Source organism: Notechis scutatus, chromosome 5 (genome assembly GCF_049901735.1).
Source record: "Notechis scutatus isolate UNSWTSFEM ecotype Mainland chromosome 5, rNotScu1.2, whole genome shotgun sequence".
Taxonomy (NCBI): domain Eukaryota; kingdom Metazoa; phylum Chordata; class Lepidosauria; order Squamata; family Elapidae; genus Notechis; species Notechis scutatus.
In genome coordinates this window covers 38035260-38507222 of record NC_142013.1, presented here as the reverse complement: position 1 = coordinate 38507222, position 471963 = coordinate 38035260, and the positions used below count along the sequence as shown (strand labels likewise).

Sequence of the window (471963 nt, the reverse complement as noted above, 5' to 3'; positions counted from 1 at the left end):
AGGTGCTACAGGCACTCAATGTATATATTTTTTTAGATTCCTTATAAAAAGTATAACAATGGGTCTGGTTTTTTTCTCACCCGTATTAAAAACTGGTGTAACTACAATGCCTGTCTTTCTACATAATTTTAAATGTATTTATTATTATTTATTATCATTTCTCCAAGACACTTCCTTTTCCATAACAAAAAAAAAATGCTCTAAGGCATGTACACAGAAGGAAGCCCTCTGAATAAATGAGTTTGGACTGGAGCCTAAAATAATTGCGTGCCATTGCATAAATCAGTTTTCTTTTTAAAGAACATTTCAATGTGCTACCTTCAAAATAAAAGCCCAAAATATAAACAATCTGAAACTATTTTACATTTGAGCTGCTTTGAATGTTGTGTGGACAGAAAAATATACAAATAAAAAAGTAACAATGTATTACAACATTTCTATAAATGCCAGTAGGAATGCTAAGTGAGCAAGTACAAGAATACTTCTTTCATCCTGTAGAGTGAACTATGCTATGTGGGTACAATAAGATCTCCCACTTTCTGGTTACCAGTTTTGAGTCATATTCCTCCACCATAAAAGGAATACAGCAAGAGTATAAGAAAATAGTAAACCTCACATGCCAATCAATGCATATATTACTGATGTTATAAACAACAGGCTTTGTTCCAGACATCCACATATTAGAACATCCAGAAACTTTCTGAATAAGAACTTCAGTCTGCTTCAGGCCTGAATGCAAGAATGATCTTCTATTGCTCCTCCAGAGTGCCACAATATTCCCTGCTTTACAGCTGAACCAAAAGGATTCAATCTATCCTGTAAGGCCTGCTCAGGGGCTTTAGGATTAGGACTTAACAGGGCAGGTACGCTAGCCTACTCTGTAAATGGAAAAGCTCTCCTCTTTGGAACGTAGCAGCCAATGTGACATATTGTGGAATAATGCCTTCTGAGCACATATAAGGGAAATTCCAGAGATTTTATGTATGCTACACCATCATGCATTGACAGTATAATCTACCCTTGAGTAAATATTTTCATATTTTTTCATTGAGCATATAATTGTGATGTGCTTTTTAACATATTTGCCATACACTAAATCAGTGGTGGCGAACCTTTTGGGCACCGAGTGCCCAAAATGTGCACGTGCACACACATAGCCAAAATGCAAGGTGCCCCTGCACATATGCACACATCCCCACACGTGCCCCCTGTGCATGCACAGCAGAGACCCAAAGGCCAGCTGGCTGGCGGGAGGCATGTGTTCATGTGCAGTGGAACTGAGGCAATGGCACACGTGCCCACAGAGAGGGCTCTGCGTGCCACCTGTGGCATGCGTGCCATAGGTTCGCCAACACTGCACTAAATAAATCCTGCAGAGTTGGATCCAACTTCCAGAAAGCCCCTACTTCTAGATTCATGGCAAATGTAAGGTAAAAGACTCCCTGCGTATTTTACTCCCTAGTCATTGCAGGCGGTGCTCGTCTCCATTTTGAGGCCATTGAGCCAGCACTGTCTGAAGACATTTACATGGTCATGTGGCTAGCATGACATCATGGAGCACTGTTACCTATAGGTACCCAAAGTGGTATCTATTTCCTTGCATTTGCATGCTTTTGAACTGCTAGGTTGGCCAGAGCTGGGTGAGGACAGGAGCCTACCCATTGCATGGTGCTCAAGTCTCGAACCTGGGCTTTTGGCTTTCTAGCCAACAAGCCCAGCATCTTAACTGCCGAGCCATTGCACCGCCTTGGCAAAGGACTAGGTGTCTATATTACTCCAGGATATGGGATGAAATTTAAAAACCAACTTCTGTAATATCCTAATTACCTTAGAAGGTCTTTGGCAAATATTATACTCCAAACATATGAAACATTTAAAATCAGTTATAAGATCAATAGTGGCAATCCCAGCACAATACTCTTGCTAGGATTAATTCTATATATTAATTTAATATTACATTGCAATTCTGAGATTAAAATGGTAAATAGTAAGTAGTAAAGTAGTTATCTGACGCTTGGGACTTTACAGTTTTATTCTGCCATTTTTTGTCAACTCAAGGAAGTATACATACCAATTTTCCCATCTCATATTTTCCCCATAGCAATAACCCTGGGAAATGGGTTGGGCTGAATTACTGGTCCAAAATCACCCAACTGGCTTTCATGCTTAAGGGAGGCCTAGAACTCACAGTCTAGGCTACTACCTTAAGCACTACATCAAATAGGCCCCTCCCATTGATTAGGTGGATAGATAGGTACCATAGGTATATAGAGGTATTGTCTCTCTTCACCTTCTGAGGCCTTGGCAGCTGTCCAAGGGACCTTGTGCTAGAATAATTATAGCTTTTCTTTCTAGCATGCAGTAAAATAACCTACTTCTACTTCTGGTAAGAAGGTTTGGATCATTTAGATGATAGTTCCCTCTCTATTAGTATACGGTAAAAACAAACATTTACCAAAAGCATTGTGATAAAGTCCCTGTAGCAATACACACTTTGGGATTAGCTTTACATTCTTATATTTCATATAAGAAATTATTTGTCATATGGTAGGTAGCAAAAGCCTCTAGCCTCTGACCCTAATTGCCCACTAAGAATCATATAAATGCATGCAAATTAAACAGAAAACTATGAGGCCCTAGTTACCATGTAGAAACTACAATGCCGGCAAGGGGAAACAGCCTGTTTGTGAAACCATGTAAAGGCTAAATATATATTTTACATTCTAAAGGTTCTTATATGTTACATAGCTTTGAAAAGCAATCAAGATTGAACTTACAACAAAAAAGTTCAGCTATTTTAAATGTTTTATTTAGAATATATTGCTAAGAGCAATAAGATTTCATTAAATTATATTAATTATTCAACTTGCTTTGCTGCCAACTACTAAAGTTTTTTGTTTCCAAATTTTTTTATTTCAGTCTGCATGTGCACAACAATACATTAACAGTGTGGCATCAATATATCATACATTTTAGTATAGGCAAAATTAATAATATCAATCATATCTCTCAATGCATATATTTCACATTAATTCATAATCCTTCAATGCTGATTTTCAACCTTTCAAAACTCTCTCCAAATGCCACCATATCAGTTAAACATACCTAGTAATTCCATTATTCCATTTCTCCCTGCTTTTATTTTATTTTTTAAAATAAAAAATTCTCATTTGGCAAGCAGTGTGGTTCCAGGTTTCACATCTCAATACAACATGACCATAGTTACCTGTTCATTATATTTGTTTAGTTTCATATTGCATCATCCTTATTATTCTTAAATATTAAGCTTACCTTATCCAATTCCAATTCATGTTATATTAATACATTCCCATATCTTATTTTACAATGTTATCTAAAATTCTCATTTCTGTTGTCATTTCTCATATTACTTTTTTCTGTCACATTTGTCATTTTATCAATCCTTATCTGTAAATATAATTGTCCCCTCTGGTTAATAATTTGAGCTAACTACCTTCATTCTACCTTAATATCAATCTCCCTATCTAATATATAATACAAATATATATTTTTTTCTCAGATTCCGCATTATATTTTCTCAAACACCTTATGAATCATCTATACAGTACAAAATACTATTTTCAATATATTCTTATACATCACAACATATTACCTTGTGGAATCTCCTTCCTTATCCTTTTATTTTCACCCATTATCTCTTACTCTTTGGACAATGTACTTTCTTTTCATCCTTGTTTGTTTCCTATTCCTCTTTTGATTTTTTCTTTTGCCCTTCCTTTTTCTGCTTTTTCCCTCTCCCTTAATCCATTTTCCGAACCATTCTCCCTTTTATCATCCCATCAGGCCAAATTTTTAATTCTAATTCCTTTCCCCCCACTTAAATAATTGTTGTTCGTTTTGTCCTTCAATGTTGGCTTCTTCTTTATAGAACTCCCCCCCCTCTGGTTTATTTTGTTCTTGTGTATACTGAGTCACCATTTCTAATTTCTGTAGTACATAATTGCACATTTCAAATTTAATTTTTATCATGTCCCTTAATATCTTGCAAATCCAATCTTAACTCTTGTAAGTCCAATCTTATATCAACAAATAGTTTCTCCATTATATCTTCTCCTTTTCTTTCCTCTTCCTTCATATTTAAAATCCTGTTTTTTAATAGATATATTCAATCTCAGAGTCCACTATATTATTTCAGCCAGTATCTTTTGAATTTATTTTCAACAATCCATACTCTTGGATGGTTCTATAACAATAAAGTTTTCCTATACCATCAAGTGGTGCTCTTGAGTCCTTTTACTTTTAACTTTCTTTATTGAATATAATACTTTTATTAAGTTCACTAATTTCAATCATTAGCTAATATTTCTTTTCTTTTCAACACAATTTCAGCATTTAATTATGCCCTTTAGTTATGCCCATAATTCAACAGTTATCCAGTTTAATTTCTAAACCTTTGTTGTGTTAAAGTATTTTCCTTTAAATTTTCTCCTCCAAATTAATCCAATCCAAATTTTATAAGATCCAATTTCTTTTTCACTTTCTCTGGTCACCGCTTCCACACACTTCCCTCCAAGATAGCCCTTTATTTTAATACCGGGGTAGGTCAAAAGCGATGTCCTTTGCCTGGTTCACACTCTCTACTTCTCTGCTCCAGCACAAAATTTAGTTTCCTGAGTGTTCTTTGTCTTTGTGATGGCTATTTTAGGACCACTGCTGCAGCTTGCCTTTGGTAGGGTTTTCCCTGTCAGGGAGGGAAGTTGCAACCCTCCAGATGATTTCCCCCTTCTTCACCACCTCACCAGGGTGGTTCTGGTTCCGATCGGGACCCTCCAGCAAGTGAGTTTGAGTGAAACCGTGCACGATTACGGATTCCACTCCGATGAGGAACAAACCAGAAGTCCCAACTACTAAAGTTTTATTTCTGAACAAATTGCATGATGATTTTCTCTTTGACTAATTTTGAAAAACGTTTCATTCCCCTTTTAATTTATGAACAATACAATACTATGTATGCTGCTTATTAGTAAATTCCACAGATTTTAGACTTCTTAGTATTAGAAAATTAGCCTTAATATACTTATTTGGAAGTAAGTCCTATGGAACTCAGCTGCCCTGAACTGACTCTAAAATATTCAACTAGATTTCTAGATGTATTTACCTATCTGTTGCTCTTAACCACACTATGTTTAGATTGCAAAATTTACCTGACCATCAGTTTCAAACATTTTTACCACCGGTTCAGTGGGCTAGGCTTGGTGGGCGTGCTTTGCACACATGCATACACTTTGCGTGTGCGTGCATGCCAAATGCACTTTGTGCAGGCGCAGAGGCTTTCCGACTCACCTCCTGCAATCCTGCACTCCGTTGCTTCAGCAGCTGCTGAGCAACTATCTGCTGTGCCGTGTAAAGCAGCTGCGCTTCAAAAGCAGGGAATAAAAGTTAGTATGGGAGCCCAGGCGGGTGGGCCCAACAGCAGAGCATTGGAGAGAACTGGTTCAGTCTCCGCTGCTCATCAGCACTACCGGCTCGGCAGAACCGGGGCGAACTGGTAGAATACCACCACTGCTGTGCATGCAATGAGCATTCTTAATTTTTTATGCCCCTTTTTATGGTTGAGTTGCAGAAATCTAATAATTAGCATCAATATATTTTTGAATCTAGGTTTTATATACTGCATATATTGTATGTTTTGTACTCATGATAGATGTCCAACCTAAAGCTGTGGATTGTGTTGCTCATTTTCGTACCAGTTCCTTATGTTCTTAATTGTTCAATAGTCTATTACCATGTTAACAACAGAGAGGTATACAGTTAATACCTGCAGATGTATGTTAACAACTGGATATATCAAATAGAAATTGCTTTGGTCAGAAAAGTTCTGTACTACAAAATAAAAATATTATTTTTAATTGGATTATTGTCATTTTCCATAAAGACAGTTGAAAAGTTCAATTATGTTTTTCAAGTATCGAATAATATAAAATTTATCCTTAAAGCCATTCAGTTGATTCATGCAGTTTCCATCCTCGTGATAGTCCAGAAATGAACAACATGTGGTTGTTCTCCCAGGCCTTGTGATTGAGGTAGTTGTAGTGTCCCCTTCAGTTAGCTTACTTTTGGTCCTCTAGTTAACCATGTTCTCATTTTTAAGCTGCCCTGAATCACCAAGGACTTAATGTAGCCCCAAAATTGAAAAAGTAATAAATTCTAACTATTTCCTTCTCTTGATATAGCCCAAAGATGTGGAAGTTCTGTCCTGCTAGCTTCCTTCACGCACCAATGAAAGTCTGTTTCCTTCAACTTTTAACTGGGAAAAATATTAGTCCAGATAATTGATATCTTGAAGCAATGTTTACAGAGTGCTTTGCCTGCTTTACATTTTTCCCAAGGAAAGCCCTCTGGAAAACGCTCCCTCCAATATTTCAAACTACTTCATTTCATGAATGCAATTTCAAATTTGTTATCTTAAAAGATACAGAATTCATTATGTCAGTTCTGTACTTTATTTATCAAAATATTTTAGCTATTACAGAAATCAATATAATTTAGCACATAAATAGCACATCATAAACATCCAAATAGCTTGTAAAATCACAATTTACATTTAATTAAAACATTGTATGACATAGCTGATCTCTGTGCAAGTTAAAATTATACCAAATGTCTGTTGCAGTGGGCTATTTTACATCATAAACAAAGCCTTCTAAGACATGGAAGATGCCTATGAGTATTATGGGAGTACAAGTATGAAAAATATAACTGTGTGTTTTAGAAATGTTCAATTTCCCTACCCTAAAGGAGTTGATAGTTTGTGCCTTTTCAGAAGTGTATGATCCAGAATACCATACTTTGAAATGTTACAATTCCGGACATGTAAAAACCTCCCTGCAATTTCAGCCTATTCCAGAAGAAAAAAAATATTCTTAGAAAAAATTGAATATTTTGCGGGAAAAAAAACCATTCTTGTTTTGCTTGTAGCAAAACACTTCTAGCTTGGTGCTTGTACACCTGTCATCTTCTTTTATCAGCTGTCGGGAAAAATAACCTTAGTTCTATTTTTTATTAACCCTTATTCATTCTCTTTCTCAATACTTCGTTATATAAAACAGATTTATAGTCAAATTTCAGACTATGGTTTGCAGTTATTTTGTACACAAGAGTTAGGGTAAACCATGATCTATGGGCTAGACAATACAACACGATGATAAAAAATAATGGATGGGGAAGAAAAGTGACAAAAGCAGAGTCTTTTCAGCTGCAGGAAAAAAAGTTTAAAACAACAAGAATTGCACTAAGTTTAAGTTTTACAGCATTTTTCTTTCTTTCTTAAGATTATTACATTTAATTTTAGTTCAGGAAGAGACATGGCCAGCGTGAAGTTTTGAATGTAAGACACTATGCAAAGCTTTTCAGTAATCATTTTTGTTAAGATATCATATGCTTTCCCCTAAGTTCTAACTAAAAATCAAACAAAAATATACCAAAGGTTTTTGAATAGTATACAATTATTTCATTGTTTTATTTGACCTCACCTGAATCTCTGGTCACATTATGGCCATTATGAACTATTAGCAAAAATACTATTTTATTTTTAAAGGCTTTTATAAAAACCAACACAAGAAAACACACAGGCCTAAAGTTTTTGTCTCCAAGGCCTTCAGTATCTATAAATTATCTTTAATATTTCCATTCGCATATTAGCTTTTCATGTCTTCATTATTTGGATCTGATCTAGATAAAAACAAATAAAAATTCACATTAAAATGCAGTTTTCTTATAAGATACCATCAAATAATTTCCACCTCTCCATTCAGAAATATTTAGGCTACTAAGGAGTAATGTACAAATATGTTTATATATTTTGTGGTTCTTGCAAGAAACGTCCAGCAGCCTAATTTTTGATAGACAGTTCTGACATATTATTTCAAAATTCAAAATATTTACTAAAGTTTTCAATTTCCATATAATAAATATTGTAGTTATTTATGAGGTTTCTCTGCAACTCAATTTTCAATCTTTGCTGACATCTAGTGGTGTTTTTTTAAACTTAAGATTGGAACGTTTTAGAATAATGTGTTAACCAACTATATGAAACTGTTAGTTGCTGTCCAATTATTCTTTTTCAAAACGTGTATATTTTTATTGCCAAAGCCAAAGCTCATTTTCAATATCTTATTCTGTTGTTAACTCTTTTAACAATGATATAAAGGAGCCGAAGGATCTTTTAATGTAATTTATCTGCTATATTCTGCTTGCTGTGGGAAAATAACTTGAGGCCCAGTGCCTCTTCCTAAAAGCTACTTTTGAGAAAAATGCCTCTAGCTGCTCTTTTGTTATGGCAGCTCAAGCAACACTATTGCTTTGTAGATAATATTAAAGCAAGCAAACTTCAAGTAAGGGCAGGAGTAGCAAAATCATATTTTCTGAATTGCTTAAGTACATAGCTTATGAGGACTAATGGAATGGCTAGCCTTGGAAGTGATGAAATAATTCACATACAGCATATTTGTAATATGAGTATGAACAATTATATTGGAATGAAGTTCTATAAATGGCTTCTGGTTCAGTATTTGTTGTTCCGTTCTTTTTTAACTGCTTTTGGTTTTTATATATTTGTAAATGCTTTTGATTTTTATAATGTTTTTAGTGTGTTGTATTCTGCAACCCATTTTAAGATGCTTTAACAAAGGAAACAGTAAAAACACACCTTAAAAATTGTGATAACTGTGAGAACCTTGTGTGTGTACATACATACATACATACTTTGAGCTGCTTTAAACAAAAGCTATCACTTAGACCAGAAATTAAAACCATTATTCTTCTTTTTATTGCATTATTTACAATTAAGTTAAAAAAGGAAATGAGTATTTTTATATTATTTTGACTTTAATCACAGAAATAAAAGTATTGCTGATATACTAATCAACAATTTTAAATGGAGATAACCTTGTTTGAATGACAATGTCTCATTGAAAGAAGCATCCAAATAATTGTAAGGATACTTACTGTGTAATTTGATCTGATAGCAGAAATAGGCAGGAAAAAACAAAATGAAATGATGGAAAATATTTTTTAAAAAGGAGGGCTTGTGGAAAGAAAAACAAGGAAGGCAAAATTAAAACATACCTTGCAGCCAGTCCACACCTTCTTGCAATCCTTCTCCTTTAAGAGCATCACTAGCACTGAAAGAACACATTCTTGTAAGTGATAAGCAATTGAAGAAATATTTTTAAAATTAATCAGCTTCAAGTGAATCACACACATAAACAATGGTTTTTAGTTATAAGATCTAGTTTCAAACATCGATGGTATCAAGTGTGAAGTTACTTCCTGCTTGCTGATCTGCTAAAGAAGTTAACACACTGGATTTTCTCTACATGTCTACTCTGGTGCGTGCCAAGTTATCTGCCCTACTGTGCTTTATATCTAAATAACACTTTAAAAATTAATCCAAAAAAATTAGCATCAAAGAGCCAGCTGCCAATGTCTTCTTTTATTTCCAACAATGCTTCTAGGCCCCAAACAAATCCCATAAATTTGGGGGCAGTTGCAACCTAGTGCTTTGTAATTTTGTACATCTGCCAAGAAAAATAGCAATGATAAAGCAGAGGGTTAAAATATTCTATAGTTTTCAGTATTCATGCTGCTTCTTGCTGGGAAAGCCTTGTCAGGTCCAGCAGCTAGAATGTGTATTTAGCAATGATAAAGTCACATTGCCTGGGTGCACCACGAGGAGGCTAATCTACATTGCAACCCAGGACACTGCTGCCTAATGGTTAAACAATCTAGATATCCGGCCATAGGTTTAGTAATCCTAGTAGCTGCTCATACATAATTCAATTTTATTCATAATTTTATTCATTATGCATGCTGTGAGTTTTTAAAATGAATATTTTAATACACATTTTATAAGCTGTTTTTGTGAATCTTTATGCATTAATGCTGCATTCTGTTATGTCATATGAAATAAAATTTTATAGTTGAATGTAAGCCACAATGAAACTATTTAAATTTAGAGAGCTACAAATTGAACCCAAAAATATAAATAGAAGGTTCTCTTTCAACCCCATCCCATATGTATATGTATATGTATATATGTGTTTAAAATACATATATACATGCATACATACATACAGTGGGTATTTGATCATATATGCGTGGAAGAAATCAACTCTTCCTCATTTTGCACAAAACCTTGTATTCAGTGAAATTTTGCATATTCATCATTAATAACTTTCCAAATAAGAATTATGGAGAGTAAATGTATTTATTGGATAGCACATTATTAACTAGTATGCATGAAAACTAAAGCACAATGGAATCAAATTAATTTGCTTTCATAAGCTTATTTACATTAACAAACACCAGAACATTCAAAATCCAAATGCAAAATATAATGATGTATTTAATTCATATTAAATATTATTTTAGTTATAGTTATAAAATCAAAATTTTACCAGATCTGCCATGGCTTGTCTTTGATGTTCTCTAATGTCAGTAAATGAGAGACTTTAACAGAGGATACAGCATCTCTAAGATCCATCTTGTTTGCAAAAAACAAAATTGGTATTCGGCGGTGTTTGAGATCTAGAACATAATCATTTGTTAAATTGTCACTATATATATGAAAATTGTTTTAAATAGAAATAGGAAACATACATTGTTCACTAGTCAGTATCTTCCTTACAGACTACAACCCTCAAGATGAAAACTCTAGGAATGTCTATTTCTGAAGGAATCTCTAAATAATCTTCCATACTCTAAAAAATTTTACATCTAAAAAATATCCAAGTTACCCAGGAGCTTGCTCTTCCTGAGACCATCATCTGTGAACTATCCTTAAATATCACAATTCGATTCTTACTATGTTACAGAGCACCTGATTATGACATCGAACATGTAAACAAGCTAAATACATTACTAACATGGGCTGCATCCTGCCCATACCCTTTTATCTTTCTTGGTGATTTCAATCTACCTCATATTGACTGGACCCTAAATGATTGTACAACTGAAATCATACACACAACTTTCTACAACGCTATTACAAATCTGGGACTGGAACAACTAGTAACCAACAACACTAGACTAAACAACTGCCTCGATCTCATCTTCTGCAATAGTTTGAATTTAATTTACGGAATACAAACTAAAGAACCCTTTTCCAGTAGTGACCACAATATGATTGACTTTTTGTCTCAACATACGTCCACACAAAAATCACCACAATGATGTAATCCCCAATTGTAACTTCAAAAAGGCAACTATGATCTTATAGACAACGATCTCTCATCCCTGGATTGGCAATCTCTATTCACTGGATGCAATACTGTTGAAGACCATTACAACATATTTTTTACTTGAAGTCAAAAGAGTCATCAAACTATATGTACCAACAACAACTCCCAAAACAAAACAAAAAAGCAGATTACCCATATCAATAAGGAAACTTCAATCCAAAAAGAGATCACTCTGGAGGAAAAACAAATCTGGTCACGTTACCAATTTCAAAAACCGATACAAAAATTTATGCCACCAGATAAAGACCGAATGCACCAATTATCACATTAAACAAGAGGAAAACCTTCTAAGCACCAATTCCATCCGTGCTTTTTACAATTTTGTAAACAACAAACTAAAAGACTCAAGGTCCATCCCTCCCTTGATAGGACCTGATGGTAAAGACTGCAACGACGACACCATTAAAGCCAACATCTTTAACACATTCTTCGGCTCAGTATTTGTAAACAGCAATGGATCATGCCCAGTATTTCCTAGCCGTACCACAGATAACAATAATGATCTAATAATACATATCGATTTCACAGAAGACAATGTTGAAAAATCACTACGCAATCTAAAACCATCTCTATCTATTGGACCGGATGGAATATGTGCCTACTTCTTAAGAAAGCTATCCACTGCCATAGCCAAACCTCTAAGCATAATCTTTGAAAAATCTTTCAGGACCAGCTCCTTGCCTAACCTATGGTCACAAGCCACAGTCATCCCCATCTTCAAAAAGGGAGACCCAAGCCTAGTTGAAAATTACAGGCCAATCTCCTTATGCTGCATCACCTGTAAAGTCATGGAATCTATTATTAACCAATCCATCATCCTCCACTTAGAGACAAATAACCTACTCTTCAATAAACAATTTGGTTTCAGAAAAAAACTATCCTGTAATCTACAACTCTTACACTGCAAAAACATATGGACGACACAACTCGACCAGGGCAAAGCAATAGACGCAATCTACATAGACTTCTGTAAAGCCTTTGATTCAGTGGTACACGACAAACTACTCCTAAAAATAAAATCCTATGGTATCTCTGGACAACTGAATAACTGGATAGAAGCATTCCTGTCAAACAGACAACAAATGGTCAAAATCGGGAGCGTCCTATCAAATCCAGTACCTGTCAATAGTGGTGTCCCCCAAGGCAGTGTTCTAGGACCAACTCTCTTCATACTCTACATAAACGACCTCTGTGATCATATCAAGAGCAATTGTGTTCTCTTCGCTGATGATGTAAAGCTGTTCAATACCACAGACAATACTGCTACCCTACAAAAAGATCTTGACTATGTATCAGAATGGTCAAACAAATGGCAACTTCAAATCTCAACAAATAAATGCTCTGTCTTACATATTGGCAAAAAAAATCAGAAAATAAAATACAAGCTGAATAGTCAAGAACTTGTTGATGACCCAAGCTCTGTAAAGGACCTTGGAATACTCACCTCTAATGATCTAAGTGCTAGAGCCCACTGCAACTACATAGCCAAAAAGGCATTAAGAGTTGTTAACCTAATCCTACGTAGCTTTTTCTCTGGTAATATCACACTACTAACCAGAGCATACAAAACATTTGCTAGACCAATACTCGAATACAGTTCATCAGTCTGGAACCCACATTACGTATCTGATATTAGCACAATTGAGAAAGTCCAGAAATATTTCACAAGAAGAGTTCTCCACTCCTCTACTCGTTGTAGAATACCTTATGCCACCAGACTTGAAATTCTAGAACTAGAAAACCTTGAATTACGCCGTCTTCGGTCTGACTTAAGCATGGTATATAAAATCATACATTGCAATGTCCTACCTGTCAATGAATACTTCAGCTTCAACCATAACAACACAAGAGCACACAATAGGTACAAACTCAAAGTAAACCGCACCAAACTTGATTGCAGGAAATACGACTTCAGCAATAGAGTGGTCAATGTCTGGAATACTCTACCCGACTGTAGTTTCTTCCCTAAACCCCAAAAACTTTAACCTTAGACTGTCTACTATTGACCTCACCCCTTTCCTAAGAGGTCTGTAGGGGGCGTGCATAAGTGCACCAACGTGCCTACCGTCCCTGTCCTATTGTTTCTCTTATTCTTTTATTTTCTTATATGTACCCATTTCATGTATTCACAACTATGTATACACTTATACTTATTATCTTGTAAACAATTGGCAAATCAAATAAATAAATAAATAAATAAATAAAATAAATAAAATACTCGCATGTTTAAGCACAAAACCTATTGCAAATGAAAACACATTTCTAAATGCACCAATATATCCTGTTGTTCAAGTAAAAACATTTTAAAACTCTTCTTTCAATACAAATCTCCAAAATATGAAATTAATGTACTGTTTTCTAAATAACAAAAAAGCACATATAAACCAGAATAAATGTATTAGAGAATATGGGAAAAGCAATGATTAATTGCTTTAAAAAGAAATGTTAAATCAGACTGGGAGGATACAAACTATGTGGCTCGTTCACATTATGATTTATGTTAAACTAATGAAATAGGTACAGCAGTTAGCCTTAGAATGGACAATTAAGATACTGAAGTAGTGGACAGCCTCTGCTTTTCAGGATTAACTATCAAATTAAAGGAACCAGCTATCAAGAAATACACTGCAAACTAGCAGTAGATACCCAGATGTTGCAATTTACAAAGATCAGAATTGTGCAGGCAATAGTTTTCCTGTGATCCCCTATAGGAGGGGTGTCAAACTCAAGGCCTGTGGACTGTATCTGGCTCGCAAGGTGTTTGGATCTGGCCCACAGGGCTGCCCTGGAAGGACTGGCCCGTGGTGCATCTGCCAGTGAAAACGGAGCCTGGGAAGGCCGCCCATGGCCCTCATGAGTTCCGTTTTTGCTGGCAGAGTGTTAACAAAACAAACTAACAAAACTGGCATTTGATCACACGTGACGTCTAGCTGGCCCTGGCCCTTCCCTGTCCACCCCCGCCCCCAAGGTCAAACACAACCTGATGTGGCTCTCAATGAGATTGAGTTTGACACCCCTGCTCTATAGAAATGAAACTTAGACTCTGAAGAAGCAGGATAGAAAGTTTAGATGCTTTTGAACTGTGATCTTGAAGTAGAATCATGATAATACCATACAAAACAGAGAAACAAAGAAAAGTTCAAATAAATCCAGAATTCTCATTTGAGGCACAAATGATCAGCTCAAATTATCATGCATAGATACCCTAGGTAAAAACCTAGTTCTGTTAAGTAAATCTACAATGCTGGAAAATGTGTAAGGAAAGATGAGAGGAGCACCTGCACCAAGGGGGATGGATTTTATTATAGCCCTGACTGGTGCAATGTTGAAAGATCTAAAGAACCAAACTGGGGACAGGCTATCCTAGAAGAAGTTTATCTATATATTGTTAAGAGTTGACTTGGTGGAACATACTCAGTTAAAAAATTGTCTAATTTTAGAAGTTTTTACTGCAAGTTAAACTCAATTTCTTATTTAATAAAAATATTTAATGTTTAATAAAATAAATTTCAGAAGTTTTAATATTGAATTAAATACATTTCATAGTTATAATGAAAAATATACCAATAATGCACATATTTTAATCACAAAGAAAAAAAAAAGTAAAGTAGAATTATTTCAAAAGCGATTGATTTATTCTGAAAAAGATTCCTTACCTGGATGAGTCAAGAGCGTGTCAAGTTCTTCCTTGGCCACAACCATTCTTAGTATGTCACTGCTATCAATGACAAAAATAATGGCCTGACAATCTCTGTATAATATAAAAACAAAAGACACGCATTACATGTTGTGAAAAATCTGAATAGTAAGATGGTAAGAAGCTATGAGGCAAAAAAGTGTTATAAGCTATGCCTCAGAATTACACAGAAAAGCCACATATTGGTACATGCTCTTTAATTGCCCTTATTTGCATCGTGTTGATAATAGGAACAACTAAATAAAACAAGATACCTCTGAAAATTGTTTAGGATCATCAGCAACCCTGGTTTCTTTCTTTCTTTAAAGACCACAACCAAAGGCCGTTATTTATTTTTACCAGCTGTCCAAAGGGGTCCCATGCCAAATCACCGCTATTGGTTCATCCGAGCTGGTGTGTACCAGTTGAATACCACCTCTGGGTGCCATGCAGGTTGGGGAGGATGCATGGAGGTGTGGCATAAGTCAGGAACAGTGTGGAAGAGTGCACTTTCTGGGAAAATGAGCAGGGAAGATTGCAAATGGAAATTGTATGATTGCAGGATGCTTGGCAGCCAGTCGTTAGAGTGAATGAGTTACCAAGTGCCCAGTTTGTGATCATGTGACCATAAGAGGAGTGCAATGGCCATAATTTTGGGTATCAGTCATGAGTCCTTTCGTTCAGTATTAATGAATGGTGAATTGATGAATGGTCATAAATCCAGGACTACTTGTACTAGCCAGGATTGCTAGAAAAAAGGAATTTAATTTGGGCATTTTAAAGGATGATGTCTTTAAAAGGTATTAAATTAGTATTTGCTGCTACAGCAATAATTTTCACAGGAACAGATAATTAACTTCCTTTCACATATTACCCAATTATTCCCAGATTTGAGGTTTTTATACAGATTATATGTATTTATATTATTCCAGTTCATCATTCATTCCCTTTGTTCATGCTTGAGAATGCTGCAGACAAGACTAAGAGAAACTTAATTATAATTTTACTCTGCAAACTGTTTTAACTAAATAACAGAAGAATGTACAACTAAGTTTTATTGTTAAAAATGGACTTACTTATAGTAATGTTCCCAGAGATTTCTGTATCTACCTTGACCTGACATATCAAACACAGTGAATGATAAACTGTAAAGAAACAATAAAATAGAGCATTAGATCTGTGACGCATTCTGGATTGCAATCTTGCATAAATTATATTATGCTAATTCAGTGTAATAACAACTTTCTGACTGGTACACATTTTTAAAATTGACCTTTGATTTAATATGATGTGTGAGTTTTATTGATAAGTATCAAACTAAATTAAAAACAGTTTTATACAAAGGAATAATCCTTATTAAAGAAAAGAACTTAATTGGATCTTCATACTGTTGTCTTACTCAGTGCTGTGCACTTTACATTTAGAAGAAGAAAACTATTTCTCATCACTCTTGTATTCCATTCCATGCTCCCAAAATTTGCCTTGAACAACATCTACCTCTGTAATCTTGTTAACCTGCAGTCCAAAATATGGCTATATACTATATGATATAATTTAGTGTTGCTTCTAATCTGAAATGTATCACATCTAGTTCCAGATTTCTAAACTGCTTGAATAGTATTCATCTTAAAAAAAAAAAGGCATGTTCCCAGATTATAATTTTATACAACACCTTAACTATTAAAAGCTAATCAGTAGCTTTAATAGACAATCATCATATGGTCAGGAAGATGAGCCCAGCTCTAAAGTATCTTTCAGATTTACTGGTCATGTCCATAACATAACAGATGGGTGTGTTTTGCTTGCAAAGAAAGTTATTCATTTATCCAACACTTCCTATTAAACTACGAGAATAGTGTTAGAAATGAAGAAGCAATGTGGGTCTGCCTAAGAACATCTAAACAAATTAGCCGCATGATTTGTCTCCAATAGTTTCTCTAAAGCATCTTTAACATGTCTTGAATCCAAGATCTTATTCAAAAAGCAAGTTCAGGTAGACACTGTAGCGATGCTGATTTTATCGGAAAATGTATGTATCAAGGTTGTTTTCCATTTTTCTAATAAACTTTTCTTCCCAGAGATTTGGGTTTCTTAAAAAGAAAGTTTTTCATTAAAACTTTCTTCACATGTGACATAAACAATTCAGACTTACTTATGTGTTTCAGGACATGACAGAATGAAAATATGTCACTTTAAATGTTACATCTGAAACACTTTCTTTAATGATTTAATGCATAATTATATACAGTATAAAAACTATAAAATATTGGAATAAAAGCATACTACCTAGATGTTTTGAATTTCTCTATACTGAATCCTATTGTAGGAACAATATCTTGAGCTTGAGCCTATGCAAAAAAAAATTGAATTAAAAACAAATTATTTTTATATTTAAAATCAGTAATATATATTCTCTCTTAATCAGGTGTGGGATCTGACTGAGTTAACTACCGGTTCGGTGATTTACGAGGTTCGATGATTTACGATGTGCTTCCTTGCACACTGGGCGCGCGCCTGTAAATCGTCATCAGCACACTGCTTGCAGAGAAGCAGCCTTTGAAAAAACACTTTTTTCTTGCTTTTTAAACTGCAGCTGTGCCTCGCATGGCAGCTGAAGTTGAAACAGCAGGAAATAAAGGTCAGGTAAGAGCTCGGGCAGGTGGGTGGGCAAAAACATCAGCATACATACTGGTTCTACAGAGATAGACAGAACTGGTAGAAACCCACCCCTGCTCTTAATTGAAATAATATTTATCTTTTAAGTTTGTCCCTAATTTTTACTCTGCATAATGGCTTTTTAATTTGATTTTATTCAGTCCAATAGTATATACACTACCTTACATTTAATTTTACTTCATCTATTAGTATTCAACAATGTTATGTTATTCCTGTTATCTTATAATGTGAGTTGTTCAGGTGCTATATTAATTTGGATGAGCCTTTATTGACTATGTTTTGTATGTATCTCTCTGTTGTTTGTTCCCACCTTTTTTATCGTGTTTTATTATGAGCTGTCAACAATTGGTCTGGAATTAGGTGGTGTGGAAATCAAATAAATAAATAAATACATTTATTTCAAGCCTAAATATTTGCCTGTAACTTCTGTAGCAGGTGTTCATCAGGGTTGATACTGTTGTTTATCTTATGATAATTCAATTACAACCTTCACTTTTGAAACAAATAAGTATGTAGTTGAGAAAAGTAGTAAAGAATATAAGCACTGGATCTGTCTCAATCACTTATCTAAATGTTAGTCATCAACACTGTGGATGTAGATCCAATATTTAATGTACTCTTTCTGTGTTCCTCACAAACTATAGGGATTAGTGTGTTTTCCTGCAATCTAAGTACATTGTGGAATCTCCTAACTTGAGAAAGATAGAATGAATGATGCACCAATTTCAAAATATAAAAATATTTATGATCTGTCAAGCATAAGTATTTCATCTTCTTAACCGGAAGATGATTTACTGGTAAGAAACATTGAAATGTTTAGGAACCAGTAAATCTCAACTTTTTTGTATTTTGCATTTAAATACAGCACACATATACTTTCTATGTTTTTGGTAGTTATTAAATTGTTTCTTTAACAAATCAATCATTATTTATAATGATATAAATTATCTGAATGCTTTCATGACTTAAATATTCTTTTACAGAGATATAATCAAACAAGTCACTGCTCATTTAAATCCAAAAATATTATAGAGTGAATGATTTATTATTTATTTTAAGCTACAGAAAAACAAAATGCTCAGGATTAATTGCATAGAAGAGTAAAAACATAAAATTCCACAGCAATCAGTATGTGAAACAGAATATAAATTGTACAAATATACTCACTTTAACCCAGAGTATTCCAATTCTTTAAAAAGATAGGACTGAAATCTTAAATTGTCTTAAAAAATAAGTCAAATAAAGATATTAATGTGGTATTGAATATCCCTAAAAAGGACATCCATAATGGAATACCAAGCCAAAAAAAGCTTACAAGCACATATTATTACATTACATATACACGTACTTAATTTTCATTGGGATTTCATTCTACCCTTTATGTCAGGATTCCGGCAGCTATCCCCATTTAAATCATGAGTCTTGAGCCAAACTTCCAAAACTTAAAGAGGATTTCTTGGGAGTTAACATGCTGGCACTGCCTGGGTGTAGTCGACTCTGAGACACACAATTCATTGTTACCTTTGACCCTGGTTTCCCCCCCACCCCCAGGGTATATCGTAATTCATATTCTCCAATGGGACACATCCATAGCCAAGAGTCATCAATCATGCTCTCCAGTTAGAATTTTGCATGGCAGAAACTTCAGTCACCTAGTTACTATCTTTGAAAACATTTATGGAATGCAGTTTCAGTTTTGCAAGCTGTTACACTGCTCCCCCCTCCCTTTCTGTTGGCAACCCTAAAAAGACTAGAGAAATATTTTATGACTATATAATTATGGATAATAAAACTGCAGATAATGAAGTCTGAAACCAATAGGGATTAGAGAAGACCAGTGACTGATTGGAGGGTATATTGTGAAAAAAATCAGGGATGAATGACCTGCTGGAAAAGAAAAAAGCACTGCAAAGACTGGTAGCTGTGTATGGGAATGAAAAGTGGGAGCGTTGATGAGGGGGTTAGTGGCAAATACTGAAAAGCTACAGGAAAATATAGATTGAGCAGATTGGTAAAAACAGCAGCAGGTTACTGGGAAAATGTATTTGAGGCCAAATGAATCCTTTTATACATATACAAAGTGGCAGACAGATAAGAATCGCATTTCCAAACCCACAATTGTGCCAAAATCTTTACTATAATTAGTTCTGGTCCATATATATCAACTGCAAATACATTAAGCTGCCTATAGGTAGTCCTCAACTTACAACAGTTCATTTAGTGTCTGTATGAAGTTACAAGGGCACTGAAAAAGCAACTTATGCCCATTGCAACATCCCCATGGTCACAGATTTATATTCAGATGCTTGACAACTGGTTCATATGCAGTGTGTCGGGGTTATGTAAGTATCTTTTGTGACTTTCTGACAAGCTAATTCAATGGGGAAGCCAGATTCACTTAACTGTGTTACTAACAACTCCAGTGATTTACTTAACATATGTGGCAAGAAAAATCATAAAATGGGCAAAACTCACTTAACAAATTTCTTACCTAGGAACATAAAATCTGGGCTCAATTATGGTTAAGTCAACAACTACCTGTATAATTAGGACCCCTATGTATGTACAGTAAATAGCATTAACTTACTTTACCATGCAACACTAGTTTAAAAGTCATAAAACTGCTAATGGTCCTCAGCAAAATGGACCTATTAGTTCTTAATTGCTTCAGTGTTAATATTGATTATTTCTTCCTTAGAGGATAAATAGCCAATATTAACACTGAACCAATGAGTCTGAGATCTTAGTAATTAATACTTTCACAATGTTTTTTTAATTCTACTGTATATTGAAGTTATTTATTCATTAGATGATTAAAGTTTACAGTCCAAAGAATATTTTTTAAGTTCAGTTTTACAAATTTAAATACAATTCCTATTAGCATTTATTTTTGGAAACCGTACAAACATGAAAAGTTTACTTACAATTTACTCCTTCTAAAAGAGGTATATATAAATTTTGTCTTGAAATTAAATATTGCAATGTATTAAATATTCCATGTTTCCACAAATACCTCTAGTTATATATATCAGCTTTTCAACAATATACAATGAATTGGTAATAAACTAAAAATGTCTACTTACATTATATGGTTTTAACTTGTTGATAATTGTTGTTTTACCACTGTTGTCTAATCCAAGGCACAGAACATGAACTTCTTTCTTTTTCAGACCAAGCCAATTTGCCAGTTTATCAAATAATCCCATAATTTTGATTGAATGGCACAGACAATTTGTGTATCTAAAGGTTGGAGAGAGATAAGATGATAGATTTAAAATTGAAATTACTATAGATAAACATGAAGGCAAAGATTCTAAGACAATTAAATCAGAAGCATCTGGCGAAGAAATTGTTGCAAATCATGTCACAGCAGGTTGGTTAGCCTAAGGAACAAGATAAGCTGCTTATTTGGAAAGTCTTCTGGTCAAAACAGGCTAGGTACTTATCTTCTTGTTAAAGCACAACATATTCCTGTCAATGGATAAATGTGATTTTACAATTCATAAAGCATTGTGCAGTGAAGCTAGTTTTTTATTTGTTAAAAAAGAGAAGTAGATCCATGTTTCTTGTTTTATAGTTTAACCAAAATCAGAACATTCTATACAGTGCACTGTTAAAAATATTCAAGGATCAAGAAGTGAATCCAATAATTATTATACCCACAAATAAGAGTTTCATGCCTTATTAAAAAGAATTTGAGTTTTACATTATAACATCTATTACCAGTGGCGCCTTTAAATCCTACGCATCCGGGGAGCCGCTTGAAAGAACAACACAAAGTTCACGAGGTAAAACCCGGATTTAAAATCCTTGATCTGCCATGAAGCCGGCCGGTTAGCGTGAGTCGATCCCGCTCTTTCGTATAGATCTCCAACCTTGGCCACTTTAAGCCTGGAGGACTTCAACTCCCAGAATTCCCCAGCCAGCTTTGCAGCTTTGTGTTGGCGGCTTTGCTGGCTGGGGAATTCTGGGAGTTGAAGTCTTCCAGGCTTAAAGTGGCCAAGGTTGGAGACCCCTGGATAGATAACCTAATCCTCTCCCAGGGTTCGTCCAAATAAAGGAGGGGTGGAATGGGATGGGGAAAGCCAGGTGACTTAATCTTGCTTAGAAAGATGACATAACTTTAAATTATAAGTACAAGAAAAACACTCAACCCGACGTACCTTCACCCTCCCCTTCTCTTTTTAAAGGAGCAGGAATCCGCGCTTCTACTATACTCACCAAAGCAAACGCTACGAAACAACAGCTGTCCGTCGGGCCTTGAAGGAGCAAGAACCCCCTTCTCTTCCCCCCCTGCCCCGACGCCTACGTCGTTACCTCGGAAACAGAACCGTTCTGTAAGCCACGCCCTCCTCGAGGCGGAGCTTCTTTTCCAGTCCAGGGTGGCGGTGAACTTTTGACGGTTCTTTGCGGGGTGAAGCATCGCCATTGCCTAGATAAAAAAGCGGGGCTGATCCGCCACAGAAGGCCTCACCTTCCGCCCTGAGGCTTTTCGTGACAGGAGGAATACAGAATGACGGATCCAGGGTTTGAATGTAACGGTGACGAAGAAGTGCCGTGGGAAGGAACGATAATCCCGATAGTCTGCCCCCCCGCCTTCCACATTTGGCGCCTGGTCAATGTCTTCTTTAAATGAAACGTTTAAAAACTCAATATGTCTGCATAGGAGCGAGGGGAGGGTTGGATTTTGATAGGAGGGAGGGTGTCAGAGATGTGATTGAGAAAGACGGCTGCCTGCCTGTTAATACGTATAACGCAAATTAACCGCATTCATTCTATTAACTCCAAGCATTAATCTACCAAATTATATTGCGCGCCTACTTACAGCCCCTCCTCTTCCTGCTGTATGTTAGAGTTGTCAATTGTGTTGGCGGCTTGAAGAGTTAAAATGTTTTAAGGCAACAAAAATCCACATCTGAACTTAAATGGGCGTTTATTTTATAATTCTCTTCTCCGTTTCTGATTCGGTGTGCATAGGGATCTTTCCCTAAATCATTCCTGTTCATCTTTCAGCATGGTTTATCCGTGTTCTTGTATTAATATGTGATTGTGTTTCTTGGCCATATCTGCTGTTTGCTAATGCATTTCTGAATAAAGATTTATTTTTTTTGCAGACTTAACAGCTTGGTTTCCTTGTTTTTAACCTTTGCAATTCCCCTTTATTTCTTATTTTGCATATTGTGTGGCATCGATTTGCACAATAATTCAGGGGCATTTACCTTCTGTAATAATAACTGAGCATATTGTACTGGGAAAGAGGAAAGAAAGTACAGCATTGCATTCTTGCTTGCTTTATAGAATATTGTTGAATTTAATTTTCCCGCTGAAATTGAGGATTGACTAATGGTAAACTATGGTAAAATTATTTCTTCCCCAAACCCCAAAACTTTAACTTTAGACTTGATCTCACCCCATTCCTAAGAGGTCTGTAAGGGGTGTGCATAAGTGCACCAACTGCCTACAAGTCCCTGTTCTAATGTTTCCATTTTATTCCTGTCCATTTCATGTATTAATAACCATGTTTATACTTATATCTAATACATGCTTGACAAAATAAATTACATTAATATGAATTGTACTCACGTGAGTCTGGAAGAACCATGCCCAAACAGTACTTAAGATTTTCTATAGGAAGTATACCAGTGTTTTCTAGCTTTTGTACTTCCACTCCAGGTAATAATGGGCAATTTGCCGATAGTTTGCAAGATTCTAAAATGTTTGAATTATTTTGTGCCTAGAAAATGTGATTTTTTCCCTCTTAGTAATAACCAAGATGCAGATTGTTAACATGCTGCTTTAAAGTCAGCTGCTCTTGAATTGTCTTATGGCAACTGTTCCACCAATCCAATTGTATTGGTAGGTTTACTCATTAAAGAATGAAGCCCTGATCAGTTTAATTGCAGTTTATTTCTAGAGGTAATACCAAGATTTCAGATTGTGCTAGATTTATAACATCTCTTTCTATAAAAGAACTAGAGAAAAGTCAAGCTTCTTAGCTCTATTTCCCAAGTTAATAGTAGCAAGGAAGGATTAGACCCACTCCCCATAGCCAAACTAGACTTTGCTCTACTCATTTGCTTTTAAATCTGTAGTTCAAGGTCAGATGCAGTGTAGGCTACATTAGTTCACATTTTCTGACCTTATGTGAAACAGGTGGGATAATACCGGACAGGGAACAATGGCTCTTGGATTTGCTTTGATCCAGTGCATATGTTAATTTTTTAAAATATATAGCCATTTGCATTATCTGGTTCTAAAAATTCTGAGTTTATTATCTGTAATGTGTGCATTAATAAAAATAGCTGGTTTCTCTAATCTGTAGGATTTTTTAAAATTACACAGTTTAGGTGAACAAACACACTGAGAAGTAACCACGAGTACTATACTTTTATTTGCTAATAAATATCTTAGTAAACAGGCATATTCCTTTTGTAAGACTTGATAATGCCTCTTAGGAAATCATAGAAAAATAAAACACAATAATAATCAGTAACTTGTACTTTGTACAAATATCTTATTATGTTGCTCAGCATGTAGCTTTGCCAAACCCCATACTCTTTCTGTAAATAGATGGCATATGAATGCAATTCACCTTAAAATGCCCTTGTTATGAGAGCTGAGCATTTTATTACATTGCTAACTTAATAGGCAAGCTAGCACATGAAAATTCACATGAAACATATCATGTAGATTTCACATAAGGATAATAATTTATCTCAAGTAAAGTTATTAATATTTAATTTAAAAATGGGAATCAGGATGAAATTGGAATTTTGAATACACACACACTTCCTTTGAACAACTATTCTTGATTTATTACTATAGCTAATAAAAGAAAATGTGAATGTGATTTTAATTAATGGAGCAGCCTCAAAATGGATATCAAGCCCTTCTCTTCAAACATAGTAGCTCTAATTTGCAATTGGCAGTTAGACACTAAATATTAAAAATGGGTAAAAGTCATAGTTTTAATGCAATGAGCTTAGGCATCCAAATTATATGCATAGAGATATTGGAGTGAAATGGGAAATATCAGATGTGTAAATCTATAAAATGAGTTTGAAACTCAAACCCAAGTTCGTGTATTTGAGGACAAAAATATTTTTTTGCCATTGCAACTTGGAGCAAATACAAAAATTTCTTTATTAGTTTTACTTCTTTTAAAGTAAAGCAAAGAGAACTTTTTAAAAAGTTGATTGTTTTCAAATGATGGCTTGAAAGAGTTTAAATTTAGGTTGCCATCTAAGCTAGAATGTAATCCTAGAAATTTAAAAAGTATTTTGCATTTCCATATCTATCAGTGGAGCTGATTCACTGGAATAGGTGTCCTCATTCCTCTGACAGGAATGTCCATTGCCATTTCTCCTCTGCCATCTTAAAATAACACGACACAATGTTCTTGTTAAAATAAAATTGTTCAACAAGTATGTGTTCATGGGTGTGGATTGAGGTCAGTCTTGAATTTATAAGATATGCCCCACTTAAGACACAGTATTAGATTATGTTAGCAACAGAATATATGTATTTATCCCATTCTAGTGTTAACAAATCTCCAAACGTCTTTCCTGGTTGATGTGATTCCTGTAAAATTTAGGAATAATAATTTACCCACTAAAGTTTCTTCTGTGAGGACAGGATTCCTGTTACTGTTTTAGAAATCTCATTTATTTGGACATTGCTATTTAAAATATAATTTCACACTGAGTTAAATATGTGCCTGTACTAGCAATGCAAATGTAGCAATAATGAAAAGGGGGAAAAAAGTACAGTTTTCTTAGTCAGCATTTATTACTGTGCTGTATTATTTAAAGAGGAAACAATAGAAATAGGAATAGGTCTTCTGTGTTGCTGTATTTTTCATTAAAATAGTTGTTTGAATCAGGAAAACGAGATTTGAAAATTTCTAAAAACTTGTTTTTAAAGACAGAAATAGTATAGACAATGATTTAGATATGTTAAAAGGAATGTTAAACATTTTCTGTTAATCATACCTAACACTAAAGTAGGGGATAAATACCTGAGTTTCTGTCAGTAGCATAATCCTGTATCCTGAGTGGTTCATATCTTATGAATACAAGTATAAATATAAATTTTATTATAGTTATATTACATTACACTATAACAGCAGTTTTATATTTCCAAAAAAAGATGTTTTTTGCAGAATATAGTAATAGCACCTATCTGTTTCTTCTGGAAGTTAATTTTTGTATTTGATGGACCTATACATAAAACAAACAGGAAGCCCTTCTAGGTCTATTACTTTAAGTTTACAAAGGTTACTATTAAGTAGAAGTATATTACATTTTAGCTAAGTATTTATTGTTGGTCATAAATTCTTTTGTATGAAAAATTGGAACATTAAAAATATTACATGAAAACTTATGGAATTGTAATGATGAATAATTAATATAAATGTTTACAACAATAATAAAACAATTGAATTATATTCTGTATTTATCTTATTTTGTCACAAGGTTTAAGAGTACTGTAAATAAGCTACAATAATATCAACTAATAAATAAATATATTTGAAATTCCTGATTAACTTTTGCTTAATACTAACAAATCTTTCAGTATTAAGGTCAGGGTCTTGGAAAAATCCTCTGTTGGAATTAATGAATTTTATTTTAAGCTACACGTGCATATCAATTATAAGAGCTTTCCACAGTGGGATGAGCAGCAGCAGCAGCAGTAGCAGCAGATCTTCTAAAATTGACTATTTTTCAAGGAGCATATTTAATATTAAAGGATTTTTTTGAGTTTTTAAATATTGCAATCTGTTTTAAAACATGCCTATAATATTGAATTGTTTCTGATAATATACTTTCCAAAGCACAAAAGGCAAGTTAAATTACATATGAAACTACATCTTGGGGTATAAAAAGCCCTACTTTTATTGCCATGTTTATCATTACATAGTTCTTATCTGATTAAATTCACATATTAATAAAATGGCAGCACGTGTAAATAAATTACTTAAATAAAATTATGGTGTGAATATTCCAGTTACTATCACTATCTGAAAAGAAAAAAGAAAAAGCAAGATCATGTGCCAGGCCAACATCAATTCTTGTTTAAACATAAAAACTTGAACTTAAAATAACAGGACAGAATGTTCTTGTTAAAATAAAATTGTTCTTGTCAAAATATTATACTATGTCATCTTGAAGCTTTATTGAAATAATTAGGTTTATATCAGAGTTTCTGCAGAGTTAACATTTTGTATAATTGACTTAACTACACAAACCAACTAGTTAAAAAACTTCATTAACTAATAGATGCACAATTCACCCTGATCCAGCAAGGTTTTCATAGACTGGGCATCCTTTGTACTCTGATCTCCTGTTCACAAAAAGGTGTTATGAAATGTAGCAAAGAGACTATACCAAATTCTGTCAAGCCAGAAACAATCAACTTTGTCAAGCTAAAGGCTACATTTGACATTGAGTAATATGCCAGAGTCTACTTCATTAATAAAATAAGGCCAATTGCTAAAACAGATTCAATTTATATGCAAACTGAATTAACAAATTAATTGAATACAGTTAATATAATTATTTCCATGTATTTAATTTAAAAAAAATCTTTGTGCCACATTGACAATTTTATTGATGGGCATTTTTCAAAGAGTTGTGGGACTCATGCAGACTGGAAAACTTAGGGTTCTGTCTTCCATATTAAGAAAAGTCTACATTCAGCCTGAACCAATGTTTCTTTATTGACAGGATAGAATGAATGAATCTTAGCTTCTCTGCATAATTGTTAAATGTGGACTGCCTTACTCTTTTTGTCTCCACGGGAAACCTAAAATTCTACATGGCACAAGCTACATTGGCGTTAGTTTGAAAATGAACTACACCACTTCTGTGATAACTTTCTCCAATGAGGGCTACAGGTCAAATTGGTAGGAAATTCTAGATGTTTTTCTGATGCATCTGGAACACAACAATGCTAAGTGAAAATAATTGTATGCTCATTAAAGGTTATGTTGCAAATGGCCTTAAACAGAATTTTAAAAGTAGCCTTGGAGAGAACATGGGACATGATAATGTTCACCATATTTTCATCATATCAGTACTCTGAAGAGTCAGTATTTATAGGAAGCTGTGTTATGGCAGAACTATTTATAATTTAACTGAATTTTACCTACTTTATCAGTAATGACTCGCCAAGATCTTGGGAGATTTATTTATAGCACCTGTTACTTGATCTTTTTAACTGAAGACTCCAGAGATTGAACGTAGCCTTATATGCAACTTGTGCATTGCTATCTGTCACTGATGTATGGCTCGTCTCCTAATAGACTCAATCCTTCTTAAGCCTAATGAAATCAATGGACTAAAGAACACAACAGTATTGGCATTGTCTTTCTCTGTATAGTTGCAATGATATGCTTGGAATTGTCTTGTCAACAAACAAAATGTAGCTTCTAAAGCTTGGAAATATACAATCATTAAAGGTAGGGAGAATATAGTACACAAAGAAAACAAATCCATAGACAGAATTCAAAAGAACAATAAGGTTTTTAACTAATACATTGCTAAAAGAATGTATTCCTTTACTCTTTATTTAGTTGCTTATTATAAAAATATATTAAATACACATCTACAATATTTTTCTCCTGTTCCTTTCTGTTGAAAATATATATTCCCACTGAGTGATAAAAGAGGAAATAAGTATTTTTATACTGTAGCTAGATTAATGAAGAGTAATGTGTATCATTTCAGCCATCTGAATGGAAAGGTATAGATCTACCTGTGTGAAGAACTGTACTGACAGTTATTTTAAAAATTGAGTGATTACATATAAATAGAGAGCTTCTAGTCCCATATCAATGTAGGTGTGTGGGTGTAAGTGTGTGTATATATAAACACACAAACACATGCACACACATATACACATACACTTATCTTCCACATATTTACTTAAAAGTAAGGACATTGACCAGTAGCTTCAGATACAGGTAGTCCTTAAGTTATGAACATTCATCAGTGACTGTTCAATGTTCAGTGCAGCACTGAGCGAAGGGAGATATCACTGGTCCCCCAAGTTATAGCTGTTGCAGAACTCTTGCAGATATGTGACCAAAATTTGGCACCTGGCAGCTTGCCAGCACTTATGACTGCAGGAGTGCTTCAATTCCCCCCTTCCCCTACCTACCTGTCTCCATCTATGCCTTTTGGCTCCTTGCCATCCATGCCACATGCTAGCTAACCGTTGCTGTCTTGCTTCCACCACTGACCACACATGCCCAGCTGCTGGCTGCATGAGGCTTTTTTCCCCAGGTCACACACTGCAGTTTCCTCGCAAGACCTGGAGAAGATGGACCTGTGGCAGCAGCTGCCTCATCAGCGGCAGCAGAAAAAAACTGGAAAAGTTCAGCTGGGACTGTGGAGTACAACTGTGGCTGGGACTGGGCTGAAATACCCCAGGATGGCTGTGGCTTGTACCACACTGTTGCTCCTGGGACTTCCCAGGGCACAGTGACTTTGTATTGTACTGTTGGGATGGCCGAGGCTTTGAGAGGGAGCTCAACTTTGTATTGTGCTGCAGATGAGGGGCTTTTTGCTGATCCAGAGTTGCCCTTGAAGAAGCACTTGAGTGCAGAGTGGCAAGCAGGCCCAGAACCATTAAGTTCTGGGTTTTTTGCTGCCCTGAAAGGCAGAGTGCAGGGCATCTAAAAGGGCAGAGATAAAGGGAGTCCCTTACTTTACTGAGATTCAGGGGCTGGGACGGACCAAACCTAGAATGGCTTAGATTGGGGTGGATCCCAGGCTATCAACCAGTGGAATTCAGTTAACGATAGCAATGGGAGTGCCATTATTGCTAACAATAGCAATGGGAGTGCTATTGGGGGAGTGCTATGGGAGTGCTATTATTGATTGCTGTCAATAAGTGAACTGGTTACACAATGTCATGCTTTATGGTCACATTGCAATGGAAGCAATGGAACTTCTGATATCATTTGTGATAATAAATCAAGGACTACCTGTATTATTAATTTGGCCATCCCTACACTCCCCCGCCCCCCCATGCATAGCATTCTGAATCTTGCTGGTGCTTGTTATGATCAAGGAAGAATTTGCCCAAAAGGAATTACTGGGAATTTGAAATGAATATGCATTTAGTGTTGGATTAGAGGATGGGGGCATCATTTCAGATGAATTCAACATTCAAATACGAGAGGGAGAGGGGAAGAGGGACTGACATTATTTTAAGAGTAGCCATTATGTTCAAACAACAACAATTCAAATAGCTATAAAATGTTATCAGTGCAGGCCAGAGCGTTGTCTTTTCCTTTGTTTAGTGAAGGGATTGCTGCTTTTGCCAGTGACTTTTCCTGGCAGTTGGCTTTTGGCACATCACTATTGTTCAAATAGACTTTTCCAAAGACATAGTTCCTTGATTGATAACTTAAAGCTAGTCATATCGAGACTGCTTATCTAGCTAGCCAGTATTTCATGTACAGTTGCATGCTTCATAACTTCAACCATAACAAGAACTGTGGCAAGATGCTGTCTTTGTGGGATTAGCAGCTGCCCAGGCAGAGCTTATATTTTTTTAGAAGGTTGCTTGTTTGCATAAACTAGCCTTAGTCCATATATGTTAACAAAATATAATACAATAAGGTTGCCAAAAAAACCAACAACAACCAAAAACCAAAAACCAACCCTATTAGAAAAGCCTAGGAATGAAATTAATCTTGGCAGGCAAATTGAAAAGCCAAAGAAAAAGGAAAGATTTCTTCTATACATGAGGCTGTATTTTTAAATATAAAATATAATTTATATGGCTTTTCCCTTAATAAAGAGCAAACCCACCACAATCATTACAATGATCATTTTTCATAAACAGTATTGAAATGCATAAAGTAACATGTTACTTCCAAGCTAGCAAACCTGATGTACCTATACAGTAATCATAATGCATGTATAATGGTAACTGAAAGATGCTAAAATCCTGACTATTAGTATCTATTTCTGTAAATACATGGGCAATAAAAGAAATATACTTATTGATTCCATTTCATGTCTTTAAAAATAGTTTTTGTTTGCATTTTAGGGGCTTAAGTTTAAGAAAAAGATACCCCAGTCTAATTTACAAGCAGGTTATATAGTCCTGAAATAATAAAACATTTGCATGGGAAGTCAATAAGTGTTTACTGAAATTAGACAAAAAGACTTGACGCAAGATACCTTTTAAGCACTTCTAACTTTGAATGGAATGAAGAACCAATGTAGTATAGTGGTTAGGGGCACCAGGAGATAGTGAGCTCCAGTTCTCCCTGGGGCACAAAGTGGCTAGGTGACCTTGAGCCAGTCACTCTCTGTCAACCCTAGAAAAAAGGAGCTGGCAAAGTCCTTCTGAAATTGCCAAGAAAACTGCAAGAGCCTATGTAGTCGTCAGAAGTAAGACTGGCTCAAAAGCACCTGCCCCCAAACCCACTCTGAACTCATTCCCTTATATGGCTAGGGCATCTTAAGTCTTCCTTGTATAGGCTAGTCATATCCATTCTTGAATTATTCGCTATAAATGTTTTTACACTATTTCTTATATGCAATTTGTGCATGGCTTTTAGAGCACGCAGATGTACTCATTTTTTATATTGGAACAGAACTTATTCCATGCAAAGATGGAATGATATAGCCAAATTAGATCTAGGTAATTTTTGTAAGAGATACAGATAACATCATTGAGAAATATGACATGGTTACTAAAGTTTATAGCTCATATCTGGCTTAAGAAAGATATCTGTTGAAGTGTCTATTTATGAGCATCAATTCCTATATGGCCTCATTTACTACTCAAATAATAGCATCCTTAATGATGCTATTTCTTTTTTTATTTTGAAACAGATATTTTGCCCATTGGCCAAAGCTCAGGATGACCTGAAAGTAATGTAGTAATTAGAATGTTGTTCCATTTGTACTCATTGGAAAATTTGGAAACATTTCCATGATTGAAAAGTATCAGAATTAAACTGATATTTTTCACGATGGTTTAAGAAAAATACCATTTTTCTTGGTTTAAAAAATGGCTAACCTGAAGAAGTTAACTATGTCACAATGAATGGCTTAAAGACATTTTTTTCTTATGTGTAATAGCAATTTCTTATATTTTCTCATGTTAAATACATATTTATAAAGTTTACATAACTGCATTGTGTAAAATCACTGGTACTTATCATGTATTTTATGTTGCTTAAAACGTATTTTTGGACTTTGCTCAGTGTTGTGGAAGCATACTGAATAGAAACTTAGACATGAATAATAATGAAACTAGCCAATGGTTAAATTTGTTTGTACTCTATGTACTCTAAACTTTCTAAGAGAAATCTGATGTTCAAAGAAATGCATTTAAACACCATTAAAAATGTGATGATGACCTTTGCCAATAATTCACTTTATCTGTTTATACACAAATTCTGTAAACATCTGTCTGCATAAAATTTCACTATAAACTTTTAGTTGTTCATTTTGGCCAAGAATTTTTATGCTTCCATTCCAGCATATTAGTTGTCATAAACTAAATATAATAATCACAAAATAAATGTAGTAATAAAACCCTAAATTTGGGATTTGGTAAGCAATAAAATAAATACATGTGTCAAGTTCTTTTCTTGATTGCACATTTTATATTGGAAGCTAAAGTGTCACAAAACATGAAAATAAATGTCTATCATCATTATTGTTGTCAGTATTATTATTTAGTAATTAACCATGAAATTCTAATACAACAAGAAGGTAGCAATTCCAAGCCAAGAAAGCCTTCACTTTCAAAAAAAAAAAAAATGATGAAAGTTTTCTGAATACTTTACTGTTATATAAAGTTATACATCCATGCCAAGTTATTCAACATCATATAGCAACAGTCTTTTATTAGGGGCCAGGATGTTACCATCAGTTCATTGAGGATGGAACTATGTAATGTAAGTAAAAATTCCAAGCTGGAAGAATTAACATAAATATTTGTGTTTATAGTATGAAGAAGACATTTCAGTTTTTGAAGCTGGGAAGAAAAGGAGTGACAGTATTTTCCATTTTAGAAATGCTGAGGCACAAAACACAGTTGCTTTTAGAATTTTCATACATGAAATCCTTTGTCTTGTATATGCATCATGTGTAACCGTAAAGTCTGTAAACTGCTCACTATTCGTCTCTGGTGTCCAATAAGAGCAACTCCAATTCTTCTAATGTCACTGCAAGATAAATGTAATGTTGGGAAATATTGGGTGAAGTACAGAAAATATAAAAACAAATTGTTCCAAGCTGAAATATTCAATATATTAAACCTGAAATATTGAATATAATTCAAATATATTATACTATATTTTGTTCTTCTGTCTGAAAACTATTAGAAAATGGATACTGGATATTATACATATTGAGTAACTGGATTTGAAATGTACTGAAAGTTTGCATTTTTTATTCTGGTAAGACTAAAATGCAAATTTTCATTACATTTCAAATCCAGTTACTATTTTTTTATGGGGAATAAATATTTGTTGATTTAACCCATGCCTGCCATTTTGTAATGTATCCTTGCACTTTCTAAAATTCCAATCTTAACCACTGTCATATAAAAATTACATATCCTAATAAATAATGTACTTACTCAATACTCATTCTTGAAACAAGATCCATAGATGTGTACCCTGCTGCCATGAAATTAGCTTTATATTGGCCCATTTTTATTGAGTCCAGCCAATCACTGACTGATACAAAGAAGGGATATTCTATAATTTCACCAGGTGAATCTGGCATTCTGTGAAAAGAACAATATATTATTGATTTAGTAGATTAGTTGTCCATAGGTTTATTCTATAATATTGCTTACACAACAACGATCTCTTTGAAAAGTTCTTAAAGGGAACCATTTTCCCCAATATCATCACAAAAAATCACCATAAAAATACAAAAGAAAACCTTGATAAACCTTAAAAAATGTAACAACTTGAAATAAAATGCTTTGGACTGACAAAAGAAAAATTGAACTATTTTGCCACAATCATAAAGGATCTACTTTGTATAAAGGTGAAATATTTACAGAAAAGAATACTTTAAGCTAACAATTAAGCTTATATGTTGGGCTGTATATGCATTGGGATCAGTGGTGGGTTTCAATTTTTTTTTATTACTGGTTCTGTGGCGTGTCTTGGTGGGCGTGGCAGGAGAAGGATACTGTAAAATCTCCAGTCACAGGTGGTATTTGCCGGTTCTCTGAACTACTCAACATTTCTGCTACCGGTTCTCCAGAACTGGTCAGAACCTGCTGAATACCACCTCTGATTGGGATGCTGTGTCATCCAGGGCTAGAGGGACTGTTACATAAATGAAGAAAATAGATTCAGCTAAATCTCAATATAAACTAGAAATTAGCACAAGTGACCCTGAAAAGCTCTGGGCATTTTCACAAGACAATAATCATAACCAGACCTCCAACTCAACTATGAAACACTAACAGGAAAGAAAAATAAAGATTTTAGAATGGCTTTCAAACTCTTGAAACTTGAATAGTATTGACAATCTTTTGGAAGATGTTAAACATGCAGCACATGCAAAGAAAGCTGAGAATAGTTTTGACGTAGAAGAATTCTACAAGTTAAAGCCTTGAAAAAATCTATGTGATGGAATAAAGAAGAATTGAAGAGAAATCAAATTCTATGACAATATTTGACTGAATTAAAAATTAAGACTGTTAGAAGTAAAAGAAAAGAATATAAAGTTTGTTTATTGGTCAAGGTTAAGATAAGATCCCACCCCGCTTCCTTCCACAATATTCTGGCAATCCTTTATGAACATTTTACTCCAGGATTGAAAAAAATCGATGTTTTATGGATTTGCTTATAGATAGTGGATGGGATATGGGGTAAAAAGATATCTGTTTAATCTTACAGTGAGTAAAGAATTATTACATTTGTTTATATTTGTGATGAAGTCTGGAAATCACTTCTATATAATACTTCTCTTCTTTTTCTTTATTACATTTTTTCCCTGCATGTTTTCTTTATTACATTGTTTTCTCTTTCTCTAAATTTAGTTTGTATTGTTTTTTTTATTACTGTAATTAAAATTATTAATAAAATATATTTAAAAAATTCTGCCAGGGGAAAATTTCAACAGGAAGACAGCAGGCTACAATGATTGTTTGGAAGCTATTATTTCTGTCCAAGAGACATTATAAAGTACTGACTGAAAAGGTGCACTTTCCATGTACCTACTTTCTTATTTTTGAGAAAAGGTTCTATATGAAGTGGGCAGATCCTATCCACTAGCAATACCATTGCCATGACCACTGCCCATGTGCCTCATTTGAAAATAAAAAGGCTAAATTTAGGATCAGATGGAAAACATCCCTTCCACAATCAGTACATATAAATCTGATATTAGCTAGCATTATTATTATTATTACTATTTTCATTATCAATGATCCAAATAAAAGGATATAAAACATATAAAAAGATAATACTGAGACGTACAGTATGTGATGATGTGTTTTAATCATAGCAACACAGAAGTTAGCCGAAGTGCTGGAAGGGCAAGGAGTAGAATCACAAAGTATAATAGAAACTTGTCTAATAAAGGTCTGGTGATATTCTGTCATAGAGCAAAAAATAAGACAATTCCACATGTCTGTATAGAAATTACAATGCAGCATAAGAATAAGGAAAACAAAGGGAAATAGCTTCAGTCTTCTCTGAATCACAAGAGCCGACATATTTGGATAAGGGGATTTTGAAGCAAGTGCCCAGTTAGGAGTGTTGATGGTCTCACATTATGCAATGCTTGAAAGAAGTTCTTCCTGAAGCTGAAGAAGATAAGACTTCAACATTTGGCTGCTACATGTTTGGCCTTAGCTCCTAGCTGAAGATAGTGGAGGACAGTTAATAAGGAACCTTTGAGACAATATTGAGGTATAAAGAAATGTGCATTAAAGGTTTTGTGACTTTATTAATTTACACACACACACAACTAGTACAAGGAATTTCCTTATGAAGTTTTCCATAGACTTTGAATGAATGTGAGAAGTTACGGGACCAACAGACCGCTCAACTCTATCTGACATGATAGAGGAAACAAAAAGGAATGATGATGAAAAAAAAATCTCTAGTTTAATGCAGAAACAAATCATTATGGTTCTTACATTAGTACATCCTCCACTAAAGTATGAAGAGAGCTGGGGTTTCGTATCAATTTGTCTAAGAAGCTGACGATGTCTGTAAACTTTGGCCGATGGCTTCTTTCCTTTTGCCAGCAATGAAGCATTAGTTGATGGAGGGCAGCTGGGCAGCCCATGGGAGCTGGAAGCCTATATCCTTCTTCAATGGACAGAATGACCTATGTAGAAAGTGGGAGAGGATATTTATTTATTTAATTATTTATCAAAATTGTATCCTGTCCATCTCTCCAAATAAGAATCATAAATTTAAAATTCAGTTAAAATAAAACCAAGCAGGACAGAGAGGGAGGGAGCAAAGGGCATCTGGGGGGAGGTGGGGTGTTTTCTACCCCATTATTTACCTCCAAAGTGTCACACCCATTGGGACCACAGACTAGTTTGCACAGGGGTGTCAAACTCAATTTCATTCAGGGTTGCATCAAGATTGTGTTTGACCTTGGGGGCTGGATGGATGTGGCCAGGGTGGGCATGGTCAGCTCAACATCACTTATGTTGGAGGCACCTATGATGGTCCAGGTGGGGCTGAGGGGGTCCATTGTCTGCAGTGGAAGAAGGTGAGACCAGGGAGAGCACCAAATCCTTGTCCTCCTGAGGAGCCTTGCTGTCCCTTTCAGGCTACACGGAGGACACCTGGATGGTGACACAGACTGTCCAGAGCCCTTGGCAGTGGAGGGCAAATGCTCAGCTCAGTCCTCAAGCTCTCAGGGCACTGGGACCCCACAACTGAGCCCAGCTTTGCTTCCCCGAGGGCTTGCCTGGCCCTGCTTACATCCTCCTTGCGGCTGCTGTTGCTGCGCTCACTCTCCTTGGCCAGGTTGCTCATGGTGTGTGCAGGAGGGCAAAGTGTGTGGGTCAGAGGGAGGCCCACTCCCTCTCCATGCAAGGAGACCCGACTTTGTAACCAAAGCATATTCAGCAATAGGATGGGAGACCACCAGGAGACATTGGGAGGAGAGAACAAGGGGATGGCAAAAGGGCAGCAGGGCTGCTGGTGGCCAAGTGCTGAGGTAGGACTTTTCTTCCTTTCTCCCTTCCTTCCATTTCTTCTTTTTCCTTCCCTTTTCATTCTCCTTTCTTCTTCCTTCCCCTCTTTCTTCTTCCTTCATTGTTCTCTTCCAATCTTCCCTTCTTTTTCTTTGTCTTTCTTCTTTCCCTTTCTCCTTTCCTTTCTCTTCTTGGTTGCTCAAATGCAAAAGTGGAAACATTTCTCCTTTTGTTTTGTTTTGCTTTTAGTTTGTTTTGCTAGCTCTCTGCCAGCCAAAATGGAGCCTTGGTCCAGTTTTTGGCCTGGATGGCCTCCTGAAATCCTCTGCCAGCGAAAACAGAGCCCGCAGTCTCTGTTTTCACTGGAAGAGGACTGCAAGAGGCTGTCCAGGCTAAAAATGGGGCCCAGGGAGCCTCATGTGCCCCTCATCTCCATTTTTGCTGGCAGAGGCATCGCTGTTTCCAGGGTAGCCCCGCAGGCCAGATCTAAGCACCCCACAGGCTGGATTTGACCCATGGGCCTTGAGTTTGACACCCCTGAATTAGCACAACTATATCTTTCAAAAGTAGGCCCAGTGGGAGTAGATCTGACCTTGGGGAGCAAGAGGGTCCAGAGGGTGGAAACCATAGCAGTAAAGGCTCTTTTTCTGGATCCTACTCGATGGAGTGATATTGTTTTGTTGTTTTCAAATGAAAGCTACATCCAGTATGTAGAACCATAAAGTTCTATAAAGGACAATTTATTAAATGTTGTATGATAGATTCTTGTATCACAAATCATACTAAATAAACACTGAATAAACAACAATCTGCTAGATTCATACTACATTTAGTATATTACATTTATAGCCTGCCTTTATTTTGTGCAGGTAACAGATAACAGATAACAGATAATCAGAGTTGGAAGGGACCTTGTAGGTCATCTAGTCCAACCCCCCACCCAAGCGGGAGACCCTACACCATTTCTGACAGATGGCAGTCCAATCTCTTCTTGAAAGTCTCAAGTGATGGCGCTCCCACAACTTCTGAGGGTAAGGTGTTCCATTGGTTGATTGTTCTCACTGTCAGAAAGTTTCTCCTTATTTCCAGGTTAAATCTCTCCTTGTTTAGTTTCCATCCATTATTCCTTGTCTGGCCTACAGGCACTTTAGAAAATAGCTTGATCCCTTCCTGTCTGTGGCAGCTCCTCAAATATTGGAAGACCGCTATCATGTCTCTCCTGGTCCTTCTCTTTACTAGACTAGCCAAGCCCAGTTCCTGTAACCGTTCTTCATATGTTTTAGTCTCTAGTCCCCTAATCATCCTGGTTGCTCTTCTCTGTACCTTTTCTAGAGTCTCAACATCTTTTTTGTAATGTGGTGAACTATTGTAATGTGCAATTCAAGATGTAACCCTCACCCAACCAGCTTTCCCACCTTACTTTTGTTAAACCAAAACAAACTACACAGAAGTTTTGGCAAGGGTTCTCAAACTTTAGGTCACCTATGGCTTAATAATACTTTTTAAATTTGATCGAGCTTGCTCAGACAAAGCGAGTGTGCTATCAAAATTATGAGATTTGCTCCTCATTTGCACTTGATACTTGTCATGCCAGAATAGTGGAGAAACGTTGTAATGTATAGATTAAAATTTAGTCGTTAAAAAATAAGTGGTATATTTCTTTTTTGCCCTCAATTTTATTTATGGTGTGTGAGAATCACACAAATTCATTTATCATTTAGGGATACCACAATGTTTGAGAACCATTTGCTTATGGCTAAGCACAAAAAGGAAAATCTGCTGATGTACTGTATATTATATGCTATGCGTAGTCCTTGGGTTAGCACCATTCATTCAGTCACTTTTAAAGTTGCAACGGTGCTGAACTACTAGTACTTATGACAGGTCCTTGTAGTTCTGGTCATTGCAGCATCCCCACAGTCATATAATGATTTCAATGTTCCCTTCAATTGGGAAGCCAATAGGAAGTTGAAAGTTTTAATCGCATGAGGTTCTCACTTACCAGTGGCAAGTGGAAGTGCTGGAACTGCAGTTGTTAAATGATGCAGTCTCATGGTATTGTGTTTTACAATCTCCACTTGCTAAATAATCATACTAAAAGAGATTGCAGTAGAAATGGACAATGAAGAAGAGTTTTGCTTCTATTGTGAAACTTTTGCTTGGCTTCAAGTATGTTTCTCCCCAGCTATTAATCTTTCATGTCAATACTAAGAATACTAAATAATTTGCCTATAGAAATAGAATTTCAATGGTACTTGTTCCATGGCAATTTTAATTAAATTAGTTGCAGTTAGTAGTAATTAGTGGGGAATCAATTTTTATTTTCCACTTTCTAGCAATATGTTGTAGTAACAATTATTCCTATGCATGTTTATTCTAAAGGCAAGTCTTATTCAGTAGGACTTATTACTAGGTGAGCTCATGATGATTGTAGGTTTTTTTTTTCAATAGCAATGGAATAAATGCATCCTGAAAACAATAATCTGTAATGACCAGTTAAAACTTACATCCTGATTAGACATCTCCCAGTACGGTCTTTCTCCATATGACATTACTTCCCACATGACAATTCCATAACTCCATGCATCGCTTGCAGAAGAAAATTTCCTGTAGGCTATAGCTTCAGGAGCAGTCCATCTTATTGGTATTTTTCCACCCTGAAAATATACATTGAAAAATTCTCAGTATTTAAAACTAACAAAAAATACTCTCCATTGAATAATCCTACAAACATATTAAAATAAATGAAATTCATAACTGCTGATAGAAACATAAAAATTCTGTTATAGTTCATGTATTAACATAATATTGCTTTTGTAATGTTGTATCATAATTGAAAACGAAATGCATTTTGGTTCTTTAAGGCACTTAATATTGTTAACCATATTCAGACTGAGTAGGTGGCAAATTGTCTTCACTTTGATCATGAAAATCATTACTGTTTTCTTTGTATTCAAAATATGATGCAGAATAAATCCTTCTGAAATAAAGTTTGTTCTCTAATACTATATTTATCTGAAATATACTGTGGCTCATCTATACTTTGTAGTTATTATTTTCATAAGACATTTGGCTTCCACTTTTGTAAACATTGTTCTAAACTGTGCACCTTGGTTAAATTCAAGTCTAAACCATTTCTGCTTGTAAATCATGTTTGCTAAATGAGGGTTGCAAATGTTACTACCACAAAGTAATATACTAGCTTTCATGTAATTGGTTGTAAAAATCTGCCAATGATACATTACATTAGTTATTTTTTAACAGTAATCAAAATATAATTTTTGTTATCTTAAATATTAATTTATTTATTGAAGAATAAGTTTTGAATCCCAATCTACATAGTGTCAAAATGCACTCAAAATGCATGCATTAAAGTTTGTAATGTAATATATTTGCTAAGTAAATTTTGTTAAGTAAATGAATGTTCTGTGATTTTTTCTCTTTCAATTCATTTTTTTAAAATGTTTTTGAATTTATTCCGTTAATCTTCACAATTAATTCAATTCAAAAGAACAAAAAAAGCAGCTAGTCATATAGTCTCACAAGAACATTGGCACTGTTTAAATATCTATGATAGATATAAGAGAAAACTGTTAAAACTGGGAAAAGAATTATTATGGGCACATGCTAAATAAAAAGACATTATTTATTATTATTACTGTATTGCCAGCAATATCTGAAGTTTCTTTAGATTTTAATTCTTTTTCCTTTTTTCCATTCCTGCCTTTTTCCCATTTCTCAAATGTAAATTCTAATTTATATATTTCTTTATTTTTAAATAGAAGCATTGCACCAGTATCCTTGTTTCTAAATTAATTCTGATAATTTTGCCAATTAAATTAAAAAAATGAAATGAAAGAGATCAAGAGACTCTAAAATAGAGAAAACTAATAGTATAAAGCCATTTAATTGCTTGCAAAGTTTTAAAATCTCCATACTAATACCATGTTTGAGGCATACATTCTTCTCCAATGCCCGTTATGTTATTCCATATGTAGTTTTCTAACCTAATTTTGAAGGTAAGTTTAAACTTTTAATTCAAAATTCTAATAGCAATTTTTTTTTTAAAAAAACCACATTTCTCTAAAATGTTATCTGGTTTATTGAATACTATAAGATTCTCTTGTAGAGTAAAACAATAGAAATGAAAATTACAAACATTCATTTAGATAATTCTATAAAGATACATCTATATATGGCACATCCAAAGCACTGCACTTTAGCCATTATACTCATAATGGCTAAAATTTTATTTTTAATATTTCATAGATGATTATTCTTTTGTAAACCCATAAGATGAACAGGAATGGAAAATTTCATTACTCAATTACTTTTTGTAAAATATATTTTTATGCAAAAAAAACCTGTTATCCTTTTTATACATACATACGGTAAGTAAAAATATGAAACTAAGTAATAGTGAATATTAATAGTGAATATTACTATGAATAATAGAAGGATGTATTTGTTTCTGCACAGTTAAAATAATATTTATAGCGTTTGATGAAACTAGTAAACAACTTCAGCCCTACTGTGCTTCTCTTTCTAATAACATTGATATCAATAAAATTATACTTATTAAAATTTGTTGTTTACAGGTGCTCTATCATCACATAAAAATAAATATGCCTTTTTGCTAATATGAAACTTATACATCAGATCATCCAAAAGGTCACTTTCCTCATAGGCTGATTATCTAAGGCAAAGCAGTTTTTCTCATCTTCAACCATGTTGCAGCTGAACATCATTTCTTAAATTTATAATAAGTCCAAGGAAATGCAAATTTCAGTTTTCTGTATAACGTAGCAGTAATTGTACTAATCTAGTTATAGCACTAGAAACTGTATTCATCTGCTGTTTCCTGGGTTTTTCTTGATTTTTCAACTAGAAAAGGTGTACTGTAGGCTGCCACAATGGTTCAATTCACAATGAATTCAGGCATCACTTTAACCCAAAATGTGATATTTGGGTTTGGGTTCACATGTACAAATTGAGCCACTTTAGAACTCAATATCTGGCCAGTGTTACTTATTCAACAACTACTACGAAAGCAGACTATGTATTAGTGTGAACAGAATATAACAGACATTGTACAAATAATAGCAAACGTAAAGTTTGGAATGGAATGAAGAAGTTCATAAACATAAGATTAATGAGTGACATGGGATTGGATAAAAAGCCTGCTACTCATTCACCAATGAAGAAAACTTTCAAGTTCTTAATCTCTGGAAAAGCAATAATTGCACCCACATTCACCCACTATTTTGTCAATATAAAACAGTTTGTTAACAACTAGAGAATCTTTAATACTTTTATTTAAGTATATGGTACTGCCTCCCATTTTAAGCTTTTTGGGTGCCATCTGTCCAATTTAGGAAAAGACTACAATTTATAGTGCTTTGTGTCTATGTTTGCTCAGTATACTAAGAAAAAGAAAGAGTTAATGAGATTGTGTCTTTGTGTTTGTGTGTGTGTAAGATTTACCATTTTCTTTTGCCAGTTGCACATGACTTGATAACTAGAACCTGAACTTCAATATGGTATTCAAACCCCAGGAAACTGCTACTTTAGGCATGTGGAAAGAAAGAAAGAAAGAAAGAAAGAAAGAAAGAAAGAAAGAAAGAAAGAAAGAAAGAAAGAAAGAAAGAAAGAAAGAAAGAAAGAAAGAAAGAAAGAAAGAGAAACTTATACATTCTTTTCTTCTCTGCCTTATCTTCTCTTGGAGAATTTACAAATCAAAAAAGGCTCTCAGACTTATAATTGCTTTGCTTTCTGTTTACATCATTCTATAGTTTGCATAAGACATCTTTAAATAAAAATACATGGACAGAGACTAGCACCAATTTTCAGACTGTGTGTCAAATCATTGGATGGTTTGGACCTAGATTATGCTATGGGTATGCCCATAAATACTGTGAGCCCTATAGGTTTGGTACATAAAAGTCGCTGTTGGGAATATGATTTGGACTGAGAGTGAGCGAGCAAGATTAATAGCTTGTCTTGACAGAATAAGCACATGCTCTCTAAATTTCAAATGTGACCAACAGTTAAAAACATTCGAAAATACCTGCTTTACAAGTTATTCACTTACTCATTTTATGTACCTTATTATGTTAGCATTAATACTGAATAAAGGATTGACACTAATTATGAGCAGTATACCCATATCATGGATTTTCTGTAAATATGACATTTATGATTTTTTAAATTAAGTTGTATCTTGTGTATCCCCTAAGAAATATGTGGTCATATCTCAGTCTGGCCTCAAAGCAGCCGTTTGAAATAGGCTGGTTGAGACATAATGATTGGTCCAAAATCAATTGGTGAACTCCATGATGACCTAGAAACTTAAACCTGTTTTTCATTTTGTTACTGTTTCTTCAATTCCTTGGAAAGAAGAAAGCTTGAAAAATAATTATTTAGTAACTTTCCTTGGTATAAGCATCTGGAATATTTAATTTGTTATATACTTTCTTTTATGTGCTATTCTTTTAATGTGTGCTAGATACTTAGCCTTAAATTTCCCTACTGAATAACTCAGGCAAATTCTTGTTTGATGGGGTAGGGAATAGCTAATACTTTGAAGATAGGGTCAAGTTCCAGAAGGATCTTAACAGATTTGACCTTTGTGCTCTATTCAACAAGATGTAGTACAGTGGTGAGAAAAGTAAGATCCTACCAAGTGCATAGGTATAGAGTAGGTGGTACCTAGCTCAACTGTAGTAACTGTGAGAGGGATCTAGGTGTTCTAGTGGACCATAACTTAAGTATGAGCCAGCAGGGCATTGCAGCTGTGAAAAAGTCAATGCAATCCTAGGATGCATCAACAGAGGGATAGTATTGAGACAATAAGAAGTGAAAGAACTGCTTTAAATCATGTTGGTGAGACCACACTTGGAATATTTATGCAGTTCTGGTCACCATGATACCACCCCCAAAAGGTTGAGACCCCGGAAAGTATGCATAAAAGAACAACAAATATAGTAAAATGTCTAAATTGTATGACAAATAGTTGAAGAACCTAGGTATGACTAGCCTATCAAAAAGAAGGATCAGAGGGAATGTGATAACTGTTTTCCAGTACTTGACAGGCTGCACAGAAGAGACAGAAGAGACACCAGAATGTAGGACAAGAAGTGATGGGTGGAAGCTTGTACAAAAAAGATTCAACCTAGAAATAAGGAGGATTTTTCTGACAGTTAATTAATGAGACCAATTAATCAGTAGAATAGCTTGCCTCTTGTGGTTTGACCAAGATAACGTAAGGTATCCTGCCTTGAGCAGGGGGTGGTACTAAAAAACCTCCAAGGTCCCTTCCAGCCCTATGATTCTAAGAACATTTGCCTATTGTGAAAAGAATCAACTTCATTAAAGCCCCTTACCCTTAATCAACGTCTCTTCAACAGGTTCACCCCCCCCCCAATATATGGTATATAAACTTCTTTTTACTATGTGGAAGTTTATTGGCTTTCCAGAAGACAAATCTTGAAGTACTTGACTGAAATTTTGGTTTGAAGAGAAACTTCATTTTTTCTGAGAGAGAAAAGGAAAAGCCCATTCTTATATAACAAAAGTTCATTTATGACTTAGTTTTCTTGGCACATATTTTTCACTGTATGAATCAGATAAATCATTTGATTTAAGTCTCTAGGGTCACATTCTGGTTATTCCAGCTCTTTTGGCCAAGTTATCAGTCTGCAAAAGGAGATTGAAAGATGATAAATTGCAAACTTTTCAGTGTTAGTAGAGGTGCTTCTACAAGATAGATTCAGGAGTGATAACAGTTTTTCTTCAGGCAGAAATGTGCAAACATTGTTGAAGTCTTATGAAGGTTATATCTGGGTTTCAAAAGTTCATTTGGTGCAAAAAAAAAAGACCACCCATAGAAATGATCTACTAGTCATACAAATGTTTGTAGTTCAGATATAGTGGCCCTAGGAAAGGGGTAAAAGATCATATGCAAGTCTCTTGTTGATCTTTTGTCCGATGCTTTACATTATCTTAATTACAACATTAATATTCCCTGTCTAACATTGACAGAAATAAAATGAACATCTGAAACTCTTTTAGTAAGTCTAAATACATAGCAATTGTTTGATGGAAAAGGAAAAAAAAATAGGGTTAAAATTCAAACTGGTAGGGCTATTGTTGAGATTTGTAATAGCTTTTATTTCCCTTTTTGGAATTATTTATGTAGATTATGTAGGGGATGAAGGTCAATTATTTAGAATTATAAGAGATATACAATATTTTTATAAACAAAATTCGTGCACACATTCATGAAGTAAACTTCTTTCGGAACTCCAAACTTTTGGATAATTTTACATGCAAATTGAAAATGGACAAGAAGCTGATAATCATCAGTATCTCTTCTTTTGATCTGAGAAGCACAGCATCTGCTATGTTAGTCAGGCTACACTGTATATAATGTTAACATCTGTTCATTTATGAGAGTGATGTTATTAATACTAACCAGATTTTTCTCAAGAGGAACCTAGTTTGACTAGTCTGAGATAGTTTGTGTGTGTGTGTTGCCCTATATAGTTGTCTACCTAATGAATTAGAGATAAGAAATCTATATGATAATACATTTCTGAGGTAGTTTCTTAGAATGATGGCCCCTTGAGTCTTAAAGCTTGGAAGCCTTCAAAGTACCTTAAAAAACTATTTCTTTTTATAGGAGCCTCCCCTTTCTTTATGCTAATAAATTTAATTATTTGCCTAGATCCTTTTGTTTTGAAAGGTTGGCTGGGATCTGTAACATCAGCACTGTAAATCTTTTCTTCTAGTCTTTTTGTTGATAAACTATCCTTTGCCATTTTAAGTTCTGTAAAGTTTTAAAAGTTGCTGCTAGGAACTTTAACTGCCATTTTAACTACCTGTTCTGTTTTTTTAAAAAATAATTATTTCATTGCAACATGCTCTTAGAATAACTTATAAGTTATTTTTCAGAATATTCTGCTTAGCAGGAATGTTATAAATATGGTGAATCAATATACCGCTAAAATGTCATTTCTGTTTGATTATTTGTAACCTTAAACTGCGTGAAACTGCATTGTACATCAACAATTTTTGAATATATTTCAAAAGAGCTAAATTACAGAATGTATCTGGAACCTATGACTCCCAGAGATTGAAATTTGGCAAATCTGTGGCTGCTTCAGTGCTGTCATGCTGCTGTCATGTGATCATCAGTCTTGCTCCCAATTCTTTTTTGTTTGCCTGTAGCTATTGTGTTTCTCTATTTAGGTAAAGAAATATCTACGAAATGATCACCCAATGTGTCATTATTTGTTTGATAAGAGGATACAAATTCAGGAGTTTGACAGATTCATTTAAAGCAGGTCTGTCAAACTTGCAACCCGCAGGACAGATGCGTCATGCTCTGGCCACACCCATGCCTGATTTGGCAAAGGGGAAAAAAATCACAATATGTCATGTGACACCGCTGTAACGACATTAGTTTAAAGAGTATTATGCCTTTCCAGTAGCATTAAGTACAATTAAACAGAAAGCTACAGTATATACTTCCAGTAGTCTAGTTTTTGCAGCTCGGGATGGTCTGTCAGAGGCCATGGCAATAATTATGGCAATAATTATGACTGTTTCTGCAGATTATTATAGTTGAACTATCTCTTGTTGATGGATATTCAGATACATATACTGTTAGGGCTAGGCCAACATATGTGAATTTAGGATCCAATGGCCAGAAGACTCCTAATTCAATACAACAAATGTCTTTAAATTTTCAGTAATTCTATTCCTCTCATACCCTTCCCTCCAAATTCTATCTAAAAGATAAAGTAGTCTATCCATATTTTTCAAAGTTAATTTAAAGAGAGAAGCCAATGTAATTGCTTAGTAAGGAGGGGAGAGAAAGAAGAGATTGAGAAAGGAGGAGGGGTTGATCCAAGAAGAGGAAATTGAGGAATGGAGTACCCAATAGTATATGTGGACCTTGAGAGTCATTATATTTGGTGATTGCAAGCATAAACATGATTGAAGTGCATACCTCAGTCAATAACCCAGGTAATGAATCTTAAATGGGGTCATTGTGAACAACCTCTGCATAGCAAAAGAAAAGAAAATCAAATACAACTTTGCAATCTTGCACTTCTGAACACCTCTTATGTCATAAATCATTCAAAGCTTTAAACTGGATGCAATATTTCTGGGAATTTACTGAAGCTGAATATAGTCTTGACTGATTAGAATAGCCAGAAATACAGACATAAGCTTTATAGTCAACAGAGTTTTAAAGAGCTATGAATTGCACTTATCTTCTTTATATTTTAAAATTATTTTATGTAGCTATCATTAATATTTTTATGCCATCCTCTTTGCTAATAGCTATCACAGTGGGGAAAAAGCTAAAGCAATAAAACATACAATCTACCTGTATGAAGTATGTTGAAATTATAAAAGTGTACACAATATAAAATTAAAAAGCTCTAACTTGACAGTTTTTTTAAAAAAAAAATCTGCAAAAAATGAGTCAATTTCCATTCTAGAAGGACTTCATTCTCCATCTGTTCAATTAATGGTCTGTTCTTATCAATGGGACCCTTCAAAAGGCATCTATTGCAGTTTTTAGTAAACTTACTTGCTCACAAGACAAGCATTTTCTTTGGGTAAACTCTAATCAGACTCAAACCTAAGCTTTAGGGGTTTCCCTTTAGATGAACTTGGAAAACAAATGGTAACTAGTGCCAGTTTTTCAGTATTCATATCATTTTTACACAGTAAATTAGTTAGCAGACCCAGTCCTGAATTTATACTCTATAAAATTTCTGTATGTTCTTCCATGATAGTCTTTCATGGAGCTGCGGTATAAATATGATATAAATAGGGCATGGATAATTGGTGTCACATGTGGAAATCTAGAAAGGCTACACTGATAATAATTGTGTAATCTACTACTTTTATTCATTTGCATCCCTCTCATTTTAATTTTAAGATGTACTTAATATTCACACAATGTAAAATGAGAAAGTCTAAACAGACAAAGCAGGTTTATGTTTTAATCTTTTGTCCAAATTATTTCATGATTGTGGGAATAAAACCTTGACTTAGGTATTGGATAATGATTAGTCTAAAACCTTATACATACATGACTGCCTAAAGGTAACTGAGATAAAGCAAGGAAATTAAAAGCAAACACCAGAAACAATTAAGCAGCTCAGACAACTGTAAACAATTCTGTGTACTATATCTAATTATTGTAATCCACAATGTGAATGCTTACTATGTACAAAATTCTCAATAAAAGGGAGCACTGGAATTTGCTCTAGACTCCCATCCTGAGTACACACGCTTGTGTCTCATTCTTTCCATGGGAGACCACCACACATGATTATATAAAACTGTACAGAGAACAGTGAAATACATTCATCTCATCGCAAGAACAAAAGCATTTGTGACATAGCTATATTTACATCTTGTTTTAATAAATTGTCACTAATTATCAAAAAGAAAAAAATATGAAAATACTTTAGAGTGCTAAATTAATTTCTCCAATTAAAGTTTTTGGCATTTTTAATTTTCAATATCCTTTGTAAAACTTTTACTAATTATTCTGGATATCTTCATTTATTTCTTGTTAAAATATGCATAGATCTATTGCCAGTTTTAATTCAATTTTTTCCTTACTGCTTTAGAATGAAATGTTGGGTGTCTGTCTGTCCAGATAACTAGCTATCATCTGTCAAGCTAATTGCACATCTGTATATGTATTTTCATACATTGATCATTTGGCTCCAGAAATTAAAATTTTCCGAAGAAGGTATAAAAGGACAATTTTATGGTAGTATCATTAAATAGATTCTACATTGCAATCTTCTGGGTTAAGTTTCTATTTAAAGGAATTGTTATACAAATTACAATATGAACAGACTTATATTTAATGGTTAGACTAATGGTTTGTCTACTCCAGTCTTATCTATGGTAACTTGCATAGATTTGTCAAAGTTTTGAAAAATGGTCTTGCCAGTGCTGAAATCACAAGACTGAATCAGCTGCAAATAGTATGATTATATAAGTGCACGGTGTAATTTCATGTATACATGCAAACAACATATACAAATAGTGAAGATGGAAGCAATAGTCAGAAAGAAAATAATAGAAGCCTCCTCTTTAGAGAAGAACTGAATATAGTCCAGTTTGGACTGATTCAATCTGTATTTAGGAGAAAATTGGAAACCTGCTGGTATATGTTTCCATGCTATTTTGGATTACCAATAAGAAAGCAATCTTCTACCATTATTTCATTCAGGTATTCCAAAGCTCCTTGGCTCCAATGATTCAACAGGTCATCAGAACAACAGCAGTGCAAGAGCCAGTTGTAAATTTCCTTGTGTCTGTTGGTGTGTAATGGATTACTCTACTCATATGGACAAAGGAACTGATGCAGATCACCTGAAATTTAGACAGTGAATCCATTTCTGCTTCCAATCAAAGCTGCACAGGGTTGATGGATTGATGTATGATAGGCAAAGCCAAGCCTCCTTTAAAATCTAACCTAAAGCTTATTATTCCTTTGGATAATACTTTATTTATTGTTATTCATATATGCAAAAATATCCTTCCAATATCACTGTTTTTAATAACTTGTTGAACTCAGTAGCCCTATGTGGGTAGATTTCAAATATTTATGTGACAACATAAACGGGAAAAATACATGACATGCATGCAAGTCTCATGCTAGCTTAATCATGCCAGGAAAATCTGAAAAGGATTTCTATTTATGTGTGCTACAAAAAGAAGTTTGTTGGACATATAGAGGCATCTGTATGTTTCTTACTCTGCATTAGTTCTAAAAAACCAAAGGAAGAAACTCAAATGATGACGCTTCCACAACTTGTGTGCTTATGCTTCAACTAATTTCTAAAATGTTTTCAGTCTACAACTAATCTCTCCACTAACTTTCCAAATGTGTATTTTATCAGTATTACTGACAAGCCCGCTGCAGGTCTATGCTTGATGCTCATGGCAGGTGTCCATATAACACATCTTAAATCACCATTTTTCAGTGTTCCTGATACCCACTCCTCTCACACTTTTCGACCTCTTCTCCTGCCTTTTGTGAATCTTATTATTAAATTATTTATTACTTTTTATTTCTCAGAAGCTCAGAACAACATTGCAAAGCTGTGGCCCTCATCCCTTGACCTTTTAGGAAGCCTTTCTCAGTTATCTATTTAATTAGTCTGTCATCTGCACCTCTATAACTATCTGGTTTGGTTCTGCAACCCAACAAGACAGACACAGACTTCAGAGAATAATTAAGACTGCAGAAAAAACAGTTGCTACCAACTTGCCTTCCAGTGAGGATCTGTATACTGCATGAGTCAAAAAGGGGCCTGCAAAAATATCTACAAGACCCCTCACATCCTGGACATAAACTGTTTCAACTCCTACCCTCAAAACAATGCTATAGAGCATTGCACACCAGAACAACCAGACACAAGAACAGTTTCCCCCCCGAATGCCATCACTCTACTAAACAAATAATTCCCTTAACACTGTCCAACTATTACTAAGTCTGTATTAGTATTACTATTAATCTTCTCATCGTTCCTATCACCCATCTCCTCCCACTTGTGACTGTATGACTGTAACTTTATTGCTTGTATCCTTATGATTTATATTGATTGTTTCCTAGCATTATTTGATTGCTTATTTGTACCCTATGACTATCATTAAGTGTTGTACCTCATGATTCCTGATGAACGTATCTTTTCTTTTTATGTACATGAGAGCATATGGACCAAGACAAATTCCTTGTGTGTCTAATCACACTTGGCCAATAAAGAATTCATTGATTCATTCATTACTATTTTTTTTCTTGATAAAACAACATTCTGCAAAATTCTGAATTTCTCACCATAAGTTTCTGAGCACACTGAAAGGACATTTTTCTACTCAGACTTACCAAATGATTGCCTACATTTATGCCATGATTGGCATGTTCATTTTAGCCAGCTCTATCTGACTGATACTATTACCTTAGGAAACAGTGTTACAACATCTTATAGTGTCTACACTAAAAGTGAAGCATAATTGGAACAGGAGCTAAAAGATTTAAATGCAAGAATGCATTATCAATTGTGTTTTTAATTAGTAAAAAATTGGTAACAAAATGCAACAGAAAAATTATTTCCAACCCATCTTTTTTTTTCTTTCTGCAGCCTGGAAATTCACTTGCTGCGTACAGTTGCTTTCCAAATGTCTTCCATGAGTGCGTACATAACCTTAAACAATGGAAAAATTGCCTTTTTATTTCATAAACTGTGGGCAAAAGTGTTGAAACCTTTCTGCCTCCCCAGAAACTCATCTGTTTGTTCAATAGTTAAACTTCCAGCTGCATTTATTTTTACTCCATCAAATTTGCTTCTCTATTGAATGTTCACAGCCGTCAAAGTTATAATTCTAAAAAGTAGAAGTAATTTTGGTTCTTTTCTACTTATCTAGCACAGTAATGTTCCTGCAATGTTGGGTAATAATTAATACAAAAAGTAGTAACAGAACTGGTAATAATTTATGAGAACACTTTCTGAGAGAAAATAATAGCAAAATAAATTCAGGAAATCAAATGAAGGTTTGTGTTGACATTCTGATAATAATTCTGTGGCAACAAACCCATAATATCCTTCAGAAGTTGAAATAATATGTTAGAAACATTCTTCCAGCCAACCTGTTCTCACAATTAAGAAATCTTTTCAATGCTTGGCATATAATCAGCAAAGAAATCATGATCACAATGTCTTAAGGAAATCATTTTCTATAGCTTAGTTTCTTTTTATAAAAATTACAGAGCTGTAACATAGAGCCATTTGTGTTGCATAGATGAAAGGCAAAGCTTATTGTTTTTAAGCTGTGTAAAGTAATAGTAATAATTATATGTAATAATTGTCTTAAAATGACATTGAAAAATTGGCTTCAGCAAAAAGAATTGTTATACTAATTATTAAAAACATTGCTTGAATGCAGCTTGATATTTCTGCTCATCCTAAGCCCAAAAGCAAATATGACACAGAGCTGCATTTGTTTTCGAGTTTCAGAAAACTGTAGCTTTGAATGGGACCAGGAACCAGAACTTTTATTCCAACAATTTTTCCATGTTAAATAATCTCTTATCACAAGTTTTTCTCTCTCTGAAAAGATGAAGATAGATCTGTTATGTCTAAAACTCTTATTAAATTAAAAAAGTGCAGCTTATAAGTTCTGCAGAAACCACATAGCTTAGTAATTACTGAATAGTTTCAGTAATTGAAAAGACCAGGAAGGTAAGAGGATAAGACAACAATTTCACCCATGCTTCCGAAATTCAGGAAATTAGACTATATTAACATTATGTTATACTGTAATTCATAACATGTAAAACCTTATTTCCCCCCCAGGTTTTCACATTATGGCGGATTTACAACTCAAGTTCCCTGTGGTCACAGTACACCAGTACATTGGTCTGCATCTGGAGGAGTATGTAATCCAGATAGAAGAATAAGAACAGCAGGTTCCCCAATTATTTAATCAAGATACATTATATGCAAGATTGGGGAAACTATGATACTCTGAAAGGCCAAAGTCAACATAAGAACAGTGAGTTGTAAGTTCATCATAACATATAAGACTGATGCTTAATGTAAAGGAAACATAAAGTGATACTTAGGTTCATATGGTAAGGAAGCAAAAATTAGAAGCAGCAGGAATGAAAGAAAAAATTGAAAAAGATATTTAGTACATAACTGTGGAGAAATTTCAAAGATTTATAATGGAATATCAAATCAGTGGTGGAAATGTAATCAATGATAAGATATCTTTTATCAATTTGGTGGACATATAAGATTGCCAAGAAATATTGGAATCAGGTATGTTGTAATGATTAAAATAGATGTAAAATTGAAACCAGAAGCTTTTCTTTTAGGTATTATGGATAAGAAAATTGAGAGAAAACATGGGCTTTTATTTCTATATATCAGGGGTCACCAACCTTTTGGACCTCAGGGACCACCAAACTCATAATTTTAAATCCCGGGGACCACTATCCGGTTCTGATAATGTGGCCTAATTTGTGGGCATGGCTTGGTGGTCATGTGACTGGCTGGGCATGGCTTGTATGTAAATATTATAAATATTTATATAAATATTGATTTTTTTTATAAAAAAGAGCAACTTTTACCCAAAATCCAGCAAAGCAGGCAGGCAGATTGAGTTGCTCACAGAATCACAGATTCATTCAGAGATCTATCTTTCTGCCATCAGCTAGCTCAGTCTGTCACATAAAATTTGCTTGCAAGCAAACTCATAAAATTTTCTAGCAAGCAAACTCACAAAATTAACTCACAACACACCATGTGTGTAAATATTGAATTTTTTATAAAAAAAAACTTTTACCCAAAATCAGGCAAAGCAGGCAGGCAGATTGAGTTGCTCACAGAATCACAGATTCACTTAGAGATCTGTGTTTCTGCCATCGGCTAGCTCAGTCTGCTCTGCTTCAGTCCTAAGGAAGATTCTGCTCATCTAAAGATTAGCTAGAAAGCAAGAAATCCAAAGATTTCCTGCTTTCTAGCTAATCTAAATCTCCTGGTACAGCAGAACAGCTGATGGTCGCAAAAAAGGAAAAATAGCAACTTAGCAGGCAAGTTTGCCAGATAAGGAGTGAGTGGGCGGGGAGGGTTCCTGCAGGCCATGTGGGCGGCGCAGCCTTGTGTTCCTGCGCAGCCTGGATTAATTGCTTTGGGGGGTACTCTGGAGGTAATATTATTTTCTGGATTTTAGAATAATGCTATTCTAAATAATGCATAAACGCATATGATAGGCAAGATGCATTTCATGGGATCATTTTAGAATAGATGTCTAGAATTGCCATTACATAATCATGGTAGCTCTCATAAACTTCTTGGTTGTTTTTCATTGCACGAGAATATAATACGTTAAGATTTTAATCCCTTGAATAAGAATAGAATAGAGCGGGAAGGGACCTTGGAGGTCTTCTAGTCCAGCCCTCTGCTCAAGCAGGAGACCTTATACTATTTAAGACAAGTAGCTGAAATTATTGAAGTGTACAATCATGAGGACAATTATATATACATATGTATTTTAAAAAGATGTAACTAATGAATTAACAATGGATTTCAAATATTTATTTAAAGTAGCAATTAGAAAATTTGCTAAATACTTTATGAGAAGGATTCTTCCTTGATCCATAGCTTTAGATAGTACCCATTTAGTAAAATCTTTAAAAAGCTTTACATGCATCATGTCCGTTTTTTAATTTAATAATTTATGATAAATATGCATATAAGCTTCCATTTTCTCTATTAAGCCATTTAGTTTTGGCATAAATATTACATAATATGGCATTTTATACTTTTTTTAAGCCATCAATATTACAAAAACCTTCTCATTTGCATTCAGTATAATGATGGCAATACATTCTTACTGATAACACATACATCCATAAATTGATATTTATCAGACTAAGAATGTATTGCCATCACCATACTGAAAGCAAATGAGGTTTTCATAATGCTATTTCTAAGCTACCTAATGGCCCAGTGGTTAAAGACACTGAGCTTGTCAGCTCAAAGCTGACAGTACGGGTTCGAGATCTGAGCACCGCATTATGGGGTGATCTTCTGTTACTTGCACCAGCTCCTGCCTACCTAGCAGTTAGAAAACATGCAAATGTGAATAGATAAATACTACCATTTGGTGGGAAGGCTCCCTCGGCTAAGAAAGTATCTGACTACTTTGCAATAAAGGTGTTCGTTAAATTTATCTTTCCAGAAGAAGAGCAAATATTTGTGTTTGATAATCCCAAACTGATTAAAAATGCTACGTTTTTTTCTGGAAAAAAGTACAATTCCAATTCAGCCACTGTGGGGCAGTCAAAAGCAACAAATAATATTTATTCTTTAATAACTTGACAATACAAAAGTGTTCATTTTCTGACAAATATTAAACTCAAAGCATTTAGTTTTCTGCTAAAACTAATCTTAATTTTATTTTAATTTGATAAGAAAAATCATAGGGCAGATTTGCCTGACTGAGGCTACAATTGAAAAAAGAAGCAGGCACAGTTAAATCCATTGTTTCCGATTCTGTGTTGGATTATAACCATAATTTTTAGTCACCCTTAGCTAGATTCAGAATAAATCACTTAACACCTAAGCACATTGAAATCCAAAAGAATGAAATGAGACAGCTGTAACTTTTCAGACTGATTTCAACGGGCTTTCACAGTGACAAACAGCCTGGATCCAGCTCTCTATGTCTCCAGCTTAGCTGTATTTCATTATGTAAAAACAAATCAGAGTAGACTAGCGTGCATCTTTAGCATGAATTACAACCATACATTATTTATCAGTACTAATTAACACAATCTTATTTTAATGGATTACTGGAAGAATTAAAAATAATTTGTACAGGCATCTTGAAGTTGCCACAATGGAAATAATATATGCAATTGTTTATTACACAGCTATCTGCATCCTGTTAGCCTAATGAAAAAATACAAAAAGAAGATTAATATGTTCTTATTAAAATATATACTACTATTTATACTACTGTTATCAAGATATATTTGGTTATAAGAATACTTCAATTTTTAATTTGATACTTTGATTCCCTCAGTGTAATACAGAAACTTTTACAGCTCGTCTTATTGTAGATTTCAGTCATATGAAAATGTTCCTCACTACTAAGAACGAACTGATACAGTCAATGCATGAAATCTTTTAGGCAGGGTGAATGTGAGTAATTGTGCTTTTTGCTAAGTGATAATAAACATTAGGTTTAAACCAATGGTGGAATTAAAACTAGGGAGAGCTGGCACTTGAAAGTGCTCCAAGTGAAGCATGATATCTGCTTCAGTTTCATGCAGGATTTATTAGCTTTCCAGGCAGGACCAGGAGCATGTGACCACAGTCTGCTTCATCTTGCGGATTATTATTCTCTGAGATGAATTGGCTTTCTTACCCCTGACATTATTTAAACTACTAGAATATGGAGTTTGCAAAATCTAGCCTTGTATTATCCTATTTTACCTAGCAAGATTGCAGCACCATGGCTGAGCTCAGAGAGCAAAGCAGAATTGGACTTCGTTAACCTTGGATAAGAAACATTATAAAATGTAGAGGTACAAGCTGAATTGCAAAGTTGAATAAAATATCCTGGAACAATATAGTGACAGACCATCTCTACACTGTTGCCAAGAAACTACACGATTTTGTCCATGAAGTCAAGAGGAATTAAGCTCAACTCAAAAGACATAGTCTGCTTTTGTTCTAAACACATAGTAGTCCAATTTGGCATTATTATTTTTTAACATAAAGAAGTTATCAATAAAAATCAAACTATGAACATTCTAGTTTTAACATTATCAAAGCCCTAATTTTGTAAATTTTCATAAATTTCATAAACACAGAAATACAAGCTGCCCACTTGGTTGAGTGGCTATAGCAACTGAATAAATAGATTACTATACCCTCTACATCTACAGAAATAAGCTAAAACAGAACACTGTAGAAATTAATTCTTTTATCTTTGAGAAAACTATGACATAGTTTAAAACTGTTGTGAATGCCAGCATACACATATACTTTTAACACTGTCACCTTGCAGGATAAGTGATTCAATATGAAATAGAGAATAAAGAGAAAGAAATAGTAAGCCAAAGAAATGGAAACTAATCAAGGAAAGAGTCAACCGAGAAATAAGCAAAAATGACACTTAGAATAATCAATTAGTGGAACGGCTTGCCTTCAGAACTTGTGGGTGCTATATTACTGGAGGCTTTTAAGAAGAGATTGCATAATTCTTTATCTGAAATGGCATAGGGTTTCCTGCTTGAGCAAGGGGTTGGGCTTGAAGACATCCAAAGTACCTTCTAACTCCTATTCTATTCTATTCTATTCTATTCTATTCTATTCTATTCTATTCTATTCTATTCTATTCTATTCCATTCCATTCCATTCCATTCCATTCCATTCCATCCCATCCCATCCCATCCCATCCCATCCCATTCCAGTACTTTATTTATTTATTTATTTTGACAAACAATTATTTGATAACAGGTATAAGTATAAACATGGTTATAAATACATGAAATGTATATGAACAAGAAAAAAAAAAGAAACAATAGGACAGGGACGGTAGGCACATTGGTGCGCTTATGCACGCCCCCTACAGACCTCTTAGGAAAGGGGTGAGGTCAGTAGTAGACAGTCTGATGTTTTTTACATATTTATCTTAAGCACAATAAACAGTCAGATGGGAACCACACATTTGAATGTTAAACCATTTGCTAAATACTCAATTTATTTGTAAGTATGTTTTACTTATAACATATAGCAGGGGTCCCCAACCGCCGGTCCGCGGACCGGTACGGGCATGGAACAAGCCTTACCGGGCCGCTGGTTGCTGGGCGCCGCCATCTTTTTGGTAAAAAGCAATTTTTCGTCAAAAAGATGGCGGCGCCAGCGCTTGGTGAGCTTTTCCGGTAGAAAGCCATTTCTACCCGAAAAGCTCACCAGAGCGCTAGCGCCATATTTGACGAAAATCACTTCGTGACGCCACCGGAAGTGATTTTTCGTCAAAAAGATGGCGCGCCCAGCTGACGCCAGAACCGGGCCACGGCGCCCAGCTGACGCCGGAACCGGGCCGCGGCGTCAAAAAGGTTGGGGATCCCTGACATATAGCACTCACTTTTTATTCAGCTATCAAATATTCTTACATTTATGCTTTCCCTATTATACTTTCTGTCTTTAGTGAAGAGAAAAAAAATGGTTTGCAAAGTGTTTCTGCATTATAAAAGTGCATTGTATTTCCCAGATTTGGTCACTGTTACCTTTTATACCCTGCCAACAGAAATGTAGGCAAACATTTTTCCAGGCACACTTTATTAATCACTATAATAAAGGCATTTTCCAATCATTGGATATAGATTCAGATTTATCACGTTAGACAAATTGCGCAGCTACTCCATTAGCAAACCAAAATGATCCACACATCATTTCTTTATTTATATTGTCTATATTTGCATCCCATTTTTCAACATTCAGTTATGACTTTCCTTTCATTTTTTTTTCTTGGATACTAACATTTATAATCTGTATTTCAACTTTACTCTTCAAAATATCATTGCCATTCAGGTCTCTGAACTATTCCTTTGAGCATTCATCCCATCATTTTGTAACTGTGCTAATTATCACAGTCTTTTATTACAGTCAAATCAGTCAGACTTTTTGATGGGAATGTCTGCACAGATGTATGCTCAAATCATGTTTTGAAAAATTGTTTTCTGAGCAGATGATCACCAGTCACTATTCTTGAATCTATGAATGATTGAACGAGAAAAAAGTTTTGACATGACATGTACTGAAATGTTGTGCATTATAATGCTAATGAAGGATTCATTTATTTTTTGAGATTGGAATAATGTAATATAATCAGATGAAGACTATGTTCATCTTAGTTTTATTCAGGTATTTGTGTTTTGGTCAATTAAAAGCAAGAGCCCCTATATCATTTCAGCCTGGACAGTCACTTGTCTGAAATGATATAAGGTCTCTTGCTTGAGAAGGGGGTTGGACTAGAAGACTACTAAAGTCCCTTCCAGCTCTGATTGACTAGCTGATATCCAGAGAATATACCTTTATTCATCTACTTATAAGATACTTTTAATGATAGAATAATACACTTCTGCAATTAAGGTATTGTAATGGTATTCAATAACAATATTCAATAAACTATGATCTCTGAAATTGGACTTTTGCAAGATAAAATTAAAATATTGAATTTTTCAATCTCAAATATTTATCTATCAAAATATAACCATTCTACTCCATTTAAAACTATAGATCCTAGTTGTGCTGTATAAGTCTGAATAGAATTTATAGAGTGTATGTATTGTGTATGATAAATGCTATTTATTTATAGATAAATGGCATTTATCATACACAACATTGAAAGATGCTTATTGGTCTTTACCATGAGCAGCTGTGGGACACTCTGGTCATTGTATGATTCATCTTCTACCTGCTTACAGACAAAGACTTAAAAGCATGAAACCAACAATTAAATCAGTGAAGCCTTGGACTGAGGAGGCAAAGCTAAAGCTACAGGCTTGCCTTGACTGCACTGATTGGAATGTGTTCAAAGATACCTCTGCAGACTTGGATGAACTCACAGATACTGTAACATCATATGTCAGTTTTTGTGAAGACCTGAGCATATACAATAACAATAAACAATAAACCTTGGTTCACAGCTAAACTTAAGCAGTTATATCATATCAAAAAGCTAAGGAATCAGTTCTCAACAAATGAACCAGCAAACATGTGGAAAACTTAAAAATATCACCGGTTACAGCAAACCCCCTTCCCATGCTGAAGGAAATCAACAACTGTCAGATGACCTGAATATGTTTTATTGTAGGTTTGAGAGAAAACTACTGCCACCCATCTCCACAATCCCCATCTCAGACACACTAACAACAGCCAAGCTTCCTATCATCTACCCCAACCCATTGGGCCTCACCACTTCTGGTGATTACAGAAAATGAGATACAAAGTCTATTTCACAGACAAAAGCCAGGAAAAGACCAGGCCCAGATAAGATAACTCCTTCTTGCTCAAAAGCTTGTGCGAACCAACTGGCCCCCATCTTCATTTGCATCTTTAATAAATCACTAGAGATATGCTATGTTCCTTCTTGCTTCAAATGTTCTACTATCATCCCAGTGCCGAAAAAACCTTTCATCAAGGAACTGAATGATTTCAGACCGGTTTCTCTAACATCTGTAGTTATGAAGACCTTTGAAAGGCTAATGCTGGCCCACCTGAAATCCATCACGGATCCACTGTTAGACTAATTTGCCTACCAAGCAAATAGATCAACAGATGATGCTGTTAATATGACTTTGCACTACTTCCTACAATATCTTGAATCTCCAAAGACCTATGCAAGGGTCATCTTTGTAGACTTCAGCTCTGCATTCAATGCCATCATTCCAGATATTCTTCTAACTAAACTAAATCAGCTAGCTGTACCTGACCACACTTGTAAATGGATCATAAGCCTCCGAACAGACAGGAAGCAGCAGGTAAAACTAGGCAAAATCACATCAGATACCTGTACAATTAGCACAGGAGCCCCCCCAGGGCTGTGTGCTCTCTCCACCTCTCTTCTCTCTCTATACCAATAACTGCATCTCAAAAGACCCCTCTATTAAAGTACTGAAGTTTGCAGATGATACAACAGTGTTGGTCTCATTTGAGACAACAATGAATCTGCATACAGATGTGTTGTGACTCGCCGGCAGCAGGTGCGGATGGCAGAGGTCTCTGATAGCGAGGACTCAGACGAGGGACCTGCATGTGATGCAGGGATGGAGCCAGGACTATTGAAGAGTGGGGTGCTGCCCTCGGAGCTTTTGCGGTCTGGCAGCAGTGACGCAGAGGACCCCGGGGAGCCTGTGCCCAGTGTGCATGCGCACAGGGCTGTTCGAAGGAAAGAGCAGCTGAAGCAGCAAGGGTGACTTGGGAGTAAGGCTGGGAGGTGATGGTTTCTCCCATAATGGATTAAAACCAGCCCTGGGGATGTATTCTTTGCAGGAAGCAAAGAAGTTTTTTAGACTCAGAGTTCTTTTTGAAGCTCTTACCCTGGTTTGTTTTTGAAACATCTGTTGGTGGATATTTAATCAGTAATTAGTCTTCTGTTCTTGGCAGCCTTTTGTAACCTTGAAAGGGCTTGCTTTTGATATAGGTTTAAATGTCTTTTGGCTGAAATGCACTGAATTCCCAGCGCCGCATTAAAAAAAGGTTTGCTTTTATACACAGTTTGTGTTTGTTTAATTTGAACAAGGCTTAGGTCAGAACAAGATGGGAGGTTGAATAACTACCCTCGTGGTGTAACCAGAACAATCTTGAATTAAATACACTCAAAACCATAGAAATGGTGGTGGATTATAGGAGAAACCCTCCTATACTACCACCTCTTACAATACTAGACAACACAGTATCAACAGTAGAAACCTTCAAGTTTCTAGGTTCTTTCATATCTCAAGACTTAAAATGGACACCTAACATCAAAAATGTCATCAAAAAAGCACAATAAAGAATGTTCTTTCTGCGCCAACTCAGAAAGCTCAAACTGCCCAAAGAGCTGCTGATTCAGTTCTACAGAGGTATTATTTAGTCTGTTATCTGCACCTCTATAACTGTCTGGTGGCTCTACAACCAAATAAGAGAGACAAAGACTTCAACGGATAATTAGAACTGCAGAAAAAACAATTGCCTTCCACTGAGGATCGTATACTGCACAAGTCAAAAAGAGGGCTGTGAAAATATCTACAGACCCCTTGCATCCTGGACATAATTGGTTTCAACTTCTACCCTCAAAACAATGCTATAGGGCACTGCACACCAGAACAACTAGATACAAGGGCAGTTTTTCCCCAAATGCAATCATTCTGCTAAACAACTAATTCTCACAACACTGTCAAATGATTTACTAAGACTGTATTACTGTTATTCTTCTCATCCTTCCTAGTACCTATCTCTTCCCATTTATAATGATAACCATGTTACTTGTACCTTTACAATTTATATTGTTCTATTTGTTTCATAGTATGATTTGATTGCTTATTAGTCACCTATGACTATCACTTAGTATTGTATCTTATGATTCTAGATGAATGTATTTTATTTTTTCTTTATGTACACTGAAAGCATATGCACCAAAGACAAATTCCTTGTATATCTAATCACACTTGGCCAATAAAGAATTCTATTCTATTCTATTCTATTCTATTCTATTCTATTCTATTCTATTCTATTCTATTCTATTCTATTCTATTCTATTCTATTCTATTCTATTCTGTCATGAACATTTTTATTGTGCTTTTTTCTTTAAACAAAGTTAAAATGCTCCCTTTCTGAAAGCAATTTGTTTTCTTTTGCTTTTATTAACAATGTTACTTCAATTTTTATTTTCTGAAAATTATATGAATTCATCACTCCAAACAATGCTATCTGAAAACAAATTATTGATTATTTCCCAAATCATCATTTAGATTAATTTACTGCAGGACAGGGAACATTTCAATTTGAAGGACTAATTGACTCTGGACAATTAATGAAGGGCTACATTCCAGCTTGGCATAAGGCCACAATCCAAACTGAACAGGTTGACTGCAGGGTTGATGAATAACTCACAAAATGTTTTGCTAGATCATATTCTAAATCTCATACTTTCATTTCTTCATTCCCTGTTCCTCACCTACCTTGTCACAATGTATATATATACGTTCTTCTCAAATTGTTTGAGTGCAAGAACAGTTAATTGCATACAAAAGCAATTATTTCATGTTACTTGCCAACTACTTCTCATAGACAACTGACTCAATTAATAAATATTCAGAACCATTGTAATGGCAATGTACTGTTAATTGAGGTGCTCAGAATGGTCTCCCAAAGGCTGATTTGAAATCCATTCAAACAAATATTATGGGAATAAGGATATTGTGCTAATATGCATCCACTGAGCATGCAACATCATGGATTCTGTAGATTGATCTGATTCATTAGTCTTTCCTCACTGATACACTATATGAATGTGATAACATCACACAATTAAATCATATTTGACAGCACATTAATAATGTGGATAATAAATGGCATACAGTGTCACAGGGTTCTGGGGCAGAAACAATCCCAGCAGGACACAGACTTATTGACTGTGGTTAGCAATGATGCATTACAAAAATGAAATTGCTTAAGTAAACAGCAAGATGCTTTGTGTTTATTGTATATTTTCTCCTATCTGTACCCATCTTAACTCTACTTATTTCTTCTTCATCTATTTCAATTTTATTATCACTTTATATAGAAATCCCTGACCACTTCTATTCATCTTCCTTGAAATAACTTTCTACCATGAATCTGGTCATGATTATGGTGTTGGTATCTTCCAGGATAGCTACACTATATGCAAATGTCTTGGTTCTACTTCTTTACTACTGCTCTTCATTGTTGGCCTTCATCTCCTAAGTCTATTGAGACTGCAACTCAAAAGTTATTGGCTGTGTGGAAATTCAGGGAGGGGGGAAGAGAAGGCTAAGTTATCTTATTAATCTGCACATCTCAATTATTTACTGCTAAGGACTGGAAACTGTGCTGTAAGACAATTTCCTTACTGCTTATCATTTTCTAAAAGATTCAAATCTTGTATCAGTTGTGCAGTAGCCAAATTCTGTGTTGCTACAATTATCCTAGTTAATGTATTTTATCCCACCCATTTGATTTTAATTTTGTGTTTAAATTTTAAATCTTCCTGGTCATTTGTCAAATAAAGATTATTACACTTTTTGGCAATCTAAGTCATTTGTCTAATCTATTGTAAAACTAATGATTGGAATTGTGGCAGACTAAAGATTTAAAGCCTTTAATCATCCCAAATCTTCTCCAACTGTTTCTTTAAAAAAATCAACAATGTGAGGTACAAGCCACTTCATGAACTTTAGTTACAGTTTGAACCTTAGTTTAGAAATGTAATGTTTTGTAGAAACCAAATTACATTTAATGTTGTTCCAATGATTAACTGGATTAAAATAATCACATTAAATTACTAGAAAGATTTTAGTTACAGTGCTGGGAAATCATACGGTAATCTTTACAGGATTAGGGTCTCTAAAGTATTTGGAATTAGGCTGAGGTAACTATAAGCATATTTCTTTACAATTTTGATTTGGATGGCCTTCTGTTGGTTCAGTATGTTCAACTAAATATAGAAATCATCTTTCATGCTTTTTTGTGTGTAGCGTATCTCAACAGCAGGTACTGTTTTGACATATGTCTTAACACTATTTCTTCCATTATTTATACAGGAACATCAGAGTTAATTCACCAAAATTCTCAAGGACCATCTTTCAACAAAACAGGTGAAAAGCATTAAAAATCAACATGTGTTTTAGACCTGAAAATATTAGATATTTCTTGCTACTTCTCTGGGAAGCATTTCCTTTGAAGATCAATTCTACTTTTCTAGGTTTTAATGTAAGTGTGGCAGAAAAGTTATATTAGAGCTGCCACCGGGACAACTAGAACATTATACTTAAATTCAGGGGCATTTCCAATGGGTGTCAAAATCTGTAATATGCATTGTGTGGTGTGGTTATTGTATTTTGGGGCAGAATGTAAATTGCAATTTATTTTACCCCTCCTGTAGTTGCCCTTGCTTAATTTCAAGTATTTCTAACTATAAAAACTGGACTTTAATGATAGTGGTGAACAACTTCAATATCATTAGCTAGGAATTTACTTTAATGTTGATCAGGACCAACATATATTTGAGCCTGAGGATTTTTGGGCTAACAGGTTAGAACTTTGGTACTTTCAAACTTGAAAATTAGGGACAAATTAGAGGAGCGTGCATCAGAGGGCCAACATTTTTTTCTAGTATCCCTTGCTCTGTTAAATTTTTATTCCCAGAAGTATATATGGTCCCTGCCCTTCTGGAGTGCAGTTAACACAATTATATTTCTTCTGAATATGACTTTTAGGAACCAAATCTGTGTTACAGTGTAATCTATCTTATGGAAATAGACCAGGGGTGGGATTCTACTAGTTTATTTTTTTTATTTTTATTTTTATTTTGATTTGTCAATCGCTTACAAGATAATAGGTATAAGTATATACATAGTTATGAATACATGAAATGGGTACATATGAGAAAAATAAAAGAAACAATAGGACAGGGACGGTAGGCACGTTGGTGCGCTTATGTACGCTCCCTACAAACCTCTTAGGGAAAGGGGTGATGTCAATAGTAGACAGTCTAAGGTTAAAGTTTTTGGGGTTTGGGGAAGAAACCACAGAGTCGGGTAGAGTATTCCAGACATTGACCACTCTGTTGCTGAAGTCGTATTTCCTGCAATCAAGTTTGGTGCGGTTAACTTTGAGTTTGTATCTATTGTGTGCTCTTGTGTTGTTATGGTTGAAGCTGAAGTATTCATTGACAGGCAGGACATTGCAATGCATGATTTTATATACCATACTTAGATCAGATCGAAGACGGCGTAATTCAAGGTTTTCTAGGTCTAGAATTTCAAGTCTGGTGGCATAAGGTATTTACACCTATTCACTGGAACAGGTTGTTAACATTCTAAGCAATTTGGAGAACTGCTTTTTAGAAGAAATTATTGGCCTAATCCTGTAAGGAAGGCAGGAAGGAAACATTTTGGTGTTGCTTACAGAAGCTGCCTCTCTGTTAACCATTATTACATTCTTGGCAGGACTAGACTTCCTGTCTCAGGAACTTCTTTGGAGTTTTTTCCCCCTCCTTTGCTGGTACTTTGCTTGTGTGGAGTGACCATTCAAAGTTACAATGGCATTGAAAAAAGTGACTTATGACCATTTTTCACATTTACGACTGTTGCAGCATCCCCACAGTCATGAGAGGCTAGGCGAGGAGATGCGTGCCTCGATGTGAGTGATATTGAGTTGGCCATGCCCAGCCAATAACATGACCACCAAGCCACGCCCACCAACTTAGCCACGCCCACAGAACCGGTTGTTAAAAAATTTGAATCCCACCCCTGAAATACACCAATCTGATCAATTAGAAATCAATGACATATTATTTTGCCTTAATGTTCTCCAGCTTGGGAAGTAAAACAAGATGAACTAAAATGAAAATGAAAAAAGAATGTCAACTTTAAAGAGAAACAACCTTATCCTAAATAATCTGGACAACAGTATTTGCATAATTTTCTGTATCCAGTTTTTTAATATTGAAAAAAACCCTAACAACATATACTTTGTATGCTGACACATTCTTAGATTGTAGTGTTTTAAATTATTAGCTTTTTAAATAGTAATTTTAAACATTTAATAAAATGATTATGAATACTTTTGGTTTTCTAAAACAACAAAATTAGCATTTTCCATTAGCATATATTATTAAGTTATTATTAAGATTTGGTATAGAATAATACAATTACAATGTGACTTAAATAAAAGACTCTTGAATAGTAAGAACTCTAGAATTAAAATCTCTTTTAGAAATTACTTTTAGATCCTGTTTCAAGCTTACCAAAATTCTGGTATGATCAGTCAAATTTGTCAGTCTTAATGCCTGATTTATCTGCATCTTTGGATATTTATGGAACATAAAAACTGTAGATAGTTTTTTCCCCAACAAATTCCAAATTTAGTAGAAAATGAAAAGTTGATAATGAATTACTAATAGCAAACAGCCTCAACAAAAGAATCCATTGGTCTTCTTAAGTTTTTAACTCCTTTTCAGAATGATTAATATTGCATATATGCAGATATTTTAATATTCTAATAAGGAAAATTTGAAAGAAAATTAAAATTACTTTTAAAAAATTACTAAAATTAATATATTTGAATGGGTTTTATATTGTAAACAAAATGGAAAAAAGACAAACGAATCCAGAAAATAAACATCTTTTTACATTTCTTTGAAGACTTCTGGTGAATCAAATCGCTGAAGAACATAAACCATTGTACAATGAAAGGCAGCTTGATAGTGAGCCCTAATAAATTAATATAATTTTGAATAGGTATAAGTAGGATTAAAAAATATTTTTGCAAAATAAAATAAACTAATATACACACAAATATACACATGTATAGAAAGGCATTCTTATTTAGTATATATGGATACAAGATTAACAGATTAGGAAACTGTTAATATACTAAATAAAAAGGTGAGTAAATTTCACTGAATGTTAAATAAACATGATTTTACTATTAAAATTTATTTTCATTGTGAAAATGAAAATAAAAAGAGGACTGCTTTATAAATATTGGCATGCCAAGCATAGGCCAACACATGCAACATATCTATTTTTATTTTCCATTTTCCCACCTCTTAAGAATTGTATTTTTCAAACCAAAAGGAATAGCTCCAACAGAATAAAATATTAACCACTGTGGCTGAAGCAGTGTTGATCACAATGGAAAAAATCTTACTGAGGCCCAAAATAAAAAATAAATGTAAAGATTGAGGCTGAGGCATTGTTTCAAAATCATATCTAATTTTAATCTAATTTCATCTAATTTTAAGGTACATGAGTAATTTCTTTAGTCCTGTTCCTCATGCTGCGTCATGCATAAATCACTATTTTTACTTGTGAAAGCATGGCGATTGTATGTTTCTAGAAATGTAGGAAGCAGTATAAATAGGTATTTGGTAGAGCAATAACAAAGGCCGTGAAAGGTTCAAAATGCTAAGTCTTCTCATAATCCAATCTATTATGCCAGCCAGAGCCAAAGAGTCAATAAATTACATCAATCAATCAATCAATCAATCATTATTGTCAACAGAAATAATATATACAACAATAATATTCAGACACAGAAATGAAACCAATCTGGCTACAATGAAAACCAACCAATTAAAAGAGAAAATTGGTTCAAACATCACTAAAGTTTAGAGGGAATAACTAGAAATGGTGAAATATAACTCTTTGGTAGTTTTCTTCTAAAGTGTGTTACACTACAACTTTTAACATCCCTGGGATGGCTTCAAAATGATGTGAATTAATATCACCATTTGGTTTATAGTGGGATATGAGAAAGGAGCTGAATTGTATCTGTTGGGGAAAATCAGTCACCTGTTTGAGTTGGGTGTCCTATATGAATGGAATGACTGAATGAATAACTCTTGTCAACAAATGTTTCAGAATGCTTTAAAATATCCTTGTTCTTGTTTTGACTATGAAACAGATAGGTATAGAAGGGGGTACTTTATTGGGAGGATGGAATCTACAATTCCATACCCATAAGAGCCACATAGAAATTATGATGCTAAACTTCAGCTTTACAGAAGTGCCTGTTTATCCATACCTGGAATATTAATTTCTTTCATTTGTTGAACTTCTGTATATTGAAGAGTTTTGTGTGACAGTGCTATCAGGAAATGATGAAGTTCTACAGCTATTATGGATAGAAGACCTTGCTAGAAACAAGTCTGGTCTTGTGTACGTTCCAATATTGTAAGCCAATTATTTCCTAAATAAGCTGACTAAACCAAATTGCAGTTTCTCACCTTGTTCCTTGGCTTGCCTTCTTTGAAGGAAAACTCATTTTGATATTATATATTATATATTGTATATTATATTATATATTGTATATTATAGGCTATGGAAGAGTGGTATATTAGTACATGCATAAAAAAAATTCCACTCTCACCCTTATGGGTGACCTTTTTGTATTAGATAAAAGCTCCAAATAAACTTACAGTTGTTGTATAAGCTGCTTCGGGATCATCCTCTAGTACCCGTGATAATCCAAAGTCAGAGACTTTGCACATAAGATTACTGTTGACCAAAATATTCCGAGCTGCCAAGTCCCGATGCACATAACCCATATCTGAGAGATATTTCATGCCTGAAGCAATTCCACGAAGCATCCCAACAAGCTGGATGACTGTGAAATGGCCATCATGTTTCTGAAAGGAAGATAGAGTTCCAGTTGACATTTTCATGTTGTGCTGGTCAAACATTTGCTAAATATAACAGTTTATATTTTAAAGGTCTAGTTACTTTTCAGCTAAATCTTCCATTAATTTAATATATACATTTGATAAACATATGAACCCAATTTTTACTTGAAGCATAAATGATCAGGATCAAATTATTATATTTTGGGCATAGTATCAAAGATCTAACCTTGGAAATGTCTACAATGCTAGGAGAGGTGGAAATAAAAAGAGGAGATCAGCAGCAAAATGTATGGATTCAGTGGCAATAAATGCAGCATTGGAAGATGTGAAGGATCAGGTTAGGGACACAATGTCCAGGAGAAAATCTACCTATATTATTACTAAGAATTGACACTGACTGATGGCACACATTCAACCAATCAATTTCTACAAGGTGTAAGAATAGCTAACAATTTCTCTAAAGCTATCAACATGTCCAGCATGGAATTAACTAATTTCAGGCAACTGCAGGGCATAATGCTTGATTGAGCAATTTTACTCTTAACTGACAAGTGGTGTTTGCACTGTGATACCCTGCATGAATGCATAGATGATTAGGAGAGCTTGACACCAGTCAGTATAACCCTGTCCCTCATCTCACTTTAATGCCAGGTCTTTCATTAGCCAAGGACTAAGGACTAGGACTTAGGACTAAGGTACAGCGGGAATATTTTTGAAGGCCATGCGTTGGTGTGTACCTGCATAAAAGGTGAGGAACAGAAGAGTTCCAAGATATAAATAATGGAGAAAAACTAGAAAACAGTATTGCATTGGAAAACAAACCTTTGTTTTTGTATAATAAACCTTTTGTATAATAAACAAACCTTTGTTTTTGTATAATAATTTTTCCCTGAAATAAAGGGAAATAAATTTGACTCTTGTCTGTGGTCTATACCAGGAGTGTCAAACTGGCAGCCCATGGGCCGGATGTGTCATGCGCAGGCCATGCCCACCCCAGCTCCACGAATGGGAAAAATGTCCCAAAACATCACATGATGGCAACGTGATGTGGCGAGTTCTCTACCATGCTATAACTGACTAGTTAGAGCAGGGGTAGTCAACCTTTTTATACCTACCGCCCACTTTTGTGTCTCTGTTAGTAGTAAAATTGTCTCTAACCACCCACTGGTTCCACAGTAATGGTGATTTATAAAGTAGGGCACTAAACCCCTACCGCCCACCATGAAAGCTGGAATGCCCACTAGTGGGCGGTAGGGACCAGGTTGACTACCACTGAGTTAGAGTCTGAGAAAAACAATGGCAGCTTGCAAAATAATTCAGGACTAGATCATCTGTACATTCCTTTGTAGGAGGAAGTGATAGAATGTAGTTAATAAGACTATATGAAAAACTTGGCTTCTTCATTGCGAGCCGCTGCTAGGGGCTTGATGACCTTGAAGATTGGATACGTATATTTTAAGATAATGCTTATCAGTAAATTTGTTAGGGCAAGTTTTCTGTTCCCGACTGCCTCTTGAAGCAATGGGAACTTACGAATGTTTTGGCTATATAATACTTTGCAAACTGACAGCTTCTTTCTCAGTCTCTCAGAACTCCATCATAGATCCCTAAAGACAGATAGGACTTTGAAAATAGATATTAGCTGATATGAAAAATACTTGATTATTGCATGGATGGGCATCCTGGGAGAACATTTGATGCTTTGCAATGGAAAAATCTAGCTTATTTGAAGCTTATTTTATAGCAACTAGATGTAAAAATATTGTACTGCAGCTTTTAAAAATAATAATACAATAAGTCCTTTTAAGTCATATTACCATGTCTGTCAAAAATATACATAACTTATGCATTAAATGTTGTGGGCTAAATGAGAATAAACCTGTAACAACATTCTTTTAATTAAAGATAAATACCATGATAATTACATTAAGCCTAAATAACAACTTTTCAAGGATGTCTCTATGACAATTATGTGGACAACATACTGCAAGAAGAGAAACTTCAACATTATTCATATCATATTATTCATTTTTGCATACAGAAAAATTGGCTAAGAACTATTGCTTTCTGTTAATTAAATACTGTACTAAGGCTTTGTTGAGTAGAATACGGAGTTAATTATGAATTAATTATAATTAATTGAATTAATCATGATTATTATTTATATTTATATATATATATATATATATATATATATATATATATATATATATATATATATATATATATATATATATTACCTTCAGCTTTGTTCGGGTATTTTCCCACGTCATAGTATGGCTCTTTTTGTATCTTAATTGGCTGGCAGCATTGTGTTACTTTATTGGAGGCCTTTAGTGCAGCTAAATACCGAACAAAGCTGAAGGCCATACATGTAAGTACCGCGAAAAACTTAAGAAAACGTATGTATGTATGTATGTATGTATGTATGTATGTATGTGTGTATATATATATATATATATATATATATATATTTATGTTGGTCTAGGTGTGTTCGGGTCTTTTCCCATGTAAGATTAAGAGTATCTTGGTGACATTTTGGTGAGGTTCCACTCGCCATCCTCAGGCTAGTGCTTTCAGCTTCGTGCCAGTGCAAGCAGTATGTGATCGGAGCTGCCATCTCTCTATTAATACTGGTGGTGGGGGCTGTTGTGCTGGGCTGGTTGGCTGCGCTGCTGCCTCTTGATTGGTTGATGGAGTTGATGTTGGTATAAAGGGCTGTATGATGCCCTTGTGAGTTTTGTTGTGGAGATATCCTGGATCTTGTGCTGTAACCTCCTGGGTCGTTTGTTTTGTAGTGATCTTTTTTCCATTAGAAAGAGAATAATCAGGGAAGCCATCGAGATAGAGAAACACCCCCATAACATGATTAGACGGGACGACACCTCCCACCTACCAGACATCTGGAAGCTAGCCCTCACCAACAAATGAGTCCCAGCCACGAAAACCAACACCAGACCCGAAACAACACGGGCCACCACCGCCTATCCCCCTCATCAGATCCAGGCCCAAGCCCATCCTATAAATGAAGGACAACCACCATCCAGAAACCAGACCATGGCTGTTTCTCCAGCTGTCACACACCCCTGACCCCAAAACCAAACAAGCTGACACACGCCAAGGACACAGACCCAGACCCCAAACTTGAAGCCAGACTAAAACCCAGAATGCTACATCACGGCCACCCACTCAGGATATCACATCAGAAAACTCAGGAAATTACACTGCAAGAACTCAAGAAGTTCCAACACAGCAAATGACCCAGGATATCACAGCACAAGACCAAGGATACCACAGCAATAAATCTCACAAGGTCATCACACAACCCATTACCCAAGCCGTTACAACACAGAAGGTTAATGGAAAAGAGATCAAAACACAAACGACCCAGGAGATTACAATGCAGGACCCAGGACACCACAACAAAAGAACTCGCAAGCCCATCACACAACCCATTACCCAAGCTGTTAAAACACTGGAGGCTAATGGAAAAAAGATCACTACAAAACAAACGACCCAGGAGATTACAGCACAAGATCCAGGAAAATACCCGAACAAAGCTGAATACCATATATATATATGACGAACACAATACAAAAGCCTGATGATGGCAGATGATATTCTGCTGAAATGTTGCTACAACTTTAAAAGCACAACATCGTGGGATATATACCCGAACAAAGCTGAATACCATGCATGTAAGTACCCACGAAAACTTAAGAAAACACACACACACACACACACACACACACACATATCTTAAATTTTCATGGGTATTTATATGTATGGTATTCAGCTTTGTTCAGTTATTTTCCACGTCGTTATTGTTGTGCTTTAAAAGTTGTAGCGATAGAAGAATAAGTACCTGCCTGGATGAACACAAAAATGCAGTAAAAAAGCTGGAACACACTTCCTCACTAGTCCAACACATGAAAGCCACAGGTCATAGCATCGACTTCAATGGCACAAAACCCTAGCCACTATGGAAAACCCCAGCTACAGAATTATCAGAGACGCCATAGAGATTGAAATAAGACCTGAAAGCATGAATAGAAGAGATGACTCCACCAGACTGTCAATTATCTGGAAGCCTGCACTCACAAACAAAAAAAACTCCACACCACAAGCCAAGCAAACACCTGTGCACAACAGACCCCCCCGATACCTCCAGCTCAAACACACCCCAACCAGCCACCCAGATGAAACCTAGCTTCCTAATAAACAATAGCCGGCCATTCACCTGAAGCCAAGCCGCACTAAAAGCCCCCAATACAGGAAACACAACGTTGCCAGCCAAACAAGACAAAAAAAAATGCTACAAAACAGACAGAAGATATTAGAAACACCAATCAAGCAGAACACAAACTCCAAGACCAATAAACACAGACCAAGACTTCCAACCAATCAGGATGAAGAAAAAAACATTCTAACACAGCAGTAGGCTAGCCCCAAATTTAAAACTGAAACTGTTAAGTTTGAGGCATGGGTTTAATGAACGAAGACCAGACTGTAAACCGTGAACTTCAGCTCTTTATTCACAAGCATAACAGAGACAAAAAAAAACCGGCTAGCAGTCACTCTTTTATAGAGTAAGCTGCTATCCGGATAACCAATGGATAGCGTTATAGCATTTGAATCTTGGCGCGCCCGCCAACAGCCAATCAGATTGCTTGGAATGAACCAATCATAACTTGCCATTATATGGGCCAATAGGAAGTGCAAGATTACGATCCTGCTATGCAAATGAATCTTTATTAAATACATTTCTTTAGTTCACAACACCCTCCCCTGGGTTCCGCTTTGACGGCCGTGGTGACATAATCACGCAGGTATGCAGGTCGTTTTACCTGCCTATTTGATTTTCTGTGTCCTGAGGTCTTGACGACGGATGGCAGGGATCAGCTGTTTAAGGGTCTTCCAGGAAACCATTGAGAGGGACGATCCAGAGTCGACTTCCATCAGGCAAGGTTGGTTCTCAATGGCAACTTTCACTTGGATCTTTTGTTTGTCTAATGATGAAGCGTGGCCGATAATAATAGTCTGGTGTGCCTCTTCTCGTCTTGCTGGAAGAGCAGATGTTTTGCTGCTGTAGGCATGGTTGTTCCATTGGTTATTCAAACGATCCCGATTTGCAGGGAGGTCCCTGTGGTTTGGTGGAGGTTGTTCTCCTTTCTGTTTGTGTTGGATTTCCTCTTACTTCTGCAGACCCGTGCGATGTGGCCTCTCTTCCCACAGGAACGGCAGATTGTGTCGAGGAATTTGCAACCGGATCGCGGTGGTTTCCCCACAACCCGCACATGGGCGCTGAAATTTTAGAGTTTGTTGATCTCGTTCGCCCGAAGTCTGTTAACCTCTTCTTCATCACTCTCGGACTGGGACTCGAGGTGCGCTGTTGCTGAGTGTCTTTCTAGTTGAGGCGAGGCTTCATGGGAGAATTGACGGAGCGGTGCGTTGGTGCGGCGCATTCGAGCGGCCGACTTCTTGGTTGCCTCTGCTGCAGTAGCGTCTGCAATGGCATCTGCAAGACCGATGTCCCCTTTTGCCATGATCTTGCTCTGTACTGTGTGGTCATCTAATCCCAGAACTATGCGGTCTCGCATAGCTTCTTCTAGGTCTGAAAAACCACAGACGCCTCCCAGGTTTCTAAGGTCAGCGATGAAGTCTGCAATACTTTCACCCTTCCGCTGATCCGTTGATAAAATTCGTGTCTCCGGACCAACGTTGGTACGGCGGGGCATAGTGAGCCCGTAGGATAGGTTCGAGGTTGTCCCAATCCATTGATTTCACCTCAGCCGGTTTCAGCGCGCTTCGCCATCTTAAAACGGCCGGTCCACAATGGGTCAAGAACACTGCCTGCTTCTTTCCGGGTGTAGCGTCTTTCAAATTGTTGGTTTCTAGAAACATTTGAAACCGATCCATATACGACTCCCAGTCTTCCTTTTCCAGGTCAAAAGGAGCGGGTGGTATAGCACCACCTGACATCCTGCCGATGTAGATGCGCTCTCAGCCACGTGCTTGGTTGGTGCTCTGTAGGGTTTAGTCAGCTCTTTTGTCTCCGTATCCCATCCTCGTCGCCAGTGTTAAGTTTGAGGCATGGGTTTAATGAACGGAGACCAGACTGTAAACCGTGAACTTCAGCTCTTTATTCACAAGCATAACAGAGACAAAAACCCCCGGCTAGCAGTCACTCTTTATAGAGTAAGCTGCTATCCAGATAACCAATGGATAGCGTTATAGCATTTGAATCTTGGCGCGGCCCGCCAACAGCCAATCAGATTGCTCGGAATGAACCAATCATAACTTGCCATTATATGGGCCAATAGGAAGTGCAGGATTACGATCCTGCTATGCAAATGAATCTTTATTAAATACATTTCTTTAGTTCACAACAGAAACGGCTGTGAAAGCCTGACATACAAACGAACCCAATACACTAGCCTGATGATGGCAGATGAGATTCTGCCAAAATGTCGCGACAACTTTAAAAGCACAACTATAATGACATGGGAAAATACCCAAACAAAGCTGAATAACATACACACACACACACACACAAAATTATATATATATAATTATATATAATTATGTATATCTGTACAACTCCTAAGGAAAAAAAGTATTCCTTTTCAGCTTTAATATACACAGAAGCTAACATACCTACCCTTCCCATTTAAAATCATTTGACAAATGAAGCTAAAGTTTATCTATTTAAATTTATTAGCCATCCAACTCTAATGAATCGTATGTTGTGAATGATATGATAGACTTTGAGCATGGACAATCTAAATATGAATTTTAACGCAGCAACACATATTACCAAAATGAATAATGAGATTCAGTGTTTGTAATTATAATTCCATACATGCCAATAAAAAGCAGTCCATATAAATTATTTAAAAATGATTATTTTTTTGGCCAGAGTTGCTTTTATTTTCATTTCATGACCCTTTTCTTTCAACCTCCTCTCACATCATAACAAAGATATATTCAAATGATATTGAATTTTGTTTTTTTCAAATTCTAGGAGCTGATAAGAGTCCTAAATCTTGGAAGTTCAAACATTGAAATGTTACATTTTGCTACTATATCATTCCACACATGTATCATACACACTAATATACAACCCTGCACAGGTTGTATTAAATTAATATTAATTTAGTACTAAATTTTAGAAGCATTAAGTTAAGACATTCATTTTGTTTTTTCTTCTGTGTCTGACCCAGGGCTCCCATCTTCTTCTTCATCTATTATATTAAATATCCCGCATACAATGCATGACCGAATAGTAATAAAATTTTTACATTGCATCCAAGGTAAATTTATATAATGGGCAATTGATACAGATAGGAGCAGGATATCAGTTCTTCTGTTTCAAAACAGCTTCCATAGCCTTTAAGACATATTTTTAATAGTATGTCATGTCATGAAGTGGTGATAACTGTGGCTCTAAGTGAGTAATGCAGCAACATACTGTCCAAGAAGCAACGACAGGAATCAATGCTGGAATTCACTGAAATCCACTTTTGGCTTTGTTTTTGTAACTAATGAGAAGTTTGAGACAGATATAGGGGGAATGAAGTTGCAATGTTCATCTACTGGAATAAAGTTTATATAGTAATTTTGCCTATTTCTCTCAGCAAGTAATGCCCAATACTTCCATCTATATTTGAAGAGCCATAGGGTTCAAAAGGTAAAAATGTAAGGTATCTGATTGTAGCATTTCCTGTCACATGCTACATGCTCCAATGTAATTTTGGGCAAATAAAACAAACACTGCTGTAATTAAATATTTTTTTAAAATGCAGATGCCCTTGCCTTTTGGATATATGTTTTAGCAAGATTCCTGACATATCAAATCAATTCACTGATTACCCCATAGCTTTTTTAGTTAGACATTTGAATAAATTTATATGTATTTTGATATACAAAATTCTTTGGCTATTTTTTAAAAAATATTTTCCCACAAGAAATAATAGAAACTTTTTACTGAACATTTATGCTACATGAAGTTGGTGTCTAATGCATACTTTTGATTCCCAGGGGTTATCCCCAAAATTACTTTTGATACAATTCTCTGTTGTCTTTTAAGAGTGTTTATCAGTCTTGGCAACAATTCATAACACAGTAAATTTATCCAAGGCACTGTTCCATCAAATTCTAAGCAGCCTTTAATAGGTTTGCCAAATAAACTGTTTTTGACAGCCAAAGGTATATCTAATGCTTGGCTGGTTTCACTCTTATATTGCCATTCTAGGGTACATGAAATAAATTATTTTATATTCAACAGCTGATGCTGTTTTGCAAAGCTTGTTTCAAGAAATATTCCAGTCCAGTTACAGAACACTGCATAAAATATTGACAAAAAACCCCACTCTCTCCAGTAGAAGCTATTCATTCCACGTAAACATTTTGTTCATTCCAGGAAGCAGCCATTTTAAACAAAAAACTGTATGAATGAAACTTGCATGTTGCCCTCAACGTTTAATTATGGAGAATTAGAAATGCATAGCATTAATTAAATCATGATACTTTCTCTGCCTCTGTTTGCATGGATCAAACTAAAAAAAAAAAGGGAGGATCCAAACTTTGCAGAATCATTTTATACTGGAATATAATGGAATGAACATTTAAAGAAGTTATGTAGTCCGTACCCATCATTTAAAGTAGCCTCTAGGCATTTCCCCATTTTTTGTAATATCACACTGTACCAAAAGTTTGACTTACACTAATTAAAATGTTTTATTATTGTAATATTAATAATATAAGAATCATCTTTCACATTGTATTTGACATGCGCAATATGCAAACGTCTTAAAAGTATAAGAGCACACATTTTGAATTGTTGAAGTGCAACTTCCAGCATCCTAAAGAAGCATCTCTAACAGTGAGGGAAGCTGGGAGTTGAAATTAAGCAATAACTGGCTTGCCAAATTTAATTATTCATCAAAGGTATTCCCAAGGGCAGAATCACATGCAGAGAAAAAATAGACAACGTATCAATAGAGCATGAGGAAATTCGGGAGAGAGGGGGGGAGAGAGCAAAAGAGAAAAAGAGCTCATATATTTCTAAAAATAAATTTGTAGCACTAATCTTCAATTGAACATGACCCAACAAATGTTGTAATATACTCCCATTGGCCCTCAGTAGTGAGTTGGGTGGCATATAAATTTCATAGATAAATGTTGTTTTCTAACATTTTTCCAGAGAAAAGAGCTACATCACTACTGCCTGAGGTTTGTGATTTTCCTATTTCCTATATGTTGGGATCATTCAGAAGCATTTTTCAAATCAATCACTATTTAGAATTTAGCAAAGACTGGGAATTTCTATATAGGAAAACTAAAAGCAGAAAAATTTCCCCATGCCCTCAAGATGTTAGATTCCATTAATGAAAAACTGATTTTAAATCAGTAGAACAATCTGCCAGCATTGAAAGGACTCTGAAATAACTGGAGTGGTGAATTTATGCAGGATTGTTTGAAGGTTTCACTTTTAAATATCTTTTCCTTAGAAGTGTGGTTTCTAGATTCAGTCAGACTTCTGGTTTAGCTAGGCTATTAAAGGAAATGTCAATCAATACTCCACTCAGTGTGCTGAAGAACAAACTCTTTCCAAAATATTCTTATTTTCTCTATAGAGTTAAAAAGTATCTCACTTTGATCAGCATGCAAAGGTCGTAATTCTAATATTGAATGGAATCCACCTGTCCCATCTTTTCTTCAAAAACACAAAGAACAAGAACAAAAAAAAAGAGAAAAAAGTCCCTTCTTTGATTGTCCTCTCTATGGGACCAGAAATCACTTGTCCAGGTAATTATAATACAGAGTTGGTAAGCTGTATCTTGCTAGATGATTAGTGAATAATTAGTGAATGCTTAGATAATATCATTTGTGAAATCTGGGGTTTGAATGGATATCAACAGTACAGGAACCTTTGTGACTTCGACTGTATGGCATTAATTGATTATGGATGCTCAGGAATTCTAAGAATCTGATAATGCATTGAGATGTACTGCAGTTAATACTTGACAGCATCAGTCAGTGCACAGCAAGATGCCATGTTTTTGTACCATTACAAGCTAAAAGCTAAAACAGAAGCAGCTGCTTTTAGATATTGCATGCTTCTAGTTATTTGGAAAAGTGAAACAATATTTTTAAAAGATCTAAATGTTAGGATATGAAGAAAATAGGTAAAGACAATCATTATAAAATATATCAATCAATCAATCAATTCCAGAACTGTCTTCCTATACAATCAATCTACTCAATCCAGTGGTCCCCCCCCCATACATATTTATGATTTCTGGATGTTCTTTCCATATTATTTTGCGAATAAGTGTCCTGGAAAAATGTACATGAAAAATTCTTACATAAAACAGGTTCACATGTAAAACATCTGGTTACTGTTTTCAAAATGTTTAATGTATGAATTGTACTGGAACATTATAACATACTAATTTCAGTAAGAAACCCATTTCTTTTTATTATTTTAAATTATGTTACTTTTGTTGATTTCTTACCTATTTAATTAATACCAAATATTGATTTAATCAATATTTAATCAATATTTGAAAAGCATTTTTGACAATTTTATGACAAAAATTGAAATCCTAAGCATATATGGATATATGGATAATGGATACATGAATGGCAATAGCTTTACCTATATGGATAATGGATACATGAGTGGCAATAGCTAGTGCTTCCTGAATGAGTTGTAAGATAACTGTGTATCAGTTCTTCATCAGTAAATTCATTAATTTATTGTGAGAAATACTTTCCTTCTCTTAGCTGCCAGTATACAAAAGACATTTGAATACTGGCAGAACAAGTGATAGAAATACATAGTTTTTCTTTCTGTGCCAGGAAAAACTTGCCCTATCAAACTTTTGAAATATGACAAGATTTGTAGAAAATTTAGGCAAGATTGGCAGGGAAGCTTTTTTTCCCAGTGATCTATCCTTAATTTCTAAATTGATGTTGCCTGGTTAGATGTTCCAGCTGCCAAATGACCTAGTGTCATGAAGTACCTGGCAGACCAAACAACAATAATTCAGTTACTTTCTCTCTCATTCAAATTATGGCCACGGCAGCATTTCAGTTAAAAGAGAAAGTAATCTACTAGTGATGTTTCATTTCCAGCCAAGGGTATCAGGGGCCAGACTGAGAAACCAGGCACTTATGTTACAGCACCTGGTCAGTTACAAGCATGGTTATTAAGTAGTCCTTAGCTGGATGGGACTTCACTTATATGATAGATAACACACATATTCTGATGTCTAGAATGATTTGACAGCAGAAGTTGTGTTTGCTCAGCTGCCTTTCTCATTCTGCTGTTCCTGGGAGGTCACTTTAGATCCAAGCCTGTTGGAAAATATTGTCTGAATTCTTAAAACAGCTGAAATATTGGGTCTATGATTTCTGTAGCCAGGTCTATTATGTCTTGGCTCATGATTTTTTGGTTCTGTCTGCTGAAGTGTCACAGCACAAAATGTAGGCATGAAACTATTTCCCTAAATGCTTTACTCTGTAATTTGTAAAACGCTTTATCCTTGGTTTTCAATACAAATATAAAAACAACCCAAAGCATTAGGGAGAATTGATGTTAACCTAATGTAATGGTTGAAACTGATGAAGCATGGGATTTTGATTTTCATGCCAAAGATACCCATTTGGTAAACAAGGAACAGATGGCTGAAAGCTTCAAGGCTGAAAAAAGAGCAGCCAAATGTGCACTGGCTCAAATAGACAGGAGAAAGAAGCCCAGAATTTGAACTTTGCACTGATTAAGATCATATCCATACATAATATATATATATATATATATATATATATATATATATATATATATATATATATATATATATATATATATATACACAGAAATACATGGTTTTCTAAATTTCAGCAACTGAACACTTATTTAGCATGTTTGTGTCTGCTCTGGAATGTAGAATTGAGCGAGAACAATAATTTTATCACTGCGCTTGGCAGAAAACTCATGACGCCATTCTTGTTTATTATGTTGTCCACATTTATTTCTACAATCTCATGGGCAGGTTTGATGAGCTCAACAGGACAATTGGGTGAATTTGCACATATAAACAATAACGCTTCTATTAAACCACTTTCATTTTTTTTCAAAATTGTACACTGTACCTTTTTGTTTTCTGAACTTATTGGAAAACATAGTATCAGTTACCAGTCTTTAAGGTTAGTAATATAAGTATGAGTGTCTTCAAAATCATATATCATAACTGGCAGTATGATTTTTAGACTAATTATCTAAAGAATCTGCAAGCTTTTGAGTTGTTTAGAATTCTTAATTGGGCTAGTTATTACAAATAATGTTATAACTTTTGTCAGATAAGGCATGCATCAGTTTTAGAGCTCACAGGGATGAATCCCAAGTCAAAGCTGCAGCTTTTAAAAATAATTGCCCAATGTCTTCTGCAAACACAACATGAATAGAGGACCAATGCATTTGTCTAAGCAGCATACAATGCGACAAGCAGAGAAATGGAGAACCTTAGTAGAAACTGACTAGATGGTGCCACTAGATGGCAGCAAAGAGATGCAGAAAACCTGTTTCAATTTTTGTAATCAATTTCTGGTAATTGACAGGACTGTTGGCTCTGCCACTCCCCAAACTGTACCTGAGCTACTATTGTTGTTGCTATTCCTCCATTTAAGTGGCTTGTGTGAAGAAGACTCCAGCACTAGAAACAATGTGTTTCTTCAGATATGGCTGCCAAACTATTTACTAACGAATTACCCTGGGATGTGGTCCCTACCTGAGAGGTTTGCCTTGGGTCCTCAACATCCTTGCTTATGTCCCTGAAAACAGGCGATATGAGGAAGCAAGAATGTCCAAATATTTAGTGAGAAGAACAATTATTTCTTTTGTTAATGGAGGTTACCATGTGTACCAAAACTGTCCAACATTGATTCTATATTCAAAATACAATTTTCATATTAGAACTAATTTTGACTCGTGTTTAAATGTTTTACAAGTAGTCCTTGATTTACAACCATTTTTAGTGACTGTTCTAAGTTACAATGACACTGAAAAAGTGACTTACGATTGTTTTTCACATTTACAGCATCCCCATGGTCACATGATCAAAATTTAGACATTTGGCAACTGACATATATTTATAATGATTGCAGTGTCCTGGGGTCATGTGATCACCTTTCCCAACCTCTGACAAACAAAGGCAATGGGGAAACCAGATTCACTTAACAATCATGTTACTAACTTAACAATTACAGTGGTTCACCTAAACAACTGTGGCAAGAAAGATTGTAAAATGGGATAAACTCACTTAGCAACTGTCTTGGAAACTGTAATGGAAATTTTGAGCTCAATTATGATTGAGGACTATCTGATACCTTAAAATTTTTCCATGGAGTGACTACGCTATGATTCCACCCCCAAAGTTTATTTAAGTACAAAACAAGAATGCCAGCTCTCTATCCTCTACTATTGGTAAAAGTTGTGGTAGTTTTGGCCAACAAGATCCAATAAACAAAGAAACAAATAATTGGCATCAAAATTAAGGAATACAAGATGAAATGTTACGCAGATACAATATTCATAATCATGAAACCATATTATGAATCCATAGCTGTGGATGAAATTACTCAAAGATTTTCATTGCTTTTCCAAATATAATCAATGAAAAAAAAACAAAGATAATAGCAAGGCATTTATCTTTTACAGAAGAACATTCTATGTAAAAAGAATCTCGGTATGAAATAACAAAAGATGTAGTGAAACATTTAGGACTTGACAGGATGCAACAAAGACATATTTTGAAATAATTACAATAAACTACAGAAAGAGATAAAACAAGAAAGGTGGAAAAGCTTAAAACTTTCCTGGCTGGGAGCTACAATGACAATAGAAATGTAAATATTACTCTGTATACACTTCTTATTTGAAATGGCACTAATTCAAATCCCAGATAAAAAAATTGTAGAACAATTAATATATTTACATGGAATAGAAAAAAAAAGAGTATCATTCAAACTTTTGCAAGATGGAAAAGAGAGAACTGGATTAGTTTTCTTCCAGTCAGATTATATTATGGAGCAAACTGTCTATTATGGATAAAACAAAAAACATTGTCTAATAGAAACGTATCAACTATAGAAGTACCAGGCTAAGCCAATGGGCTCCACAGAGATTTATGATACAGAGAAAAAAAAAAAGGCAAGAATCTGAAGAGACATATTGTTAGAAAAATTCTATACTTTTTTTTAAAAGGTGGGATAAGTCCAATGGTTTCACTACTAGTATCACAATCAAAGCTTTTTTTAATTTCAAAAATAATTACTATAGGAAAGATCTGGTTACAAATTCCATTATAATTACCTGGAATTAAAAATACCAAGATATGAAAGGAAATTAAGGATTTAATAAAGTAGGCAAAATTCAATTGTTATTGCTGGGTAGAATTTCAGCGATTAAGATTAATGTGTTATCCAGAATGTTATTGTTATTTCAGATTAGTACTAATATTGACTATGAAAACACCATTTAAACAATGGCAAAATTTGTATTGTATTTCTAAATTTGTATGACAGGGCAAAAACCCAACAAAGCAAGCTAAGACACTTATATTGAGGTGTTTAAATTTTTGAAGAAAAAGACAAATTGTTTAAAATAATCATTATCATCATCATCATCATCATCATCCAAAACCAGACCCAAAACTAAAACCAAGGCCAAACAAGAAATCATAAACAAACCAACACAAATCTGCTAACCATTGTCATGGATATTTAGATTACATTTTTTTCGACAAGAAGTACAGAAATGAATTCATTTTATTTATATTGTTGAAAATGCTGTGAAATTAATGCTTTATTTATATATATTGTTCATATTGTTAAGAAGGCTTATATGTATTGACTTTGCTTTGAGATTTAATATTTTCAGTTCCGAGCAAAGAAAATAGATATATTGACTTGTGTTCAGCATCAGAAAGATGAACACCTGCCTCCAATTATTTGGTGGTTTGCAGAATTGATAATACAGATCGGCTATGGATAACTGTAAAGGATCATGGCTTAAGTTTCTTGAGGTCTGCAAAAATAAGTCTTGGGTGTTCTTGTTTCTTTTTTCAGCTTTGTTTCTTCTTTTATAATTTAAAAATAACAAAAGAAGGAAACGAAGTGAATAAAAATAAGGAGGGAGAAATCAAACATTTTGTTGTGTATGTATTAAGGGGAAAAAAGAGATAGAGACAGGCTCTATTTTTTAAGTACCTTTGTAACTGACAAATAAAACTGACTATTACGCTTTGCAGCATCATGTTAACCTCTTCATCCAATCTAAGGTAGAGAAGCTAACTTAGATGGATTTAGAGCACTCACTTTATGGCTTCATTTTATGGAAGTCTCTTCTTTCTCAACTGTTATTTAGCACAGGGCTTCTACTTAAGTGTGTAACCTCTAGCTGTCAGGAAGATGAGGTTAATAGCAATGCTATACTGGGAATTATAGAAGAGCTGCTCCATTGTACACATATGTACAGCCATATATCCTAACTTTTCTGCTTCATAGATAACTATTTTTCACCTTTCCTTCTCAAGCTTTCTTGAAGTTTGGTAAATAGTTCAAGATACCTTGCTTTAATATACTGTATATATCCCCAAAAGGAGATTTGCTATTTTAATATATCTGCAGTGTAGCTATTTCAGTTTTATATTTTGACATAAAAAGCTTGATGACATACCTATATCAAAGAATAACAGCAGCCCCCTCCATTTCAAAATCCATTAAACTTGTTCACACATATTAATTTGTCTTAATTTTACATATCTACAAAACAAATACCCTAGTATGATAACATTGCATGTATTTTAGGCACTGCAAGTATTTCTTCTGCGAAATATTGAAGACTGAAGCATGTACCAACTGCAGAAGAATGGACAAAAGAGATGCTTAATATTTACACTTAATGTACATAAAATGCTAAATAACCTGGTTTGTTAGTTTAGTTTAGTGTCTTGTGGAAACCTTGTATATAAGCCATGCATGAACTGTTACCAATAGAGACTATTTGGATGAGCATACACTCACAGATATTCAAGCAGACCTTTTCTCCTCAATTCTGATGGAAAATATCAGGATTATGCTCTACCAATCACCAATATATAATTTTTGACTGTTTCTAATCTTTATAGACTAATTTAGGCAGATGTTTGTTATTTACAAATTTTCACTAGGCCAGAGTGTACACCATCCATGTCATTTTGTGTTATTCGTGTAATTTCATCATTATAGAAATGCCACATAACCTCATTTTAATCAATGTGCGTCATTTGCATAATATCATTATGCAAATTAATTGGAATAGAGTGGTCCATTTCACGCAAGGTCTGTTGCTTGAAGGCTGTTATGAGTGTAGTGATGAATATATAACTCTTGCTAAACCATATTGTTGACTCAATTCTATTTTGTCTCCACTTTTTCATTTTGTCTTTATTATATGACTTTAAACATTTCCCCTATTTTAGCTTTATGGTCCAGAGGTCATAAACAATATTTGTAGGAAACAGCTCCCTTTTTCAGTCAAAACTGACCTTATGCCCATTCAGTAAGTGAATGGCAGGCATATCTAATTAGGAAGAGGGATCCTACTTCAGCAGGAGGCAGGAGGCTTCCGAGATACTTTATGTTCAGAAACCAAAAGGAAGAAACAAGATAATAAAAAGAACTAACAAATAGCCTTCCAAACTAAGATTTTGCCCCTTCACACTTTCCATTTCCATAGCTCTGAGCTTGGTTAAATGAAAGGCAGACATTCAACCTTTTTTCTTTTCATGGCACACATCCCATAGGTGGCACTTACTTGAAGCCTCCTTTGTAATCAAAAGGAAACCTGGAAAATCTTTTTAGGGTCATTAATCTGTTGGCAATTTCTTTTGTTCAGTTTAAGAACAAAAGCTATTAATCCAACCCAATCACATAGCCCAAAAAACTTCCTTTATCTCTTTCTGACTCTTTTTTTTAACTATCATGAACAAAAGACTTTTATGAATCATTTCCCATGAGTTCATGACATACAGATTCTAAATTAGATATAAGTGAACTAAAAACAACTTCTGGCACTATGAAGATAGCTATTGTGATTTAAATTAAGTAGCTGGTATATTTTAGTAAGTTTTTAAAGCATTTGTAACAGCAGAAGGGGGGCAGTATAAGAATTGCATGTCAGATATCTTTTTTATTATGGCAACATGTCAATAGAACAAACTATTTTCTGTATTACTTATGAATATATTAAATATTGGGAATTCATCACTGGCTGTGCACATGTTATTAATTGAAAACTTTGTTCCAATTTTCTTTTTATGCTCCCTACATTTATTTACAACTGATTTTAAGTGAAATAAGATTAGATCATCAAGTCACTTCAGTGGTTGCTAATTCAATTTATTTAAGCACAAATAACCGTTAATAATTATAAATCAACTACTAACCTATACTACACTTCCAAAGTGAAAAGAGCCCCACTGAGAAAACATCTTTTCAAATGAATGAGTAAAATGAGCAGTTGCCATATGGCAAGGAATTCATATTTCAATTGTCTTTTTGTTTCATACTAGCAACATTTAAAATACATTTGCCTAAATATAGAAATGTAATTTGTATAAAGAATCAATTATATTCTTAAGTTTAAATATTCTTTCTGGCTGTACTTTTATATTACTGTACCTAAGATATTTACCTTAAGCAATCTTCTAGTAAAAATCTATGAATAACATTAGGGAAAAATTAATAGGATAAATGATTTAAAACCTTTTCTTAGAATGGATTCTTATTCAGATGTCCTGAGAAAATGATACCTCACCCGTAGAAAGGAGTCAAGGGATCCATTCTCCATGTATTCAACCACTATCATGAGTGGTCTACCTGAAAAAATACCAAAACAATGTATTAGGATTATATTTGTTATATTTCCAGCTATTGTGAAAAGATTAGTTGTGCTGCTAAAATATATTTTTTGTTGCTAAAATATATTATTTTCCAATCCTTTTCTGTAGCAAAGATGCTCTGCAAAGTACAAAATAGTATATCCTCCACATGAGGCTGTCCTTGAAGACCACCCTGAAGCTTTCATTGGCCCAGTATGTAGTGGAACAAGCAGCAGTGGAAATGCCTTTGATATGCCCGTGTCACATCTCTGCTTTGTAAGCTGCACTGTCACTGGTTTGCTCTGGGTGCAATTGAAAGTGCTGGTACTTACCTATAAAGCCCTACATGATATAGAGCCTGATTACTAGAGGTTCTGCATGTCTCCCTTAACATTTTCCTGATTCAATCCTGCAGGGTTGAAGAACTCTGATTTCCTTTGATTAAAAATGTCATAAATCGATACCCTGGGAGTGTATCTTCTCTGTAATGGTGCCTGCCCTCTAAAACAAGATTCCCTCTAACTTCTGGATGGCTTTCAGTCTGCTCTTGTTCAGAAGCCCTCTGAAGACTCTTCACCCAGCCTTTGGTGAGGAAGAGTGAGACTCCTCGCTTCACTGCACTTATCATTTTTGCACTTTATTTTTTTAATGTTTTTAATGTTTTGTTGTATTTTTTTTTAAATTGATTTGACCTGTCCAGTCTTTAAGAGTTGGGTGGCGAACAAGTTTGATAAATTATTCTTATTACTTCATTATTTTATTATGTCCAAACTACATATTGTTTGGTTATAGCAGTGAATGAAGACATAAACTGAACACGCTACATTTTTGTTTCAATAGCTTCAGTAAAAGATTAATATGTATAAGCCATACCCATCATGGATACAGCACGTAAAAGTCTGCTAGAAGGATTTCTATGTAAGTTGTAATAATTGAACTCTTTGGGACAGACCACCATAAATAGATTCCACAGAAAGATGAGAACTACACCTTACTGAGAAAATTGTAATAACAGAATGTTGCAAGACTGACTGTGCTTTCCCTCTTATGTCCTATTTTATCTCTTATGTCCCACTGTATCAGGGAGGAATCTACTGGAGTTTCATCTGATGCTATCTTGTTCCATCTCTTGCCCTACATAAGAGGTACTACAGACAAAATCAGTAAGATACTACACAGGCATCACATCAAGACTGCCTTCAAAACAGACAGAAAAATAGCAGCCATCCTTAGAAACCCCAAAGATAAAATTGACCTGGAAAACCAAGGCATATACGAAGTCCCCTGTGCATCATGCCCGGCCACATACATTGGACAGACCAATAGAAGAATAAGTACCCGCCTGGATGAACACAAAAATGCAGTCAAAAAGCTGAAGCACACTTCCTCACTAGTCCAACACATGAAAGCCACAGGTCATAGCATCAACTTCAATGGCACCAAAACCCTAGCCACTATAGAAAACCCCAGCCACAGAATTATCAGAGAAGCCATAGAGATTGAAAAAAGACCTGAAAGCATGAATAGAAGAGATGATTCCACCAGACTGTCAATCATTTGGAAGCCTGCACTCACAAACAAAAAAATCTCCACACCACAAGCCAGGCAACACCTGGGCACAAACAGATCCCCCGATACCTCCAGCTCAAACACACCCCAACCAGCCACCCAGATGAAACCTAGCTTCCTAATAAATGATAGCCGTCCATTTACTTGGAGCCAAGCTGCACTAAAAGCCTCCAATACAGGAAGACAATGTTGCCAGCCAATCAAGACACAAAAAAAGCCACAAAACAGACAGAAGATATTAGAAACACCAATCAAGCAGAACACAGCAAACTCCAAGACCAATAAACACAGACCAAGACTCCCAAACAATCAGGATTAAGAAAAAACCATTCTGGCACAGCAGTAGGCTAGCCCTAAATTTAAAACTGAAATGGCTGTGAAAGTCTGACTCACAGACAAACACAATACAGAAGCCTGATGATGGCAGATGAGATTCTGCCAAAACGTTGCTACAACTTTAAAAGCACAACTATAATGACGTGGGAAAATACCCGAACAAAGCTGAATACCATACATACATACATACATACATACATACATACATACATACATACATATATATATCCACCCCAAAAGAAAAAGCAATATATAAGAAAAGTTATAATACAATATCAACATAATTAATGTGTTAAAATTAGTAGTATTCTAAGATATAATTCAATGGAAACATATTCTCAGTAAGACTAGATGATGACTCAGATCTGAGTTTTCTCTGTGAAAAAGGCTGGGATTAAACCTCAGACATTCTGGTTTGGTTGTTCTGCATTCATGAATGGTCTCTATTCCTGAGTGACAGTCTTTCATTTTAAACAAAATGAATCACTAACATTCAGTGCTTGAGACAGCATCCACATCACTTTGGTACTAATTTTGCTTTCCTTATTTACTTAAGCAGTTTTTACTATTGGTATTCAGGAATAAACTATTACTCTAATATAACATAGAAAAATGGTCCAATTTACATGCTAATCAGGGCATCCCATCAGATGTTATTTAGGTAATGCTAATAATACAAAGAAGTATATAATATATGCAAAACTACTGTAATGGATAATCTTACATGCAGGGTTGAAAACAATATAATAAAACAACATACATATTTGTGGGAATGAATCTATTCTGTTTGAAATGAACATCAGATAAAACAATAAAAAGAATAAAGAACATAGGTTCTTCAAGGAATCGTATCTACATTTTGTCTGCTATTATTTTTCATTACATCTGCCCAGAAATATAAATAGATATATATAATATGGCCTGTCAAAACCTAACCTTGATGGAATTTTATGCTTCTAGCAATTTCCTACTAAATATTTTTCAGCTTTATTTGTGAACTGAAAGATACTTTAGGTAACTAACCAAGCAAAAAAACAAAACTCAGGTATTATTTAATCAATAGAAAGGCCTACTGCATTGAAATAAATGGAGGATTACTTGACAGCAGAAATAAGAATAGCTAGTAAAGAAATCTGTTCGAAACATCAGTATAGAATTAAATAAGGAATGGATTAAGCTGTTGTGGTTTGCCGGCAGCCTGTGCAGACAGCAGCAGAAACAGACAGTGGGGAAGAATAGAGACCAGTCCAGGAGTCTGGGAGGACCAGATGAGGGTCCTGCATCTGACACAGAGATGGGACCAGGACAATCTGGGAGTTATGTGGTGACTCCAGAGCCTCCAGAATCTGGTAGCAGTGAGGCAGAAGAACAAGGGGAGCCTGTTCCCAGTGCGTGTGTGCACAGAGCTGCCAGAAGGCAAGAGCAGCTAAGACAAAAGGGGCAACTTGGGAGTAAGGCTTGGAGGTTATTGCCCTCCCATAAGGTATAAAGGAAGTGCAAAGGTAGGAGAACCTTTGCAGGAAGCAATGTTGTTTGGACTCTGAATGCTCCGTGTTTAATTTGTTCTCCATTTTGGTTTTGAAAGACTAATTGGGACTTTAGTTGTTGGCAGCACTTCAAGTCAGATAAGGTGCGTTCTTATCAGAATTCTTCCGAAGAACTTTGGCAGACATTCCTGGGACTATTTATAACCAGTTGAAACTCCTTCCGGGCTGTGAATGATGATAGTTCACAGACATTGAACTAAAATAAAAGGATTTGGGATTTTATGTGTTTGTTGGTGTCTCAGGAAGCCTTGGTCAGAATATAAGCAAGGAAGCATCAGTGATATATAATAGATTTTATCAGAATCCATCATTATCATCATCTGATGACTATTTTTAGTCATTTAGTCATTCCATTTTTTAAAATAAAGTTTTATTGAGTTTTAACAAAACAAATAAAACATCTTATTTGAGTACAGCATCATTCCGGGTTATCACATTTCCATACAGACACAATTTCATATGCATATTCATCTTATGTATTCAACTTCATATCTTATTACTCTTTTTCCAACTTCTCACTATTTCTCCCTTTACTTCTTTTAATTTTCTTTGATGGTTATCTCATTTTCTTCTTATTCAATTGTATTCAATTTCTATATCTTTTTATTCATTGTACTTATACTTTTGTCTGTCTTGTTTACAATTTCATATGTTCTCTTCCAACATTCTTAAGAAGCAAAATTCCCCCTATGATTGCCAATCGAAGTGCAATACCTTTAAATCTTATTGTTATTATCATATGAAATTTCATTAAACATTGAATTTGTGCATTCTAAAATTATAACATTATAACATTCAAATTTCTTATATCTATTTTATATCATGTAGATCTCATCATTCAGACTCTGCTTGGTACTTCCCCTTGAAAATGTAAAAAGAAAAATTCTAAAAACATAGCAAAAACAATATATATATATATATATATATATATATATATATATATATATATATATATATATATAAACATTAGTAAACAAAATAGTTATTCAAAATCATTTTAGTACTGGTATGAACCTTGTAAATCTTTCACATTTCTTTTCAATATCTATCAATCTTTGAGAACAATTGAAATGTTTCCCTCCCTTCTTCATTATTACTTAACTGTTAATAAGCATATCATTGGATAGTCATACAGTTTTATCTTATAAATTATTTACTATTAATAAGCAAAATAATTATTCAAATTCATTCTAATAACTGGTATAAATTTCCTTATAAATCTTTCACATTTCTTTTCAATATTTTATCAATCTTAAGAAACAATTGCAATGTTTCCCTCTCTTCTTTATTATTGCATTAATTATAAATAAACATACCATTACATAACAATACAGTTTTATCTCATAGATTATTTACTTATTTCATTTCTAACTCATTACAGTATTCTACTGTCACAACACTATCTTTTGTACCTTTGCAGAATCCTCACTTTTAACTTAATTTAACCATTGTCTCTGTGTTTTCTAGCTGAGCAAATACATTTAATCCTAGTATGTTTCCCCTTTTTCTTTATTTTCTGTTTTTGTCCCTCATAAGTTCTTTCCCTTTCTATCTTCCCCCTTTTTCTTATCCCTTTTTTTATACCCCCCTCTCTCTAATTTTCCCTTCTGTAGTTTTCTTTCCTGTTTCTCCTTTCTGTTATACTTCTTTTTCAGACTATTTTTCTTTTTGTCTGTTCCCTTTGATCTCAAACTTTTAACTCCTTTTCCCCTTTTCCCCTTATTACCACACTTTGCATTATTTTATCATTGAAAATGGCTTCTTCTTTGTCCTGCCCTTCTTCTTGCTCTTGAAGTTTTTCCTTTTGCTTTTCATAGCTCAGGATCTACATTTCAAAAAATTCAAATACGAAGCCAAAGGATCTTCCTCCCCTTTCTGCATCTTCTTTCTGTTTTTTAAGACTCATCTTCAATTCCTCCAGGAGTGATGGCACTTTAAACACTTTTGAACAACCACCCGATTAACTTTAAGTAAAAACAGAAAAAGAAAGAAAAAAACAATGCCAAAAACTTTTTTTTAAATCACCAAATGATCCCAGACTGTTCCTTCTTGTTTCTTTCCTTTACTTTTCCTTTCCATGGGTTACTGTATCTTTTAATAAGATTTCAGTTACAATGTATCCTCGGGAATCTTTTCAAAGTTTCACTGTTAATCTTCTTTATTTTTCCAGGTGGCACTCCATTTTTCCATTATTCCAAGTCCCACTCTTTTGCCTCCACTCTTCTCCTTTTTAGGGCTTTAAAATGACCAAGAAAAAATATTTATTATCCTTTTGACACTTAGATTTCAGCTTAAGGTTGCCTATTAGTGTCAAAATAGATTAATATAAATTTCTTTCCATACCATTTGCAATTGTCAATATAAAGGTTAAAAAAGGGTTTTTAACCTCCTTTTCTCTCTCCTTCGCCGCTTAAAGATTTTCTTTCATAAGTATCCCTCTTGGTAGTTTTAAATTCAGGGTACCTTGCTTAGATGTTCTCTGTTGTTTATCCCAGTCTGTCCTGCTTTCCTCTTTGTCTTCCTCCTTGCACAATCTTATCCAATCAGGTTCTTCTTTGAGGTGGCCATTTCTGACCACCGCTGCAACCGCCTTCGGGGAAGGGAGTTTAAACCAGCCAAGAAGGAGACATGCAGCTCCCCTCCACTCGGGTAGCAATCACCCCCCTTTTCACCACCTCTACGGGGTGACTTCAGCCCCGAATCCAAAGGATCGGGGTGCTCCAGCGGTGAGCACAGATCGAAACCATGTATGATCACGGATTTTGGTCTGTCACTGAAGAGACCCAAACCGGAAGTCCCTTTAGTCATTCCATTTTTAACCACATGCATTCTTGGCTGTATGGAATCTGTTTATAGGGGTCGCGTCTTCCATAAAATAGGCAATTCATAGTACTTCAGACATTATTGAACTATAATTCCAAAACTATTAGGAAGAAAAGGTTGATGAGGAATATTAGAAACAGATTGAGGGCTACAGATTGCCTATTCCAGTTATAATTACTATACTCAGTCTGTTAGTGTATGGAAGAAATAGTAAGATTGGGAGAATGATTGGGATAGGATATTGTCTTCTAATAATACTTTCTAAACATCTTCTAAAACATTTTAGAATTTATTTGGTCTAAAGGTATAAACCTACTTCATCTTTCTCTACTTTCAGAAACAAGTTCTTCCAGATTTTTCCTTGCAAGCTACCTCTTATACAGTGCATTTAAAATATCAGAAGATCAGACTGAAGACTCAGTTGAAGATGTGAAGATTGAAGCCTGGCTCTCTGGAAAACTTTAAGATAGGTTTCTGTTTGTAGCTAACCATATACGTACCCTGCAGTCTTTTCAAACAGACTTAGCAGATGGCTTGCACTTCTATTAACAATATAATGATCTTGCCTCATTTTTCCATAACTCCTTGTTGACATTCTAGCAGCTAAAGAAAACCATATAATAGTGTTAGAATCAGATAGCTTGGCTAAACTATGATTTAATATCCCAGCTAGGGTATAGCTGTCTATGCAAAGTACTTTTGTCTTCCTTATAGAAAAAGGTCAAGATCAAAATAATTTCGAGTTTTCTTGCTCAGAGTAGTAAAAGTTTAACTGATATCCAGATCTATTGCCAATGCTGTCCTAAATGTCACTTAAACAAATTCAAGTCTGGCTTTCTGAGTAGTACTAAATTTCATTTAAATATTCACAATGATCTCCTACAATAATACAGATTATATTGATGTCACTATAGTTAATTAAAAGGGTTAGACATAGTTTGATGCCTCAACACTAAATGCTATTTCTATCAAGTAAGCTTGTCACATTATTTATTCATTTGATTTGTATGGCCTTCCATCTCAATTGAAGTGTTTCTGAAACACTCACAAATAGGCTATAAATATGTAAGAGAGTCTGTCATAGAATGTTTTCAAACTTGGAGCCAGCCTTGTTATGATATCAAGATACTATGTCTTGATAAAGTTATTACTGACAGTGAATAATTGTGATAACCACTGTACTGTTTATGCTACTGTGTCTGTTATTTAGGTATTGTAATATATCACATATTACTGTGTAAACTATATCAATAAAATGGTCATCTCTATAGCAAGGAACCTCAGCCAAGAGACATTACCTATCTGTCTTGGCCGATCTTGCATACTAAGCAAGATTGGATCTGGTTAACTCTTTGATGAAAGATTATCAGGAAGTAAGAGGCTAGACTGGGAAATAAAGAAATATTTCAGAAGAGGGCAAAAGCAAAGGTCTTCCATTCTGTTACAAAAAGATGGTGGAAATGTTAAGAAGTTAATAGGAGATGAACCCATCTCAGAAAAACCTTTCTTCTACAGCATGAAAAAAAACCAGAGAGACTGTCTACTATATTTTATTTGAGTCATGTTGCACAAAGGTGCCAATTTTTATATACAATTTGCTTCCCTATGAGTAATACATCAACACACAGTATGTGATACTATCTTGAATGGATAATAGTGAATTGGCTACTGCCAAGAAAGCTGCTGAAATTACATTAAAAACTACCACACCTGAGTCCTCATTAGCAGGACAAGTGTAAATCAATTGGTCTTTGGTCTGTTTCCAAGAACCATTTAATCTTCTTTAGACTTAAAAGAAAAGGAAAGAAAGGTTAATTGAAAACTGATGGGATATAGGGAATAAGATTAAGGCAACAGAGTTAATGCCAATGCCAGTGAGCATCAAAATCTTTTACTGAAAGTATACAATATGGTTTGAATATATTTAGTACTTTATCCATGTGGTAAGAATACTTAAAGGAACCACCAAAGCAAAGGAAGCCATATAGATCATTAAAAAATCTGAACTAATACTATGTCAGCATTTGGCCAATGGAAAGTCATAAATATTGAAAAAACTAAAATCCTCAGAGCAAAAAAATTAGAGGTGGCAAAATGAAAATACAATACATGTATGATTTTGTACTTATTATATACAATGTTAACATGGATAACAGTGACAATCCTCTTTACGTTTCTCTGCTCATTCTGTGAACAGGAGCAGGTTTTTTTTTTTTAATTTTCTGGAAAATAAATTGTATATTTATGTTACTTTGGATTGTTGGGTGAAAGTTGCTTTGTAGATTGGATTTACTAGATTTGCCAATATTTACAAATAAAATTTTGAAGAGAATTGTTAAGACAGAAAGAGTAACCATTGCAAAATATTTCAGATAGTATGAATGATATGCATAAATTGTGAAAATGCCAAATAACTTTATAAATAAGGATTGCCTAGACAGATAAAATAGGATGTAGAAGATGGGGGAAACAGGATACCATATTCCTTGCAACAAACTGTAAGCTAAAAATAAGTATTTACTCTATAGCAGGGGTGTCAAACTCGCAGCCCTGTGCTGGCCCTGCCCCCGCCCAGTTTAGCAAAGGGGAAAAATGTCCTGATACATCACGTGATGCTGCTGTGATGATGTGAGTTTGACACCCCTGTTTAGAGCCAGTGATGCCCTTCTTCCTTTGCAGCTTGATGTGCTCTATTTCCACTCTTCTTATTTATTTTGCTAACTTATTTATATTTCTCTGCAGTGCAAATGGATGAATAGATGAATTGATATAGCTGTAATATGAGTAGATTTAGTACATGAGCAATGGACAAGATGACAACAAAGAACTATGCCTGAATCATTAATACTGAAAACTTTATGCATGAATACAATCCAAGTTTTGCCAACAAGTTATTGTCTAAATGTGTTGGAACTATAGTTCCTAAAATTCTCAGTTAGCATTGCTAAGACGCAATTAATGGGAAAACCATATGATTCTAGTAGATGCCAAAAGGAAGCTGAAAAAGTATCAAAATGAAATAGACATGCATTTTAATTTTACAATTTTCATCCCCACATGTATTCTTTTGAACCTATGATAGGTTTCAGCATTAAGAAAATTTAGTAATAGTTAATCCTTACTGAAAATCCTTACTTCAGTGGGATTATTTACAAGTAATTATGCATCAGATTACACTACTGAAACAATTCAGCCTAAAATTATTAATTGAAAATAAATCTAATTTTATTGATATAAATTTTAGCATATACTTTGCTCTTCCACTTAAAAAAGCCAGCCAGCCAGCCAGCCAACCAACCAACCAACCAACCAACCAACCTGTTTTTGATGGATTATATTCCTAGCTATCTTAAAAATAAGAATATTAAACTATTAAATGTTACTCTGAAGCATGTCATTTTGAAAAGGTTGTTTAAAAATAAAATAATAATCATAACTTTTAAGAGAACCATTTTGATAGAAATTGAACAATAGAATGATAATAAGAATGAAAATACAAAGTGTCAAACTGTTCAGTAACTTAGTGTCTTTGGCCTTGTTTTAAATAGTGAAGTAAGGCAACACTCCCCAGGCCATTGGATTCCTCAAAATTCTTCCTCTGGCATAGAGTTCCCATTTTTGCATTCCTGCTGATTTCTGGATCTGTTCTTTTCATGGTCAGGAAACTTTCCAGAAACTGCAGAGAGTTGCTAACTGACACTTGGTAGGATATATAAGTTTCTGACCCATTTTTTTTTGCTCCAGACTAATACTATTCATTAAAATGGATGTAGTGTACTATAATTCTAGGTGTGCACAATACAGTCTTGTTTTAATTGCTCACTTTCTATTTTCAGGCACTTTTTTGCACAGTTACTTTTTTAAAACCTTGGAATGTGACTGTTTTCAAATTGTCCTTTTAACCCCTTTTCTTACTGAGTTTTAAATCTTTTCCATTGTAGTGAGTCTTTCTCTGGAAATTCTTTGAAAATTTTGACAAGGCTTTTAGATAATTTCTAAGAACTTTATTTATTACTACTAAATATCTGGGTAAGGGGAATTTCCTACTGCTTTCAGGGCTAATAAAGACATGAAACAGCTTCCTTATTGACAGCTCCTTACTGCTACTGTAGGAAGTCAGCTCTGAGAAAGCAAATTGGCTTCTCTGGATGGACCAATATTATTTATGAATTACTGATAATAAAAAGTAAGTTTCCTACCTGTAGTCAGAACTCTCTGGCATCACTCTTGATTTATAGTTAAATCTTAACAGATGAGCAGTGCAAGAGTTTTAAGAAAAATATTTACATATAAAAACTGAAGGAGATCATCTCACATGAAAAACATAATCAAATAGATCGTTTTCATAGCTATCATAACAACATTTTATATTGAATATTAATAGCAATAGCATTAGACTTATATACTGCTTTATAGTGCTTTACAGCAGTGATCCCCAACCTTTCTTATGCCGCGTCCGGTATCCCCAACCTTTTATGGCACGGCCCGGTACGGCATTAGCTGGGCGCATCTTTTTTGATGAAAAGTGCTTCCGGTGACCTCACCGGAAGCACGCATCAAAGATGGTTTTGAGCTTTTCCAGGTAGAAATGGCTTTCACCCGGAAAAGCTCACGAAGCGCTGAGCTTTTAGTGGATGAAAAGTGCTTCCTGTGAGCTTTCTACCGAAAAGCTCACCGGAAGCACTTTTTCATCAAAAAAGATGGCGGCGCCCAGCAAACCAGCGGCCCGGTAGGACTTGTTCCACGGACCGGTACCAGTCCCGTGGACCGGTGGTTGGGGACCCCTGCTTTACAGCATTCTCTAAGTGGTTTACAGAGTCAGCATATTGCCCCAACAATCTGGGTCCTCATTTTACCCACCTCGGAAAAATGGACGTCTGAGACAACCTTGAGCCGGGTGAGATTCGATCTGCCAAATTGCAGGCAGCTGGCTGCAGCTGAAGTAGCTTGCAGTACTGCGCCACCGATATTGAATTAATATTGAATATTAATAATGTCCTTATTTTCAATATAATTTTATGCATTTTAACAAATACTTTATTGATGTGCAGAGGGAAGTAAAAATAAAATGTGACTTGTCTAATAGAGTACAGAACAACTTTCATTCTTGTCGTACCAAGAACCAGATGATCTATCTACCTTAATAAATTTTCAGTTTAATTATTTTCAATCATTTTCAGTTAACAGGAACCTCCAAAGCAGGAGTTTTATAAAATGACGGTTGTTGTTTCTGATATTAATATTTTGAATAGAAATGTGTTAGTTAACTCCTAGCTGGGTAACACAGTGTGAATTAATAATAATAGGCCTTCATCTATGGATCCAATTATAGATGTCAAGCTGGAGAATGGGGAGTGGGTAGGAGGTAGTATAATTAAAGCACTGTGCAGAGCTTTGGAGAATATGTATTGACTCCTGATCTTGACGTCCTATAGGTATTGTTTGACCTTCAGGAAACAAAGCAGTGCTCATCCTCTGTGCCAAGGTCTCATGCTGGTAATGATGATTATAATTGTGAGTCCTTCAAAAAGTTAAAAAGTATATACATAATTCAGAAATAGATTGCATTGTGCTTTTTTTTTGTTTAATAACATTATGTCAGGTTTCCAAGTAATGAAATCCATGTTAAAAGAAAAATAACAAAGTCCATCTTCAAAAAGATTTCTTTTATTTAGGAAAACATCAAATTGGCAAAGTCCATGGTAATTCCGGATCTGACCCAACCTGGAATTACCCCACAATATTAGAAGTTAGAAACAACCCCCATAAATCACATTCTTCAATAGAAGTATTACGACGTTGCTTGATGTCATAAATCTCCACCTCCAGGGCCCCAAGCCCGGACAGCTCATTTCCCATGGGAAAGAAGATCAGCCATAACACTCTCTTTATCTCCACTCATCCCACCTTAGGAATGTGTCAAGCCCGATAAACTCCCCCCCGCCATGACAACCACAGGGAAAATAAGAAAAAGAATATATACTAAGACAAACTAAAATGGCTACACTTATGACAATTTCGGGCTTGACACTTTACTTGCATATCAAATTAAATGGAGTATTGTTTCATTCGAATGGTGGGTTAAACACACTTATATAGGCTGATTCACTTGACTGTAACTAGCAAGGAAGCAATTCTTGGAAGCTGTCAAGAACAGGACAATTAGATCTTTCTACTGTGTATTAAATCCCACATTTTAAGGAAGTGCCTTTCATGGCACAGTGGTTAGAATGTTGTATTGCAGGCTAATTCTGTGCAGAGCCAGGACTTCGATCTTCATGGGGTTCGAGGGTGGCTCAGACATCTATCAAGAAGTCTTATGTGCTATTGCCATTGCTATTATCTTTACAGAAAAATCCACATAATACAGACGCAACAAAGAATCCTTCATATTAAATAATCACATATCTGACTACAAATAATTTCATATGCATTGTCCTTGTTTCATTAATGCACCTTAGTGAATTGACTAACAGAACCACTGCATTTTCTATAATTCTTGTACTCAATGAATATGAAAATATATGAGGATTGTTGCTAATTTGAAAACAGTGACCAGTTTTGAACAGGTATTTCCAACAATCAGCTCACCCCACCCACTTGTCCCTGCCCTATCCTGTCCTTTATTTCCTGCTCTGTAGCTCAACTCAATTGCATGGCACAGCTGATTCCCTCCCACTCACTACTTACCGTTGCTGATTTGGAAAGTAAGCAGCTGAGCTTCTAAATGCTCCATTTTCAGCACTGCACGTGCTCACCAAACTAGTTGTTAAACCTGCAGCATCCCACCATTGGGTATAAGCAGTTTATTTTATTTCCCTTTTGTATGGAATCAGGGAGATGTTTTTGCTTTTCTAGCCAGTTTCTTTTATTCTCATGTTGTGATATTAGGGATAATGAAGATAACTGCATCACCTTTAAACTGTTTTCAGTTACTGCCAATGTAAACAAGTCACTTAATAATGGTAATTGGGACAGTAATTTGAATTGCTAATGACATAATCATAAAGTTTAACATCATCTGACCATACCATTCCATCCATTCATCCATTATCTATCTATCTATCTATCTATCTATCTATCTATCTATCTATCTATCTATCTATCTATCTATCTATCTATCTATCCAGGGGTAGGTTTCTACTGGTTCTGTCTACCTCTGTAGAATCGGTAGCTCTGACGAGCAGCAGACATAGAACCGGTTCTATGTCTGCTGATGATTTTGCCCACCCACCCACCTGGGCTTTTACCTGATCTTTATTTCCTGATTTTTCAACTTCAGCTGCTGTAGAGTTGTAATTGCAGGAATATTCCAATCTCGGATGGCAAACCTCAGATAAAGAATGTTTCCAAGCAAATACAACTCAGGCAAACAAAGTCACTAATCTATGGATAAAGGAGGATTAGAGAGGGGAAGTAGACATATGTTAGACTTTAACTAGAGATAATTAATTGTATGGATTACTGTACTAAACAGTAACGAAAGTTAAGCAGTAACCAAAGTTAACCAATGATGGAGGATAACTAAAAATGTATATAAATGCAAGACTATACTCCAATAAAGATCATCATCATCATAATTCAGTTGTTCATGATCAAACAACTCGACTGCCTCATCATTACAATAAGCTGCCACAGCTGCAGTTAGAAAAGCAGGAAAAGAGGGCTGTTTCAAAGGCTGCTTCTCTGCAGGCAGTTGCTGATGACGATTTACAGGCATGCGGCTCGCAGCCTGCAGGGAAGCTCATAAATCCTGAACCAGTAGTTAACCCTGTCGTATCCCAACCCAGTATCTATCTATCTATCTATCTATCTATCTATCTATCTATCTATCTATCTATCTATCTATCTATCTATCTATCTATCTACCTACCTACCTACCTACCTACCTACCTATCCATCCATCCATCCATCCATCCATCCATCCATCCATCCATCCATCCATCCATCCATCCATCCATCCATCCATCTATCTATCTATCTATCTATCTATCTATCTATCTATCTATCTATCTATCTATCTATTATCTAATATAAAATATAAAATTTGGGCAAAATTCAAAGCAATTAATCTACAAATGGCAACTGAATTTATGAATGATTTTTCTTGTGAAGCAGGAAGGTTTTTTTATTTTTTATCCTGCCTTTATTATATTTTCTTTATGAATAATTCAAGGTGGCAAACATGCCTAATACTCCTTCCTCCTCCTATTTTTCTCTACAACAACAACCCTGTGAGGTGAATTGGCTGAGAGACAATGACAAGCCCAAAGTCATTCAACCAGTTTTCATGGGAATACTAATATCCCAGAAAAATATTTCTGAATAGGTCTTTCATTTTATTTTTTACTATACATAGGTCAGAAACCTACAATATGTTAGTAGGTTAGTAGGTTAGTTTTAAATTTTATATACAACAATAAATTACATTTCAATAGAACTGATAAAAATTTTACTTGGGGAATCTGGCAATGTTGCTCCAATTTTATTATCAACTTATCACAACTAGAAATACTTGTTTTTCCTTATAAAATAATTAAAACAAGATACTTTAATTTTATAAAAACCTCATGTGAAGAAAATACACCGGGTTCAACATGAAAATGCTGTTTTAAGTCACATCACAGAAGCAGTGTTGATACAATATTAAACATATGGGAAGCTGAAAACAAAGGAAGTGCTAACACAGAACGACATCAGAATCGTACATAATCAAAACCATTAATTTTATCAGGATATTGCCACACACTCATTGTACGCAGGTACCGTCACCCAGAATTTGGCTATATTATATATAATGCTTGGATGCCCATTATGAAGGCAATGTAGTAATTGGTTATAGTTGGTTACCCTGCATGTGTCCATAAAATTCATAATAAAATAAGACATATAAATCATTCTGTTTATCAGATATGGATACAATTATTTCTCATAAGGAATTTTATTAATTGACCCTCCAACAAGGCAAATCACAATATATTAAAAATGGGCTTGAGAAGATTCTGTGATAAGTAGCATTTCCAAAATAGTTAGCCAACTGCAACATGTAACATATTTTGCATTAATCTCATAATGCTGACCTGCCTTTCCATATGTGATCTCTGAAATAGCAGGCGTAAAACTTGCAACATAAGAAATCTAAATGTCATTTGAAACGTTAACATGGGAAAAACATCAGCTAGAATTAGACAAATGTTTCTGTGGCAAGACAAAGGATTTGTTGTTCAACAAAGTCCTGCTTGGGATATATCAATTAAAATAAACATGAATTTGAGTTTTAAAAATCCAATTATGTGCAAATGTGATACATGTGATAGTCTGACTTCCACTACACATGTCTGTATGCTTGCTAGTCTGCTTCATGAAACTAATGGAGAAGCCAAGGCAGGTTTTTTTCAGGATGCTGAAGATAGTATAGAACACGGGTGTCAAACTCAAGGCCTGTGGGCCAGTTTTGGCCTACAGGGTACTTAAATCTGGCTCGTGGGACCAGTCTGGAAATATCAAGGACTGTCCCGCAGTGCCTCTGGCAGCTAAAAGGGGCTACATACACCCCTCTGTGCATTGCTTTCATCCACCATGGCCTCCTGCAGCACTCTGCCAGCTGAAACTGGGCTAAAACAGAGCCCAAAATGGGCCCAAAACAGGCTGAAAGTGAGCCGAAAAAGGCTGAAAAACAGGCCCAAAACAGCACCAAAAGGGCCAAAAATAGGCTGAAAAATGGGCCCAAAATAGACTGAACAAAAGAAATAGACTGGGACAAAAATGGACTGAAAAACAGGCCCAAAATGGACTGAAAAAGGGTCCAAAACAGGCCCCAAATAGCCAAGAAGCTGGCCAAAAATGGGTTATTGGACCCATTTTTGGCCAGCAGAGTGCTGCAGGAGGCCATGGAGGGCAAAAACGAGGCACAGGGTAGCTGTGCACAGACCCTTGTTTTGGCTGGCAGGGTGCTACAGGAGTTATCTGTCCAACTCCCCTGTTGCTCCACCCCCAACCCCTAAAATTCGGCCTATGGGGCCAGCCTGGAAATATCAAGAGACCGGGCTGCAGTGCCTCTGGTGGCTAAAAGGACTGCATGTGGTCCTCCTGTCCCTCATTTTTACCCTCCATGTCCTCCTGTAGTACTCTGCTGGCCAAAAATGGACTGAAAAAATGGGAAAAATGGGGCAAAAACAGCCGAAAAATGGATCCAAAACAGCCCAATAAACGAGCCCAGAACAGGTTGAAAATGGGCCAAAAATGGATTCAAAACAGCCCAAACGTGGGTCTAAAACAGGTTGAAAATGGCCAAAAACCAGGCCAAAACAGGCTGAAAAACAGGCAGAAAATAGGCTTTGTGGCTCGTTTTTGGCCAGCAGAGTGCATAAGGAGGCCATGGAAGGCAAAAATGAGGTGCACTCTGCCAGCCAAAACTGGGATGAAAGATGGACTGAAATCAGGCCAAAAACAAGCCAAAAATGGGCCAGGTGGCTGGTTTTCAGCCAACAGAGTACTGCAGGAGGCCATGGATGGCAAAAATGAGGTGCCCCATTTTGGCCAGCAGAGTGCTTCAGGAGGCATCCATCCTGCCCCCTGCTGCTCCCTTACTGCCCTTCTTCCTCATCCCCACTGCTGGCCCACAGGGGAGAATTACAATGCTGATCCGACCCTCGAAGAAATCCAGTTTGACACCCCTGGTATAGAAAGTCAAAATTATATTGCGCAACCAGAAATCCATTATAATATACTAAATGGGCTTTTTTTTTGCTAAGCTACAAATAAGTGAAGTTCCATTTCCGTGGGCTCTAAATTTGACTAAATAATGGGCCAACTAATTATTAGTCTGTTCTGAACATGCCAAATCACTGTTCTTGTTTCCATGCTAGGCAGACAAAAATAAACAAAGAGGAATTAAGAACAAACTACCAAACATTTTAGCCTTAAATTAAATCCAGTTAACCATGTTCCATTGATTCTAATAGTTCCAAAGAAAGGGAATCAAAATATTTCTAATCCTATCAAGTTAGGATGCAAATCAAATCACAAAATAATAAACAGAAAGATGAATAACTTAGCAGGAAGTGGGTGGTTGAGAAAGTGACAGATGGGTGGAATTAATGAGATCTGGAAAAAAGAAAGATGAGAAATTTAAAGGACAAAAGATAATATACGAGATGGTATGAGGATGTGAGAAAACAAGAATTGTTTGCAAGTATGAACAGGTATTGTGTAATGAAATGTGTGGCATAAACCAGATTTAACTATTTCCTTTTTATACCCTGATGTCATTCATTTAATTTATTTGGTTTACTATTTTGTATTCCATTTTTGCTTTCTGCAAAACATTAGCCCCCCAAAACCTGGCATGATGGCTTTGTATGCATGCATGCCATTTTTAAATGACACCTGAATGAAAAATCACTTTCTGCAAGACCACTAAATTTTATTTCTGTTGTTAGAAAGGTAAAAGATGTTTCTGTTTAGGACAATAAACTGATTGTCATATAATAGCTGTCAGAGTTGGCTCCTTTTTGCAAGAAGTATTCTCCTCTATACAAGAGAAGTATGCAACATTTTAAGGTCTTTGAATGATGTGCCTGGAGAGTTTTCCAAAGTTTGTAGGGCCAGAACCAAGAAATAAATATGGTCAGATTAAAAACTAAATTTGATTTGAAATGATGTTATCAATATTAAATTTAACCACTATTTCTACATTTAATAATTTTACAGCAGCTAGGTTTGGAGGAAGTCTGCATATTATTCAAGTACTTCAGTCTAGGCCATGTAACCACACATATCCAGGAACATTATTTGCAGTTACAGATTCAGATTTCAATCACCATTTTCTGGTTGCAAATATGTGGCCATGCTCCTGATGACTCATCATGAAGACATTTCATTTAAAATAATATACTGACTTGCTTTCCATTTGGTGCAATGGCTGAAGGAGCCAGGCTAGAAGCAGGAGCCAGGCTAGAAGCAGGAAAATGAATTCTAGTGCTATCTTAGGCACATATGCCAGTTATATGAATCTGGACAGTCATTCTAATTTATATCTAGAAAGAAGACAATGGCAAACACTTCCAAAAAGTGCTCCCAAGACACTTAATCACTATGTAAGACTTTTTAAAAAAGTTTTTTTTTTTTTTAAAAAAGCATTATCATCTGAAACTACAAAAAAAAAAAAAAAAGAATTTTATTTGGTGATGAGCATTTATTAATTTAACATACTATTCTGAAATGTAATTATGAAATACAGCTGCCAAGAAAGAGTTAATGTTATTTTTAAATGGCAGATGAGACTAGTGTGAATAAACAGACCTTTTTAAGAAAATTGTTATATTTTACTATTGTACTACACTTGAATTTGGGAAAGAAACATTGATCTATTATGATAGATATTGACTAATTTTTCATTTCTTAATTCATTTTAAACATAAATGCTAGTTTATAACATTTAGATGCAACTCACATACACTAAAGAAAATTAAAATGCTCCTGGATATATTTTGGAAATCTGACTTCCTTTTTAATTCTTTTCTGTTATAAAGCAACACAATACCCTTTTCACATACATTAATATATAGACTTGAAGGACTCTCTATTTCTTAAAATAGTAAATAAACCCAATAGCTATAGATAATATTTCAGAGGATCATTGCAGGAGAAGACACAGATATTTTAAAGGTATGAAGACAGAGACAGTGTTTGTACCATTGGGTGCTCAGAAATATCTTTTTTGATTGAATCCAAAGAACTGCACAGTTCTAGTGTTGCATTCTTAGAAGAAGCTGAACATCAGGCAGTCCTCGAATTACAACCACCATTGAGCCCAAAAGACAACTGCTACTTGAATTTTGTCCCATTTTACTACTTTTTTTTTTTTTTACTACAGTTGTTAAGTGAATCACTGTACTTGTTAAATGTTGATGAAGTCTTAAGTGAATCTGGCTTCTCCCATTGATTTTGCTTGTCTGAAGCTGGCTTGGAAGGTTACAAATGGTGACCATATGACCCCGGGAGATGCAACTGTCATAAATACATGCCAATTCCCAATTGGATGCTGCAATGATTATAAGTATGAAAATGGGTCATAAGTCATTTTTATCAGTGCCGTTGTAACTTCAAATGGTCACTAAATGAATGGTTGTAAGTCAAGTACTTGTACTCCTTTTATACAGCCATATTACACAGACTAATGTAAAATCTTTAAACATTATTACTTGTGACATTAAAGTTATATATCATAATAGATGTAGATGGGCCCCAGCTGTCTAACCAGTTAGCATTTTTTTAACAGTATCATATTAATTTACTTCAAACAAAGAAAAAAACATCTCTCTTTTTGTAATGCTTATTTGGATTTTATGCACTTTTTTTACTCATTTACTCATTGATACAGAACCTAGGGTATATTTGTCTAATCTGTAACAAAAGTGACATGCAAAAAAGTATATTTGTCCACCTTCTTCTGGTCACATGACCCCAAATATTTTAACAATGGATGCTTTGAAAATGTACATGGAATACCTACCGGAAAAAATCCTGGAGGGCAAAGATCGTCCCCCTGACAAAGGATGTGGGGCTGCAATGTTATTTAAGAATCCTTCCCTCAGGAATCTTGGGCAAAGAGACTGGAACCCAATGGCCGGGAAGGGTCCTTAAAAAGATAAAAACTGTCATTAATTATAGTCAGTGATTTTGGTTGCTGAAAAGAAACTGTTTCCAATAGGACCATGATAATATTAAATAGCTTAATTATTAATTTACAACCAGTTGTATAATCAGCTCATGCCAGCCAAACAGATACTACTCCAAGGATTAGGTTTCATTCTGGTGCCACACTTTAATTGAGGAAAATGTGAGATTGAAGAAACATCTTTTGTCGTTATCAGCTTGGTTAACTGTATTTTTTGTAGTTTTTCATTTATTTAATTTTCCATTTTCTGTTTTTTTTTAATTTTTCCCTGTAAAATTTATTAACATAAGTAAAAATGAAAAACTACATAATGCTAGGCAAGAAACCATGGCTTACCAATCATGCTAGCACTGCTCACAGATTTTATTAGGCTAAAGCAAGCCAATATATTTTCATATGATGCACTGTATGAATTCACTATTGTAGATGCCATTTATTAAAACCTCTCCTATTCTTACAGCCATCTTTTTTCCTTATCGATAAATCTGTTAAACAGGTAAAGTCAGAACATTTCAGTGAGCAAAATTATGTTTATACTTGGGGATTGTAAACTATATTTTCAATTTGGTTTAACATAACAATTTCTAATCAATACTTGGACCGCAATTTGGATATTATGAGAACCCAGGAAATCTTATTGTTCCATCATACTGTAATAGGTTGGAATAGTAATAATTGGACAAATTCATAGATTCTGCAAACCTCAAAGTATTAATAAGGTCTGCTAATGGTATCCAGTTTTAGAGATATTGAAAAGTCGCATATAGTAAACTATGAAAGTAATCTTTGCCTGACTATTCGAGTTTGATTGAAAAATACAGAAAGCCATAATTATGTAAATGTCTTATTGGATTTAGTTATTACAGAGGGACTCAAAAATTCAGATCTAATAAGACACTGCATAACATTTATTTGGAGACATTGTCGTGATAATTTGAGCAGAAAAGTAGATCCTTCCCCCCATTGTACATGTTACAGGAAGAAACTACAAGTTCATGGCCTTCTTACTGTGTAGGATATAACTCTTGTCTTCTACCTCCCAGAGTTCGATTACAAAACTTTAAGAAGCTTTTTATTATGTTTTAATGACTTTTTTTTTTGCAAATAAAAATTATCACATTTGGTTCAGTCTGGATACCAGCATTGTTGGAAAGTTAATTATAGGAGGATTTGGTGACTCATTTTGTTAGACTCAATGTGCGATTTGTGACTTCCAAAGATATAGGCAGGTTGTTTGAAGCAGTAAATTCTACCACTTATCCATTAGATCTTTACCCAATTTGGTTTGTAGCTACTAGGTGGCAGGTTATTAGAGATACTTAATTTCCTTGATTGCCTGATTTATATTTAGCAGTGAGTTGAAAGCGGGATAATAAATTGACACTGAACCCAGACATGTCAGAGGTATCCACTGTGAGTTGGTGTATTCCAGATAAGTAATAGACATTGTTTTTCTGAATGAGTACACCCTCCTAGAAAGAATAGATGTTCACATGGTGCTGTTTCTGGATGCAACTGTCTTGCTGGTTGCAAGAGTCAGGAGTACCCTTTACTCTTTACTAGCTGTGTCTCGTCCAGCAACAAAATGACCTTAATACTGTGGGCCACATGCTGGTAACTTTCAGACATGACTACCATATTACACTTTATACGACTTTTGTATTTAACATGAACACCTCAATTAATGCCAAATTTAGCAATGAGGTTGGTTTGTAAAAAAACACACTATGCTGTAGTAAAAAGATAGCATTGCACCTGTTTCAAATTTGTTTTAGCAAAAAAAAAAAAAAAAAGGTGCTAGTTAAGTGGGAGAATATTTCTTTATACACCCATACCCCTGATCACTGATATAATCTTAGCAGGCTACAATGCCATATGCTCATCTCACAATGAAAAGTACTGAGCTTTTCCTCTTTATCTGCCACAATACTTTGCAACCTATTCACTGAGTTAAATGGCTTGATCTCTTTATTCATTAAGAAGCCTTTTAACAATTTTAATTGCTGATTTTAATTTTAACATGATTGGATTAATTTTGATTTTATGTTTTATTGTAAATTACCAAGAGAGCTCAGTAGATGGTATAAATTGAATGAATGAATGAAAGAATATAACAGCATACTCCTGTGAGACTCACATTCCAATGTTACTGCAACACAAAGGATGATGATCAATGTAGGAAAATGCTGGAATGCACAGATTTAAAACCTGCTATTCAATGTTATATGCCTATGTCTTGACCAAGAACATGAAAGAAGAGACAAGGGAACAAAGTTCCACATTAATGGTAATTTACACTGCAGTCTAAACTGTTTGTTTGTCACATTGTTCCTGGCTGCTTCTGAAATTTATTTCATCAATTCAGATCTGGATTGCAGTAGATGTCTGGCTGAAGATGTGATCTTTTCCAACAGTGACCACAACATGATAGACTTTTGTCTCAACATACGTCCACACAAAAATCATTACGACGACGGAATTCCCAATTATAACTTCAAAAAAGGCAACTATGATCTTATAAACAACGATCTCTCATCCCTTGATTGGCAATTTCTATTCACTGGATGCAATACTATAGAAGACCATTACAACATATTTTTACTTGAAGTCAAAAGCGTCATCAAACTATATGTACCATTAACAACTCCCAAAACCAGAAAAAAACAAATTACCCATAACAATAAGGAAGCTTCAATCCAAAAAGAAATCACTTTGGCAGAAAAACAAATCTGATCACGTTGCCAACTTCAAAAGCCGGTACAAAAATTTGCCACCAGATAAAGACTGAATGCAACAATTATCACATTAAACAAGAAGAAAACCTTCTATGCACCAATTCCACCCTTGCTTTCTACAATTTTGTAAACAACAAACTAAAAGACTCAAGGTCCATCCCACCCCTGAAAGGACCTAATGGTAAAGACTGCAACGACGGCACTATTAAAGCCAACCTCTTTAACACATTCTTTGGCTCAGTATTTGTAAACAGCAATGGATCATGCCCAGTATTTCCTAGTCGAACCACAGACAACTACAATGATCTTATACATATCGATTTTACAGAAGACAATGTTGAAAAAGCACTATGCAATCTAAAACCATCTCTATCTATTGGACTGGACTGAATATATGCCTACTTCTTAAAAAAGCTATCCACTGCCATAGACGAACTTCTAAGCATAATCTTTGAAAAATCTTTCAGGACCAACTCCTTGCTAAAACTATGGTCACAAGCCACAGTCATCCCCATCTTCAAAAAGGGAGACCCCAGCCTAGTTGAAAATTACAGACCAATCTCTTTATGCTGCGTCACCTGTAAAGTCATGGAATCAATTATTAACCAATCCATCATCCTCCACTTAGAAACAAACAACCTACTCTCTAATAAACAATTTGGTTTCAGGAAAAAACTATCATGTAATCTGCAACTCTTACACTGCAAAAACATATGGTCTACACAACTCGATCAGGGCAAAGCAATAGACGCAATCTACATAGACTTCTGTAAAGCCTTTGATTCAGTGGTACACGACAAACTACTCCTAAAACTAAGGTCTTATGGTATCTCTGGATACCTACAAAACTGGATAGAAGCATTCCTGTCAAACAGACAACAAATGGTCAAAATTGGAAGCGTCCTATCAAATTCTGTACCTGCGACAGTGGTGTCCCCCAAGGCAGTGTTCTAGGACCAACTCTCTTCATACTCTACATAAATGACCTCTGTGATCATATTAAGAGCAACTGCAATCTCTTCACTGATGTAAACACCACAGACCATATTGCTACTCTTCAAAAAGACCTTGACTATGTATCTGAATGGTCAAACAAATGGCAACTTCAAATCTCAACAAATAAATGCTCTGTCTTACATATTGGCAAAAAATAATAGAAAATAAAATACAGGCTGAATAGTCAAGACCTTGTTGATGATCCAAACTCTGTCAAGGATCTTAGGGTACTCATCCCTAATGATCTAAGTGCTAGAGCCCACTGTAACTACATAGCCAAAAAAATGTTAAGAGTTGTTAATCTAATCTTATGTAGCTTTTTCTCTGGTAATATTACAGTACTAACTAGAGCATACAAAACATTTTCTAGACCAATACTCGAATACAGCTCATCAGTCTGGAACCCACATTACGTATCTGATATTAACACAGTTAAGAAAGTCCAGAAATATTTCACAAGAAGAGTTCTCCACTCCTCTACTCTTTGCAGAATATCTTATTCCACCAGACTCGAAATTCTAGACCTAGAAAACCTAGAACTATGCTGCCTTCGGTCTGATCTACATATAGTATATAAAATCATACATTGCAATGTCCTACCTGTCAATGAATACTTCAACTTCAACCATAACAACACAAGAGCACACAATAGATACAAACTCATGGTTAATCGCACCAAACTTGATTTCAGGAAATACAACTTCAGCAACAGAGTGGTCAATGTCTGGAATACTCTACCTGACTCTGTGGTTTCTTCCCCAAACCCCAAAAACTTTAACCTTAGACTGTCTACTATTGACCTCACCCCTTTCCTAAGAGGTCTATAGGGAGAGTGCATAAGCGCACCAACATGCCTACCGTCCCTGTCCTATTGTTTCTTTTATTTTTTAATTTTCTTATATGTATCCATGTATTCATAACTATGTTTTTACTTATACCTATTATCTTGTAAGCAATTGACAAAAATAAATAAATAATAAAATAAAAATAAAATAAATTGGTTAATCTACTTTCTCTTATTTGCTCATGTAAGTAGCAGTGAACAGCCTATACTAGTGATGTACTAGTAAAGATAAATCTGTCCTATAACACAGATCTGTATTTAATAAAACACTGAAATTCATGATATTTTTCTATAATTCATACATCAGAAATTATTTTAATCAAGAATACTGAAATGTATCTTTTTTAGAAGAGAAAGATTGCCTGGTTTAAAACCAAAAGATGAAAGGCATGGAATGTCAGGTGGGCTTTGAAATTTCATTAATTAGAGTATATTTTTTATAGAATTTGAACTGTGGACCATCAATTTTAAGTCAGGACCTCACCCCTGATCGTTTTGATTCTTCCTTCAATCTAAACCTTTGTTCCCAGACTTTTTTCCCCCATGCCGATTATGGATGGATGTGATGAAGCTACATTGCTGTCTTCTCCGCAAAGAGGGAAATCAGAAAATATTTTTTTATTCCTAGAAAAATATAAGTCATTTACTTTGAATTTAAGTCTATTCTTTTTATAATTAAAACTCTACCTTATTTTGAGTTTTCAAAGCCAAAACCAAATATCTATGAGCCAGAGTAATGTATTTCCCCTTAAACTGAAAATTTGTGGTTGTTGCTGAATTTGGTGGGATTTATTCAATCCTGTGTAAAACTTACACAGTTTTGGATTGAATCTAACATGCTGGAGATCAATTGACAGGGTCAGTTGATCCTTTTTAGCATAATCTTAATAGACTTCATTGATCAAGTTCATTGAGAATATTGTGAGACTAAGTAATTGTCTTTCTTGGGTGTGTTGGTGAAATTTCACCAAGCATTTCCCAGTTATCTCTTTGATTATCACAAAGAATTTGGTATCAAAAACTATGAGGTAATTAAAAGGAATATTATAATGCTATTGTTTCTGAGCTGCAAATATCTAGACAACTACCAGATGGCAGAATAAAATACAGACAATATACAGTTATGATAGTCTTTAGGAAGATTTAGGAAGAATTCACTGTAACCATATGTGCACAGTATGCAAACATAAGGACAGACTATAGCAGTTCTTGCTCATATCATACCAGCAGTCCATCTTTCCTGACATTTACATTTTTGCACCAATCATATTAGGTAGGGTAAAATAATTAGTGTGTGAATAATGGAGAAAAGGGTGTCTGGATTCCTTCCCTTTGCTACATAACTTTTAGCCATTTCTTTTAGAAGGCTCAAGGATAAATTTTATTAAGTAGACATTTACTTCCAGCTAAGAGTAGATAATATGGCACTTTCTGAAATCAATAATCTAACTCATTAAAAGGCAGTTTCCCAGGTTCCTGGGAACTCTTTGTTTGTCTACAGAATGTTTATGTTTAGTTGATCAGCTGATAGCTTTAAAAGTCACAGAGTACGAATATTTCACATTTAATAGCATTCGAATTGTAGCTACATTGTGACATCATTGGCAGCATAGTGAATGTCAACACTACTTTTTGTTGTAGATGCCAAAAACTATCCTATTTCATCTGCAGCAACACTCATCAAAATGTAGTATAGATTTGTGTATAAACAGCCACATCATAATTTTAGTGCCAAAAGTATTTAGAAAAAGCAACAAGAAATTAGGAAAATGGGAAAGGTGCCATTTTATGGGTGTAAAAAAGCAAACAAACCTTAATATTAGTGAATGATTACATTAACTGTAGCAACTAAAGGGATAATAAGTTGTATGGTTTCTCTATGCTTAATATTAATAGGCCAGGTCTTTTTATACCTATGAAATTCATCTCAACTGGAATTATGATTGGACAAATGAAGGAATGAACAAAATGTGATTCTTTATGAATATTACAGTGTTATCAAGCATGGCAGCAGCTTGTGAGACAACTTGTAACTATTTCCAAATATAAAGGAGAGCCCTATTAATCTATCTTATGGTTTTTTTTTCAAATGAAGAAACTCATCTAAAATGACTGCCTATTGATTACTTTAGAAATCCTCAGTTGCAGAGTGTACTTTCAGCTGATGTTTACTTCTAGTTGGAGGTTGGGGTGGTGAAGAGGAAATGTAAAGCACTTTGTCAGGAAGTTTAATAACACGTTTTGCTTCCTCTGGCTTCTGCTTCCATTATTTTCAAGCTGAACTGCATGTTTGTTCCTCAGAGACAGCCAACACCTGCCTCTCATTATAATCAGGAAAGAAGCAGGTTCCTTCATCTTCATGAAATATAATTTTGCAGTGATTAACAAAAATGAAAAAAAAAAAAGCCCAGGAAGAAAAATCAACTAAAATATAATTAATTTATATATTCCAAAGTTTACTTAGGCACAGTGACAAAAAGTAATGTTAGTTTTATGTAAATTTAGAAATACATAAATGGATGGTGAATTGCTGAGCTTCCTTGCCTAAGCATTATCCTTCTTTTGTACATAATATGCTTCACTTCACACTTTCAGTGTGATGCATTTATACCTTTGAAGGAACAAAATTTGATCTGATTGTACATATACAGGCCTTTATCTTGTTTAACAAATCTATTCTAAATTAGTAATAGCTTGAAAATATTTAGATAACAAAAAAACAGCTTCTCCCCCATAAAGATGGACTTTGGTTGTTTGACTTTCCCCTGCATCACCTTAAGTTGTTCCTCACCTAACTTCATAAATGAATGACACGATATAAGAGAACAAACCCATCAGGACAAGATTCAGCAGTCCATCTGCATTTAAAAGACAGCAAAGTCCACACTTTGGACAGAGACAACTGCTGGTTTGTAAGAGGGGTCAAAGAGGCCATTATGTCAAAATTGAACAGCCTTCTCTCAACATAGGGAAAGTGATACAACATCATCTATCTCTAGTCTACAGCACAGTCTTTTCAACAGTTCCAAGAAGGCACCACACCCCTTTTCACTATGTAGGTGACCATGACCACACAGATGATACAGTGGCCTCAACAACTCCCTAAAAGAATGCAAATGATTATCGGCCTATAGGGAGTATAAATCTTTCCATTTTCCACCATCCAGTCAGAGCTGAAGAAATGGAACGTCTTCAAAGAAAAACCAGAAAGTCCACTTGCCTCTTGAAAAAAAGCACCCTTGGGACAACCATGATTTGGATGACTGAGAATCTCCATAGACATTTTCCTAACCTAAAGCTGGAGTTTGTCCTTTATTCCTTTACCAAAAAGATTTATTCACCCTTCGCCCATTATTTTTTTTAGCAATGTATGACTTCCTTCTTTTTTGTCTAGGTCAGGATCCAAGACAATAAATGCAGTCATTTCACCTCTTCTGTCATCATGCTTACTTATAAATTAACAAACACGTAGGGGACTGTCTTGAATCAGAAATGAAGAAAAAGAGTTAAGCTTTCCTTCCACCTCCTGCTTCTATATTTTTATATTTCTACTGTACACAATGCTATGCAGTTAGGAATATATTATGGTTTGATACTCAGGTATAGTTTATAGTCAAAATACAGATAAGTCGGCTATAATGGCTAACTATGCAAAGGGTAGGGGTTCTTGAGAGGGACAAGGAAAGCACATAGGGAAGGTACACCAAGACTGTATATTCTTCAAAAGGTTGCCAAAAACTTAATGGTCATACTAGATAAAACAAGAGGTGCTTATGTCAGGCAGAAGCAACAGAGATGTTGGAGGTGAATGATAATTTTAATGACAATGACTAAGATTGTGTGGGAGAAGGCAAAGGTATTTTATCAAGAACACTACATGGAAAAGCAAGTTAAAGTTGGAAATGGTAAGAAGGAAAATATAATTGGACTGAATAGCCTCGGAAACAGGTTCATCCATTCCACTATTTCTTCATTACTAACCATCCTTCAAGCAACCAAAATAACACAAATATACATTAGCACCATCAGATAAAGCACATTGAAATCAAATTGCTACATTATTGATATAAGAAAGTTGAATAAATAAGTCGAACAGCAAAGAGATGGCCAGAGGCTGACAGTGAAACAGATCACAAACTGCACACTTGCAAGTTCCAAATTAAGCTAAAGTGGAAGAAGAGTCAACCACTTTCTACAATGTGATCTTGAGCATGTGATCATCATTTTCAAGTTCAATACCAGGAATTAAAGTCCTGAAATGATAGGAAACTAGAGGAACTCTGAAATATAATCAAACAAATTGTAAAGGAAGAATGTGAAAAAGATTGCCAAAAAACAAGAAACGAAGGAAAGCAAACATATAGTGGAAATTTCCAAGAAGGAAAGAGAAAACAAACAAAACTGTCAGGACCATGTCAAAGAACTTTAATTCACTGTTAGAAGAGACAAGAAACAACACTACAGTGTCATCAACAAAGACATTAAAGAAAGAAAAAACAGTAGAAAGTTTTTCAAAAGATCTCCAAAATAATGAGGTTTCAAGATGAAATTGATATGCTAAAGGATACCAAGGGACTCCTAGAACCGTTTCAAAGAAGGTAAGGCAAAGATAAAAGGAGTATAAGGAAATTCTGTACATCAGCTATCAAAACCAAAATATTTAGAAGATATTCCTTATATATAATAATTTGTAGTACTAGAAGATGAAATTAGTGATCACCATTTTAGTGATAAGCAAGTCAGAAGACTATAAGAATAAATGAAATCACCGGTCATGTTTGTTTGCTTCCAGGACTTTGTTGTGTTCAAATGCATACTGTCCACTTTGCTGCCTGATACTGCTTGGTGCTATTTGACTGCCGAAATCTGGCCAACACTCAACATGCACCTTTCTTGATCAGACCTTTCCCTCCTACCTGTTAGGACTGTAATCATCATCACTCCATTAGGCCTCAGATTATTCTTTGAACTGATTCTGCATTTTGCTGGCATTATGTTGCCAGTGTTCTAAGTCTGGCAAATGAGGTATAGCATGCTATAAGCTAAAAAAAAACCACTGAACTGTATGCTCATTGCTTGGCTGCTTATGACATTCTGCACATAGAAGTGAGCATATAACAGCTATTACACAAATATAAAACTTATCCTTCAACTTTATCATACAGATTTTCAAATAGTTAAATTAAATAGTTATTTTAACACATCCTTGTCCCTTCCATCATTTTTGGCTGTAGAACTAAAAAAATGCATATCCTAGCTCACCCAGCAGCAGCAACAAAAACCATTCCTTTTTTGCATTCAACAATCAGAATTCCAAAAATAAACAACAAAATATATATTGAATGCAAACAAAAATAAAACCAGGTGAAACTCTACTATTGTTATGATCAAATATTAAATTCTGCAAACCATAAATCAGAATTTTAGTACATTTAGAAACAATATGTTAGCTAGAGAGTAGCAACTATAGATAAAAAGTTATGTTAAATTATTATGAACTATCATTGTGCGTTTTTATAAAAAGAGTAATACAAGGGAACATGGATGATCGAATAAATGGTCCTTTACCACAATGAGAAAATTTTAATGTGTATAGGGTTTCTAAAAATCCTTCTCTATAACAGCCATTAAAATATATGAATTATAGGAAGATTTGGTGACTGATTTAGATTGAATCAATTTGTGATTTGTGACTTCCAAAGATATAGGTAGGTTGTTTGGAGCAGTAAATTCTACCACTTATCCATTTGATCTTTACTCAATTTGATTTGTAACTTCTAGGTGGCAGGTTATCAGAGATAGCTGAATTTCCCTGATTGCCTGATTGATATTTAATAGTGAGTTGTTCAGTTGTTTTAATAGTGAGTAAAAGCGTGACCTTTCTTGTTAAAATATCTAGCTAATCTAGTCTGGTTCAGGGAATTGGGTTCCTGCTGTACATGACTGCCACTGCAAGGCAGGTGTCGGCCGAGGATGGCCTGGCTGCAGGGGCCCTGAGGTAAGCCAGTGTGGGGCATCTGGGGCAGCTCCCCCACCCCCTGCCTCGCCATATGGCGTGGCACCCAGACAGAATGGGTGGGCACTAGCTGTGCCAGCTATTAAGTAGGGCTTTTGGGGGGGTGGGGGAGAGGGCTTATATTAGGCACACACGGAAAAACATGCTAGGGCTTATTTTCAGAATAGTTTTGGGGAAATAGGGTACGTATCCGGATATTCTCAGGATTTGAGATGAAGGAATACAGGGAAAACTGTAATTGACCTAAATTCAGCAAATGAAGTTCATTACATAAGCTCACAAGAAGAAGAAAAAGAATTTACCCCAGAAGGAGAAAGTGAGAACTCTGCCTTGGTTTGGACTGACTGATAACTTTGGGACTGTTTTATTTTTTTTATTTTCTTTTGAATATTCTGGTTGTTGTAAGAAGAAAGAAGGGGAAAAGAAAAGAAAAGATTTATAATGGCTCTTTCTGTTGAGGAACTAAGAAAAGAATATGAACAAGTAAAAAAAAATGGTAAAGATGGTGTGGAAGAAGCTTTCCTTTTTTTAGAAATGGCGCTTACTAACTATCAACAAACATTACAACAGATGAAGACAGCAGAGGAACAAGAAAGAAAGGAAGGAGCCATTTTTAATGAATCTCAGAATTTGATCAAGAAAGAAGGAAGAGAGAAAAGAAGAAAACTAAAGGACTTAAGATCTAAAAAAACATTTAAGAAAGGGAAAAATAAGGTGCAAAACCAATATGATGATAGTAAACAAAAGGGAAAAGGAATACGACAGAGAAGGCAGAGGTTAGAAGAAGGAGGGGTAGAAAGGTTTGTTGGGAGAAGAAAGAAAGGGAAAAGGTGGAGAAAAGTTACAATGTTTTGAAATTAAATGGAAAAAAGAAATTTTTTATGGATAATGGATAAAGTATAATTTTTTAAAAAAAAAAGATTTTGCAAGGTACATAAGATGAGATGGTAGTATTGTAATGGTTTAAGAGTTGATAAGAGATTAAAATGTTAAAATGTTTAAAAATGATTGGCTTTAAAATTTAATAATAGGGGAGGTTTAGAATACTGTTTTAATTAAAGAGTTTAATAAGATTATGGTATTGATGTTATTATAAAATTTTTATTATAGTATCTTTTTTTAATATTTGGATTTATTGTCTAATTATGTACTTAATTATTTTGGATGTATTAGTTAGATAGAATGTACCAAGCAAAATCGGATTGGGTATTGGATATTATTTTAAAGATTAATTTGACTAACTTAGGGGGGAGATAGAAAGGCATCATACCCTGATTAATGATTTCAGGAGAAACTTATTTTCTTCTTTTTATAAGGAATGAGACAAAGGGATGATAAAAAATGGACAAAAGATACAAATATAATGATTCAAACTAAGATGATTAATTAAGATAGAATTAAGAAGGGTGAAATATGTGGAGAAGTTAATATAGAAGGCTTAGAATGGTAAATAAAATAAGTAATGATATGTAAGATGAGCATGAATATAATTGAAGTCCATGAAGAGAGAGACACCTGGGTCCAAGTTACTTTCCAAAAAGATTTTTTTTATGTTTTGTGTGTTGTGTGTATATGTTTTTTTTTGGGGGGAGAATTAGTAAAAACTTGTAGAAATATAGAATGAGAATAATGGTAACTAAGTCAGAAAGAAATAGATGAAATAATAATAATGATATTGAATAAGAGTAAAGAGAAGTAAAGAGAAATTGAATAAGAGGTTTTGGTATGTTATATGGAAATGGTTTAAAACAGAATCATAATTTATCTGACTTGTTAAATTTACAATGAAAAAAGGTTTAAACATGTAATGAATAATGATAATTTGTGTGTTTTAAAAATTAATAAAACTTGTTTAAAAAAAAAAGAAGAAGAAAAAGAATCAATCCCAAGTGTATTCTGTCTTCAAAATACTTTTTGTATATTTGCTGCACTTCCTATCTCATGTGAGTAGCTACTAACTCCTGTTATTAAGCCCTGGAAGCATTTTTTCCTCAGCATCATATATAAGAAATGCTAAAGAGGTAGAACTGTCTTCAATAACTGCTTATATATTATCCTGGGTATATCGAATGATGCAGCCCAGATAATGTTATTGCAGTGTTCTGCAGTTAAATCTTGCTCAGCTTTGCCAGTCCATAATGAAAGAAGAGGGAGTTAGGCATATTCAATTGTAAGGATCAAGCTATGCTGTTAAAAAGATTCATGACTTTCATTTAACCAAAGGTTGTTTTTTTTTTGCAGTGGTTTGCATTGTTGATAATGACCTCATTAATGGATTCCTCAGAGTAAAAGTACAAGTATAATATTCTGGAATAAAAACAATTACTGAACAATTGCACCTGGCTTCTTTTGTAAAGTGACATCTCATTCTTTAGTATTTGTGAAATTATGAAGTTCAGGGCCACAACACCACTTTATATTTTCTACAGTATTAAAAAGCTGGCACAATGAATTATAGTAGGATCTAGGTAGAATTTTAATTCAGTCATCATATTAGCAAAACAAAATAGGTTTGTGAACAAAACAGGTTTGTGAATCAGATTAGAGTTTGAGCTAAGTTTCATTGGGAGGCATACTACCTAAATGAAGCTGTCATTTTTGATGCGCCTTCTTAAACTTTTTTGTATCTCTTCTCTGTTGCCATATGTGTTTCTCCCACAGCCAATCCCTGCATCTTCTCAGGACTTGTTTGTTTTGTGACTTTTTATTTCTCTTGGCAAATACTGTATACCTACTAAGCATACATTAATGAGAATTCACCCCTTTCTATAGTTATTGCTTTCTTTAATTAAAATTGATTATGTGCCATCTAGTCAGTGTTGATTTTTAGGAACAACAAAGATAGATTTTTCTCCATAATGAACTGTTCCTATTCTGATCTTACAGATCTTTCAACAGAGTACCAATTGGAAGTGTAACAGACCATTGCTTGTGCTTCCACTGAAAACTATGGATTGATTTACTTGATGATCCATCAATTTATTCTAAGGAGCTTCTTCAGCACAAAAGTTTAAAGGTATCAATACACTTTCTATCCTGATTCTTCAAAGTCCAACTTTCACCTCCATAGAGAGTCATAGGGAATACTGTTGCTTGTATTAATCTGTTCTATGTATGAAGACACACTGCAATATCAGAGTATTTTTTCCAAGTCGTCCTGGCTGTTCTACTATGTGCTATGTGAGGAATATGTCTTCACTGCTTCTTCCTTTACTGTTGATGGTTGAGCCTAAAAATCAGAAGCCATCTGCCACTTCAATATCTTTATTATCAATTTAGGGCTAGTTGTTCTATCTGTTGTCATTAATTTGATCTTTTCTAAAATATAATTTTAGTCCCTTTTTTCCATTCCGTGATCTTTATTAATATTCCTTGCAGATCCTTTGCATTTCCAGCTCTTAGAGTAGAACATAATGTATGTTACTGAGATTCTTTGTCCAATTTTAAAACCCCATTCTCTTGCAACCCAACTACCTAATTCAGCATATAGGTTGAATAAATAAGGAAAAAGTATGTAGCCTTGTCTCACTCCTTTCCCAACCTGGAGCAACACTGTTTTGCCATGTTCTGTGCACACTGTAGCTTCCTGACCTGTATGTAGGTTTCTCATAAGGACGATGAAATATTATAGAACTTCTATTTTTTCTAAATATATTTCACATCTTGATGCAATCAACATACTCAAAGGCATTTATATAACCTAGTGTTCCCTCAACCTCGGCAGCTTCTCAATTATCCAGCATGCATCAGAATAGTGTCTCATGTTCCTCAGCCTTTTCTAAAGACAGCTTGAACATTTGGTACCTCTTTTTCCATATAGGGATCTAATTTGATTGGATATTCCTAAGCATAATTTTGATAATACAGTATGTGAAATTAAGGATATTAAATGACACAACGTTATTACAGTTCTACAAAAGATGGAAGAAAATGGCTTTCTTATAACAACAAATTGTGCACTTCATAGAATAATTATGATTACATGTGATTCTTATATTAAATTTTATTGCTATAGGTCTTAAGATATAATTTGTGCATTCAAACAGTTAAAATTGCTGGATAAAAAGTTACCTATTTTATAAACGATATAATAAAGATTCAACAGGACACATGATAGAAGTGATCTGATGTAAGATTGTTTAATGTGTGAATGTATCATGCAATGTAAAAAAACTTTATAAGAATAAAAATTTTGTACACACATATGTACACACACACTGCAATATAAAACATATTTTTGAATATATTTGTGCAAGAAATACAGGAGCAAGCTGCATCAGAGACCAAAGGAATATAGAATCCCAGAGAGATTAAAATGACATAGTAGCCAATCTATAGACAGCCTTTTTCATAACTTTTAAAGAGATGTTCTAGCATTTGGATAAGGTAATTTTTTTCCCTTTTACTCATACTGCTATTAATACCTATCTTTGACTCTTCTTTTTCTTGTTTGAAAGAGAGATCAGCCCTCTCTCAACAGAAGGGGAGGGATATGACACCACCAGAAGTGGTATTCAGCAGGTTCTGACCAGGTCTGGAGAACCAGTAGTGGAAATTTTGAGTTGTTCAGAGAACTGGCAAATACCACCTGACTGGAGATTTTATAGTATCCTTCCCCTGCCATGCCCACCAAGCCATGTCCACAGAACCGGTTGTAAAAAATTTGAATCCCACCTCTGGACACCACCTATCTCCTGTTTACAACACAGTCCTTTCACAGAAGGACTGTGTCCTTCTGTTCCAAGAAGATTCCACCCAGTTGCATTTTCCACTATCATTCTGGTGACCCTGAAGACACAGATAAACTCCCAAGGGGCTCAACAACCTTCTGAGAAAATGCTAGTGACCAGATACTGCAAGGAATATAAATTGTTCCATTCCCCCCACCCCGCCATTCAGTCAGAACTGAAAAAGCTTCTTGGATGAAAAGCAAAATGTCTTCAAGGAAAATAAAAACAAGGAGACAACTATGACCTGGATGACTAAGAATCTCCATATACAAGAAGCACTTATATTTTATCCATTGTTTTTCTTTAAAAAACCCTTTAACTACTTTCACTTCAACTCACTTGGCAGAATGAAGTAAATGGCCTACTCAGGTGATGTGTCCATGCTGGCTTCTCCACTCTACACAGCTCACAATGGAGAAACCTCCCATTTATGCCACTGGATGCTACTGCTGCACATAGATGACTTGTGGCTCACTCTGGTGACTGCATGGTACTTGTAGTAGTCTTCTTTTCTTTGAAGCTTCTGACCACTACATTGATTATTGGAGCTGGTATTGTTCCTGTAGGGAGTGGAGAAGCCAGTGTGAGCCATGCAGATGAGTGGGATGATTTTCCTCATCACCAGCCAGGAAATAAGTTTGAAGAATAACAATATTGTTAGGAAACTATGTGTAGCCTTTCAATATAATTGGTCCCAACAAGTACTACCATGGCTGAGTGAGGAGAAGGAACAAGAAATTCATTGCACAGAAGCAGAGTAAAAAAAAAGTGCTCCTGGGAGGAAGAAGATAATAGCTCTGGAACCTAAACCAACAATTTAGATTCAGATTTGTACATAACAATCCATAGATACTTGATAACAGTTCTTTTTAAAAATATTTGAAAGTACATATGAAAAATACATACTACACTTAGGTAAATATATGCTTTAAAAGAGTCAATATATATTGCCTTGAACCAATAAGAAAATATCAATCACTTCTATTATATATATTTTATCACCTTATTGTTCAGTGATTGCTGTGTACTTAATATGTATGGAATTTTGAACACTAAAGCTTTAGGATATGCAGATAAAAAGATGCAGAACTTTACTACCCAAATAAACTCAACTGAAGAGATAGGAATCAAGATTGCTTGCTATTGTAATATAATTCTAATGCACATGTTTGAATTCAATAACTTTCAAAAAAGGTCAAGACTGTCATTTGAAAGACCTTTAATATAACATCCATTTGTTATCTTTTGCTTGGCAATGATAATAAGGGCAAATATTTGCTCTATTCTAAGGAAACACTGGAATTAAAATTAGCGGCAAAAAGCCTACAAGCATTTTAAGTACATAGTCTAACTCATTCTCCATAGAATTTGACAGAAGTATTGTAAAAGCAGTGACATGGATTTATTCAATTTTGCACAAAATAATTATGAATGTTGGCATGTCTAAATACCCTTTTACTGCACTGTTACTACTCCTAGGTGTCTATTATAATGAATGCTACTAAATCTGAGATTTGAAAATGTAGGCGGTCATGAAAATACCTGCAGTTAGAGTTTCTGTATCACTCTGTTGACATTTAGTTGTCCAGATTCTTAAAATTCAATTATACCAGCTCTACCCAACACTTGATGGATACAACAACAGCCAATTTAAGGCTGCCTTTAGTTCAAGAGGCCCCCACTGACCCTCCCCATCTCATTGTCTTTTTTCTTTCCCCCTGAGCCACCACAGTGTCAAGATTCTGCACTATAGTCTAGCATCATTCTCATTTCCAAACATATCCCAGAGTAATGTCAGGACATGATCATAGAAGTCACTAAGATAGTGACTAAGTCACTAAGATAAGACATTGCTTAGATAGTCAAATAAAACAGATAAACAAACAAGTATAAAAAGCTGAATAGACATCAGCAATGGGCCCTAAATAATTGCCAAGAAAGCCAAACAAAAGTACATGTGGAATAGAACTTGAAAATATCCATCACATTTAGATCAATATATTTATTGACCAAAAAAGAATAATGTGTAAAGCTTTTCAAAAGAATATCAGGAAGGAAAAGGAAATAATCCATTCATGCAGAATCATCACATGACATTTATCTATTTGATTTTGCTTCAAAGATGAAGATAGCCTGTTCAGATATTTTCCTTTTGCAACACTGTGGAAATTACAACAAAGTCTCTGCTTAGTCCTTTCTAACTACACTGTTATTTTTTTGTTTTGTTTTTAATTTATAGCAGAATCCACATATCTAATTTCCCACTTGTATCATAAAATGTTACATCTCAATAAGACAGTAATATATGGTCATTCTGAGTGCACATTCAACTATACAACAAAGCCATTAATAGTTTAAAACTGTAAATCAGTATCCATGTGTATAATTACATACAAACAAATCACTTTAGTATATCTGCCAGAGTAAATTAGGTAGGATTAAAACTGTATTTCCAATTTACATCATTCTAGGATTTTTCCTTTCATTGTAAAGAAAAGGAACTTAATCTGGATGAAGATGTGCTTTGAATTATCATTGGAACCACTGAAAATTTTAAAAAGAATGTTGCATCACTTTTCAATTCTGATCACATACTATACATTTCAAGGACATTGGAAGTTCCACTTTTTGGCATGTGTTTGCAATATCTTAAAGTAATGAAGCTATCAGTCATCTTGTCAAAATAAGCAAGACAAGGATAATGTATGCATTTATATTTTATCCAAAAAAGCTTCCACTTTAGTTAATTGCTAAAAGAAACTTGGTTAAAAAACATTTGGTTTAGATGTATTATGTGTATGGAATAAAAAATAGCTACTATTTATTTTCCAGCCAATATGAGATGTTTATAATTACAAGATTAATGTTGTAAAAAATCAACAACAAAAATAGGAGATGGTTCTTCCTTTACTAACCACTATACCAAGGATACTGTATTACAGAAAAAGGATAAAGTTTACAGTTGCATCATATAAGCAGTCTCATGAGGATGTATTGATGAGTTTTGAAGAAACTAGCAGTGACTCTTATATCCCCTTTGTCAACTCATAAAACATTTTCTATACACATTTGATAATTGTCAACAGAAAAAAGTGGAGGGGAGTTTCAAAGAACAGGCAGCAGTGTGGAATCGAAAGTACATTCCATTCATATTTTCTTCAGAGACTGTTTAGATGGCTGAAGCTTCTGCCGCACAAAAATCTAATTGGAAAGCATGATTGATGACTCTTGGCTATGGACATGTTTCGTTGGAGAATATGAATTATGATACACCTAGAGGGGTAGGGGAAAAAGCAGGGTCAAGGATGACATTGATTTACATGTCTCAGAGTCGACTACACCCAGGTCATGCCAACATGTTGACTTCCAGTAAATCCTTTGAAGTTTTGGGAGTGTGGCTTGAGACTCATGATTTAATTGGGGTAACTGCTGGAATCCTGACACCCTTTGTGTTTTATGTCTTCATCATATGCCCCCATGTTGAATGATCTTAACTTGATTATCCTCCAAATAGAAAATAAACCAATATGCTGTAACCCTCTAATGACAGGAAAGAATGTTTACACATTTTCTTTTGTAATCTCCACCATAATTTAATACTCAAATTGCACACTCTGGATTCAGATTATTGAATATGAATGTGAATGATCCAGTTTATATGGTTAGAGGCAAACTGGGAGTCAGTTAAGATTAGGTCATTGAGACAGAATATTTTTTGTGATATACTTCAATTAAGACTACCTAGCTATTCGTTCTAATTTAAATACAAATATATTTCATGCATAAGTGTTACCAGCATTAATAATAATTTATTCTGATATTGATTATATTTGCATTGACCTTTCCCCCCCCCCAACTTACATTTTCAAAGTTACATTCTGATTTCTTAATGCTTTGCTTAGATCCATTTTTATTACCTTGAGTAAGAAACAAACTATTGGATTATTTCACAGCAGGTTTAGCCTGATGATGAAATGAAAATTAAAATGATCCTATTGTGAATTACTTGTGACAATTACTTATGGCAGAAGAAGCAAAGAAAAAATGATGGGATTCACATTTAAATAATGCTGGTTATTCACTAGATAAACATTGACATTCTTGCAAATAAATGTAATATTCAGTTGAACAAAGTACTCATCTCTTACTTTCAAAATAATTTCCCAGTGTATAGTGTAAGTGTATTGATCAACAGAGCTAAATCTTGATATTCCAAAATACTTATTTTGTTACAATAGTGAATAAGATTTTATTCGAATAAAGTTGTTTCTTTAAATAAGCATTAACTAAAATGGTACTATTAACTTCATTCTTCATAAAATTGCTGATTGTATTGCATCAATAATACACTACAATAATAGATTTCTGCATTTTATATAAGGAAATATCTAACAACTGGGAGTGCATCTATTAATGTGGTAATATCTGATCAAAATATACACTTGTTTTTGGAAAGTAAATTCTATAGAGTTTTGAATTAGGATAAACAACATCAACATGAAATCCAAAATGGGCACATAAAATTTCATTGGAATAGTGAAATAAAAGCAACTATCAAAACATACTGACCTGAAACATATTTTCCATTCTCAGAAAGTTTATGAATATCTTTTAAATAACATCAAAGCTAGTATCAGAAAATTAATATTCCTTTTAAATCAACATCATTGTCAATCAAATCTTGATTTTATTTTTTAAATTTAATTATAGGTTTATGTAACATTTCAAAAGGGAGTTTGACCTGTGAAGGTTTCTATAAGCTAGTCTATTAAAAGGTTCTTTCTAGAAAGGCTGATCCACTTATTTTACCTCCAGGGGTGGGATTCAAATTTTTAACAACCGGTTCTGTGGGTGTGGTATAGGTAGTGGACATGGCTTGGTGGTCAAGTTATTGGCTCGGTGTGGCCAACTCAATATCACTCACATCGAGGCACGCATCTCCTCGCCTGGCCTCTAATGACTGTGGGGATGCTGCAACAGTCGTAAGTGTGACAAATGGTCATAACTTTTTTCAGTGCCATTGTAACTTTGAATGGTCGCTCCACACAAGCAAAGTACCAGCAAAGGAGGGGAAAAAAACTCCAGAGACGTTCCTGAGACAGGAAGTCTAGTCCTGCCAAGAATGTAATAAGGGTTAACGGAGAGGTAGTTTCTGTAAGCAACACCAGAATGTTTTCTTCCTGCCTTCCTTACAGGATTAGGCCAGTAATTTCTTCCAACAACCGGTTCTCCGAACTGCTTAGAATGTTAACAACCGGTTCTGGCAAATAGGTGCGAACTGGTAGAATCCCACCCCTGTTTACCTCACTTTTAAGGTTTCCTCTGAAACTTTAATTAGCACTTTGAATAGGTGGAGTAGCCTCTTCTAAATATTTCAAGTATTGTCTGAGGCTATGACCAAATGTGAAGTATCTCAGTTTGTCTCTGACTCTCAAATAATTATAGACACTCTGCAGTGTCCTACTACTAGTGGCATGATTTTCAGACATATATTTTGTGCATAGCCATAATCAAAGTGATCACAAAATGCATTAAATGTACGTCTAAATATAAAACTGAATTCCAGGAGGCATTTATTCTACAGAAAGTTGTTTCGCTTCAAATAAATAGAAATAGTTCAGCATCTACTGCTTCACTATTATAAAAAAGCCAGACAAGAAGAACTGTGTTTGAACTCTGCAGTGAGGCAGAATTGTTGTCCCTGCAAACTGTAAATCTGTGTATGGTATGCCAATTGAAAAACATTTATGGTGATAGAAGTGAAGAAAGAGATTCTTTCAGTTCTTTTGTCCTCGACCTCTACAGCCTCTTCCATCCTTGGCAAAACTGTTGCATTATATTGGACAAAATTATCAGTTTAAATCATTAAGCTAAAAGACAAAATATCTTCTTCTCATTCAATGTAGCACCAAAATGTTATTTTTATACCTTGCAGCATAAGTCTGTGTACGTCCTTTCTTAATATTTTTTTTTAAAAAAATCCAAAGTAATTTCACCATACCAAAAAACAAAACAAAACATTTTGACTTACTGAGCAGTAATTAATGAGTGGAGAGAATTCTAAAATCCATTGCACTCAATTAATTTGGTCTCTGTTTTTAAAGCCAATAGATTAAAACATTGGATCATTTTTCTTACTAACTGAAGCAGTATATATAAGCAAGTTGTGCAACTTAATAACTAATGGCTAACAGAGGGGATAGTATCTCCCTCCATACTGTAGATTAGCTAAGTTTTTCACTGTCAGACAGCGATTCATTAACCACTTATAATGTGAACATCTTAGGGTTCAGTATCATATTCTATCTGATAATTGCCCCATAAGTATATCTCAATTCAGTATTTCTTCAGTCTATAGTATTTCCATAAAGCCAATTTGAACTTTTATATTTCAAATATTCTCAAATCAAACTTCCTATTTGGCAGGCGTTAGTGGCCAGAGAGATAAATATGCCCCAACTCTATTGTTTAAAGCTGATTCCACCCATTTACCCATTAGCCCGCACTCTGAAGCCAAGTGCACACTAGGAAGCCATACTTAATTTCCTTTAGCATTTGGAGAAGGCAGAAACAAAAGGAGCAGCCATTTTAATCTGTGGCACATGGTCATCCAAGAACAAATTCAAACAGAGTATCCCTGGTGAGATTCAAACTGTTGTATTTATTAATTGTTATGTTCAGCAGTAACTTAATACTGTATATCTTATATTTGATTCTCACTGTATGTATCCTTATTTTTCTCAGTTTCACTATACCCTGTTCTCCCGATAAAGCTTTTATTACGGGTTTAGCTGCCAGTTGAGCTGCACATAGACTAACGTGTAGTGGGGACAGAACAAACTGATTATCTCAGTTTAATTAATAGAATAGAATTCTTCATTGGCCAAGTGTGATTGGACACACAAGGAATTTGTCTTGGTGCAAATGTATTCAGAGTAACTAATTTTTCATTTAATACTTAAAATTCTGCTTAGTATTTTTTGAGCTACCTAACAGGATATATTTCTTAACATAAATGAAAACTATAATTCTAGAAAGACCATGCAATTTATACTTTTTTATTTCCCTATTAACACTGTAACAAAATACCATTAGATACGTACAAACACACGAGCACAAAATAAAAAGTAAGACTTATTAAAAGTTTTTTTTCATAAAAATTTATATAAAATATTGGCGGGATAATAAGCAAATGCAAGAATCTTCTCTATGCTATAATTGTAGTTTGAAACATTTTATAGCAATTAAGAAATAAATTGTGTTCTAGAAATGTTTAGATTTTTTAAATATTTCAAATCTGTGTCTAGTTCTATATTTTAATATTCAGTGAATATTACAATAGAATAGAAAAATAAGTAGAAAAATATAATTTACTTGGAAACATGTTATTCAATAATAATACTACAAAATCTGTCTATGAAATTCCTATTTTGTCCTTCTGTGTAATTGTATATGTAATATGTATTTTAATGTTAACATGTTTGTATTAGGGTCTGGTATATTTATGTACTATTTAAACATGAAAAGCAGAAATAAACCTGCTTTTAAAAACTAATTCTGATAACTAAAAATCAACTATCACAAATCATTGAATAAATATTCAAGCTGACTAACCTAAAGGCTAAGCTTTCCAGCCTTGTTAGGTTTATAAAGAGATTGCGCAAAGAATGGCATAACAATGAACAATATCCAAATGGTCACCAATAAAATGGCCCTTGCTTCTGGTACATCTTTGAAACACAAATTGGTTTATCTCTGCACATGCTTCAAGTCAATCCTAAACAGTGGTGGAATTCAATTTTTTTTACTACTGGTTCTGTGGGCGTGGCTTGGTAGGCGTGGCAGGGAAGGATACTGTAAAATCTCCAGTCAGAGGTAGTATTTGCCGGTTCTTCCAATTACTCAAAATTTCCACTAGCGGTTCTCCAGAACCTGCTGAATACCACCTCTGATCCTAAATGTGAATTAGGAATTAGGTTCTTAAAAGTATATAAGAACAAAATTGTGTTAGCACCTTAATTCTAAACCTGCTATTATGATCTGCATAATTTAAAAATTATTACTTTAATCATGGGAAAATATTTGAGAAAAACAAAGAGTTGGCTATTTTTAGTATTTTCCATCCATGAATGGAAGTTATTGAAATGGATTAGATGGAAATTTTATTAATATTATGGACCTTCAAACTTGTTTGGAAGGCTAGACTCATTGCTATAAGATATTTTAAAACGAAAAACCAACAAACCTTTTGCTCCAGAGAGAGTCCTAAGGGAGGATATGATTCTCCTGAGACAGAAGTAGAAGCTGGGGAAAAGCAGCCTGAAGGGAACTGCTACGTTTCTAGAATCTATAGTGATTCTGCCTTGGGCTCAGCCTTATTCATACTGATAGCTGCTTTCTATTTATAATATGTAAATATGTAAGAAGACTTTTTCACAAGAACTCTTTGCTATTCTTCTCTTGAGATTTTAAATTTAAGCACTGAATTTAAGTACACGGTCTTAAAGTCTACCCAAAGCTCTCTTGTATTAGAATAAAGAGCAACTTAAGAATGCTATTTGTTATTTGTTCAGAATGAGTCCAACTAAATAATCAGCTAAAATCAGTACTGAAATTATGCAATTGCTAAAAGACATTGATCTTATTCAGGCACCCTGTTCACAATTGCATGCTAATTTCTTGCAACCACAGGAAAGAATTAAGAATATAAGATCAAGAAATAATATATTGCCTTTGTGATGTTGCCATCCAAAATTGTTGGTTGGAAAGAAACATTTGCTGTGTCTAATGAGTGTTTCAAGGGTGTAGAAAGATCTGCTGTTGGCATCTCTTGAAGTGCCTTTGATACATATTAGAGTGATTTACTGTCAAAATAATTACTATCCAGATTATTTATTCTTTTAAAACTGATCAGTTGACAACATTCCTTTGAGTGATGCTATTTGATTGTCAGTTTTATTACCTTATAAGTTGGAAAAGAAAATTTAAGAAAATAAACTCAATACCAACAACCTTTATGATCGGTATGAGAATGTAATTTAGGACAGTTAATTATGGAGCATTTGTACTCTAAGGATTTACAACATCACCCAGCCATTGCTGTAGCAATACATATCCTGCTTCAGTGAAGATATATTGCTACAACAATTTCGCTGCTTGATGCTTTAAATTGCTCCTGCAGAAATGCTCAGTAACTTGTTACTACTCATTAAGTTTGGTTCTATTTTGTTTTTGTTCTTATTTTGACTTTTATATAATCAAGAAATAAAATTAAAAGTTAAAAAAAGATTTAATCACTGCAGTAATATCAGCACATTTCTCATCTTGTCAGCACATGGATTTTTCAGAATGCTCAAGCCAATTTTAAAATAGTAACTAACATAAGGAAGTGTAACAAGTCATCATATCTGATGAGGTGATGATAGGTAGTCTTAATATAGACCTTAAAAGTAAATTACATAAGTAGATTTCTTTTTTTCAGATAAATTATATGTATCATATGAAATAAACTGCTTTGTTTTTTTTTTCCTAATAATATTAGGAAAGAAGCAAAAAAAGTAGATGGGAGCATATGAAAAAATTTCCATTGTTTTGACCAGGTAATATTTTTATTCTTCCAAGAATATTGCAATGGCAGATATGTAATTTTTAATTTATGAATTTATTCATAGTTTTATTTGAATCATAACTAATATATAAAAATCTAAATGACTGTGCAGCCTAAACTTAAAACTGCTTGGGACAAATATCTTGTCAGAAACATGGCAATTTAAGGGCATAGGAAAAATAAAGAAAGATAAAAAGATACAATAGGGAAGACAGAGACACCTGAGGAAGTGTGGATTAATCAAATGTTTGTTTCATTCTTCATTGAAGAAATTCGCAATTCTTCAAAAATTCAGAACACTTTTCCAAATATGAATATATTTACTCTCAAATGTTTGTTATATCTCCAGTAAAGTTCAAATAACATTTTTGCTTCATTCACTATGTATTGAAACAATTGAGGTGACATGAATTATGTTGATTTCAATGTAATTATTTAATGAAGGATAGTATAAATGTACATTGGTTACTCACTTTATCCATATTGATAAATACTGATTTAGAATAAGTTAATCATTTAAAGCAAACAAACTGTGGATAGAACTGAAAGAACATATTTGCACACAAATATTTAATATTGCACATATGGTTTCAATGCCATAACTAGGCCTACATTAAAGAATACATATATATGCACTTTTAGATACAATACTGCTTACCTATATGTGTAGAGCAAGCAACTTTAGGTAAGGGACTGGGGTGGATAAAGGAGAGAAAGAAAGCAACATATAATATATCTTAAACAACTTACTCTTTGTGACAACTCCTTCAAGGCGAATAATATTTGGATGATCAAACTGTCCCATGATACTAGCTTCTCGTAGGAAATCTCGTCTCTGCCTTTCCACATGTCCACCTTTCAAAGTTTTTATGGCTACAGGAACCTCTTTTTTCCCAGGTGTTTTTAGGCGACCACTGCACACTTCTCCAAATTCACCTAACAACAATATATATATAATTATAACCATTTACTATCTTCTAATATTTTAAATATGTGAATAAATATATGAAAATATTCTGGCAAAATAACCCTGTTAAAAAAATAAAAAATAAATAAAAACATACATACTTATGTAAGTTATTTACAAAAAAGTGTATCTGCCCCACAATTCCTGATTAGTAAACTTAATTAGTTACAAATGAAAGCACGATAATAGGTAAAGCCACACATTTATTATCCAAAGCAATGTTCAAAGTTGTGTAATATCAAAAGAGATTCAATTTCTTTTCAGTAAATATAACTGACTTTAGACTAGTTCTTTTATTATGGAGACTTTGAAAGAAAAGCACAATAATCTTCTCTGATCTGGTCTAATCTAATCTTATATAGGTTAAGTCCTCTATTTATGACCACAATTGAGCCCAAAATTTACGTTAAGTAAGAAATTGTTAAGTGACTTTTTATGACTTTTCTTGCCACATTTGTTAAGTGAATCACTGCAGTTGTTAAATTATTAATACAGTTGTTAAGTGAATCTGGCTACCCATTGACTTTGCTTGTCAGAAAGTTGCAAAAGGTGATCACATGACTTCAGGACACTGCAACTGTCATAAATGTGAGTTAGTTGTCAAACATCCAAATGTAAATCATGTGACCATGGGGATTCTGCAATGGTCATAAGTATGGAAAAAGGTCATAAGCCATTTTTGTTCAGTGTCATTGAAACAGTCACTAAGCAAACTGTTGTAAGTTGAGGACTACTGTATCACAGATAGATAATACATAATGTACATAATGTGGCTAAGATGTCCTCTGAGTAGATCTAAACAGAAGGAAAGAGTCATTTCCATATGCATTCCCATCTAAAACTATAAAATATAAAATAACATACATAAAAACAATATATAACAACCAGGAGATAGAATAACAGAAAATTTGCTGATAAGGACAACGTTTTAAGGAATTAAATTCTAATTCAATTGTGCAGGTGGACACAGGTTTGTTCTAATTATAACAGACAGTAATATTATGGAACTCACTGTAGCTTCTGAATATAGATTATCTGTCTGTCTGTCTGTCTGTCTGTCTGTCTGTCTGTCTCTATCTCTCTATCTCTATTTCTATCATCTATCTATATTTCAAAATTGCTCTTCTCTCTCAGATTATCCTTAGTTAGGATTAGTCGCATACTGTTTTTGTAGAGAAACAAAATAAACTGTTATTTAAAATAATGTCAAGACATTTTATACAAATTGTCTATATAAATTTAAAATGTTTCAATAATTTATGAAATATGAAATATCTATTCAAATATTAAAAACTTGGCTTGGTAAAATTATTATGCTTTATACACACACACACACACACACACACACACACACACACACACACACAAATTCACTCAGATAGTCAAATAGGATTCATTTGGCTATTCCATATAGTATTCCACAAATACAGGTAGTCTTTGACAATGGTTTGAAGTTATGGCAGCCTTGACACAAGTTACTTATGACTTTTTCTCAGTTACTTATGACTGTCATGCCATCTCCATGGTCATGTGATTGTAAATTTCAGATTTGGCAACTATTTATAATAGTTGCAGTATCTTATAGTCACATAATCATGATTTAAGACTTTCCTGGCTGGCTTCCAAGAAACAAAGTCAATTGGAGAAGCCAAATTTGCTTAATGATAGTGTGATTCACTTAACAGCCACTTAATGATTTGCTTAACAATCTGATAAAAGTGGTTGTAAAATTGGGTTCCATCACCTAATCAATCCCTTTATGACTGTATCAATTTATGACAGAAATCCCTGTCCCAGTTGTGGTTGAAAGTTGAAAATTACATGTAATATGACTAGTGTTTGAAATAAAGAACATATAATATTTCTTTAACGTAGGGTGACAATGCCTCTTTGCTAGCCAAGTATCTAGCAATGTGAATTGGAATTAAGCAACATTTAGAGGACTAGAAATTGCCCATTTATGTTCTATAACTCATAATAGAAGTTATTCAGGTTTAAACAGCTTCTACATTAGGGCTGGGATTTTTTATGTTCAACTGAGACTCAGTTAAAATGATGTATAATCCATATATATATATATGGTATTCAGCTTTGTTTGGGTATTTTCTATAATGATTTGGGAAACTATAATGATGTGGGAAAATACCCGAACAAAGCTGAATACCATACATGTAGGTACCCGCGAAAACTTAAGTATAGTGATAGTATTATCACTAGATTATTTTAAAAGTGCACTTATTAATCATGGAAAAATTGATTAATTTTTACCTGCTCCAATAACTCTCTCAATACGAATCCTTGTTGGCTCTATCTCCTTTGCAAACTCATGAACAGCAAGGGATGGATCTTCATAAGTATCTGGATCAATATATGTTTTGGTTCCTGGAAATTGTACTGTAAAATCAGAAAGGTAGTTTCTGCATTATATACAAATGATTGCAGCATTTAAAATAAAACAAATGAGATCATTAAGACCCATAATGAAATTTAATACTTATTATTGTTCTAAGCTGCCTTGTTATTCTAAACTGTTTAATTAACATTCATCCCAAATAATTTGTGAAAAGGCTGCATATAGAGAAAGGTAATAGATGCTTTATATATTAGCAAGTACGCAAATGGTACAATTAAAATAGGACCAAGAAAGAACGAAAATTAGCTTCTTTTTTTCCTTCTTTAATAAAGGAGGGATAAGATGAAGGTAATTAGAAGGCAGCATGGGTTTTTCCAATCTAAATAATATAGCATTCAAGGATAAATATTTACATTTTCACTTGCTTTAAGATATATTCATGGAAGAAAGTTTCCAAGCTATTGTGAAGTTTGAAAGAAGAAGATGAAGAAGAATGAAGAGGGCAGTTGGCTACATCAATTGTCATTCTAATTTTGCAATCTACAGCACTAAGTAACAGCACTTTTCCTACTGCCTCAGAAAAACAAGGAACTGTGAGGTCATTGGTATTCTTTGAGGTTGGTTGTTTTCTTGCAGACTTTTCATGACCAAACTTGATAACATCATCAGTGCAGAAGGAAGTTGGGTTTGCTCTCATTTTATGTATATTTGGCTTACCCTATCTTTGTTGATAGGAAGAGTCTTCATGGTTCCTTGATTAGGCTCTTGTTTGCAAGAAACATCTGCAAGAAAACCTCCAAGCTCACATATCACTAAGGACTCAATACAGGGGTGGGATATGACAGGGTTATCTACCAGTTCGGGATTTATGAGGTTCGGTGATTTACGATGTGCTTCCCTGCACCTGCCAGCCATGTGCCTGTAAATCATCATCAGCACGCTGCGTGCAGAGAAGCAGCCTTTGAAACAGCCCTCTTTTCCTGTTTTTTTAACTGCAGCTGTGCCTCATTCGGCAGCTGAAGTTGAAAAATCAGGAAATAAAGATCAGGTAAGAGCCCAGGTGGGCAGGTGGGCAAAAACATCAGCAGACATAGAACCGGTTCTATGTCTGCTGCTCTTCAGAGCTACCGGTTCTACAGAGGTGGACAGAACCAGTAGAAACCCACTCCTGACTCTATAATTTTATCCTGAGCTACAACTATTATCTTTTATTGAAATAAGGAATTATTCCATTTATGATGTACAGTATATTTTAAAGCACTATAAGTAAAATGTTATTTTTAGATCTGGCTATCTTTCATGATTGTCACAGGATAACTGATATTTAAACTTATGCTATTGCCTTCAATTTTTATACTGAACTCTTTACTCATACATTCTGTCAGGCTATCTTTTTTTTGCAGGGGAAGATATTTTATCAGTGCATTGTCCATGGCCAATATATTTTCAAAAGAATAAACACATGGGAGATGTTGGGAAACTAATAATCAGGTTGCTCCTCTGTCCATCTTCAGAGTAAAATGGCTCCTTAATAGTCCTTGATTGTCAGGACTTTTTAATAATGTAATAACACTGTATTTATTCTCCTTACTCTTTTAATAATGTAACATTATTCTTCTTTACTTGATACACTTCTGTTTTACTCTATTTCATCCCACTGTCCTTCTGGTTGACTTTAGTAGAATGACTTCTACAGATAATTTGTTCCCTAATCAAAAAGAAAAACTAAGTCTAGTCATGGTAAATATTGAATCCCCTGATCCAGTCCCCTTAAGCCTAGGCATTTAAAAGCCTTTTTTTTTTTTTTGCAGATTTCAGTCCATATTTTGTAGCACAACTTCTGGAGAAGAGTGATGAAACACAGAATTAAATGCAGAAAATTACTGAAGTGCAAACTTAAGGGAAACATTTCATGAAAGTATGGATTAGCCCTACATGTTGAACAAAATTAATGAAAGCCAGCGAGAAGGAAGACTTGAAAGTACTAATGTAAAAGTCTGTGTTATCTTACATGCTTATGACTCTAACTAAACTGACTTATTTGGATTATGAATCTTGATCAGATTCTTAATTAAGCTGTATACTTAAAGTGCACTGTCTTTAATATTTTAATTGTTCTACTGGCTTATGCATTCATTACAGCAAATATTTGGGGCTTTTATTTTGACCCATAATCAAATTATTTCACTTAGACTCTCTAGGAGAGAGCACAGAGGTATCAGTGTAATTATTACATATAGCACAAGTAGACTCATATCCTAAACTATTAATTCAGACTATGCTGATGTTACTTTTAAAATGTTGATGAATTGTGGAAAGAAAACTATAGAAAAGTTGGAAATGACCAAAGTAGAATAAACATTTTTATGTGTGTGTGTGTGTGTGTGTGTGTGTGTGTGTGTGTGAGAGAGAGAGAGAGAGAGAGAGAGAGAGAGAGAGAGAGAGAGAGGTATGCTATGATTTTGAACAGGCAGAAATCAAAAAGTTTGGAGAAAATCATATAACAAGCAGCAGGTGGAAATTCTGGTAAACATCTAAATGCTAATGAGAAGTATTTATTTTGCACACATCAAAGGTGAACAGAATTATTTCCCTCATAAAATAATCTGGAATAAATGCTTAATTTTTTTTAAAATAAAACATCTAACAATGTGCAGAAGTTGTTTGCTATTTGGTTATTTTGGTTTGAGTGATCTAGAAGCTTCATTAAGTTTATGATGCAGTGGTTGTTTTAATCATTTCAAATTTGCAAAACAGTCATGAATCTTCCACAGCTTTGAAATGAATAACTTTTTTCCTGCAAAAATTTCCACATTCAAATGGATAAAGATATAAAAGATAATTCTAGCTAGAACATAAATTGTCTTTATCAGCTTGATATGCAATGTAAATGCAAGTTAAAATTACAGTGGTGAAATTGATTTAAATATTTTTTTTAAATTTCGGTTATGTTTGCTTACAATTTCCATTTTGCAAATTATTTCTTCGTTTTTCTTCAGACTTCATTTTTGCCTTGATATACCACTGGCATCTTTAAGAAAACAAACACTATTTTACTTTTTGTCTTAATGCCATAAAATAAATGATATTGAGCTAATATGCTATTTATATAATAACCATAAAAGTACTGCATTTAATTGAAGACGGGCTAAGAAAACCAACAATCAAATTAAAGTAGTAGTTAGCATGTCTTATTAAAATATATTTTATATAATAGATACTAAAATGTATGAAAAGGACTCCAGTAACATATCAGTTAATCAAACTTCACAGGTGTTAATGGTGCACACATTGTTTATATTTCTTCCAAGTATACTCAAAGGTTCCTTCCAAAGGGAACAGCTCCTTTTAGACTGATATTTCTCACATATAGTTAGAAAGAAATAATTGGTGTCTAGCACTTGAGATCAGACTGAATGTTTTTGAAAGCCATTTTTGTTCATTATAAAGGGCTTAAGTATCAAAGCAGGTTCAAGATTTTGAAATGCTTAAAATTACAATTATATTCAAAATACCACATTTTCTCATGCATGGGAATATCTTATCATTTTATCACTTAAGGTAAAAGAGCTGTGGTTACCAGGAGTTTATTTACATACTGATTTAGTTTCATCTTTGCAACTTAGTAGTAAAGTTGCACATCCTTGCTCTCTAGTGACCAATAAAACTAGGTTACATCTTGGGACAGTTGAAAAGGGATGATTCTATTCTCTAATTAGAAGTCTTTAATCCCTGGGCAAGGTTGTGTCATGGCTGAGTTATACCTGACTACATCTTCATTTTCTCCAAAGAAGCCAATATTTTGGATAATTGGAGACACCAATGTGGCAAAGTCAAAATTTGTTCATTATATCAGATATTTTGTGATCAAAATACCACTGGTAGATATTCTTAAGATTTAACATCAGTTATTTTTTTATTCAGCAAGTAAAAATCTTTAAAGCACATCTGCCAAACAGGGAAGATACCTTTTCAAATTCTGAAATTCTCTGATCAACCACAACATACCAATTGTGGTATGCTCCATGTCATCGACCATAATTAAATATCATGCACTTAAATCAGGATTTAAATTTGGCTATTTTAGATCTTTGGCCAATAGGTGGGTCACAAATAAATAAAAGTCACAAAGCTATAATTATTTATTATTTATAATAATATTACATAAGTAATCAATCCTTACTTTGAATTATCTGTTTAAGAAAGCAGCTTTATCATTACGTTCATGAAACAAAATTCATCTTCCACTTAACCTACCCATAACTTCACTATAGTTTACTCTAGCAGAATTACAAAGAGGGCAAGATTTCACTTTTTTTTTTTTATCTAGTTAGGAATTTGTTGAAATTGCATACAGTTATATACAGCTTCTCAGTTTCTACTTTGAAATCAATTTTCAACTTTTGTGCAAGTGATCTTTTGGGACAATCTTAAGAGTCATGTTGGATCAGACCAAAGATTTATATAAACCTAATTTCCACAATGGCTAAACATATATAAGGAGTTTACCAACAGAAAAAAAGTCAACAGTATCTTGATCTTATTTGGGTACCAAAAATTTCATAATTTCACTGAACTCTGCAATGAAATCTAATAACATAATAACCTTTCTATTATTTCCACCATAATTAACTAATACATTCTATAAAATTTATCAGTTTCTTACCTCCTCCAACTAATGGTTTTACATTAATAGCTTAGAAACTGTTGCTTAAAGGCTGATCATTTAATCAAACTGAGATACAGATTCTTATGACCTCCTGTTTTTCCTATCTACATAAAGCAACCATAAGATTAACAACCATAAGATTCAGTGTATGGTAGCATCAAACATTCTTTAGTACAAAGAAGAAAACATCTAGTCAAAGCCAAATTATGCACTTTGAAATTTGTTTCAATTCCAATAATAAATTCATTGAGTTGTCTTATTCTCTCTCACCTTAGCATTTAAATTGCAGGAAAACAATTCATTATATTACATAATGGAATGATTCCATTGAATGTAGAAAACATTAAAAAAGAGAATAGAGAAGAAGTAAAATTGTTTGCTATGTTCCTAATATTACCTACTATTTCTAATACATATGAAGAAAACCTCATATATATTTATTTCTCTTACCACCGTAATAACAAGCCTAGTCATTATATTAGAATGTTATTTACTATGCAATTTTTTCACCATGATAACTATTATGATTGCATTTAGTTATTTTGATTTATTTATTTTGATTTTGTTTCATCTTGCCTTTATTATTTTTATATGTAATTCAAGACAGCGAACATACCTAATATTCTTTCCTCTTCCTATTTTTCACTGCAACAATCCTGAAAGGTGAATGGAGCTGAGAGATGCTCACTGGCCCCTCATAAATGTCTTAATAAAAGGATTTGCATATAGTTTGAAAATTAATTGTTAGAGCTTTAATCATGGTATCAGTCATTTTGAATGAAGACACTTGTTAATGATGTTGATTTTTCATGACACATGAATCACAAGAAAATTATATTTTAAACTCAGTGTAAAGGAGAGCTGTATTTAGAAACTTCCTGAAGAAGCAGAACATAGGAATAATATTATCCTAAGAATGTGAAAACTACAAAAACCTAGTAAAATGTAACAAAACTGTGGAAACCCTTCTGAGAATTGCATTCCCAATTTTATTCATCAATGAGAGAATAAAACACTTTATGTAATAATATTGTTATGGCCAATTGCTGTGCTGTGAAGTCTTAGATCTAAGTAAAAGATAACAATATTTGATAATATTCATTTTCAAGAAGTTGTTGCTGATGGGCAGATTTAAAAAATGAAATTGAACAAAACTGGGGCTTTAACTTATGTATCTTCTAAATATCCCAACAGGAAAATTGCTAAGTTAAAAATGAAGCACTTGATATTTTTTAAGCAATGAAATAACCTTAGGTTTGATAAAGTGATAAGTATTCTATATTTTTTACTAAATTAATATCATTTTTCCTGAGGAAATGTTCTTTTTCAGTGAGTGCAAAATTCCTTAAATATTTATCAGCTTCTTCTGCCTCTCAGAACCAGTTTAAAGAAACAAAGAAGCTATTATTTCCTAAATTTCAATTTAAGAGACATGCAAGGTTGCCACAAGCGCTTAATATTTTATATAAATCTGGCCCGCTCCTTCTGCAAAGCCCTTATTTTTCCAGCTTTTCCATAGATCTTTGATTTGTTACCACCAAATGCTAATCATAGTTTACGGTGCAGTCAGGAGAGGCTATTGGGTCGCATTTTGAAACTTCAGCAACATGGTCAGGTGCTGTGAAATTTGTTTATCATCATTTAATACAAGTAAGTAAACACAATATAGTTTTAGTCTAAAACTGAGGAAATTAGTTCTTTATATTATTTTAATCTCTTATGATCAGATTTTAAAATTTAGAATGGCACATGAGTACTTGGTTACATGGAGAGTTGCAGTGTCAATATTACCTTCCAGTAATGAGGAAGAAAAGAGTGAGAATGACTAGAAGAGTGAATCCACCCACAGCAGCTGTGGCAATGACCAGAATCTGCCCTTGTTCTGCTGCTATATCTGAAGCTGAAAAAAAACACCAGATAAAAGTCAAGTTTTGAGCAATACCTTTTAGGACAAGTAACAATCCTCTGACAGACCAGCTACAACCTCAGACAAAAAACAGTTATTAAAAATGGTCGCTGAGATCGATTGGATAGTTTAGTAAACCTGAAATAAAAATTTCTGGTCTAAAATGGTGGCACTTTGAACAGAAGAAATATTTGTTCATATTGCAGGATGCCAGATAGCATTACAGGAATATAGAACCACTCACTCCACTATGCGTTATGTACATCATTCATAGCTTCCATAACACTTCAAATTATATTTTATCCTTAAGACAATCTTGTGAGATAGACTTTTAAAAAAGCTTGTGTTCTAAACCAGAATGTTAAACAAATACTGGCTCTTATTTCCAAACCTAGCAGTCTATTTATATGGTATCTTATGGCAGCCTGGTTCCTCTGGATATATTTTGCATTGAATATAAAAGATAAAATGGTTTTAACATGCTTACAGACATTGAATATACTATAAATATGCTATACTGATACTAGTTTGGAATTGGTACCCACCAATTTGAAATGAAATGAAATATGTTTGGAAGGAACCAACCTAATTTTCAGTTCCTAAATTAATAAATGTATGAGAATGTAATTGTCTTCTGGTTTTCACACTGTACTCAATTTTGTGATATGGTACTCCAATTTTAAAAAGTCTGTATTGTTGAAAGGCATGTTGAAATACGCATAAAAGAATAGTATGAAAAAACATGAGAATATATATTGCACTCAAAAACAATACACAAATATTCACATAATACCATTTTCTCCAGAATTGAAAATTCTACCAATCCTGTCAGCAGTACTGATATTCACAAGGTGCCCAATGGCTTGTGGGGGGAGGAGCAGAAAGGGCTGAACAACTGGCTTACCTTAGAAGAAGACATAAAGATAATTTGCCTGTGATTCACAGCTCCAAAAGTCGTGTATAAGTCATGTATAAAAGTATAATGAACGAGAATATATATAGTCTATGTTGCCTATATTTTAAGATATTATAGGAAGTAAGTCCGTATTTATCGGCGTATAACACGCACTTTTTCCCCCTGAAAATAGGGGGCAAATGATGTATGCGTGTTATACGCCGATATAATGTTAAGAAGCCTTCGGTGAATGCTGCTGGGATCGGGGATCAAGGACACAAATGAAAGAAGGGGAGGGAGGAAGCAACGAAGCCTGTCCTTCTCTCTGGGTCAGCTCTCTCAGTCGTTCTCTCGCTCCTCCACCAGCACAGGAAGAAACTGCTTCAAAGAAGCGGGGGAGTGCTTTCCTGTCGCCACAGCTTCCCTGAAGCGCCCGTTTCTCCCCCACCCCCACCCCGTCCGCCCGCCCGCCCGCCCGCAGTGCTCCGTTCTGCCTGCCTGCCTGCCTTCGTTAATGGTTGAATCGGAACAGCTTCGGCTGAGTAAAAGAGGCGAATAGTTATTATTCTCAGCCGAAGCTGCTCCCAAACAACCAGAAACTAAGGCAGGCAGGCAGAATTTTTTAAATTTTTTTTCCTGAAATTTCCCTCTTAAAATGAAGATGCGTGTTATACGCCTGTGCGTGTTATACGCCGATAAATCGGTAAGTGAAGAAAAACATCTAGCACACAGTGCTGTTTTAATTGCTTTGTTGTAAATACAGGCAGTTGGAATTTGTCTTATTACCATGAAAAACAGACTCAAGAGGAAGTTTGTAAGAATGAAAATTGTAGCTAATATTATGAATTTAAACACAAAGACTACAGCTGTATTAGAGAGAACTGCAAATTCAGATAAAAGGAAATATAATTCAAATTCAATTTGCAATGCAAATTATTACTGGATGATGAGAATTTCTTATCTTACATGTGGTAATAACAGCATATTTTATAAATTGTTCAGAATCAAGTCAGGCTATTTAGTGACCACATAGTAAGTATCATATTGAAGTATTTGCTTAAGTATTAAATAATTAGTTTCTCAAATTTCAGTTCATTAATTATGCTGAAACTATCAATTTTACACATTCCATAATTTCTGCTCTTTAATGCCCCAATTACCTGCGGGGAAAATAAGCATAATAAAATATTATTACGTGCATTATTTTGAGTTGTATTTAAAGGTCTCAGGACTTTATTAATTTAATCGTTCATTAGTCTAATCATAGTTTTGATTAGTCCAATTAAAAGGGGGATAGAGGGAGATTTACATCAGCCAAGACTTCACAGCAGTGCTTTGAGTGTTCTTTCTGTTCTTCAGATCCCATAAGAAACCAGGTTGTCTTAAAAAGGGCCATTAAAAGGGGGCTTTTTGCAAATGCAATATGGCATAAAAATAATCACATTTTGCCAACTTAATGACCAAAGATTAGGCCCTAATATGAGCTTGTATGTGTGTTTGTCTTTTTCCATCAACATGATAAGTATTTTTTCTAATGCTTCAATCCTAGGAAACTTCATATAAACCAAGGACGTGCTGGATCCACATAGCTTCCTGAGGGTCTCTGGTGGTCAGTAAAGAATGGGGAGTCTTGGCAATTTTGGACAGGATTACCTTTGAACACCTTCTAGACTCTAGGTTCTTACTCAACAAGCTAGTAGCACTTTAACCAAGAAAACCTTTCCATTGAGCCAATGGTACCAATCTTATGGTACCAATATCAGTTATGGTTCAGTGTTCAGTTCTGCCTGTAATAGGACTGAGGGAAAGATTAGTTTTTTTTACCAAACTTTTTGCAAGTGACTTTGGAACTGGTTGTCAACCATGTATTATGAGTAGCTGTCTCATTTTTTTATGATAAAAAGTTCCTGAATTTTAGAGAGAGAGAGACAGAGACAGAGACAGAGAAAGAGAGAGAGTCAGAGAGAGAGAGAGAGAGAGAGAGACCTGCAATCCATTTTTTTATCCATTATAATGTAAGTTTCATTTATTTTACATTCTGTATATTACTCTTTTGTCTCTCTTTTCTGTTTAACATATGCAAGAAAGTTTTGTGTGCCTCTAACCATAAAGTAGACAGTTTAATTTTGGGTATTTGTTCAAAAATATTATGACAGAGATGTTTCTTTATAAATATCATGGAAAGAGTTAATCTGTAGTCAGTGACTGATAGTGCCCAAGATTTCCCCCCATCTCTACTGTCTCTATGTACCTATATTTTTAAAAGTTGTAATTTTTCATTTGTAAAAGAATTGATAAACTTGGGTTGTAATAGTTTATAGATTATCAAACTATTTATTATTTTATAATATTTCAAGTTATTGCAAATTGACATTCGTATTTTTGTAGTAATATGTTGCAAAGGGTCACTTCTTTGAGGTTTATGACATAAAATAAAATATAAATCTATTTTGAATTTGCTAATTATCATCTATGCAATGACTATTTCTATGCAATGTTTATCCACCTGAGGCCTTAATTCCTATAAAGACAAGCAATTAAAGGAAATCAGCATATCCAATAATGGAATAAGTAGTTAAGTTTTTTTCAAATTGAGAAACTTAATGTGACTGGAACACAGCCATAGCTGAGTTGCTGCTCCTATTGTTCCAGTCAACAGACTCCAAAAATTATTTTTTATTAGGGCGCCAATTCTGGATAACTACTATCTAGTCTCAAATCTTCTTTTTTTAAGGTGAGAAGGTGGTGGGTCTACAATTGTAAGAAGCCCTGAAGGAAATACAATATCTATCCAGTCAGGTTTCATGTCTGGATGTGTTAACAAAATCACATTGGATTTTCTTATGGATCACCTGTGATCCAATATAATTCCAACTGTCTTGATCTTGCTGGACTTCTTAGTAGATTTTTTATATCACCACTCATAAAACTACTAAACACCACAGAGCTTTCTCTTATGGGTCGCTACAATCTTTGTTTGACAATCTTGTTTCTTATTCTTATATGATGGTTCTGGGAAAAACAATCCCTATCAGTAAAGGGACAATCAGTATAACGATACTTAATTGTATATATCTTTGAAAAATTATTTATTAACCATTTTAAAAAAGAAGAAAAGAGAGCAAAAGACTGATAAAAAGAAAAAATGGAAATATAATTTCAATAGGCATACAAAGGAATTAGCAATATTGTACAGTTAATATTCAATATGTCAGACAAAGAATAATGGATGGAAACTGAACAAGGAGAAATTCAACCTGAAAATAAGTAGAAATTTCTGACAGTGAGAATGATCAACTAATGGAACAGCTTTCCTTCAGAAGTTGTGGGAGCTTCATCACTGGAAGCTTTCAAGAAGAGACTAGACTGCCGAAACTTCCAGTTGCAAGGCTTCAGCGGCGGCAGGAATCCGCTTCTCTGCGGGTCCCTTCTGCACTCGCCGCTGAGGTACCCCCGATCCAATTGGATTTGGGGGTTGTCGCTACCCCGAAGGGGCAGCGGAAGACAGAGGAGATCCGGGCAGGGCTCTGGGGATATCGCACCCCCTTTCCCCAGCTGGCTAGACTCCTTTTTCCTGAGGCAGTGGAGCGGCTGTCAGAAATGGCAGCCACAAAGGAATCTTCAACCAGATAAGACTGTGCAGGAGGAAGAACCAGAAGGAGAAGTTTTCTTGGCTGAACCGGGACATTAAGTTACTTTTAAAACACCCTGGAAACCTGACTTTCGGATTGATACATTTGTTTCCAAAAGAAGTTTGCTACAGCGGCGAAAGTGCTGAAGGAAAGTTCACTCCCCTTCCTTACGGAGAAAGCAAATGAGCACAGAAAAACCTGCTTCTTTAAGGTAAAAACAAGCTCTTTGTTATAAATGGGAAGGAGAGGACTAAAAAAAATCTTTAAAAATTTGTTGGAGGAGACGCCTTGAAGATTATAACACCAGCAACTAACTGTAATACGGCTTTAAAATATATTTGGGATTTTGCCCCAGGAGGAAAAATTGCAAAGAGAAGAAGAGGAAATAATTTCTGTCTGTTTGGACTGTTTGATAACTTTGACATTTGGAAATTACTTTAAGATTAAAAACATTTGGGTTGTTCTTTAAAATTTACAATGGCACCATCTGTGGATGAATTAAAAATGGAATATGAAAAATTAAAAGAAAGAGAACAAAATGGCAAGGATTCTTTGGGAGCTGTTTTCCACTTTTTAGAAATGGCGGTTTCTACGTACCAGCAAATACTTGAGGAAGAAGGAGAAGGAGGAGAAGAAGAAGAAAAGGAAGAAGCCATTTTTAATGGACCAAAAAGTTCGATTAAGAAAGAAAATAGGAAGAGAGGAAGGAAAAATGAGAGTTTAAGATTTAATAAAACAACCAAGAAAAAGAAAAATAAGGTGAAGAAAAGGTACAATGTTAGAAAGCAATTGAAAAGAGAATTACAACAGAGAGGAGAAGTCAAAAAGGTGGAGGTTAGGAGAGGGGGAGGGCAAAAAAGACCAGACTGGAGAAGAAAGGGAGGGAAAAAGGGAAAAAAGCCACAAAGGTCTAAAACAAGATGCCAAAAAGCAGATTTTTTTCAGAGATAAAGGATAAAGGATAGTGTATAATTAAAGAAAGATTCTGCAAGAGTACATAAGATAGGATTGTAGTATTTGCATTTGAAATAGTCTATTGGAATATTATAAGATTTAACAAAATATTAAAATATCAAAATGTTTAATAATGATAGATCTCAATATTTAATAAAATATTAAAGAGAATGTGTAAAATGATTAATGCTTAGTTATAGTTTAATTCGTTATTGTCTTAATGTTATTATAAATTTACTATTTCATTTTTTTATTCTAAAATAATGTATTAATTAGAATTAGAACTAGAATGGAAATTATATACTTAACTATATTATAAGTTTATTATTTTTTTATTTTAAAATGCAACATGTAGAATGTACTAAGCAGAATCAGGATGGAAATTATGTATTATTTTAAGTGTTACTTTAGGGGAAAGATAGAAAGGCGTCATACTTTAAAAGTGATTACAGGGGAAATTCTTTGCTAAAGAGAAGAGATAAATAGATGATTGGAAAAGAACGGACAAAAGATACAAACATAATGATTTTGAAATAAGATGAAATAAACAAAATATAATTAAGAGAGTGAAAAGAAGGGAGAAGTTATATAGAAAATATAGAATGGTTAATAAGATATGAATGGTATATAAGGTGAGCATGAATTTGATTTAGGTCTGTAAAAAAAGATGTAACCTGGGGCTAAGCCACTTTTCAAAAGAAGTTTTATGTTTTGTGTTTTGGTTAGCTATGTTTGATTGTGAATTAATAAAACCTTGGAGGAATAAAACTAAAGGGAGAGAAATTTGGAAAAGACATGTATAAATGATAATTAAGGAGGTTTTATCTTTTTATGTCTTGTTTTATGTTTTGTATTTTGTGTGTTTATGTTTGATTGAGAATCAATAAAACCTTGATAGAAAGAAATATAATTGAATAAAAGTGAAGGGAGAAACAATGAGAAATTTGGAAAAGATATATATGTGCTTAAATGGAAATGTGATAATGTGGAACTATGTCTTAAAAAATAATGTTTTATTTGCCTTGTTAAAACTTATAAGTAATTTTTAGAAAGGAGGTTTTATACTTTTATGTCCTATGTTTTGTTTGTCTTCAAAAAATCAATAAAACTTGTTTAAAAAAAAAAAAGAAGAGACTAGACTGCCACCTGTCCAAAATGGTGTAAGGTCTGCTTGGGCGGAGGGGGGTTGGACTAGATCAAGGGTCTCCAACCTTTTGGACCTCAAGGACCACCAAATTCATAATTTTAAATCCCACAGACCACTAATATGAATTCAGCATGCCTTTCGCTGAAGCACCTGGACTCCCACTGACAGGACGGGGTGCTTCAGGCACTTAGCTTGGCTGCCTGTTTCTGCAACTTTAAATACTCAAAGAGTCATTTGGACTTGTTTCCCACAGAAAACAAAACACTGGGATCTCTCATATCTCTCTCCCTCCCTCTCTCTTTCTCTCCCTCTTTCTCTCTCTCTCTCTCTGTGTCCTCTCTCTCCCCCTTTCTCCCTCCCCCTCTTTGTCCCTTTCTCCCTCCCTCTCTCTGTCTTGTCTCCCTCTTTCCCCCATCTCTTTCTCTCTCCCTCTCCTATTTTAACACCATGAGAAAGGATTTGAATCTCTGAACTGTGTCAGACTCACCTGTTTATTGTTGTGGAATACGTCCCCCAAAAGGTAAAATCCTAATAGATAAATATTAGTTTCTAATTTCCACTTTGTTGTTCTTTATAAAGATTTACATTTTGTGTGTTTCTGATTTCAGTTCTTTAGTTAATTCTTTTTCCCCTTACAACCATATTCTAAATACTTATATATGGTTCTGTTATGAATTAATTTATAACAGAAGTTAAGTATATGCTGTTAACTTTGCCATTACTGCATATTTTCCAAGTTTAATTTCTCAACCTAATATCTTTAGTAGTGTTTCTGTTTTCCAATGTGCAGAAAATCCAGATCTATACAAATATATGTTAGAACAATGCTGATTAACTGAGTCCATGAAACCAGAAGACTGGTGTGCTTTTCTCTGTCAGAAAGTATGGGTATCTTCTGTTTATTCTACAGCATGAAAAAAATGAAATTAAATTTTAAAAGTGAACATTTTTAATACATTGATCATTCAGCCATTGGGTGAGCTTACAACCTATTACTAGCTCAATTTTATCTGTTAGTTACATGCTTTACTTATTGCAAATTGACATCTGTCAGCCAGCAGACCCTCCAGCAGAGTGAAAAATAGGAAAGTTGACAGAAAGACAGCTAGACAGATAAAAGAGAGCGGCTATTAAGACACATAGATACAAACTGTTGTGATTGGAGCTCTAATGGAAACGAATTAATGTCAAGAGTATAGATAAATGCAAAAGGCATTATAAAGAACAAAAACAAATGCAGTTTTTAAAGGCATAGGCCAAGATATGATTGCATCACCTTTTTCCTTCTTCATATTCTACACATTTAATCATACTGAAGAACATTTTAAAATGATACAAAACAGTTTAGATAATTGTTAAACTGACCATTTCAGATTCAAAATGTTTGGCATTGTAGATAATTACATCAATTATTTGCATTTTATTATATTTCACTGAAATAACATAGTATTACATTAAATAATGGGTAATTTACATTGACCTAAAATGATTTAACTGCTCTTAATTCAAGAGTGTCATCCAGATGGACTACAATCTCAAGAAGAAAGAATAGTCACTTCCGAATGAGATGGGCAGCATGTAAATGTAATAAATAAATAGATAAAAAATATTCTCACTATGTACATGGAACCATGGCTTCTCTCTGGAGCCACTTAAGCAGACTTAGACAAGTTACATTCATGTAGCCTATTCTGAAAAACTCACCCACCCACCCCCCACACCCTCACACGTTTCTTTCACTCCCATTATACATATATAACAACTTTCTGCTTATAGATGTTGCATATTTTACAGTTTATCCAATTTTAAGCTACATAGAGGCTCTTTTGCACTATTGATCAAATTAAATCAATAAATGTTTTCCTTGTGGTTGTAGAGACATTTATAATTTGATCTACAGTATTAAGTTATTGTTAGTTTTTTCAAAATTTAGGAAACATTTTATTCATTTTTTGAACTCTTTAATTTCTTTTTCCTAATACTATATAAAACTTCCTTATTATTCCCTACTTATTTCTTGTTGCCTTTTCTTTATTCACTGTGTGACTCTCAGATATGCTGTATTTGAATGGAAGATTACTATAGTGTAATTCCCTGGATACATAGTGAACTATGGACCTGCATTTTCAATGTATTTGAAGAGCACCTTATTGGCAAAAGCAACACTAGTGGAAGAAACAACATTCTTTTGTTTAGCTACCATATCATATACATTTGGTATTCATATTTTTTATGATAGTAGTAATTTGGGATTTTTACAGTGTTGATTCTTTGTAACTTTTGTTGTAGTCTTCTAAGACCCAATCAAGATAATATCAAGAACCACATTATTATTAAAAGAGAGGAAGGATTGTTAGAAGACAGTGACATTTAAAGTGGAGAAAACACAATTATGAAAGGAAGAATGAATGTGTGAAAGGTTTTATTCTATTGGCTTTGTAGTAGCCTGGGTAAATTCCACTTTAAACACAGACACCGGAGCAAGTGCACATTCGTATAGCTTGCAGATCCTCCAGCTTAAGGTATATATACGTACTGATGAAGAAGGAAGACACTACACAACTTTTATGTGTACATCTATGATCACACACACAACAAATGAAATCTGGAGTCACTGAGTGAATTTTCTTGTTTTTCCTTCTATGCTCCCACAATTCCAGCTGCTGCTTATAAATCGCTTCTTCTACTTGACTTACCCCTTTGATTGTTTTGGTATTTATTTCTATGTATATACTACTGACATATCTTTGCAGTACTCTACTGATGTACACTAATTTGAATAAATCAGATTTCCTTTTAATTCACATCTGAAACTTCTAACCGTGCTATCAGTTATTAATATATGTTGTGCATGAGTACATATTTGACTACTCATATAGTATAAAAACTACATCCTCTTTCATTAATGAGCTTTTAAAATTACTCCTGCAGTGCCAGATAATCCTCTTTCTGCTTCAGGTACTATCATTAATAATCATTCCTAAATTTTTGACTGCTCTACATAATGATGTATCTAATTCCATCCTAAATAATTGAAATAGCATAGATTGCATTCCATTCAGAAAAACAGGAAATGCAGATTGTCCAATGGAAGAAGCAATAATCAGCTTTTACAAAGACTTTAAAGCTTTCTGCATACTTTACCATACAAAATTATGCTTATTTACTTATTTACATTACTTCTAACACACTCCAAAGCCAGAGGACATTGGGGAGGATATAGCAATATATAATCTATATGTCTATGTCCATATTAACTATATTTATATCATTGATCATCTTCTCATCTTCTTCTTACACAAAATCAAAGTTCCACTCAGAATTGCAAGGAATTAAAGGTTTGGCGAAACAGTACAGAATATATTATGAATTATACCTTTTATTTCTCATTAAAATCATTTGTCAAACCTACAAATGGATTAATAATTCAGTTTCATTCTTGTTTGTTTCACCCTTTGTTCCTGTACTGATTTGCAATTATGACTTTATAATAGTGTCTTTTCTTTGTGTTTTAAACCAATGTTCATAAGAGATTGTTATATTCATGAGAGTTTGCTAGAAGTAGATTTGTACCGCAGGAACATTTGAAAATCTATAATCATAACTAAAAAGAAGAGATATAAACCATAAAAGTATTTCTAAATTTCTTTACAATACTGAAAATGGTTACTCCGTCTCACAAAATAACCTCTCATAAACACTGCCACAATGTGCTCATTCTCCATCCATCCATCCATCCATCCATCCATCCATCCATCCATCCATTTTTTTTCTGACCCCTATGGGTAGTATGTGTCTTCTTCAATCTCAGAGGCCTGAGAAATTGAGGGTTCTTTGCAGGATCTTAGCTGTTCCTTAGTTTGTTTGGACAGAGAGCTTTGACGTTGTTCACAGGTTGTGTTACATACAACATGCTTTCCCAGCTTAGGAGTCACAGCCTGAGTGCTCCTACCATGACTAAGACACTTTGGCCTTTACTTTCCACATCCTCTCTAGTTCCTCCTTCAAGCCCTGATATTTCTCTACCTTCTCACAGTCCTCTCTGATGTTGCTGTCACTTGGCACTGCTATCTCTAACTTTTATTTCTTGTTTATTACTGTGATATAAAATTGTTTGACTAATACCTACCAGTCCATCTGGATCTGAAAGACCTATCAAATTTTAATCCTGTTATTATCTATGAACGTCTGTGGAATCTACCATCTGGACTTGGCTGGGTCTAGCCATTATACTGCAGATGTTCTTGTACACAATGCCAGCTACTTGATTATGTGAAGTGAATGCTATTCCTTTCTGTACCTTACACCCTGGTACTATCTGTTGAACTATCTCTAAGGTCTCTTTGCACAGTTTGCCCCTTGGATCCTGTCAGGTATACCCTTGCTTCTATTGATCTGATGCCTAGTGCCTGTTCTTGTGCTGCTATGATCAATGCTTCAGTGCTATCTTTTAATTCAGACATTCCAGCCACATTCTCAATGGCTGCCATTTTCAGCTACCTCTAGATATATCCCATGCAGGGTCTTGTCTTATTATGGTACTACCTCTGCTTGAGCTTTCTCCCATGTCTCAGGCATTATCTCAGAGTTCATCTTTGGGTGCCAACTTATTTATATATTCTTGGATTCTGTAAGTTTTGTATAGACAGGATTTTTACCACTCATCTGATCCTGCCTGCCCATTTTTTTTTATCCATGGGCGGAAAACTCTCTACATTGTAGGTAACCATTTCAAAAGTCTTAATTGCTGAAGTCATAATCTATAGCTTAATTTTTACATTGAACATTTTACATTTTGCATTTAACATGCATGCGCAAAATGTAAAATCACACAACCGGTAGTTACACCGATCAGATCCCACCTCTGCTCTCATCCCACTGGGATTAGCCTTCTGTGCTGTCAGGAGAGCCCTGGTGCAAGCCGCATCTGCCAGGGCATTGCAGCTGGCAGGTTCCAGGAGAAGGGCCTTCTCTGCCGTGTTCCTGCTCTTTGGAATATCTTGCCCCCAGAGTGAGGTCTGCTCCAACCCTCCTGACCTACTGCAAGAGCTTAAAGATCTGGCTCTGCTAGCTGGCTTGGGCTCCAAAAGAGGGACTCATGTTGGGAGTAGTTAATAGATTAATATCAGATTCCACTTTTCTCCTGCTCATTCTTCTTCCCACTCCTCAATTTTAGCTGTTATATATTTTATTTTGATACTTTTTTAGTATTTTAGTTATATACTTTTATTTATTTTTTTAAATATTGTAAGCCACCCAGAGTTATCCTGTTGTAAGACTTGGGAGGGGGGGGAATAAATGGATAAATAGATAAATAAATAAGATAAAAACTCAGGATTTTCTTTTGAACTCTGCATATTTATTACAAATCAAACTCAACCACACATGTCTTGGAATCTGAGTGATAGATAAACTAATGTGAATACCTACAGACACAAGCATTTTCAATCAGTAATTCACTTTAGACCTAATATTCCCAATTGCTAGTTGAGTAACATTAGATGCATATTCTGTTAGACATACAAGGATTTTGGGTCTTTGTTTGAGACTTACTTTCATCTCCAGTTTCAAATTCAAACTTTTGGCTATAGCCACTGTATCCTGTTGCAGACCTGAGTCTGATATGAAATATGTACTTGGTGGCTGGTTTGAGACCTGTGACAATGACACTTGGAGCCTTTGACCTTGTGGAAGAATAGCTGAGCTGCTCATTCTCCTGAAGGACAAAAGAAGAAAAAATATAATGTGACATACTAGCAAACTTTCAAAACTAAATTTTGTTATTAATGTAAAATTGCATTCATTCAAAGGCTAAAAGCCATCAAACTATGGGTTGTGGTACAGACTAGGCTTAGCTATATAGTAAGAAATGTTTGTTTTTCTTATACAGCAAGAGTTGACTAATTGTGAACTCAAGAGTTAGTAATTAGACAACATAATATGAAATTAGTACAAGACTGCATTTATAGAAAATGGCGATTATACACTTTAAATCATAGATACATTTGGATTGCAAATATCTACTAAAAGCATAATGTATAAATATGGGAGTATTCCAATGTCTGCTACTCACTTCTACCCGCAGGTAGTGCCAAAATGCCGGCGCTATCTGTGGGCAGGCTTGTGGGTAAAAGAAAGGAAAATTAACTCTGTATTTTTGCTTGTAAAATGGGGTTATTATCTTCTTAGATTGGAAATGGGTTTTTAAGCATACAATTATCTTGCAGATTTGTATTTTGTTACTGAAGTAACACAGGGAACCTACTCTCCAGGGAAAATTAAAAGCATGTATATTTTTCGTATCTTATAATGGATTTCCTTCAAAATCAGTGTAATAAAAATTCTTGAGTGAAATTATTTTTAGATATATTTCAACCATTAGTTTAGTGATTCTTGGACATAGACATACAATTCTTTCTTGGCCAAGTGTGATTAGACATACAAGGAATTTGTCTTGGTGCATATGCTCTCAGTATACATAAAAGAAAAGATACATTCATCAAGAATCATAAGGTACAACACTTAATAGTCATAGGGTACAATAAGCAATCAAATCATACTAGGAAACAGTCAATAAAAATTGTAAGGATACAAGCAGCAAAGATATAGTCATACAGTCATAAGTGGGAGGTGATGGGTGAAAGGAAGGATGGAAAAATTAATAATAATAGTAATGCAGACTTTCTAAATAGTTGGACAGTGTTGAGAGAATTATTTGTTTAGTAGAGTGATGGTGTTCGGGAAAAAACTGTTCTTGTGTCTAGTTGTTCTGGTGTGCAGTGCTCTATAGCATCGTTTTGAGGATAGGAGTTGAAACAGATTATGTCCAGGATGTGAGGGGTCTGTACATATTTTCACAGCCCTCTTTTTGACTTGTGCAGTAATTCAAATTCTTTGAGAATTTCTTTGATTCCTCTTTTGTTCTGCTCAGACTCGTCAATATACCACATGTGATCAGGTTTCAAAACATTCAAAAAAATGTTTCTGTGCATCTCATTTGGTAACAAGTGAAACCAGATCATTTTTTGACTTACAGTTTCTGAGGGATAAGAGATAGGACAAAACAATTTACATGCTTAATAACAATAGCAGTATTTTTCCAGTTCACTACATAGTTGTAATTTTAAGTTTTTTGTTTTTTTATATTTTCAACCTTACAATACCTTAACTTCAATCTAAACAAATCATAATTCAACTTAGAAAGGAATGATCATATAACCTAAATGGTATCATTTACATTTAAGTTTTCAGAATTCTGAATGCAACCTTTGGAATTCTGAGAGACAAATAATAAATTAGCAAAAAGTATCCACTTGGGATATATATCTGTAGTAAACCAAAAATATAGTGTATCAATTATTAAAAGGTATTTTATGTCTGATATTTTATATTAGATTCAATAAACAAATCTAAACATTTCAGTGTTCAGAATTCTCAGAATATTGTATGGAATTCTGGGAGCCATTGGGAAGGATTGTGATAAACCATAAATATAGAAAAAGGCATTTTATGCCTGATGTTTTATATTAGATTCAATAATGAATTGTAAAAAACAACCCCTAGAAAAAAAAACCCTTCTCCCACCAAGGGGTTCTGTTCTACTAGCACTGCAGGTTTGAAACATGAAGCCCTGTAAATAAAATTGCCCTAACTATCTTTAATCTTATGCAACTATAAAGTGAAGAAATTTATGGCATGGCAAAGTTTTACATGCTGCTCCAGAGAAAAAGTACATCATTGCTATCTTAGCAGTATGTAACAATTGCTATATGATTAAGTTGTTGTGTTCAGGGAAAATGAAGCACTGGGGAAAATATTAAATGATCTGTCATTTTCATAATTCAAAAGAGGATAGACAGTTAAAAAAAATCCCTGTCCTATAGGATGTCTTTATTTTGTTATTTATTTTAATGAAGTCTCCAGCATATTATTATATTTTGCAATAGCAATCCATTGGTAAACTGAACAAGGAAAATATGAAATATTTATGCATAAATAAAAGAGAATACACAAACCAGAACATAAAAGTATGCTATTCCCCCAAAAGCAATTAAATTTTGCCTCTTCAACAAGGAAAAGGAAATGATGTGGCTCCAATACTACTAATCCTTCAAAATTCAACATAATATATATTTCCCACCTTGAAAAGCAGTAGGAATAAAAATATTAGCTGACATCCTAAGAAAGTCTCATTTTGTTGATAGATACTGGATCCAACATTTAACCTTAAAGATCAAAGAAACTAATAAGCTATCTAGTAGGTATCCAGACTGATTGTATAACTGAAACTCCTTCATTTTATTATTCTCATTTTATTTATTAAAATAGGCCTATTAAGATCTGCTTTGTCTTATTAAAATAGGTCTATTAAATCTTAAATACCCTGAAAGAGTTAAGATCAAATAAAGAAACAACAAAAGGGAAATAAACAAAAAGAAAATGACATAACATTTCACTTCCTGATTACCATATTATCACAATCTGCTCAATGTACGCTGGGTAATCCCATCTGATAAGTAAACTATGGCACTTCTGTGTAAAAAGTGAAGAGATGAATATTTTTTTTAACGTGAGTATAGATTTGTCTTGCTAGAATAGGAATATCTAAGAACCAAAATTATATTGGTAGAAGATATAGATAATCCATTTGTTTTGTTTAATAATAAAAATATGTTATCAGTTTGATTCAGAGGTGATATTTAGCAGGTTCTGACCAGTTCTGGAGAACCGGTAGTGGAAATGTTGAGTAATTCGGAGAACTGGCAAATACCACTTCTGACTAGCCCTGCCCCCATCTATTCACTGCCTCCTGAGTCCCAGCTAATCAGCTGGGTCTTATTATTATTTTTTTAATAAAGATTTTTATTAATTTTCAATAAACAAACATACACAAACAAAACACAAAACATGAAAATATAAAACTTCTTTTTGGAAAGCGGCTTAGTCCCGGGTTACATCTTTTTGTACAGACATAAATCAAATTCATGCTCACTTTGTATACCATTTCATATCTTATTTACCATTCTATATTTTCTATATGGCTTCTCCCCTCTTTTCACTCTCTTAATTCTATTTTATTTATTTCATCTCAATTTAAATCATTATACTTGTATCTTTTGTCCGTTCTGTTTCAATTATCTAATTATCTTTTCTCTTTAACACAAAATTTCTCCTGTAATCACTGATTGAAGTATGACGCTTTTATATCTTTCCACTAAATTTAACACTTAAAATAATATATAATTTTCATTCTGATTCTGCTTAGTACATTCTAAAGCTACGTACTACATTTTAAAATAAGAAAATAATAAGTTTATAATATAATTAAAACAATAATCCATAGCAAATTAAACTATCATTAAATCTTAAGCATTTTACACATTCCCTTTAATATTTTATTAAATCATATAATGTTCCAGTTTTCTAACTTTATTTCAAATACAAATACAACAATACAGTCTTATGTACTTTTGCAGAATCTCTCTTTTAATTATGTTTTTACCCTTTATCTCTGAAAAAAAACTGTTTCTTTACATCTTGTTTTAAACCTTTGTAACTTCTCTTCCCTTTTTCCCTTCCTTTCTTCTCCGATCTAGCCTTTTTACCCCTCGTCTCTTGATCTCCACCCTCTTAATCTCCACTCTCTTCTGTATTCCTCTTTTCTGTTGCTTTCTGACTTTGTATCGATTTTTCACCTTATTTTCCCCTTTTTTGGTTGTTCTTTTAAGTCTTAAATTCTCCATTCTCTTTGCCCTCTTTCCCTTTTCTTCCCCAGCTAAAATTGTTTGTTCATTAAAGATGGCTTCTTCTTCTTCATCCCAACCTTCTTGTTCTTGTAATTCCTGATAGGTAGAAATCGCCATTTTTAAGAAATGAAAAACAGATCCAGAAGAGCCCTTCCCTTCTTGTTCCTCTTCTTTTAGCTTTTTAAATTCCATTTTCAGTTCTTCAACAGATAATGCCATTGTGAAAAATTTTTAAACAACCCAAATCTTTTTAGTCTTTCAAATAATAATTTCCAAAGGTCCCAAAGTCACCAAGCAATCCAAATAGACACAAGCTGTTTCATTTAGCACTTTCTTCTTTTTATACTTTCTCTTCCTGGGGTACAGTTCAATTGCAAAGTTCCAAAATGTATCTTTTAGAAGTCTTGTTACAGTTTAACTCTGATCTTATAAGTTTCAAGCTGGCTCCTCCAGCAAAGTCTTAATATTAATTCTTTTTTAAAAAATTCCAATGTTCAGAAATCTTTAATGTTCCCTTGGCTTTAATTTTCAAATTTAATTACCTGCTGATGCCAAAACGGGTTTTTCCGATTTCCATCTGCTATCTCTGTAAGGAAGGAGAGAGAGAAAAAACAAACTTTCCCTTTTAACTTTCATCTGCCGCTTTTTACGATCTTCTTTGGGAACAGTGTATCTTTAATAAAGTTAAGTTTCCAGGGTATTTAGATGTTACTTGTTATCCCGGTTCAGCCAAAAACTTTCACTTTCTCAGCTTCCCCCTGCACATTCTTGTCCGGATGAAAGCTTCTTTGTGGCGGCCATTGCTGACCGCCGCTCCACTGCTTTTGGAAAAGGGAGTCAAGCCAGCTGAGGAGGGGGGGTTGCGATTCCCCCGGACCCCTGCTGGATCTCCCTGTCTTCAGTCACCTATACGGGGTAACTATTAGCCCCCAAATCCGGCTGGATCGGGGGCACTCCAGCAGCGAGCGCAGTAGGAACCACGCACGATCGCGGATTCCTGCCACCACCAAAGCCTTGCAAACCAGAAGTCCTGGCTGGGTCTTCTTTTGTTGCCCTGCACAGGAGAACGGAGCTCGAAAGCAGTTAGTGGGGTGGGGAGAAAATAGGATTTTGCAGTAACCTTTTCCCAGGAATGGGGAGGGAATGGAGATTTTACAGTATCCTTCCCCTGCCATGCCCACCAAGCCACACCCACCACACCACACCCAGAGATCCGGTAGTAAAAAAGTTTGAATCCCACCACTGGTTTGATTGTGATAGAATCATTCTTCCTCAACTGAGATCTGGGGCAGGATCATAGCAAACCTTTGAATACTCTAGGTTACTAATCCCTCTTAGTTCAATAATATCATTTGATGAGAAACACGTTCCAGATTTTAGAACACAGAAAGGAATTGACTTATAATACTGATTGTAATCCCCAAAATGGAGCTTGCCTGTTTGATATACTTCTGTTTAACATTATGAGAATGGGAATGAAAAACAATAAAACTGTAATAGAGGTAACTGAAAAAGATAATCTTGCTTTATGAAAGAACAATAGTACCAAGTCTTATAATTAAGTTTCTATTCATTATACATTTTGGAAAAAAATCAAAGTAAAAGCATATCACTTGCAACTTCTACAATTGGGACTGGAAGTTTGGTGATAATTGTGATGGTCATTAAGTCAAAGCACCCACTGAAGTGGACCTGAGAAGTCCAAACCATTCTCCTAAATGGGCATATTTTGCTGAAAACTGGCAAAAATAAATTTAAAAATAGGAAAGTGGCAAAACTTGTTTCAAACCCCAATCATTAACTGTGAGCCAGGTGCCAAGTGCCTGAAATGTGTCATGTGACTGTGGAGTGAGGATGTGGCACAACATTTTATGATCGGCAGAAGTTCTTTATGGGCTCTAAAGCATTCTTTCCAAGGTCATTGTAACTCCAAACAGTCATTATGTGACCAGTCATATATGTTCAGGACGATCTATAGTTAGAAAGCTAAGGGATGTGATGGAGCACACAGATAACCTTTTTTCCTTGTAGGGCAAATATATATGAAAGAGGATAAAATAGTAATATAACATAATACTCGTGGGTATAATTGTTCTGATTTACCTATACAGTATTTCAGGATTTAAACCATGTATTTTTCCTCTTTGACAATCCAATTCTTTTCTATACAGGCTAACTGGCTCTTCACATACTTAAATAAGAGTGTATTCTTGCAGATCCTTAAATAAAACAGTTTGAATTCCTTTAGCGGATAAGTGATTGAGAGTAGTGCTTTAGATTTTCATAGGAGTGTTCTCATAGGACACATAGGAGTGTTCTCGTAAGAGAAGATGGGGGTCACAGATGAACAATAACCATATTAGATATTATGCTGACATTGCAGGTGGAGAAGGTTGGAGGGGAGGATGTTGGAAATACAAATGGTGCCTGACAGCTAAAATTTCTGAAATGAATTTAGCAAGTGGCTGTTAAAATTGCTCTGTTGATTTTAATAATACCCAATATGAGCTATCAGCCTGAGTCAGATTAGATTTGGAGAAAATTAAAAAAAAATTACTTGGACACCTGCTGAAGAAATTATATTCATTAGTTACTTGAAGGGACAAAAAAGGACATAAAGAAAATAAACATAAATAATAAATTAGAATTTTGAGATAGCTTTCTTCTTTCTTTGTTTGTACTTTGCTTGTACTTTTTCAAATTCTGAATATGAGTGTCATTGTTGCTTAGAAAATCAATCTATCTATCTATCTATCTATCTATCTATCTATCTATCTATCTATCTATCTATCTATCTGAAGACATAATATAGAACACAATTTATAATCAGTAAGATGAATATCTTGAATGTTTATATCTGCTAATGTGGTTCCACTAAAATAAATTATTTAATATGGTAGATATTCCATGAGGGTTTTTTTCCCACTAATAATTTTTTTTACAGATAAGGATATCCTATTTTAACATGGTGATGACTAGAAAGTTTGTGTTCTTCAGATTTTGATGATTTATTTTAAATAGTAAAGTTGATTGCAGGTTATAGGGTCATGATGGAGAACCTATGGCACGCATGCCGGAAGTGGCACACAGAGCCATTTCTGCTGGCACGTGAGCTGTCGCCCAGAACAGATCCACTGCACATGCACGTGCGCCTCCCACCAGCCAGCTGATTGTTGAGTATCTGCCATGCATGCGCAGGAGATGGGGCACACGCGGGAGATGCGCACGCATGTGCAGGGGGACGGAGGGGTCGCACACGCATTGCATTATGGTTGCAGGGACAAGTGCATGCGTGTGTACACACACACTTTTGGCACGTGACAATGAAAAGGTTAGCCATCACTGTTATAGGGATACAAATAGATCTAACATCCCTTCTTTTTACCTATAAGTAAATAATATAGAAAATAAGTTTTGTTCCTTTGAATTACTGAATATGTATTTTTCTTTTGAAAATTCTGTTTTCCACCCAGAGCTTTAGTATAACTGGCAAAGGATGATGGAATAGTAATACATATAATTGAGTAGGGTCAATTACAGCTTAATAATTTTATAACTGAATGAAGAAGAAAGAAGAAAAAAGGCAAAATGAAATAAATCAGAATGAAAACAAAATAGATTGTAGGTGGTACTTCTAGTTTACATAATAGAATTAATAGAACAAGCAATTATCATAATAAAAAATTAAAAAAGATATATTAAAGTTTACATTTTAATTTTAAGGGAGTTTGGAAAGGATTATAAGGTCTTACAAGGTTCAATAGAACAGAAAGTTACAAATTTAGAAGAAATTGGTATAGCTGAAATGGAAATAGCCAAGGGAGAAATATACCCTGTAAAATACTAAAATATTGATTGCTCCTTCTCAGCTGTATATATCACTCCAATAATGCCAATTTTCCTGCACAAAAACTTCAGAATCAATATGTCGAATACTAAGTCTTGCATGTTTATGAAATTGCTTCCAAATAATAGAAGTGATGCCATTAATCCCAATTCCTAATGTGGCAGAGCAGTGAAATGAACAAAAGGAAATAAAGCAGTTCTGAAGAAAATGACAAACAGTTCCTGTAAAATGTTCAAAACACTGCAAGTATTGTTTTAAGATTTTTGACATTAATTATCTAGGTAATCTCTGGGTCATATAAACCTGAAGTGAATTTTTTTCAATGGATTTAAACCTAGCTGTCTAAATTAAACAGGTTATAAACAAACATTTATTTATATGGCAATAGGACATGAAATCCCCTCTGTAAGATACTATTATTATGTTTTTCCACAGCAAATTATCTTTGACTATAGATTTATTGAATATCCCCATAGTTCAATGACCGGAGATAATGGCTTCTAAAATTAGAAAGCTTCCCCAGTATTACTATAAATTGTATTACCTTGGGGTAACAGAGCTACAAGAAGTTTCACGTCCTCTGGGATAAAAGACACATTAAAGGGTATTATTTTATTTGAAAGTAAATTAGGAATCCAATCCTTCATAGAGTGAAAAAGCAACGAGAACTGCCAAAACAAGAATTAAGACATATTTATCATTTTCTGCTCAGATGGTGAAACTGAGTCTTTTTATCTGCCATATTTTGTTACTTGCTTTGGACATAATGTTACACTATAGTTTAATGTTACAAGCTATTCTACAAACCACCAAGGGCAGTATAAAATTAAATCAAGAGAGCAACTAATGCAGAGAGATATACTTGTCAATGGTTTTCTCAATTACAATGATCAGAAAGATTCAAAACAGATAAAAATAATTATGGTATGGAGCAAAGTAAGACAGAATTAGAAGTGCAATTGTATATCAATGATGAATATGTAATTTCTAAAATGTAAAAAATCTCATCTTCAAATTCAAATTCAAATCCATGACTTATTTTAAATTTAATTATTTTTGAAAAAGGCATCTCAATGAATGATAAGTGGATATTGACTTATTTCAACATGCCATCGCTTTGATTACTGTAGTTCATTCTAGGTAAAGATAACAGCTGACAAAGCTGCTGTGCAGGGGAATAGAATAAATAGAATGTGACTCTGAGCCTCACTTCTACATTTATACAAAATGTAAGCAGGTCCATTGAACCTCAATGCAATGTCAGTGAGTTAAGAGTGAACATGTACTTTTACTTAACAAAGTTAGAGGTAATGCAGAACTCGGCGACTGAAAGTAATGTAAATAATTTGTTTATTCCAGTTATCTCTGATACAGTATGTATACTTTTCAGATGTCTATAGTTTCATGCATATGCTGATTCATGAATTTCCATATTAGAAATAACTGAAAAGCTTGAAAAAAAAAGTACTTGTACCTTTCAGTTTCATGTGCTTCAGTGATATTGTCTAGCTACTTATCTATCTACCCATTCTGTTGGGCCATCTAATTGGAACAATTATCAATGCTGTACATGACCAATCCAAACAGTTAATGTTTCTGCATATTATAACATACCACACCACCATGTGTCCTTTGTTCAGCTTACCTCATCTTAGAAGAAACAAATAGTTTCTTGTGTAGTTCACTATAGACTCACAACCCTCATTTTATTTATCCCAGGTTTAAAAAAACAATGATTGAAATAAACAGAATATTCAATGCAGGCTATACTAGAGCATATTTATCTCTTTACCACTATTTTGTTCTTGTAGGGACTCTTCATACCATCCATAAATATCTTTGCAATACAATGTCTGCCCCATAATAATGTCACTTGGCAGAATTCAATGCCCTACATTTAATGTTTATTTTTTGTGATTTAGAGAAGATTTAGTATAATTTCTTTTCTAGAATGCCTTTGCATGTGATAACTTCCAGATGCAACACACAACTGCCCACCAAACTGTGGGAAAAACCACCACACTGTGGGCAAAATCACTAAAAACTCTCTTGAATGTGGGTGTACATTATTAGGTCTCTTAGAATTGCAATTCTAATCTGTCCTCTACACCAGGGGCCTCCAACCTTGGCAACTTTAAGCCAGGAGAATTTCAACTCCCAGAATTCTGGGAGTTGAAGCCCACAAGGCTTAAAGTTGCCAAAGATGGAAACCCCTGCTCTACAGTGGCTGAAATTTAGGGGGAGGCAACAATATACAGTGTAATATTAAGGCATTTGTGATTTTCTCCATCAAATATTTTTTTTTAAAAAATACTGTGTACATGACACAACTATGGTTATTACTCTTTAATTAGATAATTTTGCTCTTTAAAGGTCTGGTTTTCTAGTTTGACATATCAGAAGAATACAATATTACATTCAGTAATCATTAACATATACAGAAAGTGACAGAAATGGATGCATCCAGCTCTTCCACATTTATACTAATTGGTAAGGTTTACAATGATTATGGCATTATATTTTGTTAATTGGGCTTAGTTGGACTGTGAATTTGCACAGTGGGCAGATATTCATGTTTTCTTAATAATATGAAAAGGTTTGAGATGAAAAACCAAAGTGAGAAATTATAGCTTTTTGTCCTTCATTTATTATTTTTTAACACCCATTATTATTCATGTCAGACAAATAAATAATTTTGTATATATGTTTCCATCTCTATATTCTTAGCAGGAGCAACTTTTCTTTTATAACTTTTTAATATTCTATGCTGCATCATTTTTCTGTCTTCTTCACTATTTTCTATTCGCAAAATTGGCTCTTGGAGATTGTGTTGAACTAAGGTTCTAGACTTAATAGTATTTCACAAATCATTAACACACTTGTTTTGGTACATTGCTATACATAGCCAAGCATCTGACTACATATTGCTTCTCTAGACTTTTCTTTAAGCATAATAAAAGTAACATAGATTTTTTTAAAAAAATTCTAGATGCATATGTGCATGTAGCTCATATTAACAAGTATAGATTTTAATGGTGTATTAAATTGCCTTATGAATTCATGAGTTTTAAGTAATGGAAGTTTATATTTACACAAAAGTATGTCTGACATTATTTCATTATTAGTTGATTATGCTTGAAAGGACATGATATTTGCCACTGACAAAAAGCAAAGTATTTCTATCCAGAAATATTTTCATTTTAAGTCATTGATTAAGACACACCTAGTTTATACAAGGTCACTGCAAATATAAGATTTATTTATTTATGTATATTTCATGTTTTTAGACTACACATCTCCCTCAACGAGATGCTGTCAACTGAACGAAATTTTTACTATAACCTCCAAACATTTATGAGCAGCAGATGTATTCTTCCAGAAATTATAACACTAGTAACTGCTCAGAAGAAATACAAAATGATAGGCTATTAACTGAATTGTTCTAACAAAAGTTGAGACAAAGGATACTTCAAAATCATCAGCAAAGCCTACAGAATATGTAGATGCATCATATACTATGATTTCCCCCCGAAATTGTTTTAAGTCAAAATGAATTCATGGAATAAAAACTTCTATTCCAACATTTCCATTATGGGGATGGGAGACACTCCAAAGCAATATGAGAATATAATAAGGGATAGTTGAGAAAGAGTGACTAGAAAATAGCAAATATCATATTTTCTTGTAGTAAATCCTTAACTACATGAAATGTTTGGAAACTCTGCCCAAACTCTGCAAAACAGCTGTGGGATGAATAGGGGGTGGTGGAGGATTGAAGGTGGGAAGAAGAAATGGGAAAATTGTGTATTAAAGTTCATTTTAAAATGTTTTGTATTTTTAGGTTTTATTTTATATTATGTACATATTTAAACTGTAACCAACCTGGAATCTCTTTGGAGTAGGCACCTCAAAATCAAACCATCAATCAATCAGTCTAAGCCAATACCTTCGTGTATTTTGATATATGCTGGTGTATAACTTTTGGTATTTTTAAAAAAATAATGTTTGTATCATAGACACACAATTAACCTCTATCTAATGTATGATCATCATGATGTATGATACAAATTAAATATTAGCATTTATTCAAAACAATAAAAAAACTGCAAAGCTCAAATTTGTTTTACAGAGACTCCCTACAAACTAACATCTCATACAATATCCAGCATACACAATCAGCATGGCCGTTTGCTGACATTCTGGGAGTTGTAATGCCAAAATCGTTTAGGAAGACTGATGTATATATATCATGGTATTTTTCTTTAATATTGAGTTGAAAAGCAACCAAATTATTTCTGTAGTGTGGCATATTAATGTCATAAATGTCATCTTAACTGATAACAAATTGCACATGGAACTAATAATTAATTTCCCATGACTAGTTTTAAGTGGTTAAGATGCTATTTCTTTTTTTCCAAGTGTGTAATATTTCGTGTGTGCTGAAGTCATGATTGGAAGTTTTCATCATAAACTGAGGTCACCACTGAGCAGACCCATTTGAAGCAGGTCATTGGTTGTACAGCCAAACCAAAGTAAGAATCAATTTCTTAATGAACAAAATCTACAATGAAAAAAACAACCCTGCAAATATCAGCTGTATATTTAAAATGCCAATTGTTTGGCATAAACAGGCTATACTATAAACTGATATACAAAAAGGGGGAAATGTTAGAAAATGAGGCTAATTCAAGGGTTTTATTTTATTGTAGTCAAGACCTACTTTCTCATAGTACTTGATCTCGTAGTCCAGAATGGCTCCATTAGGAAAAGCAGGGTCTTGCCATGACAGGGCAATGCTGTTTTGAGAAGCCCAGTCCTTCCTGACCATACCTATCAAGGAGGGTGCTGAAAAGGAAAAGGATAACTCCAGGTTAAAGACAATGCAGTGTATTTAAATCACCATAAAGAGATAACTTGGAATGATGCTATATGATTTGATCAACGGATCCCTCTTTGCAAAACTAAATAAGTGGTGATAGAACAGGGGGTGTCAAACTCAAGGCCCATGTGGCTGCTCTGGAAATAATGAAGGACCGGTCCACGGTGCTTTTGCCAGTGAAATGGTGCATAAAAGTCAAGATGATGATTGTGAGCATGTGATAAAAGCCTACCTCTTTGTACACATGTGTATTGTCAATATATTTTCATGGGCTCTTTCACTTCAGGGTTCATAATATTCTCTGGATTTTTTTGAGCCCCCCTGCTCTGCATTAGTAAATCTTAGTACTTTAGATTAGCTTCTATTAAATCTATCTGTTCCTCTTTAAAGTCACTGTGTCTTTTCCTAGGATTGGATGGCTGTCACATAATTCTGGGAAAAAATGAAACTGTTTTAAAAAGTTGCAGATAAGTGCTATATCATAGCTGGTATGCACCAAAGACTTTGTAAGTGGATTCACTACCCAAATAAATGTACTATTAAAATTGGATTTACTTAGAAATGTGTTGAAATGGAACCAAATAGATGTCTCTAGTATGCAATGGTTCATACTACATATTAAATTTCTTATTTCAGTGACCATAAACCATAAGAGCCCCTGATGATAACATCGAACATGCAAACAAGATAAATACACTACTAACATGGGCAGCATCCTGCCCACACACTTTTATCTTTCTTGGTGACTTCAATCTACCTTATATTAACTGGACCCTTAACAAATGTACAACTGAACCCACACATGCAACCTTCTACAATGCAGTAACAAATCTGGGACTAGGAACAACTAGTAACCAACAACACTAGACTTAACAACTGCCTCAACCTCATCTTCTGCAATAGTTTGAATTCAATTTACGGAATACAAATTAAAGAACCCTTTTCCAACAGTGACCACAGCACGATTGACTTTTGTCTCAACATACGTCCACAAAAAAATCATCACAATGACGGAATCCCCAATTATAACTTCAAAAAAGGCAACTATGATCTTATAAGCAACAATCTCTCATCCCTTGATTGGCAATTTCTATTCACTGGATGCAATACTGTAGAAGACCATTACAACATATTTTTACTTGAAGTTAAAAGAGTCATCAAACTTATTACCCATAACAATAAGGAAGCTTCAATCCAAAAAGAAATCACTTTGGCGGAAAAACAAATCTGGTCACATTGCCAACTTCAAAAGCCGATACAAAAATTTATGCCACCAGATAAAAACTGGACGCAACAATTATCACATTAAACAAAAAGAAAACCTTCTACGCACCAATTCCACCCACGCTTTCTACAATTTTGTAAACAACAAACTAAAAGACTCAAGGTCCATCCCACCCCTGAAAGGACCTAATGGTAAAGACTGCAATGATGACATTATTAAAGCCAACCTCTTTAACATATTCTTGGGCTCAGTATGGATCATTCCCAGTATTTCCTAGTCGAACCACAGACAACTACAATGATCTAATACATATTGATTTTACAGAAGACAATGTTGAAAAAGCACTATGCAATCTAAAACCATCTCTATCTATTGGACCGGACGGAATATGTGCCTACTTCTTAAAAATACTATCCACTGCCATAGGCGAACCTCTAAGCATAATCTTTGAAAAATCTTTCAGGACCAGCTCCTTGCTAAAACTATGGTCACAAGCCACAGTCATCCCCATCTTCAAAAAGGGAGACCCCAGCCTAGTTGAAAATTACAGACCAATCTCTTTATGCTGTGTCACCTGTAAAGTCATGGAATCAATTATTAATCAAGCCATCATCCTTCAGTCAGAAACAAACAGCCTACTCTCTAATAAACAATTTGGTTTCAGAAAAAAACTATCATGTAATCTGCAACTCTTACACTGCAAAAACATATGGACTACACAACTCAATCAGGGCAAAGCAATAGATGCAATCTACATAGACTTCTTTAAAGCCTTTGATTCAGTGGTACATGACAAACTACTCCTAAAACTAAAATCTTACGGTATCTCTGGACACCTGCATAACTGGATAGAAGCATCAGACAGATAACAAATGGTCAAAATTGGGAGTGTCCAATCAACAGTGTCAACAGTGGTGTCAACAGTGGTGTCAACAGTGGTGTCCCCCAAAGCAGTGTTCTAGGAGCAACTCTTTTCATACTCTACATAAATGACCTCTGTGATCATATCAAGAGCAACTGCATTCTCTTCACTGATGATGTAAAGCTATTCAACACCACAGACAATACTGCTACCCTTCAAAAAGACCTCGGCTATGTATCAGAATGGTCAAACAAATGGCAACTTCCAATCTCAACAAATAAATGATCTGTCCTACATATTGGCAAAAAATATATATCAGAAAATAAATACAGGCTGAATAGTCAAGACCTTGTTGATGATCCAAACTCTGTCAAGGATCTTGGAGTATTCATCTCTAATGATCTAAGTGCTAGAGCCCACTGTAACTACATAGCCAAAAAGGTGTTAAGAGTTGTTAATCTAATCTTATATAGCTTTTTCTCTGGTAATATTACACTACTAACTAGAGCATACAAAACATTTGCTAGACCAATACTCGAATACAGCTCATCAGTCTGGAACCCACATTATGTATCTGATATTAACACAGTTAAGAAAGTCCAGAAATATTTCACAAGAAGAGTTCTCCACTTCTCTACTCTTTGCAGAATATCTTATACCACCAGACTCGAAATTGTAGACCTAGAAAACCTAGAACTATGCCGCCTTCGATCTGATCTACATATAGTATATAAAATCATACATTGCAATGTCCTACTTGTCAATGAATACTTCAGCTTCAACCATAATAACATAAGAGCAAACAATAGATACAAACTCAAGGTTAATTGCAGCAAACTTGATTGCAGGAAATACGACTTCAGCAACAGAGTGGTCAATATTTGGAATACTCTACCTGACTCTGTGGTTTCTTCCCCAAACCCCAAAAACTTTAACCTTAGACTGTCTACTATTGACCTCACCCCTTTCCTAAGAAGTCTGTAGGGGGAGTGCATAATCGCACCAATGTGCCTACCATCCCTGTCTTATTGTTTCTTTTATTTTTCTATTTTTCTTTTATGTATCCATGTATTCATAACTATGTTTTTACTTATACCTATTATCTTGTAAGCAATTGACAAAATAAATAAATAAAATAAATAAAACATATTAACTGTTATCCTGTCGGAAGATGTTATAATGAAACTTAAGAGCTACTGCCTCTTCAGGACATTTTTCAAATAATGATATGATTTATAATTGTTCATAATGCTAATTTTATGTATCAACAACAGCATATGAAAACAACTAATGTAGGAGATATTATAAAGGATTCAAAATTATTACAGAGCCTGATCTAAAAATGTGGATCTTATATTGATATCTTCCATACATAGACAAATACATTTGTTTTTTATATTTACTATGTAAATAACCATTACATCGGATCAGAGATGGGCTGCTGCTGGTTCAGACCAGTTCACCCGAATTGATTGTTCCAATTCTGTGCAGTTCAGAGAACTGGCAAATCAGACCACTGGTTGGCCCCACCCTGCCCATTTTTCAGGCTGTTTTTGGGGCCATTTTCAGGGCATTTTAGGCCATTCTTCAGTCCAAAAATGGCCCCAAAAACAGCCTGAAAATGGTCCAAAACCAGCCCAAACAGGCTGTTTTTTGGCCATTTTTGGCCGTTTTTCAGGCTGTTTTGGACCAAAAATACTAGCCTGAAAAATGGCCCAAAATGGCTGAAATTGCCCCCCAAAACGGTCCATTTTGGGGCCATTTTCTTGCCCTCTTTGAACCAAAAATGGCCTGAAAACAGTCTGAAACATGGACTAAAAATTCCCCCCAAAACAGGTCATTTTTGGGCTGTTTTCAAGTGATTTTTGGGCTGTTTTCAGGCCATTTTGGGGCTGTTTTCAGGCCATTTTTCTTGCCAAAATCAGTCCGAAAAACAGCCTGAGAATAGCCGAAAAACTGGCTGTGAGAGGGAGAGAAGCCGGATGAGCCATACCCAGATGCTTCCCCATACTCTCCCCTCTCTGCTAGCCCCCTTCTTCACACAGGATCACACAGCAACAGACACAGAGAGGGAGAAAGGGGCAAGAGTTTTTGTGTGCACCTGTTTCTGTGTGGCACTCTCTCCATAATGCTAGTGGCCGCCGCTACCTCCTTCTTCCTCTCTGACTCCTTCTCCACTGCTTGGAGATCCTATGTAAAGAAGGGGATAGTAGAGAGGGGAGAGTGTGTGGTTGCTGCTTCTGGGATGAAGGAACCTGGGAAGCAGCTGGGTCCAGCTCACCCAGCTTCTCTTTCTCCTGCAGCCAGATTTCCCAGTCTAGCTTGATGAAGGCTTCCTCCCCAGGCCCCCATCCATTTTCCCTTGGCTGGACAAAGCTAGGCAAAAAGCCAGTCCTCACTGGTGCCAGCCTAACCAAGAGCGGGCTTAGAAAGAGCAATGTGAGCTGCGCTGCTGCCTGCATCAAGCTAGACTGGTGAAGGAGAACATGAGCCAGGCAAAGGTGTGAGCGTGGGGCATCTGCAGCATGATGGGCCTGGTAGACTTTCTAAGCCTGCCTGTGTGTATGTGTGAAAGAAAGAGGGAGAGAGAGAGAGAAAGAGGGAGAGAGATCCGATCCAATCTTGGAGAGTTATATCATGGCTGGCTTTCTCTTTCTCTCTCTCTCTCTCTCTCTCTCTCTCTCTCTCTCTCTCTCTCTCACACACACACACACACACACACACACACACACACACACCTGGAGTCCCTCCCCAACCCTGCCTGTCCCATATAGGTACCACCCACACAAGTGATATAGAGTTGGCCATGCCCACTCAGTCACATGACCCTCCCAGTCATGCCCACCCAACTATGCCCACCCAGCCAATCATTAGGGCAGAGAACCAGTTGTTAAAAAAGTTGTATCCCAGTACTGCATAGGATATACACAGAGCAAAATAAGAACTAACCAACTTAATATAGAATGTTTGCCAAATGAAATCAAGATATCCTATTTATAGTCAACTGCCACACTTCCTAACTCATGGCTACAACTGTCAAAAAGGGATCAGTTAAATTTAAACAGTACAAATGCTTAATAGAGCAGCTATAAGGAAAAATATGCATAGGAGAGCACTAGGAATGAAAACGAAGAAAAGCTCTGTGAACATTTATGAAAAATGGAGAACACACTGGAATAAAAGTATGGAGCCTATAGCTTTCCAGATACCATTGCTCACCTGCCTCAACTAGCATGGCCAATGGCCATAGATAATAGGTACTGGTCAGCAACATATTCAGGCTTACAAGTGCCATTACATGTTTCCATAGTGATCTCTTAGAATATAAAAAAGAGAAAGCTTCCCAACATTGTTCTTTATTGTTTGCTTTTCCTGTAATTTATTTAGTATTATTTATTTTAGCCTAGAATATTCATTGTAAAAATAAATTTATAACACATTCAAGTTGGCATATAAGAGTACTTATTCACATTGAATATAACATAACCTGTTGCATGTTAGCATGAATTATGAAATACAAATATTTTAAATACATTTGTAACATGATCATGTTTTTGTGAAGTATCCATGTTGCAGCATGTATTCTGTATCACATGTGATTGAAATCATTTTATTAATATAACATTATACACATGCATGCATAGATGCATAGATACTTAGATCCACATTTATTTACACTATTTGCAATTTGTACAAATTTTATTTCCTAAAATATTTGAAACTCCTTTGAATTTATCTCAGAAGGTCAAAATACAAATATTTCAACAAACGGATAAACAGATTTCACAATAAGAAAATATACTTTACACCAATAACTTCCAGTGCCTCAAACTATGCATTACGTACACATAGTTCACACAATTATTTTTGTTCTCTAGCATTAGATACTAAAGGCAGATGCTTCCTTTCTCTTAAACCCTTGTAGTCACAGGAGAAAATATTTATAGGAAAGATACTGTATGTGGCTGAGAAAGGATTCTGTGAAAAACCAAAGCAACCAATTTTTCTCTGAGGATGTAACTGATTTAAATCAAAGAATAGACACAGTTGCAGGTTAATGTGAAGCAGAGCAGTATATCTCTGTTTTATTCTGCCTCACTTGGCTAATGCTATCTTCAAAATAACTACTGCTAGCAGTAAAGAACATGACACAGGTTCTGCAAGAAAATATTGAATTTTATATACATTAAAGCAATTTTTGCAAATGTAATAACTATATCCATCCAGAATTTAATTGCTTCCTTCACTTGTCAACAATTCTGATTTTTATTTGTACAAAATAAATAGGCTGTCTGTAAACAAGAAAATAAATTGACACGGATCAAACACTGACAGTCAACCATCACAAATTATTTCCGTCTACTATATCTTGCAATGATCTCAAACTATCATAAATAAATAATCTTTCAAGGAAGATTTTTGAGAAACTTGAATTCATCAAAATGTTCATTCTATTCAATTTAGACATTTCCTTGTATGATGATATTATGAAGATTTATTCCTATTTCATTATATAGATATTTGGGTACTCTAATTAGGAAGAAATTGCTTTGGTTATCTGATGAAGAGGGGTCTAAGTCCCTTAGTTATCCTCTAATAAATAGTTAATATCTAAGTTGCCATAACAGTCTTTGTTGGTTTTGTAGCACAACTACCCCCGTGGAATTTGTTACCTTGCTGTAGCCATCTGCCAGCTCACAGTTCTCCAATTACTTTTTGATAATGCCATCTGGAATTGTCAAAGGCCTTGCCAAAGTCACATTATATATATTGCATTCCCCTTATCCATCAAACCAATTACCCTGTCAAGGAAGGGAATGAGATATGGTTAGTGATATTTCCTGTTCCACTTTCTGAAGGGATGGGGAATTTAGAGCAGCCTTTAAAGGTGAAGAAGCAGTGAAATAATAATATTCCTAAAATGTTACAAATAGAAGGAGGAAGCAGTATTATATTTGCCACCTTGAGTTACATGAAAAGAAAGAAAGGCAGAATAAAAATAAAATAGATAAAAAGGATTGACAGATGTTATTGAAACTCAATTAGCAATTGCATGCACTTCCATTACTTAAGACACTCTTTCTGTTTTACAATAGCCAAACTTGCTATTTTGATGTTTTGGCTGCCTGAGATGAAGGACAAGATAAGAACCCTCTTTACACATACACTGAACTTGTTTCCAAATAAATAAGAAATGGCTCCCTCCATAGGATAGACTAGGGTTAGAGCTGATTTAAGGATCATTTTTATGATGGTAAAGTGAGTTATTCTTAGTGAAATACATGGTTGCTTAGCAAACCATAGCAGCATTAAGTGAATCCAGCATATTCAGTATTTATTTATTTTTGCTGTAAAATAGTAAATAAACAAACAAAATAATAAGTCATGCTGTAATGAGTTATAATTATAAGCTGGTTGCCAAGCACCCAAAATGCAGTCACATGAGGCAGTACAATATTCTACGTCAGTTGGAAATGCTTTACAGCTGTAAAGTCATTCTTGTCATTAAACAAGGACTACCTGTAATCTGAAATACTGCAAATGTACTATTTTCATTATAGCTATGTACAAAGAAGGGAACATGGAGAATGGAATGGTCTATAGATATCCAGATCTTCCTATTATAAAAGGTCTTGGCAGGTAGAGAGAGTGAGTGACATGGTGGGCTAGAAGTGAAGATGCTTGAATCCCATTTTGAAGGTTGAGAGTTCAATACTAAGCAGTAACAGATGTTTCTTTATCAGGACACAAAGAGAAAATATCTGTTGCAAACTTTGAGTAGGAGTTAGAAAGGGCCGGTCAGTAAACGCTCAGCTCCATTCAGTCAGCTTGAGTCCATCCCAATAAAAGAGATTAAAGATCATAAAAAGAAAAAAAGAAAGAGAGTAAGGGGATGAAAGCCAATTCAAAACTAACTGCAAATGGAAAAAAGTTTTATTTTGAAAGAGTACATTTGTCATGGCTGAATTTGTGAGGAAAGACTGCTAATTTGGTGCTTTCCTGGGCATATCCAAATAAAACACCAACATTCTTGGAACTGTCTTTCTAAGTTTCTGGTAAAAATGATTCTTTACTCCTATTTAATATTATGAAAACAATCATGATGGTGAATTCCTGCCTTTGGTCTATATAAAGTGAAATAAATTGTAGGTTCTGTTTTATGTAAAGTTAACACAGAAGAACTTTGCTGTTTTAATGCTATGAAAACTTCTTTTAATGCTACGAAAACTTCTTTCTAGATGCTATTAAAATCCCCATTATTTCATAGAGATAGCCTTGAGATTTGTTACAAAATAAATTAATTAGCAATATATTTATATTTTCTGTTCTATCATATTTTCTGTAGGATAGAGTTCACGGTACAAGCTATGCTGATTTAGAATATATGTCAAATATCATTTACCTTATATACCTTATAATACATTTTATGAAAAGTTTTTGATTTATAGATGAATCCATTAGAATTGTACAAGGACATTTCTAAAGAAATGTTTGTGAATAGAGTGAAAATTAGAATTTATATTTGTGATTAATTAAGCAACCCTGAAAGGCATCAATAGCAATTTCTGCTGATTCCAAAATGATGAATGACATTATTGTGCAAATGCTATTCCATACTTGCATCCTGGCATTTGATTCAAATATATAAGTCATGACCTTTATGTGATGATATGATTATGCATGTCTTATAATTTTACTTCTGCTCGCATGATCTTTCTATATACTTCAGACGTACACATTATTTTCCTCAAGAGGGTCTATTATTAGAAAAGAATTGATAAGATTGCAGTTTAAGGGAGTAAATCCCAGAGAACAGCGTGAGATATAATTCCGAGTAAACATGCAAAGTGTGAGAGTAGAAAATTTGAGAAATATATAATCTGAACATGAGTAGAGGGTAAGTTTATTTGATGAATAAGATGTACTTAGAGGATATATCCAACCACTGTGAGATTAAAAGGTTTTGATTTATTCGTGATCATTGACAGTAATCTTTCCCAGTTAGAGTGGTTCAGTGGTAGTTCATACATTATTCATGCAAAAGATTCTGTCTTCAATCATTGTCATCTCCAGGGAGACTGAGAAACACACAGGAACCTTGGAAACATCATACCTCCCATCATGGGTAATAGTGAAAGAAACCAGTGATTGAGCTCAAAATAAATTTAGGTGGTCTAAAAATGCAATGGATTTAAGAAGAAGCTGTCAGAAACTAATACATTTTGGCTTATAAATGGATATAGATTAGGCTTTGGCATTGGAGCCAATTAATACTTTCTTTTACCTTTCCATTGGCTCTGTTCTTCACATCTGCCTGAACTTTCCAAGACTTTCTTCCATTTTAGAAACATCAATCTTTCTTCATTTAATTCTCTTTTTGAAGAATGCCTGACAGAAATGTCAGGGAAAGAGTCTTTTCAAATATTTATGATTTTGCAATGAAGTACTGCAGAATATGTAGAATATGTAACCCAAATTCGGTCACTTGCATTGCATTTTGTACAAATGTTTTCTGCTATTTTATAATTGGTATCAAACAATAATATGGATTGATTAAATATTATATATTGGGTATAATGTATTAAAATATACTGTACATTCTTATTTCTTTATGGATCTTGACTATTCTGAAAATATGGCTTATGATAACAAGGTTTTAAGATTGAAAGTTTCCAAAGTTGTAGGAAAATGTTTGATGCATATACAGTACATAGTCATGATTCAGATAAATAAGAAAAGGTACCAAGAAGAAAGATGCTGATTAGGTACACATAGCTATAGCTAGATCTTGTAAGCTGATTTTCTGGACGTTGGGTGATATTAATATTGAAGAAAAATGTTTTAGTGTATATATAATAACACTATCTAAATATCTGAAAACATGCAACACAGATGATGGTCAAGACCTATTAACTTATCATATAAGAATACAGGCATATTCATAGAATAAATATTTTTAGATCAAGGAAGACAGATTTTTATTGAATATTTCTTTGAGCAGTTTGGAAATTATTACTAAGGTAGATGGTGAGGCATTCTTCAATGAATGTGAACAAGCAATGATAAATAACTTTTAATTGGATTCCAAGAGAGTATCATGATTGGAGTGGATCCAAAATCAATAAATACAGAAATACAGAATTTGGATTCAGAACACTGAGGACATTATTTAATCTGTCCTCTTCAACTGTACAACTTTGCAATAAAATAAAATAAAATAAAAATCAATTTCTACAAGATCTATAATTGATGACAAATGTTATTTATGTTGGATATGATATTCTAGAAAATATTGTAAAACAGTATTGAAACAAAATATGTGTTAGTCCATTTTTCCAGTAAGGCTTTGGTAAGCCAGTTCTTTTGATGACATAATTAGCTAAAATACAGAGGAAAAAGTGTTGTGTAAACATTTTCAAGTGTGCATATGTTGTGGCCATCAACACATTCTAAAAAAATGGCTTTATTCCCAGCTACATAATTTTTTATTTTCTGAATTCTTCTAGCCATTTTGTTAAACTACAATACTAAGACTTTATTTCTGGTCAACAGTGTACGTTTAACACATTTATCTTCAAACTTTTTTTTCACGATTTAGCTCGACAATGTAAAATAAATCTTTTTTCTTGCAATGTTGTCTTTTCATGTATAGTAGAATAATGTTCAGTTTCTATTCTTAAATGATAACTCTAATATATTAGTAATGAAAGATGGAAAATACTATTATTCTTATACGAAATACCTCAGCCTTGATTTATATAACTAGATTGCAACATCTATGAAATTTGATAGTAAGTATACAAATGTTTCATACATAGCAATAAATACAGTCTGTTATAAATAGTTTTTGGCTAGTTCAGGGTATTGTAACAAAACTAATTGCTACTTTGAAAACTCTGCCAGGAAAAATAGTAACATTTTTAAAAATAATTTTCTTAACAGGGGAATATTATTTCAATTCCCAAATCATCTGTTCTGCCACTTCAGCGCCTTGAAAGTAGACAATTGATGCATTACTTTATGTATTAAAAAATAATGATTTCTATGTTTGTGAAGGTACACACAATACTTTCTTAACCATGGAATCTCATTTGGTTTGCTACTCACCTTGAATATCATGTGTTAGCAGACATGTCTGTAGTTTCCAGTGTGTATATTTACCAGATATTCACAATCAAATATTTGTTGAATTTGTTATAGTCTCTAGATGCAATTGTTGTAAATCATTGTATTTTAAAATAATTATAATTGACATACATTAATATAATAATAGTATAATATACGGTATTAAAAATCCTAATGTATTTAAACATATATTATGAGCCATGGCGGTGCAGTGGTTAGAGTGCAGTATTGCAGGCTACTTCTGCTGACTGCAATTTGGCAGTCAAATCTTATCAGGCTCAAGGTTGACTCAGCCTTCCAGCCTTCTGAGGTGGGTAAAATAAGGACCCAAAATTGTTGAGGGCAATATGCTGACTCTATAAACCACTTAGAGAGGGCGGTTTATAAATCTAAGTGCCATTGAATTATTGTTTACATAAAAAATAATTGAAATACAAGCACAAATAGCATAATTGCATAAATTCACATAGATATGTATATTAGTTTAAGATTATTTAACTAACCATTTTTTCATTCCAATATTTATTTTATAAAGTTTTGCCTTTAAAAAAAAATCATCTATCAACTTGGGAACAGATTTGCTAATTAAAAATACTTTTTGCCCAGTGTTTATGATTAGAAATTGATTAGTTATTAAAATTTTTAGTCAAAATTTGTTTTTTGAAGGCTAATGAATGCTAATGAAATTCAGATGAATAAATGCTACCTATATCTCTCAGATGATATCTGTCATAATATGCAGATTTAAGACAACAGTTTTCTGCATAAATGTGTGACTTGGTTCAGATTTCACTGAAGTTTGTGTTCAGTAGTCAAGGTATACAATTCCTGTGGATTTGTCCTACTTTCACAAATAATTCAGAGTCAAAACAGGATATCTATCCCTACCCTCATTGTGTAATATTGTTTGTTTAGCACCTGAAAAAGACTATATATTCGTGTATTTTGTTTAATAGTTTACCTGTTCAACAGACAACATATATTTCTGCTCTGAAGCTCAAATATCAAGGTTATATTTCCCAGTTGGCTATCTTACTTCAATCAGATTACAAACAGTGCAGAGATAGATAAAAGATTGGATTCTGATGTTCATTTCTATCTCACTACTACTAACTGCTTTCATTCTTACAATCTCTTAAAACTGCTTAAACTAATCTCAGGCAGCTGAACTATAAATTTTGTATTTGCAAGTATACATTTTAACTCCTTAGTTGGTAGTTATTTTAGACCTTTTAGATTAACTCTCCTCAATATATTTTGATTAAGTCCCTTGAAGAAATCAAACCTAGATGCAAAAAAACTATATGTTCATCCTTTCGGAAAAGTGAAGTGATAATGAAAAATTTTGAAGTCAAGAAAATAATTTGCAGAGATAAATGTACTACTATGTTTGTTGAATACCTGAAACATTATTTGCCTTTATATATGCTTGATGATGGGTTATTTTTAATGAACACAATGGCACCTTGCAAAACAGCTACAATTTCATGGAATTAAAAATGGTATTTAAGTCAGACTATTCTAGAGAAAAAACATATTACTTAATCAATCTGCAGTATACAACAGGAGACAAGTAAATCAAGAAATCTTGATACAGCTCACATTCAGCAAGTACATAAAACAATATTCTAAGGATAAAATATACCTTAAAAATAGCTAAACATAATTAAAACAGGTTTTAGTAAATAATGAAATATCATTAATTCTTGGTCTCTGCATGATATTAGGATTACTTTAAGTTCTTTTATTACTCAGAATTCTCAACATGTGAGAACACATGATGTTCAGAACAGAACATAAAATTTTATACTACTAACTCAGAAGGGAAATAGATTTTTGAAGAGTATTTTGGGACATTCTTAATCAATCTTCTGCAGTTCACATTAATTGAGTATAACATATTAAATTCGAGCTACTTGCAAATATTTAATACTTAATAAAGGTTCAAAATCTAAATTAGATATATATATATACTAATGCTGAAAATCTGTATTGAAAAAAATAGCTTTCCAAGAACCATCTCAGTATATCAGATAGCTATTATTTTAGCTACTTAACTACATTCCATTTATCCTGTGTATAATTTTAAGATTTATTCATTTGTTTGTATAGCTGCCCATCTCAAATTCATGACTTTCAGAGGCTAACAATAAATAAAAATAATATAAAATATATATAAAATAAAAGACATAGTATACTTGGATTTCAGTAAAGCATTTGACAAAGTAGATCATAACCTATTTCTTATAAGTTAAAAAATGCGGGCTAGTATCACCACCAGATGGATTCATAACTGGCTGATACACCACCTCAATGTGTAGTCCTTAAACTACATCTACATGGAGGGAAGTAAACAGTGTGGTGCTCCAAACTTCTGCCTTAGGCCTAGTACTCTTCAATATCTTCACAAATGATTTTGTGGAGAAATAGAATGAGAACTCATCAAATTTGCAGGTGACATTAAGCTGGCAGGAATAGCCAATACTCCTGAAGATAGACTCAAGATCCAGAAGGATCTCAACAGATTTGAACACTGAGCCACCAAAAAATCCAATGCAATCCTGAGCTACATTAACAGAGGGATAGAATCAAGATCACATGAAGCATTAATACCACTTTATAATGCCTTGGCATTATACTTGGAATACTGCTTTAAGATTTTGTCATGGTAGCATAAAAAATGTTGGGACTCTGGAAAGAGTGCAGAGAAGACCAACAAAGATGATTAGGGGATTAGAGACTGAAACATATGAAGAACAGTTGCAGGAATTGGGTATGTCTGCTCTAGTGAAAAGAAGGCCTAGGGGCAACATGATAGCAATATTTCAATATTTGAGGAGCTGCCTCAAAGAAGAGGGGTCAATCTATTTTCCAAAGCACCAGAAAACAGGGAAAGAAGCAATGGATAGAAACTATTCAAGGAGAGATCAGCCTAGAACTAAGGAGAAACTTCCTGACAGTGAGAATAATTAACCAATGGAACAGCTTGCTTTCAGAAGTTGGACGTTTGTAAGAAGAAACTGGACAACCATTTGTGCAGAATGTTATGGAGTCTCTTGCTTGAATAGTGGGTTGAACTAAAAGACTTCAAAGGTTGCTCCCAACTATGTTATTCTGTTGTTCTATTCTATTGTCACAACAATAATAATATTATTAATAAATAATATATATAGTAGCTGAAATAAAAAAACAACAACCAACACAATTAAAATAATCATGATATAGGCTCAATGACATACCCAGAACCCCAAACTCAGTAACAAAGCCAAGTCTTCAAGAACCTGTAGACATCTAGCTAGGTTGGAATAAGTCTAATCTATTTCTTTTCAGGAATGATGTTCCAGAGAACATGTAACAGAAAAGAGTCTGCTTGGAGGTCCTTAAGATGTGATTAAAAATATTAAGGATAGAATCGTATGTTGCCCCCCCCCCCTTATTTTCCAAATTATGATTAGAAAAAAGCTTAGTGCAATTTAATATTACTGCTGTTGTCATTGTTGTTATAATTATGTTGCTCTGCAATGTTTTCAGCTTAGTTATAAAGAGGACATCATTCAAAGATAGTGCCAGGTTACATACATTATAAACCAGCTGTGTTTATCAGTTGCTGAGTTTCCATGTTCTAAAAGTAACTTGACCGTACCTATTTTGGCAGCAGTATAACTAGTGTCTTACTTGGAATATGGCCAAACACATTTGGTATGTATGTAGCTGCAAAACATCACACTGTCATTAGATGGAGACATTTTCTTCATATCTTTGTTGCCATCTAGTTCTCACCCATATGTTTTCTGCCCAGATACAATAGCATTACTGTTCATTATACTAATGGAATTTTTGTGAGACCAAAGACATTGCTGCAAGCAAATATAATACTAGATGACACTGCTTTGCATGACAATGACCTAGTTTTTCTTTTTACCTTAAAAACAAACCTTTAAAAAAGTAAAGTGCCAATGTTGTGTACATATTTGTTTAGTATGTACATAACATTGGCACTTTACTTTTTCACTTCTCCCAAAAATCACAACAATTACATTTATAATTAAAAATTGCTAAAAATCCATGTATATTACTGTAATTTATTTTGTAGAGTTATGCTACAGTTAGTAAACATATAATTTTCAAGTAGAAAAATAAGTTTTTTTATAACCAATGTTAAGGGAAAACTAAAACTAATGAAAAGAAACAAACCAACCCCACCAGGGTTCTAGCAAAGCTAATAGCTTGCTTCATTCTAGAAACACAACCAACAAAATAATAACAAATGCTAAGAACAACAAAATAATAATCTATTTTTATAAACAGCACATCAGTACTTTACAACAGGGGTCGCCAACCTTTTGGACATTGGGGACCACCAAACTCATAATTTTAGATCCCAGGGACCACTAACTGGTTCTGTGGGTGTGGCCTAATTCATGGGTGTGGCTTGATGGTCATGTGACTGGCATGGCTTATATGTAAATATTATAAATATTTATATAAATATTGAATGTTTTATAAAAAAAGAGCAACTTTTACCCCAAATCAGGCAAAGCAGGCAGGCAGATTGAGTTGCTCACAGAACCACAGATTCATTCAGAGATCTTTCTATCTGCCATCGGCTAGTTCAGTCTGTCACATAAAATTTGCTTGCAAGCAAACTCATAAAATTTGCTAGCAAGCAAATTCGCAAAATTAACTCAAAACACACCATGCATGTAAATATTGATTTTTTTTTAAAAAAGAGCAACTTTTACCCCAAATCAGGCAAAGCAGGCAGATTGAGTTGCTTACAGAATCATTCAGTGATCTATCTGCCATTGGCTAGCTCAGTCTCTCAAATTTGCTTACCGTGAATTTGCTTGCAAACCTTCAGTCCTAAGGGAGGTTCGCTGTACTTAAAAGCAGAGCCGAAGATCTAAAGACTAGCTAGAAAGCAAGAAATCCAACCATTTCTTGCTTCCTAGCTAATCTAAATCTCCTGGCACAGCAGAACAGATGAAAAAGGTCGGAAAAAGGAAAAATAGAAATTTACCCAGGCAAGTTTGCCGGGTAAGGAGTGAGTGGGGGGGGGGGGGAGAGTTCCCGCAGGCCATGTGGGCTGTGCAGCCTTGTGTTTCTGTGCAGCCTGCATTAATTGCTTTGGGGGGTGCTCTGGGGGTGAGATTTCTCTGCAGCCCACCAAAATTTTCTCATGGCCCACCAGTGGGCTCTGGCCCACCGATTGGTGACCGCTACTTTACAATGTCATTTGATTAAGGGAATTTTTAATTGTTTTCTCCAGTAACTAGATAACTTTAACCTCTTACATTCTTTGAAAAACTGAGACACAATAAGAAAACAATAGCATTGCTTTCTTCCTATTATATACAATCTTTTTGTCAACTAAAAAGATACTCCTTTGGTCTTTTTAGCTGCCAGAAAAAGGGAATGGGGGAAAACAAGGCATTCTTGAAATGCCTAGATAATCACCATGGCAGCCCAAAATTGTTGGAGCATAAGAAGGTTATTGGAGAGCATGATGGATGACTCTTGGAGACTGATGTGTCCTATTGAGAAGTCACATCCAGGGGATGGGGGAAAGACCAGGGCAAGGGGGAAATGTATGATGTAATTTAGTATCAACTGCACCCAGCCACGTGCCAGCATGGCAATTTCTAATAAACCAATTTACTTTTTCTGAGATGCAGCTAGAGACCTTTGATTTGGATGAGGGGTGATTTGTTGGAGCACTGACACCTTTCTTCAATCTATTTGTACACTGGCAAAAGTTTTTGAATGGACCTGTGCCATTTCCTCAGTCCTGAGCTAAATACAGATGAACATATGTAGTAAATGTCTTTGTTCAGGGTCTTTTGATGGCATGGTTAATTGTACTAAAATGCAATTGATGAAAAGTGAATTACAGATCCGATAGGCAGTGCTGCAACAGACTTAGAAGGTCATTCAACAAGAACTACTCATCACTTTAAATTACTACCCTTGCGGAAAAACTATGGTAAATGCCAGGTTGGAGTGCTTTCATTAAGAACTCATCTTTCAGATTTGCCCCGGAGGCTATCTTTCTCTTTTTGTGTTAACATGGCCCAATTAAAAGCATTTGGCTAAATGAAAAAGAAATTCTTTGCTGTTTTAGACAAGATTTATGCAGCCGATTGTATGAACACTATAAACATTTTAGATAGCTGCCAGATAGCTGCCAAAAGGCTGTGTTATCATTGTTTATATTGTTATCATTTTTATTTTTACATTATTATTACTCTGCTGGTTACATTTTTGGTTAGATTTTCCATCTTGCTCATCTATTGTCTATTGTATTTTTATTTGTGCGATATTGTGAGACATTCAGAGATGGTCTGGAGTCATGCAATGCTAAAATCAAATACATAAGTAAACAAATATTTGCTATAAATAAATATTTCATGGATCCGCACCTGCTTTTTTTACTTATGTACTATGAAATAAATAGAAATTTAAAACAGAGTATGTATTAAACTGTTAAAATTGTTAAGTACAATCATATTTTATTTATTTATTTTTCAAATATATTAGTTCTGCATATTGATTACCTCTCATACTTTAAACTGTTTACATCAATAAATTTTTATGAAGATTCCATACAAATCAGGAACTGACAGAGAGAATACTGGTGAATTAATGAAAAGCATCTGTAATGGATAAGCTGAATAATTGTAAATGTGCTAACATGACATCCTTCATTTCTGAATTATGACCTTGAAAACCATAATTGTATACACAGGTGCATAACTTGTTACTTTGAATTCAGTTAATGTCATGATGTGACATAATTTAGTTATTATGGAGGAAAAAAAACTCTATTTGTTACCAGCAGTTGTTTTTATATGAACAAGTCCTATATATTTAGTTTCCCTAGAATAAAAGTTATTCAACTGGTTCACTGAGAGTCAATAATACAGACACAATCAGTGGTGGGTGTTAGGAATATGAGTCACCTAACAGCTATTTGGGTTGGAAATATATAAACCAGGATAGACATTTTAATACTGTCTCTTTAAGAGAATCCTAAAAGTGTAATTGGGTGTGGTTCATCAAACAGCTGTAAGATGGAGCCAGAAACCTAGGTTGTTTAGTCTTAGTCTCAGAAGAAGTATCAGTGAGTCTCTGTTTTCTTCTGTTGGAGAATATTGCCATTCCTCATAATTGACTGGTATTCATGGATTTGATGTAAGTCTGATACTGAACTGTTTTTGACACTGGACTTTGTTATTGGATTATCCCTGGATTGAAAAACTGACTGATTTACCTGTGAATGACTTTGGACTGCTTATCTTGAACTTTGCTTAAACTTTTCTGGAAGTAAAAACCTACATTTACTGTACAGTGTATCTGTGTGATGTGTGTGTATTATTCAAACACTTCTCTCAAATATGTCTCCCTGTATGCGCTCATTCCCCTAACGGGGAATTACCTCAACACTGGTTATGGGCCCAGGCCATACCAGGCTCAGATAACTGAGAGTTAGTGTGAATACACAGTACTGTATACAGACAGCTGTTTACTGTTTAATTGTGGGTTACTATCCTGGTAAAGATGGCACAAGACACTTCAACAAGTCTATCACTGATAACCTGGTTGGATGGAACAAACTATGTTTCCTGGTCTATGAAATGCAGTCTACTTCTGCGTAGAGAAGGGTTATGGAATGTAGTTCAAGACCCACTGGATGTAAATGCTTGGGATCCAGAAAATGAGGATGATGCCAAGAAACTTGCTGACTTTAAACAGAACAATGAACGAGCTCTTTGTATAATTGGACTAACACTGAATGACCAGCAGCTAGTCCATATTCGTGGAGAAGAGTCTGCTGCTAGGTGTTGGGAGAATTTGAAGAGGATTTATGTTCGTGACAGTGTAGGTGCACACATACATCTTACACGTAAACTGTTTAGAGCACGTCTTCTGAAAGATGGAGATATGGTAGCTCATTTGAACTTCATGAAAAGAACTTTTCAGGAGCTACATGAAAAGGAACTGATATTTTCAGAGCTGCATCAAGTTTACATCATTCTTTCCTCATTGGATGAAAGTTATGATGCTTATATATCTTCACTGGAAGTCCTGCCCAGAGATAAACTGACATTGACTGACATAACCGGAAGGTTGTTAGAAGAAGCAAGAAGACGGCTGGATAGGGACCAACTGAGAAAGGAACAACCACAAGAAGAGGATTTGTCTTCAACTGTCTATACTGTTAGGAAATGTTTTTCTTGTGGGGCTAGGGGACATATAGCTAGATTCTGTAAGAAAGGAAAAAGACAGAATACTGGTTAACACCAGAAGGCTAAAAAAAAAATGTTAGTTTAGCTATGTCTAGCAATTCAATTGTAAACCATGATTAGTGGGTTGTTGATAGTGGAGCATCACAGTGCATTACTAAAGATAGAAAAAGGTTTGTAAAGATGTCCATGAGTAAACAACATGTATCATTGGCAAATGGATGGAAGATTAAAGCATCTGGTGAAGGTACTGCATATTGTTCTTGTATAAACGAACATTTAACTATATTATATGTACCTAAGCTGAAATTTAATTTGTTATCAGTAAGGGCTTTAGTTAATCTTGGTTACATAGTAACCTTTAGGGGTGATAACTGTATAATAGAGAAAGAGGGTAAAAGTGTTACTGCTAATTTAGAGAATGATTTATATGTGATACATGATGACCAGTTGAAGATGGCTAACTCAGTTTATAACAATGTTAAGCCACATGATGAATGTATACATTTACTACATAGACATCTGGGGCACATTAATTTCAAAATGCTCAAACAAACTGTTGAATTGTCAGAGGGAGTAAAATTGAAACCCTGTAGCAAGTATTTAAACTGTAATGCTTGTAGCCAAGAGAAAAGTAAGGTTACTCCTGCAAACAGACTAAATGGATTTAAGACTAAAGAACCTTTAGAGGTTGCTTTTGCTGACATAATTGGTCCTAAGAAACCAAGTTTAGGAGGTGCCTGTTATATTTTGAGTATTATGGACCATTACTCACGATACGGTTTCTGCTATCTTATGAAAAACAAAACAGAAACATTTCAACATTTCTTTAACTGGCTAAGGTTTGCTGAGAGAAAAATGAAAAGTAAAGTAATTATTTTAGTTACTGATAATGGGATGGAGTTTGTTAACAAAAGATTCCAAACTATGTTAAAATTGGCAGGTGTTGAGCATAAACGTTCTGCACCTTACAGACCACAACTCGTTTGTAGAACAAAGAGGGCAAACATTACAAGCCATGGCTCGCACTATGTTATCTGACTCAGGTTTGCCTGAAACACTGTGGGGTGAAGCCATAATGTGCAGTAATCATGTTTTAAACAATGTAGTTAATACAACAACTGCTGAATTGCCATTCACTCGTTGGCATGGCAGAAAACCAAATTTAAGTTATTTACACACATTTGGAGCTCTAGCATGGGTGCATATTCCCTCACAAGTAATCTGAATGTGAAAGGTTTCAGTAAATTTTACTGAATAACTGATATAAAATATTTTTTAAATGAGGTTCAGCAACATGTCCCACCTCCACCTGTCCTAGATAGGAAAATGCCTTACTGTAATCCTCAACTTACAACCATTGGAACCTCATGTGATCAATATCCAAGTGCTTGGAAACCATCTTGTATTTATGATAGTTGCAGGATCCTGAGTTCACAATTGGTATTTGTGACCTTATCAGGTAGCTTCCAACCAGCAAGTTGAATGAGTAAAGCTGGATTCATTTAACAACTGTTCCAAAATGGTTATATAATCAAGCACAATTCAATTAATAATCACATCACTTAATGATAGCAGTTCTACTGCCAATTATGGTAATATGTTGAATACAATTTGTATTTAATTCTGAGAGCCAATAACCAAAGTACTGGTCCTGAAGATAAGAAATCTATATTCAAATCAGCTATACAGTTTGATGAGCAGCTTTAAGGCTAATCATTAAATCCCAGCCTATTTAGCAGATAAAACATCCCACTCACTGTCATACTTTTTTTTTCAGCTGTAGAAAATAAAATCTTATCAACTGGTTGAAGATATCAGAGTTCAAATCCATTAAATCTCTGACTGATTTCTGCACATAATGATGTATTTCACATTCACCAAATTTCTCATGGTAATAACATTGTACAGAAGGCTCTTGAAGGGGGGGGGGATAAGGCATTTGTGCAGTTGAATATATTGAGATGCTGAAAATCTTTTTGGGATGTTTCTGATATTTTCCAAATTGAGCCAATTGGCTCTTTTTCTTTAAATGACATATTAGAAAACTGTGAAGAAGATAAAAGCAGCTTATGGATTCCACACTCAGTCAATTCAGTACTGATGTGTTTTGCCTACTGTTTCAAAAAGATAAGTAAATGAATTCAAACATTCTGCTATCCAAACATTGAAAGCCAGGCCTTATGCCTGATGTTTCCAAAGTAACAAATCTTAAATGAAACCATGTGAAATGCCACAATGAAAGTGAACGAAGACAAACATAGGTGATATAGTTATCATATCCCAATTATCAGTTCCATGTTTTTAATGGGTGTTACTTTTAAACCACTTCCTACAAGAGCTGTTTCCAAATGATTTTTTTTTTAAAAAAAACAATGAATAGCATAATTGTTATCGTTTGACACAGAAAAACCCAGGGTGCAAGAAACTTACAAAACCACCTAATTCAACTTCTTGCATGGGGTGATGGACAATCCAACCACAACGCCAAAACCAACACCAACCACAAAAACCTCCGTTGCCGCCCTGACTTAACCATACAGCAACGTGCCCGCTCCCGTGCACTCCGCATCGAACTCAAAACCCGTCTAGACAATGGAGAGAAGGACCTGTACATTGACTACCATGCTGACTGCATCAAAAGTAAGACACGCAACCCAATACCCAACTTTTACCCTCAACCACTACCCTACCTCAACCACCTACCACCACCCACCATCACCCAAAACTACCCACCACCCACCATCACCCAAGACTAGGCACGCACGCCCCAACTACCTCAATCCCAACTGCTGCCGGACTTAAATGCAAACTACTCAATGCAAGAAGCCTCGTGAATAAAATACCTGAATTTCTCATCCTCTTAAATATGGCTAACTTTGACATTATATTTGTCTGTGAAACATGGCTCAATGCATCTCTCCCGACTCCATTACCACAGTAAGAGACTATCATGTTTACCGATCAGATCGTGAAAATCGTCGAGGAGGTGGTGTTGCTATATTCTACAAAAATCCTTACATCTAAAAAATATCCAAGTTACCCAGGAGCTTGCCCTTCCTGAAACCATCATCTGTGAACTATCCTTAAATATCACAATTCGATTCTTACTATGTTACAGAGCACCTGATTATGACATCGAACATATAAACAAGCTAAATACACTACTAACATGGGCTACATCCTGCCCATACCCTTTTATCTTTCTTGGAGATTTCAATCTACCTCATATTGACTGGACCCTAAATAATTGTACAACTGAAATCATACACACAACCTTCTTCAATGCTATTACAAATCTAGGTCTTGAACAACTAGTAACCAACAACACTAGACTGAACAACTGCCTCGATCTCATCTTCTGCAATAGTTTGAATTTAATTTACCGAATACAAACCAAAGAACCCTTTTCCAGTAGTGATCACAATATGATTGACTTTTGCCTCAACATATCGTCCACGCAAAAATCACCACAACGATGTCATCCCTAGTTGTAACTTCAAAAAGGCAATTATGATCTTATAGATAACGATCTCTCATCCCTCGATTGGCAATCTCTATTCACTGGATGCAATACTGTTGAAGATCATTACAACATATTTTTACTTGAAGTCAAAAGAGTCATCAAACTATATGTTCCAACAACAACTCCAAAAACAAAACAAAAAGCAGATTACCCATATCAATAAGGAAACTTCAATCCAAAAAGAGATCACTCTGGCGGAAAAACAAATCTGGTCACGTTGCTAATTTCAAAAACCGATATAAAAATTTATGCCACCAGATAAAGACCGAATGCACCAATTACCACATTAAACAAGAGGAAAACCTTCTAAGCACCAATTCCACCCGTGCTTTTTACAATTTTGTAAACAACAAACTAAAAGACTCAAGGTCCATCCCTCCCTTGATAGGACCTGATGGTAAAGACTGCAGCGACGACACCATTAAAGCCAACATCTTTAACACATTCTTGGCTCAGTGTTTGTAAACAGTAATGGATCATGCCCAATGTTTCCTAGCCGTACCACAGACAACAATAATGATCTAATACATATCGATTTTACAGTAGACAACGTTGAAAAGCACTACGCAACCTAAAACCATCTCTATCTATTGGACCGGATGGAATATGTGCCTACTTCTTAAGAAAACTATCCGCTGCCATAGCCAAACCTCTAAGCATAATCTTTGAAAGATCTTTCAGAACCAGCTCCTTGCCCAACCTATGGTTACAAGCCACAGTCATTCCCATCTTCAAAAAGGGAGACCCAAGCCTAGTTGAAAATTACAGACCAATCTCCTTATGCTGCGTCACCTGTAAAGTCATGGAATCAATTATTAACCAATCCATCATCCTCCATTTAGAGACAAACAACCTACTCTCCAATAAACAATTTGGTTTCAGAAAAAAACTATCCTGTAATCTGCAACTCTTACACTGCAAAAACATATGGACTACTCAACTCGACCAGGGCAAAGCAATAGACGCAATCTACATAGACTTCTGCAAAGCCTTTGATTCAGTGGTACACGACAAACTACTCCTAAAAATAAAATCTTATGGTATCTCTGGACAACTGAATAACTGGATAGAAGCATTCCTGTCAAACAGACAACAAATGGTCAAAATTGGGAACGCCCTATCAAATCCAGTACCTGTCAATAGTGGTGTTCCCCAAGGCAGTGTTCTAGGACCAACTCTCTTCATAATCTACATAAACGACCTTTGTGATCATATCAAGAGCAATTGCGTTCTCTTCGCTGATGATGTAAAGCTGTTCAATACCACAGACAATACTACTACCCTTCAAAAAGATCTAGACTATGTATCTGAATGGTCTAACATATGGCAACTCCAAATCTCAACAAATAAATGCTCTGTCTTACATATTGGTAAAAAAAATCAGAAAATAAAATACAAGCTGAATAGTCAAGATCTTGTTGATGACCCAAGCTCTGTAAAAGACCTGGGAATACTCACCTCTAATGATCTAAGTGCTAGAGCTCACTGCAACTACATAGCCAAAAAGGCATTAAGAGTTGTTAACCTAATCCTACGTTGCTTTTTCTCTGGTAATATCTCACTACTAACCAGAGCATACAAAACATTTGCTAGACCAATACTCGAATACAGTTCATCAGTCTGGAATCCTTATCACGTATGTGATATTAACACAATTGAGAAAGTCCAGAAGTATTTCACAAGAAGAGTTCTCCACTCTTCTACCCGTTATAGAATACCTTACGCCACCAGACTCGAAATTCTAAAACTAGAAAACCTCGAATTACGCCGTCTTCGGTCCGACTTAAGCATGGTATATAAAATCATACATTGCAATGTCCTACCTGTCAATGAATACTTCAGCTTTAACCATAACAACACAAGAGCACACAACAGATACAAACTCAAAGTAAACCGCACCAAACTTGATTGCAGGAAATACGACTTCAGCAATAGAGTGGTCAATGTCTGGAATACTCTACCCGACTCTGTAGTCTCTTCCCCAAACCCCAAAAACTTTAACCTTAGACTGTCTACTATTGACCTCACCCTTTCCTAAGAGGTCTGTAGGGGGCGTCATAAAGCGCAACGTGCGTGCCTACCGTCCCTGTCCTATTGTTTCTCTTATTCTTTTATTTTTCTTATATGTACCCATTTCATATATTCACAACTATGTATACACTTGTACTTATTATCTTGTAAACAATTGACAAATCAAATAAATAAATAAAATAAACAATCAAATATTAAATATCCCTAACAAATGGCAGGAATTCAACTTTGCTTAAATAACCTCCAAAGAAAAGACTAACATTTCACAAAGCAGTCTTATCATTAGGATTTTGGGCTGACCATTAACCAAAACCTACTGATTATTTAAATCCATTGTTCCTTGCATGTCTTTTGGGTTACTGTCACACCTCCCTAAAGTCTTTTTTTCTCAGGCTACAAGCTATTAGATACATAATCTAATGCTTCAACTACTCCTCATAAACCCCCTTATCATTGTAGTTACATAGTTTTCCAATGGCCTTCTTAAAAAGTGGTGCCCACTACTTCACCTCATATTTTATGTCTGGTTTGAGCTATGCTGTACAGGGTAGAAAGATGGCTTCACCTGCACTTCTGCTTAGTATGGTTCCCATGCTATATTTTTGTATCCAGATGAAAGGCAGAAGCACACAATATTGTGAACAAAACACACATTTCTTTTTCCTGAGGTTTGTGAAATTAGACCCTAGAAGAGACGATGTCAGGATCCAATTATCTAAGTAATAGGTATATCTTTCCTATCTCTAAATATTTATTTATTTATTTGTTTGTTTGTTTATTTGTTTATTTGTTTATTTATTTATTTATTTATTTATTTATTTATTTATTTATTTATTTATTTGATTTGATTTGATTTGATTTGATTTGTCAATCACTTACAAGATACAGGTATAAGAATAAACATAGTTTTGAATACATGAGATAGATACTTATAAGAAAAATAAAAAGAAACAATAGGACAGGAATGGTAGGCACGATTGGTGCGCTTATGCACGTCCCCTACAGGCCTCTTAGGAAGGGGGTGAGGTCAATAGTAGACAGTCTAAGGTCAAAGTTTTTGGGGTTTGGAGAAGAAACCACAGAGTCAAGAAGAGTATTCCAAACATTGACCACTCTGTTGCTGAAGTCGAATTTTCTGCAATTGATTAGTTTCACATAACGTTTATAAATGATAATGTATTTTGCTTTGTTTTTCCTTGAACTTGCCAAGAAACTACCTGGCTAATAGATATCAAAAGTTTACCAGCTGTTTCTTAAGCTATTATTTGGCAAGACAGTGGGACACATGGTGGCTTTTGTCCAAAAAGCAGCCATGTACCTAGATTTACATTATACAGGGTGAAGGAGAAACTTCACAAAATGCAGTGCTTCCTTATCAAGTAATTACCAAGTTTAAATTATTAGTTTACAAAAAAAGACAACTTGCAGGTACAGTTCTATGTGCAAATTTATTTTCTGTGGTTGTTTTTGCATGGAAGACAACTCCTGTGAGAGATTTCCTGTAGTTGGAAGGGATCCAGTTCAGATACAGGAGCATAAATTCATTTCTATTGTGACAATAAAGCCTCATTTCATGGAAGATTTGGTTGGTTTGGTTCCCTTGACAAGAAAACATTTCTAAGCTTCATTCTCCCCAGAAACCCATATAAAATTAATGTTTTCAGAGCAAGCAAGAAATGGCTATTACACTAAAATTTCTGTGCTGAAAAAAATAAGTAAGTTACACCTATATTAAGGAAAGTCCAGTTTTCACAGGCTTATGAAGACAGATTTGTTTAATTGGTTCATATTTTCAAAGATTTTCCAAATTATTTCTAAGAAAATTGGCTAAGTGGATTATGGAATTATGGATCTATAAATTGTTCCCATTACATATAAGAGAAAGCTACAGTGATAATTCATATTTGCCAATGAATACAAAAGCCTCTTTCATAAAGTTGAAATATATTTTTTTAAAAAGAAATTTAAATTGTAAAGTTCTCTATGCTGATTTCCTTACTTAATGATAGCTCCATTAAAGCTTTACTCAGTTGGATGACTCAGACTGTAGTAAATTAATGTTTTTATTTGTTAAACAACTTTGCATTATGAAAGAACCAGAAATTACATTTTCATCATGTTAATAGCTTAATGATTTATGCCAGTGATGTAGTGCAATGGAATCAGTGGAGGAATTCATATTTTTTTACTACCAGTTCTATGGGTGTGACTTGGTGGGTGTGGTGTGGCTTGGTGGGCATGGCAGGAGAAGGTTACTGCAAAATCCCATTCCCTCCCCACCCCACTAACCTGCTTTTCAGGTCCATTCTCCTGTGCAGGGCAACAAAAGAAGACCCAGCTGATCAGCTGGGACTCGGAAGGCAGAGAATAGATGGGGTGGGGCCAGTCAGAGGTGGTATTTGCCAATTCTCCGAACTACTCAAAATGTCCGCTACCGGTTCTCCAGAACTGGTCAGAACCTGCTGAATGCCACCTCTGAATGAAATGCTGCACAAATAAATAAACGTTTGAAATGCTGAACCAATGTATTCTATTGGACAGGAATGATGGGATCACCCAAAAGAATCTGGGTTATTCACACAAAACAATTATCATATGTGCAGTATTAAAAAATGCTACTGTGCATTAATTGGTAGGGGAACAAATAGCAACACATAATTGTCCTATAGTAACAAATAATATAGTGAAGTGTGACAGAATGTAGCTGAAGATTTATTAATTAATTTATTTTTGGCTTTTAATTTTTTTTCCTTTATCCAAAGCAGTGAACATACTCCTTCCCTATCTTATTTTTCAAGTTATTGCCAGGTTTAGTTTCTTTGTTAGCCCCATTTCTGTTATTGCTGTTGTTCTTTTAAGTGTCTGCTTCAGATTGGGTGATTGTATACAATTATAGGCTAGCCACTCAAATTCTCAAAAAATGCAGTATTATTGTCCTGTATACACTTTGTCTTATTCACAATAAGTTTGAATAGTTTGACCTATGAGCTGCAGGAAACAATAAGAGGTTTTTAGTATTCTGTTCCTGTGGTAAGTTGTTTAATTGATCCTACCTATCATCTGGCTGTATCTATTTTTTCTGTTTATCTCATTGTATGGTTAGTTTATGTCAGCCCTATGAAGCAATTGTATTTTATTAAGATGCAGTGTTCTAATGGCCTCTAACTGGCTTTTCCAAGGTCCTTTCAATTTTCTAAACCTTATCCATTTATTTGCATTATTGACATTTCAAATTTCAGACTGCTTATTTACAGGCATAGAATTATTTAAATATAATTATTTATAAGTTATTTATCCTCAAAGTAAAAAATATATAAATTTTGGGGAACAGGGAAAAATACACTAAGATAAACAGGATGAAATTTACACCATAAGCTGTCATTATCCAGGTACATTACTCTACCTACTAAAATCATCTAGTTTTCCTTCTTTACAGCAGTTATAAGTACAATTATAAATTTACCTCAGTGAGTAATTTTCTTCTTTCTATGATTGATTCTGTATAATTATTAAAATAATAAATCGTACTTTCATTTTTTCTGATATACATAAAAAGTTCATAAGGAGATTCCAGTTAGCAAATAAACATCGATATTATCTTCGATCAAAGAAATCTATTTAGCCGTCTCAGCAAATTTAATCATATTCACCAACCATTCCGCCATTGTGGAAACTGCTGAATCTTACCATCTTTGGGCATAAATAATTTCACTGCAGTTACCATGTACAAGACAAAGTTAACCTTTAATATCTTCTGGATCAGTATGTGTATTTTCTAGCTTTCTAACATGTCAGCCAAATATGATATAATCTAATTTCATGTTATTCATATTTCCAATACATAATATATGTCTTTTAATGAAATTTTCAGAGGAAATTTTCAGAGCAGGGGAAACATATACACATTATGTATAACATAACTTTATACATTGTAGACAATTTCTCAGGTGACAGATACTGGTGACATACTGTATAGCTTAATGATACATCATTTTATTAAAAAACTCTTTAAGAAATATAACATAGTATAAATTTTAATCATTTCAAACATATATTTTCCTATTTTTTCAAAAGCTGGCAATTTAATATCAACTTATTTAGTCAATTTAGTATCAAGTGATTCAGCTAATAATGCCCATAGATATTCAAACATTTTCTGAAGCAAATGTGGTCTAACTTCTCTCTTTACAGTCTTCTCTAGCTTCTTGCCTCTACTTTGCTCCTTTTGTGATGGTTGCATTATATCATAATCCAAAAATGAAAATGTCTCAAATAAGGGAAACAAAGAGAAAAAGCAAGTGTCCATCCTTTTATTTTGCTTTGTTTTTCTGTATCCTTAATTATTTCATCTCAAGCAGTGCTCTGTAATTACGGTCAGTATCACACTCTTACTCATATTTACGTTTTGTAAATTTAGCAATTATCTTGCACTCTTTAATAGTAAATGAAAAACATTTCCCAAAATGTCCAGTTTAATGTCTAATTGAATTCCAGTTTATTCAAAAGGTATGTCACCAAAATATCATCTTTGAAAATAACTATTCCCTTTATCCATCTTGTTAAGATTTTTGATAAAAGTGTTTAAATATTTAAAACTTTTTTCTGTAACTGAAAAAGAATAATAACGTATTATTTTTATAAATAATAAATGGGATTTTTATCCTGCTATTCAGAAAAATCTCTCTGTTGTAAATTAATTACATCCAAAAGTGTTTAAGAAGTGAAGCTCATGTGAAACTTATGTTTATATAGTTGCATTCCGGCTATGACTTTGATTGAAGTACCCTGACTCTCATCTGCTGGTAAGCTATTTTTGTGTGTGTCTTTTTCCTTTTCTATTCTTCTTTTACTTCCCCTCCCCCCATTTTACTTTTCTTTACATTATAATAATTTGTACCAGTTTTTAATCCTCATTTTAAAAAATTCCTAATATAAATTGCTTCTTTAGCACATGGCAATGTTACATTAGCCAGGAGACTATTAATACAGAGTAGTAATTTGGTTGCCTAGGGCTGCTAGCCTGTTTGGTTCAAGCTGGTAAGCACCATTGGAGAGAATTGCTGTTCACCAGAAAGAAAGATAAATGGCATCTTGCAGCATTATCCGGGATCTACTCCATCCACCTAAATCATCTAGCAAATGGGAGTTGCATCCAAGAAGTTTCAATATTAGCAAGGTTCTGACAATCTGCATGAAGCATAGGCTTGTCTTCCCGCTGAAGTAGTACCTATTTATCTACTCTCATATAACATGCTTTTGAATTGCTAGGTGGGGAGAAGCTGAGGCAAGTGACAGAAGCTCATCCCCGCCACATGATGCTAGAATTTGAACCATCAGAACAAAGACCATCTCAGCATCATTAATAGAAATGATGTATAAAAAGAAAGTCATCTAGCCTTCAAAATGATTTTTTTTATTCAGTTGCCCACTCAGTTTCTATTTCAGTGTCAAATCAAGAACTCTGTCCATTTTTTTGTTATAACTATCCCAACCAGACTTTTACAATATAATGTATAGATATCAGCTTTTCAAAACCTGGTAATTTTTTAAAATTCATCAAAACATGGTCAACAAAATACAAAATAAGGCAACATTTATTACCTTGGAAAAGCTCATAGTTCAATACTTACTTAAAAAAAACCAGTTTAGCTTTTGCTATAAAAATGATTCACAGACATGAATTTAAAAATATCATTTCAAAATAAATAGATGGGAGTGCAAATTGATTTCCTCAAAAGAATTGTAATAAAGGAGTAATAGCAACAGTAATAAAAAATAAATAAAACTGTTGATGTGGCATGATTTATTTATGTTTATTTATTTATTTAAGATTTCCCTAAATGTCAGAATATAGGGATTTGTTAGAAAATGGTAAGCCACATATTTGTAGAAATATAGGAATCTAAAATTAATTAATAAAATTAATTTAATTAATAAAATTAATTAATAAAATTAATTAATAAAATTAGACTGTCTACTATTGACCTCACCCCTTTCCTAAGAGGCCTGTAGGGGGTGTGCATAAACGCACCAACGTGCCTACCGTCCCTGTCCTATTGTTTCTCTTATTCTTTTATTTTTCTTATATGTACCCATTTCATGTATTCACAACTACGTATACATTTATACTTATTATCTTGTAAACAATTGGCAAATCAAATAAATAAATAAATAAATAAATAAATAAATAAATAAAATGGTTCTGATAGCTATCATACGCATAAAACAAACTATCACTAGAGAAAAAGAGTGGACCTCAAGACATTAAGAAAGTTAATAAGGATAATATTACAATTTGGGATAAGTTAAAGAAAGTACCACAGCAGAAAGGAGATCCTGAATTTTGTTTGATGTCGATATTGTTTCAATCATATTTATTTTTGTTTACATAATTGTTTCTTTGCTGCCATAGATCTTGTGAATTACAATTCATAGGTCAACTCTGGACAGCCAAAACTGAAAATGTTTGGTACACGCAAAGTTTTTGATGAAAAACTACACATTTTCTTTTAAATCAAGTGAACATTTCTGGAAAAATAAATAAACAAACTAGAGTCTCCATCAAATGTTTCAAGAGCATATGATTTTTTTGGATGAAGAGTTGCATGATAATATTTAGCAATGAAAACTGCTGTGACTATCATAATTTTGGGAAAAACAAAAGCTGCTTGATATATTTCCCATCACAATTCAGTGATTACATGTTTGAAAATATTAAGAAGTGTTAGACTAATCACAAACTTTTGCATTCATGAAAAGAGCTAGTTCAACAACATAAAAATAAATACATGAGTGACATTGGGCTTTCTGTTTGATATATAAAGTAACACATAGAAATTACAGACTGCCTTAAAAGTAAGCTAAGGAAGTTATTAAAAAATTGAATCACTATGCTTGATGATTTTTAAAGATATGCACATTTAATAGATTGCTTTTCCTTTTACTTCATTAATTTAAAGTTATATGTCTACAGTGCATTTTTCTATTTCTAAAGAAATACAATTTGAAAATGATGATGGAACACCTGGTAGTAATAAATGGCTCATCTAAGTTTAAGTATTATATACAGTTTTGTTATTTTATTTTTACTTTAAATATTATATTTGGTTTCGTGATTTGAATGTTTTTCATTTGTTTGCTGCTAAGAGTTACTTTGGATAAATGGATGCCATGTACTTTTGGTTTAGACCAATAAGATAAAGACACATGGGTATACAGATGTCTTCATTGTTATATATACACATTGCAGTACTTTGAACAAATTGTTGAGACAAAGAATTTGTATTTAATTACTTGGAATAAAATTTGATTATACAGTACTATTCATCTTCAGTGTTCTGGATTTGTGGGACAGTGCTATTGTAAAATATCCCCAACTTCCAATTTTGGCAAGCAATCCAGAAAATATAATGAGATGTCTGGCAATTCATTTGAAAACCAATATAGTTGGTTTTTTCCTACTGTCTGTCGGCAAATGTCATTACACAAGGCAACTTGACAGTAAGATGGGCAACATATAATTTTGAGTAAATAAATAAATAAATAAAAAACTCTGTTCTTGCTTTATAGTACACAGATTCACTAAAAATTAATATGGTTCTGCAAAGAGAGTGATAGTGCCTGGGTTTAATTCTCTCAGCTGTTTGGATCAAGCTTGAAAATGTTTCATTATCTCTTGATTGGGTATGAGAGTTTTCAAAGAGCACAAAGGCTGCATGAGAAAAAAAATCTCTTGCAAGAACTTGTTTTCCACCTACACAATGTTGGCTTTCATCCTCTAACTAATATAAGGACAGGATAAATCAACATTTCAAATTCAGAGTTAAAAAAAATCCCATCTGTGCACCCTGGGTAGAATCTGTCTACTACTGAAAACTACATATATAAATTGTTATTTAGAAATCCTAAGTAACGAACAAAATAAAAATGACCTTTCTATTGATATTATCATTATTTATAATATTTATATGATATTTGAAAAAGCTATGTTTTCACAAGTCAATAATTCCTTTTTACTGGTTCGATTTACACATACAAATCAACTCCCATAAATGACACTCATGGTAAGTATCGCTTATCGTTTTAAATTATTGTTTCCTAGTAATATCCCCTTTATCCAACTGAGAAATAATGTTCCTATCTTAGGTACTTTATTAATTTCAAAGGAAAAAGAAAGGCAAATTAATTAAAAGAAAAATTTGAAATTAAAAAAAGAGATCAAAGATTTCCTTTTGCTTATATGCTGTGGTATTTGACTTCACCTTTCTGATTGTTATTCATATTAGGAAAAAGATAGCCTAGAAGACCCTAATTCCAATGGTGCTCTCAAGACAGCTTCTTAATGTGCTGCTGTAATAGAATCTGGGAACAGGTGGCTAATAAATTAACCAAAGGTATGCAATCTATTATTGCCTGGCACTGTTCCAGTCACATAGCTCACATATGACAGCTTGTTTCATGTAAATTTTATTGTAATGCAGGTTTCATTTGTCACCAAGGGATTGCCTTGTTAATGAGTAGAAAATGCTAATGATATTTTATGCAAAGCCTACTAAACCAAAGGCAGGTGTGCAACATTCTTATTACCACGTTATTCTTTATATTGTAAATTAATAAGGAAGTTAGATAGGGCAAAAATAATTCATTAATCTATTGAAAACATTCAAATTCTATATGGGTTGTTTCAAATACTATGACTATTCCCAATGAAGCCTTCATTATTGTTGTTGTTATTATTATTATTATTATTAGAGAGGGCTGTAAATTCACTTAGAAAGGGACTGTAAAGCACTGTAGAGCGTCTAAGTGCTATTGCTATTATTATAAACTTGTATTCATTAAACATAGAACTCAGTCAACTAAACATTTAAAAATGTATCACAAATATTATTGACTGGTACTGATGGTTGATACAGAATGCTTTCAGCACCATAGGTATCAACCAAGTATCTTCTTAAAATGTATGTTTTTCCAAGTAGTGCAGTCTTTTGCAGCTCTGCTGGCACTACAGCAGGAAATTGCAACTTCTTGATGTATTTTGCAAAATTCTTGGATATGGAACCAAATGCCCTGATGACAATGGGTATCACTGTTTCATGTTTCATCCATAATCATATAGTTTTGATGGCCAGGTCTCAATATTTCAGTTCTTTTTCTTCGACTCTGGCGTCTCCTGGTACAGCAATATCAATAAATTGTACTTTTCGGTTTTCGACAGCTGTGATATCTGGCGTGTTGTGTTCCAAATGATGATCTGTCTGTATTTGAAAGGTCCATAAGATCTTCACCTTCTTATTTTTGACAACTTTTTCCACTTTATGTTCCCATGACTTTTCGGATACAGGTCATTCATATTTTTTACATAATGACCAGTGGATTAATTTAGCAACTTTGCTCATGTCTAGATTTGTAATCATTGTGTGATTTTGCTGCACTCACATATTAAATGTGAAACAGTTTCAACTTTGTTGTTGCAAAGTCAGCAGTTTGATTGTCAGTGGATTTCTGTATTTTTACTTTCATGGCATTAGTTTGTAGGACTTGTTCTTGAGCAGCAACTATTAAACCTTCTATTTCTTTCTTGATGGTTCCCATCTTAAGCCATGCCCATGTCAAATTGTTATCACATTTTTCTTCAATGTTTTTCAAGTGCTGCCCATTCTGTCATGCAGCTGTTTTTCCTTATATTCTGCCTTTGTTTCTGTTGTTTTTCTAATGTTCTCTGTTTTCACAGCCTGCAGCAATTTTTCTGTACTTTGGTTCACAGTCATTCAAACTTAATTTTTCTTCTTTTACAGTTTGATGGATTTGCAATAGCCCTCTGCCCCCTTTTCTTCTTGGCAGGTACAACCTGTCGATGTCACTTTGTGGGTGTAAAGCATGGTACATAGTCAATAATTTACGTGTTGTCCGGTCTAAGTTTTCCAGTTCAACCACAGTCCAGTTGATGATTCCAGCTGGGTAGTGTATCACTGGAACTGCCCATATATTAATGGCTTTAATTATGTTTCCAGCATTCAGTTTTGATTTTAATATTTTGAGGAGCCATCTGATGTATTCCTTTTCTGTTGACTCTTTGACTTTTCCATTCAAAGTGTTATCTGTTTCCAATATGCCTAGGTATTTGTAACCTTCTTCATTTGCTAATGCTTTCACTATGCTTCCATTTCCCAGTTCTACTCCTTCTATTTTTTCCATTTTTCCTCACTGCATGGATAATATAGCACATTTTGCAAGTTCAAATTTTATTTTGATGTCACCGCTGAACAATTGAACTGCATTGAGTATTGATTCAAGTTCAGTGGGTTTTTTTGCATATATTTTTAAATTATCCATTTACAGTAGATTGTTTATCTTACCATGCTGGTTTGAGATTTGGTATCTCAGTTTTGTATTTTCATAGGATTATTGTCAGTGGAATTAATGCGATGTTGAACAATAGTGGAGAAAGTGACTCCCCTTGGAAGATTCCTATTCTGATGATGATGATGATGATGATAGCATAATCATATAGTTCTATTTCCCAACTGGCCTTAGGATCACAGAGAATGAGGTAGTTTGTTTGAGCATTTCCCCTTTCTATCAAGTATCTTAAATGTAAGAAAAATATTAACAATTTTTGTACCATTTCATTTTTTTTTACTTTAGAGAAGAAAGATTGATTCTTGCTACCTGTAACAACAAAAGGCATAAAAATTTAATGAAACTTCATTATGAGGCTGCCAATTGTCCTGTTATGATTTACCTAGGATTTCTTTTTTAGCACTGCCACCATTTGTACCACTGTATATACCATAGCACAGGGGTGTCAAACTGGCAGCCCATGGGCCAGATATGTCATGCGCAGGCTGTGCCCACCCCAGCTCCACAAAGGTAAAAAAAGTCAAGATATGTCACATGATGTCACGTGACATTTTCAAATTTCAATATTGCTACTAAGCATTTGTGATATCCATTTGGAACACCATGGTATTTTCAGAAGTAAAGTAAGCTGAATCCAGTTCATCATCTTAGCATTCTCTCAAAAACAAAACAAAGACAACTATTTTTATGGAGTGGAACCACTTGGTTCAAAACGTCACTTGACGGTCATGTTAGGTGGAATTATACAATAATGTGATGACAGCTATCTATAGCAGAAAGGGGTGGTTGCCATTGGATGATGTTCCAACTTCTTTTATTCACATAAGAACTGTATTTTTCTTTCCACTATTTTGAAGTTAGGGAGGAATTGCCATTCCACAATAATCTTCACCCTATTTCCAAGATTTCCAACGGTAAGGAGAACTTGAATATTAACTAGTTTACTTAGAACCATAGGATACAATTCATATGGTCATAAGTAATCCATAGTGATCAAGCTTCTGCTGGAATCATACTCTTTCATATATCTCCTAAAAATGTTTCGGTAGATACCTTCTTCTCATGGAAGACCAAACTAAGTACAAAAGAGTGTTATGAAATCTTTTTGGACAAAAGTAAAGAAAAAAATATTAAAAGGCATAAGCTTTCATTAAAAAATGTTTTAAATGTATTTACTTGAAAGGTGCTACCAGACTACTAGTTTTTGATTACCATTGACTAATATGGATTTCATTCTACAATGAACTAAAACAGTAACGCTCCCATTTCTTTATTATCTTTTGCTAAATTTGATAAGCAGCTGTAATAGTGATTTTCTTTTATTTTTAAAGATTATATACCTCTAACTTTCATTTATTAGCTTTTCTAATAACATTGTTACATATTATAGATATCATAGATACAAAGGAAAAGGAAAAAAAGCTGAAAAAAATTGAAAAAGAAAAAACCTAAATCCTGTTAAATCCTGTAGTGAAATCCAAATATCGATATGAATCCAGTCTGGTCAATTTCCCTACTCAGAAAGTTGCTATTTATCTTCCATATGGTAAGTAAAAGTAGTTCATAGCCTGTCCCCCCAAAAGGGGAAAAAAAGTAAAGCAACAAAATAAAGTTAACCCTAAAATCCATTGGAGTATCAGCCTGCAACCAATCAGTTTTAAAGCAATAAGAATCAAATTAAAAAGGGGAAAAAAACCTTTGAAATGTGTAGTTAAAAACCAAGGCATGCTTAAAAACTGAACAGCTGAGAAGAAAATGGAACTCCCTACCAGGAATTGCAACTTCCGGGATTTCTCTTCCTACTCAACCAAGAATCATCTTGGGCCATTCCAAGCTGTTCTAATTAGATCTAGGGAGAAGACTGCCAAGGAACCTGCTTTGGCAGCAAAAATATAATAATAATGCTGTTCATCAGCAGAAGCAATTCCCCCCACCACTCATCATGCCATCTTGGAGGGAAGTTTTTTTAATTGTGTCTTTTGAATGATATGTACATACAGTTTATATATCTAGTGATGGCTGATGTGTCCAAGTGAAAAGCCTCCAGGAATTTTTTTTTAGTAATTTTAGATTTAGCTTGATCTAAGATGCTCACAGTTTCCCAGTTGAAACTATGGTTGAGTTTGTCCATGTTTTGTGAGATTGAGAAGTTTTTATTGTGACCTTTATGTCCAGAAAACTGCAGTGCTAGGAACAGATAACAAACTCCCAGACCTTGGTATTGGATCCAAGATTTAGCAAGATAGATATTACCTATGGGGATGAGAAGGGAATTTTATGTAATTGTGTTTTGTAATTGGAAAGCATAATATAGATGAATATTTACTAATACTTCTATTTCTTTACTACTTTTTAACTACTGGTAAGGGTATGTCAAGGATAGCCAATATTCTTGTTTGTTTTTTTTCACTTTTTGAAAGAGAAATATTTAGCAAGACAAAACAGGATATTCTTGGAGTTTGTCTCTTAACAGATATCAAGGTAATGAAAATCCCTCAATCCTACTAATCCATGCATGTTCAAATGATCTACAATTTGGTTTTGGAAAGTATCAACCACTTCTGCTTGAGGTTGGGTGATTGACAACAAATGTCAACAAAGGGTTCATTTTTATTTTTTCTTTGATAATTTTAATACAAATGTTTGCAACTGTGCTATCAAATCCATTTCTTGCATTCTGTGCTGATAAATATTTTTTTTTGCTATATACATTACAATGTACAGCAAGTCTTCTTTGCATTCTACTGCTTCTATCTTTTATAAACTTCTGTTTTCAATTGATATATTTCAATCATAAAAATCTCATTAGAAGTTTTCAGTTGTATTTATTACAAATAGTCTTTGTTTAGCAACTGCTCTGCTTAGTGACCTTTCACAGTTTACAACAGTTACGAGAAAGTAATTTTATATCCAATCCTCATATTTACGATCAACACATTTTATAGCCAACCCATCATATTTACGATCATCAAAGGAAAGCTGAAGTAAGATCATTAGCACAGTCACAGTTTTATTTGGCAACTGCTTCACTTACTGAACAATTGCCATCCCAACTGTGGTTGCTAAAGAAGGACTACCTCTTACTTGTTATATTTTCCCTACTGTACCAGATTCAAACTGATCTAATTCAGCATGCTTCAATGAAAGTTATTTTTTCTATCTTTCTGAAGTCCAATTTTGTGATAGCTAGTCATGATTCAGCTAATGTAAATATATTCTCTGAGAAATGTGTCATTACCATTGCTACAGTCAATTAATCATCTTTATGGTCACTTGGTTCTTTATCTTCCTTTCTAGAGCTTCAGAATCTGAAGTTGATATGGTAATATTTGTAGTGGCATCTGTTTCGATCAATTTGCTGTATCAGATGTTTAATATATAGTCTGGTTTAGCACATTTTAGAAGCTAGAGATCTAGTTGTCAGATATTAGTTTCTGTTCCTCATACCTGGAAGTCACCAACTACTACAACTTTTCTTTTTAAAGATCATGAACGATAGCTGAGTCATTTGTGTTGCTTCTTAGCATTCCGTTATCTGTTTGGCCCAGTCTATTACTGTTCCGTCTCTGAGATTCAGAAATTCTCCTCCCCTCCCCGAAAGCTATTTCTAAGTTAAGCTAGTGGTTATTTTCTATGTCTCTAGTTTTTCACCTTGGGCTTCTTCCTGTTTTGGATTTTTTTTTTCTAACAAACAGTTCATTCTCTGTCAATTCTTCTTCCAGTATTCATCTTGTTTGATTAATAAATCTCCCATGAGTTGTAATGTGGCCATTTGCAGCTTCCATTCTTTTATTTATTGATGCATCATTATAAGCATCTCCTTGTTGCAAATGGTTTACAAACAAGAACAGGTATTTCAAATCATGACTGTGGTCTTGTATTTGCTGATCTTCGCTTCTGTTTCTTAAGGCACTATTATTTTACATTAAAAAAAATTCTGTTGTCAGGTTTTCAGGTTAGCCAAGCAGACACTTTAGACATAGACTGAAAATTTGTCCAAAACGTCTCCCTTGAAATCCCTGCCAAAATCTTATTAGTTTACCATTTGTTTAATCAGCACATGTTCCTTGACAGCCGTTATGTGCCAGAAATTACACAAGTTTGATTGGAACAATATTTATTGATATAGGATGTAGTAACATAATGTTTAAAGCCTGATTATATATTAATATTTTATTTATTTCTTTATTTATTTTGATTTGTCAATGGCTTACAAGATAATAGGTATAAGTATATACATAGTTATGAATACATGAAATGAGTACATATAAGAAAAATAAAAGAAACAATAGGACAGGGACGGTAGGCATGTTGGTGCACTTATGCACACCCCCCCCCTTCTTGGGAAAGGGGTGAGGTCAATAGTAGACAGTCTAAGGTTAAAGTTTTTGGGGTTTGGGGAAGAAACCATAGAGTCAGGTAGAGTATTCCAGACATTGACCATTCTGTTGCTGAAGTCGTATTTCCTGCAATCAAGTTTGGTGCGGTTAACCTTGAGTTTGTATCTATTGTGTGCTCTTGTGTTGTTATGGTTGAAACTGAAGTATTCATTGACAGATAAGTCATTGCAATGTATGATTTTATATACCATACTTAGATCAAATCGAAGATGGCATAATTCAAGGTTTTCTAGGTCTAGAATTTCAAGTCTGGTGGCATAAGGTATTCTGCAACGAGTAGAGGAGTGGAGAACTCTTCTTGTAAAATATTTCTGGACTTTCTCAACTGTGTTAATATCAGATACATAATGCGGGTTCCAGACTGATGATCTGTATTCAAGTATTGGTCTAGCAAATGTTTTGTATGCTCTAGTTAGAAGTGTGATATTACGAGAGAAAAAGCTGCGCAGGATTAGGTTAACAACTCTTAATGCCTTTTTGGCTATGTAGTTACAGTGGGCTCTAGCACTTAGATCATTAGAGATGAGTATTTCAAGATCCTTGACAGAGCTTGGATCATCAACAAGATCTTGACTATTCAGCTTGTATTTTATTTTCTGATTTTTTTGCCAATATGTAAGTCAGAGCATTTATTTGTTGAGATTTGAAGTTGCCATTTGTTTGACCATTCTGATACATAGTCAAGGTTTTTTGAAGGGTAGCAGTATTGTCTGTGGTGTTAAATAGCTTTACATCATCAGCGAAGAGAACGCAGTTGCTCTTAATATGATCACAGAGGTCATTTATGTAGAGTATGAAGAGAGTTGGTCCTAGAACACTGCCTTGGGGGACACCACTATTGACAGGTACAGAATTTGATAGGACGCTCCCAATTTTGACCATTTGTTGTCTGTTTGACATGAATGCTTCTGTCCAGTTATGCATTTGTCCAGAGATAGCAGAAGATTTTAGTTTTAGGAGTAGTTTATCATGTACCACTGAATCAAAGGCTTTACAGAAGTCTATGTAGATTGTGTCTATTGTTTTGCCCTGATTGAGTTGTGTAGTCCATATGTTTTTGCAGTGTAAGAGTTGCAGATTACAGGATCGTTTTTTTCTGAAACCAAATTGTTTATTAGAGAGTAGGTTGTTTGTCTCTAAGTGGAGAATACTGGATTGGTTAATAATTGATTCCATGACTTCACAAGTGATGCAGCATAAAGAGATTGATCTGTAATTTTCAACAAGACTGGGGTCTCCCTTTTTGAAGATGGGGATGACCGTGGCTTGTGACCATAGGTTAGGCAAGGAGCTGTTCCTGAAAGATTTTTCAAAGATTATGGTTAGAGGTTCTGCTATGGCAGTGGATAACTTTTTAAAGAAGTGGGCACATATTCTATCTGGTCCAATAGATAGAGATGGTTTTAGATTGCATAGTGCTTTTTCAACATTGTCTTATGTAAAATTGATATGTATTAGCTCGTTGTAATTTTCTGTGGTTCGGCTAGGAAATACTGGGCATGATCCATTGCTGTTTACAAACACTGAGCCAAAGAATGTGTTAAAGATGTTGGCTTTAATGGTGTCGTCATTGCAGTCTTTACTATTAGGTCCTATCAGGGGTGGGGTGGGATTACTTGTATAAATAATGTATTACTTGTATATGCTCCTTGATTCCCAGAGACACCAAGCCATTTACAAATTGTTAAAAGAAATTCTCTCCTTTTCTTCTTATACTCCAGAGAATTAGGCCACAGCCAGTATGAGAGTTTCTTCCTAATGCTTTATTTGTTTCCTGGACTCAAATAATATTTGTTTGCACATTGTTGTATTGTCTCTGCATAGTTTCTGTAAGGTGTCAGATCTGCCATCACACTGCCTTGCTTCATTTTCATGACAACCTACCATAAAGAGATGGAATGGGGGAATATGGGGAGGGGGGATGACAGCAATCAGAAGTGCCAACAAGTAACAATGGCTGGAAGATCCAAGGACACAGATATGGGAACGGAATGCAAACACCCACAAAAGAGGTGCCAAACTTTAGAACTGTTACCAAAACACCTATTTTGAATACCATTGGACATTAACAAACGATCAATGGAAGAAGGGCCTAAGAAAAGGGAGTTTATGCTGTAATATTCAGATCTGGCTTTGCTTGTGCTGTAACCACTTTACTTTAGTAAAAGTATATTGTTCGTTACAAATGGAGTCAAATGTTTTTTAAATGCCCAAACTGTGACGAGGCTGATAACTCTCTCTCTCTACCTAGAAACTGACTGACTCATATTTCTGCTTCAGTTACTGTAGTGTACTCTACTTTCACAGCAAGAATCAATAATTCAATCTTTCAATGGCAATTAGCATAAATTAACACATGCCTCTTACAAACAACATATCTTAAATATATAATTTCATCCCCAAAGCTGAGCACAGAGTTCTTTAAAACACATAGATTCCCTGACCATCTTCTGTTTTTTGTTGCTCCTTCCTGAAGAATTCCAACTCCAAATTATTTTAATCTCTTTCTGTTTCATTATTTTCCTTTAATTTATGTTAACTTTTTTTCCCCTGTCCCATGATGATGAGAAATAACAAAAATTAAAGTAAATGGCTATTATAGTTGGCACATACTTCTCTTGCTTTTTTGAGCCATTTAAGACTATTACTTATGCTGCACCTACCAGTTTATCCAGGAAGACTGACAAGCACTGTAGAATACAACTGTAATATTTCAAATTATTCAAGACTTTTAACAAAAAATTCTTCAGATTCTCTCAAAATAGATAAAAATAACTATGAAATTAAATAAAGGAATAAAAGAACAATCAGACCAAAATGATTATAATAACCGTAGGTAAAAATACTGGCTGAAATATCACGAACAAGATGAAACTATTGTCATTACTATTGTTTGCCAGAATATCTAGCTCTCTTTCAGCTTAGCTTTCTACACTTTATAGAAACTCTTCTATAAAAGACTTTCAGCCACAAGCATATGTCAATTCTACAATACTGTAGAAACAGATTCTTTTTATATATTTTCTATTCTCTGATAGTGACTTTTATTTTTCAGAAAAGCATTTTATTTTCCATGGTAAAGCAGAAAGTTTACATTGGAGTTTTGCATTATTTTATTTTAGCTTCTGTAAAAGATCAATAGATAAAAGTGTCAAGTTTGGCTTGGTTTATTCCTGATACACTAAGTATACATAACATTTGAAAATGTCAAGATTTTATTGGATATGATATGAAAGTCTTGTTAACAACTAAAAACCAATATGAAGAGAAGCTAAATGTTGTCACTGCCTTATCTTTCTTTAAATGCCAAATCTACTGAATAATTTATTCAAGAAACAGTGATTTTAAATGCTTTGTTTTATCATCATTAGAGTTTGTTTACTGGAATTTTGTGATAAAGACTACTGTAATTATTAGTTGTAATCATCAGTTCTGAGCAGATTCCTTCAATTATCTTCTCTAAATAGTCCTTTTCATATAATAAACATTCAGATTAAAAACCAATGCCAGCAGAGATTGAGAAACTTAAAAAAATTAACTAATCCTTATAAGTGTGTAATATAGCTTGGATATTCACAGGGTGAGACCATATTGGTCTTCACAAATTTAAAAAATGGTTAAATTTGACATTGAAATAATAGAAGTTTAAATAATAAGTTGCATCACATACTTGTTGGCATGTTAAGAAATCTGTCTTTCCTTTTGAAATTCTTCTCTAATTCTGTAAAAGACAGTTCCTTAGAAACCTGAAAAGGAGGAGAAAATAACAGACTTTCACTTGGAAGAGAGCCTATAAATACTGCTCAGAACCTGAAATAAGAAAAACACTATGCGTCTGGCAGAGTTGAGGATGTGTCACATCAGAAAGCAACAGAATGTACTCTTTTCTGTTGTCATTCTCCTGTTTTCAGGTTGAGAATTTCCCATCTTTAGTTCGAAAGAAACAACTAGGCCATGTCAGTAATGCAGCAAACAATGGCTTCTAAGTAATTGTCAAAGAGTGAATAGAAAGATTTTAAATACAAGCAACCAGAATGATTTGAATACATCTTTAAAGGACATAAGTGAAGAAATACCTAACATGCTAACTAAAAGAACAAAAGATCCCTTGTAGTACAATAACCTAACTTTGCTTTGTTTTGGTACTTTATATGTTATCCATATCGTAAAACTTCAGTTAAAACAAATCTTTGATAAATCTTGCTTGAAATCTCTTCAAACTCATTCTAAAAGGTACTGCATGTATTACAGTTAGATAAAAATACATGAAATATCAGAACATAATTGACATAACAATTCTTTTGCAATAAGATTTTTAAATATGGATTTGGTTGTCTGCTGTTCAAAATTATGTGCATTACATAATAAAACATACCTAGAAATGTGAGGCAACAGCTTAGCATTATAGTTGTTTTTCATTAAAATGCATTGAAAGTTAGTGAAAATGAGAACATATTTTATTTTCCTTGGGACTTGAAGCCTGTTATGCATTCACAGTACAGCAAATCTGAAGAAAGTAATGGAATAAACCCACTTCATTATGGTGAAGAATATTTGAATACAGCATTCTAGGAAAATTCTGTTCCATTATATAAAAACTTAAGATTTCCAAAAATACTGATGAGTTAGTTATGATGCTACAACTACATTTTTCTCTGAATCTGAGAGTTCAAAATGAACTATATAAAATTTGTATAGAAAAGTGAGTCAGAGACAAAATATTGTTCATATAGAACAGAGGTGTCAAACTGGATTACTTCAAAGGTTGGATAAGCATTATGGTTCTCCTTCGCAGGCCGGCAGGGGAGGGAGAAAGGGCACGGATGCTTCCTGCAACACCCTGCGGGCCAAAACGGGGTGCAGAGAAACTGCGTGCAGCTCCCGGTGCCCTGTTTTCAGCCTAGATGGCCTCCTGCAGCACTTTGCTGATCAAAATGGGGCACCCTGTTTTTGACCTGGACGGCCTCCAGCAACATTTGCCAGCCAAAACAGATCTGACCCGTGGGCCTTGAGTTTGACACCCCTGATATGAGTTAAATACGATCCACGATATGATCCATATGAGTTAAATTGGAGGAATAGTTCCTGTCATTATGAAAGAAATGACATTATAAAGAAAGAGACTATTGAGAGTGTTCCACACTGTAAGATTACAATACCCTTTATTTCAGTTGGATCTATCACATGGCTCCTTACACTGGAGAAAAAGCTTCATACTGCTAGGAAATGACTGACTGAATAGATATGCCCAAATTCCACTAGCTGTGTCTTTGCTTCTGGCAGTAAATTTCAGTTTTGCATATTTTGTAGAGAATAGTAACATCTGTAAGATTAACTAAATAGTGGAAATTAAAAGAAGAACCAGAAAAAGAAAGGAAACAGATGGGAGAAAGACAGGCTTGGTTGCTACAAATTAGCTGACATTTTGACATTTTGCTCTTTGCTAACCCGTTTAAGACAGGTTCATATAACACTATGTATACAACACAGTTCTGTTCTGGAAAGTCATGACATATACTTTGAATGCTCCTTCAAGACAAACTTTAATATTTAAACATTTCATTATGAATACAAAGATTTAATAGAGATCTTCAGGTAGAATAGGTTGTATAAATTTTAAAAATTAGCTATTAATCTATTGACTAGATTCACAATTTTTGCTTTAAACTATACAGATAACAGAATGTGTGTGTGTGTGTGTGTGTGTGTGTGTGTGTGTGTAATTTTTCTTCTTCCATTGAATCTATGCCCAATATCTGACTAAACTAGTCCCTCCAGTTTTCTTGCCAAGGTTTTTCAGAAGTGGTTTGTTATTGCCTCCTTCCTAGGGCTAAGAGAAAGTGATTGTTCCAAGGTCATTGGCTTTGTGCCCAAGAAGGGACTAGAACTCATGATCTGATGCCCTTATCTCTACACCAAAATGATTCTCATGTATATGGATACAGGTTTGTCCATGCAGGTATATGTAAATACAAACATATGCACATACCTAGGATAGATGGCCTTTTAATTTAATTAACTACAATTCTTTCCAAACACTACTATTTTATTAGAAATCTTTTTGAAATGTAGCGGAATATTGCTAATGATAACAGTCTGCAAAGATTTTAACTTTTTGTATGTTATATCAATAAACGTCATCACAAGTTACTGTTGTTAAGAAGGTCCTTAAATAAGACATGTAATGTTAGAATTAAGAGCTTTTGTTTATGAGAGACATTACTATGATAATGAAAATTTTGCAAAGTTTTATTAAGCAGAAGCAGCTTTATTATCTGTCTTACAAATTTATTCAAAGTAAAACAGATTCTAAAAAATACTAAATAAAAAGGCAACTTAATGAACAGAATGAGCAGTTTTCCATTTTTGCTTTATCTAGAGGTATGAAATTGCCTCTCTCCTTCGCTGCTTCAAAATCTCTTGGGGAACAATGTTATTTTTTATAGTTCAAATTCCAGGGTACCTTACGTTGTTGCTTTTTCAGTTCAACCCGGTCAACCAAAACTTTCTCTTCTTATCTTCCTCCTGCACATTCTTTTCTGGTCGAGTTCTTCTTTGAGGTGGCCATTTCTGACCACCGCTGCAACCGCCTTCAGGAAAGGAAGTAATGGCCAGCTGAGGAGGAAAGATGCGGCTCTCCTCGACCCTGCTGGCGGTCTCCCCCCTCTTCACCACCTCTACGGGATGGCTTAGCCCCGAATCCAGCTGGCTCGGGGCGCTCCAGCAGATTTTGATCCATCGCCAAAGAAGCTCAAACCAGAAGTCCTGCAATTGGCATTTTTAAAGTTTCTAGCTCTGGGGTCAGCAACCCATGGCTCTGGAGCCACATGTATCTCTTTCATCCCTCTTCTGTGGCTCCCAGTCACCAGTTGGTAAAAGGAAAAAGGACACCACACTAGGAGGAGACTCTATGGTGGAGGACTGGACTTCCTGTTGGCTCCAGTTAGGGGTTGGCTAAGTTAGGGACTGGACTTCCTGTTGGCTCCAGTTAGCTCCTAATTAGGACCTTTTTTTTTTTAAATATCTTATGGAATTAATATCTCTACTCACTAGTAATAATTTAAAACTTGATTAAAATAAATCTTAAGGATTATTTATCTAAAAATATTTTAGACAAGTAATGTAAATTAGCACTTGATTAACTGTATCTTTTACTTTGCCAATTGGTCAGTAAAATTTTATTCTAAATACATTTAAAATGAGAATTTATCCCCAAAATGTAATAAATTAAATAATCTCACCAGACTAGCTATCCAACATGTAAAATAGTCAAGAAAAATTATTGGGGAGAAAAATAGGATGGATTAAATAATATCACAATTATAGGCATATCACAATTATAGGCACATTTGGGAGACTAAGAGCTGCAGTGGCAGAATGATTAGAATGCAGTACTGCAGGCTACTTCTGCTGCCTGCTGCCTGCTGCCTGCCTGCAATTTGGCAGTTTGAATCTCACCAGGCTCAAGGTTGTTTCAGCCTTCTATCTTTTTGAGGTTGGTAAAATGAGGACCCAGGTTGTTGGGAGGCAATATGCTGTCTTTGTAAACAGCTTAGAGAGGGCTATAAAGCACTATGAAGCAGTATATAAGTGCTATTGCTATTAGCTATGAAAACTGTCTCCTTCGTGCAATGCTTGCTGTTAATGAAAATATTTTATTTATTTTATTTATTTATTTTGTCAAGCGATTATAAGATAACAGGTATAAGTATAAACATTGTTATGAATACATGAAATGGATACATATAAGAAAAATAAAAAGAAACAATAGGACAGGGTTGGTGTGCTTATGCATGTCCCCTACAGACCTCTTAGGAAAGGGGTGAGGTCAATAGTAGACAGTCTAAGGTTAAAGTTTTTGGGGTTTGGAGAAGAAACCACAGAGTCAGGTAGAGTATTCCAGACATTGACCACTCTGTTGCTGAAGTCATATTTCCTGCAATCAAGTTTGGTGCGGTTTACCTTGAATTTGTATCTATTGTGTGCTCTTGTATTGTTATGGTTGAAGCTGAAGTATTCATTGACAGGTAGGACATTGCAATGTATGATTTTATATATTATACTTAGGTCGGACCAAAGAGGGCATAGTTCTAGGTTTTCTAAGTCTAGAATTTCGAGTCTGGTGGTATAAGGTATTCTGCAATGGGTAGAGGAGTGGAGAACTCTTCTTGTAAAATATTTCTGGACTTTCTCAATTGTGTTAATATCAGATACGTAATGCGGGTTCCAGACTGATGATCTGTATTCAAGTATTGGTCTAGCAAATGTTTTGTATGCTCTAGTTAGAAGTGTGATATTACCAGAGAAAAAGCTATGTAGGATTAGGTTAACAACTTTTAATGCCTTTTTGGCTATGTAGTTACAGTGGGCTCTAGCACTTAGATCATTAGAGATAGGTAATCCAAGATGCTTGACAGAGTTTGGATCATCAACAAGGTCTTGACTATTCAGCTTGTATTTTATTTTCTGATTTTTTTGCCAATATGTAAGACAGAGCATTTATTTGATGAGATTTGAAGTTGCCATTTGTTTGACCATTCTGATACATAGTTGAGGTCTTTTTGAAGGGTAGCAGTATTGTCTGTGGTGTTGAATAGCTTTACATCATCAACGAAGAGAACGCAGTTGCTCTTAATATGATCACAGAGGTCATTTATGTAGAGTATGAAGAGAGTTGGTCCTAGGACACTGCCTTGGGGATCGCTACTGTTGACCGGTACAGAATTTGATAGGACGCTCCCAATTTTGACCATTTGTTGTCTGTTTGACAGGAATGCTTCTATCAAGTTATGCAGGTGTCCAGAGATACCATAAGATTTTAGTTTTAGGAGTAGTTTGTCGTGTATCACTGAATCAAAGGCTTTACAAAAGTCTATGCAGATTGTGTCTATTGCTTTGCCCTGATCGAGTTGTGTAGTCCATATGTTTTTGCAGGTATAAGAGTTGCAGATTACAGGATCGTTTTTTTCTGAAACCAAATTGTTTATTAGAGAGTAGGTTGTTTGTCTCTAAGTGGAGGATAATGGATCGGTTAATAATTGATTCCATGACTTTACAGGTGATGCAGCATAAATAGATTGGTCTGTAATTTTCAACTAGGCTGGGGTCTCCCTTTTTGAAGATGGAGATGACTGTGGCTTGTGACCATAGGTTAGGCAAGGAGCTGTTCCTGAAAGATTTTTCAAAGATTATGCTGAGAGGTTCTGCTATGGCAGTGGATAGCTTTTTTAAGAAGTAGGCACATATTCCGTCTGGTCCACTAGATAGAGATAGTTTTAGATTGCATAGTGCTTTTTCAACATTGTCTTATGTAAAATCGATATGTATTATATCATTGTAGTTGTCTGTGGTTCGACCAGGAAATACATGATCCATTGCTGTTTACAAATACTGAGCCAAAGAATGTGATAAAAATGTTGGCTTTAATGGTGTCGTGGTTGCAGTCTTTACCATTAGGTCCTTTCAGGGGTGGGCTAGACCTTGAGTCTTTTAGTTTGTTGTTTACAAAATTGTAGAAAGCGTGGGTGGAATTGGTGCGTAGAAGGTTTTCTTCTTGTTTAATGTGATAATTGTTGCATTCAGTCTTTATCTGGTGGCATAAATTTTGTATCGGCTTTTGAAGTTGGCAATGTGACCAATTTGATTTTCCACCAAAGTGATTTCTTTTTGGATTGAAGCTTCCTTATTGTTATGGGTAATTTGTTTTTTCTGGTTTTGGGAGTTGTTATTGGTACATATAGTTTGATGAATCTTTTGACTTCAAGTAAAAATATGTTGTAATGGTCTTCAACAGTATTGCATCCAGTGAATAGAAGTTGCCAATCAAGAGATGAGAGATCGTTGTCTATAAGATCATAGTTGCCTTTTTTGAAGTTATAATTGTGGATCCTGTCATTATGATGATTTTTGTGTGGCCGTATGTTGAGACAAAAGTCAATCATGTTGTGGTCACTATTGGAAAAGGGTTCTTTAATTTGTATTCCATAAATTGAATTCAAACTATTGCAGAATATGAGATCAAGGCAGTTGTTAATTCTAGTATTGTTGGTTACTATTAGTTCCAGTCCCAGATTTGTTACAGCATTGTAAAAGCATTGTAGAAGAAGAAAATATCTTGATACTTCAAGTTCTATTCATTGTTCAAAGAAAAGGTAATGAAGTATAATCTTTCATGTACTGCATAATTTGCAATGTCTTTTAGTCTTTAAGATCACAATCTCTTAGAGATAAGTTAACTGCCTAAATGACCATAACTTAATAGCAAGATAATAGTACACCAAACACAATTTCTCTCAGTATTGTCTACACATTCTAGATACTAGGAAATATCTTCTAAATTGCATCTTAATTTTTAAATCTTTAGCCCAGTTTTTAAAAGACAGTCAATGTTAAGATCATATCTATACAAAATCATCATATGGCCTAATATAGATCAAGTACAAGGCAATTTTTCCCAACTAATATTTTTACTGAGACAAAACAGTAGTATCCACTATTCAACAGCTCAAACCTGCAAGCTAGCAATTACTTAATTCATCACAATCAATTTGAAATAAAGCATGTGCTGTTAGTTAACACTATAGCCATTGCATTTGAGAGTATCTGATATTGCCAGCAAAAGCAGCAGCTATCTCTTCAGTTTATAACTGGAAGATTTGGAGCTAAATCTCAGGCAATTGAAATAAAAAGTGTTCCAAGTAATTTATTTACTCAGGAATACAATGTCAACTAATAAAATATTTTTATAGTCTTTTTAGAGTTACCAACAGAAAGGGAGGGGGGAGCAGTGCGGCAGCTTACAAACCGAAAGTGCATTCCATAAATAGTTTTCAAAGATAGTAACTAGGTGACTGAAGTTTCTGCAGTGCAAAATTCTAAGTGGAGATCATGATTGATGATTCTTGGCTATGGATGTGTCCTATTGGAGAATATAAATTATGATACACCCAGGGGGTGGGGAAAAGCCAGGGTCAAGGGTGACAATGAATTATGTGTCTCAGAGTCAGCTACACCCAGACAGTGCCGGACATTTTAACTCCCAATAAATCCTTTTGAAATTTTGGAAGTTTGGCTCGAGAATCATGATTTAAATGGGGGTAACTGCCAGAATCCTGACATACAACTTCTTTATAACAATGGGTCATTTTGGGATGACTCCAGGTAAACCATTAGTTTGCATAAAAATGAAAACTTTAATGCAAATCCAAAGGATATCAAAATATCCTTTGGATTAAATCATAAACTTCATCACTTGACTTCTATATTTTTCAAAAAAGCAAGAGAAATTAGTAAGAAAAATAATTTTCCAGTAAGGGATTATAATTTGCATATTGTAATCATTTAGTGCATCTGCTAATTACTGGATCATATCCATTGTATGTGTGTGTAGCAGTAGGAGGCATACTGGCAAGCATTTGCAGTCTTAAACTAATCTTCAAGTGAGTAAGCTTCATGGAGACTATTTTATATAAACATATGATCCTGCAGTGTCAACAAGCAAGTAAGTAGTCAATTTATGGCCACTAAGAAATAGCAATTGCCTTTTAATATATTCTTCAAACATCTGCACTCATGTATTTCGTGCAATAAAAAATAATTCTTAATTTTAGGACAACCATTTCTTCCATATCTCATATGCTAAGAAATTAAGAAATATGGTGCCTGTCCCTGGTTATACTTTGAAACCATAATTGCTATGCTTGATTCTGTCTCTGAACTGTTTTGACATTTGTCTTCTAAGTGCTTTTGGAAGATTACACAAAGACTTACAGGGCTTGTGATCTGGATTTCAAGAGCTTTAGCTGAATAAAAAGTCCTGCCCAGGTACTAAAGAGAAGTGTAAAATTTACTATGCAGGTATTAGCACACAGTTCCTTTATTTATGATGTCAGTATAGAACTTTCTCTACAAACACAAAATAGCTGAGTGTAGCAGGATGTCCTCAGATGCAAAGCTCTACATATGAAGTCTTTCTACAATTATATTTTATTGTTTATAGCTGTTATAATACAATTTAATGATACATAATAAATTAATTAAAATATAAAAGCAGATTGTTTTCATCATGGGCTACAACTCCTATATCAGTATTTGAGCAACAATCTGTTTACATGTCTAAGTTGTACTTAGTTTATTGCAGTTTAGTCCTAAGCAAGTAGATATAGGATTGCTCTTTAAACTTCTTAAAAGGCATCCTCATCAGATTACAGGAAAACTATTATAAAGAAACAAAAAGAGCTCTATTCTATAATGTATCATCAGAAACATTGCTTTTCTCATTTTCTCTTTTAATTCTGGTAAATTGATTTCTATTTGAATAAATACAATCCTGGATAGACTAATATTCCACCCTATGGTCTGTTGTTTCTTCAACAAAGATGGATCAATGACATTATTAGTGTTTGGCTGTGCAAGATGTTGCGACATATACTCAAGCAAGTCTGTCTTCCAACATGATATGATAAGATTCATCCATGAGATCACCACTTGAGTAGGATAATCTTTAGGGGCCTGGAGAAGATGGATAAGAACAAGTGGTGAGTGATAGATGGACATTTCATAATGAATCCTGTTACCTTGATGGAAGGAGTGAACACATTCCCCAAATATTAATATGATGTATTTTGATGAGGTGACTGTTTTATCAGATTGCAATACGTTAGCCCCATTAGTTGTACAATTCTACTCATTCATTTTTCTGGCCTGTATGCCTTATTCTTAATGGGGGTGTGATAGCTCAACAGTTGACAGCCCAGGTTCCAGACCCGAATGCTACATAATGAGTTCAGCTCCCATTATTTGCCCCAGTTCCTGCCCACTCTTGTATGGAGATGGAAGAGGAGATTCTATGGGCCAAAATCTATTGGATATGAACCATCATGCCTGCTGGTGTCTTTGTAGAAGAAGGATCTTTGTTAGGTCTACAAATGTGACATTTTTTTTACCCAAGCATGGCCAAATTATAGCAGAGGGATGACTTATCTAGAGAAGCTGTCATTCAATTGTTGTTACAATTATTATTGTTTATAATGGTAGCTTTCTATTTCTATGCACAAATGCTATAGAATTATCATTTTTTCATAAGGTTTCAAAACATGTAAAATAGATACAATGTGTTCTGTCGCCAATAAAGAGACTCGCAGACCAGAGTTGAATTCAGCTCTTTTAATAATAACGAGTAACTTCAACTGCAGTCGAGCCGCGGCAGCCCTTTTTATAGTGGCTGCTCGTGGCTCGCAACCAATGGCATCTATTTAAACTTCCCGCCGCTTTAGGCGGCCAATTAGATACTCGCGTTATTAACCAATAGTTTCGTTGCGTTTACTAACCAATAGGAACATCGACTTAGAAGTCTCTATTTGAATACACTACACAATGCATAAAGCATAATATCTACATACATTTAAGTGAGTTACATGCAACATTCAGTAGATATAAATGTAAACATAATACCACAGGTAAAAATGGTAGAATAACAAGTCCCCTTAAATAACTTCTAGACCAGAGGAAAAAACAGAAGTGCTCAATCATATACATGTACACATGGGGCAAAATTAAGTTTATAATTACAATTCATGAATAAAGATGCAGATGGGGCAGACTTAAAGTTCCTTTAATAATGCTAAATTACTCCAGGGAATGAACTGCTAAATAACTGGCATAGCTGTTATATGGATAAATGCATTTTGGCTTTGAGCTTAATACAGCTTAATACAGGAACATTTTACTTTAACTTTAAATAGGAACTGCAGTTTTAAACATGGAAATTACACCTAGTGAATTATTGGAAAAATTAAATGGTTTTTAATTCAGCTACCTTTATTTACATAAAGGTTTATAATTTTTCATAAAGTCAAGACAGGTGATAATGTAAGTAAAGATCTAACCAAATAAATCCCTTCCTTCCTTCCTTCCTTCCTTCCTTCCTTCCTTCCTTCCTTCCTTCCTTCCTTCCTTCCTTCCTTCCTTCCTTCCTTCCTTCCTCCCTCCCTCCCTCCCTCCCTCCCTTCCTTCCTTCTAGAATTTTTAAACCACTCTGATCAACAGAATCTGGATGGTAAAAATGACATTGAACCAGGGGTGGGATTCAAATTTTTTAACAACTGGTTCTGTGGGAGTGGCTTAGGTGGTGGGTGTTGACTTGGTGGTCATGTGACTGGGTGGACATGGTCAGGTTATTGGCTGGGTGTGGCCAACTCAATATCACTCACATCAAGGCACACATCTCCTTGCGTGGCCTCTCATGACTGTGGGGATGTTGTAACAGTCATAAGTGTGAAAAATGGTCATGTCACTTTTTTTAGTGCCATTGTAACTCTGAATGGTCACTCCACACAAGCAAAGTACCAGCAAAGGAGGGGAAAAAAACTCCAGAGAAGTTCCAGAGACAGGAAGTCTAGTCCTGCCAAGAATGTAATAAAGTTTAACGGAAGGGCAATTTCTGTAAGTAACACCAGAATGTTTCCTTCCTGCCTTCCTTACAAGATTAGGCCAGTAATTTCTTCTAACAACCGGTTCTCTGAACTGCTTAGAATGTTAACAACCGGTTCTAGAGAATAGGTGCGAACTAGTAGAATCCCACCTCTGCATTGAACTGATATATATCTCATCCCTCAATTAAAAAACTACAGAACAATAAAAGCAAAGCAAAACAAAACAAAACAAGAATAAAAGCAAAACAAAACAAAACAAGAAAAGAATAAAAGCAGAACTCCTTCTATCTCTAAGAAGTGGCCCAAGGATGTGAACATTAGAGTTTCTTAGTAAAGATTTCAAATTTATTTGAACATTGAATTGACATAAAACTTAAAATGCTATGATAGCATTATGCCAGTTTTCCATGAGAAATGCATGATAATAGGAATATTATCATAAATTACTATTGTTGAAAAAAACTCATGGCCATTATTACTATCTAGGCTGAGTGCAATTCAACATTTTCAAAGACTTTTGTAATATTTTTTCCAGATTCATTGTTCATGATCATAATCAATTTGCTTTATCCCAGAATTGTTTTCAGAAGGATTTCAAAAAAATGGATAATAAAAGAGTGCATTTTTGTTGAGGAAAAAATGGTGATAATTGTACCATTAAATTAATTTCAGAATGTTCCTAATTTCATTAGAACATTATTTGAAATAGTTTTAGTCGAGTGCTCACAAATACATAACATAATAAATTCCCATCTCTGCTCAGAAGTAATACAGTATTAGAAAGTGATGATGGATTTATACTGCCATAAATCATAGCAATATATCAAAAGAAAATGGAGGATCAGACTTAAGAATTATCTTTTCACAGTTATCACAGCTTGCTTCTATTCATTCAACATCCGCAGTTAAAGAGACAATAATACTTGAACATAATATGTTCTATTTTGTGCAATCACCTAGGACTAGATAATAGTAGATTTTTCTTTTGATTGTAATAATAAAGAAATATTATTTTTCATCAAATACATTTTAGAATTCTAACTGTAGCTTGGAAGGAAAACGGTTGATCCTCTCTGGCAGATATGGTACAATCTACAGTAGTTAATAATTTAAATAGTTAATTTTTTTATCAATGCTTTTCATTCCATTCCATTCCATCAATGCTTTCCATAGCACCATGGTTGTTACCTTATTGTTTCTTTGAATAGCAATATACAGGTGCAATTAAATAATCAAATGCTGGAGTTAGTTTCCACTGCTTCAGCAAGACCAAGAGTGCACAGAAGAAAGCACTGCAGCCCAAATCTACACATAGGTAATGCTTTACAGGTTTTTTTCCCTTGGATATAATAATTTTAAAAGAGATGTACTTCTATGCTTGTCGATACTAGGATCTATAATGATACCAGTTCAGGTACATGTTACATTCCTCTTGTTAGAGGCTAAATATTAATGTATGAAATAGTGACATAATCTAGATTGATATAAACATCTAGATGTAAATATGAAGTCCTAAGGAACAGAGTTTTTAACTTAAAGGAAGATTTCAAAAATACAAATCCAAGAGAAACAATGCTTCAGACTATTCATGAAAAAGTTAAGGAAAAGTTCTCAGTTATTTTTATGAACCCTATAAATGCTCATATGCTATTCTGAAATACTGATGCCTATATTTTTCTTTGTTTTAAAATGATATCCAACCCTTTATTGATCTTTAGCTGGAGAACATCAGCATTAATTAATGTAAGAGAAACAATCTGATTTGAAAAATGTGAACAATGCTACTATTCAATCATCTGAATCATTCCAATTTTTGTTGTTGACTAATGTGGATGTAAAAAAAAAATCGCTTTCTTTCTCAATGTGCCAGATTAGAAATTGGCTTCATTGGAATCACATTTCAGATTTCTGTATAGTTTAATAATCCCATAATTTGGTAACTGTAATGAAAGACAAATCTTGAATAAATAATTGCTTGTATAAATCATGTTCCTCAGTCTAGACATCACAAAATGTTTAATGTTAGCAAGTGCTTAGCAAACTCTATCTTCAAGCACCTTTGTATATCATGATTCTTGATTCATAACTTAATATTTACATGCTATTTGCACTGTCAGCTATGACAACAATTTTTAGGTTGGACTGGGAAGGAAGAAGGCAGAATATAGACTTTATTTTGACCCCAAATATCCTTTTCTTCTTCTTTTTTTTAAGTAAGATTGCCTCTTATCTCACACGGGATAAAATACATTGCTTAATGCTATCCTTAAAAGAAGAAAACAAACAAAAACTAGGATCCATTTCTGTTAATTTTATTTTGTATTTATAACCAATCATACAATGAACGATCACTTAATTAACCTAATTATTTTTGCTGACATTTAATGATAATAGAGTTTACAATTCTAAAGCTGAATCCATTATTAACTTTACCACTATTCTCTAATCTATGATTCTATTCTGTGCTATTTTTCCAGAGTTAACCCAATTTAAATAAAAATACATTTACCATTCCAGCACAAAAGCTCATATTTTCTTGGGTTTTAACTACAAAATTCTCTTGCTCCATAATAGTCCTTAAAAAACATTATGTTTGTGTATGCTCAGGGAGAATGCTAAATGCCATCTCTGGCTCCATGTTCACAGCATGAATATGTTACTACGATTTAAAAATAGTGCCATTCAGATTTTTATTTTGGGATAGCATTTTTTAATAATCATATTGTTTTTCTTTGCAATAGGTTTTGTAACATACTGCAACTGCTCTGGAATCAATTCAGGTGAAGGAGCTTTAGAAAGATATTACATAAACAAAAGGGAGAAGCACAGCTAAATGCAATAATAAAAAAGCATTAAACCATAGAACAAGTCACACCACAACAATAGATAATGAAATAAGAAAAACATTCTAAGTGGTTTGTATGTGTTATGAAAAATCTACAGAATATAACAGAAAACTTTACAAGTAGGAACTGATTATTTTAAAATACATAATATGAACACATTAATTTGTTTTAAAATTTATAGCTTTTAATAGAGGGCAAGAATAGAAAAATATGTAATAGCAATTGTTTTTAAGTCAGGAAGAGGAAGAATGGTTAGTAAACATACAAAGACTAACTTAGATGCTTGTACGCACATATATTTGAAATCTTGTCACTATTTTTTTTTTTTTTGCTGTGGCAGAAACAGAAAGGTTTCAGATGTTTGAGACTTTTGGATAAGTCTACAGAGTCTGACATGGTATTAAAGACTTATTTTTAAATATATCAGAAAATAAAAGAAATGCTTCTTTTCCCACTGTCTGCTCTTTTACACAGTCATTGGTTTGTAAGAGCCATGGTGGTGCAGTGATTAGAATGCAGAATTTCAGGCTGACTCTGCTCATGGCTAGGAGTTTATTTCAGTCTGGATCAAGGTTGATTTAGCATTCTATTCTTACAAGGTCAGTAAAATGAGGACCCAGATTGTTGGGGGAAATTTGCTGACTCTAGGTAAAGGAAAAGGTTCCCCTCGTACATACGTGCTAGTAGTTTCCAGCTCTAGAGGGTGGTGCTCATCTCCATTACAAAGCCGAAGAGCCAGCGCTGTCCGAAGACATCTCTGTGGTCATGTGCCCAGCATGACTAAATGACAAAGGCACACGGACAGCTGTTACCTTCCCACCAAAGTGGTCCCTATTTTTCTACTTGCATTTTACATGCTTTTGAACTGCTAGGTTGGCAGAAGCTGGGACAAGTAACGGGAACTCATTCCATTACACAGTGCTAGGGATTTGAGCTGCTGAACTGCTGACCTTTCTTATCAACAAGCTCAGCGTCTTAGCCACTGAGCCACCACATCCCCTTTTCTGACTCTATAAACCGCTTAGAACAGGGGTGTCAAACTCGGTTTGATTCAGGATTGCATCAGGGTTGTGTTTGACCTTGGAGGGTGGGTGGGGCATGGCCAGTGGAGGTGTGGCCAGCTCAACGTCAGTGTGTTGGGGAGCACCTGTTGTGGCCAAGTGATAAGGTAGGACTTCTGTCAGACCCTCCCTCACTCTCATTATAATCTCCCTTCCTCCCTCCCTCCCCTCTCCTTCTTTTTCCTTCGTTCTTCCTTCTGCTTTCTTCTTCCTTCCCCTCTTTCACTCCAGGCCTGTTTTTGGCCAGGACAACTTTCTGCAGCCCTCTGCCATAAAAATGGAGCTTGTGCATGTTCCCTCTGGGCTCCATTTTTAGCTTGGATGGCCTCCTGCAGCACTCTACCTCTGTCAGTGAAAATGGAGCTCGGGTGGGCATGCAGGCTCCCCTGGGCCCCATTTTTTGTCAGGAGGGCCTCTTGTAGCCCATGCAGCTATCTGAGCTTCGTTACACTGACAGAGGGCTGCAGGAGGCCATTGTGGCAGAAAACGGGGCCCAGGAAGGACACGTATGGCCCTCCTGAGATCCGTTTTCACTGGAAGAACACCACAGGCTGACCAAGGCTTAGAAAGTGCTATAAATCAGAGGTTCCCAACCTCCAGGCCTGATATTGGGCCATGGTCTGTTGAGACCCAAGCTGTGCAAATACTAGGTGAACATGCAAAGGTTTATTTGCGCATGTGCAGGATTAGATTGAGCATAGAAACCCATCCTCTCCCTCCCTGCTACTGATTGTGGACCTCTGCTATAAAGCATGATGAGATGATATATAAGTTTAAATACTATTGCTATTATCAACATGGGTGCTTAGTTTATTTTTTTAAAAGAAATATCTACTTTGTTAATCTATGATAGGTTGGCAGTAAAACCTAAGTATGTAGATTACCTACACCTGTACAATAATCATTACATTACAGTAATTATACTGAAAAAAGCTTCATAGAATAGAGGATGATCAATTACAGAATAAATCAGTGTCCTTGACCACATTCAGAAAGTTTTATAGGAAAGGATGCAGTGATACATAAAATGATAATCCCACATAAAAGATTTAAAAGAGTATATAAATATCTATTTTTTAATAAATGTCTGTTTCTGGTTGTTCATAAAAATGATGTACAAAATGCAACAGTCCATAAATGCCAGCTATTCATTAACATGGTTTTAACAATGAAAATGCAGTAGGCACATTTTGCCCCAGGAAATCTGGAAATAGGTAGTGAATCAGCTATGAAGTAAATTATAACTGTTGATAAAAGGCCTTGGAATATTTCAAGGACTAGAACAGTGGCTCTAGGATTACTAAAAAGATTCAAACATTATATTAATTACATTTTGAAACAGCATTCTATTATTTCAACATTAGTTATGTGGAGATATATAATGAAAAGCGAAGGGTTAGTTAGGAATATTAGGAAAAGCAGATAAGTGATTGTATAAATCTTTCTATATTGAAGCTGTTCTGTTTTACCACAGCACGAGGTTCATCACAGCACGAGGTTACTGATCTCTTTGTCTAGACGCTTTGATCCAGGACTTAAGCTGCAATGTGTGGAAGAGCAAATTTTTTACCCTTTCCTTTCCCTGCGTGGTCTGGAAGAGTCTGGATTGGAGTCCAAGAATAAGATTACAAACACATCTTTGATACCAATGATTATTTAAGATGTGAGTAAATAGGCTCACTATTCATATAAAAGAGTTCTTCATCAGCCTTCATACAACCAACAAAGACTTCAAGAGTTTAGCTAAAAATAGCTGAAAAGCTTAACATTACAGGAGGCTGCTTAACATTACAGGAGGCTTAGGGTATCCTTTGATTACCTTGAGATTCATTGTAGCAGAAAATTCAGCCCCATCTTCCTGTTCTTTGCCTCCCTTTCAAACTGTTTAGGAATTTGAATTGGTTATTTTCTCTTTGTCAATTTTATTGTTTCCTTCAGCTAACACACTAGATGTAGGTAAAGGCACTGATATTTTTTATATCATAGATGTTGACAGCTCAATATCTCAACTGTACAACTTAAATAAAAACACACTATATAACTCTAACTTTTAGTTTGACAGTATTTTGTGCAAACAGAAAAAATATCTAGGAGTTTAATATTTTAAGTATTTCTTTAGTTACTCAATAATAATTGCACACAGTATCATCATTTATGACCTTGCATTTTATAGAATTGCTCCTCTTACTATCATTACTGCACATCATTAGAAAATTTGTGCAGAATATTTGAATTAAACTGGTTATTTCTACTTTGTATATAATGCAATGACAATATTTCCCCATACTTCATTGGACAATACATTCAGAACAACAGAAAAAAGGGATTGTCAGTTCTTAGTGCTAACTGAATAATTATATACTTCACTATTTTAGTTCTTTATAGCATTTATTTTTAATAATACTAATCATCTGCAGTTGTTCTAATAAAAAGTATATTATACGTTAGAAAAACATTTTGAATATAAACATATTTTATAATGGATATAAATGCATTAAAGTAAATAAAGGGATTAAAGCAGTTTAATGCTATACTTCAATTCAGATTCACACATTATTTATCATGCATTGTTAATAACAGGCATTGTTTAACAATGTGTGGATCTTCAGATTATTCCTTTGTCTAATTAATTTATATTCTACCATTGGCCAAAGAAGGCAACTCAAGCCATTAGTAATAAAATGAAGAGATTCAGCTAAAAAAAAAGCTGAACAAAATTTAACATAATTCATAAATAATAAAACCCACAGTAAAAATATTAAAATTGATAAAAATACAGATTAACAAAATGTCATTGTTCTTCTTGAAACTAGAGACCTCTCCCATGTAGATGTACTAATATTAGTGACACATGTTATTGTCCAAAACAGATGTACAAAATGAAAGTGAAAAATAAGTTAATATTGCAACCATAATTACATGAGAAAAGCCCTGCTACCTTTTTATATGCACCAGATGTGTACAGGTATATAAAAAGGCAAGTATTCATATAATCACAGCTTCCCGCTTGAGTTTTTTTATCTTATGAATGCCTTTGTTGCTCAATAAGATAAACAATGGAATATTTTGTATTTTCATGCACATGTAAGAAGATTGTTTGATCAACTGAGAAATATCTCTAAATTCATATTTGACAGTGTCTTCAAAATTTATTAATTTGATGTTTATTAATATAATCTCATGAATATACATATTGTTGTCATCTTAAATAGAACTACCAAAGTAATTTTGGTGAAATTAGATTAATGAAGCATGCAGTAATGTGTTAAATAACTGTAGTTTTGCACATATAAGCAAATTTTTTTATGTCATAGATTGGTAGTTGACTCCTAAATTAAAGTCACAAACTAGTACTAAGATAGTAAATAGACAAGCAAAATTTGCTGGATTAATACACAAAATAAAATGTTAAAAATAGATTTTTCCAAAGAAAAACAAATCACATCAATCAACATCGCTTGAATGAAAATGAGTTAGACTTGTTTTGACAAATTGTCTGATTATGTATCCTGCAACTATTTCCCCCAAAATATGACTATGGAAGTATAAATAATTTGAAAAAGTACAAGCATACTTTCTTCATATTTATTAATGATAATTCATGAAATATATTATTAGTCTTATTGTATAATCTCTAACTGACACACAAATAAAAAGAAACTCACCATTTTGATCTGTGGTAATTGTGATGGCTGTGAACTGCTTTGGTGAAAAGCTTAATTCAGAGACACCATTCATGGCTTCTATTTCAAAGGTGTAGTTCACATGGGACACAAAATCAAGCACAGTCACTGAAGAATTGATAAGCCCACTATGTCTTGGAACAAATCGGATTCCTCCTCCACATATCTCACACCGGCTGGTATCAGATCCACATTTTTTACAAATAACACTATAGGTAAGGTCTTTTCTCCCTCCGGTGTCACTTGGTGGAGTCCATTCCAACATAAGGGCTGTTTCATTTATATTAAAGATGACATTCCTTGGAGCAGAAGGTGGTCCTACAAAAGGACAAAGAAAATAATCTACATAAGTATCAATCTGTTATATTAACATGCACATTCACACAAAACATACCTTCCAGCCTTGATTTACAAAAACAAATGTAGGGTAAATAAATATCAAATTATACTGAAATAAATGGGACAAAAACTGTGAAGAACTCTTTTTAAAATTTCTTCACAAATATATAAAGGAAAAATGTTCATTTGTGCTCCTACAATGATATATGTAAAATATTCTATAGTAATTGGACAACATCAGAATTTAAGTAAGCAAACACAAACATGTAAAACTAGGAATAAAATCAGATTAAAAGTAGTACCCAAATTCAGAACACATTCATGATGTGGCTTGCAGAATCTAGTAGCTGATAAAGCAGGTATAAAATATGGATTGACTGTTCTGAGATTTGACAAAATGATTGATAGTTTTGAAGCCTTTTGTAACTACTGTGCAGTTGTCACTCATAATTTGGCTAATGATTAACCAATCTGCAAGCAGAGAAAAGCCCATGTATTGTATATATGAAGAACTTAAAGTTTTTAAAAAAAACCAGAAAAAGTAAATATGAATTCATTTTATTGTTCATATGCTATATGTTTATACTTTCATGAATCTTTTTCCCATTGGTAAAGTTAATTTTGCTATGATTATGTTTTGTGATATAAGAACCAAAATCAAATTATTCACATATAAATATCAACGAATTTCTCATCTATTCTAAAAAATCATGGAATTGTGGTATTAAAATGTTTCAAGCCATCTTGGATCCTAATTGTTTTGTCCAACAATAATAAATTGATAAAAATGTGACATTTATGATAAGTATTTAAAACCTAATGGAGTTCAGCTTCTGGAGACATACTGTCATTATTTTGAAGTGGTTATTGTTAATAAAAATATATTTTTAAAAAATCTTACTGGACATAAAATTCTGTATGTCCACTAATAATAATTTGGTTGTACTGCCAATATTTTCTGTATATCATTTCTTTAACTCCCTCTGTACTAAGAAATATGGATATTTGTTTGTAACCCAGGATATAATAAATTGTATAAATGAAATAAATTGTAATCTATGGAAATGAAACCCAGAATAAATTTGTTAATCACTATGATGCCACCACAATCTTTGTTATTTCTGTATAAATATCATTTGAATACCAAATTATGCCCAAGTTATTTTTTAAAAAAATACAGTTTGCTAATGATTTTCGTAGTTAATCAATGTATAGAGGATTTTAAACTTTGTTTATAACAAAAATATGATTTATTGTCCATTTGTACTGCTATGAACAGGAAAATTGTTGTTGGATAATTGTGGTAGGAGTGTTTAAAAGTGTAGAAATGATAGCTTGCAGTCTATTTCTTAAGAAATAGACACCCTTCATACTGAAGGGTCCTTGTGCCAATTTGCATGACGATTAAATAGGTTTTTAATTGCCATTAAATTATGCCAACTAAACTGTGATTTCATGCAAATATTAAGCTGTAATGACATGCAGTGAATCATTTACTAAGATTTAGAACTTGGAACAAAGAGATACAATTAATTATAATCCACAGATTCTGCTAAATTATGTGTCATTGGGATTTTATGAATATGGCCTGATTGCTTTGTTATCACTTATACATTATACATAGATTATATACTGCTCAAAAAAATAAAGGGAACACTTAAACAACACAATGTAACTCCAAGTCAATCACACTTCTGTGAAATCAAACTGTCCACTTAGGTAGCAACACTGATTGACAATCAATTTCACATACTGTTGTGCAAATGGAATAGACAACAGGTGGAAAGCATAGGCAGTTAGTAAGACATCCCCAATAAAGGAGTGGTTCTGCAAGTGGTGACCACAGACCACTTCTCAGTTCCTATGCTTTCTGGCTGATGGTTTGGTCACTTTTTAAAAGCCTGGCAGTCATAGCCTTTTGGCAGACATCTGTGAGTAATACACTCAGGAATTTCCTTATGTTATATATTTTGTTTAGGCAAGCAAATATGTGGATAATTTTAAATTGTGCATGCATTATATTCCAATCTTCTTCAGACCTAACAAGTAGGGAATGCTTATTATATTATATTTATAATATTATATTTATTATATTAAAGGAAAAGTATATAATATCCACTACATAGACAGGTAAGTTGGTCCCACCTAAGAAACTTAGTATAATCAAAGGAATCAAATGAATATCTCAGAAAGAACAGCAACATTAATATCAAGGATGTGTCTATAATCTTACTCATCCATCCTCCCAGACTGTGCAGGGAAAGGAAAAGGTAAAAAATTTACTCTTACACACTGTTCCATACTAGCAGGCTTGTAGGCCTGCATTCCTATTGGTCCGGAAAAGCCGGGCCGTGATTGGACAAAACTAAGCGTTCTGATTGGTTCTTATTCGGCTGCCGCGATTGGGTAAAACCAAGCGCGGCAAGCTCAAATGCATGTCATAGGCTGCCTAGCCGCAGCCAGCTCTATAAAAGGAGCTGCCTCGGCTGGGAGTCTTTGTCTCAGTATCTGGTTTCCTAATAAAGAGCTGTTGTCACTACTTCGAGTCTCGTCTCTCCTTGGGACCCACTGCCCAGACTTAACACTGGCGACGAGGATGGGATACTGAGACAACAGAGCTGACTAGCACATGGCAGAAAGCGCATAGACGACCAGCAAGATGGCCAGCAGCGCCGTGCCACCTGCACCATTCGATTCGGCCAGCGAGGACTGGGAGTCCTACATCGATTGGTTCCAAATGTTTTTGGAATCAAACAACCCGAAGGACGCCACCGGCAGCAAGAAGCGAGCGGTCTTTCTAACACACTGCGGACCCGCCGTTTTTAAAATGGCCAAGGCACTCGCGAAGCCCGCAGACATCAAGACAATGGATTGGGATACCCTAGCTCCCATCCTCCGGAACCATTACGCCCCAGCGGTGCCGACCCTCATCCGTCGGCATGACTTTTACCAGAGGGATCAGCGCGAGGGCGAGAACATCGGAGAGTTCGTAGCCAACCTAAGGAACCTAGGAGGCTTGTGTGGATTCGCCAATCTAGATGAAGCCATGCGCGACCGAGTCGTCTTCGGCCTAAAAGACCCAACTCTCCAAAGCAGACTGATGGCTAAAGGGGACATCTCCCTCGCCGACGCCATAGCCGAAGCCACCGCAGCCGAGGCCACCCGTAAGTCAGCGGCGCGAATGCGGCGTTCAAACGGAAACGACCACCAACCCACCAGCGAGACGGCAACCGCAGCAGACAAACACACAGCATCCACCCACCACGGCAACATCGAATCCCCTTCTGACAGCAAAGAGGAAGAAATTCACAGACTTCAGTCGGAACGCGAGCGATGAGACTGGCGCGGTCGCAAGTCAAGTTACCAATGTGCCGGCTGTGGAGGAAATCACCCGCATTCCGAATGCAAGTTCCTGGATGCTATTTGCTGTTTTTGCGAAAAATGAGGGCATATTGCCAAAGTATGCCATAACAAACGAAATTCCAGCCCCCGACGATGGGGAAACAGCCCAAGAAGAAGAGATGGCACCCCCACCGTAAACCGGGACTGCCATAATGACAGCTGATGGAACCGGGACAGCCGACTCAGGAAGTTCATCGAGGTACCCAGAAGAGAAGAAACGCACCAAACAGTCACCATCGGCCACGCTTCATCAATAGACGCATGAAAGATACGTGTAGAGGTCAACATCGAGAATCAGCCTTGCACCATGGAGGTAGACTCCGGTTCCTCCCTCTCTATGGTCTCCTGGAGGACCATCAAAAGACTAATTCCCAGCATCCGCCGCCAAGAGCTAAGCGACCAGAAGCTAATATTAAGAGACTATCAAGGTAATAGCATCTCGGTCGTTGGCACTGGACATTTTCAAGTTTTGTTCAGAAACCACACCACCATCCTACCACTCACAATCGTCGATAAAGACAGACCCAGCCTACTCGGGTTGCAGTGGTTCGCACCGTTGGGGATCGACATGGCAGGCATCAACCACACAGAAGATGAAGACTGGGAAGCAACGCTCATCCAGGACTTCCAAGAAGTCTTCAGTGAACATCTAGGCAAGTACAAGGGGTCCCCTATCTCCTTTAATCTCAGCCCTGACATCGCTCCCATCCGTCTCAAGCCGCGCCGAGTGCCTTTTGCACTCAAACCTAAAATAGACGAACAATTAGACAAACTAATAGCGCAAGGCGTGTTAGAACCCATCGATCATGCCCGTTGGGAGACCCCAATTGTCACCCCCATCACACCCAATGGCTCCCTGAGAATTTGTGGTGACTACAAGGCCACCCTCAACCACGCATTGCAGCAGAGCGCCTACCCGGTGCCAGTGGTCCAACATCTCCTGCACTCACTAGGGGGTTGCAAGATCTTTGCAAAGCTCGACCTGGCTCAAGCTTATCAACAACTGCCAGTCGATGCTGAAACCGCCAAAGCCCAAACAATAGTGACACATAGAGGGGCGTTCAAATGTAACCGGCTCCAGTTTGGGGTCAGCGTCGCACCGGGCATTTTTCAAAGTCTAATGGAGAGATTGCTGCAGGGAATTAAAGGAGTCGTGCCCTATTTCGACGACGTTCTGGTAGCAGCCCCTACCAAAATATAATTGGAAAAACGACTGAGGGCAGTCCTACAGAAATTCAAAGACGCTGGCCTCAAGGTGAAAAAGGAAAAGTGCCAATTATGCACTGAAAGGGTTGAATTTCTTGGCTACCTCCTTGACAAACAAGGAATTCACCCCACAGATAAAAAATTGAAAGCCATCAAAAACGCCCCCAGACCAAAGAACAAAACGGACCTCCAAGCCTTCCTCGGACTCATTAATTTCTATAACATTTTTCTACCCCAGAAAGCGACTGTCACAGAACCTCTGCATAGACTCCTTGATAAAAAGGCTTCCTGGATATGGGGACGGCGAGAAGAGCACGCTTTTCACCAGATAAAAAACCTTTTGACTTCAGACGCAGTCCTCATGCAATACAATGAAACGCTACCTCTGACTGTTACTTGCGACGCATCGCCTTTTGGGGTTGGCGCCATCCTGAGCCACGTTTTACCAAATGGAACGGAAGCCCCCGTTGCATTCTTTTCCAGAACATTGTCCAAGCCAGAGAGGAACTATAGCCAGCTGGACAAAGAAGCCCTCGCCATCGTTTCAGCAGTAAAGAGATTCCACGAATACATTTATGGTAGGACATTTTCCATTATTACAGACCATAAGCCCCTACTTGGCATATTGGCGGGTGACAAGCCCACTCCACACATCTTGTCACCTAGAATGACAAGATGGTCTGAATTTCTTGCCGCTTATAATTACAAATTGATACATTGCCTGGCACGCCGTCGCCTTAAGCCGCTCCCCCTTGCCAGACTTGCAAGAGGACCCAGCACCCACATTACCAGTCTTGCAAATTGAAATGATCCCCATGCCACCAGTAACCGCGCAAGACATCGCCCACGAAACTAGGAAGGACAGACGCTTGGCGCGAGTTCTCAGCTGGGTGGAGAGGGGATGGCCAGAAACCGAGCCAAACGAACTTTTTAAACCGTTTAAAAACCAGCAAACTGAACTCTTTTCGCAAAGAGGTTGCGTGTTGTGGGGAGACCGGGTAGTAATACCAGAGACACTACAGAAAAAAGTTTTAGACTTGCTGTATGACGGGCACCCTGGTATTGTGCGCATGAAAGCCCTGGCCAGGAGCTACGCTTGGTGGCCAGGCATGGACAAGCAAATTGAAACCTGGGTCGCCGCTTGTAACAGATGCCAAGAGACTCGCTCGGCTCCCCTAAGGCCCCACCATTAGAATGGGAAACACCCAGAGGCCCTTGGTCGCGCATCCATATTGACTTCGCAGGGCCAACCAAGGGGCACACCTTCTTAATCACTGTTGATGCTTATTCAAATTGGCTCGAGGTGAGCACAATGAAGACAACCACCACGGAAGTTGTCATCAAGAAATTAAATAGATTTTTCGCAACGCATGGTCTGCCAGATGTTATCATTTCTGACAATGGGCCACAATTTACCGCCTTGGCTTTTGAACAATACTTGGCAGACCGCGGCATCCGACACGCATTGACATCGCCAGCTCACCCGGTGGTGAATGGTAGAGCTGAACGCATGGTTCAATTTACAAAAAAAAACTCTGCACAAAATGGAACACGGCAACATCCACGAGAAGATCACCAGGATGCTTCTTCTACAACATATCACACCAAATACCACCACCAACAAGAGCCCAGCAGAGCTATTAATGGGCAGACGACTCAGGTCACCTCTAGACCGCCTGCACCCTGCTTTCACCCCAGAAAAACCCCTTGGTTCCAGCAGCAAGCACCGCGCCTTCAAGGTAGGAGACACTGTATTTGCCAAAAACTTTACAGGGGACCCACTCTGGATCCCTGCAAAAATCACCCAAGTCACAGGCCCCCGCTCCTACCAGCTCGAGACCACCGATGGGAGGTCGTGGAAACGTCATATTGACCAGCTAAGATCCAGGCTGGCCGCTTCCCCCCTCATAGACTCTAACCAAGAAATCAGAGGGGGGGGGAACCTCAAGTTCAGAAAATGAACGAACATCTGTACAAGTAGAACACCCCCCACAGACATTAAACAAAAACCAACAATACTTACCAGCCAGAAGGGAGTCGTGGCAGACGGGCACTTCGCCTGGAAGCAGCAGCCGGACAAGCTCCACCAGCCCAGAGAGCCCAGGCGGGAGCAGCAGAGCAAATGACTCAACCGACCCGGAATCACCAGGTGGGAGTTGCAGCCAGAGGACCGGCTCACCCTTCCAGGCAGTTCCATCTTGCAGCTTGAGAGCTACGCAGAGCCCGTCCGAACCCGATGATGAACAGAGACATTGTGAACTGCGCAAGTCTAGTAGGCAGGTACGAAGACCCGCCTACTTGTGTGATTATGTTACCCCGCCCCTTGGACGGAACCAAGAGGGGAGGGGTGTTCCATACTAGCAGGCTTGTAGGCCTGCATTCCTATTGGTCCGGAAAAGCCGGGCCATGATTGGACAAAACTAAGTGTTTGATTGGTTCTTATTCGGCTGCCGCGATTGGGTAAAACCAAGCGCGGCAAGCTCAAATGCATGTCATAGGCTGCCTAGCCGCAGCCAGCTCTATAAAAGAGCTGCCTCGGCTGGGAGTCTTTGTCTCAGTATCTGGTTTCCTAATAAAGAGCTGTTGTCACTACTTCGAGTCTCGTCTCTCCTTGGGACCCACTGCCCAGACTTAACACACACCTTGCAGTTTAAGTCCTGGATCCTTCAGAAGGTTTATCTATGTATTGCTAATAATGAGTGCATAGTATATATTACACCCAGAATCACATCCAGAAAAATAAACACTAGTTACCACCCAAATATTCCTAAACTGTCATTCTTCTATTAATAATGTAATGCAATGTGTTGCTGTTTTGATGCTACATAAGACTGAGGGATACTTTTTCAACACATAAGTGTCTTGAGTCTAAAGAAGGAACTAATTTGCATTTTTGATTAGCAAAAACAAATGCTGTTTTTATCCTTTAAGATAAAGAAGGAAAGGGAAGAATTTTAAACACCAGGATCAATTAAACTTACGGGTACATGCCATAGTTGGTGGATCCTTATCAGCTCGGAAGTAACCTTTTTCACATTGGCATACAGATGTTGCTTCCACGAAGGTTTGGCTGTGTGGAGGACACTTGGAACATTTTATATTTCCAGCAAATGCTTTATAGAATCCTGACCGGCAAGCTGTAAAAAAGAGGAAAGCAACTATACTTAATTTATACTTAAATTGCCTATATATATTTCTATATAAACATTTTCTCTGTCTTTTTCAAGGCATGGCACACTGTAATGTATCTTAGAAATGAAATCCAGCTTTTGAATGTACAGGTAAGTACAAACTGTATCCTGTATGCTGTTCAAATCAAGAAAGGGAGAATACAGGCAGTTATAAAATTGGATCATCTGTGATAATGTCTCTTTGCTTTTCATTGGAGTGGGAACTTCAGTGGCCCAACTGCACTGAGAGGAATTGTACAGCATGTGTAAGTAACCTAGTGTGCACAATGCAGACATCTAGGAAATACAAATATAAAATACAAATTGTCCAGTAATTATTATATATATATACATAATATTTATTAATATTTTATAGATTATATATTCCTATTGGTCAGAATGTTATAGTCTAGTCTATAGTATAGGAGTAGCCATCAGACTTACAGACCCTAAGATGTTTTCCATACAATTAACAGTAATAAGTAAAAGGGTGACAATCACTTAGTATAATTATTCATAAATAAATACTGTCATCTAATGCTGCTTCGAATGTTTGCAATCCAGATCCGGTAGAAGTTAATAGAATTTATAATAATCATTATAAATTATGCACAGAGGATTATCAGATATTGAAAAATATTGCCTATGCAAGAGTCAGAGTATGATTGGACTCCAGGGACTGATCAGACTGCAGTTTAACTATCTTTGGTCTTATTTTCATATATTCTTCATTTTCTTCTCCATCTATATATTTACAAAATCCAACTTTTGTGAAATACTGCCACTGAACCAGCTGATCAACATCCGTACATGAAATCAGATTTATGAACATATAGGTCTGTTTAAACATGAAAAGTAAACCAATGATTTATGTACATTCTTGATTAAGTTTGATTTAAATTGTTTGACTAAAGAATATAAATAGATATTTCAATATAGCTTAAATTCCACCAACTGTAAATTCAGCAGGAGAAAAAGAAGATCCAGAATAAACTACCTTTGCTTCCTTTTTCTGCCAAATATTAGGCTGTTAAATGTTCCAAAGGAATACTGCTAGTATTTTTAGGAAGAAAGCATATTAAATAGAAATACAAAAACTAAAAACTAAAAAAATCCCAAAATTAAAAAAATGAGAATATATAAACATGCATGTTCAATATTTCAACTCCATATTACATTTTAAAGTGACTGTAATCTATGAGAACAATCCATTATTTATTAAACACATTTATATAACTACCCAACTCACACATAGTTGATTCAGGTGACTTACAGCATTTAAAATGTCACCACATTAAAAACAAACAAACCACAAACATATCCCAGCAGAGATTATATTACCTGAGACTTCTCAGAAAACAACAACTGAATGAAAAACACCATAAAATGCGCCATAGAGAGCATTTTAACATACTGCTCCTCTGTATGGTTTGCCAATTGCACAGTGGCAGATAGGAAAGCACTCCAGAGGGTTAATGTCATTGCCCAGAAGATCATTGGTTGCCCTCTCCCCTCCTTGGAAGAGCTTTATAGCTCCCGCTGCCTTAAGAAAGTTCAAAACATTCTCAAAGATCCATCTCATCCTGGGAACCCTTTTTTTGAACTATTACCATCTGGCAGACAGTACAGAATAATAAAAACAAGGACAAATAGGCTGAAAAACAGCTTCTATCCCAGGGCAGTAGCTCTTTTGAATTCTGCTGTATAGTGCAGTGTTGGTGTGGTGTTGGGGGTTTCCGGTTCAATGTGTGAAGGGTGAAGGATGTGTGTTTGTGTTTATTTTCATGGTCATGGTCATGATGTGCACTGAAGATGGTGTTTGATTTCATTGTATGAGGTGCAATGACAATAAAGTAAACAATAACATTTACTTCTGTGTTAATTGGTATATTGAAGTCTGAACAATATAGAAATTCATGTAAGTAGTTAGGTAAATAATATACATTTTGCATAGATTATTAATTTATTTAATTCATAAGTTACTGACAGTAATTAATATCTTAGATTTGCATATCATTTAAAACACAGCCATGAAAAGTGAAAAAAATACATTAATGTAAATCACAGCAAAACCAGTAACCAACAATATGCTCTTATTTATGAATGGCTTCCGATCTGGCAACATGAAAACACAACCTTCTGTAATCACCTGCAATATATTAAATGTAATATATTTAATGTATTAAACTTAAGAATAGTTTTATTTTTAAAATAAATTTAGAAAGTACAAATGAGATTAGTCTGTACAAAGGGAAAATCTCTCTTTATATTACAAATATCCTGTCTTATCATCAGAAGTTGTATATCCATGGTGATTCTGCAAGGAATAATTCCAATTAGTTATTTGATTTGATTTAAATTTTATAAATATGTGCAGATTTTATAAATATATTTATCTGATCTACAGAGATCATCCTAAAGGGAAGGTGTAGTGCAAGAAATACGTTTTGATGAATATTAACCTTTCATTTCATAGCAACATTAGTCTAAAAAAACTAATAATTCAGTTATCCTTTCATGCACACTATATAGCGCAGGAAAGTTATGGTTGATTTTACAAATCTATTGAAAAGCCCTAAGGCCAGGCACAAAATGAGATCATCATGGTGACTGAATACATTAAAATAAGAATCAGTCCTTTATAGATATAATATGATAACATGCTGAGAAAGTCCAAACAATCAAGAGTCTTGGAATAACTGAACTGTGCAGAGTACTGATTACTAGATTCAAAATGAAAATAAGGAAGCTCTTTTAATAGGTCAGTGGGAATACAATCAGAATCTGAGATAAACATTTCAGTGCTCAATGCAGTTGCAGTCAAGTAGAAGTATTTTTCTGTCAGATTTTCACATGTAAACTTTTCCACAGAGATTTTTCCAGAACCCGAATTACTCTCAAAGTTGGTTAAATGTGCTTTAAAAGTTTTATAATAGTAATAAAATAAAGTATACCATAGAACAGGAAAAGTCATTTCTTTTTGTAACCTATTATATATTTCAGAGGAATATATGTTCAGTATTGCATTGCAGATTTAAAGTGAATACCATGTGGAAGAGTATTGTGCTAAAAGGAATGAACACATGATTTACTGGAGGCTGGAAAAATATTTTTTCCATGAAAAATAAGAACGTTAGTAACTTGTGGCATAGTGAAACATTTGTGAACATACTGGAAAGTGAATGTCATTTATAGCTCTATTTATCTAATTCTCTATTTATCTAATTCTCTATACCGGGGGTGTCAAACTCAATTTGCTGCATCAGGGTTGTGTTTGACCTCAGGGCCCAGAGTGGCCATGCCCAGGGTGGGTGTGGCCAGCTCGATATCACTCATGTTGAGGGCGCCTGTGGTTTCTCCGAAGCTCTGTTTTTGGTTGCAACAGCTTCTTGCAACCCTCTGCCATGGCCTACCCTGTTATTTTTGCTGGGAGAGGCACCACAGGTTGGCCTTTTGCTGTTTCCAGGGTGGTCATCCAGGCCAGATCTAAGCACCCCGTGGGCCAGATCTGTCCCCAGGCCTTGAGTTTTATACTCCTGCTCTATACCAAACGGTCCCAAAGCTTCATGCCTGATTGTCCAGAATCATGGGTAAGCCATACAAAATTTAAAGAAAACTTTACAAAAAAACTAATACAAAATTGTTTATTTAAAATAAAAATCCTTTCAGGGCCTTTGCAGGGTAAAACTAATGTATGATCAAGAAGATAATTATAAAACAAACATTGAAAACCCCATAAACTCCTGTAAAATATAAATGTATGGTTTTAAAATCAGCTAACACCCCTTTCCAGCTTAATCCCAAAGGAGATCAATAAATTCCTTTTAAGAAAAGTCTACAAAAAATTAATAGTTGGTCAGTGGTTTCCTAAAATATGGAAGCTATCAGCCAGATGGAGTCAGTCACTGGGACCAGAGGTTTATTCTTCCAAATTTTTGGTCTCATGCTGGAGCACAGTCTCAGTGAACATTTTTCTTTGCAGAATGTGTGTACTGGACTGATCTATGCATAGTATTTATATTGTGCTTGGCTGTGTGTGTGGCTTTTAATTGTTAATTTGGATATTGATGGCCAGCTATTAAGTCGTTGAGTGTTGTTTCCTTGTGCCTCTGTGCTTCTGGCTCCAAATACCTAGTAAACTGGTGATAAATCAGCACTCCTATTAACTGATAAAGGGCCTGTTTCCCAGGCTTAAATCATTTCTCTGGCTGACTTTGTCCCTGCTCAGCCAACAATCTTAGCAGCTGCAAAATTGAATGCATGTCCTTGTTCATTGCAATATGAGGCTACCAACTCTAACTCTCACTCATGTTCTTGCAATCTGGTGGTTAGTTTCCTCCCTGTCTGTCTTACACAGTCACAGGGACAATCAATGCCAGGAATTTGGTAAATTAGATTAGACATTTTACTTACTTACAATTTTTGTAGTGATCTTGTGATAAATGCTTGGTACCCGTTCTGCCTGAATTGTTCACTGCGCTCCAGATGTTTTGCTTGTTGTGTACTACAATAGATTCTCATTCTGCCATATAGTGTCTGATGGAACTCTTTTATGTGACAGTGGATACTTACTGGTGAAACTCAGAATGTATAGAGTTTTGAAACAACAGCCAATGACTTAATTGCCAACCATCAACACCCCAATCAACAAATAAAAAGCCATACACAATCAGGCAGCACATAAAAGCAACATATAGAAGAGCCCAAATCAAACATTCTGGTAGAGAAATATTTCCTGAGGATGGGCTTTACACAAGTCCAAAAGCTTGGAAGACTAATTCTCTGGTCCTGGTGAGGGACCCAGATATAAGAAATGAAATATTTACTGTACAACTATACTTCTAATTATTGCATTTGATTTTATGTGTTTATTAATAAGATTTAATCTGAAGGAACACTAGATATTATGCATGTATGTCTGTGTATATATACAAAAACTATATAGATGTATAATCCTATCTTCAATCATTCATTCCTTACATAAGAAATACCTCTGTACTCCCTTCAGCTGACAGAGTAAAATTCAGCATCATTTGTCAATCTCACTAAACCAAATGACAGTTTTAATAAATAATACATTATTTGGTTTTATTTAAATTAGTTGAACTTTCTTAGCTATATTGAATATAACTTCCATTAATTATCTAGTTGAATTCATTTGCAAGTGATTTTATGATGTGTAAAACTCTTCATGTATTAGAATATGTCAATGGCTGCTCTTCACATATTAAATAGAAAATTAGACACAAAATTGCTCCATACTAAAACAGAATGTTAATTGAACTGCCACAAATAATTTTGTACCGTTGAATTTAGTAACTGCTATTTTCCTGATTTAAAGCTTAGATTGTTGATTCAGATTCAATACCAAGACCTCTAGCTTCTATAAACCTGCTTGCTCATTACTTTTCTTCAACATCTTGACATGGATAACATGTACACGCAATTCTTGTTTATTAACACTGCTAATTCACTGCATAGAACATTGGGATTACATTTATATGAATTCTGCAGTATGTTCAGAGATAGTATTAGTTCTTTCAGTTATAGAAAGGGCTATCACTGTATATACATAGAAACATCTGGAAGCATCTAATCTTCATTTTATGATCTTCTGCAACTTTCTTTATTTTTATTCAAGTAAAAACACATTGGTGTATTGATGTGATTTTTGATGTGACATTTGAATTTTATATCTCTATCTCTATCTCTATCTCTATCTCTATCTCTATCTCTATCTCTATCTCTATCTCTATCTCTATCTCTATCTCTATCTATCTATCTATCTATCTATCTATCTATCTATCTATCTATCTATCTATCTATCTTTGGTTATTCAGGTTTTCTCCCGCGTAAGATTGGAAGTATCTAGGCAACGTTTTGATGAAGTCTCATTCATCATCTTCAGGCTTGTGCCTTCGGCTCTGTGCTTCTCAGAGTAATGTGAGCTTGCAGCTGCTTCTTCCTTTTAACTGCTAGTGGGGGTGTGACTTGATTGGGTGGGGGCTTGGCTGTGTTCTGATTGCCCCCACCCAATTGCCCCCACCCAATCAAGTCACACCCCCACTAGCAGTTAAAAGGAAGAAGCAGCTGCAAGCTCACATTACTCTGAGAAGCACAGAGCCGAAGACACAAGCCTGAAGATGATGAATGAGACTTCATCAAAATGTTGCCTAGATACTTCCAATCTTATGGGGAGAAACCCGAATAACCAAAGATCCATGGCATTCAGCTTTGTTCGGGTATTTTCCCACGTCATAGTAGTTGTGCTTTTAAAGTTGTAGCGACGTTTCGGCAGAATCTCATCTGCCATCATCAGGCTTCTGTATAGTGTTCATCTGTGAGTCAGGCTTTTACAGTGGTTTCAGATTTGAATTTGGGGCAGCCTATTGCTGTGCCAGAATGGTTTTTTCTTCATCCTGATTGGTTGAGAGTCTTGGTCTGTGTTTATTGGTCTTGGAGTTTGCTGTGTTCTGCTTGATTGGTGTTTCTAATATCTTCTGTCTGTTTTTTTGGCTCTTTTTGTATCTTGATTGGCTGGCAACATTGTGTTACTTTATTGGAGGCCTTTAGTGCAGCTTGGCTCCAGGTAAATGGACAGCTATCATTAGTTAGGAAGCTAGGTTTCATCTGGGTGCCTGGTTGGGATGTGTTTGAGCTGGAGGTATCAGGGGGATCTGTTTGTGCCCAAATGTTTGCCTGGCTTGTGGTGTGGAGATTTGTTTGTTTGTGAGTGCAGGCTTCCAAATGATTGATGTAGTCTGGTGGATATATATATATATATTTATGTATATATATATATATATATATATATATATATATATATTGTAGTATATATATATATATATATATGTATATGTATATGTATATATATATATATATATATATATATATATATATATATATGTATATGTATATGTATATGTATATGTATATGTATATGTATATTATACACACCCTGTTTGGTTTATATTTTTCCTTTTTGCTTTCAAGTCCATTGTCTTCATCCTAGAGTCCAAGTAAATCCCTTTATATCTCTCCCCCCTTCTCTCCAGAGGCACGCGGAGCAGAAACAGTAGAACAGTAAATTAGAAATAGAAAAGTACAAACAAACACCACCAGGCTAGTTACGATACACAGTGCCAGAAACCGTGGGAGACCGTTATCGCGGATTTCCAGCCAAGCTTCCTTTGTAACTCTACCCCTTAACGCTATCCTGCAGCATGGCAAAGGAACCAAACCAAACTAAGTTTTATTCACCCAAATAAATATGTATATGTATATGCATGGTATTCAGCTTTGTTCGGGTATTCAGCTTTGTTCCCATGTCATTATAGTTTTGCTTTTAAAATTGTAGCAACGTTTCAGCAGAATCTCATCTGCCATCATCAGGCTTCTGTATTGTGTTCATCTGTGAGTCAGACTTTCACAGCCGTTTCTGTTTTAAATTTGGGGCTAGCCTACTGTTGTGCCAGAATGGTTTTTTCTTCATCCTGATTGGTTGGCTTCACCTTTGTTCGGGTATTTTCCCACGTCATTATTTATTTATTTATTTATTTGATTTGTCAATCGCTTACAAGATAATAGGTATAAGTATATACATAGTTATGAATACATGAAATGGGTACATATAAGAAAAATAAAAGAAACAATAGGACAGGGATGGTAGGCACGTTGGTGCGCTTATGCACGCCCCCTACAGACCTCTTAGGAAAGGGGTGAGGTCAATAGTAGATAGTCTAAGGTTAAAGTTTTTGGGGTTTGGGGAAGAAACTACAGGTAGAGTATTCCAGACATTGACCACTCTGTTGCTGAAGTCGTATTTCCTGCAATCAAGTTTGGTGCGGTTAACCTTGAGTTTGTATCTATTGTGTGTTCTTGTGTTGTTATGGTTGAAGCTGAAGTATTTATTGACAGGTAAGACATTGCAATGTATGATTTTATATACCATACTTAGATCAGACCGAAGACAGCGCAATTCAAAGTTTTCTAGGTCTAGAATTTCAAGTCTGGTGGCATAAGGTATTCTACAACGAGTAGAGGAGTGGAGAACTCTTCTTGTGAAATATTTCTGGAGTTTCTCAACTGTGCTAATATCAGATACGTAATGTGGGTTCCAGACTGATGAGCTGCATTCAAGTATTGGTCTAGCAAATGTTTTGTATGCTCTAGTTAGTAGTGTGATATTACCAGAGAAAAAGCTACGTAGGATTAGGTTAACAACTCTTAATGCCTTTTTGGCTATGTAGTTACAGTGGGCTCTAGCACTTAGATCATTAGAGATGAGTATTCCAAGATCCTTGACAGAGCTTGGATCATCAACAAGATCTTGACTATTCAGCTTGTATTTTATTTTCTGATTTTTTTTTTGCCAATATGTAAGACAGCATTTATTTGTTGAGATTTGAAGTTGCCATTTGTTTGACCATTCTGATACATAGTCAAGGTTTTTCGAAGGGTAGCAGTATTGTCTGTGGTGTTGAATAGCTTTACATCATCAGCGAAGAGAACACAGTTGCTCTTAATATGATCACAGAGGTCATTTATGTAGAGTATGAAGAGAGTTGGTCCTAGAACACTGCCTTGGGGGACACCACTATTGACAGGTACAGAATTTGATAGTACACTCCCAATTTTGACCATTTGTTGTCTGCTTGACAGGAATGCTTCTATCCAGTTATGCAGTTGTCCAGAGATAGCATAAGATTTTAGTTTTAGGAGTAGTTTGTCATTTACCACTGAATCAAAGGCTTTACAGAAGTCTGTGTAGATTACCTCTATTGCTTTGCCCCGATCGAGTTGTGTAGTCCATATGTTTTTGCAGTGTAAGAGTTGCAGATTATAGGATTGTTTTTTTCTGAAACCAAATTGTTTATTAGAGAGTAGGTTGTTTGTCTCTAAGTGGAGAATACTGGATTGGTTAATAATTGATTCCATGACTTCAGAAGTGATGCAGCATAAAGAGATTGGTCTGTAATTTTCAACAAGACTGGGGTCTCCCTTTTTGAAGATGGGGATGACTGTGGCTTGTGACCATAGGTTAGGCAAGGAGCTGGTCCTGAAAGATTTTTCAAAGATTATGCTTAGAGGTTCGACTATGGCAGTGGATAGCTTTTTAAAGAAGTAGGCACATATTTCATCCGGTCCAATATATAGAGATGGTTTTAGATTGCATAGTGCTTTTTCAACATTGTCTTCTGTAAAATCGATATGTATTAGATCAGTGATCCCCAACCTTTTACGCCGCCGGCCCGGCATCAGCTGGGCGCCGCGATCCGGCATCAGCTGGGCACCGGGCGTATCGCATCAGCTGGGCGCCGCATCTTTTTGATGAAAAAGTCCTTCCGGTGACCTCACCAGGAAGCACTTTTTCATCAAAAAGATGGCGGCGTAGCTCAGCGTGAGCTTTCCGGTAGAAATGGCTTTCACCCAGAAAAGCTCACCGAGCCTGCGCCGCCATCTTTTGATGAAAACGTGCTTCTGGTGAGCTTTCTACCCGGAAAAGCTCACCGGAAGCACTTTTTCATCAAAAATGATGGCGGCGCCAGCAAGCCAGCTGCCCGGTAGGACTTTTTCCACGGACGGTACCGGTCCGCGGACCGGTGGTTGGGGACCCCTGTATTAGATCATTGTAGTTGTCTGTGGTTCAACTAGGAAATACTGGGCATGATCTATTGCTTTTTACAAATACTAAACCGAAGAATGTGTTAAAGATGTTGGCTTTAATGGTGTCGGCGTTGCAGTCCTTACCATTAGGTCTTATCAGGGGTGGGATGGACCTTGAGTCTTTTAGTTTGTTGTTTACAAAATTGTAAAAAGCACGGGTGGAATTGGTGCATAGAAGGGTTTCTTCTTGTTTAATGTGATAATTGGTGCATTCAGTCTTTATCTGGTGGCATAAATTTTTGTATCGGCTTTTGAAATTGGCAACATTACCAGATTTGTTTTTCCGGCAGAGTGATCTCTTTTTGGATTGAAGCTTCCTTATTGTTATGGGTAATTTGTTTTTTCTGGTTTTGGGAGTTTTTGTTGGTACATATAGTTTGATGACTCTTTTGACTTCAAGTAAAAATATGTTGTAATGGTCTTCAACAGTATTGCATCCAGTGAATAGAGATTGCCAATCAAGGGATGAGAGATCATTGTCTATAAGATCATAGTTGCCTTTTTTGAAGTTATAATTGGGGATTACATCATTGTGATGATTTTTTTTTGTGGGTGTATGTTGAGACAAAAGTCAATCATATTGTGGTCACTGCTGGAAAAGGGTTCTTTAATTTGTATTCCATAAATTAAATTCAAACTATTGCAGAAGAGGAGATTGAGGCAGTTGTTAAGTCTAGTGTTGTTGGTTACTAGTTGTTCCAGTCCCAGATTTGTAACAGCATTGTAGAAGGTTGTGTGTATGGGTTCAGTTGTACATTCATTTAGGGTCCAGTCAATATGAGGTAGATTGAAGTCACCAAGAAAGATAAAAGCCTGTGGACAGGATACTGCCCATGTTAGTGGTGTATTTAGCTTGTTTACATGTTCGATGTCATAATCAGGTGCTCTGTAACATAGTAAGAATCGAAATGTGATATTTAAGGATAGTTAACAGATGATGTTCTCAGGAATAGCAAGCTCCTGGGTAACTTGGATGTTTTCTAGATGTAAGGACTTTTTATAGAAGATAGCAATACTACCTCTTCTACGAATTTCACGATCTGATCGATAAACATGATAGTCTCTTACTGTGGTAATGGAGTCAGGGAGAGATGCGTTGAGCTATGTTTCACAGACAAATATGATGTCGAATGTAGCCATATTTAGTAAGAGGAGAAATTCAGGTATTTTATTTGCAAGGCTTTTTGCATTGAGTAGCTTGCATTTAAGGCCAGCAGTAGTTGGAATTGAGGTAGTTAGGGGCGTGTGTGCCTAGTCTTGAGTGATGGTGGATTGGTTGAGGTAGGGTTGTGGTTGAAGGTTAAAGCTGAGTTGCGGGTTGTGTGACTTACTTTTGATACAGTCAGCATGGTAGTCAATGTACAGGTCCTTCTCTCCATTGTCTAGACGTTTTTTGAGTTCATTGCGGAGTACACGGGAGTGGGCACGTTGCTGTATGGTTAGGTCATGGCGACAACGGAGGTTCTTATGGTTGGTGTTGGTTTTGGCGAGTGAATTTATTGTGTAAATGAATTTACGTTTGCTTGATTCATTTTTGCAAATGACCCTGCAGAAGCGTGGGGCCACAGAATCGTCTCTGTTTTTGAGCTCTCGGCCAATGCGGGAAATGTCAAGTATATCATCAGGGGAGATGGTTGATGCTTGATAATCACTGATGATGTTTCGGACAGTTGTGATGTCACCATTATCATTGATGTCTTCTAGACCAAATAAGATGGCGTTTTGACGTTTCCGCTCACGCTCAACAGCTTCTCTGATGAGGATTGGGATATCATTATTTGTCTGGCTTACGTTTTTTTGTGGACTGGGTTGTGGATTGGGTTGTGGTTGTTGAGTAGAGATGTGGTTTGTAGCTATTGGATGTTCAGGTTTTTGCATTGTCTCTTTTTTTTCAAGGTTGGATAATCTTTCTTTTAAGGCATCCAGGGATCCTACTGTGGTGTCAAGGGATGTTATTTGTGTTTCTATGGTATCAACTCTTTCAAACAGATCCAGTTTGGGTCTGCATGATTTGCAGAGATATGGAAACTCATTGGATCATTCTAGGCATTGAATCATTTGCTCGGGTAATCCCAATCAGTCATGATGTTACATAGAGAACATTTGATGGAGTTTTCATTATCTTTTAGAGTTTTGTAGTATTTAAGGCATGTGCAGGAGTCTTGTGGTTCATTGGTGGGGATTACTTTCTCTTTAGGTTGTGGTTTTGCATTGGATTTTTTTCTTGGCATGGTAGGTTTGTTAAGATGGTATGATGATTAAATTAATTAATGGAACAATTTTTGCTAATCAATATAGCCAATATCACACCAATCAATCAATCACAGTAATCTCTCTAGTCAAATAATTTTCCTAAGCAACAATCAGCCTAATCAATTAATCACACTAATCACTAATCAATTAATTACACTAATCATTAATCACATTGTTCAATTAAATTCACTAAATCACAGATTTTACTAATCAATTAAATTACATGAATCTTGATCTTTTAAACTAATCAGTAATCACACTATTTGCACTAAACACTCTAATCACACTAATCAATTAAAACAATAAATCAATTAAACCATTATTGAAATATTTTATAGAAATTGATTATCTAATCAATGATATAGGTGATGAGGTAGAATAGTTGTAAGTTTTGAGGTAATGAATTAATCAGTGTTTGATTAAAGTAATGAGGTAGTATTGAGAGTCTGCAAGGAAAGGGTTAATTGTTTTACTAGCAGCTGTGATTTCCTGGGTGGGAGGAATTTATTGCTCTGATTGCTGCTGCTATTACTCTGTAAATAATAGGCTGTAACAAGATGTTCAAATCACGCTGGATTTTTGAAAGAGGGCAAAACTCGCTGAATTAAAACACTTTAACTACAATCAATATGTCTCTGAATAAGATTGCTTTCCAATAGTTTCCTAAAGTTCTTCAAGTTGACTAGTAGTAAAAATACAGTCCAGAAATTTGGGTTAACCAATCCAATCTGTCCCTTACTTTTAAAGTTACTTCTAATTGCAATATCTTTTTTTTTTAAAAAAAAACTAAATCTGACAGCCACTCCAGGTCATTAATCACAGCTATTTTCCTCCTTTGAGTCCCACTTTCCAAGGAAAATTCCACTGCAGAAATTGGAGTGATTCTTACCAAGACTAGGCATGCTGTAACAAGATCTTTCCTTTCTTTTTCACTTCTGTCTCAGCTGCCTTCCTGGGTTCGATTTAGCCATGCTGGCAGTTCTCTTTTTAGTTCCGATGGAGGGGTTTTCTTCGGGTCAGTCTCCTCGCGACCACCGAAGCATTCCTCTGCCTTTACCACCCGTCCAGGGTGACTTTCAGCTCCTAAGAGCCTCAGGGCTTTGTCCTCCCTCCTTGTTTCTCCCTGCCAGCTGTCTGATGTGGCTCCGGGAAAACTGTGTGGGGGATATTAATGGAAACACATTGTCTGGCATGGAAGATACTTCTATCAGCTGTGTGAGGGATTTAAATGAAGGTACGTTGTTTGCTGGCTCCAAGTGATCCAGTTCAAGAGCTCCACCAGTGTGGTTAATAGGGCTCGATGGAAAGAGCTTTACTTCTCTGGGGAAGGAGAGGAGGGCTCCGGATCAGCTAGCAGGAGCTCCGCCAGCATTATTAGGGCTCCATGGCTTCAGAATCCAGCATTTTTGGGCTTGTTTTTGGGGCTCTGGTTTACTCACGGTTACTGGTGCAGGCAGCAGCTTTAAAAGTGATTTCTGGTGCAGGTGGTGGCTTTATAGGGAGATAGTGTTCCAGGAGCGAGAGCCTCACCTTCCTAATTGGGCACCACCATGAATCCCGTTTATAGTTGTGCTTTTAAAGTTGTAGCAACTTTTGGCAGAATCTCATCTGCCATCATCAGGCTTGTGTATTGGGCTCGTCTATGTGTCAGGCTTTTGCAGCCGTTTCTGTTTTAAATTTGGTGCTAGCCTTGTGCTTTGTTAGCATGGTTTTTTCTTCATCCTGTTTGGTTGGGAGTCTTGAACTGTGTTTATTGGTCTTGGAGTTTGTTGTGTTCTGCTTGATTGGTGTTTCTAATATCTTCTGTCTGTTTTGTAGCAGTTTCTTTTTGTCTTGAGTGGCTGGCAACATTGTGTTTCGTGTATTGGGGGCTTTTAGCATGGCTTGGCTTCGGGGGAATGGCCAGCTATTGTTTATTAGGAAACTAGGTTTCATCTGGTAGGCTGGTTGCCCAAACACCCCAACCTACCTTCCTTCCTTCCTTCCTTCCTTCCTTCCTTCCTTCCTTCCTTCCTTCCTTCCTTCCTTCCTTCCTTCCTTCCTTCCTTCCTTCGCAATTCACATAGTTCATATAAATCACAACAGGATGATTAATGAAATGAGTCCTTGCCATTTTGTGGAAGAAACCACATGCAAAGCATAGTAAAATCTTAAAATAAGATTAACATGATAGGAGCACTCCCAATTTTGTACTCTGCTATGGAATCAACATTTAAGTAAAAAGAAGTAAATAAATGAATTCCATACCTTGCATCTATGGATACAGATTGTAGGTTTATCAAAATCAAATATTTCACCCAGAAATCTGTCTTACCATTGTGAAAACTTTTTCCCATCTTGCTTTTTACAGCATAAAATTCTGATTAATAAATTAATTCAAATAATTTGATATTGCAGGATTCAATGACAAAAGATGAAAATCATGTTAGAATCAACAACACAAAATCTAGAGTGGCATGGAGTTAACATATCCCTTCATTAAAAAATTAATAACTTTGGCTGAGACATACTTTATTACTTTTTATTTTTTTTCTGATTAAACTAATGCCATCATATGGTACACACTCTTATGACAATAAGGCTAATATAAAATATCCATAATCAATTCAAATGCATACTTGCCTAAATATGTTTAGAAACTAAAATTACACATATGCAATTTTTCTTATCTGAAATTTTGGATACATCATATACAACAAAATATAATAATAATAAATTCAGATATGGCTGAATTATATCCAGCAACATCTTGTGATCTCCATAATTATTTTCTACAGTCCTGTGACAATGTCTGAAATGGTTTGGATGAAACAAGGTGGTGCAAAAAAGAGAAGATGAGTAAAAATCACACTCTTCTTCATTCAAGAGAAGTACTCTTGTACTGAAGAACCGTCTCCATCTTGAAGAAACATCGCAGAAAAAAATCTATCTGGCATGTACAGACACACACAGATCCGGACACAAACACTCACACCACTTTACATTAATGATCTTATGTATTAGAAGAGAACATTTCAGAAATATTTCCTATAGGAGAATAATAGTTTTCTAAGCAAGAGAACTTTGACAGAATCAATTTAAGCAGCCAAATGAAATTTGGCAGCTTTCCTTTCCTTATGTGATTAATCCAGCTGCTGCCATATCTATTGATTCTTCTACTCATTGATTGGTTAATTTAATGAAATATGAAGTATTAGAAATGGAACAAGTACAGTGCTAACAAAACAGGAATTTGACACTACTTCTAAAAGTAAAGCCAATACTGCAGAATCTAAAGCAAATGTCATTTCACATTTAACCCAGTAATGTGTTATTAAACATATTGCTCTTGAACATAAAACAAGATGGACTTTTTTTTTTTTACAAGAAGCTGGTTACATTTTATAAAACCCATGATTTTTATTACTCATTAAATATAGGCCTTTAATAGAACTTTCACCATACTTTGGTTATACATCATGATTTTATTTTATATTGCAAGCAGATGTATCAGGAAATATCTTAGTGTAGCAGTTGCTAGGACGACTTTCTCTATGCAAGGTATTTTTACCCAGCTAAGAATGCAGTCCTAGTACATTCAGTATTTACCAGATTGAATCCTTTATTCTGTAAGTCTAGTTGAGTATACTTACAGATTTCCCCCCACATTTTTATTGGTTTATCAAAATATAAAATACAAAGATAAATAAATAAAAGTAATAGAAACTGGGAGGAGGAATACACGCACACACAATATGCTTGTGTTTACTCATTCATTTTTATAAACTGTCATAATTTATATTACAGAATTCCCTATATTATTTCAGATTTTTTTAACCATAAAGGAAGAAAACCCTTGTAAAAATTTAAAAACAGTTAACTTTTTTTAAAAAACATTTCTAAAATAGTAAGTTCTAATACATATTTTTTTACTGCACTTTTTTTTCACTATCTCTTAATAATACTCATACTTTAAAGTTCACTTTCAGTGGTATTTTCAAACATTATATATAAAGGGAAAAAAAACTTTTCATTTTCAAATCCACTTTATAAACCCAAAACATTAAAGCTTTTTTTCAATTATATATATCACACCAATAAAAATTCAATTACTTCATTACATTTAAATCTTTCCCTCAAATTTATCATCATGGAATAAAACGTTCTTCTCTTTAGATCTTCCAACCTTTCATATTTTCAAATTTATCAATATTTTACAAACTTTGGGAATTATTCAAACATTATATAGACGGATGGAAAACATACATTTACAAACTATTTTATAAATACAAAACTATATTAAAGCATTCTTTCAATATGTATATCAGGCATAAAAATCCATTCTAACTCTAAGTAACTAATTAAAATTAAGTCACTCCCTCTAGCTTGTCTTCATAGAATAAAATCTTTTTCTTTTCATGAATGCCTATCAATTCTCTTTTCTTTAAGAAATCCTCAACCTTGTTAATATCCATGACAACAGTCCCAAAGTTGTTCTGTTAAAAGTTGTAGATTACTTTGAAACTCTTCCTTGTAGAATACAATCTTCTTCACTGAGAAGAAGACACTGAGACACTGAGATGTTTGTCAAATCCTTTTTTTCCTGGAAGGATTCTCAATCTTGTTAGTATCCATGAAGAAAAAAAAATGCCAAACTTGACTTCTTAAAAGTTGTGTGTTTACTTCTTAAAAATTGTGAGCATGAATTCTTGTTTCAATTGTTATATTCAAACCATCATTATAACAAAATCTGGTGTCAGATTTGTATTTCAAAGTTACATTTATTTTCATTGTCTGATATTTGTGGTATTGTCTCAGTGGGTTGATAGTACCTTTTACTCTTTTTTATATCATCTATAACATTTGTATCTTTAATACCTAATCGGTTTATAATATGGGTGATTCTCAGTAAATAGCTTTCAAACACATTCCTAATAATAGACTCGAGGTCAGGTTTAACCATCTTTGTAGTTATCTCTAGTTGTCAAAATGTGTTTGTTTGTTTGCTTATTTATGTATTCTGGCCAATCAGTTTATAAAAATCAGAGAATTTCAACAACCTACAGCAAAGAAATTGAAGGCTGTGGATTATTTAAAAAATACTGTGTTTCCCTGAAAATAAGACCTACCTTGAAAATAATCCCTAGCCTAATTTTTAATGTGCTCCTAATATACCCAAACCAAACCCTACCCCAAAATAAGCCCTAGTGAAGGGGTGTGAGCATGGCCATCACAGGGGGTGGTGAGTGTGCACAAGCTGATGGTGTCCGGCAGCAGCTGTAGCACGTGCAGTGCATGTGAGTGATTAATTGTCCAAGCAGCAGGCGGAGGCAGAAGCAGGGGAGCCATGGGATCTGAATGCACTGTATGGGCTGTGAGAAAGCTGAGAGTTGGTGGGCTGGATTGGCAGTGGACATGGGAGACTTGGTTTCATGTCTCTTGGTTTTCCTGCAGCCCACATTGTGTGTTGAAATTGCCTACCTCCTCCCCCTTGCCTCTGCCTCCGTCTGTTGCCAGTGTCACCACACAAAGATAAGCCTTCCATGGCCACCTTCCTGCTCATGCCCACAAACACTTGGCTTTCTTGCAGCCTGCATTGTGTGTTCAGATGACCTGCCTTCCTCTGGTGCCTCTGCTGTTGGACAGGGAATAAACTCATGTGCACTGCACAGGTTGCACAGCCACAGAGGGACTGGAGAGCTGCAGCTTCTTTCAAATACTATCAGTCCCTGTGCGCTTGCTGCCTCTTGTGTGCACACTGGGGAGTGGGGTGCCCAGCAGGGCTGATCACTCTGGCATTGCGTTTCTCCAAAAATAAGCCCTAATGCATTTTGGGAGCCCCCCAAAATATAAGACTGGATCTTATTTTAGGGAAAACACAGTAGTAAGATCCAACCACAATTTTTTATTCTTGTTTCTTCATCAAAATTGAAAAGAAAAGATACTCCACACCTCCTTATTTTAGCTTGTCTCCAACAACCTTCTTCCTTGTTATTTAACAATAAAATTCTGAAAAATGGCACAGAGCTTCAAAAAGGAGTAACAGGCTGTCACTAAAGAGAGCCTCTTTTAGCTAATAAAGATAATAGTCTCATAAATTGGTTAAGAAATGAAAGGCATAATATATTGTCCACTTGAAAAATAAATTCCAAAATGGCTTATTTGTCCAACAACAAAGTGATTACAAGGCCATGCCCCAGCTCTGGCTCCCCAGCTGCTCTGAAGCATGGTTCCTGAAGTAACTTGCAGACCATTGCTGTATGGAGGATCTTATGGAATATTCTAGCACTCTCCCTAACCCAGGAAAGTTATAAAAACACAGGGAGAGCCTGTTCCTTCTTTTGTTAAATTGGAGAAATGGCAGTCCAGAGAGAGATGTCTGGATATGTTAATTATCAGTCATATCACCGGAAGTCTCTTCACTTAAGATTTTGATGATAGTAGTAAAAAGTAGATGGTAGTAGAAAGCAAACTGAGATTAGGCCAAAGGAAATGCATAACTAGGAGTCAAAAATCATAGGGACGCAAGACAATTTTGTATATAGTTTTTAAAAAAATAATCCAAGTTCTAGTCCATTTTTAATACTATTGGTGTCGTATTTGTATACAGGGATCAGCCTTAAGTCAATTAGAGTTTCATCAATTGTTCATCAGAATTTGAGTAATCTCAGTACTGCCCCCAAATTCTTATCAGATATATGCACTTTTTACATGTACCGATAGAATCATAAATTAATCAATATTTTGCATTTTTATATTGTTTATGTTTTTTTGTGTTACAGGCAGTTTTTTTTTGTGAAGAGACAAAAGTATTAATTCCCTTGATTTTAGTTTGACTTCTGATAACTACATAGTACAGATTTGCCTATTCTATGATCTTTTTAGATTCCCCAATCTGATTTACATTCTTTATATTCCCCATGGTACAAAAATATGACCCTGTATAATTTCTGTCCTGGACAATGATAGCTAGGGTATTATCTGCCAAATTCATTTCTGCAGAAGAGATTTGATGTTTGAACTGAAAACATGCAAAGATATTTTATTTAAATGTAAGATACATTTTACAAGTATGTCCAAAGTTTGAGTGACAATTTTAGAAACATTAATCCCCATTCCAGAATGTTGTCTTGTAACAATATATATGTTGCTTCTGAAAATTTGAATTTATAATAAAATAAATGGGCCATATGTAAGATATTAAAAATAAATTAATGATGTGATATGAAAAAGCCACAGATTAGATACATTGAAATGTCAACATAAGAAGAGGAAAACAATGCTATATTTTTTATGAATTCCAGTTACATGGAAATCTTATGCAACTTGCTATGGAATAAAACAAAAGAATTGCGTATACATATTATCCAGAAATGTGAAAATAGAATCTCTTTGTGCACCTGTTTATTATCACTTTTCTCATAATATAGAACATTTAAGGAGCACAAATGCAAAATTAGTTGGGTTTCAGAATTTGAACCTGTTTGTGATGTATTTACTGTTTTAAAGCAGATAATTATCACTTTGGGGATAAGTTTAGAAACACTATAAAAGTTGGTTACAAAATCATTTAAATATTGTTATACATCATTATTATTGCTTATAGATTTCCCAGTTATGTCTTTCTGATTATCACTAGAAACAGAATAGCAATGGGAATTTTATAGTATCCTACAGAACATTTTAATGTTCTCTGTAGGCTTAGTTTCTCCTTGATTATTAAATCCTGTAAGCGTTCTCTGTATTAGAAATTTTGTTCCTTCCTTAAACATTTTTCTGATATAACTGTATTTTAAAACATGGTCCTTAGTTATCTGGTTTGGTTATCTGATAGACCATCTTTCTCTGATTATTTCAGCCATCTCATAAGACCTATGAATAAACAAAATTCTTCTGTTTATTAATGAATGCCACCTGATGGAGCCTAGGAAGGATGCCTTCCATGTTTTTGCACCTGTTCTCCAGAATAGTATCATTTCATCAGAAAAGACTGCAGTTTGTGATTAAGAATATGCTCTGATGAAGATGTGCTATGAATGCTTCTATGAATAAATAAAATTATTAGCAATGTTACAATGTACTTAGGATATGTACATGTAATTTAGAAAACAAAAGATTGCAGAATTTTGGGATCCAAACTATTATCATTGACTAATAAGTTCTATATTAATGATGACTATTGTTTTAGGTTGATACTTGGCTAGAAATACACATGACATTTGTTAGTATTAAAATTGAGTTTTTGGTTAGTTATATCAAAAAACAAATAATAATCAAATTGATTATGAGAGAGAAAAATTGTAAGAGGACAAATTAACATTTTTAATTACAAAAAATGGTTGTATTTTAAGGCATGAACAGAAAAATAAACTTACAACATATATACAGATTTCCATTATTGAAAATATCAAAACAAAAAAGATTGAATGAAAAAGTGAAATGATGTTAGGTAAGCTTAAGATATTTATATGATGCAACAATATAAAATATCAATACTTTGGGATTTTAGGTAACTATAAAAAAGCAGAGACTGAGATAGCTAAGAATATTTCATTTATTCTAGCATATTACTTTTTTTTAATGTTGGTGCAGCCTATCTTTAGAACCATGCCCACTGTGTTAACAAAAGACCTCTAGTTGTATAAGGCAGTTCACAAGTAAGAAGAATAAATTAATATATTTTTTTAAGAATAAATATCAAAAAATTACATTTTTAAAAAAATCTGTAATTTTATAAATAAACCAATGGCAGTATAATTTTATAACTACATTATGTTATATTAAAAAATCTACATAGTTAAAAAGAAACATTATATTTTCTAGAAAACAAGCCATAAAGTAAAGACAAAAGAAGAAGGTTAAAAAACACTATAAAAGATAGAAAAGAATACAATAGGAAATGGGAAACAGGGTAGATTTTTTTCATTTCTCTGATAAATGATATGAAAAAAAAACAACCTAAAAACACCATTCCCACCTAAACGTGTACGATGGAACTTCAGGACATGAATGCTTCTGTCCACAACCAAATCAGGTGACAACCAAAAATTTCAGAAAATATTTGCATCTGGTCTTGAACACATCTTCAGGTGGCAGCCAAACACAGCCACAGCGATTTTCCCTGCCGTAGTGATTCCCCTTCTGCATCATTTTTTTTGTCCGCACATGTGCAGTCAGTTGTGCTTCTGGTCATGACCAAATTGGATTGCGACTAAAGTCCTGGAATGGATTATGGTCATGACCTGAGGTTCCACTGTACACAAATAAGTTCAACATAGGATTCAATTTCTAAACAACTAATTAATATAGAATCATATTGTTCTCTTTTATTACAAAGCTAAATCAAAGGCTAATGTTTATCAGTTCAGGGAAACAAATATTTTCAACAATATATGATCAGTTTTTATGCACAGTCCAAGTTCATTACTATCCAAATTTTATCATAGATTGAATGATTACAGATTTCTGAGATATAATCTAACAAACCAATGACATTAAGTCTAAACTAATTTTGAAGAACTTGATTCGCCATAGAAGCAAGTGTCTAATAACAAAGGCATTATCATTTGTCACACTCATAACTCATGTACAAAGATTCCTGAAAATTTATTTCATCTGTGACACACAAGAAAGAAAGAAAGAAAGAAAGAAAGAAAGAAAGAAAGAAAGAAAGAAAGCCAACACTTCAAAATTTTTAAGTTTTTAAAACCAATAGGCTTAGATTATGCATGTAGGTACTCTACTTCTATTCCAAACTCCTTATATATTGTCCAAATTTGGAGACTTTTTTTTTGTAAATTTTTGTTAAAACTAAATTGTTAGTTTAGGTTCAGTCAAGCCTTTCTCCAACACATTAAATAACACTGGAGCTATTGAGGGACCAAAGAATTAATACAAATATTTTAGCTATGTCCCATTCAGTCTTTTCAGGTAAATTGTATTCCTTTTATAAAATCTGAAAAGTTTTAGAAATAATATTATTCAACAGCTGAATATGAGGATGATAATGTCCTTCTTAGTTCATGTTAAAAAGATATTCCCAGTCATTTAAAATAACAATCACCAATGTTAATTTCTCATGAGAAAAAATATCAAATTTAATTTTCTGTCCAATAATGATCATATATATATAACTAATTTCAGTACTGGGAAAGTAATTGAATTCCTCCTGTGATTAGAACAAAGAACTTGCCAAGGCTGTAATTATTCTCAAGATAAGCTCAAAATGGTAATTTTTTGCATTCCTATACAAGATTGTGATGGGATATGCATCTGGAGAAGCAGTGGGAAAGAATTATGGCAACACAGCATCCCAGATAGAGATCCAGATTAAGAGACTGAGCAGTCCTGAGCTGGATGGTGTAGGGGGATGAGGTTCAGGATAGCTACATCCTAAAATCTTTCAGGATATATGCAGGGGTGGGATTCAATTTTTTAACAATGTGGGTTAGTTGGTGGGTGTGGCTTGGTGGTCATGTGACTGGGTGGGCATGGCCAACTCGACATCATTCATGTCAAGGGGCGCTTCTCCTTGCCTGGCCTCTCAAGACAGTGGGGATGCTGCAATGGTCATAAGTGTAAAAAATGGTCATTTTTCAGTGCCATTGTAACTTTGAATGTTCACTAAATGAACTGTTGTAAGTGAAGGATTACCTGTACAAAAACACAAAAAGCTTCTTTGCTTGCAAAAAGCTGCCCTTAATACCAATCATTAGATTAAACATACCTGCAAGCTGGAGTTACAAATCAGGCAGGGTGCCAGAGCACCTTGAGGAATTAAAATAGTTAAAATGCAGTGATAACTATCAGTAGCCATCTCTTGCTCACAAAGTGAAACCCTTTAGCAGAGAGGTCATTTAAGCTCTCCAGAAAGACCACATCCAGGAGAAGCAATCCTTAGATCCATTTGCACCACTTGAAGACACCAGCTGGTCTCAAACACCTCACAAGATATCCTAAGGAAATCATCCAGATTTAAGAAAAGGTCACATGCCCCCCAGAAAGACAATAAAAAAAATCAGTGCCAACTTTGCATCCTGCCTCTTGGAAGTATACCCCAAAAGGACAATGCCAGATACCACTAAAGCAGTGAAGGAAGACCCCCTGCTCAGATAGAAAAAGAAACCATGAGGCAGGAAAAAAAATTAAAACACAATACAAATAATTAAATCACAACAGTAGCTGTTGCTTGTTGAAGCTGAATAGGGAAAATTATCCCATCAATAAACACAGGATTAAATGTTACCAAGCACAGAATTAACCTTTATCAAAAACCAGGTTTAGATCAAAACTCAGAAAAGGTATGTAAACTCACGTTTGAATGTCAATCTTTCGAGCTAGCCAAGAAGCCTTGCTGAATATCACTCATCTTGGTTCCCTGTCATTAAAAGCTTCTTTCTGACAGCTCTGCTTCATTATTCAATTATTTTTTCAAAGTGCTGATTGTCCAGGGAAGTATTTCCTCCCAACAGCAGTGTAAAAATCATAGAACAACCCTTCCCCTTTAAGAAAGTCAAGCCCCAGAAGCTCCAGAGACCGGAAATCTAAGCATACTGGCAAGAATGTAATAAGGGTGGAAAAAAACAAAAGCAGATAGCTTCTAACTACTGGTTCTCCAAACTGCTTAGAAAGTTAACAAAGGGTTCTATAGAACCAGTCAGAACCGTAGAATCCCACACCTGAATATATGATGTAATTAGAAGGTTATAATTTTAGTTTGGAAAGATTCTGTCTATTTGGGTAAGCAAATGACAGATTGAACTCAAATGGATTTTGCTGTGTTGCCCCTTGACAATGATTAAAACTTTTAATAGTGTATTATAGACATATAGTAACTTTAACAAGGAACATTGTGTATTGTACTACTTTCATAAAACTTAAGTCATTAAATTAATGTGTAGAGAGGTTTAAAATATCCATGTGGAACCACCCAAAGCATTGTTCCTAGAAACACACTGTAAGTCTTGATGAAAAGGGGCATTTTTTCAATCTTCACTTTTCTATACAAACTTTAAAATATTTTAATCTACATTGTAATACTGTCTTTCATCTGGAACACTTGTAGAACACTGATATATTCTTATTGACTAAACCCATTATTTCTCTAAGGATATTTCAATATAAAAAAACTGAAATTGTTTCTTGTAGGTGTTTGGAAACTTCTTGATATAATATTTGACTTAATACAAATATAATTTCACAAATTTAGATAAAGGTTTTAATAGATTTAAAAATCTAACACAGTACATCACCTTCTTATAGGTGTATTCAAATTCAGCTAAACATATTAGTTTGATTTTGATGAATTTTTTTATTAAGCATGCTAGGGCTAGGGATTGCAATATCACATTAAAATTAAAGTCAGACAAAGGCTTTGTTGATAGGTGTTTTTATTGTATTTGAATTACTGGTGAAGTAATACATTTATTTTGCACAAATGTAATACACTATACCTGCCCATAGTTTTCTTGCAGTTCTTCCTTGTCCACTTTCATATATAACTTTATATATTTTTTAATTTTCATTTTTTTTTGCAGCACATTCTTTTAAATGCACTTATATCCATAGGTTACTTCCTTTCATCATCCTGTCAGCTGTCTGTTTATCTCACGAACATAATGATAATAACTTCCATTGGACTCCGTAAATAAAAACATTTAATGTGTTCCTAGCAGTTTTCATATTGTCTTTCATCAGTAATTCAACTTATAAGTATTAATTTAAATCAATGTACATGTATTTAAATTAAAGGCAGAATATCAGCAGATAGCCAGAATCTGCAAAGTCAGGAAAGCAAAGGCTTAGAATGAACAAAGACTTGCAACAAAAGTCAAAGATAATGAAAAAAGTTTCTTCCAACATATAAATAACAAGAAAAAACAAGAAAAAAAAAATCAAGGAAGCAGTCGGTCCACTAAGGAGAGAAGATGGCAAGGACGTAACAGGCAACAGAGAGAAAGCAGAGCCGATTAACTCATTCTTTGCATTGGTCTTCACGCAAAAAGAAATTATAGCTCAACCACTAAAAACATAATGTAATAGACAGACCAGAAATAAAAGTTAAAATAAGCAAAAAAATAGTAGCAGAACACCTGTCTGATGTTGAACACAAATCATCAGAGCCTGACGGATTACATCCCAGTTTTAAAGGAGCTGGCAGAGGTCATCTCAAAACACCGCACCATATCTTTCAAAAATCCTGGAGCACTGGAGAACTACCAGAGGACTGCATAAAAGCTGATGTGGTTCCCATCTTCAAAAAAGGAGGAAAAAAAAACAGACCCAAGAAGCTACAGACCAATCAGCCAAACATCAATACCCAGGAAGATATTGGGAAAAAAAACACAGATCTGCCAACACCTAGAAACAAGTAAAGTAATAACTAACAGTCAGCATGGGTTTGCTAAAAATAGATCATGCCAAACCAATCTTATTTCATTCTTCAACATAGTGACTAAATTAGTAGACCAGCGAAATGCTGTGGACATAATATACTTAGATTTCAGCAAGGCATTCAACAAAGTAGACCACAACCTACTTTTTGGTAAGCTAGAAAAAAGTGGGATAGATGGCACCAGCACCAGATGGATTCGCAACTGGCTGACACACCAGTAGTCCTTAATGGGTCTAAGTCTACATGGAGGGAAGTAAGCAGTGAGATGCCACAAGGTTCCGTCTTAGGCCCACTACTCTTCAATATCTTCATTAACGTCATAGATGAGGGAATAGAAGTGGAACTTACCACATTTGCATACAATACTAAGCTGTCAGGAATAGCTAACTCCTAAGAAGATAGGCTCAAGATCCAGATAGGTCTTGACAGACTAGAACACTGGGCCGTATTTAATAAAATGAAATTCAATGTAAAGAAAAGTTCTAGCAGCATGCAGCAGTAGCCAAAAAAGCTAATACAACCCTAAGTTGCATTAACAGAGGGATACAATAAAGATCAAGTGAGGTACTAATACCACTCTATAAAGCCTTAGTAAGACCACACCTAGAGTACTGCATCTAGTTTTGGTCATTCAACAAGATGTTGAGACTCTAGAAAATGTACAGATAAGAGCAACCAGGATGATTAGGGGACTGGAGACTAAAACATATGAAGAACAGTTACAGGAACTGGGCATGGCTAGTCTAGTAAAGAGAGGGACCTGGGGAGACATGATAGCAGTGTTCCAATATTTGAGGGGCTGCCACAGAGAGAAGGCATCAAGCTATAGCCAGATAGGCCAGACAAGGAACAATGGATGGCAACTGAACAAGGAGAGATTTAACCTGGAAATAAGGAGAAACTTTCTGATAGTGAGAATAATCAATCACTGGAACAGCTTGCCCTCAGAAGTTGTGGGAGCATCATCACTTGAGACTTTCTAGAAGAGATTGGACTGCCATTTGTCAGATAGTGAATGAGTATATGTGCACTCCATTTGCTCAAGAGGCGGGCACTTTCTCCCTCTCTTTTAAGTTGACTTCCCATCAATTCTTTACAATGTATGAGGAATAATTAGTTTCCTCTATATCTCTTAGCAAAAAAGGTTACCACTTATTCTATGCAATTGGGAACCAGTTTGGTTTAGTGATCAGAAAGTGGTAGACCATGAATATAAGTCCTGCCTTAGTCATGAAAGACAATTGAGTGAATGTCACTCTCTCTCAGCCCAAACCAAACCACTTCCTAGTGTTGCTATTGTTGTGGGCAAAATAGAAGAAAAAATGGTGTGTTGGATATGTTTACCTCCTCAATGTGTTTGTAACAATAATAAAGATGAGACAGAAATAAATTAAAAAATTAAACTGAGAAATTCATAAATGCAAAATGTAAAATTACCGAACCGGTAGTTACACCAGTCGGATCCCACCCCTGAACTATATGGTTATGGAATATCAATTTGACAATAGTAGCCTATGATGTTTACACTTTTCTCATTGTTTTCTTTCTTTTTAGTGCCTCCCTATCATCAATTTGATTGTTGTACAATAACTGCAGCAGAAAGCTGAAATGAAAACAAGAACTAAGACAGACGCATAAAAAAGGTTCAACTTGCTGGACCAGCACAAAATAAAAAGAATAACAACAATCAAATGGATGTTATCCCTCCCCTTTGGTAAACACCAATAGGTCTCCTATTAAACAAATGATTCCTTCCTTCCTTCCTTCTGTGTCAGGTTACCAGAATATGGATATGTGACCAAAGGCTGACTTGTCCTTATGAAAATAGAACTGGTTGTTCAAATTTCATAGGGAGCTGTTAAATATATTTTTTCAAGTAAACATTATACATTTAAATATTTATATGAGAACACTCTTATCACAAAACAACTATTTTGTCTCTCCTAATGTTGCATAGGAAAATTGTAGTGAAAAGAAAAGAAAAAGAGAAAATGATAAAACTCTTATTTTATAAATTCCAAAATAGCTTTAAAGATAAAACCAGCTACATTTTAATTTTATCTCTATTATTTGTCCTATGAATAATATTCACAATTATATTATTCCCAATTGCATGCAATTAGAATAAATGTCAGAAGCTTGCTAAATTTTGAGGGTAACTTTTACAAACTTTTACAAAGAAGCCAATGTTGTCATCCTCATTTCAATCATTTATCTAGAAGTGGTGACATCTACTCAATCCCAGCTGCTGTAAACAGTTTTCATTAATCAATCAATTCTGGCATGCATCACTCACTGCCAAAGAAGCACGCCACTGATTAATTTCAAAAGTACTTTATCTGTCCAGCAATTTGGAACCTTGGCTTGTTTAAGCAATTCCTCTGAAAAGTATATAAACAATTGTCAACTAAAGTATAAGTTCTGGACTAACCAAATTCTGAAGGCTCCTCTGGCTTAATCTTCAAAAAAAATTTTTACAGTAGCTACCGGTATTTTTTTATATATACAGATAAAAATAAAATGCAACAGTCTTTCCTGAAATATATGTAATGTATGTATATGTATATATATACATATATGTATAATATAATACTATATATATATATAGTAGGCCTCCATTATATATATAGGCCTCCATTAAAGTAACACAATGCTGCCAGCCAATCAAGATACAAAAAGAGCCTAAAAACAGACAGAAGATATTAGAGACACCAATCAAGCAGAACACAGCAAACTCCGAGACCAATAAACACAGACCAAGACTCCCAACCAATCAGGATGAAGAAAAAACCATTCTGGCACAGCAATAGGCTGCCCCAAATTTAAATCTGAAACCACTGTAAAAGTCTGACCCACAGACGGACACAATACAGAAGCCTGATGATGGCAGATGAGATTCTGCTGAAACGTTGCTACAACTTTAAAAGAACTACAATGACGTGGGAAAATACCCGAACCAAGCCGAACACCATACATGTAAGTACCGCGAAAACTTAAGAAAACAAATATCAAACCTCTACGGGAGGAAATAAACAGCCAGATCAAAACCTACGAAAACTGGAAATTAAAAGAGCAGGAATACTATGTGACCTCCAATTCCTACGCAGCTGCAGAGACAACAATACTACACCAACCTGCTTCAAATTAACATTTCATCAAAGCACAGCAGCCACTAAACGTATCCTGAAAAGAACTGAAACGGCTTTACTACGGAACGAGCTCCACAGTAAGAGATTCCGATTAGATCAGTTAAACAAAGATTTGCTAGCACTACACCTGGAACTGAGCAGCAAAATCCACCTCTACTTTGGGACAAGATAAAACAACTTACAACTTGGAGAGCTGATTCTGAAGGCATTTACAAACAGGAAAAATTATTGAAAAAATTAAAGAAATTAGAACATGACAAGAAAACCCCAACAACTCACAACAACACCTGAAACAATTAGTGCACAACGTTTCCAACAGAGAACTCACCAAAACAGAAACAGATGTTCTAACCAAAGGATTCAATTATGCTATAGCACCCCAAAAAATCCCCACAGAATCCATCATATGTGCAGTAGAATCCAGCCTAACTAAATTAAATACAGATGAAGCTGATAAAATAAGACACCAAGTTACCAATATCCTATGCACAAGCAAGCCACCCAAAAGCAACTTACAGAAAAATGAAATTAAAGCACTACAAACCCTGAAAAGAGATAGCAGCATAATCATCCTCCCAGCAGACAAAGGAAATGCCACTGTAGTAATGGACAGAAAAGACTACGAAACAAAATTGACAGACCTACTCCAAGACTCCACATACAAACCCATAAACACAGACCCAACCACATATCTGGAAAAATTAACCAAGAAGAAAATTATAACCAGCCACATAAGCAAAGAGATCCAACACACGATTATACCCAGAGAGAAATCTTCCAGATGCCCCAAACTATACGGCCTCCCAAAAATACACAAAGAAGGCATACCTCTCAGACCCATAGTCAGCTCCAGAGGAGCACCACTACAAAACCTAGCCAAATACCTAGCAAAGCAGCTACAGCCCCATGCTGAAACAGCAGCTTCACATGTACAAAACTCATACCACTTCTTGGAAATGATCAAAGATCTACACGTGGAGCAAGAAGATCTGCTTGTAAGTTTTGACGTGGCTTCCTATTCACTCAAGTCCCGATAAAAGAGACCCTTGAAATCATCAAAAATAAATACCAACCAGCCAAACACCTCATGGAACTAACAGAACACTGCTTAACCAACACATATTTCATATACAAAGGACAAAGATACAAACAAATAGAAGGAGCCCCCATGGGATCACCACTGTCACCTGTCATTGCTAACCTGTTCATGGAAGAATTCGAATCCAGAGCCCTGGCCAATGCCATCCTCAAACCCAAACTATGGTTAAGATACATCGATGACACATTCGTGATTTGGCCCCATGGACAAGAAAACCTAAACAATTTCCTAACACACCTAAACAGTGCACACCCCAAAATCAAGTTCACCATGGAAACAGAAACAAACAAACAACTACCATTCCTAGATGTACTAATCTACAAAAAAACAGATGGCACACTAGGACACACCATATACCAGAAGAAAACACACACCAACCGCTACCTCAACGCCCAATCCCACCACCACCCAGCACAGATAAACTCCGTGGCTAAAACACTAATTACCAGAACCAAACGCCTGGCAGACAAGACACACATTAAGGCTGAACTATGCACCCTGACTAAAGTACTGACAGCCAACGGCTTCCACAAAAGCAAAATCACCAGCTTGATCCACAAAAACACACTGAAACATAATAGAGACCCAGAAGATGAACAGACCTATGGAACAGCTGTCTGCCCTACATAAGAGGTACTACAGACAAAATTAGTAAGGTACTACACAGACATCACATCAGGACTACCTTCAAAACAGACAGAAAAATAGCAGCCATCCTTAGCAACCCCAAAGATAAAATTGACCTGGAAAACCAAGAACTACAATGACGTGGGAAAATACCCGAACCAAGCCGAACACCATATATATATATATATATATATATATATATATATATATATATATATATATATATATATATATATATATATATATACTATATATACTAATAATATATAAATATATGTAATATAGATATTGAAATTTTACTGTGATAAATTAAATATTGTTTGATTTTATGCAGACATTGTTGATAAAGATTGTTGATTAAGATTGGATATTGCATTTGGGAAATCTAATATATGTGTCCTCTAACTCCTTTAGAAACTACCAGTTTAACTAAAAAATATCTGGAAATATGAAAGAGTATTTTAATTAAGAACTCTTGAAATAGAAACTAGGTATTTCTATTTAAGAATGGGTAGTTCCTCAAAACAGAAAATTGTCTTTCTCTAAATCAAAACAAAATGAATGAAGAAAAAATGAATGAAGAAACAAACTGCTCCAAATGTTTTACTGCTGCCAGGAACATTATACTAGTTATCCCAATATTCACTTAGTGATAGAGATGTCTGTAAGTTAAAAAAGCCAAAGCTAATTTTTCGCCCTTCCATTCTGACACCCTAATTATCAGGACTGCTGAGATTGCGCTGAATAATCAGTTAAATTGTTAACATTTATTAATCCCACAATTTATATGAAAAAAAAAAAAGGCTTCTGGTAGTAGCATTGACATCTTAAAGGCAAGAAACAGTCTTTTAGAGAGAGCTTTTGAGCCATGTTCAGTAATAAACATACATACTACCATGCAAACTTTTTAGACAACCTTGCTTAGCAGACACTGCTTTTAAAATATAACTATTATGCTTTCATTTGATTTTTTTTTAAAGTTCTATTAACCTGTGAACCTACAGTAAATATCAAAGGGAAAGGTTGCAGTTTGGAGACAGAACATTCCTTTTGTCCTCAAAGCAGATTGACCTTATTCTTCCAGGACAAGACTCTGAGCTTCTTTACTTACCTAAAATTGCTGGCATCACTGAAGAGCTAAACTCAAATTTATAACAGAAAGAGAGACTTTAATTATAGTAATAGACATATTAAATCCTCTTTCAACTGATTTTTAGAGGTTAAATGTATTAAGGATTTTTAAAAACTTATTGCTATCAAAGACAGCTCTTCTTCTGTTTAATTTCTGAGGCTATTATGGTGAGTGTCATTTTGCTATGTTTATTTTTTAATGAAATCTAATCCACAGTTTTACCAAATATTTTCCCTTGACTAAGTTAAGGAAGTAATCATTAATAAATAGTTGCAATGCTCTTCATTTTGGGATATATTCAGACTAGAACTAAGATATAAACTAAATTCATTTGAAGATATGTTTGGGGTAAGAGTAAGATATTCTCATTTTTTCTCTGAAATTTCTAAAATGATTCAATCTATGTATGTATTTACTGGAATTATTCTATTTGCCATACAACACAACTCTACTAGATGTGAGACATGATGGAGATGCAACATGGTGACCTGATTTAGGTAATGAATTAATTGGGTGCCCCTAGCCATTTAGAAGATAAATATATTGGCCTGGTTAATATTTTTATAGGATCTTTCCAGGAAATATCACAGATATAAGCAAGGCTGGGAGGTAAAAATATGAACCTATAGAGATATGTTGATGAAGTACCAGAAGCTGAACTCAGTTTGAGTTAGACCAACTGTAGCATAATCTAGCTGCCCTCTTTCCTGCATAATCTAGCATAATTTAGCTGCCATCTTTCCTGCAAGAAATTCTACTGCAGAAATATGATTTTAAAGTCCTAAGTACAGTAGTGATGTCATTGTGGGAATTCAAATCTGGCTAGTGAAAATATTTACTTTGCACACACCAGCACCACCACTCATATTTGAAAAAATATGAGCTAATCTTTCTCCAACAGATTAAAAATAGCCATATCATTATTTGATGAAATGTAAAAGAAAAAGGTATCGAAGAGGTTGAATTTATAATGATTTGTATATCATGAAAACATACATATTTTAATAATTAATATTTATTATTAAGCTTATTTTTTTCTCATATCCTACATACCATTTTGAACTGTCAGTAATTGATCATATTCCTTTTGACTTTTGGAACTAGTTGCATGCTTTCATCTTTGACTATTTAATAATGATCTTGATTAAACATGAAAAAGACATTTTAAAAAGTATAATTTCTTTTTCTTGCTTGAAAGTAATATTGTTTTACATAATCAAAATTATCTCTAAAGAGACAGCTTTTTATAATAACAGTCTATACTTTTATAATTGGAAACAAAGTGATTAAGAGATATCAATTAAAAAGTAAAACATACCAAACAGACAACTATAATTAATGTCTTGATATCAGAAAAGCGATAAAAAATTGATTCACTTACATTTCAATAAAAATGACTATATTTTGGAATGCAGTTTGTCTTCAGTTAATTTTGAAACACAATTTTCTGGTCAGAAATATTACATACACGATGCCCTAATATCCATGTTTTAGCATAGCAAAATATATTTTAGAGAATAATGTATAAAATGAAATAGTTCCTAAGAAAAATGCTACCAAATATTGAAAATATTATAAAATAGTATTTGGGTTATTATCACTCATTTGATGATCATTTCAATTTCATTTTCCAAGTACAACTAGTTTCTTGTAGTTCCATTTCTTGCAGCATCCCTGTCACTATGTGATCGTGATTCACCAACATGGCAACTGGCTTTCACTTACAATGGTTGCAGTGTCCAATGGTCATGATATTAGCATTTGTGAGCTTTCCCAAAAGCTTCCCACAAGCAAAATCAATGGGAAAGCTGACAGGAAGGTCTCAAATCTCTTCAGGATGTCACTTCCAATGCTCTTTTTCCCAAGGAAGCTTCACTTTAAAGTTTGAGATCTCAGGGAGCACCCTGTAGCAACTCCCACCTACCCATGTTTCCCCTGACTGCCCATGACCACTCCAGCCCACTATGTTCTGTAATGTCAATCTGGAATCCCTGTTGACCAATCCACAGCCACCATTAGTTCACATGTTCTGTAGCACCTCCCCTCAGCAACTCCACACCGCTCTGTTGCATGCAAGCACCCCGATCACTTTTCTTGAGATTCAAGATGATACAATTGAAGGTGGTTTTTTTTTTATGTATGTCTCGGCAGAGCTTTGATTGCACTACTGTATTCCACCATATTTGTCTTTTTTGATAATTCCCTACACATACCTTTGTTTCCTTCACAAGTTAAAGCACCTCCTTAAAACATACCTCAGCCTGGAACATTATTGTTTTATCTATAAACTAGAATAAAGCCAGCTTAGAAATTACATAAGTGAACAAAATAATGAATTCTCTTTGTGTATGCTTTGAGAAAGAGCTTACAATTTAAAACAACAGGAGGACAGACAGGCAATACATTCTGTAAATTTATCACATGAATGCTTAAATTGATTTGTTTTATCTGTTGTTCCTATTAAAATATATATTGATTGCACAATTCTTGAAAAGCTAGAATCATTTAATAGCACTGAAAGACTTATCTCATCCTCTCTCTTAAAGCTAATTACTGAAAATTGTTGGTCTATTTATGTCCCCTTTAAAGAGTCTGGCCTTTTTTACTGGCACTTTAATCAGGAATTCATCAACACTTTTTAAATTCCAATAGAAGAGAATATATCTAGCTTAGGGGTGAATTGTGGAGTCTTTGGTGCTCTCTGAGCTTGTTTGCCTGCAACTTTTTTTTCATCCAACTAAATAACAATCAGTGCAAATGCATGATCTGAAAGTACATGGTCAGGTAAAGATTGATGAAGCCCACGCTTCTGACTTTTTCAATCTTGGTGTATTTGGTTAGGTTGTTTATGCTGGATAGTAGTGCTGTCATTGATTTTTTTTGTGACATAAAATGAGACTATGATTTCATCTTCTTTATTCTTTCTCTTTAGATATTTTCTGAGCATGTTTAGATTGGTATTTGGTATTAAGTGACATATTTTCCCTTATACCATCAGTGCAGTGCAATGGTGTTTTTTTTTAATATCAGCTCTCATGACAACCCTATCTGTATCAAAAACAACTTTTGATGTTATAGAACAATCTGAATAAGCATATATTTGGATTTTTTTTTTTTGCTAAAGGAAGTAACATGGCAATACCAAGCAGTCAGAAGTTACTTGTTTCAGACAGGCTGTCGTGCTATCTGAAATATTTCTCACATTATATCGATATGGACCATGTTATCCATGATTTGTCTAGTATGACACCTACTATCCATATACTGTATAGAAACTGTTCTGAAAGTTAAGTAAAGGAGTGCATTACCTCAGAACACATGCTTCTTGGTGATAAACTATTCTACTAATGTCTGAATTTATTCGAGATTTCTTCTTGAGTTAACATTGGGAACCTCTTAGAAAGCCTTTTGCTCTTTTCAAAGACAAAGTAAAGAACCATGCAAATCTAATTTTGATGTCACACTTGAGCAACCTAGTGGTCTTTTGCATGAATTCCTCATAATAATTTGGATTTTGTAGCTAAATTAATCTTAATACGATCTAAATTACATTTATCTTGATGACTGAGGGGAAAAAAGCTACCTGTGATTCAGATGGTTAACTTAATATAAGAATTTGTGAACTCAAACTGTGGCCAACTATTGTGACCTCCTTTTGAATTTGAATATAGAAAGAACTATTAAAGCAAAACAAAGCTGCCTAAGCAGGTAATATTTTCATTTGTTAATGCATCTGAAATTGCTTGCACAGGCAAGCACAGGAAAAACTTTTTAAAATATTATATATTAAAGCCTGTGTCTATACAAAGTTCTATATCTTCCTGGATCTAAATATAATTTTTATGCCAATAATATAATGCAAAATATTATTTCAGCTGTATCACCACTCTGAATCCAATGAAGGCCCTGGCTCATGCCCTTATTAGCATTCCAATGAGGTACAAAGAAATCTGGTAACACAGCTGGGAGCAGGTGGCAGAGGAGCAGGCTTAAAATGAGCTGAAAGATTCATTAAGCTATGGACTAAGTAATTGAAAGCCACAGCATTAGGCTTAGTTGGGCTTGAAAAGTACTTCAAGTTTTTGAAGTGCTGCAATAATGCAAGTTCCAATGAAATAAGTCTTTTGAATAATTACTATGGGGAAAAAACTGCATGAACTTCAGAAAATGGGCATACTGTATGTATGTATGTATGTATGTATGTATGTATGTATGTATGTATGTATATTTGTTTTCGTAGATTTTCATGGGTACAGGTATGCAGGTCTTGGTGTGTTTGGGTCTTTTCCCGTGTAAGATTGAGAGTATCTTGGTGATGTTTCAACGAGGTCCCACTCACCATCTTCAGGCTGGTGCTTTCAGCTTCGACTACCAATCCAAACTATCCAACCTACTCCAATACCCCACTTACAAACCTCTAAATACTGACCCCACCATCTACCTGGAAAAAAACCCACCAAATCCAAAATAAAAGCCTTGCCCATCAGTGAAGCAATCCAGCAAAGAATCATCCCCAGAGAAAAATCATCCAGATGCCCTAAACTCTATGCCCCCCCCAAGATACACAAAGAAGGAACACCACTCAGACCCATGGTCAGCTCCATAGGCTCACCTCTACAGAATCTTGCCAAATTTCTCACCAAACCATCAAAAACAAATTAAACTGTATATAGCGTTTCTGAGATTTATGGTGAAACTGTACATTGCAAATCCATGTTCAAGGACGCAGATTGTTCACTGCAAAAACAGTTATATAGAAAGAATTAATGAACCAACTTGGCTTCCAACCTGTCTGAGGTAAAAATCTTTATATACAGCCTCAAAAATGTATGGTCTTTTGTTATGAAGCTGGATGAGGCATTCTTAATGTTTTAAAGCTTTAATTAATGTTTCCGAGCACAAAACAGAGTTAATTTGCAATTTACTATAATTCCTCAAATAATAGACTGGTGTGAAATTGCACTTTTTGTTTTATAATATGTATTAAATTGCATTCAGTTTTGAATGAATGAAAGTGATATAATTTTTCTCTTTTTTGTGTTTGCAATGTGGAATATTTAAAACATTATCACAAATATTTCTGATATGGCTCTTTTAAATATGACATTAAAAGTAATAAAATGTTATGGTTGGCAAAGCACAATCAGGAGGTTCTCAGTCTGCTTGCTGGAAATAGATCTCCCAATTGTGATTAACAATGAGCGTGGTTATATTGAATTAATGAATATACATGTTGACTTTCAGCTTCAATTCACTGGAATAATTATTTCACATTAGCATATCAACAAGCCAAGAACTAACAGTCTAAAGTTTCAGGTCACTGACTATCTATAACAAAGAAAGTTCTTAGGTAGTTTATTTCAGCAGCCTCAGTGCACATTTTATGATGTTCTTGCATTTCTAATACTACAGTTTACTCCTCCATACAAATGAACTATATTATTTACCTCATAATTTTTAGTGAAGATTTAAATATGCTATTGCTAATTTTAAATCTATATGTGAAACTCAATTACTGTTTCTGCTTATGTAACTCGTCCATCTACTGAAATTCACCTTCCTAACACTTTCTAAATCTGAAATTGGATTTGGAGTATAAATGCAGGAAAAATAAAAGAGTAGGTGTGAAGACAAAACAAAAATATTGTTTTGAGTTAATGAGCTACTACTCCAATTACATTGTATTTTATTTATTATCATTTATAAATGTTACTAAAATGTTAAATTTTAGAGAATGACATATATTCAATAAAATAGGCTGCTATAACATTTAAATAAAAATACAATCAGAGTCCAGAGAAAGAAAATGTGTTTAAGAAGTGAGGTTACTGTAGCAGCTGTTAATCATGTTGATAAATTTCTCCATCCATGGACTTTCCAAAAATTGGTATATCTGTTCTAAGAGAAAATCTTGGAAGAAATATATTAATTTGGCTACTATATTGGTTTAAATTCTTTTTATAATAAATGTATTAAGCACTACAACAGAATAGATAAAAACTAATAGAAATTAAGTGTACTAAAATAATTTAAAAAAATAGAAAAACAGAAAAGAAAAAAACAGTAAAGAAAAAGAAAAGAAATATATATAAAGTAGAAATAATTTTAGCCACTTCTCTTCTTACATAACAAATGATCTCTTCTTCCCATATTGCATCCATAAACATATTTTTATTCATTGTCTAGTCCCAGCCAAAAAAATGTCAATTGAAAGTTACCACAGGTAACAACGTAGTATTTTAACCTTGATCAAATAAAGCAATTTTATATTTATTTCTTTTACTTTTTACAATTTTAATCATTTGCCCTTTCAAAATTTCTTTTCATATTTTCTTTGTTCCTTCTTGCAAAATTTAACAACTTTAACAAGTTTCTTTTGTACATTCAATAAAACAAGCTTATCCAAGCTACTTTTTTGTTTTGATATTTGTATCTCTCTTTTAATCGTCAGTTTCATTTGTATGTCAAATGAAACATCTTTTCATATCAGTCTTCTAGCCTTTCCTTTTGAAATCCACTTTCAGATCAGTCTCAGTCTTGACTAGTAAAACTTGTTTCTCTTTAGCACCTTGCAGTATTGCAGGCAAACTCTGGCCACAGCCTGCTGATTGATCCTGAAGGTTGATTCAGCCTTCCATCCTTCTGAGGTCAGTAGAATTTGGGAATTTGGCCTTTGGGAACAATGTGCAAATAATACTTATATTTTAAACCACCCACAGAGAGCTGTAAAGCTCCATAAGCTGTGCTGTCCCACTCACTCACACATGTAAGTGTGGTTTAGACAGTTTATTAATGTTCCCCAGCAGTTCCCGTCACTCAGCCTCAGAATTGTCCCAAATAAATCTATCCACAAGCAGGCTAAGATTAGTCCACAAAGCAAAGTCCATAAAACAATAGAAAGATGCCCCAACACGTAAGTCCACCAACCAAACTTAAATCCACAAGGCAAATCTGAAAGTACATCCACAAGAACTCATTTGGCAAAAGAAGTTCAAAGTCTCTGAGGCACAAAGTGAAGCAGGAAGCATCAGGAATAACCACACACAGCCATAAACTCACATTGCCCCCAGCAACATCTCCTCTGCCTGCTGTGATAAATAACTTTCTGGTGCAGCCCATCAAAATAGGTGGGGCTTCCCAATTAATCTGGCAGATTTCTGTTGCTCTTGTCATTTCTCTGCCCTGCGTGCTCTGGGATCCACCATGGAAGGTAGCTCCTCCTCTTCCTCTTCACTGACCATCCTCCCCAGCAAGCTGTTCCCAGCTCAAACCACCTGTAAATCTCTTTTGGCCAGCTGGATAGAGTCATTAATCCAGTTCCTGACATGCCAGGAATTAGCTCATGCTCCCTCAAGCTGACCCCGGAGAAAGAATCTGAGGAGTCGTCCAAGGGAGACATCACATAAGCCTAAATACTATTGCTCTTGTTACCTGTAAAAGCATGCACTTTTAAATACATTTATGAATCTATTTGACCAATTTTATATCTTCCTAATTCCATTCTGTATTAATAAATCACATGTAAGTGCCATTTTCCTTTAATTGTAATACTTAATTCCTTCTGATTCTTTTAATAGTCTATTCCTAACATGTTTTTTTTAAGAATTCAAAATAAGAAGGAAAGAATATAATTAATTTCATAATTTTATTTCAAAACCATCTAGACCATCAATCCTTGTATAATTTTCCAAAAGCAACCTTATAATCAACCTTTTGCTTTTTATTCCAACAAAGAATTTTTCAAGTCCTCAAATTTGTATTTAAAACTTTTTTGTTAAGGATTAGAGGAAACTTTCCTGATATTACAAAACCTATCACTCTTAAGGTTTCTAATAGCTCCGTTTTACCTGCAAATTAGTTGCATCAAAAATAATTAAAAATGAAGCTCAAAAAACCTTTTATTTGTAAAGGCTACATTATGGCTATGACCTTAATGAAAAAAAAAATCTATCCGCTTTCAAGCCTTCAAACTCACAAACACTGAAAAATAAAAATCTCAGTTCCTTCATAAGTCTATACCTATGATGAACATCTTTCTGAAATGCACGAAAGCAATCTCATGATCTTTCCATTTCCCAGAGAGATTGCAACATCCAGAACTCACCATCCTGTTGTTGATTATCATCATAATGCCATCCTTGCTCCTTCATCTAGTTCGCTACAAATTCACAGCAAAAGTGTGTAGTATTTTTTGCAGTGAATTTTAATAGATGTGCTAATCTGAAAACTATTCCTGAACTTGTATCCAAATCACAGTCAAAAACAATCTAATGATGAAATGAAACCTGCAATGTGTTTTTTGTAAATAAAAATGAAACCAAAACGAAAATTGTGGTTTCCTTCCTTGGACAATGTATTTACTTTAATGCTTTGTGAATAGGATAATAAATTTGGAAACTTTACAATGCAACTCATGAATTACAGGATAAATCATTTACTACTCTTTGGAGAATCAGTATATCCCAAAACAGCCTTTTTACAGCCAGATATTTTTATATTTATTTATAAGTATTATATGTATTTTATTTTTAAAGAAACTTTTTTTAAATGAAAAAGTACAAAAGTTCCAATGTTAAGAATTAAAATATGTGAAATCATTTTGAATTCATGTTTTTAAAATTTATTAACATTGCATGAAACTTATTAATGCAAATCTAGACTGATTCCTTCTGGATAGGAGGGAGAAATCATGTAGTGAAACCTGAATAATACCAGCTTGTGAGGTGAATCATTTAAACTAGCACAGATGTTTTCTCAAAGGAATCAGGACTTCTACATTAATGGGAGAAATAACCCTTTTAAGGTAAGAAAATATACAATTTGGAAGAGATACATTTGTTCTGCATGTGGATTTTACAAAAAGTGCATTCTAATGTGATACTTTTTAACTATGCACATTAAAAGTCACACTTTTTATAAAATTTATAACCGATTTTTATATCTGATGACATTATTGCATCTGCTGGGGGTGTGAAAATATTGGTACCCTATTTAAATCTAGAAGTTAAGATTTACCTGCCATTTGCTACTTCTGTTGTGCTGGAAATGGTATGATTTATAATTGCAACTATCATAATATTACTGAAATATGAGTATGTGCATTCTTAATTGTATATCTGTTGGCAGCATATAATAAAAGAATATTATAAGTTAGAGTCTTGACACTACTGTACACTATATCTAAAATAGCAATGTGATTTTAACAGCTTTACATCTCACCCCAAATAAGCAGCATTTACAATTTGGAGATACAAACAGTCCATCGTTTTCCACTGTATAATTGAGAAAAATTAATTACATGACTGGACTTGAAATTCTGCCACTATTTCTAAGTGAGACTGGAAAAATAATACAATGCTTTAAAATATGCTAATAAAGAAGCTTGGCAAGGAATGCTTGAGAAATGCTGTCATTTCTGCACACATGAAATCTTGATCTGCAGTATGTTTCTCAAACTAATATGCAAATTGAAATTTGGTTGCAAGAGTAAAACAATTCTATAAAAACAATATGTTCCATTAAATCATGATTTTCTTAATGAATAACTTGAAATTTTACAGTGTCAGTTCTCCATTTTATTAGGAATGACTAAAGTTACTTTTTGCTGTTGTTTTGAAGTGTTATATCCAGTGTCTCTGTTGCATCTAATATTTGTAACTCTCTGTTCAAAATGCTCATTCCCCATTTAATGGAGATTGCACTAAAATACATCACTGCATTTGGATATATTTACAATTTACATACCATAATGAACATAAAAGTAGTTGATTTTCATTTTTTATTCAGTGGAGCTGTTTGCAGAGCTATTTTGCTAGCTTTTTAAAAATAAACATTGATTCCAGTTTAATTGTCTCTGAAGGCCATCTGCTGAGAAACTAGTGGACTTCTTTGTGAGATTAGTTAGATACTATGAGAATAGACTGCTGAATTAGATGGAATCAAGGAAGCACAATGCTCATGTTCTTATATTATCCTTATATATAATATTCCTCTCCCCTTGATAGCTTAAAAAAAGAAAATAGACACATTTAAAAATGAAGTATTTAAATAATTGATTAAATTGTCTTAAAATAAATAGAAACCCCACTTAAAACAGAGCTGAAGAGAAACAAGATATCAGAGATCGATCGGTCTATCCTTTTGTCTGTCTGTCTGTGTGTCTGTCTGTCTACAGTGATATATTCTAAAGTTCTTTTTATATGAAAGAAAGAATAAGTTTTCCCTGTTATTTTCAAACAAGGTTTCATTTCTAATACTAAAATTGTAACCCCATTGAAAAGCAAAGTTTGTTGTGCATATTTATTTTCAAACACTATTAGTCTTTTTTATTGTAAGCTGAAACTATAAAGAGGTTTGACTCCACTGTCACAGAACAATTGTATTATGGATTATGGAGGGATACTAGACCAAAAAAGACTCTTAAACTTGAGACAGAAAAATTTCAGCTAGATATGTCTAGAATTTATAAGCCCCAGTAAGAATATTAAATAACAATTCACCTGTCTGATTAACAGCACCATAAATATTTAGTGGTTATTTTTGCTTTTATCTATTTAGAAAAAGTGAGAAAACTACAAACCTTTTGCTACAACTCTTCCTTTCATTGAGCCTTTCTCCAGATGGCATGCTTTTTCTGACAAAAACATTCATTCAGCCATTCAACACTTTTTTTTAGGAACTGGAAAGGCTGTTTCCTGAAAATATTAGTGTCATTCAGAGCTTCCCATGTACAAGAAGGTGGGAAAATAGAGAAAACCTGAATAGATTATGGATTAGGCCAAGGCAAATGCTTTATTATCCATGGGAAATTATCTGAAAATTCCTGCCAGCATTGTGCCTTATGGGAGCAAAAGGATGCTATATTTATTTTCCCTCTGAAGGATCACAATGCTGGCACTATCTCCAAATCCATCCTAATTATGCTTTAGATTTGTGGTATTAATCTTGAAATCAGTACTGTACTCTGTTGTTTATTTAAATAATAATCTAGAATCTCTATGTCATTAATCTGTTTGGGACTAAATGGAAGCAACCCAGGTGACTGGAATGTCAGTACTCTTCTGCTGAGATCTGAGACATAGCAACGGCAGGAAGTGGCTGGCATAGACTGTTCTACTGTTATGCTACTACTTTTAGTGAAGCATTGTTGTATATACTATTCTTCCAGCACAGAACACAATAATCTAGTTTAATCATTTGATCAGCATGCAATAGACCTGTCATAACTGCCATCATACGCTTAAGCTTCGCATTTACTAGTTGCCAGACTGGTAGAGAGAACCAGTCAGTAGGGAGAAAGCTTTTCCCATTGTGTTTATCAGTGGTGGGATTCATTTTTTTTTTACTACCGGTTCTGTGGGCGTGGCTTATGTGATGGGTGTGGCTTGGTGGTCGTGTGACCAGGTGGGCAGGTTTGGTGGGCATGTGACTGGGTGGGCATGTGACTGGGTGGGCGTGGCAAACTCAATGTCACTCACATCAAGGGGTGCCTCACCTGGCCCCTCCCCTCCCAGCCATTCTTTATCACACCCAGCCTCAACTTAACTATAGTTCTGTAAAAATGTTCACCTTTTTTTGACTTTATTATCTATGTACTATAGATGTACTTTCATGGACCACTGAAAGGAGGAAATGGCTCACAAGCTTTGCCAAAGAGTGTGATAGGCAACAGGCTTTTAAGGGGCTGCCAGAAAGTGGGGGGCAATGTATTTTCCAAAGCACCAGAAGACAAACAAGAAGCAATGGATGGAAACTGAACAAAGAGAGAAGCAAACTAAGACTAAGGAGCAACTTCCTGACAGTGAGAACAATCAACCAGTGGAACTGCTTGCCACCAGAAGTTCTGGGTGCTCCAACACTGGAGGTTTTTAAGAAAAGACTGGACAGCCATTTCTCTGAAATGGTATAGGGTTCCTCCCAAGGTCCCTTCTAAGTGTTATTCTGTTATTCTGACACTTTTCCCAGGATCTCTACTCAGAATTTGGCATCCTCAGTTTTCCTGCCTGTTTGGCATCCTCAGTTTTCCTTTGGAGAAGACCTCCAAAGTCCCTTTCAACTGTTAAACACACATGTATTTATGCTCTGGACTATTGCCATGTCAACCCTGAAAAATACGTGGGCAAAAGAAATGCAGTAAAATCACTCTAGGTGTAGGGACAGTGTAAAATATTAACGTATGATAAATAATGGAACAATTAAAAATAATAGCATAGAGTTTCTCTCTACCCCCCTTCCTTCCTATTTCTTTTTCTTCTTTTCTTCTATTCTTTCTTTCTTTCTTTCTTTCTTTCTTTCTTTCTTTCTTTCTTTCTTTCTTTCTTTCTTTCTTTCTTTCTTTCTTTCTTTCTTTTTGCTCTTTCTTTCTTCCTTTCTATTTTTCTTTCTTTCTCTTTCCTTTTTCCTCTTTATTTCTTTCTCTCCCTTCCTCTTTCTTGATCTTTCTTTCTTTCTTGCTCTTTCTTTCTTGCCCTCCCTCCCTCCCTCCCTCCCTCCCTCCCTCCCTCCTTCCTTTCCTTCCTTCCTTCTCTCTCTCTCTCTCTCTCTCTCTCTCTCTCTCTCTCTCACACACACACACACACACACACACACCAAACTCTCTCTCATGACACACACACACACACACACACCTGGTCTGGGAATAACTTATCGGGTAAACTCCAGAGCAGCGAATGGCAGGACAACGAAGAAAGCAGCAGCCCCAGAACATCCATCCGCCCTCCCTTTCCGAGCACATGGGTGGTGGCATGGGCAGGAGGGTGGCAGCAGCATGGCTATGGGAAGCCCAGGAGTTCCTGTCCTCAGTTTTGGGGCACATGGGCAGTGGCGTGGGTGGGAGGGGTGGTGGTGGTGGCATGGCTACGGGAAGCTCCAGGAGTTCCTGGCCTCCCTTTCGGAGCACATGGGTGGTGGCGGCAATGGCGGCAGGGGGAAGCAGTGGTGGAGCGACTATGAAGCAGCCCCAGGAGTCCTCACCTTCACTTTTGGAGCACCATTTACTGCAGCGTCAGCTCCTGCACAGCCTCCCATAAGACTAGCAAGAAACCTGTTCGGGTGGGGAGGAAGGAAATCCCCGGCCCACCCATTCTGGCTGGCAGCTCTAATCCCCTGGCTCTTCCAGGTTCTGCCACCTCCCTCTGCTGGAAAGCTGGAATCCCTTCCCAGCCTCAGAGGGAAGGGGCATCAGCATTCCCAGGGATTGGTTTTGGGGTGGAGCAGGTTAGAGAGCTTCACCCCAACTCTGGCTGGGATGAAACACTCCTCTCCAACCTGCCACAGAGAACAAGCCAGCAGAAACCCACTACCACCACTTCTGCCAAGGCAGAACAACTGCTCCCTAGCCAGCACGCCTTTTATCCCGGTACCGGACAGACGGCATGGAGTCAGCTTCTGTACAGCCTCACTGCCCCAGAAGAGCAGCAGTGGCAGCCACAACAGGGCAAGAGACACAAGTGAGAACTGCCAACTCCCCCTTGGCCCCGGCAGTGGCGGTTCTCACTCCTGCCTTTCGCCTGTGTCTGCTGCTGCTCTTCTGGGGCAGCGGAGCTCCATGTTTGAACCACTGCCACCCTCTCGACCCCAGCAGCGGTGGTTCTGACTCCTGCCTTTTGCCCCCTGCCTGCCACTGCTGCTGCTCTTCTGGAGTCGTGAGTCAAAGAATACCTACAGGATCATCAATTCCTACTTCCTCATTGCTGAGCCCAGCTGATCAATGATCTATTACTGCGATGTTATGACAGGAGGAGGAAAAAGAAAAAGAAAAGAAGACTTCCATGCAAGAAATTAAGTCTATGTTACAAGTAATACAAGACCAAGGGAAGCGTGCAGAAGATAGAATGGAGAAGTTAGAGGAAAGGATGGAGAAGATGGAAGGAAATATACAACAGGTATCAACGATATAGGGATAAAAAATACAGAAGATGGAAGAAAGAGGTGATAAAACAGATAAGACAGTGGGAGAAATAGATAATAGACTGACAAGGATCGAAAGTGAGAAAGGGAAAGATTCAATATTTTGGGAAATGAAAAAAGCTGATTTCTATCTAAGATTTCAAAATATTGAGGAAGAAAAGAGAGAAAATCTTAAGAAATTATGACAAAAATACTAGCGGAGACCTTGGAGAGGAAAGGTGATGGATGGAATGGATGAAATATATCGAGTATTTACCAGATATGCAATGAGAAACAAATTACCCAGAGAAGTACATGTGAGATTTACCAAGAAAACAATAAGAACTGAGATACTGCAGAAGGCAAGAGACAATCTATTGAAGTACAAAGTAAAAAACATTATAGCTTTGAAACAAATACCAAGAAAAGTGAAAGATTTAAGAGAATATCAATTCTTGACAAAGATGTTAATCAAAAAAGAAATTAACTATAGATGGTTGATTCCAGAAGGTTTGACATTTATTTGATGAGAACAAAGACACAGAATTGATTTGGTGGAGAATGCAGAATTATTCTATGATGAATACTTTGGAGGAACAGAAGACAAGAGAGCAAGAGAAAATGCAAGCAGAAATGGAAAAGGAAATGGAAAAGGAACAAAGGGAGGAGAGGAGACAAGAGGAGGGAGCAGTAGGTAGCCAAATGATAATTATAGAACCAAGGGAACAGAGAACAACAAGAGCAATTAATCCTAACTATAAAGTATAAATAACAATGGAAGAGGAAAAGAAACTGATTTCGATAAATATACATGAATTAAATTCAGCTATTAAAAGGAAAAAGATATTCCACAAACTAGGAAAGTTAAATATGGATATAATTTCCTTACAAAAAGTACATATCAAAAGACCAGTATAAATTACAAGCATTTGCAGATGATTTGCTTTTTATATTGGAAGAACCATTGGAAACAGGCCCAAAGTTGATTAGAGAAATAGAGGAGTTTGGCGAAGTAGCGACTGAAAATAAGCAAAAAAACCACAAAAATTTTGGTGAAAAATATGACAGAAAAACAAAAGAAAAGACTAATGGACAAATTAAATATTCAAATTACAAAAATAGTGAAATACTTAGAGATACAAATGACAGCTAGATGTGGAACACTTAAAGAAAATAACTATGACAGACTATTACAACAGATTGTGATAGATCTAGAAAAATGGAAAAATATCCAACTATTCTTAATCGGTAGAATAGCGACAATTAAAATGAACATACTGCCAAAAATATTGTATCTATTTCAAACGATTCCAACAAGACTGAAAAAAAATATTTTGAAGATTTAAATAAAATGATGATGAAATTTATTTGCCAGGGGAAAAGGCAAGAATCAAGATAAAATTACTACAGGAAGCAAGGTTGAGAGGGGGTTTTGGATTACCCAATTAGGAATTATACTATCAGGCAACAATATTGATGTGGATGAAGGAATGGATTGTATTGAAAAATGCCAGATTACTAACGTTAGAAGGACATGATTTACAATTGGGTTGGCATGCATTTTTATGGTATAAAGAAAGTAAGGCACATGGATATTTTAGGATATTATATTAGAGATGCTTTATTAACAGTATGGGAAAAGATAAGAGACTATCATTATTTGAAAATACCAGTCTGGTTATCAACTTTAGAAGCCTTTTCATACCCACAGCTATTTAAAAAGGAACACATAATTAGATATGATGAAATTTTAAACGAAAAGGGTCAACTCAAAAAAAAGGAAGAATTTGATTTACAAGGGATAAATATAAATTGGTACTCGTACTTGCAAATACATACAAGGTATGAAAAAGACATTAAGATGACTGGGTTTTATATGGAATTGACTGAATTAGATAAAATCCTAACAGGCATTGATGAAAAGTTGATTAAAAAACTATATGGTTATCTATTAGGAGTGAAGTTAGAGGATGAACAAGTAAAAGAAACAATGATTGCGTGGGGGAAAAATGTTGGATATGGAATAGATCTTGATAAATGGCAGATATTATGGTCTAGAAATTATAAATTAACTATGTCAACGGCCTATGAAGAGAATTTGTATAAGATGTTTTACAGGTGGCATCTATCCCCAATGAGAATTGCTAAGATCTTTGAAGATAAGTCAGCGAAGTGTTGGAAATGCCAGAAGTTACCAGGATCATATTACCACATGTGATGGACATGCACAGAGACAAAAAATATTGGGCTAAAATACACATGTGGCTGGAGAAGATGATAAAACCACCTATAGACTTAAAACCAGAGACATTTTTATTGGGAATTTTGCCTGAGGGTTATAACAAAGAAATAACGTATTTGATTATTAATATTTTAACAGCAGCTAGGATTGTATTGCACAAAATTGGAGAAATGAAAAAAATTCCGACAGAAGAGGAAATAATTAAGAAAATAATGTGAAGAATGTGCAGAAATGAGTAGATTAACAATGGTGATTAGCGAACAAGAAGAAAAAGACTATTATAAAATTTGGAATTTATTTTATGAATGGCTGGATAGAAGAGTAAAGAATTGAATTATATAAGTATAGTATTACATATTGTTACTGATAAATAGATGAGTTAGATAGAGTAAGAAAATGAACTTGAAATATATTATTGAAAGTTAAGGACTTAAAAGTTAAGGATAATAGAATAAGTGACATATGATATAAAATATTGATAAGAACAATTATAAATATATACAAGCTAAATATGTATGATATTATTTTGTGCATTAAGAAATATGAACTCAACTGAAACACTGTGGAACAGAAAGAAGATTTTATGTTTGTTTTTGTTGTTGTAATAAAAATAAAAAACTTTTATTTAAAAAAGAAAAAGAAAATGATGCTAACATTTGCAGATATTGGCCCTTAGAAATTGGAAACCTAAACCTCCTTTCCCCAAACTGAGGATAAGCATAAAGACTTAAAATGATAGAAAGCTGCCTATTCCTAGTTACATTTTTTTATTTGATTGAAATCTAATCACGACTTATGTGTGACTTTCCTCTTGAGGAAGAGAGAGAAAGAAAAGAGAAAAGGAAAGTAATAATTCCTGTGAGCTTTTGCTTCCCAACCTTGCACTTTTTAAACTGATGCCCTTCAGATTTGTTCATTCAATTTTTGATTTGTTAAACTTAATAAAGAAGCAACAAAAATGGCTGCAGAACCAAGATTAAATTTATTAATAACTCACAGAAGCTACTTCATGTCAAGGTTTATGTAAGTTTCAACTGATTCTGATAAACTAAATATTTTTTGAAAGCCTCAGATTCTATTTATATATTACCTACAAGTATGCTTTTTAGGGATTAAGCCAGTGGTGGGATTCAAACAATTTAACAACTGGTTCCCTGTCTTAATGACCAGCTGGGTGGTCATGGCTGGATGGTCATGTGACTGGGTGGGTGTGGCCAACTTGATGCCACTCACATCGAGGGGCGCTTCAATTCACCTAGCGTCTCATGACCATTGGGATGCTGCAATGGTGGTAAGTGTGAAAAAATGATCATAAGTCACTTTTTTCAGTGCCATTGTAGCTTTGAATGGTTACTATATGAACTGTTGTAAGTCAAGGATTACTTGTTTAAAAATACAAAAAGCTTCTTTGCTTGCAAAAAGCTGACCTAAATACCAATTATTAGACTAAAAATGGGGGAATACACACTGAAGATCCAGTGGTGTATTCAGCCAGTTTGTACCGGATCGGGCAAACCAGTAGCAAGGATTTGGTGTGGGTTGCTGAACCGGTAGAAAGTTCTGGCTGGCCACGCCCCTGACCCGGTCACCCTCCCGCCCGGTACTTGCTTCACCCCACCTGCCTGACATTCGCCTAAGGTATTTCTTTCTTTTCTTTCCCTCCCGACAATCAGCTGTACATAAATCAGCTGTGCTGGGATTCTTCTTGCTGAGGCCCAGAAAGGCAAAAAATGGCTCACCCCCCTCCATTTTTTGCTTTCCTGAGCCTTAGGGGAGCCTTCTGGGACCAACCACCCCAGCATGGAGGGGTGCTGCATGCCTCTCCCATGCTGTTTCTTTCTTCCTGAGCCCTAGAGGAGCCTTCTGGGAGCAAAAACATCCCCCCCAGAGGCTCCTTTGAGGCCCTGAAGGCCCAAAAATCGGGTGGGGTGGTGGCTGCAAAAAAAAGCCACGCCCACCCAGTCACATACCAAGCCATGCCCACAGAACCGGTAGTAAAAATTTTTGAATCCCACCACTGTGAAGATCAATGATAGTCATAGCCATCATTGAAACCTAAACTATTCTGTCTGAATACCTTCGTTTTCATCAGCAATACTGCAATCCAGAATTACAAATCAGGCAGGGTGCCAGAGCACCTTGAGGAATTAAAATAGTTAAAATGCAACGATAACTATCAGCAGCCAACTCTTGCTCATAAAGTGAAACCCTTAAGCACAGAGGTCATATAAGCTCTCCAGAAAGTGAGTGGACACATTTGGGCTACAAATCAACAAAGTATATAGGGGACCCACGTTTAAGGAATTTAATAGTGATTTAATCCAGATTTAAGGAAAGATCACATGTCCCCAGAAAAGCAATAAAATAATCAGACAGAATGCCAAGCTTGCATCTTTCCTCTTGGAAGTACACCCCAAAAAGATAGTGCCAGGAACCAATAAAGCAGTGTAAATAAAGCTTAAAACAACCCCCTTTAAGAAAGTCAAGCCCCTAATAAAAATACTAGACACATTAAGGCTTATTTTTGGGGAAACATGGTATCAGCATCATCAGCTTGGTTGGGCAACCCAACTCCCAGTGCATGCACAAGAGGTGGTGACCATGCAGAGCAGCTGCAGTCCATAGGCCCCTTAGCTGGTGTACTTTGCGACTGTGCATCCCATGCAATGCAGGTGACTCTAAGTGTTGCAGTGGCAGTAAGGCACGTAATCCAGCCTGCTGGACACCCTATGTGGCAAACAAAGACAGATGCTAGGACAGAGTGGGTGATAAGCCATGGGAGGCTCATGTGCGGGAGAGCTGGAAGATGATGTTGCATGGCAGGGGCCCAGTGCACAGGTGGCCATGGCATGGTACCACCCCCATCCCACCCTCTGCCTTGCCTCACAGTGGCAGCACTGGCAGCAGGTGGAGGCAGAGGCACAGGACCACCCACTCCATGTCCAGCAGCTATTGCAAGCACATTTCAGGAAGCCATAAACTCATCTGGCTTTCAATCCCTTCTAAGCCATTGACAGGGTAGAACCTTCAGCCAGAGCAGCCTGGTGAAATTTAATACTTTTAATTTACAAACAGAAAACCTGGTTACTAATACTATTCCTTCTCCTTCCCTTCTTTCTTTGCCTTGCTTTTTTCCTTCTCCTTTTCCTTGTCATCTTTCCTCTCCTTCTTCCTCTCCTCTTTTTCCTACCCCTCCTTCTTCTTGGCATCTTGGTTGGCAATCTTCTTGTTGATGAGGTTATACAGTGCTACCATTGAATGGATCAGGCAGGGGAGGTGATGGGTTGAAGATGATGGTGCACTTGGCCTCCACCGTCTAATGTGATCCTCCAGCACTGCTGCACAACATCTTACTGTCTGTCTTTGCTCTCCGCGTGGTGTGTCTGGAAGGCCAGATCACATGCTTTTGCCCCTGTACCTCTGCCTTTCCCAGCTGCTTTGAGGGCTGGGCTAGTGTTCACAGCTCTTGGACTCTGTGCTGTGTGGAATGTGTAGCCCCAGAGTGCTAAGGCGCTTGCGGGATGCAGCCTCTGCCAGATATTGTCAGCCCTGCATGCTTGCTTCCTTTCCTTTGGCCATACACATCTTCAAGGCATGACGATCTTAATTGGGACTTAGTTTTTGGGTAGGGCTTATATTAGGAACATTCTAAAATCATGCTAGGGCTTATTTTTTGGTTGGGTCTTATTTTAGGGAAAACATGGTTTCTGTCTTAGGCCCAGTACTCTTCAATATCTTCATAAATGATTTAGATGAGGGAATAGAAGAGGAACTTACCAAATTTTCAGATGATACTAAGCTGGCAAAACGCTTAGATGATAGGCTTGAGAAACAGATGGATCTTGACAGACTTGAACACTGGGCTCTATCTAACAAAATGAAATTCAATGTAGAGCAAAGTAAAGTCCTACATTTAGGGAAGAAAAACCAAAAGTACGCATATAAACTGGGTGAAATCAGACTTAACAGCAGTAACTGTGAGAGGGATCTTGGAGTTTTAGTGGACAACCAATTAAATATGAGGTGACAGTGTGTGGCGGCAGCCAAAAAACCCAATGCAATCCTAAACTGCATTAACAGAAGGATACAATTAAGATCAAGTGAGGTACTAATACCACTCTATAAAGCTTTAGTAAGACCACACCTAGAATACTGCATCCAGTTTTGATCACCACACTATAAAAAGATGTTGAGACTCTAGACAAAGTGCAGAGAAGAGCAACCAAGATGATTAGGGGACTGGAGGTTAAAACATGAGACGAACAGTTGCAAGTATTCCACATGGCTAGTCTTGATAAGAGTTACATGATATAAAATAGATATTAGAAACTGAATGTTATAATTGTATAATGTATAAATTAAATGTTTAATGAGATTTGAAAAGATAATAACTATAAGATTTAAAGGTGACACACACTACTTGGTAATCATAGGGGAAACCTTGCTTTTTAATGCCTGAAAGGGGAGGGAATTATCTTTTTTCCTTTCCCTTTCGGGATGATGATGGAAAAAGAATATATGAAATTGTAAACAGGGCAGACAAAAGTACAAGTATAATGAATAGAAAGATATAGAAATTTAGAAAAAGATATGTAATTGAATTAGAAAGAAATGATACACTCATAAAATAAAGTTGAGGAAAGTAAGGGAATGGAAAAATTATTGAGAAATTGATAAAATAGTGACAAGATATGAAATTGAATATATAAGATGAATATGTAACTGAGATTATGTCTGTATGGAGATGTGATAACCTGGAATCATGATGTTCTCAAAAAAAGATGTTTTATTTTCATTATGTTTTGTGAAAACCCAAATAAAACTTTTACAAAAAAAAATAAATTAATTAATGTGACAATGTCATTTTGCTTTTACAACTGATAGGGCTTCATTGATTCTGAAATAGTCCAGTCTTAGTCAATAATCAGTGGAATCCATATCAATTTCTCCTTCAGATTTTTTTTTAGAGGGAAGGAGAAATGCTAACTCATCTCTATTCTAGATCCCATTCATCCCATCCTGAATCTGCTGCAGTGAGATGCTGTTAATTATTCCAAGCACCATGCTCTTTATGACAAATAATTATTTGAACTATGGGAAAAATAATATTTTTGCCCAAGGAATTCATTAGTAGAAAAAGTATATGTGAGTGGCCAATACATTGCACATAGATTTGGCCAACATAAAAATGAGCTCTTTACTGACATGCCATTATTTTAGATTCAACAAAACAGAATTAGCACCTCATCTTGAATAAACTGTTGTAAATTTCCAATTAACATTTTATATTTCAATAAAATAACAATTTTGTGAATTAGACCTCTACTAGAACAGAAAATATGGGGGCAATTACAATAATCAAATATAATTATATTTAAATGATTAGCTCTTTAGCTATCAATTATTGTGCATTGCATAGTAGTTAAGAAGACAATTTAATTTTTTTATTATGCTATTTTCTATTCAAAACATCAAATGTGCTGACATTAAATGTGTCTTTTTATGTATGTCATATTCTTTACTCAATTATAACCATACTTTTTCTTAATAGGACAGCTATTGCTAATGATAAAATGTCAAAACAATATATTTTACATTTTTACCATGTAGGTAAAAATAGAAATACGTTAATAATAGTTGCTTTTTTTTTTTGAAAAAATATATATATAAACAAATGACTTTTTATTCCCACAGTTGACTTTTTTCATTAAAAGTATAGCATGTAATTTATCTGTAATGATGATGCTGTTGATGAAGATAATTGGTCAATAAATATGCATATAGATCAATATGAAACATGCAGGTCATATACTTGTGCAATCATGTATTAATCCATATGCTGTTTTTATAAGAAGGCTTTCTCATGCTTTTCTCTCTCTTTAGTTGGAAACTGTATATGTCATTATTCATCTTTGGCCTATCACTTAGTATTACATATAATATTCGTGAAGCTTATAATTGCAGTGTTATTCAGCACATTCAATATTGGTAACCAGACAGAGATACATTTATTTCTGAAATGCGTTCATGACAATGAATTTTATTTCATATTAATAGTGATAAAGTTGGATTATGACTAGGAGACCTGTCATTATCAGTCCTTCACTAACAGTCCAGTAAAAAGAGAAATATTTCAAGTAAGAATATATTGAGAAAATAACTTGAGTTTGTATTTAAGTCTATGGATGATATTTCAACAAGACCATGACCTTTGGGGTTGATTTGTCTAACTCTTTGTAAGATTATAGGGATTACATTAGCTTGTAGTGACAATTTATGAAAAGAAGTTAAAAAGGATTCTCAAATTCAGAAAAAAAAATCTGTGAGAACCATGTATCATATAGATTGGGGGAATTGTATTGACTTGATATTAATTTACATTAGTAGTTAGAACAAGCAAACAGGTAGTTATTCCAATTCACTTATTTTCTGCAGAAATAAGTGTTTTACAGGAGCAATTAACTTATTTAAAATGTAAAATAACATATTGTCTATAAATAGCTTGGTCACAATAGTTATAATTTTTAGCTTGGTGTACCTAAGAACAAATACAGATACAGAGTATTCATTAAAAATAAAGGAAAAATATCAATGAGTATTTTAAGCAAATATACAAGCCTGCTACTAGTTAAGTTATATTAGGTTAAACTAATTGACTGTCCCAGAAAGATGAATCTTAATGGCTTTGTATTTTAAATGGAACTTTGCCTTTGAAAAATATGTTTGCCAGCATTACTTACTTAAACCTCTGATTCTGGTTTCCATTTTTGGTCTTTGTCAGTTCTTGACTTCTTATTTAAATGTTCCAGTACAAATATCCGAGGCGCGATTATTGCTAATTGAAATAGCAATATCAATAAACAGAGCAGAGTTGGGACTTCCAGTTTGGGCTTCTTTGGCGACAGACCGAAATCGTGATCGTGCGTGGTTTTGATCCGTGCTCGCCGCTGGAATGCCCCGAGCCACCTGGATTCGGGGCTGAGGCCACCCCGTAGAGGTGGTGAAGAAGGGGGAGCCATCAGCAGGGTTGAGGAGAGCCAAATCTCTCCTCCTTGGCTGGCCATTGCTCCCTTTCTCAAAGGCGGTTGCAGCGGCGGTCAGAAATGGCCACCTTAATAAAGAACCCGAGTGGACAAGATTGTGCAGGAGGAAGTTTAAAGGAGAAAGTTTGACTGACTGGGTTGAATGGAGAACATCTATTTAATGTATCTGGAACCTGAATTTTAAAGACTAATACTATTCCTAAAAAAGATTTTAAGCGGCGAAAGAGAAAGGGAAAGGAAATGGAATTGGCTTTTTTTACTCTCACATTGACAATTTTAATTGACTTGGAACATTAAGAAGAAGAGATTCGAATAAGAAATTGATACTAATCCACTTTTACATTAATAGACTATTTCTATCTGAAAATAAAGTGTCAAAGGGATAAAGTTTCTTGGATAATTTAAAAAATTTCTTTAAAAAAAGAAAGAAAGCAGTGGAGGGAAAAAGGAAAAAAGAGGGTGGAATCTGGAAAATGGAAGAGACCACCTGGAACTTAAAAAAAAAAATCAATAGTGGAATTTTAACAAGGCTTGCAAAAGATACACTGTAGCTGAAACTTGTTATAAGATAACAAAGCCCCTAGAAAGAGAAAGTGAGAAAAGAAGCAAGAAACAGTTTTGGATTATTGGATGATTCCTGGAACTTTGGATGGAGGATCCTAATGAAACAAAATAAAATCAATTGGGGTTGTTTATTTTTTTTTTAAATGGCATCACTCCTTGAAGAGTTAAAAATGAGACTTAAAGAACAAAATGAAGAAGCACAAGAGGGAAGAGGATCTTTTGGCTTCATATTTCAATTTTTAGAAATGGAGATCTTGAGCTATGAAAAACAACAAGAAACGCTGGCAGAACAAGAAGGGCGGGACAACGAAGAAGCCATCTTTAATGACCAAGCAATTTTAAGTGGGGTAAAAAAGGGAAAGGGGGGAAAGGGAGTTAAAAACTTAAGCATTGAAGCAACAACCAAAAAATAAGAGTAATTTGAAAAGTAATCATAATATCAGGAAGTAGCAGAAGGGAGGATCACAGAAGGGAGAATCAGATAGAAAAGGGAATAAAAAGGGGAGGGAGAAGAAGAGAGGGAAGAGGGAAAGGAAAGAAGCTACAAAGTACAGAAACAAGATATAGAGGTACAGAAAAAGTGTACAAGAATTAAAGGTATAAACCTATTTAAAAGACACAGAGACAATGGTTAAAATTTAACTTAAGGAGAGGATTCTGCAAGGGTGCATGGGATAGCATTGTTATATTAGAAATAGAAAAGGGTTAGAAAATAGGTAAGATGATTAAAGTGATAGAAAAAAATTATATTGATGTGTAGTGGAATATTTGTTTGTAAAGAGAATAAGGCTCTCAATGATTTTAAAAGAAAGTTAAAAAAACTGAAAAGAAACATGGAAGATTTTTATCAGTTGACAAGATGAACTTGAATAAGAATAATAACTTTATTGACTACTGTTAATAACTATTGTTTGGTTTTTTATTTAAAGACAGTAATAAGTAAAATATGAAATATAGATGATTAAAGTGAAAGACAACTGATATTACTAGGTAATGTTTGTTAAAAGAAATATAAATGTACAAGATTGTTATTAATATTAATGGCAGAGCCGTACTTGAATAGAATAATTATTCCATTTATTATTGTTATACATATATACACAGATATATATACATATATACTTTTTTCTTTTAAGAATTTAGTGTGTATTTTTAAGGGAATGTACCAAGCAGAATTTGATTGAAAATGGGTATGTGTTATAAAATAGAGGTTAGAAAATGAATGTTATAACTGTAAAAGTGTAACTTAAATTTTTAAACAAGATTTGAAAAAAGATACAAAGGTGTTACATTCCAGTCTAGTAATTACAGGGGAAAATTTGTTTTATGAGAAAAGATAATATGAAATTGTAAACAGGACAGATGAAAGTATAAAAACATTGATTAGAAAGATTTTAAAAATTAGAAAAAGATATGTAGAAAGATTAAGAAGATTAAGAAAGGAATGAGATAATTTAAAATAAGGCTATAGGAAGTAAAGAAAGGGAAAAGCTATTTAAAAAATAGTTATAAGATATGGATTAGAATGTATAAGAGTATTGAGTTTATGTTTGTATGGAGAAGTGATAACCCGGGGGCACGCTGTTCTAAAAAAAAAAGATATTTTATTTGTATTTTGTGTTTTGTGAAAACTTAAATAAAACTTTTGTTAAAAAAAATAAACAGAGCAGGGTTTTTTCCATTTTTTTTTCCAGATGTGGAACTATTTAGTTGTGTGTTTTTTAAAAAATCATGGTGATACACAATTTGAAAACCTTGATATAGAGGGATTAGCATAACATAATAAATTACCTATCCTTGCTTGTCTTTCCAGTTTCTCTTGGTTTCAATATGGAAGATTTCCACATTCAGCTTTGTATTTTCATATGTAAAATATTACATATTAATAGGTCTTTTGGTGATCACTTCATTAATGGATGCAACGTACAGGTAAGTATTGTATATTGCGATTTTCATGTGAGATATGTCATACTCAGAGAACTTTAAATACTTTGCAATTATGCAAATGCACTAATATCTTGAAATATGAGTGCATTTGCATAATTGCAAAGTATATATTTCAAGATGATGGTTATAAATGCAGTTTTGCAAATAACTTGACTTCAGGGAATTTTGTTTTTACAATATTTGACATTATATCATTAGATCACTGCTTTCCCACTCTTCCCTTTCAAATAATAAAGTCATATTTTTTCAATAAACATTCACAACTGGCAACAGACCACATACAATCCACAACTTTTTTCTAGCATTTGCAGATCTTAAAATGAGTTGATAACTTTTCCCATCTTTTAAAAACATTTTACCAAGATACAAAAAATTATCTACTTGATTTGGTTTTTACAATTTGTAACTTTCAAGAGTTCACTCCATTTTTCCTGTTGTTACTTTGGTATGAGGTATGGTTTCTATAGAGGGAGAGGTGGTATGATTAAATACAGTGAAGTGGCAGCAGGAAAAGGCACATTCCAAGGATAGGGCAAGACAAAAGGCAACACATGCCAGCACAGGATAGGCTACAGAGAAAGCCCAACAATTCAACCCCCGAACTATACAGACTGTCAATAATTTTCTCTTGGCACTTAATTCTTTTTCCTTGATGCAAGTGTTTTCTTACGTTTTTTTTACTGATACACAACCTTTTATGCCATAATTTTATTAACAATTCTCATTTCTCTTTTGCTCCATAACATATTTTATTGCATTCTGTTCTAAGTAGATTTCACATTTTCTTTTGATATAACAGCAGTTCATTCTGTCTGTTGGAAGATTAATCTATCTTCTTTTTAATAGAGATTTTCATTTATACTTCTTCAGGTCATTATGCATTCACACTAGATCTTTTCACTTCTGTCTCCTTCTCATGCATTTTTGAGGTTATTCAAAGTGATATATAATATTATATTTATGTACTAAATTACATTTATAATTTCATTGTTGAAATTGGAAGTGCCTAATTTAAGCCAAAAGTGGAAAGCCATACCTCTATATGTTGTACCTCATGAATCGATTCCTTTTGTTTTCAAATGCTAGATTCTCTTATGAACTAAATGCTGTGCACTCCGTTTTAAAATCCATGCATTAAAATATACATTTAGTTTTCTAATAAGTACATAAAATTCTATCATTATCCTCATTACAAGCAGCCTACACTGCAATATTACCCACTAATCTTCACAATCTCTTGACCATCAAAAATGTTTGCGATTTCTATATGAATGTGAACATGTGTATTTTTTAGTATTTTTTTTAGTATTTATTTGATTTGTCAATTGCTTACAAGATACAGGTATAAGAATAAACATAGTTTTGAATATATGGGATAGATACTTATAAGAAAAATAAAAAGAAACAATAGGACAGGGATGGTAGGCGTGATTGGTGCGCTTATGCATGCCCCTTACAGGCCTCTTAGGAAGGGGGTGAGGTCAATAGTAGACAGTCTAAGGTTAAAGTTTTTGGGGTTTGGGGAAGAAATCACAGAGTCAGGTAGAGTATTCCAAACATTGACCACTCTGTTGCTGAAGTGGGTAAAAAATAAATTTTAATTTGTTGAAACTAGCTTCCATTGTTATCCCATAAAGTACAATGTATGTGATGCATCATGTGTTCTCTGTATACAATTGTTGAGGCACAATTAAAATTGACTAGATTTATTAACTGGAGTGCAGCCATTACAAAACCTTGAAGTTATAAAATAAAAGCAAAAAGTGGAGGAAGGGAAAAGGGGGAGGAAGAATATTATAAAATTATATCACTTCCCTGCAAAACAAAGACCTTATCCAGCATATAACTATTTATTCTTTGTATGATATAATCAATGTATTAAATGGTAACTGCTTTATAATCCTCACCTCTATTACTTAAACCATGTTAATAACAAAACAAGATCAGCATATTACATAATACATTCATTAGATTTTTAATTGACTGAAGTCAAGCATTTTGTGTAAATCCAGATTTTGGGCCACTCTCTATTGTTGATCTCAGCATATTTTAGAGTATAATAAAGCAGTTTTGATACTTGATTGCTGATCATGCTTCTTTCCTGGCTTGCCATATTTTTGTATTTTTCAAAAAATAACTAACATTTAGTAATAATGTATTGTCTGTGATTGTCATGCCATATAAATATTTATAGGATAATATCTTCTTTTTATAATGTTTAAAAATGTTGTATGTTTTAATGGTGACGTACCTTGACTGTTTAGCTATTAGATATAAAGATGTTATAGATGAGAGGTAAAGTTACTCAAAAGTTTTGTATCAGTTTTAGCAATTAAGTTGAGCACTAATATTGGGGTTTTTATATTGGGAAAAGCTAGTACAATAGTCCATACATATATTTATACAGTAATTATAAGAAATCTCAAATATGTGGGATATTTTATTGAAGGGAAAAATATTGAAAAAAATAACTAAAGTAAAAATGTTCTTATTAGATGTCTAAAATGTATATATGACTAAGAGAAGTGTCTCAAACTATCATTGAAGTGGCCATCATAAAACAGCAAAATAAGAGTTTTTGGAAAGTAAAGCACAACAGGGAAATGTGTGATTAAACTGTCTAGGGAAATAGTGCCAAATATAAAGACTATATTGTCATTATTAGTAGAAAATACAGAATAACAGAGTTGGAAGGGACCTTGTAGGTCATGTAGTTCATCCCCTTACTCAAGCAGGAAAGCAGGAGGTTTAATAATTTAAATCAGTACAAGAAATATGGCAGCAATCTGAACAAAAACACAATTTAGGAAATAAACAATGAAAAATAAAAAGTTGATAGCAAATACTGAAGGTTGACTCAAACAAGACTGAGTTGATCAAGCTCATTCTTGATCCTGTTCAATATTATAAAACTTAACAAAAGTACCAAGAACCACATTATTTTATTCAATGTTCTTATTGTTTGACTAATTCAAATTGTTCTCACCACAACCAACATTTACTTCATTTAAAATTGTACTGTAGGTCAGACATATTGATCAAAACAAAATAAAAGGCTATGGAATGAAACCCATATTTTAAAAGCAGATTATTTTTAGATATGACTTTTGGTCATACCATTTTATTAAAAATGATATCAGCATAACCAGGATATTACTGAATACAAAATAGATAAGAATGTAGCCCTGGATCTTTGGATGATTAACACATTAGCAATGAATTCTGATATTCAACTATAATAATAAAATTACTTCATTTCTTTCTATCAGTATTTCTAAGTGAAAAAGAGTTAAGGGAAAATGAGAAATACATCTTAAGAGTTCAGTCATAAAGAATGCCCAGATAAAGTACAGATAAAAACTTGGCGTCCAATGCTGAAATTTTCAGTGAATGTTTTGCAATAGAGTTGATAGAATCTTTATATAGTTCTAGGAGAAGAATTAAAAATAAAAGTGAAGTCAACAACTCTTAGATTTTAGAATTGATTTGACTGATTTTAAATTTGATTCCACATCCCAGATTCTAAGATTTGAGCCAATCAGCTCTGAAACCAGTCTTTCAATCAAAGTCATAATAGCCATATTAAAAAAAAAGCAATGAGTGAAAAACAGGATAACATTTCACTGGTTAAACTGTTGACAACTTAACGTCATGTTCATCTAGTTCAAGTGATACATCATGAAAATTGCTAAATACTTTTCAGCATTCAACAAGCAACTTATCTAAGGCAAGGTCATATGCAGGCATTAAATCACCAAGACATGAAGCGTGAACATGTTAGCTACAGTACTGTATAAGGTGAATCACTTTATTTTTAGCACCAATATTACTACACTTTTATGACCCGGAATCTTCTATCATTTAGGCTGTTAGTTTGTTAGTCTAAAAACTATGATCTCATCAATCAAGATGTAGATTTGAAAGAACAGAATGTTGGCAGGAAGAGATTTTTAACCAGTCATATGAAATGTTATATTAGTTTAAAAGTAGAATCAAACGTAGTAGCCATGAAATAATGCTTGCTGAATTTTCCTGATAAAAGAAACAATAATCCTTTTAATAATGCACAGCTATATATCTTCCCTTTGGGGTTCTGACTTTATATAAAAAGTGAAAAGGGTAAGCTTGATTATAATTTGGTAGTGCAGATATACAAATGTAACACAAGTACTGATGGTTGATCTATTATTGCTTGTGACAAGGATTTATTTTATTTTATTTATTTTATTTTATTTGTTTGTCAAACATGTATAAGATAACAAGTATAGGTATGAACATAAATGTTACGAACTAAGTTAACGCGTTCATTAACAACCCTAATAGTTTTACTTCAACAGCAGGTTCATAATCCTGCACTTCTGATTGGCCCGCGAATAGCGAGTCGTGATTGGTCGTTTCTGGCTGATCTGATTGGCTGACAGCGGGTCGACTCTGATTGGACGTTTCTTAGAGCGGTAAACTCAAATCATTGGTTGTTTTGACAGCAGCCAGCTCTATAAAAGAGCTGCTGCTGCCCAAGTATTTTGCTCTGTTCTGAAGTCACTAATAAAGAGTTGAGTCACAGTTCGATGCCTCGTCTCCGTTCCTTGTGCCCATGCTCAGGACATAACACTAAACACAAACAAAGGAAGTAAATTCAGATAAATGGGGACAGTAAGTAATTGACTGACTGGCTTGTGTTCTGATTTCATGAGCCGAGAGAGAGTGACTGGCTCAAAGACATCCAGCTGGCTTTGATATCTGGATATAAGGAGTAGGTAAGATCCAGATGAGAAAAATCATGAGATTAAATTAATGAGATAGTTTTTACTTCTTATTAAGTAAATCTCATGATAAAAATACTTCAATAAATTAATGTATACAATAACATTATAATAATATAATGTATACAATAACAAGCAGCAAGCCTAGATACCACATATAAGTTAATAGATTCTAAGCTTTAAATTGTAAATTAATTCAACACCAATTAAAAAAATAACAATCTTGTAGTGCACAACTGGGAGGAATGCTGTCATATATGTTACACAGGAAAAGTTACCTGTGGTAATTTAGCTGGTCAATAACTGTAATCAATAAATAAGTAAATAAATAAATAATATCTTGTTACCCCCCCTTCCTTCTTTTTTTTTAAAGTAACTGATTTAAAGGAGAATTTATGCTTGTTTGCAAGAACCATAAACAGAAACAACCCAGGAAGTTCAAAGTGTCTCCCTGGAAACAGTTTAGATTCTAGCTGTGATAACCCACCCTGATGATTTGGGGATGGTTTTTTTATCTTGGCAGGGTTGCTGCTAGGCCTCATGACTATGTTATTCCATCTTTCTTGTCTTTAGTTGTTTTTGTACTTTACTAAAGGTATTAACTGAAAATAGAACTCTATTTTCTAGGTTTAATAAACTATAATTTACAGTATTACCTTTTTAGCAGAAAATTGTTTTATCTACATACATTAGAAATATCTCATTGCATTTTCAAATATTCCTTAAAAAATTCAAAGCTACTAGATGCACCACATCAATATCTTGATATTGTAGTTTCCACCTAGTAATAAATTATATAATATTTTAAATTATGCCATCTTTCTAAACCAGTGTTGCTGATGTTTCCTTCTATCTGTATAAATGCCCATATACAGCAGTTAAACACAGGGGTGCAAGGGTACCAGGTGCTGCTGTATCTGGTCATTTTCTTCTATCCCCAAATCTTTCCATGCTGCCTTTTTTTGACAAGGAAGTCCAATCAGGGCAGTCCTCCTTATAATCTGTCATGTGGGAGAAAAAGGCAAATATCTGCAAGTACAATGCAATAAATATAATGAATGAGAAGGATGTTTCTCTTGTAAAGACCCTAATAATATCATGTTCATAGGAACACATTATTTCACATTCACCAGATGCTTCATTTTAATAGCTACATTGATAGGAAATGCCATTTGAATAGAAAATGCATTTTTTCTAATGCTACTTGCCATGTCAAACATTTCTCACAAACTGAAAACAAGCAAAGCAATGTAAATTCAGATTTTCTTCTTGTCAACATTATGCTATTACTGAACAAATTAAGGCAATAAATTTTTATTTATGATTTATTGGCAATATTAGGTTTATATAATAATTTTTCTTTCCAGCATTCTCAAATTTGATCAAACCTTCTTTACTATTAGAGCTGGTTGACTAATTAATTCACATTAATTAACTAGCTGGCTCCAATAGTCTCTGGGTGGCATACAAAACTTAAAACCCATAAAACAGATAAAACATCAGAACTAACAGACAACCCAGACTAAAACAATCCAGACGTATACAGGAACACCAGAATTACATTAATACATTAATACGGCAATCCCAGACATGGGACTTTAGCCAGGTTTTAAGAACTTTCCAGAAGCCCAGCAGAGGGAACATTCTGGGTGGCATTTTGGGAGAATGCTATTCCAGAGACTGGGAGCTATGATAGAGAAGATACATTTCCTTGGTCCCAAAAGATTATGTTTAATAGATGGGACTGGAGTGTAGCCATTCTAACAGAATGTACCACACAATTATCCAAATATTAAAAGTTAGTTTTAGAAGACAGTCAGTTTGGTCTCGTAGTTAAAGGAACCAGGTTAAAAAACAGGAGATTGTGAGTTCTATCACACCTTAGACATGAAAACTGACTAGGACTATCTGGGCCAGTCACTCTTTCTTGGTCTAGGATATCAATTCAGGAATAACTGCTGGCTCAAGATTTGGTTGATTTAAAAAAAAAGCAGACCTTATATTTTTGGGAAGGAAAGAATTTAAGGTTAGTTTAAAAGGAGTGCTTTATTTATGAGTTATTTTTGATTCAGACATTGAATGGAATAATCTTTCCCTGCTATTTCAAATGTAACATAGATGACTGGATCACAGCTCATACTTCACTGTTGGAGCAGCAGATAAACCTCTTATTTATCACTGCATTTTTGCGTCTTCTTCTTTGTTTCTAAACTTATTACAACATTCATCTAATCCATAACCAGTTTGCCTCTGCAATCAGTGTTTTTTCATTTTATATCATTTAATTAGTTTATTGTTTTCTCAATCAGAAGTACAGGGTGACTAAAATAACTTTAAAATGACGTGGCCCATCTGAAATTTTTTAAAAAAATGTCAATGTGTATATAAATGGTAAAACATTGATTTTTTTATGTTTTTATTATCTTTATCTCTATCATTTATTATCTTTATCTCAAAGAAATATTTATAGTGAATCATTCATTAAAATCTAATGTCATTTCATAGAGATAATGGTTAAATAAGGATTAAGAAAGGGGATTGTGCGAGGTGATGTGTTGTAGTATTAATGTATTTGAAGTAATAAATTACTTAGAAAGTAGGATAATATAGACTTTTAAAATGAAAAGATTGGAACTGATACTTTCTTGTTATTAAAATATTTGTTCTTCGTTAAACTATATATAGAGATAAATCGACTAAATGTGAAAAAGAGAAATTATGATAAGTTTATTAATTATATTTAATGACTTCAATAATATAGTTGAAATGAATTATGAGAATTGCTGTAATGAGATTAATATCAGTTTTTATGATTAATTGAATAGACCAATTTCCTTTTTTATTTTGAAATTATAAATGATTTGATGTAATTGAAAGGAAAGTGCCATGCGGAATCTGACTTAAAATGTATGTGTTACATAGTTGCTAGGAGATTATTGTTATTAATCTCTAAGGTGATAATTAAAAAGTTAAATGATTATTGGGAATTAAAGAAGAGTTAACCAAATGATATATAAGGTATAGGGGTGGTCCCAGGGGTGGGTTTCTACAGGTTCTGTCCACCTCTGTAGAACCGGTAGCTCTGAAGAGCAGACATAGAACCAGTTCAATGTGTGCTGATGCTTTTGCCCACCTGCCCACCCGGGCTCTTACCTGATCTTTATTTCCTGATTTTTCAACTTCAGCTGCCGAACGAGGCACAGCTGCAGTTAAAAAAACAAGAAAAGAGGGTTGTTTCAAAGGCTGCTTCTCAGCATGCAGCATGCTAATGACGATTAACAGGCGTGCGGCTCACAGCGGGCAGGGAAGCCGTAAATCCTGAACCGGTAGTTAACCCTGTCGCATCCCAACCCTGCGTGGTCCACTCTAATTGGTAAATGTGGGGGAAACTTTTTTTGAAATGTTTGAATTGAGAAGGTGTTTTTGAAATGATGAAATAAGAATATGTGATGAAATTGCAAACCTGACAGATAAAGTATAAAGCACAATAAATATGAAGATATGAGAATTATTTAAAGATAAAAGAAAGAAGTTAAGAAATGAATAGAAAATATATAAAATAAGTTTGAGAAAAGTATTTGAGAAAATTAATAAAAAAATATGTAAAGAAATGATAGGATATGAAACTAAATGTGAAAGATGAATATGTAAACAAAGTCATGTTTGTATGAAAATGTGAAAACCTGGAATCATGCTGTTCACTAAAAAAAGTTATTTTTGAAATGTGAAAAAATAAAAAACTTTTTACAAAAAAATGTAATGTCATTAGAAAAATCTCTTTAATTGTCCAGGTCTCCCACATTTTTATTGTTTACAAAACAATTTATTAAATATATAAGCAATCGATTTAAGTACACAATAAATGGTCCTATTTTAGTCATTCATTCCAAATTAGATTTGTACTGGTATGCTTAATATATTTTTAAAATATATTTACAGGATATAAAATGTGCATATCAATCTGAAAATTGTCCTTGTGATGGAAGCAATATATGTGTATTGGTGGGTGTGTGGGTGTGTTCTTTTCTGAGAGTGAGAATCTAAGTTTTAACTACTGAAGCAAGGAGATTTAATGAAATTCGATAGGTAAAGTTTAGTTATACATCATGAAGGAAGTAAAAAATATATGTGCTTTGTCTGTATGTCTGGAAAACAAACAAACAAAAATTGTCTTTTTGACAAAGTTCAGAAAAGAAATAGTGCAGAGATATAATTATAAAATCACTTCTTTTCAATGGTGTTGTTACTTTGAATGGTCACTAACAAAACTGTTGTAAGTAGAGTAATACTGCAATACAAAACTTAATACAAAATGTGTTTTTGTATTATTATACTGTTTTTGTATTATTATTAAACCTAACATAGATTTACTATTAGACTTTGAAAACTAAAGGGAAAAAATCCACTCCCGCTTGCCACAAATGCTTTCTACTAGTTAATACTGGAAAACATACCCCTACCCAAATGTCATCACATATACTGTATAGCATTTCAATAAAAATATTTAAAGAGAACTGAAAGAGAAATTAATATAGAAATAATCTACTTCCTTAAAATGAAGTTGTCATTGATCAGAATATAGATGGTTTACACTGAATTAAGTGTAGGACTGTAACTGAAGGAAGGAATAGCAATACAGTTACATTAGATGCAAAATGTATGCCAGATTCTAAGATGGCTGGTAGTTCTCCACAATTACATGAAAATGAATCTTGCAAGAACACAATATGTTTTGAGATCTGAATTTTCTGACATGAGATATCATAGAAGATCACAAAAATAATGCAAGATTTATGACTGTTTAAACTTTTTTCATGATGGTGTCAAGACTTTAAAAAATACTAAAACTTAAATTGAAGTGCCCATTATGCTATATATGTCTATGTGAACAATTAATATGGTCTTATTTAGTACTAATACATTTCAGTGAAGCTTTTAAAAGTATTCCTGAAGTAACTGTGTAACTGTGGTCCTCCATTATATTACTTGTTGTAAATATGCAAGGCATTCAGGTTTGTATTGACAATCAGTTTTTTTAAAACATTCATTCCAATTCTTTAGATTCAATAACATTTCCATTCATCAACCCTTTTTCTATGCCATTTTTAGAATGCTTTTAAAGTACTGAAATACGGTGTTTCAAGATTTGTAATTTTTGTTTCTTGGGGCTGTTTTTTGTGTGTGTCACAGAATCCATAATTTCTTAAGTAACGATATATATTTGTTTTTATCCTCAGTCAATCTGCCGGTTACATTATAAATTTTCAGTTCTTGTTTCCTTGACTAAATCAATACAGAAACAGAGGTAGTAGCTTCAGCTGAATTCTGTCTGATTTTGACATGACTAGCAGAAAAAACAATTCAGAGAGTCTCAGTATGCTTTTTTTGGTAAGTGCTGTTCTATACAATGCTTGACCTTCTATAACTTCAGCTTCCTGGAGAGATCAAATAGTTGCCCAGAATTAACCTTAAGATGAATTGTTTAGACTATGATAAAGTTTCCTAAAAGGATCATCCAGCATTACTAAACAATTCCACTAAAAAAAAACAACACCCCACTCTGAAGACTTCTTATTTTCCACAAAGGTGGAAGCTGTTTTTCTTTTTAAAAAAAGGTGGCAAGAGAAGAAATAAGTTTTAGCTCAGATATGGAATCAAATATCAGATATGTAGAAGTTGTTCAATTGTTAAATCTGAAACGTTTTGCAGGATTTTCAGTAGTGCTTGTTAATTTTCTGCACATGTGCAAATTATATTGGTCATTGACTATCTAGAATAGAATTAGGCACATATTTTGGGAGCATTTATTTCAAATCAAAAGACTGTCTTAATCAGTGCACTTTTTTTGGGGAGGGGGGCATGTTTAAAATATAATGATAACATAATCATAAAGTCTATGCTGACTCAGTGTAGTGTAAAAACAGCTTGAGTTACCTGGAACCAATCAGTCTCTTTCTGCAAGAAAGGAGACACTTCTTAAAAATCTTGACAAGAAAACTGCAGGGAATAGTTCAGGTAGACACCGTGAATAGAAAAAAAAGGCAATTTGAAGGCATGTGCATGTATGTGCATGCATACACCCACAAACACACCCACACACAAAATTTGAGATTTTGCATTTCAACAAATTATATATAAATTATATAAAAAGTCATAAGTAATTTCATAATGAAACACAGTAACATATGATACCTTCTTTGAATATTGAATTGGCAATAGAATGATAAAGATTATTGAATTAAAGTAATTACAAGTATAGCAAATCTAGATAACACATAAAAACAACAGGGAAAAGGGAAGTTATCTCCTGTTCTGAATATTTTCTCAGTCAAATGGACTATAATAACCACATTGACGTAATCTTTGACCTGCTATTGTTGTAGTTTCTTAATGCTAAATCAACAAATGATGTATATAACTGAGTCATTAAGTGAGTAATATTTGATAGCACAGGTCAGGTTAGATGGTCAGAAATTAGGAGTAATGAATGAGAGATGTATGATATATTGATGCCCACTGTTAATGTAGATTGAAATAAAAAACTTAAAAAAAAAGAAATTAGGAGTAACGTACAGTATAGTGATTTTATTTCTATGCCTTTGTATTCCTGTATCTTAAAGTACCAATCTAGAGTATTTGCATTTTGTATTTGATATTTAAGACACACTGGAAATTCTGTTGATATACCAATATCACCTCAGTTTTTTTAAAAAATACCATGAATTTGAGAAAACATTATTATTGACTGCAGAAATACAGGAAAAATATTGGTGAAATTTCAGGATTTGAAAATTGGTTTGTATGTTGTAAGGTTTGTATCACTGAAAACTTGTTTTCTACTTTTAGGTTGATTTAAAAATATAGCATTCAGAGAATCAGATGGGAGGAAAATATGTCATTTCATAAAACTATACTCAAATGATAATCCTTTTATCATGCTTCTGCAGATAGGCTAAGTAAAGTTTTTAGAAAAGATAATTCTATTAGGTGATTATTGGTTCTTATATGCTAAGAGAAGAAACCTTTGAATTGATTATCCTTTGAATTTAGTGGTTCCTTGTGGTCCTGAATTTTTGGGGTCCAAGAAAAGTGGGAATGGATGGTCAATCCTGTTTCTGTAAAATCAGCAAATGTATTGGAGCAGTGTACTGAAAGAATCAAGCATCCCTTCTTCTAGGAAAGGGATTCTAGGAAATGCTTGCATCGGGGTATAAAGTTTAAAGGGTCAAGGAAAGCTATAAGCACCCACTTGCCTTGATTACAACTGCTGTTTGAAGAGTCTCTCTGTCAGGCTAAAGATTGGTTGGAATAGTAACCTCATGGAATTTCATGAAGTTGTTATTTGTATCAAAGAAAGGAAAAGGGAAGGGGAAGGGGAAGGAGAAGGGGAAGGGGAAGGAAAGGACTGGATTTATTTTCTCCAGCAGTCCACACATTAAAGGTCATGTTTCACCTCATGTGAATGAGCAGAAGTCAGATTGTTTCTTTCAGAAAGACAATAATATGAATGAATAATAACTTATTAAATTATATGCTGTTCAACTCCTAGCAGCTCTTGGAGGATAACTCTTCAACCTATCTAGAATGAATAAACTACTTTTCTGTGAAAAATACTTATGCCTTGCAATACACTTATCATTGTAGAAAATCTGAAAGGGGTTGGAAAGAAAAAGGAAAATACTAACTTTCTATTCCAACAAGCCAGGGCATATTGCGAAGTACATATAAATCTAGCACTGCACTTGAAAAGTCCCAAGAGCATCTATTATGGACTAAGTGCCAGAAGACACAGTATGACTTATTTCTGTGTGAATATTCATTTGATTGTTTTGTTAATAAAATCTAAACTCTGTGGGAAACATTAATTGATTATTGGTTAAACCCAAAGTTCCTTTCTCCCGCCCCCCCCATTAAAATTGTTCCTACAAACAAAACAAATAAGTGCAACATTTTAAGATGCCTGGAAATTAGTTGTACAATTATTCTGTTCAACCCTGAAATCTGCAAAAGGGTTCTTTAAAATTGTTGACAGGAAATTATTTCACCCACATTCTTTGTTTTATTTAAATATATTTTATTTTAAATGGAGAGAGGCAGCTGCAAAACCTTTAGAATAAATACAACATGGCAAAACTCACTGTAAAATGCTAAAGAAAAATAGCATTGACTATGAGTGTTTCTTCAGTCATAGTCTGTTGTTATTTTAGGTCTCAATGGGGGAATGATATCACAGATGGAAGCATGATGATGTTTACTCATACCAGCCCTTTGATATGCAAATTGCTGTTCTGAGAGAATTAAAAATGCACTGACCAGCAGACATTCCTTCTGAAGAGAAAACCATCACTTCCTAAGGGAGATAAACATTTCTAACTGCAGATACATGGTGAATCTTGATTGCTTTCCTGAGGGAACACCTGCATTTTGTAGCATATGTATTTTCTACCTTTAAATACAAAGATAAAAAATAAGTTATAATAGATAGAAGGACATGTTCAAAAAGGGACATATGATTCTGAATATAAATTTTGCAAGCTTTATTTTGGGAGGGGGAACCCAATCAATGAATTAATCAAGAGTTATTCATAGTTGCAGACTGATGACTTTTGTAATTTATAGTGCTAAATTTATTTTCATCTATTTACTACTAAATACTGTTCCAGATATGCCCAACATCTTTGGAATGTCTGGCATGATTTTTGTGGGTTCTCCTGCACTGGTTTAAACTGACTTACCATATCCAAAATAAAGATCAGCTTTCAAAGTCTTGATTTAAGAAGAAATATTTAATTCAAGATGGTGATTTGCTGTTTGAGAATTACACAGATACTTAAAGTCTCTTTAGACTATTTAACAACTGCCAGTTTTCAAGCAAAATAAGGAATTAATTAGGCCGTTCACCTACTAGAATTTCATAATGACCTTGTTAAATTTAATTTTAATCATGGCAAAGATGTTAACTGTTTCCAGGCAGAAAAAAGGTACATTCAGCCTCTACTGATCAATATTGTCAAAGCATACTACCTCACTTATTGTATAAGGAAATAATAGCATGTACCATGGTTTTCTCACTTCTAGGCAGAAAATGTTTGTGCAGTATGCAAGATTTTATTTACCAAGTGTGTTTAGAGAATTCCATCCCTTTCTATGGATTGTTCTTGGTGAGCAACGACAATTATTCTCATGAAATTTTCATCACCATTGTGATATTGGATTGGAACAAACAAGATATTGGATTATATGCAACTTTATTTCCAAGAAAAATAGATTGTTCCTTGGGCTTATTCATTCTGCCTGGCTTCCTTGATTCCTTGAGAATAATCACTTAAACATTTATGGAAAACAAAAATGAATGATATATTAATCTATCTACAATACATTTTAAAAGTTATTTTTTTAACAAAATCCTTGGAAATGATTAAAAAAAACTCCTGAATTTTTTTGAAATAGATAATGTATAATAGATGCATACCACAATCCTGAAACCTAGATTTAGAAACATAATTATATAATAATTCTTGGCTATCTTTATGACAATGTACGCAATGAAATGTTATATACATGTAGGTCATAAAGAGTACAATATTTTATTTGATGCAAACTATAAACTGATACCAGTTCATGTTTAATGCAAGCCCAAATTCAGTTAACGCAAAGTTAGCATATAATAGTTGTGACTAGCGCACTTGGAGTTGGTCTTGAAACTCCAGATGCATTAGTGTTGGATTGCTAATTGTTAAGTGTGCAAAATAGAGAAAAGAAAAGCTTCATTCAAGAAAATCTCAAAAAGAAGAATCTCCTTTTAAAGCTCTACATCAGAATGCAGGAGATAGCGGGCAAATCCTAGATATGGATTTATCCTCCAGTGTACCCTTTGTTCATTTGATTTATTTTAAATATTTGAGATGTATCTGTCTAAAATAACTAATGTCTTACTTTATTAAAATAAATTTAAATTTTAAGTATAATGTTTTAATCTTTTACTGTTATATTTCATTAGTAAACATATAAAATTATGTCTGAAAAATTTTATTACCTATTTCCATCAAACTGGAACCAATTACTCTATTTTCCATAGAAATATCATTTTGAATAGTGCGAATTTGAATTATATGGCCATTTCTTGGAATTCATTAACCACACTAATCAAGGACTATCTGTGTAACCAAAGTTTTTCCCAAGTTAATATTGCTACATATCTTTGGCAAAATAAATAAAAATTGCAAAGTAAAAAACTGATTAATTTTCTTCTTCTATCAGCTGAATTAGTTATTGCTAAAAAATAGAAATATATAAACACCTCATCTGGGCTATAGCTTTGCTTGTAAAGTCTGATAAAATCAGTTGTACAACAAAGGCAAAATAAAAAATGATTATTTTTCAAGGAACAGTAAGATTTCATTATTTAAATAAAAAACTAAACTTTCTGGCTAGAAACTTTAGCCAACTCTGGCTCAAACATTATGAGCATATAAAATATACCAGTATTATGTACATTTTTGACATTTAAATTTAAATAAAAAGGTTGATTATACATAGTGATTATGATGTTGTCTAACATATAGAAGGTTACCAGTTTGAAACTGGTACGATTTCCTCTTTTACCCCCTAAACTTTGTGTTTTCTGGAACCATCCAGTGTTAGATTTTTATAGTTCCCTGAACTATAATGTACAAAGGGGTAACTGAAAAAAGAATTATAGATTATAACCACTGATGTTCATTAATGTTTCTAGATGAAATCAAGCTGCACAGTTTTTAGCAATATCCTGTATATGGTAAATTTAGTAACAACTTAGTAAAAATAATGTTTCCTCATATAAAAGGCCACTTTTAGATCCTCTTTGTTATCATTTTCCACTGTGAAATGAATGAGTGGAACAAAAAAACTAGCATATTATCTAAGATTATTTAATATTATAAACATACTTACACATTATTTAGAGCCAGATGTATTTTGATAAATAGTTTTGTTCTAATAGTATAATATTAATGATATTCACTACTATGGAACATGAATAGGAAAGTTTCAGCTATGCTATGCATATTTAAATAGCCATATATAAAGATTTTATTGAAAACTTGCAGTACAGCCTTCTTTAAATTTTGGCATTTTGCAAGATAAGTAACAATTTTAAAATGGCAGTACAAAACATACATGCAAATGTCGGGTGGTTGTTGTAATAGCTTTTTAAAATAGATCTGTAAGACTTGTGACAGGTGGTTCATGCACCAGTCATTTATATCAGCATATTTTTATGCACAGGGAATTCAGGTATAACAGCTACTACATATGTATAAAATCAATGGCTCACACTAATGGAAAGTTATTAAGCTCACATTACTTGCTCATATCCCCTTAGTACATTCCTCAATCTAATTCAGTTCCAAAAACTAACTTAAATGTTTGCATTTGGTAAAAAGATGTGGATGAATCAATGTGATTATACATATAATTGATAACAATTTCATTCAGATTTGTATGACATTAGTGCTAATCTAGATTTTGAAATATCAATATTTTCTAGATAACAGAGCACTTGTCTAAACATGGAAGCAATTCATATGGATCCCATTCAATAAGTTAGTGTGCATAAGTGTTCAAGGAATGTAAATTTAGGTCACAAATCAAGGCATAGTGCTACTAGCCAATAGTGCATATTACATGACAGCACAGTATTTCCCCAAAAATCAAGTCCTAGCTTGATAGAAAGCTGTATTGCTGGCTAATTCTGCTGATCACTGATTGCCAACATTCAGCAGTTCTATCTTAGTGGCTCAACCTTTCCATGCTTCCAAGGGCATTGAAGTTGTGATCACCCTCTAAAGGTTTAGGGTTTACAAAAAATGTTCCATTTCTATTCAAACCTTGGACCAACAAACTAAACAGCCTCTTTTCAAAGACAATTAATCCAGTAAAAATGTGGTTATGATTGAAAGTCTTTTAACATTTATGCACAGTTCCAGACTGAAGCACAAAATGAATTAAATTTAAGAGCTTAACATTCAAAAGTATTCTTGGGTACAACTTCTGTAAAGTTATACTTCTGTAAAGTAAATATAATCAAGAGTGCAAATATTAACAAAAAATAGCATTTTCCTGGGCTCAGAAAATACCTCAGGAAACAAAAAGGAGATGTGAAAATTTGACCCTGAATAGAATTCATCATACAGTCATACTTTTTTTGACTGAAGATACAATATTTGGAATGTTATTTGACTGTGCATCATTTTAACTAGAATTAACATTTTCATCAGGTTGATTAATGGTTATATGATCAATTCTAAAATATTTAACATATGGGAATACCAGTAATAGTGAAATTAATATATTATTCATTCATAGCAACTATTATTTAATAAGCAAATTCCAAATACATCCTTTGTCGGCATTTTAAACTAAAATCCTTCTGTGCATATATTTCCATGTCCTTTGGGAATTTATGCATACTTTGATCATTATCCCTTTGAAGTAAAACTTGTTTTAAAAAAGGCATTTCAAGTGCAGCCTTCAGCTCTGTTAGATGTTTCACTAGTAGGTAGAAACTTATTTTACATAATATATTTTTCACTCAGAAAATGTATCCTGGTGAATGCAAACTACATAATGTAAGCTTAAAATTCCTATTTTTTCCAATCTCCTAGGAACATTTACTTTGTGGCTTGTATCAGTTTCATATTTGCTTGAGAGAACAACTTTATTAAGATAAATAACTCAAAATGTCAGTATCATACAAATTTAGACATTATTTTTTCTAAGAACTAATTTGATAAAAAGTGTTTTTTCTCATGTGGGAAATATAATTTCTTATGAACACTTTCAATACAAACATATTTATGTGACTGGGATCTCCTCTGTATACATAGTCACATGTTAAAAAAGCAGTATTCTTCAACAGACTCAGCTTTAGCGTTTCCTATAAAACATAATTTTTTATTATTTCTCTATGGCTTTTGTCTGATGTTAATAAGACCTAAATCTGGTCTGGTAGAAATGATTAGTTTCCAGCTTAGGGAGAATTCTTGCATGGTTAAAATTAGAGCCAATTTTGTATTAGATCTATACCTTTCCTGTTTGATCAAGGCTGCCTCACAGAAAACATATGATTGTGTCTGGTGATGATTAATGCTTTCTTGAGGGAAATGGTGGTCTTAAGGACTCAGTGATGTATCCCTACCTCAAGGAACCATCATTCAACCCAACTAATCTGGACAATTTTTGTCCTATCTGCCTTTTACTGAATCCTCAGCAGACTTTGATACCATTGATTAAGGTATCTCTGTACTACTTCAGAAGTTGGAGATGGGTAGCAAGGTGTTGCACTGATTCTCTTCTGGGATTAGTTCCAATTAACGTTGATAGGGAGATCCATCTATTTGTTGTTCAATCTCACATCTGTATGCAGATTCGTTGTTGTCTCGAATGAGACCAATCACTGTTGTATCATCTACAAACCTCAGTACTTTACCGGAGGGATCTTTTGAGATGCAATCATTGATATATAGAGAGAAGAGAAGAGAACACACAGCTCGGAGGGGTGTGTGTGTGTGCTAATAGTACAGGTATCTGATGTGATTTTGTCTAGCTTCACTTGCTGCTTCCTGTCTGTTAGGAAGCTTATGATCCACTTACACGTGTGGTCAGATAAAGCTAGCTGATTTAGTTTACTTACAAGAATATCTGGAATCTGGTATTGAATGCAGAACTGAAGTCTACAAAGAGGACCCTTCATAGGCCTTTGGGGATTCAAGATGTTGTAATGCAGAGTCATATTAACATCATCATCTGCCAATCTATTCGTTTGGTAGGCAAATTGCAAGGGGTCTAACAGTGGATCTGTGATAGTTTTCATGGCCACCACTAGCCTTTCAAAGGTTTTCATAACTAAAGATGTTAGAACAACTGGTCTGAAGTAATTCCATTCCTTGATGGAGAATTTCTTCAGCACTGGGATGATAGTAGAGCATTTGAAGCAAGAAGGAACATAATACATCTCTAGTGATTTATTAAAGATGCAGGTCGAGATGGGAGCCAATTGGTCAGCACAAACTTTTAAGAAGAAAGAGTAATCTTATTTGGGTCTCATCAATGGTGGGATTCAATTTTTTTTACTACCGGTTCTATGGGAGTGGCTTGGTGGGCATGGCAGGGCAAGGGTACTGTAAAATTTCCAGTCAGAGGTAGTATTTGCCAGTTCTCCAAGCTACTCAAAATTTCAGCTACTGGTTCTCCAGAACTGGTCAGAACCTGCTAAATACCATCTCTGGGTCTCATGCTTTTCCTGGCTTTTGTCTGTGAAATAGACCTTGCACTTCATTTTCTGTAATTACCAGAGGTGGAGGCCCCTATGATTATCCTGACCATGTTGGCATTGAGTCTTGAGTGTGTGCAAGATCTGTTTGCTGGTTTCTTTTATGTACACTGAGAGCATATGCACCAAGACAAATTCCTTGTGTGTCCAATCACACTTGGCCAATAAAGAATTCTATTCTAATCTATTTTATTCAATTATTAAATACTATGCATTATAATATCTCTCAGCTGCTACATGTATTTCCCTTTTCTTGTTGTATTGTGTTTTAATTGGCTTAACTGATTTTATGGTTGTTTGCTGGTCAGAGTAACTTGTTTGAGATAGGCAGCTATATAAATTGATTAAACAAAAATAGTTAAAAATTAACTTGTAAGCTGCAATTGGACCATCAAGCAAACTATCAAAAATATGCTAATTTGTAAAGATAGGAAAACAAAGTTCAGTTCTAAATATAGATCTATATAAAGGCTTTGACTGCAAAAGGTAAATCATCGGTGTGTATATATGGTTTATTATTGTCTTCAGTAGAGTTTTATCTAATAAAGTCATGACTGAGAGTCTTCTGCTGAGTAAGCCTATTTATACAATTGCAATAATGTTCACAAAGGCACTAAAAATAATCCAAGAAAGTTTTTATGAATTGAACCACATATGAATTGATTCACATTAGTGTGTGTGTGTGTGTTCATTAACTGTTTCAAACTCTTTAAAAGGAACAAACAAACCAAACAATTGGGAAGGAAGGAAAGAAATAAAAAGAGATAAAAAATGTGGTAGATTTTGCAATCAGAAAGAGCTGAGATTGTATTTGGTGTAGTTAGTTGCTAAAGAAAATTAGGAATGTATAACACTAAATTGATATTTCATAAGCAGTATGGTGGGTTATTTTTTTAGTTTAGTTTTCTTTGAACTACGACATCTAGTGTGCTTTCTACATGGATGATCAGTATTAGGATAACTAGGGAATTCTGGCAATCTATTCAGTTGATAAAGATAATTAGTCACTCAGAAACTTATTAAGAAAGTCTCTTTAATAAAGTCCACTGAGACAGATTACTTTTAATTAATGTTTTATTTCATTCATTTGGTTATTGTGTGATTAGTAAACAAACAGCATGTCATTTGACCTTTTACCGAGCAAGGATGTTTAACTGTAAGGAAAACAGGATTCAGTACTGTAGGTAATGGACCCATTATACTAATAGAGATCTGTATAACTAATGATCTAATTTACTATTAAAATCTTAGTTTTAGTAATGTATAATTCATGGTCACTGTGCTTATCTGATTGTGTGATCAGCATAATCATATTATTGGAAAGCTCAACTGACTGCTTCTTAGATAAAGCATTATTTCCTAGTTACTACTTCTTAATTAAATGTGGCAAGGTATAACTTGACTTGTTTTGGAAATAGTGATACGGGAAGAGAGTTTTTAATGTTCAAGTAATAGTAAACTTCCTCCTTGATTCTGCATCTTTTGCCGTGAAATATTTTTTCCCTTATGAACATTATTACATTGGCTCTGATTTGGCTGCATATTGGCTTGTGATTCACTGACTTTTGTTTTGGCTGGGTTAATTTATTTTGGATTACCAAAATAATGATGCAGTGAAACAAACTGACTTTGACTTTGGGGATTCCAGCATATATGATGGTTTGAAACTCTCAAGAGTAAGGGACCTGACCAAGGGAAAGATGGTTCCAGAAAATTGATGAGATGGCATTATGGTATAAATATTATTTTCTCCTTGATCATGTACCACCAGTTTTCTTCCAAATTAAACTTCCAAATCTTTTAGCATCTTTTCACAAGGATGATGTTCAAATCCTGCTTTTGCATTTAGACTTTTAACACATATTTTTTAAATGTGACATCCACAACTATAAAAAATATTCCAGATGTGGATGCACTATAGATTTATCTATGGGCATTACAGTGTTAGAAGTTTAATTTTCATTCTCTTTCTTTTTCATGGTTGCTGCTTTTGTTGACCTAACTTTTGTAGTCACAGGATCAATCAATCAATATTATTTATTTGATCAATTACCAGCAAAAAAAAAAAAAAAAAAAAACTGGGTGCAGTAAATAGAAGCAATAATATAGTAACAACTAACAAAATAAATTCATAACAATAACGTATTTACTCATATATTACTATATTAATAGGTGACAAATCTAAAATAATACATCTAAAATAAACTATATGTCTCTAATGACTTAATAGTTAAGCTATATCAAACCAAAAGTAGTATTTAAGCAAAGGTCATATGTTAACAGTTTTGTCGTCCTTTCATTGCAGCAATACAAAATTTAGGTTTTAGATCCTGAGAATAAGGTTCAGATAAAATTCATCTGGACTCCTGAGGGATTTATCTATTAAGGGAAAACTATAGATTGGCATCCCTAAAAATTTACAACATAATCATATGTGTGAAATGGTTTCAACTTCCTCACAACCACATAGAAGATACACTGACAGGAATTTTACAATACTTTAGTTGAAGAAATGCAAATGGAAGAAAGTTGAGTCTAGGTTTAAAGAAAGAAATTAAAGAAACTGATTCTGGAGCTTAGGGAAAGTTAGATTTAGTAAATAATTTGCTGGATATGCACGATTTATCCAAATTCTGTCAGGCTTGTTAACTTCAATTTGGAACTCCATTTCCTTGTTCTTTGAAAAATTAATTGCTTATCTTGATCAGAACTTAATGATATTTAGAACAATGAATCCATATGAATCCCACTTATGCTCTACAATCTGCTTCCAGATTTTTTAATTATTTATTTATTTTTGTCAATTACTTACAAGATAATAGGTATAAGTGAAAACATAGTTATGAATACATGGATATATATAAGAAAAATAAAAAATAAAAGAAACAATAGGACAGGGATGGTAAGCACGTTGGTGCGCTTATGCACGCCCCCTACAGACCTCTTAGGAAAGGGGTGAGGTCAATAGTAGACAGTCTAAGGTTAAAGTTTTTGGGGTTTGGGGAAGAAACCACAGAGTCAGGTAGAATATTCCAGACATTGACCATTCTGTTGCTGAAGTCGTATTTCTTGCAATCAAGTTTGGTGCGATTTACCTTGAGTTTGTATTTATTGTTTGCTCTTGTGTTGTTATGGTTGAAGCTGAAGTATTCATTGAAGGGTAGGACATTGCAATGTATGATTTTATATACTATACTCAGATCGGACCAAAGGTGGCGTAGTTCTAGGTTTTCCACGTCTAGAATTTTGAGTCTGGTGGCATAAGGTATTCTGCAACAAGTAGAGGAGTGGGGAACTCTTCTTGTGAAATATTTCTGGACTTTCTCAACTGTGGGTTCCAGACTGATGAGCTGTATTTGAGTATTGGTCTAGCAAATGTTTTGTATGCTCTAATTATTAGTGTAATATTACCAGAGAAAAAGCTATGTAAGATTAGGTTAACAACTCTTAACGCCTTTTTGGCTATGTAGTTACAGTGGGCTCTAGCACTTAGGTCATTAGAGATGAATACTCCAAGGTCCTTGACAGAGTTTGGATCATCAACAAGGTCTTGACTATTCAGCCTGTATTTAATTTTCTGATATTTTTTTTTGCCAATATGTAAGACAGAGCATTTATTTGTTGAGATTTGAAGTTGCCATTTGTTTGACCATTCTGATACATAGTCAAGGTCTTTTTGAAGGGTAGCAGTATTGTCTGTGGTGTTGAGTAGCTTTATATCATCAGCAAAGAGAACGCAGTTGCTCTTAATATGATCACAGAGGTCATTTATGTAGAATATGAAAAGAGTTGGTTCTAGAACACTGCCTTGGGGGACACCACTGTTGACAGGTACAGAATTTGATAGGACACTCCCAATTTTGACCATTTGTTGTCTGTTTAACAGGAATGCTTCTATCCAGTTATGCAGGTGTCCAGAAATACCGTAAGATTTTAGTTTTATGAGTAGTTTGTCGTGTACCACTGAATCAAAGGCTTTACAGAAGTCGATGTAGATTGCGTCTATTGCTTTGCCTTGATCGAGTTGTGTAGTCCATGTTTTTGCAGTGTAAGAGTTGCAGATTACAGGATAGTTTTTTTCTGAAACCAAATTGTTTACTAGAGAGTAGGTTGTTTGTTTCTAAGTGGAGGATGATGGATTGGTTAATAATTGATTCCATGACTTTACAGGTGACATAGCATAAAGAGATTGGTCTGTAATTTTCAACCCAGGCTGGGGTCTCCCTTTTTGAAGATGGGGATGACCGTGGCTTGTGACCATAGTTTTGGCAAGGAGTTGGTCCTGAATGATTTTACAAAAAATATGCTTAGAGGTTCAGCTATGGCAGTGGATAGCTTTTTAAAGAAGTAGGCACATATTCTGTCCAGTCCAATAGATAGAGATGGTTTTAGATTGCATAATGCTTTTTCAACATTGTCTTCTGTAAAATCAATATGTATAAGATCATTGTAGTTGTCTGTGGCTTGACTAGGAAATACTGAACATGATCCATTGCTGTTTACAAATACTGAGCCAAAGAATGTTTTAAAGAGGTTGGCTTTAATAGTGTCATCATTGCAGTCTTTACCATTTCAGTCTTTTCAGGGATGGGCTGGACCTTGAGTCTTTTAGTTTGTTGTTTACAAAATTGTAGAAAGTGCGGGTGGAATTGGTGCATAGAAGGTTTTCTTCTTGTTTAGTGTGATAATTGGTGCATTCAGTCTTTATCTGGTGGCATAAATTTTTGTATCGGCTTTTGAAGTTGGCAATGTGACCAATTTGATTTTCTACCAAAGTGATTTGTGTTTGGATTGAAGCTTCCTTATTGTTATGGGTAATTTGTTTTTTCTGGTTTTGAGAGTTGTTATTGATACATATAGTTTGATGACTCTTTTGACATCAAATAAAAATATGTTGTAATGGTCTTCTACAGTATTGTATCCAGTGAATAGAGATTGCCAATCAAGGGATGGGAGATCGTTGTTTATAAGATCATAGTTGCCTTTTTTGAAGTTATAATTGGGGATTCTGTCATTGTGATGATTTTTGTGTGGACGTATGTTGAGACAAAAGTCAATCATGTTGTGGTCACTGTTGGAAAAGGGTTCTTTAATTTGTATTCTGTAAATTGAATTCAAACTATTGCAGAAGATGAGATTGAGGCAGTTGTTAAGTCTAGTGTTTTTGGTTACTAGTTGTTCTAGTCCCAGATTTGTTACAGCATTGTAGTAGGTTGCATGTTTGGGTTCAGTTGTACATTCGTTAAGGGTCCAGTCAATATGAGGTAGATTGAAGTCACCAAGAAAGATAAAAGTGTGTGGGCAGGATGTTGCCCATGTTAGTAGTGAATTTAGCTTGTTTGCATGTTCGATGTCATAATCAGGGGCTCTGTAACATAGTAAGAACCAAAATGTGATATTTAAGGACAGTTCACAGATGATGGTCTCAGGAATAGCAAGCTCCTGGGTAACTTGGATGTTTTTTAGATGTAGGGACTTTTTATAGAAGATAGCAACCCCATCTCCTCTACGGATTTCACGATCTGATTTCACAATGATAGTCTATTACTGTGGTAATGAAGTCAGGGAGAGATGCATTGAGCCATGTTTCACAGACAAATATGATGTCGAATTTAGCAGTATTTAGTAAGAGGAGAAATTCAGGTATTTTATTTACAAGGTTTCTTGCATTGAGTAGCTTGCATTTAAGGCCAGTTGTAGTTGGAATAGAGGTAGTTAGGAGCATGTGTGCCTAGTTTTGAGTGATGTTGGAGGCAAAGGTATTTATTACAAGTAGAGGAGTCAGTTCAGTTGGGAAGAATTGTATTTTGAGCCAATAAATTATTATCATCTTCCAGTTCCAATTCAGCCCTAACCTGAATCAATAATATTCCTGTCTCAAGTCTTAGCTAATCATTTGTTCTGCTGGGTGCAGCTTAAACTGACTGCAGGACATTGGTTTGCATTGTTTCCTGAAGCAATATTACATGTTTTGCCCAAATACCTTTTCTTGGTTTATTTATAGACTGTTCTTATCTCTTTCCATGTAATTGTGAAACATGCACACACACATGCATACATAATTTTATACTCATTTAAATTAAACATGTTTCCCTTTGATTGACCATCACTTAGTCAAAGAAATGTTTTAGAAGCTTACAATCACTTTCATTTTTTTACTACCAAAATAATTTAGTGTCATTTGAAAATTGGTCAGCTCACAGCTAAATCCAGATTATTAAACAACTTTTCATTGAGATAAATCCCCAAGTATTGCCTTTGATTATTAATACACATTAAGAATATAAAAAGGAGAGGTTCTCTTATCTCACAACTTCTAGGTTACTTAAGAGTCCTTAGTAAACTTTTCTATTTCTATAAAATTTGGGACCTTTTCTATCAATGGTTGGATGATAAAATACAATAATAAAATATTTAGAATCCTAGATAATAATGAATATATACAGAGATATTTTTTCTTTTTTTTCCTATTTGATATCATATCTATAAAATGTTTTCAGGATAGATTTGGTATGATTATATGATTTGTTATAAAATAAATTAAGTAAATTATAGTTATCTCGCAAAGTATGAATGAATAAAATCATAGTCAAATGATTGTTTAATAGTGATACTAGGGTATATAATTTCTGATTGATAATATGAGTTATTATGTAATGTAACTGTAATCGAGACTACGAAATGAATGCACAAAAACTGGTAAACCAACCGACACACTGTTTGTATATCTATGAAAGAAAGCTGGATGTTTTTATGTTTTGTTTGTTTTGTCTGTCTTTAAAAACTAATAAAATTGTTTTCAAAAAAAAAAAAAGAGTCCTTAGTAAACTTTTGAAAAAATCCAAGTGTACAAGAATGTATGTAGGGTATCTCCTTCCATGAGTCTGTTAACATCTCAATAAAACCCAGACAGTTTGGTGAGTCTAGATTTATTTCTGCAGAATCTGTTATTATCTCACACTCAATTTGTCTTCATGTACTGCTTTTGTCTTTGGTTACTATTTCTACCAATTTGCTCTGAACTGTTTATTAAACTGTTAATAATAGTAATAAATCCTATAAAGTATGTTGTTTTCACACTTCTCAAACAATCAATTTCACTGCATATAAATTATTTTCATATTTCTCTTGACATACCTATCTCTCACTTCCATATACTAAGCAGCAAAAACACTTTGTTATACACTGTCATTTTTGCTACTTTCAAAAAAACCTTCATTCTTTCAACAAATCACTTACTATGAACAACCATACTATCTGCAATTGCACATCTTAAAATTTCTGTATCCATTTTTCTCATCTTTAATGAACATTAGACACCTAATATACTTTCTTACCTAATCAAGAAACAAAATGACCATGGCTGGAAAAAAAATCAGTGGAAGCAAGAACAACTTCCAACTTCCTATCAGCTTCCCCATTGAGTTTCTTTGTGGGAAACTGGTAGTCAGCATGGGAAATCTTTCCCTCTTTTTCCCTCCCTCCATTTTCTGTTTAACACTATACTTTAGAACTTTGCTATATTAATATAATATTCATATTTCTTGCCACATCATACAATGTATCTAACATTTACAGCAAATAGTTTGGGTTCATAGCCAACACAGCATCATCTGTATATGCTTTAAATATATATCTCTAACCAACACATATCTATGTCACCACAAGCATTTCTTACATGTATACTATTAAGACATTAAACAAATATTTTTAACAGTTCCTTCCATTACACCTTGCTCAATGTTTATCACTAAGTTTATCAATAAGTGAATCACTAGTAAGGATTCCATTTATTCTTATGCATAACTTCTTTTTATCATATACCAATGGTACCTTGGTACTCATTGTTAATTGGTTCTATCGTATCAAATATGATGAGTATCAAACATTTTTTCCTACAAGGAATAATATAACAAGTCACAAGGCATTTAATACTGACAGGTTTTAGCTTATGCACTGAATAGCAAATAACCAACGAGTGCTAGAACAACATTTTTGTGTTGGAATGCGTTGAGTATCAAATTCAAATTCAATGAATTTCAAAACAGTTGAGGACCAGGGTACTACTGTACTGCTCATAAACAATCAGTTTCCAATTTCATAGTAGCGGAAAATATTTCAGATGTATAGACTATCACTTTATTATGTTTTTTGTAAAGCAATACATTTTATACATTGTAAACATGTATAAAAAGAAAATCATTGTAGCAAAACTGGAAATTAAGTACACAATATTGAAATAAAGGATACTTTAATGGCATACCAACGCCACCAACATGAATGATAATTTAATATTCAAAATTTGCATATATGTATTTGATATATGATTATTAACTTTACCTGGTAAAGGTTTTTATAAATTTTAGAAAAATTGGAACTGTGTCAAAGAATAAAAACTTCTCAAATCCACAACTGGCATTTATTTATGATGATTGCAAAATCTAAGAATTACCATTTGCAATCTTTCCAGCTGACTTCTAATGAGCAAAGTCAATGTGGAAAACTGGATTCATTAAATGCCCATGGTGACTGCAGTATAAAAGGTTGTGAAATCAGGTGCAATTCATGTATAACCACATTGCTTAGCTATGAAAGTTGCAGTTCTAGTTGTGGTCATAAGTCAAGAGCTACTTGTACTGCTCAATTAACAGGTGCTTTTTTTCAGATACGGGGCATCACCATCTGCTTCAAAGCACCAGCTTCTGAATTCAGTATTTCATCTGATCCCAACTGTCTGAAGAAACCTCAGAAGGAAACATTGGATTCAGCCTGCAAAATCCAGACATAGCAAAGAATCCTGACAACCTCTTCAAATATTCTGCCTCAAAAGAATCTCATATGACTTTGCAAGGTGATAATCTAATTATTTTGGTAATACAAAATTTAATTCTCAGAGATTATTTTATCAAAAATTGTCTTGCAAACCTCCCACAGTGGTCTAAGATATGCACAAAGCTTGCAAATCTTTCACAATGGCCTGAAGAAGAAAACTCTTTTATCTGATCTTCGACAAAAGGTTCAAATCATTTTAATGATGCTGCTGGATTTTTTTTTTCTTTTGAAACAATTCAGTTGGAGAAATGTGGATATTTTCCCATTCTAACTGCTGCAATTTGATTCCAACATGGGTTTGTATCTGTGTCTAATTATACTGATTACTCCTTTTCTTCCATCATTGTAAGAGACATCAGTTATGCTGCTTCATATCTCAGCATTTCTCCTTAAACTATAGGCATCCTGGAATCTGCATTAGAAGAGACATTGCTTGGGGACAATCTGGTAAAGACCACTTGTCATATCTTTATTTTGGAGCATAGCAAGTTTTGTGGTAGAACTTTTTTATCATTGGACAATTCCTGCAGCACATATGTAAACCATCATAATGGATCACATTTCTTATAAAGGTTAGTAACCTCCAGCTATTAGTAGTAATCTACTAGTTCAATTAATCTACTTGTATGATTAATCTACAATTAATCTAACGAATCTTTCAGGCTTGGTATGTCAACAATTTTAAAAATGCCTATCTGACTCTATTGACATGCAACCCCCTCACCAAACAAAAGAGAAACAATTATCTATCTACCCCCAAATCTAGGTCACCCTGAACAGCATGAACAACAGTACATGGTGAGTAGTGCCAACTCTTAAGTCTGGGCATTGACTTGAGCCCTAGTACTATTATAGCCCCTCACAGTATGTTAAGGGTTGGGGAACAGCACGATCCCCTCCCCAGGATCTGCCATGTATTGTACCTCTTTCTTTAAGGTGATGCTCTCTTTCTGTTGACTGATGCCTGCAGATAACCTGAACTTCTCTGGGCACACAATGTTTTCATTCTTGAAGCAGCTTTGGAGAATGCTCTTCTATGGCCTCTACAACTGCTGAAAACCACATAAAAGCATGGCTGTCTTGTGCAACTTTCAGACGGTTCAGAGGCCACGTGCAAGCATACCCCATTCTACCATAGCCTTTATAGACTCCAAAAATTACACAAGAACAGAGCATGCTTTGGAGAACCATGGTTGTATGTTGGTGAACACTAGCATGGCACCGCTTGTGGTAGGTTCCTGATCACTGGTCTAATGTAAATAATTTGAAAAACCTGATATTCAAAATGAACCTGACATTCAAAATGAAGGTTTAAATGCAATAGGGAAGCCTAAACACCCACATTTAAATACTGCATGAAAAAAGAAACCAAATTAGAGACTTAAGCCACTTATAGGTCCAAATTGTTCGGAAAGAACTCTTTCCAGTACTGATGAGCTTCTTTTAGGCACTACATTTAGTATATATACTTCTTTTTACAGAAAATAAGGGGAAATAAGGAGACTGCATTCATGTCAACTGCCTGATGCATAAAATGATTCTTAACCTAATCATTATCTTTCCTATAGTTAACTTCAAATGATGAGTAGGAGCTACAATTTCCTTTTGAAGTAATTTGAACAGAAGTGCTATGATATGAAATATGTTTCAGATCATTTGAATTCAGGAACTGTAATTAAGCTGGTGCTGCAGAAATATTTTAAATAAAGACACTTTTAACTTTTCTTAGAAACTGAGCTCTTGATTCATCTTGCATCTTTCTTAAAGAGAAATGCAAATGAAGGAGAAAGATAAATAGAAAGAGGGACTGAAAGCTCAATTTTTGCTAGTATATAGAAGAGAAGCTGAGAAATTCATATTTGATTCCAAATTGCATATGGTTGTGAGAATATTTCACTTGTAGTCAATTTCTTAATGCAACTGAGTTTTTTCTTGGAAGTAGTTCTAGTGTTCAAAGCATCATTTTATTATCAAAGGTAAAGAACTGCACAGATGCAGTATAGTGTTATATTAACATCACTACATAGTAACTTTTGGTAATGTTATATTTAAGCAGTTATTCTATATGATGTGTTGTTTAAAATGAAAATGCTGAACATTTTCTTTTAGGAATTGCTATGTATATCTTAATTTATGAAAAATCAAACTATCATAGAGTAGTTGGTACTGTCAATGTTAAATGAAAGGAACAATTTTAATAAATTTGAGTGTCAAAAAGTGTTCTCTTGTAAAAATCAAGCTATTGTTGAATATCATTGCACTTTGGCAAAATAGTTGTTTGAGAATTTTGGCAGTGCAAATAAATAGATTAATGTAACTGATTATGTTCATGACATAAATATATTTGTATATTTACTGGAAAGTCAATGATTTCAATTTTTATCATTCACCTATTATCTATCTTTTTGAAATGTAACAATAAAAGGAATATGAAGATCAGAAATTGTAATGAATTTCTTTGATTCTTCTTTTGTCTTCCTCCAAAAAAGCTAACAAATATTTAAAAGTTATGATTTTAATTTTGAAAATATCTGTTTTCATGTTATATGTAGTTTTCTATTTAATATATTATCTTTATATTTGTTCTTTCCTCTTCCTCCAAAGCAATTGCCATTGGTCAAGAACAAGTACATGGACTAGTTAATCAATATTCACCTTTTTAAGTCATCTACATTCTGCTATCTAAGAAGTGAACGGAAGTCCTTGATTGGGGAAACTTAGTTTTCTAAAATGTTCCCTTCTAAATAGAACTAAAAGGCTTAGAAGATCAGGCAATAAGGAAAATGGAGAGATGTTTAGGTAGAAAAGTATTTTCATTGGAAAAGTTCAGTGACCAATTTACAGGAAAAGTACAGCTATATGACAAATAACCTGGATATAGTTACTACAAACTTCCTGCAAGAGCAAACCACTAAATAGAACTTATTTGTTAAGAATTCTCACAATTATTTCTTTAGCAGTATATTTAGCATATAAAAATTTAATTAAATTAATTCCATAGAAATATAGCATATTTCCCCCGTCTAAATTACAATACCAGAAAGTAGGAAAGAACTATTTTTGTGGTAATATTGAATCAAGAAATACTGTGGTCTGTTTCTGCCTTGCTTCAGGGACAAGACCTATTTTGCAACAGCAAAACAAGGTGACAAGATATCTTACACTTTGAGGTCCTATATATTGCTTTGGATTTTAATGATCTAATAATCTCCAATAATGATTATTTAATAAGAATAATTTTATAAAGATGTTACAACTACCAGAAATATCAATTGAAAATAGACTGGGAAAGTTAAAAGTTACTGTGATGGAACTGAATTGTTGTCATAAAAATAACATGGGTAGTCATCACGTTTAGTTAAGCAACTAAGCTTGGTTTAAGAATATTATTGTTTTCTTATAAGAATTACTTAACAACAAGAAGAAAGCAAGAGAAGATAGTTGCTTACACAATCACACACACACCCATATATAAACACACACACTTTTTGCCTCAAACACTATTTTAGGTGCTTCAGTACTGTGGATCATCAGCATGATACCTGTTTGAATCCTTGAAAATAAATGGTGGCAGAATTGAAACATGCTTCAAAACAGATAGAAATTAAAACATCTTTATTACAGTCAAAGACCAGCATACATAATCATATACTGTTTCAGATGATAGGTTTTGGAAAGTAAAATTAGGAAAGCAAATTCATTAGGATGGGGATGGGAAGTTGAAGATAAAAAGAAGGGTAGTATCTGATCTACTTAATTTGGTTTCACAAATTGAAATATTAATGCTAGTATCTTGGAATGCAAACTGAGTGTCAAAAGTGCTCAACTTTCTCAAGAGAAGGTTTAATTCAGACACTGTTCATTCATTGCATTAATTATTATGGATCAAAGGATGCATTCCTCAGATGAAAAATATGACATTTTACCAGTGATCTGCAAAGAGGTTAAAGAATTGTTTAGCTAATACTTTGTGGAGTAAAAAGAACAAAGCAGAGTTCTTTTTTTATCAATGATACAGTGTGGCTTTAAGAAAAGTCTAAATTAGCAATTTGGTGAGGCATCTCTTGAGATGAAGTGAGAATCATAACTCTGATTCATTCTGGGACTAGTAAAATGCATTTATTTTTTCTGTTTTACTCATTTATACAAAGACATAGAGAGAACAAAATGAAATGGTAAACTCTTACTACTAATCCACCAATGCTCATGTTCTTTTACTGTATATTTTTAAATGTTGCAGACTGAGTTTCCAGACTGTCATGTAGCATAGCAAATTAATTTTATGGCAACTGAACCAGAAGATTTCTGCTGCTCCCTGTTACTGTTAAGTTTTATAGTATAGTTTGTGGACAGAAGATAAATTTTAAAGCTCTTAATATTGCAGCTTTCCTTAGAATCATTCACATATGCATGGACACAAATGTATGGTATGGAATTTAAAAGCATAGTATGTGCAGGTGATTGCTAAAATAATAATTCAAAGATGAACAGATGTATGAAAATTTATAAAATCTTTTATTCCTACAGTGTCAAACCAGGAAAATAATACTCCTGCATGAAAAACTGCAGACGTAATAAAGCACTGATCTGAAAACATAGTCTGTTCAAACATTAACTTTTCACTCCTTAAGCAATTAAATAAAAATAATTAAATAAACATAATTTTAGGTACTCCTGAAATTTATTATGGTCCTGCTAAATACTGCTTGTTAAAGCAGGAAAACTGATCCTGTTTTAGAAAGAGAGAGAAAGAGGGAGGGAGGGAGGGAGGGAGGGAGGGAGGGAGAGAGAGAGAGAGAGAGAGAGAGAGAGAGAGAGAGAGAGAGAGAACATCTCATGGAAATTAATAGGAAATGTTCAGAGAATGATTCCAATCCTACAATTATTCTAAAACATATTATTATATTTGGCTCTCCATGTTTAGCTTGTTAAAAAATCTTGCTAACCTGCCCATTTAGGCAGTTAGGATCAATAATTTGCATTTTTAGTTTAAAGTATTGCTTAATAACCAGACACCATTATTACGTTATTCTACTATTACATTCATGGCAGAGGTTTTAAATAGCTTTATCAAATAGGTAAATGCCATAAAAGTTAGTATTATGCAATATTTTTGTACATAGATCAAAATGAGACAGTTATTTAGGGGCAAAAGATTGGAGCTCATGGAAACCATATAATTTAATTTTATTTGACTTACCATATAAGTCATGCCCTTTCTTCTCGCTTTTATTTGAAGTAGATTTAATTAGGTGCCACATGATTTTTAATGACCTTATTTTTGTATAAATACCCTTCTGAGAATCTTCATCTTCAATAATTTAAATATAAATAAAATATATATGAAGATTTCATTGATCAAAGGCCAACTATCAGCAAATTTTACAGATTGAAGAGTATGAATCAAAATATGCTGGAATAAACTTAGTTTGTAAAGAATTCATACATTGTTTAATAGGAAAATGTGCAATTGCTTCTTGCTTAAATTGTGAGAGGTTCATCATACATTGAAGCTTATCTACCGTGTTTCTCCAACAATACGGCCTCCACCAATAGGAAGGCCCAGCATGATTTCTAGGCATGAGGTGAAATTAAGCCCCACCCCCAAAATTTAGGCCTATTTAATCCATGCGTTTCCCTGCCATTTCTCACATCATCCGTTAGAACTACATGAGGTGAAGAGAAATGGGGGGGAAGGGTGGGGGGGAGAAAACTTGCCTTTAGGAGTGCCCTGCAGGTAGCCTAGGCTAGAATACCCCAATCTAACGATAGAACATCAGCTGATAGAAGCTCCCCGAAGGCAGAGTCCCCAGCCGCTTCAGAGCATGGCGTGGCTGCCCGTGTCCCCTCGCCATTAGGCAGTCTCTTTCGGGCAATGGAAGCTCCCCAAGTGCAGTCACCAGCCACTTCAATCAGCCGATAGAAGCGGCCTCGGGGCGAGCACACACGCACACTCCCCTTGCCACGAGGCTGTTTCTATCGGCCTATTGAAGTGGCTGCTGACTGCCATTGGGGAGCTTCCATCACCTGAAAGACACTGCCTGATGGCGAGGGGACATGGGCAGCCATGCCTCACCCCAAAGCGGCTGGGGACTCTGCCTTCAAGGGAGCTTTCGTTAGCCAATAGAAGTGGCCTCGCGGCAAGGGGAGTGTGTGTGTGCTCTTACCCCGAGGCCGCTTCTACTGGCTGATCGAAGTGGCTGGTGACTGCCCTTGGGGAGCTTCCATCACCCAAAAGACACTGCCTAATGGCAAGGGTACACGGGCAGCCATGCCTTGCCCCGAAGTGGCTGCGGACTCTGCCTTCGGAGAGCTTTCATCAGCCAATAGAAACAGCCTCGTGGAGAAGTACATGTGTATGGGCCGGTCTAGGTGGGGGAGGAAATTAAGTCGCCCCAAAAAGACGGCCTAGCCATTTTTTCGGGCCTCAAAAAAAATAAAATAAGGCCCAGCCTTATTTTGTGAGAAACACGGTAGTTCCATGCAACCTTTTTTATCAAAACAGACATCCAAGTGGATAATACATCTAATCACCAGCATAAATTCAATTTAGTGAAATATCTTCATAACTGCAGGATTAAGCTATGAAATTCTATGTAGTTTAAAACAATCCCAATCTTAATAGAGTTATGCACAAATATTTTCATCCATTAAAAAATCAATTTCTTTTTCTTAGGAAACATTATTCTTTCCATCAATATAATATTATACAGTATAGAAAGTATAGTATAGTATAGTATAGTATAGTATAGTATAGTATAGTATAGTATATATATATATATATATATATATATATATATATATATATATATATATATATATATATATATATACACACACACACACACACACACACACACACACACACACATTAGGGTTATTCAGGTTTTCAGTAAGATTGGAAGTATCAGAGCGTTTGAAGACAGTCTCATTCATGAATGAGGCTTGTGTCTTCAGCTCTGTGCTTCTCAGAGTGAGAAGCACAGAGCTGAAACACAAGCCTGAAGATGATGAATGAGACTTCATAACGTTAGATACTTCAATCTTATTAGAAAAAATTTAATAACCAAAGATCCACATACAAATACTATAAGAACCTCAGAAAACAAATTATATATATATATATATATATATATATATATATATATATTATATATATATTTAATTAAAGATCATACTCTGATTTGAAAAAAAATTGTCCATTATTCTAATCACTAAGATTAATGATTCTACAGAGCAAAATATCCTCCCCTGCTCTTTTTCCCTTAGCAAATAACTTTTATGTGGCATCTATTTTTTTCTCCCAGTAATTTACCCAAGAAATTTTTTTCTCTTAAATAATATGCTTTTTTCAATATGCAATACTTATCATCTATTTATTATAGTGTTTCTCTGTATTCTTTTGAAATTAAATAAACTTATTCAACATGTCATTGTTCAAGTGTTCTAGCTAGCAAAATGCTACTAAACATTTGAACAATATAGTCTATACCAATTTATATTATACTCCTAATTGCTTAGTATACGTACTAGAAATTGTTTTCTCTTCTTAAGAGCAAATAACAATGAACAATTCCATTTTATGTATTTTTGTACGAGTAAACATTTTGTATGTAAATGAAGTTTTCATCATTCTTCATTGATGACATACTTGTTTTCAGTATATGAACTTCATCCAGCAATTAAATATATAATGAATTTAATGCATTCTCTATTGATAAATGAAATTCAGTTAAAAGCTGGACTATAACCCATATGGTTGAGCATAGCTCAAAACTTGTCTTGAAATTTAATTAAAACAATTGTCTTACCATGGCATGAACCATCCACTTCTTCATAGCCAACACTGCATATGCATCGTCCTAAAGGAACTAGCCAATCACCATCAGCTCCACAATATAACTTTGGAGTATCCCGTTCTTCAGCACTCTTCACACAGGAACCTCGTACTTCCACTAAAGAAGAAGAATCAACCCTTGGAATGGTGTCAGGAAACATAGCCAAGTTCCGAACAGTGTAAGGACACTTTTTGTAGTAAACCCGGACAGAAACCAAAGCAATACATGCCCCAATATCTTGGAAGGCAAGAAAAAATCCTTTCCGGTTTATTGGTCCCACTTCACGAACTTCTGTATTCAGTTTCAGTATGCGATCTCCCAAATCCATCTGAGTAAAACTTTCATCAGCTGCAATAGTATCAATTTTGCTGTACTGGTTTGGCTTGAATTTAATTCCATGGGATTCATCTGATTCCAGATAGTAAAGGTTGAATGTTTCTTTGCATGTCCCCAGCACCCATGGAATGCTGTTGCAGTCCCTCAGTGTAAATTTCATTTCCACATAAATTTTCTGGGCAGCATCACGCGAGATCCAATTGGTACGAAGCCAGTTGTTTTGGTTGGGTTCCATAACATTACATACCTGGTATGTGTGGATAGGACGATTATATTCATCCATTTCTGTTATAGCATCCCACTAAAAAGAAAATACATTCCATTGAAAAATCATCATAATAATCAAAAACTGTAGGCATGTTTTATTTGCATTAATTCAAAAGATCATAATGTTGTTGATATATTAATTGATATTAAACTGAAGAACTATGACAAAACTGAAATTGCCAGAAGTAGATTACTATCATTTCAAATGGTTATTTCATTTGGGGGCAGCACTTTTTCAAAAAGCATGCAGATAACACCCCAAATATTCTGTGTTAGGCTCTGGAAGTAGATTGATTATCTAGCATTAATCTGAATGATTATTTGCTCCAATTCTCTCCCTTCAGAGAAAATGAAACACAATTCATCAGAGACACTTTGAGCTGCATTTTTTCTTTTCACCACAGTAGCTTTTTAAAACAACTTTGGCAACATTCCCAAAGCTCTCAGTAATTCTCAGTAATTACTGAGCACATCTCTGCTTGGCTCATTTTCAATCTCAGTATTCAGTACAGGTTCAAAAGTGTAGGGATGTGTAATAGGCCTAATATTTTAATAATATGTAGACATAGTTATTAGTAGAGTCCTTGGAGAGAAAAATTTTACATTGTTTCTAAGGACAAAGGAAGAACGATAATATACAACCATTTTATCAATAATCTTACAGTAAAAAGAAAAGAAACTTTAAAATAATGCACATTTAAGACATAACTAAAAACATAAGACTAAGTCAAATTGAAGAGATTAATATATTAATGATTGGAACAATATATGTTTGCAAAAGAAGTATAAACATGAAAGTGATGGAAATTCAAAAATAAGCTGACTAAAAGAGGGTCAAATGGGAATAGGAATGAGCATGAAGGTAAAATAAATCTGTCAAAATCCCTACAGAAATTGCTATCATTCATGACAAGAGTCTGGACAATAGTGAAGTTAAATAAATACAGGTGAAAATAAAATCTATCTTCACTTCATATCTTTTCACCCATCCAAAATAATACAAATGGAGATATCAGTAATGGACTGATGGCAAGAATCATTTTGATTTTAAGACAGATTTGTTAATCAGTGAAGACATTATGCTTCTTTCTCCTATCTTCAACAAGGCATAAAACACCAGCAAATGAGAAAAGTCTATTGATACAGTTTCTGTAGCCCAGTTATCTTTAGTGCAGTGAAATTACATAGTGGTGAAGCTTGGCTGAGGATTTTATTACAAGCATCTGTTCAATCTGTAGAAAAGGTAAATTTCAGATGACTGATGGAGACCAAATATTGCTCTTATTTTTTAAAAAAAAGTGGTGGAGAGAGGGGGAAAGAAAGATACAGAAAATTTCAGATTAACCAGGACAATTTTTATTTTGATAGCAATCTCACAAGAAAGATAAGGATAAAACAAAGCAAAAGCTATTATATGTAGTTTTCCAGTTAAAAACCCAAAGTACCTTTCAAAATTAATCCAATCTGAGAGTTAAAAGTAAAAAATTCAAAGTTAGTACTAAATAATTAATTTTACCAGAATCCTTGAAGAATTAATACTATTAGTTTATAATGAAAAACATATTAAAGCAATGTCTCTGACTTGCAGTTCACTGTACGTTATAACACCAATAGAACTGGATAATTTTCAGCTTTATAAAGAATAGAGAAATGTTGATAAAGTCACCTTCAACTAAACACCATTTGTGAAATGTGTCATAACATATTTAGTCTATCTTTTACTGCTTTGTGGGCATTCTACATTAGATACCCCCATGTTTATTTAATTTAAAGAAGTTTATGTCTACATATATAATTTCTATGATCTCAGCATCCACAGTGGAGTAGGTAGAACAAATGAAAAAAAACAACAAGTGTTTGGGTGCAAAAAATGTGATCTAAATACTTTTATCCAACTACTTTACATAAGGGTAGAGTTTTGTTTCATGATGCCAGAGTACATGTTTACATTTTGATATGAACTGTATCTGCAGTGTGTATCTACCCCTTTGTACCAATTCTATCAATACAACGTATGCTTAAGATAAGAGGTATTGAGTTGCCAAGGAAAACAGTGAATTTCATGGATAAATGTAGGTTTCAACCAATGCTTCCATCTTTCCTTGTCTAAAAGCATAAAAAGAAATTATGTCATTTCTACAAATCACATAGGCTTTTCTGCTATGTTTGCTGACACAGGCAAACATGGCTGTATCTTCTCAGAACTATACCTTGTCATTACAGTGACCTTCATAATATACAGAATACATTATCTCCCCATATATTTGTACTCTGTGAAGCCAAACCACTTTCTATTTTACAGATGGGTAACCAAGTATAAGATCTGTCCATCAGCTGAATATACAGCCGAGTTGAACTTTAAACTCATTGCAGTGTTTCTATAAATGACTGTGGTTCTCTTTTAGAAACTTACTGTGATTATTTCAGGGAGAAATCTGAATCTTGTACTACATTTCTCATTGGCAAACCACTCATCAGTCATAAAAAAGAGCATTGTGTGATAACACCAAAACATGAAGAATTCTGATGAAGCAATGCTAACCATTTTGCATTAGGTACACTTTTTCACCTGTTTGTATGAATAGCATCCCAAAGGAAGGATCAGAATAATTATTTAAACACAATTTGAACCTTCTGTTAAAACATCAGATCTGACATTTATCGGTCTGCATGGAAAATCTTGTATGTAAGCAGGGCTGAAGTCAGCATTATTTTACCCTCAGTTAAACAGAACATGATGTTTTTTATGAATTATCTTGGGGGAGACAGAAAGTAACATAAGGTGAAATACTGTGAATGAAATGCTTGATTTATTAACAGCTTCTCTCTGTTTATATCAGTGCAGTTCCTTCAGCTGCAAGATTCTTGGTTTTGAATCAAAGGACACTGCAATGATCTTTCAGTCTTAAGGGAGGTTCAGCTAAGGAACAAAAGACTAGCTAAGGAGGATGGAATATACATGCCCTTAAATACCAAGGATTATTTGTTCTTATATTTTAATTTACTTTTCATTTTGACAATGACAAGCAATTTTCCTATACTAATAACTGTTTCAGACACAACTGTACAATATAATCTCTTTAGCTTGTTATCACAGATTCACTTTTCTATCTTTTGGGAATGATAGGAGGTACTCCTAATTATTTGTATCCTGAAACAATTTAGATTTGCATAAAATTTGATTTTACCACAACAGTTCATTTGGGGGATTGCCGTTGTTTAAATGAACTGCATAAAACTGAAGCTTTTTCTGGTACTTTGCACATCCTATATATTAAAGATTTAAAACAAAACTTTATGTTAATATTTGTGACATTCTCCAGTAATATGATTTTATAACCAAGCAATCATACATGCTTGAATAAGCATTTCTATATTCAGTAAACTTTAAGAATTGCTAGTATTTCTTTTTTAATTTCTGTGGATCATTTGTCTCTGTGATAAACTCATCCGTAATGCAATTCCTATATCCTTATTAAAGAACTGAGACTGAACTTGGAATTAAGCTGTAATGAGATAATTTAACGGTGTATAGAGTGCCAAAGATGAAACTGCAGTAGCTAGTAGCAGAACCGTCAGGACAATGCTTTATTGCCTTAAGAACAAAGAAGATTAGAATCTACCACTCCAGACTAAAATATGTAATCTCCTAAAATTTAAATCTTATATCTTTCTCTCCCACTTTTATGTGGTAATGGATTTCTTGCTGCTTGCTTTTTTGAGCCTTGAATGCTCAAAGAACCTGCAATGTGTTGTGAAAATAATCTGCTCTGCTCTGGTTTGTTTGTTTTTTGTTTTTGATACAGTAATAGGCTGTAAACCAGGAGACTCAGTGTTCTAATCCCACGTTAGGCATGAAAGCCAGCTGGCTGAATTTGGGTCTCTCTCAGTCCAACTCACCTTACAGAGTTGTTGTTGTGGAGAATGTACATGGAGTAAGGAGTATTTTATGTGTCCACCACCTGGAGTTATTTATAAAAATTATACAGGAAGAATTAAAAAAAATATTTTTGAAGAAGGCAGTGATTAACTACATTAGCTGTTGGTCTGCTCCCAAGAACAAAGTTACTTTATGGACTGCCTTTTCCTATATATCCATTCCATAAGATCCAGCAGGAGACATATGTTGTGGGTCTTGTGTTCTAGAGTTCCACCTGAGAGGATCCAGAAGAAATTTCTTGTTGGCTGTGGTTCCCAATCTCTACAACATCCCTGACCAGAATAAGGTTAATCCATCCCTGTTAGCTTTCTGGAAAGCCCTTAAAATGTGGCTGTTTCAACAACCTTGAGGATCTCCTGGGGAGCCTGTGATATTGTTGCATTGTGCTTAAGTGTTATTTTACCACAAACTTGTTTCTTATTTATGTTGAATTTTTTTTTCATAGCTATATTGTGGATAATTGTTGTGGGTAGTACATTCACTAGAATCACATTTAGTAAGATGGGCAGGTATATAGAAAATAAAATACAAGCTGAATAGTCAAGACCTTGTTGATGATCCAAACTCTGTCAAGGACCTTGGAGTACTCAACTCTAATGATCTAAGTGCTAGAGCCCACTGTAACAACATAGCCAAAAAGGCATTAAGAGTTGTTAACCTAATCCTGCGCAGATTTTTCTCTGGTAATATCACACTACTAACTAGAGCATACAAAAGACCAATACTTGAATACGGCTTATCAGTCTGGAACCCACATTACATATCTGATATTAACACAGTTGAGAAAGTCCAGAAATATTTCACAAGAAGAGTTTTCCACTCCTCTACTCGTTGCAGAATACCTTATGCCACCAGACTTGAAATTCTAGACCAAGAAAACTTAGAACTACGCCGCCTTCGGTCCGATCTAAGTATAGTATATAAAATCATACATTACAATGTCCTACCTGTCAATGAATACTTCAGCTTCAACCATAACAATACAAGAGTACACAATAGATACAAACTCAAGGTAAATCGCACCGAATTTGATTGCAGGAAATACGACTTCAGCAACAGAATGATCAATGTCTGGAATACTCTGCCTGACTCTGTGGTTTCTTCCCCAAACCCCAAAAACTTTAACCTTAGACTGTCTACTATTGACCTCACCCCTTTCTTAAGAGGTCTGTAGGGCTCATGCATAAGCACACCAATGTGCCTACCGTCCCTGTCCTATTGTTTCTTTTTATTTTTCTTATATGTATCCATTTCATGTATTCATAACTATGTATATACTTATACCTATTATCTTATAAGTGATTGACAAATCAAATAAATAAATAAATAAATATGCTAAATAAATGAAATGTATGTTTCCCAAATATTAGTGTTATTATCAAAGTTGGGAGGCCTCAACCTTTATGGGTTTTAGGCCATCTGAGGAACAATAACTATTTAAATAAAGTAGTTGCTTGGTTCAAAACTCTACATTTTCTTCTACTTTACTTTATTTAATCTCTTTCTTAATTGAAGAATAATCAGAAAAGTCCCCACCCCAGTCTTTTGAAGTCTTGATCCCCTCCAGCCATCTAGACAGCCAACAGCCAGCCAATCAGCCAGCCAATCAGCCAACTCAGCCCAGCCCTTCCCAGCCCAATGAATAAATTTCTATAATTCAGTCTCCCCAACACCTCTTCCTTATTCTCTCACACAAACATCATGCATATACTGTATTTCCAAAATCCATTTCTATTGGATTATATGGATAGAAGTGATAGAAAGATTATACCATAAGTATTTAGCTACTAAGGATCAATATGCTGAAGATGACACTAATGAAGAGTTGCTTTGTCTAGGTATTCAAAAATTGCCTGTTTGGAACATGATAGCAATACCAATATCACTTAGACTTATATACTGCTTCAGAGTGCTTTTCAGCCTTCTGTAAGCAGTTTACAGAGACAGCATATTGCCTCAGCCATCTGGACCCTCATTTTACCAATCTTGGAAGGATAGAAGGCTGAATCAACCTTGAGCTGGTGAGAATTGAACTGCCAGCAGTTGGCAAAATTAGCCTGCAGTACTGAATTCTAACCACTGCACCACCATGGTTGATGAGTTACATGATCTAGATTTCTCCTACATCTGTATATAAGAGCTCAGATAACTAGTTTTTCCCACATATGGCTGATTTATCACTTACTTATTTCTTAACCTGAAGAAGCCCAGGCTATGGTCAGTCATATACTGATAAATTACACCATTAGGTGCACCAGTAAATCTTGCTTAACTTAAGGTTGAATGTTTATAAGGTGCTTTATGCAGAATTTCCTTTGAAGATGGTACAGAAACTGCAGTTTGTATAAAATGCTACAGCTTGATTTGCCAAAAAGTCCAGTTCTGATTGATGATTATCTTTCTTTTAGTGGAGGGCATGGCTTCCTGAGACAAATCCAAGGTTGTTAAGTTGATGTGCACAAACACACATTTGTATTCTAAGATACAGGTAACAAATATAATGCTGAAGAAGCAAGTGAAAAATATAAGTCAAGTCTTTTTCCACTTGGTAATTTTAAATATTTTCAAGGGCTAAATTTGGTAAAGTGGCATCCAGCAGTTCCCAATCTATGGAGCTATTATTTGAGCATAGGTCAGTTGTCTCACAAGGCTATCAAGACAATGGACAAGCAGAAAAGGCTCTTCTTTAAACTGAAGATGGCAAATTATCTCTTGTGTAAATCAGGCTTCATTCTTCTCTGCAATACAGAATCTAATCTAATCAAGTCTTCTGTAAGAGTTTTCAGAGATGTTAAGTCAATTGTTGAACAAGGAGTTAAGTATCTGAAAAGCTGAGATTTGCTAACATGTCCTGGTGTGAAAAGATTCTGAAAGTGTAGTTGATTATAATTTTCCTTTAAAAAGACAAGGTTTTTTTTAGGGTGCATTAATCATCCAGAATATACTCCATTGTCTTCACTGTTGATCAGACTCTACCAAAAGTACAGGTTTGGATAACAAATTTTAAGAAAATTCAAGTAAGTTTAAAGCAGGTTCAGAAAAGGGCAACAAGCATGTTAGTAAGATTAGAAACCTATGATACCAAATTAATGTACCAAGATTAGTCTTGAGAATAAAAGGCTAAAATGGGGAAAACAATACTTTTCAAATTCTAAGAAAGATATTATATAGAGGAATACAAGTTCTGTACTGAACAATGAGCTTGATCTAGTCTCCTAAATCCTCTTTTCCAAAAGTTCATTATACTGTCTCTTATATAAGTCAAATAATACAAGGAATATAAAAGTGACAAAAGCAGAAATAGGAACTCTATTATAAAACTCCAGTTTAATTTGTTAAATATTGTCTTAAAGGAGATTGACTAGTGTTTTATATTTTTTTGGACATCATACCTTCTAAACTTCATTTTAGTATATTTTTATGTTTAAATAATGAAGATAATTGTTAGCTCATATTTTAGTTTTAGACTTTTGCATGATTAACTGAATATTAGTGAGGTGGGCATAAAGCTGGATTTCATTGTTAATTATATTTTAATTGTTTGCCACATTATTTTGTATATTATTCATGATATACAGATTATAAAATAGCAATAACATGTAACAGACACTTATGTAATGCTAAAAATAATAGATTAATCATTTTAAATATAGAAAATTAGGACAGCAGTGTATAAAAGCAGCCCAGAGCCCCTCCTTGAGAGAAATGTGTTGTCTAGAAGTATAAATAATATATACCCTGGTCATCTATCATTTGGACTACTGAAATGTGTTTTACATGGGGCTGCCTTTGAAAAGTATCCAGAAGTTTCAGCTGGTACTGAATGTGGCTGCATGGGCAAACTTGGGCATCCAAACAACAGTGCATATAACACCTTTGCTGCACTGGGTGCCAGTTTTCTTCTAGTCCAATTTAAGATGCTGGTTATGACATTTAAAGTCCATATGACATAGGGCCAGACTACCTATGGAACCACGTTCACCCTTTTACATTGGCCCATCCAACCCAGTCAGCCAGAGAAGGTATGTTGTGGACCCTGTTAAAGAATGGCAGCCTTGTCTGTCATGGCCCCCACACTGTGGAACATTCCCCTCCAGACGTGAGCCTCCCCACTCTCCTGGCCTTTGAGAAGGTATGAAAACATGGCTCTCCAGCCTTATGTAGGACTCATAGAGAAGCACAAAGTTGTGGAGCTGGTCTGTGCCCCGAATTTTTAATTTTTATATACTGTTTTTATCTTTTAATATTTTATTTATATACTATCCAGAGTCCCTCTGTGAGAAGGCTGGTAGTTTCAAATTTGATAGATAAATAAATACTATAAATACTGTGAATTGCACTACAATCATTTATTGCAATTTTTATGGAATTATTATTGTAAAACATACTCTGGCTTATAAAAAATTGATTTCCACTTCTAATATGAGGAAACTGCAGCATTTTAAAATAACATGTTATGTTAATACAAATGATTGAAAATGTCAACTGTTGAAGGAAATTATTCTTTTGTTCTCAGACAGTGAAGGACATAAAACTATTTAAAATTCTGTATATATTTCCTTTAATTAAAATTTCATGGTTCAATAAATTTAGTCATATTTATTAAGAAGCACCACCAAGTTAAAGAACTTTTAGATACATATTTAGAGAATTACTGTCTATGGCTTACTTCTTTCACCAATATTTTTTTTAAAAAAAAGTACAATTAGCACAGTGAAATATAGTAGCCAGGAGATTACTCCAAGACTGTGTCTTTAAAATGAGAACTTATCTCTCTGATCTATGATATCAATGGAGATGTTAAGGGTTCCTCCCTCTCCCTGTGGATGAATAAAAGACAAGTGAAGAGAAAATTCTCACTCTCATAAATGTGGCTAGTAAGTATTATATAACAAAATCCATGTGCAGAGTGACTTGTACATTGAAAGAAGGGGAGGAAAGATATCAAAAGCTAATGTCTTTTAAGTGTATGTCTGTCTATTTTTCCTATTTTCTATTTCACAAAGCTTTTAATTTATAATTATATGAAGTAGTACACAGATAATGCCCACCAAATTAGTTGCTCAGCTCATAAAATTTATCAGTGTTATGCTCTTTTTATATTAATTTCTTTTGGTGATACAAGCCTGTTTGGAATATGATAATATATAAAATCAATGAATCAATATTAATTTATCATCATCATCATGATGTTCAGGGGACACCGATTATAACATTTAGTATTTATCTGTATTATTACATGGCAAGATAATAGAAGATTACTTGTAAACACAATAGCAATACATATATATTCTATAATCCAAAACACATATATGTAAATATATATGCATATATAAATGGTATGTACACACACAGACACAAACTCAGTTTAGCTGCTAAAAGCCAGAAGTAACATCTTAGCTGACTGAAAATAATGTTAACTCAGAGTAATAAATGCACATTTTAGATGTTTGATGACCTAAATTTGTAAATGTTTCCAGATAATAAATGTTGAAGACACATCTACAATATACATTTGGTTTTTCTTGTCTACGTGTAAGACCTTAATTTTCTCACCACTGAATTGCATTAGTCTCGATAGGACCAACTTTGTCAAGATCCAACTGAATCTTGTGTCTATCTTCTAAAGTATTAGTCATTCACCCAGCTTGGTGTTGTCTGAAAATGTATCCCCTCATCTAAAATGTTTATGAAAATGTTGAAGAGTATTGGGCCTAAGATAGAATCTTAGGGTATCCCCCTGCATGCTTCCCCCACCCATGTAGATGCAATTAATTAATTCTATTAATTATTAATGATATTTAGACAATGTTCATATTTTACACAGCAATGAATTGAGATCCAATAGTAGAAGTATACATTGAATTTCTATGTAAAAGTAGCTTTTGAATAATAAAGAGTATGTGAAGAATGCTGTATGTCACCAATGGTAATTGATTTGATCATTTTCTATGCACTAAAGATGATAATATAGGTGCAGCTGTTCCTTCCAAATATGTCAGAAGCAGAGGTGGTATTCAGCAGGTGGAAATTTTGAGTAGTTCGGCAACTGGCAAATACCACCTCTGACTGAAAATTTTACAATATCCTTGTCCTGCCACACCCACAAGCCATGCCCACAGAACTGGTAGTAAAAAAAAATTGCATCTCACCACTGGTCAGAATGTAACCTTAGGCTTAATTTCAATTCATTTTGCTGTATAATGTTAACAGCAAAAAAGAAATATGTTATGGAGCTCTTCAAAAGTGTCAAAGCACAAAGACATATGATGAAACAGACATTTCAATGCAAACTGGGGGTTAAATATTGTTTTGTTATTGTGTTGCAAGTATAAAACAGTAGTGTATGTTTTGAGGAAAGCTTCATAACTTTGGCATCGGTAATATATCTGAAAAGGTATGTTTATTTGTGTATTTTGTACTCAAACCCAAGGATACTGCACAGTTCAAATTCTCAGACATGGGCAAGCTAGCTGAAGATTCTATGAATTTTGTGGTCTAAGTGTAATTCTATGCAATTCCATTAAAAAAAAATCAAAAACTTAACATGCTTGTTGTTTTAAGGAAATAGGTAAAGGTTATTAATACAAAGCTGAATAAAAATTCTCACAAACTTACTCAAATATACCACATTATAATTTTTACAATATGTGATGCATTATAGCAGGGGTCCCCAACCACCGGGCCGCGGACCGGTACCGGGCCGTGGAGCACTCTCTACCGGGCCGCAAAGAATTTTTTTTTTTAAAAAAAATGGCGGCTTTCTTCATCTTCAGTGAATGCTGCTGGGATCGGGGATCAAGGACACAAATGAAAGAAGGGAGGGAGGAAGCAACCGAAGCCTGTCCTTCTCTCTGGGTCAGCTCTCTCAGTCGCTCTCTCGCTCCTCCACCAGCACAGGAAGAAACTGCTTCAAAGAAGCGGGGGGCTTTTCCTGTCGCCGCAGCTTCCCGAAGCGCCCGTTTCTCCCCACCCCACCCCGTCCGCCCGCCCGCCCGCAGTGCTCCGTTCTGCCTGCCTGCCTGCCTTCGTTAATGGTTGAATCGGAACAGCTTCGGCTGAGTAAAAGAGCGAATAGTTATTATTCTCAGCGAAGCTGCTCCCAAACAACCAGAAACTAAGGCAGGCAGGCAGGCAGGCAGAACGGGACACTGTGGATTGAAGCGCGCGGGCGGGCGGGGTGGGGGTGGGGGTGAAACGGCGCTTCGGAATAGCTGCGACGACAGGAAAAGCCCCCTCCTTCTCTTCTCTCCCCCGGTCCTTGGAAAAAATTTCTGCTTGAAACCGGTCCCTGGTACAAAAAAGGTTGGGGACCACTGCATTATAGTATGAAATATTCCCAAAAAACCTGTCTTCTTTCAGAATAATTGCAGGCTATATCTGGGCTTCAGAGTCTCAAATCACCGAGTCAATCCTCCTTTTCTTCACATATCTACTCTTCCACAACCAAGAACTTGAAATGATTGCTTAAACATTTCTCACTAGAGCTATTAATATTTAATGGTATTTTAACTGAAGGAATGTGAATAACTTATGTTCTTTCTTGCAACACCCCATCTTCTCAAAGCTTGTTCCTGAGATTGTTGTGTCCAAATTTCTATTTCTATATATTCACTAGTAGAGTTCACATAGCCACACAACAGTATGAAGAGCTATCAAGCTAGGTAGTTATTTTTGCTTAATTAAAATTCACTGAGGTGAAAATTATTAGCACAGTATTAAAACACACACACGTACTCATACCCTTTAGTCTATTTTGCATGGGTAATAACGTTTTGTTTTTAACTCCATGAGAATAGTCTCTGAAGGTCTTGATGAAGGTTAACTCAATGGAAAGAAAATAAGCCTGAATTCTGGAGCTTCTTTTTCTCTCACAGCTGCAAGAATTTTATATGAATATTGTGTATTATATCTCCTTCTCAATTTCTCACAAACACATGATTATATGAGTGTTTTGAGACATTCTCTACTAGAAGTCTGCATATAAAAATGCAAATATAAAATATGCATTAATAGAAATAGGACATGTTTAATTTTAGAAAAGAAATGAAGCAGGGAACTTTTCAAACCTCTGAATAATCTAAATTAAATTCTGAATTCTAAATTCTGATATTGTAACAAGGGTTGCTGTATCAAGCCAGTGAAAAGAACCCTTCTTGATAGCAACATATTCAATGGATGAAAGGTACTAACTGAGTAGTATGCACAATATACAGTTATCTTTAAATGTTCTGTGTATTTTGCAAGGAGGAGATGGGTTGTGGTGCTGAAAATGCCTTTCCCTTTTGATTCCAAAACTTAAACAAGATGAAATGAAGTAGTTTTTGTAGATGATGGCCTACCCTTTGATTAGTAAATGTATATTGCAAAGAAACTCTTGAATGAGACCTAATGATATATACATTTGAATATGATTTGATCACTTAAGTGCATACAATCCAAAAACCCTGTTTGTTGTTTAGAATCACTATTTATAAAACAGGACCACCTGTTTAACACATATAGTAATGGCCATTCATTGCTTCTGCTAGAGATATTAGAGCTTGCTCCCAATCATTCTGGAATCAGCAACTTTTTTTTGCAAGATGGGATCTGATTGCAGTGTATGAATTTTTAATCTTGAATGCCCCAACCAACACCATTAGCTGATTTTATGTATGACAGTATGTTCTGGATAATTTCTCATATTATGAGTACTCTCTAGTATAACACAGCTGATACAAATCAAGACTCAGAAAAAGCTAAGCAGAAGAAGCAAAATGTATTTTGTTAAGACAAGAGATCTTTTTTTAAAAAATCTGTTAAAAGTGTATATTAGTTTTTCAAAATCTGTAAATATAACTTGCAGAGTGTCGTTTTCAAAATCAGATAACTGAAACAAGTGCTAATGTACCACTTCAAGGAGTAAAAGGAGAAATGAATGTTCATATGCCCTACGAAAAGTCTAAGGGAAAGGCAAGATAGAATAATGCTTTATCTGCTACAAGTTGAAGGCATTCATACTTGTACACTATGGCTTAATGCAATTCAAGTGAGGACAAGTGAAGAGAGCAAGCATTTCATTCAATTGTCATCAGTAATTAGATGTATTAATTGATATATTTCCTATAATGCTTTATTATTTGCATTAGAAAAATCATACTTGATATATGGATTTTTTTCTTTCTCTTAAATGTGGAAAATTTATAATCCTTTATGCTCACAACATCTTGAAATGAACAGAGGCTTTATACACATTGGGCCATAATCTGTGTAAATTATTCATGAATATTTAATATACTTTCCTGATAATGTTTTTAAAATTCATATTCATCTGATATAAACAAACTCTAAAAACCCCTTTTATCATGATCTGTACATGATATTCAGTACTGTAGTTTTTTCAGGATTTTTGGAGAAGGGCATTTTTTATAGGAGAAAAACTAATGATAGCATACTTGATGTTAGCATTCATGCTACTATATAAGAAAGATCTAATTTTTATATATAAATGCTTTTACAACCAGCATTGGCCAGTCCTATATTTCTTTTAAATAGTAAGGTTAAAAATGATTCAATACAAAAACAGTCTACTGAAATAAAATGGGAGTCCTTTATTAAGTTTATTTTATTTATTTAATATATAAACAAGTTTCTTTGTTATTTCTCGTTATTTTTGGCCTGTGTTATATAACCAATATATACTAACATCACCAGCTTACTACTTCCTTCCTCAACAAACCTGGTTGCAAGGTGAAGATGCATTCAGCATGGTAATATCAGGACAAAGGATGAACAGTATATTATATTGAATGTAATAAAAGTAGAAAGGGAGAAGATAGGGCAGGGAGAAGCAGAAGTAGAAGCTGGATTTCATTTATTCAGCACTGCTTTTCACAACATCATCTCCAATATTACACTGCATTGAAATCAGGTCCATCAGCATGAAATTGTAAAAGTAGCCTATTAAACATTTGCTACATCTTTTAATTTTATTCTCTGAAGCTGTATAGCAATCTCTGAAAAAGAGTAGTGCTTTATAGAAAGGCAGAAAGTGCGATGCTTGTATCACATATATCTGTGTAAATACATTAGTTATAGTGTATACATATAATGTATTTATATACCTGTGAGTGCATATGCATAAAATTTCTGCATGGCTGGACAATCATTAGCATTACATCTATATGTTGTTGTAAAAGTATGGGTAAATTCTGCAGATGATTCTAGACTGCAGAACTGACTAAAGCAGGGATGTCAAACTTGTGGTTTAGCAAAGGGGGGGGAAAGTTACAATATATCACATGATAGCACCGTGACAATGTGAATTTGACACTCCTGGACTAAAGCATTTTGATGCTAAATAATAGTAGCAGGATATGGGGAAAGGAGTTAGAGGTTGAAAAGCAAGAGTTTTAATGTCATAACAATTTCTGGTTACATCTTTTAAAGTTATTGTTATCCCTACTAGTATCTGCTGCTTTAGACTATAGAAGCAAAAATAACGATATGGAGAAAAAGCAAAAATATGAAGCAATATAATTGTTGACTTTACTAATATTAGAAGTCAGATCCTATGAGCAGGAATTCAGTAAGAAGGCAGATTGAAAATGGTTCTGGGTCACAGGTTTTAAACAATTTAAAGATGAAAAAAAGAATTTAAAACATCATGAAGTCAATACACTCAGTAAGAAGAAATATATTCCTTGATTAGCCCTACAGTAAAACTGATTGGGATGCTTTTCTATTTTTAATTGAAAGAATTTGAAGAAAAATATGCAATATTTATGAAAGGAAATGGATAGCAAGTATTGTAATATTATATTCTATATTATTATACATAACTGAAGGTTTGCTATATAACTGGTTGAAAGCATTTTTGGCATGGTTAATTATTAGCATAATAAACAATGTATTATTTAACTTTTAAAAAACTAACTGTGATAACCTTACAATAAAAGAGTTTGGGATGATTTGCTGTTTTTAATTTAAAGAAGAAGATGCATATTTCATGAAAGGAAATAGTATGATAAAATTAGATTTTACATTATTTTACACAATTAAATGTTCTGTATATATCATGTCAATGAATTATTAACTTTTAAAAATAATTGGTGATAAGCTTGTGTAAACTATTCAGTGCAACAAATAAAGGAAGCTTAATCAGCAGCCGAGCACTGAAAATAGAAACATTTGGTGTTGATGTAGTGGTGAGGGATAGAAGCCAATGATGTCTGTCTTCTAGTTGGATTAACAAAGTAGTCTTGCTTCTCTCAGTTCCTGATGCTCCTTAATATTATTGCAGCATATACCTACTATATAAAGTCAAGAAGAAAGGAAAACAGATTAAATAGAATAGGGAGACTTATGTTAAATAAGTCCTGAAACTAACGGGAGGATTTTTGAGAAGATGCTGTTTCAAGAGTTAAATTAAAGAATCTGAAATAATATATAAGTGAATGTTCTTGTCCATATGTGTATAGCAAATGATTAAAACCTATTTATAAACATTGCTATGTACAATTATTTCAATTTTAATTTTTTAAATATTATTTGATATTTTGATTTCTGAATATCAAAGTACAAAATCAAAGAGATTCATATTAGATTGTTAATGGAATAACTTCTTCATTTCTAATTTCCTGCTTGTAAAGTTGATAAATAAAATGTAAATGGTCCTGGCCTGAGAGAAATTATTGCTGACAACAAGAATATGTAAGGAACATCTAAACGGAATGTAAACTGTTTTGGGAAGATATTTGAAATTAGAAGTTCTAGTTAAATATCTATTTCAGAACAGGACAACAGTAATAATATTCTGGAATTAACATTTATGGATATTTGTTGTATAAATGTTCAGTCTTAATTGTCTCCCCAATAAGGTAACTAAGTAACTCAAGCTAATTTTATGTGCAAACATTCCACACATTGTCTACTAAAATTAACAAAGGAAAAACAGTTTAAGGATTAGGTATGAAATCTTGTAAATAGGGTACCTGATATATGCAAAGAAAAGGAGGACACATACAATTGGAAAGGAAGATAAATGGAGCGAAAAGAATAACACACATCCTGCTTAATTTCTTGGCATGTGTGACAAAAATTACACCGAACAACTGCAAAAGCAAAAGCAGTATCTAGGCCTTTATGTATATGAAATTACTTTTTCTAGCCTCATAAAAACTAGTTTTCAATCACAACATTTTTCATATATTTGAAGGGCTTGACTGAAATCAATTACTAGAGTCATGGAATAACATAAATCTAGACTGCCGGGTCTGTCTCTGGACAAGGGTAAGAAAAAAAACTCAGACAATTTATAAGATCACAATTTACAAGATTACATGAAAGTTTTAATGACTACTCAAAAAGTTCAAAAAAACAGACAATATTTGATTTTAAAGCTATGCCTGTGAGACAGAAGATATGATGACAAAAAGGCATCCATGTCCTTCTTTTGCCAGATCTCAAAGAATGTAACCATATTTAAGAACCTAGATATATCTGAGAAAACCCAGAAGATAAAAATTATCTCCAGATTCTCAAACATTTTAGACAAACCATTATAATGAGATGAAAAATTTGATAATGGGAGGAAGGGCATTTGAAATTCTTTCTTAGCCCTTAAGGCTGTGAGAGCCATATTGAAGGGGTGGTAATATTACTATAAGGCACATCAAGCTCTTTGACTTCTAAGGGATTTAGAGAAAGAAAAAAACTGAACAGACATTTCCATAGGTTTCTTAATCTTTTAATTCCTAGTAATTTTAAAGTGAACAACTAATTATTTTGTTGTTAAAAAATAGTGACTTCCTAATCTGTATATAAATTTCTTATGGGCAAATTTATCTGAGCAGTTTCCACAGCTTGATATGACTGGACACTCAAATGTTTCCAATATTATCAGGAATTCCTCACATGTAGATTTTAGAATGCAGAATGTATTCACTAAAAATGCAAAGAAATATGTAATTGGTCTCCATAATATGCATATTTTTCCTTGCAATCGTCTAATGATCTCTGGTAAATTACAGATAGATTTAACTTTTCTCTTGGGAGAGATCAAGCCAGAAACTTCCAAGAGAATATTTTTTATTTATGAAAATTTACAAATTGGTACAGATTTGGAGGGTGTCTCTCAGCCATTAGTGTTAGACTTGGAAGGTATTTTCATTGATGATTATATTTTCATGTACAATAAATAGAACCATCTAGGATTTATTTAGGAAATTAACTCAACTGGGAATGTGCTCCTTTGAAATAAGGGAGGTTTATTCTGAATATATTTGATTCAACAGGAACTATACAATCCTATACAACTTTGTTCAGATGTCAGATACATTTACTGGGACTTACTTTCTACAGAATGGAGAAAAGATTGATGATAAGTAATTTCCAATCTTTCTGTACAAAATTGTAGAAATGCAATATTATCAGCATCCAGTTACAGTCACATTATTTATCATAAATACTATCTTGTATCTGAGAAACAACTAGGATATGCCAATTTATGCATCCGCTGTCCCATTATTCCTTTTTCTATTGAACCTCTACAGTAGTAAAACTGAAACATTACTTTCATTGGTGAAGGTAACATGTTTTTCTGTTAATAAACCAAGTTATAAACCAGAGCAGGAGAAATATGTTAGGGCTCAGACCTGGAATAGTAGATAAACATTAATATACACAATCCTTTTGATTTCCCTTTTGTGCATCCATGGTGTTTCATAGCTAACTGATGTCTTGATCTACCATAGATGACACTTCATAATCTGGCCACACGGGAAAGAAAAACTGAACAACTTCCTCACACACCTCAATAGCCTACACCCCAAAATACAATTCACCATGGAAACAGAAGCTAACAATCAACTTCCCTTCCTAGATGTCTTGGTATACAAAAAACCCAATGGCTCCCTAGGACACACCATCTACCAGAAGAAAACACATACAAACCGCTATCTACATGCACTCTCACACCACCACCCAGCACAGATCAATTCTGTAGCTGAGACACTCATCTCCAGGACAAAATGCTTAGCTGATGAACAACACCTAAAAACCGAACTAAACACTCTCACCAACGTACTCACAGCCAATGGATTCCAAAGAAAGAAGATTACCCACCTAATCCAAAAAGAAACCCCAACCAAAATCCAAGACAGAGAACAAGAGAACGGCAAAGCCCTCCTCCCATATATAAAAGGCACTACAGACAAAATCAGCAAGATCCTCCAAAAACACAACATTAAAACAGCATTCTGCACAAACAGAAAAATATCCACCATCCTAAGAAACCCTAAAGACAAAATCAAGTTAGAAAACCAAGGAGTATACGAAATCCCTTGCACCGCCTGTCCCACCACATACATTGGACAGACTAACAGAAGAATAAGTGCACGCGTTGAAGAACATAAGAACTCAATCAAAAAAGAAGAACCGACCTCTTCCCTGGTCCAACACCTCAAAGCCACAGGACATGAGATTGACTTTAAAAATACCAGAACTATCGCCAAAACCGAACACTTCAACAACAGAATAATCAGAGAAGCCATAGAGATAGAAAAACGCCCACACAGCATGAATAAAAGAGATGACACCTCCCGCTTACCAGCCATTTGGAAACCCGCCCTCATGAACAGACGAGTACCTAACATGATGAATGACACCAGACCCACACCCACGAGGGCCACACAAGATGCCACCACCACACTTCCACGTAAAAAGCAGACTCACACCCACACAGAAGATGAGACATGACCACAGACCAGAAGCCGCACTGCAGCTGCATCACTACCCACTTCAAACCCCTCTGAGCCATACATGAAGCGAACTGACCCCCACCATGAAGATGCAGCACGACCACGAACTCGAAGCCAAACAGCAAGATCACAGCTCACCAGCTCAAATCCCCCAGTAACTAAGACCAACCTGAGCACAACCAAGCCCCCACCTGAACAGAACACACCTCCAGCCAATCAGAACATGGCCAACCCCCAACCAATCAGAACACAGCCAAACCCCCAACCAATGAGAACACCCCCCACCCAATCAGAACACAGCCAAGCCCCCACCCAATCAAGTCACACCCCCACTAGCAGTTAAAAGGAAGAAGCAGCTGCAAGCTCACATCACTCTGAGAAGCACAGAGCTGAAGACAGAAGCCTGAAGATGATGAATGAGACTTCATCGAAACGTTGCCTAGATACTTCCAATCTTACGCGGAGAAAACCCGAATAACCAAAGATCCACATACAAATACCATGAGAACCTCAGAAAACACACACACACACACACACACACACACACACACACACACACACACACACACACACACATATATATATATATATATATATATATATATATATATATATATATATATATATATATATATATATATATTCTTAAGTTTTCAGGTACTTACATGTATGGTATTCGGCTTGGTTGGAGTATTTTCCCACGTCATTGTAGTTGTTCTTTTAAAGTTGTAGCAACGTTTCAGCAGAATCTCATCTGCCATCATCAGGCTTCTGTATTGTGTCCGTCTGTGGGTCAGACTTTTACAGTGGTTTCAGATTTAAATTTGGGGCTAACCTACTGCTGTGCCAGAATGGTTTTTCTTCATCCTGATTGGTTGGGAGTCTTGGTCTGTGTTTATTGGTCTTGGAGTTTGCTGTGTTCTGCTTGATTGGTGTCTCTAATATCTTCTGTCTGTTTTTTGGCTCTTTTTGTATCTTGATTGGCTGGCAGCATTGTGTTACTTTATTGGAGGCCTTTAGTGCAGCTTGGCTTCGGGTAAATGGACGGCTATCATTAGTTAGGAAGCTGGGTTTCATCTGGGTGCCTGGTTGGGGTGTGTTTGAGCTGGAGGTATCAGGGGGGGATCTGTTTGTGCCCAGGTGTTTGCCTGGCTTGTGGTGTGGAGATTTTTTTGTTTGTGAGTGCAGGCTTCCAAATGATTGACAGCCTGGTGGAATCATCTATTCATGCTTTCTGGTCTTTTTTCAATCTCTATGGCTTCTCTGATGACTCTGTGGCTAGGGTTTTCCATAGTGGCCAGGGTTTTGGTGCCATTGAAGTTGATGCTATGACCTGTGGCTTCCATGTGTTGGACTAGTGAGGAAGTGTGTTCCAGCTTTTTGACTGCATTTTTGTGTTCATCCAGGCGGGTACTTATTCTTCTATTGGTCTGTCCAATGTATGTGGCTGGGCATGATGCACAGGGGACTTCATATATGCCTTGGTTTTCCAGGTCAATTTTATCTTTGGGGTTGCTAAGGATGGCTGCTATTTTTCTGTCTGTTTTGAAGGCAGTCCTGATGTGATGTCTTTGTAGTACCTTACTAATTTTGTCTGTAGTACCTCTTATGTAGGGCAGGACAGCTGTTCCATAGGTCTGTTCATCTTCTGGGTTTCTATTATGTTTCAGTGTGTTTTTGTGGATCAAGCTGGTGATTTTGCTTTTGTGGAAGCCATTGGCTGTCAGTACTTTAGTCAGGGTGCATAGTTCAGTCTTAATGTGTCTTGTCTGCCAGGCGTTTGGTTCTGGTAATTAGTGTTTTAGCCACGGAGTTTATCTGTGCTGGGTGGTGGTGGGATTGGGCGTTGAGGTAGCGGTTAGTGTGTGTTTTCTTCTGGTATACGGTGTGTCCTAGTGTGCCATCTGTTTTTTTGTAGATTAGTATGTCTAGGAATGGTAGTTGTTTGTTTGTTTCCGTTTCCATGGTGAACTTGATTTTGGGGTATGTGCTGTTTAGGTGTGTTAGGAAATTGTTTAGGTTTTCTTTTCCATGGGGCCAAATCACAAATGTGTCATCGATATATCTTAACCATAGTTTGGGTTTGTGGGTGGCATTGGCCAGGGCTCTGGATTCGAATTCTTCCATGAACAGGTTTGCAATGACGGGTGACAGTGGTGATCCCATAGGGGCTCCTTCACTTTGTTTGTATCTTTGTCCTTTGTATATGAAATATGTGTTGGTTAAGCAGTGTTCTGTTAGTTCCATGAGGTGTTTAGCTGGTTGGTATTTATTTTTGATGATTTCAAGGGTCTCAAGTCCCGATAAAAGAGACCCTGAGACCCAGCACAGATAAACTCCGTGGCTAAAACACTAATTACCAGAACCAAACGCCTGGCAGACAAGACACACATTAAGACTGAACTATGCACCCTGACTAAAGTACTGACAGCCAACGGCTCACAAAAGCAAAATCACCAGCTTGATCCACAAAAACACACTGAAACATAATAGAAACCCAGAAGATGAACAGACCTATGGAACAGCTGTCCTGCCCTACATAAGAGGTACTACAGACAAAATTAGTAAGGTACTACAAAGACATCACATCAGGACTGCCTTCAAAACAGACAGAAAAATAGCAGCCATCCTTAGCAACCCCAAAGATAAAATTGACCTGGAAAACCAAGGCATATCGAAGTCCCCTGTGCATCATGCCCAGCCACATACATTGGACAGACCAATAGAAGAATAAGTACCCGCCTGGATGAATACAAAAATGCAGTCAAAAAGCTGGAACACACTTCCTCACTAGTCCAGCACATGGAAGCCACAGGTCATAGCATCAACTTCAATGGCACCAAAACCCTGGCCACTATGGAAACCCTAGCCACAGAGTCATCAGAGAAGCCATAGAGATTGAAAAAAGACCAGAAAGCATGAATAGATGATTCCACCAGGCTGTCAATCATTTGGAAGCCTGCACTCACAAACAAAAAATCTCCACACCACAAGCCAGGCAAACACCTGGGCACAAACAGATCCCCCTGATACCTCCAGCTCAAACACACCCCAACCAGGCACCCAGATGAAACCCAGCTTCCTAACTAATGATAGCCGTCCATTTACCCGAAGCCAAGCTGCACTAAAGGCCTCCAATAAAGTAACACAATGCTGCCAGCCAATCAAGATACAAAAAGAGCCAAAAACAGACAGAAGATATTAGAGACACCAATCAAGCAGAACACAGCAAACTCCGAGACCAATAAACACAGACCAAGACTCCCAACCAATCAGGATGAAGAAAAACCATTCTGGCACAGCAATAGGCTGCCCCAAATTTAAATCTGAAACCACTGTAAAAGTCTGACCCACAGACGGACACAATACAGAAGCCTGATGATGGCAGATGAGATTCTGCTGAAACGTTGCTACAACTTTAAAAGCACAACTATAATGACGTGGGAAAAATGACGTGGAAAATACCGAACAAAGCTGAAGGCCATACATGTAAGTATCCTCGAAAACTTAAGAATGAATATATATATATATATATATATATATATATATATATATATATATATATATATATATATATATATATATATATATATGTATGGTTTTCAGCTTTGTGAAAGTCTGACTCACAGACGAACACAATACAGAAGCCTGATGATGGCAGATGAGTTTCTGCCGAAACGTTGCTACAATTTTAAAAGCACAACTATAATGATGTGGGAAAATACCCGAACAAAGCTGAAAACCATACATGTAACTACCCATGAAAACTTCGATCGGCTGGTAGCAGCAGCCTCGGGGCGAGTGCATACACACACTCCCCTCGCCGTGAGGCTGTTTCTATCGGCTGACGAAAGCTCCCTTGAAGGCAGAGTCCCCAGCTGCTTTGGAGTGTGGCCTACCTATGCATCAGGCTCCCAACTGCAAACTCAATGTAACTGCAAACTCAATGCAACTGCAAACTCAATGCAATGTACATATGCTGTTGTCAGAATAAATATCAGACGATCCCAAGATTCCTGCTGCATTTCTGCTTCCTGAGCCAGCCGCTCTTTTTCGTCCCCTCAGATAGCCCTATTCCCCCCCACCTCGATTTCCCACTGCAACCATTTGGATTGCAGGAGGGTCACTAAAGAAGCATTTGTCTTCTCCTGTCCCACTCTTTTAAACTTCTCTCTGCAGCCTTGGAAATCCTCTCCTGGGGACTCCATCCCTGGTCCAACCCTGCTTAGTTTCCATCCTAGACAAGCCCCCTCCCAGGTGCGCTCTGGGAATCCAAGGCTTGTTTCCTTCCCCCCATCTCTGACTTGAGCAGAGCAGGCACGGGGGGGGGGGAGCGGGCAGGGAGGGGGCAGAGTGGAGGGACTCCTGGGTTTTTTGCCTGATCTGGGTGAAGATCATCCTGGTGGGCCCAAAGGGTGGTCTTTCAGATTGCTTTAATGATTAACAGGACACTTCCCTGAACCCCCAACTCTCTCCAGTGGGGAGGACAGCGTCTTGCTGGGCCCAGGAGAGATGATGGCTGCATTGCAGCTGCATTGCAGGGAAGAAACACCTCCCCCAAAAGCCCCTTGGGGAAACTTAAATGAATGAATAAACTCAAAGGGTCCCCCAGGAAAATTGCACCAATAAAAGAGAGGTGGTGGAAGAGCAGGGACCTTCAGGTTCAGAAACTCAGTTAAGTACAAGCTGCTACCTCTTCCCTCCCTGCCCTCATTTCACGTTGCCTTTGATCACAAAGCAGATCTTAATGATAAACAACCCTTTTGTAACTTACCAACTGCATGCCAGTTGGCTCATAATGTTTCAGTGCCAGAATCTTCAGAATGGTCATTAAAGATCACCTACTTTAATTTTAGAAAGTGTTTGCTAACTGCTTTTCAAATATTAGGAACCTTTGCTTTTATTTTGAATTCTCTTTTTTTTAAAAAAAAATAATCACAAGACTTTGAAGGCTGGATACTTAAATGAACAAGAAGGAACTAAAATTATAATTAAAAGAGAAGAACACTTAAATTAATTAAACTAATACAGAACTGAGCAAAATCTTTTAACATTCAATGTAGTGAAGGATATTTTTGAGCAATAAATCCAGGTTAACTTTAGAGTGTCTGCATCTAGAAATGTAATAAATGTGAAGATACTTCTTATCACCTTTGGTGGGCATATAAAAAAGCTAAGAACTACTTGGATCAGATATTTATTTTAATTAACAGAATTCTTAAAATAAATGACAGAGCAGGTAGCTAGATTCTGCGCAGAAGCACTAGGGATTCGTTGGAAACATGTGTCTAATCCACCATAGATATTTTATACAAATGTGGCAAACCCTTTGAACTGCTTATTTCTTTCCCTTTTAGTATTAAACTGACTACGGGCCTCATAGTTTATGGACTGTAATTTTACTATAGCAGACCATGGGTAATTGACATACTGTATTTTATCATAGATTTTATCTGTTATTTATTATTCTAGTCTAGATTTCTAATTGTATATTTACTGAGTGTTTTTATTTGTTCTGGTCTCTGGTCTATGACTGTAATAAATTGAATTGAATTAAAATAATTGTACAGTGAAAACCAAAGGCTTTCCTTTTAAACTTGATAAATAGATTGAAAGAAAACATGGGACTTTATTTTTATATAAGACATAAGGCAGTAATACTTTTGTACGCATAGCATTGGAAAGACCTACCAATTCCTACAATGGAACAATGGATGCTAAAGCTAATGGAATTGGTAGAGAAGAAAATGTTTTGATTGGAAAACAGAGACTCCAGCTGGAAACCACTTTTGGGCTTTTTGATTTAAATGGAAAGAAATGAAACTATAATTTGGTGATTTTTATATTTTATCTTTTGTTGATTTTTTTTTTAAAGAGAGAGTCTGCATCTATAGATAGACTGTGTTTAAAAATATTATAAATAGAAACATGTTTTACTAGACAAAACTGAACTACTGGGATAATATGGAAAAAGATGCTTTACAGGACATACAAATTAAATGGGCTGATCTTAATAACTAAAAGGGATATACAAATAAAATGAAACATTGAGCTGGATAATTTTCCTATATTGGATTTATAAAAAAAGACTTGTTAAACCTTTGAATTTTGTGAGAAGGGACAAAGAAATCAAATTCTAGAACCTTATTTGAAGGGAATAAAGACCAAGATTATTAAAAGTAAAAGGAAAGGAATGTAAAGCTTATTTTAAATATGTGATTATCTCTGTTAATCCTTAAAAATATTTTCCTGATCAAGAATGAACAATGAGGCTTCAACAATTTATTTATAGAAAGGAGATGCTATATTGGAAGAAGTGACTATTTGTGGTATATTATGTTACCAAAATTGTTTATGAGATCATTTCTTTATATTTATTTTTCTTTATTACATTCTAATTTTTCTTTCTTTACTATTTTTCTATTTTATATATCTATTTTTTTCTTTGCTGCATTTTCTTTTTCTCTTTATTCTTTTGTTTACTTTGTATCAGTTTTTATCATTTTAATTGTAATTTTAATAAAATTACTATAAAAGAAAAGAAAGAAAACCTTAGTGATTGTTTGGTAAACTATAGTATCCAGATTGGTAAATCTAAAAATTACAAAAGAAATACTGCCAAAATCAGGAAGTAATAAGTAGAAAATTAATATTTACTTTGAAATGATTCTTTGTCTAAACTTATTAGATAAAATAACTGACTAAAATATTATGTTTTTTAGAATATTGTAAAAGTATCATTTTTGAATGTGTAACCTGCAAATAGTTATGGCTTTTCTAATGTGATGGATAGGCAGAACCCCATTGACTCTGCTACCAATTCTGTCAGTAACTGTGATAATGACACAAAAAATTGTTTTATTGGTACTACCAAGGAAGTCCAGCCAAGAATGACATAGAACAATCCATACAAAGTTTAGTTCTTATTTGCTTACCATACCATTTACCATACAGAAAGAATCTTGCTAAACTTAATCTGTATTAGTCTAACCCTAACAGATAGACCCTGGGACAATCTAAGCAGTAGTTATCCTAAATCTTTTCCTCTTTCTTTGATCCAGTTCTGGGCTGTGTTGATTTACCCATCCCCCCAGAATATGTTCCCTGTTTCATGACAAATGGCTTCTGCATTTTAGTCCGCTACACCACCTTCCCTTTCATAGAAACAATTCATCACATCACAGCATTAATCATCAGAATTTCAGGGAAAGATAGAATTCTATATAGCTTCTACAGCAGCTCCCATTCCAAGTCTACCAAAGTCTTCTTAAAAATGATATAGAAAACTTGAAATATTGGAACTCACTGAGTTTTAAATTCCCATTGACTTTCATATATATGTAATGCAAGTAATCCCATCACATTTACTATAATAATTCATCCAGAAGAACTAGTATGCTAGTGCCAAAGAATTAAGCAATGTCCTGAATTACTATACAACTACCACCAAAAATAACCACCAAACCACAGCCACAAATAATCACTGTCCCATCAAATAATTCCACAAATGATATCCCCTTACTCATCAGAGACATCATGGATCATGATCAGAAATGTCCAAATGCCCTCTTATTTGGTCTTGAAGACAGCAACGAATCAGATGATATCACCAAAGTTCACAATATCATAAGCAACTCAAATACAACAAACATCTCTCCTAAAGATATAATTGAAATAACCAGAGATGGCCCTGAGTTCAAATACAATGATGGCTCGGTGGCCCCAAAATTTTGTAGAGTTGTTTGCAAAAATGAGTCCAGCAAATGTATATTCATTCATACAAAAAATGCCATTGCAAAAACCAATCCCACCCATAGGACCAGACTTATCCATACTGCAAAGAATCTGCTCCCACGAACTCCGCACAGAACTCAAAAAACGTCTAGACATTGGAGAAAAGGATCTGTACATTGACTACCATTGCTAATTGTAACAAAAGCAAATCACACAACCCACAACTCCACAACCAACCCTACCTCATCCAATCCACCATCACTCAAAACTAGGCACGTATGCCCCTAACTACCTCAATTCCAACTACAACTGGCCTTAAATGCAAGCTACTCAATGCAAGAAGCCTTGTAAATAAAATACCTGAATTTCTCTTCTTACTAAATACCGCTAAATTCGACATCATATTTGTCTGTGAAACATGGCTCAACGCATCTCTCCCTGACTCCATTACCACAGTAAGAGACTATTAAGTTTACCAATCAGATCGTGAAATCCGTAGAGAAGATGGTGTTGCTATCTTCTATAAAAAGTCCCTACATCTAAAAAACATCCAAGTTACCCAGGAGCTTGCTCTTCCTGAGACCATCATCTGTGAACTGTCCTTAAATATCACATTTTAATTCTTACTATGTTACAGAGCCCCTGATTATGACATTGAACATGTAAACAAGCTAAATACACTACTAACATGGGCAACATCCTGCTGACATGCTTTTATGTTTCTTGGTGACTTCAATCTATCTCATATTAACTGGACCCTAAACGAATATAAAACTGAAACCATACATGCAACCTTCTACAATGAAGTAACAAATCTGAGACTGGAACAACTAGTAACCAACAATACGAGACTTAACAACTGCCTCGATCTCATCTTCTGCAATAGTTTGAATTCAATTTACAGAATACAAATTAAAGAACCCTTTTCCAACAGTGACTACATTTATTTATTTATTTATTTATTTATTTGATTTGCCAATTGTTTACAAGATAATAAGTATAAGTGTATACATAGTTGTGAATACATGAAATGGGTACATATAAGAAAAATAAAAGAATAAGAGAAACAATAGGACAGGGACGGTAGGCACGTTGGTGCGCTTATGCACGCCCCCTACAGACCTCTTAGGAAAGGGGTGAGGTCAATAGTAGACAGTCTAAGGTTAAAGTTTTTGGGGTTTGGGGAAGAGACTACAGAGTCGGGTAGAGTATTCCAGACATTGACCACTCTATTGCTGAAGTCGTATTTCCTGCAATCAAGTTTGGTGCGGTTTACTTTGAGTTTGTATCTATTGTGTGCTCTTGTGTTGTTATGATTGAAGCTGAAGTATTCATTGACAGGTAGGACATTGCAATGTATGATTTTATATACCATGCTTAAGTCAGACCGAAGACAGGCGTAATTCAAGGTTTTCTAGTTCTAGAATTTCAAGTCTGGTGGCATAAGGTATTCTACAACGAGTAGAAGAGTGGAGAACTCTTCTTGTGAAATATTTCTGGACTTTCTCAATTGTGCTAATATCAGATACGTAATGAGGGTTCCAGACTGATGAACTGTATTCGAGTATTGGTCTAGCAAATGTTTTGTATGCTCTGGTTAGTAGTGTGATATTACCAGAGAAAAAGCTACGTAGGATTAGGTTAACAACTCTTAATGCCTTTTTGGCTATGTAGTTGCAGTGGGCTCTATTACTTAGATCATTAGAGGTGAGTATTCCAAGGTCCTTTACAGAGCTTGGGTCATCAACAAGATGATTGACTTTTGTCTCAACATACGTCCACACAAAAATCATAATGACAGGATCCCCAATTATAACTTCAAAAAAGGCAACTATGATCTTATAGGCAATGCTCTCTCATCTCTTGATTGGCAATTTCTATTCACTGGATGCAAGACCATTACAACATATTTTTACTTGAAGTCAAAAGAGTAATCAAACTATATGTACCAATAACAACTCCCAAAACCAGAAAAAATAAATTACCCATAACAATAAGGAAGCTTCAATCCAAAAAGAGATCACTTTGGCAAAAACAAATCTGGTCACATTATCAACTTCAAAAGCTGATACAAAAATTTATGCCACCAGATAAAGACTGAATGCACAAATTATCACATTAAACAAGATGAAAACCTTCTACGCACCAATTCCACCTGCACTTTCTACAATTTTGTAAACAACAAACTAAAAGACTCAAGGTCCATCCCACCCCTGAAAGGATCTAATGGTAAAGACTGCAATGATGACACCATTAAAGCCAACCTCTTTAACACATTCTTTGGCTCAGTATTTGTAATCAGCAATGGATCATGCCCAGTATTTCCTAGTCAAACCACAGACAACTACAATGATCTAACACATATCGATTTTACAGAAGACAATGTTGAAAAAGCACTGTGCAATCTAAAACCATCTCTATCTATTGGACCAGATGGAATATGTGCCTCCTTTTTAAAAAAGCTATTCACTGTCATAGCCAAACCTCTAAGCATAATCTTTGAAAAATCTTTCAGGACCAGCTGAACCTATGCCAAACCGATGGTCACAAGCCACAGTCATCCCCATCTTCAAAAAGGGAGACTCCAGACTAGTTGAAAATTACAGACCAATCTGTTTATGCTGTGTCACCTGCAAAGTCATGGAATCAATTATTAACCTAGAATAAACTTAAAGGCATATGAAGAGCAGGGGAGGGTTGGCACTTCCAAATTGGGAGTTGTATTATAGTGTGGCCTCTTTAGTATGGTTGAAAGAATGGGTGAATTTAACCAATAAGAGAATATTACTCTTTGAAGGCCATGACTTACAGAGGGGGTAAGTGGGATATTGGGAAAACTAGCAAGAAATATTTTCACAGACACCTAATCAGAGATTCATTATTGACTAATTGGAAGAAAATATGGAAAAAACACTACTTAAAGATACCAATCTGGATCTCAACAATGGAGGCAATGACCCACCCAAATAATCTGGATATTACTAAAATGATTAAATATAAGGACCTATTGAATACGCAAGGAAATCTGAAATCGTGCAAGGCCTTCAAGATCAGGGATTAAAAATTGATCGGTGGGCATCTCTTTGAATTCAAAGTAGATACAAACCGGACAAGAAAGAATTTGGAATTAATAATAAACTCCAGCAATTAGATAAAATTTTATTAGGATCTGGCAAAAAAAACAACAACAAAATTTTATAATTATTTATTAGAGGTAGAATTAGAGGAAGAAATTGTTAAAGGGAACATGATAGCCTGGAGTAGGAACATAGGATGTAATATCACCTTAACAGAATGGGAAAAGGTCTGGGATAGAAATAACAATTCACAAAATTGGTAGTGTACAAAGAAAATGCCTATAAATTGTTTTACAGGTAGCACCTTCCTCCTTCGAGATTAGTGAAGATGCACCCCAATATAAGTCTGAACTGCTGGAAATGCAAAAAAAAAAAAGAGAGAACTTTCTTCCATATGTGGTGGTCTTGTACAGAAGCTCAAAAATATTGGCAGAAAATTAGAAATTGGCTGGAGGAAATGACAAGAGAACAGATCGAATTTAAACCAGAGTCCTTTCTATTAGGGATCTTTGATAAGAACTACCAAAAAAATATAATAATACATATTTTGACAGTGGCCAGATTGGCTTTTGCACAATGTTGGAAACAGCCTCATGTTCCATCAGAGGAGATGATTATTCAAAAAATTTCAAGTTGTGCAGAAATGGACAAATTAACCTTGGCGTTAAAAGATAAAGACACTTCAATATATTATGACAGCTGGAACTGCTGGTACAAATGGATAGACCAAATATAGGTTTCACACTAAAAGGTAAAAGAAGATATGATAGAATCAAAGTAGTGATATACAGATATATGTAAGGATTAATTGTGTATATGGTATAAAATAAGGATAAAAAGGATAAAAAGGAGGTCTCACAAACTGTTGAAGATGAAAATGTTTTTAATTGCTTTCTATCTTTTTCTTTCTATTCTTTTTTTTCTTGTTTTCCTTTTCTATCTTGAATTTATGTATGTGTTGTTGGTCTATTTTAATTGTAAAATCAATAAAGTATATTAAAAACAAAACAAAAACAATCTACTCTCTAATAAACAATTTGGTTTCAGAAAAAAAATTATCCTGTAATCTGCAACTCTTACACTGCAAAAACATATGGATTTACACAACTCAATCAGGGCAAAGCAATAGACGCAATTTACATAGATTTCTGTAAAGCCTTTGATTCAGTGGCACATGACAAATACTCCTAAAACTAAAATATTACGGTATCTCTGGACACCTGCATAACTGGACAGAAGCATTCCTGTCAAACAGACAACAAATGGTCAAAATTGGGAATGTCCTATCAAACTCTGTACTTATCACCAGTGGTGTCCCCCAAGGCAGTGTTCTAGGACCAATTCTCTTCATACTCTACATAAATGACCTCTGTGATCATATTAAGAGCAACTACGTTCTCTTCGCCGATGATGTAAAGCTATTCAACACCACTGACAATACTGCTACCCTTCAAAAAAACCTCAACTATGTATCAGAATGATCAAACTAATAGCAACTTCAAATCTCAACAAATAAATGCTCTGTCTTACATATTGACAAAAAAAATCAGAAAATAAAATACAAGCTGAATAGTCAAGACCTTGTTGATGATCCAAACTCTGTCAAGGACCTTGGAGTACTCATCTCTAATGATCTAAGTGCTAGAGCCCACTGTAACTACATAGCCAAAAAGGCGTTAAGAGTTGTTAACCTAATCCTGCATAGCTTTTTCTCTGGTAATATCACACTACTAACTAGAGCATACAAAACTTTTGGTAGACCAATACTTGAATACAGCTCATCAGTTTGGAACACACATTACGTATCTGATATTAACACAGTTGAGAAAGTCTAGAAATATTTCACAAGAAGAGTTCTCCACTCCTCTACTCGTTGCAGAACAACTTATGCTACCAGACTTGAAATTCTAGACCTAGACAACCTAGAACTATGCCGCCTTCGGTCTGATCTAAGTATAGTACATAAAATTATATATTGCAATGTCCTACCTGTCAATGAATAATTCAGCTTCAACCATAACAATACAAGAACAGACAATAGATACAAACTCAAGGTAAACCGCACCAAACTTGATTGCTGGAAATACGACTTAAGCAACAGAGTGGTCAATGTCTGGAATACTCTACCTTACTCTGTTAAATCTTCCCGAAACCTCAAAAACTTTAACTTTAAACTGTGTACTATTGACCTCACCCCTTTCCTAAGAGGTCTGTAGGGGGCATGCATAAGTGCACAATGCACCTACTGTCCCTGTCCTATTGTTTCTTTCTTTCTTTTTTTCTTATATGTATCCATTTCATATATTCATAACTATGTTTATACTTATACCTGTTATCTTATAATCGCTTAACAAAATAAAAAATAAATAAAAATAAACTATGCACCTACTGGGCAAAAAGTTTTTAGCACTATCAGGGTAAAACATCTGACTGGTAAACCTGGGAAAGTGTCCCTGGCTTCCATCTTTCTGGCACCAGCTTTCCAAAATCTCCTGGCCAAAGTCTGAAAGTTTTGGACCAAGGCTTACTGTATAGAAGTTTTTACCAAGTAGTGATAGAAAGGTTTCAATGATTGGATGGTTCGATCAGGAATTGCTTTAGAATGCACAGTTCAGAGGTTCTGCTCCCACTTCCCATTTGGTTCAGCTTGCCCAAAGCTCCTGACCAATGCATCCAAAATTAAGAAACCAATGGATGAAGAAAAGAGAATAGTTAAAAAGAAGTTTCAGGGTAGATTGTGTCAGAAGCTGAAAATGGTCAATATTAAATGTAGAGTAAGTAAGTAGGTAGATTTGGAGGCCTCAAGGGTCAAAATATTGACTCAATCTACATAGTAACTTAAAATGTATATGAATGATATTTCCATTGTTTCTACTTCCCAGTCCCTTCAAATTATTATGCAATAATAAAACTTCAATCTTATTAAAAGTGTAGGCAAATCTGGCGGTTTGATAAACTAAAATATCCATATTCATTAGAATAAACCCCCAATGCTTCACAAGAGAAACTGCAAAAATAAGGTGATAGTGAGAACATCTCATCTTAAATATGTTTTTACATAGTTGTTTACTGTAATTAAGCACAGAGAGAAATTAGGTACATCCCTAGACAGAGTACTAATATTTTACCCCGACATGATTATATAGGGCATGGGAAATTTGTGGCTTGGCTGACATAATGATTCTTGATCCCATTAGAATGCTTATTATACCTCTGAAAGATTATTTTTGATAATACTAAGATAGATTTCTACAGATTCTGCTCTTGAATTAGATGCCAAATTGCATCTCTCATGAATATGTCAATTTTATGTTGACAGCCAGAAAATAGAAGGACATTTGTAGACAGAATCTTGCACCATAACAAGTATTGCCTATAAACTGCATCTTGCCTTGAAGTGTCAGTCCTGTTAATTAGGATTAAGAAGTATCTGCTACACTTTTATGGAACCTTAGATCAAGAATATTTAATTTACTGTGTTTCAGACTATATCATTTTTAACTACTGCAGATCTTGACTGACTGCTTTGTTTTGACCATTTCTGCCTTGGCTTTTGCATGCTAGGAGTGATGCTTGTCTCCTAGAATCTTTGAAATTCTACTTCATTTTGATTATATGTTTGATTTGCCTTTTGAGTACAGTTCACTAGTAGGAATATTCTTTTATTTGTACTGAAATGCCTTGTTTTGTGAATTAATTCAGAGTACACTATTAATGTATCACATATTGAAAGCCAACAGAGCATAGTTAATTTGTGGGATTTACTACTACAAGGGGTAGCAATGGTTACTAGCCTGGAAGGTTTTTTTTTAATAAATGTTGGGTAAATTCAAGGTGAACAAGTTTAACAAGGTACATTAATATCATTACATGTGAGTATAAGTGGCATGTAAAACATTTACTGTGCAAGTTGTATTAGGTGCCCGTTTTAAAAAACTTTTATAGTCCTACATGGCATGGGACAAGAAAGGAAATGTCTTAGCCACATCACATTGGCATGTCCTACCAGGTCAAGGCAGGATTCTGAAATGCTTGATTTAGAAAAAAGATCAATATAATTTCAGAGGATCAAAAGAGCATCAACAAATAGTCTCAAATTTATGATGCTTATGATGGACATAATAGATTTTTAGAGCAAAACTTATTTTGATTTAGAAAGTTTTGAAACTAACTTTCTAATGTTATAACCAGCAGAAAAGAAATGCTCAAACCTGTGATACATGAAAATACTAAATAGAAGAAAAGAAAAAAGATTGGTTAAAAGGCAAATTCAGAAAAACTCTATCTTTACATAACAATTCTAACTTCTCCCCTTGCCTCCAAAGATATAATAAAAGACTAAAAATGTGGACTGTCTAAAAAAAAAAAAACAGCTCACAGGAATATAAAGAATAAATCTTTATTTTATTTAACTTCAGCTTTTTTCAAGTACTGTTATAGAGAAATGCTGCACAGATGCAACAAATTAATTTCATCTACATATTTTCCAATGTGATTCTCTTTTTAAAGAAATAAACAAATGGCTCTGTCAACAGGATTTTTATGACCAACAGGATTTTTTCTCTTTCGCTCTCATATGAAGTTTTCATTATTATGTGGTCATTTGTTTTTATGAAAGAGGTAGAGACTGACAAAAGGAAAGAAATTCTATTGTGCCATAAAAAAAAAGAAAATAATTCCGTGAGAAATAAAAACAATGAATTTTAGATATTTCAAATATAAAATTATACACACACAAGCAGTATATACAGTATAATCTCTAAAAATATTAAATATTTTAATTTGATATTTTATATTTATTTATTGTTTTATTTTATTGTTGCTAGTAGAGTTGCTTTGTTTATGGTGCTAAGATTTTTTTAAAAAATTAGTTCTTATATTCAGCTTAATATTAAATGACAGTTAAACATCTATTGGGAATTTGGTAATAATTCAGTACTCAAGAGACATAATGCATGGACCACTTCAAAATTAAACTTCATGTATGACATTTAATGACTGAAACTTAGATCCTATAATTGTTTATCTCCAGCACTGGCTTTTTATTAACAATTTAAATTCTAAACCCACAAAATTAGAAAGAATGTAATAATGGAAGTGAAATAAAATTAATAGCTTCAAAATATATTTTGTTCTAAAAGCAATCTCAGAGTATATTAAGTAAAAATTAAGATGGCTATGAATTCACTATGCAGTCAGAATTATTGCCTGTAATAGATTTTTTTAGGTGCAACATAAAGAGGAAAGGGAGAGCAAACATAATATTTCAATATGTATGGGAGGACAGATTCCAAATTCTTCAAAATGTCCTGAAGATACAAATTAAATCAAAAATCAATTAATGTTTTCATCATTTGAAAAAAAAATTCCTTATTTTTTCTGGATGCTTGACTTCGATAAAGAAAATAAATTGCATAAGGAGCTGTGTTATTGTTTGTCCTGAGCTGAAACAATTTTTGCATTCCAGCCTTTGAATAAGTTGAATAAAAGTGGCCTATTTCTTGACAATTTAAGGAACTCGGCTCTCTGATGTTGGATCTTTGTTACTTACACCAGAATAGGGTTGGGTGACTGAACTTCAGAGTCTGAGATCCTGTCAATGGGTCCTGGAGACTTGCTGGATCAGCCAGAGTAGAGTCATTGGTTCCAACCCTATTGGCATCACCCACTCAGACTATTATTACTAAATACCCATTGCTCCACTTCCTCTCCAACCTTCTCTTCTTGAAGACAACTCAGCGGGCCAATACCAAAATCAGAATAGCCCTGAAATATTTGCCCTGGAAGTGAAAGGGAGAGGGCACCTGGATCATTCTAAAGTGGCCAGAGGGCAGTTCCAAACAGGTAATCTGATTGCAAATTGTCTGAATTGTTGGTAAATACATAAGATTTAATCCACCCATGTGCTTTTTTTATCAGGGAAAGCACTAGTTTAAAACAAGAACAGTTAAAGATGACTTCTAACTAGGTTAAATTAGAGAAATAATGAAAGAAACAGCAGAAAAAAACACATGTCTGTGTGCCCACACATACCTGGTTAAAGAGCAAATATTCAACAGCCCCAAAACCATGTTCATGACCAGGCTATAAACTGAGAGTTTCATTAGTAAGGAGGAACTACTGTGAGTATGTTCATGCTATGTAGTTCATATGTAGTATGCAGTTCATATGCAGTCAACAAATGTACCCTTTCTTTCTCTTTAACTTTAACAAACATTCACATTCATGCAAACCAAATGTACTGTAGACAAATAGATACCACTTCAGTGAAAAGGTAATAGCATTCCGCATATCTCAGTGCATAGTCACAGGACCACAGAAGTGTCTATAGCTCCCTCAGGTAAGAAACAGAGATGAGCAGCATGCCTAGAGTGGGCAAAACATGACTGCACAAGAAAAGTCTTTACCTTTACCTTTATGTAACAATTATACTGACAATGCATAAAACAGGAAAATAAAAGGTCATAAAACAAGTTAATATTAAATAGAATAGGGATAACATGAATAAGATGTAGATCACAATAAAATTATCTGATGTAAAAACTGAAAGGTGTGAGGGCTCAATGGTTAAAGGCTTATTGACTAGAAAGTGAACAGCCAGGTTCAAGATCCAGCACATTTATGAACAGAAAATATTTCTTGAATTTCAATCTTGAAAATTTTAGCCATAGGTGAAATAAGTTTATCTATTTTTCAAGGATAACCTTTCTGCTATTTAAAAATTGTTCTATAGCCTGTTCACCTTCTAGAAGTTTTAGATATTGCAGATATGTTCCTAGATACTATAAAGCTTTTCTTAAATGATTGTTCAAGGTGCAAACAGATATAAAACCGGCTTTAACAGGATCAAGTATACAGTTTCAATAAGAGCATTTGTGCCCTATAGAAAAGATAAAAAGCAAAAACAATATTTTGTTCTTAAATAAAAAAGAACATGAAAATAAAGTGAGTTCAAGCATCACCAGTATAATCATTTCTCCCCATCACCAGTGCAAAACATTCTCTGATTGTATTGTCACTCTCTATAGAATATCTCCAATATTGTGAAAAGGGAAGCTGAGTGATAGAGCTTGTTCTTTATATGTGGAAGATGCCAGATTTAATGGTTGGCCATTCTGAATAAACTGGGAAAACTTCCAGTTTGAGAATTTTGTCAGTCATTGCAGATAATTAGCTATGGATAAGATTTGGCAGTTTCCCATATTTGTATCATAGAACATGAAGCCTTTTTCTTGATAAATCATGTGAACTTGCCAAATAACAAACTAAATTGCTTAATTTCTTTAAACTTGAAACTTAATTTTATTATGGCTAAAGACCAGCATGGAGAAACACAATATAAAAAGGAAAGAATTTAGGAGATGAGGAAGGAAACATACAAAACCAGTCATAATATAATATAATCAAGGTGATCCAAATAAATCTAAAAGGCAGAATACGAAAAAAAAGAAAAAAATATAAAATGATGTATTGACAAAGTAGAGATAAAATAGAGTAGGGATAACATGAATAAGATGTAGGTCACAATAAAATTATCTGATGTAAAAACTGAGAGGTGTGAGGGGTCAATGGTTAAAGGCTTATTGACTAGAAAGTGAACAGCCAGGTTCGAGATCCAGCGCTGTGTGACAGAGTGAATTCTTGTCTTCACCTTAGCTCTTTCCCACCTAGCAGTTCAAAGCAGGGAAATGCTAGTAGACAAATAGATACCACTTCAGTGAAAAGGTAATAGCATTCCGCGTTTCTCAGTGCATAGTCACAGGACCACAGAAGTGTCTGTGGCTCCCTCAGGTAAGAAACAGAGATGAGCAGCATGCGTAGAGTGGGCAGAACATGACTGCACAAGAAAAGTCTTTACCTTTACCTTTATGTAACAATTATACTGACAATGCATAAAACAGGAAAATAAAAGGTCACAAAACAAGTCAATATTAAAAAATGTTAAGTTTGCTTTTTTGGAATGCTTTTTAAAATTAGTTTCCTGTCTTAAACAGCTTGAATGTTGGATATGCTTCTTTCTAGTTCAATCTTCAAAGATATAGACATACAGGCAGGGATATGGATGATATGTTCTCTGTAATTAACAATTTATACAATTCCTGTAATCAGTGTACTTTAATATTTGCCTTCTGCATAAGACATTGCCTTCATTCTTGTCTGTAGCTATGAATGAAACAGCCTTAAGTCTTCCTTAGATCAGGGGTTGTCAACCTTTTGGACCTCAGGGACCAGCAAACTCATAATTTTAAATCCCACGGACCACTAATATGAATTTTGACTGACAGTAGCTTGCTGACATTGGTGGGAGAGAGAGAGAGGGGGAGAGGGAGAGCGGGGGGGCGGGGGGAGAGAGAGATCCGATCTAACATCGGAGCGCTCTCTCTCTCTCTCTCTCTCTCTCTCACACACACACACACACACACACGTCCCTCACCCCCTCCAAGGTAGCCACATTTCTTCACTAATCTACTTTTCAGCTCTGTTCTCGGGGGGGCGGGGGGGAGAGACAGAGAGAGACAGTATCCTACGATCCCAAATAAAGAATGATCGGTAGGAAAACAGGGTGGGAGATTTTCATGCAGACTTTTTGGGGGGATTTTCCCAGTGTTTCTATCTGCAGAGACCCTGGGAAAATCCCCCAAAAAGTCTGCAGGAAAATTCCCCACCCGTTTTCCTACCGATTGATCATTCTTTATTTGGGATCGCAGGCAGGGGTGGGATTCTACCAGTTCGCACCTATTTGCTAGAACCGGTTGTTAACATTCTAAGCAGTTCAGGGAACTGGTTGTTAGAAGAAGTTATTGGCCTAATCCTGTAAGGAAGGCAGGAAGGAAACATTCTGGTGTTGCTTACAGAAACTGCCTCTCCATTAACCCTTATTACATTCTTGGCAGGCCTAGACTTCCTGTCTCAGGAACTTCTCTGGTGTTTTTTCCCCTCCTTTGCTGGTACTTTGCTCATGTGGAGTGACCATTCAAAGTTACAATGGCACTGAAAAAAGTGACTTATGACCATTTTTCACACTTGTGCCTCGATGTGAGTGATATTGAGTTGGCCACATCCAGCCAATAACATAACCACCAAGCCACACCCACCAACTAAGCCGTGCCCACAGAACAGGTTGTTACAAAATTTGAATCCCACCCTTGATTGCAGGGTCCGTTCTCCAGCTCCATTTTCGGGGGTGGGTGGGGAGAGAGAGACTTTTGGCTTCATGCAAGGAAAGCAGCAGAAGCAGCAGAAGTCTCTCTCTTCCCCAAACTCTGCCAGAAATCAGTCTTTGGCAGCACAGCCTCTTGAAGCAGGATGCTTTACAGGGTCCCAAAGACTCATTTCTGGCAGAGTTTGGGGACAGAAAAAAAATCTTTTGCTGCTTTCCTTGCATGCAGCCAAAAGCAGAAGAAGTGGAAAGAAGCAGCCCGGTGGCCAGGCGAAGCATGTGGACAAGTGGGGCAAATTCCCCCCTCCACCCTTCCCCCCCCATACCTTTCCTTTCCTTTCCTTTCCTTTCCTTCCCTTCCCTTCCCTTCCCCTCTCTCCCTCCCTTCTTTCCTTTCTTCCTTCCTTCCTTCCTTCCATATTTCCTAAAATGTTCTAAATCAAATAGCCTTTAGGAAAACTAACTTCATCCAGTTATAGGATACTCTTTATTCAATATAAAATTTCTGATCTTTTAAATTCCAGTGGTGATATTCTGGTTTTAATCTGAGTTGAAGATAAAATTTTCGTTTTTACTTTATAAAGGTAACATGTTTTTACATAAGTATGGGTGGTGGTTGCAGGGTCAATCCTGACCTTTCTAAGCTACATGCATTTACACAGAGAAACACATACACACACAAACTGTTCTGACCAAGGCTTCCGAGACTGTAATTACGCACATGCTTATTTTAAAAACAAGTCTTATTTTATTGCAATACTGGGAATTATTTTCATTCCCAGCCAGTAATGAATCTCAAACAGTATCCACCTTTCTTTCCTGTGAAGTGCTGCCAATAACAGAAGTGTCAAATGAACAAAAACCAACCGAAGTACAAAGAGCTTCAAGAATGAATCTGAACCGAATGAATGACTTTGCTTCCTGCAAAGGTTTGTCATCTTTGCCTGTCCTTTATACCTTATGGGAGGGGCAATCACCTCCCAGCCTTACTCCTGAGTCACCCTTTTGTTTCACTTGCTCTTGCCTTCTAGCAGCTCTGCACACACACACACACTGGGAACAGGCTCCCCTGGATCCTCTGCCTCACTGCTGCCAGACTCCGGATGCTTCGGAGGCAGCACCCCACTCCCAGATGGTCCTGGCCCCATCTCTGTATCAGATGCAGGACCCTCGTCTGAGTCCACTCCAGACTCCCTGACTGGTCCCTGTTCTTTCCCACTGTCCAATTCCACTGCTGTCTGCACAGGCTGCCAGCGAACCACAACATTGATGCAAAAGAATGAGAATCAGGAATAAAGTCAATTTTTTTTGGTTTCAAGTTTTTTACTTTATTTTACAATATATCCACATCAATGCATGAACAGTGTGGCACTTGGGTATCATACATTTTAATACAAATAAAAATAGTGCTTTTAATCATATTTGTTACATTCCTCAAGCTTATGTAGTTCTAGTATTTGTATGAAATTATAGACATTCGCTATTTAATTATTCAATGTTTCAATACGTTATTCCAATGCCATTCACAATTTTGTTTAAACATACATTGTAATACCATCATTCAATTTCTAATTTCTCTCTTATTATTACTTTTGTCCTATTATATAAAAATATGTATACTAATATTCCCCCCCTCTTATTTTTATCGCTATTCTAACTTTTAATCATGCTACCATTATATTTAAGAACAAATCCTTTCTATCTGTCATCTGTCTCCTTTAAAGCTGTCATCTGTCTCCTTTAAAGCTTTAATTGTTCATTGCCTCCCATATTCTTGCCTCCCATATTCCTCTCTTGGATCTTTATCCCAATGTACATCTTTGTCCTGACTATGCATTTAAAACATTTGTCCAATCTCTACCCTTTTCCATTGTCTAGCTTCAAAATATCTACCTGTGCCCCTATCTCCCTTTCAAAAATGTCTTCCAGCGTCTCCAGTTCCCTTTTAAAATTTCTTAAAATGTATTCCTCTTGGTTTATTTCATCAGTCATTGTTGTTTTTGTTATTGTCTCCTTTTTGTCTTCTTTTTTGTTTGCTGGTTAATCTGTTCTGCTTTTTCATCTGCTCTTTCAATTGACTCCACCTATTCCTGGGCATCTTGATTACTCATTGTCCTTTTTATAATATTTCCCAGTTTTTCATTCATGCTGTGTATTAAGTTCTTAATTTCCTTGTGGTTTCTTTTCAGAATGTCCTTGATGCTTTGAAACACCGGCACCATTTCTTCCCAAGTTCCACTCATATCTTCCTGATGGAGCATCTTGTCTTATTTTAATAAGTCCCACTCTCTTATCTAGTAATCCAGAGAACACATATTCAAGCCTAAATTCACGACTCCAATGAAGAACGGGATGGAGCCGAGACAGCCGAGATGCGATACAACCATAGTCTTTTACTTACCTTACATTGACTGTGTTACCACATTGGCGTTATGATGAAAATTCCTCAAAATTCCTCAAATGACTGACATTGACTTCCTGTCAAGGAGTAGTGCAATAATGATGATTCATGGCTGGATGTCAAGAGGGTGGTGGTGTAATAATGGTGCGGGGCAAATGGGGGATGGGGTGACTTGTCATGGGGGTGCATGGAATCATCGAACTGGGGAAAGGTGCAGTTACCATGTTTCTTTAATTTAAGGTGGTCGGATGTTAGGCAGAGAAGGCAGCCAGAAGGTGGTTATAGTAATTATGTTATTATCCAACGTATAACATTATAAATATAGCTCTGGGTTGTGACAAAAACCAGAGCTGACTTTAAACATAATTTGATCACTGTTACCTGTTGTTGTGCTGTGGGAAACGAATAAAAAACTTCACTGAAGCTACATGAGTAAGTTGGTATCTTATCGTTCACCCCCTCAATATCGGACGAACAGCTGACAATATCCTCCTGATGGAGCATCTTGTCTTATTTTAATAAGTCCCACTCTCTTATCTAGTAATCCAGAGACCACATATTCAAGCCTAAATTCACTCCCCAAAAGAAATCTAATGTTCACATTTTTTTGTATTCCGTAGTTAATCAATCTTTTCCTTTAGATAATCCCGAAAGCTTTCCAGAGCCACTTTAAATCCCCATTATGCGTTCAATCTTGTATCATAGCATTCAGGGGTCTCTTTAATGAAAGGAATAAAGTCAATCGATGGACAAATATTTCTTTATTATGTGTTATGTATCTTTTTCACATAAACATGAACAATAATTAAACTTCCAATCAGAGTTCTATATTTAGAATTTGAATATAGATTGCTGTGAATTTTAGAATTTTTAGAATATAACAGTTGCTCATCACTTCTCTGGTTTCTGCAGGTTCATCTTATGGAACCTTTCTTTAATCCCACACCAGCTTTTTGGAATGCCCTTACTATAGTTCTAACGCCTCTATTTGTTTTTTAAGATTTCTAAAAGACATACTACATTAAGACTTTAAATCCTGTTAACTTTTATTTTGAATAATTGATTCTTCTTATTTTATTTGGTATGTCTAGTTTGATGAAAAGAAGGACTAGGGATTACATGATAGCAGTGTTCCAATATCTCAGGGGCTGCCACAAAGAAGAGGGAGTCAAGCTATTCTCCAAAGCACCTAAGGTGGATGGAAACTTATCAAGGAGAGAAGCAACTTAGAACTAAGGAGAACTTTCCTGACAGTTAGAACAATTAATCAGTGGAAAAAAATTGCCTCCAGAACTTGTAAATGCTTCAACACTGGAAGTTTTTAAGAAGAGATAGGATAACCATTTGTCTGAGGAGGTGTAGGGTTTCTTGCCTTAGCGGGGGTTGGATTCTATTCTATTCTATTCTATTCTATTCTATTCTATTCTATTCTATTCTATTCTATTCTATTCTTTGTTTCAATGGCTAATTTAACTGTTTTAATATTTCACTTATGTTTTTTTATTATATACCATCATGAGGAAATAGCAGTTGGTAGTATATTAAGTTAAAGAAAAAAAGAAAAAAGAAAAATGGTGTATCTTCAAAGAAGATTAATCATAGCTAGTTATTAAGAAAATGGTTTGATTGGGAGGAAAGAACGGAAACAGCAGCATGAAATTAAAAATGCTGAGGGGTGTTTTTTTTCTTCAATGAACACTCTAACAGTTGCAGTGTCCCTGGAGAGAAGTATCCTTTAATGTGTAAAAATCAAAATTGAACTAAGCATGTTCATTCCCCGGAAACTTAAAAAGAGATGTTTTACTGAGTCATTTCTAGGATGCATAAATGATCATATGCCGAAGGAAGGGGAAAAAGATGTTTTATAGACACACTGAACTTCTATTTAGCAATGAAGGAATATGTCAATGCTTGGGGCAAAAGCATTTCAACTAAGACATTTTTTCTATGATATATTTTTAGCCTAGCCTAGCCTGATCTAAGATATTTTGATCTTTCACCCACATACCTACTTAGAAAGAGATCATTTGAACTAAAATTAGATTTTTTTTCTCCTAAAAACCCCCGGGGGGGCGGGGCGGGGCCAGAGGACCAACCCCCCCCCCCCCCGGGGGGGGGGGCCCGCCCCCCCCGCCCAGCCCCCCCCCCCCCAGTCCCCCCCCCCCCCGCCCCCCCCCCACCCCCCCCCCCCCAAAACACAACAACCACACCCCCCCCAACCCCCCCCCCCCAAGAAACCCCCCCACACAGGGACACAGGAACAAACCCCAACCCCCCCAACCCCCCCCCCCACCAATTGAACATTATTATCAATATATCATGCATTCTGTTGATATCAGTAAAGAAGGATTCCTGGTATGCCTTCATAGAATTTTTTGCAGCAAAGTGGAGTTTTTATTTGATGGGAACTAATTAACTAACTGCCCCTTTGCATCACAGTGAGGGATTGAGAAATCTGGTTGCCATTTAACAAGCAGTAAAGTTACTGCCATGCATTTTTTTTCTATGAATAGCAGCAGAAGTGCTATTAACAGACTTTTGTATAGTTTCAGGGACTTTTGTATAGTTTCATAGTCTCCCTCACTCTCTCCCTCGCTCCCTTTGATATATTCCAACATAAAGATTTATCTTACGTTTTAAAATTTACTCTGAAAACATGTTCTATAGGAAATTAAATTTCATCAGATGAAGCTGGTTATTATATTTTTGAAGAGATCTAAAAACCAAGCTTCTTAATGCTATCCTGATTCACTAATTAACATCTTGGTTTGAAAGACTCATTTGTGAAAGGTTTCAGTGATATGAAAAAATATGAGTTTGGTGGAAATTTTCTCCCTTTCTACAAGGTATAGTCCTGTAACTCAAGGACATTGTAATAAAGTTGGGAAAGTGAGGAAATTAATGCAAATTGTATAGGCAGAACAAAGTAAAAATGAATAAAGTTAAACCAGGAGAAAATCATGAAATTATATCACAGAATGACATAAGGGGCTTCTGAGTGGACAAAGTGAATGAAGACAATAAGAAATTGGGCCTTCTAATGGAAAGAGCTCACCCATACAGGAGGAAAAAAAACATGTGGAGTTTGAAAAAGTTATAAAAAGATAAGAGTTCTGCTTTTCCTATTCCTAAATGAAATATTACTTTTCAGAACAATAGCCCATAAGGTAGGTTGAGATGAAAGATACTGACTGGCCTAAAGTAGGTGAATTGAATTTAGCCTGAATGTTCTGAATACCCAACAAAGGGTAAACAAAAATGATGCTAATAATGAAAGCAGAACCATGATCAAATCAGAAGTCATGGCACATTGGAATAACAGTTTTAAAAGTATTGTGAAATGCAGGGAGGGAAGTATGTTGCAGACAAAAGGACATGGCTAAAAAGGCATATATTCAGCATATGCATAAGCCTAGTATGCATAAAGCCTTATAACAATTCTATCCATATCCAAATTGAAACCCTAGTTTTGATTTACAAATGTAGCTATTTTTTTCTTATTAAAAAAAACAAATCTAAAAATAATTAATATACATAGATTAAAGTAATACCTAAAAACCTTATTAAGGGTCATCCCTTAATGTACTTATCACCTGAACTTATACATCTAGGTAGCAATGCAGCTTACATAATATGTCATATATCCTCCATCATAGGGTCCTACAAATAGCAATTAAGAATTTTTTAAAATATGTTCATTTTAATGTTCTCTGAAATTTGCCAGTTATTGAGCTAGTGCTTCAAAGTACAATTTTTCTGTTGTGCATTGCAAGGGACATAAATATCAATTTAAGAGATTTTTGCATTAATCAAGAACTCCATTACTTTAGAAAAGGATTTATAGCTAGCAGATTTTCAATACTGCTGACTTTGACTTTGGAGTTCAGTTTTTGTCTTTCACTTTGTCACAGGATTGAGTCATAAACAAAAGTGTGAAATGAACTCTAATTAACATTTAGTATTTGATGCAAAAGTGCATTGTCCTTCTCAGATAATTTCATTGTCGCATTATTTATTTATTGTTACAGGTGACCAATTGTGTGTGGCATTCAATAGTCAAATAAAATAAAAAAGAATTAGTGAATTGCAGGAAGCAAAAAACCCCATTGTTAGGTATAACATTGATACCAAATATGGTTTGGGTGAATAAATATATAAAACTTAGATATCATGGTTTAAGTGCTTATCACTTTAAGCACAATGTTGCAGGCAATTAGCCGATTAAGGGTGCGGTTAGAAGTTACAATATAAGGAAGCATTAGAAGCTGTGGTTTACTGTAACTGCTACTGCGACTAACTGTGTCTTACTGCGACTAATTGTGAGTGCCTGTGACTGAACTGTTCTTGTTTGCTACTGTTTGCTGATTTACTGCGTAATTCTACTGTTCTACTGTTTGAGCGTCTTGCTGAATATCCAGCGTTTGTTTCTCTGGAGAGGAACCGGAGGAGGAGAAGATATCTTTATCGGCTGATAAAGATATTGCAAGGACTCTTAACTTGGACTATACTAGTGAGTCTTACTGGATGGAAATACTGTGAATGACTAATGGACTGAATGACAATGCTTAAACTCTAACTGGATTAAAAACTATTTAAACTACAAAGAAGTGTTTGTGTTCAGTGTGTGTATACTCTGGGGCCCTTCCACTCTCGTTTTGGCTGCCTGGCTTGACTACTGCTGCAATACTCTGCTGGGGTTTATCCCCAAACACTAACATTGGTTATGGGCCCAGCAGCATAGTCTAACTAACCAGGATATAGCTGAGAGAGTTGGTGTGAGTTGCACATTACTGTAAAAACAAACTGTTTTAATTAGTTTAAAATAGTCAAAATATCTGAAGAGTAATGGCACAAGTAAATTTGTCACAACTGTCCATGATATCCAGGCTGGATGGAACAAACTATGTTTCATGGTCAATGAAATGTAGTTTACTTCTACGTAAAAGAAGGTTTGTGGGACATTATAGCAAACCCACCAGATGTGAGTAGCTGGGATCCTGCTAATGATGATGATAAAGAAAAGTTACAAGACTTTAAACTGAAGAATGAGCAGGCTTTATGCATCATAGGACTGACTCTCTGTGATCAGCAGCTTGTCCATATTCATGGAGAAGAAAATGCTGCAAACTGCTGGGAGAACCTCAGGAAGATTTATGTTCGGGACAGTGTAGGAGCACATATAAATCTTACACGGAAGCTTTTGAACGCATCTTCAGAGGAATGGAGATATGTTAGTTCATTTAAACTGTATGAAGAGCATTTTTCAAGAATTGCAAGAAAAAGAGCTTATATTTAATGAACTGCAACAAGTCTACATAATATTATCTTCATTAGATCAAAGCTATGATGAATATGTGACTTCGTTAGAGGTATTGCCAAAAGAAAGCCTCTCATTAACCGAGATTACAGGCAGGCTACTAGAAGAAGCCAGAAGAAGGCGTGAGCGTGACGAGCTGAGAGAAGATAAGAAAGAAGAGAAATTATCTTCAAAGCCTGTAAGAAACCAGCAAAGCAAATTACAGCACCCGGAAGAAGAGAATTTATCTTGACGGCATACACAATTAAAAATGTTTTAATTGTGGAGGCAGAGGACATTTGGCAAGATTCTGCAAAAGAGAAAAAGCCAGAATGTAAAAAAGCCAAAGAAAGCATTTGAACTAGCCACGTTTAACAAATCTGATGTGAAGAATGATATATGGGTGGTTGACAGTGGCGCATCCCACTGCATCACAAGAGATAAGACTAAATTTATAAAAATGTCTACAAGCTCTCAACATATATCTCTTGCTAACGGCTGGAACCTGAAAGCGAAGGTCAAGGTTTTGCACGTTGTCCGTGCATAAACCAGGATATAAAAATGTTGTATGTACCGCAACTAAAGTTTAATTTGCTTTCAGTAAGGGTATTAGATAAATTAGGTTATGTAATTACTTTTAAAGATAATAATTGCATAATTGAAAAAGATAACAAAAGGGTAACTGCAGCTTTAAATGGAACATTATATGTCTTAGATAATAGTAAGAAAGGGAGGCTCAAACTGTATTTAATAATATAAAACCTCATAATGAATGTATCCATTTATTGCATAGGCGTTTGGGGCATGTAAATTTTAAAATGCTAAAACGTACAGTTGAGTTATCTGAAGGAATAAGGTTAAAACCTTGTGATAAATATTTGCATTGTAATGTTTGCTGTGAAGATAAGAGCAAAGTATTGCCTGCAAATAGGCTAAATGGTTTCAAAACAAAAGAACCTTTAGAAGTGGTATTTGCAGACATCATAGGTCCAAAGAAACCCAGTATGGGGGTGCTAGATATATACTGAGCATTATGGACCATTATTCTAGATATGGGTTTTGCTATTTAATGAAAAGCAAAACTGAAACATATCAACATTTTTTCAATTGGCTAAAGTTTGCTGAAAGAAAGTCTAAGCGACAACTGATAACCCTGGTGACAGATAATGGTACGGAATTTATTAATAACAAATTCCAGAACAGACTTAAGGTAGCTGGAATAGAGCATAAGAAGTCTGCTCCATACAGGCCAGAACATAACGCTTTTATTGAAAGAAGAGGCCAAACACTACAGGCAATGGTTAGAACAATGTTAACTGATTCTGGGTTACCTGATTCTTTGTGGGGAGGGCTACAATGTGTGCTAATAACATATTGAACAACGTTGTTAATACAACAACAGGTGAAATACCATTCACCAGGTGGCATGGCAGGAAACCTGACCTAAGTTACCTGCACACATTTGGTGCACCAGCATGGGTGCATATTCCTGCACAACTCAGAAAAAAAGGGCAACATAGAGCTAAAAGATTTTTCTTCGTTGGTTATCAGGCAAACCATAGGGCATATAGATTTTGGGAGAAAGGCACATCTAAAGTGTTATGTAGTGCTAGTGCCCAATTTCTAGAACATGAAGGATGGGAGAAATTAGAACAGGATGCCAATAAAGATGTAATTATTGAATCCTATAGAAATCCCATTAGTTATCCCTGTAACTTTAAAAATAAAGTAAAGAGACAAATACAGGATGAAATAGTGCCCATAAAGGAAGAAACAGATTCAATAGCTGAACAGGATGAGGAAGATGAACAGGTAGTAGTTCAACAAAGTCCTCCTGTAAGCCCTGTAATTCCCAGAAGAACTACACGTGTATCTAGACCGCCTGATAGGTACCAGGCCAACACAGTGTGCCAGATTAACAGAATTAATAATGTATAAACAAATGTTAATAGATATAGGTATAACTGTGGATTATCCTATAATTATACATGAAGATAATCAGGCAGCAATTCAAATGGCCACAAATATTGGAGTAAAAACAAGGAGCAAGCATACAGATCTAAGATACCTAAACGTGAGACAATCTGTAAGAAGTAAGATGATTCAGCTAGAGTACTGTATGTCGGAGGACAATTTAGCTGATAATTTTACTAAAGCCCAAGGTGCCACTAAGCACCAGGAGAGTTGTGAAAAATATGGGATTAGATTGTAAGGTATTATATATTTATATCACCCAAAAGGGGAGTATGTTAGGTATAACATTGATACCAAATATGGTTTGGGTGAATAAATATATAAAACTTAGATATCATGGTTTAAGTGCTTATCACTTTAAGCACAATGTTGCAGGCAATTAGCCGATTAAGGGTGCGGTTAGAAGTTACAATATAAGGAAGCATTAGAAGCTGTGGTTTACTGTAACTGCTACTGCGACTAACTGTGTCTTACTGCGACTAATTGTGAGTGCCTGTGACTGAACTGTTCTTGTTTGCTACTGTTTGCTGATTTACTGCGTAATTCTACTGTTCTACTGTTTGAGCGTCTTGCTGAATATCCAGCGTTTGTTTCTCTGGAGAGGAACCGGAGGAGGAGAAGATATCTTTATCGGCTGATAAAGATATTGCAAGGACTCTTAACTTGGACTATACTAGTGAGTCTTACTGGATGGAAATACTGTGAATGACTAATGGACTGAATGACAATGCTTAAACTCTAACTGGATTAAAAACTATTTAAACTACAAAGAAGTGTTTGTGTTCAGTGTGTGTATACTCTGGGGCCCTTCCACTCTCGTTTTGGCTGCCTGGCTTGACTACTGCTGCAATACTCTGCTAGGGGTTTATCCCCAAACACTAACACCCATTATTTCACTTTGAAACAAAAACAAACCCAAAAGCTGAAATACAGACACACACACACACACATATTTTAGTGATCACTCTTCTGACCAATTACTGTATTTCATTCTATAAATTGGACTGATTTGCTTAAAAATACATTCTTAAACTAGGCAAAAAATACTCTTTGTTTTTAATGTAAATAGTATTTAAAGGGAAATTTTATGTCATTTTTGTTTTGTTTTTTAAATTCTCAATATTTTTTCAGATAATAAAATTACAACATTTTTTAAACTGTGATTTAAATAATATGAGCATGTAAAAATACTGGTAACATTATTTTTTTAAAAAAATGTTTTGTATTAAAGTCAATAATGACAGTAGCATTTGGCGTTAAAAAAACATTTAATGCTATTCCAAGGGACAAATATAAAGAAAATGGGAATGCTGATTTAGTATCCACCAGTGGTGGATTCAATTTGTTTTTTTACTACCAGTTCTGTGGGCATGGCTTGGTGGGTGTGGCAGGGGAAGGATACTGTAAAATCTCCAATCAGAGGTGGTATTTGCTGGTTCTTTGAACTACTCAAAATTTCCGCTACTGGTTCTCCAGAACTGGTCAGAACCCGCTGAATACCACCTCTGGTATCCACTGAATGTTTTCCTATTTTAATTTTGAGACTGCAATTAATAATTTGAAAGTGAACAAAATATTCCTGAAATATTCCTGAAGGTATTGTTTTAAATGCACAATAGTTCTCTCATTCACCACTTTAAATGGAAAAGGTTATTTTTGCTTTACATTTTATTAATCTTCTATTTTGATAAATTGAGCAATGAATCTTCTTATGATATCAAGCTGATTTGTCAGAACCAACATGGCAAATTATTTGGATGTTACTGCTGACTTTTCCTACTTGTTTGTATTTGGTTATATCAACTAAGCACTCTTACTATTACTTGTTATTTTGGGGTCTCAGGAAGAGTTGATAATCTTGTATCTCCTGTCAGTCTTATCTGTCAGCACTTCATCTTGTGGAGTTTCAGGGTTTTCTTTTGCTCATTATTTATGTTTGTCTTGCCTTGCCTTCTACAAATAAGAGATGCTGGCCATATGCTTTCCAATTTATTTTATTTATAAAATTTATTGGCTGCCCATCTTACCATCCGGTAACTCTGGGTGGCTTATAATAATAAAAGAGAAATATATACATATTAAAAACATAAATTAATACCAGCAATGCTAGGATCCAATTACAGATGGGGAGGGTAAGGGCAGGGTAGGGTGGGGGGAAAAGATGAGATCTATTATCACAACTTTAAAGGAAATGAAAAATGTTAATTTCATTTGAGCAAATTTTTACCTTTGCTTTGATATATGAAAGCACGTTTTGTTCTATTAGAAACAAGCATGAAGGCTAAAGTGCACTGCTTGGTGCCTCATCACAAGAATGGGACATCAGCCACTTTTTGAGAGTAAAAATGGATGATGTAAGCCTGTATTCATCTTCTTCCCATTGCCAATTCAACTCCATGCACATATTCTGCTGTGCTTTGAAAATAGTCTTTTCCTTTAATGTCACTTCAAGCACACCTGACTCTTTGGGCTGGATTGTTTTACTTCCTTTCAGGCCTGTTCCAGAATGATTTCTGATTTCTTCTCAGAGGACTTCTTCTGAACCACAGCTTACTATTAGCTCTGGTATTTTTTAGATTCCTTTTTTCTGTAGTAGCACAGCCAGTATAACCTATACACTATTTGGGATATCTCTCTCTCTCTCTCTCTCTCTCTCTCTCTCTTTGTGTGTGTGTGTGTGTGTGTGTGAAAACCCTTCTAATTCCAGTAACTGCATTATTTGAAAGCATAAATAGGAGATTCAGAAAGAAAAAAGTAATTATTGGAAATGATTCTGTCCGGTTTCTAATAGTCATCAGCAGCTGATAGTAAAAGTGGGATAAAAAGGCCTTAGAGAAAATATAGTAATAAAAAAGGACTATTCTTAAATAAAATCTTCTTGTGCCTGCTTACCTGTGCATTTTTTATCTTTTATCTTTTTTATATATAATAACACAAAGATAAAATATGCATATATTAACAGACACATAAAAGCATAAATTTCCCATTCCCAAGAAAGAAAAAGTGTGGTAATTTGCTTTCCTGGAAGACGAAGATAGGAGAATGCATTAACAGCCAATTGTCCATTGGTAAGACCTACCTTGCAAGCTGTTGTACAATTACTTAATATAGGCAGAATTTTATTACAGCCATTTTAAAGGAACACAGGAAAGAAACACTTAACTATTGGTATACTTTTAGTTTTCTTTGTTTTGAATAGGCAGCCTTTTTTATTTATTGACTCTACTACTTTCCTCTTATTACTCACAAATCCATTAAGAATGACAATATGCAGAAATAGGCAGCTCACAGCGGGAATGGTATAGTACGGTTCTAAAATCAGATGTTCCTGAAGCCAGTGGCTTTTCTAGGGTATTGTTTCCTTGAATGGAGAATCTTTAGCTGAAACTAAATCAGTGGTACTTTTATCACAGCTGAGAATATCTATGTTATTGGGATACAACATTGATTTGAATACCTTGCTTGTACTTCATATTACATGCCACACAATTAACATGTCCCAGGACAGAAAGATAAAGAAACAAAAATAGGCAATATGCCAATCAGTGTATAGGAAGTAATAGTTTAAAGAATTAATAAAAAGAATAGTCATCTGATATTAAAAAACCTGCAACCAATAATCAACTATAGATAAGGTGGTTGACAGAGTATATTGGTAACTTTAAATGTATGGAAGTTGTTTGGATTAATAATATGTGTTCACCTGCCATGCTTTAACACTTTTCAAATGCAATCAATTGCATTCATGTGGATAAAACTGGGAGGAAAAAGGACAGAACCTCAGTGACTCAGAACATCACAACTAAAAATAGATATAAATTAAAAATCAAAGAAAAGTTCAATAAGCAGTGCAAAATGGTTACATTGATAATAAATGCAGCAGCATAAAGCAAATTTAGTAATCACTTAACAATTCAGAGGTCACCAACAAGCAAATCAAGATAGTTGCCAAATAATAATTAGCTTGCTTTTTTTACTATGAGAGCAAAATCTATTGACACCAATGCTTCCTAATATAGCTGCTAAGTTGGGGGCGGGGGGGGGGGGGAGATGAAAAGCAGGAGAGAGAAGCCAATTTTAGAATTGAATTATTTGTCACGAATAAAGAGTGTATCTCAAAGAAAGAGAGAGAGAAGAGGAAAATGAAGTCATAGAGGTGAAAAGAAATAAATTCAGAGAGCAGATGAAAACCACTGAAGAGTTATAAATTTTCATGAAAAATTTCTTCAGCAAAAACAAATGCAATCTTTCTTGTGCAGTCTAATTTGCAAATAACCATTCCTGTCTGAAATGTTTAAAGTCATATATCTTTAGCTGTGTGTCAGATTTCCATGAAACATTGAGTCCTTTTTAACTTACTATGGAATTTCACTGTTTTTTTTAAACAAAAACTACCAAGTGCTTTAATATATCCATGATTCAATATCCATGATTCAAGCATGCATCAGAACAACAGTTGACAGTGAAGTAAACTGGACAACTATTCTGAAACCCTGGCATGGCAAACAAGCAAAATAAATTAGAAGTTGGGAATTTGGGGAAGCAAACAAGACTCTAGAACAACCTTACAACTGCCAATCCACAGTAAATTTTAAATTTATAAAGAGAACAAAATTTGGAAATTACTGGGCATATTTTTTTAAAAAGTAGAAAATGAAGATGGCACTATAGCCACAGTAGCCTCATGCTTTTATTTACTATATCAAACATTTAAATAGTTCAAATGTTAAAATCCATTTTAATTGATCTTATGAATTTGAGCTGGCTTCTTTTTTGACTTCTGCCTTTCTCGCTTGGCAGGACTAGCTACAAAACATCCTAAGCCTCTCTGTTAATGATTTCACTAATGGCAGTAGTGAAAAAGAACGTTTTCTCAAATTTAGGACACCAACTCCCAACAAATCTCCAAAACAACTGAGAACTGATGAGTTAATTCCATCTCTGGGCAGTAACAGGGCAAGTAAGAATATTTTTTATTATAAGCAATCTCTATGATCTTCTTGACTTTATTGAAACTGGAACTGTTTTACACCAATCAACAGTAAATATATTCTCTCCTATATTTCCAAAAGACTTCTACAGCAACATTCCTACAATCTGAATGAATAATAATATAATAAAAAAACACCCTCACTTGTAGCAGAAACTGTTGGTACACTGAGTGCCATACCAAAAATATCTTGGATGATACTTAGAAAATGTGCACATTGACAACATTTCCATATGTCAGTTACAAAAGGCCACAGAGCTTAGATTTGCACATATACTATGCAGTTATATTGTGACATCCTAGGTTCTTGGGAGGAACTTGATGCATATGAATACCAACACCAGCTTTCTAAATCATATCACAAAACTGAGTGGACCATCCTTGGCTCTGTTTTCTCAGAGAGAAACTGAAATGCCTCAATCAGTCAGCAACCTGAAAATGAAATGAGTCTACTGTACTCTGGACAGTGCATCTGCATATGTTCTTCAAACAAGTATAATTTATCTAGTTACTAGAAGCAATAGAAATAATGTGCACAGATGGACTTCTCAATGACTTTCTCTTTGGGTCAGCTCTTTCCCATTTCAGTCTGGAGAGAGGATTTAAAAGCAGTAGACTGACTATATTCCACACCTAGCATTTGAAAAATTATGAAATGTAAAACTTCAACCATCCTGCTGATTATACTGAAAATGAAAAATTATCTTACTTCCTTTCATCTATCACAGACATTTTTTTTTTTTTTACTTGAACATTCCTTGCTTTCTAGCTGCAAGGTAGGCAATAGCATAGTGCCAAACCAACCCACAGAGATAAAGCTATCTTGGATAACCTTCAACACATAGATAAGACAGCTTTGAATAATAATGGAGAGCTCCAGTCTCAGAAGAACCATCCCTTTAAGTTCTCACAATCTTATCAGAAGAAACTCTGGTGATAGATGCTTTCAAGGCAGAAAGGAGCTACTATTTTGAGAAGATTTCAGGATTTAAAGCAAGTTCTTTCAAAACCATATCAATGCAAATTTGGATATTTTAACTCCAGCATCCAGTGCCAGCAAAAAGATATGGGGCAGTTGTTTTCTTAATTTTAAATTGCCAAATATACTGGCCTCTCAGATCCCAACGAAGAAGTTTATGCCACTTGCATTTCAATTTTTTTATCCCAGATATTTGCATTTTATCAACAATTTTCTTTTGTTTTGGTCTACTGACTGTAAATTCTTTAATAAATAATGTTTCATGTGGTAAACAGTACACTAGTATAATTAATGTAATTATCCAGGGTCAAAAACAAACTGCATATAAATTATGCTTTCTGAGAAACAGCAAAAGTTATTGACCATTGTCCTCTTGTTCTGATTGTGTGTTTCATATGGCCATCTGGTTGATTATGTGGCTTTAAAATATTTATATGAAAATGCACATTCTCTCTTGTAACCAATTAGGAAGGAAGGAGCTCAGGAGTAATGACAAAAACAATTTCAGTCTTTTGTTTTGTTTTCCTCTTAATTTGCTGTGCACCATTCAAAATAATTCTGGTTGGCTAGAATACTAAAATTGCTAAATTAATCAATAAATGGTTTGAGATTGTATGTGAGAATAAAAATTATAGAATTTAGTAGACATAGTTCATGAAGAACTCTTTTAATAGTTTAAAAGAGATTTAATTTCTTATGTTTGTTTTGGTTGCCCATTGTGTATTTAAATGTTTTATACACGTATACATATATGAATAGTGTATTAGTTAGATTTTATACTTTAAGAGTTCAGGGTAGAGTGCATAACAGTTCCTTCTCCAAAAGCCCCATCATGGGAGGAGCAAATTCAAATTATACTACCTGTATTACTTCAGAGTCCAGCACTGTTTGAGTACCAGAAATGTTCTTCTTTTAATCTATTTAGGTCAGTATTATATATTCTGACTCATAATACTTCTGAGAGAAATCTTCAGGATAACCTCCTGATATCCCTTTTCTTTTTTAGAGCATCCTACCTCTAAGGAAGCAATTTTTATACATAGTAACTATGTTCTTTATGACTGAGCTATTGCTCTTTAACTGAAGTGGCATATCTTTTCCCATGAATATTCTACTTGCAGGGTATAAAATGTAATTTGAATTTTAATAAAAGCACATTATATGGTAGCAATATATCAAAAGCACTGTCATTGATAAGCACTTAAGTGCCCATTTACTGTCCAGTTTGGTCCTAATATGAACTTACAAATCATCACAACTATAATATATTGTATGCTATGTACTTTGAATAATTTGAACATTTATATTAGTTTTTAGAACCTAACTCTAATTACTTACACAGAAAGTCCATTGTTGTAAATATACATATGGCAAAATAATACCGTGTATTGAAAAACCTGCATATTTTTAATTTTAATTTAGTCAGTAATTTATTCTTAAACTATGTCATAGTTTTAAAAATCAGGAAATATAATGCATAGCTAAATCAAATACAAAAATCAAAAAAGGCTTCTAAGAAGAAGCTTCACAGAATTATCGATACACCAGAGTAACACCTCTTCTATGTTTTTTTTCATATATCTACACATAAAATATTCTAGATTAATTGTACCTTAACATTAATGCACTGTTATCAACTTCCAGATTTTTCAAATCAAATCTTATTTTGGGGGTTGAAACTGTATACTATCTAATTAATTATTCTCTAACTTTCCTTTGAAAGAGAAAAAAATACCATGATCTCATAAACCCAATGTTATTACTAGAACCCAAATACTCTAGGATGAAGTCCCATCTATTAAGCTTTTAATAAACACATTCATTTTACCATTAGGCCTCTAAATTGTAGGATGACTATAGTAGTGAACAAAAATGTAAGTGTGGCATAAGGCTTCCCAGATGGAAAATATAATAATGTTCACAAACATAGATCTGATCCATATTAATGAAGCATTACCTTACTAGTGATACATTATGGCAAAACCTTTTAAACAATTAGAAACTTCAGTTTATGATTTCCCTAACATAAAGAATCTTTGGATATAATTTTGGCAATATTTAGAATACATATTAGAATGTCTTTTTTATAATAATTTTTGATACATACTTCTTTCATGTTATTTTTTTCTGATATGAGCTCTTTTTAAAAATTAAATATTGCATATAAATAATTTTTAAACATAAGAAAAATGCCGACTTTTATCTGCTTTTTGGAATCACCCACATACATACATGTTTTAGTTATAATTTTGAGTTGCCATTATCCATAAAGCTATGCTGCTGCTAGCTTATTAATTATGTATATGAATATTTGTAGTATAATGTACCATACAAAATAGCATACAACAAATAGCAATGCTGTCTGCTTCTTTTGATAAGCAAAAGTCAGTCACAATCCTGCTGCCTTATTTCCTAATTCTGAAAAAGTCTTGGAAACATAAGAAAGGGAGGGAAAGGCTAAGATTGATATTGGGACAAGACTTTGCTTTTATTTACAAATGAATGGATGGATGGATGAATGAATAACAAATCAGGAACAAAATGAAAAATTCAGGGATGATGGTACTCATCTAGAAAAATATCCAGAAGTATAATGGCAGCAATTAGATTGCTTCTCTCCTTGATTGTTGTTTCTACCCATTGCTTATTGTCCTACCAACACATTTGCTATCACAATAGCATTCTTTGACCCTTTAGTTTTTCACAAACTGAACTTTGGCCGATTTACTATGCCTCAAGGTTAGATTTTTTCTTCTTCAATGTTATGCAGACTGTTAGATGTTCTCATGAGGAAGCAAGTCTGCTTTTTAGGGCAAGATTTCTATGGTACAGTTACCTCAAGCAAACCAATCTTTGTTCAATCTTCATGGGTTGAAGATGTTACTTGTGTATTAAGGGAACTGGGTGACTGGGGTAGCTGAGAGAAGTGAAGATCACCAAAGAAAGGAGAAATATAAGACTGGTGAGCTGCAGGAACAAGTGGAATTAGGTAGGACAATCTGCAGAGAGACTGCTGGGAGAAAGGATTTGACAATGAAGAAAAGGAGCTATGCTAATGGACCAACGTATCAAAGGTTGAAGTGTGACCAAACCGTAGATCTGAATGAGAGCTGGAAAGCAGTGATGCTTTTCCCCTCCAGACCACTTTAATTTAGAAAAGGAGAAAAGCAGAAAAGCAAAGCTGTCTGAACAAGGAATTAATATAACAAAGGCCAATGATTAGCAACTGTATAACACTGATGATCAAAACTGTAAGGAATTGCAAGGAAGCTCCATAAATTATTTTGGATTGTGGCAGGCTACAAATGTGATGATCAAGCAAAGTGAAAGTAGTTTATAAGATAAGACTTGAAATTAAGAAGTATATACTAAAAATAGAGACAAGAACTTTGAAAAATAAGCTCACATATGCAACAATTCAAAGCACTCTAATAAGTGCTCAACTGTGCCCTTTACTTATCCCTTGATAACAATATACCACAGAAGCAATATTAGTATAGCTAAAATCACATGAGGTGAAAGATCTGCCATGGAAATGTAGTTTTTACTTTGTTGAAAACATTGTCTTGATGGTTGTAGATAATAATTATGTTGCCCTAGTTTCTTTATTCTGTTTGTATCATTTTCCTCTCTCTACTTTGCTGTTCTGTAATTTTGCATTTTTCATAATGTCCTTTATCAAATTTACATACATAGGTGCAAAGTGTACTTATAAGTCAGTATTGTTGGAACCCTATAGACTTTACAGACTGCTTTTGATATAAATTAGATTAATAAAGGATAAATAAAGGATATAAAGGATCAACAACAAAAAAGAGATGTTAATAATTTATTTATTTATCACAATACATAAGAATGTCCCAAAGGTGCTTTTTCAAAAGGCCACAGTTTTCCTTATATTTCCACATAAGACTATTTCATTTTCGTAGCTGCTCAGTGAGAAAGCTTATACTCAGATAATGATTTTTTCCCTAGAAAACTTTATGATTACATAGAAACTTTTTATATACTTAAGCTCTAACTGTTGATCCATTACACCCTATAAAATATGTGTTGGTATTATTTATTAAAAGATCCATCTTAAGGAATTCTTTGTAGATTACAACAAGCATAAAACCTAAATAAAGCATTCATCAAACAGGATCAGCTGCTCTTCTGCACCTTCTACCCATACTTCTGGCTGAAAGCTTCCCTCTCGATTTCTAAAAGAAAACTATATTGTTAGTGTACAGAAAATATGTTGTTAATTTATGACTAGATAAAAAAACACATACTTTGTGTCCTAATAAAAGCACACAGAAGATCAAATTAAGATTCTTTTAAAAACTGATTACCAGTAGAAGGAAGATAAAATAGTTCTAAGATGCAGGCATTCTAAATGGGCAATGCTTGTAAATGCCCTCACTTATTGCAGCATGAAATGAGGAGCTAAAGCTAATCCTTTTAGCCATTCCACATGAAAATGAGATCTCAAGCTAATCCTTTTACAGTAGCTATACCATATGAAACAGGGTATTTAAGCAAATCCCCTTAATCATCATGGCAAGAATGAGGGAGCTAATGTCAATCCCCTTAGTTCTCCCACATGACATAGAGAGCCAAAGCCATCATTTAAGCTATGCTTAAAGAGAACTACATCAACCCTTTAACTATTATGACTTGAAATTGATACCTTTGTTTTATCAACATAGGAAGAATCTAATTAGAGATATAACCATGTGTACTAGTGCAACGAGCTGGATTTTGTCTTTATTATTTATTTAGCAATTTATTCTTTCTTCTGACAACATAAATCACAGCTGACACATATTGTACTAAAAAAAAAGTAATTAAACAAAGGAATAGCATACAAGATGGAGAAAGTTAAGAATAATGGTGAAATAAAATAAGGACTAAAACTTTAGCTTTTTTGTCATGGTTAAGGAAACTGAGAATAATGCAGAGGTGGTATTCAGCAGGTTCTGACCAGTTATGGAGAACCAGTAACTGAAATTTTGAGTAATTTGGAGAACCTGCAAATACCACCTTTGACTGGAGATTTTACAGTATCCTTCCCTTGCCACACCCACCAAGCCATGCCCACAGAACCAGTAGTAAAAAAAATTGAAAAAATTGAACTGGAGTGATGACTTAATAAAGTTAATTATGTACTTTTTTTCCAAGTTAACTGTCTTGCCCTTGATAATTAATACAAATGTTGTACTTTTTTTTCCATGCTGGATACATGGTCTCGCAATGCTTGACTCATATGTACAGCCAGACATAAGCAATGAATTGCTTTGAGTGTTATAGCATTACAGGGTATAAAAATACATGCAAATGCTTAAAAAATCAATACAAATGCAATGAACAATAGTGTAAGATAGCTAAAAATGAATTGTAATTAGGCCGCATGTTTAAAGTACCAAGTCTCACTGATGCATCTCATTTCTAATTCATTTCATTCTTATATTCCGCCTTTCAGTTTTAAAGAAACAAAGGTCGTCTTGTGTTCTGTTGAAGAAAAACCAGAATGTCATATTATCTCATTAACAACAAGACATAAAGATAGTTTTCTTCATGCTGTCATTCTGCTGAAAACTTAATTCACACTCATTTCTCATCCTTTCTCATCTCATTTTTCCCACTATCATCTCCTATTCGTTTCTTATTTATTACAACAATTTATCAATTGTTGTTTGTAACTTATGATTAATGATTGTAAGTATGATTATGACCTATGACTTGCTGTTTATATGTACATTGTGAGCTTATGCACTGGAGACAAATTCCTTGTGTATCTGATCACACTTGGCCAATAAAGAATTCTACTGTATTGTATTGTATTGTATTGTATTGTATTGTGTTGTGTTGTGTTGTGTTGTGTTGTGTTGTATTTTATTCCATTCTGTTTTGTTCCATTCCAGTCCATTCCATTAAACAGGATAATGCAGAAGGTTAAGTAAAAATGAAACAGTAATGAAACACGCATGAAACAAGAATGGAACAATAATGGCACACACTGCTATATCTGAACAAATGAAAATATATTTATCCACAACTAGAGATGGTGCCCATAATAAATTCAGGATAACTAAGACAACCGTTATGCACTTTTAAAGACAATTAATATTTAAGGCAGGTTCATGATGAATCACAGAATTTGGACGGAGTCTATAATCTATCATGGTTTCAATAAACTTAGGGTTTTAAAGATAATCATAAGAATCTTAAATCTTTTTATCCTTGATACCAAGGCACCAAAACAATTGAAAGGTTTGAGACAAATAAATCTGCATTTAAATCATTGTATATTTAGATTTATAAATAATTATTTAAATTTTCCAGAAGATAATTCAAACTAATAAATTTTCCAAGAAATATCATTCCAAGCAAAGTAGATTTCAGTTAATGTGCATCTTACTACATTTTCCCATATCAGTAATTCCTTCAAGTATATAGCTCAGGTCTACAGGTAGTTTAAACATTCATAAAAGTCTGGAAAGTATGCTTATCTGTACAAACTGTTCAGCAAAAAATACTAAAATAACATGTTTTGCATCTATTTGAATTTTTTCTATGTCAGTGAAAATATTTTTTAAAATGGAGGGGTGCATTTTTTTCTTGCTTACTTCTAGATTACCAAACAGTCTGGTGTTCCACCTTGCATTAAAAATTAATAATTTCCCTATGGCTGCAAATCTATCTGCTCAGTTGTCATGGAACTACAACAAATGAAACTTTCTCAGAGTTGGTACTTGCCAGTTCTCAGAAGTACTCAAAATTTCCACTACTAGTTCTCCAGAACTGGTCAGAACCTGCTGAGTACCACCTCTGGCTGAACGTCCATCTGCTGAGGACCATGCATGTAGAAAATTGTGACTTGGAATTTAAGTAGCAAGTGTAAGAGATAAAACAAGAATGAAGACATGAATTAATGAACAAATTAAAATAAGAGGGTAAGATGAAAGTAAGAAAAGGGGGAGTTTTTAATAGATCTGAATGAAGGTGATTTTGAACTGATAAACAAATGCAGGAAACTGAAATGTAAATTTAATTATGCATGGAATTTAAATGTCTTCAGAAAGTGGTATTTTGCCAGTTCTCTGAAGTACTCAAAATTTCCACTAGCAGTTCTCCAGAACTGGTCAGAACCTGCTGAGTACCATCTCTGATTCTATTCTATTCTATTCTATTCTATTCTATTCTATTCTATTCTATTCTATTCTATTCTATTCTATTCTATTCTATTCTATTCTATTCTATTCTATTCTATTCTATTCACCTATCTAATATTGCATTGTCTATGAATAACTTTCAGTGAATACAGAATCTGATCATGATAGGACTTATTATACAAAATTTTTCCCGTGCAATATGATTCTTACAGTCTGTATAATTTAATTGACGATATTCATAATTCTATGAGTGACCACTGAGTAAAAGTCAGTATCAATTATCTTCCAAGTGTATGTCACTTAAATCATGGAATGTGGGCAACAGTAGATTACGATAGTCCCTGGATTATAGACCTTATCTTTAGAAACTAATAAACAGAAAATTATGTTGCATGTAGCATGCTAAGACTAGTAAGTAATATATACATTCTTTAACTTCCAAAAAAAAAAGCATTTTGTGAAATCTTTATTTGATCAAAGCCTTAATAAACCCACATGGCTGAACGTCCATCTGCTAAGGACCATGCATGTGGAAAATTGTGACTTGGAATGTAAGTAGCAAGTGTAAGAGATAAAACAAGAATGAAGACATGAATTAATGAACAAATTAAAATAAGAGGGTAAGATGAAAGTAAGAAAAGGGGGAGTTTTTAATAGATCTGAATGAAGGTGATTTTGAACTGATAAACAAATGCAGAAAACTGAAATGTAGCTTTAATTATGCATGGAATTTAAATGTCTTCAGGAAGTATGAGCTGATATCATTTGATTGTTATGCATACATCTAAAACTAAAATACCCAGGCTGGTAACAGTTGCATCTTTATACTTCTCTGAATGGTGAAAATGAAAAAAAAAAATCAGAAATAAAAAAATCAGAGAAAAGATCAGTATTTAAATTAATCCCTTTAATCCTTTCACCTATCAATTTTCTGCATGTTTAAGATAAACATTGCTTATCTTAAAAAGGAACAGCATGCTATGTATGTATTAGGGATGACTTTGGAGGATACAGGGGTCAACAACATAAAATGATGGCAATAACTGGACACTTAATGAACATTAAAAGGTGATGGAATTTCAATCATGCACATTCATCATTTGACACTTTGGAACAAAGTAATTATGTTTTTATCCCTGGTACCCACAGTTACCTCTCCCTCCAGTGTGATTATTGTGTGATCCTTTGTAATTTTTTCAGTATAGTTAAAACTTCTGAAAAGATTTTAAACGTATTTTAAAAAATATGTTTTAAACATTAACATTTGATAATTATATAATTTGCATTGTATTTGCAGCTTCAAAGAGACTGTAAGATGGCGTTACTTTTTAAGTTTGCAGAGTTAAAATTCATTAAATTGGTATTTAATATTCATTAATTCTCTATTTCCTCTTCCTCTTTATAAATTCATCACTGAGATTCTATTTCCTTCCCTTGAAAAGTTGGAGAACATATAGCTATAGTTACAACAAAATCATCCATGAAAAGCTTATCCAAGAGGGAGTGTAACCTCTTTTGTGAAGCTTCTTCTCCAGCAACATTGAATTGTTAACTAGGGTATACAAAACCTTTGTTAAACCAATTCTCAAATACAGCTCATCCGCCTGGAATCTGCACTGTATATTGGACATTAACACAATTGAACAGGTTCAGAGGTATTCCTTGAGAAAAGTACTCCATTCCTCCAATAACAATAGAATTCCTTATGTCTCCAGGCTCGAAATTTTGGGCATGGACAATCTAGAACTGTGCCACCTGTGGTCTGATCTAAGCATAGTACACAAAATTGTCTGTTACAATGTCTTACCTGTCGACAACTTCTTCATCCTCAATCACAATAATATATAAGCAAACAACTAATACAAACTCAATTCCATTGTTACCCAATTCCATTGTTACAACCTCAACCCTCACAGCTTCAACCTCAAACTGTCTACTGTGGACCTCACCCCATTTCTAAGAGGTTCTTAAAGGGGACATGCATAAGTGCACCAGCATGCCTACCACCCCTGTCTTACTGTCCTCATTTATTAGTATTTACTCCCTTTGTTCTTGTTTACGTTTTGTTATCTTGTACATGTTTGACAGACGAATAAATACAAATACAAACCTATTTCAATAGTTTTTCTATGCTGGCAGTTTTGGCTGACAACCAACATGATACAACCTGGATGCCTGCAACCAGACAAAAGTACATATACTCAGGAAAACCTCTTAGGAGCAAAGTAAGGTTAAGATTGTAACTAAAAGGTAGTCAAGGTCTGGCATGGGTCAAGACCAGGAAATCAAAAAAAACAAACGACAAATACAAAGAAAAAGATGACATGGAAACCAGAATTCAAACCATGGCATGACAAAGTAAACAAGAAATAGTTGAAAATGGCTTGAAAAGTTGTTCTTAGTTTTTCTCTCAGGGAGAGAAGTCAGAATCGTCTGACATTTAAAGCTCACCCCTCTGTTGTTTCATCCCTAAAGCATTCCTCTACTTGGAAGTGGGTGGGTGAACCTCAGAGTCTGAGAAACTGCCAACCGATCCAAGATTATCATCTCTCAAAGTCTCTGACTGTACTTCTTCTGCCTCAGAAGAAGAACAAGAAGACAAGTCCAACAGGGTAGAGATTTCAGCCACAGCTTTCTAATATCTACTAGGTACAAATTTTGGAAGAGAATAAGAAGACAAAAGAGCTTGGGCTCATTCAGAACTTTTTCTGTTCAATTAAAGAACAACATTCAATTGAAGAACAACATTTTTAAAAATGTTAGCTATATTTCTCGGTGTTCCTCTAAGTACCTAGTTCAAATGGGATAGCAGCACTTGGGTATTGTTGTATATTCTATATTTCATGTAATATAGAGATTGGCCACAATTGAACTCTACCACAAAGTTATCTTGTAAAATTTATTTAATTCTGTTATGAAAGTCCTCAGTTTGGTTTTTTAAAAAAACTTCAGATGTGGGAACTACTTTTACATGATAGAAAATATGGTTAGAATGAATTCATGTGACATTTTGACAGGAAGCATGTATTGAAATTTCTGAATACTTTTTTTCAGAATACTAGCCACAACTAAGAAGCTTGCCACTCATTGTAAAGTAAACACAAATGACTGTACAGAGTTAAAAAGTTAAAAAGTTATTTCCTTGTTCCTTTAAGAAATATCAGAGAAGTAAAAATAATAACTTTTGTACTTTTGTCCATTATTGGGCTCAAAATGAATTAGAGGAGAGAGAAAATATAACCTCTAATATTTTATATTTTACAATATTTAGCACAATCCATGTTCTTTTACTCTGGTGTATAAACAACAGTATGCTTAGAATTAAAACTCTATAAATACCAAAGATGACCAGGCAAAAATGAGAATTTTGGCAATTGAATCCCAACATGTCTAAGATTATCAGGCTGAAGAAAGCCGTTAAGGTATCTTATGAATGCAATGTGCATTTTTATAAATAGACAAAATATTTCAAAGATAAGTTGCTGTAGTGCAGCAGTGTCAAACTCAATGCCTGGGGGCCGGATCCAGCCTGCAGGGTGCTTAGATGTGTCCCATGGGGCCGCCCTGGAAGTAGCAAAGGACTGGCCTGTGGTGCCTGTGCGGCCCTCACAAACTCTGTTTTTTCGGCAGAAGGTTACAGGAGGCCATCACAGCTGAAAACAGAGCTCGTGAGGGCTGTACATTTCCCCCCCAGCTCCGTTTTAGCTGGCAAAGGGTTGTAGGAGGCTGTCACAGTTGAAAATGGAGCTCAGGACCCATTTTTGCAGACAGAGTGTTCAGGCCACTACAGGCGCCCCCAACACAAGTGACATCATGGTGGCTATGCCCACCCTGACCACACATCTCCTGCCCCCCTGAGGTCAAACACAACCCTGTTTCTGCCCTCAATGAAATCAAGTTTGACACCCCTGCTGCAGTGAGAGGATATCCCAAGGGAAACCAATAAGTATTTTAATTGTAGATATTCATGTTAGATATTCAGGTCAAAGCAATTTTGAAGGAAACCATTGCCTCAAATCAGAAATTTATAACAAAGTCAACTGATCATTATAAAGCTCTGCAATTGGTTATTTAATTTTTAAAGTATTGCAATTACCTACTAACATAAATAAGAAAAGATGAAGAGGATGATAATCCTGTGTCCGGTTACATTATATTTTCAGTCTTCATAAAATAAATTCTACAAGGAGGACATGATAATAAAAGCAATTAGAGTGATTAGAATCAAAACCAGAATCAAATGAAACTAAATCTTTTACATTTAAGAAAAATATAGGATAATTCTCATTTTAAAATGTAAAACAGATAATCTTTCAAAGATATGTACTTAAGTTAAGGTTTACTATTCTAATTCTCTTTCCATAGCTCAGTTCAATCAAATTTATTCAGATATGGCAAATAGCTGTTAGGATGAGTTAAAAGCATTATAATTAGTCTTTTGCAGAACTCTCAGAAATCTAAGAAAAAAATTATGAGAGCTCTTGGTTTACAAAAGAAGTTAATGTATAATTTTGCCTCAATTTTCTAATGTAAAGTAGATATTATAATTTCTATGGACTATTAGGGTAATAAAATAATGAAAATAATAAAATCTCTATCTTTGTCTACATTGCTATCATCTCTATCTCAACTGTCACTTGATTGTTTTTTAGACTATGTACCTGCAATAGAGTCATGCTAAATTTAACAGGCAGAGAGCTGAGTTTAAATGGCCAAAATCCTGGCTGCAAGGCAGGTTGGAATCTTTTTGTGTGTCATAAAATCAGTAATGACAAGCGCTTGAACTTTGCTCCTGCATCATTATATATGTAGCAAAACAGCAATTTCTGAGACAGTGACATGCAACTGCTTCACTTGAGATTATATAAGAGATGATACTGTATAAAAATACTCTCAGGGTACTTTCCTGGATTCTGAAAATATATAGAACACATGCAAAAAATACTTACAATGTATCTTGAATTTCCATAAGCACTAGCTTTATTTTTATTTCCCATTTTCCACTGCTGAGTTCCATGTTTGGTGAACATAATTATGCTTGCTTGCCTTGACTTTGTCTTCTCTTTATTAAACAATATATATTCGGTCTTCATATGATTCTATTTGATCAGTTTGATACTGCTCTGTGATCTTGATTTATGCTTGGTTCCGTAGTTTAGTTTAAAATTTTCTGTTTGTTCTAAGTGCCTTCTTTCTTCTTTGTTTAATACAATTCTTATCTTTGTCAGTGCATATATCATATCATAATATATCATTATTTTTTCAATTATACTCTTATTTATTTTGGACTATTTTGATTTTAATTTAGAGATCTGTAATAGTTTTGTTATCCATTGGCTTTTAGTTGGTAACCCACAGATTATATAATGAATGTTTACATCTCCAGCATAGATTGGTTATGTTTGAACCCACATTTTTTTTTTATTCTTTTCAATGTTCTTACAATTTAACATGTAATTTCATTTGTATCAGAGGTGGTATTCAGAAGGTTCTGACCAGTTCTGGAGAACTGGTAGTGGAAATTTTGAGTAGTTGGAGAACTGGCAAATACCACCTCTGACTGGCCCCACCCCATCTATTCTCTGTCTCCCGAGTCCCAGCTGATTGTCTGGGTCTTCTTTTGTTGCCCTGCACAGGAGAACAGAACTGGAAAGCAGGTGAGTGGGATGGGGAGGGAATGGGATTTTGCAGTACCCTTACCCTGTTATACCCACCAAGCCATGCCCACCAAGCTTTGCCATATCCATGAAGCCACACCCACAGAACTGATAGTAAATTTTTTGAATCTCACCACTGATTTCTATGTTAATCTAGGGTTTCTACAGCAATCCAAGTTTTATCAAATCTGCAAAGTAATCTATATTCTATCAATCAGAATGCAATTGTTATATTTTATTCCATATATTTTCATTTTAATTAATTCTTTTTAAAACTTGTACATTTAATTTCATGTGTGAGTCCTCTAAATTCTAACATATTGTTATATGAATCAAAAGTGAAGCCTTCTAAGTTTTCTTAAGACCAATATTTTTATGATAACATAGAAATAATTTATACTATGTATATTGATGATTAATTATAATCATTATTGTTTTTAAATTGATGTTAAACTTTGTCATGTCAAAATACATCCCTCCAAAACTCATCACCATACAACACATTTTGGATAAATTATCATAGTTATATATAAACTCTTCTTCAAGAGTTAGACAGGATTTTCATTCCCTAGTTTTGACCAGATAAATTGTTCCATTATGCATTGACTTTATATCTTTTCTTGGTGATTAATAAGGAAGTGTATGTATCTGAGCTCAAATTATCTTACTTTGGATACATTATGCAAACCCTTAGCTCTCGTCAGTGCTGAGAAAGATGGAAGATGAAAAAGAAGAGAATGACTAACAGAAAAGTGATTGATTACAGTGACAATGGGTGAACACATGAAAGATCAGGTTAGGGACAGATTGTCCTGGATAAAATCTGTGTGGTTACTAGGAGTTTTCAATGACTTGATGGGACATCATCAATTTAAAAATGTAAATATTATGTTGCGTAGCACATTACATTTTAGATTAAGTTTTTTTATGTTGTCATAAAATTTTGTGTTCCCCTCTCTCTCATCTCAAACCACTCACAAGATTGTTTTAATGGGTAGATAGCAGGAGAAGGAATATTAGGTAGGTTCACTGCCTTGAGTTACCTATAAAATAAGTAATAAAACCAAGATAAAAACCTAATAAAATGCATAAAATAAAGTGATTTCTAATGTTTATTTGTGCTTTTATTGAGTTTTGATAAATACTTAATATATATAACAAAAGCACCTATTTCTTAAGATGAAATATAGTTGGGTGTATATAAACACTTCTTTGACAAGATTTTCATCATCTAGTTCTAACTGGATGAATTGTTCCAGCATGTATTGACTTGTTGGTTAAGATGTTAGCTAACGAGCAATCAGTAAGTAAACTGTTTAAAATAATTTCTGTACTAGGATATGAAATGTTTATCTAGGCTTACTAATCTCCACATTGTGTTCCTTTCTCACTATTATACATGAAAATCTCCACATGATTTATACTGTTGTGAATGGTGAATAACAAAATGAAATCAATTTCTTCACACAAACCTGTGTCCTAAATAAAATACTTTGGATTTTCTGGTGGCTTATAAACTGTAAAAGAAATATGCAAACTCTTCTTGGGTCCAGAAAGAGCTTTAATAATACCAATGATTTACTTTAGATTAATTTTAAAAATTCAATGAGCAGCTGTCGTTGACAGCTGTCAGCTAACAATAATATAATATTATATAATAATGTAATATTATTTTCTTGGGCCTCAAGTGGAAATAGAGACATATTTTAAATTAAAGATGATGGCATTCATGGCTATTCAAGAATAAAAAGAAAAAAGTATGCCACACAGTACAACTCAGTACTTTGGGGATGGCTGTGAATATTTGGCAGAAAGGTATAATGGTGTTTAAATAGGAGAAGGAAATAGGAGTCTGAAGCTGGGTATGATATAATAGAATGTAAAATTTGACAGCATATTTCTTACTTTTTAATCTCACTAACTTGCTTTTCTAGGAAATGATTTTTGGATGAATATATGCAAAAGATTTTGAATCTGTTTCTCACTCCCTCTTCTCCAGGACTGAGTTGTCACTTTTTAAATACTTTTCCTAACATACCTTTGTCTGCACTTCTTTTCAGGAAATGTTTGTATTTCCTTTTCAGCCATCATGATTTAAACATTTTATTTCAATAGAAGCATTTGGAAAAAAATATGTCACCATCTAAAGCAGGGGTGTCAAACTGGTGGCCCGTGGGCCAGAAGCATGACATGCAGGCTACGTCCATCTCAAGTCCACGAAGGGAAAAACATTGTGATAAGTCATGTGACGGCAATGTGATGTGGTGAGTAATTTAACCTGTAATTTAAAGCAAAGATAGGATTCTGGGACAAAAAAAAAAGATGCAGATTACTTCCAAATTTGATTTATCTTGGGCATGTTAAAGTATGACCATTTGATTTTAAGACCTGTTGAGGTAATTCCCCGTTAGGAGAATGAGCGCATACAGGGAGACGTATTTGAGAGAAGTTTTTGAATAATACACACACAGTACACAGATACACTGTACAGTAAATGTAGGTTTTTACTTCCAGAAAGGTTTAAGCAAAGTACAAGATAAGCAGTCCAAAGTCATTCACAGGTAAATCAGTCAGTTTTTCAATCCAGGGATAATCCAAATATCAAATTCCAGTGTCAGAAACAGTTCAGTAACAGACTTACATTAAATCCAGTAATATCAATCAATTAGAAGAAATGGAGCAACGGCAATACTTTCCAACAGAAGGAAACAGAGATACACTCAGACACACTCTCTTCTGAGACTCAGACTAAACAAACCAGGTTTCTGGCTCCATCTTATGGCCGTTTGAGAAACCACACCTAATTACAGTTTTGCATTTTCTTAAAGATATAGTACTAAAATGTTTATCCTGGTTTATATATTTCTAACCCAAATACCTGTTAGGTGACTTATATTCCTAACAAGACCATTTGGAGAAGGCAGAGTCAAAATTTACTTCTGTGGTACTATGTGACAGCAGCTTTACAAAAAGACTTTTTTTTAACCAGGTAAGCCTCATTTTGAATAATCAGCACAATGTATGGGTCAGAAATGTGTGCATAATACAATGACTGTTTAAATGTCACAAATAAAGTACATTGTCTATATACTATAACTAGATTTAAAGAAAACCCAAGAGCAGCTACAAAACAATAAAAATTCCAAAGAGATTTCACTTTTAAGAAAAAGAATCACGATTGATTTACAAAGTCAAATAACTCCACCAAACCATTTTTGGGTTGAATTGTGTTCTGAAAAGACAGAACTAACAAATCTGAGTAGAGAATAGATGGAAAAGGCTTGTTTCAAAAAAAAGAGAAAGAAAAGCATAAGAGAGCAGAGAAGAAAGGTTCGTTGAAAGATGAAAGATGAAGTGATAACTGAAAATAGTTAGCTGCAGGTGTTCCCTGAACATAAAATATATTTTGCAATGTAATGTTTGTACTTTCTTTTTATAGGGCAATAGACAAGATAGAATTATCCACTGATCTCATTGTTAAGAAATTTTCTGGTATGCTTTTTAAAAATGCACAACTGACATTTAATGGTATTAAAATTAGATGCACGTTTTATTCCTCTAGAATTATTTTATGTAGTATATGGAAGGAGACATGGGCTTAATCTATAGGCTTAAATAGAGAGAAAGTGCTTGATTAAATTTATTAAAGTTTATTAAGAAACATTCTCTACTGCAGTGAAAAAGTGTTGTGTAAAGTTTACCTAGAATTTTCCTCCTCTTCTCTCCCACCCTGCACCCTTTTTGCAATTTCAGTTATTGTTGTGTAAGAAAGAAAGTCATGAAATTCTGACATGAAGTCTTCAAAGTCATGCTATTGGAATGGATATAACTTTACAAATAAAAGAATTTAGATAAGAAATTTATATAATAGACTACATTAATATCATGGATGTGTAAAATACACAAAGTTAACAGGTTAGCAAATATCCTCGGAGGCTTCCCTGATAAATAACATTGTCTCACACCTGACACTATTTATACCTTCATCATAGAGACAAGTGCTTTGTATTTACAAAAGTATTCACATATATTTTAATATTTGTAGAATGTGCTAAGCAGTGTTATGTTGGCTTTCCCAGGGAAATTTTTAGGAAAGTGTGGTTAACTATGAAGAGATCATCATTAGCCGATATCATTAATGTGAGTGAGAATTTCAATATCCAAGCATTGATATTTTGCACATACAACTTTGTATTGATATCTCTACTTGCCAAAAGTTTGGATATTTTGAACTTGAAATACATCTGCCTCATATTTAATATATCTGCCTCATATTTAAAATTGTTGGTGTCTGTTCTAACAAAAGGCTAATTCAGACAGTTTGCAACATCTATTCAATACTGCATTCTTCTGAATATGGCAAAAGTTGGATGTATTCATGAATTATTAGCAAGGGTTAGCACAAACTGGATCCATACCTAAATATTCCCACTATAATATAATACAAAAATTAATATTGATTTTAAATGAATATTGATCTTTCATTTTGCAAGGAATGAATACCTTGCAACCATATTTCAAATTCTCAAATCATTCTAGAATGTCATTAATCTTGTTGCTCATATATTGTCCCCAGATTTACCAAAACTTGATAGTTTGAACTTTGTGTACATTTGAGTTTTACCAGCACTTTGCTTATATACTATAATTACTTGAAAATAATTTTGAAAAGGTGCTTCAAGAAAGTTAATGCCACATCTCTTTAGTGCAACACTATCTTTTTCATATTTCCATGCAAGCCTATACAAAGAAATAGCTACCTTGATTACTGATATTTAAGATGCTGATGTTTTAACAAGTCAATTCATTAAAGCAGCCACATTTTTTCAGGCTTATGGGAAAATCTGAAAGAAACAACCCCACAACTGCTTTAAAAGGTGATATGTTAACAGTCCTATTCATTTTAAAGCACTTTTATGAAATCTTTTCAAAACAAATTTGATCAGTGATTGTCAACTTGAATGCAAGATGAGGATGTTTCAAAGACAAATTTAGTATAATTTGTTTAAGACAGTCAGAACTGAGAAGTTTTTTGTGAACCTGGCCCTGACAGACAGGATGACTCATAAGCTGTGAATTACCCACTGGGCAGACTCAATACAAAAACTGTGATTTTTTGGCAAGGAAAAAAGAAAAATGATTTTTTTCCCCATCTCTAGCTGAATTCACTCAAAGGGATGCTATAGCTATTTGGTAGTTAGCTCTGAAACCTCTCTCTTTTTTGTATGGCTTTAATTATCCCAGTAACAATTTTTTTTAGAGTCATCTGTGGCCAGATATCCTTAACAGACCTGACCTTAACTTAGCCAATATAATAAGGAAGTGAGTAAAGTCTGCTGGAGAAGGGAACAAATGATAAAATGATTTGGGATATTATCTGCAATCTCTGCACCCTTTTTTTTTTGTAAATTTTATTTGAGTTTTCATACAAAAAAAAAAAAACCCATAATACAAATAAAACATCTTTTTTGAAAGTAGTCCTGGGTTACACTTTTTCGTACAGACACAAATTCAATTTCATGCTCATTTTTATGTTCTGTTCCATATCTTATTGCTATTTTACATTTTCTACATAGCTTTTCCCCTCTTTTAATTTTCTCAATTTTATTTTGATTATCTCGTCTCAATTCAAATCATTATATTTATACTTTTTGTCTGTCCTGTTTCAATTTCATATTATCTTTTCTCATTAAACGATTTTTCTCCTGTAATTACTAATTGGAGTATGACACCTTTATATCTTTTAGTTTTATCCATTTAACTCTTATTTAAGCTTCAATATATACCTTAAAGTTATAACATTCAATATAATACATAACTTCCATTCGAATTCTGTTTGGTACATTCTTAAAATACACACTATATTCTTAAAAAAAAGATTATAAATATCTGTAATTAAAACACTCATTCCATTCCAATTCAGTTCTATCATTAATATTAATGTTCATTAAAATCTTAACTTCTTTAACATTACTTTTCAATTAAATATCATACTTCTTTGGGAACAGTTATAAGCTTTCCATAATTAATTTTCCCCCTATTCCTCTTCACTTATATTTTATAAAACATTAAATAATTAAAATGTTCCCATCCTTTCCTAATTCAATTCTCTCATTCATTGTTTTTTTCATTTATTTATTAACAAACATTTCACTGGGTTACACTAACTATTTCATCCATCATTTTAATCATACATTATTTCAAATTTTCTAAAATTATTTCTATTTTTAATATAACAATACAATCTTATGTACCTTTGCAGAATCCCTTTTTCAATTAAATTTTCACCCATTATCTCTAAATAGGCCCTGTTTCTCCATATCTTGTTTCTGTCCTTTAGAACTTCTTTTCCTTTCCTTCTCCCCTCTCTTCTTCTCCCTCCCCTTTTTACCCCCTTGTCTCTCTACTTCTATTTCTCTCTTCTGTATTCCCCTCTTCTGTTGCTTTCTAATATTATACTTGTTTTTCAAACTATTTTTCTTTTCTTTGGTTGTTTTTTTAAATCTTAAACTTTTCATTCTCTTTCCACCCTTTCCTTTTTCTTCCCCACATAAAATTACTTGTTCACTAAAGATGGCTTCTTCTTTGTTCCAATCTTCTTGTTCTGCAGGCATTTCTTGTTGTTTCTCATAGTTCCAAATCTCCATTTCTAAAAATTGAAATACGAAGCCAAAAGAACTTCTTCCTTCTTGTGGATCTTCTTTATACTTTTTAAGTTCCATCTCCAATTCTTCTAAAAGTGGTGCCATTTTAAAAACTTTTAAACAACCACCCGATTGATTTTAGTCATTCAATGCAATAACCAAAAATCCAGAGATCACCAAGTAATCCAGTACTCCCAAGTTGTTTCTTTTTGCTTCTTTTTTCCACTTTCTCTTCTTGGGGTTCTACTATTTTGTTGCCAAGTTTCAGTTAAAATGTATCTTTTAGAAGTCTTGTTAAAGTTTTACTATAGATTCCTTTTAATTCCAGGCAGTCTCCTCCTTTTTTTCCAGATCCTGCCCTTTGATTCTTTTTCTCTCCTTTCCAGCTCTTAAAAGCTTTTAAGTATACAGAAATCTTTATTATCCCTTTGACATTTTATTTTCAGCTTCAATGCCTATTGATGTCAAAGTAGATTTTTTTTCCAATTTCTTGCTTAAGTCTCTTAGCTGTCAATATAGGGAAAGGGAGAGAGAGAGAGAAACCAAATCCATTCCCTTCTCTCTCTTTCACTGCTTCAAAATCTTCTTTGGGAATGTTACTTTTTTTTTGTAGTTTAAATTCCAGGGTACCTTAGTTGTTGCTTTTGCAGTTTAACCTGGTTAACCAAGACTTTCTCTTCTTATCTTCCTCCTGCACATTCTTTTCCTGTCGAGTTCTTCTTTGAGGTGGCCATTTCTGACCACTGCCGCAACCACCTTCGGGAAAGGGAGTAATGGCCAGCTGAGGAGGAGAGATGCGGCTCTCCTCAACCCTGCTGGCAGTCTCCCCCTTCTTCACCACCTCTACAGGGTGGCTTAGCCCTGAAACCAGCCAGCTCAGGGCGCTCCAGCGGCGAGCACGGATCGAAACCACGCACAATCGCAGTTTAGGTCTGTCCACGAAGAAGCTCAAACTGGAAGCCCTCTGCACCCTTTTTTATATGTGTAATTTTGAGGGGTTCTTCGTGCTCTCTGAGCTTGTTTTCTTGCAGATGTTTCATTACCCAAAGTAAGTAACATCATCAGTGCTAGTAAGGAGTATGGTTTGCTGTCAGTTTATATTCTAGTGGCTTGTCCTGTCAGTGTTGGGAATGGACTTAGACATTTTTTTGGTTGGGTGTTTACTGTTGGCTTCTTTGGCAATTTCTTGATTGGGGTACTGTTTACTTGATTGTTGGTATAATGTTAATCTTGGAGTTAATCTCTTAACATCAGACCAGCAATCAGGTAATCAATATCCCAATCAAGAAACTGCCAAAGAAGTCAACCAAAGGATTTTTAAGACCAGCCCCAATGACACTGACAGGGCAAGCCACTAGAATATAAACTGACAGAAAACCACACTCCTTACTAGCACTGATGATGTTACCTAGTTTAGGTAATGAATGTCTGCAAGAAAACAAGCAAAGAACACACACACACACCCATTTCAACCCTGAGCTACAAATATTCCCCTTATTGGTGTGTCATGTTAGTTCACATTCACACCTAGGGATACAATTTATACTGTGACCTTTTGAATCATTTGGATTCTGTTATTTCTCTACTGATTGCTACTTTCTTCCTCATGGCCATCTCCTCTCTCATATTTTCATTGTATTGTTCCTTAATAAAATCCAAACTCTTTCTCTGAGTCATGTGTGGTCATCTATTTTGAGATCCATACTTATGCTGGAGTTTGGGAGAAAGATCCATATTCTATATATTTTGGGCAAGGTTCATATTCATTCTGGATCTGGGAAGCATTTTTGAGTGGAGATGCCTTCAAGTTAGGGATGACTCCAGGCAACTGGTCCCTGCAATTTTCTTGGTAAAATGTTTAAAAAATGTTTGCCATTGCTTTCTTTCTAGGACTGAGAAAGAGTGATTGGACCAAATTTACCCATCTGGATTTATGCCAAAAGCAAGACTACAATTTCCAATCTCCTTGTTTTTAGCCTGATGACTTAAACACCACTAAAATAAATAGTTTCAAACACTATTTGGTTAAAAAAAATCCCAGTCCTTACATGAAAAAGTATTCACTCTGTTTTTGAAATGTTTCTCACTTTCAGTCTTTGTATGCATGATACTTATTCTCTGATGTTTCCTGATATGTGTCATAGAGAAATACACTTCATAGAGACAAATACTGTATATATTCACTTTGCTGAGCATACATCAGTGATATGGGGAGCAACAAAGATTAAAAAGAACTGAAAACTAGGGAAATTACTGCACAGTGTTTCATTGTAGAATAAGGTCATATTCCTAAAGTATCTGTTTGAACTTAAAAGTAAGACAAAGAAATTTGAAAATACTGAGGTTTTTTTATGTGGACAAATTTGGAAACATCTTGAATATTGCCACAGGCAAAAGCAAAGAGTGAAACAGAGTACAGTGATTATGACTTATGCTATTTCTTAAGTTATAACTTATTTAAAAAGACATATTTTATTTAAAAATGAGGAAACGAACTCAGGATTATTTTAAATTACATTTAAATGTGTAAGAGAGTCATATAATTATTTAAGCTTAGCACCCCTTGAATTTGTATTTTTAAGCAAGACAGATTGTGAGTTAAAATAGTCCAAACTAAATATTGCATGAAGGCTGAAATAGTTTCATGTCAAATTTATATTAAATGTAGATCTCCCCTCCCCCACCTCAACATTTTCATTCATATTGAATGATGATAGTGTCTGCTAATTTTAAAAAAATGAAAATGGAGGGAAAATCATTTAGTATCATATAGTTTTTGATAGTCTTGGGATCCTTGAAATAATGTCCCTAGTGTGAACTAAATCTCACTTTGAGATCAGAGTATAAATATTGATTCAGGCAAGGTAAATTTGACATTGCTTTCCTAAATTCAATAAAACCCAATGCAGGCAGGCAGAATTCTTGGAAGGTCATGGATTTTCAAAACACAACAAATCAAGGTTTCTGTTCTTACCCAAATTGTAGAGTTATAGAAGTCAATGAACTAAATGCACTAAGCATATATCCAAAGGATGGAATAAGAAAAAAAGGAACAAATGTACTAATGTGTCTCTGAAAAATATCAATTCCAGGTTAACAGATAACAGATAATCAGAGTTGGAAGGGACCTTGTAGGTCATCTAGTCCAACCCCCCACCCAAGCGGGAGACCCTACACCATTTCTGACAAATGGCAGTCCAATCTCTTCTTGAAAGTCTCAAGTGATGGCGCTCCCACAACTTCCAAGGGCTAGCTGTTCCATTGGTTGATTGTTCTCACTGTCAGAAAGTTTGTCCTTAATTCCAGGTTAAATCTTTCCTTGTTCAGTTTCTATCCATTATTCCTTGTCTGGCCTACAGGCACTTTAGAAAATAGCTTGACCCCTTCCTCCCTGTAGTAGCCCCTCAAATATCAGAAGACTGCTATCATGTCTCCCCTGGTCCTTTTCTTTACTAGACTAGCCAAGCCCAGTTCCTGCAACCATTCGTTGTATGTTTTAGCCTCCAGTCATCCTGGTTGCTCTTCTCTGTACTTTTTCTAGAGTCTCAACATCTTTTTTATAATGTGGTGACCAAAACTGGATGCAGTACTCTAGGTGTGGTCTTACTAAGGCTTTATAGAGTGGTATTAGTATCTCCCTTGATCTTGATTGTATCCCTCTGTTAATGCAACTTAGGATTGCATTAGCTTTTTTGGCGGCGGCTGCACACTGCTGGCTCATATTTAGCTGGTTATCCACTAAGACTCCAAGATCCCTCTCACAGTTACTGCTATTTCACCCAGTCTATATGTGTACTTTTGGTTTTTCTTGCCTAAGTGTAGGACTTTACTTTTCTCTATATTGAATTTCATTTTATTAGATATGGCCCAGTGTTCTAGTCTTTCAATATCCATCTGGATCTTGAGCCTATCTTCTTGGGTGTTAGCTATTCCTGCCAGTTTAGTATCATCTGCAAATTTGGTAAGTTCCCCTTCTATTCCCTCATCTAAGTCGTTAATGAAGATACTGAAGAGTATTGGACCTAAAACGGAACAACCCCACTGCTTACTTCCCTCCATGTAGACAAACCCATTAAGGACTACTCGTTGAGTATGGTTTGCCAGCCAGTTGCGAATCCATCTAGTGGTGGTGCTATCTATTCCACTTTTTTCTAGCTTACTAAGAAGTAGGCTGTGGTCTACTTTGTCAAATGCCTTGCTGAAATCTAAATATATTATGTCCACAGTATTTTGCTGGTCTACTAATTTAGTCACTGTGTTGAAGAATGAAATAAGATTGGTTTGGCATGATCTGTTTTTAACAAACCCGTGGTGACTGTTAGTTATTACTTTACTTGTTTCTAGATGTTGGCAGATCTGTTTTTTTATTATCTTTTCCAGTATCTTCCCAGGTATTGATGTTAGGCTGATTGGTCTATAGTTTTCTGGGTCTGTTCTTTTTTCTTTTTTGAATATGGGAACCACATCAGCTCTTTTCCAGTCCCCTGGTAGTTCCCCGGTGCTCCAGGATTTTTGAAAGATATGGTGCAGTGGTTCTGAGATGACCTCTGCCAGCTCCTTTAAAACTCTGGGATGTAATCCATCAGGCCCTGGTGATTTGTTTTCATCAAGATCAAACAGGTGTTCTCTTACTATTTTTTTGCTTATTTTAACTTTTATTTCTGGTCTGTCTTTTACAGTTATGTTTTTGGTGGGCTGAGCTATAGTTTCTTTTTGCGTGAAGACAGATGCAAAGAATGAGTTAAGCAGTTCTGCTTTCTCTCTGCTGCCTGTTACTTCCTTGCCATCTTCTTTCTTTAGTGGACCGACTGTTTCCTTGGTTTTTTTCTTGTTATTTATATCTTGGAAGAAACTTTTTTTTATTATCTTTGACTTTTGTTGCAAGTCTTTGCTTGTTCTGAGCCTTTGATATCCTGACTTTGTCTTTGCAGATTCCTGCTATCTGCTGATATTCTGCTTTAGTTGTATGTCCTTCTTTCCATTTTTTGTACTTGTCCTTTTTTCTCTCTCAATTTGCCAGAGAGATCTTTGTGCAGTCATGCTAGTTTCTTCTTGGATTTCTTGTTTTTCTTTCTCAGTGGTATTGTGCTGGTCTGGGCTTCTATGATCATACTTTTTAGAGTTTCCCAAGATTCTTGAGTTGTTTTCCCCTTTAGGATTTTAATCCATGGAGTCTTTCCCAAGTTCTTATTAGGGGGTACATGTCAAAGTCTATGAAAAGACTTCGATTTTTTTTTCTTGCAAAGCCTTGGGAAGTTACAAACCAGTTATCATGAAAAGAAAAATGAGTGAAACTACAAGAAACTGGCTAGTGGGTTGGCAGGCATGAGATTAACAACGTGGGATAGGGGCAGAGAGAAAAGTTATCAGAGACTTTAGTTTAGGGAAAAAAAACAAATATTCTAGTACAGACTGAAAATGTTACTGTGAGTCATTATAAAAAGGATGAACAAAGTCGCACATCTCCTGAAAGCCAACAACCACCACTCTCCCAATCAACAACTGCATAGAATGACAAATTTAGAAGCATACATTCCTTCATCAAAACTTGGCTTTTTAAAAAATAAATAAATAAATCAGCAACTGGAAATTATTCAAAGCCTTAGAAAACCTCTCTGGGGAATGAAATACACTTCTGAAGTGAAGTAATTACATCTGTGGTTAATTTCATTGGAAGCTTGCTAACTGACAAGGAAGCATTTACAAAAGCTGCAATCACTGGGATTACATGTTCTCATGAGTCTTACATAGCCATACAATCCGGGATGCTCACACTCAGCTCTTCAGTGCAGATGTCCTCTAATTAGATATGTTTCAGACCCAGGTGTGCATATCAAAAGGTAAACAGAGCATACTGATGAGTTGAGAAATTCCCAAGAAATTCTCTTTAACAGTAGCACTGTGTGGATTCCAGACTCAGAATAAATTTCAAAATTAAGGCAAGTTTGCTGCCCTTTTCCTTGTAAATGATAGCCTTGACTATGAGACTGCAAATGCAAATTCACCCAAATGGGAGCAATCACTTTTGAAACCATGGTAGAGAAAGTTATTTTAATAATAGCCTTCCTGCTTTTTACCATCTTCAGTTTATGACTTCTTGCACTTTCAGCAACCCTTGCTTCATTAGGAACAAATCATATTTCTTTCCAATGCAAAATCTCTCTCCCCTCAATTCAGATAGATAGGGTTGTTTAATAAATTTCCTGGGGGAAAGAGGGAAGCAATCTATTACTTGAGAAAATGATATTTTATTTAATGGAGCTTTGAGTGAATGCAAGAACTGTGTTGTGTGATGTTACTTTGAGAATATCGACGTTCCTTCTACTTTTTATTTTTTAAACTGTTTCCTGAGGAAAGTCTGAGCAAGTACAGTTGGATATAGAAAATATATACAGCCCTGGTAAAATGCCAGGTTATTGAAAAGTAAAAAAGACCAAGATAAATCACTTCAGAATTCTTTACACCTTTAATATAAAAATAAACTGTACAATTCAAATGAAAAAAAAACAATGAAATTCTATGTGTTCACACCCTCTTATAAGTAGAGATGTGGTTGTATTCAGAATTAACCAAAAAAAATCAAACTGATGTTAAATAGTAATCACTACACACCTGCCACGTGGTAAAATGACTCTAATCAAGCTGTATAAAGTTCAGCTGTTCTAGGAGATTTTTTCTGACATTTACTAAGTTGCTTCTTATAGCAAAAACCATGCTGTGCAAAGAGATTATAAAACATCAAAAGGACTTCTTGTTAGAAGATGTAGTCAGAAGAAAGATACACTGAACACACTGAAGACAACCATTAACAAGTGGAGAAAATGTGGAACAATAGTAACATTACCAAGAACTGGATGTCCCTACAAAATCAATGAAAAATAAGAATAAACCTGGCCCTAGAGGCTGCTAAGAGGCCTCTAATGTTGCTTATAGCCAGTATTTGCCAGAAATTTCTACAGCTAGAGCTGTAGAAATTTTTGGAAAATAATGGCTGCCTAGTACATGTGACCACAATCCCCATATTTTTCATATGTCTGAGCTGTGGATGGAGTGGCTAGATGAAAGCCTTTTCTTATAAAGAAAAACATTCAGAAAGGCTACATTTTGCAAATACCTATGTCAAGTCTGACAAAAGCATGTGATGAGACTTTGGTTTACATTTTGGCCATAATTCCAAAGAGTATGTTTGGTGCAAAAATAACACATACACCAAAAACAGGGCACCCAACCGCAGGGCCCCAACGGCACCCAACAACAAAAAAACCCCACCAACCCCCACGGGCCCCGGTGCAAAAATAACACTGCATATCACCAAAACTATACTGTATCCACAGGGACAAAATTATGCTTTGGGGCTGCTTTTCTTTAGCTGGAACTGGGGTTTTAGTCAAGATGGAGGGAATTATGAGCAGGTTCAAATATAAGTTAATTTTGGTACAATAACTTTATGCTCTGTTAAAATGCTGAAGACAAATTTCACTTTACAACATGACAATGATCCAAAGCATAATCAACAAAAGAATAGCTTCACCAGAAGCTATTCTATATTTATTCATTTTATAAAAGCCTAGCCAAAGTACAATTGAAAGTCTGTGAGGTGACCTTAAGAGGGCTGGGCACAGAAGATGCCCTCACAATCTGACAGATTTGGAGCACTTTTGAAAGAAAAGTGGACAAAGATTCTCAAGGCAAAATGTGCTTTGCTGATAGGCTCCTTTCCCAAAAGACTGAATACTGTCATAAAATTAAATGGTACTTCAATAAAATATTAATTTAAGAGTGTGTGCAACTTTATGCAACCATGTTATTGTCAGTTTTCCCCCCTAAAATATTTCAGTTTGCACTATCGAATTGTACAATTTATATGTTATATTAAAGGTGGAAAAATTAGGAAATCTTAGTCTATTTCTTTTTTACATTTCAAAAACCTTGCATTGTAACAGGGGAGTGTAGATTTTCACAATAGAACAAACAAAATGTTAAAAAGTTATGATATTTATGTACTTACTTACCAAGCACATCTAAATTATATTAAAGTAACCAAAATATCTTTACAATCTCCAAGGCATGTCACAATTTTTGACCACTCCTAATATTTGGAAATTGAAAGTTAAAAAATTTGACACACCCTACATGTATCAGTATCTCCCAATTAATTTCTAATAGTTTCTTTTTCCTATTTTTATTTTTTACATATTTTTACATATTTTCTTTTTTCTCTTTAACGTATTTTTCTCTCTGTGTTAGGTTTGGTAGTTTGTCCTGAGAATTTCTTTGCTATCAAGAAGGAACATCCTTACCATTGAATGATGATGGAAGAGCACACAATGGCAGTTGTCAAAACAACTAGGTTTCTCAAAAGGAAGAACAAGAACATAGTTTAGTTTAAACGTGACAATGGGTTAATGCAATGTGGGATCCAATTCTAATCCTAGTGAAAAGATGTGGATTTAATTTATATATAGATAGGTAGAAAGATTGATATAGATAATGCAGTTGAAGTACACTGATTATGATCCATGCTTTTGTCTGGCCCTTCACCACTGTAGGTGAAAGAATGGATTATATTATCTTTGCACCAGTTCATTGTAAATGCACCTGCCTCTATATTTCCAAGCCTTTGATTCCAATCTGTTTTCTGACCCAAGATATATTTACCGCTCTAGAGTGGATGCTTTGTTCTGTTCTAAAAATAACTCTAGCTCTGATTCACTGTGACGTCTGGCATGGCCCTCCCCTCTAGCAGCTGGCCATTGCCTGGTGAAGTAATTTATCTTGAGCTGCTAATGGATTTTTTTAAAAAAAATAATTTTGTAATCAATCCATATATGACCTATTAAGTCAATAAACTATTTTCAGGCATGGAGGTTCTTATTCCTTTGCACCATCATAACTCCCAATGGGCACCTTTACTATTTCTGTCCTGGCTGAGTGAAGCACGCACCCCTTGATTTTTCACTTCCTTCCTATAGTACTGCAAAACTTCCTTTCATTAAAAAAAAGTCTTTAAGTTTCAATATAGGAAGTTTGCTACTTCATTTCTATGAAGTTGAACTAATAGCTCTTCCTCAGTACAAATTTTACACGGACCTACAGAGGAACATTGGAACAACAACAAATAAATGGGTCCTCTGCTGCAACTGATTGGTATAAGGGTACTAGAAAGGGTAAAAGAGGAGAGAGAAGAAGGGTTTTAATTAGTGTCCAAAGACATAATATTTTGTGTATGTGTGTGTGAGTGACTGTGTGTGTGTAAAAGAATCTGGGAAACCAAAGAAAATCCACGACATTATTGAAGTCTAAAAAAAAAAGAAGAAGAAGACAGGCATTGATAGACAGGTCCACATAGAGGCAATATGGCTCGCCTTCACTGCACAGATGGGAAGGCCAATATATAATAGAACAGAATTCAGGTCTTGGGATGGCCATAAACCCAATCACACTGTAAACCATTACAATTTGATTTATAATTTCTGAAGCAACAGGCTTAAGAATCAGATGGAAGGAACATGGGAGACAAACTTTAGGTTGCAATGTGGAATTACCCTCAAAATATTTCTACTCCCCCAAATCCATAATATTTTTTTTAAAAAATCTGCTACTAACTGAATGAAAACACATTTCTGATTCTGTAGCACTCTCTCTCTCTCTTTCTCTCTCTTTCTCTCATCTTTTCTTTTTCAAATGGCTGCATCAACTCCTACTCTCCATGCACTTTTCATGAAATGATTTTCTGATTTTTGTATTTCCCATGACAAATGACTTGGCAGAGACTCTTCCTAAACATATTGAACCTGCTTACAAAACTGTAGGAGGGGGAGGAAAAGACAAAAAATTGAACCACATGAAAAATCATAATTTAAAAAACCTGAATGAACCAGTGCTATTCAGAAAACAATGTCTTTATAGATGTTCCCCAAAGTTACAGAAGCATATGTATAGAATAAATTCTGTAGAATGTGAAGTAATAAAATAGTATTAGGCTGGCTGCCTACAGTGAATATTCTGTAGAGAAAAGGCTGCAAAATTAGTTTGAAATCTGCTATTATGTAATTGTTGAAAGCAGATGAAAGAAGTGTTACTATGCCTGAAAATATTTATTGCTTATTTTTTTAGACAAGTGGCTATAAGTGCATTTGATATCTAATATTTTTAGATATCTGATGTCAAATCTTTTAACAGAAATTTACATTTTTTCATGTATCAACTTAAACAGTTTTACAGTTTTCAATTCTTCAAATATTCATTGCTATAGATCAAAGTTATACATTTAGTTCAATGATTTATACAGATCTGCAATGCATTTGAATCCAGTATTTAAGTAATGTAACTGTTTTGAAACATAAGAAATGTACACTATCACAATGTCCTGGTCACCATTGCATTTTTTTCAGCAACTTCTTTCCATCTTTTTAGATTTCTAGATTCTCAGTCTAACCTTTTTCCTCCCATATGGAATTTCTGCAGAATTACTAATGACTAATCATTTTTCCCCTTATGCTGATAATTATCAAAAACTATGGCAATGGGAATCAAATGTAAATATACAAGATATTTAAGAAGAATCTATATCTAAGCAATCATTATGTGCATTGACAAACATATGGCAATTTACTGCTCTAGACCTACACACACACACACACACACACACACACACACACACACAGAGACAACCTTCAATGATTATAACAACCACAAAAAATTGAATAATTTTATTTTTGAATAATCAGTGGTCTTGTTTCTCTGCCTGTTTTCACATATTGGATGAAGGAAAATTTGGATGAAGGAAAATTAAACTTATGTTAGGCAATATTGTCATATTTTACTTTGTTTCATGATTAAGTTTCAAGAAACCATGCTTTAATGCCAAATTAGAATTATGCCTATGTCAGAAGATAAGAAAAGCTGATCTGAATGATGTCTGAGATCTGATAATGAAGATAATGTTCCATTGCTTAGGAAAATATGTGAATGTTGCAATAAGGCAACATAATCTTTATATTTGTCTTGTTAACCGACTGGTAATATTCTATAATGTTACCATATGTCATTGACAATGGCATCCTATTATTTTTCCCTGTATCTCCTCTTGATACACTGTATTTTTAGACATTGGAATGCAGAACCTTATAAGAAATAAAATAAGTATCTTATACACAGGAGAGCTTTACAACATACTTCCAAAAAATATTATACTTATTATTCTAAATTTGCATAAAATTTTGGATAGATTCCAACAGCTGAGTACCGCATAAGCTGCTAGGGCTTTCACTGCTGTGGAATAGCTTATATTTCATAAATTCCATAGATAAATATAAGCCCCTATTCTCCAAGGAGCTGGTAAAACTAGGATTAATGCTTCCAAAACAGTACTATGGAAAATATTTATATTTTGAACATCAGAACATCAGGTCAAATATCAGAAATGTTCACTGAATTTCATTCACATTATTTTTAAACAGAATACTATTTCCACAATTATCAAAAGGTATTTTAAAAAGATATTCATACTTAAAAGTTGACTTATGGTGTAAGTCCATAACTATTCATAAATAAACCATCAGAGGTGATTAATTAGTTGTGCCATTTGTATATCAATAAATGCTTCTACTGGTGCAGTTCTATTTTTAGAAATATTTACTAAAATGTAGTTTTCAATTGAATTAAACATACGGTGTACAATGTATAATTCAATGCATATCAGATATATTCCAAATAGCCATCAAAACCTATGTTGGTTGACTTACCCCATTTAGAGGATAGGTTTTCCATCCTAGCTCTCCAATTGCAGTGGTTGTGTCAAGTAATACAACTAGAAATAAATAAATAAAGTTAATTAAGAATGTGTTTTAAGCAATTTAATGCAGCAAGCTACACAACTTTATAAAATTAGTACCTTTTTTCTATGTTGCATTAGGCAATCAACTCATGAAATATGGATATCCTAAAGGGATACCTTTTCCATTTTAACTATTAATAAACAGAATTTTAATAATCTTGTTTACAGATTGTCAAATATCCAAACCTCTCTTAAGATATTTTAAAATGCTTTTTTGATGCAGGAATCTTTAAGAACCTGTGCATAGAAATTAACACAGAAACATGTCAATAGGAACACGTGCATTATTCATTGTAGAACAGGGGTGTCAGACTGGATTTCTTTGAGGGCTGGATCAGCATTGTAGCTCTCCTCCATGGGCCAGAGGTGGGCATGGGACGGATGCTTTCTGCAGCACCCTGGCGGCTAAAACTATCTGCGCACAGCCTCCCTGTGCCTCATTTTCACCATCCATGGCCTCCTGCAGCACTCTGCTGGCCATTTTTGGCCCAGATTTTTCCCATTTGCAGGTCCTTTTTTGGGCCATTTTTCGGCCCATTTTCGGCCAGCAGAGTGCTGCAGGAGGACATGGATGATGAAAAGGAGGCACAGGGGCCCCGTTTTAGTTTCCAGAGGTCTTTCATATTTCCAGACTGGCCCTGGGGGCTGCATTTAAGCACCCTGTGGACCAGATCTGGCCTGCGGGCCTTGAGTTTGACACCCCTGTTGTAGAATAATGAATATAATAAAGGCCTACTTAGGATTAGTATTCTTAATTACTGTTGTGTAATTTGTTGTGCATGAAGCAAACAACACATTTAGAATATATCTTCCTGTTCTCCCCAACATATCCATAACAACAACAGCAAAAGAAAGTATTCCGAAAGTTAAAATCAATAGTAAAGAAGTAATAATAGAGATTTTTCTTCCAGGTTTGAAATATAAAATTTATACTTTGTATATAAAACCTGCAGTTTTGTATAAACTTATGCTGAACTAAGTTCTATCAAATTATTTTTAAGAAGTCACACATAGCATTAGGGTCATAAAATGGAGTTCATCTTATTTTGTACATATGTGCATATATATGTATCTACCATATATGAGTGCATATGCAAATTTTAATATGCATGCTATTTTGAGAATAATAAGCATCGATAACATGAATTTAAATAGTTTGAACAGTTTGTAAAATATTATTTTCTGTGATTAATAGAATTATGATGCTTTTTAAAATCCAATGACCTGGATTTGCATAACATATTGAATTATGCACAGGAAAAATATTTAAGCAAAATAAGAAAATAAATTGGTTGTTTAGTTTATGGTTCAGTATGTTTGCAAACTGGTAAATAATTAAAAAAATAATTTATCATACTTTTATTTAATGGTAAATACTGGTTTCTAATGTATTTATAAACTTACCACAATTCAAAAGCAGTGTGATATATGTAGAAGCAGGATAGAATATTTTAGAAGGCTTTTGCTTATCTGAATAAAAATGTGGAAATTGGTGGAATATAGTAAATTGAATGCCCCTATAAATGCTGGAACAAAGAAACAGCAGTATGCTATAATATTTACAGGAAAACTGTTATATAATAAGGTAATGTCTGAAAGTTCTCTGTGCTTTATATTTGCAGAAATTTGATATTTAATGAGATTCATGTTTAGTTTGTATTTCGTTCAAGTGGAAATACTTAACTGGACCACAAAAATAGCACATACTGTAACTCTAATCTTGTTCTTTTATATGGAATAATAAGGAGTGAATAATGCTTCATAGGTTCTCTTCTGTGGAACTCTAGGCATTAAACACCCACATGCTGTTGATACATCCCTCTCTGTATTTGAATATAATATATATGAATAAGTAGCATAAAAACATAGAATACATTTTATAGGCTGCAAATTCTGAGATTCATGTTAAACTTACTTATAATATTATCAAGAAAATATGGTCCTTTTCCTACCATTTCTAAATAAATAACACATATTAATTATTCTGTTAAATAAGGGGACCATGATGAGGTATACAGTATCTAGGATATTTTTGAATCTTCTCAATAATAATTACAACCAGATTCAGTATTAAACTTATGTTAAATAGGAAAGAATGCCATTTTGACTGCTCTTCTAGACACCAGCAGTTGGCCATTCTTATTTCCTCGACTAAGGTAACAACAGAGCATAAACTGAAAAGAGGGCTCTGGCAACTTCTTTGAGTTATGCAGGAGTAACTCTTGAATTAATTTTATTTGAAGGAGGCAGTTGTCAATTACTCAGATATCAAGACATAAAAGACTTTATTGAACAAAACCAGCATTTTCAATGGTACTCATAAATTTCTTGTAAATCAATACAGCCGTTTGCAAAATTGATGGAGGGATCTCATTTGCCAAATGCACCTGAGATGCTGAAATTCCATCAACACCATTTAGATGCAAACTATTGCAGGAATTGATTCTATAGATAAAATAGTACATGTGAAAAGCTATTGCCAATATTTCATTTCCTAGAAAGAATTGCAGCTGATAGGCTAGTCATAGCTGAGCAAAGCATTTTCCACAGTAAGATGACTAGATCGAACTAGGTGGTGTTGCTATATTCTATAAAAAAATTTACATCTAAAAATATCCAAGTTGTCTCCAGGAACTTGCCCTTCCTGAAACCATCATCTGTGAACTATCCTCAAATATCACAATTCGATTCTTACTATGTTACAGAGCACCTGATTATGACATTGAACATGCAAACAAGCTAAATACATTACTAACATGGGCTGCATCCTGCCCATACCCTTTTATCCTTCTAGGTGATTTCAATCTACCTCATATTGACTGGACCCTAAATGATTGTACAACTGAAATCATACACACAACCTTCTACAATGCAATTACAAATCTGGGACTGGAACAACTAGTAATCAACAACACTAGACTAAACAACTGCCTCGATCTCATCTTCTGCAACAGTTTGAACCTAATTTACGGAATACAAACTAAAGAACCCTTTTCCAGTAGTGACCACAATATGATTGACTTTTGTCTCAACATACATCCACACAAAAATCACCACAATGATGTAATCCCCTATTGTAACTTCAAAAAAGGCAACTATGATCTTATAGAAAACGATCTCTCATCCCTTGATTGGAAATCTCTATTCACTGGATGCAATACCGTTGAAGACCATTATAACATATTTTTACTTGAAGTCAAAAGAGTCATCAAACTATATGTTCCAACAACAACTCCCAAAACAAAACAAAAAAGCAGATTACCCATATCAATAAGGAAACTTCAATCCAAAAGAGATAACTCTGGTGGAAAAACAAATCTGGTCACGCTGCCAATTTCAAAAACCGATACAAAATTTATGCCACCAGATAAAGACTGAATGCACCAATTATCACATTAAACAAGAGGAAAACCTTCTAAGCACCAATTCCACCCGAGCTTTTTACAATTTTGTAAACAACAAACTAAAAGACTCAAGGTCCATCCCTCCCTTGATAGGACCTGATGGTAAAGACTGCAACGACGACACCATTAAAGCCAACATCTTTAACACATTCTTCGGCTCAGTATTTGTAAACAGCAATGGATCATGCCCAGTACCACAGATAACAACAATGATCTAATACATATCGATTTCACAGAAGACAATGTCGAAAAATCACTATGCAATCTAAAACCATCTCTATCTATTGGACCGGATGGAATATGTGCCTACTTCTTAAGAAAGCTATCCACTGCCATAGCCAAACCTCTAAGCATAATCTTTGAAAAATCTTTCAGAACCAGCTCCTTGCCTAACCTATGGTCACAAGCCACAGTCATCCCCATCTTCAAAAAGGGAGACCCAAGCCTAGTTGAAAATTACAGGCCAATCTCCTTATGCTGCGTCACCTGTAAAGTCATGGAATCAATTATTAACCAATCCATCATCCTCCACTTAGAGACAAACAACCTACTCTCCAATAAACAATTTGGTTTCAGAAAAAAACTATCCTGTAATCTGCAACTCTTACACTGCAAAAACATATGGACGACACAACTCGACCAGGGCAAAGCAATTGACGCAATCTACATAGACTTCTGTAAAAGCCTTTGATTCAGTGGTACACGACAAACTACTCCTAAAAATAAAATCCTAGGTTTCTCTGGACAACTGAATAACTGGATAGAAGCATTCCTGTCAAACAGACAACAAATGGTCAAAATCGGGAGCGTTCTATCAAATCCAGTACCTGTCAATAGTGGTGTCCCCAGGGCAGTGTTCTAGGACCAACTCTCTTCATACTCTACATAAACGACCTCTGTGATCATATTAAGAGCAATTGCTTCTCTTCGCTGATGATGTAAAGCTGTTCAATACCACAGACAATACTGCTACCCTACAAAAAGATCTTGACTATGTATCTGAATGGTCAAACAAATGGCAACTTCAAATCTCAACAAATAAATGCTCTGTCTTACATATTGGCAAAAAAATCAGAAAATAAAATACAAGCTGAATAGTCAAGATCTTGTTGATGACCCAAGCTCTGTAAAGGACCTTGGAATACTCACCTCTAATGATCTAAGTGCTAGAGCCCACTGCAACTACATAGCCAAAAGGCATTAAGAGTTGTTAACCTAATCCTACGTAGTTTTTTCTCTGGTAATATCACACTACTAACCAGAGCATACAAAACATTTGCTAGACCAATACTCGAATACAGTTCATCAGTCTGGAACCCTCATTACGTATCTGATATTAGCACAATTGAGAAAGTCCAGAAATATTTCACAAGAAGAGTTCTCCACTCTTCTACTCGTTGTAGAATACCTTATGCCACCAGACTTGAAATTCTAAAACTAGAAAACCTTGAATTACGCCGCCTTCGGTCTGACTTAAGCATGGTATATAAAATCATACATTGCAATGTCCTACCTGTCAATGAATACTTCAGCTTCAACCATAACAACACAAGAGCACACAATAGATACAAACTCAAAGTAAACCGCACCAAACTTGATTGCAGGAAATACGACTTCAGCAATAGAGTGGTCAATGTCTGGAATACTCTACCCGACTCTATAGTCTCTTCCCCAAACCCCAAAAACTTTAACCTTAGACTGTCTACTATTGACCTCACCCCTTTCCTAAGAGGTCTGTAGGGGCGTGCATAAGCGCACATCATCGTGCCTACCGTCCCTGTCCTATTGTTTCTCTTATTCTTTTATTTTTCTTATATGTACCCTTTTCATGTATTCACAACTATGTATACACTTATACTTATTATCTTGTAAACAATTGGCAAATCAAATAAATAAAATAAATAAATAAATAATATTATCAGGAAAATATGGTCCTTTTCCTACCATTTCTAAATAAATAACACATATTAATTATTCTGTTAAATAAGGGGACCATGATGAGGTATACAGTATCTAGGATATTTTGAATCTTCTCAATAATAATTACAACCAGATTCAGTATTAAACTTATGTTTAATAGGAAGAATGCCATTTTGACTGCCCTTCTAGACACCAGCAGTTGGTCATTCTTATTTCCTTGACTAAGGTAACAACAGAGCATAAACTGAAAAGAGGGCTCTGGCAACTTCTTTGAGTTATGCAGGAGTAACTCTTGAATTAATTTTATTTGAAGGAGGCAGTTGTCAATTACTCAGATATCAAGACATAAAAGACTTTATTGAACAAAACCAGCATTTTCAATGGTACTCATAAATTTCTTGTAAATCAATACAGCCGTTTGCAAAATTGATGGAGGGATCTCATTTGCCAAATGCACCTGAGATGCTGAAATTCCATCAACACCATTTAGAGTATATTGCATGAACTGATTCTATAGATAAAATAGTACATGTGAGAAAGCTATTGCCAATATTTCATTTTCTAGAAAGAATTGCAGCTGATAGGCTAGTCATAGCTGAGCAAAGCTTTTCATGGCTATGAACTACATATTCTTATTTAGCAATAGTCTTGTCTCTAGGACAACACCTAAGTTGTATGCGGGGGTGGGATTCAAATTTTTTAACAATCGGTTCTGTGGGCATGGTTTAGTTGATGGGAGTGGCTTGGTGGTCATGTGACTGGCTAGGTGTGGCCAACTCAATATCATTCACATCGAGGCACACATTTCCTTGCCTGGCATCTCATGACTGTGGGGATGCTGCAACAGTCGTAAGTGTGAAAAATGATCATAAGTCACCTTTTTCAGTGCCATTGTAACTTTGAATGGTCACTCCACACAAGTACTAGCAGAGGAGGAAAAAAAAAACCTCCAGAAACATTCCTGAGACAGGAAGTCTAGTCCTGCCAAGAATGTAATAAGGGTTAACGGAGAGGCAGTTTCTGTAAGCAACACCAGAATGTTTCCTTCCTGCTTTCCTTACAGGATTAGGCCAGTAATTTCTTCTAACAATCGGTTCTCCGAACTGCTTAGAATGTTAACCAGTTCAAGCGAATAGGTGTGAGCCTGTAGAATCCCACCCCTGGTTGTATGTTTCAATATCTAAGGGGTTGCTACATAGAAGCAGGGGTCAACCTATTCTCCCAAAGCACCTGGGAGCAGAACAAGAAGCAACTAATGGAAACTAATCAAGGAGAGAACCAATCTAGAACTAAGGAGAAATTTCCTGACAGTTACAACAATTAATCAGTGGAACAACTTACCTCCAGAAGTTGTAAATGCTCCAACACTGGAAGTTTTTAAGAAGAGATTGGACAACCATTTGTCTGAAATGGTGTAGGGTTTCCTTCCTGAGCAGTGGATTGGACTAGGAAATGTCCAAGGTCCCCTCCAACTCCATTGTTATTCTGTTATTTTTTAGTGAGAATAAAAGAAAACCCTAGCAGCAGGCAAAAGATTCCAGTTTTTCTGCAATTCTGTCTCAGGACTGAGCTTTAAAGCCTTCAAATAACAGGTCACGATTTCCACTGTGTGTTAGTTCAGCCCAAGGTGATGAGGTACAACTAAATATTATCAGTGTATTGATAACACCTCAACCTATATGAGTGGGTGATTTCTTCCAGTGGCTTTATACAGATATTAAAGAGAGAGAATCAGTCTCTCTGGTATCTCACAAATAAGCAACACCTGAATGGCTTCTGTCCTATTATCACCAACTGGTATTACTCTTAGGAAGGAACAGAAAAACTCTTAACCACAACACAATGCTTTCCACTCCTAGTTATCATAACTGAGCTGAGAAAATATGGTTGATGGCATCAAAGACTGCTGAGAGGTTCAAAAGGACCTCTTGAAAAAAGTGTACTCTGCAGATTTCAACAAAAGTAAGTAGTAGACAATAAATAGGATTTTCATTCAATGCCCAGGTTTGAATCCTTATAGTATTGTAAATTGATTTCTTCTAGAAAATACCTCTGAGTCACTAGAATGAGAAGGCAAGTTTTCTTGTTTCATTGGGTGAAAAATTAAACATGACAATTGGAATTCTGCAGAGAAGTTGGTAGCTTAATTGTTATGGATACGTTTCTATATTGTGCCTTAGTTGAGCTCTAAACTGCAGAAGATAATCTTCTTCTAGGCAACAGGAGTGGAATTCAGGATGAGCCAATGAAAGAACTGAAACAATAAACAATGCATGCAAAACTAGCTGTGCAAATGTTCTCTTTTTCTATAGGGAGGGTTGTGTTTAAGGATAAGTTTAAAATGGCAGATTTTTTTTTTCTCCTTCACTGGATGTTAGTAAATGTTAAAGCTTTTATATTTATACCTCTTACATCAAGGAACTGAATTTTTCCATAGGTAACACTGATACAAGTGGCCCATAATCAGATCAGTCATTTTTTCCCCAAGAATATGGTTCCCAATAAGGTAAACAATGTGCTCCAATCCAGTTTTTTTCCTAATGGAGTGCCCTTCAGATATTCAGATTTCAACTTTCCACCCTCATCATGATTCTATAACCCTGCCAAATGTGTTCTTTATGTAAATTATTATTGATTGAGCTTCTTTATAGAAACTATTTATAAAACGACAATATTAACATTTGGTAAACACTTGCTTCAAACATTTCAGAAAGTATTTTACAGCCTAGCCTACTTCACAATTTGTTATAAGCATTCTTTTTTTTTCCTTCTTTTTTTAAGTACTAGATATTTATGCACAGCTCTGTGAAGAAAAACTACATTCATTATCCTGAAGTGTTTTAAAATGATTTTCTATGGAAACAATACACTTGTGTATTTTTTTACAAAAAAATAATAATAAATGAAAGAAGAAAAATACACATGAGTCTGACAGCTAAAACATGATAAGGAAAATACCAAGTTGTTATATCATAATGGGATTTAGTCACATGAGTGGAACACCATAAATAAATCTCACCAAAATACCATATGTATTCTAGAGAAGCATTTAACTAATAGCTCTTTACAAACAAATGAGATAATAAATCCTGCCAACCAGTAAAATGCTTTTGTGGCTTTGGGAGAGTTTTTTTTCTTTTAAAAAACTCAGAGTAATTAGATTTTCTCCCAAATAAATCCTTCAATCTACAGTATTGTAAATCCCTAATCCGCGGCAACTAGAGAATCTATTTTCCTTAACGTCTGAAAGGAAGAGAAGCTTCTTTCACTGTTGCATTATTGAAACTCTTTTTTCCCCCTGCTGATCTGCAAAGAGCCCATGAAATGAGACAGCTGAGGTAGAAAGGCAAGTGTCCTGGAGAGTCAGACACTGGAAGCCATGACCTACTTTTCTGATTCACTCAGCAGTTTCCCCCTGTCTCACCTCATCTTTTTATCCTTGATCCTGATGATGGGCAAAATGCTAGTTCTGGAAATCCCTAAATCCATCCCCTTGAACTGAAGAACTTTCTAGCAACAGTACTTTGACAAATGTTGTTAGAATCAGAATCCATCAGCCTCTCAGACAAATATATTTCTCACTTCTGAAGGAAATGTTAAGTCCCTTTTGTAAAGTTCCTGCCTCTGGAGTTGATGGAATGTCTGCTGCTGAAGATGTTTTAACAATAGCTTGATGGTTATCTGATGGAGATGCAGTAGAAGTGGATTGCCACACTGGGGAGGATTTGGATTCAATTTCCCTCCCAACTGGTTACATTCTGTGATTTCTTATGCTTTTATGGGTTTGATCTCTGAACTGAATTATATATAATTTTCAGAATCTTGGTAGTTTTGTTTTCTTTGTGCAGTACAAAATAGGTTTGTGGGCAGTGGAAACTGATCTTCTTTATGTGCCTTTTATTACTTCTGCAGTAACTTCTCCCTTAAGTTACTAAAAATACTGAAAAAAACTAACATTGTAAGCCGCCCAGAGTTACCATGTGGTGAGATGGGTGGTTAATAAATTTTACAAATAAAATAAAATAAATAAATAAAATAAATAAATAGAAATCAACAAGGAGAAAATGTGGCCTGATCAAATCATCAGGAAGGTGTACATATCCATAAACCTGTTTGGCTTGCACCCTATTTGCTTTCAAAATTTGTTGAATTTAAGGGACAATATCATGTTACCGATGGAAAAAGATGTTCTTGTAAACATTTGATGTTATGAAGTGGGCAAGGAAAACATATGCACATTCATTGCAAATTATGTATCCCTTCTAGTTTCTATGCTTCAGTTAAACCCTAAAGGAAAATTTAATGAAAGTTTTCATACCCCCACCCACAGATTTGGAAGTATCAGCAGCCAGAAGGATTTCAGATGTGAAATGAGAATTAATACCAGCAAACTTCTCTATGTCTAAGCAATATAGCTCAAAAATGCCATCAAGAGAATTCAAACATAATTCTCAAATATTCTAAAATTCAAAACAACAGCAGCCTGTTTTGGAAATAAAGACTGTGAGTGAGAAAATGCAAGACAGATTTCTGCAAAACATTGCTTTAAAGATTTGAAACGTTTTTTATGTGGCACTTTAACATTGTGATTGTGGAATGAGAAAATGAAGAAAATGAGAAAATGAAGGAGGAAAAAAACCAGGCTACTAAAAGGAAGATGTAGGCCAGTACAAATATAATAATCTCATATCAGTTCACTGTAGTTCAGAGAACAAATATATTCTTCTCTCTTCTGTAAATACAACAATACAATCAAGGTTAAAACAGTGTGTCTGATGGTATTTTGCTGATGTATATCCCAAACTTGAGATACAATTAAATCTCTTTCCCTTCTCTTCCCTTGCATCTTTCAAAATCTTTCTTCTTTCAACTTTAAAACAAAAACAAGAGCCATAGGTCTTAGAAAAGGAAAGAATATCTGCTAATGATACATATTTCAAGGTTATATAGAGCCTGTTTATTTGTTTATCATGTTTTGTACAGCCACCCATAAGAAAATGACTCTGGGTCAAGTACAAAACTCAAAAAGGGAATACCAATAAATACATACTGTTTAAAACATTATTAGAAACTATTAAAAAGCACACAAAACAAGAGAGAATGAAGTTAACTACAATCTCCCCAGTCCCTGCCCCCCCCCCAGGCCTGATTACATAACACCTCCCACCCCAAGATCTTGAAGGATCTGCAGAATGTTAAGAGGGAAAAGAAGATTCCACAAGCCCAATACCATGGCAGAGAAGGCCCATCTCTTGAACCCTGCCAACTATAATTCCTTGACAGATGGGAATTCAAAAGAAGGTCACTCAATTTGGTCACAGCTAAGTTTTATTTGAAAATGTATTCTACAGTATGCTATGTTCATTGACAAGGGTAAATGCTATTGACTTTGGTGAGATCTTAGCCTAGGTTTTACATACAGTAATAGGTTTTCAGCCTTAATTAATCCCTATTTAATGAAGATTTTCAAAATGTACCTATATTCCTACTAGAAAGCATCACAAGCAAACAAAGCATGGCTTACAGTTATTTTCATTGATATCATGATTATTATTTTTTTGCACTTGTGTCTGAAGCAATAAAGCACTTCCGGGTTGAAAGGATTAGCCAATGAAATATCACCCAGTTGGGGGCTTCTTTTATATCCCTGTTAGGAGCTTGAGTGAAGGCAAGCATTCAACCCTGCCCCACAGCAGCTCTCGGGGCTCGAAGTTGGCCTTGCTAATCTCCTCCCACTCAAGCCATTGTGCACCAAATGCAATAATGATGATAATAATAGTAGTGCAGAAATAAATTTCATTTATTATTTATTTATTGTTCCAACATATGACTTCATGACACTGGACAATTAAAAACCTGTATAGAAGAATAAACAGTAGTACAAAAAGAACAATATAAAAAGCATATAAAAAGTTTATTTACTTCTGAGCTTTATGTCTTTTTAACTGCTTCAACAGCTAAGCAGTTTGATGTTTTCTCCTTTATAATAATTTCTTAACTGATCCAGTCTGACACTTTTGCACTCACTGTTCATTTATTATTTACAATGTTAAGAAACAAGCCTTAGCAGCATGTGCATTTTTACAGGTGCATGGCTAGGCTGTCAAACTGAAGTACATGCTTGAGAACAGCAAGCCTTGAAAATCTCATTCTCTATGGTACACAGTCTGTTATCTTGTTATTGTTCCAAAATAGCAATCAGTCTTCTGTTTCTAATGTATGCTAAAATGTGTGGGCTTTAAAAATACATTCCACACTGCCAGCGATCACTTGCCTACTTATATCTACTTGTTCCATTTGGTTTCCGCTGACCATCTTGATAATCTAAAAGCAAGATGAAAATGAAGAAACTTTCTCTCACATGATCAGCTATTTTGTATATGGAGAAGAAAATGTTCCCTCTTTGTACATCAAATGATAAGAATTACTACTTCTGAATCATGAATTACTATTTCTGAATCATGTCAACTGTGTTTCAAATGCTAAAAAATTTAGTACAAAATTTACAACTGGATGCCTATTAAGGGAGTGGATATTCCTACTCTTGTAACCTTACAACTTTAAAAATTGCCTGAACCAATATGTATCCTTCCAATGAATTCAGATATTTGTTATCCAACATCAGTGCTGATGATGTTTCCTAGTTGTGTAATAAGACATCTTCCATCAAGCATCCAAACTTGGAAAGCATCAAGAATTCCATAGTTCAATCTTGAGCTATAGATATTGTCTTCTATTGGATTTTAGACCTACACAAGGTCTGTTGCTTAACAACGCTCCCATACCCAAAATTGTTTAATCTTTCTGCCTTATCTTCCTGCTTCTTCTGTATACAAGATTTATAAGCACGCATGCACACACACACACTTAACATAAAAATATTCAAAGTTATAATTGCAATTTTGTCTCAAGAAGCTGCATGCGAGCTGATGTGCACTCATCTGTGCTTTATAACAACTTTGCAAGTAGCATTGTAAATGCTCCTTAAACTGAGAGTATGATGAAGTGAAATTCAAATTAGGGTTTCCTAAATGAGATTAGTTATATTATTCCAGCTTTCTGCAGTTGCCATCCTGAATATATATGAGACTTCTTTCCACTTCTGTACTGACTTGTGTTACTAATAAACTTAACAGGCTAAAGCATCCTTGTTGTTACTACTATGAATCACCAGGTGCTGATGGTGCTGCATAATTGTCTCTACTGTAGTAGCAAAAATGTCAATTAATATGTCAATCTTTTCCCTTATAGAACATTAACTGAATAGCCACTACTAAAGAAAAAAATATTTATTTATAGAGTAAATTGATATAGTCACCCATGTCACACAAAGTAACTCTGGGAAGCATATAACAAAATATAAAAACATTTTAAACTGTCTAAAATACAACCTTTTTTTATTTATTTGTTTATCTGCAATTGTTTACAAGATACTAAGCTTGGATACATATTGTGATACATGAAATGGTACTATATAACAATACGGTTTTATGCGACTGCCTACTGTTTGAAAGGGTAGGTCAATTGAATAGTCAAGCGTTATCCTCTAGAGGGGCATCGGGGAAGAGATAGATATCTTTATCTAGCTGATAAAGATCAATAGTACGGATTTGTATTATCTGGCTGATGGTTAGTGACCAGTATTCATTGACAGGTAGGACATTGCAATGTATGATTTTATATACCATGCTTAGTCAGACCCGAGACGGCGTAATTCAAGGTTTTCTAGTTCTAGAATTTCAAGTCTGGTGGCATAAGGTGTTCTGCAACTTGAGTAGAAGAGTGGAGAACTCTTCTTGTGAAATATTTCTGGACTTTCTCAATTGTGCTAATATCAGATACGTAATGGGGTTCCAGACTGATGAACTGTATTCGAGTATTGGTCTAGCAAATGTTTTGTATGCTCTGGTTAGTAGTGTGATATTACCAGAGAAAAAGCTACGTAGGATTAGGTTAACAACTCTTAATGCCTTTTTGGCTATGTAGTTGCAGTGGGCTCTAGCACTTAGATCATTAGAGGTGAGTATTCCAAGGTCCTTTACAGAGCTTGGGTCATCAACAAGATCTTGACTATTCAGCTTGTATTTTATTTTCTGATTTTTTTTGCCAATATGTATAAGACAGAGCATTTATTTGTTGAGATTTAGAAGTTGCCATTTGTTTGACCATTCAGATACATAGTCAAGATCTTTTTGTAGGGTAGCAGTATTGTCTGTGGTATTGAACAGCTTTACATCATCAGCGAAGAGAATGCAATTGCTCTTGATATGATCACAGAGGTCGTTTATGTAGAGTATGAAGAGAGTTGGTCCTAGAACACTGCCTTGGGGACACCACTATTGGCACAAGAAAGATTGAATTAAATGCAATTCATAAGATATTCACAGTCTCTTGATATCACTAGACCTGATGATGTAGTCTTGAAACACTTACGGAACATAAAAAGGGATAGGATAATACTTCATGCAGGAAAATGTTCCACAAGATAGGCACCACATCAGAGAAAGTCCATATCTTGGAACTTTTCAAATGTAAGTCCCTAAGAGACAGGACCTGAAGCATATCCTTTCAGCCAGGTCTAATGGAAAGGGCAGGTGACACTGAGGGAGACACTGTCCATCTGATAACTTAGTCCCATGCCATAAAGCAGGGGTCCCCAACCACCGGTCCGCGGACCGGTACCGGTCCGTGGAACAAATCCTACCAGGCCTCTGGTTTGCTGGGCGCCGCCATCTTGTTTTGATGAAAAAGTGCTTCCGGTGAGCTTTTCCGGGTGAAAGCTCACCGGAAGCACTTTTCATCAAAACAAGATGGCGGCGCAGCTTTCAGTGAGCTTTTCGGGTAGAAAGCCATTTCTCCCAGGAAAAGCTCACTGAAGCGCTAGGCACCGCCATCTTGTTTTGATGAAAAAGTGCTTCCAGTGAGCTCACCGGAAGCACTTTTTCATCAAAACAAGATGGCGGCGCCCAGCTGATGCCGGTACCGGGCTGCGGCATAAAAAAGGTTGGGGACCACTGCCATAAAGGACTTTAAAAATTTAAACCACAACCCGGAACTGGGCCTAGAAGTAGACTGGCAATCAATGCATCTCATAGAACAAAGGTATGCCATGCTGTTGTAAAAGCACACATAACTACTCATGCCACTACAGTCTGAACCAGTAAACTTTCCAGATGCTCTCTAGGCAATATACAGTTCATTGCAGTAATCCAATGTGGAGGCAACTAGGATGGGTACTGTGAGAAGAGGTTCCTGATCTAGGATTGATACAACTGGCACACAACATACAAAAGCCCTCTAACCATGAGTGCCACCTGCTCCTTGAAGAGTTATAAATCCAGGATAACCCACACATTGTGCACTAGAGCAGTGCAATCCCATGTACCATCAAAAATGGAATAGTCCTAGAATAGGCCCCCAAACCCAAACCCAATTAGCCTTGCCATGGTTCAATTGAACCTTGTTGTTCCCTATGCCCAATCCTTTCAGCCTCCAGACACAGAATAAGGCATCCATACATCACTACATGGTAACAGATGAGCCTTTGTGTAGATATTGAATAGGAAAGTTGAAAATACTAAACTGTGTAGTACCCCACATAGTAGGGACTGGGAGTGGGAACTCTTCCCCAACCACCACTAACTAGAATTGACCCTGGAGGAAGGAGGTGAACCCTCAGAATGCCGTATTGGCCATCCCCAATCCTCTAACTGATTCCAGAAGGATGCCATGGTTAATGATATTGAAAGCCACTAGGAGGTGAGATAGACAAGGATGGATGCAAAATCCCCATTCTATCCTCACTGGACAGCATCAAAAAGGGCAATCAATGCTGTTTCTGACCATCCTGCTTCCTGAATCCAGGTTTAAAGGGATCCAAATCATCTACTTTTTCCAAGATCCTCTGAAATACTATGCAACCATATTTTCAATTACCTTCTCCCAAAACGGGGCAGTAGATACTGGAAGAAAATTGTTCTTTATGGTGGGGTGCAGCAATGGCTTATTGCCAATTAACCAGAATCTCATTAAGAGGTAAAGGAATAACCTCCTCTCTCAAAGAAAAAGTAACCACTGCTAGAATCCATTCACATGCCCCCACATGAATCTAACAAGAAGATGGCTGTGCTCATAGACGTAAGGATCCTGTACACTTCTTCAATCCAACAAAGTTCAAACCATTCCCATATAACAGCACAAGACTCCTCTCCAGCCAAGTTCTCTGGGCCTGGACTAAAGTTGGCATTTAATTACAAAAGAATTAAATTAATAATTGAGAAGTCCAGTATTTAAATTATTCATTTGAGCTATTTAACTATTGCATGTTAGCCTTGCCTTAAGGCTACTGTAATTTCATATGGGTAGCATACAGATTTTGAAACTATTATTTGGCCAGCAAACATATGAAAAGAAATATACATTATTCAAAAGTGCTTTATGTGAATGTTATTAATTAACCAATATTGGTTGGGATGGGGGTCAGACCTAATTAATATTTTGATGAGACATTCAGGACTATTTTGAAAAAAATATCATTATCATCACATATAAACAACAATGAAGTAATGATCTTAAAGAGCCATGATGACATAGTGATTAGAATGCAATATAGCAGATTAACTCACTGCTCACTCCAGGAGTTCAATCCTGACTGGCTCAAAGTTGACTCAGACTTCCATCCTTCCGGGATCGGTAAACTGAGGACCCAAATTGTTGGGGGCAATATGCTGACTCTGTAAACAACTTAGAGTGGTCTGTGAAGTGGTATATACGTCTAAGTGCTATTGCTATCTGCTGTGTTTAAGCTTTAGAGATCTCCATAGAGTTATTAGGAATTTAATTTGCCTAATTTTACTTGCCTAATGCATTTGGATATACATTCATTTTAAACAACTCAAAGTCCTTAAAATAGTTGATCAATGATGCACAAGTTATGAACTATCACTCGTAGTTTGAGCTCTTAAAAATATATTTTTTGGAAATAGATTGGGCTAATGTATTTCAGATAATATACTTTTATTTTATTTTTTGTTCTTTTTTGTGCTAACCAGTATTTATCTCTCCCTTTTATTTATGTTTCCTTCTGTGATTAGGTTAGACTAGATTAGATTAAATGAGTTGTATTAATGTGTATGGGGGAACTGTAGATTATGCCAATGTGAAATATCTTTAAACTATTTGATAATGCTACAGAAATCAGAAGCCCCACTGCAATCTTTTTACAGTGTACTTGTCCTCAAAAAGTAGTGCCTTGGAGCAGGAAGCTATGTATTGCATAACTGAAAACAAACATTTATTGAGAAAGTATCAAAGTAGCATAGAATGAATGAACTCAGCTATTGTCTACATAGAGTGAAAGAACATGTACTGTAAGTTTTCTTAATCACAGTAAATATCAGGTCTAATAAGTTTGCAATCCAATGAACATTTTTAAAGGATCAACATGCAGAATTCTTTGGGATTTTCTTATAAAAGGCATTATTATTATTATTAGAGAAGTATAAATGCTCAATGAAACCAGTTTTCTTTTTCAGTTAGCAAGATATAACCTGTACGAGAAGACACCAAACTATGATCACATGAAATCAGGCACTATTTTTTCAAAAAGTGCCAGTTCTCTATTCTTTCTCTAGTTTTAGTACTAATAATATTTATTACAAATTTAATATTTCAGAATATTGGTCAGTTTTCTTCAAAGTGAAAAGACTTTTCTTACCAAATTTTAAAATAATATTAGCTATTCTACATGGTATGTGGGTGCAGATTGGTTAACATTTATGCATAATTGTTCCTTCTGTATGTTAGAAGTTACAAATATTCTTTTTCTTCCAAATGATAAAAATCCTTCTAATTTATATAAAAAAAATAGATTTTGGAGAAGTAGATCCTAAGATATCAAATATTCAGAGATATACAATACCATGATATCACTATGTCTCAGCAAAGGATGATTAAGAAGGTAGAGTATAGTAGAAGTATTGTATCGCTATTCTAAAAAATAATGTCATTTTGAGTGACTTAGTTTAAAGTAATTCTCTAAAGGGCCACTTCAGTCAAGTGCTCCTTATATAAGCCAGTGAAATAAGGGGAACGCCACTGAGACTTTTTACAATGCTTCTGAAGAGCTGTGAAGGCAAACAGACAGATATATGCATAAACACTATACACAAATATAAATGTCAACTCATAAAATATTTCTATGGTCTTTTTAGAGTTGCATTGCCGGCAATGCCGACATGTTAACTCCCAATAAATCCTTTGAAGTTTTGGAAGTTTGGCTTGACACTTATGATTTAATTGGGGTAACTGCCGGAATCCTGACAATATACACATATACATACATATTTTGGGAGGATACCTTCAAGTCAAATGGTTGGAGATGTCCCTGCAGTTTTCCTGGTAACATTTTCCAGAAAGGCTTGTTTTTGTATCCTTCCTAGGGCAGAGAGAGTGGGACTGACCCAAGTCCCATCAACACTCCAGTATTCCTAAAGGCATCCACACTAACAAAAAATAATTTTTAAAAATAGCAATAGCAATAGCAACAGCACATAGACTTATATACTGTTTCACAGTGCTTTACAGTCCTCTCTAAGCAATTTACAGAGTCAGCATATTGTTCCCAACAATGTGGGACCTCATTTTACCCACCTCGGAAGGATGGAAGGTTGAGTCAACCTTGAGCCTGATGAGATTTGAACTGCCAAATTACAGGTAGTCGACAATCAGCAAAGTAGCCTGCAGTACTACCCTCTAGCCACTGCGCCACCACAGCTCATAATGGACAATGGACAAAATGGACAAAATCTTGTCATATAGTTTTTTTTAATCATTATTTTTGTTGCTGTATAATGGAATGCCGGCAAGACATTTAAAGGTACATAACCACATAGCACTGTTTAAGAGCCTTAAACATAGAGCACACACAAGTTTTGTAAAAGAAGAGGAAAAGACAGAGCAAAAGGGAATTTATCATTAGATAAACTGAGTGGAAAAAATACCAGATTATTCATAATATTCAAATGATTTTTCTTACTGAACTGATTAGGGTGAACTGGGTGAACTTCTAATCTTTCTTAAAACTGGTAAAGCTGAAACAAAAGAAGAATAATTTTGAATGCCTGATTGGGTAAAAAAATAATTTTAATTTCCAATATTTCTTGTAATATTCTCAGAGACCAGATGTGGTGTTTGTGCACTTTTCTAATTAGCCAAGGGTTATATGTAAACATCCTGTCTCTTACCAAATAATCACTTCTTTATGATGCTTTCCTACCTTCTCACATTTCAAGTAAATTTCAAGGTAAGATATCATTAAGGAAAATATAAATAGCTAGAGAAAAATTGATGTGTAAGAGAAAGCTTCAGCTATTTCCACCAATAAACTAAGCTGTTAGTTCTGTTAGAAATGGGGTATGACTCTCAAAACTATTGCTACAAGAAGTATTGTGACCCAAATATTAGGAACAATATTTTCAATTATACCATCAAATGTGGCCAAGTAGGTGCTAATCTGAACTATCATGTTTTAAACTAGTCAACATAGCAACATAGTTTTAGGATTATTACACATTAACCTTTGCAAATTGTGTTCAGTATCTGAACCAAGAATAAAAGTATCTGTGCAGATAAAGAAATGGGAGAAGGAAGGATGGTGTCAATAAATGTTAACATCCTGTGTATAGAGTACTAAATGTCAACATATAATCAAACCTAATTTATTATTGATTCTGTCATCTTCATTGGAAAATGTACAACTGTTTCTCTAGTTTCATTAAGCAGATACGGTACTTTAAACCTTCTTTCTGACATTTTATATTGAAATAGACAAAAGGGTGTTCTTACAAATTGCAGTCATCTATTAGAACAAGAAAGGCAGAAAGCAGAAAGTTTCAGAATGGAAGAAGAGATGCTGTTGCTCTTTACATTTCATTTATTTTTAATTAAAACATCTTAATTCTTTATTTGTTTCATTCATTTCCTATTTTCCTAATCACAAATTTGATTTGGCATGGGTTTCATGTATCTTTCAATCACCACTTTTTTATCTTTTTGAAAATAAATGTCTTGGGTTCTCCATTTGTGTATATTTGGTCTACATTAAAAATGATTAATGCTTGACAGCTGATCCAGATTTATGAGGTCAAAATATAAATAATTTTACATTATAATTCTATTCTAAGGGAAGGTGCAATAAAGCATGCACTAATAGAATTTGTAATGGCTTCTTTCCTTATATCAGGTTCCTAAAACATGATGTTTATAAATGGAATATGAGTCTGGACTCACACTAACACTGTAGGATATAAAAATGCTTATTTTCTTCTGTGCAGCTTCATTAGATTGGATATTTTGTTTTTCACATTCCAGTACTAGCATTCTAACATTATGATATATTAATGCATAGTTAACATAAAACGCTGCTTTATACAAGGGCCATATTATTTAAGCATCAGGAAAGTCATGTATCATCTAACTAAAAATGTCTGGAAATGATCTGGGACTTCTTATGCAAATAGTATAGTCTATGAAGTCAATTCATGGCTATCTGAACTAATGAAGAACAAACAGTATTTTAAAAATATACAGTTCAGTTAATGTTCATGATATTCAAATATTTTAAAAATATGCCTTGCAATTTCTGTTAGTAAATATATCTGAAATATTTAGAAATTGAAATTCATAGCTCAGACTCTTTTCATTTCATTCATCTAATTTTATTCTTTCTGTTTCTATATCTTAGTTTTACTTCCTTGAAATAGACTACAATTTTAAGGCTTTAGCTATGAAACACAACCTCATTACCAGCTATCACAAGTGTGAGTGGAACTATTCAAGGAAATTATAGCAGGAAGCCAGTCTTCAATGTACAGAGTATTTTAATAATCTTGAAGTACAGTTAATGAGACTGCTGGGGGCTTCCTAATGCGTGTAAAAATTCTTCTAATGTTTGAAGTATTATTATGCTCTGCAGTCATTTAACGGATAATTTTAACTGACAGTAGTTGAAATGAAGAATCCCAATTTGAACCTACCAGAAGTTGGAAGGGAGCTGGAATTGGAAGGGACAATTTAAAATACTGAGGCCAAATGCCTGCTTAGTGCAGAAATCCCAATTAAACTCAACTTTTCTTGAATACTTCCAATGAACACAACTTCAGCTTTTCCATAAATTTCCACTGCACTGATAATATTGTTTAGCATTTGCCTTCAGGGAACTTTAGACCATTATTTCACATCCTGCATTGCTTGATAATAAAGAACTGGCCATGGTAAGTTTCGTTGCACAACCATTGTATGATGTCCTTCTTATCAGTCCTCTTTTCAAGACTAAATAAGCTTATTTTTACCAGTATCTATTCTATTAATTATAAATCATCATTTCACTGATCTAATCAACTTTCTAATTCTTTCTTTTTAAGATATAATTCTATTCTCAACAGTGCTTGAGTCTATGGTTTGATTGACTACTCATCGACAAATATTTTTCTATTGCTTAGTTTGAAAAGTTACATCATCAAGTCAATTCAGAATTTTATTCTACAATCAGAAAAATTACCACATATACCATAATGTTCAAATGATGCCCTATACAAATCACCTGTTTCAGTAATTACTAACTATGCTAATGAACATAAATACACACAAATACTTCATGCTCCAAATATACATTGAAAGTAGCATAAATATAGAAAAGAATGAGAAGACCTTCATTTCCACTCACACAGCAGGAATTCCAGCTTTCATGCTGGCTGAGGAATTCTGAAATTTGTAGTCTAAATTTCTGGAGAAAACCAGATTGGGGAAGGCTGGATTATATACAATCTCAATTAATAGACACTATGGGTGTATTAACCAGTTATGATACAATTGGATAAAGCATTTCAACTTGTGGAAGTGCAGTGGTGTTTCCCCCTCAGCATAGTAACAGGCAGTATGGAAAACACTTTGCTCTACTTCAAAAAGAACAGTGAGGCGAAGCATACAGGTGAATAATAGAGGCAGAGGTGAGATCTCTGTTCACCTCTTTGTGTCCATTAACAGTAGTTCTCTCCTGATGAAAACTAACTGGTATCATTTCAAAGAGGAATGAAGTTTCAATTAAGTGAAGTATAACTTTAGAGATATACAAGCCCTAAAAGCCACCTTAACTTTCTTAACTGTGCAGTGATTTCAATAGAGTCTGTGTTGAATTAATCTCCACATGGAGAATATTATTTTAGATAATATTATCATGAACACCATCACAGATCTTCAGAGGCAAATATCTATTATAAGATTGTGATGTAAGGAATTCAAGACCCAGCCAACTCTTGAAAGGATTAAAAAAGTTGTCTGTAAACAAATACATTAGCAGGTTTTTTATAAGGCTGTGCCAAATAAATTAGAACATTTGGTAATAAGAAAGAAAGGGGGAGTGTAGAACATTTTTTCTTACTTTGGAGAATGACTAAACGCATAGGAATATCCTCATCTCTTCATCTTTAACCCAATCTTCCTCACAACTTATAGATTCAGCTTCCAAGTTTGGCAAGGTGATTCCAGACATTATGCTGTATGAGAAGTGAATAATTATTCCTTCTCATAAAAAAGTAACATAGAATAAATTTTAGAACAAAGTTTTAAAACAACATAGAAATGATTTTTGATATGTTCAACAGTAAGAACTCCCAATGATAAATAAAAACATCTGGAATGTCTATCTTTTTCTCTGTCTTTGTCTCTCTCATTTGGAAAGTTGCAGCTGACCTTCAGTAGGTATGAAGCAGAGCAAATACAGGATGGTCAAAATATCAATTTTTGTAAAGGGCCTGAGACAGAAAATGTAATTTAGTGTACACAACATTGTTAATAAGTATTTTTCCTATCTTTTTTTCTTTTGATGTAGTTATTGAAAGATAGCTTGAGACTTTAGAGTTAATATATACAAATATTTTCACCACCTAATCTGGTCATGATTACCAAGATTTATATATCATTTTATCGTAAAAAAATAAAAAGAAATCATCTCCAGTGTTATTATGGATGACAAAATATGATACGGTATTCTTAATATAATGAAAAATTTTCCTGAAAGGAAATTCTTCACATTTATCAAGTTAATAGGATAATCGTGTCCTCCCTAAATTTGTATTTAAATTGGTGAATATTACCACATTTTGTGATGGAAAATTATGTACTTTAACTATATGTAAAGATTTGAAGATTTTTTCTGTCTTTACTGGTAATCTTTCTATCAGGAAGGGAAGAAGGAAGGAAGGAGGGAAGGAGGAAAGGAAGGAAGGAAGGAAAGATGTTATGTGAAATTTAGGCATTACTCATGTATCCCATTACGTTTTTTTTTTGTGCCTAAATTAGGAAGCCCAAATTATATAATATTGCCTGCCTATATTTATAATATAGGGCATTGGAGTCCTAGTCACAATATTAGCAACTTGTAATCTTGCATACAGGTTTTTTACATAAGAAACTGGCATACAACATTTATATAATTTGGCAGCTTAACCTTAATCAAATTTAGGAATTTATAGACACAATCATTTGCTATATTAATAATTATTGAACTTCCTATATGTTTACATGGCTAATAGTACATTATTCACATAGCTTTAATTGGGACAGAACCTTTGCTTTTCCCAGCCCTTGTTTGCAGCCAAGAACAATATAATTAATGATTCACTGATTTAGAAATATTTTCTCTTGGAGATTACATGCAATTTATTTTATTAGAGGTCACTCTATGGCAATGTTTAATTTATTACAGTTAGCGAGTAATTTGATACAAAAGAAAGAAGGTTGAGACAACAGATGTTGGATGTCCTGTCTGAGCAAAGTCAAATTCAAACTTTCACTATAGCTCAAAGAGAAGGATGAATGCAGGAGAATCCCAAACCTTTTCTGAAATAAATTGATTGGTAAAATAGCCTCAAGGAACCCATTTAACAAATCAGCTTATTTGTGAAAAAGCTGCAGTCTATAGAGTGTATGTATGTATGTATGTATGTATGTATGTATGTAATAATAAATGATAGCCGTCCATTTACTCGGAGCCAAGCTGCACTAAAAGCCTCCAATACAGGAAACACAATGTTGCCAGCCAATCAAGACAAAAAAAGCCACAAAACAGACAGAAGATATTAGAAACACTAATCAAGCAGATCACAGCAAACTCCAAGACCAATAAACACAGACCAAGACTCCCAACCAATCAGGGTGAAGAAAAAACCATTCTGGCACAGCAGTAGGCTAGCTCCAAATTTAAAACAGAAACGCTGTGAAAGTCTGACTCACAGATGAACACAATACAGAAGCCTGATGATGGCAGATGAGATTATGCCGAAACGTTGCTACAACTTTAAAAGCACAACTATAATGACGTGGGAAAATACCCGAACAAAGCTGAATGCCATATATATATATATATATATATATATATATATATATATATATATATATATATATATATATATATATATATATATATATATATACATACACACACACACACATACACAAAACTTAAGAAAACATATATACACACACACACATATATATACAGTACATGCAAACATACATACATACATACATACATACATACATACATATGTACACATACTCAAATACAATAAGTATACATACATACATACATAATTATCAACGACCAAGGAAAATAGTTTTGCAACCAGTAGTTCTATAAACTCAGTGTTCCTATTTATACATTATTCTACTTTTTTAATACTGGAAAAACATTTTCTGCTAAAATTGTTTCGAATAGATATTTTTTTAAAAAATAATCCATTGTATTCTTACAATGGAGATGGGTTAAATGGGTTAAAATTCTTAGTTTTAACCCTGATACATAGATGTTTAAAGTTTGACAATGACTACATGAACTTTCCACTGAAATATTTTACAGAGTACTGAAAAAAATTTGGAATGGAAAAGGCAAAGGATAATTAATCATTAAAATATTTTATTATCTTTTGCAAATTCAACTGTTATTTATTTATTTAACGAGATACCATCAATATTTATAGACTTCTTCAGTTCCTCAAAGCAACAGTGTAGAACTTTGAACAACTGTCAATTTAATTATTTATTGATCATGCCCCTATATTTATTAATTCAGTCTTGTAGGGTCAAGACTGACAACCTATAACCTCAAAGGCAGAATCCTACAGACCATTGAATAACCTCAAGCAAAGACACAGAATTCTAATACAGAGAGATGCATACCATCAACTCCATCAGTTCTCTAAGGAACATAGTTAGACTTTTCCTAATCAACCTTAACAGATGAAAAATGGGGGAAAGGTGGAATAGGGAAAGCTTTATGTCAAACACCATTTAAGGATCTACAGTGCCCTCAGACCAATGAAAACATTAGACTATCTTTGATCTGATTTAGCTTATTTCCTTTCACTTATTCAATGAAAAGGAAACTAATTTCATTTAATCAGAAAAAAAATAAAACAATAGGTAACCCTCAACTTACCACCACAACTGAGCCCAACATTTCTGTTGCTAAGCGAGACATTTGTTAACTTTTGCACCATTTTACAACCTTTCTTGTCACAGCTGTTAATGAATCATTGCAATTGTTAAGTTAGTAATATGGCTGTTAGATTAATCCCTAACCCCATTGCCTTGCTTGTCAAAAGGTTACAAAAGGTGATCACATTATCCCAGGACACAGTCATAAATATGGGTCAGCTTCCAAGCACCTGCATTTTGATGACATGACCACAAGGAGTCTGAAATGGTCATAAGCATAAGTCCCTTTTTTCAATGCTGTCATAATTTTGAATGGTCACTCAATGGCCTGTTGTAAATGGTGGACTACCTGCATTCAATTAGTAAACCAGTCATTTCCAACCTGCTAACCAGTTTCTTTACAATTTCAGCTTGAGTCAATCTGATACTAAATTTCTTCCATACATGGACACATTTTTGCTTGATGAAGTAAGCCCCTTTTAGGGGTTATGTTATCCAGAACACTTATGATGGATACAACTCTTGTTATGATATAATTAGCTTCAATGTATTCACTGAAATCTGTCTGACAAGAATGTTTGTTGTATAGTGACGATTTTATTTAAGCCAATCCCAGTTAAGTCAATAGAGAGCTTTCACTCAATATTTGTGTAGATAAAAGTTCAGGTTATGATAGCAATATGGATTATTAACTCAAAGTATGAAATTAAAAGAATAATTAAAAGAACATGATAAAAGGAATACTTTTTAGCAATAAGTTTAATAGTACTAATTAAATATATAAGCAGAGTAAGTTTTTAAATCAAATAGCAGTTCACTGAAGGCAAACAATTGCTTACTTGCAATCCAGCACTTTTGGAGTTCCAGCAATCTTTCAAGTCAGAGGACAGAACTGCTTGCTGTGATATATTGTATGGTTGATGCTTGAATTACCAAGCCTTCACCTCAAAGGACTTGAACAACAGCTTCTATTTGTCTGCAACTTCATCTTCTAGCAATTGGATTAAACTCCAGTCCCATTAAATGGTATCAGATTAAGCCTTCCTCTCACCATATTATTCAGTGAAACCAGCATTTCTTTAGCATTTGCATTTGCAGAATTAATATTAGATAAATAAAAGTTTGTTTTATGGTCCTAGATCATAATGTAGGTATCAGGGCTCAATGGTGAATGCCTTCAGAGAAGCCAATATCATTAAATGTTTATCTGGGTAGCAGTGAGTCACCTGAACTTCTCTCGTCATGAGCATACCAGATTTGTAATGCCTGAAAGGGTCTTCTGAATGCCACAGAGCCAGCAGACATAACAATATCATGAAAACTGGACCAGAAGAATGCCCATTGCTTATATAAAAACAACCACACAGTTTGTTTTACTGTACATAATTATTAGTGAAACAATATTGGGTGAAGATAAAATGGTATCCATATTCCTCTAGTAGCCTAAGATGAAGCCTATCAATAAAATATCTGAAGTGCTTAGGATTCTTAGGAGAAAGCTATATAGATTTTATTAAAATTAGCCATATGGGGTTTTTTGCAATGTAGAATGAATTTGTTTAAGATATCAATATATTTTATATAATGCTATGGCATATTACTTGCTGTTTAAGGATATCGTTTTGTTTTAATTGCAATTGTTAATGAATCTATAAAGTAAAAAAAAATGCTAAGACTAGTTTTGAAGATAATATAGACCGCAGATTTTAGCATTCAAAAAAATCTGCTTACTAGTAATTATCTAGTTACATTTCTGTACTATTTCTGAAAATGCTTTTTGTTGTGCTTCTTAGCAGTGAGACAAAGAAAGAAGTTAAGACAAGCCAACTACTTATAAAGTTCTGTCTGACATCTTATATTTGTACTTATGTACTTAAGTAAATGCAAACAAAATGAATTCTGTTTAGATAGTTTTTATACTGAGCATCTTGGTAAGCATAAATATGAAGAAACTAAATCTGAAGTTGCAAAAGCATATCACCTGGGATATACACAGGTGTGTATGTACTCTGTGTGTGTGTGTGTGTTTGTTTGTGTGTGTGTGTGTATGTACATTCACACAAAACCACCATATCTCTGGCATCTAGATGCCGACATATAGCATACAAAATTTAGCTTAACTAAAAGATGTTATCCTCAAAACCCTAAAATGAAAACTCAAAATAATAGAATTTATTAATGTCCCTCTCTCCCTCCCTCTCCATTTTTTATTGTACTATCATTTTCAGTTGCACATGAAATAAAAATTTCACCATATCATTATCTCTTTTCCCTATACATAAACACAAATGAAACACATCTTCATACCCATATGTGTAGTACAGTTATTGCTTGAAAAACTAATGAGATGTCATACATTTAGAGCAAGGACAGTTCAGATAAAGCAGTGGCTAGTGAATAATTGTGCTTCTTTGTAATTAAGCTAAGCATAACAACATGGGAATCATACATGGATAGTAAAATACAGATAAATCAGTGGTTTTTGTTTGGAACACAAGGGTTCAAAGGTAGCACTAGTCAGTCCACTTTGTGAACTAGATTTTCAGGGTGAAGATTGAATTAATTTATAAGGAAAATCCATTACTAGTAAAATGAATATCTGATGCCAAAAATATATTAAACTCTTCCATAGTATGAAAGTATGATCTTTTGTTGAGAATAATTTTGGCTATTAAATTGCAAAATCTATAAATAATTATTACAGTTTAAAAACTGCCTTCGGTTTAATTGCAGAAATAGAGATTGATATTTTTTTATATTAGCTATATGTCTGCTTAAGCACACTTATTCATAGCCAAGTTAAAAGGTTTTACCATAGATTGATGTGTATCATTTTGAAGATTAGGCACATATATGGATGTACACATATTTAATTTCCTGCAGGAATAGACTTTTACACTTGAACAAATCAATAATAGTTCATTTGTTAACATTCTGTGGTTTTCCTGTCAGCATAAGTGTCCACAGATCATTAAGTAGTAACAAGATTAGTTACCATGATATTCCCCAAAGAAGAAAAGCAGGGTCAAGAATGAGTCCAAGGTCACTACTTATTAAAATGATTATGCAGGTAAAGCAAAAGATAAGCTTTTGATTTGCCCAGATCTCCTAAGTGCTGTTCTATTGTACTCAGCCAGCAGAGATGATCCTTTAAGCTTTCATCTGAACAGATTTGGAGACCCAGAGGTGTTTTAGATAGGCTATTGGATCATAAAACATGATCTCTATGCCTTAATTTTTCTTTGCAGGTGTAAAGTGAGGATGAAGGGGAAAAAAAGAAAATCTTGCATATTTATATAGCATTATTTAAATAGTACTCTACATATTTATATTATTATTTTCCAATGATATGTCTGTGACAGATTTACTATAGAAAGCTAAGGCCAAGATTCATAGAATGTCATACACATGCATACTCAGGTTCAGGGGCTTTAGAGGATCTGTAAGAGCGGCAGACTCTTGCGGGCCTCAGAAGCCCTAGATAGACAGCAATATCCATTCCTTAATAATACTATACAATTACTTCAAACATAACAGAACAGAACAAACAGGGTTGGAAGGGACTATACTTCTTGTCCAACCCTCTGCTGAAGCAGGAGACCCTATACCATTTCACTGGATGTCCAATTTCTTAGAAACCGCAAGTGATGAGGCACCCACAACTTCTGGAGGCAGGCCATTTTTGACACAAAAGTCAAAATAAGCTTATAGAAACAATCCTTTGAAAAACAACTTTCCTTGATTTCATGATTAAGAAAAAACAATCTGGGCATAGGAACTGTCTTTCAGGTTGCATTCGGATTACCCGACTTAAAGCATATTTCCCCCTTATTTTAAGTTTTAAAACTCCATTCATCCATCTATGACAATTAGGTACAAAAGGAAACACATGCTTTGAACCAGAAGTGTAAGCTCAAAGTCCACATTCTTGCTCTGTTTACCAGGGCTTACCTCAGAAAACCAAGAATATTTTAGGTAAAATGGAGAGGGCATTCCTTTCAAAGCTTCATTGAGTTTAAGCAGTGGCATAACATCATTGGTCTGGTCTGGGCCTGAGGAAGCTTTGAATTAATGCAGAAACTTAACTTCCTTTCTACCATGCATGAGAATGTTTTCCCCTCCATCTGTCACTTAAGTGGGGCAAATCAATTGACACTGCCAGATGACACAGAGCGACCATTCCATTAACCCATGAAAGGAACAAGTGATCCTTTCATGCCTATGGGAATTGTCTTCCCTGGCAGCTACTTTGCAGACTTACACAACCAGTTTTTTTAATACATTAAATAATATTCTTTATCAGTCCAGCCATTACCCCTCCCACTCCCAACAACTCCCTCTCCCTTTCTTCCTCATTCTCTTTTACCTTGGTTGCTGGAAACATGACTGCAGCCTCCCAGGCACACCAGCAGCACCACCAAAGGAAAGAAGAGGTTAGATTTCCAAAGGAAGACCCTCATTTCACAGCTGTCCATGGCTGGGACCTCAGACCTTTCTCCTGGTCCCACACCGGGACTGAGGGTCTCAGCTTCTTTGCCTGTCCAGGCTAATAAGCAATGTTGAAGTCCTGAGGGAAGGAAGAATCAGGTTCACAGTTGTTGCCAAAGCTAAAGAAATAGCATGGGTGGGTGGGTGGGTGGGATGTAGTAAGGTGGGGAAAATTGCCCTGAGAAGAGCTCCCTTCCCTTCTAAAACAGTGGCTGGAGGGCAAAGAACATCGTTGAGCCTGTAAGACTTGAAAGGCAAACAGCTTAGTCAGAAAACTTTCCTCCAGATGCAGTGTGTGTGTGTGTGTGTGTGTGTGTGTGTGTTCGAATGTGTGTGTTGTAAGAAGGGTACCGAGGCTGGTGTCGCCCACCTGGCTGCCTTCTTCCGTTTTGCTTCCTTTTCAGATTCTCAGCAGCAGCAGCAATCGTTTCACTGACGACCCCCCGAAGGACTGTAGCCACCGCCTGGGGAGCAGCCTGTCCACCCCTTTGGTTGATTGCCCATCCCCGCCCTTGACCATAAGGGACAGCGCCGGGACAGAGAATAATTTCCGAGCCGGGAAGGATTTTTTTTTCCTCCCACGAAAAGCTGCTCTACTCGAAGGTCCTGAAACGCTGGACAGCTCCCCGCTTCTCCTGAGCCGTCAAGAAAACTTGCCAAGCAGGATTTCCCAGCCGCCGCGACGGACTCCCCTTGGCTGGGACGGAGGCTCCTTGACGCCAAGCACTCGCAAATCAGACTCAGTTGGGCTGCTTCCCTTCCTCCCGCCTACTGACATCTCCGGTTTTTTCCCATCGGCTTTTGCTTGGGGCCGAACGAATCCTTCCCCCCGACCTTTTCTTTTCTGGAGGACTGTGCGTGCCAGTTGTATATCAAGCCAAGCAGCCTTCGGAGGCACTCCAGAGGAGCAGAATCAATATGCTACCTGGCGTCCGAAGCGGCAGGAGTGCTGCTGAGGTTTTCTTGGAAGCAGCAGCCACTGTTTGCTGCAGAAAATCCCTGATTCGTGTTTCTCTTTTCTTCCCTGACAAAAGACGGGTGGGAGGAGAAATTACATTTGCACTGGATCTTTAAAGGTTTGGGGAGGGGTTGGAAGGAAAGAAGCATGAGAAGGAAGGCAGGAAAGACGAGGAAGCTTTTTTACACCTGCTCAGTTGTTCTTTTGAGAAGAGGTGAAAGATTAGTGGGTAGCTCTTGGAGAGCAGGAGGGAGAAGAAAGAAGCTAATTCAGGTTGGAAGCTGTGAGCAGCCTGCAGGTCAAATGCAGCCTGTTCGGCACTAGAGGGGGTTAGTTGACAAGATAAAAATAAATAAATAAAATAATAAATAAATAAAATCGCTCTCTTTGGCTTTTGAAGGCAGTAGCAGCTAAACTTTAAAATTGCATTAGATAAAAAGACATTGGTAATCCTCAGGGCATGGTGGCAATTTACTATCTTTAGCTTTTTTATCCTTCCTGGGGACAAGTAACTTCCTGGGCTGTGGAATAATGATTCCCCGAGTCTGTTGGGATGTTGCAGGCTAAGGTCATGTACAAAATGATGAGTTTCAGAGTTGGATCAGAGATTCACGATATTGTCTTGACTGAACTAGACCTATAAGTTTTTTGTTACATGTCCAACAGAGGAAGAAATAATAAAAGACTGATAGATGAAAATGACTGTCTGGTGGTTATTACAGGAGCTAGCCAGAAGAAGAATTAAAGGAATAGAATAGAAACAAAAAACCCAAAAAAAATATTTTCATGTATTCAGCAGTGTTAGCACTTCAGAAGGTACCATGGGGAAGGAGATGGGCAGCAGAGAAGATACCAAGAAGGACCTCCTAGCTCACAATGGCAGCAGCTGACTTGGTAATGTGTGAGAGAAGTTGTCCAGGAAAACATTACTCTGGGTCTGAACTCAATCTACAGAAAGAAAGAGACTGTTGTCTAAAAGCAGTAGCAAATATATTTAAATGATTGTACTAGTTTATTCTAGGCTTAGAGGAAGATGAGTAAAAGGAGCTCAGGAAGGCTTCACATCAGGATGATGTGGAAGAATTTATCAAGGTATAAAGAGTGAAAGCAGAAAAAAGACCAAGGTTCACAACCTGAGGGGAAGAATCTAGGTCTAGAAAGTTAGAAGGAAATAATCAAGGGCAAAGGAGGTTTCACATACAAACTGGTCGGTAGATAAGATATTATCACCAATGAAAGTAGAGTTGAGGAGTGAAAAAAGAATCAAGACCCCCCTCCCCCTGCACACTTGTATCACAGGTGAGGATAGGGAAAGTAATACAACAAAAAAGGGGTCATTAATAGATTTAACAAGGTATTTTGAGAGTAGGGGGATAAGAAGAGAGACCAAGAAATATGATATATGAGTCTGTCTTGTGAGCACAGAAATACAAAATATATTAACTCATTTAAAACATTTATATAGTAACTTATATAAAGGGTGGCCCCTAATCAAAGTATGTAATACACTTAGAAAAATAGATTTGATAGAAGGGCTATTAGAAAGGGCATAAATTTTAAGAAATAAATCAATGTAAATTTATTTAAATGTGAGAGACATAAAATAATAATTGTTTCTTTTAGACTAAATGCAAGCTAAAGAACCTCAAAAATTCCATTGTATGGGTCATTATTTAGTTTGTTGTGTGAATTGGTGTATTTGTCTTTGGGACTGAGCTTTGGGTCACATGACTAGATAACAGTGCTGAAACTACACAAATATCTCCTTCAACTGATAAACCCAGAAACAAAGAATTCAAAAACAAAATCCATTTTATATTTTATACTTTACATAATTATAGCTGAGCTAATATATAAATACCATATCAGATGCCGTTTTGTACATATCAAAAAGTTTACTCTCAGGCATAAAGATATTCACTCTGCCTTTTCAAGATTATTTAGCAAAGTTTGAAATATTTTCTTTTTATTCTATCAATTTTTGTTATAATTTAGAGTTAATAGGAAGCATTCAGATAATAAACTAAAGGATTCTTTCTGATTGCAGTTGAACCTAAACTGCAGATACAATGAAGTTTTTAAAACACTGTAGAGGAGCTTTATAGAAGTAAAGAACAGTGAAAGAGTTTAGAAATCAGTAGTGTAAGACTGTCTAATAGAGTGATACAAGTTTGAGCTATAATCTAGAAATATTCAGTCTAAATAATATTTCAGAATGAACTCTGATCAATATAAGTAATGCAAACATGAAATCCTTTGAATATTTAAGAGGAATGCGTGCAATAGAATATAATGAATTCCTGAACTTGTTCAATAAAAATTGGTATAGATATATCTAGCACTGGATGGCAAATTTTCTTTACTGTACAGTCAAGGAGATTATGATTATGTCTGTAGACTTTTCACAAGTTATTCTTTTCAATCAATGTTGAAGGACAACATGACAAGGAAATTGAAAGAACTGTTTCATTTTCAGAATTAAAATGAAATGCTGTCACCATGTATCATATAGCATATAAAGAGTGTGATTGAGTTGTTACAGGCATATGAAATTATCTAATTTCAAGTAATGCTACCACTCACAGTTGTAGAGGACATCCAGTTCTCTGGCAAAAACTTGCTTAACTTAGACACAAAAATTCATTTGAAACTAAAGGGCAATTTCTGAATCCAAACCCACATCTAATTGAATCACTCTAATTGAAAATATAACAATGTTGGAATACGAGATTATTCTATTTTGCAAATTCAAAGGTATTTCTTATGTTTTGACCCCTCGTAATGAAAAATTGAAGTGACTAATGTCTCTCTCACAATGTGGAATATAAAATCCATAAATAGTGCTTTCTATATCACTTAGGATATTTTTAATTAAATAATGTCCAAAACCAAATAAAGATTTAAGACACCTATAATTTATTTCTATATTACTGCTCACAAAATGGTGACCAGCAACATGCAGGAGACTTGCTTTCATTATCAACTTCTATAGTGGTTGAATTCCAAATAGTGTTAATCATAGAAGATCTAGAAAACAATGCAAAACAATAATTAGAGGTAATGTTGACGCGGGTGTATGTGAGTACATGACTCTATTTTGTTGATTGGTTTCTGATTTTCAAACAGTAACTGTTGAAATAGAGAGAGACAACACTATTGTCTGTTCTGGGAACTGGAATACAAATTTAAAACCATTTCATTCAATTATATTTTTTAACAAAAGCACCAGATTCAAAATATAAAAATTTACATGCTATGTAATTAGCAATAACAATTTATTACATTTTACAAAAAAAAAATACATACTGCACAATGTTTTATTTAATTAACAAAGGGGAAAATTTTAGTCACTAGATCTATTTTAACAATCATAAAATATTATTTTAAACTTTATTTAGATGCTGAGGAAATGTGGTTATGATTGTGAGGAAGACACAATCTATTTATTATAATATATAGAAATTTCATTAAAGTAGTAATTTCTAACTAGAATACATCAATACTATGTTTATAAACAATGTATTGGCAAAGATACTTTTTGTGCTATTCTTGAAGAGAAAGAAGCACCATTTTTATTCTTTATAAAAGATGTAAATCAAAATTACATGTTGTTATTCTATAAACTGCTCTGTAGAATGTAATGTTTAATAGAATTTGATATTTTAAAGCTGAATACACTTTATTCTTTAAAATGTCATTGTATTATATTTGTTAAACAGTTTACTTTTTAAAAAATGCATTACTTACTGCAAATACTTTAAAATATGGAAAATAAATTATTGTAAAAAAAGGCATCTATTTTAGTCCAATTCCAAATTCTAATGAATTACTGAGAAATGTTGAGACAATAAGACAATTCAATATTTCAAATTCAAACTGAATAAAGTTAGAGAAAGGTTATTATTAAATTCCAAATTAAAAATCATACAGATAACAATTAGCCTACAGTACTAACAGTCAATTCTAACAATGTAGTTTATGTGCTATGAATTTATTTTTAAATGAGTTATTTTTATGAAAGAATATTTTACGGTAGGTCATTTGGCATGATAAAAGAGTTAATAAAAGGAACATACATATTACAAAAGTATTTAATATCAAAATTTAAACATTTCCTGGTACTTTGTTTTATACTTTGCTGTAGATTCAGCATATTGTGTATATTCTATGTTATGATGACATATATGCACACATGTAAAAAGCTATTTTGATGTATATGCTCTGTCACTATTTATTGTGACTCTTTAGCACCATGGATAATATTTATTTCAATAAACTCCAGAGCTTTAATAATAGCTTGTATGATAACTCCTTTCATTATTCTCTTCTGTGCATAGTTTAAATATTTTACCTTAATCTATTCTTGCTGTATATTCCAGTATGTTTCCAGAATAAGGTGAATGGAGAACTTAATTTTCTCCTTATTTTAAATAGTGTCACAGAGTGGCAGCTCTTTCGGCTTCTCCTTATACTACATCTCTTATGCTTATTTCTCTAATTCAAATCTCCACTTTTAAAACAATTGTTTTAAAAAGTATATAATAGAAATTGAATGTGACGAGACAGATTTAAATTCAGACATTTTTGTCATGGAATGGTTCTTTTTTCTTACGTTATGGCTCGATGTTTTACAACTAAAATGAAACTAAATCTTAAGTACTTCTTCCACTGCATAATAGCTGGGCTATTCATGTCTTGCATAAGAGTCTATAAAAGCTTTTTTTCACAAATGGAAACATGAGAATTATTACACAGTTTTCCATCTGACTGTTAAAACTTTTACTGCCGGCTTTTGTGCAAAAGTTAAGAAACAGCAAAATACGTTGGGTTTTTTTGTATCCAACATTTACTGCTAAAATTTGTGTACAGAAGTGGAATTATTTCATTTTACCATTTATCTCTCATGAGAAATACATTCATGCACTAACACACATTAATTGAAATTTCAAATGGTATTCAAGAATTAATAACCTTTTAAAGCTGTTTGGAATAATGTTTCTAATATAAATAGGCACCTGCAATGTTCTATAGAAACACAACTCATCCGTTCAAATTTTTTTGCAATTTATTTTCATAAAAGTTGAAACAGAGCACCTGCACTATATGATGATGAAGACAACAGTCAGCATATATTACATTTCAAAAAGTGGTAAAGCAGGAAAGAGATTATATTTTAATTATGAGGGTTGTAAACTTATAAAAGTATACAAGCTAGGTACTATGTAACAATTCTATACAGATTCATTTGACAGTAAATCTCTCATAGTCAATATAATCCTTCTTGCTTTGGATCTGATTTTAATATAGCAAAAACTTTGAATAAGACTTAAAAAGATTAATCTGAAATATTAAATTGTGTCTTATGTTCCTAAAAGAAGACTTGCAAAAAAAGTCTGGTTATGGTTTTGGGATTGGAAAAAAGGAGGCATAGATTCAAGACAACACTGGATGTGGAAGCCTAATGAATTACTTTGCGTCACTATCTACTTCTCAGACAACCATACTTCTCAAAAAGATTGTTATTACATTAAAATAAGGATGTTATATATTTGCCTTAAAATCTTGGAAGAAAGCAAGACCATCAATCAAATGAAATAAGTCAAGACATAATATAAAGGATATGTTTATATGGTGCAGTTCTATGCAAATTTTGAGAAGACTTATTTAATAAATATTATATTGGAAGAAACATTCAAAAAGTATATGACCACAAAATCATATCAGAAATCTGAACTCACTGTAAAATTGGGGATTCCTTGAAACCATTTCTATATATTCTATTTGAATCTCATGGCACTGTTATGTTAAAAAATAATGAGGAAGCATCATAGCTTATGTGATTTATGTTGCTTTTGCAATACAAGCATTTGGCTAGAGGTTGATTGACAAGAGCTACAATGGAATCTGCTGAGAGATTTTAATCTTCCTAATTGTTTTTCTCTCCTTCTTTTCCATACAAGTAGCTCAGAGGTGAAAATGAGAAAGCATTGAGACTGTAAGGCTAGAACAAAAAGCAAATAATGTGAACAACCATACTGAATACATGAAGGAATAGATTTTTACCCTTATTGAAGTAAAGCAAACACATAATTTATGTACAGAAGCTGACATTGTGTTAAAAGAATGATTGTCCCTTTTATTGTTCTAGATCACAGGTGTCAAACTCACACTATCACATTGCTATCACGAGACGTGTCATGATTTTTCACCTCCGTGAAACTGTAGTTGGCCTGGCCTGTGCATGATGCATCTGGCCCATGGGCTGCCAGTTTGACACCCCTGTTCTAGATCACCTTAACTTCAAAATGTCTGGACTTCAGCTTGAAAAATTGCCCAGCCAACGTGCATGCATTCATACTATTCTTGATTATCATATCAGTTGTCATTATAAGATACATATAATTGCATAGACTTGCTGACATTGTTTGAAATAAAAAGAAAACAAATTATTCTTGGGTATGGCATAACCACATAGCACTTGCCTTATCTAGTTGATTTCTTTTTGTAATTTTCATCCACAAATCTCATCTTCTTGCAATTAGGTGCAGAACCAATGATTGCCTCATATGTGACAGACAGGTCCTCAGCTCTGTCCTCTCATCAGCATTTTATCTGAATTTTATTGACTGATGCAGAAATTTCACTAATCCTTAAAAAGGTTCTTAGGGTAAGAGCAATAACAAAGTCAGAAAAATTTAAACAAAAAAATAAAACAAAATGCAATTGAAGCATCGAGACTTACAAAACAAACAGAACCATTTAAGGTGTCCTTGGTGCTCTTTGAACTTGATTGTTTTTGGCAGATGTTTCATTTTTCAGTACTAGCAATGATCATGTTACCTGGTTTTGTTAATGAAATATCTGCAAGAAAACAATGCCATACCCAAGGGCCCCTCATTTAAACTCTGAGCTACTTCTTTATTAGCTATTCTCCTTTATTAGAACCAGTAAAGACCTTACAGGGAGAAATTCAACTGATATACAAAATGTACATACCGTATATTGGCTGCTATTCAATTGAAGCTAATAGGGAATAAATAAGTTTAATAGTTTTGAAAAGTATTTCAAGTATTCACTCATTTTAATAGTAATATTGTGACTATAAAGAGGTTGAAACATATATTATGTCTTCCATTACTTTAGAATTTTCCCCCTCCATTTAAAGTTCTCAGACACACTAGCTATTCCTTCTCAGATACTTTGATTTCCTGATATTTTTTATTTTCATTTGTGCTTATTTTTACTATTTTTGGCACAAGGAGTGGCCAGAACATATATATTTGATATGTACGTTATATTTTCATTTATTACCAGATAATTATAGATGTCTATACAACATCCCTTTTTAGAATAAAGCTATTGCAGTTCATTGCACTCAGTATTTTCAGATTATTTTCAAGCAAGGAGCCACAAAAAAACCTCTGTCATTATCTGTTGTGCCTATTCTTTTTTAAATACAGTACTTAACATAGTAACCATGGTAGACTTCATATACAGAAATTACAACCTCTATTGTTTAAATCAAATTTCACAATGTGGTTCAAAGCTGGATTATCTGCTTCAAAAATAAAAGTCCCAGGTTAATTTCCAAGTAGACATGAAACCCACCAGGAAGGCATTGTCAAACATGTCAACAGTACTGTGACAGACAGATTAACGGTTTGACTTGATATAAAGCAATTTCTATGCTCCAGGTAGGTCAACATATATCACAATGCAAAAACCACTTTAGGTCGTCTTTTCATGGCATTGCAGAAGATTAGGAAAGTTACTGATAAGCCCAACAAGTAAGTAAATTATGATTCATTTGAGGATCCTCTTATCAGAAAGATTAGTGCTTCTATTACTGGCAGAAATTATCATTGTTTGCCACAGACTGTAGAGTTACTAGTTGGGTCTTGCTTACAAATTGTTTTGTCTGTATTTAAATTGGTGGCCTCTAAGTCTAATCCATGCCATGTTGGAGGGCATTTCAACAATGTGTGGAAGGATTTACTAGAATTTTCTGAATGCATGGCTGATTCCATTCACAGGCATTTAGAATGGATTTGTATTATATAGACCAGTTCAAAAATTAGAGAAAAGGGACTTGAACTTCTATCTAACTTTGATTTTCCATCCAGAAGATTTTGCTACGCTTAATGGCATTTGCTTTGAAATTATTCTGATGTAGTATAATATGTGAAACAGAGTCACAAATAAATGGAGCCATCACTGACTGTATGAGGTTGTGAAAATGCAGCAACAGAACTTGATTAGAATATGTCTGTGTTTGCTTACTGATCAGAAACTTTCACTGAATTCAAGCACTCTATTCTGTTGTAACTGTATTATCAAATTACAAAATTAGCTTTGTTAAGCTTTCTTTTAAATATGATATTTTTATTGTATTGTCTTACAAAAATTGTGCCTTTTATCATTATTTTCAATTTAATAAGTTTGATTCTTAAGTTATTATTCTAAATAGAATGTTCAGTAATACTATATTTACACATTATGCATAGCTCCTAAAGATTTGTTTCAATGTACCTTGATACTTTCATTTAATTAATTAATATAAGGAATGGATGTAACCTTAATATATTACTTCTCTGAAAATAACTTCTCCCTTTGAAGCCAAGTGGAATAAATATGAGAACATAGCAATAATAGGAACAACTATGATATTAAATATATTATTGTTAAAATTCCTACTTAACCATTTCAATCAGCTAAGAAAAGTGAGGGTTCCATGAGTATTTATTTTTTCACCCAATATCTACATTTGAACTATGAATATTAGGCATATTAGTTTAGTATATATGAATTCATACTAATTAGACTTGACCCTGGTGTCTGCATGTATATTGTCAATATATACCTAAAAAAATGCTGCATCTTTATCGGGGAATAGTAGTTTGCATGAAATGAAAAATGAATTTTATTACCAAAAAATTTAATTTCAAAACTAAGTTTTAGTACTTAGTGTTGTGTCAGAACAAAATTCAAGGCATTTTGGTGGTTTCAGAAATAAATCATAATTGTAGTTCATATATAGTTGTTCTCTTGTATGTCATCTCAAACCTGTAAGAGGAAATAAATGAAAGTCCATCCTTGGACATAATTAACTTACAGAAAAATTGGACAGTGTGATATTTTCAAATTTTTTGTTTAAATATTTTAAAATTTTAATAAGATTAGAATGGAAGAAACAGCCTTTTATGGCTGTTTCCTTCACACTATTACACAGTCCTTAGCCAACAAAGCATTCACGCAACACAAGATTGCTAATTTATCTCAATTGGCATTTATTTAGCAGATAAAACAACAAAGCAAAATCTCACCACATCCCTTTCTGGGAAGAACAAGTAGAAGTAGCCAGTTAAATTCTACTCTTTGCTGTGGATTCTTGCATTACAAAATATATTGCATCAGCAAGCACACATACAATACTACCCAAACCTCTTCAATCAGCAAACTAATCACAATCTGAAGAGTCCAAAGGACAAAAGGAGCAATCACTCACAGTTGGAGTAGAATCAGAAAAATTACACAACAAGGGGTAGGAAGGAAGAGCAGGCACTCACTGTCAATGCCAACCAATATTCTTCATTCTTGGCACTTTTTAATTCACTCTGGAAATTTAAATTACAAAGGTACAAGAATACATACATAAAGGCATTGAATACATACATACTAAAACTTTTGGATAAATTCAGCATTAACAATAACAAATTCAGCATTAACAATATTTGTGTCTGTAGTATTGTCTGCTTGCAAAGTAAAGCAAAGTCTAGCGCAGTAATATGCAACCAATATAGAACTGCATCAGCGTTGGCTCACTTGATTTTTTTCTTTGTTTTGGTTTTAATACCATGCTACCAATGTTCTTAAAAGCTGAAACAAGTATTTGCAGACAGAAAATGGGGAGAAGAAAGGTTTTTCTTTCTTTCTACTGGAAGGTTAACCTACCATCCTAATTAGAAGAATGAATGATAACTGAAAAAAAGGTTTCAGAAGTTAGGATGGCTTCTTGGACATTCTCATGGATAGTAAGAACATACCATTAACAGGGTTGATCCAGTGGTGGGATTCAAAAATGTTTACTACCAGTTCTCTGGGTGTGGCTTGGTGGGTGTGATGTAGCTTGGTGGGCATGGCTTGGTGGGTATGACAGGGGAAGGATACTGTAAAATCTCCATTCCCACCTCTCTCCTGGGGAAAGGTTACTGCAAAATCCTCATTCCCTCCCCACTCCTAGGGGAAGGATATTGTAAAATCCCCTTCCCTCCCCATTCCACTAACCTGCTTTCCACTCTGTTCTCCTGTGCAGGGCAACAAAAGAAGACCCAGATGATCAGCTGGGATTCGGGAGGCAGAGAATAGATGGGGGCAGAGCCAATCAGAGGTGTTATTTGCTGGTTCTCCAAACTACTCAAAATTTCTGCTACTGGTTCTCCAGAACTGGTCAGAACCTGCTGAATATCACCTCTGGGTTGAGCATTGAAATATATTGTGCAGAAATCACAGACTTCATTTATATGGACTTGATTCTTATGCATACAGTTACATATGAATCAAACTTTTCCTTAAGACTGATGATTTCATTCTGAAAACTTACAGTATGCATCTTTCCAAAAATGATTGATGACATGATCTCTTTGGTATAAAATTGCTGGTAAGAATATTTATGATTATTACTCAATTTTTTAAAAAATCCAAATTCATTTCTAAATTTCACGCAACTTTCATTGAATGAACTTCAAATATTTGTTCTGGTAGGAATTGTAATAACTAGTCAGTGAGAGCATCACAGCTAGTAACGTTATTTTGAAAATTTCTTACAAATCAATGTCAGTGATTGGAATGAATGAAAATAGAATATGATTCTATTTAAATTTGCAATGTATTATCTGACAAGAAGTTGATTTAAAATGTTTTTGAAATCAAACCTTCAATTTAAAAAGGGGTTTTCTGTAGGTTATGATGGGGAAGCATTGAAATGCTTACAACTGCTTCATTGTTTGCCAAAATAGAATAAAAATAGGAAGGAGACAAGACCTTAGAGTGTACATTAATCCTGTCAAGTTTCAAGGATTAACTGTAATAAATGATTGAAATATTATATTTGTACGTCTTTTGGAGATGAAGTAGGGACAATGAAACAATAGCACAGCAAGCTGTGCGCCAAACAGCCTAAACTGGAGCAAAATAATTAGAAAAATCTGAAATCTTCCTACTCCAATTTAGAAATAAAATCTTTAAATGTAAGTGTTTATATTTTAATTGGTTTTCTGAAGTGTCAAACTTTGAATGACTATTATATGAATAATAAAGGTTACTGAATGATTATTAGATTATGTTATGTGTTGGGTAGATTATAATAACTGGTTGACAATCTTGTGTGTTAGGCAAATCTTCTTCATTACTGGTGTCAATTGCGTACCATGGTAAGCAGGACACATTGGCAAAACATGATTCTTTGGGGCACAACTCTGAAAAAATTAACCTTTAACTTAACTTTGCAGGATAATGTAGTTTTGCTTTCTCTAATCAGTCCATCTTATGAGGCATCAAAAGATTAACATTACTGGCAGGCTTGGATTCTATTGGAAAGGAAGTGATCATCACTTACAAGATTCAGGGTCGGTGAAGTTTCTCAGTCATCCAGGTCATGGTTTTCCCAAAGGTACTTTTCTAAAGGCAACTGGACTTTGTTTTTGTTTTTTAAAGATGTTTTGCTTCTCATTCAAGAAGCTTCTTCAGTTCCTTTTGAAAAGGCACCCTTGGGACAGTTACAGAATTCCGTTGTGACAGATTCAATATTTGCCAGCAATACTTAGGTAGCTGCACTGGACCTACATAATATGATAAAATTCATGTAGATAGGCCTACTGCAAAAAAAAAAAAAAGGCTGGTATAGAGATTGTGGCATTGGTATGCTTTGTCAGACCATAGTTTTCAAAGCAGTAAATCAGGGGTGTCAAACTGGCAGCCTGTGGGCTGGATACATCACACACAGGCCAAGCCCACTCTAGTTCTGCAAATGGGAAAAATGTCATGAAATGTCACATGACAACAACATGGTGTGGCAAGTTTGACACCCGTAATGTAAATGTTTGGGCTAACATGCAGGTATTAGTTTGGTACCTGTTTATTCCTTGTTGATAGTCTTACACTTTTGTAAAAATAGCTTATACTCATCGTGAGACTCGTCTGAAGCTGCCATACACAGAGATAAAGCAGGCAGGTGGACAAGAGCCAGGAATCTTGTTTAAACCATCAGGAAATAGATAAGAAGGAACTAAATTATTAAGAAAACAAAGGACAAAACAAAAGCAAATCAGTGAAAGAAGTTGGACCTGAGAAAATGGATAACCCTTCACCAAATATCATCAACAGTTACCAGATTTATAAATCTGCAAGGCTGAAGTAATTGCCAGTTTTATGAATCAAAAGAGCAAGGGCTTTGGGGAATAAAAGAGATCATTTAAGTTTGGCAACTCTTTGAGTCATCTTTGGATCCAGACTTGGCAACTTCCAGCCCTCTGGCTAGTTGTCTACCAACCTAGTTGAGAAGATTATGGATAAGTGTGGATGAGTGTGGATGTGTGCATGTGAGAAAGAGCACACACATATATGTTGTAAAAAGTAAGTTTTTAGTTTAAAAAAACTAACTGGGTCTGTGTATTCTAAACACAGGTTGTGCCTCAGTGTATGGTTGAAAGTGATTTGAATATGGCTATTTTCAAGGGCTGTGAGAATGTGAATGTGTAAGTGACCCTAAGCCAAACTTGAGCATATGTGTAATATTGTATTAAGAAATTGTGAGCAGAGATTGTGGAAATAGTTTAAACAAAAAGAAAGCTATGCCACTTCAAAAGTATTCTATTAGCTAATGGATTTAATGAGGTGATACATCCCATTGGCTTGCTCATTATATCGATGTCATGAACCCATCATTCCCTTACTATTTTCCTTTAAGTATATATTATCCACGACAACTTCAGAAACAGCTGAAAATCCACTGCATTTTTAAAGTAGTTCACAAAGCAGCCTAAATTGATTTGTTGTTTCAAAGGGCTCCACATTTGGATTTATCAATCAAATGATCCCACATTTGGATTTATCAATCAAAGGGCTCCACATTTGGATTTATCAATCAAATGATCTTTATAAGTTTCATAAAGTGAAATCATTCTTTTAAAGTTTTCCAAACTCTACTGTTTCTGCCAAATACAATTCATTCAAATAACAGGAAAAGAAAGATCATGCTAGTACTGAAAATAAGTAATATGCAGAAAATTTAAAAGTAATGTTTAGCTTATGCAAGGTTGTTATCAGGAATTATTCCAATATACTCTTCCAATATACAAAGGCATGGAAAGGGGCATGCCTTTAACTTGATTGTCAAATCCGACAGATGATAATTTTAAATTGGGCTAGATTTTACCTTGTTGTGGTCAGATGAGTTTATATTAATGTTAGTGGTTGTAGCTGAGGTTTAAGTACTTATTGTATTCCTGGAATATTATTTTTCTTCATATTTGAAAGTATATTTGCTATTTATGTGTCATTTTACGGAGTTAAAATGAATATATTAGAGGCAAGCTCAGAGGCTGTTTTAGTCAGTAATTTGTAATAAAGAGCTTTCTATAGTCAATAGTCAACTAAGTCAACTTTGTTTTCTTTTGGTGTTTTTTTTCTAAAGCTTTGCAGTACATTTTTTAGCTTAGAAATCAGGGGGTGTCAAACTTGTGCCATCACGGCATTATCATGTGACATATCACAACTTTTCCCCCTTCAGTAAAACTGGCACGGGTGTGGTCAGTGTGTGACACATCTGGCCCTTTGGCTAAGAGTTTAACAGCCCTGTTTTAGATCTCCTTGCACACAGTGCTTGTTTGAGATCTCTCCACAAATTTTGAATAATATTATAATAATATAAGGGCACAAAACTTTTATCTTTATTTCAGTAAGCGGTGGATGTTGAGATAATTCCCCATAAGGAGAATGAGCGCATACAGGGAGACATATTTTGAGAGAAGTGTTTGAATAATACACACACAGTACACAGATACACTGTACAGTAAATGTAGGTTTTTACTTTCAGAAAGTTTAAGCAAAGTTCAAGATAAGCAGTCCAAAGTCATTCACAAGTTAAATCAGTCAGTTTTCAATTCAGGGATAATCCAAATATCAAAGTCCAGTGTCAAAAAACAGTTCAGTAACAGACTTACATTAAATCCAGAAATACAGTCAATTAGGAAAAATGGAGCAATGGCAATACTTTCCAACAGAAGGAAACAGAGATACACTCACACTCTCTTCTGAGACTAAGACCAAAACAACCCAGGTTTCTGGCTCCATCTTATGGCTGGTTGAGAAACCACACCTAATTACAGTTTTGCATTTTCTTAAAGATACAATTTTAAAATGTTTATCCTGGTTTATATATATTTCTAACCCAAATAGCTGTTAGGTGACTCATATTCCTAACAGTGGATGACTTGAATATATATTTCTCATTGGTGTTTGTTGGAATACCCATCTTTTTTTTAAAGATTCAATTTATTTACTGAATAGTCATTATATTTCTTAATACCATCAAGCTGAGCTTTTCCAGTGATTGAAATGAAGTAAAACATTGTCAGAAGTTGCAACATATTCTGCAGAAGGCCTTAAACTGAGTAAATAACAAAAATGCAATTTACTGTATAATCCTACACTAATTAAAGCTTAAATCTGATTTAAATAATATTCTAAAGCTGAATATAAACTTGAAAACAAACTTATTCAAGACAAGAAATGAAGAAACTAGGAAATAAATTTCATGAAAACCCGAAATCCACAATCTCAGAAAATTAGAATATTACATGCAATCAATAAAACAAGGATTGCACATAGAACAATATCGGACCTCTGAAAAGTATGCATATGTACTCATTTATTTAACCATTTCTTATTGTTATCTTTATTTCAGGAATCTTTTAAAAAATAGTTTTCCAATTCATATATCCACCATTCAGTCTGAATTCACCATTTATCCACCACATTAAGTCCTAAATAAGTCTGATCCATATTTTAAGGAAACCCCTTATGTTTTTAAATTATCATGCTAAACACTTTAATTTAAATTAGTAGTTTATTTCACCTCATTTGAAACTTGTCTCTCAAATGTAATTTAGTTACAATATTGGATAGCAGTTTTAGCTGACTGAAAGATATAACTGCCAAGCAATCTGTTGTGTTACTGCCTTATTAATTAAATTTATTTGATTTTTGTGCTACTCAACTCCAATCGATTATAGAAAATGTTCTTCATATGTATAACCTATGTATACTTGATCCATTATACTTTGTAATTGATACTTGTTTGCACAAGAATCTTTATTATTTAGAGAAAAAATATTTTTAATTGTGCTTTTTTCATTACATTACCTCTTTCTTACTTCCTCTAGTACGAGAACTAGAACTAACCTGTCTTTTCCAGATCAAGCCACTTGTTGCCACTTCCCAGGTAAACCTAAATATATGCAACAAAAATAATTCTATGTTCATTGATATTAGGATCTAGCCAATCTGATGATTTATTGACAGACTAATTCAGAGGTTGGAAACTATAGCCCTTTTATGACCTGGTTCAGGAATTCTGGGAGTTGAAGTCCACAGATCATAAAGGGACCATAGTTTTCCACCTCTGGACGAGCCCCTAGATAAACAGATACATATTTTGTTTTGTAGATGTTGGTTTTGAATTTGGGAACTTCATTGGCTGAATGATAATGTATCAGATTTTTTATCAATGCACATACTTAATCAATATTGTAATTATTTTAGTCTATGAGCAACATAAATGCAAAATGTACAAAATATACTGTTTTGTCCCTTTTGATACAAATTATTCTTGTATGGATGCGAGAACTACCTGGGGTATAACATTTATTACAAAAATTGTTGAATTAATATGGATATTGATACTGATGTTTTATAAAATAGATTTCTGCAATATAAAACTGTGATGTATGCACAGAACATAATTACAGTATCATTTTCTTATACAATACCACTAGAGGGACTAGAGGGACTAAAGCTGAAAATGTCTTGCATGAGCTTAGAAAAAGACATACGGTAAACAAATTATTAACACAAAGACATTGACACAAAATGGACAAATTATTCAGCTTCATATTTAAACTGTACATATCAAATGAAAGATAACATGAACACTAGGGGCCTTTTAATGCTTGTACATCCCTTTAATTATACTCTTCAGGAACTATCACTTTTCTGCAGTCATATTTTCATTTATAAACACTTTTGGGATATGCATTGGCACACTTATGTAAAAGTGTTGTGCTTTGTAAGTGTTCTACATTCTTTCACAATTGAAGACTAATAGTGGCAAGTTTCTTGGCTGAAAGAAACAGGAGGTTCTGTCATTTTTGTGTACCTGTACTAAATTGAATCCAGAGAAACCTCAAAAATCAGTACTTGCAAATCAATTACAGGTAGTTCTTGACTTACAATAGTTCATTTAGTGACCGTTCAATGTTACAATGGTACTGAAAAAAGAGACTTATCACTGTTTTTCATACTCATGACCTTTGCGGAATCCCCATAGTTATGTAATTACAATTCAGACGCTTGGCTACTGACTCATATTCATGATGATTGCAGTGTCCCAGGGTCATATAATTCTTTTTTCCGACCATTTGATAAGCAAAGTCAATGGGGAAACCAGATTTAGTTAACAACCATGCTACTTACTTTACAACTGTGGTGGTTCACTTAACAATTGTGGCATGAAAGGTTTTTAAATTCACTTAACAAATGTCTCACTTAGCAACATAAAGTTTGGGCTCAATTGTGGTCGTAAGTCAAGGACTATCTGTAATCTCACAAAAACAGAAAAGAATGTTAGTGCCCTTTATGGTATTTAATTCTACAACTGATTAGAAGAAAGAGCAATGCACAATCCTATTTTCTTCCTGGATGGTTCTTTGTGAATTGTAGAAAAGACCACAAATGCAGCAGTTTTTGATAGCAACTGTAAGTATGTGCATTAGTATGTAGTAGCACTGTATGTACATGCAGTAGTACTTGTTGTCGTACATGAAATATATCATTCTTTCATGCATCATGTGGAAAAATAAATGGACATATTACTTATTTATTTTCATTTATTTATTGTACTCTACTTTCTCTGCATTTTTATCTTATAGTCGATATAAATATGGACTTTCCCCCTTCCCTCCTTTTTTCTATATCAGCTTCTAAGGAGGGATATATTAAATTTGATTGCATGTCTCTGTTGATCCACATCAAAGATCTCATATCCAAGGCTATGTCCTGATCCTAGTGGCAAAAGCTCACCATCTGCTTTCTTTTGAATCACAAAACCATGCCCAGAATTTCATTTCAGTGTCAGGCAGTAAATCCAGCCAATTGAATGGAACTTCACAGTTTTTAATCACTGGACGAAGAGTACAATTGCTCATAGCATCTTAGATTTCACCATTGTTGCACTTTTTCTTTATTTGTCTCACCTTCACACTTCAAAGATCTTTGCCTATTGGGTAGAAATAGCAATCACTATTCTTAAAATGGCTTCAGCTTGCTGCAGAAGAGTGTTTTCAGGTAGAACTGTCACAGTTTGGAAATAATTCTTTTAAGAATGTAAGATTACAAAGTATGCTAACAACCTTAGGTTTTTCTTTTCCTAACGAAATATGTGATTCACAATACATTTAATACAGGCAAGGTATTCCCTTTCAATCTTGTAGGACTTATTTCTGCATCACTATGTATGGAATATATCTGTTAATACTTTGCTTATGTACACAAATATGAATATTCAATAAAGAGGAATGTAATATTAAAAGCATCAATATGCAATAAAATATTACAGTTTGTACTGCTGGACTTTATCTCAAGAGCCACGTTCACCCCAACCAGTTCAGTTTTCTTCTACCTCTTCCCTCATATATAAACACATACTGTATGTACACATCACATACTATGTCTACTAAATAGTCTGGCCTTACATGATCTAAATTTTGTTCTGAAAATATAATAAACAATGTACAATAAAATACTACTTATTACATATTTATTTATGGTTTGTTTATTTGGTTAGTTAACTTCTATTTCTTTTCAATATTGAATGATTCTAGGAAATTTACACCATACACCATTAAAACCTCAGACAAATCCAGAAGAGTATGGAGATAATAATGGAGAAAAAGAACACAAATTTTATCCCATGCCTCTATCAAGGAAAAAAATCCCTTCATCCCATCTCAGGGAGTGACAAAAGTGCAATTCTTTATTTGCTGCAAAACCCAAATAGGGCCAAGGTCTTATGGATCACAAAAGGAATGTTGTTTCACAGGGCAGTGTGAAGCTACTGAGAAGGTGTGCCTATTCAGTAGCTTCTCAATGCTTTATAGCTGGGACTTAGAAAGTACCAACTGAGAGAAAGAAACCAGGAATCATGGCTCATTAAATAGCCAGGTCTTGGGCCTATACACCTCAGAAGAGCAAGGAACCCACTGGGATCTGAAAACAACAGATACTGCTCAGCTGTACTCCTGCTTCATTCAAGACACTACGTTACTTTGGATAAAAACTACAGACTCAGAAGACTGATCTAACAGCAGCTGAGTGACTAAGACCAATCACTTTCTCTCAGCCAAACTCACCTCACATGATTATTACTGTGAGGAAAGTATGAAGATAGAGCATAAAGCGTATGCGTCCCTGAGTTGCCAAAATAAATATGGAATGTAAATTGTGATGATAAAAAATATTTACCCTGTACAAATGTGAGATACATTCACTACCAAGGCAAGCATCTCCTCCCCCTCCCCCTCACACATACCATAAACATGAACAGCTTAAAATGTTTTTGAAAGAAACCATTCAAAGCTAGCTGAACTGACCCTTAATGGCCACAGGGAGAAGAATCTGAAACGGGCCAATACCCCATTGAACCAAATTGTTTATATTTATTATATATAACCATAACTTGGGAATAGTATAGTTGCCATGCTGACCTATACATAATAAGAATGTCACCGAGATGGATTTATGAAAAAACATTTCAACATTATGCTGTAATTTAAAGTGCCTGCCTTTTGCTGTGTTTTTGCTTTTGAAATGTGGTAGGACAAAGGCACAACAGCTGTGGTTCTGCTTTTGCCCAGGGGTGAACTGTGGGTTCTGCTTTTGTCCAGACTGAACTGCCAATGCTTTGTGGGCAGCTCAGTATCCATTCTACTTGCTTGCATGCTTAATATATTTATGCTGTATCTTCAAATTTATTTGTTGGCTTTAGGTAAACCAGGTTTTTGGCACAATAGTTTGGTGCTGTGACATGCAACAGAAGGATGACAAGGGAGGCTGGTATTACTTATAACAGTTTGCAGGCTGGTGGTTTTTGCTGCTTTCTTTTTTCAATGTATTCTTGACCTTGAAAACCACTGTACCACAGGCCAAATATAGCAGCAGCAATCCAAATTTTCTCCTAATGCTGAATTTCACAAGAAGAGTTTTACATTTGGTTGTCTATGACAGAATGCCTTTGACTACCACAACAACCCTTTGAATAACAATAGCTGCTCCATCTTCCATATCTTGAAGTAGTGACTTGATGCCAAACTTGAAACAGAAATGGATCCATTCCCAATAGAGCAGTGGTCACAACTGGTGGTGGGCCACTGGTGGGCCACAAGAAAATTTTGGTGGTCTGCAGAGAAATGTCACCACAAGATCACCTCCCAAAGCAATTAATCAAGGCTGCACAGGAACACAAGGCTGTGCTGCCTGCATGGCCTACGGAAACCCTCCCCACCCAATCACTCCTTACCTGGCAAACTTGCCTGCTAAATTGCTATTTTTTTCTTTTTCCTGACCATCAGCTGGTCTGCTATGCCAGGAGATTTAGATTAGCTAGAAAGCAGGAAATTGTTGGATTTCTTGCTTTCTAGCTAATCTTTAGATCTTCAACTCTGCTTTTAAGTTTAGGACTTGAAGGTTCTATTATTCAGTTGCAGACTCAGATAGCCTATGGCAGAAACACAGATTTCTAAGTGAATCTGTGATTCTGTGAGCAACTCAATCTGCCTGCCTGCTTTGCCTGACTTTGGGTAAAAGTTGCTCTTTTTTATATAAAAAAATTCAATATTTACATACATGATGTGTTGTAAGATAATTTTGTGAGTTTGCTTGCTAGCAAATTTTATGTGATAGACTCAGGTATTCGATGGCAGAAAGATAGATTTCTGAATTTGTGATTCTGTGAGCAACTCAATCTGCCTGCCTGCTTTGCCTGATTTTGGGTAAAAGTTGTTCTTTTTTTATAAAAAAATTCAATATTTACATAAATATTAATAATATTTACATACAAGCCATGCCCAGCCAGTCACATGACACACCCACAAATTAGACCATACCCGGTTGTTAAGAAATTTGAATCCCACCCCTGCCTCTGTGTGTTTGTGTGTGTGTGTATGTATGAAAGAGAAAGAGGTAGGGAGGGAGAGAGAGAGGGAGGTTAGATCATCTCTCTCTCTCTCTCTCTCTCTCTCTCTCCTACCAACACCAGGAAGCCACCAGCATCAGTCAATATTCATATTAGTGGTCCCCAGGATTTAAAATTATGAATTTGGTGGTCCCTGAGATCAAAAAGGTTGGCGATCCCTGCAATAGAGAGTATCTTCTTGGGCACTCAACCAGTTTAATAAGTAGCAGGTCCTTCTGGTTATGCGCTATATGACTACAGTTGAGGAAGAATTTGATGCAGATTGATCTGGTATTAGGCAGCAACAGCCAAAGACCAGGCCATGAAAACCTTGTCATGGAACTGGGGATAGAAAATAGGTATCAGTGTGAAAAGTTAAATGTTGTTCCCAAATTCCAGTCATAACTTACTCTTCCCAATACCATCAAAAGTCTTTTGTTTTCCATAGATCCCCATGAACCCCACAATTCCAGAACCCGAAGGACTCCTTCATAAACCTAACGTTACACCCAAACTATTGACAAAGATATTCTAAGGGACTGCATCTGCAGCTTAACCAGATTAGACTCCTGTAACACAAACAAGCCCACAAAACCACTCTGTCTTTCAGCCACCTGTCAGTCCTGTTCTCACAAATATTAATAGTTGGCCACACCCCAAATTCTACAGGAAAAGAGATACTGTAGGTGGATCACTTTCCCTTTTGTCATGAGACAGGCAAATAACTAGATAATCCTGGAAATTCACAAAGTCTTCAGTACAGCTTCTGATGATAGGCAAACTCAGCAACAATTGGTGTAAGCCTCAAGTTAGGTTCTGACAGATAAGCCAGAATACTGGAATCCATTTCCATGTGTGCTCACATTGTTTCTGCTAGTTAGGATGAGAAAAAGTAGAAGCAATCACATTCATTGTTTTTACTAGAACAGCTGTGTGGCTGCGATCAATGCCCTACTGCTCACAATTAGACACTACCTTGCTCCCTTTGTCTATACTACTTTGAGCATCATCATCTGTCTCTATTGTCAATGGGCTCATTTTTCCCTGGTCTTCATAGCCATCTGGCCATCCATGCCAGAAATGTTCCATCCTTAAGTACTTCTGATGGAGATAATCAGCCACCTCCAGCAACAGATTACTTGTTGAAACCATAGCTCATTGGCATATCTTTCTGCTGTTGCTGCACAAGAGCAAGTTATTTTCTACTGCTGTTCCACATGTTTCTACATTGTTGCTGCTGTCAGTGTATCTGTTGCTATTAATCTGAGCAGTAAAATTCCTTTTGAAGCTATTGCTACTTTCCTCACACCTCACACCAACATTTAACTCCAGAATTGAGCTGTTTATACAGTTTATACAGTGTTTGTTGAAATTACAGTGATATGGCTTTCCCAGGAGTATATGTTATATAAATATACTATGCTAATCAGCCAGTAGATAAATTCTTCTTTTCCAAGATCAGGTATACAATTCATGATGCTTGTCCAGTGAAGGCATGTGATGCAGTGGTTTTGGTGTAAGAGGATAAGCCCTTTTATTTATCTTATAGTTTTTCTACATGTTCTTAGAATTTGTTCTGGAAGATTGAGGATCTCCAAGAGATGATTTTTACATCATACATGGGACTTTATTAGGATGGGAAATAGTTTTGCCCATCCCAAGCTCAGTAACCTATTCATGGGTTTACCCTTAATGTACCTCAGAAAGAAATGGCAAAATGGTAGGTAAACAAACTGCATGAAATTTAAGTGAGATATAAGATTTCTGCAGAAATGATATCTGTGTATTTATTCAACTACATTTAGTCTGATCTGTCAGATAACAACACCATGACCATTTGAAATTAGTTATCAAAATGTTTTCATTACATAAAGTTAACATCTTAGTCTTCTATAAAATAAGACTTTTTAAATGAAGAAGAGTTAGAGTTGCAAAACTTAGTTTCTTTTATAAACTAAAATACCATTGCTAAACTCTTAAGATTCATAAGGATAGTTTTAATAATAGACTTTGATTTGTTAAGTATATTCTGATTAAGTATTCAAAAACAGACAGCAGTAATTTATGTTTTCCACCAAGAACATGTCTATCACACCATTTCCAGGTTGTAAATTATTTACAGCAGTTGAACATTATGTCATTAATAATTTATTTACTTATGAAATTGTAAATTATAATGTACTGACAAATTCCATGTGAGTTGTTGTAAGTCATTGGATAAATCAGATATAACCCACTGCTGGTATCATGCTGAAAAGTGCATGTTTTCTTGAAAATGCTTCCTTTATTTCTATGGCAGTTACATATGACAAACTGTGAACTATGCCTGCTGAATGTTAATATTATTCACACCATATCAAGGATATAGAAAGCATATTGTCATTGTTCACAAGTAACATAAAACATCAAAGCTCCTTTCATATAAAAATACAGATATCCTTCTATTGATTATATGGACATAATTTTTTTTCATAGGCAACCAAAATACCAAGGGAGCAATATGTCTAGAACTAACATTATACTGAAGCTGTCCTACATTTTATCCTTAGCCATCCCAGAGTAGTTAATGTTCAAGTGAGAGAATAAGGGATTTTTTCTTTTGCTGAGCTCCCACTGGATTGGTAATTAGTTAACCTGCCAATAACTTGTGGGATTCCTGGATAATTTTTGATCAGTGGGATACTTGGTATATGTCAGTCCCTCCCATGTTTGTGGAAATATTGAATGGAAATCAATAAGCTGCCATGCCAACAGATCAAATCTAAAGATTTTAGAGAAATAAACTGGCATTAAGAAAAAGTCTGTGAAAAACAAGCAAACATACAGAACAGAGTTCAAAGCTGCTTTTGTGCAGGGAAATACTTCTACAATTAACTGGCATATAGGATGTATGATTGCATGTCTGCTTTAGTTGCTGTGGTACACTTGGTGCTGAATAGTTTAACTCTTAATCTGCAGTCTGATTATGATCTGCTGGTTACCCTTTAGAAAAGCAAAGAAAGCAGAACTAATTTGCTTTTCTCCTGCACAATTCAATCAAGTAATTTGGGAGCTGATCCTGTTAAATGTCTGCATTTCTATTCAGCCTAAAGTTGATCTGAAAAGCATCATAGGTATCTGGACTTTGGATGGTAAATGACTTTTCATATGTGACTGAACTGTATCTTCATAGTTTATGTAGTAAGAATTATTTTGGAAGAATTAAAAACAAATTATGGCATTATTGTACTACCCCATTTAAAAAATATATATTCTTAAGGTGGGCGGAGCAATTTTATAAACTGGAAAGCAGGGGGGAGATTTCCTAGATAAAATGATAACTTTAGAAAATTGCTGCCATGTCTACATTAGTGGTGGGATTCAAATTCTTTTTACTACCTGTCCTGTGGGTGTAGCTTATGGGCATGGCTTGGTGGGAGTGGCAGGGGAATAAATTATGAAGCCTCCACAAAAGTTTTTTTCACTTCTTGTCTGATTTTCTGCCAAATAATACATTTGTAGTAACACTGCAAACAGAAAGAATCACTGTCTCTGTGATTGTATTCTACATTCCATTGCTAAATAGATGGCTTGAGTTTTTCTAACAGATGTGAAGCAAATTCAAGTTCTGTTGTATTCTAGAATTTAAAAGTATTTCTTAGTAGAAGTTGTAAACAAAAATAACTATATTTTACTTAGAAATACTTCTTCAATTTACTTAAGATTTTTTGCTCTATTGTCCAAGTTACCATTACAGTGATACATCTCCAATTGGACTAAATTCATCAACACACAAAGTAATTCCATTAATAGATAATTGACCAAAAAAACAAAATTCCTTAGTTATTGTAATCACATCTATCCTGATGACATGGTCATCCGATCCATAACTTACGTTTCTCTGCATAAATGCCGTTAAGCTCTTCAATCATGTTGTTCTAGGCAATGCCTTGAAATTAATTACTGTAAAATATAGCCTTTCAAGATTCCAATTAATTGGAAGATCAATTGGAGGCTTATTGAAAAGGTCAAACTTCAGGTACTAAGTATTTTCAATCTTCCACCAGGTAGATTAACCATGAATAGAACCTTAGTATAAAAGATAAAGGAACATTATTAAATACTCAAGCCAACCAGGTCCCAGAAGCAATTAAATTACTTGAAATATAAATAGTAAATATTTGGACTACAGATTTTGATCTCTGGTTTTCCACTTACATGGATACCACAAGCTTTGAAACAAGTTAATCAAAATTTTTAAATTCTTATATATCTTTCTTACTAAACTTTTAACACAATAGTACAGCTAGATTTAGGTTGAATCTCCTCTGAAGCTTATCTTGGATTTAGAATAACAGTGTAGGAAGGGACCTTGGAGATCTTCTAGTCCAACCCCCTGTTTAGGCAGGAAACCCTACACCACTTCAGATGAATGTTTATCTAATCTCTTCTTTAAAACTTCAAGTGAAGTTTTGTTACTTTAGACTTTGGTTGAAGTAAATCCTTTGTAGAATTTCTTTGGCCAATCTTATTTTGTTAGATAGGTGACAGATTAATTACAATTTGGCATACTGTAGCCCAGGGGTGGGCAACTATGGCCCTTTTATGAATTATGGACTTCAACTCCCAGAATTCCTGAGCAAGCCATGCTTGCTCAGGAATTCTGGGAGTTGAAGTCCATAATTCATAAAAGGGCCATAGTTGCCCACCCCTGCTGTAGCCCATGGGTGTCAAACTCGCAATGTCACATTGCCATCACTTGATGTATTGTGACATTTTTCCCTTTGCGGAGCTGGCATGGGCGTGGCCTGCACATGACACATCCAGCCCACAGGCCACTAGATAAACACCCCTGTGTAGCCTGTCTCTTCCAGCAATATTTATTCTCAGCCTTGACAAAACTTTGGTCTAATTTAAACAATGGATCTTCAACCAAGACACTAAAACTGACAAAACCAGAATTTTCTATTTCCACTACAGCACATCTGCACATGTTGTCTGCTCTTCCTGCATATCCCAGCATTTTTTCAAAATTGTATATGTCATACACAGAAGATCTTTCTCCCTGGTCTGTATCAATGTTTTATCCAATTGAACGACAATAGGCAGATATGCAAGCTACCTTATGAAAACTGTGCATATGTATGTTCTGACATGCAGATTGAATTGATATCATGTAGTCTGTTAAGGCAGAGCTGTCAAATTCCCAGTCTGCAATCTGGATGCATTATGCACTGGCCACACTCCTGCCTGGTTTAGTGAAGGGAAAAAAGTCCTGATATGTCATGTGATGCCATGATGACACCATCAGTTTGACACCCCTGTGTTAAGGAGTCCTTGGTTCTCTCTGAACCTGGTTATTTCTTGCAAATGTTTCATTACCCAAATTACGTAACAACATTAGCACTGAATAATGCTGACAACATTGATTTGGGTAATGAAATAACAACATCAGTTTGAGTAATGAAACTTCTGCAATAAAACAACCAAGTTCAGAGAGCACCAAGGGCTCTTCATTTCAGCCCTGAGCTACAAATATTCTCCTTTATTGATAACCTGTTAACTGCTAATTTTGCACTCAGTGACAAATATATTTCACACCACTAGTTGTCAACCATTTTATTTATTTTATTTATTTATTTATTTGATTTGCCAATTGTTTACAAGATAATAAGTATAAATGTATACATAGTTGTGAATACATGAAATGGGTACATATAAGAAAAATAAAAGAATAAGAGAAACAATAGGACAGGGACGGTAGGCACGTTGGTGCGCTTATGCACGCCCCCTACAGGCCTCTTAGGAAAGGGGTGAGGTCAATAGTAGACAGTCTAAGGTTAAAGTTTTTGGGGTTTGGGGAAGAAACTACAGAGTCGGGTAGAGTATTCCAGACATTGACCACTCTATTGCTGAAGTCGATTTCCTGCAATCAAGTTTGGTGCGGTTTACTTTGAGTTTGTATCTATTGTGTGCTCTTGTGTTGTTATGGTTGAAGCTGAAGTATTCATTGACAGGTAGGACATTGCAATGTATGATTTTATATACCATGCTTAAGTCAGACCGAAGACGTAATTCAAGGTTTTCTAGTTCTACAATTTCAAGTCTGGTGGCATAAGGTATTCTACAACGAGTAGAGGAGTGGAGAACTCTTCTTGTGAAATATTTCTGGACTTTCTCAATTGTGCTAATATCAGATACGTAATGTGGGTTCCAGACTGATGAACTGTATTCGAGTATTGGTCTAGCAAATGTTTTGTATGCTCTGGTTAGTAGTGTGATATTACCAGAGAAAAAGCTACGTAGGAT

At 34.8% G+C, this 471963-nt stretch overlaps 2 protein-coding genes across 5 annotated transcripts; both read right to left on the bottom strand.

The window, feature by feature from the left end:
* Positions 1-6468: 6468 nt before the first annotated feature.
* Positions 6469-21358, bottom strand: ARL6 (ARF like GTPase 6). Of its 4 annotated transcripts, none has more exons than XM_026664035.2 (7): positions 20715-21358; positions 17242-17303; positions 16032-16100; positions 14936-15030; positions 10437-10566; positions 9106-9161; positions 6469-7710 (listed from the first exon to the last, which is right to left on the bottom strand). In XM_026664035.2, the coding sequence occupies exons 1-7, from the start codon at positions 20835-20837 to the stop codon at positions 7685-7687; spliced, it is 561 nt and encodes a 186-aa protein (XP_026519820.2). In that variant the 5' UTR covers positions 20838-21358; the 3' UTR covers positions 6469-7684. The 4 variants fall into 4 exon arrangements, with proteins under 4 accessions (XP_026519820.2, XP_087822700.1, XP_087822701.1 ...); XM_087966574.1 differs by having other exon boundaries at positions 6469-7705; XM_087966575.1 differs by having other exon boundaries at positions 6469-7705; positions 17239-17303; positions 20715-20990.
* Positions 21359-29018: 7660 nt separating this feature from the next.
* On the bottom strand, positions 29019-444623 carry EPHA6 (EPH receptor A6). Its single transcript, XM_026664024.2, has 18 exons — positions 444093-444623; positions 414817-414881; positions 328690-329353; positions 235803-235958; positions 227857-228192; positions 165919-166043; positions 153159-153321; positions 140863-140971; positions 137363-137433; positions 134318-134443; positions 131833-132018; positions 105990-106115; positions 86135-86196; positions 68068-68277; positions 39303-39452; positions 35776-35969; positions 33247-33396; positions 29019-32830 (listed from the first exon to the last, which is right to left on the bottom strand). The coding sequence occupies exons 1-18, from the start codon at positions 444199-444201 to the stop codon at positions 32716-32718; spliced, it is 3117 nt and encodes a 1038-aa protein (XP_026519809.2). The 5' UTR covers positions 444202-444623; the 3' UTR covers positions 29019-32715.
* Between the last annotated feature and the right edge of the window lie 27340 nt (positions 444624-471963).

What these genes read in the sequence shown, in the direction of transcription:
- ARL6 (XM_087966575.1), bottom strand. Translation starts at nt 20,837, where the DNA reads ATGGGATTATTTGATAAACTGGCAAATTGGCTTGGTCTGAAAAAGAAA. An exon ending in AAATTCAAAACATCTAGGTA is followed by an intron (nt 16,101 to 17,238) that starts GTATGCTTTTAT and finishes GTTTCTTTACAG; the next exon opens with TTTATCATTCACTGTGTTTG. An exon ending in CTCTGGGAACATTACTATAA is followed by an intron (nt 15,031 to 16,031) that starts GTAAGTCCATTT and finishes TATATTATACAG; the next exon opens with AGATTGTCAGGCCATTATTT.
- EPHA6 (XM_026664024.2), bottom strand. Translation starts at nt 444,201, where the DNA reads ATGGACAGCTGTGAAATGAGGGTCTTCCTTTGGAAATCTAACCTCTTC. An exon ending in TCATGTTTCCAGCAACCAAG is followed by an intron (nt 414,882 to 444,092) that starts GTAAAAGAGAAT and finishes ATTTATTTCTAG; the next exon opens with TTGTATTACTTGACACAACC. An exon ending in AAACCTATCCTCTAAATGGG is followed by an intron (nt 329,354 to 414,816) that starts GTAAGTCAACCA and finishes TTTTCTTTTTAG; the next exon opens with TGGGATGCTATAACAGAAAT.